Below are 570,185 nucleotides of genomic sequence, written 5' to 3'. Positions count from 1 at the left end.
AAGATCTTTCCAAGCTCCTTGACTCAGACTCTCCAGTCCTGGCCTCCCCGAAACCCCACTCCCTGTGGGTGACACGGGCTAGAGTTACCCAAGGGCAAGAATGTGTTGCCCTTGACAACCATTCTTTCCCTGACTTCTCTCCCTGAGGGACAGAGAGGAATGCTTCATTAGTCATCCTGGCCTCTCCTTCCTTGTCTTCAGCCCCGCTCCCTCTGCTCCCCAGAGCAGGTGGCTCAAATTCCCCCTGAGGGTTCCATGGAACCCCCACGCTCAGCCTTGCCCTCTAATCCCTGTGACTGGAACCTGTCCTTGTCTGAACCTCATGGGGCTGGGGGTGCCGTGGGGTGCAGGTGGGGGGATGGGCAGGAGGACTTGGGGGCAGAGAGTGCACTCAGGTCATCAGACATCTCCGAGTGCCTCTTCTGAGTGGGGTGCTCTGTGGGCAGAGCTGCTGGCCTCTCTGATGGCCTATTGGAGGGAGGAATGAGCGGAGAAAATGCCCACCTTTTACCCAGCCTCCACTTCACATGTAGAGCTTCGGCCGTGGCCCGTGCCCACAGTGGCCCTGGCACAGAATAGTCCCCCAATAAACAGTGTGGCAGCTGCACTGAACGTAGCAACTAAAATGGCTTCAGTCTTCTGACCTCCAGCTGCTCTGTGTCTGGCTGGGGAGATGTAGGCCCAGAACAGGACGGACTTGGCCCCAGGCTTAGGTGAATCAGGGATGAGCCAGGGTCACTTACCTCTTGGCCCCAAATTTGTGAGATTTCACTCAAAGGAGGCATTCCTCTGCAGATCTAGACTGCAGATCTGGGGCATCACTGTGCTGGGGAGGGTGAGGAAGGGACTTCCTGCCCCTGGAAGTGCCAGAGCTTCATCCTGAGCACCTCCATGGGACAGGGTGTGATGGTTGCCATGGAGCTGATGCCTTGTTTGGTGACATGGAGCTGGGTGAGCCTTTAGCTGGCTGTTCTGTGTTTGGGGGCGGGTGGAAGCCCCACCTCATCCCATGAGTCACCCCAAAGGTACAAGGCAAGGTAGGTCCTTGGGAACAGACTATTCCCTAGGGCTTGGCATGCCCCCCCCCCCCCCGGGCATCCTGGGCTCACTCCTTTCACACTGGGACTCACTGGGCTGGGGACATCTGGACCAGGGAAGAGAGCTGGGCTCTACCCTGAAGCCACAACATGGTAGTTGTCAGCCCAATGATGTAAAACAAGATGGTACCCATGGGCCACCTGGCCAGATACACAGAGCAGAGAGGTGTTCATCTTAGCAGTCAAAATAGTTACTGAGGGGCACCTGGGCAGCTCAGAGGTTGAGTGTCTGCCTTTGGTTTAGCTCCTGATCCTGGGGTCCTGGGATCGAGTCCCACATCAGGCTCCCCACAAGGAGCCTGCTTCTCCCTCTGCCTGTGTCTTGGCCTCTCTCTGTGTGTCTCTCATGAATAAATAAAATTTTTTAAAAAAGTTACTGAGCACAATTATTGGGCCAGACCCTGGGCTCAGCGCTGGGGATGCAGTGGGGGTTTTCCTGTTAATGGAGAAAAGAGGTATTCGTCAAATAATGATACGGCCAATTAATATAGTTGGGGGAAATCATTTATACTGTGGTCGAGAATGTAGCATAAAGTTACTGTCTGAAATGGCCTGATACTGATGCCCAAATAGACAGATTGATCCAAGAAGTGAATCAGAACATCCAGAAGCTGACTAGAACACACACACACACGCACACGCACACGCAGACCAGGCATGAATGTCTGTGAACTCCGAGGTGTAGGATACATCAGCCTTTGTTTTCTGAATCACAGCAACTCTGGTTCCTGGTGTCCATTCTCTCGGGCTGTCGGCCCAATATCGGTTGCTTCACACGGCTTCTCTCCTCTGCTGAGTTTGGCCAAAGTTCTGGTGCGGACTCAGGCTAGGAAGATGGCTGTGGGAGGAGGTGGCATGTCTGGCCAGGAGTCTGCCCTGGTCCTTCTTGTCGCTGTCACCAATTCTGCCATAGTGGCATGGCTGGGAGCTGCTTACTCTGGTGATGTCCAGCTGTGCCCGAGCAGGGCTGGCCCTCAGCTGCCCAGGCTCCTGTCCAGGAACGTGGGAGAGAGAGCATCCCCTGGCCTGGCTGAGCCTGTGCTTGTCTGCCGCCAGCTCCCTTGCTGTCACCTGCGGCAGCCCCAGGATGAATTCTGCGGGACTAGGAAGGACTCCTGCAGGCCTGCGAGTCTGGGAAGGAGCACTCATACCTGTGCTTGGCAGGACAAACCGAGCCAGTGGTACCCCGAATGGGCTATGGACACCCTGGGTACATATGGGAGCTCGTCCCAGGTTAAAGAGGCCCTCTTGGTGGCCCTTTGGCTGAGCCTCCCTGCACACAGATACCCACACTCACCCTGACCTCATTAGCCTGCCCTGAGCTTTCACTCTGGTATCGGCCCCAAGTTCCCTTGGGGCTGAGTTGATCACCAATGGAAATACAGTGATTTCAAATCCTGAAAAATCTGAAACTATCTGTTAGCATGTCTGAGTAGAGTTAGTGTCACAAAAAAATCAACCAGGCAATTAATTACAGAGTCGATAGGATTATCTGCCCCTTTGAAGTTCACTATAATATAAATAAGTACTATAAGTACTTTTGGGGATAAAAAAAATAGTGTATGTGGGCTGGCAATCAGATAGCATGTAAATGCATTATAATAACTAAAGAATATTCATAATTGTTTTTTTAAAATGTGTTTTAGGGATGCCTGGGTGCCATAATCGGTTAGGTGTCTGACCCTTGGTTTCAGCTTAGGTCATGATCTTGGGATCATGAGATCGAGCCCAGCATTGGGTTCTGTGCTCAGGGTAGAGTCTGCTTGGGGTTCTCTCTCCCTCTGCCCTTCCTGCTCATGCTCTCTTACTCTCGAATAAATAAATCCTCAAAAAATTAAAATAAATGTTTTTTTAAAGTATTCCCCCAGGCAGCCCGGTGGCTCAGCGGCTCAGCACCCCCTTCAGCCTAGGGCGTGACCCTAGAGTCCCAGGATCGAGTCCCACATCGGGCTCCCTGCATAGAGCCTGCTTCTCCCTCTGCCTGTGTCTCTGTCTCTCTGTGTCTCTCATGAATAAATAAAATCTTAAAAAAAAAAATAAAGTACTCCCCAAAAGAATTTGGGTTTTAGGAGGGAGGCTCTGCCCAGGTGCAGAGGCTGGGCTGAGGGGAGCTTGTGCTTGGGGCAGGTCTTGCCCCACAGGGGACTGTTGCTCCAATCCAGGTGAGAGTTGGTTAGTACAGGCTCGGCACCCCCACCCCCTACCCCAGACCCCATCTAGGACCCTTCTGCTGAGGAAGAATTGCCCTGTCCTGGCAGTGGCCAGAGCTGGAAGGAGAAGAGGGGCCAGTTCACCTGGATAATGAAAGGAGAAAGGGCGATGTTGGGGAGCCCCCCTTCCAGAGCCCGGGCTGCAGAGAGTACCCCTAGGCTTGCCTTTGGCTGTGACCGTCCCATCCAGGCTCTGCCCTGGCTGGCCAGTGATCCTGGACAAGCCCCTTGAGAGCAACTTCCTCCAGTACAGGGGGCTGGAGAGCCATGGTGCCAGGTTGCCCTGTTGGCTGGAGCCACGGGGGCCACCTGGACCCCAAGCTCCAGCCTCCTTCCTCCACCCCTCCCTGGCCAAGCCCTCTTGGAGTCAGGGGTGGGAGGGTCCAGGCTTGTCCTGACGGGCAGCTACTGATTGTTCTCGTCAGACCCCTCCCTGGGATGCCACATCCATGGGGCCTGCAGATTCTGCCCTCAAACCTGTCCAACCAGTTGTTTGCAAAGAGGGGGGACCTGGGAGGAGCTGCAGGAGGTACCAGAAGCAGCCTCCTCCATCCAGATAGATAGCGGAGCCCCTGGGACGCTGCAGACAGACAGACAGACAGACAGACCCTCGGCCTGGCCATGGGGCTCAGTGGGGGTCAGTATGGGCTGCCAGTGCCACTGTTGCTGCTGCTGACCTGCCTCCCGCGGGGGACAGCCCTGGGTGAGTGAAGGGGAGCAGGGCACTCTGTCTCCAGCTTCAGGAGGACAGATCTACCTCCTCCAGCTGCCTCCCAAGCCCCAAGTCTGGGTGGGTCAGGGGAGGTGGCCCACCAAAGAGGTCACAAGAGATAGACACCTGTCCCCACAGCCCAAGACAGGAGAGTGAGCAACGCTTCCTCACTCTCTTTAGGGTCCTCATCCTCATGGGTCCTGAGCCCCCATCCTATTCTCACCAATGCCTCCCCACTGTCCCCTCCTTCCTGTCCCGAAGGAGAGGTTTAAAGATGTTGACAAGGACCATCCCTCCATGAAGAAAGCTCTGGAAGCCCTCCAGGCATGGCTGCAGGCATTGGTTACTGTGGGCTCTTAAACTGGAGGTACTTAAGAGGTGCAGCCCCTCTCATCTGGGCTACTCTACTCCTTCTCCCTCATTAAGTGGACATTAAGTACCTGCTGTATGCAGTGTGCACCAGGCCTCAGAGACAGAAGTGGGGGCTCTGCGGAAGGAGAGGTGTAGCCCTGAACCTTTGGAGCTGAATGAAATGGAAATGAATCATACTGAACCCAACGGAGAGAGGGAAAGGATTCTGGAGACTGGGGGGGAAAGCCACCTCCCCTTTCTGCTGCTGGGGAGGGGCCTCCTGTGCCTCCATGGCTTCCCCAGGCCCCGTGCAGGGCAGAGACCCTAGTGACTCAGGTGGGGCAGGATCTCCCTCTTGACCCCTGCTAGTAGACTAGCAAGGCAAGGGGCAGGGGCTGGACTCAGGCCCCCGCCTGTGACCCACGGGCACAGAGTTGCTAGGAGGCCTCCTGATTTGTGCCTCACCGCAGCTTCTAGAGAAAGCCTCCACTCCTCCCTCAGATCGGGGCTCCCGAATCAAGTCTGTGCCTCCCCCCTCAGGCTGGGGCTTCCAGAACCATGACTTCTCCCTCAGACCAGGCTGTGGGGGCTTGGCTGTCCTGCTGAGCCTCTTCCATCTGCCCCCCATCTGCCCCAGAGCACATCAGCTACGTGCCCCAGCTCTCAAACCGCAGCCTGGCAGGGACACTCACCCAGTCCACCTTCACACTGGAGCAGCCCAGGGGCCAGTTCAGTCACCGCAGCATCTCTGACTCTGATGCCATCTGGCTGGTGGTGGCCCACAGCAACGGTGGGTGCTGCGGGGGCGGGCCTCGGTTTCCCTCTGTGAACGGGGCAGGAGGCCTGGGAGGAACAGCAAGCGTGGGGGAGGGTTGGCAGGTTTTGAGGGGCTGGGGGACAGGAAGGCTGTCTGGCCTGGCAGGAGGTGGGGGGGGAGCCCCGCCCCTGCAGCCCTCACCGTCTGACCTGCAGTCACCCTCAGCCACCCAGAACTTCAGTGCCCCACAGAGGGTGGAGGACATCCCTGTCCCTGAAGACTTCACCCGGAGGGGCTACTACCTCACACTGATGGCCAACCGCTTGCTCTACCCGGGCAACCAGCCAGGCAACCAGCTCCGGGTCCTCCGCGTTGGCAATGATACCAGCTGCTCCCCCACCAAGAGGGGCTGCAACCACCCCCTGCCGGGCCCAGGCCCCTACCGGTGAGCTCCTGCCAGGGCCCAAACCCCGGCCTGGGGCAGCTCCCTGCTCAATGCCTGGCTTTCTATGGGCGGGAGGGGGTGGGGCAGGGGCCAGGGCTGGGGAGGTCTCGGTGACTTCTCCCTTCTTTCTTGAGCAGAGGGTCCACCACCTGCACCTCTGCCCCCATGGGCCATCTGGACCCCACAGGAGGTTTCCCCATCTAGGCAGGATGTGCCCCAGCCCATCTCCCCTTACTTGGGTCTTGATTCACTGATATTGGGTGCTGGGAATCTAGACCATTCCACACACATTTCCTAAATGAGGACATTAAGGACCAGTGATGGTGAGGGATGCACCCAAGGCAACACAGCTGGGAAATGTCACAGCTGGAATTGAGGCCCCTTCTGGTGGGTTCTAAGGCTGGCTTTTAGGCCAGTCTGCACTTCTGTCCCCCACCCCTCGATCTCCCAGGCCCTGAAAGTCAGGGCCAGAGGCCTCACTCCCTATCCTGGGTCTTCTTCTCAGAGTGAAGTTCCTGGTGATGAGTGACAAGGGACCTGTAGCTGAGACAGAGTGGTCCAACGAGACCCACCTACAGCGAGGTAAGGGGCTGGTAAAACACTGGGGCGGGGGGGTCTGGGGCCCGGGGGCTCCTGAGGATGGGCTGGGCTGGGGAGATGGAGCCAGCCCCCCATCACAGGCACCATTACCACCCCACTGCCTGCCGGTGCCCCTCCCCGAGCTGGGGAGAGGGATGGTCAGTCTGGAGGCCGTCCCAGGTCCCTCTTCTCAGGTCGGATCTCTCCTCCTTCCACTGCTCTGCCTGCCTGGGGAAACCCCCTCATGCCCCTCAGCTGAGAGGCTGCAGGCTGCTCCAGGCCCCCAAAGCACGGGCACCGTGGTCATCATTGCCATTTTGTCGGTCCTGCTGGCTGTCCTCCTCACTGCCCTCCTTGCTCTGCTTATCTACACCTGGTAAGTGGACAGGGTCTGGGCCCCCTGGGAGGGGTGGGGTCTCTGACCGGGACCACCTCTTATGCCCCCAGAAGACAGCAGGTCGTGCGAGTGTGTGTGCACAGGAAACCCTCCTCCGCTATCCCTCTGGGCCTGCCAATTGCTGGCAGGAGCTGTTGGGGGCAGGGCGAGTCTGCGCTCTCGGAGCGGGCCCCATGTGACCCCTGGCGGCAACCGCGGGACTTGCGAGTGGGGCCTGGCCCCAGATACTCCCGGTGGGGCACACCCAGATGCAAAAGACAGGGGGATCAGCTGAGCAGGGATAGAGGAGAGTGGGGGTGCTGCACTGCTGGATCTGTGAAGTTTATGTTTTTTAAAGATTTTATTCATTTATTCATGAGAGACACACAGAGAAAGGCAGAGACGCAGGCAGAGGGAGAAGCAGGCTCCATGCAGGGAGCCTGACATGGGACTTGATCCCAGGACTCCAGGATCATGCCCTGAGCTGAAGGCAGACGCTTAACTGCTGAGCCACCCAGGTGCCCCTGGATCTGTGAAGTTTAGAGGAAGAGCCTGGATCTCTTTGGCTAAGCCGGCCTGGCCAGTTGAGCCTCAGTTTCCCCAATGCTCCTATGCCTAGAGCTCCAAGCTGTGGGCAGTAACTGTGGGGCTTAGATCAGGCCCTGAGTTCCTCTTCTCTCTCTTCCCCTGCAGCTATGACATCCGCGGGAGCACTCCCATTTCAGGCCCCGAGCAGTCAGTGTGCGTGAGAAGATATGACACCCACCACATGATCAGCCCTCCAGCCGTGGGGGGCTCCTGAGGGGTCCTCACCTACCCCTCAGCCTCGTCCCTGGTCCAGGCTACAAATCCTGGACTGGGGGCATGCCCTGCAGCTGCTGGAGCCCTGGGAAGAGAGTGTTTCCAAGTGAGGGTAGGGAGAGGGTACCTTAGCTCAAAACTGGGCCTGTCCTTGTCAGAAATAAATGTCCCCAGCACCACCACCCGCTGCACATCTGTGTTGTACTCCTGAGCAGTCAGTCTTTCTGAACCCCTGTCCACAGCTTCCCTGCAGGGGGAAGGAGGCAGGTACTCAGGAGGATGTGAGCCCAGGGTCCCAGGCTGGCTGAGCCATCTGCATCCAGGTAAGCCTCTCATCTGGCCTCAGTGTCACTCTCTAGAAGATGGGGATGATTACACTGGCCTCACTGGGCCAAGTTTCCGCTAAACCAGTGAGGCAAATGTGTTCATCCTGTCCTGGCTACTCCATCCCCACAGCATCCTCCCTGTGGTCCCCTCCCCAGGTGGCCCACTCTGTAGCCCCCCTCTGGCTGGAGGGCTTAGAGCCTCTGAGCTTCACACCCAGCTCTAAGCTGGCTCTGGGTGTTGGGGGATGGACGTGCATGTGATGCTATGGCTCCTAAAGAAGCCTGGGCTCAGCCCAGAGCTGACTCTAGCCCCAAACCTAGTCCAAGGCATCTGGCATTTGTTATCATCAGCCCCACTCTGGGCCAGGCTCTGCGGGGCGAGAGATGACCCATGCGGGATCCTGCCCTCAAGCCACCCAGTGCTGTGGGGGAAGAGAGGGACACCAGCACTCAGGGAATAGAGGGAATGCAGGTGCCAGAGATCCAGAGGAGGCTTCAGAAGAGGCTTTATGGGCAGATGCAGCCTTGGAGAAGGAGCAGCATTGTGCCAGGTGACACAGGAAAGGTGCACAGGTTGGGGGGAATAGCATACGCAAAGGCCTAGGAGCCACCAGGGGCTGGTGGATGGGCAGGTTTGGGGTGGTGAGAGGATAGGGTAAGGGATGGCAGGGAGGCATCCCTGCCTAAGGGAGAGGCAGCCTGTGCCACGTGCCCCTGGGGCAGGGGGTGGGGAAGGAGGGTGCTGGCTGGGTTCCCAGGTGCCTCTCTCTGGGAGGTGCAAATGGCCCTAATTGGTTTATGAGCCCACGCAGAGCATCCGGCTCCTGCTCTGGAGGAAATCCTCGGAGACCATGGGGGAGCCAGGCTGGGAGGGGCACGGAGGGGCAGGGAGGGGCGGGGGGCAAACAGGCCTCTACCCTCTGCCTACATCAGCCTTGGCCTCTCCATAGCCTTTTTGGAGCAGCCATGAGCCCCAACCCTGGGGCTGGGTGACTCTGGACACATCACTTACCCTCTCTGGTCCTCACTCTCCCTTTATGTAAAAAGTGAGGATTGAACTGGGCACAAACCGACGCCCTATAGGGTCGGGCCTGGCAGGAAACAGATGGCACGCTGTCTGGCGGGGCAATTGAGAACGTTTACAAAGGTGTGGTCAGCGTGCTAAGGGGGCCAACAGGAGGGGGCCCTGACCCAGGGCACTGATGGCCATAAGCCCTCCTATCTCTGCAGGGCTGGCAAGAGGGGGTGGTGTTTCCAGAGCCAGGGAGCAGGAGCCGTGGGTAAGGGTCGGCACAGCAGAAGTGGGGGGCGCCGGCGGGGAGGCTATGGATAGAAGGACAAAACCCCTAGAGGGAGTTGGGGAAATAAATACCCCTGCCTTTCTCCTGATTTCTGCTCTCACACCGGTGTCTCCAGCAGACCGCATCTTACCAGAAGCAAGGGGGCAGGGGGCTCTGGGGGGACATGGTCTGGGTGCCAGCCTCCTGGGACCAGAGCAGCACAGAGAAGGGCCAGGAATGGACTCAGGATTACTGTGATCTGTTTTACTCCCAGCTCTCCGGACACCAACTGGGTATGCTGGGATTTAATTCAATTCTGATGCTAGCTACCTGGAGTTAGGACAGACCCCACAGGTAAGGGCTCGGCCCCCTAAGACTGCTCCCCACTTCAGACACACTAACAAGTACTGGGTGCCCGGGATACCCACACTTCTGTCCAACCTCGGCTGTTACTCAGCAATCCCCATGACCCCATCCTCAGATTGGATGATTTGCTGGGACAGATCGCAGAACTCAGGGTAACAGCTTACTTACTATTACTAGAGTATTATAAACGCTATAAATCAAGAGCAGCAGCCTAGAAGAGGTGCGTAGGGAGAGGTAGGGGGAAGGGGTGTACAACTGGCATGCCCCCTCCGGGTGCACCACTCTCCCAGTGCACTCACCAGCCCAGAAGCTCTCTGAACCCCAGCGTCCAGAGTCTTTGTGAACATTCCCTCACGTAGGCATGATTGATGAAATCATCGTCTGTTGGTGATGGAACTCAACGCCCAGCCTCTCTGCCCTCCCAGAAGCCATTGGGGGTGGGGATGGGGCTGGAAGTTCCAACCTCCTAAGCACCTGGCTGGTTCCTCTGGAGGCCAGCCTGCTTCCTGAAGCCACCCGAGGCCCCACCAAGGATCGCCTCATTAGCTGGGACTCAGGTGTGGTCCAAGGGAGCTTGTTACAAAACAAAAGATGTTCAGGGCACCTGGGTGGCTCAGTCGGTTGGGCATCCAACTCGGGTCATAATCTCAGGGTCGTCGGATCAAGCCCCGTGACAGGCTCTGCGCTGGGCGTGGAACCTGCTTGAGCTTCTCTCTCTCCCTCTGCCCCTCTCCTCACCCTCACACTCTCACTGTAAAAAAAAGGGGGGGGGGAATCCCTGGATGGCTCAGCGGTTTAGTGCCTGCCTTCCGCCCATGGCATGGTCCTGGAGTCCTAGGATCGAGTCCCACATCAGGCTCCCTGTGTGGAGCCTGCTTCTCTCTCTGCCTATGTCTTTGCCTCTCTGTGTCTCTCATGAATAAATAAATAAAATCTTTAAAAAAATAAATAAAAAATAAGAAATAATAAAGATTTAAAAAGATGTTCTTGTCACCCCTAACATTAAAAAAAATCTAAGAGTTTAAAAAAAATTCTAAGAGTTTTAAGAGCTTTGTTTTCAGGAATCAGGAAAAAAGGTCAAATATGTATTTCTTATTTTTTATCATTAATTTATTTATTAGAGAAAGAGAGACAGAGATAGTGACTGAGAGAGCACACGTGGGGAGGAGAGGGAGAAGCAGGCTCCCCACTGAGCAGGGAGCCCATTGTGGGACTCGATCCCAGGACCCTGGGATTATGACCCGAGCCGAATGCAGATACCCAACCGACTAAGCCCTCCTGGTGCCCCAAATATATATTTCTTATACCACGATATCATAGAGAGTCACAGGCCACCTTTGTGCCAATCCTGTAGAATCAGACCCTTCCCCATCTTTGTGCTCTAGACAGGTGGCCTTAAAGTCCTGTCTCAAACAAAGTGCTGCTTAAGGCCAGAGTAGGGGTGTGCAGAGGGGACTCGGCAGGAGCCCATCCCTGAGTCTTGGAGGACAGGAACCCTGGCTACCTCTGAATGGATATTCTAGAGGCCCCCGGGTCCCCATACGACATCCATAGCCAAACCTAGAGCTGCCCCCAGACCCCCACCTCCTTCTGGTTCCCTGGTCCTCCAAGCCCCGGGCCAAAGGCTAGAGAAGACTCTGATTAACCTCTTTCCTTAACTACAGGCCCCCACTGAGGACGTGCACTATTTTCTGTGACTGACACAGCCTGGCCACATTGTTTAAGCCACCTCCTTGGGACCTGCCCAGTGCTGAACTCCGGGCCCAAGTTCAGGGGCTGGTGGAGAGCCCAACAGGGTGTGTGTGGGATTCTCCCCCTCGGGGGCTCCCATGGAGCCTCAGCCAGGCCCAGGCATGCTTTGCTGGGCTCTTCTGGGTCCTGGGAGCCCGGAAGGGAAGGTCTGAACCAGGGTGGCCCCATAAAGCCATTGACCAGGATCCCCAGGAAGCAGAGAAGGAGCCTCAGCTTCGGAGCCGTGTCGTGGGACATGGCTGTTGGGGCCTTGGGAGGGTCCGTGCCCTGGCCCCAGCCCTGGCACCCTGCCTGACCCTTCTTGCTCTTTTCATCCGTGAAAAGGTTGGAAGAGGTGAACCATAGCTGGTGTCATTCCCCTCCCTGATCACGCACGCACGCACTCACTCACCTCCACGCCCAGCAGCCATCGACTTCAGCCTTGCTGGCACGGAGGCATGGAGTCCTAGCCGAGCAGCGGCTCAACATGCAAAGAGATACAAGGGGACCGTCATGGGATGGAGGGGCACACACTGCCCAGAGGTGCCCGGAGCAGGGGCAGGTGGAGTGACACTGACCACTGACCCACCCAGCGTGCCAGCTCTCGGGGTCACAGACCTGGGAATAAGGACCTTGAGCCATGAAATGATGTCCAGTGGGTCCCATGCCACCTGCTATCAGCGCCTGGCTTTGAGTAGGGGCCTTTTTCTACCCCTACAGGTGGCCCTTGACTGACAGGCCTGTCTCCCTCTTGCTTCTCCGCCTGTTTTTTGCCCTGTCTCTCGTCTCTATCTTTAATTATGACAAGCCATGAGAACTCTGTCTCACTTTCTGAGAAAAAGCCGTGTGAGCAGGCCCAGAGACAGTTATGACCATCTCCCAGAAAACAGCAGGATAAAATCAGAAAGCTAGCTTCTGTTCTGGGTTTGGGCTCAGTACAGGAAAAGGACAAAAACAGAGCAGAGAGGAAAAGGGAAGGAGAGAATGTGTGTCAGGGATGGGGACTGTTCGCAGCCTGTTGCCCTAGCCCAGCCGGTCCAGAGAGCACCCCCCCTCCGAGCCCCCTCACCCACTGGCCCTGCTCCCAACGCCCTTTGCAGCCCCCAGCCTCCCTGTCTCCATGCCCTGGCCCCTATCGAGACCCCACTTGTCCTCTGCAGCAGGAAACCAGGTGGCCCACGTGCACTGTCACAGAAAATCAGGCGGCTCTGCCCCCTACTCCCTGCAAGTGTGCATTTGCACCCTGCTTTGGCGTGGGACCTAGAACTCTGCTGGGAATGCTGGCTCACACAGAGGGGGTCTGAAGGCCTGGGGGTGCCAGAAGCCAGGTGGGCCCTGGAGAGGAAGGGATCAGCTAGCTTTGGAGTTTGAGGCTGGGCTGCTTCTGCATCTGACCCCATCAACTTAAGCTTCCTGGTTCCATACTGAGGCTCACCCCAACTTGAAAGAGGGGTCTCTTTGGGGTCCCAGGTACCCAACTGGGAGGACTCTCCCTGGGAAGACAGTCCAGCCAAGGGGGTAGTCTCCTCTATTATCCCAGGACCCATTGGTGAGTCCCAGGCCAAGAATCCAGTGCTCCTGGGGTCCCCCTGGGGATGTGCTCTTGCGGGGGCCAGAGTCTCTGCTTGCCCCGTGTGTCTGAGCTGCCCAGAGTCAGCTCTGAGGATCCTGTCCCATCCTGATGGCCCGAGGGCTCACACATGATTTTCCCCTTGCCTTCCTGCTGCTGTTCCCGCCTCCCATCACCATCACAGGGCCCCCAAACCCTCCTGGTCATTCAAGCCCTGCGTGAATGTCGCCCTTCTTTTGTTGCCTCCTGGGGCCCCGTCCACTACAAGTTATTTGTCCCTCCTAAATCCCAAGGACTCCAAGAATAACTCCTGTTTGCCCACAAAGAGGAGGGTTCTCCATCCATCCCTGGTGGGGTGAAGGGGCCAGGAGAGACAGACAAGGAGCAGTGGAAACAGACAGGAGACTTGAACCAGCCTTGTCCACCACCCCTGGTCACTCCAGCCTGGCCCATCAAATGCCACCTACAGAGGGCACAGTGAGTCAGAGGAGGGGCTGACCCTTGCACAGCATGCACAGGGTATCAGGAACTGGCCCGAACAATTCACACATGTGAACCCCCAGATCCTTGGGCAAGCCCAGGATAGCCTCATTTTACAGACGAAGACATGGGCACATAGTGAATTCCATGAGGGTAGGGAACACAGGCGGGGGGCGTGGGCATGGAGGGTCTCAGAGCTCAGCTGCCGGGGTGGGGGGCCACAGGGCTCTTAGAGGGGAGGCAGGGGCACCCTGTTGTCCCACCCCCACCTCTGATCTGGACAGCAGCCTGGGTGATCCCCTCACCTTCCCCAGCTCCCACCCACGGCTTCCTCAGCAGGAGGACGAGGCAGGGCGTTTCCACTCCTTTCTGAAAGGTTCAGGAAGTTAATGAGAGCAAAGTGTGGAACTCCACTCAGGAGATGGATGAACTTCTGGGAAGACAGGAACCCAGGCCTGGGCTGCAGGCCAAGGGTGGGGTGGGTGCACTGCTGGTCACGGAGCCTGCCTACCCGCTGCCCCAGGGCCACAGCTTGGCCTCCTCTGACTGGCCACGGGGTCCCCCAGGGAGTCTCTGAGAATGTCAGAGGCCTCTTCTCTTCCCATTGCTCACCTGCTCCAACCAGGGATATTTGGGAGGTGAGCCCTCACGCTCTGCTTGGCTTTAACTCACCTGCCTTGAGCCTCAGGATCAGCGGCAGGGGTGAAGAGAAGAACAGGTTCTGAATCCCACCGGAACCCTAGAGGGATGCCAGGCCTGTGTTAAGGACCTAAGAAGTTAAAGCAGCAGACCGACTGGACCTTGAGGCTATATCTTCAGGCTTGGTCCCCAAGGTGGGACATTCATTTCTAGACCTTTCTCTGTGTCCCCAGCCATCTGTTATATCCTCCCCAGGCTGTATACTGGGCACTGGGAGCAGAAACAGCTTAGCCACAGTCCCTGTCCTATGGGGGGATAGGCAGGAGGGTGGCCAGGACAGAGCGACAGACCCCAAGAAGACAGTCCTGAAGGTGCCATGAGAGGAGCTTTGTGTCCTCTTAAGGGGTAAGGAAGGGCTCTGTGTTTGCTGATAAATCCAGTGGGCCCTTCAGCTGTGGCAGGGGTGCCCTGGGTCCACGGGGGTGGGGGGAGCGAGATCAGAGCTGCCCTGCTCTGCCCAAAGAAGCTGTATCTGGAGTTTCCACCACTGGGCTGCTGGAAGGAGGGGTAGGGGACATCTGGTGGGTCCATGGAGGGAGAGGTGGGGACTGGTGTGAAATGCCTGCGGAGGGACCCTAAGAGTTGGCGTGTTCAGGATTCTACCCCAGGACCCCACAATTCTGCTCAAAGGTATTTCCCCAAGAGAACTGAGGGCCCGTGTCCAGCAGACTATGTGTAGGGAACTTATGTTCACAGCGGTCTTATGTATGACAGCCCCCGACTGAACACAGCACAGGTGCCCCTCCACGGGTGAAGAGAGAAGGAGGTGGTGGGAAGCCAGGGTGGCAGTGGCTGGACTGGGGCCCGAGGAAGCCAGCTCAGGTCTGGGTATGTTCTAGACCTCGGTCTGGGTGAGGGCATGTGTAAAAATCCTTCGAGCTGTTCACCTAAGACCGAATATGTTTTACAGTGTGAGGAGGTGTCTGTGTTATTGATGAGCACCCCTGTGGAGCACCCACTAGCAGCACCGGGGCCACAGAGGCGAGCCCGCAGAGGTCCTGCCTCCGAGAGGAGCTGGCCCCCTCCCTGCCCTGCTCACACCGTCAGCCTGGCTGCCCCTCACCCAGGCCCAGGCCAGAGAGATGTGGCTCAGGAAGAGAGTGTGTGGGGTCCAGCAGGGGAGGGAAGGACAGTCACACACGGAAGGTGTAAGAGGATGGTAGGGATCCTGCTGGAGCCGGCGAGGGCAGGGGACCCCAGTGAGCTGAGGGGGCAGCCAGAGGCTGGGGCCCCAGTGCCCACAAAGCCCCCGGAGCTACGGAGTGGAGGAGGAGGTGATGGGGAGCCCTGCCAGGAGGGGCGTTTGAGTGTGAAGGGTGTGCAGGACCTCTCTGGGCAGGAGTCAGGCTGAGAACCAGGAGCCACCTCCACCTCCTGTCCCCCGCCTCCCCCACACCTTGGCTCTATTCTTCACCCCAAGACTCCTGGTTCCTGTCAGCACCCCCCACCCCGGGGGGGCGGTCCGGTGCTGAGTTGGAGTGGGAAGGCGGTGGCGCCAGAAGCCACAGGAGGTTTATGTTCTGGCTGCCGCTGCACTGCTCTCAAGCCAAGTCCCTGTCTCACACACGCATCCTTCTCCCTGTGGAGCCGGGAGAGGCCCTGTCAGGGCCCTAGGGCCTGGGGTCCCCTTGCAATCACGCTGCCCCCACAACCTTGGATCCTCTCTGCTCAGGGGGCACCCTGAGAGCTCAGCCTAGCCCCTTCACCCCCACTTCCTGGGCACATCCCTACTCCTTCAAGTCCAGCCTGGTGCCACCTCTTCCAGGAAGCCCACTCGGAACACCTCCTTCCTCCATAGGAGGAAGGGTTGGAGGAGGTGCTTTGGGTTGTTCCTGGAGGCCATGGCAGAGATCTGGACCCAAGACCGTGGACTCCCAGCCTTTGGCTTTCAACACCCAGGACTCCTGCTTTCTCACTTGTCTTGCCATATGCCTCAGTTTCCCATTTTGGGGGTTGAGAAAGTAGTTTTCACCCACGGGGCAGATGCTGAGAGGGTTAACAGAAAGGAGCCTGTGAGCTCCCTGCTGACAGCCACCCTCTGCCACTGCTGGGATCCCCGTGCCCACGGGGCACCTGACGGACACCTGTCACTAGCCCGGTTCCTGCCTCTGCCCACCTTGGCTTCTGCCCAAGACCACTCTTGGCCACCTTGAGATGCCCAGAGGGACCTGCAACCTGTTGCCACCTCACCCCACAACAAGGGGGCCCTGGAGGGAGTTGGGGGGCAATATTCTGCTTCCCTCTGCCCCCACCACAGTCTGTGGGGTGTTTAGGATGGTCCCCTCTGCTTCTGTCTTTTCTCTTTCTGACTTTCTGCCTCTCTTTCTACTTCGGACTGTTTTTGTGCACCTAGATCTCTCTGTCTCTCTCTGCGCAGGGGGGTTTCTTTGTCCTCCCAGGGAGGAGGCAGCTCGGAGTGGGCAGCTCTGTCAAAGTGGCTTAGCGGCTCCTCACCTGTGAAGGAGACATAACACCAGCACCTAGGCCTGGAGTTGCGCTGTGGATCCAGGGTGATGAGGGCCGCCCCACACAGAGCGGGGGCTCGGCTGTGGCTTCCTCATCCATAAAAAAAGATGACAGGAACCGCTCCTGGCACTAAAGAGAGGACGTCCCTGAAGGGCTTAGCATTGGAAGGTACCTCCTGAGGTCTGGGGACATCAGCATGCTCTATTCACAGCCACTCTACGGGGTGCGGCCACCACTGCCCCACTTTATAGATTAGGCAGGTGAGGCCCAGAGAGGCTGAGTCACTTGCCTACAATCACACAGCACATCCTATTGGAGTAGTGGATTGAGGATTGGAACTCAGCGCTGCGGCTCCAGGCTCACACTCTCTTCACTGTGGGCCTCGGTTTTATTTTATTTTATTTATTTATTTTTAAGATTTTATTTATTTATTCATGAGAGACACAGAGAGAGAGAAGCAGAGACACAGGCAGAGGAAGAAGCAGGCTCCCCTCAAGGAGCCCGATATGGGACTCGATCCTGGATCCTGGAATCACGACCTGAGCCGAAGGCAGGTGCTCAACCGCTGAGCCCCCCAGCATCCCAGGGGCCTCAGTTTTAAAATATTTAATTTAATGCTCTCTTTCTACATGGGGTGGGTGGGTGTCAAGACCAGCGGGGCCGGGGGGGAAGCTGGGGACAGAGCCCCATCTGGCCTGCGAATGCGTCTCAGCCTGCCCCTCCCGGCTTCTCACAGCTGGCGAGTCCAGACTTCTTGGCACATCGCTATCACCCGGCCTAGAGCCTGCTCGTCCTCCCTGTGGCCCCGGGCTCAGTCCAGAGTCCCGTGCCCAGAATCTGTGGGGGCACAGCTGGGCCCCTCTAACCTCTGTGTATGTGTGGGGGTGCCCTCACCACCTTGATAGCACATCTGCCCAGCTGCCTCTCCATTCCCGGCTCCTTCCTCTGACCCACATTCTCGGTTTCAGCCCCCTCCTCCCCACTCCTGTCTCCTCCTAGGAGACTGGACAGGCACCAGCAGCCACTGTCTGAGGTTGGAGGACGGTAGGGTGGCGTGGAAAGGCCTTTTCCCCAGGAGACCCTGTGGGCTTGGGGCCTCCCGCTCAGGAAAATCCATGTGGTCTGGTTGGGGAGAAATGCATTGGCTACCCAGCGTTAAAACCCCAAGATTTAAAAAGATAACAAAAATTTACTTAAACTTCTTCTAAATGCAACACCATGTCAGCTTTGCTCATTGTTACATTTAGGATTTTAAAACATGTCACCGTGCATGCAAACAATTTGTAGGTCACATTTTCTCACTTTGGAAAAATTCCCAGGATTCCCAAGAATGCATGATGTTTGTAGAAAAATCAGGGCCAGTAGCAAATCACAGGAGTGGCTTGTCCCAAAATAGCTTCAAAAACTAAGTTATAACAATGTTTTCAAGTATTCTGACGGCCAAAATATATACATGTAGAGTTGGGGTATATTTGTATTTTTTCATTGTGGTAAAAAACACGTAACATAAAATTTACCATCTGAGCCAGTTCTTAAGTCCACAGCTCAGCAGGGTTAAGTATATGTTCATTGTTGTGCAACCCATCTCCAGAACTTTTTCATCTTGCAAAACTGAAACTCTATACCCATTAAACAACAGCTCTCCATTCGCCCTCCTTCCACCTTCCAGCCCCTGGCAACCGCCACCCTACTTTCTATTTCTAAAAACTTGACTACTCTACGTATCACATATAAGTGGAAGCCTGCTTGGCTTTTTGTGACTGGTTTCTTTCACTGAGCATGATGGCCTCGGGATTCGTTCACGTTGTAGCACATGACAGGATTTCCTTCTTTTTTCTTTTAAGTAAACACTCACACCCAACATGGGGCTCGAACTCATGACCTTGAGATCAAGAGTGACATGCTCTACCAATTAGCTAGCCAGGTACCCCAAGGAGTCCCTTCTTTTTTTTTAAGGCAGAATAATATTCCATTGGGTGTGTGAGTGTGTATGTGAATGTGTGTCTGTATCACACTTTTTTTAAAGATTTTATTTATTTATTCATGAAAAACACACACAGAGAGGCAGAGACATAGGCAGAGAGAGAAGCAGGCTCCGTGCTGAGCAAGGAGCCCAGTGTGGGGCTCATAGGACCCCAGGACCATGACCCGAGCCAAAGGCAAATGCTCAACCACTGAGCCACCCAGGTGCCCCCCTATTTAAAATTTTTTGGGTACTCTGGCATGGGTGCATTTTAATCCATTTTGTTCCAGTTTTATTGCGATATAATTAACTTATAACTTTGTGTTAGTTTTAGTACAACACGATGATCTGATGCATGTATATATTGTGAAATGATCACCACAAGAAGTTTAGGTAACATCCACTACCTCACATAATTATAATTTTTTTTTCTGGTGATGTCAACATTTAAGGTCTTCTCTCTTGGCAACTTACAAATACACAACATGGTATTGTTAACTCTAGTTACTACGCTGTTCATTACATCCCCGGGGCTTATTTATCTTGTGCCTGGAAGTTTGACCAGTTATGCATTTCACCTGCCCCCACTGCATGCATTTTTATTAGGAAGAGAGAGAGAGAGAGAGAGAGAGAGAGAGAGGCAGACGGAGAGGGAGAGAGAGAATCTTAAGCAGGCTCCATGCCCAGGGTTCAGCCTCACAACCCAGAGATCATGACCTGAGCCAAAAGCAAGTCAGTCACTTAACCAACTGAGCCACCCAGGCATCCCAATGCAGTGTCGATCGAACACTTATTTCTCATCTCAGCCAATTCGGCATCCAACCCCTCTCTCCCTGGGGTGGCACCCAAGGGGCTCATTCTTGTCTGCGGGGGCCGACGACATAGCTAGTCCTGTCACCCCTTCCAAGCCTCCCCTGAAGCTCAAAGACCCAGACTCTGTAACTCCCAACGCTTTCTTCTTCCAGCATTACCGATCTGCTGTGGACTGAAACTCAAGAGCTGCCCCCTGTCCTGTGCCAGGGAGCATTGACTTTCCTGAGCCCTGGGCACTTTTGATTGGCTTGGGTCGAGATCTTAACACATTTTTTCCCTCTGCTTTGGTATAACCATGAATACAATCCAGGCTAGATTCCTTTGTTATATATTCATTACTATTACATTCACTTTTTGCTTCTGATTCAAAAGAAATTAAAACATTTTTGTGGGTCCCTAAAGATGTGTGGGCGGAGATCCTCCATTCAACTGACCGCTCGGGTCAGGAGCACAGGGAGTTCAGAGTGGGAAGGAGACCCACATGCTAACACTTCAAAATGTCAGTCTACAGCATTTCCAGCACCCACGCCAGTCCTGCGCTCCAAACCCTGCCCAGGAAAATGTCAGCGCTCTCCCACTGTCAAGGTCCTCCAGTAGTTGCTTCCTATCTGCTTTTCCAGTCTCATGTACCTTTGCTTCCGACACCACCTGCCTTGGCGTTTCCGGAACAGCCCAGGCTTCATCACACCTGCCCACCTTTGCTCAGGCTGGTTCCTCCACGGGGAGCATTCCCTTCCCACCCGCGACCACGTATCAGACATGCCTCCCTATCCTTCCAGACCCAGCTCAAATGTCACTTCTCCGTGAGACCTCCTGAGCACCCACCACCCCCTCCACACCCCACCATGCATGTCTCCGCTCTAGCACTTACTCGCCCCTTTACGTCTATTTCTTCCCTTCCACTGTGAACCCCTTGAGGGCAGGGACCATGGCTGGTTTTTCTCTTGGTCCTCAGTGCCCAGAACTTGGCCTGGCACACAGCAGGTGCTCACTGAATGCTGAACACATAAGCAGGCTGAGTGAATGACTGAATGAATGAGGGAGACAGGAAAGGAGGGCAGTGGTCCGCTCAGCGAAGGGGTCTGCTCTGCAGCCCCCCGCGGAGGGAGGGTCTGGACCCACGGCTGGAGCCAGGGCCGCCTCCCCTCCTGGCCTCGCCCTCTGACTCACCCCTCCCCAGAGACTGGTTTCTGGGAACACGCTGACAGCTTGGCTGGCCTCCCTGGCTGGATCCTCTGTGTTGACCACGTTCTGCTCCGGGAGTCTCTGTGCTCAGAGGCTGTGCTCCTGGGCTGCAGGGCCCGGGCCAGGGCCAAGGCAGTGGCGGGTGGGGGGGGGGGGTACAGAGGGGGGAGTACTTCCATGTCGGTGGCAGGGACCGTGCGCAGAGGGGTTGGAATGGCTGTGTGGGAGGCAGGGTTTGAGCCCGGCTGGCAGGCAGCCCCCCAGAACCTCCTCCTTCCTGCTGGAGTGGAGTGCGCGGCAGAATGCCAGGCGCCCCACGGGAATCTCGGGGAAAAGGGGGTGACAGCATCTCCGGCACAGGTTGTCACGCAAACCAAATGAGAAACCTGTGTGGGTGCCTGCTGTGCAGGTGGCATCTAGTGGGTGCTAAAGAGGCATCATCTGGGGTGCAACATGGCAACCCAAGACCCTATCGTGAATGTTGTCGCCCCTGGGGATGCCCGGCTCCTGAACCTCTTTACTCCACCCAAGCCCTCCTCCCCTCCCCCATCCCATCTTCTCAGGTAGTTCCCTCCGGGCACAGATGCTCCTGGCACAGATGCCTTCCCAGCCCTGCGGTGACGAGGGGGGATGCCACAGTGCAGAATGTGCGACAGCAACACCTCGGCGGTTGGTGTTGGCCTGGGATGAGGGGTTGGCACTTGGGGTGTCTGCACCAAGCCACCTCTGGCATGTACTTTGGGGCATTGTTTTTGGCTGGGTGAGCCCTTTGGGCCTGGTTCTCTGACCCTCCCAGAAAATCTGTGACACACTCGATAGCCTCCTAAAGAATCCGTTTCTGTTTAAATTAGTCAGAGCTGGTTTCTGTTGTTTGGAACCAGAAACCAGGACAGCGTGGCCCAAAAAAAGGCAAGGGGGGTTGTGGGTGGCATCATTAAAGGTCTAGTGCCCAGAAAAAGGGAGGGTTTGGTCTGTTCATGTTTGCTCTGAGCAGCACAGCACAGCAGGGAAGCCCAACCCTTCTCGACACTCCAGAGAAGGCCCGTGACAAACTGGAGGCTTTCTAGGGACAATGACCAGGTCAGTGTGGGAGCTAGGACTCATGACAGGGGTGGGAAGCCTGGCTTGGAGCTGAGCAGGCTGAAGATGCTGAGGAGAACAGCCATAGTTTAGGTTTCAAGGGCCACTCTGGGTAGCTTGGTGGGGTGGGGGTCCAGGCCATTCTCACAGCTGGAATAGTTTGAAGATGGAGAGAGCTGCCTCTGGAGGAGGTAAGCTCCCCAGCACTGGAGGTAAACAAGGCTGGATCCTGGAGGGGACAAAGGAAGCCCAGCCTGGGCTTCCCTGGCTCGCCTTGGGGAGGGGTGGGGGTGTCTCCAGGCTAGGGAAGGGATCATACCAGCCTGCAGTATCGCTCCAACAGAAGACTTAGCAGAGTCCTCTGGCCCCCACCCACCACCGGGCCTCGGTGACAGCCCACAGTGTTGGGGGAGGGGTGTGGAGTAAGCCCCCAATCTACCAAGAAGCCAACAAAGCTTCTTCTCACTCTCCAGGTGACCCGGGCCACATCCAAGGAGGGGGGGTTGGGACATGCCTGATGAATGACTAGGCTGAGGGGGCAAATCTCAGCAATCATGAAGTTTGATAGTGGCCTGATATACTAAAAAAAAAAAAAAAAAGGCCTGATATACTACCTAAAAAAAAAAATAGCCCTGAGTACCCTGAGAAACCATTATGTTTCCACTGATTACGTAGACAGAGATCACAGACTGATAACAGAGCATGCTGGGTGCTGGGGATGACGGGGAGCTGGCACGCTCCTGTATGTCGGTGGCCGTGTAGCAGGAAATCTGTGTCCCATACGCACACATCTTCTGGCCCAGGGATTCTGCTTCTAGGAATTTATCCTTGGCTGCATTTGCTCACGTACGATATGATGTGTGAGCCACGCTATTGTTTGGTGAAAGCAATCGCCCATCAACTCACAGGAGACCTGTCAAAGAGATGATGGTACGTCCACACTGGAAAACCCGGCAGTTGGCAGAGAATGAGAATTTTTTTAACGCATAAATATGTATGGCTTTCCAAGATAAAGTAAGAGAAACTGTAGGCAGAACCTGTTAGCTACTATTTGCATGTAAAAGAAAAACATGTATGTCTGCTGCTGCATCGTAGGCAGAGACTGTCTTCAGTAGGCTGCACAAGGAATCAGGGGTGTGGATGCCTTGGGGGAGGGAATTTGTGTGGCTGGAAGAGAAGAGCGATTGTCTTTTTATTGAAAACACTTTATTGAAAACACTTATTTATGGAGCCTACTTAAAATATATATATATATATATATATATATATATATATATATATATATATATATATATAAAGTAGGCTCCACACCCAATGTGGGGCTTGAACTCACAACCCTGATATTAAGGGTTGCATGCTTTATCAACTGAGCCATCCAGCCACCCTGAAACCATCTTTTTAAAGAAATCTCTATGGGCAGCCCAGGTGGCTCAGTGGTTTAGCGCCGCCTTCAGCCCAGGGTGCAAACCTGGGATCAGGTTTCACATCAGGCTCCCTGCATGGAACCTGCTTCTCCCTCTGCCTGTGTCTCTGCCCCTCTGTGTATGTGTGTGTGTGTGTGTGTGTGTGTGTGTCTCATGAATAAATAAATAAAAATATTAAAAAAAAAAAGTAAAGTAATCTCTACATCCAAGGTGGGGCTCAAACTTAAAACTCCCAGACCAAGAGTCACATGCTCTATACTGAGCCAGCCAGGTGCCCCTCCTTTTTTTTTTTTAAGGAAGCATTGAAAGCATTGTAAATATTTGATATCCTTCGAATTTGGTAAAGTATGCATGTGTTGTATAAATAACAGAATAGGAAAAGAAAACAGAAGGTAAGAGAAAACAGAACCTGTGCTAGGCGCCCACACATTCAATGTTTCCTGGGTATCTATGGCAGGTGTCTCTGCTCCCTCTTTGCTGGGGATTAAATGGAACCAGCTCATAGAAGATCAGAAAGCCACTCAGAGTGACCAGCAAGGGAGTGCTGAGCAGTGGTGTTTGGGGAAGTGCCCTCCCGGGGCAGACAGATGCCCAGGGCCAGCTGCCGCTGTGCCAGCCCCAGGACTATGACCTCTAGCTCTGGGAGAAAACCACAAAGAGGTGGACTCTAGAGACTCAGGTCTGGACACCAAGTCTGGGAGAAGGACGGTGCCCGTACTGGAAAGGCCCCTGCTCACCGAGGACCCGGTAGGTCAAGCCTCGCCCTCCTTGGGCCAAACGGGTGACATCTAGCTAGTGATTTTCCCTCTGTGAACCTGAGGGCCTCATCCAAGTTCCCACTGCGGGGGAGCTAGGAGGCCTAAGTGAAGTGACAACTGAGAAAGCCCCCTCCTCCAGAGCAGGTTCTCAAAAATCATCCATTCTGATCTTTCAGACTCAAAAGCATGGTCCCCAAAGCTCTGGACTGCCACGGCTCTCTCGCTGTCTCCTCCTGGGTCCAGATGGTTCTAACACAGACATAGTGTTTGCTTAGTTCGTCCGATTGTTCATTCATTCATCTTACACCTACGCAGGGCGTCCCACGCGTCAGGCTCGGGTGGCCAGGGCTGTCCTCCCCGCGCGTCCCCTGCCCGCGTGTCCCCGTACTGGCCCACGCCTCTGAGCACACATAGCGTCCGTGCACCTGGGGACTGGCACCGGGACCACGCCCGCCGCCCACGCGTACCGGTGGCACAGGCCACCCGGGCGCCAACCATCGTCCCCTCGCCCCACCGCGACCTCCAGCGCGCGCCGGGCCAGCAGGGCAGCAGCCCTGGGCGCAGGCTCCTCCCCTCCCCCCAGGCGGCCAATGAGCGCCGCGACCCGGGCCGGCCCCGCCTGCCCCGGGGAACCCCGGCCGCCGATTGGCCCGCCCGGGCGCACTGGCCCCCGCACGTGGGGCGGGGGCGGGGGTGAATGAAGTGGAAGCGATTCCCCCGCCCCCGCGCTCACCTCCCGCGCCCCGCGCGGCCCGCCCCCCGCGGCGCCCAGTCCCGAGCCCGCCCGCCTGCCAGCTGCGCCCGACCCCGGCGGCCGGCTCCCCCGGGCCCGGACCCGCGTCGTGGACCCGCGATGGCCAAGCGCAGCTCGCTGTCCATCCGCATCGTGGAGGGGAAGAACCTGCCCGCCAAGGACATGTGAGCGCTGCCGGGGTGGGGGCCCCAACTTTCTGGGGAGGGGCGCTGCCCCTTAAGCCTCACCTCCCGGGGTCCACGCGGCCCGCTCGCAAGTGGAGCAGCGGCGAGGGTGTGGCGAGTGTGGCCGCGGTAGGGGACTGGAAGGGAAATGGGGACAGTAAGATTTGTTGGGAGCACCGGGCGGGGCGGGGGGCTGGGAAGGGCGGGGGGCTGTAAGGGGCCTTAGATAGTAAGGAGGGAGCGAACGGCGGCTCAGGAGGGGAAGGGGCTTTCATAGGACCGGAGCTGAGCGTGGGGGGCACCTCGCAGGGAGATGTACTGCCGGGGGTGTGGCTGGAGGGGGTGGGGGAGGCCCCTGGAAACGATGTGTCTTCCTCAGTAGTTCTAGAACCTTTAGTACCCGAGAGTGTGCACCTGAAACACGCCCTGGGGCCCGGGGCTGTCCCGGGGCTTCCAGCTGTGCGCCGGCGTGAAAGGTGAATCCGTAGGTCAGGAGGCCGGGCCCATGCAAAGATGGGGTGGCTGGGGAGCAGCTGTTGCTTGTGCCCTGGGCTTTATCGGAGCCATGCGGTGGGCTTACCTCCTCACGAGCATCCAGCAAGGCAGTTCTCACCAGTCCATGTTACAGGTGAGGAAACCGAGGCTCAGAGACCTGAAATGCTGGCTCGAATGGCAGAGCTGGCTCCTTGGCTCCAGAGCTCCTAACAGACACTGAGATCTAGGGCTTTCCCTGGTCCCTGGCCAGATTTGAGGTTTCGGAGCCCCTTGTCCCAGTCTGTTGTTTCTCAGTAGTCGCAGAGCTGAGCTGCCCCATCGCATCCCTGGCTCCCCTGCATCCAGTCTTAGGCAGCATCTTAGCTCTGAAACCTCAGTTTCCCCTTCTGTAAACTGGAGGTCAAAATCCCTTCAGCATAGAGGTGTTGGGTGGCTCAGTTGGCAGAGCATGGGACTCTTGATCTCAGGGTTGTGAGTTCAAGCCCCCTGTTGGATGTAGAGATTACTTAAAAATAAAATCTTAAAAAAAAAAAAAAACCCTTAAGCACAAAGCAAGAGGTGCTCTGGCTGCCTGGAGCAGCGTGGGGGAAGGGGAGCCCTGAGGCTGCATAGGGTCCAAAGTCTGCTGCCTGGAGTCCGCCCCCCCCCCACCTCCCTCCCCTGCCAGCCCTGGCTCCTCAGCCAGCTCCTAGATGCCAAGAGGTGGGGAATGGGGAGGGGTGCCAGAGGCTGGGGCAAGGGTGTCTCTCTCACACGCACAGCGGCCCCTGTGAGTTTCCCTGCTCTCTCAGCCTCTCCAGCAGTTCTAGTTCAAGGCCCCCTGGGCCCGGCCAGGCCAGCTCAGCAGTTGCTATGGCGATGGGGTGAGGGAGGGGGCTGGGCGGGCTGTCTCCGGGTGGGTTTCTTTGTTGAGGGGGGTAGGTGGGGTGGGCGCTGGGTATGCGGCCTCTGGGGAGGACCGCAGACAGCTCTGAGGAGGGTCTCAGCCTCCGGGCCCAGCCTCTAAGCACCCCCGCCCTCCAGGCTGGCACTGCTAACTAGGTCAGCTTGGCCTCCTCTGGCTGGTGGCTGCCGGGAGGAGCAGCCCCTCCGTCTGTCGCCTCCTTCTCCATCCCTGCAGGCCCCTGTGCCTGGCTCAAGGCTTTCCCCAGCCCCGGGTGGTAAAACTGTGGACTGGGGCTTCCTGGGATCCAAGGTGCCAGGTTCTTGGCCAGGCCCTGCCTCTGCACAGCCCAGGGACCCTGAGTCTCCATCCCCCGAGGAGTGGCCACTGAGTCCTATTGGTTCAGCCTCCACCATCTCTTTCCTTGCCCTGCCTGCCTCCCTCCTCACCTCCCCTCATCTTGCTTCCTCTGCCCTCCCCACAGTGGCTGGCATACACAGCTCTATAGGTCACCTGGCTCTTAAATCCAGCTGTGACCTTCCCCAACCCCCCACACTTGGGCTCTTCACAGCCCTGCTTTTGTACACGTTTAGGAGGCTTCTGCCTTCAGACACTCCCCTTCAGAGTCCTTCAGAAAACTCCTGTTCATCCTTCAGAACCCCTCTCAAACTTGTTCCCTTCCAGGGCTTTCCCTGGTGCCCTCCGGCAGGGTTGGTTCGTTTGCCGTGTCATGTGCCCTCCAGCAGTTTAGGTCAGCTGGAGTTGGGATGGTAGCAGTTGCTGCTGCTTGGGCTGCCCCTGCTGTGGAACAGGAGGGTAGGAACCGTGACTCGTGACTCATTCATCTTGGCATTCCAGGGGCCCTGGGGAGCTCCTGGTCCACGGTAGAGGAGAATGGAGGGTGTTGAGGACCCTTCCATTTAATCCTCGTATTAGTCTTATGAGGTAGTTATGCTCAGTTTGTTGAAGGGGAAACTGAGAGACTCGGGATGTGCAAGTCACTTGCCAAGGCCACACAGCATGTAGGTAGAGAAGTCAGGATTCAAAGCCACTCTTGCTGCTGCTGACGGGCCAAGAATCCTAGCTGGACCAAGGTTGCAGGCTTGTTGCAGGCTTGCTGTCGGGCTCAGTGGGAACCAAGCCCTGCAAATGCCATGCAAATCATTTGGCTCAGGGATGGGGTGGGGTGGGGTTTGGAGATCACAGGAGGCCCTCACTGAGCTTGGAGGCAGGGGTGGTGGTGAGCCTGCCTCAGTGTGCCTCTTAAGCCTGTCTTCTGAGCAGCGTCTCTTTCAGCCGGGACTTGCACACTTCTGAGGATGGGGAGCTCACCACTTTCCATAATGGCCCATCTTGACTGAGGCTGTTCTGAGGAGGGAGACCTCATCACAGCTGCCAGTGATACTCATGGGCTTTTTAATTCTCTTAAGGGCACAGAGCACAGCTGTGCTCCCTGTCACCGACAGCTTTTGGAGCCCACCTGTTCCTGTTGTGTTTCCATCCACTATCTCCCATCCTTGAGTGCATAGCTCAGCCAGACAGGAGCTGAGTCTCATAATGACCAGTGACTGCCTGGCTCCCACGCCCAGTGGCCCTGGGGACAGGCCCGGGACTATTTCAGGGTTTGCCCTGATCCTTCCCCTTCCACAGCCTGCAAACTGCCAAGGGGCTAAATATAGAGGCCCTGCAAGTAGTCAGGCTGGCTTCCCCAAGTGGCTTGGGGAAGGGGAAGTGGGGCAGGGGACCGGTCCAGGGGCCTCATCAGGCCAAGGGGTAATGGGCAGGGGCACAGATCCCAACAGCTGGCCAGGGATCATGGTTTGGGCTTCTGGCCTTAGTCCACTTCTGACACTACCCCCTTTGCCCTCCTCTGATCCAGCCAGCCAGCTCCTCGCTGCCCCTGCACACCAGGTCTGTTCCTGCCTCCAGGCCTCTGCCCACTTCGGTTATCTTGCTTGTAACACAAGCCCCAAACCGTGCCGTTCATTCAGAGATTCATTCATTGAGTGAGAGCTGCCCAGTGGGCAGAGCTGGATTCACGGGTGCCGGGGTGAGGAGGCAGAGGCAGGGTAGAGGGCCTCCCCCCAGGTCTCAGCCCACACGGGACATCTTCCTCCTTCTGAGTTCCTTGTGCAAATATGCACGCAGCTGCTGGGCCCTGCCACTGGGTAGCCCAGCTCTGGGGGCCCCAGGGATCTTATTGCTGGAGCCCTGGAGTCCCCTGGCTTTGGGGTGTTGGGATGCAGGCTGGCGTCTTTCCAGGGGCTGTCTGGAGGAGGGGGCTCCTAAGTGACAGGGGAAAGGCTTACAGGCAGAAGAGCAAGGGGTTAGGACCTTGCCAACATTTACTAAACACCTGCCATGGGCTGGCCCTCCTACCAGGCCAGGGACCCGGGGCAGCTACGCTGTGAGCGGTCATCATGTGCCCCACTGTACTGTGTGGGGAACTGAGTCCTGCCAGACATTTCCGCTCTGCATCAGGACCTTTGGAGATGTTTGTGTCTCCTCCTCCCTTCCTCTGCAGGAAGAGCCCCTTTTGAGAAGGGAAGCAGGGCTTGGAATTCCCCAACCTCCAACATGCAAATCACTTCCTTTTTATGGACCCTGGGCCTGAAAGGCACTCCCAAGACAGTCCTTACCCCCTTTCTAGTCTGGGACCAGCCCTAGGCCTGGCTGGGGCTGCCCCCACCCCAGGAATCCCCCACCCAACGAAACCAGGGCACCTGAGCAGTCCTGGGCTGGTCTTCCCCTTCCTTCTTTCCCAGATGGCTGAGAGCTCTAGGGCAGACTGTTCATTCTTTCATCCTGTGAACGCTCCTGGGCCCCCTGTCTTGTGCCCGGCTGGCCCTGCCTTAGGCCCTGGTGACACAGAAGTGGTTTAGTCAGATGGGGGTGGCCGCTGAGGACAGCACATCCCTAGCAGTCCTGGGATGGAGGGAAAGATGGAGAGGATGCCTGGCAGAGGGACCAGTGGGTCAGAGGGGAGAGCCTACTCTGGGACAGGGACAGGCAGGCTCTGAGAGGCGGGGGTGGGGGTGAGGGGTGGGGGGGATGCTGAGGCTGGGAGGTAGGCAGCACACTCCAGGTAGGAAGAGCAGAGGAGCATGGGCTGGGGAGAGAACAAGGTGCCGAATTGGGTATTGAGCATAGGGGTTTCTGGAGCTGGCCTGGAGCTGTTCCCTTCTCTGACTGTGGTTTCTGTCCTCCTTGGGGCAGAGCCCGGCGGGGCTGGAGGAATGGGCTCCTGGAAGGAGCATCCTTTCCCCAGCAGGAGGGGGCAGGGGAGCTTTTGTCACCACCAGCTTCCCAGACTGATGGGGGATGGGGCGGGGCACACGTTTTAGCCTGAGGAGCTCTTAGGCTCCAGCCCAGGCCCCCTGTGCCTCAGCCCTGATTGTCCTTTCCCTAGGGTGACCGAAGCCTGAGCTGCCTGGGAGCCCCTGGACACCCCTACCTACCCTTGCCCCATTGGCCTCTCGGTCCGGGGTCAGCCCCTCGGTCCGTTGGTCAGCCCCTCCTTGGCCTTCTGTCTTGCAGCACTGGCAGCAGTGACCCCTACTGCATCGTGAAGGTGGACAATGAACCCATCATCCGGTACGGCCCCTCGTTCCAGTCCCAGCTGTGGGTGGGTGACAGGGCTGCACCTGTTCCTCCCCACCCACCCCACCTGGTCCAGCTCACATCTGGCGTAGGGGGAGGGCTCAGAGTATCTGATCTCCTGTTCCTGCCCCCTTCTCTGACACATCTGCTGGTAGGTGAGAAAACTGTCCCCTCACTCCTCCCACTGATCACACTGACCTTACGGCCCATCCAGGCATTAGATCCAAGGGCCTCTCACCAACTCTGTTTCTTTCTATGATCTTTAGGGCCCTCAGAAGGGACAGAGGATGGTGATTAGTGACAGCAGCTGTCGTTTATGGAGTACAGTCTGCCGGGCCGTGCGCTAAACCTTTTGTAGCCCATTTAAAAGTTGCAACAAACTAGATGTGATATTATTGAATTGCATTTATAGATGAGGAACCTGGGGACTCAGAGAGGCTAAATAACTTGCCCAGAGTCACATATCTAGGAGGTGGCAAAGTCAGACCAGAAGCCAAATCTGGCTGACTCCAAAGCCTGAGCAACTTCCCCCTCCCCGGTCCTTGCTCTCCCTCGGGGCTCCTGCTCTCTGAGAGACTCCCATGGTGGTTATATCCCAGAAAGGCTACTTCGGGCTAGGGGGCCCCCGCCCGTACCCAGAAGAACCACTTCCTCTGGATGTGCCTATGTCCACAGGCTCCACAATCCTGGGCAGGGATTTGAGGTCCCATCCCCCTGTCTCTTGGGCCTCTGCCTCAGACTTCATGTCTAGAGCCTCCCCACTGTTCTTCCCACCCGAGCACCCATCACTGACCACCACCCAAAGCTGCCAGACTCATGATTCTTCCCCCGGTGCAAATAGGACCCCAAATCTTCTTCCACATTCTATCTATCAAACCATGATACCAAGAAGGGGACAGACAGGATGGCTCTGATTGTCTCTGTGACAGACAGGGAGACCGAGTCTCCAGAGTTCAAATGATCTGTACAAGAAGTGGTTGAGGTGAAGGTCATCATTTGTGCCTTCATCCACATCCTTGGGGGTTTCAGCTCCCCACCGCCCCCAGTATCCCCTGCTAAGTCCCATGAGCTCTGTCCTGGAGGCTGGCCAGAGCTGGATGAGGCTCTCTCCACATAAAACTTCTCTGGGTCAGGCTCTGGACTGTGGCTCCCAGGCCCCCCAGGAGGACTGTTTAGTTCCAGAGTCAACTTGGCTAGTCCCCTGTTTCCACCCTCAGCGAGTCTGCTCAGCATCAGGGGCCAGGGTGAGGCTGGGAGGCCAGCCCTCTGGTTCTAGAAGGCTCTAACACCGTCCTGTTATGTGACCTGAGGCCAGCTATGGCCACCTGTGGTCTCAGTTTCCCCAAATGGAAAGTAGCCTGACAGACCTACCCAGGGCAGAAAGGAAGGTCAGGAAGGAATGATGGTGGACAGTGGGAAATCATCAAATAGCAGAGTGGGAGTGGAAGGGGATATGGAGAGAGGTGAACCTAAGTCACATGGCCCTGTCCTGTCACGTCCTGGGACCCGTGGGTGGCCCAGACAGGTGCTGAGGGTCCTCTCCTGCAGGACAGCCACTGTGTGGAAGACCCTGTGTCCCTTCTGGGGCGAGGAGTATCAGGTGCACCTGCCGCCCACCTTCCACGCAGTGGCCTTCTACGTCATGGATGAGGATGCCCTCAGGTGAGTGGGCCCCCACTCCTCACATGGGCCCAGCCCCTGCCATCTGCCTCCTCCCTGCCCGTGTCACTGCTGGGACTGCTGGTCACTTTGGATCTTCTTTACAGCCTGGAAGGAGGGGGAACCCCAGGTGGGTCTGGAAGGGCTCAGGGTTTGAGTGTGCAGATGTCTGTGGGGGGCGGGGGTGTTCACACTGTTCACCCCACATCGTACATACACATGCACAGCAATAAAGGTACAGGTGTGTTGGGCTGTGCACGGGCGGTGGGGGTGTGTGAGCTAGGGAACCCAGAGAGCATGAACTTGGCATATACGTGGGCACACATGTCTGTCCATGTGCAGAAACCCAGCATGTGCTCATGAGAGTTTCCAGAATACAGGGCCCACAGGAGGGTCATTGGTCCTGCTCTAATAGGCTGCTGTAAATGACTGGAGTGTCAGCCTCCCTGCTTCCCGCAGGGCCCCTAAACTGGGAGGAGAGGGGTCCTGGGCTCTCTGCAGAGCCCTGCCCAGCTCTGGCTCCCTCTCCATCCTCCAGCCGGGACGACGTTATCGGGAAGGTCTGTCTTACCAGGGACACCCTGGCCGCTCACCCTAAGGGTAAGATCCCTGGGAGGGAGCCCATGGCCTGCTCTTTCTTCTCCTCCCCTGGCCTCCCTCCTCTCTCCCTCCACTGGTCAGCCTGGTCCCTGGCCTTCCGCCAATTCAGAGATGCTTGCTCGAGGCTCCTTCACCGCCCATGCTCAGGGAGAGCCATGTCTGCCCTCCCTGGAAGGGCCTCTGTGTCCTGGGTCCCCTTCTGTCCCTTGTTGGGACCGCATCCCTCTAGGGCAAAGAGGGGCTGCTAGTGGTGGGACCTGGGGTCCCCTGTCCCCTCAGCCTGGGCCCCAGTGCCGCTCTGTCCTAAGCCTGAGGGGTTGGTCTGTGGCTGGACTAGGCCCCTTGGATGATTGCTGGGATGCTGACACTGTTTTGAGGCCTCACTGTGTGACCTGGGGCAGGTGCTGCCACCCTTGGGATGGGTGCCTGTCTGCCAGTGAGGGCTCAGACCAGGAGCTCTCAGTTCAGGTTCTCCTTGCTCGAGCCCCTGTGACTCTTCCCAGGCCTTTCCACCACACACCTGCTCCTGTCTGTGAGGCTGGGGCAGGCGTGCGGGGTTGGGCGGACTTTGCTGACTCACGGAGCCTCTCGGCCCCTGCCAGGCCAGAGGCCTCTCCTGCCCGCTGCCCCTGCCAGCCCCTCAGGGTCCAGTGGCCCAAGGGATGCTGGTCCCTTGTGGCTACCCCACTGGGGCTCAGCCCCTCCTCTAGCAGCCCCAGATAAGAACCACTGTTTTAAGATGGAGAAACTGAGGCCAGAGAAGGTGATCCTATCATGAGTCAGGGTCAGCAGCAGGGCACGATAGTAAGGACACAGGGGTTGCTGGATTTGGATTCGCATCAAGCCTCTTCCAACTGCTGTTGCTCAGCTTCTGAGCCCATGTCCACATCTGTCACTGGGGATGACAGCCCTTGCCTCATGGAGGGGGTCCCGAGGGGGTGGCAGAGGGGCCCTGTGACGCCTGGCAGGGCTGACGGATAGGGCCAGGCCCCCAGCTGAGCCACTGCTCCCACAGGGTTCAGTGGTTGGGCCCACCTGACGGAGGTCGACCCTGATGAGGAGGTGCAAGGCGAGATCCACCTGCGCCTGGAGGTGGTGCGAGGGCCAGGGCCCTGCCGGCTGCGCTGCTCTGTGCTGGAGGCCAGGTGAGGCATGCACAGGTCTGGGGTAGGGGTGGGGGACACCCTCTGTGACTGCCCACCTGCTGTGCCCCCCCTCCATGGCCTGGCCCTGCACCTCCTCTCACGGAGGCTGGCGCAGGTGGACAGGGGAAGGTTCAGTGAGCTGAAGGTGTTTTCTGGGTGACCCCACACAGAAGGCTGGGGGACACAAGTCCCCCTTAGGGGACTTGGTGATGTTCTAATGGTGGAACTTCAGGCAGTGGGGGTAGTAGGTGAGAGGGGACTTCAAACTCTGAGCATGCACCCCCAGTGCCATGACTGGGCTTCCCCTGGGTTTAACTCCAGTATGAACTTGGCCTGATGTGTGTGCGCACACCCGTGTGTGTGTGCATGTGTGTTGGTGGTGAGGGAGGATGTCCTCAGTGGGGTGAAAGGAGTTGCTGAAAAAATCCAGATGGGAGGGGTGGGTTCTCTCCAGGAGGGACAGTGACTTGGGTGGGAAGGTTGCCTGAGTCACCTGTGACAGGACCCCCCTCCCCCCCCCAGGGGTATTTTTAGTTGCGGGCTTCCCTCCTGTCTGGGCCTGAGTGTGAGTCACACACACGCTCCATGAGCAGTACCTTCCCTTCTGGTTCTAACCCGCCTCCACAGGGTCCTTCCCTGCCTCTGGGGTGGGAGGGCCTGGCCTGGCCTGGCCAGTGCCTGTAGAGGAGCGGGTCCCCGCAGGTTGGCTGGCTTCCCTGGGAGGAAGATCTCTCTCCTGCCAGTGAGGCTGTGGCTCCCCTGACTGCATTTTCTGTCCTGGGACTAAAGTGGGGAAGAGGCACAAGCAGATGGAAAGTGTGTGGACTTGAGCAGAGGCACCTTCACACCCTCACACCCAGTCATTCCCACCCTCCGGCCCCGTGCCCACCCGCCTCCTCTCCCATCAGCCTTGCCTGGCAGTGGGCTGTGTGTGGCTCGCATGCACGCACACTCACACATGTGCACATGCTCACACATGCTCACACCGCTCACACATGTGCACACACACTCACATGCTGAGACTCCTGGGGACGCTTAGCCGCTGCCTGGGCGAGGGGAGCAGTCTGTCCACACCTCTGTGCCGAGTGTGGGGGGGCACCCTTGGCCCCCCTTCGCCCCCTGTTCAGACCCTGCTGGCATTCTGGGAGGCCTAAGAAGCTGTCTTTGCAGAAAGAACATTTCTCCTCGCTTTTCTGGGCAGATTCTCAAGGCCACGTTCTGGAATTCTATTAGACGGCTCTGAGGAGGAAAGAAAAGCAGGCATGAGAGGCTTTAAACTGAAAATATGGAAGAGGGATCCCTGGGTGGCGCAGCAGTTTGGCGCCTGCCTTTGGCTCAGGGCGCGGTCCTGGAGACCCGGGATCGAATCCCACGTCGGGCTCCCGGTGCATGGAGCCTGCTTCTCCCTCTGCCTGTGTCTCTGCCTCTCTCTCTCTCACTGTGTGCCTATCATAAATAAATAAAAGTTTAAAAAAATAAATAAATAAATAAATACAAAATGAAAATATGGAAGAGAGCAGAAAATAGTATTTACAGTAAATGGAAGAGGAGAGGGCTTTGCTGTTATTCCACAGAAGGTTCTGAGCTGGGGCTGCTGTGACCGTGTTTGGGCCTTGCAAAGGATCGGCAGGATGGCTAATCAGGGCTGCTCTCCAAGATGCACCATCCCAGTCAGGAAATACTGCAGGGCAGGCCTTCTACAAGCCCCATTATCTCAATTGTTGGGGTTATCTTCTCCATTCTACCTATGGGGAAGCTGAGGCTCAGGGAGCCAGCCCCAGCTCAGGGATGCCCTGGGAACAGGGGGTGGGATGGGGGGCACAGCCCAGGAAGGTGCACTTGCCTCGATGCACTTGCCTCCACCGCTCTCCAGAGCAGAGGAGTTGCAGCAGCTCGTCTGCAGCTGTCAGGTCAGAGGAGCCACAGCTTCCACCTCAGGGGATCCTTGCCTGGTATGGGTGCCACAGGGAGGCTGGTGGGGTGAAGGCTGTGAGAACCAGCATCCAGAGAATGAAGAGGTGCTGTCCACAGTTACCCGGCTTGCCAGGGTGTGGATGAGCCTAGCCTGGTGTGGTTACCCCACAGTGGTGGGGTGACAGTCTGGGGAAGGAGATGTGAAAAGTGGATGCTCTGCTTCCCCACAGAGACCTCGCTCCCAAGGATCGGAATGGTGCATCTGACCCCTTTGTCCGAGTGCGCTACAACGGCCGGACGCAGGAGACCTCGGTGAGGGGGTTGGGGGTGGCGGGCGGGCCCTTATCACCTGGGAGAGGCAGGCTGGGACTGCGGTCTCACAGAAGAGGTTTAGAAAAGTGGGTGACCTCAGTGCATAGTAGGTCCCAGCCCTTCTGGCATCAACCCCTACAGCCCCAGCTGCCTCTCACTCCCAGCCACATGGGCCAAGACAGCCAGTGTGGGGTTCATCTGCATGGTCCAACAGCTCCCCACACTGCTTTCCTCACCTCCAGGAAACAGCGTGGGTGGTGGGCTCAGCCCTAGGGTGAGGAGGGTGTGGAGTCCTGGATTCTCAGTGCAGTCTGCTGCCTTTTTGCTGTGTGGCCTTGGACAAGCACCTTACCCACTCTGGGCCTCAATCTCTCCCCTTGAGAAATGAGCAGAGGTTTGGACAGGAAGTTTATACCTCTGCTGTTGCAAGGCCCCTGCAGGGATCCCAAGTGGGGTGTCTGGGGTGGCTGTGTCTTTGGCTGGGCCTTGTTCCCAGGGTGGGGGAGGTGGGGTTGGGGGTGCAGGGGTGGGGCTTGGTGTCAGCTCTCCCCCCACTCATCCTGTTCTGGGTAGATCGTGAAGAAATCATGCTACCCACGTTGGAACGAGACGTTTGAGTTTGAGCTGGAGGAAGGGGCTGCGGAGGCGCTGTGTGTGGAAGCCTGGGACTGGGATCTTGTCAGCCGGAATGATTTCTTGGGCAAAGTGAGTGCCCCGCCCCTTCCGGCTGCACCTGCCACCACCTTGGAGCCTGGCCTCCATCCTAGCACTGCCCCCAACCACCCCCCCCACCCCACCGCTGCCCCAAGCACTCCCCAGAACCAGCCACTGCTGTTCAGGGACCCCCAGAAGCAACTCCTCCAAAAGGAACAGTAAGTTGGTGAGGAGGAGAGCTGAGGATATCAGCCCTAGTGTGGCTGCCCTGCCTCTGCCTTGCCCTCAGGTGGTGTTCAATGTCCAGCGACTATGGGCAGCACAGCAGGAAGAAGGCTGGTTCCGGCTGCAGCCCGACCAGTCCAAGAGTCGGCGGGGAGAGTGAGTGTCCAGGCCTGGCAGTGGGGCTGGTGGGCTCTGGGCCCCGGCGGGGGCGACGGGGGCAGTGAGTGCAGCTGACAGTTGGCTCCAGCAGGCAGGCGGGCGGGCTGCGCAGGGATAGGGGCTGACCCTTGCCTACTAGGCCAGGCTCGGTTATCCTGGCTGATCCTGCTGCCTGGCCCTTCTCACAGCCTTGGACTCAGCCCTGTCCTCTGAGCTCTGAGGCAGTACAGGTCTCTTGCTTTCTACCTTCTTGGCAGATTCTGGAACAGGCTCACAGATCCTTTCCCTTGAGGGGTTTCTCAGTAGACCTCAGACCAGAGTTCAAGTCCCCAGAGCTCTGACTCTCCCCCAGATTTTCCAGGAATAAGGTTACCAGATAAAATATAGGATGTCTGCTTAAAGCTGAATTTGAGACGAACATTGAATAATTTTATAGTGTAAGTATGCCCCTGCAGTGTTGGAGACAGACTTCTAAAGATACTCAAACTTAACTGGAGGCTTATATTTTTATTTTGGTAAATCTGGCAACCGTATCCAGGAAGCCCTCTGGGCTCAGCCTGAAAGTAGAGGATCAGCTGTGTCCCCCACCTTGGTTAGTTCAGCTCTGCCTCTGCGGAAAGCCCCAGACTCCCTATCCCCACCATCGACAGGGCAGGGGAGCAGGGCAGACGGCTGTGTCCAGGAGCAAGGCATTTCCACAGAACCAGCCGAGGGCCATGTGGACAGCTTCTACTGTGTGTGACGCCATGGGCTGATTAGCATCATTTTGTGAACTCTGCTATGCTTCTGGAAGTGGGGGCCTTAGAGACAGTTAAGCCTCGGTCAGTACTGTCACCAGGAGGGATTCGAGCAGGGGAGCTTGGCAGTTAGGTCTTTTGTGGCAAGTTGCCTAACCTTCTCCAGGCAGGTTGTTAGGACGACTGGGGATTTGTTTTACTGTGAAGCCTATACACGACGGAGCTGTGCTCTGAGGGTTTAGAGATTCAAGGCTGGGGAGCCCAGCATGTCCACCTGGGTCAAGCTCAGAGTCCAGGGAATCCAGAGGTGACAGGGAGCCAGGCTGTGAAGATGGGTGGAGGTAGGAGGGGCTTCCCAAGCAGGGAAAGAAAGCAGCTTGGCGAAAGGTCAGGACGTGGGGCAGTGCAGGGAAGCAGGATGGAGGGCATGAGCCAAGAGGCTGTGAGGCTGGTCGCAAGTGGGGAAGATGGAGGCAGTGGGGAGGGGGCATAGCCCCGGCGGCCTGGGTCCCTGGTGGAGAGGTGGAGAGGTCACAGGCTGCCCATTCCAGGGGCAGCCTGGGCTCCTTGCAGCTGGAGGTGCGGCTGTGGGACGAGACGGTACTCCCCTCTGGCTGCTACCAGCCCCTGGTGCAGCTGCTGTGCCATGAGGTGAAGCTGGGCACCCAGGTGAGGGGGCCCCGGGGGAAGGTGGGGGGTCCGGGGACAGTAGGCCTGTCCTCCCTGCCCTTCTAAACCTGTTCTCAAGAGCAAAGCTCTCAGTTCTCAGGATGGTAAGGAACTAGCCAGTGCCCAGGGCCCCTTGCCATCCCTTGGGAAAGTGCCCCCCCCCTTCCCCATGGTCCTCTGAGGTCCTCAGGGTGAAGGGTTTGGGTTCCCCTGCGCCTCCTCCAACCCTTCCTCTCCTTGCTGCCTCCCACAGGGCCCAGGGCAGCTGATACCACTTATTGAGGAGACAACAAGCACGGAGTGCCGCCAGGATGTGGCCACCAACCTGCTCAAGCTCTTCCTGGGGCAGGGACTGGCCAAAGACTTTCTGGACCTGCTCTTCCAGCTGGAGCTGGGTCGTACCAGTGAGGCCTGGGAGGAGGTGGCCTGTCTGAGGGTTTGATGGAGAGGGGAGCCAGGAGCCAAGGACTCCAGAGATGCTAAGAGGGGAGAAATCTGGGAAGTCTTCCTGTAGGAAGCTGCTGGGTCTGATTAGGAGGCAAAGGAAAGAGCAGAAGGCAGAGGTGGGGCAGTGGGCTGGGAGGTGGTGAGGAAGTTCCTTGCAGAGGGTCCGGTTTAGAGTCCTCTGTCCTCCCCCGACCTCCGACCCACTAGAACCTCTGCTTGTAGGTGAGGCCAACACCCTGTTCCGGAGCAACTCTCTGGCCTCAAAGTCCATGGAATCTTTTCTGAAGGTGAGATTAAGGGGTCTGTGGTCCTTCTTTCATAGACGAGATGGAGGTTCAGAAGGGCCGAGAGACAGTGGGAGCTTAAGCTCAAGTCTTCTGTCAGAGCCCGGGGCCCTGTAGGCTAAGAATGTCATGCATCCAACCACGCATCCGCCCACGGGCTCCTTCGTGCAGCAGGCAGGTGCAGCAGGCGGTGCCGGGGTGGCTGGGAGGCCAGGTGCGGGGCGATGGAGGCAGGACCAATGCCACTCCCCACGGCCCCCAGGTGGCTGGGATGCGCTATCTGCACGGCGTCCTGGGGCCCATCATTGACAGGGTGTTCGAGGAGAAGAAGTACGTGGAGCTGGACCCCAGCAGAGTGGAGGTCAAGGACGTAGGGTGAGGCCGCGGGTGATCCCTGGGGCGGGGGTGCCGGCTCTTTCTGCCTGGGTCTACCTTTCGTCGCTCTGCCCCCCTGTGTCGGCTGACGCCGTACCGCGCCTGCCTGGGGAGCCCCTGTGCGAGCCGCGTGCAGGGGCGCTGACCTCCTTCTCCGCGGGTCCGCTCAGGTGCTCGGGGCTGCACCGCCCACAGACGGAGGCGGAGGTGCTGGAGCAGAGCGCGCAGACGCTGCGCGTCCACCTGGGGGCGCTGCTGAGCGCGCTCAGCCGCTCCGTGCGCGCCTGCCCCGCCGTGGTCCGAGCCACGTTCCGCCAGCTCTTCCTGCGCGTGCGCGAGCGCTTCCCCGGCGCGCAGCACGAGGTGCGCCCCCTGCCGGCGGGGGAGGGCCGCGGGCGGGGCTAGAGCCGCAGGCAGGCTCCCCGCGGTCGCGGTCGCGGTCGCGGTGGGTGGCGAGGTCCGGCCTCGGCAGCCCAGCCCCGCTCCCCCCCCCAGAACGTGCCGTTCATCGCCGTCACCAGCTTCCTGTGCCTGCGCTTCGTGTCTCCTGCCATCATGGCGCCCAAGCTCTTCCACCTGCGCGAGCGGCACGCGGACGCGCGCACCAGCCGCACCCTGCTCCTGCTGGCCAAGGTGCGGCGGCGGCCGGCCCGCCCCAAAGGCTTCGGACTCCCCGCCTGTTCGGCCCTGAGCAGCGGGGGGATGGGATGCGTCCCTGAGCCGACCCGGTGCTGTCCCTGTCCCTGCCTCCGGTTCTACCGCGGGAGCAGCCCGGGTGTGGGGGCGGGGAAGGTGCAGTGCGGGGGCCCTTGACCCAGCGCCGCCTGGCCTTGCTGCCGTCACCCGCAGGCGGTCCAGAACGTGGGCAACATGGACACACCGGCCTCCAGAGCCAAGGAGGCTTGGATGGAGCCGCTGCAGCCCACCGTGCGCCAGGGTGTGGCTCAGCTGAAGGACTTCATCACTAAGTTGGTGGACATCGGGGAGAAGGAGGGTGAGGCTCCCCGTGGGGCCCCGGGCCACCCTCTCACGTTCAAGTTTGCTCCACCCCTGCCCAGTGTGGCCCTGCCCACAGCCTGCAAGTCCTGTTTGTGCTGTGCCCCGTGTCACCACCTACCCCTGTGCCTCTTTGGTCACACTCACAACCCCCTGCCCCCCGCTGCCTGGGCCCCTGGTGGCTGTGCCCCAGCCCTGCCATCATCCCTGGGCTCACGTGTTGCCCTCCCTCCCCGGCCCAGCAGAGCTGGACCTGCAGCGGGCGCTGAGCTTGCAGGCACCACCGGTGAAGGAGGGGCCACTCTTCATCCACAGGACCAAGGGCAAGGGCCCCCTCATGTCCTCCTTCAAGAAACTCCACTTTTCCCTCACCACCGAGGCCCTGAGCTTCGCCAAGACACCCAACTCTAAGGTGGGTAAGGAAGGAAGGAAGCAGGCAGGTGGGGTTGCGAGAGTTTATAACACCCTGGAGGCACCTGTGCCTCCCTCGGAGCCTGTCCAAAGGTCCACTGGGATCGGAGAAGAAAGCTCGGCAGGACCAGCCTTCTGGTGTTAGCCGCAGGATCTCTAAAGACCCGTGGGGAAGAAGCTCCTCTGCCCGGAGGGGAGGCAGCAGCTGCAGTGTCAGGCCTGGCTGTTTGGGGCATGAGTGGGGTGGGGGGCAGAGGGCTGCTTCTGGGAGATGAAGGAATTCGAGGAGGGCTGGAAGGGGTCCTAGTTTCCAGCCCTGTGTATGGAGGAAGTGTCTCAACTTTTCTGAGTTTTGGTTGGTGTCTTGGCCAACAAATCAGGGGTATTGGTCCCCACTTCCCAAGTTGTTGAGGGCAGAGGAGATGGTTGCTCTGAGGATGCAGAGCCCGGGCCCAGCATAGGGCAGGATCAATTTTTTTTTTAAAGATTTTATTTATTTATTTATTTATTTATTTATTTATTTATTTATTTAATTTATGAGAGACATAGAGAGAGAGGCAGAGACACAGGCAGAGGGAGAAGCAGGCTCCATGCAGGGAGCCCGACGTGGGACTCGATCCGGGGTCTTCAGGATCCCACCCTGGGCTGAAGGCGGCGCTAAACCACTGAGCCACCGGAACTGCCCCATAGGGCAGGATCTTAACCAGTGGTGTTACCGAGGGCCCTGGATTGGCCTCCTGTCCATGCTCTTCTCCCAGGAAGGGCAGAGCATATACGTCTTGGATGGATTTGCTGACCCCTAGCTGGGCCTCCCCACCAGCCCCTTGCCAGCCAGGCTCTGGGGACTCTGCTGGGGATGGCCAACCCAGCCTGAGCAGCTGATGGGGAAACTGAGGGGGTGAGGGAGCTCCCTGGGTGACCTGTCAGCCTGGCCTCTCACTTTCCAGCTTCCTCCACTCTGGGCAGCTGCCCAGCGCCTGAGTCCCCCTTGCATTTTCTGTAGCCTCAGCAAAGCTTGGCAGGGCCTTCCCTTATCACACTCTGGGCCCTTTCCGCTCCTGGGCACTGGGCTCTGCCGTTTTGTGGGCACATCCCGTGCATCCACCTTCTGTTTGCTTCCTGTTTCCTCTCCAGCAGCTGCTCCCCAGAACAGCAGGCAGCATATCCTCTGCCTTTTGGGAGGCCCCACCCCAAGATGGCTCAGATGTGTGTCCCCAGGCCTCCCTCCAGGGTTTCCCACTCCTCCCCCAGAGATGACCCTGCCCTTCTCTGCTCGTTTATGAGGCCAGGAGGGGTGGTGGGCTCGGATGCCAGGCTGGGGTTGTGTGGGTGCTCTCCTGAGGGCCATGGGAACTGGTTGCTTGAGTGATGAAGGCCCTGATGAGTTCCAATGGGAAAGCCCAGGGGCTGGGGGCTGCTAGCACAGGTTCAGTTTCCTCAGGTTGGGGGCTTCTCGGGGACATGAATCTGTCAGACACAGGGCTTCTCCCTGTCCCATTTGTATCTCACCGTATCAGATGATGGCAGGAGTGGGGAGGGGCCGGGAGGTGGGGAAGGTAAAGGTAGGTGAGAAAATTATTCATAAGGGAAGAGGCACAGGGCCTGGTCCGGCGGGTGCTACTTTCCAGGCCTGAGGACTGCTGGGAGTCCAGACACTTTTCCGAAGCTCAGATCTCCCAGGACCACTGGGAACCCTCGAGAGGCCAGGCATTTGGTCACTATCTGTCTGGCTGAGGTCACTCACAGAGCTGGGTCCCCTGTGCCAGCCCCTGGTGCTGCAGATGCGGAGACTAAGGCCCAGGACTAGGGCGTGGAGTGGTTCTAGCTCGGACCCTGAGTCTCCTTGTTCTGGCCCACTCCAGAAAAGTGCCCTCATCAAGCTAGCCAATATCCGGGCAGCAGAGAAGGTGGAGGAGAAGAGCTTTGGCAGCTCACACGTCATGCAGGTCATCTACGAGGATGACGCAGGCAAGCCCCAGACCATCTACCTGCAGTGCAAGGTGGGGACCATATGGAGGACACTCAAGGGGAGGGGTGCTGTGAGACTAGCCGCCTGGTGTGGGAGTGAGTCAGGCCCAGCAGAGTGTGAGATCTGATGTGAGTGCACAGTGTGTGTGTGTGTGTCCTGGGCTCTGGGGACCTGTGCCCATGGTGTTCCCTGGGCCCGTCTAGACGCCCACATGTAGGTCTCTGTGTAGTCCAGTGTACGGATATGTACGTTCCTGTGATTCCAAGCTTTGCACATTGTACGTTTGTGGGAAACTGGATTTCTGAGTATCTGTGTTGGTGCCTATGTGTTTGTGGTGCGCGTCAACGCATATTAATCACCTGTTTACACAAGCATGTGGCTTTGAGTACATGCTCTCAAATTCTTCTCTTTAGGTATTAACTCATTCATTCATCTAAGACTTGTTTGTGGCGCCCCTGCAAGGCTCCCGGCGCTGTTCTTGGGGGTGGGATACAGCGTCAGAGGACAAAGCCTTGCCTTTATGGAGCTTGTCCCTCAGGAGACGGATGCTAAGTGAATATGTAAAATGTCACATGGTGACAGTGCCTTGGAGGACACAAGGGGAGAGGGAAGGGACACAGTAGTGTTTAGTAGTGTTTAGTGTTTAGGGGCATGCTACTCTCCCCGAAGGGTGAGCAAGAGGGCCTCTGACAGGTGGCCTTTGAGCTGGGACATTGTGAAGGAGAGAACGTCTAGGGGAAGGATACAGGGAGTAAGAAGGAAGGCTGGAGTCAGAGGGGGTCTGGCTTGTCCCTGAGAGTGACTGTCCAGAGCCACAGGGGAAAATGGTGACAGTGAGGCCACCACATCTGGTTAGCAGGTCATACACTGCCCAGGGGATGGCTGAAGTAGGCCCACTCTGTTCATCGGCCCATGTGCCTGGGAGCTCCAGGAAGGGAGGGAGGGCTTCCTGGAGGGGGTGGCCTCAACCCTCCCACCTACCCTCCCGGCATTCCATGCAGTGTGTGAACGAGCTGAACCAGTGGCTGTCTGCGCTACGGAAGATGAGCATCAGCAACCCTGGCCTGCTGGGCTCCTACCACCCCGGCATCTTCCGCGGGGACAAGTGGAGCTGCTGCCACCAGAAGGACAAGTCAGGTGAGAGAGGAGGCCTGTACCCCCTGACACTGCATCTGTCCACAACTGGCTCCAGGGTCCTAGCTGGGACTGGGGCCTTTGAGCCCTGGCTTGTTGGCCTGGCTGGGGAGCCACCTGTGCACCTGCGGGGACTAATCGGGGGCCGGCTAGTCCCTGCGGGTGCTCCGGGTGGGAAGGGTTCTGTGACAGGGTAGTTTGGGAGATGGTGTGTGGTGTGTGTGACACACATGGGCACGTTGAAGACCCTGCAGAGGCCTGAAAATGAGTTGGAATACCGTCTCTGATGCCATGTAATCCAGCACTCGGAACTCACGGGGAGTTAGGGGAACCCTTTCTTGCCCAGTGAGGGAGGTTCTGGCAAAACCAGTGTTCCAAGAACACACTTCAGGAACTCCTTGCTAAGGAGGGCACATGAGGGCTCCTGAGTTTGCCAGTGCACACCTGGCAGCCTGATACCGAAGCTGCGGGTGGGGGGACTCCAGGCACCAGAGGGATGGCCCATATGAGCTTCTGCTAGAACTTTCCGTGATAGCGGCAGTGGTATGTATCCGTACTGCCCAGTACTGCACTTGTGCTTGTCACGAACATGTGTGGTTAGGCTTGAACCATGGCCAGTGTGGCCCAGGAACTGAATTTTAAGTTTGTTTTAATTTTATGTAGTTTTAATTAATTTAAAATCAAATGGCCTCCTGTGGCTAGGTGGCTACCCTATGGGACAGCTGAGTTCTGGAACTGTTAAGATCTTCCTTCCCTTAACCTCGGTCTGCTTTACAAAATTATTGTTCCCCATTCACAGAAGAGACTCAGCCCCTGGAGCCTGTGGCCTCTGGGCAGGGCCCAGCCTCAGCCCCTGGAGCCTGGCTTGGGGAGGCCCTGGGAAGCTGCCCCGCCTGCTCCAGACCACCCCTGGGTCTGGGAGGGGGCAGTGGCAGCTCTTTACACGGGCATCACTGGTTGGTTGGCCTGACTTGCAGCCCCTGCTCTGACCTTGGTGGTGATAAATCCTGTCACTGGGGAGGGGGGCTCCCCATGGCGCTAGGAGGCATAGGGCCTGGTAGCCCATTTTATGGAGGAGGAAACTGAGGCTAAATGGGCTGATGCCTCTGCCAAGGTTGTAAAACCGAGTGACAGGGCCAGCTCCTTCCAGGGCACAAACCCCTCAGCTTCCATCCCCATGCCACTCCCTTCTTCCTTCCAGGCAACCAAACATCCAGAAAGTTGTCCAGCCCCCTGACTTGTGTCTTGTGTGGCTTCCGTGCTCTGCAGTCATGTATCCTTGGCCCTGGTCTCAGGAGTAGACCCGAGAGGGATGAGCTGCTGCCCTCCTGGGGCCCCTGAGGCCGTTCTTGTTCCCCTTTAGCCTCTTGTGTCCCCACCTGCACTATCACCAGGTTGGATGTAAGCTCTCCCAGGGCCTGCCCATGACTCTGCCCTCTCTGTGCCCCCAGATCTGGGCTGTGACAAGACTCGGTCACGTGTGACCCTACAGGAGTGGAATGACCCTCTGGATCATGACCTGGAGGCCCAGCTCATCTACCGGCACCTGCTGGGTGTGGAGGCTATGCTGAGGTGAGGAGGCCTATAGAGCCCCAGGGAATGTGGCCAGCGAGGACCGGGGTGAGGGACAGGGCCAGGGCCAGGGTGAGGGCTCAGGACTGGTCCTTGTGGTCGCTCTTCCCACTGCACATCAGGCCGGCCCCTGCCCTGCCTGCCTGGGACAGCTACACCCGCGGAGGGGCACATGGGCCTCTGTAAGCTCTCCCTCTGTCCTGCCCGGGCCCACCCAGCCTCCCAGCCCGTCCGGCCTTCCCGTTGTGCCCTTGGACCACAGAGCTTGTCCTCAACCCTGGCTCTAGCTCAGAAATGATCAGAATGCCTGGGCCCTACCACACCAACTCAGAGTTTCTGGAAGTGGAGTCCAGCATGGGGATATCTCCAGGCAACCCACTGCTTCCTAAGAGCGCTGTTTCCCTGAGCCTGCTGGAAGGGGGCAGTTTTCTAGCCCAACCCTGGTCCCGGCAGGGCCCAGGACGGGTGGTGGTGGTTGTCCGTGTTCCTCATCGACTTTTCCAGGGTTTAATCTTTCTCAAAACCCTTCAAAGCTCATGGGGTCAAACTGGAACCACTCATTCCCCTGTGAGCCACAGTTTCCGGTAGCTTTCAGGTCATTCTGCAGCCACCTCCTTTTTTGATAGTGTGGCCCCCTTGCTTGGTGACTTCATCCTCCACCTACGGGATGAAGCCACCACCCTGTCTTCTCTGTTCCTGGGACCCACAGTTGTCCTCCATTTAAGCCAGGAAGCGGCAGAGCAAAAACTCGAACCTGAGCCACCTTGGGTTTAGGTGGGCCCCAGCACGGGACCGGTGCCCATGGGCCTCACCGTAGCACCCTGCCTTGAGAGCCTCCCCACCTCCAGAACCACCCTTTCCATTCCACACCGCCAGACCTCCTGCCCCATTGGCACCTCTGATTCCGACTCAGGGGTCTGTCCTTACTCCCCGTCGTAACTGATCACTGCACACTTGTGTTGGGAACAACACTGATGTATTCTCTTGCAGTTTGTGTTGAATAAGCAAATGAGCAGAGCGGTTAAGGGACCAGGCCGACCCCACGGGGCCTAGAAGGCATTTGAGGAGGAGGAGCCTGTTAGATCTTAGCAGAGGGACACATCTCCTCCAAAACAAACCTGGGAGACTCAGAAGGGCCAAGCCAGTGCAGTCCCTAAGCAAGGAACTTCAGGCATGAGGTCCACATGGCTGCTCACTCTTCCTCCATGTGAGCTCCTGGGACTGTGCCTGAGGACCAGGGATCTCTGGTGAACCCCGCTTAGGACTCGTGCTTAAGTTGTCACCGTCTCCTCTTCCTATAAGAAAGAGACTCCTTCCACGGCCAGTTAATATGGGGGATTTTCAGGCCCCAACTGGCCCCTTTCCCCAGGGCCCTCCAAAACAGAAGTGACGTTCCAGAGTGCCTTCCATCGACCCACCGCTGGAGGTGGGGAGGACCAGTGGGGGCTGGAGAGGGAAGGTGCTAGGGGGCCAGAGGACCAAGGCCTGGGCCCCTGTTTTTCTTCCCCACAGAAAGTGTCAGCCCCCCACTCCTGGGATCCCCTCCAGCTCGGGAGGCCTGCAATGGGTCACCCAGCCTTCCTGGCAAGGGCACCACGAGCTCTCATTCGGTCCTCCCCTACAGGGAGAAGCAGCGGGAGCTGAGTGCAGCAGGCACAGAGGCAGGCTCTGCACTTAGGGGCTCAGGGGAAGGTAGGTCCTCCTAGCTGGACTCCCACACTGGCCTAAGTTCCACTCAGGGGTGCTGTGGGTGGGGCCCAGACTGGTGCTGGTGGGTGAGGCCCTGCCTGCTCTGCCCTCATCTGGCATCTGCCTCCAGCCCCCAAGGATCCACTGGCCCAGCTGTTCCAGGTGCTGCAGGACCTCCGGGAGGCCCACAGATCCAGCCCAGCCAGCGTACCGCCCTCGGAGACAAACCGCCTGCTGGAGCTGCAGACGTGAGGCCTGCCCCACATGCCCTCACTGAACCCCCTGCCAGGTGCTCGGAGACCCCCCCCTGGTGCGCTTTCAGCTCTTCACATCACTCCGTCTCACTGGGGAGCGGGGCTTAGGGCTCTCCTGGGCTGGGTGGATTGGGGGCCAGAGGCCCGTCCTTGCCCACCTGTAGTCTCTAGGGGACTTTGTGAGCTCCTTCTCCTCTATGAAGCCTGGCTGTTCCTCGCAGCCCTTGCAGCCATCGCTGGCACCACCCCACTCTCTCCAGGGGCCCTCTCCTACCCCGGCAGACCTAGCCAGAAACCAACCCTAAGATGGCCCTTGACCAGGTGGACTGATACTCCTTGGACTCACAGAGGTGGGAGGGAACATGGGGCCCACCCAGGAGACCAAGCCTTGACCTCAGCATCCCCTCAGCTCCTGGCCATCACATCACCTGCTCCCCTCCAGCCACTGGCTGGGCCCCCCCGGGAGAGCTTTGCGGTGCTGTTGCTGACAATAAACCTGATGTGACTGCTTGGGCTCTGGGGTCTTGTGATGGGGGTCAGTAGAGGGACTGGGCTTGGTGTGGATTCCAGTGGCTTCTTGAGTGTGGCCAAGGACCGGAGCCACCAGAATAACCTTCGTGCATCCCCTCTGTTCACCCCCCCACACATCCTGGGAGGACTTGTTTCTTCCCCCAACTGCTGTTCCCACCATACTCCTGGGACCCCTGCTCCATCCCCCCCCAGGCTACAGAGCCTGAACAGTGCCTCACTTTCCTTCCTGCCCCCAGGTGGCTGAGCCTGCACCCCCCCTCCGCCATCACCAACACCCTGTTCTCTGGCTCCTTCCTTAGGACCTCACACAAATCCTCATGCTTTTTGAATCTCGGTGGGTTTCCAGGACCTTGTGGTCCGGAAGTACAGAGCCCAGGGTCCACTGCACCCTAATGAGAGTGAAGGGGAAAGTAGTGTGCACTACTTATGGGGCTGCCACAGGTAGAAGCCTGGGTTTGAACTGCATACATAGCCCCCCAGTGGTGTCACCGCCCACCCTCTCTTCCAGGAGGGTCCTGGATGGGGTGGCTGCTGCAGCCTGTAGGGGTGACAGTGAAGCAGGGCCTGGCACTGTCCCCACGGCTCATGTACCCCCACACCTCTAGGTTCTGTCAGGCGGGAGTGAGGCCCCTTTGGGGTAAAAACTATACCCCTTCTCTCCACCCCCAGCCAGCCAAGTGGCATCCTAGCTTTGCCCGGATGGCCCAGAAGGGTCGCGGCTACGCCCCTGTGCATCATCCCCTCATGCCTTCTGTTCCTCACCAGTTAAAGCCCCCCCCGTGGAGTCCAGGCTGGTGTGGGCCTCTGGCCAATGGCACCTCCTCACCCCAGGGCCCAAGCTTAAGCAAGGAATAGCCCTTCCCAGGAAATGGAGGCTCCTGGTTTCCCGGGCAGGTCCCCGGCGGCTCCTCAGATGCTGCGGCTACTGGAGCCGACGGGAGACCCAGCTCCTTGCCTCAAACAGCGCAGGTGGGGTCCGTCCACACAACTGCGGTCGGCAAAATAGCAACCAGCAGTGCCAACGCACTCCTCTCGGCCGCCAACCGCCTCCGCCGCCGGGCCGTCTGCCTGGCAAGCAGCTCATCGGCCCCAAGCCCGCTCCGCAAAGGGGCGACCACGCGGGGGAAGGTGGGGGTCGCGGCCGGCGGCCTTCTGGTCCTAGGACCTGACGCCTCCTGCCGGCCGCACTGCGCCCTGGCTCCATTCTCCACTCGAGGGCCTCGCGCTGGGCCCTCCAAGCGCATTTGCAAAGAAGGATCTTGAGGGGGGGGGCGGCCCCCGGGGCCGCCAACGCCCCCGCCAACGCCTCACGCATGCGCAGAGCCACCAGCGCCTCGGTCCTCCCGGGCTCCTCTCGCCTGCGCTACATCCCCCGGGCCTCCAGGGGGCGAGCGGCCGGCCTCCCCACGGGGGCCGTAACCCGGAAGCAGCCGCTAACCCGGAAGAGGTGGCGTCGTAGAGGGTCCTGCAGGCGTCGGGGGCGGCCCTGCGGCTTCGGCTGCGAGTGCGGCGCTAGGATGAACGCCCCTCCCGCCTTTGAGTCGTTCTTGCTCTTCGAGGGCGAAAAGAAGTAAGTGGAGCTGGCGGGGGCGAGCCTGGGGTCCGTCCAGTAGCGGGAGACGGAAGCCTCTGTGTCCGCCAGATTCGAGCCAGCCCTGCCGGGCGGTGGCGACGACCCCCTTCCGCAGATGCGGAAACTGAAGCTCAGAGAGCCAAGGAGCTGCCCCGGCCCTCGGGGAGTGGCGGTGTGCGTGGCGCCAGAGTGCTTCCCCCCGGGATCCGGCAGCCCCCTCGCTCGCGTGCCTGGCCGCCGCCTCCTGCGGCTGCAGCGGGGTCCGGCTCTCAGGCTCTCGTCCCGCCTTCGCTGGCCTCCGGAGAACCTCCAGCGGCTTCTTGCCCGCGGGGTGCAGGCGGTGTAGTCTTGCTGTCTCTCAGCCTGGGCTTGGCTCCTGGCTCCCCCACTTAACGTCTCCGTGTCTTTGGGCAGGTGGCTTAGCCTGCCTGAGGCCTGCTTTCCTCATCTGGAAAATGGGCTTCTTGCTCTGTTAAATCACAGGATTTTCTCAAAGGGGAGCTTGAGATGATTTACGGGAAGTGCTTAGGCCAAGGCTCAGCACACAAAAGACTGTCTTAAACGTCGGCTTTTCCTTCTCTTAACAGCCTGGTGTGCGGGGCTCTATGTCTAGCCCTTGCCAGCCACTTCGTCTCCCTTGGGAGCAGTGGTTGGCAACTAGGGGCTATTTTGCTCCCCAGGGGACTTTTGGCAACGTCTGCAGACACTTTCGTCACATAGGGGCTGCTGCTGGCAGCTAGTGAATAGAGACCAGGGATACTGCTCATATCCTACAATGTACAAGACCACCCCCTGCAGGAAAGAATGATCCACCCTAAGATGTCACTGGTGCCAAGGAGCAATCCAGAGTAGGTGAGGGTCCCGCAGAATCGGGGCATAGCCACTCTGCTGCTCTGAGTCAGAGGTCTTTATGGATGAAGAGATGGAGGAAGGCTTCGAGGTGGAAGTGGGGCTTAAGCCTGAGTTAAAGGGCAGGATTTATCCTGGGGGGAGGAGGAGAGCCCCGTTTCCCATCTGTTGCTACCACCTCTTCCTAGGATTACCATTAACAAGGACACCAAGGTACCCAATGCCTGTTTGTTTACCATCAACAAAGAAGACCACACACTAGGAAACATCATCAAATCGTAAGTTCCGAGCCTCTGACTCAGGCAACGTTTAATGGGGCTCTTTGAGGCAAAGCACACGTCCCAGATTTCCCGAAGTCTCTCTGAGCTGCCGGAAGGTCTGGGTGCTTGTTCTGGCAATTCACACGTTTCAGTACGTTTTCCCCAAAATGCTGCTGCCCTGGATCTGTTCCCACAGCTGTATTTCTGTACTGGTTCATTTATCCGATGAAAGGAAGTGAACGTGTGGCAAAGCCAGAGAAACCTAGGCCGACTTGCCAGAGATTGGAACTTATTAGAATGAGGGGAGAAGGTGGGGGAGAGGCTCTGTGATTATCCGATGCTCATGTTGGTTAGCAGGTGTGTAAGTACATTAGCGAGGTCCTGGCCAGGTAAGTGGTCAGTGATGTGGTTGCTGTTTGGGCTCAAGGGCTTTTGTCAGAAAAGCACCATGGGTGAATCTAGGTCTTTCCGAGGGTCATGTGTTTGAGACCACTGGGCAGGAGCCCACCTCACCTCTGGGCTGAAAGTAGGAGGTGGGGCTGGCTCTCTCCAGTCTGGCTGGCCCCACCCTGAGCCATGCCGGTGCTGCTCCCAGGCCCTTCTGCTCCCCTACTCTGGGAGGCATGTCCCCACCTGTGCAAGAGCCTTCCCTCTTGGTGCCTGCTGCTGACTGAGCTGCTCCAGAGAATCCCCCGCGGGCCCAGGGCAGAGCATGGCATGCACACTTCACCTCACAGCCAGGCACAACGGGTCCCAGGTGTGTGGGCAGCAGCGTTGACCAAAGGGCTTCCGGTTCACTAAGCACTCAGAGCCTGAGCCTTTCCTGCTGTGCCAGACGCTCTTACTGGGCCAGAACCAGCACATTGTGTTCTGGTTACTGAGCACTGGCTGCCTGGGGAGGGCTCTTTGGTGCTGTTGCAGGCCCCCGACTTCCCCTGAGGGAAGTTTGCTGGAAATCCTCTTTACCAGCTGGGGTCCTGGATCCTCATGGATGTAGGGGTGGGGGGAGGAGGGAGGTGTCCTCATGAGGCAGATGTTCCAGATGTTTTACTTGGAGATATCTTTGGGAAATCAAGAGCAGGAAAGCAGCTGGAGTCAGCCATCTCCTCCCTGCCCCACCCCCCTCGCTTCTAGGCCTCAAGCCAGTGGGAAGGCTCCTTGGTTAGAGGCCTGGTGGTCCCAGGTGCTAGGCCCAGCCCCCATGTCACACTGCCCATTTCCTGATCTCAGACAGCTGCTGAAGGACCCCCAGGTGCTGTTTGCTGGCTACAAAGTCCCCCACCCCCTGGAGCACAAGATCATCATTCGAGTGCAGACCACACCAGACTACAGCCCCCAGGAGGCCTTCACCAACGCCATCACAGACCTCATCAGCGAGCTGTCCCTGCTGGAAGAGCGATTCCGGGTGAGGAGCCGGGCGGCGAGGGGTGTTTGCATGCTAGCCAGTATGGCCAGAGCTGTTCTGATGCCCACACCGACAACCCCTGGGTAGTTTCCGGATTTATTGTGGGGTGGGGGCACGTGGTGACTGAGCAGCAGTGCCACTACAGCCTTGAACGAGCTTGGACTAAGGGGTTTTAACAGAGTTGAGGTCGGGGGCCTGCTATCTGCAGGCATGGGTGGGAACTGTACTGAGTGCTCCAGGGTCTCCTTGGGACTGCTCCCCCAAGCCTTCTCTGGTTAAGGCCTGGCTGCTTCCAGGTATCTATCTGTACATGGGGCAGCTCATCCCAGGCAGAGTGGGGTCCCACAGTTGAGGCCGAAAGGGGATGGTCCCACCTGTCCACGCAGAGGGCCTTAAAGTCTGACTTGGGTGTCAAGTGGGAAAGATCCACAGCTTCTCAGGCAGATGGGTGGGGTGTGCTCAGAAGGCCCTGGGGTTGCTGACAGGACAGCAGGGCCCGGGCAGACCTCGGGTCACTGGGGCTGCTTTCCCACTAAGCAGCTGCCCCCTCCCTCTCCGCTCAGGTGGCTATTAAAGACAAGCAAGAAGGCATCGAATAGTGGGCTGGAGGAGTCTTGTTTGGCTGGTTCCTACCCTGCACTGGAACCTTCTCCGGGCTTCCAGTAGAGGCGAGCAGCTTCCCTGGCTTCAGGGACATCTTGTTGAGCTCCTCTCCCCAGAGTTGGTGTGTCCTGTACACGGAGTGTTTTACCTTCCTAATAAAGACCTGGCTATGGGAAGCAGTGGACCTGCTCAGTTTCACAGCGGACAGGCCCTGGGCCCCCGACTCCTAGACCGACAACCTGGAGCCTGGGAGGGCAGGGGTGGCCTGAGAGGCATGCTTTAGGAGTCTGTTCAGAGCTCAAGGTAGGAACACCAGGGGAGCCACAAACAGCTCTCCAGCCTTCCCTCAGACAGCAGAGAGTTTATTAATAAAATATATTCACTGATGAAAAGATTCTCGTCCTTAGCCCCAAAGCTGAATAAGTTAAGTCATGTCCCTGGTGCTCTGCCGCAGAGGCAGGAACCCCACTCTGGCTACTGTCTCTTCCAGATGGCCACGATATTGGAGTCCGTCAGGGCGGTGAGGTAGGTAAAGGTGGGGTTGGCCACCACCGTGTTCACCATGGTCTTGGTCACCATCTGGCCGAGCGCCCAGGGTTGGGGCCACTTAAGAATCTGGGGTGGCAAGAAGAAAGGAGAGCTGGGTTCTGGCGTTCCACACACGGTCCCCAGCAGTGGGAGAGGGCAGGCAGGTGGCGCCTACCTGTGTGGGGGCCTGCGGAGCTGCTGGCCGTGGAGGCGGCTGGGTCAGGATGTGCCTGACGTCGTAAACCCACACGTTGCCCTCTTCATCTCCACACAGCACTATCCCCTCATCTGCTGGGACACATGGACAGAGGTCAAAGGTGGGGTGGGGCTCCCAGGGGTGGGGGGCGGGATTGGGGGGGAGGTGCGTGGGCTCACCGGGACAGGTGCTCAGTGAGAAGTAGGCCAGCTTGGTGGGGGACCACTGCAGCCGAGCCAAGACCACCACTGCCAGAGTGGACTGCTTGCCTCGGCCCATCCAGGTCTGGCTCCAGCTCCACAGGCAGATGGTACCCAGGCTGTTCCCCTTGGAGGCTGTGGGAGGGAGAACAGAGAACTGGGTGGGGGGCCCCCCTAGATGTTTCCTGGTGCACAGTAGGGACCACTCGGGAGCCCCTGGTCCTAAAACCCAGCCCAGGGAGCAGTAGCCCACAGAGGCCTTACCAGGGCCTACCTGGGCTCCCGGGAGGCCAGGCTGTTCCCCCCCTAGGGTGGGGCTTACTCACCCACGACATCCTCATTCACAAATGCCAGCCCATCCACTCTCCGCCCGGCTGCCTCCGCACCCTCGGAAAACACAAACTCCACCTCACACACCCTGCGGGGCAGAAGACGAGGTGGTCAGTTGCCTCGTGCATGCTGGGCAAGTGGCTGCTGCACGTCCCCACATGGAGAAGTGTGTGGGGTCATGTTGTGTCTGGAAAGGCCACCCAGCAGTGGCCCACAGTCCTAGAGATGCCGCCCAGAGCCACAAAAGCTGGCCAAGTACCTAGAGGAGGAGAAGCAGGCACAGCTGAGGCTTGGACTCCTCCCCAAGGCTTGGAGACCAGACAGACCTGGGGACGGGGCACGGGGCTTCACTCTCAGGTGGGGTATGGGCCGGCACAGGCACTTGCCTGGGCAAAAGCCACCAGCTGGCCCGATGCTTCTGTTACTTGGCTCCACAGAGCAGCTGCTTCACTGCCGTTACCTCCCCCCCCACCCGCGCCCCACCCGAAGTTCTTCCCAGACTACTCACGGCACTGAGGACAAAATTCAGTCTTACCAGAGCCAGTGTCCCCTGCTCCAAGCAACCCTGCCACCTCATCCTGTCCTCTCCACTTCCCAGGCTGGGCTGAACCTCCCTGGTCAGCCCACTCTCCCGCCCCTTGCACAGGCCGCCACCCTAGGCCTGCACCTTCTTGCTCTCTGCTGCCCCAACTCCCTTGCTAGGCTCACGTGGAGAAGGCGAGCCTGAGGACCCACCTCACCTCACAGTTCTCTCAACTCTTTCCTTCATACTTGACGTTACAATTCGTGGGGTTTTAATGGGCCACCTTTTTTAAACACCTACCTCTGCCAGAAGGCTGTGGGCCCCACGAGGGCAGGGATGCCATGCCGAGCATGGTCTCCCACCTTCTAGTGGTACAGATAAACCTTTCCAGGCTTCGTGTCTGCCCAGGCACTACCTCCCCACCGCCCAGGTGAGGTGACCACAGCTGGGAGAACCGACCCAGCCCAGTCCCACAGCCAAGCAAGCACTAGAGGGAGGAACAGGGCATGAGACTAGAGGAGATGGGGACAGGCCAGCCTCTTGAAGAGGCCCCTGAAAATGGCCTTTGGCTGCCTAGAATAGGGCATGGCTTGAGCATCACCCATGGCAGATGTGCTTGGGGTCAGACATCTGGACTAGCTGCTGCTTAGCACCCAGACTTGGCTTTTGAGGCCTCACCTCCTCTTCTGCGGCTGGTCCAGCCGCACGTCCCAGCAGCAGCAGCCACCCTCACAGCCAGCCAGCAAGTAGGTGTCCGGACAGGAAGCCACAGGGCAGAGGCGCAGGGGGATGGATGCGGTATCAAGTGTGAGCAGCTGGCTGTCGGCAGGGGAGGAGAGGATGCGGCCACGGACCCAGGTGTCTGCCCTAGCAGCCCCCCTGCCCTGCCCCACGGCCTCACCTGGCCTGGAATTCGTAATCGTGGTTGGGCACCCCGAGGTCCCAGAGGATGATCCGCTTGTCATAGGAGGCGGCTGAGGAGGGGATGGGAAGGGGCTCTGAAGAGGCCCTACTCCCACCTAGGCTGAGACCGTGGTCGCAAGGCTGGCCCTTCCAAGGAGGGCAGGGCCACAGCTGGGAGACCCAAGACTCATAGGCCACCCATCCCTACCTCACCACGCCCCATGCCAGGCAGCCATCTTTTTGCAGGCCTCTGCTCACATACCCCTTCTCGGGCTTACCACACTTGGTGGGGTGGGTAAGGGGGCCAGGATCTGAAGCCTGATCTGTTGTCTCCAATGCCATGCTGCTTCTACCATGGCCAGAGTGGACCTTGGTGGCCTGGTGTGAAGGCCACCAGCCCCAGGACCTCCCTGGCATCCCAGGGAGGGCATACTGAGGTGTCAGGCTGCAGGACAGGGTGTTGGGAATGTCTCAGGTGTGCGGGAGAGGGTCTTACTGAAGAGATGGGTCTCGTGGGTGGGGCTGAAGCAGAGGGTGGCAATGGCCTTCTTGTGGGCCCGGATGACCCCACAGCAGAAGCCAGCTCGCACGTGCAGCAGCCGAACCAGGCCCCGAAGGCCTGCAGCCGCCAACACACTCCAGCGCTTCTTGTGGCCTGCCTGCGTGACCACAGTCAGGGCTGTCCAGGCCACTGAAAAGAACTCCTATGGGGGCAGGGGGCACGGGCGTCACCAAGGGGCCGAGTCTGGACCCCCAACCTTAGCACTGTGCCCCCGGCTGTGCAGGAGCCAGGCCCCAGCACTCACCTCGCCAGGCGCCTTGTACTTGTGCAGCACGATGCCTGTCTGGCAGTCTATCACACACACGGCCTCCCCGCCACACGTGGCCACCGTCTGAGACGTGGCCCCCGCCTGCCCTGTGTTGAAGATCAGCCCAATAAAAACATTCTGTGAAGTCTGCCCCTGCAGCTCCTTCTTCCTGTCCTTACAACACCTTGTAGGCGGTCTCTCCCAGGTCCCCCATTCACTGAGCCCCTGACCCCTGCAGGTAGCATTCCCAGGCGCCCAGTCTAGATAGCTCGTTCTGCTCCTTCCCCGTGGTCTTGCCCTGCCCTGCCTGCCCACCAAAGACATACCCTCCTCCCAGGCTGGCTCAAAGGCGCAGGCCCAGAGCTGCGTCTCCAGGTCCCGAGGGCTGTTGTTCTTGCTGTGACATTGTAGAAAGTGCAGGGGCTCCAGGGTGGGCTGTGGGGGAGGGGGGCAGTGGGGGGTCACAGCTGCCCCAGGCCTTGCTCCCTGCCCCCTTGCTAGCTTACCTGGCTGCCATCAGAGCCCTCGACGTGGGCCGACGAGGAAGAGGTACACACCCGCTTGTTGGGAGACAGGCTGAGTGGGGTGTCATCTGGCCGTTTCAAGGCCACGGGCTTGGCCTATGGAAGGTCAGGGCTGGCCTGAGGGCCTAGGGACCACGGGCCCATCTGCCCAGGGCTTGCGTCCTCGGCATTATAGGCTGGGCTGCACCCTCCCATGGGGGGAGAAAACAAGACATGGCCCAGGGTCAGTGCAAAAGAGCTCAGGCATCAGAGGCCATCTCCTGGGCTTGTTTCCAGGACCCCATTCCCCCTTTCCTTACAGTCTCCTTAGGCAGGAAAGGCCAAGGCAGGCCTTGTGGGCTCCATGGGACCACGCTTACCCTGGGCTCCCGGGCAGCTGTGGCTTTTGGAGGTCTCTCTGGGACGTCTGCCTCCCGCACCTGGATCCCACCAGAGGCCACCAGCTCCTCAGAGATCATCCGCACCTACGTGGGGCCAAGAGAGCAGGACGCTGGGTATGGACCTAGGGGCCCCGGCCCCTCTGGATGCCCAGGGCAGAGGGAGCCCTGGCTTCCAGAGTAAGCTGCCTTCCCTGACCCACCCCACTTTCCACCACCCCTCAGGGCCAGAGACCTCTAGGGCAGCTGAAGGCATGGAAGCCATTGAGGAGTGGGGAGAACCGACTCCCAGCATAGCAGGGTGAGGTCATACCCGCCACTGGGTGAACTCGCTGAGGGACTCAGGCCCATAGCGGACGTCCCTGACAGCAGACCTCACAAAGTCGGCCTGGGCCTTCTCTGCCTCCTCTGGGCTCAGTGCAGCCTTGAACTTCTCCCAGTGAGCTGTGACCTGGTACAAGAGGGACCAGATTCAAGCCCAGTCCACCCCAGATGTCTCGGACCCTCTGTGGCACCCCTGACTCCAATCTTATGGCCACAGATGACTCCACCGCATCCTGGAAGCCTCCATGAGCCACAGCTGTCTTGGTGGCAGCGTGCACAAACCTAAACCATGCCCACATGAGAGAAACTGCCCCGAATAACAGGGTCCAGTCACTGTGAAAGTGTCTCTGCCTCGCTGGCTGGGCCCTGCCCACACACCCTGAGAGAGGACCTCCATGGGCAAGAGGCCAAGCGCCATGGCCAGGCTCAGAGCAACATGTCAGGATAGGACATGAGCACCATTCAGTGTCCCCTGCAGAGAGCCCCTGTCAACCCCGCTCAGGGTCCTCCAAATGTCCAATTCGATCACTCGCTCAAGGGCCCTGAGTGCTCCCGAACACCAGAGATACCTGCCGGCCCCCTCACCCTGCTGGTCAGCTCCCGATTTAGGTTCTCCACCTGAGAACAGGTGGAGGAAGCATCCTTGCCATTGACCTTACGGAGCTTGGGCAGGAGAAAGGAGACTTTCAGGTTGTCACTGACCTGGGGGGAGAGGGAGAATGGCTCAGTGTCACCCCAACTCTGAGCTGTGGCCCCACAGGGTGCTGGCCCTAGGTATGAGGCAGGTGGGGGCCCCCACTTACAGTCAGGAAGGGGTTGCCCTCCAGGCTGAGCTCCTCGAGCTGCGGGAACTGGCACAAGGCAGTGACGTCCCCCAGCTGGTTGTTGGCACAACGGAGGACACGCAAGTGGGACAGGCCCAGGTTGGCGGGCAGCGTCTCCAGCTGGTTGTTGGAGAGGTCCAGCTCTTGCAGCTGCTTCAGGCGGCTCAGGAGCTTGGGGTCCAAGTGCTCTGAGAGCAGCTTCATCCCCGACAAACTGGTTGGGGGCAGACGGGGAGAGCTCAGGACGCAGCCAGGCCTCCCACCTCACACCTGGGGCAGTCCTGGGTGCCTGAGGGCTTTCTCAGCAGAGATTCTCGTGCACGCGCAGCCTTTCCTTCTTAAAATCTTTTAACTACAACTGCGTACAAGCTGGCCCTCCAGGACGCTCTCCCCGATCCTCTAGGGGGGCTCCTTTGTGCTGCCCAGGGCCTCAGGAACTAGCTCGACAGGCTGCTTAATACCCTTTCTGCAGAACTGTCTCCCCTACAGCCCGGGCGCCCTTCAGGGGAGAGGCCACCCCGGGCCCCGCCCGCCCGTCTCTTAGCGGGAGCTCGGCGCTTGGCCCGAGTGACTGGAGACGCCGACTAGCCGACAGGGCGATAACGGGGCGGGAAGGGAGTGGGCAAGAGTCCCAGCCTTTCTGCCCGACCTGCCGGCGACCCAGGCCCTGGGGGTGGGCTGTGTGGCCCCGGACGGCGGCCCCCGGCCCGCCTCTTACTCCAGGCTCCGGATCTTCCCCAGCCGGTCGCTCTTGGGACGCCCCCGCTGCATGAGGAGCCGCGCCGAGAGGGGCCCCATGGCGAGGAGGAGCGGCCCGCGCTGGCCGGTCGTTGGCACCGGCGTCCGGTTGGGTCCGTACCGCCCGTAAACCGACGCGAACGTCTGCCGCCGGCGAAGCTCTAGAGGCGGCGGCGCGCGAGCCCGTAGCTAGCGACGACCGGAAGGAAGTGGTCCCGCGGACCTCGTGCCTCGCGGGCGGACTACAACTCCCAGCGGCCCGCGCGGCCCCGCGCCTGCGCCCTGGCCGCCAGGACGGGGCGATGGCGGCTGCGGCGGTGGCGGCCCCCGAGGTCCTCCGGGAATGTGGCTGCAAGGGCATCCGGACCTGTCTGATCTGCGAGCGGCAGCGCGGAGGTGACCCGCCCTGGCAGCACCCCCCGCAGGTGAGGGCTGGGGGAGGGGCCGTGCCACAACTCCCTTCTTCCTATGGGGAAACTGAGGCCCAGACTGGCTACGGAGACTGGCCCGGGATCAACCCGTGTCGGGGGCCCTCGCGGGGGAAGGAGGGCCGTTGCAGGATGAGACGAGCGCTTTGGGGGGGTGGGCTTGGAGCGGGGAGGGGGCTGAAGTGCGTGCTGTCCTACCACAACTCCCCTCTGAGCCCCGGGGGGAGTGTGACGGCAGACCTCCCGTAGCCCCCAGGTCTGGGGCTTGGGAGCTTGCGGGAGAGGGGAGACCACCCGGAAAGAGAAGCGGATGCCGAGAACCAGGCAGGGCAAAGTGTCCTAGACGCCGTTGAGCCGGAGTGGGCAAGCAGGAAATGAATTCCAACTAATTAATGAAAAAGAACTCCGAGCCTTTGCGGCCGGCCTGGGCGTTCCCGCCGGGGGAACTGCTTGGGCAGGGGTCTGGGAGGAGCGGGATGCCTCAGGGGCGGGGTCCTGACCACGGGGGGCTCCGTGTGTGGTCCCTGGGTAGGCCAGACCTGTCCTGAGGGCCTCCAGCAGCCGCTCAGGGTTTTAAAGGAAGTTACACGTGATCTTTAGAAAGATCCCGGGAATGGGGGGGAAGCAGATTGGAAGGTATGGAGCCTGGGAAGCCAGTGCAGAAACTGCCAGAGCGTCCTTGGCGAAAGCTTGGAAGGTCTTGTGGAAAACAGTCTGGTGATTTCTCAGCAAACTAAAAGTAGAATTACTGTGTGATCCAGCAGTTCTGGGTAGACACCCAGAAATATCGAAAGCAGACACTTGAAGAGATACTTGTACGCCCACGTTCTAGCAGCATTCCTAGCAGCGCTGTTCCCAGCAGCTACAATATGGAAGCGAGCGTAAGTGTCCAGCAGTGGATGGCGGATAAACAACATGTGGCATACTGACCGCGGTGGAATATTATGTGCCTTAAAAAGGAAGGGCATTTTGACACCTGCTGGGACATGAATGGATCCTGAGATCATTATGCTGACTGAAATGTCAGTCACAAGAGGATAAATACTGCAGGATTCCACTTATGTGAGGTCCACAGAGGACTCAAATTCATAGAACGGCAGGTGCCTGGGACTTGGGGAAAAGAAAGAAGAGTTGTTTAGAGGACAGAGTCTTAGCGAGGGGGAGTGGGGGCACAACAATATGATGGTACCTAACACTGACCCATACACTTAAAGGTGGTGACGATGACAAATTTTATATGACATATATTTTGCCACAATTAAAGCCTGAGAAGTGCCAAAAGTCTGAACTTTGCCTACGACCAAGGGCGTGGGGGTAGCATCTGTCCAACTTGCTGGTTGTGGGATGAGCAGAAGGTACCGGATGACTCCCTGGTTTTAATGTGTTCGTGTGAGGTGCAAGAAGACATAGGACACGTTGCTTCACAGATAAAGTGGATAGCAGTGGTCGTGAAACGTAAAGGGGGAGAAAGCAGAATTAACTGGACAGGGTGGGCCTCAGACTGCCTGATAAGTGAGTCCCGAGTCGGGTATAAAAAGCCAGACTTGTGCTAAGTCATTGGCTGGGGGCTGCGTGGGATTAGGATGGCCTCAGCCTGAAACCTGAGGCAGGGCGAGGAAGGCACCACAGCAGGAGGTTGTCAGTTGGGCACTCCTTGAGGATGACTGGCAAGTTCTCTCTTGGGAAAGGAGATTCAGACAGTGCCTCCACAGCCACAGAGGCAGGGCCCAGAGTCATCCCTGCCCCAGAGACGGCGTCTGCCCCACAGCTGCCCAGCAAGCTCGCCCTCTGGACAGCCCCGGGGTCCTATCCTTTAGACACCCCACAGCGACACCAGGACGGTGAGGACTCACAGGCAGCCCCCAGCTCTGCAGCCTTAGGCTAGTTCCTTAACTTTGCTTGGCCCAGGTCACCTCATTTTTAAAATGGAGAACAGATAGTGGTTACATGGATGCTCTTCCCACATAAGATGAAGAAAGAGAGAAAGGCCAGGGCAGAGGGCCCTTCTCAAGAGGCAGCCCCAGGCCGGGGTTCCGCCTCCCTTTGGACTCCAGCTGCTTTCCAAAGTGGCTTCAGAGAACCCCTGTGCGGTGGGCTGCCCCCGAGGAGGCCTCCAGAAGGCACACACTTGGGCGGGGGAAGGGCTTCAGTGGTTCCAAGTCCCTCATCTTTCTTTTGCAGAAAACGCACCGTTTCATTTACTACTCTGACACTGGCTGGGCCGTGGGGGCCGAGGAGTCTGACTTTGAAGGCTGGGCCTTCCCCTTCCCTGGTGTGACGCTGATCGAGGACTTTGTGACCCAGGAGGAGGAAGCCGAGATGGTGCAGCTGATGGACCGTGAGCCTTGGAAGCTCTCCCAGTCGGGACGGAGAAAGCAGGTAGGCCAGCCGCAGCTGGGGAGGAGGGGAGGACCAGGCTGGCTGGTCAGAGAGGACTCCCCCCGTTGGGCCCCTCAGACTCCCTGCCCTGCGTGCTTTTGCTCACTTTCCTCCCAATACCTCTCCCTGTGGCCACAGCATCTCAAGGCCACTAGGGGGGTCAGCTCCCCTGTCCCTGAGGTTTGGGCAGCCAGGGGAGTGGTGCATGGGGTGTGTTGGAGGAAGGGGCACAGGCAGGCGTGGCCTGTTCAGCTTCCTCACCAGACACCCCAGACGTGAGGTGGGGCCATCCAGCTGAGGGCAGACTGATGCTCAGCTTGGAGGGTTTCTAGAAGGCCGCCGGTCACCTTCCTGCCAAAGTCCTCTCCCCATCAGTTTCGAGATCCTCAGGCCCCCAAGTCCTAGACCTCCCCTCTGTCGGGGATCGCAGCCCTTCTTTCCTGCAGCTGTGTCTGCCAGGACCTGCAGGCTAGGCAACGGATGCCTTCTCTTCTTCCCTCCCCTTCCTGTCCCCTCTCCTTTCTGTGACCTTTGGTGCCAGGCCGGTCATCACACCACTCACTCTGGTGCTCCTGTGCCCTGTGGCCCCTCACCATCCTACAACTTCCACCAAACCCCAGCCCCGGTCAGGTCTGCCTCCTGTGGCAGGTGGTCTCCTGGGCCTGGCTGTCCAGCCCAAGCTGGGCTGTCCTGCCCCGGAGGTCACCCCAGTGTCCTCTAGGATGGCCCCCTTGTGGCTTCTCCTCCCGCACCTTTCCCCTTCCCCCAGCTCTCTGGCTGTCTCTCTGCTGACAGCCAGGCCTCTCTGTGCGGGGGTGCGCTTCTCACCCCACCCAGGCCTTCTCTCCCTGCCCTGGCTTAGAAGGTGCTGTCCGACCTTGCTCCCCTCTGCCCCTGACATCGCCTGTTCCTCAGCTGGACCTTTCCCACCAGACCGCCCGCAGGCTCCACCTCTCACCCCTGCAGCCCAGCTCCTTGGAGGGCTCCTTCATTGTCTTCAGTGCCTCTCCTCCCATCCCGCTGAGCACCCCGCTGAGCACCCGCACCACTTCCATCCCAACCTCTGCACCCTCACCTAATGGCCAGTTTTCAGGCTCAGTCCTCAGGCCCCTTCTCCTTTTCCAGACACTGCCTTGCCGGGCTCCATGAGTCACGGCTCTGACACTGTGCATGCGCTTGCAACTCCCACACTCACGTCTCCAACTGGCTTCCCATATTTGCCAGATCCTAACTGAGCTTTAGGTCTTGGCCCGCCCCTGCAACCCTGCCATGTCCCCATCTCGGCAAATTCCATCTTCCATCTGCTCTGGCCGGAAAGCATGGAGCTTTCCAGATTTCTCTTTCTCCTTGGTAGTCCCTGTGTACTTTCTCCCTTCACACATACCCGGAATCTGAAAACCCAGCCACCCCCACGGCCCCCCTCTAGGTCCCAGCCCCTGGTTCTGCCACCAGGATTCCTGTGGGAGCCTCCTGTGGCCCTCACCCTCCTTCTGTCAGCTTGCCTTGGAGAGGACCCCTCCTCAGGTGGACCTGCTGCTCTGTGACAGATCCGCCAGGCCTTTCCCTGCTGCTCCAGGCAGCCCCCTCCAAGTCACGTCCCTCTGTGCCCTGCTCTTCCAGCCCTCCTCCCTTGCCTGCTGCTGCCTGGGTTGGGGGGAGCCGCTCTGAGCCGTGCTCATGCCAAAGCTGGAAGGAGAAAGACATTTGCACCAGATAGCACCACCCTCCACTGGGGGTGGGGGGACCCAAAGAGGGCAGGAATTGGTGGATAAATGGACATCCCTTGGGTTACAAGTCTGAGGAGTATTCTAGAAAGCTCCTCCCTAATCGTAAAATTCTCTCATTTAAACTGTATGGTTTGTTTTGCTATATTCATAACGTGCAGCCATGTCCAGTGCCTGCTTCTGGAACGTGCCCATCACCCCAAGGAAACCTGTACCTAGCAGCAGTCCCTCCCTGCTCCTCTGGCCCCTGGCAACTGCTAATCTACTTTGCCTCTGGATTTGCCAGCTCTGGACAGTTCATGTAAATGGGATTACATAACACGTGGCCCTTCATGTTGGCTTCTTTCACTGACCACAACGTCGGCAGCCTGTGTCAGTGTTGTGTGGCATCTGTGGCTGGATGGTGCTCTGTCGTATGGCTCTGCCACGACCGCCTCACCCACTCGTCTGATTGTGGACAGTGGGTCGTTTCTCGGGTTTCTGGCTGCTGTGAACACTCAGGGGCACATGTCTGTGTGGCCAGGAGTAGAATTGCTGGGCCACATGCTAATTTCTCTCTTGTGGTTCAAGCCCTAGTGATCCCAGCTTTGACCGCTTGCTGAGGCTGCCTTGGGCTAGCCCTCCCTCCCTTGCTACTCTTTCTTCCCACCTCCCAACCCCTTGGTATCATGTCCCCGGGCCTTGTTTGTCTCTCCCTCTGGTTTCAGGGGCACTTCATCCCCCCTTCCCTGCTTTATTTTTTCCCTTAGTGTTTATCAACATCAGAGTGTTTGCTGTTTATTTGTCATTGATGCTGGCCTCCTGCTGCTGGAGAGCCAGATCCTGATCCACAGAGTCAGGCAGTTTTGCCTGTCTTGGTCACCGCGATCAGATTCTCCAGACCTGGTCTGTGATAGCCATCCCCATAAACTCAGACGTTTCTCCACTTCCTCTCTGTCCTCACCCTTCAGGACTATGGCCCCAAAGTCAACTTTCGGAAACAGAAGCTAAAGACCACTGGCTTCAGAGGCCTCCCTAGCTTCAGCCGGGACGTGGTGCGGAGAATGGCCCTATACCCCATTCTGGAGGACTTCCGGCCGGTGGAGCAGTGTAACCTGGACTACTGCCCCGAACGGGGCTCGGCCATCGACCCCCACCTGGATGACGCCTGGCTGTGGGGGGAGCGGCTGGTGAGCCTCAACCTCCTGTCCCCGACTGTGCTGTCCATGTCCCGGGAGGCACCCGGCAGCCTGCTGCTCTGTCTTGCTCCTTCCGGCTTTCCGGAGGCCTTGGTGGAGGGCGTGATGGCCCCCAGCAGGTCCGTGCTGTGCCAGGAGGTGGAAGTGGCCGTCCCTTTACCCCGCCGCTCCCTGCTCGTGCTCACAGGCGCTGCGCGGCACCAGTGGAAACACGCCATCCACCGCAGACACATCGAGGCCCGCCGCGTGTGCGCCACCTTCAGGGAGCTGTCGGCCGAGTTCTGTCCCGGCGGGAGGCAGCAAGAACTAGGGCAGGAACTCCTGCAGATCTCTCTCTCCTTTCAGGGGAGACCTATGTAAGCCACCTCCCCAGGGACAGGAGCTGGCACCGGCTCCAGGGTCGACTGTTGGCCAGGTGCCCAGCTCGGGGTCTTTCTCCCCAGCTTCTAGCTTTTAAGAGAAGACTGCTTAGCATCCTGACACCACGACAGTATGGGCCCTGCCTGGGAGCCAGTTGTGATGGGACGCGCCTCAGGTCCTGTTTGACCTGTGCTGTGGCCGCCTGTGTGGCTGGCTTGTCACAGTTTGAGGGCAGTGGGATCATTTGAGCTTAAACGTGTTGGCACCACCTTTCCTCCTTTATATCCCTCCCTTAATGAAGTTCCCTGATACCCCATTCTCCAGTCCTTTGATTTGGGAAGTGAGTTGGAGAACAGAATTGACAGAAGATTGAAAGTTACTATTTCAGCCTGCAGAGCTGGTGACAGCCTCTGAGTTGGGCTCTGCCTGGGTCACGTTTGACCCCCAGGAGGTGTGGGAGGCAGTGAGGAGAGAGGTCTCCTGAGAGTCTGGTCCCACCTCCTTCCCCGCCCTAGGGAGAAGCACGATGTTCACTTGACACTGGTGCTGTGTGGGGTGCTCACCTAGATTGGTGGCCAGCCCTCTTCTGCTGCTTATGAGAAAATACACTCACCAGCCACATGCTCAGCGCCAAACTTTGGGACCAGGGCCCCATCATAGCCCAGGAAAATTCATGGTCCCCATTGGTCTTCGGTCATTCTAGAACCTTCTATGAGCAGTCAGGTGGGGGGCAGTCACTGGCTGCCATACACTGTCTGTGAAGTGGCATCACTCTCGAGACCTGTGGAGAGGCCGCTGGTTTCTAGTGGTTGAATGAGCCCAGCTACAGGGCAGGTGAGCTCAATTGGAGCAGGAGGGTGGACGGCTTCTTCCCAGAGTTGTGACCCTCGCCGACCCTGCTCTGGGGCCCTCACTGGGCATTCAGATGTAGGCCTGGCTGGAGCTCCAGCCAGTCCTGTTGCATATGAGCAGCTCGGTGGGCTTGCAAGCCTGGTGGCCTACTTCTTGGGGGCCTGTGGGGAGCCTATGCCCTGACAGGCTGGGCCTTAGAGCACCCGTGTGTGGAGCCTGTGAGATGCTGTGCTGACATGTGTGTCTGGGAAATGCTGCACACCCAGACCTGTGGGGGAGAGGCCTACGAAGGCCGGGAGAGCTGCTCGGCAAAGCAGCCCATCTCCCCACAGCATCACCCAGTGCTTGGCAGACATTTGACAGTGGGGCCCTCCTACAGCCCTGCAGAGCGCACCTCAGGCCCCACTCCATGCCGTGGTCCATGCAGTCCGCAGAGCACACACTGGGACATGCTGCATCATGTCACGGCCAAGTTGGTGGCCCCAACTTTGTCCTTGAAGCTACAATCTGCAGAGCATCTGGTTCAGTGTGCCCACCTCAGCATCCACTGCTCATGCCGCCACCTAGGTTGGCGTTGGGCAAGGCCCCAGCTGGGGTGGTTCAGCCACAGCCTGAGGGGTACAATGTTTGAGGTTGCAGTTCGCTCTGCGTGAACAACAGATACGCGGGCAGACCATTCTGTCCTAATGCTCTGGCAGTCTCTGACTATGAGGAGAGATGGGCCTTACAGGCACGTACTAATGTGGATGTATCCACTCAGGGTGGCCTCCTGCACCACCTTTCAGAATCAGTCAGGGGAGCTCAGCTGATACTCAGCCTGTCCTGCTCTGAAAGACTGTAAGGAAACTCAGGGCCTTTATTTGTTTGGAGCTGGGGGCAGGGAGGCCCAGGCTGGTCCCATTGGGCAGGAGGATGCTGAGCTCTGTCTAGGGAGCATCCTCTGGGTTATTCCTGTTGAGGCTCACGTAGAACCTGTCTATACTGTGTTCCCAGTAACTGTGGGGGGGACCCACAGACACCAGGAGCTGGAAAGAGGGTTCAGCAGGTTGTAAATGGGCCTAGTGAAGAATCTCAGCGCCGTCCTGTGCCACTTGCCCCAAGGGGCCCCACCCAGGGCTCTGTGGACCCTACCTCTCCACCTTCAGGAGGCATGTGAGTCAAGACAGCCTTGTATGGTTTGGCTGCACTCGCTGGGGAAATGGCTGTGGAGTGGACTTGCTGGACACGGGCTTTGTGCTGAACCCAGCCCTTCTCCAGACCTTCTGGGATGTGCTCCTCCTGAGCGGAGGGGCATGTGCCCCCCACAACAGATTGGCAGGCCTTGTCCATGCAGTGGTGTCGGCTGCTTGGCATACCTGATTCCTAGGAGCCTCTTAGGCTGAAGTGCTGCAGGTTAAAAATAATAAGAGACATCCTTTCCTAGATGGGGACCTCAATGGATAACAGTTACAAAACAGAATGTCTGGCAGCTTCTTGTGAGTGTCACTAGGCTGAGGGAGGGATTCCTGCTGCCTGGCTGGACCCCGGTCCTGACCCCAGCGCCACAAGTACCTGGGATAAAGAAGGCACCACGGGACTAGAGCTTCAGTGGCTTCTCACCTGGAGGGTATGGGGACCTTCAAGCTGATCCTGTTCAGACAGGCTCTGCTGGCACTCAGCCACCTGTGGGGCTGTCCCTTGCTGTGTTTCTAGAAAGAGAGAGTCCCGCTGGGGAAGGGAAGCAGCAGGCAGAGATGCTCCATTCTCTCGGGGCCCCCCTTGGAGGGAGCCTCCCTGCATGTCTGGGGCCAAGCACCCTGCCAGCCCACTCCAGAGAAGTCCACTCCCTCGCCTGGGAAGCTTGTTAAGACCTGAGGCCTGTGACCAGCAATCAGGAGGAGGCAGGAGGGGCTGCAGGAGTAGTAGTCTGCCTTCCAGGATGCGGCTGACACTGGGGAGGAGCCAGGGGCTTCCACCTGTCACCTTTGTCCACGGCGCTCCGCCAAGAGCAGAGAGGGCGCTTCACAGCTTCACTGGTTTATTCAGTTCAATCCAGGGTGACTGTTTTCAAACCCCCCACACAGGACAGGAGTTGTGCACACCACACGTGATCTCCAGTGTCACACGTAACGAATGAATCAGCACGAGACAGGTAACCACTTCTGCCGAGCCCTGATGCACTCAGACTCACACAGTTTTCGCCTCAACACACTTTCCTAGAAGACACTAGAATACATTCTGCCCTCGCAGTTTCTAAAATAGAAACGCCGGAGTTTTGGAACTTCTGGTCAGGTACTAAATGGAGACTGTGTTCCACTTTGGAAAGGGCCTCAGCGTATCTGCGGGCGCTTGTTTCCTGAGCACCAGGCAGGCTCTGCTCTGAGGAAAATAGGGCAAGCCCTCACTGGCTCCGGGTGGCGTGCGCGGTGCCTCCGCCCTGTGGCCACTGCGCCTGGAACCTTCACAATCGGGTTAAACCTTCAGAAACCCCCTTTCCAGCTTGTAACCTGCTGTCTCTCCACCCACCCTCCAGCCTGCCCCGCTGAGTTGTCTGCAGCTGATCCTCCATCTCCCCCGAAGCTCCGGGGCTGCCCTGAGATTCTTCTCCGACCGCCAGTCCCCAGACCCGTAGTCCTGTCTGTTCCCACAAATTCCACTTGCCCCGTGCCCTGGGAGCTGGGAGATCACTCTGGATCAAAGAGGACAAGAACTACATTCTCCTAATCAGCGTTAAAAACACGGATGCGGCGTCTTTCCTACCCAGGTGGCACCGTCACAGGTAACCCAGCCACTAGCCCTGTGCGGCGAGGCCGGAAGAGCTGCCTGCGGAGCAAGCATTAACAGGCACCCAGCTGGCACTGGGGGGTGCCTTCCAGTCTGGGGAGCCTGGCACGTCTGGCACACTTGGGGCAGGGGCACAAGACAGCCCTTCTCAAAAGGCTCAGGGAGAGAAAGGGCCCGCTGCCCGCTCCCAGCTGTGGAGAGGAGCCAGCCCGTCTCGTCCCTGCCAGGACACAGGGAGGCTGTCTCACAGTGACGTGGACACAAAGCGAGTACATAAGAAGCCAGACAAGCCTTTTCAGCGAAGCTCCAGGAAAGAACAGACATGCACTAGAGAGCAAGCAAGCAAGGACAGAGGTCTGCAGAAGGCAAGGAACATGCCCAAGAAAGGTGCTAGGCTCTCGTCTGGCTCCAGGGAACCCGATGCCCAGGCTCCCATGATGTCCCGACTTACACCTGTGACTCCCGGCACAGCTCCCAGACAGCCCAGACAGTTGGCATTTTGGTTATGTGTTAAGGTTTATGACCTCCACAGTATGTCATGTTCCCAGCAGCTGCAGCCAGGCTAGCCAGGATTTCTTGGCATAGGCAACCCAGACCCCACAGAGTGAGCAGTCCACAGAGGTGCCATCAGAGCATGACGCCTGATGACAATGAAAACAAAGGCTCCCTCTCAAGGCTGCTGCTGGCTGATGTGGTAAACATGGTTTTTAAAAGCAGCTCGGGGTGTGGCATGCTCACCGATAGGCTGAGCTGTCATATATATGTGCACAGCCCAAGAACCTGAGCTCAGGTCCAGTGAGAACATCTGAGCCCACCCTGCACGTGGCCATGGAAATGTGTGAGCTGGGCCCCTGCATGTGGCTGAGAAGACTGGGGGTCCCTGCAGGGGAGCATTATGTGGGGTGTTGTCCTCCCTGTGGTTGCTGCATTTGGCCAGCTCAGGCCAAAGGCCTCATCTAGACAGAAAGTCCCCCAGGTTGTGCCCTCCTGCCACCTGGGGTCACAGGCAGGTACCTTTGGCAGCCGAAGCATGGAGGGGCAGTTGCTTGGGGCTCAGAGGCCATCTTGTAACCCAAAGATAGAGGCCTCTGGACTGTGGGCCCTTTCCCCAACCTGGTGGCTTTGCTGGGTCAACGTGACCAGGGTTCCAGGCTGGCTAGAAGAGGGAATTTGAGCCTGGTGTACCTCAGAGCACCCCTCAGTTAAAAGTCTCCTCAGGTGGGCATCTCACACGGGATGCCTGCAGACGTGCCTCCCCAGCCCTGCCAGGCTTCCACCCTTGAAAGTCTCCCCCTGGGCCTGAGCACTGCCCTCACCTGCCAAGCAGACACTTGATCCAGGCTCCTGCCTCTCCCCTGGAAGCCTGGTCACCTATTCCCCCCAGGACAGGGGAGGGAAGCACCAGGCCAAGCTGTGGGCCCCCCTGCTGCCCCAAGACCCACCTCAGGTGTCACAGGGCAAGCCCTTCTCTGAAACTCTCAGCCCTCCCCCGACTCTCCCGGCTGCTGGTTCCACGTTGCTGAGATTGCCTGTGACAACCATGTGCTGCTTGGAGCCGGGTCTCCTGCCGCAGGAAATCCCCAGGCCCCAGGCTTTTTTTTTTTTCCCCCTCTAAGCTCTTAGCAACCGAGTCTCTCTTTTTACTACAAATTTCTATTTTCTGCGGGAGGATCACCCGGGCCGGGTGTTCCGGAATTCAGACGGGAGGAGGGGATACGACTTTGGTCTCGAACTCTGTGGCAGTGTCACAGTGGTGCTATTCCCGGGAGGCAGACAGGCAGTCGATCCTGGTGGGCTCCATGGTGGCGGCAGCACTGGCCTCTGCCCGGGGCACCATGCCCTCACACGACCTGCAGGCTGCGCTCATGCCCGTCCAGCTGCACCTTGAGTTTGTGCAGCTCTTCGATCTCACGGTTGTGCCGCTCAGTCTTGTGGCGCACCAGGGAGCGGTAGAAGTGGATGGTGAAGACCACGAAGATGAGGCCCACGGGCACCATGATGATGGTGGACACGAGGGCAGCTTGCCAGCCTGTGTGGCCACCGGGGCCAGGTGGGGGGCCGGGCTGGCGGCGCGCATCTACGGGAAGGAACTTGATCCAGCAGAGCAGCACCACCTCGGCCAGGAAGAGCAGGATGCCCAGCACGGTGGAGAAGCCCCAGGCCAGCTCGATGTAGGGGTGCATGCGCTCGTGCGGCGACTCGCTGATGGAGTTGAGATTGTGGATGTTGCTCACAGCCTCTACGTTGGGCAGGATGCAGGTGCTGATGAGCAGGGCAAAGAGGTGCACGGCCACCAGCACCGTGGTGCAGGCGCTGAAGGCGATGAGCAGCGGCCTGGGGTACTGGTACTGCGTCTCCAGCTGCACCTCTACCATGGCCACCTGCAACGCACAGTGGGCAGGGCTCAGCCAGGTGCTCTGGTACCAGGGCGCCCGCCTCGCTGTCCACACGCTTCAACTTCTGTTTTCTGCTGAGCTAGAGAACAGCTTGCTAAGGAAGAATCTCGCAGGTACAGGAGAGATTAAAGCAGAGGGTGGGGAACGGGGGGGGGGGGCTCACCCCACTTCCCAGGGGCCTTCCCAGTGCTGACCCAGGACCAAGGCCACGCTTGCCAGGAACCAGTGGTTTGGCTGCTGGCATCAGCAGGGCTCCACCACCGAACTGCTGTTTTTCAAAAAATAAAACACTAATCTTTCAAAGGGTAACAAGAGAAAAGTAGTAACGGGGGCTCCTGGGGCCCCCAGACTCCCAAGCTGCACACCTGGACAGCCTCACACGGACCATCGGGTATACCTGGCAGTGGAGACCAGACGCCCCGGGGAGGACCCGCATCCTGAATGCCAAGAATGGTGACAGGAATGAGGGCATAGGTGGTGGGGGTGGTGGTGGGGGTTGGGGGAGGGGGCTGAGCTGGGCAAAGAGCTGAGTCATCACCGCAGTCACAGGAAGCCAACGCCAATAGCTAAGTCCAGAAATGGATAAATCTAGAAACAGCAGTCTGGAGAAAGTTATTCAGAAAGCAGGGGCCTGGAGGCGCTGCCCCTGGGCAGGGGGTGGGGCTGCTTATCAGCCTCCCTGCACTCTTTCCTTTGTAAACTGTAAGCATGTATTAACTTTGATAAAATAAAAACTTTTTATCATTTTTTTCTTAACTAAAAGACTTTTTCAGAGGCGCCTGGGTGGCTCAGTCAGTTGAGCGTCTGCCTTTGGCTCAGGTCATGATCCCAGAGTCCTGGGATCGAGTCCTGCACTAGTCCCCTGCTCAGTGGAGAGCCTGCTTCCCCCTCTCCCTCTGCAGCTCCCTTGCTTGTCTCTCTCTCTCTCTCTCTCTCTTACTGTTAAATAAATAAAATTTAAGAAAAAAAATTTTAAACAATAAAAAAATTTTTTAACTCACAACCCCAAGATCATGAGTCACATGTCTTATTGACTGAGCCAGCCAGGCATCCCAAAAACTAGTTTTAAATAAAAGGTAAATGGGCACCTGGGTGGTATAGTCGGTTAAGTGTCTGACTCCTAGTTTCTGCTCAGGTCATGATCTCAGTATCATGAGATTGAGCCCTGCATCCAGGCTCTGATCAGGGGAGTCTACTTGAGATTCTCTCCTCCTCCCGGTACCCCTCCCCCTACTCGGGTGTGCTCTCTCTCTCTCTCCTTCTCTCTCTAATAAATAAATAATTCTTTAAAAATAAAAGGAAAAAAGATCCACAGGGGGAACCAGAAGCCCCAGCCTATCTCTGTGGCAATGAATAGCCAGCAAGGCAGGATCTACTCACTGCAAGCCTTTCTGAGGGGCTTGCTTTCTTTTTCTTTCTTTTTTTTTTTTTTAAAGATTTTATTTATTTATTTATTCATGAGAGACACAGAGAAAGAGGCACAGACACAGGCAGAGAGAAGCAGGCTCCATGCAGGGAGCCCAACATGGGACTTGATCCCAGAACTCCAGGATCACGCGACTCCAGGATCACACCTGGGCGGAAAGCAGATGCTCAATTGCTGAGCCACCCAGGAGTCCCTCTAAGGGGTTTTCAAACCACAGACTAGGAAGCATGCTCCTGCCTTGCCTCCCCCAGGGGAGACCTGGTCCACGGAGACTGGCTCCCACTGTGCCCTGGCACCCCCCCACCACTCCCCACCCAGCACTGTGGACTTCCCTGGATGGTTCAGTCTAGGCCTCGCAAGGACTCTGGGGCTCCGGGTACCCAGAGGTAAGAAACCAGATCAGTCAAGGAAGGAGGATGGGAAGGCAGAAAGAAGCCAGAAGAAGGTTTTTCTACCCACTGTTTGCTTCTTAGACCTAAGACATCCCATTTTTTAAATTTTACAAGAAAGATTTCGCTACTTGTAGCAACTACCACCTTCTAGAGTGAGAGACGCATCCTCTCAGCAGAGACGGAACATTGGGTAGGTAAAAAGAAGACACGGCAGTCCTAGTGGACCACAGCTGAACAGAAACTCAGAAGTGATGAGTGCTCCATACAGAGAGTCGCCCTACCACACAGGCTGAGGGGCGCTCTTTTTTCAGTGCCCTTGTGGCCTGAGCAGGCTCTTGTTACCACAAAGGACATGGCTCAGTCGAAGGAGGTTGTAAACCACAGAGGGCACAGAGGTAAGCAAAGATAATTAAAAGTCCTACAGCAGAAAAAATGGTTTTGGTCACCCTTCAGGAGAGAAAAGGCCAAAGGCCTTTTCAGTGTGTTTATGCAAAGGTTTTATGAGGAGGCCTCGGATCACTGGTTCTGTGTGTTCGCAGAACGATAAACATGAAGAAACAGGCTCAAGGCTGGGCATAAGTGCTTGCTGTTGGACCAAAGGACAGCTCTGCAATTCTTTTTTTTTTTTTTTTAATTTTTATTTATTTATGATAGTCACAGAGAGAGAGAGAGAGAGAGAGGCAGAGACACAGTCAGAGGGAGAAGCAGGCTCCATGCACTGGGAGCCCGACGTGGGATTCGATCCCGGGTCTCCAGAATCACGCCCTGGGCCAAAGGCAGGCGCCAAACCGCTGCGCCACCCAGGGATCCCTGCAATTCTAATTAGGGGATACATAACATGAAGGGAGAGGCTCCACGGAGCAAAGTGCCTGTTTTCATTGCTTCTCGTTCCTGCCCCTTGGTCGGCCACGGTGTCTGTGGCTGGAACGCCATCGGACGATCTGTCTGTATGTGTCTGGTTTCTCCCAAGCTGTGCCACCATCTGAATCATTACCTGGCCTACTGGCAGCGAGTTACTCTAGTCAAGTGGGCGAGCTGTTGCTTTCCCCACCCCTGGTCTTCATGCCCACGCTGTTTCTACGGCTTTCCAGTTTTCCCTGTTACGGCTGCATCTCTGGTGTGTACTAGGCTGTGGCAGCCTCCCCGAGAGGAACCCTCTAGAAGAGAAGGTGAGGGCACTGCACAGCTTCTGAAATGTATCTCGGACTACTCAAGGGAGCTGGTAGAGGAGACAATCCATAAATGCTGAAGAAATGAATTATTATGGCAACTGTGACCACCATTGCCAAGCAAGGGATGGACTCTGCACTCTGTGGTCACTATTTCTTCCTTTCTTTTAAAAGGCTTATTTATTTGAGAGAGAGAGAGCGTGCACGTGCACAAGCAGGTGGAAGGGCAGAGGCAGAGGGGGAAGCAGGTTCCCCAGTGAGCAGGGAGCCCAATGCGGGGCTCGATCCCAGCACCCTGAGATCTGAAGGCAGACGCTTCACAGCTGAGCCATGCAGATGCCCCTGTGGTCACTATTTTCATTCTAAGACCACAACCCTGCGGGCTGCCACTAAGTTTCAACTAGTCCTCCAGAATTCACTCTTTGTTTTACAATCTGATGAACGGGGCTTGTTTTCCAATTTTAAATGAATAGTTTTGGAGGTTCCAATCGGGGCTTCCCCTTTTGTTGGCTGGGAAAACAGTGAAGCTTCTCTAAGTCTGGAGATCCAAATGCTTGGAAGGCAAGGGTCTAAACAGACAACTGCAGACAAGAAGTGACTTCCAAGACCTGGGCCCCACACACAAAGGAAACTGTCTTACTGCATCAGGTCATGAGATACTCCCCATGATTTGTTTTCCAGAGTCACAAAAATAATAAGAGCAGGCCAGACAGACAATGCAATCCTGTAATTCTGTGGTGCAGAAAACAAGGTCTCATTTTTATAGTGACGTTTGATACTTCTCACACCTATTCCTTCAAATTAAGCTTGAGAAACCATTCTGTCTTCTGCATGAGATGGAAACCACGGGAAGAAAATCACCATAAGCCACAGTTGTGCACCATATAATCATACCCTTTTGATGTTAAAAATAAGTAAATCAATACCACGTAACACCTAAATAAAGCCTTTGCTTTAAACTACAGACCTCAACCCAGACTTATTGCCTCTAAGCTTGTGACCTCTGCACACCCTGACTATGCAGGCTCTTGGTTTTCCAAGGGTGGCCTGTACCAATGGGTGAGCAGGCCCCAGCCACAGTGGCCACCGTGGTCACTCTGACAGCTTATTTTCTGTCTCCAATCTGGGCTTCGGCAAAATAACAATCGCTTTTTACATTACAGAAAAAAAAAAGTATTTCTACCCGAGAGACACAACATACAACAACAGAGAAAGAGGGGTGGTCACCCTGTTGTTCTCACTCAGAATCCTGGCATCTTCAGCCTCTGGCACAATCCCCTGAAGGGATGTGGGTCAGGGCGTTGAAGCCAACAGGTGACATGGCCCTTCTCAGGGCACGTGCTTCTGCTCGAGACTGACTCTTGTCCTGGGGAGTGACTCAAGGAAAGCTGCGGCCTGGCAGCCAGGAAGGAGTCAGGCCAGAGGCTCTGCTTCATCACTAAGAGGTCACATTTGAGGGGCACTGGCATCCTGAGCTGGGCTACCCTGAGCAAACCCCAATCCATCCCACGGTACTACTCAAATCCTTCAGATTTCCAAACTCTTGTTTGGTGGTACCCGGGATGGGGCAGACATGGGGACCTTCCTCCTTTACACTGAAGCTATTTCTTTTTTTTTTTTTTTTAAGATTTTATTTATTTATTCATAGACACACAGAGAGAGAGGCAGAGACACAGGCAGAGGGAGAAGCAGGCTCCATGCAGGTAGCCCGATGTGGGACTCGATCCCTGGTCTCCAGGATCACACCTCAGGCTGCAGGCGGCGCCAAACCGCTGCGCCACCGGGCTGCCTCACTGAAGCTATTTCAATTGCTCTCAACTTCCCTGCCAGGTAACTGCTTTGTGGGAATGTCAGAAGGGGACATCCTGGGGCCTCTGGGGCTTGGGGACTCTCCTGGGCCCCTAGACAACCCCTCCAGTTGACGGAGAAGCCCTCCTCGCAGGTGCTGAGCTGGGGGGGACCTTCTAAGGGTCCATCCTTGCAGCCAGTAGGGCCTAGAGGGAGTGCTTTGCTCCCTGAAGCATCACGGGGTGGCGACAGCAGAAGCCCACTTTGCAGGTGGCAGGCCCCACCACGTGTCTACACTCACCATGGCGAAGCCTGAGAGGAGGGCAGAGGTCCGGCTGGAGGCTTTCAGCTTGGCTCTGCTCAGGTAAAGTTTCCTCCAGGACAGGGCCTGCACAGAGTGGTGGTTGGAAGTGACCAGTTCCAGGTAGCTGCGGCGCACCCAGTCTCGGTAATCCATGCCCTTGTGGCCCGGTTCAGAGCAGGCAGGAGTGGAGGGGTCCACAGGCACGTTGAGCTCGGCGCTCATGGTGGGAGCCAGGCTGGGGGCAGGAGAGAAACACTCTTAGGCATCCCAGAGGGTTCCCGAGACCTGGAAGGGCCAGAAGCCAGGCAAGTTAACTTTCTCTGGGACCTGCTGTATACACCCTACACCAGAGGTGGTGTGAGTATGATGTACCCTGAGCCCTGCACAGGATTGTGGGGAACCTCTGCTGGGGAGGAGGGCCAGGAATGCATTTCTAGTAACCCCCCGACCTGGTCACTATCCATCGTGTCTCCACAAAGCTAATAATCCAGCCTTCCATCCTATATCAGAAAGGCTCCAAGCAAGTGTGCCTTGTGGGTGAATGGAACTCCAATGTTAGCCAAAAGCACCGAACGAATCCTCCAATTTGTCCCCTATCTTCAGGGAACAGGGAGTTACAGCAAGATCCTAGGATCTAGTTGCCAAGCCCGGATTTGATCCTACTGTGTGACCCTGAGCACATCTGAACTCTCCGACCCTGGGCATCTTCCAGTGGGGACATCCCTACCCTCACAAGACACTTAAACAAAATAACTGCTTCTCATGCCCAAGTGCCAGTCACGAAAAACACATTTCCAAGCAGGGTCTCAAATCCAACTTAGATTTTAATCAGTGAAGTTCACCCCCAGAAATACTTGGTTTACGTAACTAAAGGAAAGCCACATCCAGGCTGTAATGGAAACTGTGAGCAAAAGGAAAAACCGAATCCACCGAGAGGAGCACATTTGACGGAGAAATGGAGGCTACAGACGTCTGCAGTCATCCCAGGTAGATACCTGGTTTGACAGTAACACAGAATAAAGATCAGAAGGGCCAATCTGTCAAGATTTGTGAATTTAAACCCAAATCTCCACTAATCCAAATGGGGGATTGGCGGTTTCATGTGGCCCAAGGGGCTGGCCCATGCAGCAGCATGCCCGGATCGGCTCTAATTAATCTGTAGGGCAGACTTCAAGGGCACAGGCACCTCACAGCTCACTTGGCATCAGATATTAACTTGTACATTCAGGCCCGCATAGGCCCCATGAAAAGCCTACTTAAGGCTATTAAGAGCAGATCAGTGTTCCTAGATCCCAGGGAGCATGGCGGGGGTGGGGGGGTAAGGGATGCTTCCCATGGTCAGTGGCTGTGGAGATGTGCCAGATTTGATCCACCCATGACAATCTCTAAAAAAGGTTCTATGGGGAGATCCTGCAGTTGGGGAAAAGCTCTCTCTTTGGGGTGCCTTCCTCTTTGCTCTCTGCCAGGCTGCAGAGGTACAGCTTTTACTGACCAACAGGACCCTGGGGAACAGTTCTGTATTCTATTTCTGCCAGAGGATACCAATTACTAGGTCATGTCTAGGAATGTCGACTTGGGAGCCTTGGTCACTGCCCCTTCCCCGTGTCTGCAGCCAGCACCACTGCTTTCACGCACTTCAATCACTGAAACATCCCTTCCCTTGGGGAGAATTAAGAGATACGCTGCTCACTAATCCATCAGTTAACTCCAAATAATTTAGAATGCCATCATCTGGAAATTCACTTTTCCTTTTTTCTTTTCCCATATGTAACAAAGGTGAGCCGACAGGTATGAGGAGGACAGCATATGGCCGTGTGGATGGGTGGAAGGCACAACCTTTGCCCCCTCAGAGAATCCCTCCTCCAACCTCCATCGCACAGATGCTCACTGGGATCTCAGGTCAGGCTGCATTTGTTACTTAGGCATCAACGACGAAAATGGTGAGGATCCTATGAGTCCCTCCAAGGAACTCTGCCCAATGGGGGAGCAATTTAAGGGGGCGATTCTCACCTATTGAGCTAAATGCTGCTTTAGTGAAGAGGGTGTGAGAGCCAAGGGAGCAGAGGAGGGGGTGGCTGCCTCAGCCTCGGGAAGGGAGATGTCCTTACTGGGGAGCAAGGAGAGGGGACGAGGACGTTAGTAGTAAAGGCAGCACTGGCAAAGAGGGGCCCTCCCTCAAAGAAGAGAGGCTGCCTGCATGGGAGGGTTCCAAGAGGCAAGGGAACATGACAGAAGGCTGGCTGCAGAGGGGGTCAGGGAAATGTGGGTGGAAGGCAGGATGTGGGGAGGTGGGGGGCCGGGGGCAGCCCAGGCAGTATGAGTATGACTGTGCTGGGCTCCCTGGAGGGGCCGGGCTGCAGGGGCTTTGAAGGAACAGTGAAGGGGGCAGCCTGGGGTCAGGCTGGTCTCGGTGACTGCTGAAATGGTGGCTAAGGGACAGGAGGGCCTGGGAGCCTCCAAAGAGGTAAAGGCATGTGTGGGGTGAAGAAGAGGAAAGCCCAAGGACCATCAGTGGGCGTGGGCAGGGCTGACATTGGAGAGCGGACAGGGAGGCCTCTGGGCAGTGGCCAGGCAGTCTCGGGCCTGCAGATGTCCTCAGAGTGGCAGGGAATGGAAAGAAGGGCGGGCTGTGTGCTGCTGGGAGCCTGGGTCCTGAGGAGGCCTCTGGGTCCTGGAGATAGAGAGGCCACTTCCTGCTGAGGGAGCAGCCTGGACGGGATTCATATCCATCCCAACGTCCCAGCCCCAGGGTCCCACCTTGTGCCAGTCCTCCTCCCCCTACCCCAGGGAGAGGCAGAGTCCCGTCCTCACACTCCGGATGGAGTAGGGGCTGGGGTGGGGCAAGATGGAAATCGACATTTCTGTCAGGTGGCAGAGGCTCCAAAAGGTGCTCTCCTGCCTGAGCTTTGAAGGGTTTTTTTGTTTTTTATATATAAGGGGCAGTCACAGAAAAAGGCTCCTGGAGAATAACGGTGGCTCTCTGAAGACGAGCTGCTCTCCTTGGCAGGCCTGTCTGAAACAGTTCCAGGGGACAGTTTTGGGGTTTGCCTGTCTTAACTTCCTTTACACATCTGGGGCACGAGCAATGGCGAGTCTGTTCCTGACTCTGTCTTTGTCACAGCCGCGCGGGGAGGGCCCCCCGCAGCCCCCACGGGGCGGGTTCCCGGGGGCATCCACCTGCATCTCTGCCCCTTCCCCTAGGGAAGCCTCGGTAGCCGCAGGACCAGCACTCGGCCCCCGCCCCCGCCCCCGCCCTCCGTCCCGGATCTCAGCGCCTCCTCAGCGCCGCACCCGCCCGGGGACCCTGGACCCTGCAGCGTTGCGGCCACCTGGCCACCCTCCGACCCCGCGGCCGCCCCATCCCAAGCTAGCCCAACAGAAAGCCCATCCCCTCCCCTCGTCGAGTCTCCCGGTGCAATTCCGGTCCCCTAGCAGGGCGGGGTGCCCCCCACGCCCCGCCAACCCCCCACGGCGAGCACTCACCGAGCTGCCCCGCCCGCTCGCCCGGCTCGGCTCCGGCTCGGCTCCGGCTCGGGCTTGCGGCAGGCGGTGTGGCCGTGCTGCCCTGCGGCCCCGCGGCCCGGCCGGGGCGCTGAGCGCGGCCCCCTCCCTCCTTCCGCGCGTCCCGCCGGGTTCCCCCGGCCCCGCCCCCGCCGGCCGCCCCGCCCCCGCGGGCCACCGCAGCCGCTGCCAAGGCAACGGCGCGCCGCCGTCACGTGGTTGGCCCGTGGGGGCGCCACGAGCCACGTGACCCGGCAGGCCGGGAGGGAGGGGAGGGGAGGGGAGGGGAGGGCGGGGCGGCGCTCGCGGCCCCTCCTGGGGGCCCCGCGGCGTGGACCGGCCCTAGCCTGGACCGCCCGGGCCGGACGCCGGGGGGCAGGAGCCGCCAGACGTGCGCATCTCTCCGGTTCCTGGGCGCGCCGTGGGCCCCGGGAGCCCGGGTTGGCGCGCGGCGAAGGGGCCGGAAGCCTGGGCATCCCTCGCGCTCACCAGCCCCCTCCTTCTCCCGCGGGGGCGCCGGCAAACCTTGCGGCTGCGCTTTCCCTGGACAACAGGCCGAGGGCAGGGTGAGCCCCGCTCGGTTTGTGTGGGAGTCTCAGCACAGAGGGAGAGCACGGAGTCTCCGGGGTGAGCCCCAGACGATGCCCAGGACCAGCCGTGGCCAGTAGGAGGGGCGGGGAGAGGGAACAGGTGTCCCATTGTCAGGCCGCAGGGCGGGCGGGGTGAGGGGGCTGGAGTGGGGAAAGCTACACCCATTTGCCGGGTGGACGGTGGCGCGGGGTGGAGCAGGCAGGAACTGGTCAGGTGGTCGCCTGGTCCGCAGCCCCCACCCACAGGCCCAAGTGGACACGCGGGGTCCGAGCGCGGCTGCAGCTCGCTGGGCCCCTGATGGGCGTCCCCCGAGCTCCTCTACTGAGACACTCAAACAGGAACATTCTTTCAGGAAGTGCATACGAATAATTAAGAGGTGAGATGGGTTCATAGCAAGACCCGTGCCGGACCGCCCCTCACAGTCCTTCCCCTGTGCCCTACATAGGATTTTTCCATCTGTCACAACGCTATCCGACAGTGACACATTTATCTAAAGGAAAGAAAAATTCCACTCGTGTCAAGCAGTCCAAGTTTTCTGACAACTGTTAGGGGAGGTGAAGGATGTCAGGCCAAATTCATTTCTCTCTCAAGATATATTTCAGAGGCCATTGCTGAGAGCCAGAATGAGACCTTTTAATTCAGGAAGACATTTAAAAACAGACCACAGCATAGGAAAATCCCAGGGTCTGATTACTCACCCTCCGCCCAACACACACACACAGACACACACACACACACACACACACAGATGGGTATAGGAAAGGGATCATTTGAATTTCAGGGGACAAAATTCTCAAAACCAACAGCTCTTTGTAAAATGATCTGGAAAACAGGAAGAAACCCTTTGTAAACTACAGTCATTGCATCATACATGACCATTCTTTCCACAACAGAATCGCTTGCTTCAGTTTTCACCGTTGGAGTCTGACTGCACATCTTTTAGAAAGCTTCTGGTGCCAGTCAGTGGTGCCTCCACCCCCAAGCACACTTATCGAGCATGCCCAGACAGAAGCAAAATCTAAGTCATCATCACCAGTGCTTTTAGGAGCTGGTTTCCTAACCAAACACAGAAAATGGCTTTTTTTTTTTTTCCTCCCAGAAGATTAAGGAAGGTGCTAGCACTATGCTGAACAGAGAGGAACAGTTAGAATAGGATTAGTTGGAGGGCCCCTCAGGTGCACAGCTACACAGAGAAGGAGGGTCGGGCAAGGCCCATGGGTACCAGCCACCCAGCATGTCTGGGTGATACTCCCCGGGCTGTGATTTCCCGAGTAGTTTGGCCACAGCAAGTTGCTCCCTCTTCTCAGGCCTCAGCTTGAAAATCACCCAATTCTCCAAGGCACTGGAGGGGCCGGTTGAGCTCTGATCTTCCCATCAATGCACACCCTCCTGCAGTGAAGACCGTGGCCCCTGCTTCCCTCCTCCCTGGGTCTTCTTATTCAGGATGGCTGCTCAGCTGCTCTGGCCAATGTAGCCAGTCCCGACAGTTCTGCCCCCTTGGCCGTTGACTCCTATGGTTAGTCCTTGTCACTGCTCTTTAGGAGATCTTAAATTCACACCTCCCACTTCCTGACCCTTTCTCACTCCACTGCCAGCCTGTGCTGAGACACGCCCAGCCTCCCCTCCCACTCAGCCCCACTCCTTCCGACCTCTCCTGCCACCGCCTTCCGCCACCTCACGCCACTCTCTTCAAGCGAGCTGTCATCACCACTTCCTTCCCGGCCCTCTACAGCACACTGCCACTGTGATGCTAACTCCAGGACAGAGTTCAGCCGTGTCCTTTCATCCAGAAACGACTCTGTCCTTGTTCTGGTGACCTCACTAACCTGTGCAGGCCCCCCCTCTGCTGTACCCTAGATGTGTTTCTCCACTACCCTCCCCAGGGGGTCCCACCCACTCCCCTTGTTTCAAGGAGCCTGTTGACCCCAAATGGTCACCTCCAGCCCAGATCCCCCGCAGCCTGGCAGGGCATGTCCCCAGCATCCCCCCACCCTCCCGCTTGCAACACTCCCAGCTGAATTAATCTTTCCTCACTTGCCTGCTCCACCTCCTGGATCACCGGTCTTGGCATTACAGATCTGCTGCTGTCATTCCTGATTCCTCCCGAACGCATCCAGTCCTATAAATTCTCCTGTTTCTCCCTGGTCCCACCGGTCTCTCACTAGTTCAGGCCCTCGTCACCTCTGCTCTGCATTCCTGCAAAAGCTTGTCCCCTTCCCATCTAATCTCTGCACTGTAAGGTGGAAAAATCCCCATCTCTTCACGCCCCCCCCAGTCCCCCACCCCACCCTTCAGTTTTCCCTCCAGTTCCCTTAACCTAGTAATCCAGGCCATGACAGGACATCTGCTACTAATCCTTACTCCACTTGCTTTCTTAGAACTGCTATGAGCAACCCCGGAGCTCAGCCCAGCCCTATCCGTACCCCGGAGGCCTGGGTCACATGCTGCCATACTGTACCCAGTGCTACGCACCATCACAATGACCTTTCTCTTGTCTGTGTCTCTTATCAGATCTGGAGCTCCTTCAAGGCAAGGTCTACATCTTGCTCACCATCATCCCATTGCTGAGCCAAGTACACTTAGGAATCCTTCAGATTAAGTTTTTGGTCCTGTTCAACAAACATCTGCTATATTCTATGGAATAATTGAATCCAGGTCTCGGGACCTGCCCCAGGGTGTTCTCTTTACTGAAATATATTAAAATATGGTAATTGTAGCTCACTTGAGTCAAGTGTGCCAAACAGTAGACATGAACGAGCTTCCACAGGGAGAAGGCACACCTGTTTCCCACACCGCCGGAGGTTACGGTGCCCTCCCAGTTCGCTTTCCAAGCAGTCTGCAAGCGGATTTAGTTATATTCCTATTTCTGAAAGTCAACAAAACCTCACTCTAACTCAATTGAATAATTTGTTTTTCCAAAAAGATACATGTTGAAAATGGAAAGGAAACTTGAACTAGTAACAGCGCTCAACAGGTTCCAAACCAGTGTTTCTGAAGGTGTGGGGGTGCCTGTGGCAGAAGCTGTGGTGGGGCGAGGGAGGGGCCCTGTCTGAAATGCCTGAGTTGCGAGGAGACGGCCTCTGGGATGTGGCCAGGGAGCCTGGATGTCTGAGGCAGGCTCTGCTGCTGCCTGGAGCATCGCATCTGTCTTGCGTACACCTGCCCAGACTCTTCCTGCTACAGGCTGTTTTTCGGGTATGAGCGACTTCCCTGTTCGCTTTCAGGCACTGAGATTTGCTCAGTCACCTACCTGGACATCACTCAGCACCTGTGATGTCCCAAGCACCGTGCAGGCACTAGAGGTACAGCAAGAGAACAGGACAGGCAGGTCCTTGCTCTGGTGGTGCTCAGAGTTAAGTGGGGATGTGAGGGATGCTGGTGTGGCAGGGTGCAGACCAGTAAACAAGGGATGCGTGCTAGGAAGACAACGAAACACAACCAGGTAGGTGGAAAGCCAAGGCCTGACAGCACAGGAAGAGGCAGAGCAGGAGTGAGGATAGTGGGGCATGGACCCAGGCAGAGGCGGAGGTTCCAAAGGGAAGCCAAAGGCACAAATTCAGAAGACAGGGGCAGCCCGGGTGGCTCAGCGGCTTAGCGCCACCTTTGGCCTGGGTGTGATCCTGGAGATCAAGTTCCACATCGGGCTTCCTGCATGGAGCCTGCCTCTCCTTCTGCCTGTGTCTCTGCATCTCTCTGTGTGTCTCTCATGAATAAATAAATAAAATCTTAAAAAAAGTTTTTTAAAAAAAATTCAGAAGACATCGGTGAGGGTGGTATTTAAAGCCATGGGTTAGATTCAGATCTCCTTGGGGCCCGAGTGCTGACCATAAAAGGCAGTGCACTGGGTCACCCTAACATTTAGAATTTGAGCAGAGAAGCAAACCAGGGAAAGGCAGAAAGGCAGGAAGCAGTACTGTCAGGGATGCTAAGGGTTTAGGTTTCTAAACTGTACAGATGCTCCCAGGCCCTGGATGTGGCCAAATTGAAAGCTTTCAGTGGAATGATGGGGATGAAAACTTGGGAGAGGTGGAAGCAAACACAGAACTCTTTGGGAGTTCAGCTGAGAAGGGAGGAGATAAATGGGGTGGTAGTTTGCAGGAGAGCCTGGAGCAGGCCTTTGCTCTGTTGTCACAAATGGGAGACAGCAGAGCTGCTTGCAGCTGGGAGGGAGGGGGCGCACCAGGCACGGTGTTTGCAGGGCAAGCCTGGCAGTGCATGTGGTGGGGCAGGAGGGCTTGGCCTGAACTTCTGCTTTCTCTCTGCTCTGGGAGACAATTTCTTGCTGAGGGGGAAGAGGGCCGAGAAAGGACATGTAAAAGCATCTTTTAGATGGTAGAGGATGAATATATTAGGGAAGACCTAAGGAGAGGTGGGGAGTGCTGTTTCCCATGTGACTGCTATGGTCCTACATTCCAAGTCGGACTGGGGAGTCCAGTTCCTGATCCCCCAGGTGAGGTAAAGTCCCAATCACACAGGTAATACAGCACAAAGTACGTCTTTGCTTTAGGAAACACTGCTCTCTGGAAGCCTAGGCTTGCTCATGCACGTTCCCTCACTCTCCAAACACACGCACACAGTTGGTTCTCATTATTCATGGTAGTTATGTTCTGTAAAGTCACAGGGCCCTGAGTATTGATTAGTGAATAGTGAACCATCGCTGCTTGAGGAAATAGGGTTGTTTCCTCCCCCAGTCACATCACCCGATCAGCACGTAACCTTGTTTTATTTTTGTTTAGAAACACTTTAGTTGGGGGCACCTGGCTGGCTCAGTTGGTGGAGCAAGCAACTCTTTTATTTATTTAGTTTTATTTGGGGGAGAGGGGCTGAGGAATGGGAGAGTCTCAAGCAGACTCCACACTCAGTGCGGAGCCTGGCACAGGGCTTGATCCTCTGACCCTGAGATCATGACCCGAGTTGAAATCAAGAGTTGGAAAAAAAAAAAAAAGAGTTGGACGCTTAACCTACTGAGCCACCTAGGCTAGAGTTGCTAGCCACCTTGAGCATGCAACTCTTGATCTTGAGGTTGAGTTTGAGCCCCACGTTGGAGTGTAGATTACTTAAAAATAAAATCTTAAAGAAAAAATAAAAACACTTGTGTTAATATGTATTGATTCATTAATGACAAACTCGCAGCCAACAGCACTGTAACTCATGCCTGAACGAAGCTTATCTAAGGCACATCTGGTCTTGTGTTTACGACACTAGACAGTACTTTGAGTACTATGCTTTGGGGCCATTTTAAAAATGGCAAAATCATCAAGGAAAAAGCAAAAAATGGGGATCTCTGGGTGGCACAGCAGTTTGGCACCTGCCTTTGGCCCAGGGCGTGATCCTGGAGCCCCAGGATCGAATCCCACGTCGGGCTCCCAGTGCATGGAGCCTGCTTCTCCCTCTGCCTGTGTCTCTGCCTCTATCTATCATAAATTAAAAAAAAAAAAAAAAAAAAAAAGATAAAGCAAAAAATGCAAAAAATCTGCCATTAAATAGACACATGAGCTGAGCAGGAAGGTAGAGCATTGCCTTGTTTGAACTCAGCTGGAAACAATGCATTTTTTACCACTCTGTGCATGTCTGCAGATGACCTCAAAATTACAAGTACTCATCTTGGGGTTACAGGTGTTAGTGAACAGGTGAATTCACAAATGGAGAGCTTAGGAACAATAAATGGCCTTCAGCCTAAAGCTCTGGCACCAAAAGAGATGCCCTGGGCCTCTCTCCCTACCAGGTCCAGGCTACACACAGCTTCTCCCTAGAGCAGCACAGCATTATGGTGCAGGGGCTGGAATTCTGGGAGGATTCTGGGAGTCACAGTGCTGGGGTTCAAATGTCAGCTCTGCCACTTACTTGCTGGGTGACCTGGGCAAATTTCCATACTGCTCTGTGTGTATAAATCTTGTTTGGTAAACCTATGAGGAACATCTGATTAAAGGACAGAATATTCTAATACAAATAACTTTGGCGGGCACAAGGGTGTCTCATGAAGTGCTCAATAAAAATGTGGGGAGCAAGTAAGTGAACAGAGTCAATCAGAGTTCTTCTACATGAGGTTTCCTGAGACAACCAAGTCATGCACACCTTTGTGGATCAAGCCCAGATTTACCCCCACCCATGAGCCAATTAATGAGGGCATTACTGAATGATTAACTTCCCATCATGGCTTTTTTTGGTGGTGGTGGGGGGTGTCTCTCTATCTTCCACTCCCTTCTCAATGATGACATCTAACTTCCCTTTTCTCAAACAATACTCTGAAGACCATCATTCAACCCAAGGTACTGACAGCCTCTTAAAAATTGCCAGAAATTGCTATAGACATTTCCTACCTAAACATCCTCTTCTGAAACCTAGTAAAGGTGTAGAACATAAACCTCCAATCTAGCATCCTGTTATCTGTCCCAGCGTTGACCCTCCGTCCCACACACTTCTGCGTTGTCATTGAGCTATTGGCCAGGTGCACTGGGCAGAGGTAGCATCAGAACAGGAATACCTGGCGGGGGGGAGGGGTGTCACATCTGGGTGGCTCAGTTGGTTAAGTGTCTGACTTCTGCTCAGGTCATGATCTCAAGCCCCACACTGGGATCCATGCTCAGCAGGGAGTCTGCTTGTCTCTCTCCCTCTGCCATTCATGTTCTCTAATAAAATCTTAAAAAAAAAAAAAAAAAAAAAGGAACTGGAATACCTAGGTCTTCAGGCTCCAAGTTCTAGCACTGTCGACAGCCTCCAGGGCAAGAGAACATCCACGAGATGCAGGCTACAGATTCAAAGCAAGAGTTGTGACACACATCTTGTGGGAAGATAAGGAAACCAACAGTATAAAGATAGTGGAACAAAAAATAAACACAAAACTAACTAGCCAGTCCCTGACAAGAGAAACACAGGTTCCAAAATGTAGAGCCACGGGGTATGCTAATTTACTAGGGCTGATTTTCCATTTCAGCTTCCTGGGAAAGAAAGATTCCTGTGGCTTGAATTGCTTAAAGTACAGAAGTGATCACAGATGTCGCCTGGCTCAGGGTGGGGCCAGGAAAATCCATACTGCAAAAATTAAAAACAAGTAAAATGCTTCTTAGTTTCCCTTAGCTCAAAACCTATTTCCTTAATTCTATCAAACTCCATAAAAGGCATAAAATATACTTAGAAACTTGGAACTAGAGATAAATAACCCCAAAAGTGAGCACAGGCTCTAATTCAAACCATCTCTGTCCCTCCTGCTGGCCTGAGAGGCTGCCCCTGGTCACCTCACACTTTGTTCAGCTCCCCTTTTAACACAGGAAGAAAATGCAGCTTTTAGCCAATTCACTCCCTCCCTTCCAGTTGGGCCAGGACTCCCCATACTCTGCTCTGGTCCAGTCCAGCATGGATTCTCTACCTGCTTATTTTCTAGTCTGTTTTTCTCAAAAGCTCCCTTCATACACCAAGTTGCCCTTCCTATGGCTTGGCCCCCGGGCTGAGCCCCACATCTGCCTTTGCACATGCCTCCCAATTTACACTTGTTGCCTGGGGGGCTGATGGGCAACAGCATGTATCACGGGGTACAGTCTGCCTCTCAGCTGAAGGAAGTAGAGGTCCTGCACTGTGCACTGTGGGCTGACCCCAGAGCCAGGGCCATTTCCTTCAGCAAGCTTGGAAGCAGGCCCACCCTGTCACATTACTTCCCAGCCCTTCCCTATAGCTTTGGAACAACATTACACAGGTCTGAACAAAACCTAAAGTGTTTCTGTTCTTTACTAAATAAACATCTTTTTTTTTTTTTTAATAAACATTTCTTTCATAGAAACTAGTCCAAACTTATCATATCACTGTCCAAATATGAGAACAGGCACCAGGAGCAGAAGGTTATGCGTGATCCCCATCGGTGGAAGCATGAATGAATTCTGCTCGGTGGTGCCCCAAGGGTTCAGGAGACAGTCTCCTCTGTCCCACAGGCATGGAGACCTGCTAACAGGCGGGCTGCGAACAGTCAGGATGGGTTCCCACTTGCTTCTCTTCAGCAAGGCGTTGGGAGGGGACCGGAGTTGAAACAGAGCCTCCTTTGCCTTCGGGTTGTGTGGAGGGTTTTCTGAGGCTCTGGTTCCAGAATGGGCCAGGCTCCAGACAGCCACTACAGCAAACACTGTCATCGCCCTGTGATGAAGCTGGGTTGCTGCTCCTCCTCCTCCTCCGTTCCAGATGCTTCCTCAGAGCTACTGGATGGCTGCTCCTGGGACTGACTGGATCCTGTAATCACATGACATCTGATTAGAAATATCCAAATTCATCCAGAGAACCAAGGGGCACTTTAAAAATGGAGAGGCACTGAGGAAAGATTATCAACTATAGTTTGCCCTTGAACAGTGCAGAGGTTAAGGATGCCAACCCCCCATGCAGTTAAAAATCCACGTATATCTCTTCTTTTTCTTTGCCCAGCACGGAGCCCAACACAGGGCTTGAACTCATGATCCCGAGATCAAGACCTGAGCTGAGATCAAGTTGGATGCTTAACTGAGTCACCCCGGCGCCCCTTCATGTATAACTCCTGACTCCCCCAAAGGTAACTACTAATAAGCCTACAGTTGACCAGAAGGCTTACCAATAACATAAGCAGTTCATTAACACATTTTGTATATGATATTTATTGCATTCTGTGTTTTAAAAAAAGCTAGATGGAAAAAAATATTAAGAAAATCAGGAAAATACATTTTACAGTGCAGTAAAAAAGAAAACTTCACATATATGCAGACCCACACAGTTCACACCTATATTGTTCAAGGGTCAGCTGCAGTTTCTCCTGCACAGGACAGTGAGGAACCAGAGGAAGTGCTCATGGCCATCAGTCCCTCGTGCCGCTTCTCAAATATAAAGGATAGAACCAATCTACCACTATTGGCAGGTGGATCTCATCCTTGTGAAGAAGGTCTAGCAGGATCCATCAAGATAGCCCAACACCCCATCGATTGGGCCTCCCTGCTTTTAAGATGCCATCCCCTTTACCCTACCAGGCCCCCATGTGTGTCACCATGCCAGGGTGATGTCCCCAGCCAACCCTTTACAATTTAATGTTAGGCTGACAACACTCCTGCCCAAGTCTCAAGCTCTCACTACAGTGTGCAAAAGGATTCAAAAACTGTGTAGCAGAGGGCTCTGCCCACAACAAATATGCCAGCTTCCCGGCTCTTCCCACAGACCCAGAAGCCTCCTCTGTTGACACTCCACGTGCAGCTCCGAATTCCAGTGTTTCCCCAGCATCACTGCCGGTACCCACGGTGCAGCTGAGCTGGCCAAAAGCAAAGCAGAAAAACAACCTGTTCCCAGCTACTTTTCCTCCTCCTCCCCTCTTCTTGGGAGCAGGGCAGTGGGCGAGAGCTAAAACAGGAGATCCAGAGCCCACAAATGCAGCCCTGTCCTCCAGCACCTTGCAGGCACAGTAGGCTCCCTAGGCCCACCAACAGGCCTGCTCCCCGAGGATGTGCAGGAACTCCCCCCAGCACCTCCAGAGCCCACAGGGACCCAGAGCTTTGCTACTGCTGTTGTCATAGGGTCAGACAGACAGCTTCAAGAGGGGAGACCCGGGGCACCCAGGGCAGAGAAGTCTACAGTTCACCCTCACACTTAGAATGAACACTAAAGAGCACTCATGGCAATGGCTGGAAACCATCTCTGAGATTTAGTTTAATTACTTGAGGATCTCGGGATGCCTGGGTGGCTCAGCAGTTGAGCACCTCCCTTCAGCCCAGGGCGTGATTCTGGAGTCCCAGGATCGTGTCCCACATCGGGCTCCCTGCATGTAGCCTGCTTCTCCTTCTGCTTGTGTCTCTGCCTCTGTGTGTGTCTCTCGTGAATAAATAAATAAAATCTTTAAAAATAATAATAATAACTTGAGGATCTCAACCTCATGCCAAAAGGAATGAGAAGTTTCCAAAAAAAAAAAAGAGAAGTTTCCAAAGTACAAACGGTGAGCATTTTTTTTTTAAAGATTTTGTTTATTTATTCATGAAAGACACAAGGAGAGGCAGAGACATAGGCAAAAGAAGAAGAAGCAGGTTCCCTGCAGGGAGCCTGATGCAGAATTCGATCCCAGGACCCTGGGGTCACGCCCTGAGCCAAAGGCAGCCGTTCAACCACTGAGCCACCTAGGTGTCCCAATAAATCTTAAAAAAATAACAGATTTATTTATTTACTTTGTGGGGGTGGGGGGTGGGGCAGTAAGAGAAAGAGCATCTCAAGCCAACATCACACTGAGTGGAGAGCCAAACAGCGAGCTCGATCTCATGACCCTAAGATCATGACCTGAGCTGGAACCAAGAGATGCTCAACTGATCGAGCCACCCCGGTGCCCTGAGCATGTTTTAATAACTAATATTTGTTAAAAATCTCTTATGTGCCAGGCACATGCTGGCACATAAGATGGTCTTTCCATATACCATCTCATTTCATTCTAACAGAAGTGTATGAGACAGGGTCACCTGACTGGCTCAGTCAGGAGCATGCGATTCTTGATCACATGGTTGTGAGTTTTATGCCTACACTGGGTGGGGAGATTACTTAAGAGAAGTCTGTGAGACAAGTACCACTACTACAGATCCACTTTATAGATGAGGAATGGAGTCTATAGAGGTCATATAACTTGTTACTCAAGGTCTCATAGTTACTAAGAATCAGGGCTCTGACCTGGACTGACTCTCTAGCCCTCTGCCTGGTGTGCCTGCAGGAGTGTACAAGGAAATTGAGACAGAAGGAAAATGAGGTGGAGATGGGGGTGAGGTGAGCATGCTGAGTGGATAAGCAAAGCGTCGTCTATGCACACAATGCAATTATTATTCAGCATTAAAAAGGATATTCTGACACCTGCCACTACATGAATGAACCCCGAGGACATTACACTCAAGTGAAATAAGCCAGCCACAGGGAGATACCTACGATTCCAATGAACAGAGATAGAGAGTAAACTGGTGGTTGCTAGGGGCTGGGAGTAGGGAGAAGGGGGGAGTCAGTGTCATTAGTTTCCATTAAACAAGTTGAAGAGTTCTGGGGATAGACAGTGGCGACGGCTGCACAACAGTGTGAATGTACTTAACACCACTGAACTGTCACTTAAAAATGGTTAAGATGATAAACGTTATGTGTATTTTACCACAACACACAGACACACACACAAAAAAAAAAAAGGGAAAGAAAAAAGAAAAACCATGCATGCCATTGAAAGATGGAGTAAAAAACTAGAGATGCATCAAAAACCTGGCTCTGACCTCTGGACACTACTAGGGCAGTACTCTCCAGCTACCTGAGTGCTGCACTCACAGAAAAGGATGCTATTTCTATAGCATGTGGTGCGACTGGTCCAGTCTCCACCCTGAGGGCCAAGGGGAACAGGGTCTTTGCCACTTATAGCCCATTCCATGGCTGGGAGCCCTGCTTAGAACTTAGGCTCCAAGGAGGAAACTGATTATTTGCTTTGTTCCATAACTTAGTCACCCTCTCTGCCTCAAGGTTCTTTAAGAACCACCAACCACCCATGCAGAGGTCTGAACACAGCAGACAGGTGCACAGGTTTCGATCTTCAACAAACAGGGAAACACTGACTAACTTGGATGTTTGTGCAATGGGTCTACTGGATGCCCGAGATGCTGAATACAAGAGGAAGGCTCAAATCCTCCCTTGTGATAGAAAAGCCTCTGGAAATGGGTTACTTAATAGCAATGCAACTGATTCCTACATGTGGGAAACATGTTGTCAGGACCTAGAAGCATCACTCTCAAAGAGAAGCCTAGGAATCTGGTACACACCCAAGTCCTTTGGTAATTCGACAAAATTATTTCACTTGCTTATTCATTCAACATAATAAACAAAAAATAAAGTGTTTATCACTACTATGTTTAATATCAAGGACAAAGAATCAAAAAGATGTCCCAAATTAAAACAACAGTGAGATACCACAACACAGACTAGAATGGCTGAAATTAAACAAACTGGCGCTGCCACTTGCTGGTGAGGATGTGGAGCAGCAGCAGCTCTCATTTATTGCTGGTGGGCACGCAAGATGGTCCAGCTACTCTGGAAGCTAGTTTGTCAGTTTCTTTTCTTTTTTTTTTTTTAATTTTTTAAAAAAGATTTATTTATTTATTCATGATAGACCCAGAGAGAGAGAGAGGCAGAGACACAAGAGGAGGGAGAAGCAGGCTCCATGCCGGGAGCCCAACGTGGGTCTTGATCTCGGGACTCCAGGATCACGCTCCCGGCCAAAGGCAGGCGCTAAACTGCTGAGCCACCCAGGGATCCCCAGTTTGTCAGTTTCTTACACAGCTAAACACACTCTTATCATAGGACCCAGCAATCACCCTCCTAGGTATACACTCAGCTGATCTGAAAACACATCCACACAAAAGTCACCACATAGATGTTTGCAGCAGCCTTCTTCATAATCACCAGAAATAGAATGCAAAAAAAATGTCCTTCAACAGGTGAAAGGATAAACAAACTGTGGCATATCCATATGATGGAATACCATTCCACAATAAAAAGGAATGAGCTATAAGCAAAAGCACGGATGTATCTTAAATGCATTTTTTCTAAATAAAAGAAGCCAGTCTGGAAAGGCCACATACTATAGGACTCCAACTATTTGGCCTTCTGGAAAATGGTGAACAGACTGGTGGTTACCAGGGATTGCAGGTGGGAGGAGGCTGGAGGTGAAGTATGGGATTCTTTAAGGCAGTGAAACTATTATGATACTATAACAGTGGATACCATCTGTCAAAACTCAAAGAACTTTATAGCACAAAGACTAAATCTCAACATATACAAATTTTAAGTTATTTAGGATCCCAGAATGAATGCAAAAGGTGACACATGAATCCAACTCTATACAAAATGGATGAAACAATTTTTGTAAAAGGGGTGGGGGAAAAGTGCTGTCCTAAGTAATTTTGGAAATGGTAGAGTCTGTAAGACCAAAGGCAAAGGAACTGTACAAAACACTATACTCTAGCTGACAAAATTATTTCATACAGGGAACAGGTTAACAATTCTGGAGCCACTATCCACATGCACTGGAAATGAACAACTAAATAAATGAATGGTGCAGGGTGCATAACGCCTCGCTCTTTTAAGTGTGGGCTGCATATAGTAACTTCTTTCCCAAAAGTGCAGTGTGGGAAGGGGGAAACATGGAATCAGTTTACAGTAGACAATCCTGACAGGCACTACGTCAGCCAGGTGATCAAGGTCAACACATTCAACAGTGTAAGTCATCTTGACAGTATATACCCTTGATATAATGTGATTAAGAATGGAACTTTAGGAGTGCCTGGGAGACTCTTTGGTTAAGCGTCTGCCTTCAGCTCAGGTTATGATCCCAGGGCCCTGGGATTGAGCCCCATGAGGGCTCCCTGCTCAGTGGGAGTCTGGTTCTCCCTCTCCCTCTGCTTGTGCTCTCTGGCTCACTGTGTGTGTGTCAGATAAATAAAATCTTAAAAAAAAAAAAAAAAAAAAGACCTTTATTTGTGTGGCCTTCCTCCCCAAAATAAAGTTAACTCCAATCAAATCAGGAGAAAACTATCTGGGACACGTGGGTGGCTCAGGGCCTGATCCTGGATTCCCAGGATTGAGTCCCATATCATGCTCCTTGCACGGAGCCTGCTTCTCCCTCTGCCTGTGTCTCTCATGAATGAATGAATAAAATCTTGAAAAAAATAAAAAGAAAAGAAAACTATCAGACAAATCCCAGTTAAGGGGCATTCTACAGGATATCCAACCCTCCAAACTCTCAAAGGCATTGAAAATAAGCAAGTCTGAGAAACTGTCATAGAAGCCTAAGGATATGTGGTGATTAAATGAAATGTGATATCCTGGATGGCCATCCAGGGATCCCCCAGGATATCACAGCGGTTTGGTGCCTGCCTTCGGCCCAGGGCATGGTTCTGGGGTCCTGGAATCGAGTCCCCAATTGGGCTCCCTGCATGGAGCCTGCTTCTCCCTCTGCCTGTGTCTCTGCCGCATGCATGCTCGCTCGCTATCTCTCTGCGCCTCTCATGAATAAATAAATAAAATCTTAAAAAAAAAGAAAAAAAAGAAATGTGATATCCTGGTAAAAACTAAGGAAATCCGAATAGAGTAGAGACCTTAGCTAATACATCTATCAATATTGGTTTATTAACCGTGAAAAAACAGTTAACTTCAGATGTTAACAAAGAAATTTGGTATATGGAAATCCTTTGGGCTATACTGTCTCTGAACTTTTCCTGTAAATCTTAAACCATTCTAAAGTTTTTTATTTTAAAAAAAGATACTGCCCAGCACTCATGGAACTGGGATTACAAGCTGAATTGTGTTGGGGATGAATAATTTCCTCTGCCTTTCAAGGTCTTTCTAGCTGGACTAAGAATCAAATTGACATGAGATAGTAACAGGAGAAAATCAAATTTAATTTTGTATGTATGAGGAATCCAGACAGACACAAAATTCCAAAAAACAGGCAACAGGAAGGCTTAAGTGACATCCTGAGCATAGGAGAGGGGTACAAGGATACAAGAGGCGGAAGACCATTAGCAGGAAGGTAATAGGAGATGTTTGGAAAACAAAGGTTGCCCTATTGTGCAGATAATTTCTTAGGTAAAGAGGAATCCCTATTAATAGCTCTCTTCCTGGTACACCAGGCAGTTGAAGGGGAGGTAAAGAGCTTTTCCTGAATCTGCTGGATTTTGACTGCTTTTAACTTGTGAAAATTAATAACAGGAAACCTCACCAAAATGGAGTTGTGAGGGGTTTTGGCATCCTACCACTAACCCTCAGGCGCAGACTCAACAAGAAGAGATGGACTCGATCTTTCATGTGGACACTACTTTACTATCCCAGGTGGAGGAAGAAATGCTTCCATGTGCCCCCCAAAAGCTCAGCTAATGAGAAGCCACCATACTTTGAATTTCCAGTTTATTCCACTGGACTTTTAGTTTATAAAAGCCTTCTCAACTTAACCCTTTTCTCCTTAGAAATGCATTACTATGCGGAGACTGGCAGTTTAGCACTCAACCACTGAGCCACCCAGGTGCCCTAGAACGTGACTTTTTTTTTTTTTTTTAAAGATTTTATTTATTCACGAGAGACACAGAGACAGAGAGACAGAGACACAGGCAGAGGGAGAAGCAGGCTCCACGCAGAGAGCCCCATGTGGGACTCGATCCCAGGACTCCAGGATCACACCCTGGGCTGAAGGCGGCGCTAAACCACTGAGCCACCCAGGGATCCCTGGACATGACTTTTTATTTATTTTTTATTTATTTTTATTTATTTTTAATTTTTATTTATTTATGATAGTCACAGAGAGAGAGAGAGAGGCAGAGACACAGGCAGAGGGAGAAGCAGGCTCCATGCACCGGGAGCCCAATGTGGGATTCGATCCCGGGTCTCCAGGATCGCGCCCTGGGCCAAAGGCAGGCGCCAAACCGCTGGGCCACCCAGGGATCCCAGACTTTTTTAATAGCTGATCTGAAATTTCCTGATCAACATTAAAGAGGTCATCTGCATGATAAAAACCCTGCCATTCCCTTTCCCCCAGAAAAGATTTCTTGGCCTGAAACAATCATTTCTTTTCATTTGCTTATAACCTCTTGCCCCACTCTCCTTCCAATAAAAACCTTTCTTTTTTGTACACCTCTTGTGGGCATCTCTCTACTTGCTAGATGGGACGCTATCTGATTCATGAATTGCTTAATGAAACCAATTAGATCCTCAAATTTACTCAGGTGAATTTTGCAATAAGCAAAAGAACAAACAACAGTCTAATCTCTTAAAAAAATAATCTCTTAAAAAGAGCTTTGGAAGTCATACACAGGTAGGAGAAGCGGGAATGGGCTGGGAAGAGAGTGAGGCTGCTACTCTGGTTCTGCCAGATTGGGATCTATATTTTTGTAACGTTTTTACTAAATCCTCAACGAGACCCTGACTGCTTTGAAGTCACATTTCTTATCCACGTGGAGGAATAATTTCTAAGAGCCAGTGCTGGCAAGGATATGGTAGAGGCATACACCATTACATATTGTTGAGGGGAGTAATAGATGGTACTACTCCTCTGAAAAGAAATGTATTAAGAGCCATGAAATCTTTTTATACTCTCTGATCTAGTAATTCCCACTGCTAGAAATTTGTATTAATAGCTGATCTGAAATTTCCTTAAGAAATTAAGGAATTTCTTAAATTAAGAAAATAAACCAGAGGGGATCCCTGGGTGGCTCAGCAGTTTAGCGCCTGCCTTTGGCCCAGGATGCAATCCTGGAGTCCCGGGATCGAGTCCCACATCGGGCTCCTGGCATGGAGCCTGCTTCTCCCTCCTCCTGTGTCTCTGCCTCTCTCTCTCTATGTCTATCACAAATAAATAAATAAATAAATCTGAAGGAAGGGAAGGAAGGGATGGAAGGAAGAAAGAAAAGAAGAAAGAAAAGAAAGAAAAGAAAGAAAAGAAAGAAAGAAAGAAAGAAAATAAACCAGGGATTCCTGGGTGGCTCAGTGGTTGAGCATCTGTCTTTGGCCCAGGGCCGTGATCCTGGAGTCCCAGGATCGAGTCCCACATCAGGCTCCCTGCATGGAGCCTTGCTTCTCTCTGTCTCTGTGTCTCTCATGAATAGACAAATAAAATCTTAAAAAAAAAAAAAAAGAAAAGAAATCATACATGGGGAAGGGAGATAGGTTTGTAATATTCACTAAAAAGCATCTTCTAAAGACAAAAACAAATCAATTCACTGTCAAGCAAAAGGAAAAGGTTAGGTGTATTGCAGCACAACATCTGCTGGATATTATCAGTCACTGAACAAATTATGAAGGACTGGAAATGTTTATAATATTAAGTGAAATAAAAATAACAAGGAACACTGTTCAGACACTATAACTACATACAAATGACATGTGCATGTGGAGAGAGATTAAAAGCAAATGACAGGAAGAAAGGAGATTTATTAGGATAATATTTGAGCTGTTTCCATTACTGTTATACTATTGTTTACATATTTTAAAATCTAGGAGTCTGAGATTTTATTCACACATTTTAGGAATACTAGGTAAATGCCACTGAGTTTAACTGAAACTGATATTAACTTCTTTGTTTTCTATAATCTTTATACCAACATGGGGCTTGAACTCAGGATCCTGAGATCAAGAGTCACATGCTCTCCCAACTGAGTCAGCCAGGTGCCCCCAAATGGATATTAACTTTAAAAAAAAAAAACAAAAAACAGATGAGGGCAGCCTGGTTGGTTTAGCGGTTTGGTGCCGCCTTCAGCCCAGGGTGTGATCCTGGAGACCTGGATGGAGTCCCACATCAGGCTCCCTATGTGGAGCCTGCTTCTCCCTCTGCCTGTGTCTCTGCCTCTCTCTCTCTCTCTGTATCTCTCATGAATGAATAAATAAAATCTTAAAAAAAAAAAAAAAAAACAGATGAAAGAACAGACTAGGAAAATATCCTTCCTTGTACTATAGAATTGTAACGACATGGGAAAATATTTATGAGGTAATGTTATGTGATAACATTAGAACTATAAATACAGTATTTACATAAAGAGGCTTACAAAATATATATTTAAAAACTGAAGTGAAAGAAATGTCCTTAAATGTTAAAATGACTGTTTTGTTTTTTTTTTAATTTTTATTTATTTATGATAGTCACACAGAGAGAGAGAGAGAGGCAGAGACACAGGCAGAGGGAGAAGCAGGCTCCATGCACCGGGAGCCCGACGTGGGATTCAATCCCGGGTCTCCAGGATCGCGCCCTGGGCCAAAGGCAGGCGCCAAACCGCTGCACCACCCAGGGATCTCAAAATGACTATTTTTGAGGATTATTAAATTTTTGACTTTATTCTTTTATACATATTCCAAAAACTTTTATTTTTTTTCCAAAAACTTTAAAAATTATATGTTATCTTTATTCTCAAAAGGCACAAAGGATATGGGTAACTTTCCAACACAGCACTTATAAGAATTCTGGCACTGAAACAAAGAGTTCAATCTAAAATATGTATTGAGTACCTTCTGAACACCAGATACCAGGTGAGATATGAGTCTTAATTTGGGCAATTTTGTCCCCCATTTTCCCCCACCTCCACCCCAAGAACGTTTGGCAAAGTCTGGAGACATTTTTGACTGTCATTAACCTAGGGGACCTAGGGGATGGTGGGCACTACTGGCACCTAGTGGGCAGTTAAAAATCCCACAGTGATCAGGACATAGCCCCTCACAACAAAGAATTCTTCAGCCCAAAATGCCCATAGTGTTGAGCATGAACAACTGCTCTCGTTGTACCTAGTAACAAATCACCTGAGGCCACCCTAGGTTTCTTTGATAGGCAGGGCTATGTTAGGAAAAGTAACACTGCTTTGGGGAATTCAAGATTTCAAATTAATCACATTGGCTTAAATCCATCCCATGGTGTCATTCAGACAACACTACAGGGCATGTTCACTGAATTACTGGACCAGTGTGCACAAGAAAGGGGGATATTTCCTCTCCAACAACAGAACGGCACTTCTAGCCAACACCCCTTCACCATTTTTTAGAAGGCCCTGGCGCGATTTCCTAAGAACTCAATGGTGCACCAAAGCCACCTTGCGGCCCTGATCAAGATCACCACAGCAAGAGAATCTATTTTCTCTTTCACAAAATGAAAAACAAGGAAGGAAAGGGAGAAGACTGGATAGAAGGCACGCATACCATCTTCAGGACCAGCACTCTCTATCCTGCTCACGGGGACAACACATACGCAGACTGGGTAAAAAGACCAGAATACAAAGTGCCAGTGGAACAGTTCTGAATTCCTGAGGTCTTTTTCCCCCTCAGTATCCCAACTTTGGAGCTGGGATAATCAAATATGCAGAAGTGCAGCCCGGTACAGATGAACTCAAGAAACCCTCCAGTTCTGGTTTGAGGAGAAAAGGGACTCCTAATGCTTAGGGTAAGGGAAATCCTTGCGCTTCTTTTTAATCCATTCTCTCACACCCTGGCTCCCAGGCAATCCTGCCAGAGTCACAGTGGAAATAGCACCTGCGGTGGCAATGGGGGCTTGCAGACACAGAAACTTCAAAAGAGTGGGGAATCCTTTCTGATCAGAGGAGCTGTGGTCCTAAGCTTGGTTAGGCAAGCCCTACTGCTTTTCTTCTCTGTTATCCCACCACACGGCCCTGAGGGCAGGTGCAGGTGAAGGAAACGTGCCAGAGTGGTAACTAAAGCCCCAGTTTCCTGGCTAGAGGTCTGAGAAGGGGAGTACCAAGAAACCAGAAAGCACAGGAGAGCTCATAGAGAAAAAGCATATCAGGAAAGAGACTAGAAGTCATTTATGAACTCCCAGGCTCAGCTTGACAGCGCAAGCATGGATGTGGCCCTAATCATCATACCAAAAACACTTTGAGAACTGAAATCAAAGAACTAAACCCTGCCTGGACACTGGGTGGCACATGCAGGACACACCTGCAGAGCGTGGCAAAACTTTGAAAACTAAACTGACAGTAGAACCACAACCTGCAGGAGGCTGGTGAGAAACTATGTTCTGGAACACAGCCAGGCTGACTGCCTATTAAAACACCACCAAGACCAAAGCCTCATGATATAATATATTCAAAATACCCGGGGGTGGGGGAGGTGCCTGGGTGGCTCAGTCAGTTAAGCTTCTGACTCTTGGTCATGATCTCAGGGTCCTGGGATCAGGTGTGTAAGGCCCCCTGCTCAGGGGGCCTGCCTGGGGATTCTCTCTCCCTCTGTGCCTCCCCTCACTTGTGTGCTCATGCTTTTTCTTTTCTTTTCTTTCTTTTTTTTTTAAGATTTTATTTATTTATGAGAGACAGAGAGAGAGAGAGAGAGAGAGAGAGGCAGAGACACAGGCAGAGGGAGAAGCAGGCTCCACGCAGGCAGCCCGACGAAGAACTCGATCCTGGGACCCCAGGATCACGACCTGAGCTGGAGGCAGATGCTTAACCACTGAGCCACCCAGGCGTCCCCATGCTCATGCTCTCTAAACATACAAACAAACAAGCAAAAGAAAAAAAAAAAAAAAAAAAAGCAAACAAACAAGCAAACACACCTTAAAAAAAAAATTGCCCAGGACACAACAGGAAATTACTCGGCATATGAAGAAACAGGAAAATCCCAACTTACGTGGGGAAAGACGAGGATCAATAAATGCCAAGGCTAAGATGACCAAGATGTTGGGAGTTACCTAATACTGTATGTAAAGCAGCTATTTAGAAGTTTTACCAGGAAGAGTGAACACTCTTGAAATGAATGGAAAGATAGAAAACTGCAACAAACAGAAGATATATAAAAAAGGATCAGGTAGGGGCACCTGAGGGCTCAGTCAGTTAATCGTCCATGGGATGGAGCCCTGCATCAGGCACCCTGCTCCATGGGGAGTCTGCTTGTCCCTTTTCCTCTGCCCTCCCTCCCTTGTGCATGTTCTCTCTCTCAAATATTAAAAAAAAAAAAAAAAAAAAGAATCAAGTAAAAATTTCAGAACTTTTCTGAAGGAAAATAAAAAACAGTAATTGAGACAAAAAATTCACTGGGTTAGGATCAAGAGCAGAATACAATAGCACAGGAAAGAGCTTGAAGTCCAATTGGTAGGAATTATTCAACAGGAAGAATAAAAAAGATAGAGGGGAAAAAATGTCCAAATTTGACAAAAGACATATATGCCTACAGATTCGAGTACCTCCATGAACTCCAAACAAGATAAATCCAAGGAAATCCATGTGTAGACACATCATAATCTAACTACTGACATCTAGAGACGGAAATTAAAGGCAGCCAGAGAAAAACGATAGAACAATTTAAATGATTATAACATTTTCATCAGAAACTAGGGAGGCCAGAGAAAGTGGAATGGCATTTCTAAAGTGTTGAAAGAAAAAACTGCCAACCTAGAGTTTTATTCTAGTGAGAATGTCTGTCAGGAACAAAGGTCATATGAAGACAGCCTCATAAGAAAAGCTAAGAAAATTCATAGTCAGCAGATCTCTTCTAACCAAATGACTAAGTTCTTCAGACAGAGGGGAAATGATGCCACAGGCAAGACTGGATCAAGTACTTCCGTGTTCTCCTGTGTAGAGGGAGGGAGAAGAGGGCTGGGAAAGTAATGAGGTGGTTTATTTGAGGGATGAGGTTCTAGCAATCATATTTTAGTATTGTAAAATAAATTATTCTAAGAAATGTAAGAAACAGTCTAAACCTATACCATATAAAGTGTGTCACAGTATATTCACAACTCAGAAGGAAACTGATTCTGTAAAGCACCATGGATATTTAGTGTCATCAGTGAAAGTCTGACTTTATCGGAAGACCAAAAGTCACAACTACAACCAGGAACCATTGCTAGTCAATCAGGGAAGAGCCACCAATTCAGTAACATGGTGTGCAGCCGTCATTTTTTTGGTCTTTTAGCGTCCTTGGTCCTTTCCATAGGAGACCTCTCTTTCCCTGATTCTCAGCGCAGGGGCTTCTCAGGAGAGCGGCTGGCACCTCTGGCCATGTGGGGGTCAGAGGTGGACAGGACTGGTAGCACTATGAGATAGTGGTACATGACTCACCTCCTATTCCTCCTTGTTAATAAAATCTCATTTCAGTCCAGGGTGGCTAGGTGCCCAGCTCCCAGTGATGGAGCCTAACAGGTTAAAAAAGATAACCACAACAATTCCGTTTTCTATTCTACCCTAATAGCAGCAAGGGATGGCAAAATGACGTAGTACTGAGCAATGAAATATAAAATGACATCTGTTGGGCACTTTGGGGGGAAGGGGGCGGCTCTTTTGCTCTTCTGTTAAAAAATTCTTCTTTAAACATAGGTGTGGGGATCCCTGGGTGGCGCAGTGGTTTGGCGCCTGCCTTTGGCCCAGGGCGCGATCCTGGAGACCCGGGATCAAATCCCACATCAGGATCCCAGTGCATGGAGCCTGCTTCTCCCTCTGCCTGTGTCTCTGCCTCTCTCTCTCTCTCTCTCTGTGACTATCATAAATAAATAATTTTTTTAAAAAAGTATAAACATAGGTGTGATATTAGGAGCTGCAGCAGCCATCTCATGCCCACAAAATAAAGGCCAGGAGAACTGCTGGGATTTGGGGCCTGACTTTCCTGAGCTGCAGAACCAGACCAGGCTGCCACCTACCACCAGATTTCTTGTTTTGTGAGAGAAATGAACCCTTCTTTAACTACTGCAAGTTGAGTTTTCCTTTTCTTAGAGGATATTCTTAACTGACTTGACTCAATCAGAGCCCAAAAGACAGAAAAACACTTTTGCTAGGTATCCCCTCAGTCTTGTCTTTTTTTTTTTTTTTTTTTTTTAAGATTTTACTTATTTGAGAGAAAGCAAGCTACAGAGAGAGCACAAGCCAGGGGGAGGGGCAGAGGGAACAGCAGGCTCTCCATTGAGCAGGGAGCTCAACTCAGGGCTTGATCCCAGGATCTGGAGATCATGACCTGAGCCGAAGGCAGGCCTAACCAACTAAGCCCCCCAGGCGTCCCTGCCCTCTGTCTTTCCTGCTGGACAGGTACCCCACAACCACAGGGAGGACATGGAGCTGACTGAGGACAAGGAGCCAGGGAACAGAGGGAGACAAAGAATGCCAGTAACATCACCAACCTCCTTTACTAGCCATCCCTGAAGTGAGGCCTGTTCTGACTTTATGTGAGCCAATCTTTCCTTTTGTTTACCTTTCTGACACTTGCAATTAAATAAGTCCTAATTAATAGAAGTAAGTCATTTCTTTAGGAACCAGCCAACCAGCTCCAAACTCTAAATCTCATTCTGGACAGGTCAGTCATGGTGATCAACACCAAGAAAGATCACAACAAAGAAAAGTAGGTACTACTCACCTTCTTTTTGTTTCTTCTGTTCAAGTTTCATCTTCTTTGCCAATAATTTCTTCTCTTTTAACTTCTGGCTATAAATATAAAATGCATTAATTCCTTACCTACCTTATTGTATTACTTTAGAAAAATAAATATTTATAGGATGTTTAAAGATCTTATAATCACATACACTATAATAATGAAATAGAAGAAATATTTTCTCATGATTCTGCTTCTCCAACACCATCAATATTATCAAGCTGTTTTCTTCTTAAATCAAAATGAAATCCAAATCCTTGGGAGTCCTGAGGTGACTAAGGCAATCTCAGGAATATTGGAGATGTTTTCCATTCTAAGATATTTAAGGACTATTTTTATTTAGTTATTTACCTATTATTTTTTTTTTTAAAGATTTTATTTATTTATTTGTGAGAGACACAGAGAGAGGCAGAGACCAGAGGGAGAAGCAGGTTCCATGCAAGAAGCTCAATGTGGGACTTGATTCCGGGACTCCAGGATCACGCCCTGAGCCAAAGGCAGGCGCTCAACCACTGAGACACCCAGGCGTCCCATATTTACCTATTATTTTTTAAAATGACAACTTTATCCCAGCATTGGCAAGGGTCAGATTTCTGAAGCTGGTGAAGATGGGCGGGGGGGTGGGCAGGGCTTTCCATGTGAAATGTTACAGCTTTTTTCTTTTTTTTTTTTTTTTTAATGATAGTCACACACACAGAGAGAGAGAGAGAGAGGCAGAGACACAGGCAGAGGGAGAAGCAGGCTCCATGCACCGGGAGCCCGACGTGGGATTCGATCCCAGGTCTCCAGGACCGCGCCCTGGGCCAAAGGCAGGCACTAAACCACTGCACCACCCAGGGATCCCAAAATGTTACAGCTTTACAAGTTTTGTTTCCTATTTAATTCTACCTGCAGAAACTAAAACATGGTAAAATAAAAAATGCAAAAGAGCTAGAAAAAAGATGTAATCAAGTTGTAGCATACAGATGTGCTCGTTAACTAAATTTACTATGCCTATCAGAAAGCAAATGAAAGAGGACTATCCCAATAAATTAACAGATTGCCAGAGACAGACTAAGAATTAGGGTCTGTTTTTAGAACCCTGCTCAGTTCTCTAAAGGTCAAGGGAGCACACATACAGTCTACATACTGACATGCTGTCACTGAGGGAGGTCACACACCCTAATTTAGGGAAGAAACTAAAGGAAGTTTGCTCACAGCATATTGTTAAACTTGATGTTAAAATACAGAAGTGAAGGGCAGCCCTGGTGGCCCAGCGGTTTAGCGCCACCTTCATGATCCTGGAGACCGGGGATCAAGTCCCATGTCAGGCTCACTGCATGGAGCCTGCTTCTCCCTCTAACTGTGTCTCTGCCTCTCATGAATAAATAAAATCTTAAAAAAAAAAAAAAATACAGAAGTGGAGGAGCCCTAGAAATCCACATGATCACCAAAGTGCTAACCTGAGCTGTGAAGAGAGAGAGGTAATAAATCAGCAATAAGTGACTTAATCTCTCCTCAGGTACTGGAAGAAAGGCCATTCCTCTACTGGACCTCAAAAGGTCATATGGTGAACTTCTGACCACAAGGACTTCACCAGCTTTCACATTTCCTGCCTTTAAGTTTCATTGGTTATGAGAAGCCACAAAGCCCTTACCGCTTTTTTCGTCGCTTTGCCGTCTGCTCCTCTGCAGCAATTTTATTCCTCTCCAGTCTCTTCTGAAACTCTGCATCCAATTTTTGCTGTGAAAAAATATATCATTTAGACATACTCTGGGCTGTGTATGAGAGCTCCAGAAGTCACTACCACTACGGGTGCTATAGATACATCTAGGTCTCCAGAGCCGCTTTAATTGTCCAATAGGTGGGGCAGGAATCAATACATGGCTCTCTGATGGCGAACATTCAGTTCAGTAAGATACCACTCACACACAACAAAATATGACAGTGTAAGAAGGTGCACAACTACTGGTTATACAGCCAGGGTCTTGGCTAGTGAGATATTGTGATTTAAACTAAGAAATCTGAGGGACGCCTGGGTGGCTCAGCAGTTAAGCATCTGCCTTCGGCTCACGGCATGATCCTAGAGTCCCGGAATCAAGTACCACATTGGGGTCCCTGCAGGTAGCCTACTTCTCCCTCTGCCTATTTCTCTGCCTCTCTGTCTCTCATAAATAAATAAATAAAATCTTAAAAAGAAAAAAAAACTAAGAAATCTCGGAATCTTTGAACACAGGTTTGAACCTGTGTGGATCTTTTTTGATAAATACAAGACAGTACCATAAATGTATTTTCTCTTAAGATTTTATTTTTTTTGATAGACACCAAGAGAGCACAAGCAGGAGCAGCAGAGAGAGAAGGAGAAGCAGGCTCTCCACCGAGCAGGAAGTCTAATGTGGGGCTTGATCCCAGGGCCCTGAGAACACAACCTGAGCCAAAGGCAAACACTCAACCCACTGAGCCACTCAGGCACCCCTTTCTTATGATTTTCTTAACACTCTTTTCTCTTGCTTACTTTATCATAACAATATGGTATACAATACATATATAAAATACATGTTAATAGACGGTTTGTATCATCAGTAAGGCTTCTGGTCCACAGTAGGCTATTAGAAATTTTAGGGAGTCAAAAGTTATATGCAGATTTTTTTTTTACTGCATGGTAGGGGGGTTGGTGCCCCTAAACACCCCGTTCAAGAGTCAACTGTATTTGATCTTCATCCACTCTTTCTGGCATAGACGCCCTACAACTCTTGTAAATTTCCTATATAAGAGCCACAGAGGCATCTTTTATTACAATATTTCATTATGTTCCCGGTTCCTGAAATAACTCCAGAGATAAAGGTGAAATGGTGTCTTTTTTACAATAAGCTCCTTTCAACCACAGGAGTTTATGTTAATGAGTGACTTCTAAAAGCCCCTACCTAAGGAAGAGGGCTGGTCACCAGGCTAACTTTCTGCCCCACCTCCAGGGCTCTAAGGAGAGGAAAGAGGCTGCAGGTTGAACAAATTACCAATGGCCAATGATTTAATCAACTGGTAGTGAAGCCCCAAAAAGATGGGGTTCAGATGGTTTCCAATTTCGGGAACATGTGGAGGTGCTGGGAGGGGATGGAAGCTCTGTGCCCCCCTTCTTCCACCTGGCTAGCTGCTCCTGAATTCTGTGACCTCCTGTAAGCAAATTAATTGAACCTGAGGAAGGAGTCTTGGGAGACCTCCAGCCAGTCAGGTGACAACCTGGGCCTGGGATTGACCTTTGAGGTGGTTAGGAGCAGGAAGGCAGTCTTGTGGGACTGAGGCCTGAACCTGTGGCCTCTGACGTTATCACCAGGTTGACAGCATCAGAATTGAGCTAAACTGTAGGACACTCAGCTGGTGTCCCAGAATTGTGTGGTGTGAGGGAAATCCCCACACATTTGGCAACCAGAAGTGTCAGAAGAATAGCGGAGAACTGAGAGTAGAGGAGAAACCCAGAAGCGTGTTTTTTCCTTACAGTGATCTGAGCTCATCAGATGGCCTGGCCAGAGAACTGGAACTGTGGGATTTTCAAGTCCTAACTGACGACAGTTATCAGATGACTGATTCTACAGCAGCATTAGTTCCACTGCCATTACCACTACCAGCACACACTGGTGTACAGAGACATATGTATACACACACATCCACACTGAGCCACCCTTGTACTGTTCCTTCCTAGCAGCTCCCTGTCTCTAAGCCTCCATTTTCTCACCTGTAAAACAGGAAAAAGATTAATTCCTCTCTCCCAGTCTTCAGGAATAACAACATCTGATGACCTACAAGAAAGCACTTGTAAGCCACAGATGCAACTGCTATAAAGTGCCATCTCTTTCTTCTAGTCACAGCCATAAAGGTCAGCAGGGTAAATAAGGAGACTGCAGAGAATGAGGTGGCTTCAACACGTCTGCTGGTCTGCACTGCCAGGGCCGTGTGGATCTGCTTAGAGTGACATGGAAACTCTCTCTTTGAGAGCAAAAATCATGAAATTAAAAAAAGAAGGGTTGAGGCACCTGGCTAGCTCAGTTGGAAGTGTGTGCAACTCTTGATCTCAGGGTGAAGCTCCAGACCCATGCTGGGCGCAGAGATTACTTTAAAAAAAAAAAAAAGAAAAGAAAAACATCTTAAAAAGGAAGAAGAAGAAGGGTCTCCTTTCCAGGAAATCAGCGGATCAGAGGACAACTCAAAAGGAAGCAACTTGAGGGACACCTGGGTGCCTCAGTTGGTCTCAGTTCAGGTCATGGTCTCAGGGTCCCGGGATTGGGCCCCACAGCAAGCTCCCTGCTTAGTAGAGAGTCCGCTTCTTCCTCTCCCTCTCCTATTCCCTCTCCCTTCCCCAGCTCGTGTGTGTATGTGCTATCAAATAAATAAAATCTTAATAGAAAAAAAAGTTAAAGTAAACAACTTAAAGCTAAAAACATGGTCTGTTTAGAAGCTGAGCCACAAATGTCTCACTCTGATGCTGGAGCAGCTGCCCTTGCTGGCTGTGAACCTGCCACAAGGACTTGAGCAGCACCACGCGCTCCTTCGGTAGTAACATCCTGTTAGTCACTATGAAAGGTAAGGACATGCTTCCCTTTTTGTTTCTTCTAACCTCAGAGGCTGTCTTTTGCCATGTGAAATAAAAACCTGGGTGTCTCTGTGGACTCAGGGTTTGTGAAACATTTTTCTGTATTTTCTCTGGGTCTTGAGATATACAAACTTCAGACTGACAGTAGCTAAGCCAACTGCACGCTCTATTTCCTTCCCTCTCTATAGCAGTTTAAAAATTTTTAAAGAGCTTCTGATAGTTTTTATATAGTTTTCTTTATTCTTGACAGTGGAAAACCCACTATGGTGACCAGGTATAGCTGTGTGACAAGCTACCAGAAACTTCCCAATGGAATTGAGAATGTCATAAACAGAAGATAGCAGTAGCTGGAGAAGAACTACCAATAGCTGGGGGCCAAGACAGGCTGCAGGACAAGCAAACGCCACGTGAAAACCACCATGGCAATGTTTCCATTCTGTTCCCAAATCATAAAGACATTTTTCAAACTTAACTTTGGCCATTCCAGTGAATTTTCACTTTTTCAAATTTTCTTCTGTATCATGCCTATCTCTTGTAATACATTCCCTTGTGTTTTATGTTGGAAAACTTCAAACATAAAAAAGTTGAAGGAGTTCTACAGTTCCTATACCCACCACCAAGATCCTACAATTGACATTTTGCTTCTTGCTTTATCACATCTGTCTACTTCTAGCCATCAATCCATCTTACCGCTTTTTTTTTAATACATTTCAAAGTAAGTTGCAGACACCAAGACATTTCACCTCTAAAGATTTAAGCATGCATAGCATTAACTAGGGTTTAATATTTGTTAACAGCTCTTCTATTTTTTTCTAAAGGTAATACATACAACAAAATACTCGGGCAGCCCTGGTGGCTCAGCAGTTTAGTACCTGCCTTCAGCCCAGGGTGTGATCCTGGAAACCCCGGATCGAGTCCCACGTCAGGCTCCCTGCATGGAGCCTGCTTCTCCCTCTGCCTATGTCTCTGCCTCTGTGTGTGTGTGTCTCTCATGAATAAATAAGTAAAATTTAAAAACAAAAAACAAAACCAAAATGCTCAAATCTTGAGTGTACAATTTGACCACACCAGAAAGTTCCCTCATACCCCTTCCTATCCAACTCCCAGAGATAGCTATTCTGATACATATACATAACATAAATTAATCTTGTCTCTTGTAGAATTTCATATAAATGGAATCATATGGCATGGTCTCTTTTATGCAAGGCTTCTTTCACTCAGCATGTTTTAAGAATCATTCACGTCACATGTATCAGTAGTTTGTTCCTTTTTATTGCTAAGTAGTATTCAATTTTCATGAATGATTGTTTTAATTTTTTAAGACATGTTCTTTCCTTTATATAGGAAGACATAAACGGGAACCCTGGGTGGCTCGGCGGTTTAGTGCCGCCTTTGGCCCAGGGCATGATCTTGGAGACCCAGGATAGAGTCCCACATCAGGTTCCCTACGTGGAGCCTGCTTCTCCCTCTGCCTGTGTCTCTCACGAATAAATAAAATCTTAAAAAAAAAAAAAGGGGGGGGGGGGGAGACATTCTACAGTCTTTTAAAAAATCAAATTACTGGAAAATCAAATGTTATTGGATAGTTTCCTCCTTTATAAAAAGCAAACAATAAATATCATTTGAAGTATGTGAAGTTCTCTAAAACACACAGATGCACACAAGCAGGCTCCTGTTGATCAGGTAGCCAGATATGGGGCTCCATCCCAGGACCCTGAGATCATGACCTGAGCTGAAGGCAGACATTTAACCGACTGAGCCACCCAGGCACTCCCCCATCTCACTTTTTAAGATTTTATTTGACAGAGAAAGAGCACAAGCAGGGGGAGCTGCAGAGGGAGGGGGGAAGCAGGCTCCCCACTGTGCAAGGAGCCCGACGTTGGGCTCAATCCCAGGACTCTAGGATCATGACCTGAGCCAAAGGCAGATCCTTAACCGACTGAGCCACCTAAGTGCCTCTGGTTTTTATTAATAGGCAGGAAAATATAGGAATACTAAAATATCACTATTTTCTGATTTTTACTAATAGTAATAAAATATAAAGGAGCACCTAGCACCACTGCAATAAAATAAAGTAAAATTTTTGTACAAATGTGGTAAGATATATACCAAATCTCCATAAATCATCATTGAGAGATACAGAAAAAACACCAGACATTTCTAGAGATTACAAAACAGTATAGCATCCATTCTCATTCAATTTAAGTTACAGATTCAACTCAATTCTATAAAAAAAATCCAACAAGAATTTTTGGTGTGGATAAAACAACTCCAAAATTCTATTTGAAAAATAAATGAAATGTCTGAAGATTATTTTTTAAGAATGAGGAGGTTTTGAGCTCTTCTGGTCAGGTAATTAAAACGCTTAATAGTTTTTATAATACGATTTCTAAGTCCATTCCCAATTGTTAATTATTATTTCACACCCGTCATGAAGAAATGCCTGCCTCTATGCTAGAGCATTCAAAGAAGCAGACACATGAAACCACACTACTATTCACACCAAACACAGAGCTACATGGAATTATCAGAATTCAGCCAAAGAGGTAACAGTTAGAAATAATAACTCAAGTGATGTAGGAGATCCTTTCTATTCCATTTCATGGCAAATGACCCAGAGGGGAGAGGGGACTCTGCTGTCCCTTCTACACACATGGAAGTCTCTCTCCTCCCATTCAACTCCTAGTAGGAGTATCTTGATGTGATGAGTCTGACTTAGGAGTAACCTGGATTTACCTGACATGTTTCCCATGCTGACTTTAGAAGGCAGGCTTCACAAAGGCCAAGAACCAGGTGTATCTCCTCGTCTTTAAATGCTTTTTCCTTAAAGTCCTAAGTGCACACTGCCCAAACTCAAGGGCTCAACCAGCCTCCTTGCTCACTGACCTTCTCAGCCATGGCATCCATGTAGTCTTGTCGCTGATACTCTCTCCGACGCAGATGCCTGTACACATGGAATTCTCCACTGCCAGCCCCAGCGCTTGAACCTATAGTCAGAAGAGTCCAGAGTTCTTAATGAAATCCCATTACCAACAAAGGCCACTCTTAATCAAAAGGGACCAAAGAGGGATGCCTGAGTGGCTTAGACACTGAACGTGTGCCTTTGGCTCAGGTCATGATCCCGGGGTTCTGGGATTGAGTCCTACGTCGAGCTCCCTATGAGGAGCCTGCTTCTCCCTCTAACTATGTCTCTTTCTCTGTATCTCTCATGAATAAATAAATAAAATCTTGAAGAAGAAAGAAGAAAGAAGAAGAAGAAGAAAGGGACCAAAGAAAGAAACTGGAAGTAATGGAAAGGACCATTCCCACTGTACTCAGATCTGGCGCAGTGACTTGCATAGTATAGTTATCATTAAATAAGTGCTGCATGAATGTCAAATGCGACGTCACTAAAAATTCCACTCTAACATAGTAGTAAGAGGAAGAACAAACTGAGTGACCAGAAACCTAGAAGATAGCTTAAGATCTTTCCTTCCCCTGCCAGACGATTTCACATTTGACATGCTAAATTTCTACAGAGCTGAAAAGATGTCCATGTATATTAAGTTAAAAAAAAAATACTAAGTAGTATGTGTAAAACAACCATGTTTTTATAAAACCATTTTTTCTTAAACCTGAAGGGTTTCGACTATAGGAGTTTGGAAGGCTATATCACAATGTTGCACTGCCGGGGGTGGAGGGGTGGATGCCTGGGTGGCTCGGTCAGTAGAGCGGCTGAGTCTTGATTTAGAATCAGGTCATGATGTCAGGGTTGTGAGATGGAGCCCCATGAGGGGTTCCCTGCTCAGTGCGGAGTCTGCTTGGGATCTCCACCCCCTCCATGCTCTCTCTCAAGTAAACCTTTAAAAAAAAGTTACAGGGATCCCTGGGTGGCGCAGCGGTTTGGCGCCTGCCTTTGGCCCAGGGCACGATCCTGGAGACCGGGGATCGAGTCCCACGTCGGGCTCCCAGTGCATGGAGCCTGCTTCTCCCTCTGCCTGTGTCTCTGCCTCTCTCTCTCTCTCTCTCTCTCTGTGACTATCATAAATAAATAAAAATAAAAAAAACAAATTATTTTAAAAAATAAATAAAAAATAAAAAAAGTTACAAGAATGGTAGAATTATGGGGGTTCAAAATGTTTCATACCTCTGTTATTCATCCTTCTTTATAATTAGTATGTTAATTTACAACCCCCAAAATAAAACTATTTCCAGTTAGAAAAAAACAAAAAACAAAAAACAAAACTGCATTATTTAAAACAATGCAAGGCACCTGGGTGGCTCAGTGGTTGAGCGTCTGCCTTTGGCTCAGATCGTGATCCTGGGATCGAGTCCTACATCGGGCTCCCTATGGGGAGCCTGCCTCTCCCTCTGCCTATGTCTCTGTTGTTTCTCATGAATAAATAAATAAAATCTTAAAAAAAAATAAACCAATGCAGAAGAAAATTCTCTAGTGCCAAACTGTAAGCAACAACACCCCTTCATTGTAAGTACTAAATTACTGAACCAGTGAACTTTTTTTCCTATTAGAGATGTAATTAACAAATATTAAGCACAGGCTTTTCATATCCACACTCCAAAATTTATACTCACTCTCTCTCTCTCTCTCTCTCTCTCTCTCTCACTCACACACACACACACACACACACAAGACATTACCCATTACATCTCGAACAAATTCTGGGGGAGGCCGAGGTGCCCATTCACTCATTTTTTCTGGAATTGGAACTGCTTTGTCCTGCAACATTTAAACACAGGAGCATCTTTAAGCACAAACCTGCTGACAAATTCACATCTCTTAAAACCAAAGTATTTTAGCTGGATGGGTGAAATAAGGCTGCTTTGCTCCTTGAACTGATTTTCTTCCCTTCCTTAGATTTACTTCATTGCATATACTCTGGGGTCTATGATGGCCCACAGCGTTGCCAGGGCTACACTTGGAACTTTCCAAAGCAGAATTCAGAAACGTAAGCCATCATTTATGGCTGGAAACCTCTAACCTGAACTACGACAGGTGGAGCCAACCCTTCCAAGCCAAAGGTGTGAGACCTCACCCAATTATTTTTATGACCGAAAGGAGGAGACCCAGACAGGGGGAGTGACTCGCTCCAGGTATGTTGGCCAATGCCCTTCTAACAATCGGAGCCGTTTAGAAGAAAATAAACCCTTGTGCCAACCCATGAGTTGTATCTTTCTAGTCCATGCTTCAGTTCACACAAAGTTAAATTAGCGTCTTAGAGCACGGGAAACCGCTGCACGGCGCTCTCGTCCAGGTTGGGCTCCGATATAAGGCCTAGGGAAGCTATCTTCGGGGCAATCTATTCCTTCCTAAGGGCTCGCCCAGGGGTTCGGGTACTGAGTTCCTAAGTTTGGAGGCACGGGAGGCGGGCCCACCGGTCCCCAGAAGCCTGGAAATGAAGGGTATCGGGAGGAACCGTCAAACCAGCGTCTCGCCTCACCGGGTTCTTCATGAGCCGCTCCAGCTTGAGTTTCTGCTCTTCTGCCGCATTCTTGGGGATGACGAGGGCCTGTGGCTCTTTCTTGGGTCTCGGCGGTCGCACGGAGGAGGCAGCCGAACTTGCCATCACGGCTTCCCCGCTCTCCGGACGAGCGGCGGCGGGGGGCGCGCACATATGACGACAGAGCGGCGCGCCGGCGGCGCAAGCGCAGTCTGCCAGCAGGGCGGGGCTGAGGCGGAGTCGCCAGCCGGAAGGAAGCTGCTGAATATGCATGAGCTCGTGGCCGGGTGGGTTACCGGGATCAAAGCTGCTGGATTTCATTTCCTGTATCTGAGCAAATCAGGGCCGCAGTTCCTTTGGGAGAGGTGGCCTTGCTTGCCCGAGGGTCCGACCCCAGCCGACCTCCTGCCCGCGCGCACGGCGTGGCTCCGCCGGCAGCCCTGCTAAATGGCTCTCAGCATCCTCCCCGGCCCCCGGGCCTTTGTCCTGGGGGTTCCTTGGTCTGGTCCACTCTCTCTCCAGTTTCTGACAGTCTATTTAAGATAGCGCAGTCTTGTCATTACAAGCTCCCCGAGGACTGGGGCCATGTCTCTTTTGTCCTCCTCGAATTATTCTGCACCTGACACCCAGAAAATCTACAACGGTGGAATGAATGAGAGAGCCTTTCTCATGAGAGAGAGGAAAGCTCCCCCCGCCCCCGTCTGGGAGCTGGCCTGGCACTTGCAGCTAGGCCTTGCCGTCCTCTTCTTGGACATAAACAATTTCCCAGAATACCAACATCACCCAAGGCCATTCTGTCACAGTGATGGAGTGACTCCTCTTGCAATCGTGTTTGAACATAGATGCAAACGGGAATATTGTTGCAACCACAAAAAGACCAAATGTTTCCCTTGTTCTGGCTCTTAGGAGTAACTGCTGCTTCTTTAAAGCATTAGCCTCAGTTCACTTTAAATATTTATGAAGGCAGCAGTCATGGAATTGTGTCGCTTCCTGACAGCATCTGATCCAGAATTAAACCCACTTAACCTGAACCCTCCCCCAAATCACTTCACCCAAGCCCAAATCCTATCATAAGTCCTCTTTCACACCCCCTTGTTAAAGTAAGTGTCTTCCTCCTCGAAAGAGGCAACGGAACCAATTTTTTTTTTTTTTTTTTTTTAACTACAGGTGTGTTTCTGGTGGTCTTTCACACTTGCTGGTTTTCTCGCTTATCATTCGTCACCCGCTAAAGAGTGGACATTCTGTTCATTGTGGTATTCCGACATCTGGGGCAAGGCCTGGCTCACAACAAAGTTCTCAGTTAACCTTTGCTGGATGCCCATGGGATCCTGGGGGCCGGGCACCTCAGGTACTAGTGTTGCTACTGCCTGCATAGCCTGCTCTGTCCAGGACAGCTCTCCCACTGAATGTCCTGGGCTGCCAGGGGACCTCTGTGACAGGGTGTGGTGTTAGGGCCCTAAGGCCATTCCTGGCCCCCTCATAGTAGGTGGTTTTCCAGTGTCCAAGGGTGATGAATCTGGAGAAGTCTTTGACTGGCCTGGGGCTGTCACTGGAACCTCTGGAAGCCTTGACTTGGGTGTGGTCATGGACACATGACCTTACATCATACACTCCAGCTACCCAGGTACCTCACTTTCCCCCAAATGTGGCACACGCACACACAAGACTTTACCTGGAGTGTCTTTCCCTTCCAGGAGCACTCCCACACACCCTTCTTAGCTTTGCTTAAATGCTACCTCCTCCATGAAGCCTTCTCTGATTGCCTTCCTTCCCTTCTTGGGTTTCCCCCACCCTGTTCCCTTCTCCAGGCAGTGAGTTGCTCTCTTCTTGATGCTCTCTCCGCTCTGGGTCCCGATGGCTGACATATGGTAGTTAGCACAACGTGTCCTCACCATCTGCCTACCCACAAGTCTGGGAGGAGGGTTGAGCCGGAATCCCAGCATCTAATCCTGGCCTGTAGAGTAGAATGGTGCTTCCAGAATGCTTGCAAAACGGAGGAATTAGGGAAAGAGGAAGGAAGGGAGTCGACAACTGCCTGAAAAAAATAATGATGTGTAAACGAGATAACCAGGGGACTGAAGAATGAATGAACACGAGAGACAGTGGATCACAGAGAGTGAAGAGCCAAGAGAGCAGCCATCTCCTTGTCACACACACACACACACACACCAAGGTCTGGCACAGAGCTGGTGTTTGGCAGACACCTGCTGGTTGGAAGTGTAATGAACGAATGAAGTGAGTGAGTGCACAAGGGTAGGGGGCATGTAGAGCTGTTAATAACAACCTCAGTGTCCAAGCCTAGTCTAAGTGTATTGATATGTTTAGCATCAAGATTTACTGAGGCCCAGAGGGGTGAGAAACTGGCTCAGGGTCACACAGACTTACACCTGGCACTCTGGCGCCAGGTCTGTGAGGGCCTAATTGATCACAAGGACCATGGCCCCCAGTAGGCCTTGGTGAGGTCTCTCCATGTGGCACCCTCCTGGGGCTAAGGTCAGTTTTGAGGTCCTGCTCCCAGGCTCCCACTGCTGGCTACCCCACACGTGTGGACTCAGACTCAGCACCACCTCCTCTACCAGTAGAGGGCAGCAGAGCTCCACCCAGGTGCACCTGGGTGCCCTGAGGCTCAGGACAACCGGTGCTTTGGAGACAGGCGGAGCTGATACCAGAGTTTGGCTCCACCTATTCTGGAGAGTGGGCTGGGGAAGCACTTTAACCTCTTGAAGGCTGTTTCCTTATGTGCAAGTCAGAGACAAACTCACCTTGACACTTGCTTGCGAACAAAACGAAGTGACCCATGATCCATCCCCTGACACTCAACGGTAAGGTGACCACATAACCCAGTTTGGTCCCAGGACTGAGGAATTTCTCAGGATGTAAAACTTTCAATGTTAAAACCAGGAGAATCTTGGGCAAATTGGAGCAGCTAGTCACTCTAGAGGGGTGCTTTAATCCTTTGAGTTGGCTGGTACTTAAAAGAACAGCAAGGGAAGCCTGGGTGGCTCAGTGGCTGAGCATCTGCTTTCAACTCAGGGCATGATCCCAGAGTTCCGGAATCGAGTCCCACATTGGGCTCCCTGCATGGAACCTGCTTCTCCCTCTGCCTGTGTCTCCACCTCTCTCTCTCTGTGTCTCTCATAATTGAAAGAAAGAAAGAAGGAAGGAAGGAAAGAAAGAAAGAAAGAAAGAAAGAAAGAAAGAAAGAAGGATTGATTTAAAAAAACAGCAAAAATGTTTGCAACTATTCCATAATTTGAGTTTCTTGTAGAATGAGCGAGTCAGTGGTCTTTCTGCAATGGTCCTGCAGCTGATGACAGGAGAACAGTTTCACCAAGGGGAACTAAAACTGAGATGGAATACACCCACTTGGGAAAAGAGGTTGTCAGTTTCCTATAAAGATAAACAGGGGGCCTGGGTGGAGCTCAGTTAGTTGGGTGTCCAACTTTTGGTTTTCAGGTCAGGTCATGATCTTGAAGTTGTGAGATTGAGCTCCAGGTTGGGCTCCATGCTCAGAACAGAGTCTGCTTGAGGATTCTCTCTATCCCTCTACTTCTCCTTCACCTCATGCTCTCTCTCTCTAAAATAAATAACTAAATCTTTTTTAAAAAGAGATAAACAGGGATCCCTGGGTGGCGCAGCGGTTTGGTGCCTGCCTTTGGCCCAGGGCGCGATCCTAGAGACCCGGGATCGAATCCCACGTCAGGCTCCCGGTGCATGGAGCCTGCTTCTCCCTCTGCCTGTGTCTCTGCCTCTCTCTCTCTCTCTCTCCTCTATGTGACTATCATAAAAAAAATAAATAAATAAAAAATAAAATAAAAAGAGATAAACATACACATACCATACCACCCAGCAATCTCACTCCTAGGTATTACCTTATAGAAATGGAAATATATGTCCAGTGAAAGACCTGCATGTGAATACCTATAGTAGCTCAATTCATAATTCCCCAAAACTGGAAACAACCCAAATGATCGTTAAGTTGTGACATATCCATACAGTGATGTACTGCTGAGGAATAAAAAGGAAGGAACTATTGATATTTGCAACCACATGGATGAATTTCAAAAGCATTATGCTTAGTGAATGAAGCGAGATTCATCTGTAGCCTTTTGAATGATTCCATTACTTGATATTCTGGAAAAGCCAGAATGATAGGGACGGAATGCAGATCAGTAGATGCCAGGGGCCAAGGGCAGGAGGAGAGAATTGACTTTTTGGGGTGATGGACATGTTGTACATCTGGATTGGGGTTGTGGTCATGTGAACACACACATATGTCAAGCTCTGAAGTTTATGCTTTTTTTAAAAAAGGATTTATTTATTCATGAGAGACAGAGAGGCAGAAACAAAGGCAGAGGGAGAAGCAGGCTCCATGCTGGGAACCCAATGTGGGACTCTATCCTGGGACCCCAGGATCACTCCCTGAGCCAAAGGCAGATGCTCAACAGCTGAGCCACCCAGGTGTCCCTGAAGTTTATGCTTTAAAAGGGTGAGTCTAAATGTCTGAAAATTATAATTCAATACTCTTTGACATAATAAAAGTCACCTTGCTAGGCTGCAGAGGTGCTGATCTCCTATTGTCTGGGTGGCTTTGGGGGAGCATTACCAGCTTTGAGCCCCTTATGCTTCCCGGAGCCAGCTCATTCTCTGTAAATTTGCGCTACTCTGCCCCGTTCAGTGTGGGGCTGAGGGGTCAGGTGGCAGTAATAGCCTTTCCGAAGGCCAGATGCCAATGTGGATGAAGCCCTCTGCTTCTGTCTCTGGGCCCCACACACCCACAGGACAGAGTCCTGGCTGCTCTGGCTGAGGCAGGCCAAGCACCCATAGGCTCCTTCTGCCCCGGGCCATGCTACCATTGCTAGGAGGTGCTTACAGCTGCAGCTGGCACTACGCCATTCCCCAGACCTCCCAGTCTGACTTACTTAAATACCTTCCTATTCCTGAACTTGGACCTCCAGGTTAGGGGACTTCAGCCAATAGGAGAAGTGCATTGCCCTGTTCAGGCTGGCACAGGATCTCTCAATTCCTGACACTGCCTGCCTCACCTGTGCCCCACATACCTTCCTTGGGGGGGCGCCCATGAATATGTGGACCACCCACAAATCTTCTGCTGAGTTCCACACGCAAGGGCAGGTCCCATTCAAAATATGCCCAATCCAATGAGAATTAAAGTCACTCACCTTAGCAGATTCTTTCCCATGTGCCAGACTCTTTGTGACCGGGTCCCATGCACTATCTCATTTAATTGGCACAAAACCTCTCTGAGATAGACACTATTTTAAACATCTATATCGTGAAATAAAGCATACACGCAGAAAAAAAAATGTGCAAAAACAAAACACACCTCAATGAACACTCACAAAGCAAACACCTGTATGACTCTTGATGGGAATCATCAAGAACTGGGACACGGACCATAGACTGCTTCTGATCCTCCAAATCACAACTCTCTCTTTCCCCCTCTAGGTAACCACTGTCTTGGCTTGAATGGTAATTGATTTCTGCCTTTTCTTTATATTTTTGTGTTTTTACCACCTTAGCATACATCTATTAAAACTCATGTGGTTAGTCCTGTTTCTGGAACTCTGCATTCTTGGAATCAATCGGAATGCATTTTCTTTCCACGCTGAGCTCACCTGTTTTCTTGCTTACTAGCATCTGTTGTCAAAAAGGAGCTCTTCCTTCGAATATAGTCAAATTTATCACCATTTCCTCTATCTAGGGCTTTTTGTGTCCTATTTTTAAAAATCTGTTCTTACCACAAGTTTATGAAGAAACTCCCCTATGTTATCTATTAGCACTGCTCTTTCGGCTTGCCTTTGTCATTGGATCTGCTATTTACCTAAAACTGTTTTGTGGGGGCTGATGGCAAGTCAAGAACTAATTTCATTGTTTCCCCCATACCAGTGTCTGGGTTCCCCAGAATCACTTATTGAAAAAAATTGCCTTTCCTCACTGCTCTTGTGCTTCACTTCAGATCTTCCTAGCCGAATTTTATTCTGGGCCTGCCACCCCCACCTAGCCCCACCCCACCCCCCACTCTGCCCCAGGCACAGCTCATGCCTCCTGGGCCCTCTGGGTACTTGCACAGATCCAGAGCCAGCCTTGCAAAGGGAGTTAACATTATATGTGGAATGCCTGACCAACCGGGACAGGAATTGATGGATAAATGCTTGTCTACACTTCTACTCCCTGGGTGGAAAGTTCTGAACTGTGCTCTACATGGCTTCTCAGAGGGTCCAATTGGCTTGAGCCCTGGAACGCCCACAGCAGGGAGCAGCTCAATCCTTCTCTCTTGGATTGGCTTTTTTCCTTCCCTGTTTCCATCTTCCTTGTCCTCTACTTTCTGTCACCCTGGGATCGCTTCCCAAAGTAAGTGACTCATGCTTCTGAATGGAACCCAGGCTAAGATTGTTGGTACTAGAAGTGTTTCAAGAAAGCAGCCCCTCGGGGTGGGATTATGGGATTGGATCATGCACTGGGCAGGCTACAGTAAGAATCCTCATGCTGGGGGCCAGTGGGGTGGTGATGCTCTCAATCTTCACAATATAGAAGCAGGAGAAATCCTCATGCTTTCTCCTGTGATAGATGGAACTACGATTCAGATAGAAGGTACTGCATTGGCTTATGTGCCCTGGTAGCCCTGAAAGGCCTAGGAACGATGGAAAGAAAGAATTGTGCTGTTGCCTGTTTTCTGTGAATTGCTCCAGAAGGATTGAAAGAAGAAAATAGAGGCTTGGGTCAGCCAACCATGAACTCAAGGCAGGCTATGGGAGTCAGAAAGCAACGAAGGTGGCCAGTAACACTGGGTAGACAAGATTGCTTGTCTGGTGCAGGTCGTCCAGCCTCTATCCTAAGTCACTCCAGTGATGGTACAACTGGCCCAGAAATGGTCCTCTACTCAGGGCAGAGCAGAATTGCAGAGAGAATAGAATTTCAGGTGCAATCAGAGCACAGTGACATGGGGGTAGCTTGGACATCACCTCCCCTTCCTGGAGCTCTTGATAGCAGCTGAATTTGCATGAGTTTTATTTGGAAGGTTTCCACCCTTTGCTGACTCATATGCAGCTTAGGTCAATTCGCACTCTCTGTATTTGTACCCAAGTCTCTTGAAGCTGCTGCAGAGGGGGAGGGGGACACGTGAGACACCTGATAATTCTCCCTGTTGAATTTCCTTGTGGGGATACCTCTGTCTGGCTGGCTGGCCCAGATAATCTTGGACCAGGAGTGTGACTCACTCCTCTTTAGCTCCCTGGCAGCCCCAGTGTGATCAGCAGGGCCAGCACCCTGTCCTTAGCAGCTCTCATCCAGCTTCCCAAGGAAGAGAGGCCACCAACTACAAAGGCTGCATCTGCTGTGGTTGAAATTCCACCCTCACCACCTTCATCCCATCTCATAGCTACAAGCTTTAGAAGCACAGCAACTTCAGTTTCAGTCCAGGACCTGCCATTTATAGGTTACCTAACCCCCAGTGAGTCACCAATCTTTCTGAGCCTGAATTCCTGACCTCTAAAATGGGAATAATGACACTATCTCATGGGTTGGTTGTAAGGGCCAATTAAGATCGTGTGACTAGGACACAAGCTGGCATTCAGTTAATAGAGGCTGGAATATAACAACCACCCTCGCCAAGGTCAAGCCTGCCACCCCGGGCTTGGCATCCTATTTCCCGGGACCCTCCAGAACTGGCTCCACTGGGAAGATCTTCTGTTCTTCTCAAGTCTATCCATTAGCATATAAACATGCTCTATCTCCCCAGACTCAATGTCCCTCGGAAGGTGGCTATCCTCTTTACTATCAAACTTAATGTTTTTAAAAAGTTTAATTGTGGGGGCACCTGGTGGTTCAGTCAGTTGAGTATCTGACTCTTGATTTCAGCTCAGGTCATGATCTCAGGGTCATGGGATTGAGCCCCAGGTCGGGCTCCGAGCTCAGTGCAGAGCCTGCTTGGAGAGTCTCTCTCTCTCCCTCTGACTCTCCCCCAACTTGTGCTCAATCAATCAATCAAATCTTTTTTTAAAAAAAGGTTAACTGTGGATATAGAAAATAGTCCTAAGAAGAGAGAATACAAAGTGATTCCCACATACTCATCACCTAGCTTCAATACCTGTCAATACTTTCATTTCTGCCCCACTCCCCCAGTGTATGTTGTAAAGCAAATTCCAGATATCATGTCATTTTATCTGTAAATACTTCTGGATGTATCCCTAATAAATAATAAACTTAAAAATGTCCATAATGCCATTATCATGCCTAACAAAATTAATAATAATTCCTTTAGGGATCCCTGGGTGGCGCAGCGGTTTGGCGCCTGCCTTTGGCCCAGGGCGCGATCCTGGAGACCCGGGATCGAATCCCACGTCGGGCTTCCGGTGCATGGAGCCTGCTTCTCCCTCTGCCTGTGTCTCTGCCTCTCTCTCTCTCTCACTGTGTGCCTATCATAAATAAATAAAAAATTAAAAAAAAATAATTCCTTTATATCATTTAATACCAAGTCAATGTTTTATTTTTTATTTTTTAAAAGATTTTATTCATTTATTCATGAGAGACACAGAGAGAGAGAGAGAGAGAGAGAGAGAGGCAGAGCCACAGGCAGAGGGAGAAGCAGGCCCCATGCAAGGAGCCTGATACAGGACTTGATCCAGGACTCCAGGATCACGCCTGGAGTGATCCGCTAAACCGCTGAGCCACCCAGGGTTTCCCCAAGTCAAGGTTTTAATATTTCCACATGTCTCAAAAATGCTTTCTAAAACAGTTGGATGAAAAAAAATGATAATAATAAAAATAAAACAGTTGGATGGGGACGCCTGGGTGTCTCAGCGGTTGAGCATCGGTCTTCAGCTCAGGGCGTGATCCTGGAGTCCCGGGATTGAGTCCCACATCGGGTTCCCTGCATGGGGCCTGCTTCTCCCTCTGCCTATGTCTCTGCTTCTCTCTCTGTGTGTGTCTGTCATGAATAAATAATTAAAAACAAAAACAAAAAGAATTGGTTAAAAAATACGAAAAAATAAAAAACAATTATATATACTAAAAAAATAAATAAAACAGTTGGATGGGGCACCTGGGTGGCTCAGTGGTTGAGCATCTGCCTTTGGCTCCAGTTGTGATCCCGGGGTCCTGGGATCAAGTCCTGTGTCCGGCTCCCACGGGGAACCTGCTTCTCCCTCTGCCTGTGTCCCTGCCTCTCTCTCTGTGTCTCTCATGAATAAATAAGTAAAAATCTAAAAAATAAAAATAAAATAAAAACAGTTGGATGGTTACATTTAGTTTCTACATCTTATTTATGTCAGTTCCTCTCCCTTCTTTCTTTTCACTACAGTTATTTGTTAAAGAAACGGAGTATTTTTTCCTGTAGAATTTCTCAGTTCTAGGGATGCCTGGGTGGCTCAATAGTTGAGCATCTGCCTTTGGCTAAGGTCATGATCCTGGGGTCCTGAGATCAGGTCCCGCATCAGGCTTCCTGAGAGGAGCCTGCTTCTCCCTCTGCCTATGTCTCTGCCTCTCTCTGCCTCTCATGAATAAATAAATAAATAAAATCTTTTTAAAAAAGAATTTCTCAGTTCTAGATTTGGCTAAATGCATTTTTAAAAAAGATTTATTTATTTATTTATTCAGAGAGCGCGAAAGAGAGGCAGAGGGAGAAGCAGGCTCCATGCAGGGAGCCCGACGTGAGACTGATCCCGGGTGTCCGGGATCACACCCCGGGCTGCAGGCGGCGCTAAACCGCTGCGCCACCGGGGCTGCCCTGGCTAAATGCATTTTTATTTTATTTTATTTTTATTTATTTATCTGAGAGAGAGAGAGTACAAGCAATGAGAGGGGCAGAGGGAGAGAGAGGGAGAGACTCCCCACTGAGCAAGGAGCCTGATGTGGGGCTTAATCTCAAGACCCTGAGATCATGACCTGAGCCGGGCAGATGCCTAATCCACTGAGCCACCCAGGTGTCCCTAAATGCATTTTTTAAAAGTGTTCTTTGACATGTTCATCTAGCCTCTTATAATAATTTATTTTATAAACTTATAGTTAGATCTAGAGACTTGAATTCAGATTCAATTTTTTTTTTTTTTTGTTTCTTCATTTGAGTTCTGTATTCTTCCCACATCTCATCTTAAGATCCCTGTTGTGACCAGTTGTCTTGCTTTTAGTCATGAGAGGATTGATTGGGAATTGGAAGTTGGCAGGCTAATTCATCCATTATAAAGTTCCAAACACCTGACCTAAGGGGTTTTACAGCCTGCAGTGGTTATTCTTGATCCATTATTTTACTGAGTGCTACAAGATGTGATTTTCTAATTTTATCATTCCTTATGCATTTATTTTTCTCTAAAGAGCTTTCCTCATTGCCCATCTAGTTGTCCTATAGAGATAATGCAATCGAAGCTATGACCCACATCTCTTTGACCTACCTTTGGGTTTACCATACATCCTGAGAGCAGCACACCTTAACTTCTCATGTCTTTCTGCTCCTCTGGATGTAGCATGACAGTTGCCAAGAGCCTCACCTGTGGCGGATCAGTAAGTACCCATGTATGTTGCACCCTTAGGTCCTGAAGGATGTGGGGGCTGATGGCAATGATATGAATTGTAGGTTTGGCTAGCTTTTCTTTCCTGCCCTAGAAAACTTGAAGGAAGAAAATAATAAGTTCAGGGCAGCCAGTGGAACCCAGCACAGGGAGAGTGCCTACCTGGCAACCCTTAAAGAGACTCTCATCTCCAGTGCCTGTAGGCAAGTCAATGTTAACGTTCATAGCAGCTATTACTCACAATAACCCAAAGGTGGAAATGACTGAAATGTCCATGGGCAGATGAATGGATAAGCAAATGTGGTATATCCATACCCACTGGAATATTATCCAGGCTTAAGAAGGAGGGAAATTCTTTTTTTTTTTCTAAAAAGATCTTATTTTCTTATTTATTTGAGAGAGAGAGAGAGAGAGAGAGAGAGAGAATGCATGCACACACATATGAATAGGCAGGGAGGGGCAGAAGGGGAGGGAGAAAATCCCAAGCAGACTCGTGTGCTGAGCCCAGAGCCCAACAGGGGGCTGGATCTCATGACCCCAGGATCATGACCAGAGCTGAAACCAAGATGGATGCTTAACTGATGGAACCACTCAGGCACCCCAAGGAGGAGAGAAATTCTGACACATGCTACCACATAGGCAAACCTTAAAAAAACACTATGTTAAATGAAATAAGGCAGAAACAAAAGACAAGTACTGCATGATTCTCCTGGTATGAGGTCCCCAAAGTAGTCAGATTTAGAGAGACAGAGAGTAGAATCACCTTTCAGGGACTGGGGGAAGGCAACGGGGAGCTGGTGTTTAATGGGGACAGTTTCAGTTTGCGAAGGTGAGTTCTGGATACTGCCCATACCTTCCTACATAGGTGAACACGGAGCAGTGATAATGCACCAGAAGAGAAGTGAACTATTTCCTTCCTTGTGTCCTCTGGACCTGCCTGAATCTGATCCAAAACATACCATTTCCACTATTCAGTGATTGCACTGTGTCTACCCAGCCTCATGATCCAGTAGATCTAATGCTATCCAGCTCACGATGGCCACTCCAGTTGCATAGACCATGGTTCCCACGGACAGCACTCAGTTTCTTCTGGTAATAGGTGCCTGGACAGTACTCCACTTCACAGAGGAAGTGCTCATACCCAAGAGCTAGAGACAAGGTTCTCTGAGGTGGGCAGTAGGGGTGGTTGGTGGAGTTCTGAGAACTTAGTCTTGGCCCAAACACAATGCTGAATCAAAACTATTGTGCAAAACAGAAAACAAAACTCCTGTGCCTCATGTGAGCAAAAAACACTTTGAAATCTTTAACATCATTTTCATATTTCAAAGAGGACATCTAATAGATCTGAGAGCAGAGAGGTAAATCATCGCCCTGCCATTGCCAGAAACTTGGCCAGGTGCAAAATGTCCCTTCTGCTTGCTCCTCAAGGGTCCTCTGGTCACTGTAAGTCACAAAACACAGCCCCAATTCAGATCAAGTTATGACTCAACCTCAAACTCACTGAGGGGTGTCAAGCAGGGCTGACAGATTTGGCCGGTAAAGAAACAAGACCTTTTTAGATTTGGACAGTTTATCATTTACATAGAGAGCAAAAGCAAGGTCAGTGAAGGTGTCAACAACCTGTTTCCCTGTTCAAGAGGATGACACCAAAAGCAAAAGGTGACAGTGCAACATGAAGGATCAGGTTGTTTCCACCTCATTTTTTGCCCATATGCCTGATTGACTTTCATCCTCTGGCTGCTCTCAGGATTTTCTCTTTATTACCGATTTACCCAATTTGATGGTGATGTGTCTTGATATCATTTTCTTCACGTATCTATTTTCTTCACGTATCTTGCATTTAGGATTTACTGAATTTCTTGGATCTGCAGGTTTAGTTTGTATCAATTTGGAAAAATTTCAGCCCTTATTTTGGACCCTTTCTCTCTCTCTCTTCTCCCCTCCTTTGGGGACACCAATTTCATGTATATTTAGCTGCTTGAAGTTTTCCTACAGTTCACTGATGTTCATTTTTAAAACAGCTTATCTTATTAATTAATTTATTTATATTTTTAAAAATACTTTATTTACGTATGTATGTATTTATTTATTTAGACTGCAAGTCGGGGAAGTAGAAGGGGGAAAGGGAGAAAACGAACCTCAAGCAGATTCCACATTGAGCCCAGAGGCTGACAAGGGGCTGGATCCCACTGCCCTGCGATCATGACCCGAGCAGAAATCAAGAGTCAGATGCTTAACCAACTGAGCAGCCGAGGTGCCCCTAATGTTTATTTTTTAAGTAGGCTCCATGTCCAATATGGGGCTTGAACTCACAAACTTGAGATCAAAAGTCACATACTCTACTGACAGAGCCAGCCAGATATCCCTTTTTATTGTTGAGATATATACATACACATATATGTATGTATGTATGTATTATATATAGTAAATTACAATAAAACACCGGGTATATATATTTATATAAAAATACTATTGTATATATAAATACTATTATATGATATATATAAATGTGTGTTGCCATTTTAACCCTTTCAACTGTATAATTGACTGGCATGAATTACATTCACCATGCTGTGCAACTGTTGCCATACCGGTCCCAGATTTTTGTCAGGCCAAACAGAAACTCTGCAGCCTTTAAGCAGTAATCCCTAGCCCTCCTGCACTCAGCCCCTGGTTAAATCTAATCTACTTCTTGTGTCTATGTAACTTGCTTATTCTAGATATTTCAAATGAGTGTAATCATACAGTATTTGTCCGTTTGTGTCTGCTGCATTTATATCCAGTTTTTGTCTGAATAGTATATGTTGCTCTGCTTCCAAGGTCGCTGATCTCTTTGTCTGCAACACCCTGCCTATTAGTCAGATCTTGGGTGTTTTTCTTCTTAGTCCTTATAGTTTTTATTTCTAGAAGCTTGGTTTGGGCACTCTGTTCTACGTTCCACATTTCTACTTACCGAATCTACTACTTTGTATAGTTTCTAGAACATGTAGAATCTCATTAATAAGAACCACTTTTTCATTTTTTAGAAAGATTTTATTTATTTGAGAGCGAGCAAGCAGGGACGGGGGGGAATGGGCAGAGGGAGAGGGAGAAGCAGACTCCCCACTGAGCGCGGACCCCAGCTCAGGGCTTGATTCTTGTTTCCTAATCTATCATCGGTGTCATTTCTGGGTCACTTTTGGTTGATTTTCTTCCTCATTATGGGTTATATTTTCTTTTTTCTTCACATGCCTGATAATTTTTAACCAGATGCCACATCTTGTGAGTTAGTTGTATCTTGTTGGATGCTGGGTGTTTTTATATTCTTCTAAATATCCTAGTGTTTTGTTCTGGGACACAGTTAGTTATTTGGAGACAGTTTATTCCTTTCAGGTCTCGCTAATTAATTTGTTTTTTAGGGGGTGACTGGGTGGCTCAATCAGTTAAGTGTCTGCCTTTGGCCCAGGTCCTGATTCCAGGGTCCTGGGATCAAGCTCCAGAGTCAGGCTCCCTGCTTACTGGGGAGTCTGCTTCTCCCTCTCCTCTGCCACTCCCCCTGCTCGTGCTCGCTCTCTCTCAAATAAATAAAATCTTTTATAAAAATAAATAAAATCCTTTAAAAATATTTTTAAAAAAGATTTTATTTATTCATGAGAGACATACACAGAGAGAGGCAGAGACATAGGCAGACAAGAAAAAGAACAAGGTGTAAATTTTTTGAGATATGTTTAAATCATCCTTTATTTCTTTTTTCTTTTCTTTCTTTCTTTTCTTTTTTTTTTTTTTTTTTTTTTTTTTTTAGAGAGAGAGACAGAACACATGAGCAGGGGAGGGGAGAGGGAGAGAGAGAATCTTACACAGGCTCCATGCTCAGCACAGAACCTGACTCAGGGTTTGATGTCATGACCTTGACCTGAGCCAAAACCAAGAGTTGGACTCTTAACCCACTGAGCCCCCCAAGTCCCCCATCCTTTATTTCTTTATTTCCATTTTGCTGTTTATTTTATTTTATCATGGGCACTTTGAGTGTTTAAATGTAATGGTTTCATGGGCTTAGATAAATGCAGATACAAATTTACAAAAGTTTAAACAACAGTCAGCAAATTCAATTGCTCTAACATTGACTAAAATTAATAATAAGTACCAGAGAAATATGTCAATTATGACATTTACAAATTTTCTTGAGGCTGGGACAAGGGGAGAGTGGGGAGTTGCTGTTTGCTGGGTGTAGACTGTGAGTGTGGGGGTAGTAGCGGCACGACATGAATATGCTTAATGCCGCTGAACTGTATCCTCAGAAAGGATTAAAATGGTAAATTTTATGTTATACATATCTTACCAAAACAAAAAAACCATATCAAGAAAGTTTACATGAAACAATTTATGTAAGTCCACGAAATGTTTATACTGCCATCTGAGTTCCTCAAGTAGATTTATAAAAATATCCAACCAGCACACTTGGATTATTACACATTTCAGTTGCCAATCCATCCTTATATTTTATTTATAAACTCTATAATATCAGTTTGGTTGGTGGTATACTTTAGGACTTAATAAGACATAGCAGAGAAAAATGAGAATTACGGCCATGGACACTGTGGCAAAGTCTATCTTTTAACAAAGCTCTGAGAATATCTTCCATTTTGGAGTGCCTGCTTGCCTCAATCGCTAGAGTGTGTGGCTTTTTTTTTTTTTAAGATTTTATTTATTCATGAGAAACAGAGAGTTCAAAACAAAAAAAAAAAAAAAAAAAAAGAGAAACAGAGAGAGAGAGAGAGGCAGAGACACAGGCAGAGGGAGAAGCAGGCTCTATGTCGGGAGCCCGACGTGGGACTCAATCCCGGGTCTCCAGGATCAGGCGGCGCTAAACCGCTAAGCCACCCAGGCTGCCCCGGAGAGCGTGTGACTTTTGATTTCAGGGTTGTGGGTTCGAGTCCCATGCTGAGTGTAGAGATTACTTAAAAATAAAATCTTGGGGGTGACTGGGTAGTTTAGTCAGTTGAGGTCTGAATCTTGGTTTCAGTTCAGATCTTGATCTCAGGGTCCTGAGATTGAGCCCCGCCTCTGCTTGAGATTCTCTCCCTCTGCTCCTCCCCACACTAATGCGCAAGCGCGCATGCACACACTCTCAACTAAGTAAATAAATCTTTAAAATAAAAATTAAAAACATCTTTTTAAAAACAGAGTATCTTCCATCTTATTTGCTCTTTGAGGACCTTGCCACTTTTAGTACTGTCTGAATCTCTTCCCTTTGAAATCTTTTCTTTTTAAAGATTTTATTTATTTATTCATGAGAGACACAGAGAGAGAGAGGCAGAGACACAGGCAGAGGAAGAGGCAGGCTCCATGCAGGGAGCCCCATGCGGAATCAACCCGAGGACTCCCGGGTCATGCCCTGAGCTGAAGACAGACACTCAACAACTAAACCACCCAGGTGTCCCTTCCCTTTGAATTCTGAGATGCAGAGTCTCTTCCCTTTGAATCCTGGGTAGCCTTGTCACCAGCTGCACAGAAGCAATACCACATGATTTTCAAGCTTAGGTAAAAAAAAAAAAAAAAAAATTGCAATTCAGTTTCTTTCTTGCTAGAATACTCCCTCTTGAGGCCTTCTGCCACCACGTAACCAATCCAACAGCCCTCGAGGCTGCCATGTTGTAAGGAAGCCCTGACTAGCCCAAATAGAGAGGCTCAAGGTTATTCAGAGAGCAGGAGATGGCTGGCCAGCCCTAGATCTCTGCTCCAATCACCATTTGTTTTCAACTGGGTAAGATCCCTGAGCCAGAACTTCCCAGTCAAGCCCTTTCTGAATTTCTGACCTATAGAAACCATGAGAGATAGATAATGATTGTTGTTGCTTTAAGCCACTAAGTTTTGAGGTGATTCATTATGTAACAACAGCCATGAGAACCGACATCATAGGCTGTCTTATCTTTGGTGCAAAAATCTAGATCCATGCATGATCTCCAGGATTTTGAAGTAACTTGAAAAGAAAACTTTCCACTCCCTGCTGATCTTAGCCATAGTGGAGAACTTGTGGCCGATCATTGTTTTGGGGATTTTTGTCATTCTCTTTTATCTCAGTGTAACCCCACCTCAGTAAGCCTGTCTCTTGCTGAGACAAATAAATCATTACAAATAAATCATTCCTGAAACATAAATATTAGCAATTGATAAAGCAACCTGAGGTACGGTTATATTTTACTGGGACCTTACAAAGCCTTATTAATTTTGAATGTTGGGATCCAGGATTATCCTAGAAATGGCAAAAGCTTTTACCTTTTTACATGTTTACTCCAGATATTCAAATATTTTGCCTTGACAGGGCACCATCACACATTTTAAAAAAAATATTTTATTTATTTACTTGACACAGAGAGAGCACAAGAAGGCAGAGTGGCAGGCAGAGGGAGAGGGCGAATCAGACTCCCTGGCTGAGAGCCTGATGTAGGGCACTATCGCAGGACCCTGGGATCATGACCTGAGCCAAAAGCAGACGCTTAACCTACCAAGCCACCCAGGCACCCCACACACTTATTTTTTTAAGATTTATTTATTTATGGAGAGAGAGGGAGAGCACAAGTGGGGTGGGTGAGGGGCAAAGGGCAAGAAAATCCCAAGCAGACTCCCTACTGAGTCTGGAGCCTGACCCCATGACCCAGAAACCATGACCCAAACCGAGCCAAAATCGAGTCAGATGCTCAAGTAACTGAGCCACCCAGGTGCTCCACTTATTTCTTAAAACACAAAAATGAAAAACAGAAGTTTAAATATAATGCATACACAGAGGTTTAAATTTTTTTTTGAAATTTTACACGAAGGAGTCACATTTTCCAAGCACAGAATTACTTTTGAGATCTGGACAATGTTTTTCTTTAATAACTTTACTTTGTAAATTCCTTCCCTCAGTAGCTTTATCAACATACGATTCACATAGTTATATCCACATAAAATTCACCCTTTTAAACTGTAACCAATTCAATGGGCATTGCACCAAGCTGTGCAACCATCACTACTACCTGACTCCAGAACATTTTTATTGCTTCCAATAAAATACTGTACTCACTACTGATCACTTTCTATGCCTCTCACCCACCCACCCCCCGCCCCCTAAGGCTCTGGCAGCCACTAATCAACTTTTTGTCTCTGTGGATTTACTTACTCTGGACATTTCAGATAACTGGAATCATTATAATGTGTAGCATTTTGTGCCTGATTTCTTTCACTTGGCGTACTGTATTCAAGGTTCCTCCACATTACAGTATGTGTAACTGTTTTCCTTTTTATGGCCGAAGAGTATTCCATTGTGCGGATATAACATATCTTTTATATATATATATATATAACATATCTTATTTATCCATTCATCCACTGATGGAAATTTTGGGTTTCATCACTTTTTGACCATTATAAATAATGTTGCTTTGAACATTCATGTTTGCAATTTTGTGTGAACATGGGCTTTGAATTCCCTTGGGTATATACCTAGGAGCAGAACTGCTGTATTATCTGTAACTCTGTTCAGCTTTTTGAGCTGCTAAACTGTTTTCCAAAATGGCTGTGCCATGTTGCCCTCCAACAAGCAACATATGAAAAGTTCCAACTTCTATACATTCTTGCCAATACAGTTTTCCAGTTTTCTGATTATAGCCATCCTGGTGTGTATAAAATGGTCTCATTGTGGTTTGAATTTGCATTTCCCTAATGACTAATGACATTGAGCATCCTTTCATGAACTTATTGTCCACTTATAAATGCTCTTGGGAGAAATGTCTATTACTGTACCCATTTCTTATTTATTTATTTATGTTTATTTATGTTTTTGTCATTCAGTTGTAAGAGTTTTTTTTCTTAGATTTTATTTATTTATTCATGAGAGAGAGAGAGAGAGAGGCAGAGACATAGGCAGAGGGAGAAGCAGGCTCTATGCAGGGAGCCTGATGAGGGACTCGATCCTGGGACTCCAGGATCATGCCCTGAGCCGAAGGCAGCTGCTCAACTGCTAAGCCACCCAGGCGTCCCAAGAGTTCTTTATATATCCTGAATACTAGTCCATTATCAAAGAGATGATTTGCAAATATCTTCTCCCATTCTGTGGGTTGTCTTTTCACTTTTTAAAAACGAGTCAGGTAGTTTAGGGGCATCCAGGTGGCTTAGTTGGTTAAGTGTCTGACTTTGGCTCAGGTTGCGATTTCTGGGTCCTGGGATCAAGCCCCATGTCAGGCTCCACATTCAGTGTAGAGTCTGCTTCTGCTTCTAACTCTGCTCCTCTCCCTGCTCATGTTCTCTCTCTCTTAGATAAAAATCTTAAAAAAAAAATCAGTTAATGATTATATATATTTCACTTTAAAAATTACAAAATATTCCATATCCATAACAGGACATATATAATGCAAAAGTGAGGTATTAAAAAAAATTAAGTGATCATCCATGTACTTACCACCAAGCTTAAGAAACAGATTAATACCAGCACCATTTGCCCGGGTACCCTAGTCTGCACCTTCCCACCATTATATCCCAACTCATTCCCACTAGGAAAAACCACAATACTGAATTTTGTGTTTGTCAATTTTTTTTCTTGTTTTGTTTTATTGTATATGTATACACCTCCAACACATTATTTAGTTTTGGATGTTTTTGAACTTTATGTAAATGAGATATTCTGTGCACATCTTTCTGCAACTGGCTTCTTTGATCAATATTTTTTTTTTTTTTTTTTTTTTTTTTTTATTTTTTTTTTTCTTTGATCAATATTTTAAGAGCTTTATCCATGATAATGGATGTCACAGTGGCTCATTCATTTTCATTGCTCTAACAGCATTCCATTATATGAATGCTCTATTAGGTACTTAGCCTTTCTCCTATTGGGAGATATATCAGTTATTTCCAAGTTTTTGCAATATAAATAGTGCCTCTGTGCACATTCTCACAGGAGTCATTAGACATGTTGAAAGAGTTTCCTTAGGACACCAGCTTAAGAGTAGAACTTCTGGGTAAAGGGTATGCAATCTCTTCAACATTATTGCATAACACCAAAAAGCTTTTCAAAGTGGTTATACCAATTTATACCTCTCCCACTCAACTAAAAATTCTCATTGATCCAATTTTGGTCATGGAGTGTATTGAAAGACTTTAGTCTTTGCCAATCTGCTGTGTGTAAATGGTAATTTATTTGGGGTGTGTGTATTAAAATATAAATCACACTGGGGAGCCTGGGTGGCTCCATTGGTTGGGTGTCCGACTCTTGGTTTTGGCTCAGGTCATGGTCTAGGGGTTGTGGGATTGGGCCCCTTGCTGGGCTTCACGCATGGTGAGGAATCTTGGAGTTCTCTCTCTCTCCCTCTCCCTCCGCTCCTCCCCACAACACTCTCCCTCCCCCCACCAAAAAAAAATCTTTAAAGTATATAAATCACATCATAGCCATGTTGTTTTCACTTTAGCCATTCTGAAGTGTGCAATTCAGTGGCAGTAATTATATTCACAAGGTTGTGCAACTATTACCATATCTGTGTCCAAAACTCTTCTATTACCCCACATGGGTAATGAATTAAGCAATAATGTCCCCTCTCCTCCAAGGCCTTGGGAACCCTTAATCTACTTTCTGTCTCTGTGAATTTGCTGGTATCTTTTAAAGCTCCTGAGCACCAAATTTTAATCTCAATCAAGTTACAAAATAGTCTCCTCGGGGTGTCTGAGTGGCTCAGTTGGTTGAGCCTCTGACTCTTGATATCAGCTCAGGTCTTGATCTCAGGGTCATGAGTTTAAGTCCTGAGATGGGCCCCACACTGGGCATGTATTTAAAAAAAAAAAAAAAAAAAAAAAACATGTAATTTGTCTTCACTCTTTCTCTCTCTTTTTATTTTTATTTTATTTATTTTTTCTTTCTCTTTTTAAATGTAAGCTCTCCACTCAACATGGGGCTTGAACTCATGACCCTGATCCAGGAGTCCCACGCTCTGTAGGCTGAGTCAGCCAGGCATTCCCCTATTTTCGCTCTTTAGTGAAGAGTTGTTGTTAATCTGTGGGTCTGAGATGGTTCATGCATAAATCATTCCGTCAGTCCATGAATTTGAATGGGGATAAAGTTATGTCTTTAACCTTTAAGAGTTACAGTTCTTCAATTTAAGGAGAAACCATAGTAGTATTAGCAGTACCTGCCACTTTGCCATGGCTAGAAGTCAGGGATATTTTCATATCAGATCTCAATTGCAGAAACTTGGAAGTGCGAATTACACTGGTTATTCTTTGGAATTCTGGTGGTTATTAGAGCCGTTGCTAGAGCTTGCTATTTAAAATGTTAATAAAGAAGCACATATATTACCATACTGCAAGTTCAAAATTTTGTTGGAATTATTTTTTCTTTAGTTAATACCTTGATTGAAGTATACTTTGTTTCCTTTGCAAATCTATGGGTTTGACATGAGTTTTATTTTTTAAGATTTTATTTATTTACTCATGAGAGACAGAGAGAGGCAGAGACATAGGCAGAGGGAGAAGCAGGCTCCCTGCAAGGAGCCCGATGTGGAATTTGATCCCAGGACCCTTAGATCATGACCTTAGCTGAAGGCAGACACTCAACCTCTGAGCCACCCAGGTGTCCCCATGAGTTTTAAAACATTATACTGAGCAGGTGTCTGTAGCCTTCATCAGACTATTATGAGGTCTGAGACACAAAAGAGCTTAAGGATACTTGCCCTTTTCCATCTGCAGGATGGCAATTTGGGCCAGATGAATCTTTTTTACTTTAAAAAAAATGTTTTTTTTAAAGTAGGCTCCATGTTTAATGTAGGGCTTGAGTGCATGATCCTGAGATCAAGACCTGAACAGAGATCAGGAGTTGGATATTTTAACCAACTGAGTCACCCAGGTGCCTTTTTCACTAAAAAAAAAACACAAAAAAAACAAAAAAAAAAAAGATTTTTATTTATTTGTTTGAGAAGAAGAGAGAGCACTAGCCGGGGGAAGGAAGGGCAGAGGGAAAAGCAGACTCCCTACTGAGCACGGAGCCCCGGAGGTGATCCTAGGACCTCGAGATCATGACCTTAGCTGAAGTCAGATGCTTAACTGACTGAGCCACCCAGGTGCCCCTCTTTTTCTTTTTTTTTTTTTTTTGCCTTTTTAAAGGATTTGGGGAGAATGACTGAGATTCATTACTCAAAATTTGCATTAGAGCTCTGCTCTGATGTCTCTTAACACTAGGCATATGAGAACCCCTCCCCCTTCCTAGGTCCCAAGAATTTTACATGTTCTGTTCCAAAATGGCTCAAACTTGGCTGTTTGGAGCACCAACAGGAGACTGTTTATTTGAATAACTGCTGGTACCCTGCTTCTATTTCTGAAAGTATTTTCACCACCAGGGCCATAAAATACTGGCTTTGCACGTTGATGGAGCAGGCACAGGTGTAGATCCCCTGGCACACACACCTCCATTCCCATGGCAATGACTACCTTGGAGCAAGTTCAGCTTCATGTCTGCAGGCAGGACGGAGAGCATTTTCCAACTTCTTGGTCTGGCTGGTGGGTGGCCGAAGCAAGGGAAAACCCACCTCACATAGTCAGGCCTGGGTGCCCTCCCGGAGAGACCTTATACCCTTGCTTTAGCCTGGTGCCCTCTGAGACCGGGTCGCCTCGGTCATGCACATGGGCCCAGACTGAGCCTCACCATGTCCCTGCCTCTGGCCCGAGGGCCCCTCCCAAGAGAGTGAATCAACGGCAGTGGCTCGCCTCTCTACCGCCCTCAGCTCTTCATCTTGGAGACTTCTGGTAGCCCCAGTTCCCCTTCTGCAGCTCATAGAGAAGACCTCTAACCCCATCTCTTACCTGGAGGGAGAGCTGGGAGATCTGGCAGCAAGGGTTGGATGGTATGGTCCCTGGTGGAGACAGTCCCTGGAACCCCCTGCTGGAGGAGGGCGAGAGTTCTTCCTTCTCTCCGTGTGGGGAGCTCTTGGGTATAGGTCTCCAGGTGGGTCCGACTGGCCTCCTAGCCTCAAGCTCCTTCCCATCAGCCTATGGACAATCCTCCTTTCCCCAGCTCTCTGCCCTGCCCTCCCCACACCTACAACAGCCTCCCTGGCCCCCTGCCCTCTATTTTGCCCCTTCCAACCCATCTTTCCCCCCCGCCCCTCCCACCCCAGCTGACCACCTTTGCTCCCATCTCAAACTAGCTCTGGATCCCCAGTGCCCCTCAGTTCTGGCTGGCATTCAAGACTTTCTCAACCTGGTTGTTCTCACATACTACTCCCTATCCCTCGCACCTGGGGTCCCCAGCCCCATCAGTGCCCGCAACAGGCAGCCTGGGCACATTGGCCATGTGACTGTAGTGCCTGGGCCAGCCCTGCTATCTTGTGGGCCCGACCTGGCACCCAGTGGGCATCTGAAGTGCTTCCCCCCCAGAAATGCTGCTGCCACTGGGCCACGGCTATGGCTTCCCCAGGGTTCCACAGAGTCTGGGCTTTCTGGAAGCACCACTTTGAGTAGCAGGCCTAAGGATCTCGCCTTGGGGGCCATGTCATGGAAAGAGCCCCCTTTCCACTTTGACGTCTTGCTGCAGGGCCAGTGTGTACCTTAGAGTGCCCAGGGGGTTCTCATTCTCTGCCGTTCCACCCCCCCCCTAAATTCATCTTACTCTGGGAACACCTCAGAAACAGTGTCGGACTACCATCCTCGGGGTGGGTGCAGGCCATCTTCTGCTTTCTCATGTGCCCCCAATTCAGCCAAGGAGACAGGCTAAAGGAGTGCCCCAGGTTCCTGCTTGGGCAGGAACTGTGTCAGGGTGGGTTGAGGGGAGAGGAGAGGGCCTGAAGGGGGACATTCCACTAAGGGAGAAGGCTGGAGCCCCAGAATTGGGGTGCTGTCTGGGGCTCAGCCTCTTGCTGGAGGGGAAGAATCTTCAGTGACTCCAGATGCTTGAGTGGCAGAGAGCCGCCATGCAGAGCTCTCACCAGCTGCTGGGCTTCTGGCCAGCTTGAGCCTCACCCCAGACCTGCTCTGCTCCTGTCTGGGTGGGGCACATCCCAAACTACCGGGGGATGGGAGCAAGAGTGCAAAGTAACCCTGGCCACATGAACGGAGATGTGGGAAGCTGAGGCACAGGCTGCTCTGCAGAGCAGTGACCTTGTACTCCTCCCTCTCTGAGGTGGCAGCAGGGGCACTATTCAGTCACTTCCAGGTCATTTTGTGAATTGGGAGCAGCAGCAAAGCTGTGGGGGCCCAGTGGGGGTGCTGGTGCCCCTCACGTGGGGAAGGGCGTATGGGTGCTGGGGCTGCAGAGGCAAGAGGATTAGCGGTCTGGGGGTCTGAATGGCACATCATAGGCGCAGGCCCTGCAAGGGCACTCCTGGGCAGGGGCACCTTGGGTCTGTGGTCCCAGGTTTTTGGATTCAGGGTAGGTGGGTGCTCTTTAGCTTGACAGGAAGGAAATCCTTCTCAGAGGGAGTATGGCCTGAGGGCTGGAGTGCTGTGACCTTGAGTAGGCTGTGTCTCCATTGCCCAGGGACACAGGAGCCACAGCTGGACCTCTGCTTGCAGGGAAGCATGGGCTGGGGTGAGGGGGTAGAGGAGAGGGTCGAGGGGGTGGGAGGGTGGAAAGACCCTCAGGCCTCTCCCAAGTTTGAGTCAACCAGCCTCTCCCACTGCCCAATCCCTAATGTGGAGGAAACCTGCCCCCCCCCCCCCCCGCCCCTACTGACCTGGCCAAGAACACCCTTACTCTCTTAGCCAGGGACCAGCTCATCTTGGCATCCAAAGCCCCATGACTTCCCCAGCCCCCATCTTCACTGTGTCCCCGCGAAAGGGGCCCCGTCTTTCTCCTGTTTTCCCTCCCCTCCGCCAGCCTTCATTCTTGACCCCAGGCGTCTGCTCGGGTCACCCCTCCCCCTCCCGCCGGAGCCCCGCTGTGGGGCCTGGCGCCTCAGCTCCGGGCCTCCTCCAGATTCTGCCGCTTGCCTCCCCACCTCCGCTGGACGGGGTGCTGGCTCCCCAAACGACAAGGGCTGCGTGTGGGCTGGACGGAGGCTGGGGGTGAGGAGGTGGGGGTGCCTTGTGTGGTGCCCCCGCCTTCCCCAGGCCCAGAGGAGCAGTGTCCGAGGCCAGGGCGGAAGAAAGGACGACAGGAGAGCCGAATGCAGTCCCTAAAACAGGCTCTTTAATAACATTATGTCTTCACTGAAGAGCTTTGCTTTTCCCGCCCAGCGCGGGGCGGCGGGGCGCGGGGCGCGGGGCGGGGCGGGGCGGGGCGCGGGGCTAGTAGAACGAGTACTGGTTCTCCACGGCGCGCGCGCGGCCCCGCGCCCCGTCCCCCGCCGCCGCCTCGGGGGGCTCCTCGGCGCCGCCGGGCCCCGCCTCCAGGAGGCGCTCGGCGCTGTTGCTGCGGCTGCGCGCGCTCAGGGCGCCGTCGGCGGGGCGCGGGGCTGCGGGCGCGGACGCGGCCGAGGACGACGAGGCGGACGAGGACGACGCGCCCGCCGCTTCCGACGGCGAGGCGGGCGGGCAGGCGGCGGCGGCCAGGCTGGAGAAGTAGTGCTGGCCGGCCGGCTCGCTCCAGCAGGCGGGGGGCGCGGGCGCGGCCGAGGGCCCCGGGGCTGCGGCGGGGGGCGCGGGCGCGTCAGGCCCAGCCGGGCACCCTCGCCCCGCCCCGGCCCCCGAGCCACACGGGGCCGCAGGGGGCGCGGTGCCGGGGCGGGGGCAGCCCCGCCTTCGCTCGCCGCATCCCGGCCCCCGCCCCAACTAACGTCGCCGCTGTGGGCAACGGGGCACTCACAACGCGTGTGCCCGACAGCCTGACCTGCCCCTGCCCCTCCTCCGCGCTGAGCCCCCCTTTGCAGGAGCCCAGAGAACCCCTCGGTGCTCCTCTGAGCCACCTCCCTCGGCCTGCCCCGAATCACTCAGGACCTGGCCGGGCTCCCCGGGCTGCCACCCTCTCTCCCATCCTGGTGGCCCTGCGGGTGCCTCCTTTCCCCTCCTGCCGCCCCCCACCCCGTCTCTTCTTGAGCTATCCCACAGGCCAAGTGGGGGGCCTTACCGGGTGGGGGGCCCTGGGCACGCACATAGCTGCGCAGGGTGATATCTGCAGAGCCCCCGGACTCCAGGGGGATCGGGTGGGTGTGGAAGTGGCGCAGCATGTCCAGCACAGACTGGAACCACAGGTGCTGGACGTGGCACTGCCCGTGGCCGTTCAAGGACAGGCGCAGGTGCTGTGGGCACAGGTGGGGGGAGGTCAGAGATGGAGTTCTGGGCTAGCCAACTGCTTTGCAAGTACTTTTGGGGGTGACTACAAGTACCAAGTGTCACAGGGGCATATGGGGCAGTGTGAGAGCACGCGGGCACGTCACACATTGAGCCCCATCTCAGGGGGTCGCTACTGTAGTGAGGATGGGGAAGGAAGGGAACAGAGCCAGGCTGGGACTGAAGGGAGCCATGCATTTGTCCCTATGCTAGAAGCACCTGCATCCTGCCCTTTGCAACCCCATCTCTAGTTTCCAATAATCCCAGAAGGTGGAGATTATAGCCTCCATGTTAGAGATGGGGAAACTGAGGCATGGGAAAGGAGGGACTCCCCCCAGTCACAGAGCTGGGAAGAGAATGCATTTGTGTGATTCTCTTGGCCTTGCAGGCTAGGTGCTGGCCTGCTGTTCCTGCACAGCCAAAATCCAGGGGGCCAGAAACAACCCCAAGTCTAGCTGGGGAGGAGGGACCAAATGTCCATCTCAGCTATGCTGCAGTGGGAGTATCTGGAGCATGAGGAACAGAGCTGGGTCCTCTGAGGGTCCCCGGGGCCCGCATGTGACAGGTGAAACTCAGGCCTGTGGTCTCTAGTGGTGAGCCACAGGTCTCTGGCTTCAGCCCTATTTTGTTCAACACGTGTCCCGCAGGAGGAAGAGTGGCTGTCTCTGGGGGGTGGGTGGCAAGAGGGTCAGAGGTAGCAGGGTTTTAGGGTATGCATGTGACTCCAAGCCCAGGAGGAGGGGAAGCTGGCCTGGCCCCTTACATAAAGGACAGAGAGGCCCTGAGGGTGGAAGATGGTTGCATGAGTGAGTTCTGCTACTCAGCATGGCCAGAACTTGCCAGAACAGTGTAGTGAACCCAGGGAGCATTACTGGCAGCCAGGGCAGGGGCTCAGCTGGAGAGAACAGCATAGTGGGGGCCTACGACAGCCTCAAGTCTGGGTGGGTCCTTTGAAGGCAAAGGCCTCAGTAGAGCTGGGCCTCAGGGGGCAGGTGCATCTCAATTTTGCGGAAAACCTTCCAGACATTTATTATCAGAAGGTGAAAGGAACTGCCTGGGAAGGCAGAGGTCATTCTTCCTAGGAGGTGTGCAGGCAGGAGGCTGGAGGTCTTGCTCTACCCCACGACTAACTTGTCAAACCCTGGAAGTCACTCCGCTCTGACAGGGTGGCAACTGGGGCAAGTTTAAGGCTGGGTCCTGCCCTAGGAAGGAGAGGAGCCTCCCACCCTGCTTCACCACCCCCACCATGCCCCACAGAGGGCTGGGCGCCATCCTAGGCTCTGGCTTGGGCAGGAGTCAGATCCAGGCCCTCCAGGGAGGCCGCCCGGGGCGCTGCTGGCCCAGCAGTAAACTTCGGGCTGCCAGGGACAGCGTTAAGCGCCTGGTTGCCAGAGGAACTAGTTAAGGGCAGCTGCTTTCCGAGGTGTCCCGGGGGAGGTGCTGCCTCTTCCACGGTGGGCCAACGCTGCCAAGGAGAGATGCCCAGGGAGCAGGGGAGGGCCTGTGCCAGGCCAACCAGGAATTGGGACACTGACTCCCAGAGCAGGCCTGCAGCGGGAGCCCTGGGGTGCTCCCTCCTCCAGCAGGGACTGATGGGAACTGTGTTCTGGGAGGAGCCGGGGCCAGGTCTGTATCCTTATTGGAGATTTGGGATGCTGGGGGGAGCTGGGTTGAGGTTCCGGCTCATTCTGGTCTCAGTGTAACCACAAGCCATCCCCTACCCCAACATCATCTGACTTTCCTGTCATGTTTTCCTTTGCCCCTTATTATTATTAGCACATTGTTAGCACACAGTATCCTTCCTCAAGAGCCCCCCATCTAGGCACATTGCCCTCCCCACTTGTTGTGCCCTGTCTGGATCTCCTCAAGGATTCTCCATCCATTGTACGCCTCAGGTCACCAACCCCCTTATTCTGGCTGGTGGGCTCAGGAGTACCCCCAGCTCTGTGGCCCTGTAGACTCTGCATGACTGTAGGGCCCAGTCCACCTCCTCCTCTCCTGCCCAGCTCTTGAAGGCCCGCCTGTGCATGGTTCTGTGACCCTGGGCCTGCCACAGGCCTGGCTCAGAGCTGGGGCCCAGGAGGGGCTGGTGAACTGACCCTACAGAGCAGGGCAGAAGGGGAGTCACCTGGGAGTGGGTGGGGCGGCATGGTTGTGGTTGACCTCAGCCCTGCACCAATGTGGCTGTGCGTAGAGACCCTCAGAAACCTTAGTGGTAAGCGATCCCCAGTGCACAGGGTCAAAGGCAAACCCTTAGAAGGGCCTGGCTTCCTGTGGGCTCAGCTACCAGTGAGTGAGTTCCCCATCTGGATAATTAAGAAACCACATCTGGGGCTGATTACACTCCTCAGGGCGGTGGGGGTAGGGGGATGCAGGTGAGGTGAGGGCACGCCTCAGGACGATACCCCTCCCTCAGGGCTGGCCATGCTGCTCCCCTGTGCCACCCCCACCCCCGACTTGCCTTGGCCTTGCCCTGGAAGTTGAAGGTCAGCACGTACTCCCCAGGCCGAGTCTCACTCTGACGGATCACGAAGAGGCCGTGGCTCCGGGGCCCGCCTGCTAGCACCAGCTGAGCTGCCCTGACCCGTGACAAGGTCCCGTGGAACCAGGGGTAGTCGGAGAGCTCCAGCTCAGGCTCGGCCTCGGGTTCCGGCTCTGCTCCCTCTTCCCCTGTAGAGGGGTGACAGTGTGAGGGGCCTGGGGAAGCAGAGGTGTGTGTGTGGGGGGAATGAGTAAATGAGAGAAGAGATGCAACAGCTGGTTGAATATTTGCCCCTAAAACGCTGTTTGAACGGTCTTAGAACAAGGCAGGGAACCGGCCCGACCCACTTGTTTGGCATAGGAGGTAACCTGAAGCACAGGGAAACCGAGTGTCCTGGAGTCACTCTGTAAGTCAGCAGGAAACCTGGGAACAAGTCGTCTCCTTGTCCCCAGTTTCTGGTTCCAACCCTTTACGCTCCACTCCTTCCCACCAGCATTTTCCATGGAATCCAGGGCCTGGGGGAGGGGTCCCCTTCCCAGACTTGCCTACAAAAGGCAGAACTACCAAGTTGCCATGCGCTGGACCTGGTCGGGTGAAACATCATGGCTTCTGAGGCTCAGGAAGGTCCTCAGGGGAGTCTGAGGGCCTCTGTGGCCTGGGATGGGGGTGGGGAGCCCAGGGAGAGAAGACTGTGTGCATCATACCTGTGTTACTGCTGTCTCTGCCGCTGCCACCTGGGGATTCCAGGGTCTCCAGGAAGGTCTCCAGTGGGACGTGGACCAGGGATTCCCCAATGCCATCTCGAGCTCGGCTGTGTGGAGCTGTCACCACGGCTGCCATGGTCTCTGGGGGCCGGGGCTGGTCCCCTGCTGGAGAAGTAGCAGGTAGGAAGCCATCCGGGACCAACCACCCCCTCTAACCTGCCCTCCACTCCTCTAGCCAGCTCTGCTCCCCACATACCATCCGTCAGGAGCTCACAGCTGCAGGAGGCCACTCGACTGGCCAGACAGCCTCCCTGGGCACAGGAGAGCTCAGCGTCTTCCTCACTGTCCCTGCAAAGGCAGGGAAGCACAACGGTGTCCTGCCATGGGACTCGGACCCCAACCACCAGCTGCTCAAGGAGCCTCGGGATGGGATGGCTGACAGTTCCACGGCCAGCAGCAGCCCTATCCTGCTCATCTGGGTCCCTCTGCCTCCATGTCCCTCTGTTACACACTGTCAGCTTGCTCTGTGGCCACGATGGACATGGCCCCAGCAGGTGTCCCTCAAATGATGGCAGGGCAGCTCCCTTCCCTGCCCCGACCTTTGTCTCCCTGTTTGTGATATGAGGTGTCTGGGATCCCGCCAGCTCCAAAATACTGTAAAGTGAGGTTCGCTTTCCCAGGGGCTGGGCGGGGTGGGGGGGTGGGAGTTTGCAGGGCAGATGGCTGGGTGGCAGGGGAGGGATTGCAGCCATTTGGGGGATGGAGCAGGGAGGGGGGTCTGGGAGGCACTCAGGCCTTTAATTGTGCTTCCTCAAATGAAGCTGTTAATTAGAAAGCAGCAGCCCCTCCCCCGGGCCTGGCTCACCCCATTCACCAGAAGAGCTGCTGCCAAATGCTTGGCTGTTGGCCGGCCTACCCCTCCTGCTCCTGGCCTTACGCCTCCTACTCCTGCCCTTTGGATCTCTCCTGGATCATGAAGCCAGCCTCCCTGCTGCTCCTCCTCACATAGCTGACTGTAGCTGCCCTCTGCTTATTACCAGCCATGGCTCCCCGCTGCCATCGACCTACCAGCTTAGCTTCCAGGCTTTCATCAAAGTCCCCCTCATCAGCTCTACCTCTGGCTATCCAAAGGCCTTGACATCCTCTGTGAGTCCCAGGCCCTCGCACACCTCACACTTTTGGCAGGCCTGGGGTCCCCTCTGCCTGGCTCAGACCTGCTCTTCCTTAAGTCTTGGAGGAGGGGAGTACTTCTACCAGCATATCAGCTCTGAGCCCCAGGGCTAGGTTTGGGGCCTTGCCTCTGTTCCATCACCCCTGGCCCTTCGGGCTCACCCCATCACTGCCCACCTCCTATTGGTCTGACTCCCCTGGAGTGAAGACAAGTCTCAGGCCAAGTTTCTTCTAGGTCCTTAGGCCCAGGCCATGTGAAGCAGGCCTCAAAGGGTCTGTTGGGGCTAGGGGTACAGATGAGCCTGGCCAGGACTACAATGAGAAAAGCCCAGCTCCCAAGCTCAGCTCCTGCCCTCACGGGAAACCTCCCCATGGAAGGGGGGACCACGGGCACTCCCTGGCCAGCCCCCCACATCTACCCATTCTAGGGCCATCTGGGCACTCACCCGGGGTCCACACAGCCCTGGATGTCAGCCACCCACGAGTGCTTCTGCAGTGAGTCGATGGTCTCCAGGATATACTCAGCTCCATTCTCGACCTAGGAGGGGGGGCCGAGAGTCCAGGTCTGTCAGTGCCCTCAGTACAGAGCCCCAGAACACTCCAGGGCAAATGGCTCGTCCCAACCCTCCTCCACAGGGGCTCGCTGGTGCAGGCAGCCCGGAAGACAGTGGGGTCACCACCCCAAGCCTAGGCCAGGGTCTCGGGGTGGAGCCTTGGCCACACTTTCAGCAGCCTGGGGCCCACCAGTGGGGATCGCCGGGGATGATGTCTGGCCCCACTGACTCAGGTCCTCAGGCACTGGAGATGCAGCCTCTGAGGAAGCCACGGTGGCCTGGCACCCAGGAGATGGGGTAAAAAACATCACAACCCTCAAGTCAATGAAGGGCCCAGCTGGCCCCAGCACACGGAGTTGAGGGGCTCCCACACCTGAGTGCCTGGAACTCTACCTCTGTGGCCAGGCCACTGGGACAGGCAGCGCCCACAGGGAAAGAGAGGAGGAGAAAGCCCTGCTGTGGCCCAGAGTGTAATCCTGCACAGACTTTATCTGATGACCTTTTCCCAACAGCCCCTGTGAGGGAGGTGGGAGGTTTTCCCCATTTTACAAAGGAGAAGACTGAAGGTCAGAGAGGTCAGATGACTTGTTCACACCAGCACTCAGTGGTGGTGCTGGGACCTGAACCCAGATCTCCGTGATGCCAAGGCCCCGGGCTCTCAGCTTCCTGTGTGTGTCCCAGTTAAAATACAGCTGCTGCCTCCCAGCATGTCAGGGCTGGGAGAGCCTCAGGGACCACCTTCAACCCCTATCTGATTAGATGGAGAAACAGAGGCCAAAGTGGGGCCAGCAGGAAGCACAGTCCCCCACACAGTGGCAGGCTGGCTGTTGGAAGCGAAGCTCTGGGCCTGTCGCACCCAGCGGACAAGAATGCCAAGCAGGGAGGGACTGTGTCCTCAGCCCCCGGGCCTGGGGTGACTCAGGGTATGGGGTTGGCAAATGTTTGCTAAATGAATAAGGGAGTTCATGGCTAAACAAACAGGGACAAGTAAAACATAAACCCAACGGGGAGCCTGTGGAGGAGGGGGGTGTTCCATGCAGCTCTAGGTGGGTGGAACCAGGCCTCCTTGGGGGCTTGGCTTCACAAATGCCCAGTGCTTTGAGGAGGCCCCGGGCCACAGCCCTGGCAGCCCGGAGCCGTGTCCTCAGCAACCCAAGCAGGCCACCCTGGTGTGGCGGAGCCTGGGAAAAGGACGGGCTGCCCCCAGACCCACCTCCCCGGCCACCCCCAATGCCTTTGTACCATCTGTGGGACGGGGCAGGTTCCCACACTCTGGTGCCCAGAGACCGGGTTGGGGGGGGAGGCATTTGCATAACTGTTGTAGGCCATGGGGTGGGTATAGGCTGGTTCCAGTTGGGGAAGGGAGGCGAGGAAGTGAAACTCAGAGGAGCTTCACCAGGCCAGGAGGAAATGGGAAGAGAGGGCCCCAGATGGTGGGTGACACCCAGAGCACGCAGCCCTATGGGCCAGGCCCAGATTCAAGTCCTAGCTGTGTGCCAGACAGCTGGGTAGGGTCCCGGGCCCCGCCACCAGAGCTCCTGCGGCTGGCTCCTTACCCTCTTTCCCACTACGCAGCCTCAGGCTGTGCTGCCCACGGTGGAGGGCGGGGGAGGGGGCTGGGGTGGCCAGGGTATCTGTGGGGCGGGGGCGGGGGGCTTACCTTAAGCACAAACGTGTTGTCTTTCTCTGGCATCTCCAGGGGCATAGTGGTGCGGACCTCAATGATGGCCGAGAGAGGGATGCTGACTTTGGGTCTCGAGGCCTGGAAGGCCAGGGGAAGGGACCGTGAGAGTCACCCAGCATCTCCTGAAACCCTCTGTCCCCCTCCTAACCCTCAGCTTAGAGCACCATGGCAGCCCCAGCATGGGGGTATTCCAATCACCAGTTCACAGATGGGTGAGTGGGGGGGGGGCGGTTCAGGGAAACAAAGGGACCTCCCCACACTGTCACACAGCGAGGCACAGACAGAGCTGGAACCGACATCTGCTTCTCCCAGCTCTGAGCCTGGAGGGGAAACGCCTCCCCAGACTGCCCTCCCGCCCCGTGTACCCACATCTGTGGTTTTTGACCCCAACCCAGACTGAGAAACAGATCTGACACCGTGGCCCACGATGTACACACTTTAGGTAAAAGTGTTTCCGAAACAAACGTCTCACCAGACAATGTTTATGCTGTGCGTGGTGCAGTGAGATAATTTCTAGTTTCTCCTAGCTCCTTTGAGAAAAAAATGCTGCCCTTCCCCTTGAGACTGGACTTTCCAGAGCATGGCTCTGGGGTCCCTGACTTGGAACAGGGCTCCTGAAGCTGGGCATGGCCATGTCCCCAGGTGGAGGTCAAGGGACCGGTGTGGGGTTTTAAGCCAGGTGAGCTGTCAGGGCTTCCAGGGAGGGCCACTCTGTGCTTGGCTCTCTCCACTCTGCTCCAAGGCTCTTGGCTCTGGCCCTCAAGTCCCCAGGGCTGGTTTAAGACTGTGCTTCCCGGCAGGGCTTGGGCTCTGGGACAGGGACTTTCTCAGGAGGAAAGGGAAGCGCCACACATTGGGTGGGCAGGCTAATGGGAATTCCTGGTAGTGCTGGCTGCCATCCAGCGGATGCAGGGCTGGGCTTGGAGCAGTGCCGAAGGGCCGCAGCTGACCAGGGCAGGCCATCCTACCAGCCGGCAGGGCAGGGGGTCGTGATCTGGGAGTAGAGAGAGGAGACACAGATGGATGGTGCAGGCCTAGACTGGGGGCTTTAACTGGGCTTCCACTGGCCGCAGGTGCCGATTCCTCTGCCTGGTGCTTGAGATGCATCTGTCCTAGCTAGCCCAGTAGTGGCCTTTGACCCTGCACCTCCCCATTCCCACTCCCTGGCCAGAGCCTGCAGGTGGTGTCACATCTCTAGCCTTTCCTCACTCTGCTTGTGTCTCCAGAGATGCCTGTCTTGGGGGCTCTGCTCCTGGTGGACATTGATGCAGTGCAAGCTTCTGTCCTTAGGATTCCCAGAGCGAGTGCTCACTCCACTGACGTTTACTGTCTGGTTCTGCACATGGAGGTTTCCTGATGGCTCCCCAACAGCGTGGGGCCAGGCCCTCTTCTCTCCGGGGCTGTCCTTGCAAAGGGCTCTGGGGCACCTGAGGCCCAGGAGGCTTCCTGGAGGATGAGGGGGCAGGAGGCCAGAGGCTTGACTCATGGGGCCAGGTGAGAGCAAAGTCTGAAGACCCCAGGAAAAAGTCCCGGAGCCTGCAGACCCCACACTCCTGTGCTCCCAGGGTGCCCCCAGGAGCAGGAGATCTGGACTGTGGGTGGGAAGGCAGGACTAAAAAGGCACCGGGAGGCGGTGTCCGCAGGGAGGCCCTGAAGGGGCCCACTCACCCTGGGACCCAACACATTTGGAGAACCTGACCTAAGACCTCAGCATGGTATTGTCTGCCTTCCTGGGGGGCTCGCACCTGAATTCACAAACCCTTCCCTGGGAAAAGGAGGGTCTGAGGCCAGATTGGGCATTAGGAACCCAGCTGCCTGTCTTCTTCCAAGGTTGGGAACGTGAGCCCTCAAGAGCCCTGCCCTCTGCCAGCGGTGAATGGTAGGCCGGGAGAGGCTAAAAGAGAGGCGCCAGCTGCTGCACCCCACCCCTCCCCAAGAGCAGCAGACGCTATTTACAGCGGGGCAGCTGTAACTGCCACTCAGGCCCACAGGCACTGAGCCCTGGGCCTCTGCCCTTTGGGTGACTCTGGGCAAGCCCCACCCTGCCTGCCCCACTCACCAGGCCCAGGTCTCCCTTCTGACAAGTAGCGGAGCTGGCTTGGTTGTCTAGGATTTCTCTGAGGGGCCTAATGGTGGGTGCCCGGCAGGGAAAAACCCCTTGGGAAGTCATCTCTCCAGACTCCATGCACCCAGCCTTGGGGACCCACACCCTGCACCTCCAGGGAGTAGAGGCAAGGAGGGGCACCCAGAGTCCTGACAGATGAGGAGATGGAGAGAGGCGAGAGGCTCAGGGTGACTAAAGGTGCCTGGGAGTAGGGGGGGAGGGCTGGGTGGTTCTTGGGGTGCTGCCAGCTGCATCAGCACAACCGCCCACCTTTCCGAACCTCCCAGCACACAAGCAGCTCCCACCTCCAGCTCCTCCATTCTCAGGACCACCAGGGTGGTGAGTATAATTAGCCCGGCCCCGCCACCCCCCAGCTCTGTGACTTTGGGCAGGCCGCACCTCCTCTCTGAGTATTCCTTTGTTCTCTCTTGGGTGACCTGGGGACCATGATGCCCCTCCCCGCGGCTGGGAGGCTGGGGGGAGGAGGCTGTGTACCAGGCTCAGGGCTCAGCATGCGGGCGCCCTCAGAAAACGGGTGCTAATGTTACAGTTATTCCCAATTTCCGAATGGGGCAGGTCTGCCACCCTGCAGGAGGCCCCAGCTGCCCCCGGGGCTCCCGAGGGGAGGGTCATGGGGCACGCGGGCGGGCGGCAGTGCTGGCCTCAGCCAGGCTAGCTTTCACACCCTGGGCGGCCGGCCACCGCCCTCGCCACCGCCCTCGCCACCGTCACCGGGGCGGCTCGCGGCTGCAGGGCTGCAGGGCTGCAGGGCTGCAGGGCTGCAGGTCGGGCGCCCGGGCCGCCGCGGGGGGAGGGCGGCGCTCACCTTGGGCGGCACGAAGAACTCGAGTCGGAAGCGCTCGCCGGCCACGGCCCTGCGGAGGAGCAAGCGGCACTTCTGCCACTGGGCCGCGCCGCCCGCGCCCGCCGCCGCGTCGTCGGCCACCATGAAGCGCAGCGCGCCCTCGCGCTGGATGTCCACCAGCTCCACCTTGGCCGCCAGCGTCCGCGACAGCCGCAGGCGCCGCGTCCACTTGTCGCGAGGCTCGGCGGGGGGCTCGGCGGCCCTCGGGGCGGCGCCCGCGTCGGGCTCGGGCGAGGCGCGCCGGTGCCACATGTCGCGCACGCCGTCCACCACGCACAGGCTCATGTTGCGCAGCGAGAAGCCCTTGCGGACGCGGGCCTTGGCCGCCGCCTGCGTGGACACGTCCTCCGAGCTCCGCGAGTGGCCGTAGGCGGCGGCCTTGAGCGCGGCGGGCTCCATGCGGGCGGGGGCGGGGGCGGCCACCAGCACGCGGCGCACCTCCTCGCCGAACACGTCCAGGAAGTTGGCGGCGAAGTGGCGGGAGAAGGAGGCGCCGGCGTCGGGCGTGTCGTAGGCCGGGTTGTCCCGCAGGAAGCGGCAGAACTTGTGCGCGAAGTCCACGGCGGCCGCCTGCGCGTGCAGCTCGCAGAACTGCCGCCAGTCGGGGACCGGGGCGGCGGCGGCGGCGGCGGCGGCGGCGGCGGGGCCGGGGGCGGCACCATTCATGGCTCCCGTCCCATCGCAGCCCCCTGCGGCTGTGGGCGACAGGGGAGCCGAGTGACTCCGGGTCCTCTGCCCTTCCGCCCTCCCCCGGGGGTCCCGGGGCTGCGTGCTGGGCTGGGGGGCTGGGGGCAGAGAAAGACGACCAGGGAGGCGGGGGGGGGGGCACTGTCTGCAGGAGGGGACCCCTCCCCCCAGCCCCCAGGCGCACCCTTCAAACGGCATGCTCAAGGTCGTTTCTGGGGTGCCAGGTGCCCTGATGCAGGGTCCTCCGAGCCCCCTACTTAGCTTCCCAAGCTGACCTCTCCTGAGGGCGCTCAAACGCGCTGGGCAGGAGGAAGTTGTGAATCCTCTTGGCTCTTGCCTTCGAAATATGCCAAGAACCCAACCTTTCCCCACTCATCTTCTGAGCTGCCCTCCAGGGGCCCCCCTGATCTGTTCCCGCCCCTGCAGCACTTCAGCAGCCTCTTCACTGGTCCCCTGGAACTTCACCTCACCCCTAGTCCATTCTCCACCCAGGAACACACCCGTCGCTCCCAAAACAAGACAGATCAGGTCCCTCCTCTGCTCATAATCCTACATTGGCTCCCATTCCACTCAGGGTAAAAGTAGAAGTCCTACTCATAACCCGCAAGGCGTCACAGGATCTGCCTCCACTTACCTCCCTGAGTTGTTTATCTCCTGCCACTTCTCGCCCACTCTGCTCTGGCTGCTGCTGGGTCCCACCCCAGGGCCTTTGCACCTGCAATTCTCTCTGGCACTTGCCTGGAATGTCCTTTCTCCTGCACTCCCTTACCAGGGGCTGCTCATATACCATCTTGTCCAATAGCCTTCTCTGACCACCACTCTACTAAGGAATGTTCCTGCTCCACCCAGTGCTGGTGTCTGCATGCCCTAGGCCTGCTTACTTTTCTCTGCGGTGCTTATCCCCATCTGACATACCATTTGTTCCCCTGCGTGGTTGAGTTGTCCTATCCTGCACTCCCTTCCACACCCTTCCCCTGAGAATGCAGTGTTTCAAGTGCCTTTGTCCCTTGTGCTGGGCACACAGTAGGCACAGTAAACACTAAGTGAATGGGGTGCCTGGCTGGCTCAGTTGGAAGAGCATGCGACTCTTGATCTCAGGGTCCTGAGTTCAAGCCCCACGGTGGGTATGGAGATTACTAAAAAAATCAAGTAAGCGCCTGGGTGGCTCAGTCCATGAAGCATCTGCCTTTGGCTCAGGGCATGATCTCAGGATTCTGGGATCGAGCCCATATCGCGCTCCCTGCACAGTGGAGAGCCTGCTCTTCCCTCTGCCCCTGCCCCCTGCTTATGCTTGCTCTCTCTTGCTGTCTCAAATAAGTAAATAATATCTTTTATAAACAAACAAACAAACAGATAAAACAAAACACTGAATGAATAAATGAATGTGTCCAGAACACCAGGCATGTCACAGCTGTGACACTGCCTAAGCCCTCGCACGGGGCCTGAGAGCACACAGCTTGTTAGTGACAGGCCTGGGACGCTCACCCTGACTCTAGGACCCCAGGGAGTTACCCTCTAGTGTTTAAGTAGGACCTGTTTTTCCTACTGGCACTGAAGGCGCTGCCCTCTCAGGCTTCTTTCCATCCCCATGGTCTGCAGTCTACTTGTGCTCCCACTTTCTGAAATCCTGCTCCCTCCAGAGCTCCCATTCAAACCTGGCCTCCTTTTTTTTATTTTTTATTTTTATTTTATTCATTCATTCACGAGAAGAGAGAGACAGAAGAGGCAGGCTTCTTCCTCATGGAGCAGGGAGCCTGGTGCTGGGCTCGATCCCAGGAGCCTGGGATCATGACCCGAAGGCAGATGTTTCATCAGCTGAGCCACCCAGGCGCCTCCAAACCTGGCCTTCCTGAAGAGGTCCCAGTGCAGGGATTGCAGCTCTCTCCTTATCCAGCTTCCTCCTGTTCCCAGCCTGTCCAGCCTTTATCATTCTGACTCATCAAACTACTGGTGTGTCTAGGCATTTGGGGGCCTTGCCTCCTTGTCCCCCAAGGTGGCCACTGTCCTGGGAGCACATGTCCAGCCCACTGTGTTTATGTATTCCACCCCTGGGCCCAGGCCAGGGTGAGAACTACCAGTGGCAAGGAAATGGGGTAATGTGGTCCTGCCCTGTCTTGGGGAGCCCCTGTCTGAGGGGGCCAGCCTGATGTTAGGGGAACTAAGACGGTCATCATGCCCTCACCTCCTGCCAGGATCCCCACATTTCCCAGCACGGCCTTTCCCTCAGAGCTCCTGGGAGCACCATCTCATCTCTCCTCTGGGATCCAAACTCTGTAATTAAATGCCTGGTAAAAAATAGCTGCCCCGCTTCTGTAAGATCATCTGCAGGGCTGCTGGGCCATAGGGCACCATGGGAATTCCCTCTCAACTCGGGGCAGCCTTGGCCATCGATCTGCAGTCGATAACCACAGCACAGCCCTGGGAAGGAAATGGGCCACTCGATGAGGCTACTTAGCACAAGGGACAGTTTTCCGAATTGCCGGAGCTGCTGAGAGGCTCTTGCCTGGTAGGAACTGGGGAGGAGGGTAGCAGGGAGTTAGGAAGGTTTTCTGGAGGACGAGGGCAGTCTGCAATGGCCTTTATGACAGGGAAGAGGGGAGAGGATGAAGGAAGGGTGACCTCGTGCAGGGATGAACAATAACTGGGAGCGGACTTATACGACGCAGTGGGAAGGACTGGGGAAGGAGGGCTGAGGCGCCCATGCACCTGGCTCCTGCCTTGCTCTTCTTCCTTTCTTCATCTGGCTAACTTCTACTCATCGTTCAATAATTAGTCCAGGGGCCACTTCCTCCAGGAAGCCTCCCCACCCATGTGGCATGGGAGTCTCCTCCAAGCTCCCACAATCTCCTCCTGTAAGCCCCTCTAGCAAGGTGCCAGTTACCAGGTGCTCCAGGTGTCTGCTCCCATGTGCGTCTCCTCATCTGGTACAGACACTCCTTGGGGGCAGAAGGCAGGCCTGAGTCATATGTCAGGAATGAGGGTGCAGGTTGGAATGCCCCTGCCACCACCACCACCAAGGCCTCCAGGGAAGGTGGAGAGCCTCGGCCTCGGCCTAACCTACTTAGAAGGGGGCACATTTTGGGGGAGAGAGTCCTTCGGCTAAGCCCGAGAGGCTCTGTTCCTGTGCTCTGAGCCCATCCATTCACCCCGGGCGGTGGTGCTCCCCACATTGACAGCTTCTCCCCCTGTATTGCCAGGAGGGTCAGACTGGGCAACACAGCAGCCTGGGAAGGGCTGGAGCTGGAGCTGGAGCCAGCACCAGCGTGGATACCCAGTTGGCCCCCCAGAGGTTGGGGAGGGGGCAGGAAGGAATCAGTTCCAATGAGCACCTCTGCACACCAATCCCTGGTCCTCCTTGTTCTTCCCGCTGGTTGAAGGGGCAAAGTGGAGGTACACGGCCCTGGGGGAGGCTCTCACAGCATGGGTCCAGCCAGTCCTCACTGGACGTAGGAGTGGGACTCAGAGAAGGATCTGCCAAGGGAATGGCGGCTGTGGCTGTGTCCTGGGTGGGGACTGGCCTGGGAGGCGCTGGGAGGTTAGGCCTGCATTGACCTCCCCTACCCGCCCTTGCTGGCCTGAAGCCCTCAGTGTCCCCTGGGTCTGGCTGGAGCTACACAGAAAGGACAGGGGTTGAGCCTCCAGAGGTAAAAGTCACCAGCAGCAGGGTGAGCAGGGAGCCCCACACTAGTTACAGATGCAGAGATGGAGGCCTAGACCTGGCTGGAAGGGGGCTCAGTCCTGGCAGGGGCAAGGCTGTGCTCACCCCAACCCAACTGCCCTTGGAGCCAAAACTGGGATGAGACAACTACTTGGGATCTTGGCTGCTCTGGGCCCAAGGCTGACCCCACTGCTCTCTGGGTGAGTGACAATGACCACAGCTCCCACCGCCGAGCCTGTTTCCTCACTTTAAAACGGGGAGGAGGGGTACCCCTCCCTGGAAGGACAGCACTAGGTGGCTAGGTACTGTCATGATCCATGTGTGGCCCTGGGCAGAGCCGGGCTTCCCCCACTGCCCACCGCCCAACCTCTGGGTGCAGCCAGGAGGCCTTTCCAGTCCTCTCCAGGGACCAGCCCGTGTTGTCACCCAATTAATGAGACACAGCCCGCTCCCATTCTGCAGGTGACCAGATCCAGATGTGTGAAAAGCAGAGCCTCAGGGGGAGGGGTGGCCAGTGGTACCAGAAGCAGGGTGGCCGAATTCACCCTGGCCCCCACTGCCTGGCTGGCCTGGAAGGTTTATGGATGAATTCAGCTGGGCCTGGGCTCTCCCTCCTCCAGTGGCTCCTCGGGGACCCCCCTTGGTCTTTGCCCGTGCCACCTTCCTGCCTGGATAGCCATCCTCACTCTGTTAACTACTCAAATTCTCCTCAGCATTTTAGCCTGTGTAAAACCCTTCCTTCCAGGAAGCCTCCTGGGCACTGGAGGGCACTGGCCCTCCCTCCCTGAGCTCCCATGGTCCCTGTGGCCCTTGGCCCTCTTGCTTCCGTGGGCAGGGTCCCAGCTTCTCTGTCTATGGCCCCAGGGAGCCCGAAGAGGCCTGCTGAGTCAGTGCGGGAGGGCGCTGGACTGGGCAACAGGAGAGCTAGGCCCTGTGTCCCCTCAGACCTTGGCTCCCCATCAGTGAAATGGGGTGCTGAACAGTGGCCTCTAAGGCCTAGAGCTGTCATGGTCCTTGGACACTGATGACTGAGGCTCTGCTGTCACCCCCCTGGGACCAGGGATGGGCAAGGCTTGCCTCTCATCTTCGGGCTTCTTCTCCTGAGGACTGGGGCCAGAGACAAAGGGTGACCACCCAGAGAGATCACCCTCCCCTGATCCATGGCCCCACAGTTTCGAGGCTCTGATGACTTGCCCTCGCTCGTCATTTTTTGTTCCCATTTTACTAGGGCCGGAGTGCAATGGGAGGGAGCTTCCTGGAGTCGAGATGGGGGAAGCCCAATCAAGTGCTTGCCTGTCACCTTTCCAAGCCTCCGACTCTGCTAACCCTGCAGCAGGGAACCCAGATGGGAGACCCTGCCCCCACCCCCAACCAGCTAGAGGCCTGGGAGAGGGGGCGGCTGGCCTTCCGGTGGTAAAAATAGCACTCACAATTGGAATACAAAAAAAAAAAAAGGCCAGTCATCAGCCCCCGCCACACGCCACACGCAGTTCCGGACCCCACGGCCAGGTCATTCCTTAAAATATTGATGAGACAGCCTAGCCACCCCCGCTAATGGGCTGACGACCAATCGATCCAACCCGCGGTGGGCAGAGGTCTGGGGAGCAGGAGGCAGCAGCCTGGCCCACAAACTGCAGGGGCCTCAGGGCCTCGTGTGCAGGAGCCCTCTCTCCGGAACTTCTACTGCCACAGGAGACATTCTGCCCCCAGGGAAGGGAAGTAGGCCCTGCAGTGCGAGCCAGCCACCCAGCACCCCGAGAAGCTGTCCTGTGGGGGCTGCCTCCAGGGCAGGCCCTGTGCAAGCTCCTCCATCACCTTCTTCTCACTCAGCTCCATGCTCAGGGGACACCTGGACAGCCAGGGCCAGAAGGGGTGGGGGTGAGGGTCAGAACTAAGGGTGCTCTGTTACGTGCTGGGGTGGGCAGTGCCTCCCCCTCCAAGAACCATCCACGATGGGGAAGCTGTGGTCTCTACTTGGGGCCCTGCCACACAAGAGAAGACAAGACGTCCCTCGGCCTCAACCATACCCACTGACGTCCTGTCCTCCGGGCCTCCCAGGACTGGCCTGGCTTGGCTAACCCAACCCCACACTTGACCACGAACGCTCCTTCCGTCCTCCATCCTGCTATCCTTCCAGCTGACCTCCTGGCCTCTGTGGGGACTGTCCCCTCCAGCCCCCACAGGACCAGACAACCTTTGGGCTAGTTCTTCCACCAAGAGTGCCTTCAGCCCTCGGGCTGCCTGAGTCTCCCGGGGGTGGGGTGGGGTGGAGCACACCAGGCAAGTTCTCTGGTTGGGTACTTGGGTGTTGGCTCTCAAGCCCAATCCCCACCCCACCCCACCCCACCCCCAGAGTGCGTCCCCTCAGGACAGGCTCTGAACCAAGGCCTCCCTTGAGGGAGGTGGGGCTGGAATTTCCCCACCCTCCCACACAGAATATCTGCGCTCACCCCATGACCCCTGAGGAGGCACAAGTGGGCATCATTTCTGGTCTCCACAACCTTGAACCTGCTGGGACTTGGCTGCAGAGTGGGTGTGGAGGAGGGCACTCGGTTAATGACAGGGACAGGACTCTTGCCCTGTATGGGCAGCAGTGTGTATGTGTGTGTGTGTGGGGGGGGGGCACTCAGGTGGGCCTGGCTTTTCCGAGCATCAGTTTCTGTAGCTGTGAAGAGGACCATCCTGCTCCCCCACACACGGACTGCTTCTTGGTCCAAGGCCCATGCTGAGGAGCAGCGCTAGGAGGAGGCTGTCAGAGCCGGAGCAGCTCTGCACTCAGGGCTTCCCCCGTGCCTTTCACACACTGCCAGCCTTTGCCACTGTGGGAGGGTGGACGCCCTTCCCGCCAGCCCCTGGGCTTTCACTGATGCCCCCAACCTGGACAAACCCTGCTGGCTCTGGGACCTGCAGACCCCTGGTCCTTGGGGACCCCACTGCCCGAGTGTCTCCACACTTCCACATCCGGTCTTTTGACACATGGGACAGTGGAGAAAATTAACAAATGTGAGAGCTGGGGGCACCTGGCTGGCTCAGTTGGAAGAGCATGTGACTTTTGATCTTGGGGTTGTGAGTTCTAGCCTCAGGTTGGGTATAGAGACCGCTCACACATAAAATCTTAAAAAAAAAAAAAAAAAGGTAAGCAATTGGTTAAGAATCGAAAGTTCCTCTGCTTCTATTTCATAAATGTACTGCACCCATTCCCTCTTGTCCTCTCACTGCTCGGAGCAGATGGTTACAGAACCCTCTTCCCTGGCCTCCCTGTTTCCCACTGTCCCCCTGACTGCCAACGAATACAGCTCTGCAGTGTGGCTCAGGTCTTTTGCTAGAACCCACATCCAGTTGAGCTTTGTCCCTGTTTCAAACCCTTCTCCCCTCACATCTTCCCTGCCAGGAAGAAAGGATTTGCCCATTTTACTGATGAGAAAATGGGGTTCCTGCAAGGGAGATGACTGGCCTATCATTTACTGGATTTGTACTGGGTTCTACTATATGTCAGGAGACATGCGGATGGGTCCGGGCCACAGAATGAGCAAGAGGGGAGGGTGGAGCTGAGTCCAGATCTGTCTCTCTCTGCAGCATGCTACTTACAACAGGGCCCTGTCCCAGTGGAGCTCTCCTCTGAGGGCATTCTTGGGGAGGGGGGGTGAGGGGGACCCAGTCCTGCCTCAGGAAAAGGCAACGAGATGCCCACCCTGGGAAAGGGCACTCTGACAGGCTGGAGGGCAGGGGAGTGAGCTGGGCCCTGGAGGATATAGAAGTCAGATAAGCAGGCAGTGGGACCCAGAACAGGGAGCTATGCTGGGGCTTGGGGGCTTAGGAGGGAAGCCCATCCTCCTTCAGGAGCACCTGGTGCTGGACAGTTCCTGGATGAGCTATATAGGTGGAGTGCAGGCTGGGATGGATCCAGCTGCACTGGCCCTGCCCTCCCCGGGTATAGAATGGAGGCAGCCCCTCTCCAGCTTGAAGTCTCTCCCTCTCTCTCCCTGCCATGGATCTCACCTAGGCTGGATTCATCTCCTTCCTTAACCTCCCTGGCTCAACCCCTGAAATCTGCAAGACACCCCCTTCAACTCCTACTACCCAGCCCACCAGTCTGCCTTCCGACTTTTTCATGACATCATACATACCAGTGGCTCCTAACTGAGACCTCAGTACCTCCTTTCAGTTCTGAGGATCCCCAAACTCTGGGTATCAAGGAAGCTTATAAAGCTTCCCTGGGTCTTTGAACAACTGAATTCCCAGCCTGGCTAAACTCCAGGCACCTCAAACTCACCACTTCCAAGTTCGATTACATCCTTTTCCTCCAACCCCTGTTTGTTCTCTCCTCGGAGTCTCAGCACCCAGCCTGGCATTGCCTCACCAGCTCCTACTCCTCTGCCCCGACAGCTGCCAGGCCCCTGAGCTGGTGGAGGCCTTGAAAACACCCACTGTGTCCTTTCCCCGCCTCCACCCTCACTCTCCTGCCCTTTTACAATAGCACCAGACCATGAATCCCAGCAGGTGTTATATCCACCCCTAGGTGGGCCCTATACACAGGGGGTCGGAAGTGTCTGGAAACCCTGCAGCACCCAGAGGATGCTATACTCCTACACACTGATGCTCTGCTTTGCTCTGCCCAAAAAGGTGTGGGCCGTAACCTCCTCTGGATAAGGAGGGACACCTACTTTCCCTTGGGATGGAGCGCAGCCATGAAAACAGACCTAGCCAGGTGACTGGGGAAGAGAAACTTTCCCAAGGCCCCAAGGCTGCCAACACCCCTTGGTCCCATGTGGACCATGAGGAGCAGGAAGTGCAGCAGCCCCCCAGACTGGACCAGAACCCCATGGGCACAGCAGCCAGGAGGCCCATGGCACCTAAAACCCCAATTCCCTACCATCCAGGATAGGTACACAGTGCAAGAGGTAATGACCAGGCTCTTGTCAGAGACAAGTAGCTCAGAGGCCTGGCTTGTTGGTTGAGTGACTCTGGCCCAAGTCATTTCACTTCCCTGAATCTGTTTCTTTCTCTGTAATAATAGTACCAAACCCACAGGGTTATTGTGAAGGTTACATGACAAACAGCAGGACGCCCTTTGCTTGGCACATCAACTCAAACCCAAATGCTCAGCCTTGGCGGAAGCCCGCTCTTCGGGATGTGTGTGTGTGTGTGTGTATTCTCCCTAGAAGACCACTATGGAGGGAGGAAGGGTTTAGAAAACTCAGACACATTTCCCAGGATAGGCAGGAGGAAAAGCATGTATGTACCAACCCTCAATTACTTAGAAGCATTCATCAACCCCACTTCAGAATCTCTTGCCCACCATCAGGCATGCCCTCTAGGGGGAGACAGGGGTAGAAGGCAGCAATTTGTGGGAAACTCTGCCTTCCAGACCCCTATAAACTCCCTGACTCATGCCAGCCTAACAGCACTGCCCGTACTGCCAGACCTCTCCCAAAGCTGCTAGAGCTGGAAGGTTCTAGGTCACTCCACTGACCAATCGCCTCCTGGACAGAACAGGGAGGTTAGGAAGGAAGAGATCTGTTGAAAGTGGTTGCAGAGTTTGGGGGGGCGGGGCACTGACACAGCCAAAGCCTCTTAGGGAGACCTCTCCTCCCGCCTCCTGCCCTCACTCACCCCACGGTCAGTGTGGTGTGTGCTGGAGGGGGCAACTCTTGCTGGTCACCCGGCCACGAGGGAGGCAGCACCATCTCCCCCGTACAACGCGCAGAGGCGGGGTGCAGCCAGGTTTGCCCCCCAGCCCCGGTCGGAGGTTCTCCCCAGCGCCCAGTCGGTGTTAACAGATTCCTTCAGGTACTCCCGAGGCTGGCGGCCCGAACCGCCCTGCCCAGGTCCTAGGGGACCCCAGCCACTGCAGACCTCTCCCTCTGAGGACCTCGCTCGGCGGGCTGATGGGGGCGGATCGGGTCCCCGTCTCTGCCCGCGCGGCCCGCAGGCTCCTCAATGGCTGAGGCCGAAGGGCCTGAATGGAGGGCACGAGCCCGCCCCTTCTTAAAGGCGCCGGCCCCTCGGGCACCCACGGCGTCCTCCCCGCTACCGAGGGCGGGCTCGGGGAGCTCCCGGGTGGGCGGGCCGGGCCGGGGACCCAGAGCAGGACGGCCTGGGCCGAACCGAGGGCGTGCCGGCCCGGCGGTCGCGGACTGGGCAGGGCCTCCCGGGGCCCGCCCCCCGCCCTCGCAGCCCGGATTCGAGCCCCGGGCTCCCTCGCGACGCTGCCCAGCCGGAGACCCCTCCTCCGGGGGCCCGGCTGCGCTCGCCCCGCCGTGGGCCCTGCGCCCTGGGCCCGAGGAGGGGGCGGGGGCGCAGCTGCTCCGGAGGCGGCTCGGCCCCTCCCGCCGCTCCCGCCGGGCCCGGGGGCGGGGGTCGGCGAGTGGGTCCCCGCCGGGGGCGCATCCCTCCGTCGCGCTCCCTCCCACCCGCGCACACAAAGACGCCACGCGCGGACCGGGGCGCGTGCGGCCGCGCTTCCCGGGGCAGCCGCGCGCACACACCCGCACGCCCTCGGGGACGGCCCGGGTCTGGGGAGACGGATCGGGGAACTGAGGACAAGCAGGCCGTACCTACAGGCGCGCAGCTGCGACCGGGCGGGCCGGGGCGCCGGCGGAGCGCTGCCCCGACCGCGGCCCGGCTCCCGGGGCCCGGCGGCTCATGGCCCGCGGCGGGTTCGGGCTCCCTCCCGGCGGGCGCCGGCTGTGGCCGCGGCTCCTGCTTCCCTCGTCCGCAACCTCGAAGGCTCGTGCGCTCCTCGCGGGCCCTGCGCGGCCCCGGCTCGGCGGTCCCGGCGGCCGAGCCCCGCGCGCTGCGAGCCCAGCCCCGCGCCGCGCGCGCCCCGCCCGCTCCCCTCGGGCCCCCCGCCCGCGCGCCGCGCGCCGCCTCGGCCCCGCCCCCGGCGGGCCCCGCCCCCTCCCGCCTGGAGCCGCGCCGGCCCCGCCCCCGGCGCGCCCCCAGCCCCCCGCCGAGCCCGAGCCGCGCCCGCCGCTGCCGCCGGCTTCCCTGGGGCTGCGCTTGGCCGGGCGCTGGGGCCCGGGGATCAGGAGCCGGCCTGCAGCCGCCCCTCTCGGGGCGAGTCTCCCCAGCGCGTAAACATGCCCCTGGAGCGCGGCGGGTGGGGGCCGGGTGGGTGGCCCGAAGAGAAGAGCCGGGTGCAGGGGGTGTGGGGGCCCCTTGGGGTTGGGCGCCCGGCGGAGGCCGCCTCTGGCTTGGACCTTCCGCCGTGGAAACAATGGGAGCCTCGAGGAGGCCCAGATGTCGCAACCGGGGAAGTCGACGTCTGGTTCTCATAAATCCCGAGGGCGAGCACCACGCCCTCCCCCTGCGGTGCTTCCCCCGCCCGAAATAGCCCAGGGGCTACAGGGCTGGGAAGACCCGAACCCTGCCCGGTCTACGCACCTTCACCGGGACGGGGAGACTGTCTCCACCCGGAGAGATCTTCAGAGGTCAAACGGGGCCGATGCGAGGGAGACACAGCGCTGGCTTCTTCACCACTGCTGGGTTCTGCAGCCCCAAAACCCAAGGCATAGGTTAGGACAGAGAGCACTCTGGTTAAGAAGACAAAGGCTCCTGCTGGTCTTCGCGGAGCAATTGTGGACTGACCCCTGGCGAACTGGGGCCTCCAGGAGGCCAATGAGGGGGTCCGGGCAGCGGAAGGGCGGCTCAGACTTCAGACCTCCTCCTTGCTCCTGGGAGGCGGGGAGGGCCCCGGAACTCCTCCTCCCCTCCGACCCCTTGCCTCCTGCCCAAGCCCTCAGCCCTCACAGGTGGTTAGATAAGTTCTCCTCGCCCTTACAAAACCTTCTGCAGCCTACCTCTGGCGGTTCTGTGCTGGGCCCCCCATCTCCTCACTAGCTGAGTGCCTCCACCTGTTCTCTTCCACCCCTAGAGATCTCTGACCTTTGCAGAGAACCCTTTAACCTTTCACAACGCACTGTCACCTCTGATATCCCAGGAAGCAGGACAGGCAGAGAAGGGTTTTTATCCCAATCTTGTGGACGGAAAGGGTAGGCCTTTCTGTGGGTTGGGGACAGTGGAGACTAGCCAGGAGCCCTCACTTCCCACCTCCCAGCCCTGGGCTGCCCTCCTCAGGGGTCCTAAAGCAAGGAGGGTCTCATCTGAGGTCCTGGTACCTCGTCTCACACAGACCAGCTGCCCTCTCAGCGGCACCTGGCCAGCAGACACTTAATGAAAGCTTAGACGTGGACCAGCTATCGATTGGAGCGGCACAGAGGCCTGTACTCCTGGCTGGGAACCAGGAGGTCTGTGAATGAAGCCGTGAGAGCTGTGGGAGTGTGTGTGGGTGGCCTGGCTGCAGACCCCACACCCTTCTGGGAGATGGGAGAGCTTGGCCCCCATGGACTAACCTGGTTCTGAGTAGTGGGCTGAGCTCTGCTGGTGGGCTGTCATTGGCCAGGGAGGGCAGGACACTAGGTCTGATCCCCAGGGAGGAGGAAGTGAGGAAGAGCCAGTTGTTTGTGACTCTGACCCACAAGGAGGAACTGGTGGGAGATGTGGAAGTGGCAGGAGGGTGGAGGGTATCAGTGATTGGGCAAGACCAGCTCTGCCATGCGGACAGGGATGAGAGCCAGGGAAGACAGGTTCATCTGGGGTCCCTGAGGGCAGGAGCCTCTGGGACGTTGGAGGAAGTTCTGATGGAGCAGATGATGAGGGGTGCTGAGGGTGGGTGTCCCTGGATGTACAAGCTCTAGAGGGACTAGGACTAAAACTGAGACAGGGATAGTACATGGGACTCTGACCTGGTGGACTGCGGGGTGGGAGCTGGGTGTAGAGCCAGGCAGAGGGCCACCTGGCCAGTGGGGCAACACCAACCACCACAAATCCAGAGGAAGCCCCTTGGTCTGGGTAGGAAGAGACCTGTGGGAGTAGAGCTGGGCTAGGGCTTACCGGTGGCTCAGGGGGTCCCCATGCAAAGCTGGCACTCAGGGGGCTTGGGCATGGGCTCTGCAGTATCTGGAAAGCAGGGGCCCAAGGGAAAGGGACATAGAGCACATGGCTCCACAGCACCCTGGAAAGGGAAGGAGGGGTTTCCCAGGAGCTGTCATCACTCATTCAATGTCATACATCCAAATGCAGCCTGATAGTTTTTTTTTTTTTTTTTTAAAGGAATAGATTTCTCCTTTGGATTGGGTTGCTTATCTGCTCAAGAGAACTAAGACATTTTGGGTTTGAGTTTCAGCAAAGGTCTGAACCCACTCACAGAATTCCTGGGGGGGTGGGAAAAGGAAGAGACCTCCTGTGTGCTGGGGGTCATGCCTCACATCAGCAGAGCAGCTGAAAGGTCCAGCCTGGGCTCCCAGGCACATTGCTATAGGCACCCGCCAGCTTTCTGTACCCCTGGAGTCACAGAGTGGGCACCAGCATAGCTGCAACCATGTGTTTATTTGAAATGTGCAAAGCTAAACACGCAAGCGCAAATCTAACTTATGAGGAGGATCAGCCAGTGGCCCCGAGGTGGCCATCCTAGGATGGCCCACGGCCAGTTCTGCCTTGGCTGAGAAGCACCTAGGCCCCTCAGACCAGTCCTTGGGTCTGAAAAGCCTGGGGCACAGGGCTCACTGGAGACCTGTCCTTGCCTAGAAGCCAAAATATCTTGCTAAAGAAGAAAGCAAACTCACAGTGGGTCTAGAGGCTGGGAGGAGGTACCAGAAACTATCCCAGGCCCTCTGGGGCTTCCCCTCTTCTTGGGGTGGGGTGGGGGTGGTGACAAAGGCAGGACTCAAAGCCTGTTGGCCTGTAAGGAAGGGCCGTCTGTCTCTCGGCAGGGTGGGAGGTGGGGTGGTGATGGTGGTGGTAGATTCTAGGGGAGCCCTAGGGGATTCCAGATCTGGCACAGAGAGGCCCCGGGAATCCCAACTGGATTAACGATGGCCAGAATCAGCATCACAGCTGGTGATGGGAGGTGACTGCCACCAGGGCTAGTGGTCAGGCTGTGGGTGGGTCCCAAGCCAGGTCAGCAGCCTAAGATGGGGCTGCAGGGGGTTTTGACTCAGCCTGGCTGGGCCTTGGGGGCTTTCTGGACCTGGGGGCCTGATGTAGCTGACATTCTCTTCCGGTGGGCCCACGGGGACCTGGGGCCCCTGGCACTGGTGGGTGGAAGGCAAGGACAGTTGCTGTGGGGAATTCTCTAGGGAAGTCTAAATCATTAGAAGCAGCTGAACAAGCAAGGGGTGGGGGATGCAGCCATCATGGTCGTGCCAGGGAGGCCCTGGGGACATCACTGCCACAGGTCCCCGGCTGCTGCTCCATTGTCATTCTCGTGGAACTTGTGTAGGTGATCTGCGAACCTGTTAGGGATAGAAATCTTTGCTGAGACCAAGGGTAAAAAGGAGAGAAGTGTGCGTGTGTGTGTCTAGGGGGCATGGAGACCCCCCCGCCCCCCCCCCCCCCCCCCCCCGTGTGACACACAGGGCTGGTGCTGGGGAGCGGGGCAGGGGCAGAACGGGCGGCAATGGTGGAGGGCTGGGCGTGGGGAACAGAGGAGGGGGTCGGGGGGTGGCAGTGCTGGGGGGCTCAGTGCAGGGCTGTGGTGGGACTTGGGTGACATCCTCACTTCTTCGCGCAGAAGGTGGCGCAGTCCCTCTCCATGCTCTCACTCCACGCCAGCTTGTAAAGCACCTGGCCGGGCAGAGACACAGTGAGCCTTCCGCCTGACTCGCCACCCCTCCTCAGTCCCCTTCCAGCCCCTGGGCCTGGCCTTCTGGTGGCACAGGATGGTTCTCACATCCCAGGCCCCAGGGCAGGAGGGCCTCAGAAGAGATGCCCCGGTGCCCGCCTGTTTCACACATGGTCAGACTGGCCCTGATCTGGAGATACTGTCCCTAATATCGCTGTGTGTGCCACAGGCAGGGCCAGGACCTGCTGGGCCCTGGGGTCAGAGCTGGAACCCAGGGCAACCCTGTAGAGGCCATCTTGACTGTGGCCCTGCTGGGGAGGGGAGTTCCTGAGGCTGGAGCCTTCCATGGGCATGTCCTACCCTCCCTGACTCAGTGGACTTGCAGACATCACCAGGCCTGTACACGCACTGTGCCCAACTGGACGGTCACTCTGCACTCGAGGAGATTTGGTTCAAGATAGCCCTGCTTGTGCAGCCCACCTGGCTGTCCCTTAGTAGAGTCAATCAGACCTGCTTTCCAGCCTGCCTCCGGCTTCCACAGGGGCCATTCCCTCTCCCAAACCCTTCCCAGATGGGGCCCTGGGTTGGATGGAGTCAGCCAGGCCTTTCCCACAGAGCGGCTGGGCTGCAGCCCCAGCCCCAGGGCCAGATGGGTGGCCTTCTTGGCCCCTTGGAGGGGAGAGAGGTGGCCAGTAGCCGAGAATGTGACTTGGGTTGGCCCAGGACGCCAGGCCACAGTAATAGGCCCTTGGAGATACGGGAAGCAAGGTGAAGGCACCCTTGGCCGCCTGCCTGGATACTCACCAGGAAGACCAAGCAATGCAGGAAGAGTGTGTAGAAGAAGCCAATGGTGCGCGCCATCTTATTGGAGAGAACTAGTCGCCCCTGGGAGCAACAAAGTGTGGTGTGGGGATGGGGCAGGCCTCACCCACCCCTGAAGGGCTGCCCCAGGTTCCTGCAGAGAGGGCCACCAGGCAGCAAGAGGAAGGAAGGGCAGGCAGCAGGTCTCAATTCCACCCTGTAGGTTGGGAAATCGCGCCACAGGAATTCCAGTAAATGGCGCCCCCTGCAGCACAATTCCAGAACCTACCAAGAACTGTGCTTTCAGAGGAGCTGTCCTGTAGGGGGTAGGGTCCCTGTTCTAGATCCCACAGCCACTCTTGGCAGGGCCTGTGAGGGCTGAGTGGGGTCCCTGGAGCTTCTCCAGCCTGGGCTGAGGGCAGGTATCCTTGGAGGCCCAGAGTCAGACATTCCAGTGTGTCCCAGCTGAGCACAGAGGAGGGAACTCACCATGCTGAGGGTGGCCTTGTCCCAAGGGCTCAGGCTTAGGTACTTCCGCTGCCGCTCCTAAAGGGGGAGGGATGATGAGAGGAGAACCCCAAGGGGCCCCAAAGACCCCAGCTTGCTGCAGAGAGGGACCCCAGGGAGCTGCCAGAGGCCTTCCTGGTGACTCATTCCACTCAGTAGGGCAATGAGTTCCACCTGTTCCACTCAGTGGGTCACCCTAGGCTCGCCCAATGTCTGTGTGAGCACCCCTCTGGAGAGCTGCCTCCCTCGGCCCTCTTCCGAGGCCCAGGTTCTGGCTGTGGGAAGTCTTCACCTGCAAGGCTTCCCCAGCCTGAGATGAGGCCTCTTGGAGGTCATGTGACACAGGGAGGTTGGGGGGCCTCTTTGCTTGCCTGCCTAACCCACAAGCGTGGATGTGGGATTAGCCCACTCACTATCACACACCGGCAAATAGCCATGAAATGTTCCTGGCACCCTCGGCCTGCCTGGGATGCACCCTGGGCCTCCACAAGACCACAGTGGGCATAGAGGCTGCCCTGGTGGTCTGGGAGTGGGTGTGGGGGGGGGCAGTGTGGCAGAGAGCAGGGTGAGGCTGGGCCTGAGTAAACAGACCAGGGCTGGTGGCATGAGGCACGAGGGGAGGCCTTGTGGGCCGCTGGGTCCTCCAGGCTTCCCGGTAGCCCGCCCACGGCCTGCTCAGCAAGCAGCGTCCTCAAGTTCACGCACCCTCTTGCTGAAGGAGGAGAAGGGGTCCAGGCGCTCCTCGTACTGGGAGGAGTAGCGCAGCTCCGTGTCATCACTGCCGCCGCTCTGTAGGAACAGGAGAGACCAGTCACTGAGGGCCCAGCAGGAACGAGGTGGGATAAGGCATTCTGGGACTGGCAGGATCACAGGGAGCCTCAGCTTCCCCATCAGCACAGCGCACGGAGGGAGGTCTGGGTGGCAGCATGAATGAGGCGGGGCCGCGGCCGGAGCTCTCACTGCCCTTCCCGGAGTTCCCACCAGGCGCGGGCCGCTGGGGGGGGGGGGGCGGGGGGCGGGTACGGGGAACTAAAGCCCGGTCTGGGGCTGGAGTGTACGTCACAGACGGGACGGGAGCAGCGCGGGCTAGTGGGCCCGTAACGGGTTGTCCGGAAGTGTGCAGGGTGTCTGGGGGGCGCAGGCAGGCACCCGAGGGGTGAGCCCCGCCCCGCCCCAGCCGGGCTCTGGGTACGATGTTAGTTTGTGCGGAGTCTGGCGCCCTCTGGTGGCCTGAATGCGGCTCCAGCAGGGGCTGAAGGTCTTGTCCTAGGGAGGCAGCCCCCAGGAGTGTCACTGCTCCTCCTGCTTCTACCAGCCACTCTGTCTCCCCTGGGTGACGGAAGGGCTTCCTCCCACGAGGGGGTCCCCTGTGAAGCCTGGGAGCTGAGAGAAGCCAGGGAGGGCCCGCCAAGACCCAGAATGGAGTGTGAGCAGGGTTTTATTCTGTTTTCTTGATTGGTTTGGGGGATATTGGACCAAATTCTGTTTTTTTTTTTTTTTTTTTTTTTAGAATGTAACTTTAAAACATATGGATTCCCCAGGGCTTATCCTGCATGCTCAAGAGCCCTGTAGTTAATCCCCAGATCCTAGGATCAGCTAGTGGATCACTCCCATTTCATGGAGGGGGGTCACCTGGGGCCTGTGAGCCCTGCCTCTTGCTATACCTCTCCACCTCCTGGCTGGTTCTGGCGAATGAGCCTGCGCAAAGGCTCCTCTGTGGGGGCCTCTCCCCAGCTCAGGGAGGACAGCTAGCAGGCAGGGCAGGCTGGATGGCCTCTGGGCGCCTCTGGGCCCAGTGCTTCCCGGCAGGTCACTGCCTCTGACCCTCTCACCCTGGAGGGCCTGGTTGACCTCTCTCCTTGCCTGGTTCACCTGGGGCTGAAACAGGGGAGGGCACTTACACGGCCTGGGTAGCTCTGCAGGAACTTGATCTTCTCGAAGAGTTTGATGTTGTCTGCACGCAGGCTGTCCAGCTCACTCTGCAGGGCTTGGATGGTGTGCTGCGCCAGGCGGTTCTCCTGGGGGCAGGTGGGCAGGTGGGCAGGAGTACGGGTAGGGCCCGCGGTGGAAGGGGTAGGGGGAGAGGCTGCCAGGCTGGCACAGGTACTACTCGTCTACCTGGAACCCTTCTTTGCCTGTGCCCATCTCCCTGACCTTCCAGACGTTGGCAAATCCCCCTCTCCTCCTGTGACCGCACCCCAAGCAGAAGACAGATTTGGGGTGAGGTTCCTTCATGTTTTGTTTATGGTATCATCAACCTTTGGAAAAACTACTGAGATGGAATTCATATAACAAACATCACTGTCTTTAGGTATACGATTCACTTTTTTAAAGTATGTTCACAGTGTTACGAAACCATCCCCACGATCTCATTCCACAGTATCTTTATCATCCCAAAAGGAAACCCCAAACCCATCCATCCTTCCCTCTTCCTCTACCCCCTGGCAACCACTAATCTTTCTGTCTCTTTTGATTTGCCTATTCTGGAGATTTCATGTAAATGGAATCAGACGCTCTGCGGTTTTAATGTTTGCCAATCCAGGAACAAAGTAAAGGGGACCTCATTTTTCAGCTTATCCAAATGCTTAAGTGGATGTTTTCTTCATACTGTTAAAAAAATTCAATCAGGGTGCCTGGGTAGCTCAGTCAGTTACGTGTCTGCCTTTGGCTCAGGTCATGATCCCAGGGTCCTGGGATCGAGCCCTACATTGGGCTTCCTGCTCAAAGGAGTCTGCTTCTCCCTTTGCCCCTCTACCCCTGCGTGTGCTCTCTCTCTCTCTCAAATAAATAAAATCTTAAAAAAAAAATTCAAACAGGACTAAAAATTACACGGTAGTAGGGCAGTTCCTCAAAAAATGAAGCACAGAATTACCAAATGATCTAGAAATTCCATTTCTGGGTATCTACTTGAAAGAACTGAAAGCAGGGGGGCTCCTGGGTGGCTCAGTCGGTTAAGCATCTGCATTTGGCTCAGGTCAAGATCTCCGGGTCCTGGGATCGAGTCTTGTATCAGGCTCCCTGCTCAGTGGGGAGTCTGTTTCTCCCTTTCCCTCTGCTCTCCCCCCTTCTCTCTCTCTCAAATGAATAAATAAAATGTTTTTAAAAAATTGAGAGCAGAGGCTTGGAAAAATATTTGTACACCCATGTTCATGGCAGCATGATTCACAGGAGCCAAAAGATGGGAATAAAACAAGGGTCCTTTGATGGATGCACAGATAAGCAAAAAACAAAAACAAAACAAAAAAAGCAACCTTGGTGTGTAGCACAACAGAATATTGCTCAGCCTTAAAAAGGAAGGACATTCCGACATCTCCTACAATGCAGATGAACCTTGAGGACGTCATGCTCAGCAAAATAAGTCAGTTATGGAAAGACAAATGCTGTATGATTCCACTTACATGAGGTCCCTGGGGCAGTCAAATCACAGAGACAGAGAGTAGAAGGGGGGTTAACCAGGAACAGGTAGCGGGAAGGAATGTGGAGTTCGCATTTAATGGGAACAGAGTTTCAGTTTGGGGAGATGAAAAAAGCTCTGGACACGGATGGTGGGGAGGTCTGTACAACATGAATATACTTCATGCTCCTGACCTGTACCCTTAAAAATGGTTAAGATGGTAAATTTTTTTTAAGACAGTAAATTTTACGTTGCGTTTACAATCTTTTAAAAGTCAGTGCCTGATTTTAAAAACCCCTAGATTTTTATTTTTATTTTATTTATTATTATTTTTTAAAGATTTTATTTATTTATTCATGAGAGACACACAGAGAGAGGCAGAGACATAGGCAGAGGGAGAAGCAGGCTCCCTGCAGGGAGCCCAATGCAAGACTGGATCCCGGGTCTCCAGGATCACGCCCTGGGCCGAAGGCAGGTGCCAAACCACTGAGCCACTCAGGGATCCCAAACCCCTAGATTTTTAAAGCAAAAGGTAGAATAGTATAAACTGCTTTTCTTCCCATTTAGTCTGAAGGCCTCCCTTATAAGGGCTGCCTAGCCTCCCGCTGGGCGGCTGTCCTAGTCCTTCAGGGGGGTGTGGGTGTTTCCAGTCCCTGCTGTGAGCGGAGCCATCTGCCCTGGAGCCCAGGTCACAGAAGGTCCCGCTGGACCAGCACCGGGCCTGGCCCGCCGCCAGCGCTCAGTGGGTTTGGAGAGGAAGAGTTGAGAAATTCCATCATCAGCTCAAGCAGTGACTCTCTGAGAAGGATGGAGACCTCCCTGGCTCCTGCTCGGGGCGTGGAGAGCTCAGGGAGGATCTGGGCTGGCTCTGGGGAATCTGCGAGGCACCTTTGCAGACCGCCCCTCCAGGAAGGCCCCCAACCGGGTGCTCTCTCAGTGCCCCAGAGCTCCTCAGCACTTCCAGATTGTTCCTCCTTACAGGGCTCAAAGACCTTTCTCTCTCCAACCTGCTCGTCTCTAGTCCTCCACTTGACTTAGATATTTTCTTCCTGGACGATGGTGACCACTCTCCAGTCTTCTTCCTGGGCCAGGTTCTGTCCTGAATTGGCTACCGAGTGACCCTTCTTATGCTCCATTCTGAATGTCACTCCCCTGCTTAAATCCTCGGGTTGCACCCCAGCCTGGCAGTAGAGCACTCCGTGTCTTATTCGGGCAGCCCTGGCCCAGCCTTTTGGACTTGTTGGTCCCCTATCTCTGCTCACCTAGTCTCCTCTACTTTGGGCGTCTGATTCTTCTTTCAAAGCCCAGCATGGCATAACCTCCTCCAGGAAGCCCTCCCTGACTGCCAGAACAAATCTAACCCCTCTGTGGTTTAATGGCCTGTGACATGTCTCTCTCTCCCAGGCCTGTGTGTCCCTACTGTGTCCCCCGGTCCCAGGGGTCTAAGGGAGGGAAGAATGTGACTCACAGCCTCCAGCTCCTGGTTCCGGGCACGGAAGCGCTCCCTCTGGCTGGAGATGATGGAGAGCAGCGAGTCTACCTGGCCCTCAGGGAGGGTGCCACTGGCCGGTGCCGAGGATCCTAGGAGGTAGGGGAGAGTAGCTTGGGGTGGTGGGTGGGGGTCCTCAGGTCAAGTAGCCCCAGCTCCGAGGGAGCTCTGGCCAAGTGCCAGAGGTAGAAGGCACAGGTATCTGAGCACAAGGTGCTGAGAGGCCACGGATGGGAAGAGGTGTCCAGGGGAATAGGGATCCTAGGAGGGCAGGGCCCAGGCAGGCTCCCTGCCCATACTGTCTCAGGGTCCCAGGCCCCCATTTCTCTATTCTTGGATCTGAGACTCCTGCATCTGTCAGACTAGGCCCCCCACTCCTGGGGAGCCAAAGGGACACTGGAAGTACTGGGAAGCTGTGAGAGCCCCCTTCCAGTGTCCGGGCCCAGCAGCAGCCCCCGGTTCTTCCTCCATACTGATACTAGAGGAGGCCACCTCCCCAGCAGTGCTGAGCCTCCCTGGGGAGCTGACCACCACCCACCAGCCATTGACAGGACAAGGGAGGCCAGGTTCCTAGGTGGGGGTGTCAAGCTGAGGCACAGAAAAGTAAGTGGGGGACCCAGCCCCCTCTTTTTGGTTGCTGCTGCACTGCTGGGGTGGGGGGCCCTGACCTTCTGGGAGGAAGGGGAGTGTTCTTTAGGGATCAGGACTCAGACTGGCACCTCTGCTCCTCCTTTCCCTGTTCCCGCCCTGCCATCCCTGCCTTGGAGACAGGCCGGCCCCTCCTTACCATAGAACAGGGCCGTGGCCTCCTTGATGGGTTCTGGGATCTTCTCCAGGCCGTGCTCAGCTGCACCCTGCAGGTGGGAGGAGGAGGTGGCTGCTCCGTATGTGCCACTGCATGCACTCTTTCAGGGTGCCAAGCAAATGGGGGGTGAGGAACAGGTGGGGTGGTCTGGTGGCGGGACTGGGCACACCAATGGCCACGAGAGGCCTGAAAGGAATGCCCCACATGGGCCACCAAAGGGAAGGCTGGCATTAGAAATGACAAATACCCACCATTTGCTTTGACATGGTTGGAACTGGAGGGTATTATGCTGAGTGAAGTAAGTCAATTAGAGAAGGACAAACATTATATGGTCTCATTCATTTGGGGAATATAAAAAATAGTGAAAGGGAATAACGGGGAAAGGAGAAAAAAATGAGTGGGAAATATCAGAAAGGGAGACAGAACACGAGAGACTCCTAACTCTGGGAAACGAACTAGGGGTGGTGGAAGGGGAGGTGGGCGGGGGGTGGGGGTGACTCGTTGGTGGGCACTGAAGGGGGCACTTGATGGGATGAGCACTGGGTGTTATTCTGTATGTTGGCAAATTGAACACCAATAAAAAATAAATTTATAAAAAAACCAAAAACAAAAACAAAGGGAAGGCTGGGTCTTGGGTTGACCCCAAGGCGGGAGCTTAGCGGTGGTGCTGTCACGGGGACACTCGACCCTGCTAGCCAGCTTGCCCCGTGGCCTGGGCCAGCCCCGCTGCTCTTTCAGAGCCCCATTTCTTCATCTAGAAAATGAGGTGGATGACAGAGCGACCTCAAGGGTGCTGTGGCCTCCAGCTTTCCCTGATCCCCGGGCCTCAGGTCCTCTAGCTGTGGGATGGGTGGGTAATCTTGCCTTGCTGTTGCCTGTGGCTCCATGGGCGGAGTTTCAAGCCGGTGCGGGGACACAGGGTGCCTTGTGCCAGCCCGAGGAAGCCTGTCCCCACGCCCGTGGCCTGGCCTCCCGACCCAGGCCTTTGTGGTAAAGTGTGCAGGCAACATTCAAAGGCTGCAGGGGACAGCCTGGCGGGCCTTTGGGGCAGGAGGACTGCAGGTGCCAGAGTTGCCGGCCAGTTAACCTGCGAAGTTGTATTTCACACAGCTCAAAGCTTGGGGCGGGGGGTGAGGGGGCCGCGTGGGGGGTGGCTCACCTCGGCGTCCGGCCGTTGGATGGACTGGATAGTGCTGAGGTCCTGCTCCAAGCGGGCGATCAGGTCCCTCTGCTCAGCTGCTGTGGCCATGGCCTCAGTGACGTGGACCTGTAGCTCTGCGCAGCGCCCTGTGCCAAAGGGAGACGAGGCCGTCAGAGGGAGCCTGGTGTGGCCGCCGGTGCCTTCCCACCTGCCTCTCCACCCGCAGCCTGTGCCACTGCCTGACATCGCTATTCGGCCGCAGAGCACTCTTGGCCCTAAGAACTCAGTAGGCTCCTGAAATTCTCTAGGAGGGGAAGGGGCGCAGGGCAGGGATTCAGGAGGAACAGGTCCACCTTGGCTCTGCCATGACCAGCAGGAGCCTGGCCAGCCCCTTGCCCTCTCTAGGATTCACGCTGCCTCTGTCAAGCCAGGCAGGGGGATGGAACCCAGCAAAGTCCAAGTTTCTTCCAGGGGCTGATGCCCTGGGGTAACGACCAGAAGGAGGCCTAGGGGTAGGAGTAGGGGAGAAGGAGGTGCAGGCAGGGGTGGGAGGGCCCCCTTTACATCCAGCAGGAGGAGTGAGGGGTCTCGCCTCTGGAGCTGACACCAGACTTGCTTGGCCTCTCCCCCAGGAGGCCCCAGCCCAGCAAGGGGGGTGGGGTGGCCCCTCCAGGAACCCCCTGACTCACAGTCTTTACCCTCCCCCACCCAAGTGGCAGGTGTCGTCCTTGCAACAAAAGCCACTCCAAAATAATTCTGTATGAAGACTTTCCTGTCCTTTTGTGGGATGGGAGATGTTGGGCAAGTCTCCCAGTCCAGGCCCTGGGGGGTGCCGTCAGCAGCCAGTAGCAGGGCAGACAGCAGGCACCTGGGAGCAGCCCCCCCGGGGGGGGGGGGGGGGGCGGCCTCATTTCTAGATGCTCAGGCCACAGGGAAGGTGGTGGAGGCGCTGTCCTGTGGGGGAGCCCGCACGGCCACCAGGGGGCACTGTGGCACCAGGAATGCCCAAGGCTGCAGGCGTCTGTCCCCCGCCTGGCAGCCTGCTGACCCGCCGGCCCGCTTGGCCTTGGCCGCGCTTAGCATCCTGGGCTAGGGTGGCGGGCAGCTGACCTCGCCCCCACCTGCTCCATCTCCTGGTGCCCACCTCACGCCAAGCTCTTTACACATGTCACGACCATCCAATCAGTCAGAAAAGGTGATCCCCATTTTACAGATGAAGAATGGAGCCTCTTGGTCTGGGACCAAACCCAGGGGTGTCCACGCCCTTCCCCACAGCAGGGTCCTCACTGGGTCAGGCCCCAAGGGGACCTCTTCCTTCAGACATTGATACCTGGCAGGTAGGTGGTGGTGGTGGAAGTAAGGGGTCCCTGGTGGGGTTCAGAGAAGTTGGTCCCAAGGGCAGGGCCAGGTCGCCGAGGGAGAATTGTGGGTGGCAGGGTTGGGGTGCAGCCTTCAGGCCGTGGGGACAGAAGGGACAGGTTGGAGGGGCAGGTACCTACGGTGGGGCGGGGGGGAGGGGCCTGGCCAGAGGGAGCCGTCATCCCCGGGGGGTGTGCACGGCGCCTGGTGCCGAGGGGACCAAGCACAGCCCGAGGGGTAGACCCAAGGCCAGCGGAGGATTCCTAGGGCTGTTTATCTGCTGTCTGCCTGCGGCCACTGCGGCGTGGTCTTGGTCAGGCCCCCAGGATAGGAAAACCCTGCAGCTCCTGGAGCCATTTGTGGGCTTGGGGGGAGTGGAGGGGGCGCCTGGCCCGTGGTCCCTGTGCACTTGTGCCCATGCCTGCTCCGTCGGGGTGGGCACGCGGTTCCCTGCCCGAGGGCCCTGACAGCAAAGCCTCCGCTCTGGGCTGCCCTGGTGAGCTGGCCTGGAGGGCCTGCCCCACATGCTGCTACAAATGCCCCCAGACACTGGGTTGGCCATCAAGGGGGGTCTCTGAGGGAGCAAAGCTGAGTGTCGGGAGCGGCCGTCCCTGAAGAGGGGGCTCTGGGCGGAACTGAGGGCTGGCCTGCGCTCCCAGCAGGCACGCAGGGAAGGGGCGGCCCAGGTGATGCCATACGCACGGCCGAAGGCAGGCCCCGGGGGTGCTGGGGATGCCAGAGGCTGCAGAGGCAGAAGCCAGGCTGGACCCTAGCAGTGAACTGTCGCTCCACGCTGTGGGGACGGGAAGGCCAGGCGACTGACCGTGTGGGCACCGCCAAAGGAAGGGGCCTTGATTACAGACCCTGCTCAGAGACACTGTCCTGGAGCCACGTAAGTCTTCAATGTGAGGGTCCCCTGGCTGCTACCCTCATGCTTTCCCCTGCCTCCTCTGCTGGGGGAAGGAACACCTGGATCAACGAGGTGGGGGGCACCTCTTCAGGAGGCCACTTGGTGTCAAGGGAGGTCCTGAGCTAGACTCCAGCAGAACTGGGCTTGAATTGTGGCCCTGGGTCAAGGCAGTAAAAGGTACTGGAGACAGCTGGGACCCCTTTGTGCTAGAGACTCCAGAAGGTGAGGCCTGTGCCTGGAGTTGGTTCCCCAAAAGGGAGTACGAGGTACTAGGGGAGCAGCAAAGGGATTGTGAGGAAGGGGCAGTGGGGCACATGGCCTAAAGCCAGAGATGCAGGCTGGGGGGTGCTCAGGCCCCGCTCCCTATCTGTTCCCTCCAATCCCCAGGCAGCCAACAGGAAGCCCAGGGATAGCTGCCGTGAGAGTGACTAGAACCTTCAGGAACGCTGACATTTTTAGGGGTGTCCCAGAAAAGACCCAGAGAGGAGATGGCAGGAAGCAGGGTGTCAAAGTGCCAAGTCGAATAGGCACAGCTGGTGAGTCAGGAGGGGTGGCCGGGGGCTCAAGGAAGGCTGAGCAAGGAGATGGAGGAAAGCCCCTGGTTGAGGTGGTGGTGGGATGGGGGGCAGCAGGGCTGTGGGGGAACCTGGGGACAAGCCCGCTCTGGACAGGTGGCAGATGGCGCAGCACAGTGGGCAGAACCTGGTGCCGGGTGGTGCTCAGGAGTAGGGCGCATGGATAGATTATGGTGTCTAAGAAGACGGAAAGGCCGGGGCAGAGGGAGAGTTGGGGGCGGGTGTAGGGCAGACGAACACCACTGGGCTAGAGAGAGGACCCCTCGCCTCTGCAAGGTGGCCCCCTTGAGATGGGCCAGTTCATAGGAACCTGTCCTTTGGGGAAGAATCTGGGGAAGCTTCCTGGGGAGTGCATTTCACTGAGGGGAGAAAGAAATTAAAGCATTGTCAAGGTCAAGACTTGAGCCTGGCTATGACTTCAGGTCAAGGCACGATTTCTGACTGTGGATCGACTGAACACAGACACTCATCGCAACTGGATGGCAGGCCTGGGGGTTTTGTGCTCACGGCTTTCCCGAGGGTGGGGGGCCCGCATTATTGAGTCAGCCTCCTGCACACCAGGTGGGAGCACTGGAGCTGCTCGTCATCCACCAGCTCTGCACCTGTCTGTCCCCGCAGGTGGCCAGAGAGGAGTGCTGAGAGCTCCTGTGCTGCAGGTGGCAGCCCCTCGCTCCTAGGCCGGGGGACCCCAGCCGGCGTCCACCCTCCCTCCTGCAGCATCGCCTCTTGTGCAACTTTCCACAAGCACACGAGCGTGTGTTCTGCATCTGAAACACATGCACACTCCTCTCGACTCTACATCCCCCCCCTGCAAATCTCCCTGAAGGAATCACCTGTTCTCAAGTGTGCACGTCCCTACACCTTTCCCACCTGACTTGGGTGCCCACTCTGCCCACTTCCTTGCCAACATGACCGATGACCTCGCACATCGCTGCATCCTTGGCCCTCATCTCACCGACCCGCCAGCACCTGGCTTCCAGGTCACCACAGCCTCTTGGGCCTCTTGCCCCTGCTGCTCACTCACTTTCCTTTGCTGCTCCTCCCTGCTAAGCTGGCAACGCTGCGGGACCCGGGGGCCGTCCCGAACCCCTTTTCTGTCCCTCACTCTGGCTACCATGCAGGCCACTGAAAACTGGTAACTTTCCAGCGTGTCCTCCAGGCCATTCCTCTCCCCAGGCTTCCAGTGTGGAGTCCAAACAGGTCCGAACTGGAGCCTGATGCCCACCCCTCAAACCTGCTTCACCCCAGCAGGACCCCCTTTGCACAGCCAGGGAGATGGTGTCCTCAGAGCTGGGGGAACAGAGGCCAGGCCACCGTTCAGTGGCTCAGCCCAAAGCCCATCCTTGTTCTTCTCTATCACTCCTTTCATCAAATCTGTCTCAAGTACTATTTTTTGCTCTACCCTCAAATCCAGAAGCCAATCACTTTTCACCACTGTGCCACCTGCTGCAAGTCATAGCCTCTGGTCCTTACGGCAACAGCCTCCTTGCTGATTTGCCTTCTTCCACCCTCAGCCCTACAGTCTAGTCACAAAGCAGCAGGCAGAGAGGGCCCTTCAAACAGATTAGACCACCCTCTGTCCAAACCCTCCAATGGACCCTACGTCCCCCAGAGGAACAGCCAAAACTCTACAACGGCCTATCAGGTCCCACCTCCTGCCCTGCCTCTCCCTCCTCTCTCTGACCTGTTGCCTCCCACGTTATTCTGGCGCCCAAGCACATTTGCACCACAGGACTTGCACTTACTGTTTCCCCTCTGCCTGGAATGTTCTTACCTCAGGCATTGGCATAGTTCATTCCCTCCCCATTGTCAAGACCCTGCTCACATGTTACCTTCTTCGTGAGGCCTACCCTGACCACCTGATTTAAAACTTTAACCCCTCGGGGCTCCTGGGTGGCTCAGTGGCTGAACATCTGCCTTTGGCTTAGGTTGTGATCCCGGGGTTCAGGGATCGAATCCTGAACTTCTCCCTCTGCCTATGTCTCTGCTTCTCTTCCTGTGTCTCTCATGAATAAATAATTAAAATCTTAAAAATAAAAATAAAAAATAAAACTTGAACCCCTCTGCTTGCTCTTCCAGTCCCCTTTACCTTGTTTTTATCCAGTAACATTTACCACTGCCTAAGGCCCTATTAATGCCTTTATTTATCAGGTCTACTGTCTTGTCTGTTCCCACCGAAAGGCAAACTTTGTCCCCTGTTATAACTACAGCCCCCAGATCAGTGGCACACTGTTACCCCTCTCTGCCCATCAGCTGACGGTCTGAGACCATTCCTCCCAGTGGAGAAGCACCCATTCCTTTAGGTGGAAGGTTGCAGAGGGTATTCCTGGGGCTCAGTCTCCCAGCTTGGGTGAGAGCCGGCTGGACACAGACGGCCAGGGCCTGGCATGGCCAGCTGGCCTGTGCTGGTCCCACCACCCAAGAACTGCGCAGGCCTCACCTGGCCCTGAATTGGGACTGCAGATTTGCTAGTGCAAAGCCCCAGGGCGACCCTGCACTTTGGTGTCCTCTCCCTGCCTCCTGCAAATGCTGTTTCCCATTTGAAGGCCTGGGCTGTGGCTGTGCACTGCTCTGCCTCCCCTGGGCTGTGAGTGCCGGACTCCCAGCCTGAAGCACATACATCTCCGGCACAGGGCCCTCCTCAGCCACTATCTGCGGACTAAGCCACCGAAGGAGCCCCACCACCCTAGACTCAGTGCTGCTGACATCTGGGGCCATGTCATTATTTGTTGGGTGTGGGGAGACTGTCCTAGGCCTTGTAGGGCATTTACCAGTGTCTCTGTCCTCTCCCCTCTAGATGCCAGTGGCATCACCCTGCTCAGCTGTGACGGCCCCAAATGCCTGCAGACACTGCCAACCGTCCTGAGGGGCAAAGTCACCCCAGTCTAGAACCACCATCCCAGAAACCCTACTTTCCTCAAACACAAGAGGCTTCTGGGTTCGGGGTTCCCAGGACGGGGATCAGCGTCTCCAGAGGCTTCGGTCCGATGGGACCTCCCAGAGGAAACCTCCTCTGTGGAAGGGCCACCAGAGGACTGGGGACTCGCCAGGGGACTGAGGGCCCGGGAGCTGCCTTCCTTCCTGCCTGTGGCCAAGGCCAGGGTGGGCGGCTTGGGCCCCACAGGAGCCGAGAGCCGAGTTTTTAGCGGAGGCTGGAGAGAGAGCTGCTGGGTGTGGGGGACTCTGCTGCCCCATCTGCGCGCCTGCGGAGCGTCCCAGGCACCCCCGGTGGTGACAGGCCACAGGCACCCCGAACCCTCGGGACTGCCTGCTCCCGGGAGGGCGCACCTCCTGCTCCTGTGCAAGGTGGGAGAGCTTGGACTGCAGGGACCGCCGCGGCCACCGTCAACTGCCATGGGTGACGCGTCCCGAGTGCCTGCCGTGGGCTTGGGTGCCACAGTGGACAGTCAACAGATGTCGCCGCACGGGCCCCCCGTTCGGCAGCGCTGCGAGTCTGGCATTATGATGTCCCCTTCACAGAGACAGAAATGGAAGCTCAAAGAAGCTAATGAATTCATTCATTCTCCCAGAAAGGGTTTCCCGAGCTTTGACTAGGACTTGCCCCCCGTCGCTCGCCGGCTGGTCGGAGGAGATGCTGGGGCTCAAGCATTGCCACTTGACCGCAGAGGAGGGTCCCGATGCCCCGCTGTGAGTCGAGTGGGTCCTCAAACCCCACTCCTCGGAGCCCCCCATTCCACTCTCCCAAACAGAGCAGCCTTGTACTGTCCACAAACCGATTTCTTAAAAAAAGACCAAAAACTGGCCCTTCCCCTCGACGTGCGGAGGGCCCCAGCTCCTCGGAAGAGGCAGTCCCTGCTGAATGCCCGGCCGGGACTGGCACGCGCCTCCCGCTTCCACCAACGCGGTGGGCCCGACGCAGATCAGGGTCTGATGACCAGAAGCACACCCCGCCCCCAGCATCGGAACAGGTCCCCCGAGCCCCTGGGGTTGTCTGCTCGGTCCCCACACCCCTGGCCCCTCACAGGAACCAAGGTCGTGCCCAAGTGGAGACCAGCAAGCTGCGTGCCCCCCAAAGCCGACACGCTAGGGCTGTGGAGGAGGCAGCAACGCACCTCAACCCCAGGCAGCCGCTCGGAGGCCCCTGGAAACACAGGCAGACGGGATCACAGCGGATGCCTCGCGCTCTCCGGTAATTACTGTTGACCCTTGAACAACACAGGTTTGAATCGCACGGGTCCACTTATAGGCGGATTTTTTTACAGTTCCATAGTGCAAATGTATCTTCTCTTCCTTACGATTTTCTTAATGACGTCTTTCCCTCTAGCTTATTTCATCGTAAGAATACAGTATATTATACGTATGAATAAAAATACAGGTGTTAAGCGACTATGTTATTGGTAAGGCTTTGGGTCAACAGTAGGCTATTAGCAGGTACATTTTGGGGGAGTTAAAAATTATATGCAGAGGTTCGACTGGGTCGGGGGTCGGCGCTGCTAACCCCCATGTTTTTCAAGGGTCAACTCCATGTATCATCAGGTGGCCTTTCCCTCTATAACACCAGTCGTATTTTCTCAAGGCATCAAACAAGGCTCGTCATTTTGTTCGGACCCACTTAACTATGGGGAGAGAGGGGGCCACACGCAGGGAGGCTGAGCACTCTGCCTGGAGTGGGGGCATCACCCAGTCGCAGTCAGAGCATGAAACCTCACCCCCTTCTCCGCCTCTGGAGCTGGCAGTTTACAGAAAGACTCAGGCCTACGAAACCATGTGTAACTATAGTTTTGCTTAATTAAATCTCACTTTAAAAGCACCGGGGGAGACTTTCTGGGTTAAAAGACTCTGTGCCAAGTGTTTTTAATTTTTTCTACATTTTATATTTTCATTTAGTTAACAGATCTTTAAAGGCGGGGTGGGGGGAGCATACCTAAACTAGCAATCAGAAAAGCAGCAGAACGTTAGCTGAAGCAGACACAGAACATCAGGCAGGCAGAGCTCTGTTGGCTTTATCCTAATTTCTCCCATCTGTGGGGGCAGACATTTGGGGACAGCTATAGCCACGCTCAGGTCCCTGAGTGATCATATGAGACTCAGGGCTGCTGGGAGCACTTGGCACTGGTGGGAGACTGTTCCCTGCTTGCGGGGGCTCCTCCCACTGGTGGGAGGATTGCTCACACTTCCGGATCCCACGTGGGAGCGGCACATTCTAAAACCCACAAATTAATGCACAACAAGCCAATCACCCTCACCACCCCCAGCACACATCAGTGAGGGTGGCGATTCTTTTCCAACCTGCTAGATTTCAAGATGAGAAACATCCTCACTCACAAGCACATGGACCACCTAGCAGCCAACTCTGCAGAACTCTCTGGCCTCCAGCCCTGAGCGTGGGCTGGAGACCCCTTCTCAGAAGCCCAATCCAGAAACCCATAGACATCGTTTCCTCCTCCCTCTTTCCACTCACTTGCTCACATTCCTGGGTGCCCCCAGCTTGTCCTTCACATCAGGTTATGGGGACAAAGTGAGAGACGCCCCCTCTCCTCCCCGTCCTGAAGCAGGCTAGGCCAGGCCTCTGGCTGGGTGTGGGCACCTGAACCCCACTCATCTGGGCTGCTACAATCAGCCTGGTGCCTCGCCTGGCACCGCCAGCCACCATTCCTGGTCCTCACCAGCCTGCGCCACAAGCGATGATGTCCTCATTTCACAGACAAGGAAGCGGATGCCGGGAAGGTCAGCATTTCAAGGCTATTCAGACAGTAAGGCCCACAGCAGCAAGCAGGGACATAGGCCCTGATGGAGACCCGGTGGAGAGCAGTGCCCAAAAACCAACCCCCCCAAATCCAGCCCAGCCACCTGCCTGGTGGCCCCTGGCATGGCAACTCTTGAGGTGCCTCTGGACCCAGAAATAAGGATTTGCTGCTCCTCCTCAGGCCGGGGCATTTTAAATAAAAACAACCCACGCATTCTTGTGTTTGTATAAAAGATATTTACTTCAATTATCACACCTAGGGTGCTAGTGAATAATAATAATACATGGTGTGAGTTTCATACAGTGATATTGCTTCTCCATATCATATAGGGACCGTTGTACAGTGCTGAGAACAAACATCGTATGGCTAACCAAGGACAGAAGGGACAACGCCAGGGGCCGACGGGTGCCTCCCCCACCCCCACGCCAGCTGGATCAACTTTTGACTCTTAATGTGGAAAACAAATAGCAAGAAAAAAAAATGTTATCAGAGATGGGTCACAGCAACACAACAGAGGCTTCTTGCAGCTATTTGTACAAAAATGACGCCTTTTTTTGTCGTTTTTTTGTATTTTTTGTTTTTGTTTTTTGTTTTTGGTCAATTGGGTCTCTGTGAGGATTAAAAAAAAAGTCTGTGATTGTATTAACAAACGAGCTCTAGAAACATCTAAGACTTAGTGCGTTACAGAAAATATAAAATACTGCTAAAATGTAAGACACCACGATACACCGGGGGGTGGGGGGCGGGGAGCTGAGCTTATGAAAGGTATTCTGGAAGAAGTCCGCCACTCTGCGAGCGAGCTTGTCTTGTGCTGTGTTAGTAGTCTGGACAGGAGCGTGGTGCCACCCGCTCTCATGGCAAGTAGTTATTGCACATCGCGAAGAGCTAGGTCTCACTCAGTGGGAAGGGCGTGGGGAGACCCACCTTTCTTCCCCCCCCCAACTTCTATTTTTCCAACAAGTTAGTCTCAAATGCTGTAAGAATTTTGCAGGAATCCTCACGTCTCCAAAATGCACAGCATTCTCTGAGGGGTCTCGGTGGGACAGGAGATGCGCGTTTTCTCAAGGAAAGAGGCAGAAAACCGCCGGAGAGAGAGAAATGCATAGACTCATTCGAGAAATGAAAACCCTTTGGGGTGGGGGCAGGGATGGGGACGGTGATTTCAGCCGAGGGCTTTCTTTCAAAGAGATGAGGACCCCCAATGATTTCAGAGAAGGGAAGAAGAAGTCCTGGCACAGGAAAGCGAGCTGGGGGTTGGGGGCGGCCCTCTGGGAGCAGGGGAGGGGGGCCGGCTGCCGTGTGGCCCCCACCTGGACCTCAGCCTCACGGGGCGCCCCCATCTCCTGGGCCCCAGAGGCCAGCCCCACCTCGCCTTCACACCTGATTAGCAAGCAACGTGTCACCCCCTCCACACCTCACCACATAAGGGCAAAAGGGGACCCCCACGACCTCCCTGGGGCGGGTCCTCAAGCCACAGCCGGACTAGGAAACACTGTTGCTTCGCCAGATGGTTCTGACCCAACTTTGTATGCAGGGGGAGCAACCACTAGCACGACAAGGAAAGCCAACAGGACACAGCAACCCGCGCGAGCCTCGCCGGAAACCATCCTCCCTCGGAAGCCACGGTCTCCTCCAGGCCGCGCGCCCGCCCTGACCAGGGCTTGCTGAAACTTCATGAACCCAGAAGTCTTACCAGAGGCTCTAGGAGGCTTTGGGGAACTGAACTTTGCTTTTTTAAGTCTCTGTAGCTCCTCACACGAGTGTTCAAGTCTCTCATTTAAAAAGTTAGATGTGGGGAGACCACCAGTTTTTGAGTGGCTACTCTGGAGACAGATATGTGATTCTGCTGGAGAAGCCCCCTCTGCCCCCCAGGCAAATCCCCAGACCCTTCGGTTCTTTTGGGGTATGTGTGTGGGGGGCGGGAGAGGGCAGGAGGCAGAAGACAGTAACCACCGGAGTGATAGCAAAAAGCATTTATAGCAACAACAACACAAAACAACAATACACTCCTGATAAGAACTTAAATGATTAACCTAATAATAAATAGAAGAGGATAGAAATAAAAATTTTTTTTTTCTTCTCAAGGAAACATCCTTTTATAATTATCCTCACGCACGCTGGCAGGTCAGTAGCAGTCAATCCATCTCAACGAGAAAAGGTTAAGTGCTGGAAGGGATGGCTGTGGTCTCACACTTGGGAGGGTTCTTAGCTGCTGAGTCACAAACACCCCCCTCACCCCCAACCCCCCACCCCCCCCACCCAGCCAGTGGTTCCCGCCAGGGGCCTGTGGGGCCCTGCACACCTAGGTGGGTGGTCAGCAAGAGGCAGGCTGAGATGGGGGTTGCGGGGGCTGGGGAGGCCTGTTTTCCCTTCAGTTCATGAACAAACAGAACTACAGTGAACATACTCATCCACAACCTGAATCGTCCTGGTCTAAAGCTTACTTTGAGTTCATTTGGTGTGCAATACATTATCTCTTAAAAATGAAGAAAAATGATTTCTATTGCACAGAGCTTTTTTACACATAGTCATCTACTTAAGTGCTTTCTGTTTAAAGCAAACTACCAAAAAAAAAAAAAAAAAAAAAAGGAAGAAAGAAAAGAAAAAAGCAAAGAAAAAATGGAAAAAAAATGAAAAAAGGAGAGGAACTTTCAAACAAAAGCAGCCCCGTGCCACTTTTTCAATGCATCTTTGCTGAATGGTGTCTGGTTTCACCAACGGAAGTCCCAACGCTTCCGTACACTCTGTGCTTCTGATTATTTTCCATAGGGATGTAGCCGTGACATTGGGATATAAGGCACCTTTCCTTTCTGATCACAGAAAGCTTGATACATAGCATATAGCATATTTTGTGGTACAAATTAAAAGCCTAAGCACTACAGAAAGGACAGGAACACAGACTATACCTAACATTACTGGAGAAACTATAATGACCCATGGAAAGCAACTCAAAAGTTATTTTCAAAGGTTAATAATGGGGGATGGGGAAGTGCACATTTATGCATAGCCTAATGCCTCTTTCTCACTAGCCTTTTTTAGGATTCTTCGCCTACAATGCCCAACTTTTAAAGTTAGCATTCCGGAGGAGACTAGGCGCTTTGGAAATGTCTTGTTAAAGCTAAATGTCACTTCATGCAAAAATTAGAATGGAGATACCACTGACAGTGTGGTCACAGTATCTTTGGAGGGGAGGTGGAGGAAAGATGGCCCCAAGGCCTGGGCAGGTGCGGGCAGGGCCTGCGGATGGGGGAGGCTGGGAAGCTGCATATCCTCCTTCCCTGGAGAGGATGAGGCTCCTGGGCTGCTGGGGCAGGAAGCCCAGCTTATTGCCCACCCTGCCCCTCCTGCCTTCCTGATTCACTCTGGACAGTTTGGGCCTCTGCTTTCAGCACATCTCTAAGGGTTCACAGGCTGGATCTTTCTGGAACTTTCCCTGGGAACTTGTTTCCTAGTAATTTTCATCTATGAAAAGGCAGAAACTGGTGGGAATGGAAACCCTGTCCTCACACTGGGCCCTTCTCTCGGCAAGTGAGCCAAGGAATGGAAGTCTGTCATGTTGGAGGCCCAGGTCACCATCTTGTCACTTGGGGTGGGAGCTCTTGGGGGGTTCACGAAGGTTCCCCTGTTGCCACCAAGGCCCACGTGAAACCACAAAAGCATTGGGGGAGGGGGATTTCTAAGGGTAGGCTTTTTCTGGCAAATGCCCAAGCACACCGTGATGGCACAAATCCTTAGGTTCCCACTTCTGATTCTTTTCCACCAGAACACTGGCCACCAGAGACGGTGGACTCAAGTCTAATCAGCAGCTCTGAGGGCTGGGCTTTTGTTCTGCACTGCATAGAAACTGGTATATTCTTTTGGGAAAAGTCACGTGATCGAAGACTGGGTTTGCGGACTGGGTGGGAGGTTGGGGGGAAGGCCATCTCCCCTCTTGTCCTGGAGACGCTTCCAAAGGAGGTCTCACAGCAAAGCTGAAATCACAGCATCCCCGTGCCAGAGGCAAATAAGGATGGAGTCTCCCAATGCCAGGTAGGAACCCTGGGGAGGTGTCCTCACGTGGCCAGTTAGGGGCAGCCTAGGGCAAGGGGAATGGCTCTGACGGATCTTAACAGCTGAGCAGGAGCAGGCTGAAAGCAAAGGCAGGCCGGAGCAAGGCCCTCTGAGGCCTGAGACCACCCTTGCCTGCAAAGGAAACAGCTGTCAGAGCGTCAGGAACAGGTGGAAGTAAAGAGAAAAATCCATGTGCTTTGCGGAGCACAGCTGTCTTGTCCATGCTGTGCTCACAAAAGGGAAGAGGGGAAGAAGCCTGCCCACCGGGCCCAGACACACTCACGAACGCCACGCTTCTAGTGCTCTCTCCTCCTCCACCCACCCCCAAGAGCCTGCTTGTGCCTTGTGTTTCTGAGGGGAGTGAGAGGAGAAGGAATGTCAAGTGGGAGCACAGGTTAGTGAGGTAGAAGGGGACAGATGAGGAGTGTGCCGAGGGAGGACATCCACGGAGGGGCATGGCAAATAGCCCATCACACTGGCCACACATGCCTGAACCTCACCTTGCTGTCTCCCCTGCACAGCTGGCTTCCTGGCCTCCCAGGGTGGCACCCTGGGATGGCTGAAGGCCGACTCTTGTTTTTACAGCCTGTCGAGAGGCGCCTGTCATAGTGCATTTAAGGCAATGGCTGTTGTCCCCTGGCTCAAGATGGAGTAAGTCACTAACACCGTTTAACTCTGTGCTCATCCCAGGAGGGCATGCATATACTCCCCCTGGCTTCTCTGCTTTCTTCAGTGAGGTTTGCTTTTCTAAAATGAAAGGGATGAGAAATGTTGCATAGAATGTCAACAGAGTTCATTGGCCAGTGCTGCAAGAGAAGGCGGGGGTTCAGGAGGAATAAAGACACCCCCAGTCCACCTGCCAGGCAGGCACCTGCCTGTGGACTAGGCTATGGGGTGACCCTTGTCCCAACCTCTTAGGGCATGACTGGGGCATGATCTTAGGGCAACCAGCCACCACCAGAGCTTTCCTTCGGATTAGAGTATAACCATCTGCCTTCCTCTTGGTTTGCTCACATCTGCATGACTGCTGTGGCTCTGGTCAGGGAGGCAGGCAAGGTCTTTCCTTCCTATTGGGCTGGCCGGCTGGGCCCGGGGGTGGGGTTACACAGGGAGGGTCTCTTGTAGCCACAGAGAAACACTCAACCTAAAGCTCTGGGGCACTGTGGGTCTGGACCACCAACCAGCAGACCTGAACGTCCATGTCAGACAGGATGGTTTTTAAATGGGGAGAAAACAAAGATGCCAAAAGGAAGGACATCAGGCAGGGAGGCACCTGTGCTCTGAAAGTTCAGGGAACCGGTCCCCAGGGGAGGTCACAACTGTCATCTTTTTGCCTCAGTCACTCTCACAGACCTAGTGGCCATGGTTTCATAGTAGTCCTATGAGTCAAGATCCTGGCACTTCCAGACTTCTCTAAGCCTGCATCCCAGGATAGTCTGTGGACCATGAAGTCAGCTCTGAGAATCACGGAGTTGAGCTAGCTGACTGTGGCAAGGCTTTCTAAAGAAGAGCGGTCTGACGGACGGAAATCCCAGACATCCTGACCGATCCAGAGGTTCAAGGCTGGCGGGTACCCCAGGCGCCAGGCGGTGGAAGCGAGTGCACACAGGTCTAGGACAGAACCTGCACACCTTCCATCCCAGATACACCACAAGGGAGTGTGGATGGGAACCAGGGGTCAAGAGACTGAACGTGAACACCGCCCTTCCACTGAGCCTCCACTTAGCAAGCTAAGTAATGGCAAAAACCTTAAGTTATGAACACTGCTTCCAATTAACAAAAAGAAGCCATTTAAAATGGTATAATGGGGCTTGTAATTAAGTGTTAGTGTTTTATACAGAACTGTTTTCCCCAGGGGAGAGGTACAAATCAGCTTTTTAAACTGATGGAGCAGAAAAAGGACGAGGTCGGCTGCCTGTGGGAGCTACTGCTTGGAATGCCAGCCAGCTGAAGGTAAAGCCCCCCCTCCCCGAGACGATGCTGTTCAAGGCACTTGAATATTGCTTATCAAGATGAAAGATCAACCCTTAGGCTCAAACTGAGGGGTGCAAACTGAGGAGGGGGGACACTCCCCTGACCCCCTGGAAGGTTTCTGTTATTTAGTGGCAGCTCTTAGAAGTATTATAGACAGTGAAAGCTCAACATAAAAGATTGTAGGGTTGGGATCACAATTAAAAAAAAAATAAATAGAGAAAAAAATACAAACACAGAACTGCAAGCAAACTTTAACCAACTGATTGTATCGAGCACCCAGATGTTAAGTCTGGAAAAACAAAAAAGGTAGAGTGGAAATCAACAAAAACCTAGTTAAAAGCAAAACAAAACAAACACTAACAAACCAACAAAACCCAACAAAAAGGACTAAATCGCTTGGAAGAGCCAAAGTGGCTGTTTTAGACTGTTACTATGGCCACTAGGATGGACAAACCTCTACTTTCTCAATTTCCTCAGATTTAACAACTTTGTAAATAACAGTCATGCCTTTAAAACTAAAACACTAGCCTAATATTTCTGGTTAACTCCCTGCTTTCAATTCTAATGAAAATCAGATATTCAGAGATCCATCACACACGATGACAAAATTCCCTCGAGGTTTTCGTGGAGAGGACACCACAGTACTGTCAGGGGCTCTGCTACTCACTGTCCTAGGGGGTCACTAATGCAAATTCGCTCTTCTTAACGCACCTGAATCGAGCCAGATGTTAATCTGTTTCCCCTTAAGCTCCTCCATTTTGAAATCTCTCTTCACTGAACCAGGTATCAAGTTCAGAGATGATGCGACCATCAAAAGACAAACAGCCTGCCTCCCAGCCTCCTAGAGCCTTCTGAAAACTTCTCATTCATGAAAAGGCATTGCTTTTAGTGTAGTGACTCTTAAATTTGTGAAAACTTGAACTAAGTGCTGCAGTTGCAGGTTAAAAGACTGTAAATGAACTACATAATTCCTAAAACATCATGCAAGAAATGTGGTTTCACATCTTACAGTCAAAGTCCTACAAGTTAATTAATACAAGCACACTGAGGTGTAATAGCGGGAGCATACCTTGAAAATTATAACTCCCTCCCACCCCCCCCAAAATCAAAAAAGGTAATATTAATTAAACTTAAGAAATAATGAATGCACCATTAAAATGCCATCCAAAGATGTTGACCTAAGACAAAGGTTTCAATGATACACAATACGGTCAAAAAGTTTTCAATCAGTAATATACAGTATGACAACTACATCTTGTAAATTATACCCAATACTGCCGGCAGTCTATCCCTCTAAAGAATATTTGCCCCTTTCATCCCTTCCTAACAATCAGATAATAAAATACAGCACCTATAAATAAGCAAAAAAAAATATATATATATACCGAAATCATCTATTGTTAGTTTAAAGATATGGCAATAAAGGAGTCTAAATTAGCAAACTTGTAGAAGCCATAACTGATAAAACAGCTTATTGAAAAAAGGTGGCAGTAATGCACTCTATGTGTGCACAGGTACTTAAGAAAATACACAGACGTATAAAATTGCACACACGCACACACGCACACTCTCATCCACCTCTATTCTCACGCATATACACATAGACAACAGGAGGAATCAGAGACAAGTTAGACTTCTGATTTGTACTTAGACTGCCCTAGACTGTGCATAAAAGAACTGTTCCAAGAGGCAGAATGAATGGAGGGCCAAATGAATGGTCTGGTCTGGAAGTGAAGAGCAACGACGTTTTGGTGTGACTGTGGGCCACCTCTATAGGGATGGGAGCAGAGCCCAGACTGCCACGTTCTCTCTTCTGCAGGGAAGGAAGCTTCCCACGACGTCAACAGTCCTCAGTGCTTGTGGTGGGAAGAGGGCGGGGGGGGGGGGGGGGGGGGGGGGCAAGGAGACGGGGAGAGAGAGAGAGGGAGAGAGAGGGGGGGAGAGAGAGAGAGAGAGAGAGAGAGCGCGTGCGTGCGCAAGAGCCCTGCCCAGGCCCGGGGAGCAGCGGCCCCTGGTGGGGCTCAGTCCATCAGGCGCCCGGGAGAGTGCAGTGCGGTGTGCTGCCTTCTGTGCCAAGGAAAGCCTGCTGACTACGCAGGGTGGGCCCCTGCGGCCCCCCGACTGTCTGCTGCCACCTCGGCGGCCCACTCTTTCCTCCTTGCTTTACATGCTCGCACGTGTGCAGACGCATTAACACAGACGTAGACACCATAAATTAAACAGAATGAACGGGGACATGCTACAGTTCTAACTTGTCTCCTAAACCTCCGAGATATGAGGTCTGATCAGCGTGCTCTGCGGTTAGAGGTTAAAAAGCAGATTATAAAATACCTAGATTCGGATCTTTTCTTTTTGTCCTGATTTGGCCTAGAATGGAGTGTATTAAACAGACTCTGGCCAGCAAAAGCCCAGAGTCAGTTAAAGCTATGGATCAATGTGCACTACATGTCAGGATTCTATTCACGTACAAGAAAACACTACGTCAGCTACCACAAAATCAGATAGTTTCCTGATGTGACTTCTCTTTTCGTTAAAAAATATGTGGAGTAAATGTGTTTTATTTTAATTCAAAGTTTCAAACGAGAAGATTCTTTACTTGAAAATATTTAGGAATCCAAACTAGTGTGTTTAGAGTCGGTTTGACTGTGCAATCTCTTAGTGGCAACTGAACAGCTACAAAAACTTTCTTTTTTAATTTTTCTGAAAAATCCCCCCTCCCCCCCTTTTTTTCCTGGTTTAAGAAGATAATAGTGTATTATCGCTCTGAAGCCATTAGATGGCAGATAAAAAGCCCCCTTTTAATATGTGGGTTTGATTTTTTTTTTTTTTAAAGCCCACACGAAAGAGGAGGGCGCAAGGCAAAGCTGTAAGAGTTATTCCAGAACCTGTGGAAATCACTTAGGGCAATAAAAAAAACACTTCAGGGTACAAAAAAGCTCGACTACACATTTCCGTTTTCTTCCTTGAAAACACGACATAGATTGGGCTTAATGCTCCTTTGTTTTCTATATGCACCTTGGCCTATGGCGATTTTGCCCTGTGGCCCGCAGGGCGGTAAGTGCGCAACACGGTCCAGGCCGCGGAGTCGGCGCCCGCCCCTCTGCCCGGCCCGGCCCGGCTCGGCCAGGTTCGGCCCGGCTCGGCTCGGTCAGACTCGGCAGGGCTCGGCCAGACTCGGCCCGACTCGGCCCGGCTTAGCCCGGCTCGGCCCGGCGCGGCGCGGCTCGGCCCGGCCCGGCCCGGCGGGCGGGCGGCGCCCTCTCAGAACTCCCATTCGATGGGCTCCTCCCGGCTGGCGGCCTTCTCCAGGCGGTGGATTATGCTGTTCAAGTTCGCGGCCTTCTTCTTCCTCAGGGGGTTGTCTCGAGAGTCCCTGGCGCCCGCCGCCTCCGGGAGGCCGAAGAGGCTCTGCAGCGAGCTGGGCCTGCGGGCGGCCGCCGGCGCGCTGGTGCTTGGCAAAGCGGAACTCCTGTGGGCGCCGTCCCGGGCCCGGCAGGGGCCCTCCGCGGGCGGGGCGGCTGAGGTAGCGGCGTCCTCCCCCGCGGGCGTGGCGGCGGCGGCGGCGGCGGCGGCGGCGGGGTTTGGCACGGGCCCCGGGCCGTCGGCTGGGCCCTCGGGCGGCGGCGGCGGGGGCGGCGGGGGCGCCCGGGGCCGGCCCTCCTCCTCCGCGTCTTCCGGGGCCGGGGCCGGGGCCCCCGAGGGCGGCGGCTGCGCCTTCTCCGCCGGCCTCGGCGCCTCCTCCCGCTCCTCCGGGGCCACGGCCGCCTCGGCTGGCCCTCCCTGAGACTTGGCGGCGGCCGCGGGGCCGCCCGACTCCTCGGCGTCCGCGGCGCCCGGGCCCTCGGCGGCCTCCACGCCGTCGCAGCTGTCGCCCTCCGAGCTGGGCGCCGCCCGGCTGCTTCGGGCCGACGGGGAGTCGCTGGCCCCGGCCTGGCCCTGGCTCCCGGCCTGAATCTCCTCAATGAACAGTTCTCTGCGGATCCGAGACCTGCGAGACACAAGCGGTAGGGCGCCGTGAGCGGGGCCGGGGGGCAGGGCTCAACTCCCCCCAGCTCGGCGCCCGTGCCCGAGTCGTCCCTTGGGCGGTGCCAGCCCCTCTGTCCCACGAGGACGGCGCCCCGTGTGACTTGTGCAGTGGCTCCTTCCCTCCGAGCCGGCTGTGGATGGCAGGTCCCATTCTCTGCACACCCGGCGCGGCATGGTGCTTGGTACACGGCAATAAACGCTGACTGGACTAGGAGATGGAAATGCAGGAGGGAGGGTAACCACGGCTCCCTCATCGGGACTTCATGAGCGAACCCGTGGGTAGGCAGTGCCCAAACCGAAAAACCTCAGTTGTGGTCTCTGAGCCACACAGGTCAGGGGTTAGGGCCCAGGCAAGGTTCCACCGAATTATGTTTCGACCAGTTCCCTCCTCTAAGAGGAGAAGAGCAGGGAAGGGTCAGTCTCCATCAAGCGGGAAGGAGACCAGGTATGTGCTCCAACACATCAAGCACGTTGTAATCAAGCTGAGTCCTGCCTACCCGGGAATGTGTGATCTCCTACTTTGTTGAGTCTGAAGGAAACTGCTACAAATGCGCCCTGGCCTTCCCTGTTTTTGGGCCCTTGGTGACATCAAGAAAGGGCTCCTCTTAAGTCTGTTTTGGTGCCAGAAGTTTCTCCTTCCATGGGCTCACAGTACTAGGCTCAATCAGAAGTCTCTCTAGGTGGTTATTCCAGAGAGCTTAAAAGCCTCTGATCAACGTGCCAACTGCTAGTGGAAGAGCATTCTCGCGTATAGATTAAGCACGAAGCCGACTGTTTGGCAGAAACTGGGCCTGCCAAAAGACCTTGCGTTAGGCATGCAATGAAAATATTTTCTGCAGTACATAGAACCCAATAGAGGGAACATATTTTGAGAACCCACCACGTGCCAGGCCTTGTGTTGGACGTGGGGAGTGTTGAAGCCAGGGGGAAATCTGGCTGTAGTTTTTATATCAGAACCCTGGTGGTGGTGATGTGTTCACATTGTTATTTGCTCCCTGTACAGCCTGAACTCTGACCCTTGTTCTGAGAATAGTTTCTGAGTGAGAACTGCAGAACAGCCCCCTCCTACCCTACCCAGGAGTTCCCTCCTCCTTCTCTGGGGCTATCACAGGGGCCTGTGCAGTGCAGACCCTTGTCAATATGTTCCTGGGCACTGTGCTGTGAGGGCAAGCCTACTCTGCTGCCTTTCAGGCTCCTTGGAAGCCAAGAATGCCAGTTGGGGTGAACACCTAAATCCCATCCCATCCTGGCTGGGGAGGTGGGAGGCTAGATGGGCAGGCCACAGATCTACCACTGTGAGTCCCAGGGGGGCAGAGTGGCCCAGAACAGAGCACAGGCTTTATGGAACCAGGCCAACCTGGGTTTGAAATCTGGCTTTGTAAACTTACTAGCGACACCGCTTAGAAAAAAAGGTCCTGATCTGTTTTGAGCTTCAGATTTCTTATCTGAAAAATGTGGAGAATAGCATCTTCCTTGCAGAGATGTGAAGAATAAAATATTGGTGTATTATGTAAGACACAAAGTAGGCCCAGGGAAAAGAGGGGACTATTCAGACCCTTTACCTGCCTTTTGAATGATAGAATCTGTCGGTAGGTGCTAAGCCTGGTAAAAGGGCTGGGGGGAGGGGGAAGGAAGGGACAATTTCCTGCATGGGGCCTGGCATTCTGGCTGCCACCCTCAGCAGCTCATCTGAGGATCTGATGAGAGGACACAGCTGTAGTGCTCCTGGCTCAGTCCTGGCACATATTCTATGCTCAGCTGATAGGAGACGTTCTCCTTAGTCTAGATTTTTCTCCATGTCCATGAAAAAATATTATCTTCTGATCTAGAAAGACCAGGTCCTAGGAGCAGATCTTGTTTTCAGGCCAGTCACACAAGATTCACAAGATGCTATGGTGTTGAGGGCTTGGAAGAGTTTCTACTGGGTGGACCTGCTCTTCTGGGAGGAGATCAGGTGTCCTGTGGTAGGTATACTGTTCTGGCATTTCTGGCCCTGTTCCTGGGTAAATGGTCACCCTAAGATACTTCTACTTCCCTGAGGGTGAAAGGATAAGAGGAAGTAAAAATGGGCCTAAAAATTGATTTCCCCTTCCCCGTTATTCCCTGTGGGTGCTGGTGGAATGGGGCGGGGTGGGGTGGGGGGAACTTCTCCTATTTAACTCCTGTAGAATGAGAAACTAATCCCTTCCTTAGGGATTTAGTCTATGTGTGCCAGTTCTTATCTGAAGCTCTGTGGGTTCTATCAGGCTAAGTTGGTCTCTGTTTGAAGCATTTAATTGGAGGAGCACACACTCACTCTCTGCTCTGCACTTTGCCTCCTGGGTGACCAAGTGACTTCAATTCTTTGGGCTTTATGCCAGTTCTGAATGACCTAATGCTACTTCTCATCTGACCTATTTTGTGGTTTGCAAAATTCTTTTCAGTTCTTTTTTCAAGACCCTGCACATCTCATATTGCTTCCTGGGTATTTTTCTGGATCTCTGCAGCTGAAACAAATCTCTGCCCTTGGTTCTTCCATCTGTCTTAGTCCAGCCTGCTTTGTTATGGTTATTTTTGAAAGAAAACATTTACTGAGCATCTACTCCAGATCTGGAGCTGAGCTTATTTACTGAGTTTTGAGGTTCTACTGCTCCTCCTCCTTTCTCCCCCTTCTCTCTTTATTTTTTTGGCTGTGTACAGTTGAATTTGCTCCTGTTAAATGTACACTTGAGGCCTCTCCACAGTGAGCAGCTGACCACCTGTGACGGAGCAGGCATTACCATGGGTGTCAGCAAGATGAATGACGGAAGCTGAGAAACCTGGAGAGCATGTGCCCTGGCCAGGAGGCAGTGACCACCATTCAGCTGGGGCCTGTAGGGGAGATCGATCTGTGGAAAAAGGTGACCCTGGTGAGGCCAGGGGAAATGGGTTTCTGGAGCTGTTTTGTAGAACTGGTGGCAACTTCACCCAGATATTCAGCCATCTCAAGTTCCCATACTTGCACTAAAATGGACACAGCCTGCAGAAGATGCGAAAGTATATATTCAAATGTGCCTGTATGTCTAGAAAGTGAAAATGGGATTGCATAATACCTGGCAAAGGGAGGCTCTGGGGGAACCTCTGCCCAGGTCCTCATTCATCCTCCTTCATTTCCCTTGTCTACTATTCTTAAACTTTCCTTCCTTGTAGAGGGAGCTCCATTATTGTACCTACTAGCCTGGCTCTGCCTCTGGTTTTATCTCATCAGTAAATTTAGGATGAATAAGTGGTTGTGCTCAGCTCGTGTACCGTCTTCTATCCTGGGAGTCAGCCCATAGACAGGGAGGCCTGTGGAGGACAGTGCTACCATGATGCATGTAAGCTTGCCTGATTCCAGGGGTCAGGTAGCAGGTCTGTTTGGCTCTCACACTAAGCTGCAAATGCTAACCTAGCTTTCATCACCAGCAGAGATATTATTTTGACTCCCGTCTAATATTTTAAAACCTCCCACTTTGCTCAGCACCTGGGGGTGGGGGTGTACTGGTCCTCAAGTTTACTTGGAAAACTGCAGCAGAGCCAGAGACACTGGATCCTCCCTGTGGCCCCCAAGTGTCTAGGGTATTCTGTTGTCCGCTGTTTCAGCTAAGTGACCAGAAGTGCTCTACCTGCACTGGCTATACATGTGTCCTTTTCACCTGGGTAGAACCAGGAACACCTGCCCCAATTTTGTTGGGGTCTAGAGAAAATGACATTCTGATGAGAACCAGCAACTGAGATGGTCACTTATAGGGCATTAAATAAGCAGATCTTCCTATTAGGCCACTGGGAAGTCTCGGTTTCCAGCAGAGGAAGTCTGGATTACAGCTATGGTCAACAGTTCATTACGTGTCAGTGGATTTTCATGATCTAATACAAATCTTTCACCCCAGGCAGGCTTTTTTCTACGGGAGAGCAGTAGGCCCTTCTGCCTCGGTCAGTTACTTAACCCCTATGAGTTTTAGGTTTCCACCTGTAAAATGCAGGTAGAACTATGTCCCTTAAATGATTGTGAAGATCATGTGGAATGGTGCTGGTTAAAACACTTGGCTCAGTGTCTGGAGATGTGGTAGATGTTCAATAAATCTTCATTAACTTGTGAACTTGCCCAAAAGCTCACATGACTCAATTTATTTAACTACAAAACTAATCAAACTAATTTGGAAGATAATTCTGTATGAGATCCTTTGGGTCTCCACTAAGAAACATGTGCCACTATGGCATCATGGATGCCTACATTCTCTCTTACTAAGTGATAACTGTTTTCCTGGCCATGGCAGACATGGATTCTCTCTAACCACGTGACCCTATATCTTGGGAGTTAAAAACTCCAGTGAAAGATAAAGAACCGACTAACTGACCAAACACCAAGCTTTTAGTCCCCAGCCTGCCAGGGCCAAGTCCCCAGGCCATTGTCCGTGTGCACCATTAATGGCCATTGTCTGCAGGACAGAGTAGCCCAGACTCTTCCCAAGGGTTGACAGTGCGCTCTCTTGGAGCCCTGACTTAACTCGGCCGGGGCCGAGAGCCCGATGGAGCCGGACCAAGCCGGGCCGTACCTGTAATTGTGGAACCAGTTGATGACGGTGCTGGTTTTCAAGTTGAGCTGGGTGGCGAGTTCTTCGATGGTTTTTGGTGACGGGTATGGCTTTTGCTGATAAGCTCGTTTCAGAGCTTCTTTCTCTTCAGGAGCCAGCACCACTCGGGGTTTCTTCAGCTGGTGCTGGGGCTGGGGGCTGGCGCCCTGGCTGTAGTCGATGCCCACGGAGGGGGGCTCGCAGGGCTGGCTGTCACTGACCGAGCTGTGCCGCCGCTTCATGTATGCTGAGGGAGGGAGAGCAATCAGACTGAGCTGCGGGCCCTGCTGCAAGGTCCACCCAAGCCCCTGACCCCCTCAGAGCACTGTGGTGCCCCGTCAGCTCACAGTTACTTTTGCATACACTGTGACAGCCGGCTGTTCTGTCCTGCTCTCCCAAGAGCGTCTCACAACACTTGGACTAGGACTGTTTGGAAAACCCAACACATACTCATCGAGGACCTGCTCTGTTGTAATGCGAGGTGGTTGGCTGTCCAGCCTAATGGCTTAGTGGGGGACACAGAGAAATGTAGAGGTGACCCCAGTAGAATGCAGTGAGGGAGGCAGGCACAGGGGACTGGAGAGAGATCAAGGGAGGCTTTCCATGAGAATCTTGAAGGCCAAGGAGTGATTAACCAGAAAAAAATAGCGATGAGGTTGAAGATGGTAGGGGGCTGTTCCAGAAAGTAGGACCAGCACGTGCAAAGACCCAGGGGCATAGGACGGCACAGTGTGTGGGGGGGAAGGGGGAGGTGTGCATGCGCATACACATAGGTGTGTGGAGGGGGATGGAGGAGCTGGAGAGATGGGCAGAGTTTGGGTAGGCCGGAAGTTTGGACTTGACCATAAAGTCAGTGGGAAGAAATAAAAGGCTTTAGTCAGGGGAATGATATGATCAGCTATACGCCTTCTGGAAAAGCTGTTCTGGCTGCAGTTAGGAGGATGAAGTAGATGGGAGGGCTTGCAGGAAGATGCTCAGTTAGGAGGTAAGAGATAAAGATCAAGACCAGGGAGGTGGTGGTGGGGCTGGAGAGAAGCAAAGGGCGTGGAGGTGGTAAGGGCCAGAGCTGACAGGAGTGGGGGACAGATTCCTGAGGGAATGGAGAACGGAGGAGCTGCGTGGTTTCAGGCTGGGAGGTAAGGGGGGCACCAGTGTTTTTGGGTTGGGTGCCACAGAAGAAGGGAGAAGACAGTGATTTGATCTTGGAACGGTGGAGTTGGTGGGGTCTCTGGGTTGCCCACATGGAGATGTCCTGTAGGCAGGGGGACAGGCAGGTAATACAGCTCAGAAGAACAGTCTGGGCTAGGAAGAGGGATTTCGGACTGGAACGGAAACTGAGGTTGCAGTCTGTGCCATGGAGGACGAAGACCAGGGCTGAGAATGGCACCCTGAGGGACACACACGGGCAGAGTGGACCATCCCCACCCCAGGAAAAAGCAGCCATGATGGGAGGAAAACCAGGAGACAATGGTGGGAGAGAAGGGATGAGTGAGGAGAGATGATCGACAGTGTCTGTGCTGCAGAGTCTGGAAAGGACCCAGGAGGGCCTCTGGCTTTAGCGGTTAGGATGTAACTGGAGAGCATGGTGAATGGGCACAGTGGAGCTGTGGGAGTAGAAGCCAGGAGGCTGTAGGTGGAGTGTGGGACGGGAGTTGAGGAGGTGAAGGCAGTGAGCATGAGTTATTATTTTAAGATGCCTAAATGTAAAAGAACAGCCAGAGGTAGTATGGCTTCCAGAAGGGAAATCCGGGGCTGAGGGTGGATTTAAAGACGAGAGCAAGCTGACAGTGTTGCCAAAGCTGAGGGGAGAGAGCTGGAGGTACAGGTGAGAGAGACAAGCACCACAGGTGCATCAGGAGGCAGGCTGGGGGTGGGGAGCTGCAGGTAGACACAAGCCTCCGGGGACTGAGGTAGGAAAGCTGGTGGGCTACGTTCTCCTGATGGAGGAGGGAAGGCAGGAGGAAAGGTAATCTGAAGTGATAGGACCGAGCCATGAGAGTGGTGGTGGACAGGGGTGGCCAGGAGTGGGGAGAAGAGCAGGGTACCCGCTGAAGCTAGGACCCAGATCTGGGGTGATACCACCATTGGAGAGCTGGAATCCTCAGGTCCCAGAAGCTGGGGAGGATGGGGGCAGAAAATCAGTTTTGAAATCTCCCTGGATGAGGCAGGACATAGTTATGGGGGAAGAAAGCAGTCCAGGGGCCGTGGTCTTGAGAAAAAGTTGAAAGTGACAGGAGGCTGGTGGGTGATGGAGACAGGCACTGGAAACAGCCGCTAGGAGGAGCCCAGTAGGGAGGGCTCAGCCCAGGAGAGAAGAGGAGGTGGATGGAGGGTGCATAGCACTCTCGGAAGATGCACCTGCTCTGGAAGGGGCGACAGGACACAGCGCAGCAGCCCAGCAGCTGGGGAAGAGCAGGGTCCTCGTGCTCCTGATGTGGCTTTTACACATGTGGGAGGACTGAGGGGGTAGTGGGCAGCAGGCAGCTGCGAAGGAAAGGGGACGCACCTCCAGATTCAAGTTCTCTGTTCTATGCTGTTGGGGCTTCACCTGCCTCCTCTGCCCTCACACGTCACCTGTTCCCACTATGCTTCAATTAAAAAACCATTCGGACTTCTCCAGCAAATGAGTCATCCATAGAGAGCTTTCTAGTGGATTAGCTTGGAATATGGTCTGAGAATTCCTTTAAACTTCTTAGAACCAATGGAAGATGGGGCATAGTATTATTGAATTCGAGCAGCAGGTGGGAGGACGAGTGGCTGTAGCAGCAGCAGCAGCCAGCATGTGTTGTGCAGTCCTCCCAATTACGCCCCAGGAGAGGGACTGTCACCATCCCTGCGGACAGATGAAGAAACCGAAGCCTAGGAGTGAGATGATCTGCCTCAGGCCACACAACTGCTAAGTGACAGATGTGAGGTCTGACCTACGTCTGCTCTGGGCGGTGATGCCTGCTCTGTCTTGTCTGATGGTAGCCAGCGCCCCCACCCCACAGCTGGGGAGACGTGACAAGCCACGGACACACCCTTCGGCAGCACTGACATTTGGGGCACAAATAAATGTCAGAGGAGAAGCCTCTGGATTGTCAGGGTCCCTCTACAGCCAGTGGGGAGAAGAGCCCATGAGCTAGCCCAGGTGGTGCCTGTGTGCGTCCAGGGGCTGTGTGAACAGGGAGGAGAGCAAGGGCCATCTCATAAAGGGACAGAAAGCAGAAGGCAGACCAGGGTGGACACAAAACGTTTACAGGAAAGGTAGTAGGAGGGGAGGAGAGCAATAAAGGATTCGAACCAACGGGAGAAGCGGCACAGGCTTTTGCTTGGGAAGAAAAGGAAGCACAGTGCATATGGGAACCCTACAGGCTGAATTACCCAGTGCAGAGTTTTCCATCCAGTCTAGACTGGGAGCATGACAGGCTTTCATCTATTTTAAAGGAACCTGACTTATCTTCAAAACTCATCTACTGAGCAGTTACGCGTGCTGGTCGTTATACTCAGTATGTTCTTTCTGATCTAACAACCTGAAGAAGTTCACGTCACTCTATGGCCTCATTCTACAGAGGCAGAAAATTAGACCAGGGAGCTCCTTAGCTGACTTGCCAATTTATGATTATGTTTAGGAACGCAGCTGAAAAGGCATATCTTCCCCCAAAGAAAAGGAGTATGATGCAGTGTGTGGCCAGAAAGAAACAAGCCTGGTGTGGTCTGTCCAGCCGGCCGCTCCCACTGGGTGGACAGCCAGTAACAGGTGGAAATCACAGGAAGTGCTATCAACCACAGGAAGTCTGGCTCAACCACTGTTGTGTCTGGGGAAGGCTCCTCTAGTGAGCATCCCTGCTAGAGGGAGAAGACAGTGAGGCCACAGCTGCTTTTAGGGACCTTGGGATACGAGAAGCAGCCTGGGCCCGGCTGGAACAGTAACTCTTTTGTAACACAAGATGGCGCCCAGAGCCCACGTTGAAGGAGCAGAGGCCTAGGGAGCCCTCAAAGATCTACTTGTGGGGGCAAGGGTCCTTTCCTAGTGGCCTACGAGGAGACACACACCAGGGGGTGGTAGAACCAAGGCTGTCTTGCTCCTGATGCCTGAAGCACTGGGGGGCTGTTCAGGGGGTGGCCCTGGAGGGCTGGCACAGGAGGGGGCTCCCTGGCACTGGGAGCAGCAGCCACACAGAGCTCAAGTGTGCAGACACTGCCTTTGGAGAGAGTGCAGAAGGCTTTAAAATTGCTTGGTGGGCGCTCATAATCACTGACTCTCGGTAATGGATATATTGGGTTCGTGATACCTTTTTACTTTTTTGTTTGAAATTTCCTAAGGTAGAAAGTTAAAAAAAACTTTTGGGCGTGATATGGCACCAGGCGCCTGCGGCTGCCCAAAGGGCTGTGGCCTAGGTCAGAGCCTTGGTCTATGCACCGGAGGGTGGACCATAGTCCACTGGAGGGCCCTGGGTGGTAGAAGCCTGCTGTATGGGCACCAGGAAACAACACACATCTGAGAGTACCAGCTCCAGGGGCTGATAGCCTGTGACCTTGGTTTCCTGCTCCCTACTTATGCCAGCTGTTGAAATCAGGCAAGTGTCGTAACACCAGAGCCTCATCTTTGCTGCAGAATCCGCCTATGCTGGACAGAGCTGTGTCCGGACTGGGGTGGGGGTTGGGGGTGTCTCAGCACAGCACCTGGCAAAGAGAAGGCTCTTGGAGACTGGAGTCTCATTGTGATCTAAAGGCCCAGCTCCACTGAGCTCTTGGAGGAGACGCCAGCGCTGCTTGCTTTCTCTGGAGACCTAGCCCTTGCCCTGGCTGGGTGACAACACTGCCACTAGGCTGGCGGTGAAGAGCAGACTCTCTCGGTGAACTACGAGGATATAAGCCTGGGCTCCATGCCCAGCCCCTGGCTCAGACATGCCTCGGCCACACGGGTGGCCAGTGCCTCGTCTCCACGTCTAAGGGATTCAGAATCAGCCACTCTGTGTGCTCAGGGGAGGATCCACTAATGGGGAGCAGCAGGGAGAAGCAAACCAGGAGACCGGGCAGATACTACTTGCTCCCGCCTTGGGATCTCCCCTGTGTTGTGGCCTCCAGAGTGTAAGAAGAATTTGGATCAACATTCAAGAAGGCTCAAGAAGTCTGAATCCTACACAGCCCCACAGACTATGAAGAAATAGCCTGAGAGACCTGTTCTGGAAGGAATTTGCTCCTCTGTTTGCTGGGCTGGGTGACCCTTCATGGAGGTGCCTAGCTTCTCTGAACCCGAGTTTTCCTTATCTACAAATGTGTTTATCAGTGATCTCTCTGATAAGATATGGTATGGAAGGCCCTGGCATGTGGTACATGTGCCCGAGATCTACTACCCCATGTACCCACCAAGACAGAGACAATACACAAATGGGCCACCATGGAGCGCTGTGATGCTAACTTCTTGGTGGCCTTGAAGAAGGAAAAAGGTATGGTGACTGCGCGGGCAACAATGAACTGTCAGAGTGCCCCCCAAAGCTAAAATGTATTTGGGTTCAGTCCCCTGGGGAGAAGCAGTCACAAATCTCCCCAGTCCTCGTAGGTACTCATCAACTGACTGTTGTCAAAAAAACCTTTGCCCTGCCAGACAGTGATCTGGCCACAGATAAATGTCCCTCACCAGCTCTGCACAAAGGCTTTAAAAGAAGCAGTGCATTCAAAGATGAGAAAGCAAGTGGCCAGAGCAGGCAGTGGGGCTTACCTTTCTTCTCCATGCGTTTCATGTCCATCAGCTTCTCCACGTTGTTGGGGTCATTCAGCCATAGCTGCATCCGGACAAAAGGCTCCCGTCCCTTCAGACTGAGCTTGTGCCAGGGCTTTGGGCGAGCCAGGAGGTCGGAGACGGAGCCTTGGGTGAGCCCTAAAATGGTCTCCCCGAATAAGCGCTGACCTGGTGAGAAAACAGAAGGGAGGTGTCAGGACTGAGATCTAGGGATCTGGAAGGGCAAGTATGTGCCAAGGCTACAATCAGACACAAGGTTTGAAACCCCAGAATCTGGTCAGCTGGGTCCTGCCTCAGAGAAAGCATTTTCTAGAAGTGTTTCTTCAGGGGCGCCTGGGTGGATGGCTTAGTTGGTTAAGTGCCTGACTCTTGGTTTTGGCTCAGATCATGATCTTGAGGTTGTAGGATCGAGCTTCGCACAAGGCTCTGCGTGTAGCACAGAGTCTGCTTGAGATTCTCCTTCTCCCTCTCCCTCCTGCTTATGCTCACACGTCCTCTTTCTCTCTCAAATAAAATCTTAAAAAAAAAAAAGAATCATTTCTTCAAATTTCTTCAACCAGTGTTGTGACAAATTCCATTGGTGACAGAGTCAGTCCTACCCTTGTATTCTGTTGGCATACAACATTTCTCTCTCTCTCGCTCTCAAAAAAAAAAAAAAAAAAAAAAAGCCTCAGGCTTTGGATGTACTGAGGCCTGGATAACACACCTGCAGTGCTTATCAGAGGTGGTTAATCCCTCGCCCAAGCTCAGGAGGTTAAGTAGCACACAGGGAGCCCTCTCTTATACAACCTCAAACCACAGGGCTGTCTGGCTCCTTTCACGATTAGCAAGGTTATCCGGTCTTGCTGAGAAAACAGGGCACTTGACCCAAGGTCACAGCAGGAAAGAGGAGAAAGAGCCCCTCAGCTCTGTTTTTCTGAAAAGCGAGGCCATTTCCAATTCTAAAGTCTCTTCCCGCAGTCTAAGCTGCCTCTGCTGACTGGTGCTCAAAGGGGATCAAAACCCCTTCCTCGATGCCTTTTCTCCGAGGCCGTGGCGGGCAGCCTGCTCCCCAGGCTGATCAGAGGGAAATCTGCTCTGGAGAGCAGTGCGGCACCAGCTCTGCCATGTTCGTCAGAGGCTTAAAAAGAAAATTTCTCTTCTCTGAGAGCCATTCAGCTGCAGGTTAAGAGGGGCTGGCACTTTTGAAGGCGCAAATGGGAATCACGCACAACCTGAGCGACCAGATGGGAGAACGTGAATAATAGGACTTATTAGGTGGAAATGGAGCCTGGGACCAGACCGGCCAGTGTTTGGTGCCACAAAGTGTAGGGAACAGGACATCCAGGCCCAGAGCATCTCTGCCCCTCCGCAGCAGGGTGATCGTGGATGACAGGCTCATTGCCTCCATCTGTGAGAGGGAAACCCCACCACCTGTGCCCATACGGCAGGTGTCAGAAATGGCAGAGCACCTCCTTGTAAAAAAGTTGGGCTTCAAGTTGAAATTTACTGCATGGAATGATTTGGATTTGAGAAAAAAAAAAATTGGCAGGGTATCTTTTTAAAAAAAATTATTTATTTGAGAAGGGGAGAGAGAGAGAGGAGAGCCAGAGTGAACAAGAGTGCAAGAGCAGGGGGAGGGACAAACAGACTCTCCATTGAGCAGGGAGCCCAACATGGGGCTCAAGCCCAGGATGCTGAGATCAAGACCTAAGCCAAAGGCAGACGCTTAACCGACTGAGCCACCCCGGTGCCCCGGGTCTCAATCATTTTGACTTAGAGATACATTTACCAATTTCATAAACCTGTGGTTGCCTGCATTTCAAATTCTTAGTTTAGCCTATAAATATCCTAAGTCCTTACCAGATTTTTGTTGTGGTTCTTTTAAATTTTATCTAATTCTAATCTAGCAGATGAATCTCGTTTCATTCCAAGGAGCTTGCTATGTTTGGGGAAGTGATATATGTCATAAATAGCTAGTTACTACTTGCTTGACCCACCTGGTTGTAGGGGCAGGGGAGGAAATCAAATGAATATTCTTGGAAATTTATATTACTTCTAGAGGTTTCATAGCAGTGGCTCGATTGTTTTTGGGTCATGGACCCACTTGAGAAGCTGAAGAAAGCTACCGACCCTCACCTGATAAAATGTGCATACACATGCACTCTGCCCATGATTTTAAGAGACTGACCTATGAACACCTCAAGGTCTCAAGTCAGAAGTGAAGAGGATGCCTGGGTCTTCCAGCTGCATAATTCAGCTAGAATTTGGCCCCCTCCATGCCCATTACTCCACTGAGAGACTCCAGCAGGGGAGGCAGCTTCTTCCCTGGAGAAGCTAAGACCAGCTAGAGCAACCACCAAGACTGCTTCTCAGCTCCATGGTGGTGCTGCTATGGCTCTCCCGGAAGTTCCTGCTCCAAGAGGAGGAAGTCATCTCTCTCTGGTGTGAAAAGTTTCACCCCTGATTTGTGCTTTACAGCATTTGAAAATGGAGTTCCACAAGCCCGCAGGGTTCTACGGTGGTGGCACATAACCAACACCAGCCAGAACTCCAGCAAGGATGGAAATGGGGATGGCAAGGCCAAGGAGATTTAGTGTTCATGACCTCACAATTGCGATCTTGCAACTTCTCAGTGGTTTAAAAGAAGAGTTTTCTTCAGCTATTTGCCTACGATTACAGAAACGACACTTCCTATAAGGGAGTGGGTAGCAATAATCTATCGGGCCTGCTTCTCTAGACTTGTGACAAGATTCTAAGGCAGGGGATGAACCATGTCTGCATATTTCATTCACTGATGAACACATGGGACTTCACGGCCATTAAAAAACAAAACAAAACAAAAAAACAATGGCTAAATTTTATTTCTATGAATTAGTTAAAAATGTTCCCAGTTGATAATTACTTTTTCTTGTTCTGTTTTGCGTAAGCGATAGGGTAGAGAACCTCACTTGGGCAAGCTGGTTGCCTAAACTCCCAGGCTGTGAAGTCACCACACAGAATTCCCTGGACCTCACTTTACTACTACTCCCTTCTTTTCCTATCTTCTGGGAAAAACAGACATGCCAGGCCCCCTTTGGGGCCTTTGTCTGAACATATACTGCACAAAACAGTGTTCCTTAACTGACATTTACACTTGGGAAATAAGGACAGAAATTTTTGGGGGAATTGGGGGTGCCTGGGTGGCTCAGTCAGTTAAGCATTCGACTTTTTTTTTTTAAGGTTTTATTTATTTATTCATGAGAGACACACAGAGACAGAGAGGCAGAGACACAGGCAGAGGGAGAAGCGGCTCCATGCAGGGAGCCTGATGTGAGACTTGATCCCACGTATCCTGGATCACGCCCTGGGCCAAAGGCGGCGCTAAACCGCTGAGCCACCCGGGCTACCCAAGCATCTGACTCTTGCTCTCAGCTCAAGTCTCGATCTCAGGGTCATGAGTTCAAGCCCCATATTAAGTGTTTGGGGGAGTGGCTGTTTCCACTGTCTGGGTGCCTAAACCAGGAGAACTCTGTGTGGTCAATATCATGCCACAGCAGCACAAAGCTTTAAAATGACCATATACTCTAATATTCTCACAGTCACAGCTACTGACTGTGTGTCACAGAGCCCTCAGGGAGAGCTGGCTCAGGTGGGTCGTGCAGGAAGCAAACAGCCTGGCTTTGGGTTGAACCCCTGTGGGAGGAGTTGTGAATTCAGTCCCACAGGGGCTCCCTCTACTGCCTCCCAGTGGAGGGCCTAGGGAAGGGAGCCAGCATCACCAGGCAGCTAGGAGGACAAGAGTAGACTGCTGGCTGCCAGGCAGGGTGCTCTGCCACAGGTGCTCCTCACAAGCCTGATTTACAGAGGAGGCTCCGAGAGTAGCTTGCTCAGGATCACGGACACAGTAAGAGGAAGAGCTGGGATACAAACCCAAGCTGGGGACTCTTCCAGCATGCTCTCCAGATGCTGCTGGGCTGATGCTGCTCCTGCCCAGCTCTGGCACCCTGAGAGGACTGGAGTTCCACTGGGCACGCCCCAGGCAGGGTGGTCTCAGGGGCTGGCCTGAGTCTGCTCCAGCTGCATGGGTATTTGCTAAGAGATCCTGGTGGGGAAGCTGTGGGCAGGGGCAGGTTGGGTCTGGCCGCCCTCAGGAGCCCTACTGTTCACAGTTTTATGTTCTTAGGGGTAGCTTACAAATGTTTAAACCCATTGGCTGGCTCACCCTGCGTACCCTCCACTCATTCTTCCAGAAACCAACAGGAAGCAACCTGCTGCCTCCAACTTAGCCAGGGAGGGAACCTACCGAGATTGTTGTCCGTCAGCACCTCCTTGACTCTCTTGGTTATACCGTAGGTGTCCAGCTCTGGAGACATGGCTACCAGCTCTTGGATGCTGAGGGCCGAGTGTCCAGAAAGAGGCAGCGGGGTGGCAGGCTGGGAGTCTGAGGCGGGCGGGTCGCTGGGCTCTGGTGGCTTGCCATCCTTACTCGTTTCAATGGGGGGACAGGGCTGCTGGACAAGTTCAGTCAAACTCTTCACGGATTCACTAGAGCTCATCGGCGATTCAGGTGCAGGGCTGCAGCTAGCAGAGGTCTTTGGAGTGCTTTCTGTAATTAAAGCACATGGAAATCTGAGGCTGAAAATAGCTGTCTTGCATGGCAAACATCTACTTTCCTTACCTAGGAAGTATAAATGAAACGCCTATGCAACCATACAGCATGGCAAGCTATGGACCCATGGCTGAGAGAAGCCTCTAATTTTCTGTATTACAAAAGAAAATGTAACAGCAACAGAAGAAAAATGAGGGGTTTAAGCAAAAGGTTTCTGAAGGCTCAATATAAGGACATTCTGTTGAGAAATTGCTGTCTTATGAACCATGGGCTCTCACAGTCATGATTTCTTCCAATGGGACCCCCTCATTCCCTACTCAGAAGGACCTTGGCTAAATTATAATTTGCGTATTTATTCTGTCCATAATTTCCAGAACAAAACGAATGGGTGGGTTACTTTATTTATTTATTTATTTTTAAAAGATTTATTTACTCATTCATGATAAACATAGACAGAGAGAGAGGCAGAGACACAGGAGGAGGGAGAAGCAGGCTCCATGCTGGGAGCCCGACGTGGGATTTGATCCCGGGACTCCAGGATCGCGCCCTGGGCCAAAGGTAGGCGCTAAACCATGGAGCCACCCAGGGATCCCCTGGGTGGGTTACTTTAAATGAGGGCCACCCACGACACATGGCTACCATGGTTACGAAGACCCTTGAAGAGGAGATGTAAGGCCTGGGCTGCTGGAGTCCTGGGACTCCACATGGGTTCTTGCTGTGACCCTGGAGGGCTCCACAGCACCCAGGCTGGAGGGAACCAACAGAAGAGGAACGACCACCCTGTTCCCCATCGAACCCCAGGACATACTCCTGAAGGCCAAGTTCTGTTCATCCACATCATCTACGCTGTTACCACGGCTGGGTGAGATGGAGCCAGAGTGGCAGTCAGGTCTCCATGCTCTCCTTTCTTAAGAAGGGTCTCTGGCCTGTTTCAGGTACCCAGTGGGGAGTGCCACCCCATGCTCTGTTGGGGAGCAGTCCCTCCTGGTCTGTATCACCCATGAAACCTAGCATCCATTTCAGTCTTGGGATGTCTGGAATAAAGGCTTTGGCTGTTTCCTAATTACCAAATGTAGAGAAAGGCTGTGTCCAGGAGGAAAATGCAGAGTGGCTAAGCACTGTGGTCCTACCGATGAGGTAAACTCTGCTGCGGCTCGATGTCTTGACATGGGCTCCCCCTACTACCCAGCCATCAAGCATAGCACATGGTAAGACCCCACGGTGCCATGTTTGAGGGGCCAGGCCAGGTGTTGTCACATGGGCTCTGTGGCCCCAGAGAGATGATAGTCTCAAAAAGGCCACTCAGGGAACATCAGCACACAAATACTTGCTACCTGACTAAACAAAATGTTAACACTGAGTAATGACTGAATTTCAACTGGCCATAAAAGTCGAGTGTCCTTTGCTGGATATATCTTATCCAGGACAACAACCTGGACTGGATCACATCCAGCATACCGACCTATTCTGAACTCAAGAGGCTGGGAAATGTATTTGGAATACAAGGGATATTTTGTATAAATACCTAGAAAGATAAGATCCCTAATAAAGTAACTAATTCAACCGAGAAACCCATTTATTGTCCTAAACAGTAACAGAGTTCCACCATCACATAAGCCCGCATCCTCCACCTGGAAAATCTGGCTTAAAAAAAAACAACAACAAAACCCACTGGTTCGTAAAAGATGTAAAAGAGATAGGCGTAAACAGCAGAAATGATCCATATAAATCTTTAAGGCAATATGAATCCTACAAATCGGATTTCTTCTCTCTGCTCACCTCTAGGTCATCGTACAACTGGATATAAAACCCAGCAAATGTTATTTTTGTATCTGAAGCAGCAAAGAAATTGTACTGTAAATTTGCCCTGATTCACCCATGCGAGGGGCCGATTTGGCAGATCATCCATCTTGCTCACTGCAGACTGTCAAGGATGGCACGAATCCCCACATGATAAACAGATTCCTTCTCAGGTTGGTGTCCTGTAACCCGCAGCAAGGTCAAAAGCATGGCTGCCCGGCTAACAAACAAGCGCTGCCTTGGTGCTTTCCCTGCCTAGTCTGGTGCCAGCCGGGACCGAGCGCCCAGATCCCCGGCCGGTGGTACTTCTCTCTCCTCCAGGCATCCTGGCCAGTGCCCATGTGGGTTTTTTACCACCAAGAAGCCCTGAGAGAATCAAACAGAGGCACCGCCGCACATTACTGGCGTCCCTCTGTGTTCCCGGCTGTGACCGCAGACATAGGCATAGACCTCAAGATCAAAAGCTCACCTAGGCCTTAAATGTACCGGGCGAGAGCTGCTGGGCTGGTGTGTCTTGGCCCTCCACTGTGGGCCCGTGTCTAAACTGTTAACGGACACCTCCAGGCTGAGAGCTCTTTCTGGGGGACAGTTATTTATGGACAGACACCACCACGCTCTCAGGTCACGGAAATGGGCCCATGTGTTTGGACAGGCACAGACAGATGCAATAGCAAATAGCCCGGTCCAAGACCCCGCAAACTCTCACGCTGAGAACATCACGTTGGAAAGAGTCATTTCTTTAGGAAGCTGTTTCTGGTAAGCACCACAGCTCTAGAGCCTGGGCACCGTAGCCACAAACTCATTAACCAAAGCCAGGCCTGTTTTGGTGAGAACACCATAGAAATGAGCTCCAGAGCCCCTGGTGAGGTGGCCCAGGCCCTGGGTGCAGGGGGGACATGTAGTTGCCCATTCTCGACCATCTTGACAGAACAAGAAACGCCAACAGAAGAAATATTTTTTTTCCCAAAAGTCAGTAAGTGGAGCCCTCTAAAATAATACTTTTGAAGGAATAAGGCTTTCTTCCACTCCATGTAATTAAAAATAATTTTAGGGGCGCCTGGGTGGTTTAGTCAGTTGAGCGCCTGCCTTCAGCTCAGGTCATGATCCTGGAGTCGCAGGATGGAGCCTGCTCCCTGCTCAGTGGGGGGACTCTGCTTCTCCTCTGCCCCTTATCCCGCTTGTGCTCTCTCTCTTTCTCTCAAATAAATACATAAAATCTTAAGAAAAAAAAGAAATGTATTTGTTTATATGAAGTCCCTTACATTCAGTTAAATCTCCTTGTGATTTATTGCTGTTTCTTCCACAGCTCCTGGCATGGTATGGATGGGATGATGTTCTGGTAAAGGTAAGACTATAGGGACATGAAGAAGATCTGTGACTGCTAGGGGTTGGGGGCAGGACTAGACTACAAAAGGCCACAAGGGAATTCTGGGGGCGGGGGAAATGATGGAATCCATCTGTGTCTTGATTGCTAGAACTCACAGAACACTTCCACAAGCAAAGAGTGAATTTTGCTGTATTTCAATTATACTTTAGTACCAATTTATTCAGGACTAAGTGCTGGGAAAGAATGAAGAGACATTATTCCATTCATTCTTTCACTCATTCCATTATCTGTGGAATCAGACTACTGGCAATATGGCAGTCACCTGATGACTGGCTCTGCCCTCTTTGGGACTCCTACCTAGTGGGGAGACAGCCATTCATCAGAAATGCCCAAGGGGCAATGAAGGTTCTGATGAGGGGCGGGGGGGGGGACACGGAGTAAGGGCATGGATGTGGCCTGAGGATTAGAGGGGCCCCAGGGAGAGTGACACTTCTGGCATGAAGAGGAGTTAGCTTGGTGAGTGGGGATAGGCAGGAGTGGCAAGAGAGGGAGGTAGATTGCTCCAGACCTCTGGTGGGCTAATGACATGAATGCCATGTAGGGTAGCAAGAATATGGGGTAAAGAGAGGCACCCCGGGGTTGGTCAGGACAGGGGATTTGAACGGGCTCAGACGTCTGCTGTAATCCTCATGTGTGCACACATGGGAGCCAGCGTGAGAAGATGGGCCTACCTTTCCCCTAGCAATGCTTTTCTCCCGGGATGCCAGGCGGCCACTGGAGTGTGTATCGAAGCCTCATCTGGACTGGAAACAGTGTCTGTCACCTGGAGACCAGGTCTCCAGACTGTGGTGTATTTATACAATATACCATGTGCTAGAGGCAGTGGCGAGGACATCAGGGCTGGGGCCACGTGTACCAGCACCCGGGGCATACCAGGGGAGCCACGAAGCAAGGGACAGAATGGAGCAGAGCATAATGATTGTACGTGTGGAGAGCCTGTACATTCCTTATGTTTTGCGTGGTTACATAGATACGTAGAGGCAAGGATTTACAATCATGCCCAGGAAGGATAAACAGCGAGTCTGCGAGAGACAACAGTCGCCTTCAAGGAGGAATGGGATTGGAGAGGGGGATTCAACTCTATCTTGGATGTTTTATTTCTTTTACGAATCTAAGATTGCACTGTGACCAAACGTTCAGGGTAAAGTTGGGTGTTGGTACATGGGTGTTCACTGCATTATTCTGTAATTAAAATATTACCGACCTAACATAAAAAAAAAAAAAAAGTAGGAAACCAAGTAAATTCCCTCTTTAGGAGAGAGTGAACTTGCCAATAGCACGGTAGCTGGGGCTGGGAGGTCTTGCTGGCTGGAGACGGTGGTGGCCTGTAGGGGGGCAGGAGGTGTGGTGGGCAGAACTATGTGGTTCAAGACAGATGTAGGGGAAAGCTTCATCAGGCCTTGGGGGCTGGGTGGATGTGGCCTGAGGAAGAGGGTCCAAGAAGCAGGGGCATCTTGGGGTGGGGTGGGGGAGACCATATTAAGAAGCCTATATTGGGCTCAGTCAGTTAAGCATCCAACTCTTAATTCCAGCTCAGGTCAAGATCTTGGAGTCGTGAGATCGAGCCCTGTATTAGGCTCTATGCTAAGTGCAGAGTCTGCTTCTCTCCCACCCTCTGCTCCTCTCCTCAGCTCATGCTTTCTCTCTCTCTTAAATAAAACCTTAAAATAATAATAATAAAAAAAGAAGTCTTAAGTCTTATTTTATCACCACTCGTAAGGGTGGCTACTACCCAAGCTAACATTTATGGTGCACTCCCTGCGTGCCAGGTACTGGGCTATGGCTCACGAGAATGACCCAGCTCCTCACAAGGACCTCATGGTGTGAGGCAGACATATCAATTTCCCTCCTATGACAGACTTAAGATGTCTTGTTTGGTGACACGGTCAGAACCAGTGAGATGTTCTGTATTTAAAACGGCCCACAGGGATCCCTGGGTGGCGCAGTGGTTTGGCGCCTGCCTTTGGCCCAGGGTGCGATCCTGGAGACCCGGGATCGAATCCCACGTCGGGCTCCCGGTGCATGGAGCCTGCTTCTCCCTCTGCCTGTGTCTCTGCCTCTCTCTCTCTCACTGTGTGCCTATCATAAATAAATAAAAAAAAAAATTTAAAAAAAAATTTAAAAAAAATTAAAAAAAAAAATAAAACGGCCCACCTGTACAGCAGGGCCTGGCCTGCACCTGCGTGTCCATTTGTGGCAGAACCACTGGGCTTGCTCTATAACTTCCGGGACACGGCTGCTCTATAATCCATATGTCAACATGCATGAATCTCAAAAACAGGAAGGTCAGCACCCAAAAGCCTACCCGCGACTGGGACCAGGGAAGGGAACCAGAAGGCACTTAGCGCCCAGTGCAAATGGGGCAGTGAGTGGAGGACGTTTATACACTGCTGCATCCCATTCTCCTAACGGTCCTGTGGCTGGAATATAAACCCCGCACTCCAGGCGGGGAAACTGAGGCTCAAACAGGCAACGTGACTTGTCCAGGCCATGTGGGTGGAGAAGGCTCTGGACCAGACCGAGGATGGAGAGTCTCCGTGTTTCCACCCACCCTTTGTCTGGCAGTCACTGGAGTATCCGCCTGCCTGCTGTACATTCATTCATGTGCTCACTCCCTCACAAGCATTCTGAAAGCACCTACTCTGTGTCATGCACTTTGCGGTCACTGGGGAATAAGAGAAATCAGACACCCATCTTGCTTTCGTGGTGCCCGCAGACAGTGGGGCTGTGCCAACTGAAAATGGGTACTTTGCATATCGGAGAAACCCAGCCACACAGCTCGTCTATCCAATGTTGACGGCAATAGTAAAGTGTTAGATTGAGAAGCGATCCATGTAGATTATTATTTTTGCAAGGCTTCAAATCGTACACAGGAGTCGCTTGGTTAAGTAAGATCCAGAGAGCAGAGGCAGTGACTCGAGGCCCTCTGAAATGCACGATGCATTCAGGAACTATAAAAGGATTATGAAAAATATTATATTCCAGAAACAGCACGCAAACAGCTGCCTTAAGTTTTCAATAGAAGCCGGTTGAAAATGCTCACCCGCCGTAATTTCCAGAGACAAATCTCCCTGCAGTTTATCCGATCCACTGTTGAAATTTCCATACCCAGCCCTCTATCTGCAGTAATAATAACCCAAATTCCATTTAGTGTTCATTTGAGCAGTCAGGATAAAGTCATTTCTTATTATCTCCCCACTGTGTAAAAAACAGCTTGAAGGTAGGAAGTCAGCAAGCATTTTCACCAAAAAGTAATTATTGTAAGTGACATTTTTACTGCTGGCATGCCATAAGGCGAACTGTGCATTCAGAAGGACAAGTTGCTGAAACAAAATGACAGGGTACTCTGTGACATTCTGACAAGAACCCAAACATTATTTAACTGGTGGCTGGTCTGATGCACCACTTCTCATTATGTCCATAGTTTAGGCTTTGAGCCCCTGCCAAGCCAGGAAATTCCAAGTGACTATGAAGACAGACAAGTATGGGGAGATGGGAGAGGGGAGGGAGAGGATAGGGGGTGGGGGGTTGCCGGGCAGAGCTGGGGAGCAGCATGGCTGTGGCCTGGCAATGTGGAAATGTGAGCAAGGGAGGAGATCGAGAAGAGGAAACGGGGGTGCAGGGGGAGAGGCAGAGTGGAAGACAGAGCCAGAGGCGGGATGGCAGACTTGCCACTGTGGTTGCTTGGGGAGTGGATCAGGGTGTGCAAAAGGTCCTGGGGTGCCCGGTGCTGGCATCCTGGGTCCAGCGGGAGCCCTGGTGGCCTGGAAGGACCCTGCCTGGCTCGAGGCCTTCCCAGCGGATGGGGCTGACAGCCTCAAAGAGTACAAGAGGGTGACCATCAGGCTGCAACACTTCTCAGTGGACTTCAGACGGGGGTTGCGTGAGGAGCCACTGAACCCTAACGGACATGTCGGGACTCACTTGGCTTCTTCTAAGAGACACCCTCACCTCAAAAGTGCATGGTGATGCTCATTGGCCCTCCTGTTTTTTCCTCAGAAATCGACCAGGCTGCCCCACATGGTCATGTGAGACCCCTTTACTGATGTCCCTGGTGCCCAACCCTGCCCCAGTGGCAGTGGTGGTGGCAATGTACATGGGCTCCTGGGTCCCGAACCCTGCCTCTGGGTCTAACAGCAGACACTTCCCACCCCTTAGGACTACCACCGACTTCCCCAGGCCAATAGAAAACATGGAGTACAGGGGAGTAAGCGAAGGGTCCCTGGCGGGCAGTCTCCCCCACCCACAGGAAAGGTCTAGTCCCAAACAGGTGGTGGCACCAAGCATCAGTGCACACCATGCCCACACTCTAGGCCCTGCCTCCCTCTCCTTGGGCTGGCAACACTCTCTCTGGCCCCGAGCCAACCTGGGCATTGCCTTAAATCACTGAAAATCTCAGCAAACCTACCAAATCCCTTGTTTCTCCCCCCCCCCCCCCCCCCCCGCCCAACCAATGGCAGAAAGGTGTAACCTGAGCAAAGTTGGACAGAGAGCTGGGGAGGGGCCTGACTAGGCCAGGTGGGACCCCCATGCTGGCCCAGGAAGGGAAAAAGTTCCAGTTGGTCCTCGTTTCTTCTGTAATGCGGAACATCAATGCTTTCTCTCCCATACACCCGGCCCCCTGCCAGCACAGAAGGCAGGCAGATGAGCAAAGAGCTCTGGCACACAGTAGGTACTGGGCTGCGTGCGCGCGTGAACAAAACATTTTTAAAGCCTGTCTAAGGAACTCTTACAGTGACGTAAAACCCAAAATACTTATTAACAAAGAAAACAAAATAAAAGCAAGGTTGTTACTTGGGCCACGTACAGCTTCCCTCCCCAAACTTGACTTCTAAGCCACTTGAAGAGAGGGCCTGCCTTTTTCATTCAACAAGGGGGTCCTCCAAGAGCCAGGCAGGGTGCTGGGAGATGGGGCACAGTGGCGAGCCAAGCAGACTTCATCAAGCAAGTCACGGTCACAAAGATCCTGAGATGAGGGCAGGACAGGGACGCGCGGGGGCACTGTGACACTGCTGCTGAGGCTGGGTGGGCCGGGAGCCAGGGAGGGAGAGATAGGGGCCGGGTCACACACTACGAAGGTGGAAGGTGGGACCTGAGGGAACGGACTGAAGCAGGGGAGTGCCGCAGCCAGTGTGCCATCTGGAAAGAAGGCTCTGGAGCTTGGGTCAGGGTGGGGACTGTGGTAATGGGAAGAAAAAAATGAGAGACACTTAGAAAATAGAAGCTGTGTGTATGCATACATGTGTGTGCGTGTATGCGAGCGTGTGTTTGGGAGGGTGCTTCAGAGAGAGAGAAGGATGGAGACGGGCTGCCAGTCTTCGGCTTAGACAAATGGGGGTAGGGGGAGCACTGGGGTCCTGTTCACTGAAGGGAGCAGTTCTGGGGAGACAAGGCTGAGTCCAAGGTCAGGTGCATTTTATCGGAAGGGGTGTTGAGTTCTTGGGTCTGGCAGTGGTGGTCAGCCCATGGTGGGAGGAGGCAGGAGGCAGGAACGTGCCCAGCTGGGCGCCTCAGCCTGGTGCATTGCATGAGGGTGCAAGAGAAGTTGCCTCATGTCACCCAGAGATCTACAGATGCTCGGCTCCTCCCAAGACATCATCTTGTACAACCCAGGGCTTCCCTCACTCTTGAGATGTTTTTTCTCTCTTCTCCCAAACTGAGGAAAGCACACACGAGAGAGATGTTCTGTGCTGACCCCAACAGCACCGTCCTGCGACCATGGCTGAGCTGGGGGTGGGCTCGGCGGAAGGTTCCAGGTGTCCGTCTGCCCTCTGTCAGGGATCATCATTTTTCTGGTGCATGTTTTATAAGCTCTGAAGGAAACACGCACATCAAAAGCAGCGTTTGGGAATGCAATGTTCGTTTAATTTGGTTCAAAATTAAAAACGCTCCTTAAATTACAATTCATCTTTTGTAGTGAACTCAGTCTGGTGAAGCTGCAGAAGGAGCACTGGGCGACACAGTTGGCCCTGCTTCACGAGCTCGGTGCTCACTTGGTTTCCAGCATTTCTGCAGATCCATACTGATTTAGAAATAATGCTTTCAAATTACCTTCAATAACCTTATTACCAAACCAGCTGTGTGTATGAACACTTATCAATGCGTCCCTGTGCATTAAGAGAAAATGTATGTCATACAAACAGTCTAAATATATATTACCGAGATGGGAAAAAACAAACCCTCTAGTTAAATTGCTTCGCTGTAATCAAAGATTAATCACTGTGTGAGTGTGTGGCAGCGTGTGCGCCCGCACGCCCGTGTCCTCTCTTTTTCTCCATGATTCCTTTATGGCTTTGGGCAAGCCTGCCCATCCTTTACCGATGGCCACGTTCTTGGCAGACAGGTCACCCTGCTGTTTGGAGAGCGGAATTAATTTTCCCAGATTCCAAGGAGTTGGAGGAGCCAAGTGGTGGCTTTGAATATGGTTTTGTTTTTGGGCCTTCAAGGCCTGCAGCTCAGAAACCCTCCTATCCCCAGGCACCTGGTGGACAGCAGGCTTCGGACTGTCCATCTGTGCAGAGGCTCTAGTGTCCGCCCCAAGAGCAGCCTGTTCCCTCTCAATAACGCTGCCAGGCAGCCTGGCGTGTGGGTAATGATGTCTGGGCTGTGACGGAATGTTCCGCAGAGGTCCCAGGGCTGACGGCAGCCACTGAATGTGCCAGTGTGGTGGGCTGCACCCCAGCTTCCGCATAGTATGCGGGTGGATGAAGTGACCTGGTCCTCCATGGGCACCGGGTTGTGAGGGGTGAAACCGATCCTGTCTCCGACGTTCACGACGGCACTAGGAAAGCTATTACAGTGCGTTATTTTACACATCCTCCTAATCTCTCCATACTGCTTTACTTAATTTGTGATGAAATTGTTGAGAAAGGGTACTTAATGTAGGCCAGTCAGTAAAAGTAATTTATCATCTTCCCGCTTCAGTGCGCACGTTATCAGCGAACTCATTTTCTGCATTCATCATGCAATCAGCCTATTATTTGCATATTAATCAGGCAGTGGACCATGAAAGAACTGTATCCCAGCCAAACGCAGCACTATCTCAGGAGAAACACTCCGTAATTATCATACATCAGTGTTATGATGTGGTAATTGATTATAACATCTTTCTGCTGCCCCTGGGGAGCCCCTCTGCTCACCCGGCTCCAGGCACTCTGGACAGATTGTTCCTTTCCTCCCCAAAACAGAGGAAGCACTGCTGTTCTGACTGCTATTTCAGGGGAGTATTGATCCTCTCCTTCCAATTTCAGGAGGTATTTAAACTACGTGGAACAAAACTGACTGTAAAACTTAGGACTGAGCAGGTGTAGCCAGGAAGAAGGCACATCCCTCTGGACTCCGTGCCTGGAGAGGCCCCCCCCCTTTCCCCAGCTTTTGGCTTTGGAGGTGCTGCTCAACAGCTTCCAAGAAAGTTTCCTTATCAGACAAAATGCTGCAACTCTAGTCCCTCCTTGTTGCAAAGTTGGTACAAAGGCAGTTTGGCTGCTTTATTTAGGTGCCAAATGACAGACTAATTTTGGTCCTCTTGTAAAGGACAAATCCAACATCTGCCAATTCAGACTTGGGCTATATTTAGGGAATCTACTTCCAAAGGGAAGAACAAAACACAAAATCAAGATGAGGCCAGTGATGGATCGCTTTCTTTCTGAGATGCCCTCCTCACTCCTTGTGAAGACCCTGAGCGTGGCCCTAGCACATGGGGCTGGGGTCAGGAGGTCGGGAGGGGGGCCGGGCTGGCTCTGGGCTATAGGCAGGGGGAGGGCATGACAGCTGAAGGAGGGGGCTGTCCCAGCAAGAGAGAGAGCCCTGGGACACTGTGTGTATTTTCCCTGGATGTAGACGGGAAGGGTTTCAAAGCATCATGGACCCGTCTCCCAGGCCAGATGGATTACATATGTTCCATGGCAAAACTTCAGAGACTTGGGTCTGACTCTGCCACTGATCTGTCGCTGGGTTCTCTCCTCTTTTCCTGCCCAGCTCCTGGCTGAAATACAAGGGATGCATCCCAGGGTAATGGAGGTATCTGATTTTCTACGGTCTTTTATCTTGGATTTGCTCTTTTGTATTTGTTCAAATGTATAATTTGAACCCCGTTTTGTTCCTTGTTTTGAAATGTGGCCTTGACTTCTGAGCGTAGTTCCAGGACCAGCCATTCACCCATGGTGGTGAGACCAAGCCCGTAGGGGCAGGTGACAGCTCGCCTGGACCTACCTCCACACTCGGCAGCAGGGCCGCTGGTCTCAGGACCATGCATGCCTTTTCCATCTTCTTGACTGGGGCCAAATCACCTCTCATCTCTGTGCCTTGGTCTTCTTTGTTGGTAAGATGGGGAACATCGTGTCCATTTACTGATTAAGGATTTGTAGCGTTCCAGCTGTTCTTTCTTTACATCTCAGGTTGAATTCATAGGTGTTCAGGAAGGTTTCAAAGTTATCTAGCTAAATTTGGGGGACCAGATGAAACGAGGACCCCTACTCTTCCACCATCTTGCCTCTGTCCCGGATTAAGGATTAAAGGTGTTGAGACACATAAATACAGGAGTTTCCTCATTTTATTCCTACCACCTTTTTAAAATTCCTTGAGGATGTTTAGGCATTTAAGCTTTCTTCAGCCTTCCCTAGAACCAAATCACTGAAAACCGAAGTCCTCATTTGCTCCTATGACCTACTTTTGCTTCTTGCACTGAATGCCCAGTGTACTGTAAATTCTGTTTTCCAAAGAGAGTCTAAAGGGGAGAGAAGGCAGACGTGTCCAGAGGCCCGTGACCAGGGCCTGCAAGGGCCTTCTCCAAAAGGGGAGCTGGAGTGTGCCGGGACAGAGGTCCAGGCAAACCAACCGAAAGAGCTTGAGTGGGATGGTATTGTTGCTCACCCATGCCGACAGTCACACCCATATCCAGACAAGATGGCCTGGTTCCATGTTAGTTTGCCCCAGATGGCATGAGCGATAACCTGCAGTCTTGTTCTAGAAGCTCAGAATCTGGGATCAACTTTGCAGAATTGTGGATGGACAGGCAACTTCCAAAGATGGATGGCATTTCAGAGAAGCTTAGAATCTGCAGAGCTGCATGCAGGTCATCCTTCAGTGGACCCCAGCTGCCACCCAGCAACGTTTGCACTCGACAAGCTACCCCAAGGAGTGAGTAGCTGGGCTTCTTTTCTGTTTTAAAGCCAGAGGCCTGGCACCTTGGGTGTGCACATGTACTATTCTGCAGCTCTCCATGCGCACACAAAGCAGCATGTAATGCTAGTGGTGGCAGCAGAAGTAAACATTCAAATAGCATTTCCTCTGTGCCAGCCTGTTTCGGAAGCTTTTGTGCACAAAATCATTTAAACCTCCCAACAGCCTAGGAGACGGGTACTGTCTTCTCTCCCTTTTATAGGAGAAACTGAGACACAGAGAGGTTGAGTCACTTGCCCAAGGCCACACAATCGCTCAGGGGGAGGGGCCGGATGAGACCTCTGCAGTCTGTCCAGCCTGCCTCGACACTGCTGCTCACGTGCGCTCAGGGCTGGTCACTGCAGGATAGTTTCTTATGTTTTGCTGTTAAAAGTAATTTACATCTCTCTCACTAGTGATTGGTTAAATAAAATATGGTATATATCCAGATACGGGGATTCCCTATGGATGTAAAAAGAGGAGGAGGAAGTTCTTTGTGTGCTGGCCTAGAAAGTATCTGCTATATTTTGCTAGTTGAGAAGAGCAAGGCACAGCACCTTGAGGCCTGCATGCTCCGTTCTGTGTGGAGCATCTAGACGTAGAGACTGTCTACAGGAAACTGGGAATAGGATCGTCCCTGGGGAGGGCAGTTTGGGGACTGGGGAATTCGGGAGGCTGGGTGACTGCTTTTTTAAAAAGGGCGTAAGCCCCTCAAAATCTTGCCTTTTATAATCATAGTGTACTTTACTTCTTCAAGAAAATCCTACAAATCATAATTTTTAAAAGAGTCAAATAAATCTCCTATTCGGAGTTACTCTGATTCCCTCCCCTCTCTCTTTTTTTTTTGAGAGGCATGGTGGCAAATCCCACTGTAGGAACAGAGACCTTTGGGGGGTGCTATACGCTGAAGCAGCCTTTCCTGGGAACAACATTTCCTGCCTGAGAGCAAACACTGAGCCAGCTGCGTGCTCAGGGAGGCCTGTGTGGGGCCTGCAGGTAGAGCGTGCTCCAGGGGAGGGCAGGTGGGCTGGGCCTCCACTCTCCCTTGCCCTCCTGTGTTAATGCTACAGTGGGGATGCTTTAGTCCCCCACAACGAATCCCACAATGTTCCTAGTGGCTACGAGAACTGAAAAGCAGCACGTGCAAATATTAGGGGGACGTAATCCCAACAAGTCACATTTTGAGAATATTAGTGACAGGGCACCCTCCTGTCCTGTGGTGTGGGGGCTGGGAGGGAGTCCCACTCTGAGGCCCTTCATGGGCTTGCTCTGCCCTAGCCTGCATCTCATCACTCTTGAAGGATTAGCTGTAGTACAACCAAATCCCTTTCTACCTGAGCTCAGCTGAGATAAGGTTGACAATTTTTGAAAGACATTAATTAGAAGGAAACTCACAACTCCTAGACCATCTTGGCAGGCAGTGGGGAGACACATTGCTCTTGACAGACCAAGTTACGGCACTGTACCCAAAGTGAGCAAGGAACATTCTAGGCCCTGGTGAGAAGTTCCCTAAGCCCTGCCTTGGCCGAGGGTCCCAGGCCTGGCTGGTTCTGAGGCACGCACTTCTCAGGCTCATGGCCTCCTCCTCAGCCCACCCTCTGTTTGAAAAGGCCCTTCCCCACAGGAGGTCGAAAGACCTTTGCGCTTTGGGCCAGCATAGCCTACTGACTAACGTCACATCCTGCCCTCTATGCTTCTCTAGGAGGGTTTTCTGAGCCCCCTCCAAATCATCCTGTAGCCCTAGACAATTTCTCCTGCCTGGGCACAGTCAGATGCCATCTCAGTGTCCAGGCTGTGCCCATGTTCTGCGTACCAGAGGCCACTCTGCCCACTGAGTCTTGAACCCTCCCTCACCTGTCCCCTCCACAGTCCTGTGGTGGAAGGTTTTTCCTGGTTAGACTCTGGCTCCCTGTGGTCCAAAGGTGCAGCCCTTAAGTGAGGGGCTTCTCCCCTCCATCCTGGGATCTCTTTGAATGGGATCAGTGAGAAGCCTGGGGGGCTGTGTTGCCCATCATGGGCCTCAGCCCACCTCCTCTTGAGAAAGAGCCATCAGTGAGGGAAGAAGTACTTTGGGATGAGATGCGGCAGGCCAGCATTCCAGGCCCAACACCGCCAGTGGGGCAGGTCACCAAGGTCACTCTGAAAGAGCAATGCACCACCCATCTGTCCACCTCTACTTTTCTTATACAACAGAGTAAAGGAAGCTACGTACAGGGAAGACAAAATTCCCCCAGAACCCACTTTGCTTCTGTCATTTTATTTTATTATTATTTAAAAAATATTTTATTTTGAAGTCATCTCTACATCCAATGTGGGGCTTGAACCCACAACCCCAAGATCAAGAGTCAGATGCTCCATGGACTGAGCTAGCCAGGTGCCCCCTATTGTCATTAAAAAAAAAAAAAAAGCCCTCTGAATTAGGGGCTCCTCACCTTTTTCAAAGGTGCCACACATGCCATGTCCTTTCATGACTATGAACCTTGGGCCTACAGAACCCTTCCTGCAATGTCCTCCTTTCTGATGCCTTTGCAGCCCAGCCCCTCCTTGGGGCTTCCTCAGTGTGGGGATGGGGACTGTACCCACACATACCCAATGACAGACAACCAGAAGGGAGGTTGTGTCTGAATCCAGAAACCTATCTTCTCTGACTTTAGAAGAGACAGTTATTCCTTCATTACGGCATTCCTGATACAACAAAAAACATCCTAATGCAGGTTTCAACCAAGAGAGAAAGATATGGGTGGAGCACTCAGTTCTTCTGGCCACCATGACACCACCTCTTGACAATGAGTGGCTGCACAAGGCTGAGCTGCCCATCAAATGATGAGCAGCAGCCACCTGGCTCAGGGAGGGGGCACTATCTTTTTTCTTTTCTTTTTTTTTTTTTTTTTAATGATTCATGATGCTATCTTAACATTTTTTAAATTTTTATTTATTTATGATAGTCACACACAGAGAGAGAGAGAGAGAGGCAGAGACACAGGCAGAGGGAGAAGCAGGCTCCATGCACCAGGAGCCCAACATGGGATTCGATCCGGGGTCTCCAGGATCATGCTCTGGGCCAAAGGCAGGCGCCAAACCGCTGCGCCACCCAGGGATCCCGAGGGGGCACTTTCTAGTTTACATGGGGCCTTCCAGAATTCTCTTTTGTCTCTCTGCTGTCTGTGGCTATGTGTAAATCAGTTATATTTATACAAATCTTTTCAGGGGTTAGAATAACTCTTCCTGTAGAGAACCAACAGTTACTCTCGCTGATTTATTCTGATGAAAAGAGAAGAAAAAAAAAATCAAATCAAATCTAGTCTAACGCACAGAATGATGAGATTTAGTGCCATGGAATCTTTAAGAGGGGGCAAGTAGCCCCTCCTTTTCTCCATTAACACGCTAGCCAAATGCCTGCATGAGAATCCTATTGCTGAGATCAAAGCACTCAAACCCTGGACATTTTCCTGGTCATCTCATGGGCGCGAAGTGAGAATCATTATGCAGATTACCAAGGAATGTCAGCCTGTCCCTAACCAGGGGCTGCTGCCACGGGAATCCCCTGGGTGCCTGAACCTCCCGTACAGCACCCGGCCTGTGGCCATCGTGCCAGTGAGGGGGCACATGTGAGACCACCCATGTTTAAGACATGGCAGCAGCTGTCCCCCTGAGAGGCAGCTGATGCCCTGCTGAGAGCAGTGACACGGAGCCATGAATCCTCCATGGGGGGAGATGACTCGGAATTCACAGTTCCTGACTGATACACTGGGAAAAAAGCTGGAGGTTTTACAGTTTGCAATAATCCATCTGAAGCCAGTGTGGAAGCTTATTAGCTACAGTAACGAAATGCTCTCATGTTAAAAAGTTACAAAGCGGAGCCCACCGGTTCTCTGTAATGTAATGACTAACATTGCATCCAGGAAAATCTGGAAAATCCTCCCCCGCCTCCTTTTTTTCTGCCCCTTTTAGATCGTCTCTTGTCTCCTTCCCTCCCTTGGGGCAAAAAGATTAATCACACCAAGGAACTGTGAATATGAAATAAGCTTCAGGGAAGGAAAATGGGGAAAAAAAAAATCCAGTGGTTTACTAGATTGTATCTACCTACCGATCTATGTACCTCCCTCCCTCCCTAGCTATACATATGCACACAAGCAACCCCCTTCCTTGTACTTCAAGATTTTCTTCCCTTTAAAAAAGCCTGCTAGCTGATAAGCATGGATGGCAGGCCACACTCAGAGAAAACAAGCCTTACAAGGCCCCTCCCTTCTCCTCCTGTAAGTGCTTTTTCTTGGCTTCCCCAGAGCACTGCAATTGCTAAGCAGTGTGAGGTTGGCTGAAGCATGATACCTAGGATGGAAGACAGACAAAAGGAAGACGCAGAGAACCAACCCCCAAAGGCCTCTCTGCAATGCCATCTTCAAATACTTCTGTCATATTAGATCAAAGACGACCCTGGATGGAACTGCCGACGCCCCTCCCCAAGACGCTGGGAACTTTGAAAGAAGCCAACTCAAAAATGTTGTGTAGAGGACCAGGCTGCCTGGAAATACATGAACAAGTATGTGATCTTAAGTTCGGTCTTTAACGCCGCCCCCCACCCCCCAAAGGTACTCATGTGATTGGCAGGGGACCCTCTACTCTGATGATTTTTCATCAAGACCCCAAAGGCTTACAAGCAAAAGCACAGGTCACCGGTGGAAAATGGCATCAACCTTCCCAAAGGCCCAAGGCCATCACCCAATGCTCAGATCATCAAAGAACATTCAGGAATGGTTCTGTTCACCAGGAGGAACTGGTGATGTAATTCAAAGTTCAGTCTCTTGCTGTAAAACTCATCAGCAAGCTTGACATATAGATCATTAAGGAAAACGGAGACCCTGAGGGATGACGGCACTGGGCAGAAAGAGGCAGACAGGAATTCTTTAGTGAGGCAAACAGATTCCTGCGTCAGCAGTTTGCCGTTCTGATGAGTGAGGCCACTCTACTCCTGGTCACCTTATCACCATGGTAACTGAGGACGAGCCCTGCACTGGGCCCACGCGTCCTCTGCTCTGAGTCCATACCTCTCACTGAGGGGCTGTGGATAGAGGGCCAGTCTTCCAGAGTCCTGCCACAACTGGGAGGCTACCCTCCCAGCCAGGCCAGCTCAGCCACCTGGATGCTCAGCTGCTGAGCATTTCTCACCATATTCAGGAACCAACCAACCCAGCACTGGAATGATCGTCCTGCAGCCAGCTGGTTCTACTGGGCCGAGCCACCTCTGGCACACGCCTCATGGAGCCACCACCAAGGACAGCATCTTTCTGAGTCTGGGGGCTTCTTGGAAAGATTCTGTGGTAGCCATGGTGAGAACAGAGAACCAGAATCCTGAGGAAGTCCTTGAACTGGATTCACTACCATGCCTTTGGGACAGCACTGCTGAAGCCTTCCTCAGAGACACTGTTTCTCTAATCCATTGAGGAAGATTCTGGAGTCCCCTATGGGCATCCATCCCAAAGATTTACCAATACGCATCATCATAAAATAATTCCGTCTTTTGAATCTAAATTCCACATGCTGAAAAGTTCAGCTACTTTGATTTTTAGAAACATTCTTGAAAGGATAATATTGATAGTAAAGAAATTTCAAACAAGGAAAACTACGACCCACAGTCTTGCCACTATGATAATCATTCTTCTTGTTTTGACAAGCACTTTCTAGTCTTTGCTGATCCAGAGAAACATTTTTGGTTAGCTACCATCATGATATTAAAAAATTTAGGGGTGCTAGGTGTCCCACACTTGGTTTTGGCCTAAGTTAATGATCTTAGGGTCCTGGGATCAAGTCCTGAGTTGGGCTTTGTGCTCAGGGGGTAGTCTGCTGGAGACAGAGAGATAGAAACATAGGTAGAGGGAGAAGCAGGCTTCCTGTGGGGAGCCCAAGATGGGACTTGATCCCAGGATCCTGGATCATGACCTGAGCCAAAGATAGACTGTCAATCACCGAGACACCGGGGGCCCCAGATTCTCTCTTCTTCTGCCCCCCGCCCCCACCTGTGCGTGCACTAAGATAAATGTCTTTAAAAAAAAAAAACCCTGTGTTTTCCTAGAATATATGAAATATTTTTCCATTTCTCTCCACAATCACCATGACTATTGTTTCCACGGTTTCCCTGTTATTGATAAGGGGCACGATGGGTAAATGGTCTGCAATCTGTCTCCCATCTTGCAGAGGTGACACAGGGAGAGGCCTGCTTGCCACCCCTTCACAGAAACCACTGGAAAGTTCCTCAGTGCTCACTTTTATCCAGGCTCCCTGCCCCTGCCAATTTGTAGACTCTCCAAGCATTCTATGCATCAATTTGTTTTATAAAGTAATTTGATATCTCACAAATACTATTTACTTCCCTCTGAGGAGCCTGGCGTGGTTTTCCTATATTGGAAATGTGACTGTGGAAGTTCCAGTATGGTAGCAACTACCTGCCATAGAGCAAAGAGCAAAAGGCCATTCTTTTCAAGGATTTGTTCACACATGGCCAAGATTTTGGCATCAATTATAACTGACCTGAGACTGCAGGAGATCTCATGTTTTATTTAGGAACAAGTGATTTTGATCTAAAAAATGTCTGTCACATTCTACCAAGTTTAGTCCTAAGTCTGGTGGGGCAGCAACTACTCTTGGGGGACTATGGGGAGGCCAACTTTCTGCTGCAGCAAGAAGAGGCAAGGCTAATTTTTCATGCAAATGTCTGCAAAACTCTGGCACAAACAAGGTGTTGCATTATTTACCCTAATGCATCTGGAATATGGGCCAGGGCTGGGTAAGTTCTCTGGGACTTGTTAACCAAACTGACCAAGCCGGAAATGAAGTGAGAAGGAAGTACCAGTGATCCTTCTTTGGGTGGACAAACCATTCCATTTAGATGTCCAGCCAGGGGACCAATGATTCGGGTAAGATATAGCCTTCTGCCTCCCATTCTGGTCAAGAGCAAACTGGGAACATCCGAAACACAAGCTTGGCCAGGAGCTCTGCTGCAAGCGCCCCGCTCCGGCTGCATCTGTGCGTGGGTTTGGCATCTCACAGTGGTAGCGGCCGCTGCCGCCCAGCTGTTCCCGCGCTACACATGTTTTCCCTCGTAAAACTTGCAGCAGGCTGGCGGGCTTCACGCTCCTCACTTAGCTTTGTTTGTGTTTTCAATGAATCAATGGGATATGGAGGCTAATCAACATGTTTAGAAAAATAAAGGAAAAACGAGGAGCAGCACAAGATGCTGGCTGTTCCTGGAAGCTGGGCGAGCAAAGCTCTGTACCAGTGGGATCGCGGGGAGGACACTCAAGGGGGTCTGGGAGCATGGTGCTTGCGCAAGGGGTCCACAGAGCCGAAATGCCACCTCAGAGATCTGGGGCTTCAGATGCCAACAAGCAGCAGCCAAGCGTCTCGGCCGGCTGGCACTCCAGAGCCCCTCTACCTGCCTCCAGGCTGGATTCCCATGCTCAGCCTCACTCTTCGGGGCATCACTGGCTCTTATCCAGCTATACCCTACACTGCTCCCAGGAGCCCCCTGCCATCTCCTTTAGGTGATCCCATCTGCCATTTCCTTCTTCCCCATCCTTCTTGCTTGAAAGTGACCCCAAGGTCTTCCGGACAGACTCAACTTCTCCCTACCATGACCCTGCTGGGAGGATATCATGTGCCCAATCCTGTCCCCTCCTATTCAAATGGAGGCCCCCCCCAGGTGCAGACTCTGTCTCTGACTCGGACCCTGGCCCCCAGTCCTGGGCACTTAAGAAGCCACAGACCAATGAGACAATTTGGTGGCAAGCAGGAAAACACCAGAAGAAACCCTCCCTTGGCTCTTGACTCTCCTCGTCTCCATTAGAAACTAGGATCATGAGAATCTAACATGCCAACAAGCCAACAAGATAGAATGTTTTCAGCTCCCTGGATCCAAAGTCAGGGATCAGAGTCTCCCCACTATGGACCAGAGAACAGGAAAACTTACAGGGGAGGGAAATATCTCACACAAAACAAGAGACATTAGTAGTTACCTGAGCTCACACAGCCCTGCTGCAGGGGGTCCTGTAGTGACGTCACAGAATGGAGAACTAAATAAGATAAGAGATTACAATTAAATGGGGAAACAAAGCCCAGGCATTTAAAACTTCCTAATGCCCTCAACGCAGCAAAGTGGGGACAGTGACAGGCCCCGAAGGTAGGGGCCCTTACCTTATGGGGTGGTGGGGGGGGAAGGTCAGAACTCAGGGTTGACGCAGATAGGCACGGTTCTCCTGGGAAGCTGGGACCCCTGGGTGGGAGCAGGTGGAAGCTGGAGCCCATTATATCTTCCACCTCTATGTCTTTGGCTGATTTCCTTTCCTGATTCTCTGATTTAGCTACTTGACTTTTACCTATATTTATGTATAAACAGCATTTTCTTAATTAGTAACTCATTTTCTGCTGCTTATAAAATTAGCTAGGCACAATCTTCTCTCTCCTAAAAACTAAAGGCAGTCCCATGGCAACAGGTAGTGGAAGAAGGGGGCAGTTCTTGGTCTCTAGGCACTGGGCAACTGTTGAGGGCACAGCTGGCGGCCTCCCCCCATAGATCCCCTGCACTCACTTCCCTGTAGGAGCCCAGGGCAGGGCTGCTCTTACCTGGCCCTTGCTGCTGACCCTGGACAGGCAGGACACCCTGGCCCAGCTCGCCGTTGAGCCAGAGCTGCATCCGGATGAAGGGTTCACGGCCTTTCTGGGTCAGCTTGCTCCAAGGCTTTGGCCGGGACAGCATGTCGCTGACGCTGCCCTGGGACAGGCCCAGTACCTGCAGTAGCAACCAAAGACATGGCATCAGTGCCTGGGATTTAGTGTGAGGCCACAAAATGCTTTAGTGATGCACACGCAGAGCCATGGAGAGGCCGAGATGGATGACACCCAGTGAGCACTGCAGGGGCTGAGCACAGAACCCCCTGCCTGGTGGACGGCGCCAGCCTGGGGCGGGGAGAGAAACTTTTCAAGGTCACTGGTGGGCTGATGCCCTGGCAGGGGGAGCCACAGTTACAGTCATAGCTTTCTGCTCCCAGGGAGAGGGGATGGGATCTCTCCCAGGGCCGCGATCCTGCCAAGGTCCCAGGGTTGTTGTCCCGACAACCTGAGAAGCAAGCGTCGAAACCACCTTGCTCTGCCTGGTGGTGCCACAAAAGGCCGAGGTGCTGGGGCCAAGGACCCCTTTAGCAACCAGAGCGGCGGATGCTGGCAGGATGCTAGAGGCCAGTTTTCTTTATGGCGCTGGGCCAGCCCGGCATTTAGAAAGGTTTGCTCTCTCTGACCACATCCTGCTCTGCAGTGGGGGCCCAGAGGTGAGCGGGTGGTGATGGGGGTGCCAGCCTGGGAGTAAGTCTCAACTGCAGACGACCGACAAGTTGCACGTACATGCCCGAGTTTTCTTAACGCTCACATATGGCCATACATATGTATGGGCACAAACACCCCCCCATAGGACACAGATGCAGCCCAGAGATATTTAGGGGCTGCATTCGATCACTCTTTTGAAAAGTTCTCAAGTTCCAGAATAAACTGCACTCACGGGCCAAACAAGTTCAACGCTATTAAGTCTCTGCTAAATTTAAGGCATGAGCACAAATGTCTATTTAAATGTTCTCAAATGATATTTTTACAACACTGAACTAGAAATTTCAAGGGACTTTACATTCTCATCCTCGCTTCTTTCTACCCCATCACCTTTTGCAAAATCAGGACAAAGAGATCACAATCAGATATTGTAAGGATCCACGACACGGTATGTGGCAAACACCGAATGGAAGGCAGGGCAGTGTGGGGCTGGGGGGGTGGGCAGGAGGGGGCAGAGAGACCCCACGTGGGGCCCCTCGGAGGCCACTGCCGACCCTGCCACATCCCCTCAGGGAGGCTGTCTTGTAGGGGAGTGGAGTGCTTTTCATTATACTCTGTAATTACTTAATCTGAGGTGATGCTGGGGTATTATGTTTATCTTTTATTTTATAGCCCTGGTAAATCCCCATTACCCAGAATCTGTTACCGGGAAGTGCCATCTAGAACATAAAGGGTCTGGGGGCTCTCTCACCAACCACTGTACTTTCATAAGCCAGGGAGGAGAGATGTAGAAGTAGGGGCTTTCAGGGTCAGTTGTGGGCATGGCCTGTGCAGTTCTGCCTGGGGTCACCCTAGCTATGGGTTCTGGGCAGGTCGCTTCACCAATCTGGCTGCAGAGGGCCCAGGCATCTCCTGAATTATGAGGAAGGTACGATTATGTCTATCATGTGACATGAGCTTTCCTCAGCATGTGCCTTTCGCTTCTCTGCACGCTGGTGGTCTCTCTATGGGATCAGATCTTTTCTGGGGGGAAAAAAAAGCCCACGGATGGGTGTCTGGGCCACACTTGGTCAAGAGCCGGGATCTGACCTCAGTCACTGGCTGGCCGGGTGCATGTAGTTAACTTCCCTGAGCCTAACTTTCCTTATCTGTCAAATATGACTTTAGCGCCCCTTCACAGTGTCACCGGGAGTCAAAAGGAGAATGGCAGGTGATGGGGCCTAGCCCAGGGTCTCGCCTCAGAGGGGAATGCAGGAAATGGAACATTCACCAGCCAGCCTCTGGGCAAGTTTGGGGATGGTCGAACTTTCTGCTCTGTGGCTCACTGAAGGGCCGGTGGCCACATCCTCCAGAGAAATGCTGAGTCTCAGCCGCCAAGAGAGATGGGAAAACCCGGGCCCCCGAATCCAAGCCCTCACCTTCTCCCCGAAGATTCTTTGACAGATGCCGTTCTTGGCCAGCTTCTCCTTCACCTGCCGAGTGAGCTCAATGGTGTCCACCTCCTGGTACATGTAGATCTCATACTGCTCCGGGGTCAGTGGAGGGACCGAGGGCTTGGCGGGCTTGGACATGGGCACAATCGGGGAGGAGGGCAGGGGGCTGTTCTGGGGTGTCTCGCTGCGGCTGGCTCCAGTCAGGCTCAGCTCAGAGCTCTGGGAGTACGGCGACTCAGCGCTGGGCCATTCCTTCCAGTACTCCGACGATGATGAGGGTCCCTGGAGCTGGCTGCGATCGGCCCGTGGCTGGCTGCCGCCCCCTTTCTCCTTGGTGCCACCGGCTTCTTCTGACTTGGCGTCCTCGGGGGGTGCGGCGCTCTTCCTCTCTGGCTGGACGGTGCTCCACCAGTGGTCCTTCCACACACCGCTGCGGCCCAGCTCGCTCTTCACGTGCCGCAGGACCCCCTGTGCAGACTCAGCCGCTCCCGGGAGGTCCAGCCCGGGCGCGTCCTGGGACTCCTTTTTGAGGGCTGGGGGGTTGGGCAGGGTGGAGGCGCTGGTGTCAGGGGCGGTGGGGGGCTTCTTCAGGGACAGGGCGAGTGGAGGGTAGCTGGACACAGACGACATGGGTGAGGAAGGTATCAACTTGGGGCTCAGGATGGCGAGGTCAGCCTGGGACAGCGGTGCGGGCTTTAAGGCAGGGTCGAGGGCGGCCTGCTGGGCCTCCATCTCGCGGCGGGCCTGCTGCAGGATGGAGCGGATGGCGTCGTCTGAGCTCCCGCTGCTGGACGTGGAAGAAGGCTGGGCCGGCTCTGCTGCACGAAGCAAAAAGAAGTGTGAGATGGTTGGTGGACCGTCCCTCTCAGGTGGGAACGTGCTGCTTTCCCTCCACTTCCTTCTAACCTGGCCTCCCACAAAATGCTGATTATCTGGGAGAACCAAGCTGCTCTGCTCTGCCAATGTTTCCCCTGTCAGGGGGGCGCTTGTGCATCCTGTCCAGGCAGGGATGGCCAGACTAACACCACTGCTCTGGGACCCTCTGGCCTCCACTTCACACCATCTGAAAGGGTTCATTATTCTAGAGTGTCTGTGTTTGGTGGGGAATAGGAGTAGAGGCTGGGGGGGGGGTGTAAGTGGGCAAATACTCAGGCACATGCCATCATTACGGACGATTTTTTTTAAATCTATTTTTTAAAAAGATTTTATTTATTTATTCATGAGAGACACAGACACAGAAGCAGAGACATAGGCAGAGGGAGAAGCAGGCTCCCTGCAGGGAGCCTGATGTGGGACTTGATCCCAGGACCGCAGGATACATGACCTGAGCTGAAGGCAGGTGCTCGACCATTGAGCCACCCAGGTGCCCCTCCCTGAGGATTTCTAAACAATACTCCCGTGCACTAAATTACCAAATTGTAGTGGTTTTGTCAAACTTTAGAGACATAATTTCTATCACTGGTTGCAGCACAAGACCAGAGTCTCTAGTGATGAGTAGCTGTGTTTGGGTTGGCTCACATTTATTTTCCTCTGGGCAAGTGATCGAGGTGTGGCCAGCAATAGTGAGCCCCATGATGCAGGTTTTGTGGGGGATAGATAGCGGGGAGGCCCTGGCCCAAGAACCCAGAGCTGTGACCTTGGGGGAGGTCATAGGGCATGGCTGGGCCTCAAGATTTCCGTCTGTAAGTTTGGGATGGGTGATGGGCTAGATCAAGGACTCTTAACGAGGGCTGTGCCCCAGAATCATCCACTGGGCTTGTTAAAATGCACATGCCCAGGCCACTGCCCTGGAGTGTCTGCCTGAGTAGCACGTGTAGTCACACCGAATCTTTGACCATCTCCCAGGCGACTGTGGAGCAGGGCCCTGGCTGAGGACGACTCGGCTGAACGATCCTGCAGGTGGCTGCAGCTCCTAGATACCCTCATATCTAGGGGGAGGGAATCACATAAGTCGGCCCTTTATCCACTTTAAATAAGGCCCAAAAATGCTTCAAACAATAGGGACAACCTTTTAGGCCTCTCAAGGACTTGATTTCACTGGTTGATAGGAGGTCCTCCTTCTCTGACTCACAACATCCCTACAGTGCTCTCAGGGTGCAGACCACTGCTCTGCAGGAGAAACTGCACAAACCTCCAAGTGGGCCTTCCTGCTCTTGATTCAGGGCTGTTTCCCACCCTGTCAGGGTGCCTGGCTAAGCTTCTTAGTTGTTCAGCCACCCAGAGGAGAGGCCAGTTTCAATGTCAATTCTGGTCTTGAGGGTAGGAACTACCCCAAATGGATGGTCCCCCCAGTGTCAGGTCTGAGGCCTCACAGGACAGTCTCCCACCCACCGCTCCAGGATCCCTATTAAAGAGGCAGAGGAGATGGCAGAGGGGGAGGTGCCGGGACAGGAGCTGAGAGACCAAGGTTTTCACCCAGGCCCGACTTTTAAGTAAGTTTGAGCACACTATTCTCACTTGGGAGTCTGAGTTTAATGATCAGGAGTAAGATAACAATATCTATCTTTCATGGCAGTGGTGAAGACCCAGTTTGAAAAGGGCAGAGGAGGTAAAAACGCCAAGCCCAGGCCTGGTTCCCAGAAGGGAGCTTCGAGGTCACCACCGAGTGAGTCATGTGGGAGTGGGGTGGCCTAGGGAGAGAGGGCCTAGTGACTGGGGAAGTGACCAGGTGGCAGCCTGCAGCCAGGCCTGGTGGAAGTCCTGTGACCTAGGTCCAGGTGGAGCAGCTCTGCAGAACAGGGGCTTCATGGGTACAGGGCAGGCATGCATACATATGGCAAACCCCAGAGCAAGGGACCTCGGGCACCCAGTCTCCTGACTGGCAGAAGGGCTGAGCTGAATCTACAGTCAGTGTGCTGCGCAAACTCAACCAGAGAAGCTGAAGCGTGAGAGCTCTCTCCTATTAGACAAGGCAGCTCTTGAAGGGCTCTGAGAGGCCCATTCCTGAGGCCTACAGACTACAGAGTTGGAAACCTATCCACTACAACTTCCCGCTCCTCCCTAGCAACATTCATTCTGCTTAGGAGCTTAGGATTTATTTTTCATCCATTCTTTTTCAGGGTTTTGTCAAGTATATATCCAAACAACAAAGCCTATACGGCACTGGAGAAAAGAAATCTGCTACAAACCACTTGTTCATGTAAGTCAAGGAAGAGTCTAGGCCGGGGAGGGGTACGTTCTCAAGTCCATGCTAGGACGGGACATTCTAAAAAGACTGGTAACCATCACGCAGACCAGCTGCCCTCTGCACTTGCCTACATGCTTGAAAACACACATTCTATTGTGTGTGTTTTAAAGTTAATTACTGCTAACCAGAACACTCAGGACAATTCTTCTAATTAAGCCTGGAAGCCAGTGGTCAAAGAAGTGTATTCCGTACCAGTTTTCTGGACCTGCAGCTCCCTTTTGGCTTGTTCCAGGATGGACTTGATTGCTTCGTCGGATCCGGTCTCGGAGGCTCGGATCCGGGTTGTGATGTTACCTGCAGGGAGAAGCAACACCAATGACATCAAACCCACACGTGTAACAACAACAAGAACAACAACAACAAATCAGTGCTGCACGAAGATGTCACTCTGATCAAAAGCTCCCGAGTCGAGGCTGGTGATGGTTAAGGAGGCAGGCGTGGCCTCCCGTTGACCCGGACCTGCTGTGCGTGCTACTTCACAGCAGGTACCGTGGCCCCCGTGCAGGAAGGGCTTCCTGCGGAATCTACTTGGTGGTCAGTGTCATCTGGCCAGCGGGACAAGCTCTCATCCCTAACTGGATGGCACCCGTGGCTCGGGCCCAGGGAGAGCAGATCACCTATTCCAGTATAAAAACAGATGAAGGCCTAAAAAAGGCAGGGGTGCTTGAGAGTCATTTAAAAGCAATCCGACAATTGCTTTGGCCTGGGACTAGGCTCAAGGCTCTGCATGTCTGTTTAACACTGGTCTCCAAAAGAGCAAAGATGGGAAAAGCAGGTGAAGGGTTGAGGCTGATTACCTATCCATCATGGGCACATACAAGGTGAAGAGGATGAAGGCTTCCCATTTTGGCTCTCTGATCACATGCTGTCTTTCCCAAATTTAGGAATGAGGCGGCAAACAGCTTGCAGAGCACCCCCCAGGACAGTCGTTTTGGTCACAGGGGTGATGCTCTGCGATGTAGCCATATGCACAGACGCATTGAAGCTACTGTGGCCCGGGGGGGGCTGGCCCAGGCTCTTTCTGGAAGCCTTCCATGTATCACAGTTTAATTCTTGGCTATCTTACTAAGTGTGCACTGCCACACCAAACCATTGCAAAACAAGCAGACCGAGGGGGTGAAGCCCCTTTAAAGATGCAGCACCAACAAGCGCAGCTGGGGCTGGCTTGCCAGGGCCCAGAGGAGAACCGATTACGTTTGGAATTTGTTGAAATTTGTCCACTCCATGGCACCTTTAACGCAGCTCAGAGTTACAAGGAACTACAAGGAAGCAGCAGTATGTCATTTGACTGAGCCACCTGATTTTTCTCAGGGCAACAATTGGGGGTGGGGCAGGGTGTGTGTTTTGAACCTGAAGGGGGTTGGGATGGCACTTGGGGACCGAGTCTTAGTGGCGTTTCCTCTCCTGGCCTCTCCACACCCAGTAGATCACGGGCAGTTTGGGAGGAAGGCACTGCGAGGACTTGAGCCCATAGCTTTGTTTTATACTCACTAGCTGTTTTTCCATCAGGTTCCAGGCCAGAATCACACTGCACAGTTTTAACCCAAATGCACAGCTAAGGACATGCTGCTTCCTAGATTTTACTAACTGCAAAGAAAAACACCTGCCTGCAACATACCTTCGGACCCATTTCTTCGTTTCGGTACTTCCTGAAATAGTCTGTTCAGGCTCTGGCCTGGATTCTCTGTTGAAAAACAAGTGTGGTAAGAACAAAACAATCAGGGGATGGTGGTGTTGACGATATGGGCTGTGTGACATGAAATCTGAGCCGCCTGTCACTACAGAAAGGGCTCAAGGCTTCCTGTGCAACTTGGGAGTTACTAGAAACTTCTGAAAGGCCCTTCCCTGGCCAGTCGGCCTGCGGAGGCTGTGGCTCCGCTGCAGAAGATCAGACGGACCTTAGGAGTGGTTCACAGCACCAATGCCATGAGGGTCAAATGGAGGGAGCACCGCCTGCCGCCAAGCGCATCACCCACCAGCCCCCGGAACAAAAACTCACATTAATCATCCAAAGACAGTCCATTTCAGTTAACATTGCCATAGAAAGCTCGAAGTGCTTTGTGCAAATCGACGCCGTTTGAAACGTCTCCCTTCTCTGTTTGTCGTGTTTCAAACGTGTCTGATAAGATTACCCCTCTCTACCACTGCTGGTTTATTAGCAGAACGATCCCGTCGTTCAAGAGGGAAGGGATTCTTTCAGTCAGGGATGCGAATAACGTTTCATCTTTTTTGTGGAGGGAGAGGTAGGAAGGGTGCTTTAGTAAAACATCCACGTATTGCAAGGCAGGCATGTTTTGCTCACTGCGCTACGCAAACCGCTAGTGGAAGGTAACGCCGGGAGGGAAGCTGGCCCACAGGACATGCTCCCTTGTGTGCGTGGGGCAGAGGAGAGGACACGTGGCTGATACTCTCTCCTTGTGGAACCAGCTCGGACCCCGGCTGGTGCTGCTGCTCTAGGACTGGACGCTACTCGGGGGCTCCTCCCATGTGAGGCCGCACCCACTGCCAATCGGACCAGCGGACAAAACACATTATATGGGGCATAATCCCATCCGATTTGATATGTGGAACTGAAGTTCTGAGTCTACTACATGAGAGGTGCTGAGTGAGTGTCAGAGGCCAGACCCCCCAAAATCTACAGGCTCTGGCTCACGCCGGCCGACCCTTGGACCCCGGAGATGGTAGAACTGAAAAGAACTTTACCTGATGTGATGCACAAATGTTTCATCACGCGCGTGCGCGTGCACACACACACACAACCCTGAAGGGCTCACACACTAGCGCCAGCTCATGAAAGCCTCTCACCTCTTTGTCTGCCTTGGATGCTGCGAAGAGCCAAGATGTTTTGCTCATCCGAGAGGAACTGCTTCATCTTGTGAAAGGGCTCCTTGCCGCGAACGGTCAGTTTATTCCATGGCTTGGGCCGGGCCAGAATCTCGCTCACAGACCCTTGAGACAGTCCCAAGACATAATGTCCGAAAATGCGCTGTCCAATATTGTGCTTGATCAACTGTTCCTTCACCTGCCGGGCGATTTCCGCTGTGTCTATCTCCTCGCCCTCGGAGACGCTCCCAGCACTTTCTGACTGGCTGGGAGATGGGGCCATGCCATTTACGTCTGGGCTCTGTTGTAATGGACTTTGGGAAGATATGGAGTTTGTGCTGTATGGACCTGTTGAAAAAATCATGCTTGTGCTTCCTGCTTCCTGCATGGCCTTGGAGTAGAAGGACTGCATTAGCTGTCGTTGGAGGAGAGAGTTTAGTGCAAATTTTCCCGTAGAAGCCAGGGGTAGGCTGGGGCTTGCCAGGGATGAGCTGAAAAAGTCTTGCGTTAACCCCGCTGGTGAGAACTGGTGTGTACCATTAGTATTGGAAGCCTGCTCCCCCGTGTTGCGGGATAATTGAGGAGGGGAAGCCGGCAAAGGTCCAGGACGCCGACTCTCAGGCTGGTCTTTCCCTTTTCTCCTGGCTGACCCTACAAGGAAGGGCAAACATAATGCATTATGGGGGATTCAAAAGGGAAAAAAAACCAAGACCAAAATGCCAAGTTTGCCCCACAAAAGGGAAAAAAAAAGTGCCGATTTTCCAAGGGCCAATGAGGTGTGTTGGTTTGTTTTTCAATTGAATTTTTAAATTAGCCAAACGAGGCCCCCCGAAACAAGCAACATGCATTTCATGTTTGCACCTTTCTTGTACGTTGCAGCCTGGAGAGTCCCCTCGACACAGATTCAAACCCCTATGGTGGCAAGAAGCCGGTACCACACACAGTAAAGAGTCGACAGGTCGCGGGGCCTCGTATCGGGCCTCTAGCATTCGAGCTATTACCAGAAGGGCCCCGCCTGAGGAGCAGCAAACACTGACATTTTGGGACCAATGGGTTCTCTCACACCACTTGCTCTGAGGCGAACGCACCGCACCAAGTCCACTCGATCGAAGGCACGCACATTTTTAAGAATGAAATATATTCGGAGCCCGAGACACTGTTAAACGGTTTACCAGCTGCCAAAACCAGAAGCAGTCAGTGACGCCACCATTTTGGGACGAGCAAAGAAAGGCTAAGGATGGGATGCACTCCCAAGGAAAACCTGACGAAGGAAGAAAAGCTCCACTGAGGCTGGGAGCAGCCCCGGAAATGCCACAAGACAGAGGCCGCACGACTGGGAACGGACCAGAGAGGCCATCATCCTCCGAGTGTCCCTCCTGGCCTCTCCTGCCAACATCGGCCCTAATCACCTCCGCAGGTGCTCTGCGGCCACGCGCCTCGGCTGGAGCATCTTTAAGTGGGGCAGGGGGAGGGGAGGAGCCGTGAGGAGGACCAGGAGGAGATCAAGCGCTCATTAGTCAAAGCTGTCAACCACCGCTGTTGTTCCCGTCATGCATTGGCCCAAACTCACGGTTCATCTTCCTCTTCCTCGACCCCCGGAAGGGACCGAGCACAGCACTCGAGACCCTGTCAACCTACCGCTCAGGTCGCTGTTGGAGATGCGCAGCGCAGCATTCTCGGACTGCAGCGAGCGGTTCTTCTCCAGCAGAAGCACCTCCAGGGGCTTGGATGCGTCCTAGATGGGGCAGAGCAGGGCTCACTGAAGGCCACCCTTGCACTCCCCCAGGGCCATCCGACCCTGCACCCCCTGCTCTGATGGCTCACGCACAGCCCACTGACTCCCAGGCCTTCCCCTGAAGATGCTCACACTACACGGGGAAAGCACTTAAGTTCCTTTCCAAAAGAACGCACCCCCGTCAAAGTCATTCTTCCTTTCCACCTGTGTGGCTTCTAGATAACTCATTATTCTCCATTCCTTGCCCAGGTTTGAGGAGTCTAGACCTGCGCCTCACCTGACATTAGGACTGGCTGCCGGGCCACGAGCCTGTCCGAAGGGCACCGCAGAGGGGAACCGTTCCTTGGTGCCAACCACAGAGTCGGCTGCGGTCTGGGCATCAGGAGCAGGATTCCACTTGATGCCGTGAATTCTACCTGGCTGCTAGGTTACTGGGTGGCCATGGTCCTTTTAACCCTTCTTTTCCACATGAGGCAGCCAATAAAGAAAAAGTTCCTAAGCCAGTCCATTTGGAGCTGGCCTCTGACAATCTCAAAGTGGCCTTTGCCACGCTCTCGGTGCCCACCCAGGTGAGATCCCCACATCCCCGGGAACTGAACTACCCACTACCCATTTGGAAAACACTGACTTTTCTCTTCTGGCCTCCTCTTCATTGGAAATAATGTGCTTGAACTTGCTTAAAGTTTTTGGGAAAATGACTTGCCAGCTACAGGCGGGAGGTTTCATAGAAACTTTGGGAACGTGAGGCTTGCCCGGGGATGGAGAGTGATCACGGCGAGCTGACCCACACGCACGCTGCAAACAAATGAGAGCGCATACCTGTGTCCCAGTGCCCTCGGAGGGTGCAAACTCCATGGATTTCAGAATGCTGTGAAGAGTAAGATAGAGCGGTCATCCCCCACCCCTACCTTTGATAACCACCATGCTAACGAGCACTAACATCACACTTCCCTGCACTCCAGGAACCGAGCAACTGACAGTTTTAACAACCTCCCTGGCAGCATTATAATCTGATAGTGTCTCTAGAATAACTATTCAACTAGCAGTTGGCCAGCAAAAGTTTCTTGCCCAGCATGTAAATCATTCCATATGGAATCACACCAGGGCTGTTCAGAGTATAATTTTAAAGTTGAACACAGACGTAACATTGTTGCAAGTGGAATGTATTTGTCAGGCTTACAGGGAATGAAAAAGTTGTAAGGAGGCAGCCAGAGAGAGAAACCTCATTCCTCCCACCTGCCCGGGGGCCAGGCGCTCACTTGGTGCCTGGCACGTGGGGACCTGGGAAAATAGGCGAAAAGCGAGGTTCCCAAATTGGATGGCTCAAAGGCTGGCCCCGGACTGGCTCTGCAGCCCCAGGTGGTGCGGGGGAGCAGGACTCTCTCCTTTGTTCTCCGTATGGCTGAAATCACCTCGGGCCCAGCCTGTTTCCACAAGTCTGAGAGCTGAGTGAATTCAGGTGCCCGGAACCACTGTTTCCAGCGTTCCTTTCAAGGGGACATTCCTTCCTTTCTGTGAGTCTATCTGGGAGAAAAGGACAGGGAGTCCACATGGCCCCAAGAGCTTGGGAAGGTGAGTGAGAGCGGTAGTGGTGCCTGTCACTGGGCCACTAGTGCTCTCCCAGCGTTCTCGCAGCCATGACCTTGGCCTTCACCCTCTTTAAGTTCCATGGGAGTGTCATGGAGAGAGCATGGTGTAAAAATGTCCAGGGTTCCCGGAGACCACTCTGCCACAGCCACCACAGTGGTCAGTATGGAGCTGATGGTTTAGTTTATTTGTGGTTCTATCTTCATGGTGGCCCACGTCATTTAGAGTAACAGAACAGGAATGAAAGAGCAGCTGGTGGGCGGGGGGATGGGGAACACCTCGTAATTTAATTTTATGGTGAGCTATTGAAAATAGTAAGGACTTGAGGCCCCGTTGCATCAGCTGGGAGAGAAGGGACGAGCAGTCTGGGAGTTGTCTTTTCTTAACGGCCGTCGTGTTGGCAGCTACGTTCTTGTCTGAGATCTTCCTTAGGATCATGTCAAGACTAAAGTAAGCTTATATACCCCAAACACCAGCACTTGTTCATTTATTCACTGGCTCTTTACCGATGACCTACTGGGTGCCTAGCACGTAGAGGATTGGAACTGCTCTGGCCCTTGCCCTTGCAAACTCCATAGGCTGTTATAGGTAGAGGGCAAAATCCAAATAGCACCCGAAAGGGAACACCTGGTAGGTGCCCTTGGCAGCAGAAATCTCCTCAGGTTGGAGAAGGGGTCTGTCTCAGGAGCAGTCAGTGTCTGAGAAGTGTCTGGAAGGTGTTTTAGAGACTGCAGAGGTCGGCAAGGGGTCTGCGTGTGTGTGTGTGTGTGTGGGGGGGATGGGACAGAAAGTGGGGCGTGTGTCTGGAAGGGCACTTGGGTCACTAGAAAGCAAGAGGGCAGGAATGTCTCTTAGCAAAAAAGCCATCCAAGTGGGGCTTTCAGAAGCAGAGCTGGGGCTGGGGGGGGGCTGCGGCATGTAGGTGCAGCAGAAAGGGCCGCTGGGCATGCGGTCACGGCCAGCAGGCGGCTGCGTGGGATGGAATGGACTGTAAACGTGTGGCAGGTGGGAAAGGAGCTAAGTGCAGAGGAAGAGCTGGACTGAGCTGCGTGGATGGGAGTGGGCTGGGGGCGAAGGCCTTCCCTCTGACTCAGCACTAGGAGGCCCACATTGTTTTCTTCTGAGTGGGAGGAAGAGAGGAAGGAAGGACAATGGGGACAGGAGAGGCAAAGACAGAAGTTCAGACAGGTGAATAGCATCTGCCCCAAGGCTGGAAGAGGGAAGAGGCTGGAGCTGCATGCAGGCAGGAGCAGGGGGCGTCCAAGAAGGTGCTGCAAGGCTGTCTGCAGCCAGACTGTCCAGGGAGACACAGGCTGGGCCACTGGGCACGGGCCTGAGAAGCCACCTGCAGGCACCTTTCCATCGAGGCTGGAGGAGTTCATGACGGAGGGAGTGCAATGGGCTCTGGCGGTGGGAAGGTCGAAGAGGCCTTCCAGTGGGCTTTTATAGCAAGACCGAGGGGATAGAATTGAGAATACAAAGAACAGCATGGCGAGTGGGTGTAGGCTTATTTTAAAAGGAGGAATTAAAAGTGTCAGGAAGAGAGGGGGGCTGATGGGATAGCAGGGGAGTAGAAAGGGATCTGGTAGGGGCTGGTGGGGGGAGGGTCAGTCTGGAGAGATGGGAGGGAGATGTTAAGACCACAGCAGGGATTCTGAGGCCAAAGGACTGTCTGCGGAGAGTTTGGGACTCAACGAGGGGGAGCAGAAGGACCCCCTGCTCCCACAGTGGCAGAGAACTCAGGCCTGCAGGGCCCGGTGACTGTCTGCAGTGTTTTGACAGCCCAGCTGTAGAGGCAGGGCTGCCTGGGGACAGACTCTGAAGTAAGACTGGGGGGTCAGCAGGGCCCTGCTGGAGGGGGCTGCCCGTGAGCTCCAGGAGGGCCAGGGCAGCCTGGGAGGCCGAGTGTGGGGAGGGGACTTCTACTTGAGAATGTGAACATTAGCACTGGAGGGGTGATAGGCCTTCAGCTATTGCCTCCTGGATGGGACACTGGAAGTTGAGAGAAGAAAGTCCTGGTGTCTGAAGGTGGTTAGAGGGGGTGTGAGGTCATGTGCACTCTTTCAATTGGAAAACACTTCCCTGGGTCGCTCAGTGGTTGAGCGAATGCCTTTGGCTCAGGTCAACATCCCAAGGTCCTGGGATCGAGCTGAGCTCCATGTCAGGCTCCCTGCCTAGGTGGGAGTCTGCTTCTCTTTCTCCCTCTGCCCCTCCCTTCTGCCCTCTTTCTCTCAAATAAATAAAATCTTAAAAAACAAAAACAAAAACCCACACCCAAACAAAACATTTCCCTATTCTGCTCCTGTCTTGGGAACTTAACCACTGGAAAACAGACTCGTATTTCATAATTTCTATTAGGGCAACATCTCCCCTGATTCTGTGCACACTGGCATACTTTAAATGCACAGAGTCTTAGAAAAAGTCCAAAGAGCTCAGGCACAGGCCTGAGTGCGCACGCCCACGGCACTGGGCAGCCTGGGACACAGCCTGGTGCTGGAGCAGCCGCCAAGGCCCAGAGCAAGGGCCTGTGGCCGCCCTGTTCCTGGCACAGCATTTCCTTAGCAGAAGTCGCCAACGAGCCCTGGCTTGCAAGTGGCCGTGCAGGTGTCTCCACACTTACTTTAGCTCTTTCTTCACTTCTTCATAATCAGCTTGTCCTTTGAGTTTTTCTTCCAGTTGCTGAAAACAGAGGAATTTTATTAGCGGGTGTGCCTGAAACGGGGTGATGGACTTCACTATGAACCAAATGTTTGTGTCTCCCCACCCCACACTGAAATTCCTGTGTTGTACCCCAAACACCTGGGGTGAGGGTGTTGGGGGCGACTGGGTCACCAGTGGGGAGCCCCATGAATAAGATTAGTGCCCTTCTAAAAGAGACTCTGTGGAGCAACTTTGCCACATGTGTGCGAGGACACAGTGGGTAGGCAGATGGTCGTCTGTGAGTCAGAAAGTGAGCCTTCACCAGACACAGAATTTGCCACTGCCCTGATGTTGGACTTTCCAGCATCCAGAACTGTGAGAAATACATTTTTAAAATTTAAACCGCCCAGTTCATGATGTCCTATTAGGGCAGCATGTAGGGACTAGGACAGCCTTCACTGAACAGTCCCTATAAAACATCCAGCTAAAAAACAAAAACAAAAACAAAAAAAAACATCCAGCTGCCCTGAGAGAGAACGTAAACATGTGGAAGTGAATGATGACAATGTGCAGGGTCGCTTTTTGGCCTTCACATTTCTGGTCTGGCGCAAGTGTGTGTGTGAGTGGGTGCAGGTGAGTGTGAATGTGTGCACACATGCACACACACAAAGTAATACAAGGTGTAACATGAAAACTTAACTGAAGTAGAATAAAGCTTTACAAAAGTGGAAAACGAGAAAATAGCCATTTTGTATGAAATACCAGGAAATGGCAAACAGAATGGAGAGAAGTCTCTGCACTTAAAATCAGCGTGTGGCTTTTCACGAATTATGTTAGGCTAGCTGACACATACAGTCGGTTGTCAACACCTCTGGTGGGACCCTGCTAACAAGAGGTACAAGCCCTTTGTCGCTGAGTGTTGGCATCAGATAGGCATCAGGGAAAAACCATTTGCACCTCTGGATCTGCCCTCCCCACCCCCGCAGATGTGGGCATTTAGGAGCACAGGCCTGCTGAGCAGGGTGGTCTTTCTGTCAGAGTCCTGTGGAGGGCCCTTGCAGGGCACCTGGCCAACAGGGCCAAGGTCGGGCACAGCTGACTCCCTGACCCTTGAATGTGCTTCAGAGGGAGGAGATGACACGCACCCCAGCTCTGATGATGCTCTGATATGCTCCCTGAGTCTGTGAGCTCATGAGGCACTCATGTGGCTGGTTTGTGCAGAGCCCTGTAGGCCTTTCTAGCTAGGCAGCACCTTTGGCTTTGGGTGGTCAGCAGCGGATGCTCCCTTCTACAAAGGTGTCTGGATTAGTTTGCTTTCAACCTCCTGGAAAGGGGAAGGGACTAAGGCAGCACAACATAAAACACAAAGATCCAGCTCTGGCGAGGGATGGCTGATAATTTAGCATGTTTCCAGGTCTGGGGTGAACAAATTCCAGGTACTGAATCCACAGCACTCCCAGTTGCCTTTTTAGGTTCTGCTTGGCCAGCCATGACTATGGCCACAGCTTAAGGCCAGCTGAGAATGTTCTATAGTTTGGGGAAGAGATGCCCATTTGGCCCATCAGGCCTGATGCCCACCTGAATCTCGACCTGCCCACTGTTAAAGAATTCAGGTGTTCTAGAAACTCAACTCATTTAGCTCACCTTTTCCCTTCGCCTTTGCTAGCAGTTTCTTGTGTGTTTTTCCATCACGTAAAAGTGCTTTGCCCTAGTTCCTTTTTATGACTTCTTGCCAACTTTATGTATTATGATGGTTTCTCATCATAATCAAACAGGGGGTCACATGCACTCTTTTTCCAACAAAAGATTCCCCGAAGGTGCTCTTGAAGAAGTGATTATTTCATGCTCCCTATAGTCGAAGGACAGGAAGCCCTCACCAACAAAACATTATGGGGTACTGCTGGGATGCAGAGCACCTTTCACTAACGCCAGATCTGGAACACATAGAACACTCGGTCGTGTTCAGGGAACATGAGAGAGACAGGCAGAAGGGAAGCAGCGGGAGGGCAAAATCCAGAGCACTACAGAAGCCAGCAGGTAACCGAGTCTAGAATCGGTTCCGTCACTTATGAGTGGGACACCTTGGGGCATGGTAATGTATTTCATCTGTGAAACACGCAAAGGCAGCAATGACCTCAGAGTTCAGGGAGGGAACACCAGCCAGGTCCTGATACAGATGTGGCACCACGGGACCTTTGATGTGGGGCTATCATCACTGCCAAGTCTTCCAGGGAGCACAGCTTTGCAGGTCCACGATGGGCCCTAATCAGAAGGTTTTAGGACTGGCATGTAACTTGGTCGGATGCAACAGTTTTCTCGGAGGACTGACTCGTCTGCTGAAATTTCTGCCACCTACCTGGGGGCAGCTTAATTAAGAACCCCCGAGACCACCTCCGTAAACCTCTGACGTTCTCTTCTTTGGGCAGACAGTGGGATGCAGGTCTGGCAGGGCTGCCGACAAAGCCTGTCCTGACCTGAGAGCAGCACTGTGAGCCCATCCTCACCAACCTCTCTGGGGAGTGTGACATGTTGGAGCCATGTGCTGTCCTCTGCTTGGGTCTTTGACTAAAAACTCCTTGCTGGGTGCCTGAGAAATCTAGTTTCAAAAACTCTCAATCTGGAAAGGGTAACTAACAAGTGCTCTGTCTGTTGTCCTCTGTGGAGAAAGTCTCCTCCCAGATTTCACTAGTGCTCCCTGGCTGGGCCAGATTCTGTGCTGGGTTCTACACCCGAAATGCTATCTCACTTAACTGCTGCACCACCTCTGCAGGGTGGCTGTGTGCCCATAGAAAGAAAACAAATCACTGAGCTCTGCAATCAGGTAGAGCGGAGGCTGCCCCCACCCACACCTCCTCCTGCAGTTCCAGCTTGTGTGTTGAGAGGCCAAGCCAGGTGCTCGCTTGAGGCCTGGGCTCCGGAGCCTGACAGGTCCAGGCCAAGGTCTGGCTCTGCCACTTAATTGTGGGGTGACCTTGAACCAGACACTGAACTCCTTCAAGCTTCAGTTTCTTCAGCTATAAAACGAGGATAATGGCACCCACAGTACAGTGCTTTGGTGAGGTCTGGATGGAATAATGCTCGCTAAGTGTGTGGTGCACAGCAAAGCACTCCGGAGACAGTGGGTGGTTACTGTTACTGGTGTTATTATGACTTTATCCCCGGTGGGTGTTATCGAATAGGACTATGATTTTGGAAGGGGCTCTCTGGTTCTGAATCCGGGGGCTCTGTTTATGAAGTTCTCTACTTTGTAACAGGCTTAAGCCTGTTGGGCCTCATGCTCCTCATCCTGACAATGGGGTAAGAAAATGGGTTCTCAAAAGTCAGCGGTAAGGACATGCTGGATATACATGTGCAGGCTGCCAGTGCCCTTCCAGCAGGACCATCGTATGATGTAGGTCACATCTATTTAGTAATGCAGAACACACATGTGATCTTGGGAACTCAACAGGTGCTCATCAAATGGATCTTGAATTGCTACAAGAATTATCCACATGAAATTCTTAAAGTGCTCTAGGGCTACCAACTCAAGGGACGCCTGGCAGGAAGACTGATGCGGAGACTCTTGGGAAGGCCCTTCTTCTGGGTGGCACGGCAGGGAGCCAGGGTCAGGGCAGTAATATGTCTTTCCTACCAAATAGGTGTTGGGCTGATGAAGTGACCCAGATGCCTTGTGCAGACGCCTCTATCTTTCCCTCCAGATGGTCAGAGCCAGGCTCTCAGCAGAGTTTTGTGAAGGCCGACACCTCAGGCTAGGGGCAGCAGCATGTGGCCCCTTGTCTTCACGGGGACTCCCTAGGCTGAGAGGCCACAGGACACGAATGTGCAAGTGTGACCGGGCTCCCTGGTCCAGGGCAGAGGGTCTGAAGCCCAGCCCCTTGGGATAACATGCCATCTCTGAGGTCCTGGCTTAGGCTTCATGCACCTCCCTTCACCTGGATGGGGAATTTGTTTCGTCTCTACCGTTCCTTGCTGAGAGGTAGCAGGCATGTACATTTAGGATCTACTGATGCTGGGTATGTGTTGGGGGGTGGGGGGAGTCCAGGGGGCCCAGGTGGTCCTGTGCACACATGGCCAGACGGACAAGGCCAAAATCATGGCAGGGGGTGACAGTTATACTGGAGGGCTCGCTGCAGGCTGCAGAAGTGTGGCCTTGGACTGTGAAGGTGGAACCCTGGGATGGCAACCCTATCACAAGTCACTTCCAATTTCTCTGAGCTAGAATCCAGGTATGACCCAGACAGCCCACTCCTTCTCATGGAATGGTGCCATCCCAGGCCAGGAGGTCCAGGCTCAACGCTCAGGCCACCTGCATTGCCCACCACGGTCAAGTAGGTGTGCCACAAGCTGGGGGGACTGCCTGTAGGTGAAACACCCGGACCCATCACCAGGGGACCAGGGGCATGTATGTCTTTCCAAGAGGGCTCATCATAGATTCCCACAAGTAATCAGCTCAAGAAAGCACTTCTAGTAATGCGCCCTGGTTTACAGCCACTCTGGAGGAGCCCACTTGTCTCCTGCTCCTATATTCATCCTCATGTGGACCTCAAGGCCACTAGCTCAGAGCCCCCCAGTTTCTCTGACATCGATCCCAGTGCGCTCTGCTCCGGGGCCTCACCCCTGTGGCCTGGCACATCGCCTCTGCTTCCTGCACTAAGGGCCACCTTTGCCCTCCTCCTCCTCCCTGTGGAAGCCTCACCCCTTCCTCCCCCTGAATCTGTGCTCACGCTGCCTTCCAGACCTGACCAGGGCAAGGCTGGGGGAGGCCTAGCCCCGGGATCTCTGCTACTGAGATTTTTGATGTTTGGGCTTGCTTGTGCCTCCCAGGGTAAAAGTCTCCCCTGCTAGCGGGCAGGCATGGTGGAAAGACATGTACCGGCCTTTCCTAACCTCTTCCATGAGATCATGATCATCATTGTGGCTGCTCGTGTGGTGAGCCTGAGATGTTGGTAAGATGCTCATGGACACAGGACTGAGGGTAGCCCCAAGGTAGAGTAAACTCACTGCTGGGCAAGGGAATCTATGTGCCAGAGTGCCAGCATCCAGAATCTGAGACTCTGAGTGAATCTAGAGAAGCAGTTATTAGTTTTTCCCCTGGCCCAACCCTCTGAGGGACACAGTGTGCTCTGTGGTGGCTCAACAGGACCCATCAAAACTGCAGGAGATTGGGGGTAGGGGGAGACAGAGAGTGGGGGAGGCATGTGGTTTGGAGATAGCCCCCTGGGTGATTCAAATACACTTGCTCCCTCTCCCCCCATCCCATGGCAAGTACTCATCTTTAGAAAATACAATTTCTCCTGATGGGAGACTGGCATTATTTTAGCTAGCCTTTCTTATAAATACCCATTTTAAATTGAAGCTATTGGTAGCGTGATTTTCTGTGCTTTAGCAAGTAAAATGCAGGTGACTGCCTAATTATACTGCCTCTGTACTGAAGTGCTCCAACAGAAGACCAGAGAATAGAGTTATCAAAAATAGCAGTCTTGTAATGGCAGTTGGGTTATTTCATTAATTACAAATACAGAATTATCCTGTACAAGTGGCAATGTGCTTCAGTACTTGTCAGATTTGGCAGGAAGAAACATCTCCCACTTCTGAGTCTGTTTCCATGTTTATTTAAAGGTTAGAGGGTGCACCATTGTATATGGATAGTGATGTGTTTAGGGTAAACTTGGCTCAAGAAAGTAAAAAACGAGGAAAAAGAAATGGTGGACATCCAATTATCAATTAATCTTCATGGAATTACCAATCGTTTGTCTACGTGATGAGAGGAAACAGTAGTTGCAAGGGATGGAGACTTTTGAGGTGCTGGGGAAAGTAAACCAATGGGTTCCCAAATATATTTCATTTCAGGATATGCCACCGAGAAAACCCCAATAAGGTCTAAGGTCAAGAGTAAAGACTCTGCCGTATGAGATCAACCCCCTGTCTCCTCAGTGACTGTCACCAAGCACGTTAGCATTTGTCTCAAAGGCCATTGTCAACATTCAGGGCAAAACTACCCCCAGTGCCAAGAAGGGGAGCTGGACTGGAAGCCACAGCATCCTCAGATGCGATCCCAATTCAAGCCTTGCATGGTGCATCCCAGAGCCCCCAGGGCTGAACAATATGGTCCAAGAAGGAAAAGACTGGGAGGCTGGGGTAGGAGACGGAGGAGCAGGAAAGGTGTTGCTCCTGGCTGCTTCTGAGCAGCCACCATTGCTAGGTCAGAGACCCCACCCCCCACCGCAAAAGCAGCAGGTTGCCAATTTGACGGGTCTCATTCATAACGTATTTTCCTAATAATTGTATTGCTGTTTAGATTTGAGACTATAAATTATACACATTAGAAAAAAGAAAGCTCAGGGAAGGTATCTCATTCAATTAACCTTACTCCTTTGGGTGAGGGAGGTAGATGTGCTTGTCTAGGGGAGGCTAATGCCTTTTGTGCATGGGTTTGGTGTTGGGGAGATCTTCGTTCCTGGTGACAAGGGGTTAAGATAATTAGAATCAGAGAAGTCTTGTTACTAGAGGATGTTTTGATTATTAGATCAGATGAAGATAAGGGAGCGATAATTTTGGAAGAAGTATTGCCAAATTGTTTCATTAACTGCACCGTATTAAAGAATTCCCCCAAGATACGGATAAAGAACATTAATTTGTAAAACTGCGTTTCATTTTTTTTGTGTGTGAAGGCAAACATTAAAACCTTAACTGATTTAGAAGAAATTGCTCCATAATAAAAAATGTAAGGTCTATAGCCTTCTTCTCCTAGTCAAATGCAGGATGTATCTGAGTCATATCCCTTAACTGTAACAAAGCAGAGAAAGGCAAATTAGCTAATAATAATGTCATTGCTGGGGTCAGGAATGGCTGTAACATGAGAAAATTAGATTTAATCTAGAAATAAAAAATGAGCACTGGCACTCACTGGGCAGGTTGATGGGAGAAGAAGAACCAGGGAAGAAATAAATGCCACGGTCGATGACAAATGTGACTGAGTCTCAACCCCTCTCCCCAAAGTCAGCAGGACTGGCTCCACAGAGGGGCCGTTTTTCAGTGGATGAAATGCACCCTGAAGAGGCCAGGAAAAACCAGGGAAGGAAAATGATGGGTACTCTGGGTCCGAGAGGTCAGGCTGGCAAGCTGCCGACCTGTTGGAAAGTCAGCTTGAGGTTAGAGACGCGGTCATGCGTTGGAAAGGGAAATCTGTTTTTTTTTTTTTTTTTTTTTTTTTAAATTGAAACAGACCTAACTACATTCTGGAATTACTTTATAGATGAGAAAGTTTTCCTGACATTTTGACAACTGATCCTCGATGTACTGTATTTAGTCCATGAAGACTGGGCTTGTCCATCATTCCCACACTGCAAACAGATGCTACTGGGCAGCATTGTGCAGGCTGGGAGGTGATGGTGGAGTGGGGAGCTAATGGGGTCCACACCTTCTCTAGCCCTGTCACTAATTAGCAAATAAGATACTTCTGAGGAGGCCCTTTTGGCCCTGACATGCCACAAATTGAGGGTACGAGGATTTTTTTCATAGCATGCTAACTGTAACTGGTTGGAAATATCCTAAATCAATTATTTTAAAAAATACACTGAGAAGCTGGTGGAGTGGAAGAAAGGCACGTCTGTGTAGATAGCCTGTGACCCTAACAATCACTCCAGCCCCACACAGGTAGGTGCACAAATATCTGTCTTTGAGATGCCAGGTATGGAAGCAGCACCGTAGATGGGCCCAGAGGATGAGGCCTTCTACCAAGTGCTGCCTGCAAAGGCAGTGCTGTCCAGGCAAGGGCTGGGAGATGGGTTCAGTCATTCTCCCTGCCTTGGGCTCCAAGACTGCTTCCTGCTCCCTCATGGAGGTTGAAGGATGCCCTACTTACACCAATTCCAGATAAGACGGTCTCTAGAAAGCTCTGACAGGACGGATGCATCCGTGCTTCTGAGAGATGCATGCAGGGGTACCTCACACCTTCTTAGGCTCTCCCTGTTCTTACCGGAGAGAACAACTCTTGCTGGTGGTTGGGGCTCAGAATGAGAAAAACCTGAGCCGTCACTTTTGTTTTTAACACAAGAATGGATTCTAACCATTACCTGTGCAGGCCACAAATATGAAATATGCTTGTGTAACAGCCAAGGTGGGGCCATAAGGTGGTTTCTGAGCTAAGGCGTCTTGCCACAGTCACTACACCCAGCGTGGTGTTCCAGACACTGAGGACAGAAGCGACCCATGGAAGGGCTCAGGGTATCAGTGGGGAGCTAGAATCACTATGCTGGACGGCCAGCCCCAGGCTCCCTCCAGGGCCGTGCGTGGAGCAAGGCCAAGACAGCAGGTATGCATAGACGTGCCCATAAAGCCCTCCTTTGGCCCATGGCCGCCATGGCGTCCTTACCTTGAGCGTGCTGTTCTTGGCACTCAGCTGCTGCTCGAGCTGGGAGATCTGGCTGGCCGAGTTCTCACGCAGCTTCGTGAGGCTGGCCTGGAGTCGCTGCACATCCTCCACCAGTTGGGCGATCTCCCGCTCTTTGGCGGCCAACTCAACTTCCAGGCTGGAGCGGGTCAGCACCTCTATCGCCTGCTCCTGCGGAGAAGAAAGGAAATGACAAAACCGCCCCGGCTCTGAGCAGGGCTGGGGCTTATCAGTGCTGCAAACGGAGGCAAGAACACACAGGTGGAGGGCAGTGGATGGTGAGCTCACAGTGAGACGTTATCTCCTGCCTCCACGTGGATGGACCTGCCAACACCCTCCCTGCACCACCTTCCTGTCTATGTGGCAAACACATCTAGATTTGGCTGATGGACAAGTATTTATTGGGTACACACCAGGAACCAGGGACACACTGTGCGCACAAGGAGAGCAGTCCCCATTGTCCCGGGGCATCCTGGCAGTAGGCGGAGCCGGGTGGTGGAGATGCCATCGGTGGTACAGGGTGAGTGGGGCCCCAGTTGTGCCACCAAGACACCTGAGCGGGGGCAGGGCATGGGGTCAGACTGGGGCAAGGCAGATGCTCAGGAGAAGTTCCACTGAGATGGTGACGCCTGAGCAACCCCCTAGAAGAAGGTGACAGAGGGGTCTTGCTGAGCGCTGGGGTGCTGATCAGGCCGGCTCTGAGGAGATCCCCTGGGAAGCTCTGAAGCATTAGGATTTTCCACCCCAAGATGAAATTTGATGTCCCTTTGGCTCGATACTGTGTTATCTAGAGGCTGGCAAGGTGTTTGAGAAACTGGGTCTGAGCCAGCATTTTAAAAAAGAACTAGAAGATGTGGAAGATGCATTTGAGGTTTCTTTGCTTGGGGACACTTAGGATAATTGATGTTTTTAAAAATGTACTGCCCCTCCCTCACCCAGTTTCCTCATTTTGGAAAATAGGAAAATGGGAAAAATCTATTAAAAAAAAAAAAGAAGAAAAAATAAATTCCGCTTCCCAAGGACTAAAGTTATACTTCTTTTCAAGTTTTAAAAGTAACTCTGGCTCCTGAGTGACTCCGGGTGCTTTTCTGGTGGGTGGCTGCACTTCTCCTGGGCATGGCCAGGAGATGGAAGGACAGGACACACTGGTCTCTGTGACGGCAGAGACCTGGGGGTGGCTCAGACCTCAGTGTGGGATGTCATCATCCTTGCTGCACACCCCCCAACTGCACCCCAGGAGCACCCTGTTTCATGTCTGGATCTGGCCCATACTGGGCCAGAAAGCACTGGCAGCCGCAACCGGGGTTGGCAGGTACAGCCATGCCATGCCACGCATGATGTACCTGTCACAGGGTTCTCACGCTAGGGGACAGCTAGTCATGAGGGAAATAGTTTTTCCACATTTCTCCACTGGGAAATTAAGGACTCGATCATTTAAGAACGGAAAGCTCTGAGTGCAAAGGAACGACCCCTTTCTGTTTCTGTGGTTTGTATTCCACTGTAAAGTCAAGTCTTCATTCCCCTTGACTTTTGGCAGACATGTGCATGGACCCAACGAGCATCTTCCCACCGGCATATTTAAAAGGCACATGCTGTCCAGATCAGTTCTGTTCACTGTGTGCTCCACGAACCAGTGCCAACTCACAAAATGTTGCTGGTACACAGTGAGACGAGCACAGAAATGGAGAGTGAGCATTTAGACATTTTTCATAGCAATTCAACATTGCTGTGACACGTTTTCTGTCTTTTTATTTAAAAAAAAAAAACAAAACAGATCAGCCTGTGACAGATTGGGAATTAACAACAAAAGCAAGCCCCTCCATGACCTCTGGAGGGTTTGAGAAGTCCCGCCCTCGACAACACTGGCTGGGACAAAGGTAAGGAGTTCTCCTGGCAGTGCTAGGGGTCAGTCCTAAGACACCAGCAAGAGGAGCACATGGAAGTGAGCTGTGAGAAGGAGAGAAGGGGGTGGAAGGGCTGGTGGGCCTTGTCAGAAGGAGGATGGGCCCCATTTCAGGGTGGGAGCAGCATGGGAAGGCACAGAGGTTGGAAGAACAGGGACAGGGCATGAGGGGGAGTCATCGACTCTGAGGCCAGCTTGAAAAGGAGTGAGCCTGTTGCCACCTACACTGCTAAGTATGGTGTTCAGAGGCACCTGCATGTGTGGTGGAGAGCCTGGGGAGGCAGGGAAGGGACACGATGAAAGGGATATCCAGGGAGGTTGGTCTCATCAGGGGTAGAGATTGAGCCTCGTCATCTTGTTTTAACTTATTTACCAAATTTCCAGCCTAAGGGAAACCAGCCATAATAAGGGTTTCAAGTGTTCTTTGAGAGTCTGTAAAACAAGCCAAATGGGGATCTGGGGCTTTAAATGGGCCAGCACACATTGAGTATGCCGGCGTTAAGTGTTTCAAATGGTCTGTGCAGTGCTGATCCTGGACTCAGGATGGGGACCTGGGGGCAGGCAGTCCCAGAGGGTCATCTATTCAACTCTAGGGCCTCAATGGGCTGTGCGACCTTGGGCACATCAACAGACTCTCAGGCACCCAGGCCAGATTCCTCATTCATAACACAGCAAAAGTCATTTGCGTCTTACATAAGCTCAAAGAGATGAGATCATCCACTCCAAAGCAGTAAGACCTTGGAAATAGGACAGAAAAGGTCATTCTACTCGCTTCCTGGCCATCTCATCACAAAGACACACAGGAAATTAAGGAAGAACCAGACAAAGGCCCAGGAGATGATCAAGGGGCCGGGGGTGGAGCGGGGCAGTGGGGTGGGGTGGTATGGGCCTGGGTCTCAGTGCTCTCTGAAAGTTGTATAATGTAGTAGATGAGTTGCTGAGTGGAGGGGTATTCTGCACAACTGCACAGAGGTCAGTGTCAGGCACTTCAGATGCTCTTGAGATCACTGGCAGGAAGTGAAGTGTACACGAGTCAAAGAGGGACAGGACTGCTGGCTCCTGAGTGTCGCTCTGGGCCTCAATTCAGCTGTACCCGAATCACTTGGGGGGATTTAGAAGATATATGGGTTCTGGGACCTCCCCTGGCAACTGAGCTTCAGAGGGCCTGGAGTAGGGCTCAGGGACTCCCTGGGGCATCTGCTAGGACTCAGCATTAGGACTCTGGCTTGGACAAGCTTCCGAAGGAACAGAAACGGGCTTCCGCAAGTCTGATCAGAGGCCCTGGTGGGCACCAGAACCGGAGTCTGTCTCCCAGGCTCCAGATTTCCAAGACCTATGCGGCGGGGGGTGGGGGGTGGGGGTGGTCCTATGCTCTTTACGGGTACCAGGTCTTGGGTAGGTGGGTGGGGGGCTCTGATGGTTCAAGAGCCAGGAAAGGATGTGTGAAAATGCTCTGTAGAGTCTGAAAACATGGTAAAAAGAAAAGGAAGGCCTTAAGATGATGCTAGTCCAAAAGGGAAAATAAATGTAAAAGCAGAAGTTACTGATGAAAGACGTCACTGAATTTTGTCCCTTTGAACCCTGTTCACCTCCCCTCCCTCCCAAGCCGTGTGCACCTGAGTCCTTTGATGAGACCAGCATGCCCAGGTTGAAATAAGCTATGTAATGATCTCTTTTATCCTGCAGCAATTTCCATATCAAATATGGATGAGTTGCAAGAGCTCACTCAAGACAGGGTGAAAAACCTAACTGCGAAGTGATGGTGTGCCTAGGACCCCAGACTCAGACAGATGCCTGGTTCTGGGCCACTGCCTTATTCTATTAACCCCAGAGGGGGAAAGAGAAGGGCACGGGGACCTCGGTTTTAGTTCTTTTACTGACACCTGTGTTCCTGTCAATACCAAGTAGCCAGAGTAGGCTGATTCCATCTGGTGGCTTCACCTGGAAGGCCGCCTCATCAATGGAGAGGTGTGTTTCCCAATATTACAGTTTGTTTAGGCTCAAGGGGTGGCCTGGTGTGATGCACCAGAGCCCTGAACTAATGTTTGCCTATAAATACTCCACAAAGGACCTGCATACGTCCTGTCTCATTCTATGCACATGAAGGAGAGTAGCTCACTGTAGGGGAAAGAGTGCGTTACGGAGAAGGACAACTTAGGATCAAACTCCAGTTTGATCATATTTGAGCTATGTGACCTTGGGTAAATTACTGAGCTTCTCTGAGCCTGTTTTCTTACTTATAAAATGAGGATAATAAAACCTACCTCTAATGACTGGTGTCTCAAGGCATCAACGAGACAACCATTTAAGCCCCAGTGAGGCCCCTACCGCAGAGCAAGAGCCTGCTGAGAGACAGCTCACCTTCCTCGATTGGCGATTCTGTGAAGACACCCAGCGGATCGGTCTTGGCTTCTGCTGGATCTATAGACTCCACTGTTTCTCTGCTGAGTCCTGCCAGCCAAGCCCAACAGACATTTCTCCGCTGGCCTGGTTCCTATGTTTGCTCCCCGACTGGCTGGAGCTGGAGCTGGAGCTACTGGGAACGCACACCCAGGGGGGATCCCTGGCAGGGCTGCTCTTGGAAGGCTGAACCAGAGCCACGTAAACACTGCACTTAGCCCATGATGAAGTGTTTAAGCGCCTAGAGGACCCACAACTTACTCTACCTACAAAAACATTCATTTCCTTCTAAAATGTTTTGGTTGCTACAGTCTTGGATGGTGCCAGAAATCCTTTCAATCAAAAACATTTAGCTCGGGAGCACTATGTAGACACATCAGGGTGGATGGCTTTCTCTAGAGAATCCAATGCAACCAGAGAGGCCGGGAGGAGCCATACTGACTCCTTCCTCGAAGGCTTCCTCCCTTCTCAGCCATAGTGCTGGGTTCTGTGCAGGTCCACTTGGATGAAGGGACAGCAACAGAGCCAAGGGGACATTTCAGGGAAAATGAAGACCAGAGTCCATGAAGTTGTGATGGCTCCATAAATGGAAAATTTTTCTCTGTACCCTGAAACACTTAAATCATGTTTTATTTAATGTTAATTAATTAATTTTAAAATTTAATGTTAATATAAGGAAAGAAAATGAGAATCCATCCTTAAAAAGGGGTCCTCATATTAAAACTCTGCTTCAGATTCGCTCCTAGGGAATAATTTTTAAAAAGTCCCAGTTGAGTCCTGGCTTGGCCACTGGGGCCAAGCGTTCTGGTGCCAAAGGTTTATATTCTGCAACTTGTCGCTTCATCATTTAGGTAAAGAAAGGAAATGCCTGCCTCATGGGTTCGGTGGAAGAGTGGCTGTCCAACTGTCGAGTGAGTGCCCTCCTTCTCTGGAAGGGCCTGTCCCTGTCCCTCCCTGCTCTTCCTCTGTCCACTATGGGTCCTGATGCTCTGTAGCATCAGGTGCTCTGTAACCCTCTGCTAAAGAATGGACACCTACAAGCACAATTCACCCACTATAGGCCATGGGAACTTGGCAGGCCCTGGGGGCCACTCGTCCCTACTCTGCACATAGGAAACTGAGGCTGCCCAAGTTTGGCTATCTGTGGCCTGTGAGCATACAGGTGATGAGTTGAGCTTTAAACCCAGGTCTGGGCAGCCTGGGTGGCTCAGTGGTCTAGCGCCACCTTCAGTCCAGGGCGAGATCCTAGAGACCCAGGATTGAGTCCAACGTCGGGCTCCCTGCATGGAGCCTGCTTCTCCCTCTGTCTGTGTCTCTGCCTCTCTCTCTGTGTGTCTCTCATGAATAAATAAATAAAGTCTTTTTAAAAAAAAGTTTTGTTTTTTTTTTTTTTAAATAAATAAACCCAGGGCTCCCGGATCAGAGAGGGTGAGGCCAACTGCAGTAGGTAAGTGCTGAGGTTGACTGACATGGATTATGGGTCAGGCCTTGCTCTATGTAGTTTACTTGTAAGAATTTCCAGAACCCTTACAACACGCATGGTGAAACCCAGGCTCAGGGAAGTCAAGCTACTAGGCCAACATCATGCAGTGCTAGGGTATGACTCCAGGAGTGTGACTCTAATACCCAGGTTTAACTTGGCACCACCCCATATCACTGCAAGGTGCTCTAGGTGGGAGCCTAGAATCTGCTAAGTCAAAGCTACCTCCATCGAGCTGGGAGAGTTCTATCTAAGAGAGATTTTTATTCATCTCAGAGAAATCAAGAGGCACAGAAAGGACTAGAATATGTGCCTTGATCCTTCCAAATGCTGGTATTTCTAGAGAGTCTGCTATTACGTAGACTTGGAGCAGGTTGTCCCTTTATTACCTCTTTGGCCTCCCCAGCTCATTGCTAACCATTTGTTTTCTCACTCTGGAAGGACCCATCGAGGTAGAGACCAAACCTACGATTTTCCAGTGTGATTTTGGCAATGCTCCTGCTTTACAAACGCCCCCTGCCCCCGCAACTCCTGACTCCCCACTGCCAGCCCTCTCCCCACAGGCCTAGCTGGGAAGGCCCTCTCTTTGAGGAGCCTTGGCCTCCACATTAGGGGTGGGGGTGCGATACGCCGACCACTTAGCATTTATGCGCAATCGACAAAGCTCTTCCTCTGACTCTTACAAGTTCCATCCTGGGGTTGTCCAAAGTATTCCCGACTGACACAGGAGTGCTGGTTAAAATCTCTTCCCAACAAGGACCGTTAAGAAGCAAAAGCAAGCAGCTGTCACCCAAAGGGGCAGAGGCATGGCAGACAGTCCCCACAGGGCTGGGCTACCCACCACGTCCGGCGCCTTCTGGATCTGCGAGGCCAGCTGGAGAGAGTGGTTGGCCGACGAGAGCTGCTCTCTCAAAGTCTCCGCCTCTCTCTGAGCCACCTCTGCCCTCTGAAGGAAATGAAAAGTGTGAGAAGAGAAAGTGCATTCAGTTTAACAACTGACAATTATTACAAGAACATTCATCAATTCATGCCTGACTGACTATAATTGATTTTCCTAAACACTCAACCTAATAAATGCTAGAAAAAAACACAGAATGTGATGGATTTTTATTTTAAACAGTACAAGGAAGAAATAATTGAGCGATTATGACAGTAATTTAACGCTAGGAGCAAGGAATCCCCTGCTGATACTAATGCTCCGGCCCACTGAATTTCCCAGACTGAATAAATACAAGTGGAAATAGAGTCTTTTGATTCAATTTCTTTCTATTCTCATAGACCAAGAAGATTTTATTGCAGGATTACTCCTGGGAGTAATTCTCACGGGTAAACAGTGAATTAAAGACACTTTGGCCATTCTCTTCCTAAAGACGCGCACAATGTTGTGGTTGTTTTCCTGTAGTGAGTATTTCCATAAACGTACAGGGTGTAAATGCCACCTCTTTTGTGAGGGCCAGGCTTATTGCAACATATTTAACCCTTCACCTGACAAAATCTTCTGACTCTGACGCTGGCACTTCCAGCCCGCCAGGCTGATGGTGGGGGGCTGGGGGCATTGGGGGGGTGGGACATGGGATGGGGGGTGCACGCAGAGGCAGGAGGTTGGCCTGACTTTACTAGGGGTGAGGGGAGACTGGAGGCAACCGCAGGAAGGGGGCCCAAGGAGAAAAGGGAGGTACATTGCCACTATTTGCATGTCATTCTCGGACTGAGAAAACCAATGCTACTGGATGGCACAGCAGGATTTCCCACTGGACGGTGAGATGGGGGACATGTCCGTGCCCGCTGCCTGAGAAGGCACGGAGGTGCAGCGGGCAGAGGAGCCAGGGCAGGTGACCTCCACCCATTGAGTTTCTTTCTTCTCTACCAGGATGGGGACAGAGTCACCTGGTCACCTTCTCAGGAACCTTACCGGGTTCAGCATCTGCAAGGGTACACTGCATAGAGGACTCATTCACAAGCGTTTTATGAACGGGCTTGTCCTGATTTTACAATTATGATGGAAGAAAAACTCTCAGAGGGGTGGGGAAGGGTAGCACTGGGTATGCGGACTGCAAAATCATGTGTCATCTCTTTCCACTGGACTCCCACTGCATGGAGAAAAGATGAACGAGGAGAGCCTGGCTGGGCAAGCTATGTCGTGCATTTTTTCATTTGGTGGCGCGATGGCCTGTGTTGACTAATTGCTAAGAAAGGACTGAAGAAGAGAGACAGGAAGTGAGCCTACCCAGGACTCACTGATCAATCTAGCTGGTGAGGGATGGGTTTGGCAGCCTTCAGCGATTCTCTGACACAGTACTGTTTTGCCAATCTTCCCTGCACGCCGACATATTAGAATATATATATATATATATATATACATATATATATATATATATATGGATATATAATACATATATAAAATTTTTATTTATTCATTTGAGAGAGAGACAGAGAGAGTGTGAGGATGAGCAGGGCAAAGGGAGAGGGAGAAGCAGGCTCTGTTGAGAAGAAAGCCTGAAGCAGGGCTCGATCCCAGGGAGCTGAAGGCAGACGTTCAATCGCTGAGCCACCCAGGTGCCCCTAAGGATGTTTCTAACAGCAATTGCTTCTTCCAGGGTGGTGTTTGTGGCTGCCTGCCGGGCTTCGCCAGGGGCGCTTGGAACCTCACTCCATTTGATTCACAAGGCACCTTGCCATGCCTACCTGTGCTCAAGAAGCCGCCTCCCACCCTCTGCTCCAAGCAGAATCCAGAACGGGAAAGGCGGTGATGTTACCGGCGTGGTGACAGTGGCTAGGGTGAGTCCTGGTTCCTGCTAAGTGCAGGAAATCTCCTCTTCGGTGGCAGGGTTCTAGATGTGCCACTCCAAGTTTCTCTGATAATCATGTCATTACTACTGAAAAGTTTACTCTTCTCTTTCTAGTCGGCTAATCCCTTGGGCATAGAATCTCCATGACTCTGCCAGGAATGAAGTGTATTTGACATATTTCTAGTCTCTTGGACTAGGAAAAATATTAGCCCAGTGGAGAAGCTGTTTTAGTAGCAGCCAATGAGGTCATCCAGCCACCCTGCCCTGCCTGGTAATGCTGGCTCTGAGGTGTTCCAGAAACACCCGAATGCGGGCAGGCCCAGGCAATGGGTTCATGGCAAGGCTCTCATGTGGGCATTTAGCCGTGTGGAGCACAGTGCTGTCTTACTAGTGGCGGGTGGCTCATGGAACAAGGGATCTAGCTGTTGAGAGCTTTCTCTTCAGCTTGCACAACTTCTCCAGAGCGTCTGCACTCTGTTCAGTTTCCAAGTTCACATTCAGAGTTGCTCTGTGGCCTATCCACGGTGGTCACAGCCTTTTACCACATTTGGCTTGACTTGGTTACTACGGTGCAACTTTTTGAACGTTTAGCATTTATATTATTTGTTTAGGATTTGTGCCCTGGGTACATCAAAAAGAAAATGAGTTGAGGTGGTTTGTGCAGCTAAACAGGCACAGAGCAGATCAAAAATAAAAGCAGGCCTAAGAGCAGCTGAAGGAGGGAGTGGGAACAGCCGCCAGTATGCAGCTGGGGGGAATTAGTTCTTGCCGTTGTAAATTTAGTCTCATCGTTGACAGCTGAGGCAGAAAAAAAAAGGGGGTGGTGCCGTGCTGGGTCAGGACCGCGCTGTCACTCGTGTGCAGGGTCTCCCGTCTTTCTGGGGCCCACAATCCTGCCCGATAAAGGGGTGTTTCGAAGAACAGGAATCAGTGGTGGCAGGCAGAAGGCTCTGGTGTTTTCTGACCTGGAACCCCAGACACAGAGACCCGAAACGGCCACCTCCTTGTTTCCGGGGTGCGGGCTCTCCTACCCCTCCCCGCCCTGCTGAGGCCAAGCCCAGGGCCCGAGGCCAGGCTTCTGGCTGGCAGCTGGCACGGCCCCAGGGTGGGGGATCCAGCAGCCACTCCTCACCAAGTCGGAGCTGCTCCCCTGAGACGCCTCCTCTGCTGGCTGTTGCTTACTTTCTGTACTTTCCTGGGAAGTGAGAGTCGGTGCTAATAGCCTGGGGCAGTGAAGCAGGAGGACACGAGTGGGGACACTGGCTGTACCGGCAGCGGCCTGGTGACAAGCACAGACACAGGTGCCTCGTGAGCCTGCGCAGGACAACTGAGGACCAAGGACGTAATAGGAGTCCAGGGCCTAACAGCGCCCCCCACGTGGGGTGAGGAGTCCAATCAGAAACCACTATTAGTATCTTTAAGGCCCCCGGCGGGCACTGCCTGAAGGTTTCATTACTTGTCTCATCTGAAAATGGAAGACTATTTAGGGAAAGATGACTAGAGTCCGTAGCCGGCTTCAGCAGCCACCTGGGAAGCCAGAGGCAGGGAGCAGCACTTGATCAATTCTGTCAGTCAGGCTGCCAAAGAGCAGTGATGAGTCCTACGTGTGGGACACTGGCTCGCCCAAGTCACAGCTTCGTATCTCAGGAAAGGTGGCCTGACTTGTGGGTGCAGGGTGCCTCCCCGTCCTACAGGAAGGGCCAAGGGAACCCCCCCCCCCCAACTCCTCAAGGGCTCCTGAAAGGTCCCAGGAAGGGCAGGAAAGAAAGCTTTTCCCAAAACTCAGGCCCCGAAAGAAGACACATTAGAAGGCCAATATAGAATGCTGACAGCTATTTCCCGACCTGAAAGTCTGAAAAATTTGATTAATAAAATGTGGAGGAGGCACGGTGGGGCAGGGCAGAGAGGAGGCAATGGTGAAAGCCTCAGGCAGCTGCAGCCAGCAGGGTGGGTGAAGGCCCAGGGGGGAGGCTGGTGAGGCCAGCCATGGCCTGGTGTGAGATGCAGGCCCCAGGCCCACAGAGAGGTGGCTGTGGTTAGACATTCTCTAGGGTGGCATGTTTTCGTTCCTCCCAGGACCAGGGTTGAGACATGATGGAGTCCAGGCTTTGTCCAATTTATCCATTTAAGGTATAGCCTTTGGAGTCCCTGGTTTTAAATGGTGGCGGTGCTAGTGGGTATCTGATCTGGTCTTCTGCCCAACTGGGCCCTGGTCTTTGTGTCTTGTCCCCTTCTGTACATGTGGCCACGAAAACCCTGGCCTGGGGCAACCAGAGGCAAGCAAGTCCCTCCAGTGACAAAGCAGCCACATAGGCTGGCCGTGGGCAGAGCCTCCAGGTAAACCCATGGCTTCTCAGAGATGGGACCTGGCTAGGAACATGAGGTCTGTTAGCAGGCAAGCTTTCTTTCTATTACTTTGCTAAGGCTACTGGAGCAAATTACTATAAATTTAGTGGGTTTGAAAAACACATTTATTATCTTAGAGGTCTGGAAGTCAGGAGTCCACAATGGGTCTCACTGGGCTCAGATCACAGGGTGGGCAGGGCTGTGTTCCTTTCTGAGGCTCTGGGGGAGAATCTGGTTTCCAGCCATTTCCAGCTTCTGGGGGCCTCCTGCATTCCTTGGCACATGGCCCCTCTCCCACCTTCAAAGCCAGCACATGGCTCTGATGTGGACTCTTCGGCATCTCAGGATCCCATGATTACACTGGGTGCGCTCACACACTCCCAGGTCATCTCCCTATGTCAAGGTCAGCTGGTAACAGCCTTAACCCTTCCTTGCCAGGTACACTAACATATTTGTAAGTTGGGCTTGGGAAGCATATGTGGGGGCCATTTTTCTAGCTACCATACTCGAGGACAAATAACACCACATTTGGACAATTTCGAGAAGAAGGCAAGTTCTCCTTGGGGATGACCTCCCGGCCTGTTCCTCACAAGGCCCTGTACTCTGGAAGGAGAGATAAAGGAGAGGGGAGGCTAGCAAAGCCAACAAATGAGCCTTCCAAAGGGGTGGGTGGACTCCATTGCTCTGGAAAGTGCAGAGCCAACTCCTGGTCATTCTTCCAAAGCAATGCCCCCGCATGATTCCAGAAAACAGCCAAAACCCCAGAGGTGACCCTGCTTCAGAGATTCTGCAGGAGAGAGGTCAGGAAAGTCTACTCTGGGACAGAGATGAGACTTATTACCTCTCAAGCTGGCCCTGTGCTGGTGACTGGAGTCCCTGTTTAGACTCATCTAACTCTAAGACTCCTGCGTTAGGGAGAATTAGGAATGGGTTAGAGTGACACAAGGTCACCTGCCAACCTTAAGAAAACTTCCATTTAATCAGGTACACTGTAAAACATCACACAACTCCCAAACCAGCAGCCTACCCCTTTTAGATATTAGTCTGGCTCCAAAAGACCAAAAGGCTCAGCTGAAACAGCCATAATCATCATCATGATAATTCCACCACCTACTGGCACCCTGCTTATTTTGTCTAAGAACTACAGTCTCAGAAACTTAATATCTATAAAAATGGCAGAATCTTATTAAAAAAAAAACCTAGAATTACAATGGCCATTATGAGGAACATTCCAGTTAGAGAAGATCATTTAAGAAGTGCACTTGAAAGCAAGGGCTCCCAAATCAAACAAACCGAATGGGGTACGTATTTAATTGGCAAGCAGAAGTCTCCAAAATGCTTCAAAATTCCCAGTTTCATTGCAAAAAGCTAATTAATCACTGAACACAGGTTTATCCATTTTGGGCTTCCTTTTACAGAGGAATCAAAGATATCTGGGTTTACTAGTAAGACACATTTTGTGCCACACTGAAAAATTTACTACCAGAAACCATGTTTCTAGAAATTATACAATGCATTTATACATTTGCCAAGCCACAGAATGCTGATGTAAAGGTTCACGAACAGAAATGAAAGGTTCTAAGGGTTAGAAATTCTAATATATGTAATTACACTACTAGAAATAATAAAGGAAACATCTCTGTATGCAAGGAAGGTAAGATGTGTGTTTTCAATCAAAGAAGGTATGAAGAATGGAGAGGCATTTGTGTTGAGGGAAAAGAAAACAATTTTGTCTTAATGAGAGGCTGCTTATTTCAGAATGCAAAAACGGAAAAACACAGGGCAAAATCTGAATGTGAAAAAGAAAGTTGTAGATTTGTGGACAAGAAATCTTTGAAAGAAATTTTCATGTGTGGTCAAGCTACCTAAGATTAGAATAAATGTGATAAAGTTAAATGGGTTTTAACATCAAAAGTGATTTGGTGCAAAATAGGGTTTGGTTTTCTTTTTTTTTTAAATATATTTTATTTTTAAGTAATCTCTATGCCCAATGTGGGGCTCAGACTTACAAAGCTGAGATGAAGAGTCACGTGCTCTAATGACTGAGCCAGCCAGGTGCCCTGGGTTTCTCTTTTAAAAAGACAGTTTTCTTGAACTACTGGTTTGCTCTTGATAAGAGACAGTAAAAGGTTCTTCTTTACATTTTAGGTAACTTGCCTGGAAAATGAAGGTTTTGTGTCTTGTCAAAATAATTTCCTGGGTCTTTATCAGGTCTTTGATTCCTTAAGAAAGCTGTCTTCTCTACTAAAAGAGCTAAGGGTTTGCTTTGTTTTGTTTTTGTTTTTTTTTTTTGCTTTGTTTTGTTAAACAACTATTTAACTTCCTGTATTTGCCTTCAAGGTCTTCAGTTGTCACTATGGTTAAATAGAGGAGTAATTATTGTGTCACAGAGACCTACGATCCTACCTGACCAAGTGTTCTAAAATCCTTTGATGTTTTCTGGGATCCCTGGGTGGCGCAGCGGTTTAGCACCTGCCTTTGGCCCAGGACCCGATCCTGGAGACCTGGGATTGAATCCCACGTGGGGCTCCCCGTGCATGGAGCCTGCTTCTCCCTCTGCCTATGTCTCTGCCTCTCTCTCTCTCTCTCTGTGACTATCATAAATAAATAAAAATTAAAAAAAAAATAAAAAAAATCCTTTGATGTTTTCTGACAAACTTCTGTGAATCAAATGCTAAAGGAAGTCTTTTTGACTTTGAACTAATTTTGAGATTTTCAGGAGGGGTCCTGGGACATCTCAAAGGATTTGTTCTTTCACCTTATAAAAAGGGAGATATTAAACTAACTTGGCTTATTTGGTTTGTTAAATCACACAGGAAGAGTTGTTCAGTAAAATGCAATACTGAGCCTTCTTTATGTTGTATTTGTATAGGGATATAAGTGTTTCGGAAATTGTGTGAAATTCCTAGAAATCTGATTTGTCCTGGTATTATGTCATGATTCTAGTTATTATCTTAAAATGTCATACATCACAGAAATGACTACAATTCCTTATCAAATGAACTCTCAGCAGATCTGTAGCAACAGACATTTTAAAGTCTTTGTCATTTACAGAGTTATATTATTTTACTCAGATGCTTTTTGCAAAACTTTTCCTTTAAAAGTGTGTTGTCTTCATGGGGATTCATGGAAAGGACTTTAACAAGTCCAAATTTTGGATAACCAAGATCATTAAACCAAACTGGATAAGAATTTCCAGAATTTATGGGGAAAAAACCCCCAAAACCTGGATTCAAGCAGAATGAGGATTAATAACAAGGAAATGAATGAGCGGAGGAGGATTGTTTTTTATGACTTCTTACTTGAAAGACTGATATTTCATTTTTCCAGATTTAAGGAAACTTTTCTCAAACAGGAATTTGGCATTTTTTACCTTTTTAAACAAAAATGAAACATTTACTTTTTCTCTCAACCTGATCCTTCCAGAATTCAGAAACCTTATTCTTTTCACAGCAATATAGTTATTTAATAAGTTCAATGAGAATGTGTTCTCCTTGTAACAGGACACAACTGGAAATATTGGCTATATTACCACAGGCTTGACCTGCTTGTCATATTTGAGAGATGTGCATATACTCGGAAATGACTAGAAAGCTTTAAGGAACTAGGGTTGACTTTATGGGGCCAATAAGTAAAGCCCCTTCGGGACACCTGGGTGGGTCACCCATGATCCTGGAGTCCCAGGATCGAGTCCCACATTGGGCTCCTTGCATGGAGTCTGTTCCTCCCCTCTGCCTATATCGCTGCCTCTCTCCCTGTGTCTCTCATGAATAAATAAATAAAATCTTAAAAAAAAAAACTCCTTAAAAAAATTAACCTGATATTTTGCTTACAAGGTTCTAGCTTTGAAAGCACAGAGGAGCTTACATGGTCAGTCACGATTCTTGCTGCACTCACATAAATAATCAGGCCAAGTTGAATATAAAATTACTTTTACTGTGATTATCTGTAGTAAAAAAAAAAGGATAGGGGTGATTGCAGAGAGAAAAATTATGTTTGTGCCTTTGTAACTATCAGATGCTAATCCTGTTAACTGTTTTTGAGGTTTTGTGATTAAAACCTCTAAACTGGCCTGGATCCTGACTCTTCTAGTTTCCTCAACTATCTGGCCATAACTCTCAAAACGAACACTTCTAAATTTCTCCTACCCTTCTGATTTGGATTCACTAGGAACAAAGACTGCCCTTTATAATCTCCTTGAAGGAAGGGATGAGACCAGGTCCTCCTCATTGCCTAGATGGCAGGCAGACTCCAGGGACCTGAAGCTTGGGTATATACATCTTACAGCCAAAAAGGCTCCACCTGACAGTTGATCTTGTTTGAATGCTGGAGACCCTTTGCATGGAATGACTAGGAAGAGAAGCAGTGAACACTGATGTAGGCTGCTTCTCCCCAAGATGCTGGATGGAGGGATCCCTGGGTGGCTCAGTGGTTTAGTGCCTGCCTTCGGCCAAGGGCATGATCCTGGAGTCCCAGGATCGAGTCCCACATCGGGCTCCCTGCATTGGAGCCTGCTTCTCTCTCTATGTCTTTGCCCCTCTCTCTCTTTGTGTGTGTCTCTCATGAATAAAATCTTAAAAAAAAAAAAAAAAAAAAGATGCTGGATGGAGACCTCAAACTTGAACTGAGCATGAGACCCTTTCTTCCCTTTTGTTCTTTGACTCACATTAGCCTGGAAAGATAACACCATCATCCATATCTCTTAAGGCCACTGCTAGGAGAGGGGGTAACCTTTGCCTTTCAGATTACTGGATTTGTCATAAGAACTCCTATCTGTCCTCATGGACAGCATCACCTTAGTGAGAATGCTTTGTGCCCCGACAGGGTTGATCTTTGCCTCTGGTAGTTATCATTCTCCCTGGGCCTATGAATGCCTGGCTGGCTGGTGCCTAACTGGGCAATGCCTCTTAGGTTCTAACATGCCTCAAACTGTCCACAGACTGAGACATTTCAGTGGTCAGTCTCTGAATTTAGAGTTAGAAAACACCTACTAGGAGGTATTTGTGATTCAAGATTTGCTTCCTTCGGCTGGGCCCTACTTTCCTGGTTAGCAGTAAATACAAATGAGGTTACGACCAGGAACCTCTCCTTAACTCTTGAAAGTACTGGGGAATCCACTGCTAAAGCCATAGCTGCTCAATAAAGATCCTTAAGACTCTCTGGCTACGGTTGTTCTTGATAATAAGAGAGGCTCTATCTTTTGGCTGAACAAGGAGGGGTCTGTGCTGTGATCAACACCACCTGCTGCATCTGGATTAACACTTCTGGGGAAGTATGAATTCATTTCCATAAAACCACTGAGCAAGCCACCTGGCTTGGAAAGGTTACTCTTTCAACAGGGTCTTTCTTTGACTCATTTGATTTTGAATAATTTGGGTTTTGGGGACCATGGCTCCAAAGTCCATTCCAGACACTGGGAATTATCCTGCTTCTTATAATTATAGCAACCTCCCTGGTGCACTGTATTCTCTCAAAAGCTTTTTTTTTTTTTTTTTTTAAAGATTTTATTTATTTATTTATGAATGACACAGAGAGAGAAAGAGAGAGAGGCAGAGACATAGGCAGAGGGAGAAGCAGCCTCCTAGTGGGGAGCCCGACGTGGGACTCAATCCCAGGACCCTGGGATCATGACCTGAGTCAAAGGCAGATGCTCAAACACTGAGCCACCCAGGTGCCCCATCTCTCAAAAGCTTTAAATGCATGTTCAAAGCCACTAATCATCAAGCAAACAATCTCCCCAAGACTGGAGTGTCAGAAAAGGAAAAGAATGACCCACTAAGAGACTGTGAGCCTGAAGTTGTGACCCTGTGACCACCATGTGAATTCCACAAAAAAAACATCATGACCTGGCAATATCACACAGAGGATCAGTAAAAGCTGTGAGGACTACAGAGTCGTGGCTGAGCATGGCACTAATGGTTTAAATTTTGGTCACATCTCTCAGGCTGATAGTCTGATCAAAAGGTAAGAACTGTTATTTTTAAGAACAACATGCTCCAAATGGTGTCACTTGTGCCAAACCCCATGTCAGCAAACCCAGATCGAAGGAAGACCTAACCTCATTGCAGTGTCAGCCTCTTCTGGGAATGTGACTTTTAACCCAACAACCTGGAATTTCCCAGTCTGTGCTAGTAAGGTCCAACAGACCCCTCCTGCCTCCTGTAGGAAGGAACCTAAAACAATTCGCTCTTTATCCTTCCCTTTTCTGCCTTCCATTCTGCATGGCTCCTCAGAGCTCCTGTCTGCTAGGTGGGATGCTGCCCAATTCATGAATCGTTGAATAAAGCCAGTAAGATCTTCAAAATTTACTCAGTGGATTTGTTTTTTCGGCAGTGTTCTCTCCAACGTGAGAGAATTACTACCCTCATTCAAAGATAGATGGGAAACACACTGGGAGCTGGGAGGTTCGTTCAAGACCCATGGCAGGGAAATGGGAGGTGTGGGACTCAAACCCAGTTGTTCCCCGCGAGAACCTAGAAACCTTGGTTGGAGAAAGTGCCATGCCTTGCTAGGAGTTCTTGCAGCTCTTTGCATTTTTCTCTACCCTTGGTTCTGTTCCTCGGTGAGATTAAGCTGCACTTCTAGCTGAAGTTCCTCCCGTTAGGGCAGTCTCCTCTGTAAGAATCAGGCAGGTAGCAGGAGGAGGACCACTCAGTGAAAGGACTTCTTCATGCCCCTGGCTGGGACTTGGAAAGGCATGCAGGTGAAGGTACAGCCGGCAAAGTGACAGGATGGTTGAAGCCCCAGATGGCTTTATACAGTCAAAAAGGCACAAAGTTGTGGCTTCTTATTTACCATCCAGTCTTCAAAGTTCTGAACCATCACAGCCACCAATTAAGGTGGTGAGTATTAAAGCAAGTGCCTTGAAGTTTAACAAACAGGTGTAAATGAGACCCGGAGCTATCGGTGGCTGACTGCTCTTCCACTTTTCCACAATAGAAACACAAGTGCTTCGGCAATAAAACAGCTTCAGGTCTCAGTAGAACATTTTGACTATAAACCTAGTGCAAAAATAATGTGATATACCAATGAACTAGTAAATTGCTCCTCCTGGGGATTTCCCTTGATGGGAAAGGCAGCTGAACCAGCTGTCTGGCTGCGCCTGCACGGGTGTATGGCTCCTTTGTCCCCCGACTCCTGCCCCGCTGCCTCTGCCTCCTCTCTACTTGGGACTGCCTCATTTCAAGCCCGAGTCATCTTTGCCCTAACGTATCACGACAGCTGCTCTGCTGGCTTCCTGTCTTTCCACTCCCATCCGTGCTCTGATGTTTCGCCAGGGTGATCCTTCTGGAACAGAAGTCCAATATCTCACTTCTGCCCATGATTCCCCACTGTTCTCAGAGAGAGGTCTTCCATGCAGAGGCCTGTGTTCAAAGCCCTCCTCCTCTGAACCCAGATCTAATCCCCTCCTGGGGGCCCACTCTCTCCCATCCTGTACCTCCTTGTTTCAGCTTTATGGAATGGCCCAGAATCCCCAGAGCTCACTACGCCCTTCTGTGCCTGCCTGCAACACTGTCTTCCTCATGGCCACCCAGGGCATTTTTCTCCATGTCAACCCTCGGAGTCATGTGTGATCCCTCCTTCTGCTCCCTCTGTGTCTGATCCCCCCACCTCACACCCTCATTGAGGGCTGGCCAGCATCTGCCTTCACAGCTCTGGTGGCACCCAGCTCTTAGCACCTCTGGAGAGCCAGGGCTGGGCTGAGAGAGGGCTTCTCTAATCAGGAGTAAGGTCCCTCTTACCAGCTTCTGAGTGTGGCCATGGCCATGAAAAAGCCTGACCCCTTCCCCAGGCCAGTCCTGGAGAGCTACGGGACAGAATCCATCATGTCCCCATCCTATGCCTTCCCCTTTATAACCCTGTCACATCCCAAGTTCCTGAAATTAATGCCCTGGTGCTTGGTGTCAAAGCCCTCTATCTTCTTTCCATGTTCCCCAGGGATCAGGAATGTCCCAAAACTTCCTGATTCCTTTTGTGTTAGGGTCCCTTTGTGGTCCTGGCCATGGGGTGGAGCCTGAATGCACCCCAGGTACCAACTGTCCTCATAGTGTGGTTTCCAAGATATATTATAATTCCCCAGGCATGGACCGATGGCTGCAGATTAGTGCAGAACACTATCTCCTTCATTCCAGAAACTATTTCTATTAATGTAGCCTGAGGTTGCATTAATTTCTCTGGGTAGCCACATCAGGCTCTAACTCACCCTGATTTGCCAGTTAGAACTCCCCTACGCTTCTCCCATGCCCACAACGCTGGTATTTCCCTAGTGCAAGACTTTATACAATTCTCCCACCAAATCCGCGCTTCTTCGGCAACTATAGAACTAACATTTATCTAAGTACCTACTTCTTACTTGGGTGTTTTAACCTCTATCCTCAAAACAATCGTGCAAAGGAAGTATCGGTTATCACTCCCTCCCTCTCTTTCCATCTTAAAAAAAAAATTAAACATTTTAATTATGGTAAAGGACATATAAAATATACCATCTTAACCAAATTTTAAGTGTATGCTTTGGCAGTGTTAGGTATATCCACGCTGTCATGCAAACGATCTCTGGAACTTTTTCACCTTGCAAAACTGAAGACTCTGTACCCATGAAACAAGTCCCCAGTTCCCCCTGCCGCAGCCCCTAGCACCCAGGATTCTACCTTCTGTTTCAATGACTAACTCCTCTCTCCCTTCACATGTTCGCAGAGTTTCTCTTTTTTCTTTTCTTTTTTAAAGAAATGTAAGCAGTTAAGAGACTTGTCCAAGGCCACACCAACTAGCAAATACCAAATTGGGACCTAGACCCAGTGTCATTTTGGAGGTTGCCCCTTTCTCTGCAATCCTGCCTGGTGTCTCCCAGGACCGAGATTCCCCCGCAAGCAGCCTCCAGCAGTCTGGGAAATATACGGACTCCACCAAACTTCTTTAGTATCTGTGGACTGCCTTAGAGGTTGTAGGAGACAGTGCACTCCATAATCCTAGACCGAGGCTATCTGTTATAACAAACCAGGAGTCTACCCCAAAGTGCCATCAAAAGGAGATACATGCTCGATATTGGCCCAGGAACAAATCTGGGATGTGCAGATGGCAACTGTCTGAACAGAGAAAGTTAACTCTTTCCAGTAACTACTTCTGAGTTAAGGTCTCTGCAACGCGGAGCAGTGCTGAGTAAAAGCAAAGGGGCCAGAGTAAATATGTTTAGCAAATACAGGTAAATAAAGGCTTAAGGACATTGGTGAGAGGAAGCAGAGGCAGTGCTTTGCAGCAAAGAGTGGTATGGACGGGTGCATTTGGGTGCAGAGAGGGTCTGCAAGAAAGGTAAAGTTCCTGGTTCTGGGGTATGGTGGTGAAGAGCACAGGCTCCAGTCCTGGCTCTGTACCCAACCAGCCACTGACTTCAGTTTCTTTGTCTATAAACGGCATCATAACAGCAGGCTGCTCGCAGGCTGCAGGCCTCGGTTCATGTCAAGTGCTCAGAATAGGGCCAGGCACAAAAGGAGTTACTCAAGGGTTGTGACTGCCTCTTAATAACTGTCAGGGTCACTACTACACAACGTTTCTATCCCGGGGGGCTCATTCCATGCATCTCTGCTGTATGTCTTCTGTGGGCCAGGCCCAGGATGCTCAGTGAAGAGTCTGTGTGCAACACCGAACCCACAAACCTTCTTTAAAGAACGAAGAAATCCATATATCCCATGATCATTCCCATGCATAAACTAGCTTTCATATTCCAATTGGACTTCAGGATGTTTTCATTGGCCAAAAAGGTGACAAGGATGCGCTTTCCTGACCCTCTGCCCTGGTGTGCAAGCAACACCAGCCACCAAGAGGCAGGTAGCTCATGGAACTCTCACACAGGGACCACAGAGCTGGAAGGATTTTCATCCCACAGAGGCTGGGGGGTTGGTGGGGGGCTGTGCTCACCCAGACTACCTGAGGCAAACTGCTAAGCTTTCTAATGCCTGTGGTGACTCAGCTATAAACTGAGTGGGGAGAGGCCACAGCACGGGGCTTTCTGGGGCTGAGAGATAGATCACAGCTTTGGGTGCTTCTCCCCATGAATAAAGAAAATAAATGGAGAGGCTCTTTCTTTCCAAAGCAGCAGCATCACTTGCTAAAGTGGAATGTCTTACTGTTCTATGGAGTCCTGGGCAAGTTACGGGTACCGTAGGGGGGGCCCATTTTTTCAGGCAGCTGAGTATTTATTTTAGGAGGGCCCATGCTCAGCGTGGAGCCCAACGCAGGGCTTGAACTTACAGCCCTGAGACCCAGACATGAGCTGAGATCAAGAGCTGGATGCTTCACTAACTGAGCCACGCAGGCACCCCAGGCAGCTGGGTAATTAAAGCCACCCTATACTGTGTAGTATTTTGTGCTGGACACAGTGCCAAGTACTTTCCCTGGGGCATCTGTGACACCTAAGTATCAGCCAGGAGGAAGCTATCAGTTGAGCAAATGGCTTCAAAGCATTTGAAGGCAGAAGACTTCCTTACGGTGTGACTCACTGGTACAAACTCTGGAGCATAACGATTACCTTGGGAGCAGAGTTGGGCATTTAAGACACAGATTAAGAAAAAAAGGAGGGTGGCCCGGGTGGCTCAGTGGTTTGGCGCCACCTTCAGCCCAGGGCATGATCCTGGAGACCTGGAGTCCCACATCGGGCTCCCTGCATGGAGCCTGCTTCTCCCTTTGCCTTTGTCTCTGCCTCTCTCTCTCTCTCTCTCTCCTGTGTGTATTCTCGCAAATAAATAAATAAAATCTTAAAAAAAAAAAAAAAAAAAGGAAACACAGTAGCCACTCTGCAGCAGAGGCTCACCATGGGAGTCTGGGACACTGGGACCACGCCCAAGGCTTTGCCAAGGAAATAATGGCTGGGACCTTCCACATACTTTTCATGACATTGGAAAAAGGGTTGATATTGACAGCTGTCCATAAGAAAACAAACAAAAAAACCGAGAATAACTGGCCTTCTAACTTAAGAAAAGCATCTAGCAAGAAATGGCAATGCTGTTGGGATTTTAAGCCTGAAGCCACAAAAGGTCCTACCTGGTTTGCTCTTTCAAGGTCCGTCATGATCATTTCAATTTCGTCGGCCCTAGGAAGGTGAGAGAGAGAGAGAGAGAAAGAGAGAGAGAGAGAGACGGCCGTTAGTTGGCAGTGGGTGGGTTTTGGGTGACCAGGGCTCCTAGCTTGGCACACTGACCAGCAGCTACACAGGCCAGGCAGAGTCCCTGGCACTTGGGGAGAGGGGTCATGTGGGCCTGTGAGGGGACTCTGTGGCCCATCTGGAGGAGCTATGCTCGTGCTGTGGGCAGGGCTGCCCTGACCTTGGGCGAGACAGAGCCATCAAAAGATAAAATACAATGTGTCCTATCAGGAGATTGAACAGAGTGCCCCCAAAAAACAGGAGGGAGAGAAATTCTCTGGGAAGGGAATCTGGTAAGGCTTCAAAGGAGGATGTGTGAACTGGGTTTTGAAGGATGAATAGAAGTTTACTAGGATGGAGTGAACCACAAGAGGGTGGAGAGGGTCATGGGAGGATAGGATGGAGGTTAGGGGACTCTATACACCACCCAAGGTCACTGTCATCCACGGGCTGGCTCATACACAGGGAGCTGCTAGGGCCTCCCCCCCCCCCCCCCCCCCCCCCCGTTTTGGAAGTACTCCCTTGAGTCATTTGAAGACAAATGTATAGTTCTGAGATATAATAATATGGGGGGGGCAGATGCTGACTTCTAATAAAGGCCTAATTCCAAAAGTCCGTGGGAGGTTAGAACAGACTCCCGGGGCAATCATGGCCCCATCTTCTGCAGGACAGCTCCCCTTGGCCCCTGTCAGGAGGCTGAGGCTGAAACTGGCTGCTACCTGAGGAGGGCTCAGCATGCCCATGGCAGAGAAGGAGCGTAATGTTATAGCCACAGATCCTTGCTGGGCTTCAGGGCCTGCTCCTGTGTGGGCTCCCAATTCCACACTCCAAGTGGACTGGAGCCCTCTGTTGCCTACAAGTCCCAGTCCCTTGCTTGGTGCTCCACACCAGGCTTGGTCCACTGCCTGCCTCAGCCTACCCCCCAGTGCCAGGGCCCTGGGTTATGATGGCTCCCACCACTTGTGGGCCTGTAAAGAGCCTTGGACTGTGCAGTCTACCTGGCTTGCCCTCCACCGCTGGGAATCTCATCTCCTACTTCTGTCCCCTACCACCCTCAGCACTCCCCAAATTGTCTTAACTGCTCTATCTCAGGGTAGTCCCTCCGCAACCCCTCCCTGCCCCCACCCCCACAACAGGTTTGAGTTCACAGGTTAGAGGTGAGGTCCCCATACACTGGGAGCTTTCTGAAGGCCAGGCTGTGTGTTTCCCTCACCCTCATCCCTGGAGCTTGCATAGGACCTTGTCACTGGGCTGAAGGCCAGAGTCCTGCATACAGCCCATCCTGCCATCGGTGGTCCCGTCCACTCCCTGGGACAGTGTAGGGGCACCCGGAATGGGCCCAATGCTAAGAGGGTTCCTCTGTCCCTGAAACCCTCACCACCACCACCCCTGTAATACCAAGAATTGGAATTGGCCAAACTGGACTCAGGCCCTGGCTGGTCTGATTTTACCATTTGCAGCACTCTGGGCTCCCTCTGGCCCTGAGGCTCCTCCAGACAAGGTGATCATTATCACCTCTCAGCAGCCCCAACGGGGTTAACAGATGCCTTGTGATCGGGTTCAATGCTCATTATGCCTGTTGGAAATAGTATCCTGCTTTCGGCTTGGTCTGAAAAAAGTCTAAAAGGACTCCTAAAGTGGCTTCATGAAATGAAGCTATTTTTTTGGGCAACTTTGTGACAAAGGCAGTTGTCTCTGGAAGACCCAAACACCGGTCCCTGAAGTGAAGTACTGGGTGACAGGGGGTGGGCTGGGGCAGCTTAACTAGGAAATGGCTCATGGGGCCTTAACTAGGAAAACCATGGGGCCACAGAGAGGAGCCTGCTGTTTCCAAAGGGCAAAGAAGTCAGTGGAAGTGTCAGGGGCTTTACACGCGACAGAAAAGGACGCCTGACAGTCAGTCTGGACAGCTGTCACCCTGACAACCTGCTGATGACATGTAAACTTCCTGGGATTCAAGATGAAAGAAAAAGTTAAGACTCTTCCTAAGGCAAATCCTACTAAAAGCAGTTTGAAAACTTTAATCGGATGGTTGTTCATCACATAAGTGCAAAATCCAGATATAGATGGCCGACTTCCCTGGCTACTGGCAGGGCTCGTTTGCTCCCTTGCTTGTCCTGTGACCACATCCCACCACCTGCCAGTGTTCCGGCCCCGGCTGGGGACTACAGGATGGGCCCATGTATATATAGCTTCTGCATATTTTGCTGGTGCCGCATATTTGTGAGAGAGGGCCAGAAGGCATCACTGCTGGGTGCCCGGAACCAGATCTGCGGGCCGCCTCGCCTCACTTCTCCCCTGGGCAGATCAGGGGAGCTCACTGTGCAACCTGGTGGTCTGTAGGGCAATGGCCTGTGTGGGGGAGCCAAAATCCTGCCCATGAGGATTTCCCCCTAATTCTCCTGCTGGGTTCACCATGAATCCAGATCTCCTGTTTGTTTTATATCTGCTGTTTCTTTCACTGTTCCTGCTGTCTTTTGGCTGGTTCTTCAGTTTGACCCAAATGTAGCTGTGCCCACCCCGTAACTTTTCTCTTTTGTTCCTTTGTTTGGATTTTCTCTTCTTCATACCTGGTGTTTCTACTTCATTCATTTTTGTTGTTGTTCTTTGTTTTTAAAGGCTTCACCCATTCATGAGAGACACAGACTGGCAGAGGGAGAAGCAGGCTCCCTGCAGGGAGCCTGAAGCGGAACTCGATCCCAGGATGCCAGGATCACACCCTGAGCCAAAGGTGGATGCTCAACCACTGAGCCACCCAGGCATCTCTACTTCATTCATTTTTAAATTACTCCTTGTTTTTGCTTGGCGTTGCTAATGGCTAATGGCTTCCTCGCTTCCTAGAGTACATTTCCATGCTTGTTTTGTACCTGTGGTCCATCTGTTTTGCTTCAGGTCACAGGCTGCATTTGTGTCTTCCAGAGGGATATTCCCCACTGGGGCTGACATCCCCCTGGATTACCAGCTACTCTTTCTGGTAGTGTAGGTGTTGGGAGGACATAGAGAGGCAGGTTCTACTGTAGTTCTCAAGATGAATTGGAGCAGAAAGGTACAGAGCAGGTGTTTGAGGCATTTTTGCTGAGCGTAGGAAGGATGAGGAGGGGATGACTCCAGGCTCCCAGAGTCCTCACTGATAACTCCCCTCTACCAGGACTTTAATGCTCAGAGAAAAGCTGCAGGACAAAGAAAGGAGGCAGCTGGTCTCTGTGGGTGCAATTCCCCAGCCCTTGGAGTTTGGAGATAAGGGGTGGGCATGTGGCTGCCTGGGGGCCCACTGGCCCACCCTTGCCTGTTTTCAGCCATCCCTCACTTCTTGCTGCTGCTAGAGGCCAGGACAGGCAAGGCTGGCACCCATGGGGGCTGGGAAGAGGCATCTGGATCCTGCCTGGTTTAGGGGATGTGGTAGGCTTGAGAGACTCCTCACAAATACAGACTCGGGATTTCTTCTCAGGTGTGGATGGTTTTGGATATTCATTAGTCTACCTAACATCCAGAAGACATCACCAAAGGATTTCAAGGCACTTATTAAAAAAAAAAAAAAAAAAAAAAAAAGATTAGTCACATTTAAACAGGAAGGTGCCTTCTTGTAGTCTGAGGCAATCCCTGGAAATGAATTTCAAGTTTTTCCATCTTCTGGTCAGTTTCACTTCGGTTACTAAGCAACCGTGAAACTGACCAAAATACTGAGCCTGATAACAACTAAGGCACTTACCTTCATTCCTGGGGCAACTCTCAGATTTCCAAAGCTTTCAAATGATAATCACAACACTGAGCTCTGCTGTTAAGGAACCAGGGGCTATTCAATACCAGGTATCCTGATGACGATGGGGCCCAGAGAGGCTGCAGGTCCCATTCACAGAATGGAACAAAACCCACAGGAGACAATGGAAGGAACCAGGGATGCCGGCAGTGAGGAAAGGTTCAGAGTCTTAAAAGTCTGTAGGCTCAGGATTTGCTTTTCCAAGGGGCATGCTTCTTAAAAGGCCAAAGAAGATACAACTAGCTGGGCTAGTCTATGTGTGATCAGGGCTTCCGAAGACTTCAAGTGTGGCCATTGGCCTTTGTAGACAAGGACAAAGAGGGCAGGCTCGAGTGTGTGTGCTGGTCTGAGAACATGTCTGCCACTCCCCTTCAAACGGCTGTCCCTAGCCCCCAACAAAATTAATCCTACCAGACGCACCTGCCCTCAGTAAGTAATATGAAAATGCCCGGAGGTTGATACCACAACTAGAAATGCTGAGAAGTGAGTAATGAATGACAGTGCGTGTGCATTCATAGCACAAAGGTCAACAATATTCCAGAGGTTTTTCATTCCTTTCATTTTGAGGGTTCAAATTATCACATCAGGATCTGGAGCCTGACATTAGCCTAAAATCATTTATTTTTCCAAAGTCCATATTAAGTGCACATACTGTTTGCTCAGCAAAACTATTTTTTATAAAAATTTGGTTCTCTTGCCTTTTTACGAGCTGACAAAACAGCTTCCACTGATCTATTAACCTGCACTGCATTATGCTCCGCTCTGGCTTCAAACAGTGGATAATTTCTGCGCGGCCTAGAAGAGGTAGTTCTTTCAATCAGTTCCCCACAAATCATTTCAGGGTATTCCCTGGCCTAGCACACAATTTTTATGAGGAACTTAAAAGGGCACGGTCAGTGATGGAAGGAAAATGATAGCCATGCCAGAAACTCTGTATTTACTTCCACACTAGCCTCCCAAGTGCTGAGGGATGGCACCAGGGCAAGGCTGGCACATATTACCATTCCAAAGAATCACAGCCACATCAGGAGCTGTTAAAACAAAGGGCAGTTGGAAAAGGCTCCAGGGCATCCCTCGGGTCAGTGTGTGTTCCTGGACCCAAGTCAAAAGCCAATAGTCTCAACTAGATTGTAAGGTTCTTGGGCACGGAAAGAAGAAATATTGAAAGGTTAATTCTTTCTGCTTTAAAAATTAAAAATAGAATTTAAGAGAATTTCTAGAATGTTTAATAAAATGACTCTTGCCCTCTACCCAGAGGCTGCACTTGATGGCCTCTGCTGGCAGGAAGGCAAACACTTTGCTGACATCCTATATCCCGGCCAAGTTCATTCTCTGCAGAGAGGGCAGATGAGACACAGAAGTGGGGCTCACTGGGCTGGGTTCAAAAACAACAGGTAGGAAAAGGAAAAAGAGGTGGCCAGAGGGCCAGGCGCTGAGGAAAGTTTCTTGGCTACCGTCTGGAATCCCCTAATTGGTGGGGTGGTGGGAGTGGTGGTGCAGATTTCTCTGGAGAGGTAGCTCCCTGGCCCTGCATGGGCAGAGCACAGAATTGCAACATCACCAAGAGGAAAGGCTGGTTTGCAGAGTCTCGTGTGACAGTCAGGGCAGGATTGTGCCCAGAGAAGGTGGCACTGTGCCTCCTCCAGCGCTGGCAGCAGCTAGCTCTGACGGGTGTGGGTCACAGACTTGGGTGTGTGTGTGTGGGGTCTCCACTCAATAATGCCTGAGCACCTGGTCCAGAGAGAGACAAAGGTCCTTGGTGCTGAGTCAGAAATGTGTAGTGGCACTGGCATCTGCCTTATCCTTAGTACACAGGACCTACCCTGCCCATCCTTGGAGCTCATACATATGCACCCAGTGGGACCCTGTTACTGCCTCCTCTGTGGTGGGTGCAGGGACATGAAGAGACCCAAGTGATTTGGGTATAATTTGGTACAGTAACAGCCCTCCTAGGGACAGAGGGACAATGTCTCCTTTGCAGACAGAAGAGGGACAGTCTCACGGATGAGGGGACATCTGGTCTACATCCTAGAGGATAAAGAGGAGCTTGTGGGACAAAGGACAGTGGGGTTGAGGGAGGAACAACATTCTAGACAGAGGAAAGAATCACAACATGGTAGGTGCCTGTTCGATTTTGTAACAGCTCTTCAGTTGCTCTCTTGGGTGTTCAGGTGTCCTGTGCCCTCATATGCACATGGCAGGGCCGTCTCCTCCTGTCTTTTTATATCTTTTCATTCTTTCTCTCGGATGAAGGCAGTGAGCAGTGCTTCCTTCCAGAGCCACATCACAAAGTGAAGTGACGAGAAATCCCTGCCTGGTGTCTGACTTCGAGGGCAATGCATCGAATGTTCCACCGTTAAGTATGTTGCTCATTTTAGACTTTAAATATATGTGTTTTTATTTTGTTAATGAAATGCCCAACTGTTCCTCTTTTATTAAGACTTTTTAATAAAAGATGGATATTGATTTAAGTACCTTTTAAAAAAGCATTAATGGAGCAAATGAAAAGGTTTCTCTCTTCTGACTCACTAAAATGGTAAATGATACCAACAGTTACTTGCCCGTTTGCTCTTGAATTCTGTGTGCTGGTTAATTTATTTAGTTTTTTATCCATAAATACTTATATATGAGATTGGCTTTCAGTTTCTTTTGTCTTATCTTTGCCAAGTGAAGTCATATGAAATACTTTGAAAGCATTTCCTTCTTTCTGTAGACAAAGTCACTTATCACAGATTTGACGATGTTGATCTTTTTTCTCTTTTCAAGATTTTATTTTCAAGGAATCTCTACACTCAACATGGGGCTTGAACTCATCTGAGATCAAGGGCTGCATGCTTTACTGGGTGAGCCAGCCAGATGCCCAAATGATACTGCTCTTAAAATACCTGAACCCACATTCCCTCTGTACAGTTTGAACACTGCCATTAGGCATGTGAGCCCTGTGATGTCTACACTTGCTGCTACCCCCAGCCCACAGTGACCCAGTAACCATCCCTCTGGATGGGTCTGTTCAGCCTATGGACTAGCCCTTCCCTCCACTGCATTTCCATGGTAGTTTGTGGTCAAATCCAGTCCATTGGCCACCAGTCGAGTTTGGTTGGTGCCATGGATTCCAGAAGCTTCTTTTCAGCTTGCTCCCTCCCAGTAAGGCCCAATGTATCTTTTGGGCCAGAACCCCCTCATCCCAGCAGAGAGCAGAGGATCAACAGCTGATTACAGACCCGCCTCCCTAAACACCTCAGCTCCTTTTCCAGATTTCAGGCAATCAAGTCTTCCAAATAAAGAAGCCTAAGAGAAGCCTCATATCCTAATCGGAGCCATTGTGTTGGGTGTATTCTGCTTCTGGTGGATTTTTTTTTTAATTTTTATTTATTTATGATAGTCACACAGAGAGAGAGAGAGGGAGGCAGAGACACAGGCAGAGGGAGAAGCAGGCTCCATGCACCGGGAGCCCGACGTGGGATTCAATCCCGGGTCTCCAGGATCGCGCCCTGGGCCAAAGGCAGGCGCCAAACTGCTGCGCCACCCAGGGATCCCTGGTGGATGTTTTTTAAACCTATTAGTAACATGCATCCCGTGTAAATTTCCTCCTCTAGTTCAATGGGCTAATACTCTTGGGGATTTTTCAGTTCTGTTTCTTGGGAACTCTGGTCGTCCACATGGCTGTCCCCTCCACTGAGGCCCCCATGGGTGGCTGTGGTCACCATCTGTGTCTCAGCCCTGCTGTCTGTCCTCTGAAAGGCCTCCCAGTAGCCCTGCTCCTCTCTGTCCACTCGTTTTATTTTTATCGCACTTATTCTGGCCTTATAGTATCTTATTCACAAATTGATCACTTACTTGTTCACCACTGTAATCTCAGAGAACACAGCAGGGGCACGCTAAATATTGGCTGACTAAATATGCAAATTAACGACATCTGTGTGCTACAGGAAATCAGCTCTGCACTTGATGGGCAACCATCCATGTGCTGGTATGTTATTTTGTTTTTATTTTTTATAAAAAATTTTATTTATTTAAGAGAGAGAGAGAGCACGTGCACGCGAGCACACAACTAGGGAGAGGGGCAGAGGGAGAAGCAGACTCCCTGCTGAGCAGGGAGCCTGATGAGGGACTCAATCCCAGGACCCTGAGATGGTAACTTGAGCTGCAGGCAGACATTCAACCAAAGGAACCACCCAGGTGCACGGCAGGTATTTTAAAGAGCAGAGGGTGTCGGGTATTTTGCTAAATTTTTAGAGTCTGTAGGCCTGGCTCCCAGTGTATCCCTGTGCCTGACACAGAGCTGGGCACAAACAGGAACTGGGAAGACATGAGGAGGGCAAGGAGTGGGGAGGAGGAGGAAGGTTTTCTGGATGACCCTCTTGCCTATGACCAGACCTATCTTTCATGTTCCACCCACACTGAGCTGGCTCTGCTCTGGCAGGAGTGGAGGGCAGGGGTGAAGCCACTTGGCTCCCTTCCAAGCTTCTGATCAAACACATCGTGCCAGAGTAGACGCAGCCCTCCCCAGTCACATCCAGCAGAGAGATGGCTGTAGCCCTTAGCGTCTAGGCCAAGCCTTCAGGAAATAGTGGTTTTTATTCTTATTGGAAATGAAATTGTGCTCAGACAGTGAAGTGGCCAGAACATCACCTCTGCCTGCTCAGAAATAACCACAATTGGTTCATTTTTCTGACTGTTCTATTTAAATTTAAATGATACAAGTAACAAAATCAATTTCAGTTATGTTTCTCCTCTTGTTAATCCCAGATGGGAAGAAGATTCTCCTTCTTGCCCCACTGTTTAGCTGACTTGGTTTCATGAAATGATTGAAATAAAATCCTCTGTTAGGCTACTCTGTGTCTAGCTGACCAATGAAGTGGTCTACAGTCTGCACCAGGCTTATTTTCCACCTGTGCCAAACCAACAGGGCAGTTCCAGCAGGGTGGTCACTTGCCATTGTGTGACCCTCAGTATGATCAGAAACAGCCTGTGGCTGTCACTCAGACTCCAGTCATCTCTGGGCAAGGACATGGGACAGCTGTGGCTGACAATCAGGTTATGAGACTGCCAACTTCATTCTGCTTTTGCTACTGAGACCAACCAAAGCCTCCTGGGATCAGTGTCTGGATTAAACTTCAGGTGCTTCTTGCCATTTCTGTAGCGTTCTAATGCTGTTGCTCTCAAAGCAATGGGGAGCAGGTTGGATGGGAATATCCTTTTCTTTCCTTAAATCAAATGCCAGCAGGTCACGGGTAGGATGGGAGGTTACCGGAGGTGAAATTAGAGAAACTGTGGTCTGGAGAAGCAAAAGAACGTGGCCAGCAGAGCAAACAGGCTCAAATTCTTCCCTACTGCCTTTTAGTTGTTTGACCTTGGGCAGACTTTTAAGCTTGATAGCCATCTGCACAGCAGGAATAATGCAGCCTTTCTTAAAGAAACTGGCACAAGGATTAAATAAGAGCAGTGCCGAAGTGGAAAGGGCTTTGCAAACCAAGACCCACGCACATAACATAACCATTCTTATTGTTGCACATGAAAATCAGGATCTTCCTCTTCTGGTCAGAGCTGATTTTCAATGCCTGACAACATTACAAGACACTCAACACCACCTATGAAGTGGCTTTTGCTCCAAATTTCTAGTCTGAATCTGATGAAACCTCTGGGTTCAACTACAAACTTAGAGGAATTACAGAGGACAAGAGAACACGCTCAACTACATTCCGGGATGTTATTGGCAAAATTGGAAAGACTTGGGAAACTTTTCAGGACATATGAGCCAGAGCCAGTTCCTTATGCAAATAAATTGCAAGGAAAAGAAAAAGAGAGAAGGGGGATCCAGAAAGTGAATGAGGCATACCAACCAATCCCAAGATCCGGATTTTATTGAATCCTGAGCCAAATGAATTAAAAAATTAAACCATCTATGACTGGGGGTAACGAGAAATATAGGAACTAATGATTTTACTAAATTAATTTTTGATCTGATGATAATATTGTGGTTATGTTATAGAAGAAGAGTCTTTACATGAAGTTGACATGCTAAAACATTTAGAAGGGAAGGGAAAGGATTCTGGAAGAGCCTCATGATAAAACAGGGTAGGGGTGAGGACGGGCAAGACAGGTGGCCACGAATTAACAGGGTGGCTGGAACTGCACACAGGCAGTTCCTATCCTCTACTGTGTGTTGGAAATTTAGCACACAAAGAAAACCAGAAAAAGTATAAAGTAATAAAAAGAGCAATGACCCTCACAGTAGTTTTGTATCCCTCCAACACTAGGCGTCTACTAATGAAGCCTGTAGGATGTTGACCATGCCACTCCATTTGTACAAGAATGAGGTGAAGAGCAGTGGGGGGTGGGGGTGGGGGCTGCAGTTGAGGCCCCAGGAAAGAACCCACATCAGAGGGGGCCTCTATGCCAGAAGTCCAGCTCTGCCCAGACTACACTTTGCAGACTTGTGTGAAAAGGGTTAATTCCCCCAAATCTCAATTTACTTGCTCAGCAAAGAGGAAGAAAAAAATGCACAAGAAGAGCTCATCTCTGTAAGAAAAACATGATTGGAAAGTCATATATGAATATTTTCCTTTGATCCAGAGAAAGACTGCTGAGAACAGAGAACGAGAGGAAAATGAATTCTGGATGGGACACCCAGGTCCCACACACCCCCTCACTACTCACCAAGAGCCCGTGCCCCCAACCCCAGGAGACCCATGCGAGGGCCCATTGGCAGAGGCCACCACAGCAGGGCTCTGGACCCAGATTGCAGCCTGCTTACTTTCAGACTTTTGAAAAATGCTTGGGAAGGGCTGCTAATGCCGTTTGTAACACACAGATTTTAAATGTCTCCTTCACGTATTTAGTGTAGAATCTATCAGCACATATTTTGCGCGGCTGGAGTGCTGCTTCCCCCACTTGAGCCCCGGCTCTTCCAGAACTGCCTTTCAGATTCTGTTTCTCATTCTCTGTTTGCTTAACCTGTAGATGCCCTGCCTACAACTGACAGGTGCTGGCCAACCTACCGACTGCCAGAGAACGTGTCTGATTCCTGGCACCGCCCCTGCAAGCAGAGTGCAGGGTCTACCAGGAGAAAACCACTCAGACTCCACAGGTGAGGAAACTGAGGCCCAGGGCAGAGTCGTGATAAAGGGGCTCACAGTTACAGTTGAGGCCCCAGGAAAGAACCTGATTCGGCCAAGGGAGGGCGAGAGCCCTGCTTTTATTCCCCAGTGTAAGGAATTCCTAATTACCCCCTTTCTCCCCTAAGTGCTATTTGGTAGGAAATGTTAAGAGAAGGCTTAGTGGCAGAGAAGCTAAAACTTAAGAATAAAGACAGATCTCCAGCTGTTGCATCCTAGTTATTACTCTCGGCTCCCTCCCCCACCACACCTCCAAGCCGAAGGCCAAGGTGACCTCCCCGGCCCATCTCAGGCCCTGGGGTGGGCTCTTCCTACCACACCCATGCCCTGGGACTGCTGACTACAGAGCTCCTCCCCGACCTAAAGCTCCTTCCAAACCTTCCTCTTTTGGTCTTTCTCCACCAAGTTCATGCCCCAGCTCCATGGGTGGCTTCAGAGGCCCTCAAATAATTTGTTCTCAACCCTCCTCTCCCCCCAGACCTACCCCCTCCTCACTATGACCCGCAGGGCTGGGAAGTGAAACTGGAGACCAAGGCAGAGGAGCCCAGCACACTCAGGAAAGCCAGCATCCTTCCTCTTCCTCTCACTGGCACCAAAAGTCTGCATTTCGGCAGCATAAGTGCCTTTTTTAGGGCAACTTGAAAATGAATAATTCAGCGGTTCCTATTCTACTTGTGAAGTGTTAGACAAACAATTCAGACGGGGCCAGACTTGCTGGCCCCACGAAGACCGTCCCTTCCCTTCATTCTGACATCATCGGATTTGGCCATGAATCTTTAAGAACACCCTCCATCCTGTCTAATCACTAAAATACCACAAAGGAAGCTCACAATACTTAGACGCAGGGGGAAAAAAATAGAAAGGTTAATTGCAACCTAAAGTTTTCCTTCGTAGCCAAGCAAACAGTACATCAGTCACAGTGATACGGAACTCTTTAAAAGCCTATGTATGGAATGTCTTAGTCATATCAGCTTACTGAACAGTTGAAAAAAAATTTTTTTAAGATTTATTTCTGTATTTTAGAGACAGGGGTAGGGGCAGAGGGAGGGAGGCTCAAGCAGACTCGGCACTGAGCCCATGGGGCTGGATCTTAGGACCCTGAGATCAAGACCTAAGCAGAAACCGAGAGTCCTCTACTTAACCCACCCAGCCACCCAAGCGCCCCCTATAGTTGAGCTTTTATATTCAAATCCAAGCCTTAAAAATATCTTCCCTACAGAGCTTTGCCCTTGAACTGCCCTGGTCCACCCTAAGACCCTCAGTGATTCTGTGTTTTGTGTTAAGGCCACTTTCAAATACTATTTTAGAGGCAGGTGTGATGACAATTTTAGAAGTTAAGCAAACAACTTTCCTGGTTTTATTGCAAAATTAATTTTGTAAGGGATTCACAGTGGACAAGCCAAATCCTCTTTCACATGCTTATGGCTGGAGAGCCTCAGCTGATAACATCTCAAGGTCTGGCCATCGGGAGATCACGTAGAGCCAACAGTTGCCTGACAGCTCAGCCGTGCCTGTGATCACTGATGTAAGGTGCGGTGCCGTGGTAATTCCGGACAGGAAATTGGATTCAGTTGCTTTTCCAATGATAGGGTGGGGGCTCCCCAATTTAATTAACCCTTAGGAGAAAGACTCCCAAATACCCAGGTGATCATTTCTGAGTTTAGTAAAAGTTAAACAATGTGAATGGTAAGAATGTATTCGTCTGTGTCGGATGACACCTGGCACACCTCAGTCTGTGAAAAATATTTACCACATGCTGTAGAATCAAGGATTCTTACTGGGGCATCTGGCTGGCTCAGTTGGAGGAGCATGGAATTCTTGATCTCAGGGTCCTGAGTTTGAACCCTGTGCTGGGTGTAGAGATCACTTAAGTAGATAAAGACTTAAAAAAAAAAAGATTCTTATCACTAGTTGATAATCTTGCTAAACAGCAGTTTTGTGAAGGTAGCAGATACTCTTTGGAAAATGCAAATATCTTTGAAGAATTCACCATCCAGAGTATCTGTGGGTTCAGAGTATCACATAAAAGATTGGGCCTCACTGCAGAGGCAGTGGCAGGGTTAATGCAGTAAAGTATAACTTGCCGCCGTGCGTGACATATAATGTAATAACATGCAGGACGGTAAGAGAATCAAAAATAAATGGGTGGGTTTTTTTTTTTTTTAAAAGGCTTTAGAGGGCCTCCATGGTTCTGTATCTGGTGGTGAATTCCAGTAGTAAGAGGAGACAGACACAGGACAGGGCTGGAGGGTTCAGGACACTCTTAGAGTCAGTGAAGCTTTTTGGCTCATCTTCCTTAAATAGATCAGAGAGTATCTGGCAGAGATACTATGAATCAGAGAAAGGTAAAGTTAGCAACAATAAAGACAAATGTTAAGAGAAGGATTATATCAGTAAATGTAACCAGCCTAATTCACCTATAAAAATAATAGTACATACTTGAAGAAAACCCCAAATCTAACAAAATGGAGTAGAAACACATTTTGACTAAAAAGATGAAGACCAACTCAGTGTTTTTAAAAGGCTGAGGCAAGGTTTTAAAACACTGTAGTCAATATCTTATGTAGAATATAACTTTCCAGAGAAGTAAGTCACACTAAATGGCAAAGTAATAAAACACAAGTTTGAGCTTGTCTTAAATTTGGAGGCAAGAAAATCTATAAAATAGGTAACATAAAAATGTAAAGAGATGCAACGTATAGAATATAATCCTACCAGAAAATCTACTACACCGCTTGGAGAGCATAACACAGTTAAAGGGTTCCTATCACATGGAATCTGAAAACCAGGTCACAGTTGGAATTTAAATGGGGGAAATCACTAGATTGAACAGGGCAGATACTCAGAACCAAGAGGCTCCATTATTCTCCACAGAGAAATAAGAGAGATGCTCCTTTTAAGAATAGGAATGAAAGAAGAGGATCAGATGTCCTGGTTGTCACAAAAGGGTGCAAATTCAGTTTGTGGGTAATAAAGTCACATGCTCACCAAATCTAAGGGATCTGCAGGAGTAAATGAGCAGAGATAACCTGTGAATTCAGCAAAGCCCCATGTTTTTTTGGTAAAGATAAAAAAAGATAAAACTCCCAAGTACCAGTAATAAATATCCAGAAAATGAAAGATCTGTCTTATCCACAACAAGGATATAAATATTAAACACATGGGAATTAAAATAACGTGATATAAATTCCTTTTATAGAGAATCGAATTACAAAATGCTAGTGGGCAAAGAAAGTTAATGATACTTCTTATGTGCAGTTGCATTGAAGATAAATAAATATAAATTCATCTCCCGGGCAGCCCCGGTGGCGCAGTGGTTTACCGCCGCCTGCAGCCTGGGGTGTGATCCTGGAGACCCAGGATCGAGTCCCATATCAGGCTTCCTGCAGGGAGCCTGCTTCTCCCTCTGCCTCTCTCTTCGCTCTCTCTGAATGAATAAATAAATAAATCTTTTAAAAAAAAAATTCATCTCCCAAGCTGATTTATAAAACTTGGTGAAATGACAAGATGCATACAGAAAAATTAGGTGATCAAAACACTGAGGGTTTTTTAAACCAAAAAACCCAACAACAGCAAACTATATGGTCAAAATATCCAAACAGAAAACAGAGACAGTAGCAAAACAGTGTGGTGCCTATTAGAATGAAAAGTTCTATCAATAGAATCGCATTCCAGACAGTAAACCAGGTATACATGTGGTATACATGTGGTATTTACACCTCATTTCTCTAATGTTAAATACCAAGTGAAGGGATCGTCAGCACTAATGGACAAACTGGATATTCATATGAAGAATAATAAACAGACACATATCTTACTATGTCTTACTTATTCATGCTAGAATGAATTCCAAGCAGGTTAAAGATAAGATAAATCACAAAACAATGGATTGGGAAGGAAAGGCCACTTTCTATTGTTGAAACCATATTGAAAATGATTACTGATAAGTTTGATGAGCTGTCTGCTATAAACTAGATATAATACCTCTGGACAATGAAATCACTAAAACTCAAATGAAAAGAAAATCAGTTAATAAGTAAAAGTCCTGATAAATGTGAGTAATTAAAATCTAGAATACATGTAGAATTACTACCTCGTTTCCACTGTAGCCACATTCTTGGGATATAAGGAAACATACAGTGAATGAGAAGATGGGAAAATGCTGAGTTTTGTGGTAACAAATATAAAGCTAAACATCTATGAGGTCCCACCCAGCGTGGCAGAGATGGTGGAAATCACTGCAGCCTGCCCCTTATCCTCTGGATCTGGCACAGGTCTGAGACAAGTAGTGTTCATTCAACAGGCCAGACTGGAGCTCTGGGCTTACACCTCTGAAATGTGGGCCAGGGGGAGAGAGAGAAGAAACCTCAGCTGCTCTTGTAAGTGGTCCACCCTGGTGCAAAGCTAAGAAGCCTTAAAGCAGCATTTCTTTTGCCCTGGTGATCTCTTTTTATAAAAAATATTTGAAGGAATTATTTTTCTGAACAAAGATTATGAAAAATCAAATTAACCAAGACACTTGCCAATCAAGAATGGTTATGTAAATTGTAATTCATCGAGAGAAGAAAATAAAACTTTGCCATCAAAATGACAAATCAGCAGATGAGCATGGGTTGTACAAACTGTACAAGTGATGTCAGGCCCAAAGAACAAAGGACAGTACACAAAGCAGAATGTCCTGAGGTCGTCTACTCATACCAGCAATGTGCGCGTGGCTATGTGCCACGTGTAGGCACTGCCATGGGCATCAGAAATGTGTAGAAGAGTCTGTTCTTGGTAAGAGAACTGGTTAGGGAGAGACAAAACACGTCTCCTATTTTTTTTTTTTTTTTACTATTAAGATGACTAATTAACCGTGAACAACAGAGACAGGCCCAGAGGAAGGTCACTTAGCACTTTCAGTAGCTGCTAGCTTTCCAAAAAGAGCCAGATCAGAGGGTGTCAGACATGTTCATCATGATGGCGACAGCTAATGTTGCCTGGACCCTGGCAAAGGGACCACTGAACACTTTATGCCTATTAACTCCTGGGAGCTCACGTGGAGGCAGACACAATCACAGAACACGAAACCCAGGCCAGGGAAGGCTAACGGCACTCTGCCGAGGGCCCCCTGTTCACTGGCAAAGAGAACCGGGGGAGCCCCCAGATTTGGCCTCTGCACGCTCAGCCTCCTTTCTCTAGGGTTTGCGGGCTCCATCTAACTGAGCTTTTAGTAGAAAAGTAAGAATTGCTTTAAAGGTACACACATTCATAAAGATGGTGCCAAAGTGCTTTTTTGTTTATCTTGGTGATGGATTCTGAGCTGGACAGAGAGGTGGCTGAGCACAGACTCTGCCTGCAGAGGGGTGGGCCCTGATGGCTATGAGGCCACTTTCCATCCATTGATGTGAAAGCTGGAAGACTAAATAGATTCTCATTCAATTGGAGATTTAAAATTTAGAAGAGGGTTGCAGCGAAGACGTGCTTGTCTCCCTCCTCCCAGATCCCCTTCCAGAGCCCATGTTTGCACATAGAGCACATTATACACATGAAATTCTGAGCCTTGTGGTTTCCACTTAATTACATATGTTGGACATAGCAATACATAAGGAGGTTCTGTGTTCATTGTTTTAAAGACAGAAAAGGGCTCACTTAGCGATCAGAGTGCACATGAATTCCAGAAGACCAGGCACAGCAGAGCCTCACAGGGCTGACTGCCCATGACAGTGCCACCTACAGCCATCATCTACTCGTGTGCCTTCCACCTCTACCCTCCCCTGCCCTAGCTGTCAAGATACATTAATATTCCAGGGATCTTTTTCTTTAGACCTTCCAGTGAGGGGCAGATGCAAAGACTGTGAGAGTCCTAAGGGCAAGGACACAAGATGAGGTGGGGAGGTGTCTGCTCCCCCTGGTGTGTTAGCTCATGGGTTATCCAAATACTGATGGGCATCTTGCTGTATGCCAGGCATAGTCCTAGAACCTCAGAACATAGACACAAGCCCTCGAGTTGCTCCTGGTCTGGTATGACAGATGGGATCATCAGACACCCAAGTCTGACACAATGTGAATCCATGGAAGGCTGTGCTTAAGCACTGGGACAGAGATGAGGGGCTCCAGAGCGGCCATCACAGTGCTGTCCCTTGTCCTTATTTGGACAACTCTTTTTCTCAAACCAAATATCAACAATGAAACCAGTTTTTCAAAGAGTAGTCACCAGACCGTGTGTGTGTGTGTGGAGGGCTGCAGAGCCGTGGGTCCCATCCCAGACCCACTGTGTTGGACACTATGGGATGTGGCCCAAAGATCTGCATGTTCAGCCAAGGCTCTAAGGAATCTTAGCCAAGGTCAGGAGTCACTGACCTGCATGATGAGGGCCAATGTGCTGAATGCCCATGCTTCTGCGGTTGGGACAGAGCCATAGGTCAACTATTCTACATGGTGTGAGAAGGCACAGATGTGTTCTGCTCCTACCTTGTACTAAACATCCTTGCCCTTCTAGAAGATACCTGGAGCTACCCTAGATTTTCTGCTCCGAGTTTTTTTTTTTTTTTTTTTTTTTTAAGATTTTACCTATTCATTCAGGAAAGACACACAGAGAGAGGCAGAGACATAGGCAGGGGGAGAAGCAGACTGTGCGCGTGGGGGAGCCTGACATGGGACTTGATCTCAGGACCCTGGGATCATGACCTGAGCCGAAGGCAGATGTTCAACCACTGAGCCACCCAGGTTCCCTGGTCTGAACGTATTAGGGGAGTTCCATATTTCAGCACAAGATTTCTCATATTGGGGCCAGGTCCAAGGACCTCCATTTAAGTAATCTCTGAGGAAATGTCCACATTAAAATAGCAAGGTAAGCACGCATGGGTTGGATTTAATCAACATATAGAATCAAGCCTCTGCTCTAGCCTTTTACATTTCATTTGGAACCAAGTGGCTTTCCCTGACCATCCATGGAAGCCAGCAAGGCTCTCTCCCTGCTGTCTCCCTCCTTAACTTGCTTTAATTTTCTTGGCAGTACTTGACACTAGATACCACCTAAACTTTCATTAGATGGCAATCTACTTTTTGTTCAGAGATGGCCTTTAGGAGAGCATGGACTTTGTTTTCATTCATTCAGGAACATTTGTGAGTACCCAGCAGGCCCTGTTCTGGGCACGGGGGACACAGTGCCAGAGGAATCTGGATTCTAGTGAGTAGAGAGAGATCAGCAAGTTGGGAAATACAGGGAGTCTCTGAAGGAGAAGAGTAAAGTGGGATGAGAGGTCAGAATCCACCAGGAGGGGAGACGGCTGTTGTAAGGAACCCCCCCCTCCCCAAATTCCTGGAGAAATAGGCAACCCTTTCTGGTTCTGTGAGCAGTGACATGGCCAGCTTGCAAAGTGACAGGATCACTTTAGTGGCTGTTTTGCCAGGTTGATGGAGGTAATCAGAAGTTTGGTTTTGTCTGCATGATGCTTGTGATATCTATTAGGGGTGGCTGCCAAGCCCAGAGGTGGGTGGAGAGGTCTGGGCCAGAAACACCAGTATGGGAGCTTGCAGATGGGATTTAAAGTTATGGTGGGGGGTGAGGGGTTGCAGTGAACCTCTCGGAGACACAATGAACAAGTGTAAAGACTGAATCCCAAGGGTGAGGTGCTCCCCATGCCCGGATCAGTGCCAAGTTCACAGGAGGCACTCAGTAGACACTTACCGAATGGATGAATGTTCAAAATAGCCCTGACATGGGGGGAGCGGGACTGCCTCCATTTTTATGAAGGTGTCCCTTTCCTTAGACTGAAAATACATTTACACCTTCCCCTCGTTATGAACATTAGCGACAGATCTGATACTGATTCTTCCACTGTGGCTGAGATTTCTGCCCCATGCTACACTAACCGCATACACTGCAGAACCTTACAAGCTTTGCCCTCTTACAACTTAAATCCCCAAGCTGCTTCTTCACACAGGGTTCTAGGTATGTGAGGTGCAGACTCAGAGCAGCAAGCAGGCATCCTCCATCCCTAGAGGAAGGGTCCATCCACATAATCGGCATTGTTCTCTGTATGGATTCAGACAATACTTGCCCCCGCCCCAGTCCCAACTGTTTAACGCCTGGAAGAGGTGGGTTTCATGAACGCCACAGGGGCACCTGGGTGGCTTAGACAGCTAAGTGTCTGCCTTTAGCTCAGGTCATGATCCCGGGATCCTGGGATTGAGCCCCACGTCAGGCTCCTTGCTCAGTGGGGAGTCTGCTTCTCCCTCTTCCCCCTGCTTGTGCTCTCTTTCTTGTTATCTCTGTTAAACAAACAAACAAACAAATAAAATCTTAAAGAAAAAAAAAAAAGCCCAGCTAATGTGGCAAGAACTGTGCAAAGTCCTAGGGCAAAAAATTAGGAGGATCCAATCATGGCCTTCAAGATGCTGCCAGTCTAAGATGGATGCTGAATCTCTCTAGTGCAGTGGTGCCTGCTGACAGTCTCGGGAAGAGTATGGACCTCTTCCTAGAAAAATATTTTAAATATGTAAGTTTAGTTAAGGATAACAATTATTTTCAAGGTCAGTTATTATAATACTTTAAAAAAATTATTATAATACTTAAAAATGTGGTAATACATTTTCTTCTTTATCCATGCAAGAACGGATAATGAACCTAGTGGTAGGTTTAAGAACTATGGACAGACAGACTGTCTGGGGTATTCACGACAATTTTAATGTGAGGGAAAATATCCACAATTTCCACTTGCAACCAGGTCAGAGATTCTTATTCTGGTTTGGTGATTTCATTTGCAAGGGAAAGGAAATGCTATACCATAGTCAGATGTTAGTAAAAGTAAAGATGTACGTTTTCTGGGTCCAAATTCCTGATAGCTTCCCACCCCGAATTCTCTCCATGGAATGAGAGAGACCAGAGCCTCCTCTCCTTGTGAAGAAAGGCTGGTAACTCTGAACCGGGATGTCAGAGCATGGTGAGCCCTGAGAAGGGCCTGCAATTCTACCAGGGGAGAAGGGGAGTTAGGTTTGGTGTGAAATGAGGCTGTGAAGGTGGGGCTGCCTCACGAAGAGTCTCAAGCACTATGTCATGATTTTTCAGTGAAGGCAACAAAGAGCCAAGGGAAGATTTGAAGGAAGGCAGATTTTAACAGGATCAGATTTATATTTCAGAAAGATACTTTTAGCAGACACTTAGAGGATGGATTAGTCCAGGGAGAAATTGGCAGCAGGGAGATCTGCTGGGAAGACACCAAAGTTGTGGGGCCAAGAGATGAAAGAGCCAAATTATTATAGTGAAAAATGAGGGATATGGAATGTCTCAAGGAGGTGGAATGAACATGGATTAGAGTGGCAGGACCCTCTGTTTCTGGACTAAAGGCAGACTGGGTGTCTCAGTGGTTGAGCGTCTGCCCTTAGCTCAGGTCATGATCCCGGGGTCCTAGGATTGAGTCCTCCACTGGGCTCCCCACAGGGAGCCTGCTTCTCCCTCTGCCTATCTCTGTATCTCATGAATAAATAAAATCTTAAAAAAAAAAAAGAAAAAAAAAAAAGGCAGACCACGTTTGCCTTAGGTGGGGAAGACAAACAAGGGAAGCCATCTGTAGGGAAGACGGAGGTCACGGAGAATGGTGAGCTCACTTGAGTTTGAGATGCCCACGGCAGAACAGCCTAGCAAGCAGATGGAACTGAAAACAGAGAGCTTTCTCTGTTGGGCTATTAAACTTTTTATTACTTTGTAAGGGCTCTTTATGTATTTGTATTGTATACAATACAATACAATACAATACAATACAATACAAACATTTTTGCCAGTTTATCAATCACTCCATTCAAAGGGAGCTGTGAATTTCCCCGATTTCTACCTTTGGCATCATGCTTCAAAAGATTTTCCCCACCCCCACATCAAAGGAGGAGCCATCTAAAATTTCTCCTAGTGTTTTTACAGTTTTGTTTTTTTACACTTAAGGATTTAACATCTAGACTTGATTCTGCTGGGGATCAGCTCAGACTCTCTTATCTTCTGCATAGCCAATTATTCTGGCACCATTTATCGGAAACTCCATCCTTTTCTAACTTATTTAAACTCACACAGTTTTTACGGGCAGCTTTTCTAAAATATTTTCCCTTAATTTCAAAACCTTCACCAATATACAGGGCTACCAACAGGAAAAACAAACAAACAAAAAAAACCCCAATCAGCCACAGGCCTACACACAGAATCGACCACTGGATGTAAGTGGTGTTTTTTTTCCCATTATTGATGACAAATTCTGGACTTCTACCTACACTTGGACTTCCCATGGAAAAAATGTGAGTGTCCAGCAACCCTTGTGTTTGGTATATCCTAAGAAGTGTACAGCTGTCTTATGGGTAGAAGAAAGCACGGAAGCACGTTAAAGTGAGAACAAACTTTGAAAAGATAAATGAAAAGGTATAAATGTCTGCTCTCCAGTAAAGTTTCAAGAATATGCTGTTTTTGTGCTCCAGGCTATTTATTTTGAGAACATTCCAAACACTACAGGATTAAAAATTTTTTTCCTCCAGACTGCTTTAGGTTTACCTTTAGGGAAATGAGAGGGTGCACGTGCGGTCACCTGGGGGTTAATTCTCACTGATGCCGAATGCCCCGAGTCTTTGCTTGTTCATCAGGGCATTAAATCTGAAAGCTCAGGAGAGCAATGCAGCCGGGCTGCAAGAGTGAAGCTATAAAGTTCTGCATTAAAAATTCATATTGCAGGCTCGCCTCGGAACTCGGCTCTGGCTGAAAGGAGAGCTGGCGGGGAAATATGAGACACCCTACTGTCTTTCTGGCAATTGGAGACATTCCTCAACAAACAGCACCTCGGGAAGGGAATGAAAGGCCAAACAAGCCGTGAAGGAAATCAATGAGTTCAATTATCTAGCTCACTCTCACTTTCCTATAGGAAGCTTTTCATTCTTAAGGCTGGTTCCAAAAAGTCCAACCCCCCCCAACCCCTTTTCTAAATGATATCGCAGAACAAGAGCCCTAGACATCCTTACTGGTACCCAGATGTTTGGCACCTCTCTTAATGTGTTTTACAACAGCCCAGGGAGCCCTAAATTCTCCAAGCCACATGGGGTGAGTTCTCTCCCAGAGTGTGAGTCTCCTGGACATGTGGCCAGAGGGGACCACATGCGGAATGACCAGTTCTCGTGTCAGGCGATGGGCCTGCACGCATGTGGCATTCCGATTCCAGCAGAGTTACTCAGTGGTTACGAACCTCCAGAGGTTAAGGCATTAACAGCTCTGCAGTGGTAGGCACTTGGAGCTTTCTGCTCCCCACATTAGCAGCACCCAGGGGGTAACTAGTTATGATTTCTAATTCCGTGTCCCTGAGGACTCTCATGGCTGCAGCGTGCTGTCAGGAGGGGACCTGTGGCACTGACGTACCAATCTTCACAAAGTCAACATGCAAAAGGGTAGGTGGCGACCAGGGCCCCGTTGACTGAAAGTTTGCATGCAAGATGCTACGCCAGGCAGTTTATGAGGGCATTATTTCATTTCATTTTTTAAGACACCAAAGCCTGAGTTACAGAAAGTGGGTGTCCTGTCCAAGGTTACTCCTCTCACAGGGTCAGGAATCAAGCTTCATAGTGACCCTGAGACTAGGGCTCTCCCTCTGATGCTCACACTGTCCCCCAGGTTCGGATCAGTGCCTTCCCCCGAGGCCCCTCCACAAACAGGGTGTGCAGGCCCCACTGGCAGACAGGATTGGAGAGTCAGCTTCTGGGAAGTAAGTAGATAAAGTTAAGAGGCCAAAAAGGAGGCAGGCTCTTCAATGCTGCCCATTGCCATCCAGTATAATCTCATCGTTTTACTAACAAGAACACAGCTACTGCTGTAGGAAGGGGACTTTGTGAGGCCTGACCAGTGACAGAGCTGGGGCTGGACCCAGGGTCTCTTGATCTAGGCCTCGCACCTTCTACCATCCACCGACCAGAGGAGGCTATGACCTCGATCACTGTCACAAAATAGTAGTTTGGTAGTGAGGCTAGTGCCGTTGGTGCCCTTGGAGTATACTGGGGGTCCGGACTCTCCTGGTCTGATGATGACACAGGAAAGTCACCTAAAAATGCGCTAGCCACTGGCAGAAGAGAGGTACAAAAAGAGCAAGTATGAAGCTTTCTAGTTTTAACCTGCAGGGCACTGACAGCAGGGTAATGAGTCAGGCTCCCAAACAACAGGGGAATTAACGAGTAATGAGCTCACAGTATACCTATTCAATGGAATACTGGGCAGCGCGCGTTAAGTTTTGGAAGGATAGTTAATGACAGGAAACAAATACTTACATGTCAAGTGAACAAACAAATAAACCAATAGCCGAGAAATGAAAGCAGTATGTCAATCTGATGCCATCCATAAAAGACAACAGAAATAAAGCACTGTCTAGAAAAAAGACTGGAAGGAATACGCCAGAAAGTTATCTCTGTGACGTGAAATAACGAGTGATGATCTCTTTTCTAAAACTGTTTAGAATTTTCTAAATATGGTATAATTAACATGGAAGAATTCTGTAATTAAAAACAATGTGTCATATAAAAAGAACCGATCTTCATTGATGTAGGGGTGTCCCAACGGCAAGGACAGTCTCTCACTTTTGTCAGCCCTCCTGCTTCTCTTCCAAAGGGCCCTGGACCTGTCAGTGTGCATCCAATCACATTTTCCTCTGCTACCTGGGAAGCACAGGAGAAGATATACTGCATCATGGTCACCAGTGTGGTCACGGGCCTCAGCAATAGCCAGGTACTCCCGCGGCAAGTCAGAAACACATGGCGTGGGGCACCTGAGTGACTCTGTTAGCTAAGTGTCTGCCCTTGGCTTGGGTCATGATCCCAGGATCTTGAGATTGGGCCGCACATCAGGCTCCCTGCTCAGTGGGGAGCCTGCTTCTTCCTCTCTCTCTGCTGCTTCCCCTGCTTGTGCTGTCAGATAAATAAATAAAATCTTAAAAAAAAAAAAAAAAAAAGAAGAAGAAGAAGAAGAAGAAGAAGAAGAAAGAAATGCATGGCTTTTAGAGGAATTTCACTGGGGGCAGGAGGTGGTATACATGTTCCAGGCAGGGCCTCCGGTAAGTCTTCCTTCCTAAAGCACTTCAAAGGTTCAGATGGCTCTTGCTTTCTCTTTAGAAACCATCAGCTTTCTTAGGTTGTCCTTTCAGAGAGTAAATGACGTCATTGGTCAGGATCCAGGCCATGTGCTGCTGTCGTTGAGGGGAAGGCTCATGCTGATTTATTAGATCGTCCAAAGTCTCGCCCTCGACTGTACCTACGACCGTGCTGACATGCACACAGTATACAGAAAATAGGATGAGGACCCTCCTTGGAGGTAGTTCAGTTGATGTTTGTCAGCACTGTGCAAGCTGCAGGAACACTTCCATTACTCACTTGATCCCCAGTCTGGGAAGTAGGAAGGCACATATTATGATGCCCATCTTACAGGTCATTAGATGTACCATGTTTGTCACAAATCCATGTTTTCTCCAATGATCCCTTACCTGTTTCCTTGAGCTTCAAACTGTGAGCTCCCCATGTTTTACCTTTATAGCGAACCAGGAAAACTTCAAAGATCTCTAAAAACAGAAAATTTTTATAAAAGCATGCCAAACCTGGTGACAGTAGAGAATAACGCTTTTCTCCACAATACCTTCTCCAAGGATGCTGGATGAATATGATAGTACTATCACTCTATCCATAAATATATTTGTACACATACCACATCCAGGATTGCCATATGTATCATATACATATGTGTTTCAGTGCACAGAGCAGAGCATGTGAGCCTGTGTGCGGATGGCATCTGGGACCACCCCACCCCCTTCATTGCACAGTTCGAGCACTTGACACAATGCCTGACATTTTAACACAGGCCTTTAGTAAGTGTAGCTGAAGGTGGGAGGCGTAGAGATTGCTAGTTCTCATTGATGCTGTGTAATGTCCAGATACCTCTGGAGTCCGAGAAACAGGTGAAGAATCCTTGGCACTCAGAGGAAATTCTACATGGACTTGAAAATACAAAGCCACCCTCTTCTTCCTGCGTAGCGCCCTGGGCTGGGAAAAGTCTCCATCTGGGCTGTGCTGCTTAGAGATGCTGCTGTTGCTACACAAGCCAAGGAAAGCCCTGTGGGGCTCACCCAGGCATAGAATTTTAGGTGTGAAGTTAAATACTTCTACAGGGATGGAAAATCCCAGGAATTCTATAAAATGCACTGTTATACTATTCAGGAGATAAAGCTACAGAGGGGGTAAAAAAAAAAAAAAATCCTTGGATGTTCCCTGAAAGTGTGATCTGGTTGTCTCTAAGGCTGAAGGGACAGTAGGTTCTTTATCTAAGCCCATCCCCTCGAAACCATAAAAGTGGCTGCCTCTCTATTTTTAGGGAAATTAATCTAACCAGGATAATTACAGCAACTGGTACTGGAAATTGATGACTCATCAAAAAGACAGGAAATAGAAAATGTTCCATTCTTAAAGGTACAGTGAAATACTCCATTTCAGCAGACTAAAGTGGGTGTTTTCAAGTTCAACCGGGGAAGGCACATCTGTCCAATAAAATGATCAGAATAGTTAGGCGATTCTCAGGCTCTGTCGCCTGGGCTCTACTGGGGCCCAGTTTCCTAAGTCTTTCACGTGGAAGTATAAAAAAATAAATACAAGAGCAATGAGTCTGCAAGGGCTAACAGGATAGGGCTTGCAGGAAGAGGGAAAGCATGAAACTTCACGGAAACCTTTTGCCTGGTCGGCTCTCACACAGGTCACACTGCTCTCTTAAGAAGGCAGCACAGAATGGGACTCTGGGCCACCATGGCAGTGTGTGAAGAGCACTGGATTTGGGGGCCATGCCAGAAACCTCTGTGAAATAGTCCAAGCAACCCGAGTGCACAGAAGGTGCCCATCCCACTGCCATTCACTGGCATATGGGCTGCACGTCCCACCTGGGCGTTGTGCCTTGAGCTTTTGGTTTCCTAACCTTGTCAGATTGCCTTTCAGGGCCCCTGGGCTCCACTACTGGGCATTCCCGACCTCCACGATGCGGGGTACAGGCTGCCCTCAACAATTTCCACAAAGCGCTAAGCCATGCTCACTTGGGAATGGTTCCTCTCTCAGAGCACACTGCCTTTTGTGAGAAGGCACTGGTTACATATATGCTCTAAAGAAAATACTCTAAAATTAACCCAAGTGAAGTTCCTCATAAATGTCTCTTTTGTAATATACTAGGTAAGTCAGTGTATATACAATGTAGTTCTTTTTAAGAAGCACATAGGAAAGGACTATAACACCAGTAACCTTAAGAAATATGAATTTTTCTGGCAGGAAAGGTTTGGAGGTGCAAATTCTCCTAAGACTAACATTAGCTATAAAAAATAGGGCATTTCAGTGCAATTCAGTATTTTCTTTTATCGGAGGCTGAGAGTCACAGGCCACAAGCGAAGACTGTACGTGTTACCACTGAAGCTCTTTTTGCAACCAGGATTCCGGGGACAGAGCAAAGAGATGGCTCTGGACGGGAACAAAAATGGGAATTCCTGCACTTTTGCGCAGGATGTTAGTCTGGAAGGGCACCACTCCCTTCCCGGGTGTGTGGTACTGGCCTAGCAGCGAGCCCAGGCGAACAGCTGCAGGACGCGAGGCCCCGGCAAGCTGGCCAGGCCTTTCCCTGGGGCCAGATGCCACGTGCCGAAAAGAAAGAATGCTGTCCACCTCCGCGGCCATCCTGGGGACTGCTTAAATATTAAAATCCACATCCCTCTGCTTGGCTAGAATTTCTAGGTTAAAGTCAACCAGGGTGCTAAATCTCCATTTGCTAACACAAATGGGACGATCGGTACATAGGGTGTGACCCTCTGAGAAAGGAGGTACCTTTTTAACTTAAAAAAAAAAAAAAAAAAAAAAAGCAGAGAAATAATTCATTTATTTAACCCAGAAACAGTTATAATCTGCAACCCTGCAATCCTCTTACACAACTGTTTTGGCAAACCCCCCTATGTTCCAACAAATATTAAACTGTGCTTGCCATTTGTCTAAGGAATCTTGCATTAATAAACATGAGAAGAACACTTTTACCTCCCACTCTCAATGACGGGACAAAACAAAGACCAGCTGTATTCATCAATGGGTCCTTGTTCTGCACATAAAGGCTAATTACATTTTGCTTCAAGCCTACACATGGAAAACTTTACTGCTGCTGGCCCGACAAGTCAGCCTGCGCTGTCCCAGCTGACGCAGGGTGGTGACTGCACACAATAAACTGGGCTCTTGGAACAGCCCTGGTGCCTTCAACCTGCAGGATTCTTTCCAAAATGGGGGTGACATCTCCCAGTGACAGAGAGGCAAAGGCAACATGTGTTCTTCGAATCCCATCAGGAGATGATGCCACTAATGTCAATTTCCCCAGGGCCCACTAATTTCAGAAAGGCACACCAAGCTGTACTATGAGCTCGTCTGGAGGGGACTGTGACATGAGACAGTGAATGTCTTGCAGTGACTGTACTAGGGGCTGCCCACATACCTTCCTGTTATTCTGCACAACCTGCTAGGGTCTTGACCACCACTGTGCCCATCTGTTGTAGGGTAAGGACAGTGGGAGTGGTGGTCAATGAGCTCCCCCACAGCCACATGGAAGAGTCTTGGACCCTGCCACCCACTCCTGGGTTAGCCTTCTCCAAAGCCCATGCTGGACTGTGCCACCCCCATCCTCTTCCTGTGTTTTTTTTTTGTCCACAAGGATTTAAGAATCCCTACTCTCCCAGAGAGAGACAATAAACTGTTTAGAAATGTTTTAAGACCATTTGTGAAAAGGTCTGCCCCTGGTGGGCTTACATTCATACATGTTAATGAGAAGATGTCTCGTCTAGTAAGATGCATGTAGGGTGGGGGCTTGAGGCAGACAGTAGAGTGATAAACCTTTCCCATAAAAGGGGAGAGGGAAGTGAGGCAGTGTGGAGCTTCTGGACATATGCGATCTCCCAGCCTGAAGCACTCCTCACAAAGCTACAAGAAAGTAGTGATTATTGACTCAGTCCATTCTCTACATTTTTTGTGGATTACTTACTCCGGGAACCATGTACAGTAAGTGTTTGGCCCTGGGCTGCCTTTTGTTAGCAGTCAGTCCATTTCCGACTTGGGAGATGCCCGACCCCCGTGGGGGGCTCGACTCTGCCGACCCCACCCCAATCCAGCCTCACATACACTGTGCCCACCTGGCCCCATCCCACATTTGGCACATCTGGCTGGCCCCTTGGGTTAGCTTGGCCGCCCTGTGTTCTCACACCCTGCACTCCTTTGTCTCCAGCAGAACCTCACCCGAACTCATCTTTCCACCTCAAACCACATGTCACTCCCTTCAGGAAGGCTTCCCTGATTACCTTGCTTTTGCTCCAGCTGGGTGTGCCTTCGCTGTAAGCTTGCCCACTGGCCACTGCTGAGTTTGGCCTGGGAAGGAGGGGGGTGAAGTCAGAGGTTTCTCTACCTCCCAAAGACCACAGGTCCTTGCAAGCTTAGATGTTGTACAGCCCGGCCAGTGCTGGCTCAAACTGCCACATTCCTTCTGTGGCTTCCCTCCTGCCAGTCCCTAGCTGGAGTGTGCCATCTGTCTTGTGGACACCCTGACAGCACAGAGGCTATGCTGGCCAATGTCCCCTCTATCATAGCAGTGATCACACTGGATTCCAATGGCTTTTCTCCCTTAGCTTCAGGATTTCCAGAGCCCAGCAAAGGGCCAGGCTCAGAAGGGGCCCCTAGGAATGTCTGCTGCACTGATGAGTGGATCTGTTTTATTTGAGTCATGTCCTTCACGAAAGTTAGGCTTGTTCTCTCCACGTATGCACACAAATGCCACCCCTCTGCCTCTCTGTTCTTCACAGGAGAAGGCAAGAAATTCCCTGCTGCAATCCTGGAAGGGGACGCACCCCAAGAGTGCCCATGGCTCTAAGAGCAGTCTGTGACAATAGCCACCGTCCCAAAGCAGAGCATTTTTACATGCTAGAATACACAACTCTCTTACTTTTTGATTCTATTTTCCACTTACTGGAGTTTAGTGAAAATGAACAAGTAATGCTTGGATTTTCATTTATTTGGATTTGGGGAGGGGGAATCTCTTTGGCCTTAAGGCATACCAATTTGGTGAGAAATAGTCTAGAAATATTTTTCACTGAGCCCACACCAGTAACTGCCATTTCTCATCAGATGCCAGTAGGATCAGTGTCCAGGAGAGGTGTAGGGCCTCTGATGCACCCCCTGCCCCCCCACTGGGTGACCTCACTGGTTCAGGGACCTAAGACTTACCTGTAACAGGACAGAGCTGGCTGCCTAGGAACAGCCCAAGAGTCAACGTGTCTATAAACAGTAACTAGAAAAATACTTAAGACTGAAAATCATCCCTGTCATCTTTAGAAGAACCCCTGACCCCACTCTAGGGAGCAGGATCACCTGGTAGCAGGGCCCTGACAGGTGATGGAGCTGTCCTTAGTTAATTGGTGGTTCAGGTTGAGAGAAGCCAGCCATTCCCCAGTGTCAGCCTAGCTTCTGGCAAGGTCAGAGTGGGTGGGGACAGAGCCCCTGCCTCTCAGGGCCATCTCCCAGTGGCTCCCGGCCGCCATATTCCCCACCTGACAGGAAACCTGTAAGTGCACGTAAGCCCTTCCTTGACAGCTCCCCTGCTGCATCGCTTCCTCAACCCCCAAAACAAACCAATTAAATGGACACAGGTTGTCTTTGTGGCTCTTTAGAAGCCAAATAATGAAATCATGATTCTAAACCAGGGACCAGTACTAAGCCCTCATGTGACGAGTGGCATTATCTGCTGTCATTTCTGAATAGTTTCGACAGGTGCTACATGTATGTCCTCAGGCTCTTTCCTCAAGGAGGTGCCCATCTGTGGCAAACAGCGTCGCCCCAGGACACAGTGGGAGATATTGGCTTTTGGAAGTTGAGCCTCTTAGAACATTCTCAGGGCAGTAGCTTTCAAAGTAACGGTGGATTGAAACCCACCTGAAGACCCACATTTTACACTGTGACCCAATAACTGCACACTTAGATTTATACACATAACGAACACAAAAGGGCCACAAAACAATACTTGACTTTACTATGTGCCACGAGCCATGATATTTTTTACTCTATTTCATTTTATGTTGTATTTGATTGTCCATTTGGCTGGTCGCCACTCACTAAATTGATTTTGCCCCTGTGATACCCTGTTTGAGAAACACTGGCTCAGCGGGGGTTTATAGCCTGGTTGCACAACTTCTGAAGTGCATAACAAAGCAAACTTAGGTTAATTACAGAAACACAAGATGTATCTATGTCTTCCAGAAGGAGGTGTATTTTTTAAAAAATAGTTCATTATTTTATTAAAACCACACCTCTTTCTAGAATGAGATGTTAGTGAGATAGAATGGGTCAGGGAACTAGCACGTTGTAGCCAATGCCCAGAGAGGCATTTCCTTTCTAAAATCAAACTATTAGAAAGGAAATGCTATAAACTGAGGGTAGAACTCTGTGTCAGATTAAAATGTTATAACTTTTAAAAATGGACCATGGGCAGCCCCGGTAGCTTAGCGGTTTAGTGCCACCTTCAGCCTGGGGCCAGATCCTGGACACTAGGGATCCAGTCCCATGTCTGGCTCCCTGCATGGAGCCTGCTTCTCCCTCTCCTGTGTCTCTGCCTCTCTCCCTCCCTCTCTCTGTCTCATGAATAAATAAATAAAATCTTTAAAAAAATAAAAAAATAAAAATAAATAAAAATAAAAATGGACCAACCACTACTCTTCTTAGTAGAATAAAGTCCAGGCAAAAATAATTGAAAAATAAAGATGGCGGATTGGCAGAAAAGGGGAGACACGGACACCAAGGAATACTAGGATGACAGCAGTTGGTATAGTTCCTGCCAAGCTTCCATCTGGGGGGTGAAGGGGGGGCCAGGGATCCACGTCTGCCATCCCATTGACACTGGTGCCCGGAGTTGGGGGAATTAATACCGGAGCCCCCAGGGAAATCTTAACAGTTATGATACCTTACAGCCAGCTCATTCTAGCCCACCTGAATTCATATATCAGCATGCTGAAACAGTAAGGTAAAATGACCTGGCAACTTCCACCAGGATTAGATATGCCAACAAGCCAGCCCAAGTTGCCAAGACTGAGAAGGATATTTTAGTCTGTGCAGAAGTACTGTGCTCATGATCAAAACTGGTCTGACTACAAGGCCTGGGGTAGCTCTTAGAGTCTCTAGCTACCAAATAATGAAAAGATCAAGAGCCCACCGAGATGTGTCCTGAGGGCAGCAGGCCCAGTAGCAACCTCAGAGGCCAAGGGCAAGGGGGATGGGCCAGAGGGATAAACTGTGTAGAGCCCCCCCCCCACACTGTCCCCTCCAGGACCCCTGAGGTGCTGTGGGAGCACAGCAGGAGACCTTTCTTACTGGCCAGAGCAGCAGGGGGTGGGGGGATGGGGGGTGATGGGATGGGGGGGTGGTGTGGAGTATGGGTTTCTGCAGGAGATGGGAAGAGCCTCCCAGGACAGAAGGTGGATCAGCCACTTGCCTGGTACTGCCTGTCTGGACTTCAGCAGAGAAGACCCTGGCTCAGGACAATTTCTGTTGCTTTTTTGTCTCTCTTGATTCTATCAATGCCATTCTTTCTTTACTGGTGTTGTGCTTGGAGGGTGGGCTTGCAATGAGTGTGCCTGTGCTACCACAGATCACTGACTTCCTTCTGACAACCGGCCCTGTGTGACATACCGGCCCTAACACAGGCACACCCTATGTGTACGTGTCTGCACGGGGACGCCTAGTGTTCCAAGTGGACTTGAAAAGATCCATCTGCGCGGGAGCCAAGGACCCAGATACAGGAAAAGGTGACGTGCTTTGCACAGACCCAGCTCCACGAAACAGCTCACGCATCACATCTTCTGTAAGATGCCCCTTCCCAAACTTTCTTAGAAAAAGGCCCATGTTGATGAGGCTTCATGACAATTGAGGATGCAATTCCAGGGTTCTAGAAGCACCAGAGTACTGTTACATCTTGGGTATTGAACTGAAACAAGCAGCCCATGGGGGGGGGGGGGACACTGTATTCCTCATGGTAGCTCTGGGGCCAAGCACCTCCTGAACCCCATACCGCTTTGTGAAAGCCAGCAGACAGGAGGGCAAAGCAGGGGGAAGCTTCTATGGGTTAGCAAAATCAGGGGATCCCTGACCGAAAGGGTACAGATGGAGAAAGCCAGGCAGAGACTTACTTGGCAGTAATTTCTTCATCGTATTTGGTTTTCAGGTCAAATAATTCTGTTCGAGTTTTTTCCAGGGCTGAAAGGCAGAGGACGGAAAAGTTTACTATAAGACAGCAGTTGTCCAAATTAAATTTAAAAAGAAAAGGTAGGGGCGCTGGCAGGGTGGGGAGGGTGCTCAGTTGGTTAATTGTCTGACTTTTGATTTTGACTCAGGTCATGATCTCAGGGTCATGAGTTTGAGCCCCATGTTGGGCTCTGCAATGACCAGGGAGTCTGTTGGAGATTCTCTCCCTCTCTTTGCCCCTCCCCTCTCCTCTCTTGCTCTCTCTCTCAAAAAAAAAAAAAAAAAAAAAAAAAGGAAAAAAAGAAAAAAACTCCACAAGCAATAAATTCACAAAGAGTCAAAAATTACAAAAATACACAGAATGGGGCCCAGAATCCCCTTTCACTTTTAACCTCATCTTATCCACACACCTCCTTGGAGATAACTCCTATTACTGGTTTGGTGTACGGATTCCCTGCCTTTACATACATTTTATTATTTAAAATATATTTCCACATACACCTGCATCTATGTGTATGTGTGTGTACACATATATATACATATATTCCCCACTCCAGTTCTGCACAGATAGGATGACACAAATATATTCTAAGCTTTGCTCTTTTCCTTAAGCAGAACAGCATGGAAAGCTCTCCATGTCAGGACACAGGCAGTAACAATTAGCTCTTGTAAGAAGTTTGCCAGATGCCGTGTACCTGAGGACCCAGAGAAGTGAAGGTACTAGGGTGAGGAGTTTACACACCCCAAGGAGACAAACCCGACTTAGCTGGATCCCCCAAGAGGCAATTTACATTCCCATCTATACTATTATGAGTGCGACTATTTTCTTATACTCTCACCAACACTGTATATTATCAATTAAATAAAATTCTTTTGACAGTCTGACAGGCAAAACAATCTTTCCCTGATTTAATTAGCATCCTCCTACCTGTTAAGAATTGTTAATGTTTTTTTCATATGTGTATTGGCCACGTGCATCTCTTCTGCAGGCTGTTTGCGTCTTTAGCCCCTTGTTCTACTGGACTGTTTATCTCTTTTTACTGAATTCTTTTTTTTTTTTTAAGATTATTTATTTATTTATTTGACAGGGGGAGAGGGACAGAGGGAGAGGGAGGGGGAAGGAGAGAGAGAGAGAGAGAGAGCGAGAGAGAGCCGGAAAGCACGAGCAGGGGGAATGGCAGAGAGGGAGGGAGAAGCAGACTCCTAGCTGAGCAAGGAACCTGACATGGAGCTTGATCCCATGACCCTGGGATCATGACCTGAGCCTAAGGCAGATGCTTAACAGACTGAGCCACACACGCACCCCTTTTTACTGATTTCTTAGTGATTTTTAGGAGGTCTCTAGATTTGGGGGGTATTATTCATGTACCTGTAAATGTGCTATGATTATGTTATCATTCTCTGTCATTTAGTATTCACTTGGATTATGATGTCTTCTTTTCTTTTTCTTATATTTTAAAGATTTTATCTACTTGAGAGAGAGAGGGGAGCTCAGCATGGGGCTTGATCTCGGGACTCTAGGATCATGAGCTGTGCTGAAGGCAGATGCTTAACTGAGCCACTTATGCCTCCTGGATTATGATGTCTTCTGATGTTTCTCCCTCCACGTTTACATTAAATGTATGATGCAGTTTCCCTTTCAGGGAAAAAAAGAGAGAAAGAGAAAGAAGGAGAAGAAAAAAGCATAAAGAAACGATAAAAACTAGTACAACCTTCTTTGGCGTCTTAAATTTTAAAGGTCTGTTATTACTGTGCTTAACTTCACTTAGGGTGGAAATAAGTGTTGTGGGTTTTTTTTTTGTTTTTTGTTTTCCTTTTCCTATTATTGTTCCAAATGAAATGTCAGTCCTTGATAGTTTGGTGATTTAGATGTGTTTGTTGGAAAAAAAGCCTAGAAAGAAAGGATGGCTTGTGGACGGGATGGAAATGGAAGGCAGATCCACCCGCCTTCACGCTAACAACTCAGCGTGAGTGACTAATGAAGTCAAAGTGGGGAGGCTGTGGGCTCTGAGGAGCGTGGGCTCCTTTACTCCTCCAGGGTGACCGGTACCAGGGAAGACCTGGGGGGACCAGGAGACAGGGCAAAGCCCCCCACTTGAGTACACCCTGGATGGACTTCATGATAGGATGAAGAATACTACACCTGTCTGCAGACTTTGAACTTTGTGTTCTGCTTCCTCTAGCTTTGACGTGGTAGACATCTGCGTCTCCTGCAGCTTTCTGAAAAGGAAGAGGATAAGAGAATAAAGCGAGCTGGTCATCTTGTTTCCCAAAGTGAAGTCTTGTGTGCTTTGGAGCTCGAAGACCAGCGATCTTTGCTGCAACATGCCCCACTGGCAACAGGCGCACAGCTGGCTACCGCTGGTGGCGCCACAAGCCCTGCACACCCGCTCCCTGACCCTCAGCACCCTGACTTTGTACCCGAGTGTGATACAATGTAGAGTGTGCATCCTGCAGGACCTGACTGTGTGCTAATGGATGCAGCCAGTTATCTTAAATGCAACTTGTTCTTCCCGTGCCAGATATTTAGGGGGAAAAAAAATCATCATCACGCACTCATTGTTTTCTGAAGTTACCCAAGAAGAATGATACATTTACATTTTGCTGACACAATGAAGGAATTTGTTGGAATAAAGGACGTGCTAATAGATGTGACAGCTGCTCCACGTCTGTTATAATGGAATGCAAATGTGACCGTAATACCTAATGGGAGATTCTCAATGTTTGAACCCAATGTCCCCAGATTTACATTTCCCCTGATCTCCAAATGAATTCCCTGGTCAATAAATAGCATTCCTTCCTCCTCATCTGCAGAAAATTTCTAAAAATAAGTTTATTATTTTTACATCATATGAATAGAACACATGCTCTCATACTAACAAACCTGGGAATACAGAAAAGTAGAAATTATAGTGTTTAAAAAAAATCAGCCAAATTTCCATCACCTATGGAGAAAGATTGCTCATGTTTTTGCATATTCCAATTATAAAACTATTCAAGGCTCTGGGTTAAAAACAAAACAAAACAGGCAAAACACACATACGAGTATTCTATAAACTCACATGTAATATAGAAACTCACACTCTTCACCCTTGCCTTTTTCACTTATTTCCATACTTTGGAAACATTCTACACCAGCATATGCAGCTCCTCCTCATTCTTATTAAATAATTAATGTAACCAGCCTCTGTGGACACTTAGATTGTTTATCGCCTCTTTCTACTAAACAATTCTGCAGTGATCATTATGCAGACATTGTTGCATAATTCTGAGAGTGAATCTGTTGGATGAAGTTCTAGCAGAAGAATTATAATGGTCAAAGAGTACGTGCAATTTTTTTGTTATTGTTGTTCTGATAGATATTGAGAAACTTCCCAACAACAACAAAAAAAACCTCACTAATTTAAACTCTTGCCAACAATATGTGTTTGTTTTCCTGTGCCAACACTGAGTAAAATTAAACCTAATTTTCCTGCTGAGTAAAGCCGAGCATTTGGAGCATTTGTTTCTCTTTGTATAAACTGTCTGCGTATCTTCATCCACTTTGTAGTGCTCATTTTTTCCTAATAGTTGGTAACGGCTCTTATGCTTTGAGAAAATTTCTTCCCAGGTTTTTGATGCTTTTAAAATGTTTACTGTTATTTATTTTTAAACAATCAGTTTTTAATTATGATTAGAAAACAAAATACTTGCAGAAATTTCCTTCCAGGATGCACATGATTGAATTATTAATGTTTAAGCCCTAGATCCATTTAAATTTCTTGGTGTAAAGAATGAGATTAAAAAAAAAAAAATCTAGCTTTATCCTCCATCCCGAGTGGTCAGTCCGTTATTTGCATCTTTAAATATAATTAATCCTTTTACCAAGTCTGAAAAACCAACTTAATCATATCAAATTCTCAGATGAATTTACTTCCACAATTTTCTGATGCGTGACTTTGCTCTGTGCAGCTGTAATCATGCTGTATGTAATTTTGTATCATGCATTTTTCTCTCCATATCATGCTGGATACATTTCTGGTCTCATTTCAAATTCTACACTGCTATTATTTTAATGGCTGCATAATGTTCCAGTTGGGGACAGTCCACCTTTACTTACCCATTTCCCTATGGCCGGGGCATTTCAATTGCTGGCATCCCACCCTCCTTGCCCTAGTATCAGTAACCTGGTGAGAAACTGCTTTGGGCATAAAGTGCTGTTCTAGGAGGCAGTTAGGCTGGGTCAGGATTCCTCTCATCTTTCAGAGCCCCAGCTCTCTGCATGGCTCACTTCTTTCCTGGGGGCAGCACCTGGCCCCGGCTCTGCCAGGCCACAAGGGACCCACATTGGTCCTGTAGTGATGACTTTGGGAGGTAAAGTACGATCACCAGGGGAAGTCAGGGCTGGAGTGGTGGGTTGGGCTCCGGTCCCACCTCTGGGTAACTAGTGGGAGACTGTGGGCAGGTCCCTCATCTGAAGCCCACTTTCTCTAACATATTTTACTGACATCAGATGCTTGATATATGAAGCACAATGAGGTAAAGAGGTAAAAACCAAAAAACCCAAAAAACCCCCAGATTTGTGAATGATGTTAAATATCCACATTCATTTCAGAAGGTGGCAGGAGTTCAGCCTGTGTCCAGGGCTTACCCAGAGATGGCACACATTCATGCCCTGTCATCTCTGCTCATGTCAGTGCATGCCTTGCGCACATGCTCTGTGCTCGACCCCTGGACCCACATGGCCCCAGCAGACACACTTTGGTCCCCTTAACTATCTGATGCCATCACCTCTATGAGTAAAGACCAATGGATGGCACCCAAGGTAATATCCACATATTACAGAGTAAGGGACACCTTTATTTTTCAAACAGAAATTTTCCTGAGAGCCCCGTGGAGCATGGTTACCACCTGGGCAGGTCTAGAGGGCTCATTTTAAATACTCCTTGTGGTGTGAAGTTTAGAGGTATGACATTGTGTCATTGTGTAAGGACCCCAACAGACACTCACCTCTCCTTTTCTGCAAAATCATTTTGTAACTTTTGTTCTTTTTCAAGAGCTATAGTCTCCGCTTGGTTCTTCAGAGTCTGTTCATATTCTCGGATTTTTTCTTTAAGTGCTTTTATTGTAACCTCTGCAGAAAGAGAAAGACGGGAGTGAGAGGAGCATGATTCTATGCAGCTACATACACAAGGCTTTTGTAACCTGGTAGGATTGTGGTGTTTTAAACTTTAGCTCCTCAACCCTGACACAAAATCAATGGTTACGAGTCCCTTTGGAGACCTTTTACTCCCTAAATGTTAAAGTGAACTTTAAACATTTAGGCTGAGGAGGATCAATGGATTTTGCTGGGCAGAAGAGCTATGGTTTCTTCGATACAACTTAAAAAAAGTCAGTGGGGGGGAGCATCAATGGTCACACAGAATATCATCTTATTGATGAGCTTTAAATTAATCCTCTACCGAAGGAAGATGAATAATGTTTTTGTGCAGTTTAAGTACTTTCTCACAAAGAAAAACAGTTCATAATTATGTGCGTGTTTTGGAAGAAGCAGACTTAGCCAAAGCCAGGTGAGTCTACAGACTGCCCTGGCCCTGGGCTTTGGCTCCAGGGTTTCATGAGTGATGGAATACGCAGTGTGCTAAGTGGACACGGTGTATGTCTCCTCCTCTGGAAGGGATGCATCCAGGCTGGAGGCTGGTGGATGGGGTTTGTGTGCATGGAGCAGGCGGCACAGGGCCTGGGGGAGCCCCATCTGAGGCAGAGTGAGTACTGGGGGTGGGGGGTAGAAGAGTTGGGCAATGAAGGAGCCCTGTAGGGCTCAATGCTCAGGACACAGGGCCCCTCAGGGGGCAGGGCTGTCCCCAGAAAGCCCGGGCCCCACCACCACCAAGTGCATGTTTACAGCCATCGCTTTAATGACTCAAAGCAGGAACACCAAAGCAGATGTAACAAAGAGGGCAGAGTCCTGACTCAGACCTGTGGGTGGCTCGAGGGCAGGACTGTTCCACCTGCTTCCTCCCATAGATACCCCACACCACCCTCTGCGATGGATAGTCCCTGGCAGGGCACTGGGGTCCCAGCTCCAAGGAGGGTAGACGTCTTGGGGAACTACACCTTCTGCACATGGATCCATCTCCTAGAGGGCTAGGCCAAGAAAGGGCCAAGGCACAAATGAATGGAGGAGCCTGGGTAGGTTGAGCGGGGGAGGCTCAGATGCGGCTTGTGACGATGGGGCTCCAGGCTCACACGACAACACTGACTACCAGTAAGAGCTTGCACTGGGGCCCTTGGTCCTTCAGGTTATAACCCGCATCCACTTTTACTCCCTGAGCAGCATAGACATGCTGAGCAAGGCAGGAGCACAAGTGCTGGGAGGTCAGGACCCGAGTGGCTTAGTGGATAAAAGCTAAAGGCTCTTTTGTTAAGGGCAGAAATTGGCCCTTTTCATTAAGTAGAACCCAAAGGGTTCTCCTTAGAGAGAGAGAGAGAGAGAGAGAGAGAGAGAGAGAGAGAAGAAATTAAAACCGATGACCCCGGATCCCTGGGTGGCGCAGCGGTTTGGCGCCTGCCTTTGGCCCAGGGCGCGATCCTGGAGACCCGGGATCGAGTCCCACGTCGGGCTCCCGGTGCATGGAGCCTGCTTCTCCCTCTGCCTATGTCTCTGCCTCTCTCTCTCTGTGTGTGACTATCATAAATAAATAAAAAAATTAAAAAAAAAAAATAACAAACCGATGACCCTGTCAGGGTACCTGAAAGGAGAGACGGGGTCCTTCTGCCTTTGGGGGTGGCTGTTTGGGGCCTGAAAGAAATGCTCTGTGAGCCTCACGGCTAGTGATCCACATCACCGTCAAGCCACAGAGACAGGGCCAAGTTTGGGCAAGAGTGGATACTTCCCAAGTGGACATCACAACAGGACAATTCTGAAAACACATGCACGCTCTTTTAAGTCAGTGGTCTATGTGACCATGTACGTCAACATATAGTGTTTTCTGCCTCTTGCAACTGGTGGGAAATGTCTGTATATATACCCCATGGACCTCAGCACTGATTCCAACAGGGTTTCCCAGTGTGACATGGTTCTGCTCCTCCCAGGGGAGCTTGGGGCACTAGCTGGGGGCTCCCACTCCATCTGATGAGGTTTCTTTGGCATCCCCAGCCTGCGTGGGCTGCTTGCTGGCCAGCCGAGACTAAGCCAGGGTCTGGCTCATCCTGGAACCTCTGGTCCTCTGATAGGCAGGCTGGAGTCTAGAACATTCCCCACAGTGTGCCCCAGCTGGAGTCCCTACATGTGAGCAAATGAGGAGGAAGAATGGCCCAGCAGAGAGAGGACCACAGTGCTCTGCTCTTATTAGCTGCACCTGGGCACCAACGTCCTCATCTTTCCATGCCATTTCCAGTATATGATAGAAATCCCTCCTGCTGTAAATTGGTGAAAAACCAATCTACGCTATGGCTGTGATAAATACACATGATGCACACTCTCCCTTTCCTAATCAAAACCACTGCATATTGGGAAGAAAAGGGAGGAAACTCATTTTTCTGAAAGTTGGGAAAACCTATAAAGCTATCAATAAATGAAGGGGGGGCGGTGGGAATTTCTAGAAAAAACAACCATTTGCAGTAAGAACCTCTGATAGTTACTGAGCATCAGGAAAAGCACTAAATGCCTCCCCAGATCTCATGTAAGTCTACCACGATCCTAAGTGGTCATGATGTGAAGCCTCCCACTCAAGAAAAGGAGGGTTTTTCATAAACTGAAGTCCCTTGATCGCTTGTGTGAGGGCTCAGAGCTAAACCGTGGCACCAAAGGGTCTCAAGGCAGGTCTTTGGTATTTCATTGAAAAAAAGCCCGTCAAATGGGGCCTTTTAGGAGGAGGACATCTCACATTCACTTCTAGTTCCTCACTGGGCAACTGGCCATGGGGTTGCTGACCAAGCCAAGTGGGAAAAGGGGGCCACAAAAAGCCTTGGGTGGACTCCAACAAAACAAAATCAATCTATAAAAAACACAAAGAGGGGGTCTGACAAAATGAGATGTCAGAGGTCACCGGAGGGGGAAAAAGCAGCACCTTCTTTTCTGGGTGGTACTTCAGGGCAACCCGGAGAGTTCATTCATTCACGGGTTCTCTCTCACCTGGAGTGTGGGGGCAAGGCCGCACCTTCTCTCACCTGGATCCCAGCCCACTATGTCCGACACCTCACTTTCAAGCAGGACAAAGCTGGCTGGATGTGTCCCAAAGGCTCACTGCTCCCTGCAGTCAAGGTCGGCTCCCTGCCTCCACTGGTTCTGTGTCCCCCAGCCTCCCAACCAACGAGGAAGGGGATCCTCAGGACCGCCTCTTGAAGTCTTGTCTCCAATGGTCTCAAAGTCAAAGGACATTCTAAAGATCTTCAGCCAGCAATTCTGGGGTGCAGTAAAGAGAGGTCCACTGGGAGGAAATGCCCCGAATCACCCAAGTGGTCAGCCTCTCGCTCCTAGCTCCTTCCTTACCCACACCCCCAAACCAAAACACACAGGTAAGGTTTTAGGTAGTGGCAGAATGATCTGCAGCTATTGCTGCGACATGGGGCCCACAACCTGTTTTCGCAACAAGCAAGCCAACGGGATCCTGGACGGTGAACACATCTGGATTCTAGGTGCCTCGAGATCCCTTTGTTCTTCCCTGACAGGAAGAGCCAGGCCACCTTGGCCCTCCCTGCCTGACTGATGGTTTTCTTTCATTCAGGCTGGGAAGATGCATCTGGAAGCCTTCGTGTACCAGCGGCCACTACTAAATGGCTTAGTGGCTGCGGCCCTTTGATCATGAGCTGGCTCTCTGACAGGTGTCGCCCGCAGGCAACACAACCACCCTTTTAAAAGGTGGATCCTATCACATGATGATCCAGGAAGGTTCTGAAAGACTCCTGGTTGGTCCCATCACAGGGCAACAAAATCATGTGTAGTTACTGTGCCTAGGAAAAGTTTTACTTCCCAACAGCTAAGTGTTATTACTATTATTATCTCTCTGTAATGATTCTGATGGGGACCCCACCTTGACTTTGTGACGTGGATGATGGTTAGAGCTAGTCCCAACAGTGTGGGGAAGGCAATTAAAGGCAGAGGGGGGAAAAGAAAAGAAGAAAAAAAGAAAAATAAAGACAAGACAAAGCCAAGCACAGAACATATCTTCCACTAACCTTGATTTTTTACTTCAGCAAATTCCTTGTTGTACTCTTCCAGAGTTTCCCTAAGCTTCTGGTTCTCTGTTTCAATGTCATGCAGACGCTGCACTTTGAGCTGGAGCTGCTGCCCGAGGTCCAGCGCGGGCACGGGATCTACGGGACAGGGACACGCACGTCACCCCACTCTAAGCACAGAGTAGACACTTTTCACGGTCATGCAGAGGCTTGAAGCAGGCCAGCTGGGGTGCCCGGGAACTCAGCCTCCTGCTGGCCCCTGCAACGGGATGCTACCACTTGCCAACAGTCAGGGCACCTGTGACCTTGCCATCCCCTGTCCCTCCGCAGAGCCCTGGGCCCTATCCCACAGCTGGCTGGTCAGGGATGCTTCTGTGCGGCTACAAAGGATGAGTACGTAGACTCACCCTCCAGGGCCCCAGCCTATGGACACAACCTGCGCACAGCCAGAGGTACGTGGGGATTTGTCCACTGCTTCAGCATGGTGTGACACTTGGAACATTTCTCAGTCCTTGATCCGACCAACAGGAAGGGGATGCACATGGCAGTGGCAAGGGGAGGAGTCTCAGGGAAAGTCAACCACGCATGCAGCATGGACAGTGTGTGCGAAGGCGCCATAAGCCTCAAGTTTCCAATAATCCTTATGAAGTTGGAAGTTAACACCTGATCCTCGGAGTGTGTCTCACCATCACAAGACTCTGATGGATGTTTTCTCTTTTGGGCCTCACAGCAACTCTAGGAAGGGGATGTGACATGTATCAGGTGAAACACTGTCACATCTCTGTCACACAAGTATAGGCTAAAGCTCTGGGGAGTGTAGTGACTTGCCCTTGGTTTCTCAGCTAGTTAGCAGGCAGAGAGAACTTGAACCCAAAGTCTGTTAACTCCAAGTGACCAGTCTTCCAACAAGGAAGATCCCCTGATGGGGTGGAGGACGTCAATGCAGGCTTCATATGAGGTTACTTTATTTAGGACATGATGGTTCCCCATCACTGTCTTTCTTTCCCAGGGAAGGGTACTCCCGAGGAAGAATTGAGACTTAGCACATGGTGACCTGGCTTCTCACCTTTCTTGAGGCACAGCCTGGGCAGGGTCACACCGGGCCAGCAGGCCAGCCAGCTGGGAGGGAACCATAGCAATCTGCATCACAGCACAGACGGCAGGAGGCCACACCCAGGCTGGTCATGTGTGGGAGGTCCTGTGGCCTACTCAATGTACCATCTGTGATTAGACTGACTTACACAAAACTGTATTTTGACCCAAAATTTGAGACCTTAGACATGGAATTTACAATATTGACTCTCAGTCTCTGGTGTTATTGTTAATTCAGTGTGAAATGGAGAGACGTTAGATGCTCTTCTGGTGTCGATCTTATTTTTTCTTCTTCTGCCTAAAAGGCACTCATAGTCCACCTGCTGGGTACCCGTGGAGTACTTCTAGAATGCTCGGGCCCCATCAGAGTGGAATACTCGAGTCCACCGGGCTTAGGAAAGATTACTGAAGATATTTCTGGTATGGACGCCAGTATCACTTGTGAGGTGGCTGCAAAGATTTAGTCTCTACTTGAGGAATGCTAAACACCAAGCCCAGTGGATCAACAGGGGTATATATTCAAGAGCTCACTTAATTTTCAAATACCAGAGTCATTAATTTTTCAGACCACCCTCAGTTTCTGGAAGTGAGGGGAGATCTCCCATGCCTTAGTCAGCCAGTCCGCCAGGAGCCAGGAACTCTGTGCGATGCCAACGTCTCTACAGAGTTTACAAAAGGCAGGCGCTGGGATATATCCAGTGCAACCAATGGACCTGCGCGTGGGGCTTAACACAACACTGCCCGTCACATGACAGCCCTGGCCGCTGGGCATTTATTCTGGGTGTATACACAGTTTATGACTACACCGCTTTCTCATTTGTGGCTTTTCATTATTATTTTAATCAGCATTAAAATATTTATATTAAATTAGATTTCAAAAGCTATTTTGGGGAGACGATTCCTTGTAAGTAGGGGTAGTAATAACACCAGAGACCGAATTTCTCAGAACATTCCAGGTGTGGGGTTTTCGTCCTGTTTTTTTTTTTTTTTTTTTTTTCATTTCAAAACTCTTTCCAGGGTGCCTACCTTCCCCTTTCCAACTCCACCTTCTTTACCCTTGTCCCTGTGGCCTCACACTGGACAACCAGCCTGAGGGAAACAAACAGTATGCCCAGGGCCTCCTTCACCTGGAACTTCCATCAAAACTTGACACCGAGGTTAGGGAAGCATCAAGGAGAAGGAGAACCACTGTACTTGGATAAAATTCTATTAACATTCACGCATGTGGGCTTTCTGGTGTGACTGCCAGTACAGATGATATTTTTAAAGAGCTAAGCTAGTGTACTGCCCTCTCCATCCCTAAAATTTCTGTCGACAACTTTTCTATTCCATTCCTTTTAAAAGGCCAGGACCCACAGCAGACCTGTGTCTGCTTTGAATAAAAAAATTGCTTCCCTCGTTGGATTCAGCCAGGAACTCAGTGACATATAAAAATAACATGCACATTATCAAGTGAATGGTAACTAGACCTTTAGACAAAATTTCAAAGCGTTACATTGTAAATGAAAATTCTGGCAATCTCATAATTATTCATTAGGCATGTATATTTAATTTAACACTATTAAAGGTTAATGCCTAAGTAGCAAAACTGGTCACAGAATAAAGAATGAACTGAATGTTCAAACATCTCTGTGCATTAAACTTCAAACTTTACTGCAGTACAGTTGAATGACTAGACGCCTACAGCATTTGAATATTGTTTTGGATTATGTAAAAGGCATTGCTAAAGTACCTCTTAGGCTTAATTTTTATTACTTGTATTAAAGGAACAGCTAATTACCACATGACAATATAATGACTCTAGCATGTTTGGGCCAGAGACCAAAACAATGACTCTCAGCCCACCAAACTCCAACATGCCTGTGAATCTAGGGGAAATCATGGCCTTTTGTCTCGTTAATGACTCTCGATGCCCTTAAACCCCACACAAGTATTGCGGGGTCTCATTCTGAATGTCACAAGCCTCTGACCTCGGCAGTTCAATTAGGGAACCACCTAGGGGAGGCCAGGGCACACACCTGTGCAAGGAACAGGAACACACGAAATCCTGCAAACCTGTCTCCCTTGCCTCCTCCAAGTCAACATGCTTTATTATCAGTTTCATCCACCCAACGTGACAAACTTGCAAAGTGTTTTACAATCATCTGATAGTTAATTCCTAAAACACTCTTTGAGGCATTATATAGCGCTCATTACGCAACACAAGCCTCGGAACATAATTACAACAAACAACAACAATACCATCACCTGTATTTATCCGGCACCTTCTCCTAAGTACATGTAACATGACCTCATTAATTCTAGCCGTCACAGAGGTCAGGGGAGGGGGTCCTGGCATCCCACCCAGGGACAGGGGGATGAGAGTCATCGGCGAGGCACACAGGCACACGCTATTCTAATTAAGATTTCTGCTTCCTGAACCAGCAGCCAACTAAATAATACCATCTCTTCAAATACTAATTTAAGAAGTATTTGCTATGCATCTCTCTGCTCGGGCAAGGCCTGGGTCCACTGGGAAGGACAATCGGCAGAATTAGCCAGGACCAGACTCATAGTAGAGATAAGCCAAGTTCACAGATGACCAAGAGAAAGCAAGGAGGGCCACAGTGAAGATAGGATAGGAAGAAGCCCACTCTCAGATGGAAACAATTGGCAAAGGTAAACTTTTTTTTTTTTCTTTTTTTAAGAGGAGACAGAATTTAGGCCCATAGAGACTGTGGGGGCAATCAATCCTTGTGGAAGACGCAGCAAGTCGGAGAACAGGATGCACGGAAGTGCCAGGCAAGGCCAAGAGAGCACATCAATCTAACTGCCATCGCCTATGTACGCTGTATGACGTCAGGACTGTTTTAGGTGCTTGGGGTGGGGGACATTGAGGGTGAAAAGACAGAAATCCATGCTCTCAAAGGCTTGACATTTTACTGAAATGAAGGAAACCGATAAAAAAGCAAAACTAAACAAAATACTTTAAAGTACTGCCAAGCAGCAGTAAGAGAGGAAACAGGGTGTGGGAACGGGGAATGAGCCCTGGAGACAGATGGACAGGGAGGACCTCTTGGAAGAGGTGGCCCTGAGATTAAGATCTGGGTGGCAAAGAGGACAGACTCTGAAGCTCTTGACAGAGGGAAGAGCAGTGCAAAGGCCCAGAGGTGGGTGTGAATGTGGCATACTCTAGGCACAGAGAAAAAGCCAGGAAGGCTGCAATGAAGGTAAGAGAGAACCATAAGCAACACAACATCAGTGACTGAGGTGAGGCCTGTGCTTAAGAATCTAAAGAATATGAACAAAGTTAAGGAGAGATGTAGAAGACATCAAGAAGAATCAAAGTGAATTCCGGATCTGAAAATACCACATCTGAAGTGCTCTGCTGGTATGCTAAGCAGCGCATCAGTCTCATAAAAATACATTTGAGTCAAGTTTGTATTCAGCTCTACTCCTGGTAGGAAAACCCACAGAGAAGAGGACCCTTGCAAGGGCCATTGTGCCTCGAGAAGCAAGCAAGTTGCAGTACTTGAACCAAAAAAAGGTTTGTTGGTTTAGTGGCAAAGTATTTAAGAGTTTTAAGCTTAAAGATGAGTTGCGCAATTTTCTTTTGAAAAGTTAAATGTTCCAAATTAGCTGCCCTGTTCTCTGATGGCAGATGGCTATCAGTAATATGCTGCTTGGCAGACATTTTTGAAAAAAGAAACACACATATCTATGTCTTTGAAGTAGACGTGATGTTTTAATACTGGGTGGGGGGAAAAAACCACTTCTTGAAAGAAACTCAGGCTATAGTGATAGCAGTTTGAAAGCAGACATTTGGAAACATTCCCATCAACATCTAAACGTATGGGCAGGGACCCTGGGTGGTTCAGTGGTTGAGCATCTGCCTTTGGCTCAGGCCGTGATCTGGGGATCCTGGATGGAGTCCCGCAACTGACTCCGGAGGGAACCTGCTTCTCCCTCTGCCTATCTCTGTCTCTAAATAAATAAATAAACTTATGGGCAAAAACAATGTCCTTTACAAAAATGTCTCAATCACTAAAAATTACTGTAAAATTCCAAAGAAACAGGATAATTGGGGGTGGGGTTGGGGAATAATAAAAAGAGAACCAGAAATGACAAGAGATAATGGGATTTAGTTGACAAAGACTAAATAGCTATTATAAGCCTGTTGGAGGACTTAAAGAAAAATATGAACACAATAAGAAGAGAAATGGAAGATACAAAGAAGAATCAAGTGGAACTCTAAAGCTTGAAATACAATGTTTGAAATGAAAAAAAAAAAAAATTCCCTAGACTGGCTTAACATCAGATTAGACCTTACAAAAGGAAAAAGATCAGTGAATTCAAAGACACTTCACAGAAACTGTCTGAATAGATAAAAAGTTACTCAAATCTCAGCAACCTGTGGAATGGTACCAGGTGATGAAAAGGGCAAGGGGTACATTTGAGGAAACAGTAGTGAAATATTACAAATTTGGTAAAAGCTATCAACCTAAAACTCCAAGAAACTCAACAAACTACCAACAAGATAAACACAGAACACCAATAAACACGATCAAATTGTTGAAGAATAAAAAGGCAATCTTAAAAGCTAAAGAAAAGAAGCCTTGTTCTATACAGAAGGAGAAAGATAAGACTAATTGGAGACCTCCTGTTGGAAATAAAGCAGGTCAGGGGTGCCTGGGAGGCTTAGTCAGTTGAGTATCTGACTCCTGATTTTGGCTCAGGTCCTGGGATCGGGCCCTGTGTTGGGCTCCCTGCTCAGCAGGGAGTCTGCTTGAGATTCTCTCCCTCTTCCTCTGCCCCTACCCCTGCTCATACTCTCTCTCTCTCTCTCTGATAAAGAAATAACTCTTAAAAAAATAAAGAAAGCAGGTCAGTCCTGAGAGAGAAAGAAAAACAAACAAAAATCCTCAACAGTTTTATACCCAACAAAAATACCTCAAAAATGAGGCTGACGTTGGTTTTGCTTCCTTCAGGTGAACAAAAGCTGGCAAAATTCACTGCCAGTGTACCTATGCTATAAGAAATTTTAAAGTAAATGTTAGAGATTGAAAGAAAATGGTCCAGATAGAAACCTGGATGGGAATGGAAGAATAATCAATACTGGAAAGGGTATACATATGGGTAAAAATAAAATAATATTTTTCTCATTTTTAATCTCCTTAACAGGTAACTGATGTTAAATGTTTAACATTTAAAATGTTAAATGTTAAAATGTTAAAAAAAAGATTTTATTTATTTATTCATAAGAGACAGAGAGAGGCAGAGACACAGGCAGAGGGACAAGCAGGCTCTCCATGGGGAGCCTGATATGGGACTCGATCCCAGGACCCTGGGATCACACCGAGCCAAAGGAAGATGCTTAATCACTGAGCCACCCAGGTGCCCGATAACTGACTAAAAACAAAAACAGTAGTGCTCACATCAGCAGCACATATACTACAGCTGGAATGGTACAGGGAAGATTAGCATGGTCCCTGCACAAGGATGATGTGCAAATTTGTGGACTGTTTCATATTTTTTTAAGGTGAAAGAAAAAAACAAAAATAGTAACAATGTATTTACTGTAGGGTTATAACACACCTAGAAGTGTAAGAAGTAAACAAAATCTTTTTTAAAAATAGATTTTATTTATTTATTCATGAGAGACAGAGAGAGAGAGAGAGAGAGGCAGAGGGAGAAGCAGGCTACATGCAGGGAGCCTGACATGGGACTTGATCCTGGGTCTCCAGGATCATGCCCTGGGCTTAAGGCAGCGCTAAACCACTGGGCCACCCAGGCTGCCCAATAAACAAAATCTTAAAAAAAAAAAAAAAAAAAAATATATATATATATATAGATAGATAGATATATATATATAGATAGATATTTATATATATATAAATAAAAGAAAGCTGGAGCACCTAAATCAAAATCAGACAAAGGAAACTCTAGGACATGAAATATTACTAGGGATAAAGAAAATCATTGTATAAACTTAACCAAATCATTGAGGTGCCTGGGTGTCTCAGTTAGTTAAGCATTTGACTTCAGCTCAGGTCATGATCTCAGGGTTCTGGGCAGGGAGTCTGCTTCTTTCTTTTCCTCTCCCTCTGCCTACCGTGCTCATGTGTGTGCATGATCTCTCTTTCAAATAAATAAATGAAATCTTAAAAAAAAAAAAAAAAAAAAAAGAACCAAATCACTGACAAGCTATAACAATCCTAAAGATACATATACCCCAAAACAAAGCTTCAAAACATGAATCAAAAACTGAAAGAACTAAAAGGAAAAAAAAAGTCTACAATAATAAAGACTTCAAAACTGTTCTCACTAATAGGACAACTAGATATAAAATTAGTGTGGATACAAAAGACTTGAACAACACTATCAACCAAATTGACCTGATTGCCATCTATAGAACACTCCACTCAACAACTACAGAACATGCATTCTCTTCAAGTGCACATAGACACTCATAAAGATAGAACATATGAGACCATAAAACAAATCTCGATAAATGTAAAGGAACAGAAATCATACAATGCATTTCCTGCAAATACAACAATAAATCAATGACATAGCCCCCCCACCCCTACGTTAAGAAGCTTGAAAAAGAAGAGAGAATAAAACTCAAAGCAAGCATAGTTAGTAAATATAAGAACAGAGAGTAATAAAACCTAAATGGCAGTGCTGGGGGTGGCACAGATAAGGCAAGCAAAAGCTGTTTCTTAAAAAAATAATCATCAAAATAGACAAGCCTCTAACCAGAATGATCAAGAAGAAAAAAGAATCCACAAATTCTAAGATTCAGGAATGAAAAAGGAGGTATCACTACACATATATCCTACAGATATTTGAAAGATAACAAAATATTATGAACAACACTACACCAATAAATTGGATAATTTATATGAAATGGGTCATTCCTTGAAAAACTACCAAAACTGACTCAAGAAGAAAAAAAATCTTAATAGTCTTATAAATGTTAAAGAACTTAAATGTGTAATGAAAAACTTTGCACCAAAGAAAATGTCAAGCCCAGATGGCTTCACTGGTGAACTAGAGAAGTTTTAGAGAAGAATAATAGATATCTTACACACAATAATAGATATGGTGTAATATAACATTGATATTATAGATATCTTAAACCAACTCTTTCAGCAAATAGAGAAAGAGGCAGCACTTCTCAACTCATTTATAAGACCAGGACTATCTTGATACCAAAACTCAATAAGTACATTAAAAGGGGGAAAAAAAACTCAAACAAACAAAAGACTACAGTTCTATATTCCTTATGAACTTAAATGTGAAAGTGCTTAATAAAATATTAGCAAAATGAATCCAGTGAATTCTAAAAAGCACAATACATCATAATCAAGTTGAGATTTATCCTAGGAATACAAGGCTGTATTAAAATTACACAATCAATCAAACAATTTCACTGTACTAAGAGAACAAAGGAGAAAAATTGTATGACCATCTCAATAGATGTAGGAAAAAAAACTGACAGAATTTAGTATCTATTTATGACAAAAACTCTTGGCAAACTAGGAATAGTAGGGCATTTTCTCAACCTCATAAAGACTGTCTACTGGGCAGCCTGGGTGGCTCAGTGATTTAGCACCACCTTCGGCCCAGGGCCTGATCCTGGAGACTCGGGATCCAGTCCCACGTCAGGCTCCCTCCATGGAGCCTGCTTCTCCCTCTGCCTGTGTCTCTGCCTCTCTCTCTCTCTCTCTCTCTCTCTCTCTCATGAATAAATAAATAAAATCTTAAAAAAAAAAAAAAGACTGCCTACTAAAAACCCCACAGCTAACATTCTTAACAGTGAAAGATTGAATGCTTTTCCTCAAAGTTGGGACCAATGCAAGATGTCTGCTTTCACCACTTCTATTCACTGTTATACCTGATGTCCTAGCCAGTGCAAAACAAAACAAAAACAACCAAGAAAAACAAATATTTGACATTACAGGTTGGAAATAAATGTGGATACAGGAAACTTCAATAACATTATCAACCAATCTGACGTAACTGGTATTTACGGAACATTCCATCCGACATCTACAAAGTACACAATCCCTTCAAGAGCACAAGGAACATTCAAGATAGGCTATCCTAAGGAATCTACAGAAAAACTTTGAGAATAATAAGTGATTTTGAAAAGGATACAAATATAGTATTATATAAAAATTAACTGCATCTCTATATAAATGTGACAGATGGAAAAGAAAATTATAAAGAAAATACTATTTACTATAGCATCCAAAAACATAACCTACTTGAGGATATACTGGATAAAATATGTGCCAGGCTTGTATGTTGAAAACTATAAAATATTGCTGAGGGAAGTTACAAAAAACCTAAATAAATATACCATGTTTGAATTGAAAGATTCAAGAGTGTTGTCAATTTTCCTCAGATTATCTACAGAGGAACCTTGATTAAAATCCTAGGAGACATGTTTATAAAAACTGACGAGTTAAATCTACAATATATATTGAAATTCAACTAGCTAAAGACAATTTTGAAAAAGATCAAAGATAAACGATTTATATTACCTAATTTTAAGACTGTCACCAAGATGTGTGACATTAACAGAAGGATAGACACAAACACTTGACGGATGAGCACTGGGTGTTATGCTATATGTTGGCAAATCAAACTCCAATAAAAAAATATACACACACAAAAAAGGATAGACACCCAGACTGATGAAATAAAATAGATGATCCCTTTTATTAAAAAAAAGAGGATCTAGAACAAAAAAATCTCACATAATGTCCATTAATTTTCAATGAAACTCGACACTAACCTCATATCATATATCAAAATTAACTCAAAATGTATTATAGGCCTAGAGGTAAAAGATAAAAATTATACAACTTCACTCAAAAAATATAAGAGAAAAATTATAACTTAAGCAGCAATTTCTTAATACACAAAAAGCAAAAAACATAGTAATTATAGTAACTTGAGACTTTATTAAAATAAAAACTTATCCTCATCTGGGGAGAAAACATTTGGAATGTATGTATTTGACAAAGGACTTGTATCTAGAATATATACAAACTCACAACTCAGAAGTTATACAACCACCATCTATTGTTTCAATAGGCAAAAGATTTTAAACCCCTTATAAGTAAAGATCTAAGAATGATTAAAAGAAGGCACATGACAAAAAGAGCATCATCAGTCATCAGGAAAATGTAAACTAATATCACAACAAAATACTATACACTCACTATAGTGTCTAATGTTGAAGAGCCTGCCAATACCAACGGATGGAGAGGACGTGGAGTAACTGGAACTCCCACTGGTTTCTTACTGGGGGATAAAATGATACAATTGCTTTGAAAAAACAGCCTTGTAGTTTCATATCAAGCTAACCATGTGCCTACCCTCTATGTCTCAACAGTTCCAGTCCTGGGTATTTAAATCGTATGTCCACATCATTATGAATGAATGAATTCATCGTTATGAATTCACCGCTCACAAATGCTTTTATAGCAGGTTAATCACAATAGCCTTACGTTGGAAACAACACAAATGTCCATCATAAATAAGCCCATTGTTATATTCTATACGGTGGAATCCCATTCCACAATGAGAAGGAAAGGACTCTGATACAGATGAACGACAAAGACAAATCCCCACACACCATGCTGAGGGGAGGAAGCCAGAACAGAAGAAAGTACATAGCCAGCGACTCCATTTATGTGAAAGATCAGAAATGGCAGATCTAATCAAAAGCCACAGAAAACAGATCAGTGATTGCTGGGGTCTGGGATCATCAGGGAACTTTTGAGGCAATGGAAATGTTCCATATCCTGATTGTGAGGGTGGTCACACTACCAAATTGTACACTTAAGATGGGTGCATTTTATTGGATGCAAATCATGCCTCTATCAAGTTGACATTAAAATGTGATTTTTTTTTCTTGAGAGCAGAAAGTTTTTTGTACTGCTGATACAATATAAATTTGAAGTCACTTTTATTCTTCATCACATCTTTTTAATAATGTGATTTATAATGTATTTAATGCGTTTCTGTAATTACACATGCATATCATTTAAATAAGTCAATACGTAAGCATATGCTGGGGGTATGAATTCAAGACTTGGGGTACAAGAACAAGAGTAGTCTGGAAACCACTGACTTGGACCCATCCAGCTGCCATGCAAAGGACAGACAGGAGAAGGGAGATGAAAGGGGGTGAGCCCGGTTAGGCGAGAGGTCATGGTGGCCTCGGTGAGGCTGGTAGTAGCATTTGGGAGGATAACATGAATCAGAAGATACTTAGGGAGAGAATATAAATGCAGAAAAGAAAAAGGCTAAGCAGAGTCTGGGATCTGCCCACATTCAGAGTCCCACAAGGAAGAGGCTGCTGTGCCGCTGGGGAAGGAGGAGTATAGCAGTGGGTGAGGAGGGATCAGCAGGCATAACTGATTCTGGGAGTTTTGCTGTCATGGGAAGTAGAGAGCTGGCCTGTGGCTGGAACATGTCACCCTCCTCAGATCACATGTACTTTCTCAGCCAAGTGCGAGGCACGTGGAGATCAGGATGGAAAGAAGGAATGAAACTGAACATGGATGAAGAAAAGGAGGATAAGGTTGGGGCCAGTCTGTGCTCTTTAGACTTTGTGTAAACTGCCACACTCTGGTCTTCATTCCTCTTGTTTTGGATTCTCTGGGCCACCATAAAGGAAGTGCTGGCACGCTCTGATAAAACTCGACACTCTTGGCGAGGGACATTCTAGAAGGAAGAGGATGCCGCTGGACTTCATGGAGAGTACAGGCTGGGGCCGAGGTGTGCTGGGGAGGGTGTGGACAAGCGAGTGGTGAGCTGCCTCTCCATATGCAGGACAAGGACTGGAAAGAATGACCTCGCTAAACCAAGCCCGCGTCTGTGCAGAGAGCTCTGCGGGTGGTGGGGCTGTCCCTGCCTTTGGAGAGGGAAAGTGGCCCCTGTGACTGCCATCCCTGCGATGACATCACAGGGAGGCAGACGCTACTTTTCGCCGGGGCACTCTAGGCTAATGTAATCATTCGATTACATAATTAACCCAGCTGTCTCATTAAGAAAATCAACTGGAATTCAGGGCATAATTAGTCATACAGCAATTAGCATGCTGATGAGCAACTGATGAAAAGCTGTCTAGATATCAAGTATGCCAGGACCACCCTGGTTACGGCAGAGGGGGGAAGAGGCGACACACCTCCCCATGCAAGCAAACCCAGGATTCCCAAGTCCCGGCTGGCGAGTTCCCAAGCTGTGTCGAGGGACTGAGAAATGGATGGGCAGGGAGAGCCCAAAGGAGAGGCAGCACATGAAAGTGGTGGCCAGCACCCAGACGCCCATCTTGTCACGTCTGTCTATTTTTAAAATGTAGCTAATTGCCCAGCCAGCAAACCTTTGGTTGTAAAATGAAGAGGCTCATCAGGCCCCAAATTTGAAGCTGATCAATGAGTGTTAGAGGAGCTACCTCCCTACCTGGTTTACAGCTTCCTCAGCATGGGGCAGAGCATCACCGTCCCTGATCCCTAGTCCCCAGGCTGCTGTGGGAACAGCTAGGGCCCTGCAACCAGTTGAAAGACAAGAGGGTATGTGCAACCACAACCTTCATATCTCAGCCCCAGTTCCTCTTCTGTCCCATTAGGGTGCTGGCGGCTGCTTCTTGTGTGTGAATGAAAATGTTTTATGAAGGCAAACTGAAAATGTGCAAAGGGGATCCTGAGGTTACAGAGTTCTCTCTCTCAGAGGGGCCTGGGCACTGGCTTGGCTGTCAATACCAGGAGATCTAGAATACATGGACTGGAGCAGCCTCACAGGATCAGGCTGGGGTGACCACATCCCTACAGTCTTAAAAAATGCCACCAAGGAGCACAAGCCCTGGTACAAGAAGCAAGGGGTCTTTCTAACTAAATCCTAAGATTTCATTTCTTTTTTCCAGGAGTCTTGCTGTTGGGAACCTTGAGTCGGGGACAGGCTGGGAAGGAGGGACCAGATTATTATTGTCTTCCTATGGAGGAGCATTAAAAAGCAGTTCTCAAAAATGATGACGTTCTACTTTATTTCTGGATCCTCAAATGCTAGGCGGCTGGGGATATTTACTAGGGCAGGTTTTCCTGAATGCAAATTAAAACCTCCCAGAGGAGCACCTTGGAGCAGGGGTATTTTTGAGTGGGTTCTGAAAATGGAGCGGCCTCTCTTCGGGTAGCTTTCTTTCAAGACTTCTGCAAACTAACACCTCTACTTACACCTGCAGGCTGGTTATTCCACGGAAATAAAGCGAGAGCGGGCGGTCATGAAACATGAAGTTCTAGCAGTGTTTCATGAGTCAATGAATATTTTATATCACTGGTAATGTGCTTCCTCAGATTTAAATCTTAAAATAAACCCTTCCAGGCACTGCCTTTGTGTTTGAAGGTTTTCTATCTGTAGGACCTAAACCACATCTTAGCGAGGAGGGCCACAGACAGAGACAAGAAGGCGATGGGAGCTTGCAGAGAGGCTTTTCTGATGAATCTATACCAAAGCAGAGAGGCTGTAGCACCTGATGCACAGGTGGGAGCTCCACCCACTTTGTCTCTTTTTCTCCTTTTGAAACTTCAAAAAAATACCATTATCAAGATGCTTCTGAGACAGGAAAGTCATAGCTGTGTTTTACACAAATTGTTAAGGGTCTCAAAAACACTCAACTGACTAATGCTTACATTCTTATCTGTAATCCACCAGTAAGGGCTATTTAGAAACTAAGATCGTGATTATTTTCCTGATTTATGCTCCCCCCTCCAATTGTACAGATAAATACATGCTCATTGTAAAAAAAAAAATCTGAAAAGTATTAAGAAGCAAGAGCAAGTCACCCACGCAAAGTTAATTCCTGGCAGATTATGCATACCATTGTAATTTTGCTCAGAATACAGTAACATTCCAGCTATGCAAAAGCCTTTAAAGAGGTCATTCTAGAATATTTCCAGCTATTGGAGAGGATCACACTTTAAGAGCTGAGACCTTTATTTCTCCTTTCATTAGGAGGAGGGATGGAGGCTGCCTGTGTAGCCTGTTTAAGTATGGGGAATATTTTCTCAAAGGCTGTGTAGTCTCCCACCACCCAAAAAGGAAACCACCCAAGGGCCAAGCAAGGGCCAAAGCTCAACTGCATTTGTACCTTAGGTGCGTGCTCCAGGGCCTGGCAAAAAAACACACTACCGGGAAGTGCTGGCCAAGGTAATGGGTTATAGGGCTTCTTAAACAGCATACCTTGAACTTCTTCCTACACGCTCAGGATCACTGTTGTTGACAGATATTCACTAACTTGGCTCTCACCCACAAATACAGATGCCCATGCGGAAGGACACTGGCCTTGTGAGGGACCCAGTGGCAGAGGGACTTCCCCTCTGGGCAGGGGGCCTCGCCTAGGTGTCCTTACCAAGTCATGTTGTTGGCAGTTGGCTATGATGCTCTTCTTCATGAGGCTAATCATCAGCAAGTAGTAAGTACAAATCTTGATCAAAGGTGTATTAAAAGAAATAAACTTAAATATGTCCAAGTTTAAGACACTTCTATATGTTGACCACAAACATTATGGATACAAAATCCATTTGTGATGAAACTGACAGATGAAGTCATCTCAACTAATGTAGTAAAATCTACTAACTTATTTATGAATCAAAATGTAAAACTCCTTTCCTATGGCCATGACACTGACAACAAAGGCAAAGGCCATTTTCAATTAACACAATAATCAGAGATGATAATAGAAGAGAGGTTAATCCTCCCAATGGTCTGTTGGTCTTTCAAGATTTATTTATTTTATAGAGTGGGGCTGGGGGCAGAGGGAGAGGGAGAATCTCAAGCAGAATCCCCTGATGAGCTCACAGCCAGATGACATGGGGCTCAATCTCATAACCCTGAGATCATGACTTCAGCCAAAATCAAGAGCTGAATGCTTAACCGACTGAGCTACCCAGGTGCCCTTGTTGGTTCTCCTTTTAATTAATGAACCACAGGGAACCATGTAAGTAAGTCCTGAAGGAAGTAATGCTGTGCCCACCAGGTCCTGGCAAAGGCTGTCCTGGTTACCTTCCTCAACCATCCACTCTACCTCCTTCATGCAGCTGAAATCCAACCATTTTCCTCTAATTCTACTCCCGCCATCTAAAACCAAGTGACCTCATCTCTTCCTCCCCATGTTCCCCGAAGTCAGGATGACTTTTTTATTATGCTCATCTGATAGTGTCTTTTTCTGCTTACAAGTCATTCCTGGTTTCTCTGTTAGATGAAGTCTAGAATCTTTCACATAATCTACCAGGCCTCTGCCTGGCTTTGCAGCAGGTGACCACACTGGTGTGTGCCCTTTTTGGGGCATAACTATTAGCAGGGCCCTCTTGACTAGTGACAGTGTTTTGGTTTAGATGACATCGTACTTGGCCACTCTTGTCACTGCCAACAGCAGCTGCCCGGGATCCTGCCCAGTCCTTTCTGATCTATACTCTCCTGCCCAATGGACTCTGCCTCCAAAATACTTGTCATACCTATACTGTATAACTATGTGTGTGATTACTTTTAATACCCACATTCCCACCACCCTCTGAGGTCCATGAAAACAGGAAGCTATCTGGCTGATTAGCTCCCGATTCTACCCCTGCGGCTCAGCATGGTTCCTAGGACACAGGGAAGGGCAGTTTCTGAGGTGCTGACCAACTAACCCCATTTGTGGGGGAAGTCACAGCAGTGTGGAAAGGAAGCATGCTTTGGCTGAAGTAAGCAGGATATTCCCAATAAAAAGCATTTTAAAATATTCTCAAAACTGACTATAAAATGAAGAACAATCTGGTGGCAAGTGAGGAAGAAGGTAAATATGAGGGTTTTAACTACTTTACCTGTTTGAAGGACTCATCAGGACAATTCTATATTTAAATGTTTATTCAGTATCTTTAATATGAAGGAGCTTTGGGGAAGAGAAATAGCAGGATTTGGGATTTGGGATGTGGAAGATGAGCAAGAGGGAGGAGCAGCCAGGGCTCAAATGTTTCTTCTCCCTCAGAGCCGAGTCACACCACTGCCAGAAAGGAGGATGGGAGGGGAGCATGGGGTGGACACAGGGTGTGCAAAGCTTGGCACGCCAGCAGAACAGCTGTTAAACCAAGCACAGATTCTGAAGCACATGTGCCGGGCTGCTAAACCCAGAGTGCTAAGTGTCATATAAATGTTTATGTGTCCAGGTAAATCTTTATAGGAGAACACTGAACCAAAAGGAGAGCCCAGACAGCTATTCCGCACTGCTACAACTCAGTACATGATATGCTCCATTCTCTTGCACTCTGGGTTAGAATGTCCAATATGAACAATTAAAGACTGCAAAACCTCAGAAAGCATTTTGAAAAAATGATCTGACCCCAATGTATTCATTTAACCAGTACTTGTAGAGTTTCTCTATGTGGCAGGCATCGGGGTGGACACTAGGAAAATAAGGACAAGACCACATTGCCCCATCTCTCTGCTGGGCCCAAAAGGAAAACAGCAGAGTACCAAGTAGTTACGACAGAGACAGACACAGGGTGCTGGGAGGGTGAGTGAGTGAGTGAGTGAGTGTGTGTGTATTAAAGGGCTAAGCCAGACCTGGGAGGCCAGGTAGGAGGGTCTCAAGTCAATTGGGGTGAGTAATGTATCAGCTGAGATGGGGCCTGGCCTGCCGGCAGGGTAGAAACAAATCTATTCCTATAAGCACAGAGACTCACTCTGAGATACTGCAGACACAAGGGGGGTGGCCTGAACTACAAAATGGAGAGCAGAAGCTGGGATGGAGAGAGGTGAATGGAATAGAGAACATTCTGGAGGCAGAATGGCCAGGACTTGGTGACCCCATGCTCTCGTGTGAGCAGGTGGGTTGAAGGTGGTGCTGCTTGCTAAGAGAGGCAAAGCAAGAAGGAGCTGGTTTTCTCTGGACACACTGGGTAGCTTCGGGGTGCACATCAGTCATCCCAGTGGGTGTGCCTAGGAGCTACTGGATATGCAAACTGACACTAAGGAGTTAGAACTGAGCCGAGATTGAGCTATAAGAGCCACTAGCATGTCCCTTGGTGACTTCTGCTGCTGAGGACTCCAGGGTGGCTCTGTGATGATGCACCCCTCGGGTCATGCAACATATCACACCCGTGGTATGCCAGGCCCTGCTCCAAGTCTTGGGCACAGAGTGATAAAGCAAAGTGTCCTCAGAGAGCTTTCATTCCAGTAGAACTAGCAGGTGAGAAATAAGAAAAGACACAAATAAATAAAATTCCTGAACGGTTTGGCAGGGGTGCACCTGGGTGGCTCAGTCAGTGGAACATCTGATTCTTGGTTTCGGCTTAGGTCATGATCTCAGGGTCATGAGGTCAAGCCCTGTGTCAGGCTCCAGGATCAATGTGGAGTCTGCCTGACATTCTTTCTCTCTGCTAACTCACTCTTTCTCTCAAGTAAATAAATAAAATCCTTTTTAAAAAAATTTCTGGACCGGGGACAGTAGGGCTTGGTTCTGTCAGATTTCTGGATCAACCTCCTTAGTTACTGGGGCTTTGTCTCCTCCTTTTCCTGGAGCCAGCTGGTCAGCTCTTCCTGGGCTCCTGGAGCTGGGCTATATGACACATAGCTGAAATACCCATCCCATTATTCCCGAGAGCTCTTCCTTCACTTTTCTGACAGAGTATAAGTTGCTGTCTCTTGCAACTAGAACTTAACACACCCCACCAATGTTTCTGGGTTCAGCTGGATGGAAGCCTGGAACACACAGACAGTTAAGGCACCCTGACTCCCCCAACTGCATGACTGTCAGTAAATGCAATGCTATTGACCAGACCCTTCCTGTAAGGCTCAGCCGCAGGATTACTTCATCTGAGCAATAAGCAGACTTCAAAACACAGGTAGAGTGCTCCAAGCTCCATTCCTGCTTTTTAAGGAACTTGTTAGATCTGTCAGACCACAGCATTTTTAAGAAAAAAATACCTAGGAGGTGGGTAAAAATGTTCTATGTGGATACAGATGTACTCGAATTGACTTCTACTCTTAACAGAAAACATCAAACATCATTTGCTCCTATCATCTTAAATTGAAACTGCAAACTTTAATTCTCCAGCCAAAAATAATAATTATGAAGATTATCACCGATACAGAAAAAAATGTCGATGGTATTATATTAATAAAAAAAGGGCAGAATATAAATATATACCCATGTTATGATCAAAATTCTGTAAAAATTATGTCTGTCTATGAATGAGGCCTGGTCAGGCAAAGAGGAGTGTTGATTTAAAAACCATCTCTGCTTTTTCTATGGAATATGAAGATGGAAAAACTGAAGAGAAACCCAGTAACTTGGAAAGTAACTACCCAGTTGAGAAACTTCACTAAGGGAAAACCCAGGTACAAATGGACTTTTAAAATAGAGTGTAGGTTATTTAAAACACAGCAGCTAAAGGCTCTCTGGGTCTTTGGCAAAGACAAAACAAGCCTGTCCCCTTTTAACTAAGTCACTGACACAGAAGTTGCAAAATAAAAAATGCAAGTAGGCCCACCAAGCTGCCGATTCCTGAGAAATAGTCCAGGTCAGGCATCAAATGATCCAGTTACTGTGAAGAGCTCCTCATGAGCCATGGTCAGGGCCTTTGGAGAACCCCTAGATAGACACAAATTCTTGCAGAAAATCAAAAGCCTAGGAGTTGGAACTAAGGGCTGGATATACTCCAAAGACAGTGAAAAGTTAGAAAAAAAAAAACTATTATCATCATCACTAGGCTGTTCCCCTACCTTATTCCATTTTCCAGATTAGAAAAGCTTAAGTCCGGAGAAGAAAAGGAATGTGACCAAGACAACAGGCCCTGACAGGAGAATCTGTATCTCCCTCCTCTCTGTCCAAAGTGTCCAAAGTGCTTCCTGCCACACCTAGCTTGCTGTGGCCTCTATTAACTCCCATTCCCAGAAGGGACAGCAGAGCCCACAGAGAACCTAAACTGGAATACAAATACAGATACCAAGGAGACCTGCTTTTGCTCTGTTTTGCTAAAAGCAGCTCTAGTAATGCCAGTAATGTTCAGAGGATTACTAAAAGCAAGTGAGCAACTCCAATGGCTGAGTAGGGGAGGGTGTTGGTAATTTGGTTTCCTTGGTCTGAAGAGGAGGATATTCAAACAACTTTCCTAAATTTCTGATCTGAGTCTTTCCAGGATTGAGCTAGGACCATGTGATCATGTCCATCACCTCTCCATGGATTCTAAGTGAATGGAACACCCAGGAAAAGAGGACCAATGGGAACAGTGGCTCAAGGTGCTCTAAATTCTGCCTTACTTTTCTAAAATAAGGAATGGAAAGCCGTTACCTCTCTGACTGCCCAGCAAGCATTATTAAAAGGTTAACTCTTTAGTTCCTTTAAAAGAAGAAACAACCCACACACGTGGTAAACAGGCTACCCCTTGCCTTCGGCTATAACCCTTAAGTCAAAGACTTGGCCAGAGGATACTAATTCCCTGGATGACCTGAGAGGGAGGAGGTGTTTGAGGGGCCCAATGAGGGCCATTCCTGAATTAGCCCAGAACCATGAACATTCATGATGCCTGCATGGCCCACACATGGGTTTGATTTCTTCTCTAAGAATGTGCAGCATTTTATACCGAAGCCAAAGGCAGCCCCACAGATTTGAGTTTCTGTATTTACAAAGGCATCACGTGGAAGTTATATGATTAACTTCAGCAAATATGCATCTAATTTCCATACCCATCCAAAGTCTCGGTTTTGGAGAATCCATATTCAGAATTCCCAGTTTCCTGGTATAATTCCCTCAGGGAAGCGGAGAAGAGGAAGCCCGAGAGCCACCAACTCACCAACACACAATGCCCACTGGTGGGCTGTATAAGTTATTGGACTTACCTGGAACATCGATCAATCTTTTATAGACATTCAAGAAGGCTGCCTCAGCTTCTTTGCTTCTTTTACTCAGTGCATCAATCTGAAAGACAAGAGAAGGAGGAAAAGAAAAAACAAAGAGTTCAAAATTTGTCACGAGGTAACTAAGAAATCATCACATGGCAAACTGAAGTCTGGTTTCTTCAGGAAAGTGCCAGACAGCTGGGCCTTGCTCTTAGGGTAAGTGGCTATAAACACATGGAGTGGAGACAAGCCATGTGAGCCCAGGTGGCAAGGGTGACAAGGCAGGAGTGGTGCTCTGCAGCCATTTGCCATGCTTGGTCACACTGCCCAGCTGAGAAAACAGTCCCTTTTCCGCTCTCTGCGAGTACTGACCAAGAGTTGACCATATGCCAGACACTGTGCTAGAGATGGGTGCAGAGCGACAGCTCCTAGCCTAGAAGCCATGGTCCAGTGGGGAAATAGGTATGGAAACAAGTGATTAAGTCCCAGCTGGCAAAATCCTGGGCAAGCAGAGCCATGGGGACACCAAGAAAGGGCCACCAAGTAGGAAACTGGATGACTTTTGAGCAGAGACCACAAGAGTAGCTCATCAAGGTGGGAAGGAGAGACATTGCATGAAAGGGGAAGAGCACGTTCAAATACCCAGAGCAAAACTCTTAAATCTGGGGGTTCATAGATCCTGGTTAGGAATTTTATGAAAGCCAAGGACCTGCCTCCTAAAAACATACTCTACTCTATTTAGGACACTGATGTGTCCTCTTGTGTTCTGTCCATGGAATCAAGATTAAGAACCCACAGATGAGGTGGTCACATACCAGGGAACATGGGGGTCTGCTGGGGTGGGAACAGGGACATGTGGGTGATGAGACTGGTCAAGTGAGCAGGGATCAGACCACAAAGGCCCAGCAGTGCATGCAGAAGGGGACATTTCAGGGCTTCCTACCTCCCACACAGTGAGTACTCTGTAGGGCAGGAAGGATTGAGAATGGGGAGAATCAGGGAGAATGGGGTCAAACCGTGTTGATATGAGACACAGAGGAAGCAGAAGCAGGTAAGTCAAGGATGGCATCCAGGTTTCTAACTCTGGTACCAGACTAGTGATGGTGGCCAGGATCAGTCTGCCTTGTGAGCTCACCCAGCCGGGCTAGCGTAAAGCCTCTTCATTAAAGAAAGGTGACACATGAAACTCCTAAGGTATGCTGGACACACATTCTAAGAGCCCCTGATTGCCAGATGAACTCAGTACGTCTTCTGCTCACATAACACACTTGTTGAGATATCAGATCTCTTTACACCTGAAGCATGCAAGATGCTACATGCACCGAGTTCATATTGGCTCAGGAAAAGGACACAAAATTACATATTCCTTCGGTCCCCTCACAGAATTATACTCTCTGTCTCCAATGTTATTAAAGAGGCAAAAGGATGTGGCTTAATTATAGGGTCCCTCACGGGAGCCAACCAACAATTTGTTCGGGGCCAAGAGAGGCCACTTGATGAAGGATGGGAAGGCGCTGGGGAGTGGGACTCCAGGGCTGGCAGGGGCCAGGCCTCAGGAAAGCCAATGAAGAGCAGACAAGCATTTCCAGTTTCTAGCCAGTTGGGCTCCAAAATTCCCATTTGAAGTCAGCTGTCTGGAACTCAGACACATTTTCCTCCCATAAAATAAGACCGATTTTTAGGTGCTGGGGAAGTATTCAGAATAATCCCCAAGGACTACTTAAGAATGACAAGACCGTTTTCTCTTTATTTTTACAATAAGGTGGGTTTCTCCCCCCTCCAAGTAGTAGCAATTCAGGCTGATTGTATGACTAGAAAAATTAAAAAAAAAAAAATCGAGAGAGAGAGATTGAGAGGAAAATAAAAATCCCAATTCTGCCACTCTCCAGTAGAAGTCATCCTCTGTCTGATTTCAAATTCTCTTCAAAGTTTTTTTTTTCTAATTAAAAAAAAAAAAAACATACAGTTGAATGAAATGCAGTCACACAGGCACTATAGAGTGATAGAAAGTAGGTTAGTGGTTGTCTGGGGCTGGAGAGGATGGGGGTTTGGAGGAGGATAGCTTAGGGTGCAGGGTTTCTTTATGGGGTGATGAAACACTCTATACAGTTGATTGTTAATGGTTGCACAACTTTTTGTGACTCTACTAAAAGTCAATGGGCTGCAGATTTTAAATGGGTGAATTAAACAGTATGTGAATTATATCTCAATAAAGCTGTTAGAAATGTATCTGAAATTAAACCATATGTAAAATGCTGGATTGTGCTATCATAATATATCAATCTTTTCCAGTACCTATTGCAAAATTTGGAAAATGTCTTAATAGTATGATTTTATCTGTATCTAAACATCCCCTATGTAGATGTTTTGAGTAAAAGTGGATTTGGAGTTACCTCTTCAGATGTCTGGAACACTCCCTATGCTCTGGGTCTTTCTGTTACTTCTGGAGAGCAATGTGTTCATGGGGAGCAGAGTTTCTGCCTAGGAAGCAGGGCACATGCCCTGGCAGCTCTTTGTATGTCCTGATCCCGACAGAGGCTTCTCTACTCAGCTCAGGACCCGAGGAGGGAGGGTCCTTCGCTTTCCAGGTAGTACGACCAAGTGTACAAAGGGTCGCTGCCTCTCTGGTGGACAAAGGATGAGATCTGGAAAGATCCTGTCTCTCCTGTCAGGACTGTTAATTGGGGGTGGGGGGTGGGGCGGAGGAAGAGGCAGGGGATGAGGGCTGGTTATTTACATAGCACACTGGGGGACTGTTCTGTGTCCCCTCAAAAGATGTTGAAGCCCTGGTCCCCAACACCTATCAATGTGACCTGATTTGCAAAGAAGGCATCTTTGCAGGTGAGCAAGTTGAGATTATTATTTTTTTAAAGATTCTATTTATTCATTCATGAGAGACACACACACACAGAGGCAGAGACACAGGCAGAGGGAGAAGCAGGCTCCCTGCAGGGAGCCCAATGAGGGACTCAATTCCAGAACCCTGGGATCATGACCTGAGCCAAAGGCAGATGCTCAACCACCTGGGCATCCCAAGAGGAGATTACTGGAGTAGGTCCTAACCCAGTATGGCCTTGTCCTTATAAAAAAGGGGAAATCTGGTTGCAGACATAGTCAAACACCCAGGGAGGACCCCATGTTAACATGAAGGCAGAGACTGGGATCATGTCTACGGACCAAGGGACACCAAAGACTGCCAGCAAGCCACCAGAGCCAGGAGAAAGGCCTTGGACAGAATCCCTCTCACAGCCTCTTACCTGCAGAAGGAACCGATACTGCCCACAGCCTCACTTGGCTGTCTAGTTCCTAGAACTGTAAGATATAAAGATCTGCTGTTTAAGTAGCTCAGTGGGTGGTGCCTGGTTATGGCGGCTCTAACAGACTCAAACAGGGATCGTGATTCTGAGCCCTTCTCCTGGCCTTCCCCTTTCCACAAACTCGAGAGTTCATAGCCAGTCCTGAGAGAATTAAGACCAAGCCAGTAGGTTTCATTAATTCAGTAAGCAATCGGACTACAAGGTTTCTGAAGAGAGATGATGAGTGCTCCACGCGTGGTTGAGTTTCTACTTGATGGGGTCTCCCGACCCAGCCCCACTGTAAGATTTCCAAGGGTGGAAGAGTCTGTTGATTCTGGGAATTCTGAGACCTTCTATTGTCATTTCGTCTTTGGACACCCTGATGGTCAGCATCCTCGGCCAAGACCAGGTCTTAGAGTCTGAGTTTTGGTGGATCCTTCTCCTTCCAGCTCTGTGTTTCCTGTGGCAGGCTTCTCCTTGCTGCAGCCTAGGACTTCCTATCTCAGGGGTTTCTGCTCCCTCTGACTACCCTTGGCTGGCATCTCTACTGCTGAAGACTTATTCAGGCTCGAAGAGGACGTGGGTAGTGGGTTCCCTTGGCCTGGCAGGGCTCTGAGTTTAGAGAGGGGAAGGAGGGCCCCTAGGCCGGGCTGGCCAGCCTTATCTGTACAAGGGATAATGGTACCCATCTCCTGGGCAAAAGTGGGAAGACAAGCTCACATGGGTAAGGTGCTCAGGGAAAGGCTGGCTACCTGACAGTGGCTTTGTCACATTCCACAGATTTCCTGGGTTTGTCCATGCAGTCAGAGCCCAGGAAGCGAGGCTGTGTTTGTCACCCTTGAGCATTCTGGGAACACAGGGGAGAGAGAGAGTGTGGTCCTCATCCCCATGTCCTCCACCTGCTGCAGATGCTCGGCTGTGTGCACTGCCTGCCTCGGCAACCATGAGCCAGGCCTCAGCGTGGCAGCCCTGAGGAACAGTCTGATGTAAGGTCTTAGGGTGTAGAAGGCTGGAAGCAGGATCCAGGTTAGACACTTGGACTACTGCATGTGCAAAGACAGCCTGAGGTAGAGAGTCTGTCTACCAACCCTAGCCCTTAAAGGCACTGGCTGAGCAAGGGGATGAGCTCGGGCAGGGACAGAGGTTGTGGCACTGGGGCAGATCTGGCAAAGCTCTGGTTGCACTGGGGCCCTGGCCCTGGGGAAAACCTGTTCCGCTCCAGGGATGTGCCTCATGTCCCGCCATGCCCGGTTACTCCTTGTTCCATGCATACGTGAGCAATTCCCCAGCAGCCTGGAAGGCGCCTCCTTGTGATCCTTGAGGCTCAACTGACTCCTCTCCCAGCCGCTTGTGGGACATGGCCATCGCCGCATGGGATTGTCCTGAGGTTCCAGGACCATAGAGAAGGCTCCCTCAGGAGACCCCGGGTTCCTTGAAAGACTATGCTATGCTTTTTATCTCTATTGGCTTTCCTCCCAAATAGCACATGGGAGGTGTTTTATACATTCTCGCTGTGCACGTGACAATTTGCCTCAAGTGATTGAGTTTTCCCTACAGAAGTGAGTAAATGGTTAAGGGATCTGGTTTTAAGTCTTTAAGAAAATGCTTAATATGTAAAGAGTTCTTTGTGTAGGAAGTATGGTTCCTGTGCTGACGTGATGACAGCCACTTGGCGGGAGCCAGCACGCTAGAAGCATCCTTTCCCACTGCATGCGCCTGAGAGCGCTCTGGAGCTGCCCTCCTGCAGCGACCTGTGTCTCCTTACCAGTAGGACCCTGGTGGTTGCTCTGCAAGTCTCCTGGACCCAATGGTTATCCTCCCAGCAACATCACTTTTACCATGCTGAGTTTGGCCTTTCTGTAATAAGAATTAAAACTGAAGATGAAAGTGTATAGAAAGGTAGCTTATTCTAAGTCTGAAACAATCAGGGGCCCCTGGCCTGCTCAGTTGGCGGAACATGCGATTTTTGATCTCAGGGTTGCAAGTTCAAGCCCTGCCCTGGGTGAAGAGATTGCTAAAAATACATACATACATACATACATACATACGATCTTTGTAAGCAAGCAAAACAAACAAACAAACAAACAAACAAACCCCACCTCAACCACTTTATAAATTCAAAATACTTGCTTACAGTAGCATGTACACTCAGAAGCCAGGTTTGGAGACGAGTTCATGGAAATCACCAGTGAGACCCCTAAGATTGTGGAGGGGTTGAGCAGGTGCCTGACCATGTGAGCACTGGCGGAACTACACTGTGCCATTCTGGGAGTCATGTGGAATCTTGAGTTGTCGCTATCAGTCACTGTCTACCCTTCCTGCGTGACAGGCCACACACCTCTGCCACTGCCGTGTGACTGGTGGTGAACGGCACTTTCCATCTGGTTGCTTTCCCACCGCACTGATGTCAGGTTTGACCAGGTGAGCTGCTTTGGCCAATGCAATGTAAATGACAGTGCTATGTGCCACGCTGGAGCTTAAGATTTAAAAGCGATCACATGGTTTGGCACTGAGCTCTTTTCTTCCACTGTAAGGCCAACATGACCTACTGGGAGCTGCCACTTCCACTGGGCTCTCCAAATGAAGACCACACGGTCACAGTCAGCCTGCAGCCGATATGTCATAAGGGCAAGAAGTAATCTTTTATTGTCGTAGGCCACTGAGCTTTGGGGTTGCTTGTTACAGCAGCATGATCTACTAAAGCTGTCTGTTACAAGTCCTAGGGTAGCTATACCGCTAAGACAGCACAAAGTAAAAATAAGGAATAAACAACCAATGTTGTACAGGCCAAAGGATTTTTTTTTATTATTATTTTTGCCACAGGCAGGGCAGGGGAAAGATGGTATGATAAAGTAGAAAGCACACAGGACTTAAACCCAGAAGACTGGATTTATGACAGGGCTCCACTGCACATTTGGGAATATTAAGCGAGCTACGTACACTTTGTGTCTCTGGATTTTATTTTCTATGTCTAAGAGAAGAGAACAACCAGAACATCTGCCTTATCAAAGCCCCGGAGAATCCAATAAGATAGAAAATCTAACAGTGTGGAGCTATTCACAAACTACTTTTTGGTGTTGGTGATAATTACTGACCTGTGATGTACTTAGAAGATGAAACATCACACAAATATCATGTAAATTAATGCCAATTTCCAGAGGGTCAGTTAGAAGAGAATTTACACACTCAAGGCATTAGCTTTTATACAAACCACTATGCCACTTTTAAAAAGGCAGTCTCATAAATAGCTCTCACAGGGGAGCGTTACAACTTTTTAGGGGTATGCTCATGTCTAAGGTAACATTCTCTGTGAAAGTCCCTCACCCACCTGTAACTCGGAACATTAATGGCTTTAAGGTTTTGGGGACTGTTACTCGAGTTTTCAATAGGACCCTCTTGTATTCTGCAGAGGAAGGAAATATGGGGAAAATGAGTACAAGTCTGAATTTTAATTGGAAGATGCTTTGCATAAAATGGAAACAAGAACAGAATAGTGTAGTATTTACAGCTGCAGAAATCCTCCTTGACCACCAGCCTTGACCACCAATCAATCAAGAAGTCCCAATCGTTTGGCCTCAGAAATCAATTGCAGAATTATGATTTCTTTCCTTCCTTTGATGCTTTAGCCTTAATTGACATCCCCCCATTACTTCCAGTTCGGACACTGTAAGCCTGGACCCAGCACATTTCTGTAACTGTGGCCTCTCCTTGCCATAGAGGGTGATGTGTCCTCCACAGCGGCCCTGGGTCCTTGTCCTAGCACCCAGAAAAGCACATATAGTCACTTTACCCTAATGGCTTCTCCTTACTGCGAGGTTACAACCCACATTCCTTAGGCTGAGGTCCTAGGACCCTTCCTGACACAGCCCTTGATTTACACTAACTTCAACCCCCACCAAATCCAACCACCAACCACACTTGTCCCCACCCCAAGCTGCTGCCTCCTTAACATGCCATGCCCCTTCATGCCTCTGGGACTGTCCGCTAGGTCCTCTGCCTAGGATGCTCTTCACCCCGGGTCACGGGGGAATCTAGCCCTCCTCCTTCATAAGTCAGTCTAGGTGATGCCTCCTGGGTGGTGTCCTCCTGATTTCCCCAGGCACCACTGGTCACTCAGTCCTGGTACCTGAGCTCTTGGTAAATCCCTCTCTGCCCACTTCCCACACCATGTGATGATGACTCATGTGCATGAGCTTCCTCTCCACCACCCTGTGGTCTATCCAAGGCCAGGGACAGTGGTATCTTTCTCTCTCTACCCCAGCATCAGGGTCCTAACTAACACAGAAGGCTGCCTGGGAAGCATCTGTGAATGAATGCAGGTAGGTTCCAGGCAGAGAAGGCCATACAGACTCAGGGACTCCTTGGAACTCACTACCGAATTCTGCAGCATCGGTTACTTTGCAGTATCAGAGCGGAGAAGGCAGTTTCCTGTAATTAAGAGCTTCAAAGAGGCTTTTACTAGCCCCCTTGTAGTCTAGTCTAAAAAATGGGAAGCATGAGAGCCAAGCTCAGGCCTAGTTTAGGGAAGAGCAAACTTCCTTGTCAGAACAAGAGAACCCTGGGGAGGTGGTGGTGGCAGAGAAAGGGAAGGAGGCTGGGGATTGAAGATGAAATAACCAGGTGATGTTATCTCTGAAATGGAGGAAATATGCCTTCTTCCTGGGCGTTTGGTGAGTATTAAGAAGGAATATGCCTACAATTGGGCTGAGCACCTGGGAGGCCCAGAACACTCTGTAGCTGCTATCATGACAATGAATGTCCTGCTTATATACAGGTGATCCCAAAACCTCCCCGAGGGTGGCCTCGGTCTCAGTGCCACAACTGTTGCACACTGAGCTTGCAGTGACAAAGATGCTATTCCTTGGCATAGTGAGCAGACTGCTGCAGGTGCCCTGGTGCTGCCCCGCTGGGCCACCTCCGTGTACCTTGGCATGCTGGCTGTGATGCACAGATACAGACAATGCTGTGGATTTTTTACTAAGGGATCACCAAAAAAAAAAAAAAAAGAAAAAAGAAACAGACTGGTCTTGATGTTCACCCAGCATTGTATATTCTGAAGTGAAAAAGGCTCATCTTTGCAATGCTACCTGGGCCTCGCCGGGCACAGGTGGTAGGGAGGGCAGTGGCACACAGGGCCCAGGGCCTGGATACAGTGTCAGAAGAACAGGGTTGAGCCCCAGCTCCAGCACTAACACAGGTGCACTATGTCAGTCACTGAATTAACCTCTGTGCCTCAGTTTCCTTGTCTGCAACGTGGGGAGAATAAACCTTGGTTGTTGTGAATGGTGACAGAGCCCCAGATTGGCAATATCACTTCTCAGATATGGAAACTGACCAAGTACAGAGCTGAGCCCCTGGAGAACCCCACCAAGAATACGATGACACCCCAGCACAATGACCAGGGCTGCACAGTCAGTGGAAAGAATATGTGCCTTGAAGGACTGGAGACTTGGGTCTGAAGCCAGCCCTGGGATATACTTACTGGATAATCTGGAGGTGGGTTCCTTAAACCATTTATACCTTGGTCTCCTCATCTGTCTAGTGAATAGTTCCCTCTTTGCTGAATTGTGAAAATGAACTGTGAGAATCTCCCACATCAAGTAGCTGGTACAGTATGGAGGAGACAGAATCTGAGTAAATGCTGGTAACTTTCTAAAAAATCCAAACATAGCATTCTTTTCCCAGTGCACCCCACAAACTGTTCTCCTCTGCTTCAGGTCTGGGGACAGAGATACATCCAGATGACATCCAAAACACCACGGTGGCAATGACATGCTCAGGAACCCAGTAGCCTGTACCCTGGGAATGTACAAGCTAATGATTTAGAAATAAACACGGACTACTAACAGAATTTTCAAATTGACATGCTCTGCTGGCCTACAGGCCAGTAAGGACCAGCAAGAGCTATAGGGATGAGAGACTGGTTCTGTGTTACTCTGTGTCTTTCAAGGGCAAAACATCACTTGAAGAGCCACGTGGCACACCGGAAGTCAACAGACAATGACCAAGATCCCACCCAAAATAGACTCGCACGTGGCTAAGCTTTGGAGTTCTAATTTTAATTGAACACAGGGATGCCTGGGTGGCTCAGTGGTTGAGCATCTGCCTTCCAGCTCAGGGCGTGATCCCAGGATCTGGGATCGAGTCCCACATCGGACTCCCTGTGAGGAGCCTGCTTCTCCCTCTATGACTCTACCTCTCTCTCTCTCTCTCTCTCTCTCTCTCTCTCTTTTTCTCTCTGTGTCTCTCATGAATAAATAAATAATCTTAAAAAAATAATTTTAATTGAACACAGCCATGTAAAAGGAAAGCATATGTGTTCTGAAGTGAGATCAGAGTGGCAGAGAGCACGTTTGCTATGAGCCCTATGGGAGACATGAGAGGACCCTGGGGTAGAGGGAGCCCCTCTTCCAGTACCCTAGTCACTTCTGGAGCAATGCGGAGGGAGGAAAGACTGGGGACAGGTGTGGGAGCCCAGCTGCCAGCACAGCTTGCTCTCTCAAGATCACATTCCATTATGACTTCTAACTTGCAGGTGGAGTCTTCCAGTGAGGAAGAATCACATCCATGATACTCCCCGTTGCAGAGACCCGAACAAGACTCACTGGACATCCCTATGTGGCTCAAAGCTGGATGGACAAATACCACAGGGTAGTTTTGGTTATGGAGGCAATGCAGTGTAGACATGGGTAACAACACCCAGTGGCTTCTTATATAAACCGATGGAATATTCTTCAACTACCTGGCCTCCACCTTGACCAAGTGTCTAAAAGGAGAAAACTGGAGAAATCCAGAGAAGATAGTGCCATGAAGGACAAGTGGGGAAATAAAGATGGGGCCACAGAGAAGAGATCTGTGACAGAGGACAGCATGAGAAATACTGCAAAGACCATGAGAACAGTAACCAGTACCTCTATCTTCCTTTACCATTTGCCATGCCCATCTGATGTTCTGGCTGTCACCGTGTATCTGAAGGGCTGCTGTGGGGAAGAAGGATTATCAATCCTCTCTCTTCCCAGAGTGCAAAACCAGAACCAACAGGTAGAAGCTACAAGGCAGATGATAGCTTCCCGGTGGGAAAGCCTCTGCCCACAGCACAGCGCTTCAGAGGTAGACCATGCTGGTTGTCTGAACTACTTACTGGTTTGTTCATTCTTTCAACAGAATCATGGGGGTGGTTAAAATGTGCCCGGCAGTGTGCTATCCTATCCTCTGGGCCCAGAACCAATCCTCCACCCCCCAAACCTCATAGGTAAATCACAGTGGGCTGTGAAGGAGGAATGTCTACCTGAGTTTTTTTTTTTTTTTCCCTTTTCATTTTCTTATCCGAGGTTTCTGAAACCCGTTTTTGATGAACAGATAATATATGTATATAGTTAAAAAAAATCTTATATGTATAAAAACGTATACAGTGTTCAGCAAGGTTGCATAATACAAGATCAATACACAAAAATCAATTGTCTCTCTATATACTAGCCATAAACCATCTGAAAGTGAGACTTTAAAATGTTCATGGATCAGGAGACTTAATATTGTTAAGATGGCAAAATTCCCAAATCGATCTACAGATTCAGCGCAATGCCTGTCAACATCCCAGCTGGCTTCGTTGCAGAAACTGGCGAGTTGATCCTTAAGATTCGTATTGAAATGCAAGAGATTCAAAATAGGCAAAACAATATTGAAAAAGAAAAGCAAAGGGGGGGGGTACTCACACTTACCAATTTCAAAACTTACTACAAAAACTAACTCAAAATGAACCAGAGACCAAAATATAAGAGTTAAAACTACAAAACTCTTAAAGGAAACAACCATAAAGCTCTGTGATTTAAGATCTGATACCAAAAGCAGAAATAACAAATGAAAAAAGAGGTAAATTGAATTTCATCAACTTTAAAACTTGTATTTCAAAGGACACTATCAAGAAATGAAAAGACAACCCACAGGATAGGAGGACATTTTTGCAGACCATGTATCTGATGAAGGATTAGTACACAGAATACATTAAGATGGCTTACAACTCAACAATAAAAAGACAAATTACTGAATTTAAAAATAGACAAAATATCTAAAAAGATATTTCTCCAGAGAAGATACACAAATGGCCAATAAACATATGGAAAGATGCTCAATATCAGTAGTCATTAGGGAAATGCAAATCAAAGCCACAGTGAGATATCACTTCATATCTGCTAGGCTAGAATGGTTAAGTGTTAGGGAGGATGGAAAGAAAACTGGAACCCTCATACATTGGTGATGGAAACATGAAATGAAGGTACTCTGGAAAAAAGCTTGGCAATTCCTCAAAATGTTAAACACAGAGTTACCATATTAGCCAGCAATGCCACTACTAGGCACACATCTAGAAAAATGAAAACATTATCTGTGCAAACACTTGTGTATGAATGTTCACAGTAGCATTACTCACAACAGCCAAAAGGTGGCAGAAGCCCAAATGGCCATCAACAGACAATGGATAAATAAAATGTGGTGTTATCTATACAATGGATTATTATTCAGCCATAAAAAGGAATGAAGTGCTGATATATGCTATGACAGAAATACATCATGAAAGCATAATGCTAGGTGAAAGAAGCCAGCCACAAAAGACCACACAGGGTATGATTTCATTGATAGGAAATGTTGAGAATGGTCAACCCTGTAGAGACAGAAAGGAAGTTAATTAGTGGTTGCCGGGGGCGGCAGGTCGGGGGGAGAACGGGGAGCGACTGTGAATGAGTACAGGGTTTCTTTTTTGGGTGATGAGAATGTTCTGGAATCAGACAGTGGCAATGGTGGCACAACTCTGTGAATATACATACTAGCAACCATCTACTTGTAAGAAGAAAACAAACAACAAAAAGTGTAAGAATGCAGTGAAAGATATTCTTCCTATCCATGTCCACCTTTACCCAGCTGCCTGGCTGGCACGCAGGCAAAGATTCTCTTGTGCATCTTTCCAGAAACATACTGTGCATTTACAAGCATCTGTACACACACGTTGTCTTCCTTTTTTAAAAATGTAAATGGTAGGAAGGGTGCCTGCGTGGTACAGTCCGTTAGGTGTCTGACTCTTGGTTTCAGCTCGGGTCGTGATCTTGGGGTCATGGGATCAAGCCCCATGTCCCGCTCTGTGCTCAGCAGGGAGTCTGCTTGGGGTTCTCTCCTTCTCCTGCCCCTCCTGCTTGTGATCTCTTTCTCTCTCTCAAAATAAATAAATAAATAAGGAAATAAATGAAAATGGTAGAATATCACAGATACAGCTCTGCACACCTTGGTAAGTTTTGAGGAGGATGATCTGTCTCCTTTGTCGTGCGAGGGCCAGGGCTGCATGGGGAAGGGAATTTGCCTGTGCAAAGGCAGAGCGCATGCTGCCTTTCAGAGGGGACCTGCTAGGCCTGGAGCCAGAGCAGCTTGGAGGGAGGGGTTGGGGGCTAAGCCAGGGGCTCAGCTTTATACTGAGAGGTTGAGGACGTCAATCAGGAGGTGACACAAAGTGAAGTGATCACACTGGATGGCAAGGAATCTGGGGATGGAGGATGGGGGGCCGGGGGGGCAGTGGAGGAAGGTGTGTGTCAGGAAGGAAGGAGCCAAAGCAAGTGAGGTGAGGGAAACAGAACTCCCCTGAGATGGGAGACACACAGATGTGTGTGTTCAAGTGTTTCTGTGGATATAAGAAGTTTGTGAGAGGTCACAGGGGAGCTCTCAGGAGGCCTGATGTTGAGAGAAGCCCAGACCCAAGACCAAGATTTGGAGCCCTCAGCCCCTAAATCGCCAGATGAGGTTAACCAGGGATAGGATGGGTGTGCGGTGAGAGCCCCAGAAGGCTATGGCTAAATCCTGGGGGCCCAGTGGTATTTAAGAGATGGAAGGATCTGGAGAATGCTATGATCAATAACTAGATCTCGCATCTATGGGGCAGATTTTCCATGACATAGATGAGACACAGAAAAGCTGAAAGGACCCATTCAAGGTCACACTGGTAAAAGATGATGTCAGGAGTCAAATCCAGATGCATTTGATTCCAAAATCTGTGGTTTGTCTGTTTGTTTTTTCTGCAGCTCTAGGTCTCCACCCTAGGAAGGAGCCACTGCAGGCCTAGGTAGGAGCGAACACAGGACAGAAGCCAGGAGGCAGAGTGAAGGAGGAAGGAGTGGCACAGGTGCCCAGAGCCCTGGAGGCTGCTTGTACACCCCTAGAATTTCCAGGTCCATAGCGGCAGCTGCCCAGTATGAACACTAGTGAGTCCTCCCAGCAGGGCTGTGGGCCCCCTGTGCCCACAGCAGGATGCTACTGGGCTTCTCGGGTGGTGGCACTTTGCTGCTGCTTTTCAAGAAAAACACACACTCAGAGATTTGCCCTGAGCATATGCCAGGCCCTGTGTTTCCAGGCCAGATTTGCCTTCCCAAGTCCCTGGACTTCAGTAGTCTCAAGCCTGAGGATGAAAGGGGCTTGAGTCTGGAGGTGGAGGGGCTCCCTGGGGAGCACAGCTCTGTTCCAGGTAGGTGCCAGGTCCTTTCCCTGAGAGCCCTGGGAAAGAATCCTGTCTCTTGTGCTTGCTGACTGAGGCCACCAGGCTTCCCTTGTTATGCTGGAGGATAAAGCGTAAATCTCATAGGTCTCTGCATCTTCTCCTACTTCTGAAACAATCTCAAGACACTTTGTAAGCTTTCTAGAATGAGCACTGGCTTTTGAGTAAGAAGGTGGAGTTGAAGTCTCAGTTCTATGGCTGGTGAGCTGCGTAGCTTCGAGCAAGTTACTCGACTTCTCTGGGCCCACTTCCTCTTCTCTCCAGAAATTATCATAAAACCTCTCAGGGCTTTGCTATTGTACAGACAAAATCAGATAACGCATACGAAGCTTCCGGCACATAGCTGGAGCTGAAGAGATGTTCTCCTTCCTCTCCCCAAGGGCAGCGTTCAGAGTCTGCATGTTTTAGCAGAACCTGCTCTCCGGGTTAGTCTCCTTTCCCACTAGAGGGCTCAGCTAGCAAGAGCTCCTGGGGCGGGTGGGGGGGTGGGGTGGGGGCAAAGGGCTGTTTTTTCCTTTCTCCTGCCATTTGGTCCTCATGATGACAGGGGACAAAGCTGAGGAACAGCCCCAGGCAATGGCAGAACGAGAGGCTCCCCAAGCGAAGAAAGAGAAGCTGGGAGGTCACTGGCCCATCCAGCCAGGTTGCCTCTTTCTGTCTGGCAACTTGGAAGGCTCCTGAAGTTGTAGTTAGATGAAACACTGGTCATGCTCCCCTTCCGTGGCAGAAGAGTGGAATGAGTATCTGACCGAGTCCAAACAGCTGGGTTCCAACCTGTAACGCTGTTCAGGCTACTCAGGACCTTGAGGCTCATCTGTGCAGGTGGCTACTGAGTGTGTGGCTCAAAGTCCCTGCAGGGGTGGGCTTCTGCAGTCTTTGTTATACCTACTGGAGGTTGTGAGTATTTAGTGACAAGAGGGAGGCATCTGGCTGGGCATAACAAGGCTCCAGGGAGCCATAGATCCCAGGACAGGTGGGACCAAGAAACAGCAAGAGGGGAGGAGTCGAGAGTGTAGGCACCCACCCTGCTCCTCCACCTCACAGCCACTTTTCCACCCCATCACCCTGGCTGGATATAACGTCAAGAGCATAGGGTGCCGGGTAAGGCTGTGGGAAATCATGGAGATGGGAACTTAGAGACATAAAATGCTGTGCAAATAATTGCCAGCAAAGAGGGCAGTAGTGCAATCTGAAAAGGACCAAGGGAGAGATGGAATGTGGGATACTCCACATGCAGGCAATGAACTTGGCTGGGCCCTCAGCTGTTATCAAATAGTGTCCTTGAGGTCCCTCCCAGGGCCCCACACAGGTGTTCACCGGCCTCCTTTTGATCATCTGCTCTGTAGGGCCAGTTTCATGTAAGGAGTTACTGCATCATATTGATAGAACGGTAGTAAAACCTAATTAACATCCAGAATGAGTTTTTCTAAGGGAAGAAAGATCTGCAGAAAATACAATACCCTAAGAATTTAAATTCCACAGTATTCAAATTCAAATAAATACTCTGTGACTATTACAAGTTGGATAACTTTAGTCCAGGAAAACACAATAACAACAAACCATAAGACAAATACTACTTATCATCACCATTCAAATTTATTTTCCCCTAATCCTTCACATTTATCATATGAGGGAAAAGAGGTAGTGAGAGGTCAAAACTTGGTGAAAGTCAAGGTCACTGGTAAATCAGGCCTCAAACCTAGGCCTTGTAAGTCAGGACCCTTATCATATCCCAATTGCCTCCTGGTATCACATGATTCCCTGCAGAGTTCTGGGAATGTAAACAGATAGAACGGGACCTTTCTTATGGACAGAGAATGCTTTCGATTTAGACACTGGGGCTGTTAACTCCCCATCTCGCCATCCATCCACCCATTTGCTCATCCATCCATCCATCCAGCCAGCCAGCCAGCCAGCCACCCACCCATCATTTACTGAGGGCCTGCTCTGTGCCAAGGACTGTGCCATATGAGGACACAGATCCTGCTTGACTATTAAGTGCCATGAAAGCAGCATGTGAGTTAATCACCTATAACTACAGACCACTGTCTAGTTCAGGTCTAGCCTGGCACACAGTAGGTGTTCAGTAAATGAAAAAATAAATGAGTAAACCCAGAAGCTTATGGTCTGGAAGGGGAGACTGGAAGTGTGACGTGAGTCAGTGTTACCAGGGTCATCTCCTGGTGTGAACACAGCGGTGGAACAGCTGAGGAGGCAGCCTCTGTGGAGGGGGACCCCTGCTCAGCTGGCAACAAGATCACTTTGGGGGCTCCATTAGCAAGGGTTCCCTGAAACACAGGCTGATTCCCAAGCTCTTGAGGAGCAGAGGTGCAGTGGGCACCACCTGGGGATCCCTTCAGTGTGTCGGACCTCAAATTCCTTACCTGTGACTCTCCCATCTCCAGAGGCTCCGGGGGGCTGAGCCAACTCTGCCAACACAGCATCTGACTCACTTATTCTAGGGCCCTCTGACTGCCTCTTCTCCATTCCAACTCCATTCATTTCAGTTCAACCAAGGCTTCACAGGGACCTGCGATCCGCCAGCAGCCTACATGGCTCTCTTTGGGCGTGGGGTCTGCAGGTGAACCCTGTGGGAGCCCTGAGTTCAGGGGGTAGGTGGGGGGGCCTGTCTCGGGGCCTCCGGAAGAGGCGAATGAAAGCTAGGGAGGGCCCACTGTATGTGGGTACGTGCTATAAACATCTAAGGCCTCTGCCGACGCTTACCGAGAGGATGTTAAAAATAATTACCCACTGAAAATATTAGATTTGCTCTGGATTGTTCATTACATACAATGGCTTAATAGGACTTTTATTGAATAGCTGCAGAGCTCTGGGCCGAAATCAATTTGCCATACACTTGGAATTTTGATGTATGCTGTTGACTTCCACAACACGGAGTAATTTGTAATAGCTCTGGCTCGCTGTTGTTTCCAAAGCTCCCGCTACATCACAAGCATTTATTTCTGACCACAAAATTACATTTATTCAACAGAAAGCAGCTCCGGGTCTTTAAGAGGTTAACTTCTGGAGTGCTTGGCTGCGGGCCAGCCCCCGGCGGAGGCGCGGCGCGGGCGCAGTGGCACACGCGGTGGTGGCCGCGCCGGGAGGGCGGCCGTGATTAATGGGGCGCTGAGTGCGTCCCTTCCCGCATGCACACGGCTCGCTCCCCTGCTTCCATAGATCACGGGCTTAGCCTCAACATATCTGACTGAAATTGAATTTGGCTTCTCTCTCAACCGTTCATTTCCTATGTTAGGCAAGGTTATATCCTTTTCTGCATGAGCAGAACCAAACCAGCTGCAGCTTCAGAGGAGAAAATGTGTTTTCAATTAGGAAGCTGGCCCGAATGCTGAACCACAGTCCTGCCGCTCCCCTAATTGAGCCGTCATGGAGGGAGCCACGAGGAAGACACCCGAATGCACCAGGCCTTCAGACTGCACTGCAAGGTCATTAAAATGCTGTCACCATCACCGCCATGGCCACCGCAACTGCCACCACCATCACCCCAAGTGCCACGTACGTGAAAAGGCCTAAGAGTCTAGCAGGTGGCCAAGGGGGGTGTGAAACAAGTACCTCCCCAGGAAAGGGGTCAGGACAATGGGCAAGGTGGGCGTCCTCATGAAGCCTCTCCTGCCCCATTCTCACTTGGCAGGGATACTGGGCCCCAACTCACAGATGGCCCTGGCTCCCCTAGGAGGAGAAGCAGCCTTAACTGTTCTTGTGGGTCACTGGGAACCTGGTGGGAAACCTCCCACACAGCACCTGGTGAGTACCTGTTAAGGGGGGCAGATGGGAGAGGGTGAGTTGTTCCCCGAAGGAGGTCTTGGGGAGCCAACTTGGTGGGGCAAGGAGGATACGACGTCAAAGAGGAGATCTGGGCCCTCGGAGGAAACAGACATTTGGACATTTAGAGATGGCAGGAGAAGGATCGGAGGAGGTGGACTCTCAGGTCTTCGAGGATGGAAACAATTCTTAAAGGTGAGGAAGAGCAGAAGGTTTTAAGAACGGAGGCCATGACTTTAGGAGGTGGTCAGAGGCAGGACACCACAAGGCATGGTTGAGAATAATAAAGGGACTGGTCTGGCTGGAGGAGAAGCCAAGGGCTGAAAGCCTGGAAATACACTTAAAGCAAAATCATGAAGCACCCAGCCTGCTCAGGTGCTCGAGCTGGCAGAGCCACAGGACGTGGCCTCGAGAGGAAGTCCCCATGCTGGGAACATAGCACCATGGTTCCTACGAGTGGCCACACTTGAGAATTGGGTGTAGACTTTCTCGAATTCCAGTTGCTCAGACCCTGTCATGGGCAGCTGAATCGGAACCTCACAGGGAGGGGCCTGGGAGCAGAAGTTCTGTGAACACGAGGGCGATTCTCACGCAGCCAGGTGGTCCCTCCGAGGGCCAGCTTCAGAAACCAGCAGTCTGGTCTAACCTACTCTGACACCATCCTGCCTGCAATGCTCAATGTGGTACTCACTGGGTGTAGGCAGGATGGGGCTTTGAAGAAGAATGGGTAAGAGCTGACCACATCCCTGACAGTGGTCCTCTGCCCCTGTTTGAATACTCCCAGTGACAGGAAACTCACTCCCTTAGGTGACAGCTCACTCCATTTTTGAGTGGCTCTAATTGCTGACAAATGTCCTCTTCTGTTCTGCTGATGATAGCCGACCCAAGTATGAGTCCACTGAGTCATACTGTTCTTCAGAGCTATGGGGCTCCTTGCTGGCTGTCTTGCTCACCCACTCATCTTATAGAAGAGCAAAGTGAAGCAGAAAGAAGCCAGGGAGCTGCCCAAGGTCACAGGAGAGTGAGCAGCAGCGCCTAGGCTGGCTCCCAGGTCCTTTTAACTCCTTGCGACATGTTCTTTGGAGTTAAGTCCTTGGACATTCTGGCTTTATTTAGATGTGGCCTTTAGATCTGAGCACTTAAATATGTTATAGCACAACAGATCCTGGCTCCCGGACATCCTTTAAGCTTTCAGCTCCTTTTAGCAAATTCACAGAGTATTTACTCACCATTAATCAATTTCATCTATTGGTTGATTAACATCTGTCAAATGGCCCTGCAAGTATACACGGGGCCTTTGAGTGCTCTGGCCTGCCTTCCTCCCTCACCTGCAGTGCTGCCCCTGGCCCAGCCTGCTCTGCCTGGTGCTCCTTCTGCAGCCCTGAGCTTGTCGGGTTTTCCTCCTCTTGGGTCTTACTCTCTATACCACCTCCAGGAAAAGGCCTCCCAGATGACAACAGTCTCGGAAGAAGTCATTCTGCTCCACCTGCTCTTGCACTTTCTCGACTTAATTCCTTCCCAGTACATTTCACCATCTGATGCTACTCCTTATCTTTATTACATTTCCCTTCACTGGGACCTAGGCTTCAAGGGAGCAGGGATTTTGCTGACTGTGGCCAGGGGTATATCCTTGGCTCTTATTTGGCCCAGAGCTGTACACAGTCAGAGGCTTTCACTGAATGAAGAATAAATAGGTAGCAGAGAGTAAAACCCAGCACATGGCGTTTCACGTGGCCTGGCCATGGCTCTGAGTATTGCTGGTGTGTGGACCTTCAGTACAGAGCATGTTCCAAATGATGATTTGGTCCCTCATGTGGGCCAGGCAGCAGGTGGTACCGGCATGAAGCTGTCTGAAGTTAACCAGGGCCCCACTCCGGCGGGGAGTGCAAATCTGGTTGTAGCAAAGTGTGTGCACACAGTTATGGATATTTACACACACAGGTGACCAGGCAGGGAGTGCAGCATCCACACAGGAAGGGCTGGCCAGAAGAGCAAGGCAGCCTAAGGAACATTTGCAAAGTGCTTTGCACAAGTTGAACATCCACTGTCCTTATCATGGTTGGGGGGTGGTGACTAAGATGATGGAGGGTGAAGGCATCACTTCCCCATTTCCCATGCAGTCCTCAAGCACACCAACATGGGTCCCAGTCCTGCCAGGATCACCCATGTGACTCTGGGCAGCTACTTCCCTCTCTGGGCATAGCCTCCTCCTCTGTAAAATAAGGATATACTTCCCTCCATCCATCCGAGGGACTCCTACCGCATGTCACTAGGGCCAGGTGGTATGTATACAGAGGCCATACAGATAATAGAAAGTCTGGAGAGTGGATGGACACAAACAAACCCACAAAGACAAGGAGAAAAGCCCTCTGGACAAAAGGACAAGTTCTCTGCAAGAGAACTAGTAAGAGGGTCTTGGTTTGGACTGGCAGTCAGAGAAGACCTCTTGAGGGCATGACACCTAAAGCAAGCACCAAGAAGGCAGAAGGGGAGGGCTGGGCAGGAGGTAGGCTGTGGCCAGGCCGGGCACCCTGAAGGCTGAGGTCAGGGTTTCATGTCCACCTCAAGGGCATGGGAGACATTAGAGGACAGCATGCAGGAAGTGATGTGCTCCCAATCCTGGCTGATGCACAGAGCCGAGGCATGGAGGCAGTGGGGGTGTGTGGGGGGGTAGGGGGGTATGGGCAGGTGCTGGAGCAGAGACCGGGCAGAGAACTACTCACTGCAGTGGCCTCCGTGACACATGACAGCTTTGGACAGGCTGTGGGTGGCAGGGATGGAAAGATGCGGGCAGATGAGGGTACTGGGAGGAAGGATGGAGGAGAGCAGGGTGGATGGGAGGGAGAAGGTATCCTAGATTTCTGGCTGAGGCCACTGAGCAGATGGCAGGGCCATTCCTGAGGAGGGAGAGGAGAGGGCAGTAGAGTCTGGCAGGTGCAGGGGCTGGACATGGGAGTGCCGTGGGCTAAGGGTCCTTTCCTGTGGACTGCCTGAGTGGAAATATGGAAGGGGCAGCCTCACAAAGTAGAAGAGCAGGTTAGAGACAGCCATCTGAGTCTTCAGCAGATGGGGCCCGGGAGATCATATGGTACAGAACACTGCCACGGACTGCCCAAGACTGAAAATCAATAGCCAGAGAAGTGGATGGAAAACCCGGAGGGCATACCATCATGGGATTCGGAAGAAGGCACAGTCAGGCAGGCTGAATGTCCCTGATTCGAGTGAGCCAATGACGACAAGGGTCAAGAGAGAGGGGACAGATGCCAGACTTGGTCAGGCTGAAGAGTGATGGGCACACAGGAGAGTGAAGCTGGCTCTCTGGAGAAGCCTGGCCCAGAGGGCTACGATGCCCATTCACTTGCCCATTCACTACGATGGAACATCTTAGTGCTTACAGAGCGCAGGTGAGCAAACTGCAGAGCCAGGACAGGGGGTCCTGCAGGGCTGTGGTTCCTCGGGAGGCAAGAGGGGAAGGCTCCAGAGCACATGTGGCGGGTGCTGCTTCCCAGTGTTATGAGGACGGGGCGAGCTTATGTTTGGTAAGCACCCAGGGCAGCACTTGGGATTTGCTCAGTGTCCCTCAAATGCCATTTTGGACACTGCCACAAATGTGCCTTCCCCTTCTGCCTGCCTGAGCCCCTGGCCTCACCCAAAGCATCCACTTACTTGGAGATGAAAATTACCACCCGTGAAATGCAGAGAGAAGGGAGAATATTTAGCTTCTCACACGCAAAAATACAATTAAGGAGTTACTGCCTTTCTTTTTGAAAAAAGTAGTTCATGCTGACAAAAGAGTAAACGTAAAGTATAAATAAAAAAATGAGCACCTGCGAGTAAGGACGCTGCCATGACTTTTGAAGCCTCCCTTGGGCCTCGCTATGATAACCTTTATTCTCAATTTCCTACTTATCCTTTTCTTTATGGTTTTATTTCATAATAAAAATATATACACATACCCCTAAACAACGTCAGTGCAGTAGTGCCCGTTTTCACGTGTCGTTCATTTTCTCCTGCTATACTGCTCTTTGCCAATTCTTCCTGCTGCTGATGGAAAGTGGGCTATTTCCGTTTGTTTACAAATTTCTAACACTGCTGCACTTGTTTCCTGGGGCCCTTGTTTCAACTTATTTAGAATTTATGCTTAGGAGTGGAAGTGCGGTGTCAAGGTATATAGGCTTCTGTAGCTTTAGGATCTGATGCCAGACTGGTTTTCACAACAGTTTACACAATTTACCCTCCTATCTTGGGTTTTGGATTTTGGCCAACCTGGCAGAGACGAGTAAGTGGTGTTTGAATTATTTTAATTTGCATTTCCCGAATTATGAGGTTGGGCATCATAACCTTTCGATTTTCTCCTCCAAGGATGCTGTTTGTGGCTTTTGGCCATTTTCCTATTGGGATGCTTTTTTCCTACAAATAGGTAAAAGTCTTTAATATTTTCTTAATGCTAATCCTTTGTTAATCATGTTGTCTGGCAACTGTCTCCTGATTTGTGACATGCGGCCAGGGATCCCCCTTCACATCGGAGATATTTGGTCTTTATTATGAGCAAGATTCAGAGAAGCCTGGATCATTATCCAACAGGTAATGTAAAATGTCTTGAGAAAGGTGGAGCCTCTTCCTAGTTGAGACACAGGTGAAACGGAGTGAGCAGTGCCCTTGGCTTACTGTGCCACCTTCTGTAGGTGGTCTTTCCGTAATTGATAAATAAGTAAATAAAGCTTTTACTTGAAAATTTTAATTTGGTTAAATGTAACAATTTCTTCCTTTATGGTTTCTAGGAAATCCTACCCGACCCAAAGTCATCACATTCTATATTTTCTTCCACAAGGTTGAACGTTTTGCTTTACATCTTCACTTATAAGTTGTGTTTGTGTCTGGTGTGAGGTATGGATCCAATCTCCCTTAATTCCACAGGATAACCAACTGTTGGAGGGCCATTTACTGAAAAAAATCCCCACTTTCCTCACTGATCCATAGTCCCATCTTTGCAACACTCGTGGCTTCTATATACGCACGTCAGTTCCTGATTTCTCTATTAGGTCCCATCACTGTATTTATCTATCCCTGCTCCCATCACTGCAACTTTTGTCATCTGGCAGGACAAACCCTCCACTATGTTCTTGTGTAATGCTACCTTCACCATCACTGACCACTTGCTTTCGCTTGTCACTTCTAGAATCAGTTTTTCATGTTTTGTGAAAAATTGCTGGATTTTGGATCAGAAATTACAATGACTCCCTCTGATCAATTTGGGGAAAATTGATTATTGTTAATAATAGCAGGAACTTCTACCCCTGAATATCTTCTGTCCCTCTATTTAAGTCCCTCTTAATCTCTTTCAATATAAATGACCCACTTTTTTCCAGAAAGAGTTCCTATTTATTTCTAAGTATCTTTTATTTTTTGTCACTAACTCTAGGTGTATCCTTTTCAGTTTCCTATCGATATAAAAGTATGTAATTACTTCTACATATTGATTCCGTATCTAGCAACTTTGTTAGATAATTGAGGCTCATTTGAAAAATGACAGTTTTGTTCCTTCTCTGATAATACTGGATCTCTTTCTTGTCTTCCATGCTAGCTGAGACTTCCAGTACAATGTCAAGTAAAAGTAGCAATAATACACACTCCTGTCCTGCTCCTGATTTTTAAGAGAATATTTTTGATATCACTGGGTATAATGATTGATATAAGTTTTGGTAAAAACTTTTCCTCAGGTTAAAGACATTCCCCTCTATGTCACATGGCATCTTTTTCTTTCCTTTTTAAAAATCATGTATGGAGGCTGAATTTTATCAAATTCTTTTCCTCTATTAAGATAATTTCTCCCTTTAATCTGCTAAAATTAATATGCAATAAAACATTTTTCTAATGTTAAGCCAAACAGCATTCTTGGGATACACAGAGCTTGATGAATTCCATTTACTAACACCCCTTTAAGGACTTCTGCAAATCTATTCACAAATAGGACTGACTTCGAATTTTCTTTTCTTATGCTATTCTTGTCTGGTTTTGGTATCAAGGTTACACTAGCTTCGCAAAAGGAGGTAGGAGGTGTTCTTTTTCAATTTTCTCAAGGAGTCTGCAAAAGAGTAATGCTTGTCTGTTTCATGAATGATTGACAGGACTCTCCCCAAAACCATCCTAACAAACATTTCTGTAATAGTTTCAAAACTACACAGAGTTTCTACTTCTTCTTTAATCAGCTCTGATGCATTATAGAATTTCAGAAATGTATCCATGTTGTCTAGCTTTTAAAATCTGTTGGCATGAAATTGATTGAAATATTTACTTACTATCTTTTTAATCTCTGCTGTGGCTGAGAAATTTACCCTCTTTCCATTACTAACCTTTTCTTTCCTGATTAGGAAGATGGTAGTCTCTATAAAGAATCAATTTCTGGCTGTTTCTCTTTTGGGTCTCCCTCTCTCTTTTTAAAATTCTTATATATTTTTATTATTATTTATTATTTCCTTTTTCCTATTCCCTTTGAGTTTATTCTGTTGTACTTCTCTAACTTTTTAAGATGGATGTTAAGCTCATAGGTTTTGGGTCTTTCATTTTCTCCTTGAATTAAGCATCCAAGTTATTTCTTAGGAGAATTCTCCTCTCTGAGAACACTTGGCTTAAGCATCCAACTCTCTTACAGCCAAGAGGAGGAGGGCCCAAGCCAACTCCTTCCCCTCCTTCAACCTTTTATACCAGGACCCTTATCAGGGAGAGAAGCAAGAGAGGCGGAGACAATTTCCAAGACTCAGCATGTTCTCAGAGAGTGTAGGTGTCACTTCACTTACGGGACTAAAAGAATTCTTAAATTGGATTGACCTTTTAGGTGATACCCTTCCCTGCACTGACCAGTGGGCTGGGTTTATGAAATAGGCAAATGTAGGTATGGTAATCAATCACTTAATCAAATTTCACTGTGAGCTAAATTTGATGATTTTGCTATAATGACTCTGAGTGATCGCTACCATTATAGTATTCCCTACTGTTTAATCAAGGACAACAAATGCAATTATTCACCAGTTTCTTTTAAGGCTATTTCCCGAGCAGACTTTCTGGTGTCCCTTTCTCCTTATTAATACAACACAATCAGAAAAACGGGTGGAGGCAAAATGTTTTTAAAACCACCTCCGGAGGCACTTCACTCTTCAATCATTTATTCTCTAGCCATTTTTGAGAGCCTTAAAACTTTTTAGTTCCTGCTGTGGCCGGGGCTGGGAATCAGTGGCCAATAAGACATGGCACAGTGGCTGCTTTCACACATTTTATAGACTACAGGAGAAGACAGACAAAGGGATAGGTGGGTCTTAAGGCACAATGACAAATCTGATGACACACAGTAGGTACAATGGGAGTGCCCTGTGGAGGGGACCTGGCCTATCATTTGGGGCTCAGGGAAGCCTTTCCTTGAGGAAGTGGCGTCAAAGCTGAAGGGAGGCAGGCAAAGAAGCGATTCAGCCCGTGCCAAGGCCTGGAGGCTGGTGAGGATGCCCAATGCACTGGGGCCTGGCAGAAATTCAGAATGGCGTGTATCCAGTGATAGGCAGTAAGGAGTAAAAGGAGTCTCAAAAGGAAAGCACTTGCCCAGTCACGCGAGTCTCAGCAGCCCCAGGCAGGAAGGTGTCTGGATTTACTCTGAGAACCACAAGAAAACCCTGGCGGGCATGAGCGGTACCCTGAGCAGGCTGTTTCCCATGATGGTACAACACACTATGAATATACCCTCTCACAGGAACTCTGAAGTCCTATGTGAATTTTTTGCTGCCTGAAAACTTTATCTTACTCTTTGTTGTGTTGTTTTTTTTTTTTTTTTCTTTTGAGGATCTCAAATGGCAAGGCAATCTCTACCAATTCTAAGGCAAAGAACATGTTTTCACAACACCATACATTGTTCTGGGGCGGGGGGTGGGGGGTGGGGACTCAAGCACTTTGGGATAAACTCAAAGAACGTATCCAATAAATACAACTTCATTCAGCAGCTGCTAACGAAGGATACAAGAGTAATCCTCTGATTAGAGACGAGGCTTTTTAGAAAAACAAGCTTACTGGATCCTGCGCCATCGAAGCAGCAAGATACCCAGGCTTCTGGCCTTACTCATCAGAAAACTGACCCTGCACACATGGTCTCCGTCTGCGGCTGCCCTCTGCTATGAAAGTTCTCTCTTCAGAAATAAGTAGGAGTTAGTTCTTTCTACTCCAATTAGCATACTAGAAAGCACAAATTATTTAATATAAACATAGCAATTAGCAATGGTAAATATTAGTGGTGCTATAAAAATATTTATTTTTCAAATAGCCTTTAAAAAAAAAGGCAAGTAAGAAATCTGGATGTCTCTCATGCATTTCAGATTTAATATATCTGGAAGCACATCCACTACCCCATTCAGAATGTTGGGTAATCTCTACTGTAAGTGGGTTAAATTCTTAAAAGAGCATGTGAAGACAATGTTTTATATTAAAGGAGAAATATGTGGGGGGTGAGGGAGAAGTGCGTGGGTGGATATATATAAATATATATACGCCCATCCCTGATGTACAACACATGCACTTGACTGACCCCAGTTCAGGGGCAGGGCAGTTATAAAAGACACTTTGGGAGATTGACTTTGAACCACATATTAGATACCATGGAATGAGTGTTGCTTTCCTCAGTGTGATACTCGGGGTTTTGTAGTAGTATCAGGGAATAGCCTTACTTACTTACTTGTATGTGTTTAGGGTATAGAACCCAGCTCTCTGTAACTTACTTTCAAATGCTGAGCAAAAGTGGCAAAATGCTAGTGAGCCATGAGTCTAGGTAAAGGGTGTACACATGTTCGTTATACTCGTTCTTTCTCTGCACCTTTATGCAGATTTGAAATTTTTCAAAAAGAAACAAAAACAAGTCAACAACCCAAACCAGCACACTGGGCTATTTCTGTGGCAGAAATACTAAGCCACTGGGCCTCACAAAAGCTGCTGAACAGGTCAAAGAAGAAATCGGATCAATGAGGGCAGGTGTAAGGTGACAGCCTAGCTCAGAAAACAAGAATTTGGAGATGCATTTGTGAGGCAAGGCAATTCATGTCCTTCCAGGCCCAGGACAGTGATACTCCCCAAGCCTCACACAGCAGAGCACAGGAGGGTTTCCTGCAGCAGGAGGTGGTAAACAGAGGAGCCTTCTGTGTCATCCCTCCCGAAACTTGCAGTGGCGCCAGCAGTCCCTGCTGCCTCCCGCACGGCTCCCTCGCCCTCTGCTGTCACCTGCACACTGAAGAATTTGCCAGGGATGCCTGGGTGGCTCAGCGGTTGAGCGCCTGCCTTTGGCCCAGGGTGGGATCCTGGAGTCCCAGGATCGAGTCCCATATCGGGCTCCCGGCATGGAGCCTGCTTCTCTCTCCGCCTGTGTCTCTGCCTCTCTCTCTCTCTGTGTGTGTCTCTCATGAATAAGTAAATAAAATCTTTAAAAACAGGAAAAAAAAAAAAAAAAAAAAAGAATTTGCCAGAGGGCAGCCCCAACCCCTGCGTCTGGGATTCTGGGCCCAGGATCCCAGCCTGTGTCCAAGGAGGCAACTGGCATGGCCTACTGCCTGCCATTCCTGAACCTGCCATCTCACTTCCCCAAATCTAGCCCCTTCCCCATGTTACCTGGGCATTAGGAAGTTGCAAGAAAATATAATTCCCAAGATGCACTCAATTTGGGTTCTTTTGAGGGCTTCAAAAAAGTCTTGTTCCCACTCCTTGGGATTATTACCATTGCCATCATTTTAGTAAGAGAAGGTAAGAACCAGGAACAGGTAATTCCACAATAGTAAAAACATTTCTGGTTTTCTAAAATTCACCGAGTCTCCACAAGGGGCTGAGAAGGCATTGGAGTGTCTCCCATCTCAACAGCTCACATCTCCGAGGGCTGCCCACCATCGTACCAGATGGCGCAGTTCTTCTCTGGAAGGATGCAGGAGAAGCTGTTCCTTATACTGAGCCCAAACTTACTCCTTGCGGCTACCAGTTGTTCTTTGTTTCAAGGCCCAAGCAAGTGAAATCCCTCTCTCCCCAGTAGCTGTGTGTGAAAGCACCAGACTGCCCCACTCCATCCTTCCCACACAGGAGGCCTCCTGGTGGCCACAGCCTCAGGCTAACTCAGGAAACCAGGGCCCAGGGAGGGCCGTGGACTTCTGAAGGCTCTACTGCAGACAAACTCAGCCCACTGTGGGAAGCACAAGCACACAGGCCACTTGGCCCCTGAATCTACCACACCTTCATATATTTCAGATATGGCTTCACTTTCTATACAGGTTTTAATTGAGGACCCAGTGAAAGCATCACACTGGGAAGCGCAAAATCCACATGACACTGAATGAGTGCAGCCGAGAAGGCTCCATCTGGGCAGGCACCTTCTGTCAACGGCATTTATTTAATGAGAATAAAAAGAAAGCGCGATGAGCTATGAAGGTTAGCTCAGGATATAAAATAAATATAAATGCTTACCTCCCCTTGGAAGCTCTTCAGCAGTGGTGCTACCTGCTTGCGTAAATCCTGGAGCAAGAGGGGTGGGTCAGGAAACAGCCATTGGAGAAGGAAAGAGAAGGGAAACATTCGTTAAAGCCTCCTAAAAACAGCTTTGAATTCAGTGATGATTATCATTAGATAAAGCAATCCTGGTACCTCCCCTGTCCGTTTCCTTCATTCATACAACATAAATAATGGCGACTGGAGCTCTGTAATTTAAATGAACTTACTTGGGAATACCACTAGATTCTATTTCTAACCAAGTCTCAGCTATACGCTCCTCATTCTATTTTTTAAAAGATTTTATTAATTTATTAATGAGAGACACATAGAAAGACGCAGAGACACAGGCAGAGGGAGAAGCAGGCTCCTGGCGGGGAGCCCGATGCAGGATTCCATCCCAGGACCCCGGGATCACAACCTGAGCTGAAGGCAGATGCTCAACCACTGAGCCACCCAGGTGCCCCTGAGCTGTTTCTTTTGAGCACTCTTACTCGGGGATACATGTTTTGAATCCATGTCTGATATTGTCAGTGCAAATTTCATCCCAAGCCACCAGTACCTATTTCAAAACAATGAAACACCCCTGGAAGAAAGTCTGTATGATCTCCTTGAGAATATTTTCTTTCAAATGAAGTAAGTGACTAATGTACAACATAGTGGTTATAGTCAATAGTAGTGTATTATACACTTCAAAGCTGTGGAGAGACTAGATCTTAAATGTTCTCAACACAAAAAAGAAATGACAATTATGTCATGTGATAAAGACGTTAGCTGATGCTATTGCAGCCACAATACTGCAATATGGAGACGCACCAACCAGTCCATGGTCTACCTGCAACTTACACAGTGTTAGATGTCAAGTGTATCTCAATGGGGAAAAAATGAAGTAATTGAGAATATGTTCAAATAGCGCAATTTCTCCTTCAGCAGATGCAGTATTTATGGAGCATGATCTACATGCCAGATCAGATTTAGTAAGTCTGGGCCAAGGCTAGCCATATACCTGTTTTTAGGTTCCAAGACCAATGTACCCGCCAACTGACACAGCCTAGTACTGGTAAACATTGGACACAGACCAATCAACCCATAACACAGGAAGGAGGAAAAGAATTATTTCAGCGTAAGAGCCCAGGTGTTATGGGGAGAGCACAGAGAAAGGATAAATTCAGATTAAGGAGGTGAGAAGTAGTTTCACAGAGGAGGCAGCACTTGGGCTGGGAAGTCAAGCAGGATCTTTTCACAGGTCACTTCTCAATATGCCTCCTGTCATGCACACACCACCTCTGAACCACTGAGAAGGGCTGCTGTCAAACACGTGAATGTGGGACACCTGGGTGGCTCAGCTGGTTAAGCACCTGCCCCTGGCTCAGGTCATGATCCCAGGGTGCTGGGATAAAGTCCCACACTGGGCTTCCTGCTCAGTGGGGAGCCTGCTTCTTCCTCTACCTCTGCCTCAACCCTGGCTTGTGCTCTCTCTGTCAAATAAAATCTTTAAAACACACACACACACACACACACGAATGCTACTAGCAAATGAAGAGTCTAGGCTTCTGTCCACAGCTCCTGGGTCAGAACCAGGTCCAGAAGATGGAAGATAGAGGGCAGAGTCCTGATTCTGAATTCTGGCCCGGCCGCTCACTATCAATGGGGGCAAGGGATGACACCTCACCTTGGAAAGTTTAGTTTTCCCTCCCCAAAGTGCTCACGGGTAATCGTGTCTTTCCCGAAACAGAGGGATAAAGTACAATGGGGGGGGGGGGTAGCACTGCTTATGGCACAAAGTAAGTACTTAATAATATAAATGACTTGTATTATTATGAGTTAACACCATAGTTACCATTCACGGAAAGGCTTTCTAGCAAACTTAGAGTTCCCCTAAATCCATCTGGGTGCACAGAAGACAGCCTTTTCTGGCACCAGGATTTTTAAGCCTTGCTTGAAGGTGGATGAAGAGGGAACCCACGCATCCCAGAAGGGGTAGGGGTGGGGACGATCCCTTGGCTTCAACCACTCTGGGATGCAATGATTCCCTAAGTAGGCCTGCCTGGCTCTGGGCCTGCTCAGCAACCTGAGGTGAGCCGTCCTCGTCAGCTGTATGTACACAGGGGCACGTGTGACACCTGCTTGCTCTTTTGATAACTCACTGACAACATCCTGTATTCCTTTAGCCAAATACCTAATCCAAGGGTCCTTCCATCCTATGCTCTGAAACCAGCTCACCTGCTTGCTCACCAAGCTGAGCAGTCCTAGGTAGAAGTGAGGTAGAATGGCTTCAGGTGTTTTTACTCCTGCATAGTCTGTGGTTCTCCTCTGGACCAGATCCCTTAACCATTTCGGGTCATGAAACCTTCTGAGAATCTGAAGAAAGCTATTGGTTCTTCCCTCCGGTATGCAACTCTGAGAAAGATTTCACTGTGGTCTTCTCTAAGCCTACCCACGACCCAAGTTAGGACTGCCTGTTCCAGCCTGAGTTGTCCAAATGCAGCCACCAGCTATTTATACTTAAATGTAACTTAATTTATAGTTAAATGTAACTTGATAAACTAAATTTGAAAAAGTCAATTCCTTCATTTTAGAAGCCACCTTTCAAGTACGCAGCAGCCACACGAGGCTGGTGGCCACCATGACAGCACAGATATGGAGCTCCTCTGTCACTACAGAGTGATCTATTAGACGGGGCTGTATTCTAAGCTCTTTGCCAAACACAGCTAACCCACATTGTTTTGTACTGTGGCCTTGTACAAGCATTTGATCAAGAAGTAGTATCATTTCCCTTTTGATTACACATTTTCCTATAGGTCACCTTCCTAAGGGTGATACCATTATTTCCCTGGAGAAGGCAGTATGTTTGTTCTTCTACTGCATCCTTTTCTACGTTCTTACACCACGTTCAATGACAAAAAAACCAAACTCTTTACCAGCCTCTTCCTAAATGGTAGACAGCCCCCAAAGAGGCCCACATCTCGATCCCTGGTACCCAGGGCTCTGTGAGGTTAGGGACACAGCAGATGTAAGTCAGGGACCCTGAGTTGGGAAGATGCACCTGAATGGCCCAAGTGAGCAGGAGGCAGGAAGGAGGGGGAGAGTCCAAGAGGATATGATGGTGGAAGCGGGGATCAGAATGAGGTAAGGGTGGATGCCAAGGAGTGCAGGCGGCCTGAGAAGCAGCAGAAGGCAAGGTAACAATCCCACTTAGAGCTTCTGAGAGAACACAGCTCTGCCAACACCTTATCTCAGCCCAGCAACACCCATTTTGGACTTGTGACCTCCAGGAGTGTCAGACAACAAATTTCTGTTGTTGTTTTGAGCCAGCAAGTCTGTGGAACTGGGGATGAAAAAGGTGAAGAATGAGGGGGAATTACTGCTGGATCCCAACCAAGGTCAATGTTGTAACCACGAGAAATAAGCCACGCTCCTTCATCAGACACCCTCAACCACAGGTAATGACGTGGGAGGTCTATTGCGAACAGCTCGCTGTGTGTTGGGGACAGGGTGACACGGACGGCAGGGTGGCAGTAGAGAGAGCCAAGGACTCTGAGGACTCCAAGGGGGCCAGGCAGGTCCCCCGCTCTCCCACCTGCCCCTGCACCCCTGGGGCAAGGATGAGTGCACTGGGTGGCTCTGGTCACAAACTGCAAAAAGGAGATGATGGATGGAGTCTGTCTATTGTTTGTTTTCCGAAAAGGCTGGCTTTGAGGAAGGCAACTGGTTAATGAGGTACAGCTGGTGCTAGGGTACGTATCCCAGTGCATAAAGAAGAGCTGGCGGACATTCACAAAATGGTGCCAGCACTGTCCATGGCATGCAAGCCCAGCCACCACAGATGTGCTGTGAATCTTCCTCGCAAGAGGTCACAAACTGGGGCGTGTGGGGGGCTCATCAGGTTAAGCATCTGACTGTTGATTTTGGCTCAGGTCATGATCTCAGGGTCATGAGACCGAGCCCTGCATCAGGGTCTATGCTCAGCATGGAGTCTGCCCGAGATTCTCTCTCTCTTTCTGCCCCTCCCTCTGCTCTCTCTCTCTCAAATAAATAAATCTTAAAAAAAAAAAAAAAAAAGAGGCCATAAACCTACATTCATGGAATACATAAAAGGAAGACGTGAACAGTTCTGGGATGGTAATTTCAGCATGATGCTTGTCCAACAACTATCTGTGGGTACCGTGCCTCTCCCAGACCCAGGGCTTGGCCTCAGTCTACCCCAAAGCTCGCCCACCTGGCTCCTGCCCTGCCTCATGAAAACACCAGCTTGGAGAAGTAGAAGAAATGATAAAAGTGTTCCTGTGTTCTATCACTGCACTCTGGGAGGGCAGAAGGCTGAGCCTCCCATAATGACCATAAATAATGTCAACTTATCTACACTGTCCCCTCTCTGACCAACCCACTGTATTTGGACATAGTCACATCTCACGACAGGCTTACTCAAGTAACCTCTTAGATGTATATTTTTAAAACTCTTTTAAAAAATATTTTATCCATTTGAGAAACGGAACAAGAACATGCATGCAGGAGAGGGAAAGGAAGAGGAAGAAGCAGAACCCCCCACTGAGTAGGGAGCTTCACAATGTGGGGTTCAATCCCAGGACCCCAGGATCATGACCTGAGCTAAAGGTAGACATTTAACTGACTGGGGGACCAAACAGCCCCTGAAAGAACCTTTTAGAGATTAAAGCTGGATGTGTGTGTTTGTACTCACACCTATACATAATATTTGAAGTTTTAGAGAAAAAAGGCACTCAATATTCATACCCATACACACACAACTGGTACATATGTCCTTCAAATCACCAGCTAAAAACCCCCCATTCTGGGGCACTTGGGTGGCTCAGTGGTTGAGCGTCTGCCTTTGGCTCAGGTTGTGATTCGGGGGTCCTGGGATTGAATTCCACATCAGGCTCCCTGCAGGGAGCCTGCTTCTCCCTTTATGTCTCTGTCTCTTTCTCTGTGTCTCTCATGAATAAACAAATAAAATCTTTAAAAAATTAAAAAAAAAAACATTCCGATGTTATTTTAGGCAGTTTGAGACATTCCTTATCCAAGTCTGCCACCTGCATGTATTATGTGCTTTAGTACTAAACTAAGGAGACAGAGCTGAGGATGCTCACTCCTGACCCCTGGGCCACTCCACCGTCGGTTGGTGAGCACATGACATGATTTACTGTCCTTTGAGAACACGGTGTCCTTTGCTGTCTGCACAGCGCCATGAACTGCAGACACTGCCACCCTGGGCACCACGTGTATCTATGTGCCCTTCTCTGCAATTGTAAACTGAAGAAAGTGGGGTCCAGGCCAGTGAAAAGCATATTGGCATGAGACGATAATTAGGGATTGAATACAAGGATCAAAACACTCAGTAACTTCAGGGTACCCACTTAATTTCACTGTAGGTTTTGCAGTGTGGATTTAAATTCACTTTGATTCAGTCCCATTTATTGAGCAAAAAGCAACAAACATCTTAACACACAGAAAGTGATGTCCTTGAGATTATTAATATCGATGTCTGTTGGCAAAGCCAGAATAGCGCATTTCAACCTTCTCTCCCTTGAGTACATTCCAAATAATAAGCAATGTTTAGAGAGAGATGCTTCTAGGTGAAAAGGATTTTCATTGTTCTCCAAACCATTGATTCACAACTCACTTTTTTAGATCAGAACATTGAATGGTAAAATGCAACTGAATTTTCTGTGTATGATGACTACCAGAGAAAATCATGCTGATTTAGAAGCCAACACCAAAACAAAATCACCATGTGGTGTTCAGATGCACCTGTGAGGTGCAAGCAGAAGATATCCCAAAACATGGTCCCTGGTCCTATACAGTATGCATCTTTGGTTTCTGCCCATTCAGGGCACTTGGGTGGTCTTGGGAAGGCTCTGACCCACTTTGGAGCCTGGTATTCCCAATACCCCCGACATCTCTCCCATTTTGTGGGCTGGACATATCACAGAATCTCATGCCACGGACTTTTACACAGATTTTACAATGTCCCGTTCACTTCTACTCCACGGTAACTCACATGCATTTCTGTGACATTTAAGACTCACAACTGGGGACACCTGGGTGGCTCAGTGGTTGAGCGTCTGCCTTTGGCTCAGGTCATGATGCCGGGGTCCTAGGATCGAGTCCCACATCGGGCTCCTTGCAGGGAGCCTGCTTCTCCCTCTGCCTGTGTCTCTGCTTCTCTCTGTGTGTGGACGGCACTCCCTGGCACTCCCCACAGGTGTCTCATCCCCCCTGGTGGGAGTGGATCCTGTCTTGTCTGGGACAACCCAGGAGCACTGGGCCAGGGTGGGGGGGTTGGGGTGGGGTGGGGAGAAGAGTCAGGGTGGGAACAGTAGAGGGGGTGGGCCAGGTCACCTCTGAAAGGCATTACATAACTGCATGTTCCACACCTACCCAGGGTGAGAAAAGTGAGCTGCAAATGAGTTTACTAACCCCTTATTTCTGCCTTACTACTCAAGCCTCAAAGTGAAACAATTCTGACTTGAAAAGGTTTTAGGTATATATTCAAAGAAAATCACTACATAATACGGCATATTTCATTTCATGTGATATCATCACCTGTAAGATGTATCACTTGTTTATGCCACATTTCTTTTTAAGGAGGATCCAAGCCTAATGTGGGGCTTGAACTCACAACCCCAAGATGAAGAGTCACGTGCTCCACCAATTGAGCCAGCCAGGTGCCCTTATTTTATGCCACATTAAGGAAAGAATGCAGCTTCTTAAACTGGGATGGCACTGATTTTATTCCTCACTCTGCTTCTGAAGATGGTCAAGCGTACGCATTATAATCGATAAAATACAACATGCCAATGACTTGATGTTAAAACATCAACACTGGAGTTGTTTTTGTTTTGAAACGATAGTGGCCTATGTTTTAGGTATTGTGGCTGTTTTTCAAAAGGGTCCTTGTCTCTTAGAGATATATCCTAAGTTCTAGATAAAATATGATTTTTGCTCCAAAATAATATAACAGAGAGGGGTCATGAGTGAGAAGAAGGAAGGAAGGAAGGAAGGAAGGAAGGAAGGAAGGAAGGAAGGAAGGAAGGAAGGAAGGAAGGAAGGAAGGAAGGAATGTGTTGGCGGGCTGATGGCTGCCACAGATGGACAGCGTGACCCGCAGGGGTTCGCTTTACTCGTCACCCCTATCTTGTGTATGTTTAAAATAGAAAATGTTTTTAAAACACTAGATTTCCCTCTGAGACACATGAAGCCTTCAGCTGACTGATCACAGGGAACAGGCAGAAAGAATTAAGAGGTTGGGGTGGGGGGGTGGGGGGTGGAGGAGCATGTGTCTTAAGTTACAAGCTACCAGCTTGTCACCTGTCACCTTCATCAGACTAACCTGGGGATCAAAGGGTCATCTGGTCCCATCTCCTGCCCAAGGCAGGAGACTTACTTGTGGTGTCCTGGCCATGAGGCTTGTCCTCCTGAAGCCACTCTGTCCCTGCTGGGACAGTCATGGTGTTAGAATACACCTCAATGCAGGATCATAGTTTTCCAATACGGGTCTCCCAGAGCCACCATTGAATGCGGGTATTTGGGGGAACAGTTGTCCTGAGCAGACACAAAGAATGTGACTACTAGTAGCTGTTTATGAACAAGTCACTTAAAACAAAAATCCAAGCAGATTCAAGGTGATTCCATTCTCACTGACTCGCTTTGTGATGCGTTTTGACTGAAGGAAGCTGCTCCCCAGATCCATGGGTCAGCTGGGGGAGAACATGAGCAGCTGAGGCTCAGTGCCCCCCTACCCTAGCCTGTCCAGTATTTGGGAACCCTGCTCATGACACTCTGCAGACCCTCCGCTCCACCCCACGTCTTCCCTCTGGACCAAATGCCACTCTATGCTGCCTTCTGAGTCTACAAATCCTCAGGTTCTAGCTGCTAGATATACAGATCATAGAGATACCAGACAGGGGTAACCTGGATGGAGTCATTGCCTTTGCAAATCAAGAAATTCCTCTCTAGAGAGTATTTTCTAAAAGAAAAATGCAAATACATTGATTTCAGAAAGAGTCTGCCATTTATAAATGCATTAACACCCAGTAAATACAACATCAGATTGATATGAATATTGCAGTTTAACAGAACTACTACTTTGCCAAAAAGTGATTATAAATTGGTGACTTTTTTTTTTCCAACCAAGAGATTCCTCAGACTGAAATGAGAAAAGATCTCTTTTTGACAGCCTAAAGCCAAAAGACTGAAAACTGTTCAAAACCAGGGAGCTCCTGATTCTTTATTCTGAGGTTTCTGGGGTTTGAAAATACCCTGATGATGTCTGCATCATCCTTATTATCAAAGAAGAGCCCATGTGACACACCATAGTTGAAGGCTGGTTTTATTGACTGTGATGTAACAGTCTGCTTTCTTACTGATAAGCCATCTCTTCTACAAATACCATCCATGCACATTGGTCCAGTGTATTTTTTTTTAAGGTCCTGGTGGCACCAATGAAAGAACCCTAATTATGTGGGAAAGAAAAATTGTTCTTGGCACTTATTTCCCTGCATGTCATTTAGATTTAAGGAACTTCTCCCTTATCAGGGTATGCCAGTGCACGGCCCAGGTGTGGAGGCTCAAAGTCCAGACAGTATGACACACAGACTGTTGAGCTCAACTTAAAATATGTAAAGTGAAGTTTTTCTTGCACCATGCTCCTGAAACCTTTGCTTCCTGTCTCATCACCTGAAGATGAATCATGCAGCTACCGATGGAGCACCCTACTTTTGGTTACTTTTATAGATGGACACATACTCCCTCCAGTCTCTGGGATAGAAAAAAAAGTAATGTTAAATGGCATTTAAGCTCAAGTGTTAAATAAAAAATATCCTTCTATACAACAGCAGGCAGTATGTCCTGGCAATTTCTCAAAGATTTTAGTTCACAGATTTGAGAGAATTCCATTAACTTTAATTATTTATTAGCAGTCAATTTAGATTACCATTCTTGACCTATTTTTACAGTGCATGGGCCACCCAGCAATGAAATAAATGAATAGTCCTTTTCTACAATGGCTGATTTTTTGAAATAATAGAAATCAAGTTTAAGGAAGGAATGAAACCCCAAACATGTAATTACCACAATATATAAGCTGCCACGCTGCCTTTGTAGCTGGATAAAATGCACATCTTTGTGAGTTTTTTTGGTTATTAAATGAGATTATCTTGAAAGGGATAAACTCACTCATGCTATAATTTCTTTCCATTTAAATTTCTTTGCTCCATTTAGAACATGTTCTGTATCTTGGCAAAAAAGTCTCTAACACTGATGGATGTGCCTTTAGCACCGTGCCGAATAAAACTGCGTAATGGGAAGGCCTGGCTTTGTAGAGCTACAGAGGTGGGGTGGGCATATGTGAGGCTCAGGTAGAAGGTAAACACCCACGGCCAGCTGCAGGCATCTGAAGGTGGACAGGGTACCCCGAGTCCCTGGGCAAGAGCAAGTGGTCTTCTTTCAGGAGACTCATTTGATGATGAGAAGTGGCAGGTTTTATCAGACTGGCATGCTCAAACCTGGACCTAAGGTGACAAGGGCCGAGGCCAGGGCCCAGATGCAAGACAGAGGCGCTGGTTTGAAGGAAGCAGCTCAGCAGTACAGGAGAGCCTGAGTTCACTAAGCCAGCGATTGTCAGAGTGACGTCTGAGGACTCCTGGCTCCCTGAGACCCTTCCAAAGGTCCACAAGGCCAGACTATTTGTGTCATTTGCCTTCCACAAGCTATATGATGTGTGATGATGCCATCACTCTGACACATGCGTGCTTGTGTATTCTTGTGCTTGAAAAAGGGTCTGTTTTAATCTCTAACACATCACTATTGATAGACACACAGACATGAAAGCTCTCTCGTTCCTCAATTTTAAGACACCAGAATGTTTGAGAAATGGCAGCTGTGAGGTTTCCAGTTCTTAGAGCAGAGAACTTCATCCAGGTGTCAGGATGTCGAGGTGGTCTGATGCCCTGCTGGCATCCCATGAGGGAGCTGGGCCAGCCAGTCACCCCTGGGACAGCCACTGAGCTGTCCCCCAGTGTCTTGTGGAGTCTGCGGGGCTGAGGGCTTGGAAGCGCTGGCTCTCCCAGCCCAGCTGGCATCAGCCCTGCCTGGTGGCACAGGAACTTCCTGCAGGACTTGTAGTGGCCAAGGGAGGGAGCAGCCTCAGGTTCCTCTGACCAGTTCTCTACCCACACCTGATTTGCCTTCGGGTCGCTTCCTGAATAAGTGCTCATGTCTACACCCTTAGTTTATTTCTGAACTTCGAAAGTACTGCTGTGATTTGTTTATGTATCTACATGCCACTGAGTTTTGAGTCTGTCAATGAGAGGTATCACATGTTATGCACCTAATTTATCATAAAACCCTTCGAGCATTTACTTCATGCCACAAATGAGCTAGTCACAGTCCTGCCTTCATGGGGCTCACATCCTATGTGAAGATGAACCAAGTCTAGATTCCTAGGAGGTGGCTAAGAGGCAATGTGCACGTCAAGTCTGCTCCTGGGTCCAATGACAGTGTGAGGCCCGGAAGACACTCCATGAATATTTGCAGACTGAATGAAGGAATAAGGAGATGCTCTTCTCAGACTCAACACCATGTCCACCTTTTATGAGAACTGCCGCAAGGAGACTCATGTGCCAGACAAAGGACCTGCCTCAGAGGTGCCTTTTTACCCTGGGACTCTCTGAAAGGAACCATGAACATGGCTCTGACTTCACCACAACACATACCCACTGTATAATTTACACCAGACTTCAGGCCCTGCTGACATTTAGACGAATGGGCTACTTGTTAGAATGTAGATTCATCTGTCAGTTTAGTGCTTCTACTGCTGGGAATTCATCCATAAGGATGACCAGAGATGCAGGCAGAGATTTATGTACAGGAATGTTTAGCACATCCTGTTAAAAAAAGAGAAAAATTAGAAATAATACGGATGCCGGCAGTAGGGGTTTATTTGTTAAATTTCAGTAAAGCAATATGATGGCTTATCAGGTAGTCAGTAAAAGTATTTTTTTTAAGGACAGTTAATACCATAATAATGCGCCACTGCCACTTATTCACCAAATATTTGTTGGGTGGCTATTACAGGCTGTCGGGCCCTATTATAGGAGCTTCTTAGGTCGTGAGCCAGACCCCTGGATTCCCTGGGCCACCTGTGGTTCCTGTCCAGCAGGTGAGGGAGGCTTGTCAAATCGGCACCCCCTGGAGAACTCTGCCTGTGGATGGTGCAAGGGGAAAGCGCATGGTGCTGGGCGTGTCTAAGGGGCAGAGCTGGCCCTGGACAGCAGAGGGCACTCCTCTGAAAAAGGGTAGCTAGCCCAGATCTGTAAGACTGGCAAGGGCGAAAAAGGGAAAGAGAAGCCACAAACTTTACAGTATGACTCCCTTGTGGGTAAAAATGAATAAATATACACATATATATGCATTGGTATTACGTGGTAAACGAATAGGGTTACAGTTTATTTTTCACTTCTCTGCCTTTAAACACATCGTATCCTCTTCACAGCAAAAACACTCTTTTGAAAACTGAGGATGGGGATCCAGTAATAGTTTAAAGAGTAAGAGGAGTTTTTAAGGTTTGCTGAGCAAAGGGGTCACCCTCTGCCACTCCTCTCTGCAGAATCTCCACAGTGACGTCTACATGGCCAACTAAGCGGCCAGGCATTATCTCCATCCACACACAGTCCACAGAAAATAAATACTGTACCTGCTAACTCATGGCCAAACTACACGTACTTCTCTAAGGAAAAATTATTTTATAAGCACAGTAAATGTTAGCAGGAAACCCACTGGTCTGTCATTAATTTTATTTTTTTTTTCATTTATATAAAATACTATGGTTCGGGAAAAAGCGTGCTACAAAACAGGATGTACAGCATGATCTTAATTGTTTAAAATATGTAATATTTATGAACAAAAAGAAATTGGAAAGCTCTAAAAGCAACACGCTAACATTTATATCTAGGATTATGAGGGATTTATTATTATCTTCCTTATACTATATGTAAATTTCTATAATGCACATTCATACTTTTTACGGTCAGAAGACAAAGTCACAGATCTCAGAGAATATCAGGGAGACTTAAAACATCACTGCAAACTGACACTAAAGGGGCAGGGAGGGCCCACAGGCAGATCCCAGATGGGGGATGCTGGAGCTCAGCAGGCAAATCACCAGACAAGGACAAATTTTGCCAACGAGACAGAGAAGATTTAGAACTAAATCTCAAACACAGCCCCCTCTTCCTTGTCCTGGTCTTAGTTTTGTACCCCCACCCACAGGCCTTACTTCAAATTTATTTATCATTTGTGTACACCTAGCTTGCTTAAAATTAAGCACCACAGCCAAGGTATACCACCTTCATCTTAACTTAATAATCAGTGCATATTGTTATTAATATTTACTTGCTTCACAGAGCCACTCAAAGGAATAATTAATAATAAATGATAGGAAAATCTACTTATTTGCAGACACAGAGCACACTGTAAATGCTTTCTCAGATACTCATTTGCACACATGTCAACAGAAGTAGGGGCCTTCGTCTGCAGGGTCCTGCTCCTTAGTAGTGGAACAAGGTACTCAGTGACCTCTGTGCAACCAGAAGTCCCCAAAGACGTGGGATCAAAATAGGGACTTTATGATTCTTACTTATACTTTCTCTTTTGGAAAATACTACAGAGCCAAGGGCATATGAGATGCAGGCCATAATTTCTTAATTTCTAAATGGAATTATTTATATCATGCTTCTGGAAACCAAGTCTAAGAAACACATGTGAGTCAGCAGCCAACAAGGGAATTTAAACCTTAGGAATCTGATTTTATGTCTAAAGGCACTCAGAGGCTTCCCAGTGGATTACCTCAACCAAGCAGTTAAGGAGTAACAAAAGTTTCCAGGGCAAAGAAAGACATCCTGGCCCCCCTCCACTATAGCAACCCTGACAGGTGGCCAACTAGCACCACTAAGCTCCAGGAAGGGGCCCTCAATGTCATCCCCCAAAGGATGTTGTTTTGAGGCACCAAGGATGCACCTCCTTAGTTTCTTACAGTCTTATCCAGCAGGTGCCAGCCCTCAGAGACCCCCAGAAAACCTCAGGGATGAGGTTTATGATGCAGACAAGAACAGGGTGAAAAGGTGAGTTATGCTAAGGCCTCAAGGTCTAAAAGATACTTTGTTCCCTGACTTTTCACTCTTGTTAGCCTGTAGCGCTGCTCAAGGGGTATGTCAGGAAAGGAGTTGGCTTGGTATTGATGTGTATGGCCAACACTGCATTCTAGGCAGGCGTACCATTTCAAAATTAGCCTTTCATGGGAAATCCTGGGTGGGGAAAGGTGGTATACGGGAGAGAGCAAAGGGCATACCAAGTGTTCCTCTGGGCTGTGTCCCCATGTGGTGCCATAAATGTAGCTCCTAAGGCACTTGTACCAGGAACCTACCGTGAAGGCCATATTGCCCCAGTGTTGTGCCAGGACCTGGACGGCAAGACCCAGACACAGCTGGGAAACCCCTGGGCTTAAGGAAACCCGGGCAAAGTTCTCACGTTTAATCCTGTTCCTGGAAATAGAGCCATGATTTTCACCTAACCCTGTAACGGATTAAAGCAAGAGCAAGAAGATTGTGTATGGAAGTAACTCGGTAGAAAAAGCAGAGCCCTGTGTTCCCGATGTGGGAGGCAAGGTGACCAGCCACAGAACATACACCAAGTGTCTGGACCTGGGTCTATAGAAAATTGCTAATGCTTACAGAATCACTCTTCTTTTTGGTAAACCAATGGCTTTAAAACACTTCTGGAATTCCTCTAGCAGTCCTTCTCAGGACCAAATCCTAACTTCTGCACAGTTCTGGAATTTCCTTCTGAATGCACAGCAAGGCTTCTTTGTAGTGCAACAATTCAGGAAAGAGATAGAGCTTAACAAATTCTATATCTTTTGGCCACAGCCGTTGGCCCCACTAGATGAATCATAGAGAAATCCATAAATGTCGAGAGTATTTGCACAGACTTTTCTTTTATTACCTTATATGGCAAATATAGATCTATTTATCTCTAATCAACTCAATGTGAGCTAGAATTTTCCCTACCTTACTGTCTTTCTTAAGAATGTCTCTTGCTCTATGACTTAGCCACACACAGCAACACACCCCAATGACAATACTGACATTCATAACCCTGGGCTGTTTTTTTTTTTTTTCCTCTCTCTCTTTTTTGTGGTATGAGAACAGAATGTTTTACATCGGTAAATATTTGAGGTAGGTCAAAATACCTAGCTATTTACATTCTTGCTACATCATAGCTGAACAACAAGGGGCTATAAGGATTTCTACAAGAATTTAACCTGAGTGAGTTTTCTTCCTCAAGGAATCGTGTTTCTTATCTCACATTTAGGAATCAGCTAAAGAAGAGTGGTTGGGGCTGATTTTTTTTTTTTTAAGTGGGAAATGGAATTGTTTTTTATTTTTTTTGTTTTTAATTCATGAGAGACACTGAGAGAGAGGCAGAGACACAGACAGGGGGAGAAGCAGGCTCCAGGCGGCGAGCCCAATGTGGGACTCAATTCCAGGACCCTGGGATCATGTCCCAAGCCGAAGGCAGACGCTCAAACCACTGAGCCACCCAGGTGTCCCAGCGGTGATTTTTTTTGACATATTCCTTAAAGAGATAAACATCAAGAATATTTTCAGGCTTCCAAGCATGGACTGTGGGGAAATTCCATGACTGGCTAAGCCAGTCGAAGAAGTCTGGAGAACGACTACTGAGCTCATTGGTTCACTCACTAAATATGCCCCAAGAGTCAAGATAATACAGCTGTGAAGATGAACCCCAGACCTGCCCCACTCCTGAGGACAGAGAAGGGGAGCAAGGTACAAGGGAAGGGGACAACAGAGTCCTCCAGCTTTCAGAGAAAGGGCTTTGGTTGGGGGCAGGCGGGAGAGGGTTCAGTGAAAAAATGGAGGTGGGCACAGGGGAATGAGGGTGGGCACAGGGAAGGCTGTGGGAGGGGACTGTGAGGTCACTGTACCTGCCCAGAGGAATGGCCCAGTGGGGTGGTCCCCCAGGCAGGAGGGGGTCTGGATGCTGCTAGAGGCAAGGTGGCAAGGAGCTGGCCTCATGACCCTAGGTTATACTTTTAAGGACAATCAGCCAGACATCCATCTCTCTTCTCTCTTTATTTTCATATTTCCCCTTGTGACAAGAGCAAAGACTTCAGATACAACCTCGAAAAGATGCTGAAGGCCCACAAGAGATCTGAGAAGCTGGCTGTACAGCCTGAGGTTCAAACATTTGGCTATCCGACCTGAAGTTGAGAGGATTCACCTGCCATTCCATCCCATCAGGCGACTCTTTCCTCAAGAGTCAATGGACACCAAAGGGTGTCTCTGTTGGGAATGTCTGCATATTTGGAGGATCATGGGGAGGTATGTTTCTATAAAGGCCATGCAAAATCAACACTATGGTGACCTGTGCTTCAAACTTAATTTGGTGAAACTATTTCTAAGTACGCTTTCTCTGTTGTCTGAAAGTATCTGTAACAAAATATGTATTTTAAATTAGAGGATCACGGCAACTACAAACTGCACTCCCCTCAGCCTCCTGTCCTGGGTGGGTACCGACTCCTCACGGTAGCTCTCTTCCGCAGAGGGAGTTAAAGAAAAACACATCGGAGAGGTTGTCTTAGTCTTCCAAATCTCACAGACATCCTAAGAGAGCAGCAGAGCTTTCTAGAAAGGCATTTCCTGGTGGTCTTAGGGAAGGAGTTTAGGGGAATGACTGGTTTCTGCTAGGGGGAGAGGGTCACAGGATCAGAGTGTGCCCTTCTCCAAATGTTCCCTGCATGCCAAGTGCTAGGCTAGGCAGTGCTGAGATCCATCACCCTCCCGTGATTCTCTCTCTGTAACAAAAGCCCTTATCGGGTTCCCACTACCTGCTAGGAATGCTATGAGAACAGATGGCACCATGGGTATACTATAAAGCGATATATCCAAAGGGGGGGTTCTTCCACCTGAAACATCCTGGTAAGGGGTTGCAGGAATAAAATTCAATAAAAGGATACTGAGTGGGGTACCTGGGTGGTGTCTGCCTTTGGCTCAGGGCATGATCCCGTGGTCCTGGGATCGAGTTGTGCATCGGGCACCCTGCATGGAGCCTACTTCTCCCTTTCCCTGTGTCTCTGCCTCTCTCTCTGTGTGTCTCTCATGAATAAATAAATACAATCTTAAAAAAAAAAAAAAAAGGTACTGAGCAAGGTAAACTGACTGACTGGCATCTTCTGAAAGAGTCCTCAGGTTAACAGGTCACGGGTGCTTGCACACACGACCCTCCCCAGAGTTCCATCAGTAGCCACCCAAGCCTCTTTGAGACGCTCTTTATCATAGGGACACGTGTGCATAAAGACACACACGCAAACAAGTCAATAAACAAGTTCATCACCTGGTAGCTCATTCCTCTTCCAGGCTTGCTTCCTTGGGTGCGGCCTCATGTATGAGACACTCATGAGACATGTATGAGACACATGTTCTCCAAATATAGATGTGATTCAAGAAATACTCCACATGGTTTAGTAGCTCTGGGAACCTCCCTTTCTTATGTAAGCACATCTGCAAAGTCATCCTTATGGAAAATTTCAAATCCACCTGGATTGGAATGCCAGCTTTGCCGTGTTCTAGCAGTGCGAATTCAGCTGCTTGCTAAGATTTCTCTCTGAACCTCGGATTTTTTCCTGTTGGGTAGGAATGATGCTACTGGTCTTAGAAGAACAATGTCCAACCCACAGCAGGCAGCCAGTAAATATTTTTGAGTGAATGAACGCACTGAGTTCTCAAAGTGGCAGTCACTGGGATGATGGTCGTGATGTTATGCCTTTGTTGCATGTGTCCTACTCAGGGCGTGAAACCTCTCCCATCTTTTACCTGTGTGGTTTGCAAAGTGTTCCTTTGTGGCAAGTGGGTGCTTAGGGAGTCTAACCCGATGGATGGCAAGGCTGTTACTTATCCCCAGCACTGAATCAAGGACCTGGCATTGACTGGGTGTTCACACCATGCTGCTGACTTTAGGGAAGCCAGTGCCATCTCTGTAAGCCCTTGCTCCTTCAAACTGTTTTCCTACGCCACCCCTAAGGCTGCCCAATGCAGCTCATGGTGTCCTATGCAGGGCTGGGCTGCAAGGATTTTTCCCACACAACAGAAATTTCCCAAGGTGATCTCTGCTAGTCTGTGGCTGGGAAGGTCCAATAATGTCCTGGGTTCCCTCAACTGTTAGCCCCAAACTTGGCACCCAGATGATGTGAGAATGACTTCCTATGCCTTGTCCTGTGGACACCTGGCATTTTTATATCAGGCAAGGCTGCTCACCACTTTTTTTCTTTTTTCTTTTTTAAGACATGCACTGTTTTGAGAGGTTGGATCAGGGCAACCTTTCATTTCCATACTCCCCATATAGGCTAGAGACGCTCTCTTTCTATGTCTTAACATGTACCAAAGAGAGATTAAGCTAAATGAGGCATGCCGTTCATGAAGGCTCACTGAAATGATGCCTGTTAATCTTTTAAATGGCAAGAACATTATGCAATACAAAAGGAATCTTAGTAATTCTAAAGCTTTTACCAACTGAGAAAGTCTAAATTTACAGAAGCTAGAGGTAAAGAAGTTCCAGGTGCTGCCCGAACTGTCCTCCACCCCTGGTGTGGAGGCATATAGAAAGATCCTGTACTAAGTGACAAAGGGTGGAGGGTGGAAGGTACAGGGCAGGAGGCTGGGCTCCCAGACCTGGCCTGGGCCCCTAACTCACTTGAATGGCTTCGCCTATAGAAAGAGGCTTATTTTCATGGTGTGGACTGAGCCATTTCCTGTGCCTTCTCTGACAGAGTTGCTCTGCTGCCCCTGTAGTCTTTCCGTAGCATGTACTTTTAGGTGATGGGGGGCACCTGGCTACATCCCATGGGGAGTTCTATGGGTGTCACTTGCGAGGCCAGCACCATGGCAGGCCCTGTCCTGTGCTATCTTGTGCATGTATCAGAAAGCCCTTTAGGCGTGTGGAATGATCCTCACTGTGGACCCAGGGAATCTGAGGCTCGAAGAGGCTGTTTCATTGGAGAATATTTGGCCCAAATGCAAAGTCAGGGGCCTGCTGGGGCCAAAGCCACTATGTTGTGTGGCCGCCTATGCTAGATTGCACCTGAAACTGGGCCCAGGGCCGATCAAGTCTCTGTATGCTATCCTTCTGGTTGGTTAATATCTCGGGCTGCTGGAGCGCATGTGGCCAAGGGTTCCCAGAACTGGTGAGCAATCAAGAACCCAATTTAGCTCTCATATACCACATGTGAACCTGTCTGTGCTCGGTGGGCAGAAGAAGTTCTACACAAAGGCCTGCCATGTGAAGTCACGACTTCACTTAACTACACCTCAGTCTCTCCTCCTGAAACAGTATTCCATTCACCTTTGATATGTGATTTGACATCTGCTACATGTTAGGTTCCAGCAATGTCCTGTCCTGCCGGAGGGAAAGAATGGAACCTTGCCCCAGCATGCAAGTCCACAGCAGAGGAGGACAGCATGGGAATAGGCATCCAGGCGCTCCTGTTCATGGAGACCAAGCACGGTCACTCTGCATGGAGCAGGGGTAGGTGCTGGGCGCCTCCTCTCCTTTCCACCTGGAAGCTTGCATCGGGCATGAAGCCACACATGCAAATAATGACATGGGGGTGGGGGGGTAAGGGACACCCAGAAAAGAAAGGCACAGGGAAAATATGATGGAGGAGAGAGAGCGCGCGAGCGAGAGAGCGAGAGCGCACCCCTCTCGATGGATCAAGGAAGGACAAGAGGAGGAGGAAGAGGAGGGCACTTAAGCTGGCAAGGCTTGGACATGGAGGAGCAAGTAGGGAGAGTAGGAGGCTTTCTAGAAATGAAGCACGTCCTCTGGGCAACTCAGAGGACCCGAACATGGCCTACACAAGGCAGAGTCACCACCACCCACGACAAAGAAACACAGGGGTTGGATCAAGGGTTGTTTAAACCCCTGAGAGGAGTCCCCAGGATGGGCTGGACAAGGAAGCATGGAGCTGAGGACACCAACAGGGAGTAAAATCTAGGCAAAGGGGGTAAAACAAGAAATGGGAAAAGAAACCAAAAAGCCCAAAAGCCGGGCAGCCTGGGTGGCTCAGCAGTTTAGCGCCACCTTCAGCCCAGGGCCTGATCCTGGAGACCTGGGATCGAGTCCTACATCGGGCTCCCTGCATGGAGCCTGCTTTCTCTGTCTGTCTCTCTCTGTGTCTCTCATGAATAAATAAATAAATAATCTTAAAAAAAAAAAAAAAAAAAGCCCAAAAGACAAAAACAGAAAAACAAAACCCACAAAAAACCCAAAACTCAGAAATGGGGCAGTTGCAATGGAGGAGAAGCAATATGGTATTCTCTAGATCAAAACAGACAGGACCTGGCAAGTGTGGTACCCCGAGAAGAGAAGCCTGGTGGAGATGAAGTCTGCGTGAAACGTAAAGCCAGAATGAGGGGTCATGACCCTGCAGCCAAGTAGAGAAGCAAGGATTGGGCCAGGCCCCAGAAGGTGAAGATAATGGGAAGCTGCTTCTGGAATACTAGGCCCTCACAGGACCTAGTGGTCTGGAGAAACAAGGCCCTGGGATGGGGGGTCAGGAGTGATGGGCGGGTGGGGGGGGGCGGTGACCAGAGCCCTCAGGGGCTTTTGGGGACCAGGAGAAAGAAGACACTACAGGAGACAGCAGGATGTGGCATGAACTCAGAGAGAGCAGAGGCGGTTAAGAGTCAGCGGTGAAGACAGAGAGGGCAACCAGGCTGGGGAGGAGAGTTCACTCCTCCAACAAGATGAGTGGTGGGGATGGAGAGACACCTCAAGACAGCTCACTAAGTCACTGCAATAAGGATGGTGGTGACAACAATGAAATCAAAAAGAAACATATTTCCATGTTGACAATCTGGAAAAGTGGAAGCCTCCCTCTACAGCCTATAGTCCATGGCTGGGGGGTGGGGGTGGGGACGGAGGACTTTGGTTTTTGTGTCCCTGGCACTCGAGGTTTCTCTCCCTGGGAGCTGCCAGTGACACTCAATCTGATGCGTGGAATGGCTTTAATCCACTCCCACCAGCCGAATCTTGATCTTGATTCGAACAGTTTCCAAAGATGATGGCCAAACTCATTCATGAGAAGCTACTTCTTCCCTGAGGAAAAGATGCACTGTCCCTGAATTCTACTAGATACTTGCAGGGTTCCTCTTTGAGGAAGGAGTGTAGTGCTGGAGATGTCTGGGGCTTCAGCGATTCTAATAAGGCTTCCCTGTTTCAAAAGTAACCAAGCAAAAAAAAAAAAAAAAAAAGTAACCAAGCAACCACCTTGTTAAAAAATGAGTGAGCAACTGGAGCCCCCCTGCCTGCCCCCATGCTGGTCTGTACGAAGGAGATGGACCTACATGCCAATCTGTTTTCTTCTTCATCCCCAGGCAGAAAGGGAATGACCCTGAAACAAAATGCAGGTGGCTTTCCTTCTGAGTGGCTGCAGCTCCCCCCCAGACCCCCTCACTTCCTGCCTCCCTGGGTCGGCGCCTCCATAACTGTGCACATAAGCTCCCGTGGCCTTATTTTCCAAGCTAATCTTCCATCATCTGTGAGAACTGACCGCCTGTCTAAACTCATCTACGTGCCCGCCCATTCCTTGCTGTTTTCCTCTTTGGGATCCTTTGCAGCTGCTCTTTCTTCAGGGAAAGGGCCTCACAGAAGCCACTCCACCTGCACTGTACCTCTAGGAGCAAGTTCCAGAAGGGACACGATGAGAACAGTAACCTCAGTAAGGAAGAGAGCAGGGAAGTAGGTTGATGCCTCCTTCGGAGCATGCTGTGGCTCCTGTCTGCCTCTCTCCAAGGCCAATTGCTCAGTGCCACAGGGCAACTCCGAGACTGCTGGTAACTTCTGGCTGGAAGCCTCCCGTGGGAGGCTGGAGAAGGGGGGAGGCATCGGGGCATAATCTGCAGAATCCTACCTGCAACAAGCACCAGGCTACCTCTGGGTGGTGGTGAGGGGCGGGGAGGAGGGGAGATACTACAAGCTCCCCTGGCCCAAGTCCAGTCTGCTGCCAGTATTTTTATGGCCGACGAGCTAAGAGTGGTTTTTACGCTTTTGAATGGCTACATTTAAAATGGTCGGATAAGTCCCTACGCAATGTCCTTATCTTGCCTCTTGGCCATGTGGGCCTGAAATATTTAGTATCTGGGCCTTTAAGAGAAAGTTTGGAGTTCCCTGATTTATTCCCTCGTTCTCCTTTCCACTCATCAGCCCACTCCCTCCCCCCCTCGCAGGCCTGCATACAGTACAGGGGATGAGTGTGGCCAAATGGAAAGAACCAGGAGGCCAGAGCACCCGGGCACACAGCAGCCTCTGGACTGTCCCCCCACCCGGGCATGATCCTTGCTAAAAGATTGCTGTAAACAAATGAGATGTGGGATGTGAATCTCTTCTTTAAAAGCTCAGGACGCTTCGGGGATGAAAGCTGATTGTCACCAGTACTTATTTACCAGCTGATTTATCACTAAAATTTATTTTCTTTTCTTGTAAACGTTGAAGCCTGACATTCTCTCCGAGTGCATGCCCATAGAGAATGTGTGCAAGGATTTGCTCAGGTGCCAGAGAGATGACCCGAGCAGCTTAACCCGGCTTCCACGATCCCATCTCATCTCTGGGTCAGGCTAAACTTTCTGTGTGTCCCCGAGAAGCCCACATGCTGGGGGTGGAAGCTGCCCAGCTCGCTGCAGACGGCTCACCCATCCACACTCTGTGTCCAGACATGTGCTGGGAGACCAAGGATTAAGCCGTATATTTTAGGAAACCTGGCCTGTCTTCTCATCTTGTAACACAAAGCTCGGGCAATTCAGAGAAAACAGTGATACTTCACATTTGAGGTCACTCTAAAACCAGGGTTGCAATTTAAGTTGAATTTCAGTGACACTGTGGTGATCTTATCACCTCACGATTCCTGGGCATTTAATGCAGCAGCCTCTGGGGCAGGAATGAGGAATCAGAGACTGCAAAAGCTTAGGGCGGCCGGGCAGAGTGGTGTGGCAGCCATGGACCCCAGGCTTCCCAGCCCAGGAGTCTGCTCTGTCCACAGGGGCTCCTTCCTCTGATCCCAAGCCCCCCAGTGTGGTCACTATTATTTGCAAATACAAGGCTGGTGGTGGGCCCCTCTCAGGTCACTTTCTGGGCAGCTGAAAAGTAGCCTCCTTTATCATGACAGCTTCCACCGGTCCCCCATAACCAAAATGCGCCTGAAACAGCAGGGAGGCACATGCCAGCCCCATCTGTCTGGGGCACTGTTCCCCAGACAGTGGGGCCCGTTGGATGGGGTGGGACAGAGACCTTACCTTGAAGGACCAAAGGACTAGGTCATGATCCCGGGGTCCTGGAATGGAGCCCTACATCAGGATGGGGCAGTGAGCCTGCTTTTCCCTCTCCTGTTCCCCCTGCTTGTGCTCTCTCTCTCTTTCTCTCACCAAATAAATCAATAAAATCTTTTTAAAAAGCAAAAACATGAGGTGGAACACATGATAGAGAAATAGAAGCACCCCAAATCCCACGGCTGTTGGTGCCAGAGGAAAGGAACAGGCCAAATCCCTCTCCCTGCCCAGGACTTTGGGTGTCATGCAGAAGTCACAACCACATACACTTTCACCTCACCCAACAGTTCTCTGACCATCCTTTAATCACATTTTGGTAAACGAATCACAATTTTCTATCAATGTAAGAGCAGATGGACAGCGACATCTCTAACTTCAGCACACTCCGTAAAAGCAGTTCATCAGTGAGTAAGCACTCCTGAGCCGGGGCCAGGGCTTGCTTCTTCAAGCAAACCTGTGAGGACTCTCTCCAGGAGGGCAGAGTGGCACTTGCTCAGCACATACTTATTGAGTACCCACTGTGTGCCCTGTATGTGCATGGCCAGGAAGATCAACCGAGCCTCTTAAACTGGAGTCCTGTGAGGATAAAAGATGCAAATAATGGCAATCTAGTGTGAAAAAGCAAATTAGGTGTCCAGGGTTCAGAGGCGGGCAGGCCTTCGAACACACCTGCTCTATCTTCACTGGCTGGGTCCTCTCCAGTATGAAGCCCACCCAGGGAGGGCGGGGTGCTGGCTCTGGGTCACCAAACCCCAGGATACCCTGTTTATATGTCTGCGGTCCCTGGAGAGCCCCCTGTGGGCTGGGCTATGACTTTCGGATGTTTCTATTCCTGGCATGGGCCCTGACAAATAGGATACATTTAATACAAATATTTTATTAAAGATCTTAAAGGTTGGGTGCCTGGGTGGCTCAATTGGTTAACCACCTGCCTTTGGCTCAGGTGGTGATCCCAGAATTCCAGGATCAAGTCCCATACCATGCTGCCTGCTTCTCCCTCTCCCTCTGTTGCTTCCCCTTGCTTATGCTCTCTTGCTCACTCTCTCTCAAATAAACGAAGAAAATCTTTAAAACAAAATTTAAAAATTTTTAAAAAGATCTTAAAGGTGGAGAAAGAGCATTTCCACTTTCTACCCTACTCCTCCCCTCCAAGTCACAGCTAAATGAACAAGGGATTTTCTGTTTGAAGACAAGGAACTCCCAAATTTAACACTTTGGCTCATGGGGAAGCAGTCAACTGGAGCTACTGAGTACCCAAGGTGAATGCCCATGGTCAGTCCCCTTCCGGCCTAAGTCTGGCAGGTAGGTGCACGCAGTCATTTTGAAAAGACCCTGAGCTATCCCACGGATTCTCCAAGTGAAGGCTACAGGATGTTGGTCAAAAGAAAAATGTTTAAAGGTATCTTGCCCCAAATTCTGAGGAACACTCCCTCAAACCCATCGGCGCGATAGGGAACTGCATACACCAAAGTCAACTGTCTGCCAGACTGCAAACGAATGTCTGAAGGAGGAAGTCGGGTGCATGGAAAGCAGCAAGATGCACTCTGTCGTGGCCTCCACATGAGGATATGAGTCTGGGTCAAAGCTGCCTACTCGGGAAAACATTTGGAAGCAGTTTTACTGACAAGTTGCCTTCGAGAAATACTGCAGACAGAGTCCGATTTCTATTTTAGTGCTAACATCGGGAAACGAGTTTAAGACACATGTGTCTCACGTCAGGGCAGCTGCTTTTCCGAACAGCTCAAAATAGAGACTCTTTACAACACGCTCACACGACACTGACAAAACCACTAGGCCCTGCAAAGGGGACAAAGGATTTCATTTTCTCTCCAAACCTGGAAACTTCGGAAGCTATCAAGTTTTAAACGAGATCCAATTGGATGCATTTGTCAGTAATCTTAAACCCAGTAGCTGGACCCCTCACAGGGCAGCGTGGACTGCTGGGCCAAGTGTAATCTGGGCAACAACTGGGCCCCAAGTGGACCTGCTGCAGATGAACACATCATCCTCTGTCAGGGGGTCTTCCTGGGGAACCTGTCACAGGCCTCAGGGGAGCAGAAACCACACTTGAGCACTCTAATTGTGGGGTGCTCTCTCAAATCAGGGCAATCCTGTGGTCTGGAGGTAGCCAACATCAATCAAAGGCAGCCCCCAAACTGGTATGTTTGCTGGAGAACTGAGATCTCAAAGTCATCCTCCAACACTCGTCATCCATGAAGTTCAAAGGGTCACACAGGTGTGGCCAGCAGGCCCCTGGTGAGGCCAAGCGGAGGGAAAGCCTTAATAGGGAGGAGGGGAGAGCTGCTTCCCTGGACATACATACCCAGCTAACAGATGGAGGCCCCAGGGATGGGGCCAACCCCACTCCCAACAATCAGATCTCGCCTGCTCCAAGCTGGCCCGGGGACAGCAGATGCCCCAAGATGTAGCACTTGATAGCGTGACGGAGGCCACCGTGTCTTTCCAGAATGTCTGCAGAATCAGGAGGAAGCTGGTGAGCCAGGGGCTCTCCTCCAGCATACCATGCTGGAGGACGGAAACGCTGCTGCCCGAGGCCCAAGAGGAAATGCACTTCAGAGTCCCACCATAAACCTGGCCTTTATCTCTCATCCCCTTGACAGAACCACCTCCCTGGACTTCAGAGAAGGAGGGAGAAAGAGCTGGATGCAGATACTGGGACAAGGAAGGACCCCTTGGCTGCAGGTGCTGTGGGGGCATCCTGGGGAGCAGGCCCTCTGCCCTACACACCAAAGCTGCAATCCAAAGAGCCAGTTTTTACCAGGAATCAATTTCCCTCAGGAAGACTGAAGTCGGGAAAGCCACCCTTCCCTTTCTGTCCTTCCTGAAACCCTATGGGCCTAACCGTTTTTGAAAAGCTGCTCCTCCCACAACAAGCAGGGCTGTTGGTACATTAAGACAGATGCTTTCCAGGCAGTCCTAGGTGAGCCCCAGGCTGAGGGTAGGTCCTGTGTTGGGATGCCTCCACCCCAGGGGCAGGAAGTGGCTACCTCATCCCTGCATTCCAGGCTCTGCAACAGGCACTCTGGATGCCCAGGAAACATGGGGGAAGCGGAGGGTGATCTTTACCCAGGATCATGGCACAGGACCTGGCCATGTGGCAGTCCCAGGGCGGGGTAGAAGTGGTGGTAGGGAGCGGGAAAGTGTATGGCCACTATGGAGTCCTGCTAAAGCCAATTAAGACACGGGAATGGAGTTAAGTAGCTGGCTGGCTGGCGCTTGGACAGCACATGCTCCTCAGTTAGGGAATCCCTGGGCTGCGGATGGAGTCTAGGCCAGTGAGAACCACTCTGTAGTGCCAGCAGGGCCCAGCAGTGCTGGGTGGAATCAGCCTTATGACCAGACACTCAGTGAATCTTCCCTGAGATCATTGTCCCAGGAAGGGAGAAGCTGAGGCCTGTCAGCAAAACCTTGTCCCGGAGCTGGGGCTCTCAGCTGCACTTGGCTGGCTTCCTCCACTCATGGCCTGGGTTGCTTCGAGCAGCTTCCTAACCATGAATCTGTTCTTTTCTTCTACAGAATGGGGAGGAAATAAGATAAGTACCAGATGCGGACAACCCAGGGCAGTGCCAAGGAGCAATGGCCCTGTTTAGGTGAGCATGTCAGAGAAGTTTCTAGAGAAGTCTATTTTGGGCAGGCACACGGAAGAGGGTGCACAATTTTTATGGGTGGACATCGGGTGGCAAGGTAAGGACAAGCCACAGCAGAGGAGAAAGAGGAGACAGGGCTATATCAACAAGTCACAGAAAAGAAAGGAGAAAAGGATGCTGGGAAAAGAGGGAGGGAGTCATAATGAAAGCTTTGCATTTGGGGATCATCATTTCATTTTCTCCCCTTGTGTGTTTGCTTTGGTCCTGCCACCTACAGATCTGCCCAGGGCCCCGCCAGGCTGTGTCACATGAGGCAAAGCAGAGACGAACCAGAAAAAAAGTGACTTGCTGCAATATGCTTGAGCAGCTGGGGCTGGCTGCCAGAGGCATGGGATGCCGTCCACCCCACAGGCCCACAACGGGGATTCCTCTAGGGTCAGCTGAGCTTAAGGGCAAAGGACCTCATTTGGAGCAGCTTCCCTCTGCCCTCACTCACAGCACTGACCCGGAGCAGAGGACACAACTCCGGAGGTGCCCTGTCACCTTCCGGCCACCCTCCTAGGCGTGGCCTCCCCGAGAGTTCTCCTCCACAAGAAGGTCAGACGTCTCTACCAAAATGCAAAATAGGCAGATGGCCCTGCAGCTCTTGGATAAATATGAATAAGCACTGCCAAGCTTACTGCAAACTACCCACCAATCTGCTAAGTCCCCATAAACACAAATCACTCTGTGTTCACTAGGGTGTCGTCTTGCCTACAGGACCTGAGCCAGACCAGTGTGCATCTCAAACATCAACAAGAGTTTTGTACAAGTAAATCCAAGCCTTGACAACTACAGTCTGAAGACATAATGGTCCACAAGGTCCTTTTCTGCACTTGTTTTTCTATTTTGTGACCCCAATCGTTTCCCAAGTAAAGTGTTACCTGAAGTTCTGCCAACATTTATCACAAGCAACCCTTAGCTCAGAGATATTGGATTAGGGTCATTTAGTCAAGGAGGCATAAGGCCATAATTTAAGCTACACAGGTTCAGAGGGTGTTGACTTGTAAGAAGAGATCCAGACTCATTAATTTTTAAAAGAACAGCAGAAAGAACAGGAAGATCCTGGTGAGGTAAAGAATGTGCTCTGTCAGTGTGCATGGTTTCTCTGGTTTATACAAAGTTCTCTAAAATGTTTTCTGGAGTCCATGTGGCAGGATTAAATAAGCTAGTGTGGCTCGCATGTGAGGTGGATTCCTAAGCAATCCAGAAAAATGGAAGTAGCAAGAGCAGGAGGGGTGCCTGGAGACCTGAATCCCTCATAGCTCCCAATAATGAGGGTCCAAGGTGTACACCAAAGCCACCTGGGTTTCTACGATTTATCTTCTGTATAAACAAGTTCTTAAATGCCCTCCAAAAACTAAACCAAGACCCTCTGTAATGCCTTCGGGAGGCAGATAACATGTAGGTATGTGAAGGCAACAACAGAAGTGGAAGCCCTCGGCTCAGGTCCAAATGCAACTGTCTGGGTGGAGAAAGCCAATTAAAGGTGGGCAAGGCTGACCAACCCGTCCCAGAAGAGACTGCTGCTAGGCTAATACCAGCAAAACTCTAGATAAAATTTGAAAGTAATAAAAAATAAAATAAAGGTGACTCCTAAGGTATGGTAAGAATAATAAATGAGCCTGAGGCCCCCAGGGAATAAACTTGGGAGAGCCTCAGCAAGGCGCTAATACGGGGGGTGGGCATCTCATGGTCCCTCCCAGACTCCAGGCTGGAGCAGGCTGGTGGGCCATGATGCCACCATAGGGGAGGCAGAAAAGCCCAAGTCAGCGGAGATGATCATGTTGGCTTTGGACATGCTGTGTTTGATGCACGGGGCACTGGGTCAATGGATTCAGAGCTGGTGGAATTTGGAGCTGAAAGACAGAGAGGGTAAGTGGCACTCTCGGCAAGGCCCGGCCTGCTAAACAGATGTGCAGGTGTGAAGGGCCAGTTTCTGCTCCCAGGAGCACCATGGTGACAGAGAGAGGGGACCACAGGAAACCAGGGAGGGGCAGTCACAGAAACCAAGGGAGGAGTGCATCCTTAGGTGAAGGAGTGCCTAAGACAAGGCCTGAATGTGTCCTCTTCACTTGGGAGACGTGGTCCAGGGACAGTGGGCAAGGCCAGCAGAAGGGACCGGGGACACAGAGCCACTAAAGCTCTCAGGCCCCATCTCCCGACAGAGCACCTCTACCTCTGACCTGTGAACCCATCTCTTGCATTCCTCCACATCTGCACTGGATTAGCCAATCATATTGTCTGGACCAGAGCAGCTGTCCCATGACACAGGTCAGAGAATGTCAGGAAAGGTAAGGACGTGGGGCTCAGACCTTCTTTTCATAGAGGGAAGAGCAGAAGCCCAGGGAGATGAAACCCCAGGCTGCCTGTGGTTGGCACAGCAAGCCAGGCTCAACTTGGGGTGGTCATGGTCAAAGGTTCCTCAGATCCGAAGACTGGGGGTATTATATCCTTATATATATTGTATTATTCTCTACTAAAAATGGAATTACATTACTTTCTAACAATATATACTCTCTATAAACAAAGAAACCCCTCAAATGATACAAGAGCCAAATCCCATTAATCTGTGAAAAGTCTGATGTACCACCTTCCAGACACAGCCATGACTGTCAGACTTTGCTTTCTCATATCTCATATATTCCTCTCTAGCCAAGCTGAAATAAGAGACCTAAATCAGTGTCTGTCTTTGGGCCATGTGATCAAATGGAAAATGTCTATTTATTTGTTTATAAATATGTACTAAGGCACCCCTTGCTGGGCACTGGGCATGTGGTCAGGGCACTGCCTGGGTGTTAGGGACCCACCAGCCACAGGCAGTGAATGAGCCAAGGTCACAACCGGCCTCCAGCTCACTAGCTAGTCACTTCCCTTCTGTGGGCCCAAGTTTCCCAAATCGAAAACAAAGAGTTTAGAGTCTAAGTTAGTGGTTTTTAAACTTTTTTTAAATTTTTGGATACAGAAGACTATTTTCTTTTTTTTTTAAGATTTTATTTATTTATTCATGAGAGACACACACACACAGAGGCAGAGACACAGGCAGAGGGAGAAGCAGGCTCCCTGCAGGGAGTCTGATGCGGGACTCCATCCCAGGACCCCGGGATCACGCCCTGAGCTGAAGGCAGACCCTCAACCACTGAGCCACCCAGGTGCCCCAAGACTATTTTCTTTTTTTTTTTTTCCAAGACTATTTTCAAACAAAACTTTACAAGGATGTGGAACATGGATGTATGTAGGCAGATGAAGATGGGATTGCTCTGGTTGAAGACAGACAGGAGGCAGGCAGGCCAGCCCCCTCCCCTACTTCCCTGGCAGCTTCAAAAAACTGAGTGGGAAATCTCCACAGCAGAGGAGGGGCTTCTTCGCGCAACCCTCTGTGACTGTGTCCATGCTTACCTGGGATACAAACCATAGGTCCTATCTCAGCAGTGATCTCAGCCACTTGGCCTGAGTGCCTGGCTTCTCTTGGGTGCAACCTTTCGGCTGCCATTGCAGGGCACTTTAACTGTTCTGCCCATGGCAGTGGGGGGCACCCATGGTTTGTTTCAAATGCTGCTTGTTTCCACAGCTTTTTTTCTTATGTACTCTTTTTAATGATATGAAACCAGAAGTGCTGGATCTCATGAGCCACCCGGGGAAGTGCTGCCCATCTGCACTGGGTGGGTGGGGGAGGGGAAGGGGAGGGGAAGGGACACTGCCTCAGCAGCACCCTGATGGCCTGCCAAGTTCACCTCCTCTGGGAGGCTCAAAAAGCACTGACTAGACTCAGCAAAAGGAAAAGCAGGTTCTGAAATCCTCACGCAGCCTTTGGGTTGTGACTGCGGCTGGCTACCCTCTCCCCAGCGTGGCCACCAGAAACATCAGCAGCATGACTGGGTGCAAAGGCTAAGAGCTGGGGGAAAATATGGGAAGAAACACAGCCGATGGTTCTCCCCGACCACAAGCAGGGGAAGTCCTGCTTCTTGTTACATTTAGCAGCTTCTTTACTTATCTGGTCTCCTTTCAAGTTCATTGTCTCCACGTACCCCGTTGGCTCTTATTTGCATGCAGATGGTATTCTAACCCCAAATCTTTTACTCCAACATCTGTCGATTCGGGAGGCCCCCAGAACCATCTACCAAAGGGGAAAACGAGAGCCGGGCAGCCAAACAGGCTTTCCCTCTAACTCTGCATTCCTGGGCTCCAAGAAGCCTGATGGGTTTTATCTGTCAAAGGGGACATGAAAACACATACTTGGAGAAGTTCTGGGGCAGAGATTAGCAGTACATATGCTGAATGGGACTTAAAGAATTGTGCTCTGTACCTGCTCTTCCTGGCAGTGCTGGGGCTGTAGGCTCTGTACCTCTCAGCCTCTTCCCAGCGTGGCTTGTCTCCACTGGAGTGAGGCCATCATTTTATTAAGTTACTTCCCAGAGCACAGGAACGCACACACAAATCACAGCCATAGAAAGCATGTGCAGAGAGACGTTATGAGCATCTTCTACGGAGGGGTCACAGTCTACCCCAATCTACCCATGCAGCTGCCTTCCTGCTTTTCACGTACCTGGGGTTGGGAGTGACAGAGAAGCCGAGAATGCAAACAGCTGGAGGAAACCAGGCTGGGCTCAGTACATGCCACATACCCGTCACTGTGCCTCCACCCACTGTGTGCGCCCAGGACAACTCTGCACCAGGCTCAGCTTCGACCAGGTGACAGCACCTGGCCTCATCACCTCCAAAGGGCCTTCAAACTCTCAAATGCTCAGACCTTTGGCTAAACTTCATGCCGAGCATGGCCAGTGGTGGAAAGCTCAGGTGTGGGCTTGGGCTCGGGCTCTGGCCCTTGGCAGCCCTGTGACCTTCTGGAAAGCCTGGAATCTTTCCTAATGCTTCTGAGCCTGTGTTTTCCCACCTGTGAAATCAAAATGCGATCACTCAGCCCATGGGGATGCTATGCAGTTAAACAAAAGAATAGTGGCCATAGAGCATTGAGTACCATGCCTAACATAAAGCCAGCAACCAGTGCCACTCTTATGGTGACCATTACCATGGCTGGGCACACGCATAATCTTAGGTGAGGTGCCAATGGGATACCGTGTGAGATCTGACCCCACCCAAGGTCTCTGGTTCTACTGAAGGACTGGGCCCTTGGCACACATGGAGGTTGGATGGAGTAACGAGGATCTTGTGGATGGAGAGGGGGCCTAGGAAGGTCACAAGCTGGGCCTTGGAAGATGGGCAGGCTATTGACAAATAGAAAGAGAAGGACAAGCAGGTCCAGAGGCTCCAGAATGTGGGAGCCCTCGCTTCCATAAGGCATCTCTGTGTCCTCAGCACAAGGAGTCTGATGCCCTTGGGCAAAGGCTGAGTCTGTTTGGCACTGGGGTGTGGGACCATTGTCACAAAGAGCCCTGGGGTGGCCATCAGGGTGTGGAGGCCTCATTCCAAGTGTCCTGGGAGACAGAGAAGATCATGAGCACGATGGTGACAGGAAAGGCTGGCCAGGCCACCTCCCAAAGACTAGGAAGGCTGTCGGATGGCTGCAGGCCAGGCCATGCAAGAGGCCAGAGGACACGTGAGAGCAGGACTGTGGAGTTTGGGGTGACAGAAAACATGCAGCGGAGGCATGAGACATGGGGAGAGGTCTAAAGCAGGAGGCGCAGAGGAGGAGAAGCTGGTGCCAACTCAGCTGGCAGGGCTTGCAGCTGACGAAGACAGGCTTTTGGGCAAGTTAAGGTCCACCAAGGAACAGGCACCACAAATAGAGCTTCAAGCTTTCACAGCCAGGGAGGGTGACGTTTTCTTCACAGCTCCCCAAGAACTTAAGGGTTCAGCCACCATTTCCCACCTCCCACCCCTCAGCCCCCAACTGGGACAACACAGGCTGTGAGAAATGAGCCCGGGACATTTGGGAGGCACCAGGGTGGCCTTGCGGACTAGCTCCTGCCAACCAAACATTCACCTCTTCTGACCTTGGCTTTTCTTGTCAATAATTCTTCTAAACTTATTTCCAATGTAAGACATGCCAGGTTTGTTTTTCATCTGGGTCAGGAATAACAGGGCACCAGACCGATTCTATTACTTTCCTGTGCTCTGAATGGAGTCCCCAATCAGCCTCCCATCATCATGGGCCCTCAGGCACATGCTCTGTGCCAGGACACTGTGGTGGCCACGGAAGACACTGTTCCTGTCCTTGCTTCTTGTGGGGAAGCCTGAGAGGCTATCCCGTCATGTAATCAGGATACAGGCCCTTAACGCTCATGAGAAAAATTTCGTTTCATTAAAAAAAATATTTCAAAAGCTCTGAAACATAGCTCTGACCTAGAACAGACTTCAAAACAAGTGGTGCTCCTGCATTTATCATTTCTCACACTGGAGGATATGACAATCTATTAGTAACCACTGCCACCATGTGATGTGACTGTCCCCACCTTTAGAATCTCACGATCACGATAAAAGAAGCACCTCTCCATCTGCCACCTGGCTTACACCCATCCATTCTACATGTGCCACGTGTGGGGTGCCATGTCAGGACCAGGTGAGTTAACTGGGAAGGAAGCATGCCCAACTCTGCTGGAGGGCTACTGGCATTCCTCAGAGGCATTGTGCACACAGGAAGGAGTCCCAGCTCCAGGTGGCAGGGTCTGAGCTGAACCCAGGAGCAAGGCGTAGGGATGAATAAAGCAAAGTGGAGGCAGTGGCAGGCAAGGGGACTGACCAGGGGTTGCACAGTCAGCAAGGCTGGAGATGGTCTGGGCTTGGAGTTGGAAGGAGCCAGCCTGGTCCTGTAGGCTTCAGGGAGATGCTGTAGGATCCCAAGGAGGACCAGCTCTGTGCCCAAGATTCATGACCTCACATTTCAGATGAGGAAGAGCTTCTGAAAGATATCTGCTCTGGAGTAGTATGGTCCAGAGCAGGGAAGGTCTCCAGATGACGACCTCCCTACTTCTTATCTCCAAACTACCACCAGTTCACACCAATTTGGAGATTAACGACCACTCACTGGGTTCTGTGCTTCAGGAGACTATGCTCTCCCCCCCCCCACCCCCACAGCGAAGGCTGGCCTCCAGAGCTCGCCACGGATCCCTCATGGAGGCAGTCGAGGCCAAGTGACAGGAGGCTCTGCGACAGAGGCCAGCTTGGATCCATGCTCTGTCACGCAGCAGCACAGCGATGGGGCCTTGGCTCTCATCCTCCTTGGGAGGATCGACTCAAAGGATAAGTGGAGGGATCCCTGGGTGGCGCAGCGGTTTGGCGCCTGCCTTTGGCCCAGGGCGCGATCCTGGAGACCCGGGATCGAATCCCACGTCGGGCTCCCGGTGCATGGAGCCTGCTTCTCCCTCTGCCTGTGTCTCTGCCTCTCTCTCTCTCTCTCTCTCTCTCTCTCTCTCTCTGTGACTATCATAAGTAAATAAATAAAAAATTAAAAAAAAAAAAGGATAAGTGGAGCATATAAGAGGTATTCAGGAAATGCTGCTAGCTCTCTCTCAGATGAGTCATGAGACAAATGGGTTTTTGGTTCAATCAACTGGGAGCTCAAACACTTTTATATTTTCTTTCCTACTGGAAAAGAGCTTTGCATTCTGAGTAACAGATAGATGCCCTGAAAACAAGCTCTCGGAACAGAATCTAAACATGGGAAACCACTAAATTCAACATTCTTCTCAGAGAAGAGAGAACCCCCGATGTCAACCAAGGAAATTTTACAAAAATATTAAGATCCAACTTCAAGTGCATCACTATTAATTCCAATTACTGAGTGTTGTTATCCGTCATGCAAAATCACACATGAAATCAGGCACCGGATTCTATCTGTAAGTGCTCCTGAACTGTTTACCAAGGACGCTAGCTCGCTCACATTTCAACACTTTAACAAGCTCCATGTTTCCATGGGAGATTCACCAACCTTGGCAGCCATCAGGCCTGCGACCGCCGGGGTCCTCCCTCCTGGGGGGAGGCACCACAGGGGCCAACACCACAGAGATGCTTTGGAGTGTTACTATTCAGGGGTCTCACACTCCAAGGATGTCATGTGTCTTTAGAACATTCTAGAAAGTACATTTCAGCAGGCCTCATGCACTGCTGTTTAAAGAGCCCGTGTGGGTACTTGCTCTGATGAACAAGGAAGCTCTGTAATGCTAATAACCACACTACATCATTCCGCTTGGTAAGTATGGTTTCTCAAGCTCATCAGCACCAGCACATTATTTACTGGGCACCGTACTTTGTACCCTACACTATGCTTAATGCTGTTTTATGAGACCATCTCATTCACTCCCCATAACAAGGAGACGGCTCCTGCTGTCATTATTTTACAGATGAGGAAAGTGGGATCGGGGAATTTCCCCAAGGTCACCTGGCCAGCCACAGTGGTCAGGCCAGGGACATGGGCCATTTGGCCCCAGAGGCTGAGCTCTCAATCTCTCTGTTCTGCAGGGTACCCACAAAATGCAACAACTCGCCTCTAGTGGATCTCATTCGCTGCCCATTCCGGGACCACCTCTTTCAGGTTGGCGGTGCCCATGGCATCTGACTGTCACACGCAGTTGTGCTGTGGGCGCTGCCCCGGAGCTGCCACCAGAACACTGGAGGGGTGGCTTCTGGAGGCAGGCTGCTCCTCTTGGCCCTGGCTCCCAGGCTGGGCCTGAAATGCAGGTACCAACTGCGGCTGGTGCATAACACTTCCCACGTTCCGATCTGAACCGCCCCGAACCCCGGGGGCCTGGCTGTGCCCCCTCCCCCGCCCCCACGTGGGAAGCCCTTCCCAGTGACACTGCGTCTCCCTTGGCCTGCCAGCAGCAGGGCAGCTCGGAACTGAAGGTGAAAGTATCTGAAAGCCAAGACTATAGACTGTATACACATAGCAATTTGTTACTGTGAAAAACCATCTGTTTCTCGGTATTACAATCCTCAGAGGGCAAATTATAGCTAGCGTTCAACATAAAACATCAATTTAAACCATCAACTATTCATAATTTCAATTCTTTATTGGAAACCAAGGACATAAATGTCAGGGAATAAAGCAATATTTCTTTTATTAACTGTTCCATTCATCTGGCTATTAAATAAAACCAGGGCCCCAATAAATGGCAGGAGTCCTTGCCTGACAGCCACACCAAATAGCTCTATAATTCTCAGATGTTTTAAAACAACGAAAACTGCATTATTTGAAAAGTTAGAAACTTTAATATATAATAAAATTAAGATTAATGCGATCTTAATACCTTGCGAAACTCTTTGCAGTGCCCACAGATTCAAATGTGTTTCTTCTTGTACATTTTATTTTTAACAGCGTTCATTTTGTACTGAGAACACGCCAAACGTGCCAGTTTTATGACCAGGTTCTGTGGGTGCCGAACACCTCCAGCATTTTTCACTGGCGTCTAGTTTTCCCAGGTGGGGGCCACCTCCCACTGCGGGGCCTGCTCCATGTGGGGCGCCATTTTGAAAGTGCAGCCCACAGAGTGCGTGGCTTTCAAAAAACCCAGTCCCATGGGACACTCACAAAGCGGTGAAGTAAAAATAGAGTGAGTGCAGGGCAGGTTCTTACTGCAAGCGATTTTTCTGGAGTGAACAGTCGGAGCACTCAAAAACGAAAAGCCACAAAAGATGGAAGAAAATATTTATGGAGCACCTTTTGTGTACTGGGACTATACTGAGATTTTTATGTGCCTCTGTCTCACAACCATCCTATGGGGGGGTACATTTTTCAGATTAGGAAACATTTAGAAAGGTGATTCACCCACTCATCCTACTCCAGGTACACCTATGTGCTAACCAATAAGGAAATAAAGATAAATAAGACATGGGGCCCGTACCCAACACCTTACTGTCTACTGGCTATGGTGGCACCTAAGTAACTGTTGAATGTGATCAGCAGCAGCAGGCTGGGGGCATCCAGGGCACAAAGTGACTTAACATCTCAGTCCTCAGAGGAAGGGACAGATGATGGGGGTGGAGTGGGTGGGTGGGAGGGGAGGGCAGGGTAGACTCCCAGGGGGAAGAGGCAAGAGGCTACTCTCAGGCTGAGTTCTACACGAATACTTCTGTTTTTCTTTTTTCAAGGTTTAATTTCTAATATAGAGGTTGCCACCCTCAGAATAACTAATTTAGAGAGAACATATAACAGCATTCAAGAAAGAGTTTGTATTCAGAACACCTATAATCCATCCTGAGACCCCAGCAGGACGTTATCCCTTGGCCACCATCTTTGACCTCCTGCCAACATGGTGGCTCTCCCTCATCAGCACTCTACCATAAACATTCACACCTTTCTTACCAGTGGTCAGTGGTCATGGTTTTGGGTTTTAGTGGCTGTGTAATGTTCCTTCCTGTCAAGGTGGGCTGTCAGTAACCATACTGGTTGAATGAATGAGTGGACTCTCTGATAAGGAAGTGCTCTACTTGGGCAGAGCATGGCACCATCCATGTACCTCTTTGTCTCTCCTGTCACCACCACCCGGGCAGAGAATTTAACATTGTCCCTGTTTGGCAGATGAGGAAACTCAAGAGGCCCTGTGACTCTTCCTCCCTTCTCCTGATACCCACTCCCTGGGCTGCTTCCCTCCTGCACTGTCTAGGAGACAGGAGCATTTTCAGGGACCGTGGTCTCCACGATGCTGCTGATGGAGATGTAGGAAAAGGCCAGCAGCCACCACGCCGGGTGGGCAAAGCCACCAGGAGGGCAAAGCAGAGCCAAAACAGTCCTCCTGCTTGCTGCAGACACTGTCAGCACTTCCTCCCAACTCTGGAAGAAGAGAAAGCTCGAAGGGCAAACTACTTTTTATTGGTGCACTCCTGGCCAGAGCTGAGTCATACCTCTTAGCCTGAAATGCAGGTAATGAGCAAATCCAGCAATCAGCAGGCAAGAAGATACCTGCAAAGATGTACTTGCCTAACCTCTCGGGGTTTGATTTTCTTTCTTTCACTACTTTTTTACTTCAGGTCATTCTGGTGAATACAGGAAACAATAGTTGACTTTCCCTCCTACGTCTGTGACCAGGCAAAACATCCCCGGTTTCCTTAGAGTTGGGACTTGAGACTCCCTGACATTTGCGTTCACAGTTTAAATACTGGTCAGGCCCCTCCAGATGTATTTTTAATAAACATGTATCTGCCAAGGAGAATGACAGAGGGCGTCTCTTGGGAATCCCTCACCACCCTCATTCGGCCACTAATCAAGTGGTAGTTCTGTGGAGCTCAGGCCAGAGCAACTTTCCGTGCTCTGACTCAGTATTTATCATTCGTTCAACGAATATTTTAGGGCCTGATACATGGCAGCCATGATGGTGGACAGGGAAACAAAACAGGTGTCTGTATTCATGGGACTTACAACCTAAAAGGGAAAGATGAGTGATGAACTGATAGATTATTTATCAGGAGAGTTAAATGCAGTGGAGAAAATATAGCCAAGCAAAGGGGCTGGGGCTGGGGTGGGGGGCCACAGTGCTGGGTCAGGATTCATGAAAAGTAGGGGAGTGTTCATGTCACAGACCTACCCCTGCTCAGCTTGTCAGGCAACTGAGGGGTGTCTGTAATGCCCCCTAAGACAAGCCTGATCTTCCGTTTATTTTCAAAATTCCAAGACACAGCATGTAACTTGGTGGCTAAGAAACAGAAAACAAAAACTCTGGCGTGAAGTACCTAGAAAATTGTACACAAAGGGTGAATGCAGAGAGAGGGGAGAAAAAACCTGTGTGCTCATCTTGGGGGGAAAAAGCCTGGCAGCCCACAGGGTGTCATGGCTTTTGGGACCTCCTGGATCACAGGGTTACCCTGAGGACTGACTGACTGGCTAGGGACCTGTTTAACCAGAAAAGAGTTGATGAAGGGCATGGGGAGGCTGTCAACAACTGGGCAGCTGGCCCTTGGGTCAGGAGATGGGAGAAGCCAAAGTCTCAGGGCTTGCCTGGAGACCAATCTACCACTTCCTCTGCATTGTCACTTTCTGCTCCAACGCCAGGGAGAGAATGGGTCAGATTTGTTAATTCAGAAGATCTTCCTCTGTAAGATCTTATTCTTGGGAGGCAGCAAGACAGGCAGCCCTCTTTTTATTGTGATGTGATCACAATATCCCTCAGAGTGACCCTGCTGGCCCACTTCCTGAGCTTAGGGCTGGCGCAAAGCCCCTCTGTTCAGCGGACTCAGCTTATAGGTGAGTCCATGCTCACTGCATTCCAGCCCCTCCCACTGGGACTGGCATCCACAAGTGCTCAAAACATTTGTTCCTGGATGAACAAATGAACCAGGACAGAAGAAACCTGAGCCTGGTGAGGGTGGACAATCTTGTCCAAAGGCACAGGCTGATAAAGGCCCACTGGGAGTCAATCCTAGGAATCTATATTTTGGGCTGTTTCTGAGTTACTAGAAGTGAACCTCATACTTGATTTATAACCATGTATTGATAATTAATTACATGGTTTACCTAATTATAATGCAAAAACCAGTAACATCAATTTTGCATCCTATTTCAATTGGGCTTTTGCCCAACACGGAGACTTCATATAAGCACTACCAAATTCAAACTTGGCTCTGCCTCTACGTGATAACCTGCTGGGGGTGAGAGCCCCAGGGGCCTCCCCATTAAGCCCCTCTTTTGCACAAGGGTCCTGTAACACGGGCCTGCCTATAGAGCCCTAGCCTGCTCTTCCAGCCCAGAACCCAAGGTCCCAGCCTCACAGGCTAGGACATGCCAGTATCTCTCTACTTGTCGCCTGCAACATTTTCTGAGTAGTAAAAATGCTCCTCCTCTGAGAGCTTACATCTGTACAGCTTGTCCAGGAGCAAGTTCCTTGCCAATTAAACAGGCACTCCTCAGCTTTATGGGAAAGGGCGGGTAGCCCCTCTGTAACTTGTAATCACTGGTCATGGTTCCACCCACAAGAATATCCAGCCAGCTAGTCAACTGCTATTTATTGAGCATCTATTATGTCCCAGGCTCTGTGCTGGGGGCTGGAGGTTCAGCTGTGAAATGCCCAAAAAGGGTCCCTGCTCTACATGGACTAACATTCCAGCCCGAGTCACCAGGCAGAAAAGGAGAAACAACATGAGACAATGTATGCCAGGAATCGGACACGGACTTCAGACTAGGGGTGTGAGTGCTGGGGATTCCTGGGCGGGCCAGGGCGAGGATCATGGGGCCCAGCCTGGGGCAGGTGCGTAGGCTGGCACCAGTTGGGGCTGCAGTGGCTGTGGCACAGTGAATGAGGGCACGGGTTCCCCTCTCACGGGAAGGCAGCAGGGGCTGCGAGTAGGGCGACTATAGGGTCTGAGCTGCATGGGTTAAGGGGAAGCGAAAAGCCAGAAAGGCAAAGCACATTCAAATTCGAGTTTCAGTATCCACTCAAGGGAACCAAGTCTAATTTAAACAATTCTCTGTAATGTGAGTTATAGTGACTTCTGTTTCCCCTGAACTGTGATGGGCAGGACAGGTGTACAAAGCAGCACAAGGGATTTATATACCTTCAGTAGAAAGAGACGCAGCCGACGGACTGATGTGACTTTAGAGTTTTTCAGCACACGTGATTACATTGCCGTCCTAAATGCCAAAATGCTGCCACAGTCACACTAGTCATCAGATCCTTAATGGCTGCTTGAAAAAGTGAGGGAGAGAAGAGGCAAAGCTGTTGGCAGGAACATAGGGTTACAGCTTTCTGGAAAGCCCTCAGGCTACCACTTCTACAAGTTTTGGCTTTTAGGGGAAATTCATTTCAAACTCCTGCTCCCGTCTGGGTTTTAAAATTAAAATTGCTATGCATATTTTTGGCTCACAATCCCCATCTCTCAAAGACAAACCTTCCCCCCCCCCCTCTTTTATTCAGAGTATTTAAAAGAATCCTGCACTGGGAAAATTAGCTATCCAACTTGGAAAAAAAATAGATCTCTACACTTCATATCATATACACAAAACTGCTGTCAGATAAGAAGAAAAGAAAAGAAAGAAAGAAAAGAAAAGAAAAGAAAAGGAAAAAGAAAAGAAAAGAAAAGAAAGAAAGAAAGAAAGAAAGAAAGAAAGAAAGAAAGAAAGAAGAAAGAAAGAAAGAAAGAAAGAAAGAAAGAAAGAAAGAAAGAAAGAAAGAAAGAAAGAAAGAGGAAAGAAACTCTTTCATTGCTATAAGAGGATATTTTTTTAAATGCTTATATTTACAAGGCAAATGATAAGATTTTGGGGAAAATATCTGCAATATAGAAGAGAGAAAGAATTAATACCACACTCTGAAAACCAAGAAGGCAAGCCACCCACTAGAAAAATAGGCAACCAATATCAAAAGGCAATTGGTGTAAGAGATACCAGTAGCTAACAGACACACCAAAGGACAGCCAGCCTCACTGTCGACTGAGGAAATTTGAACTTAAAGCAGTATTTTTTTTTCCTAGTGGAGGATTTAACAACTGACATATATCCAGTATGGGCGAGGGTGTGAGGGAAAGGACAGTCCCACTGTCTTTTCTGTGACCTGGTAAGGAGTGACAACAAAGAGTGCCATTTTGCCACCAAACTGGCAGAACCAGCAAAAGGAAAACACGGGCATGCCCTGTGGCCCAGCGATTTCACACCAAAAAAATCTATCCTTGAGTAATACCTGTACCAGGGGTCAAGGACTCGTGAACGAAGATGCCCACTGCCCCAGGACTCATCCTCCAGACATTTAACACACCACCTACTGCATGTGACAGTCTCCTAAGCACTTGACCTAGCCCAATGAACAAAAAAGACGGGATCCCAGCCCTTACATTCCGACAGGGCAGGACCAAAATCAAAACAAGTATGCATATGTTAGGTAATTAACAGTGGGGACCTCAAATGTGGGAAACAGAAAGGGGACTTTATACTTTTTTATGTAATACGTTGTCTCTAAGTGGTTTAATTTATGAGCACATTAATTTTGTAATAGAACATTTTTTTAGATAAAAGAGGCCAGGGGCTGGTGACTTCAGGAGTGTCCCTGTGTTCCATGGATGGGGGCAGCAGCTGCATGGTCGCAGGAATGGCAACCACCACTGGAAAACCTCCCCTGTCCACAACCAAAGCACTCCCTCCTGGTGGCCGAACCCAAGGACAGGAAAACACTCCATCCTCCCTCTTGTCCTTCCCATTTGTTTATTACATGTGTGATGTACAAATGCATTCTTCCTGTAAAATTTAAGAAAGTAAGGAAGAAAAAAGTAAGGGCCCTCCTTGCCCTTCTGAGCTGTCACAGTGGATGGCAGCTCTTCTCTCTGCCACAAAAGGCACTTTTTAAAGTGAATGATCCTCTCTCAAGCTGAAAAGGCCAACCTGTAATATATCTACATCTATATTTAGATTATAGAATTAGATACCAATTTAGATGACTTTCATCTCAGAGCGTGTGATGTTTCCCAGGATGGCCTGAATTAGATTTCCTACTAGTTAGAATTTCCTGTAAGCTGGGATTAAAAGCTCTCATTTCCTAGTTTCTATCTTAATCATTATACAGCATTTCAAATTTCTTAAGAAGTTTTGAAAATATTACTATGGCATTTCATCTCCTAACAATCTATAAAAGACAGAGAGTGAGGCTCAGCAGTGTGCTTTATGGGAAAGAGCACGGAACAGAGATTTTAGGTGAGCTGGTTCTGTGTGTGGCCTTGGCTTTGGCCAAGTCGCTCATCCTTTTTAAGGCAGATTCCTAATCTTCAAAATGAGGATTTGGGACAGGTGAAAAGTATGCAAGGGCCCATCTTGGGGGAGTGAATCCTTCAAGACTTTTCCTTTTCCCCCTTCCTGTACAACTTTGTCCAATTCTGGGGGCTTCTGAGGGTGCTGGTAGCATTCTTGGTTCTGGGAGTTGATGACAAGCATGCACTCAGTTTCAGGAACCTGGGTGAGCGTATGCTTCGTGACACGTGCGTTCTTCCACAGGTATGTCTACCAGACTTCATACGAACGGTCAGAGTCAAAGGTGGCAGTTGTTCTGTGTGGCCCCCAGTGCTCCAGTCAGCAGACCGCAGCCCGGCACCAGCATGATGGGACGGGGTTGAGGCGAGTCCCTCCCAGGAAACGATGCAGCAGGAATCCTGCCCAGGCTGCAGAGCCATGGGGCAGGGTTAGAGGGGACTTCAGAGTGTGCAGAGGGGCTGGGGCCCTCTTCCACGAAGTCTGTGGTGTGGGCTCCATGAGATGCCCCCTACCCCACACCGATCTTAACCCAGACAAGAAAATTCTTTCTTACAAACCTCCTTGTCACCAAACGACACTTGCCTAAGGAGAAGGGAGCTCAATGATTTGACAGAGACGGTTCCCTGCTTCTAATGATCAGTATTTTATATGCCACATTTGCCCTGTATCTGAAATCAGACTAAGTCTCCCACATCTCACAAATCCAGACAGAAGTTTCTCTGCCTTCAGAAACAGGTTACACTCCAAACATAGGCTTACAATTCTCTTTTGATTTCTTCGGATAAATGGAATGCTGCTTCTGATAGCCCGTAGGGACATGGGGCACTGGGGGTGTTTGGGCGGGGGGGTTCAGTCGGTTGGGCATCCAGCTCGATTTCGACACAAGTCGTGATCTCCGTGTGGGGAGATGGAGCCCCATGTCAGAGCCTGCTTGAGATTCTCTCCCTCCCCTTCTGCCCCCTGCTTGTGTGCACATGCTCTCTCTCTCTAAAATAAATCAATCTTTGGGGGGGGGGGAGAACACATGCCAGTGGCACTTGGTTGCCAGAAACTGGTAACCAGCAGTAAAATTTAGAAAGTGAGTCCTCTTGGGGTGTCTAGGTGGCTCAGTGATTGAATGTCATGATCCCGGGGTCCTGGGATTGAGTCCCACATTGGGCTCCCCGCAGGGAGCTTGCTACTCGTCTCTCTCTGTGTGTGTCTCTCATGAACAAACAAATAAAATCTTTAAAAAAAAAAAAAAAAAAGTGAGTCCTCTTTATGAGGATCTGGGAAGAAATTTTTACCAATATCGGAGGAGCTGTGCTTTCCCTAAACATACACTTTGTTTTTAGCTCATGGACAGTGTGTGCCACATGACTCATCTGGTTGCCCTCTTTGCACTGGACGCTGGGAAGCTCACAATCGAGTACAGACCACTTCTCACTACTATGAAGCATACAAGGCCTGGGAACATAAATGAATGGCTATCTTACTAGGGTGTAGTCACTGTTTGCCCCCCTCCTTTTTTTTAAAAGATTTAATTTATTTATTCATGACAGACACAGACACACAGAGAGAGAGAGAGAGATAGAGAGAGAGAGAGAGAGAGAGAGGCAGAGACACAGGCAGAGGGACAATCAGTCTCCATGCAGGGAGCCCAATGTGGGACTTGATCCTGGGTCTCCAGGATCACACCCCGGGTTGAAGGTGGCACTAAACCACTGGCCCCCCCAGGCTGCCCTGCCCCCCTCCTTTTATTTCTTCTTCCTTCCCCACGAGCTCCCAGGCTTGTTGCCTTGCTTGTCATACCTGTGAAATCTTTTAGAAAAGAAGATAGAACATGACCAGGACAAGAAAAGCATAGTGACAAGAAGCATGCTAAGTTTTAGGGTCAGATGGGCATGGATCTGGTATCAGCTCTAGTACTTAGCAGCACTGCCCAGGGAGGCCAGGGACCTCTCTGAGCCTCATGTCCTCAGATGCAAAATGGGAAAAGTATCTTTTCAGGGTTGTGTGGATTTAACTAGCTGACCTATGTGTATATTCTCAGCCCAGTGCCTAGAACAAAGCAGATACTTAGGTAAAGTCCCATTTTTCCCCCCCTGGACCTATTTCTTTATCCTCTTTCCTCTTAACAAGGCAAAGGTGGTAGAGATCCCATACAAAGTCCCCAGACAGCCCCAAGGAGATCAGCTGACCCAAGGACCAGTCCCCACCAGGAATGCAAAGGTCCAAGATGTATGGCAGAGGCCTGGGGAGATCAGGTCCTGCTCTCAGAGACTAGGCTCTGTAATCCTGGGAGTGTGGTCCCCAGATAATGCTCCTGTGCCCCAACTGAGTATATCTGAGTGAGTTTTCCCCTCAGTGACCACAGGCAGAAAGCTGCCTCCCCCCCCATGCCCATGGCCAATAAGGTAGGGCACAAAGACTTGTCTCTAAAGGATCTGTGACTGAAGTGTTGCAAGTCAAGTCCACGTCTCTGTAAATGCTCTGCCCCAAGTTTTCTACCCCAGATCACTTGGCCCCCATCACTCAACAGGACTCTGGGCCACTTTCTGCAAACGTCGGTCAAGTTTTATGGGAAAATAAAGACCAATTTGAATTTGAACAAGCACAGTGAGTACAAAGGCCAATCTTGCTGCTAAGAGCATCATGTACCACATTTGAAACCCAAATACAAGTATTTCAATTATGCCCCAGCAGGAACATCCATTTTAATTTATGACATGTAAACTGAAAGTTCTATCCCACGTCTGCTCATCTAGGTTTTCAAAAGTATAACTGATGCCATAACTAACTCCTGCGAGAAGACGGGGATAAGCTAAGTAAGGCAAAGGCAGGAGGCCCCGTCTGTCCCGTGGAACCCTGATCCCAGGAGCAGGGAGTTCAAGGGCAGAGAAAGTGACTTTATTAGCACAGGCCAAATGCCTCATTTTTCAAGGTAAATGCTCATTCCAATGGATACATTAAAGTAGGCTCCTGGAGCACACACTGCACACATTTTCCAACTAAAGATAGAAACTATGCTTAAAAAGCTAATTTGGTATTTTTAGAAGTTTGGGTTTCTTTGATCCGGCCAAAAGAGGCTTAAAATTCAGCTTCAAACTATTTTAGTCTCTGCTTCACAACTTTGAAATAGCTGGTACATCTTAAGTTCCTTTCAGCCACTGAAAGCGAATGATTCTATAAGCGCTGAAAATTCAGGATATTCAGCTGAGAATCCAGGACTAACCTGGCGTCAGATCTGCCTTTACTGTGAGGATTCCACTTGTGTAAAAATGGAGGTGAAATTTCAGAAAGTAGGATTTGGTGGCTCTTGTTTCTAACAGAATTCCAGTTTCCCCATCTGAACTCCAGCTTGCTTTCTCTCTGTGGGGCTCAGGGAAATCCAGGCACCTGCCAGTTTAATGCAATCCAGGTAGTACACCTCCCTCCCCCAGGGAAACGAGGGCCACCACCTGCCAGGTGTTCACAGCAACAGCAGGCGGTGGCTCTGGGGAGCCTCACCGCTAGTCCTTTGGGCAACCTGGCCAGACCTCTTGACCAAGGAGGGAGGAAGGCTAAGGGAGGGTCAAGACCACACAGCCCATGAGCTGCAGAGCTGGGGTTGGCCTCCAGATCTGCTCCGCCACGCCTTGGCCTCACGCCTGGACAGCAGGGACATCTAGGAAAGGGCCAAAAGATTCTAGATGCTCTTTCTGTGAACCTCACCACCCATGTGTCCAGGGTTCAGAGCCGTTTTAAAAGCAACGGCAAGCTTGGACAGGGTTGACCAGGAGATCCGTGTGAAACAGTCTGGGCCTCTTGATTCTCATATTTAAATTTTCATTTGATATGGGAATCTCCTACCACTTAATTTTTATTTGAAGATAAAAGGGGGAAAATGGATAAAACCCTAAGGCATTACAAGTCTTCACTTACCATGGTGTTACGTCCTGATATAATCGTACGTCAAAAATATCCTAAGTGGAAAACGCATGTAATGCACACTACCAAGCATCATAGCTTAGCTTAGCCTAGCCTACCTTAAACGTGCTCACAACACTTACGTTAGCCTGCAGTTGGGCAAAATCATCTAACACAGAGCCTACCTGACAGTAAAGTGTTGAATATCTCAGATGATGTACTGAATGCTGCACTGGAAGCAAGAAACAGAATGGCTGTCTAGGCACAGGAGGGCTGTCAGCACATCACTGGCTGGCTGGGGGTGGTGGCTGCTGATGCTGCCCACCATCACAAGACAGCACGTATTGCATCACCAGCCCAGGAAAAAAGAATAAAAATTCGGAATTCGAAGTCTGATGTCTACTGAATGTTTCATCACTTTTGCAAAGTCAAAAAATCCTAAGTTGAACCATTGTAAGTTGGGACTGTCTGTACAGTTACCCCAAGTAACTAAGAATCTTCAAACTGCATTACCCCAAGGATTTTGTGGGTGTCCTAGCCTGACTACCTTATTTTACAGATGAGGAAACAGGTCCAGAGAGAGGAAATGACTTGTCTAAGATAAATTCTGATTATTTGTTTCTGGGGACCCTTTACATATCTTTTCAGAAAGTGTGTTGCTTATATTGTCCCTTCATATGGCATGGATCATTTCGAGGATGTGGTTTAATTACACAATTCAGCTAATAGAATGTGTGCTTGTGGTTTTACCATCGACAGATACATGCCCCAGCTAAGCAAGTGGAGTTTATTTCTTTAAAGCTTTTGCAGACCATTATTTGCAAAAGAACTGTGCTCAATGAACATCACACAAACAAGAAGCTTTTAAAAGCTTCTAAAACCCACAGTTTTCAATCTTTCCCACTGGAGATGGAATCCAAATTGTCAACTACTATCAGGTCTACTGTGGTGTTTCAGAAGCTGTTAAGGCTTTATTAGTCTTTGAAAAAGATACTTAGCTAAGTCACAAATGTGTTAAATGGAAAAAGATTCAAACAGTCCCTTTCTGAAGGCAGCTGGGACCCAAGTGGTGGGGCTGAGTGTTGGGATGGGCTTATTAAGTCCCCTTTGGATTGGTGGGGACATCCTGGCATGAGCCCAGCACAGAGTAGATGCTCAAGAAATGGTTGGTATCCTTGTCCTTCTATAAAGAAGTTTCTGCTCATCCATCCAGACCATCTTCAGATCCTCTGCTTGCAATTAGCCTCTCATTTGGGGTTTTAATACCATTCTGCCACTCGTTACATCCTAATGGCACATATGTGTATATACCGTACTTTTAAAAAATAGCTTATTCTAAAACCACTTGTCCATTTTCAGGTCTGCCCCCTGCCCAGTACTGTGGTGCCTCCAAGGTGGGGACCGACTCTGGACCCAGAGCACCTGGTGTCTGGCATGGACAACCCTGCATGTCCACAAGAACCAGCCTGGACGGCTCCAGAAACAGAGGTGTGTTCCTGGGCTTCTGGCTTCTCCCTCTCAATGGCAAGCAGTGTGTCTTCCCTGTACATCCTCAGAGCTGCTTCTGATTACTTGAGGGTTACGCAGATGCTGTCAAGCCTCTACCACATTAGTAGCCAATGCTTACTTGCCCTTACTCCAAGGCAGCCTCTGTTCTAAACACTTTACCTGCATTAATTCACTAAAAACTCACGACAACATCCTAGTCCCTCCCCCATTTTTCAGATGGGGACACTGAGGCAGGGCAACTTGCCCAAGTCATGGCGCAGTGAAAGTGAGGGAGCCAAGTGCAGACCCAGGCGAGGTGACTCCTCATGTCACGACAGAACAAGACTACATACCACAGAGAGCCAGGTGTCCTTGTCCATGCCCAGGACATCCCAATAAAATCAGATGTTGCACACTCTCCTCCACTGGTCAAGGTCACAGACAGGTCCTCGTTCACAGCCCCGGAAGGACAATTTTGAAAAGAATGGTCCCGATTTTGGGACTATGTTAAAAACTAGAAGAATTCTCTTGTTTCTTCGCTGCTTAAAGAATGCAGAGGCAGGGGATCCCTTGGTGGCGCAGCGGTTTGGCGCCTGCCTTTGGCCCAGGGCGCGATCCTGGAGACCCGGGATCGAATCCCACGTCAGGCTCCCGGTGCATGGAGCCTGCTTCTCCCTCTGCCTGTGTCTCTGCCTCTCTCTTTCTCTCTGTGTGACTATCATAAATAAATTAAAAAAAAAAAAAGAAAGAAATATTAAAAAAAAAAAAAAAAAAAGAATGCAGAGGCATTTTTTTCCCAGAGATGTGAGACCACGAATGCTTCAAAACTCTGAGACGGCTTACACCATGATTAAAGATCTAATTTTTATTATGTCCCAACAGATTTGTTTTAGATAGGTCACATTAGCGATGCATTAAAGTTGTATTCTTTGTGGATTCCATTTATAATTGATAGCTCATCAGGGCCCACCGTGTAATCACTGTGGACACAACACCGATGTCCGTTTTCCTGAACTTGGTACGAGGGCTGATTATTTCAGGCCACTGTGCAGGTTTGGTGGATGTCACAGCTTTGCTCCTGGGGTTATTTTCTTGGTGAGATCTACAAATCTGAGTCTGGAAAGCAACCTAACCCCATGCTGCTATTTGAGGAAGGTAAAATTCCTCATGCACAGACCTGCCATTTCTGAAGATGCGCGGTGGCAGAAACACACAAATGACTTCTCTGTTTGGCTAGAAAAAGGTTCATTGATGTCAGAGTCAGGCCTGATACAGAACAGAAGGTGTCAGGGAAAAGGTGTGAGGAATCCACCATCACCATGAAACCCTATGCATGCACAAGGTCAAACTCTACACAAACACAATATCATTCTCTCTCTCTCTCTCTCTCTCTCTCTCTCTCACACACACACACACACACACACACACACACACACACACACAATACACTCTTTGGGAAGGGAAAGGGAAAGGCCTCCCTCCCTGTCCTCCTTGGAAATGAATCTGGCCCCTGTGATTTAGTGGAGATTAGATAAGAAGCGTGCTTCACAAACCCTTCTGTTTCATTAGGAAGGAGATGCCCTCTGCTCTGGTCCAAAAAAACTGTCCTCCATGTGGGGCCTGCCACCAGACAGGGTGGCCTGGCATGGTGGACTCTGCAGCCCCTCCCAACCCTGACACGACACTCTGCTTCCTAGAGATGGTTTAAAAGCACTGAGGTTTGCTCGCTGGGTCTGGAATCTGTGCAGAGCCAGCAAAATCACTTAGACCAGTGTTTCCAAAGTGTGTCACACAGAGTTATGGTTTCCAGCATAGAGGTGGGCATTCTCATGATCAAAAGAGGATGAGGACAAAAGAATCTCAGGACAAACACTGCCAGCTTTCTCTCTCTCTGGCTTCTCAAAACCTGCATGTGCTTTGCACACTGTTCTATGCCCTGAGCCAACACCAGCAGTAACACATACACACACCCAGCTTAGCATAGGCTACTTCTGAGTACTGGTCTGAGTACTTCACTTGTGTGACCTCAGCTACTTCTCCTGACAAGCCAGTGAGGCAAGTTCTTCACAGAGAAAGAAAACAGTTGCCCAGGTAGGTAGGTAGTGGGGTCAAGATCTACCCAGGTGGTCTGGCTCCCCACTCTGCCCCCTCTAACCACAGCCACGCACTGCTTCCTGGGCATCTAGGGAAATGGACGAGGCACTCAGTGAAGGATTAACACGACCAGACACCAGAATGTCAGAGACCAGTGTTTCCTGACGTGAAGTGGTCACTGAGCCTTCCCTCCTCCAACTCATGCTCTCTGGAACATACCCTGGGAAACAATCCCTCGGGCCAATCTGTTGCTTCGTGTAATGAAAAGAAATGGAGACCTTAGTCACCAAACCTGGACCCAGATTCCTGCCTCTGCTATTTCATAGAGGTCTCTGAGCTTCAAGTCCTTTGCATGTGACGTTGGGACAAAATGACCAACCTACCCCACAGGGTTGCCAAGAAGGTGAAGAAAAGTTACATAGGTGAAGGGTCTGTGCCAATCGGTAATAAGTAACCAGTAACCTCACCACAGCCACTATTCCCTGTCAGTGGGAGAACTGGCAAGTCAGTGACCCAAGTGGGACTACAGTCACGTATCCTATTCCATCCCTGACCCTCTGCTTCCCCTGTTCCTCCATGGAATGCCCTCTGCCCCTGCTTTCCAGCCCACAAACCAGTGGCAATACCCCCTTAAGAGAGAGAAGAGGAAAGAAGAAGAAATGGAAGCCAATCCCCTGATCCAAGGTGAATTACTGGGTCCAATACAGGGGGCAGGTTATGTGTCTGCCTCATCCATCAAGACCACATGGGCTCACAGCACAGGAGTCCCGTCATGGATAGGCCACCAAGCTGGTGACCCAACACATGAATGGATGAGCGATTCACCAACGTGATTCCTCTCCGCCAATTGGCAGCAAGATATCGGCTAAAAGGAAGACTAACTATATTCACACACGGGTGGGAGAAGGGGATGGTTCTGGAGAAATTGGCAGGCATCAGCAGAGAGAACCAAAGATGCAGCGGACCACAGCAGAGGAAGGGACAAGAGTCCTATACAGGGATGAAGGCGGGGACGGGGGGGGGGGGCGGTGTCAGGACAGGATGACTGCAGACACAGGAAAGAGGCATAGATTGCAGCTAGACAGAAAGAGTAAGTGTTTTTCAGGACAAATCAGAAATCTGAGATTGATAAATAGGATCAGATGACTACTCCTCCGTGAGAACGACAGACGGAAGCCAAGAATTCTAAAAGCACTGGAGAAATCCACTTCTCCCAGAAAAGAATATTCAGCACCCGGGTGCCATCCCTCTTAGGCATGGCGGGCACATGGGACTGCATCCATTTCCATACACATGTCTGTGGACCAGAGTCCACGGCACATGAAGGCAGTGGAGAAGATAAATGACAAGGTGTTCTCCTCAGCCCCCACAGGCTGCTAAAAACATCCCCCAAATGACAATTTGAGATTGATACATAATAAGCTTTAGCCAAAATCGAGATCAAATTTCATTATCAAAAAACGTAAACAGGAGATCCCAAAAGGGCACAGCAATTTGAGACTCTGCTCAGGGACATTTGGGTTTTGTTCCCACAGTAACTGTGCAGTCGAACTAAAGTTGTCACTGCCAGATGGAAAAGGGGCTTTTTAAGGCAAGATGAATACGGGAAAATATTAAAAAGAGGAGACCAACATTTGCCTCTCAGTTCTTCAGACATCTCATTCCCACCTGTGTTGGGGGCGGGGGGGGGGGGTGCGGACAATTCCCCTTGTTAGTGAATTTCTTTTTGGATTACAGAAGTAATACACGCCATGGTCATGTGTGCTTCAAGCACAGAAAAGTATAATAAAGAAGAAAAATTACTCCAAGTCCTACCCCCAAGGTACTTAGTTGCCAGGCTGGTGTAGAACGGTGCATCTGATTTGTGTATTTCTCTTATAATTGTAATAATCCTCTGTATGGACTTCCTAGGCTGCTTGTTTTGTTTAAGCCTGCCCAGACACTACAAACTCTCTCTGCAAACATAATTTTTAATGGTGGCAGATCACATCAAAGAATGGCTGCTCCTTGTTGCCTTTTAAAACATATTGCTTTAGTTGTTTGAATACTAATCAATATTGTGACGGAATGAACAAACAGATAATAATATGCCCTGCAAAACTCCATGTGGGGCTATAGTATGTAATGCTTCCCAAATGCCTTGGGCAAATTATAGTTTAACAGAAGAATGATTATAACAATAATAACCAATATTTATAGCTAGCTTAAGAATTTACAAAGCATTTTCATGTGCATTAAGCTTATTCAGTCCTCAGAGCAACCTTGTATAGGTTTTGTGTGGTTTTTAAAGATTTTATTTGTTTGTTTATTTGAGAGAGAGAACACAACACAAGCGGAGGAGAGGGGCAGAGGGAGAGCAAGAAGTAGACTGTCCACTGAGCAGGGAGCCTGATATGGGGATCGATCTGAGGGCCTTGGGATCATGACCTGAACCGAATGCAGGCGCTTAACCAACTGAGCCACCCAGGCACCCCCAGGAGTCCTTTTTATGCCTACTTTATAGGCAGAGAAAACAAGGATTTAGAGGTTTCCAAGACTGCCCCATGATCACACTGCCAGAAGTGACAGAGGACACAGAGGAGGGACCAGTCTCTTGGTCAAGGGGCTCTTAAGTCAACACCATTGATCCAGAGGGCCAGCCTGTCTACTGGGCAGCTCTGCCTAGAGGCATCTCGGAAGGCTCTCACTAGTACCTCTACCTCTATCTCCATACCTAGTATCGCACAAGTATTTCAAAGTCTCTAAACACCAACCTCATTCTTCACCATATCCCCAAACCAGTCTCTTTTGGATTTTCATTAATGATACCAACCACAAGAGCCCAAGCCGGAAAGCTCCCTCCTCCTGCGCCCCTATATCCAACCATTTCCAAGGCTCAGTCCTCATTGCACAGAATGGCCTTGGTTGAGCTCACTTTTTTTCAGGGGGCACAGCAGACACGGTAGGTGAAAGGAAACTTCGGATTCTGTACACTAGGCTCTGTTACAAACAACACGCTGCCTTGCCTTACAATGGAATTAAAATTGTGGCAAATGCACGGGGGAAAAAATCTTCCATCTCACCGAATTCTCTATACACGATCACGCTCTTAAAAATAACAAACAAAAAAAGTATTTCAAGGGTTCATTCCAGATTTTATCTGAAGCCACAACATCTATAACTTCCCCTGGTAAGATTAAGAATCTCACAATTAATCATCCAATTAATTTTCAATTCTCCTTTTACAAAATGAATCTCATTAGTGAAAACCTGGAGCCGGGCAACGCAAACACAATGAACCTCGCTAGAAGCTAAAGAGATCGTGAACTTGAATTGGAGAGAACATTAGGGTCAACATGGTAACTGTAGTTGAGGGCAGAAGCAGCATCTAAGTGACACCTCCTTGAACAACCAGGCAGCCATAAAACGTTCCCTACAATTCATTTTAAGGGACCATGCTATTATAGAGCAAGTGTGCCAATTTAAGGCGTCTTGATGACATTCACATCTTATTAAAACAGCAAACCTATTCTCTGAAAAAGAACAATGGTATTCTGAAAAGCATTGCAGAACAATCCAGTTATTGCCCTATAAAGAGGTAAGCACATAACTATGTTTTAAAGGGTCCACAGGTTGTACCATGTTCAAACAGAGAACGTGCACATGATAAAAATCCTCAGAACATTTCCCCATTAATTAGGCAAGGAAAAACAGCAGCCTCCCCAAATCAAGCAGGAACAAACAGGAAAGAAAAGAATATACTTCTTGTGAGGGGGCAAAAGACGGCATGCACACAAAGAAATTAAAGGCGATGCACTCCACCCTCAATATAATCCGTTTCAGCAGAAATAATTAGGGATCTTACTTGAGCTTCCATGGTTTTTTCACACTGCTCTAAGGAACAGAAAGAACCTCCTGATGGCCCCACGGAGGCAAGAGTCCCAGCCTCCATGCCCGAGCCAACGACGCCCAGGTCAGGGTGGGAATGCTGTCTGGTCTGCCCTTGAAGGAATGAGCAGAAATGCACGGGGCTTGGGAGAAGAGAATTGGATCCTTCTTCCACAGGATGAGGTAAAAAGAGACATCTGACAGCCTAGGGTGACGAGTTAAAGAGTGACAAAAGTACTGGCAGCTCAGAAATGGTAATGCTGGGTGAATACCCCTGTCGTAGTCATGCACCCCTTCCCATTACACACACATACACACACCTTTAGAAGAGGTGAACTCTGGAAAAGAGTCTGTTTTTCCTCTCAGTAAAGGCATCATATCCTTATGATGTGAAGGAAGAAAAAAAAAAATAACCCTCCCTCTTGGACACATGCTCTAGTTAAACCTCAGTGCAACCCCAGACTCCCTTTTGGTCACACCACCCACTGAACCAAGTTCTCTAGAGACTTCCTCCTGCTAAATGTCCTAGAACCTTGCTTAGGCCTCAGCCAGGGCTGCAGCTGGCTCTCAGGCAGGCTGCCACCTACTGGTTCTGGCCCAGCTCAAACCACACCACCACCTCCAGCCTCCCTGAACCCCCAGGATTCAGCACGCATGTCCTCCTTCCGCAGCACCTACTAGAACCCAGAGCCCACAAGTCTGTGCCCCGTGCACCCTCTTCCTACCTCCAGGTTGGGTGCTCCTGGGAAAGTAGGGCTATTTTCTGCACTGCCACACTCCTTATACTTCACATGAAGTCTGGCACGTGGCTGGGCCTTTGATCACAACGATCGTGAGTTAAGGACAGGAGGTGTTCCAGACATATGCTCCAGCTAGGGGCTCATGTGCCTTGTCCCACTTAAGCCCGCCAACCAACTCCAAGTGATGGTGCCAAAAGTCTCCCATTTTACAGCCGGGGACACTGAGGTTCAGAGGTTCAACGACTCTCCTGGGGACAAGAATGAATAAACAGTGGGCTAGGATCCCTGTCTTAACCTGTTTCTCACTTAAAAATGTCTGGTAAATGGCTACTGAAAAGTCTCTTTTCTCGTTTGTGAAGTTGAGCATTTTCTTACTGCTTTCAAATTAAAGAATAATAAAGTTCTGGCTACAGAAAATTTGAAAAATATAGAAAGGCATAACAAAAAAAGTTTTTAGAAATCAAACAATCTCACACCATCCAGAAATAATCCCTGTGAAGACTTTATTTTCTTCCTTTCTTTTTTCTATGGACTTATGTGCACCAGCCCTGTGTTTATGTAATGGGTATCTGCATGTGTTCGTGTTCTGTTTATATTTTTGTATATTTTTCTCTGCTAAAACTAAGGTGACACAGCATCTACAATTCTTGCTTTGGGTTACATTATAGTCATTTTCCATGTTATTAAATATTCTTGAAAAAAACAGCATCAGATACATCCACTTCAATGAGTGGATTTAACATAATTTAACTACCTCCTATATTAGACATTGGGCTGCTCCTAGCTATTTAGTATTATAAATAACACTGTAACAAACACTCTTGCTCATAGAGCTTGGAGCCCATTCCCAATTGTGTCCCTGAGGATGGATTCTCAAAATTGGAATTGGTGGGTCAATGGAGTATATACATTTTTAAGGTAACTGTCTCCAGAACGATCTGAACGATCCTGTTAGACCATCAAATGAAGTTTTCTGAGGGAGAAGCTGATTCCATAATCTACTTGATTCGTTAAAACTGATCTACTTACTACTGAGTCACAAACTATCTATTCTTTCCTGAGTCAGGTTACAAGCTCTGAGTAGCTGGCGTCACACACTGATAAGTTGGCTGGTGATAAATATAACCAGTATCTGCAAAAGGCCATTCCTAATACAGAAATGGAAATGACCTAAGCCTGGCATCGTTGAGGGCATGGTGTGATGGAGGCACTGAGATTCTCATGTCCACTGGAGCCTATGAGCTCTTCCCCCCACCCTACCCCCCTTAAGAGGTACAGACACAGCCCTCCCAAGCTGCTTCTTTTTTTTTGGGGGGGGGGGTAATTCTAGAGATATGGCTTGATAAGGAATCGATGCTTCAAGGCAGAGGACAAGTCATGACTCTAGGCTCTGGCACACATCAGCCTCATATGGACAGCCACAAATCCCCAGATACAAGCCTTGGTCGGGCCTTGCACCCTCTGCTAGGTTCCCTTGTTTGATTTTTCCTATAATAAGAACAGCTCCTCGTCCTCTCCCCCAGGCCAACCCAGGTCTTTGTCCCTGGCTAGAGGGGCTGGTGGCTGGGCCAGCAGTAAGGACACAGCGTGGGACTGGGACCAGGCAGAAGAGGTGCCCCCACTGCGTGGGCCCTAAGACACCAGGCTGTGGAGGTGGGGAGCAGGGGAGCATCCTGAGCAAGTTTTCTCATTTATAAAAGAGGGATGCTGTTACACCTGTCCCAGAGGGAGTTGTAGGTTTTTGACAGGGAATAAATGTAAGGTGCTCGGCATGGTGGAGGCTGGATGCAAGCGTTCACTAATATCATTATTGAGAAGTGAGAGGTCTGTCTTCCCTCGCAGCCATATGGAAGCAGCATGGCCAGGAGAAGCAGACCCCACAGTCCTGCATTTAAATAGCCTCTCCCCTAAAATACCGACATGTAATGTATTTATTTGGTAAGACTCTGAGGACCAGCACCAAGGAAACCTGAGTGCCATGAGTGAGCATGGGGGATGAACCCAGGAGTGCACCCTGGCTTTACTTGCTGACACCATGCAACCAGAAGCAAGTGATTCTGGAAGTCCCTAGAAGCCTCTGTGTCCTCTCTATAGTGGTGACAGCATGGCACCTATACCCTCACGCTGTTTTAGGCACATTAAGTTGGATGATACACAGGGTACCTAATGGGCTCCTTGGGTGACTCAGCCAGTTAAGTGTCCGACTCCATCTCAGCTCAGGTCTTGATCTCAGGGTCGTGAGTTCCAGCCCCATGTTGGGCTCCATGTGGGGCATGGAGTCTACTTCAAAAAATAAAACTAAAAAAATAAAATAAAATAAAATAAAATAAAGGTACCTAAGATGCCAGGCATTATGCCTGGCAAATAATGACAGCAATGATAAAATTATTATTATAACAGCACTTATTTAGAGTTATGACTTGAAAAGATGTTGACTCCATTGGTACGTTTTCCAGAAGCAAGAGCCCAAAACTCAGGACATGCTGAACAAGCAAAAGCATAGAGGTAAATTAAATGTGCAATGCCAAGCCCCACCTCCACCATTACAGTGGCAAGTGAACCAGCATCTTTTCTGGGGGGTTTCCCAGGAGAAATCTCTTGAGAGCCAAGGTGGTGTGTGCCCCTTCAATCACCAGTGTCATGAGACAAAACAGACATCACCAGATTCAGCTGTTTGGCACCAGCCTGAGCCCCAGGCCAGGAGTCCAGCTGATCCAGGCCTTATCTATATTTGGTACATGATGTCAACCTAGAACATCTTATTCTTTCACATTTAATAAACCAGCTTAACACATCATTACTCACCACCCTAGTGAACTCATTTTGAAACTCTGAAGGCGGCAAGGGTACACCTCACATTTCTTACTAAAAGAGAAGTAGCTTAACGCTGCCACTGTGGAAATGTGAATTGCCACAAATACCTTTAAAAGGAGGGAGAGACGATTCCCACCACACCTTCTCTTTCTGATTTCACAGACGAGGAGGCCGACAACAAATACGCAAGGAAGATTTTTCTTCTAATAAGCACCTTTCCACAAGAAACTACCAATTATGAAAACCAGAAACGCATTTAAATGCTCCTTATTGCACCAAGTGGAATGCCAGCCGCATTTATTTATCGCTTATTTGAAAGGGAAGGGGGACTGAAGAGGATAAAATTTCCTTTTCCTTCTCTAACAAGATGAGTCACAATTTCCAAACATCAATCAATCAGTGGGGGAAGGGGAGGGAGAGGAAATGACTAGGGATAGGGAGTCCCATATGACCCCACCTCCCAGAGCCACAGAAAGCCAGGAACCTCCGAAGCACTAACTTTATGCCCCATCTCCTCCCACGTGAGACCAGGCAGCTCAACTAGAAATGGGCATCGTGCCCCCGGTATTCCTTTGCGCATGTATTTAACCACTTAACAGACGCCCCCCCTCCCAGGGCATCCTGTGTGCTGGGCGCATGGAGAGGAATACCATGGGCATCTGAGGAGTCCACAACTGCACTACCCAGTGTAGTGGGGCGGAACCCGACAAGCAGGGGTAGGCAGAGGGGCTGGGAGGCTCCAAACAGATTTTCCAGACAGGTAGCAAGTGTCTGGGCCAAAGTTTCAATGCCCGGCAAAGGCTAGGGAAGAGGCAGGTCGCTGCTGGAGAAGGGAGCCATCACATACAGGACACCTGTGCAAATGCCCAGGTCTGGGGTGGAGTGGTGGGGGGAGGAGGATGGCATGCTGAGGGGGTCTACAGAAGGTTCAGCCTGAGGGCAGGGCCAGATTTCGAAGGGCCTCCCATCTCTGGTAATGTTGGCCTTCTTTCGGGAAGTCAACACTCCCTAAAGTGTGTTCTGTGGTTCTAGAATAGGGGTTCTTACACCTTAGCCGGTAGGTAGGGCTGGGTAAGGCACCGACTTGCTGGGCTACCCCCAGAGTTTCCAATTCCATAGTCCCATGACATGGTGCAGCCGGTCTGGGGCCACACTTGGGAGAGTGACTGTCCTACAGAAAAGAGGTCAGCACACGGAATCTGCCCCAGGCCTGTTTTAGTTTTCTATGTAATATTTTATTGGAATGTGCCCACCATTTACATGGTCTATAGTTATTTTACAGCAGACACAAGTAACTACAAAAGAGACCATATGGCCTGCAAAGCCCACAGTATTTTACCACCTGGCCCTTTGCAGAAAGAGTTTACTAACCCCTGCTAGAGGATGTTCATAGGTCATTAGAAAATAAATAGTAATAATTCTATAGTCAATTAATTTTGGAAGATACTGGATTAACCTATATTCAGCAGGATTCTTTTCTGCAGGGCTTTTCAGAGCCTTTAATAACTCGAGTTATTTTTCTGGAATTGGTGTTCCCAGGAACACAGCCTTAGTCTATGGGATGCCCTCAAGGATTCTAATTGAGGAGGTTCCATCGACAGAACTGTATCTTAGGAAGATCACTCCAGGGGCAGAGAAATTGGAAAGGAATGTAACTGGAGGTTAGGAAACCAGTTAGGTGGCTGCTATGGTAACTGTGCAAGATATGATAAGAATATGCACTAGGGCAGAGGTCAGCAAACTTTTTCTGGAAAGGGCTTTGCAGGCCACACATCTCCGTTGCAACCACTCAGTTCTATTCTGGCAGCAGAAAAGCAGGCACAGATAGCAGTTAAACAAATGAACATGGCTGTTCCAATAAAACTTTGTTTACAGAGTTTTGCATGGGATGATGGACAGTGGTGACGGGAGCAAAACTATATGAATGTCCTCAATGCCACTGAACTGTATGCCCAAAACAGTTAAAGTGGTAAACTTTATGTTGGTATGTCTTACTGCAATTAAAAAAATATATATTTATGGACACTGACATTTCAATTTCATAACTTATGTATCAAAAAATAGCCTTCTTTTGTTATCTTTTAACCATTTAAAAAGAATAAATGCCATTTTGGGCTGGTGGGGCAGGCAAACAGGTGGTAGGCTGTGCGTGGGTGGCCAAACCCCACACTACGCAACGGGCATAAAGAGGAGCCAAGAGCTTCGAGGGCTGGGCAGGAGCTCAAATCAGGAACTGGTAACTGGCTGAGGGGGAAGGAGGTATCTGGGTCTCTGATCCCCTACCCTTCCCATCAAGGTCTGGAAATCATGGAGGGCAAGATAGGGTGGCAAGGCAGGCAGGTGGGTGGGCAGGCCAGCAAACTCCAGATGCCCAGCCAGCATGTAACTGAAAGTTCTGGGGCTCAAGCCTATAACCGAACTGTCAGGTCCTGGTGGACATGCTCAGGAGACACTAGCACCCCCAGAGAGGCCCACACTTGAGGCTGCCAGCCACTAAGCATCATGAGTCTGGCCTAAGGGCCCCTGTCTGCCTCTAGGGACTCCTGCCTTCTCCTCTCAGATGCCCCTCCTTTAGTGACCATGCCTAGCAGACCACTGCCCGGCAGAAAAAGAAACTATGCAGCCTTAACCAAAAATGAATTATTACCATGAAATCCAATCAGGGATTGGGAGTTAATTAATGACCGATGCCTCTCAAACAGTCTGTAGGGAAGTACATGCCACGGATTTTAAAATTTCCAATCTGCTGGGGACTGGTATTTTTATAAAATACAGCAAAAATGCCACTTGGATGTCACTGTAATGTCAAGATGCTATAAACGTTTCTAAATGTCTGCTCTGAATTTCTATGCTTCTCTAGCTGCAGGCCGGTTAACGACCGGTTAACTGGCCCTTGGGCCACATTCTGACACACTTTGAGTGGCACACTGGCCTAGAACGTGCCTCCTGAAGTTTCTGCTGAAAACAGAGCAAAATGTACAACCAAATCAGGCCAGCAGGCTTGACTCCCCAGAGACAGGCCTCTCTGGAAAACTGGGAACCTCACGGCACCGGCCGGGAAACCACCTGCTCGCTGTGGCACCGTGGCCGGCTGGAGCTCAGCAACCGTCAGAGAAGAGACACCACGATGGCTCATCTGGGGCACAGATCAGACCCCAGTGCAGCCACTGCGTGAGCACTGTACAGACCAGAGGGCCCGCGGTGCACCAGCCCCAGGGCAACTCCAGGGCATCTAGGGAGATGGGGAGGCGGGGACACTTCTCCATTATTATAAAGAGATCACACAACTCTAACCCTGAAAAATCTATGAAACAGGCAACATTTGAAGGCTATCCCTTATTGTAAACACTTACATTTATCATAAAATCCCAAGGCCTTTCGTTCTCCCGTGAGAAGCCGATGCCTGAAGTCTATCTGGGGCACAGAGGGAACATGACGCTCACTCCATCAAGGCAGACGTGAGTTTCCCATTTAAGAGATGTAATTGTGAATCATTTTAGAAAATGCTCAACAACTAATTGTCGTTATAATACCAAGTTTACATAGCCAAAATAATGGACAAATATCACCATGTAATAGAATAGTACAAAAATGGTAATTTTACTATGGAAAGTTGGAACTTGCCATTTCAAATTAGCAGAAGCTGTGAAGTGGGCATTACTGACAATGTGAATATAGTAATTGGGGCTGATTTCTTGGCGCCTGGCCGAATCCGGCTGCCTGGCGTCCTGTGAGTTAATTATAGCTCTGTTAACAGAGCAGGAACACTTTGCAAAAAGACGCAGAGATATAACTCAGCTCAGGTCTCTCTGCAGATGAGGCAAAATGTGAATATTTTGGCTAGGGATCTGGTGCCACAGACATTATTCACCATTAATTCCGGCAAGCAATGGCTCAAAGGGAATACAACCATCTTCCAGTGAGGGGTCAATGGTTCACAGGAGCCAAACTTCTGGAAGGTGTCCTTGCTAACCCCAAATTTGTCTTCAACGTTTTCCACACTGTCAATGTAATACCTAAGTAAGTCATCTCAGTCTACATCCAAAAATATTTAATTTACTGCTCGAAAAGCTTCCTTAAAAAAAAAAAAAAAACACCAAAGAAATCAAAATATGTGATTCTCCCCAAATTAGCTCTAACCACAGACTGAGACAATTATTTCACTGGAGGCTTTTTAAAAATCTTTTCTTTTCTTTAATTTTAGAGGTTTTTGCTGTGTACTTGAAAATTTAAGGGGGAATTCTTGCCATCCCCCTGCATTAAGTCACTGCCTACCCACACACCCCACACAGAGCAGTCTTCTCCTTGTGCAACTGGTGGATGTGCGCACGACATTCGCTTATGGATTTACAGGGACAATATTCAAGCTTGAGGTCACTCCCGGGCTAGTGAGGTTATTTTGGTGTGAAGTTAGTCAAGTTTTAAATCTGTCACCGAAGCATTTAAAATAAAGGTCACTGCTTTCTTGCTCTTCAGCCTGCTTCCACCTTCCTCCCCCACCAACTCCATCCCTTCAGCTGAAAACATAGACAGTATCCAGGCATTTTCCGTGGTTCCTTTTGCTCTGCATCTTCTTCCAGTCATTGCCAAGCCTGTGGAAAAACTGGCCTCCTTGGTCTCATTTGACGTTTGCCCCAGCCCTGTCCAGTGGTGACGCTGAGTGGGCAACAATGCTGGGTACATAATCCTGCTGAGTGGCCCTAAGCAAGCTCTTAAGCTCTTGGTTGTCCTCAGCTGTCCAGTTAAGACAGCAAGGTCTACCTCAAGTGACCACAGGGGACACATGCAATAGGCCTCGGACAGCCCTTGGCTTTGGGGTTGAATAAATGAGGCCTGCTAACCACCCTGAGCTTGACCCAGACTAGCACCCCTGACTCTTCCCTCTGACCTGAATTCTGAACTGGGTGGAATCTATCCTGTCCGGGCTTCTTCTAGCACCCAGCTCCTCCCTGCTGTACCCAGAGCCCTGGGCTGTAGCAGGCTCTCAGAATGTACCCAGGGACTCCACTCCCATGCAGAATGGCAGCTCCATGAGGGAAGGGCAGCTCTTGCACCCCCATGCCTTGCACAGAGCCCAGCCCAGAGAAGACACTCGACAAAGACAGGGCTTCCAGAAGTCCTTGTGCAGTTTTAAACAGCAATAAATTAACTCTTAGATATCATCTACAAAATGCAACAGCAGGAATTTACTCATAATTTAAATAAAATTATTAATGACTGTTTTGATTTGTTTTATTTTCCTGGCAATGAATCCTAAATTCCACTGAATGGTTTTAGCCGTGTTATGCTTTGTATCTAAATGATAGTGGATGTGTCGAAAGCAAACATATCCTGGAGCCAAGACGGGGCCCAGCCAGGGTTGGAGTGGGCTGTAGTCCAAGGCCTTTGGTGGCTCTGCCAGGCATGCTGACCCCACTCCCGCACACACCTGGCACCTGCCCCACAGGCTCGTTAGTCTCTGGCAACCATGAACTGAACCAAAAGTTCCAAAGCAGGCAATGGGTGGGGGAGTGCTCAGGAGTGACAGTACTTTGGGATTTGGTCCTCACTCTCTGGCATTTGGGTCTTCACTCTGGGTAAAGCAAGAAGTGGGGTTGAGGGATCCCTGGGTGGGGCAGCGATTTGGCGCCTGCCTTTGGCCCAGGACGCGATCCTGGAGACCCGGGATCGAATCCCACGCCGGGCTCCCAGTGCATGGAGCCTGCTTCTCCCTCTGCCTATGTCTCTGCCTCTCTCTCTCTCTGTGACTATCATAAATAAATAAAAATTTAAAAAAAAAAGAAGAAGTGGGGTTGACCTTGACCCAAGTGCTCTTTCCCAGGCCAAACTGCAGGCCTTCGCTCCAGCCAAGAGGCCCTCTCCTCTCTTCTCATGCCAGGCAGGCAAGAGTGTGGGCAAAACAGGTATTAAGGTGGCAATGTGGGGGCTCTGGCTCTCCCAGGTACAACATGGACATGCCCACCTGCTCTCTGGTAAAGCCCATGTGTCTGCTGGACCAAATGGACCTGCAAGGAGTAAAAGCAACCAAGAGGCACAGGATTTCATTAAAAATGAAAAGAGACTCTCCCACAGGGAGACATGGCACGGCCAATGACAATGACAAAGCAGAGGCAATGTGGAGGCATTGTCCACTCAGTGGGGCCCCAGTAGAAAGGCTAGGGGCGCAGCTCCTCAATGCCAGTTAGTAACTAATTGAAGCACAACCATGAGCATCTGTGGAGTGGGAAGAGTGGACCAGATCATGGGTCCCAAGTGGGGATTCAGTGGCCACCAATGGAAAGCAGAGGGGAGTCTAGCCCAAGGAGAGCATTCCTAACAGCAACAGGCGATCACTCTCCTCGGCTCACATAGGTCCATCTGCCCAGACTACCCCTCTCTCCCTGGGGCCTGCAGGAAGTGAGCTAGGACCTTAACACCTGGCACTTCCCCACTTGTTCCCCCGCCTTCCTGCAGGTGAGCACAGGTAATTAATACCAGTGAGACTGCCAGGGCACATCACTTACAGATCCTCCTAGGGAAAAGCAGTTTTGTTTCCTTCATGCACGAGCCGACGAAAAGCTGGAGCTACAGACCAGGGCAGGTCCCCACACTCACGTAGGGCTCTGACACCGCCCCCCACAAAGCCACCCTTTCTAGGAAGAGCTATCAGGAGGGCCCAGCACAGTCCCCCTCTGCTCCCTCCTGTGCCTCTGACAAGTCAACCTCCTGCTCTCCAGGCTTCCATCACTCATATCTGGAATGGTCCAGTACCTGGAGAAAAATCAAGTGTTCTTCCTTGAGTCATGGCATAGATAGAGGGCTTGGCAAGAACCCGTGTGTGGCTCAAGTTGTGGTATTGTTTGATTAGATACAGATTACTTAAAATAACAAGGAACCTGAACTCTCATCAAGCAAGTGCTGGCTGAACACATCAGGGTGAGCCAAGCACTGGGTCACTATGCAGCCATGAAAAGCACAAGCCACGCTACAACAGACTGGACAGATGTCCCTGATACACTAGCTCATTAGAAGTACATGTGTGTGCTGTGACCCCAAAGTCCCTGACACACAGTAGGTGCTTTCCAATCTTACTGAGCAAAACCTGAGCCTGTATGTGTGTACATATACTAGAAACACGGTTTGCAAGACGTTAGCAGTTGTAAAACTGAGACAGCAGAATTTGAGATGACTTTCTGTTTCTTCATTAAATGAATGTTTTACAACTAGCCCGTATTACCCTAATACTAAGAATAAAACAAAACAAACAAACAAACAAAAAAAAACCCAAAGCTCTTTTCTTCCATTTTGAAAAAGCCAAGGTGTGCTCTATACAGGCAGAGTTCATAGATCGCTATAGGACTGCACAGGAATATCTCACTGACAAAGATAATGAACAAAGTGCTGCAATCAGGTCTGTCTCTGTGCAAAGACGAGCATTAACCATGTTCTCATAATTTACTTATTTATTTAATGATATTTATTGTAATGACCACATGGCAAATAACATGCAGTGCAGTGTATAGGGCAGTCACCAAAATTACATGCTGAACCTCCAAGCCAAAAGGTACTCATAAACCTCATCACTGCCTTTTTAAATAAAACTTCACGCTGTGAAGAGACATTGCTCCCACTCTACTCCTGCTCCTCCTCTCTCTCCCGAGATCTCTGAGCCTGGCTCCTCGCTCAGCATCTGCCAGTGACACACAACACTAAAACCAGGCTCAAAGATGTCCCAGCTGAGTCCAGCCAACAGGTGTGTAGGAAAGCACCTACCTACTTTCTCTCTCTCTCTCTCTCTCTCTTTTTTTTTTTTTTTTACTTACCTACCTTCTCAGAGCTAGATGAATTATTCATTTTTCTGCAATTTGGGACCAGGTTGGGAAGGAAAGTGATGTTCACCAGACATCTACCTGTGTGCAGGGTGCTAAGCTACCATGAGCAGGGATGTGGCTGTGATGACTTAATCACAAGGATCCTGGGATGGATGAACAAACACCCACCCTAGTTGAATGGAGGTGTGGAGTAATTCAGTGACTTGCCAGCAAGCCAGTAGAGTCAAGACCAGGACCTAGAGTCAAGATCGGGACCCCAGGCCTACACTGCTCTGGGGATGGACGGACACACACACACACACACACTCTCTCTCTCTCTCTCTCAGCAGGCTGAGGTTCATGGCTGGCAGCTAACGGGCAAAGGAAAAACAGCAGGGGAAGAACACCCGGCGGCCAGGATCTTGAGGAAGAGAAGCTGCTCACTTTCTGCCCTGAGACACGTGGTTGGCAGAGCAAGAGGCAGCCGTTTCGGCCAGCTATTTGCAGTACGCAGCCAAAAGAGAAAATTGTCTGAAATAGTACTAAAGGCAGGTTGAGACTGAAAGACACATCTGCAGAAACTGGGCCTTCTGGAAAGAGAATTCAAAAAACTTTTGCTCTGTTTCACTTATTCTGTGAAAGCAAATCCATGAGCCAATGCATCTCCATTACAGACAGGCTGCTGCCCTGCTGGGAATAGTCCCGTTCCAGGCGCAATACTCCACCCTGTTAGCTTTGGGAGTAGCCTTTTTCTCCCTTAGTCATGCATTTTTGGAAGTCCTCCAGCCCTGGAGCTAAACCTGCCATACCCTAAAAAGGTAGGTGAGCAGGGCTTCTAGGATTTGAGTGTCTTTCTCCACCTACTGGAAAAGAAGTTGGGTGGTTTTCCGCCTAAACTAATGCACAAACAGACCCAGGAAGCGGTGGGTGTTGGCATGACTGGTAAACTGCTCTGACACCACTACCTACCAGTAAGATTGACAACTGGGGTGGGGGTGGGGGAGCAGGAAGGATTGGGGGAGCTGGGAGGCCCTGTCCCTGGTTCGTGAACTAGCAAGTTGTTCTTAGCATTTTCAGATCTTTTAAGGTTTGCACTCAACTGGAATTCAGCAATGCAAAAATGCCCCCTCAGAACCAGTGCGTCCAAAAGGCTTAAGTGGCGTAATTAAAAACTCAGAATTCTTCAAAGAATGTTATCTGTTGACTAGTTAATATAATAAAGGCTTCATTACTGAGCTGTGATCCCAGCATGAAATGAAGCAGACCAAGCTCAGGAATGTCAAGACATCAAAACTACTGGACAAGAAAGGAGGCAAATTGAGTCTCGCGATTGTGTGTGTGTGGGGGGGGGAGTGGGGGAGTGTCAAACCTCCAACCGGGAGACTAGTCTCGGCAAGAAAGAAATTCAGTAGCTTCGTAAAATTGATTTCAGGAAACGGATTCCACTGAGGTCCTTAGTTTTTTGAAGAGTTTGCCTACCATATGAAACAAAGATGCTACCTGCATCTTCCATTTGCATCATTCAGACTCTCCAGGTACGATGCGGAAAGACATGGTCCACAGGGGTAACCCACCACGAAGGGGGACCGAGGGAAGCAGCCCCAGGGCAGTGACAGAGGACACCCTTGTACAAGTCCTGGGGAGAAGCAGAGGCTACGACTAGCACTTCACTGACTTGCCCTTCAAAGCAAACTCCTAGAGGAAAAAGTAACCAGAAGAGAGACTAGCAGAGCTCCGAGGTCCCCCCTCCTCCGAGTGGGTTAGCCAGCTCCTACAAGCCTGTCAGGGGCTGAGGCTCCACCACCTCAGGTTGACAAGAACAAGCCGCCCCACTGGCTGCTTCCATGGAAACGAAGTCAGATTGGCAACAAGCCCCAGCTTTAAAAGAGCCACCTGTCTCAAGGAAGCCCAGCATGCTGCCCTTTGCCTTCTGCCTTTTCACATCTATTGCCTGGAGATGAGATGTGCAGGGTGGCTGGCCTCGGGGTGGGGTGGGGTGGGAGGAGTAGATCCTGCCTGTGTGCCCCCCAGCCCCTCTGAAGGTCCATCATGCAACTCTGGGGAGGACGGTGTCCCTCTCTGGGCCTTAGTTTTCTCGGAGAGAACTGGGCAGGGTGGGCAAGTGATCATTCCACCTTGCCACCCTCCCCTCCCCGCCGACTCCGCTGTGACAGCTTCCTTGGGGTCAGGCAGGGGTCTAGACCACTCAGTGCACATCTGCATTACGGCATTTAACTAATCAACCAATCAACAAATCCAACCGAGGATTATGAAGGATGTGAGGGATTGTTCCTACCTTCCTACCCTCTAAGCTGGAGAAAGCACATCACATAAGTTAAAAGACAGAGAAATCCAATAACAATATAAGGAAATACCAGAGGAGCATCTCCAGTTCAGAGAACAGAGGGAGCCAGACACTGTTTTACTGCAGGGCTTCTCCTGAGTGACAGCCTGCGACCTTCTATCCTGCCACACCTGTGACACCTGTATGCTTGACACAGGTCCCACAGGCCAGCTTCGCCCTTCATCTACCCCACTGAGGCTGGGGGGCTGGCAGCTGCATGAAGCCCATCTCTGCATGTGCCTGTTTCCAACAGCAGCACTCAGATCCTTCCTTCCCTTGGGACACAAGGACAGAAATTTGCCACTTTTACCAATGCCAAGCCCTCCTTCATTTTTTTTCTAAGATTTTATTTATTTATTCATGACAGACACAGACAGAGAGAGGCAGAGACACAGGCAGAGGCAGAAGCAGGCTCCATGCAGGGAGCCCTAGTATATTAAATTCCCAACATGGGACTTGATCCCTAGACCCTGGGATCACGACCTGGACTGAAGGCAGACGCTCAACACTGAGCCCCCCAGTGATCCCAAGCCCCACGTCTTCAAGAAGACTGCTCATGTGGGAACCCTGGGTAGCGCAGCGGTTTAGCGCCTGCCTTTGGCCCAGGGCGCGATCCTGGAGACCCGGGATCGAATCCCACGTCGGGCTCCCAGTGCATGGAGCCTGCTTCTCCCTCTCCTTCTGCCTATGTCTCTGCCTCTCTCTCTCTCTCTGTATGACTATCATAAATAAATAAAAATTAAAAAAAAAAAGAAGACTGCTCATGTGGAGAACAAGGGTGAACAGCCCAAAGCAGAGACACGGCAGCGTATGGCACGTGATCAACCCTTTGTAGGGGTGCAAAGTGCACGTGCCCAGGCTGCCTGTTAAGCCAATCAGGAGTATCAGGCAGGATTAGGTGTGGGGTTGTGCACAGCCTTTTTTTTTTTCCCCCACGATTTTATTTACTTATTTGAGTGAGAGAGAGTGAGCATGAGTGTGGAGTGAGGGGCAGGAGCAGAGGCAGAGGGAGAAGCAGACTCCCCACTAGCAGGGAGCCCGATGTGGGGCTCAATCCCAGGACCCTGAGATCACGATCTGAGCTGAAGGCAGACACTTAACTGACTGGGCCACCCAGGAGCCCCCAGCCACTTTTTTTAGATTTTATTTTTAAGTAACCTCTACACCCAACATGGGGTTGAACTCATGACCCCAAAATCAAGAGACATGTGCTCTACCCACTGAGCCAGCCAGGGGTCCCAGCTGTACACAGCTTTCAATGTCCCAGGAGATTGGATATTGGGGATCCTGAGCTAAGGGCAGTCCAATCCATTTACCAATGTCTCCCACTGTGGTACATGCATACAAGGGAATTCTGCTGAGCACCTTTTTAAGAAGGGAGGAAATACAACATGGCTGGTGGGAAGAAGCCGCACTCAAAGGCTGTGCGATCCATTTACACGGCATTCTAGCCAATGTAAAACTATGGGAACAGAACACAGACCAGGGGTCGCCAGGGGCTAGGGATGTGTCTGGGGACTGATCACAGAGAGGCGAGGAAGAATCTGGGAACATGGAGCTGCTCTATAGCTCCGTGGTGCTGCGGGATCACAATGGTACGTGTCTCAGGATTCACAAAGTGTTCACCTAAAAAGGCTGAACTCTACTGAGCATAAACTAAACCTGACTTTTAAAAAAAAAATCTCTCTCCAGGTGAAGAATTGATTTTACACTAATACCTCTATGCTGTTACCAGAGAAGGAGTTACAGTGTAACAAAAAACAGGTCAAAGCACCTCTCACCACCCGTCAAGTACAAACCCTGGAGTAGTTAGACCAGGATACTCACTACTATAATTAATTCACTTATTCATCCTTCTCCCAGCTTTTCAAGGGGGAAGAGGGGGTTAAGTGTGGGTAGAACAGAGAAAGAATTTTCCAAACTTAACACGATCTCCTATTATTTATAAAACTCTTTGGGGCCTGCTAAACTCAAATCAGCTAGAAAGTGCTGGGGAGGAGGAAATGCATGAATGTAAAATCAATAACTAATATCATTAATGGGGAAAACAGGAGACTTGTTGGGCCTCTGGGCCAGAGATGCCATGCTCTGTGCTGCAGGGGGTGGGAGAGCCAGGGTGGCAGGACAGGTTGGTGGACGCAGACCTTGCTTGGCCACATCCCAGCCGGACGACTTCAGGCAAGGAAAGCATTGGCCCTCTCTTCGGCATAATGGCGGGAGGACAGCCTGATTTGGAGGTCTGTGGGGTAAGTACACAGGGCACAGGTGCAAAGCATGTTAGCACAGCACCTGGTGTGTTATGGGTGAGCTATGAGCCTGACGCCTGTGATTGTTGTTACAGTCACACTTTCTGCTTGCAACATTGCTTTCATTCAGCCAAAGAACACACCCCACACACACAGGTACACAAGCTTATGTCTCCTACTTGGAGATGTCCTATGAAGAATACCACAGAAGCCACTAAACCCTACTCTGGGTGGGGGCCCCTCAGACACAGTTTCTGACCTCCAGACACTCTGGACATCCCACCAGTCCCCCTGAGGGAGCAGAGTTGCCAGCTGGTGGTTCCCGCTCCCTCCAGGACACCTCCCAATGTCCTTGCACCCCATTACCAGACCATTACTCTGGCCTAATCCAAAGCCTGGGTGATCTCTGATCCAAGCCAGTTCTATGTAATCCTAGCAGATCTCTGTACAGCACTAAGGCCCCAGCCAGTCACATAGTCATCACATTTATGACAAGAGGCATTTCCATAAGGCTTCCTTGGATCCCATGAGGGAGGATTCCCTCCAGGAGCAACAGCCCTAATTTGTCACAAGGTGCTTTTCTGTGCACTGAGGCAGACCCTCCTGCTTACCCTGACTACCTGTGAGTCTTAGGTGGCTACTCCACACACAGTCCCTGAGCATCGATGACAACGTGGGGCATCAGATAAATGAAAACTATAGCTGGGTTTCATGGTACAGCACAGAAAACTTTCTGCTTCTTCATGGAGGAAGAAGCCATCCCAACCGAGGAGATCAAGGGAGCCTGGGTGCCCCAACCCAGTATAAATTCCTGAAGCAAGAAATTGCCGGGTGGGGGGGTGTTCTAAATGCAGGTCCCCAGGCCCTTCCCAGGAGATCATGTCTCACTATGTGTAGGGTGGGGCCCAGGGACAGTATTTTTAACAAGCACACACCCAGGAGATTTTTATGATTAGCTAAGTTAGGAAAATACTGACAGAGGGTGGTGGCTCCTGCATGACTGGAAGCAAAGCTGATTTCTTAAGCATTAAAACTAGCAGAGATGAGAAACATGACTTCCTAGCTGGGTGCTGCATGATTTCAAAAGCGTCAGGGCCAGCTTGAATAGGTAAAGCAACAGGAAACTTGGAAAGCCAGGAAGCCAGTGGGACCACAGGGTTGGTCACCCCCATGAATCCTTTCACCATCCTCAACAGATGCCCACCATATCCTTCTGCACACCTGGTGAGCAGGCACCACCACATATCCAAGAGCCAGGCCACAGCAGGGCATGGCCAACTGCTCTATCCTTCTAGTTTGCTTTGCCAAATCCCTCTGCCATCACCTGGGCCACTTCAAACCTTGCCCACCCCAACCCCCAAGTACTCGGGGCTTCCCTGCTTACCCCTCAACGGCAATTTCTTCTCCTACTTCTCCAGGTGAGTTGCACCACCTGGAACCTTCCATCACTTCTGGCCCATGCCCTATTATCCACCCGAACTCACTCCTGCCCTCCACCCGGGATCCTGACTCCTCTTCCCACTTCTGTGACCAAGATCTTCCTTCGGAATCACCCTCCTGCCTCTCATGGGCTCTTGCTCTCCCCATCCACTGACACCTAGCCGCAAGCTCAGGTCCCCTACAGGGTTGGGAAAACTGCCCTCTTAAACCTTGTCCTTCTCTGGCCACTGCCTACCTCTCCCTTGCCCTTCTCCACCAAACATTTCCAAAGTTCACAGTCTCTGCTTCCCCAATTCCACGATCAGGATTCCATGCTGGCATCTCATAGAACACGGTCCTATGTTTTGGTTTGCTGTCACCTCCACTCGAAGGTTAAGCAAGGAGAGGGCAGGCATCTGGGGTATTCTGTTCAGTGCTGCATCCTCAGGGGCTGGAACAGTGCCTAACGCAAAGGAGGTGCACAGTAGGCGTTTGCTCTATGGATCCGACCTACTACCATTTGCTAACTCATTCTCGCCCAGCCTGTGAAAGCAGCATCCCAGATGTTCTGGCTCCGCCTTTGTTCCGGGAACATCCACATGCTACACCACAGTGTGCAGCACCAACTATGCAACTTGGATATACGGCCACATCCCTCCTAAGTATATGCCCTGTGGCCACTTGGCAGAGGGAAGTCCAGGCTCTTTAGCCTCCCTCCAGAGGCTCTGCACCATGCCATTGCCCACCCCACCTGCGGCGGGGCTGTTCGCACCTGGTGATAGCCCCACATGGGCCCATACTGGCATAGGGCTCCCGCATCTCCCACGGGGCCCCTTCCCTTTGCCCCAAGCGGCCTCTGGGCACCATCCTTGCCATTTTGTCAATTACTACTTTTTACTGAAATGCTGCATCTCCATACCTGTTTCTGGGCTGGGGGTTGGGGACTCCCAGCACCTCCCAAGTGGCACAGGACCCAGAGAGGGCTAATTGAGGGGTGGGCCTCAGTCATTCCTGCCCCAGGCTCTCCGAGGCCAAAGTGCCCCGCAGCCAGCATCCGGCTCCCCTCCTCCTTCCAGGCCAGGGCAATGCTGTTTTCGCCTCCACTCCTACAGGACACGGCAAACCCAACTGCACTTTGGCCAGCAGTGACTTGAAACAAACCCGAAAGTTTACTTTGGAAAGGAGTTAATAATAAAAGTTGGAAGGCGTCTTTGGGACGATAAACACCTCCTTTCTCCTTTCTCCCAGCTTCTGGCACAGCACCTTCCCGGGTGGAAATGCTTTCTGGGACACAGCTTCAGGGCTCCCGCTGGTGAGGCCACCAAGCCCAGGACAGGAGGTGGATGCAGAGGGGGAAAGCAAGCCCCACAGGAAGCCAGGGAATGTGTTTCTCATCTACTGAAAGCAGCAATACCATTTCTTTTCATGTCCTCTTTTCATTCTTGGAAGAGTCACCAGAGGCTCAAAACCGAGAGTGAAGTTTTTAAAAGTTGGACGGACTCTTAAAACCCTGCACTGCACCAGGAGGCCTGAGTGATGGCCCCTCTAGTTTTCAGAAGTAAATGCAGAAGCACAAGAGGCACCTTTTGATCCCAACAGAAATCATTCCATCAGTGCAGAAGATCTGTCAGAGCCATACCACTAGAATAAACATCTCTGATAACAAAGTAATGTTATGATGACAAGAAGGCACTTAAAAAAATATCTGAAGAGCTAGCTAGGACTCTGAAATAAGCTAAAACAGAGAAGACTGTATTCCTTTTCATCCTCAGGTAGGAGGAAGGCAGAGTTTTTCAAGCTTATACAGCACAACTGGGCTTGCTTTTAGATAATAGCTTGAACAGTGTTAAATTCTGCATTTTAACACAACACTCTCCTTTAAACAATGACCTGCAATCCGTCTCACAAAGAGACTGAGGAGGCTACAGACTTCCTGATAAACATATTAAGGCTCCCTTGGGAAGAAACAATCCCTCCTCTGATTGGCCACAGTCATTTCAATGGGCTGAGACATATTTTATATTGAAAACTTTATTGACCAGCTAATGACGGGAAAGAGAAGGTTAGAAATTTCGAATGAAGCAAACTTCTTCAGAAAACCATAAATGGTCCTTCCGGCATTGTCACTACCATAAAAATCACTTTTTAAACTTTTACAATTAAAAACAAAACAAAACAAAACAACAACAAAAAAAAACAGAAATAACTCTTTTTTTCATCATTCAAAGTGAAGCTCTGAAAGTTTTCCTAACTTAGGGCTGGAAGACACAATGATTATTTTTAAATGTCTGGTTAAAAATTAGAAAGTCTCAAAGGTAAGCCACAAGTATGTGAACTAGCCCTGAACATTTCTATTTCTGGTCAAGCACCAAACACTGTTATAAATGAATGAAGATATTCATCTTCACTTTATAACGAAAACAGTCAAATGCATTTAGGAAATGAAAAAAAAATCACTAAACCAGAAATTCTTATTTTATGTGCATCATGAAACCTACGGAAAATTATATAGAAATTAGTATGATCCGAATATCCTGATCCTTTTCTTCTGCCGGTTTTAATCAAAAGAAGAAAGAAAGAGGGGAAAACGTCTATTAAGAAATCTATGATCATAGTTGATAATGTGGGAAAACAGACTTAATCTTGTTTGCTTAAGAAAAAGGTAAATAGCTAGTTCCCAATTCTTTTTATAAAAACTAGTTCATTATTTTCTTTAAAAGGAAAATGTCCACTTAAATATAAATACTAACAAAGGCTCTGTATTTTTTTTCAAGATCTTCAGAATCCCTGGAATAATGCCTGCCAACTAAAACACCTACTATGAATTTAGTAATGGGTTATGCAAACATAAATTATAAGGCCAGACATTTTAAAAGGAAAAAAAGGTGATTTATTGACGTGCTGGAGACACGGCAGGATAGAAGCACTATTTCAATTTTCCATATATTCTTCAACACTGCAGATGTGTTAATGCAAAAAGAATTTTAAAATAAAAATGACTCTCAGCTCTTCTGGTTCTAACTTATCAGTTCAGTTACTTATAAAGGGTTACCATGGAACTCACTTCTCACACTTGTAATTAAGAAAACGAACACAAACATTTTATCTAATTTGAAGAACAAACTGATTTGAAAGAAAAAGAAAGAAATATATAAACATTTCCCATATATTAAAGGAGGAAAGGGAATCAAACCCCAAGTTCTGTTCTCCACGGTATTAAGCCCAACCTGTCTTCATCAAATTTTTTACTATTCACTTCATTCCTAACTCACAGGTCACTGGCAGAGGGGTTTCATATCACTGTGGGAACCAGCATTTTTTCTTTGGCAAAGCAATCATTTAAATATATATGAAATGCTTTTCGTGGCTTGTTTATATACAAACAGAATAAATAAAAATTTCCTCGTCGTCACTAACTTTTAATGAAAGGAAACAAGCTATCGCCCTTCCCTGAACAGGTCATGGGAATCACAGTGACCGATGAAAATCCCTAAGACACATCATCAGTAAAGGGATCTTCATTTTTCTTCACTTTGTCAGTGGGTGACAGCTTCACGAATGGCCATTTCCGAAAGCACCACATAACTGGCTGAACAAATCTATCTCAAAACGAGCTAGAAAACTCTACTAATGAAGAGCGCATATTTTAAAAAGCAAGCACAAGAAGAACATCCCTCTGTCTTGGGCCCTATGCATTCCTCCCCCAAGAAGGCTAATCTGTGCTCGTATGTGTGTGTGTGTGTGTGCACATGCGCACACGTGCACGCGCACACACACACACACACACACACACACAGAGGCACGATATGGGCTCCTGGCACTTTGATTATGTGAACACACCTGACCCCGGGGAAATAGGCTGAGACCAGCCCCATATTTCAGACAAACCAAACAGCCAATAGACAGTAATGGCTTTAAGCTACTGATGGCTGGGGCCAAAAATGAAGAACCACTTAATCTTCTGAACGAAACTGTCAATGTTAGGAGGCCCAGGGCTGACCTTCCCCCTGATCTTAATCACAGCCACCTATGATAACAGAGTGGGGTTTATTTTTGTGCCTGGCTCCAGACTACAATGATCAATCCTTCGGTTGTGACGATTCTCCATCCATACAATGAACTAGGGCAAGTTAAGAGCGTCTAGTTTTCACAGATCCCTGCAGCCATACACAGGATGAAATTCACCTAAGATCTAAAGTAATTCCATCAAAACTCTCAACACTTTATGAATAAAGCTTCTCTGAGCTAATCTCCAAATACAGCGCAATTCCCATATATGGCCCAACAGAATTTTTAAAATGGAGGTGGATAAAGGACTCTAAAAGTGATGTGGAAGCACAGCTTAGATGATTTTGAAGAGCGGGGAGGCCAGTCCCTTCCCCTACCAGATACCCAGGCTTAACAAAGAGATTGGGAAAGGTGGATCCCATGGTAAACGTTATGGAATGAGGGGCTCTCAAAAGACAGGTAAATCAGAGCTGCACCCAAGACCATCTACACAATATATTATAGGCCCAACGTGAAAAGCAAACACAAAAAAACTATTGAAAGAAAGCAGGAGACTGTCTTTATGCTATCAGCATGGGGCAGGTTTCTGACAAAAGATACGAGAAAATGTAAATTTTACAACTAAACCTGGAAAACATTTCACCTGCATTAAAATTAAAATCTACCGGTGACAACCGACACTGTAAACATAGCAAAAGGACAGGCCAACAGCCCAGGAGGATATACCAGCAAAGCACACATACAGCACAAGGTCTCAATTCAGAATGTTAAACTGCCCACAAGCTGGTAAGAAAAATAGTAAACAGCCCAACAGATAAAATAAGCAAAGGATACGAGCAGTTAAGACACTACAGATGAGGGATTCCTGGGTGGCTCAAGCAGTTGGGCGCCTGCCTTCGGCTCAGGTCACGATCCCACCTCAGGCTTCCTGCATGGAGCCTGCTTCTCCCTCTGCCTGTCTGTCTGTCCGTCTCTCTCATGAATAATAAATCTTAAAAAAAAAGATACTAAAGATGACACTGTACAGGCAAGTCATTGTACAAAAGGGTGTTCACCCACATTAGAAATAAGGAAACATGGCAAAAGTTGGCAAGGACACAGCCGGGAGCTCGCCAGTGGGAGTGACAGCACGCATCATCAAACGCAACTATTGGGCACATCAGACTGGTCGAGGCTGTGACTTAGGACCGCACTTCTGGGTGTCCACCCCACAAAATTCCTGAAGCCACTACTCCCCAGGGGAAGTATTATAATAAGAGAAGAGTGTCAGCAAACCAAAAATCCACATGCCATCTTAAAAGGTGATGGAGACATCTCCTGTGGTTCCCACACACAGCAGAATACTGTGTTACAGCTCAAATGAATCAACTAGATGCATAGAGGTAGCACCCAGGACTTACTCTCTAAAAGGTGAGGCACCCAGGACTTACACTCGGTGAGGCACCTGGGTGGCTCAGTCGGCTGAGTGTCTGCCTTCAGCTCATGTCATAATCCTGAGGTCCTGGGATGGAGCCTCGCATCAGGCTCCCTGCTCAGTGGAGAGTCTGTTTCTCCCTCTGCCTCCACCCATCCCCCCACTCATGTGCAGTGTGCACTCTCTCTCCAACAACAAAAAAATCTTATAAAAAAATAAAATAAGAAGTAACACTTGGTGAAAAAGGCAAGGTGTCAAAGGATATATACATATATAGCAAGATACCATTTGCATAGTACCATTTGTACAAACAGTAAAATACATGTACCCATACAACAACACACACTGCTTAGGAATGCATAAACACTGCTACAAATGCAAAAAGCATAAGAAAAGGAACCATCGGTTTCAGGATGGGGTTTCCATCTGAGGAAGAAGGTAGGAGAAGGAATGGAAGTGGGGTTTGAGCTACATGTGAAAGGTGTTATTTCTGTTTGAAAAAACAGGCATCAGAGGCAAATGGGCAAAATGTCAACATCTATCCAGCCCTCACGAAGGGCATGAAAATGTTTTGTTTTCTATACTTTTCAGTATGCGAGAAATATTTCACATAAAAAAAAATAATTAAAGCCATTACACAGCTTGGTGTACAAGAGAACTGAGTCCCCGCAGGGAAAAATCCTACGTTGAGGCCTGTGAGTGGGGCTCAGGGAAGGCGGGGGGGGGCATGTACCTTCTGGGTCCTTCTGCCTAAGTGGCTACTCCCTCAGACAAGTTCTTGAAAGAAATGCTAGGCACATTGTCACCGGCTGTCCAACCTCAGGCTACTTATCCCAGGGGCTCTTGGCGGCGGCGCCTCTCTAAAGCACCCCAAGTGCCCCAAGTAGGGAACCACTGGGGCAGGGGGGGTCCTGCAGCTAGAAGGTGCATCAGGAGGCAGTCACCCAGACCCTGTGCTTCCCGCTAACTGCACTGGGACGTCTTGCTGCTGGGGAGGCAGGGAAGGGCAGCTCTGAGGGTCTGGCCTGTCACTGCCAGAGCTCAGTAAATGCTCCCTGAGGACCTGCTCTGGCACAGACCTGCAGCCAGTCAGCCTGGGTTGAAAACCTCCAGCCAGTTTGGCCGCTTATTAGCTACGCCTCTTCCTACTCCTCTCTGGGCCTCAGTTTTCCTCTTTGCAATGGAGATAAACAGGGTGCTTACCTCACAGGCATCCTGAGTTCCGCCAACCCATCTGAAGTTGTTGGAACACTGGCGCGCACACACAGTACGTACTCAGTGTCAGCTGTTGTCACTGGCTATTACATACCACTGTGTCCCTGCAGCGACCAGAGCCCTCAAAACAGAATCGCCCTGGGACTCCAACTCCACATACTAGAAGGATCACCATGACTCTTAGCTGCATACCAAAATGAATTCTTTTTTTTTTTTTAAGAATTTATTTATTGATTCATGAGAGACACAGAGAGAGGGGCAGAGACATAGGCAGAGGGAGAAGCAGGCTCCCTGCAGGGAGCCCAATGTGAAACTCAATCCCAGGACCCCAGGATCATGACCTGAGTTGAAGGAAGATGCTCAATCATTGAGCCACCCAGGTGCCCCAACTGTCTCTTTCTTGACTGACATTCTTTCAAGACAGAAGGGAAGACTTTTCTATGCTCTGGTTATAATAATCCCCTAACCAATGCTTTTGAACTAACGTCAGATTGCAGGCTACTGGCTCCCGACTGGGTACACTCCCACAGAACACATACACGCTTGCACAAACACACACCTTTAAATGAGTGTGTCACTTCAAAGTAATACTCAAAAATCAGTACTTTGGGAGCACCTGGGTGGCTCAGTAGTTAAGCATCTGACTTTGGCTCAGGGTGTGATCCTGGGATCCCGGGATCGAGTCCCACATCGGACTCCCCTCGAGGAACCTGCTTCTTCTCCCTCTGTCTATGTCTCTTTCTCTGTGTCTTTCAAGAATAAATAAAATTTTTTTAAAAATCAGTACTTTTTCCTACTAATAGAAGAGAAATTGCTGACAAGGAATGAAAAGGCAGCTTCTAGAATCTAAAAGGAGACAGGGTAGCACAGTGGTTACAGCCTTGTTCTCAGGAGTCTACTGCCTGGTAGGCAGGTGGCTGACAGACCATGAGGCGGGATTAGCGACACTTTCCTAGTGAAGGACCGGGAAACGTCTGTAATGCACTCAGCATAACGCTTTGCTCTTAGCAAATGTTTGATAAATATTAATAAACAACAGTGCGCTACAATTCCAACCAAATTTGATGGCCTTCACATTTGGCCATTATGCCTTACAACCTACACACGACAAAGGTATCTCTGGAGAAGATCTCCACAGAGTGACCTCCTCCATTCAAAATGCACTTCAGTGGAGGTTATCGCTCATAAAGATACATTGGGGGCTATATGAAAAGAAGAGCTTCCAAAGGGTGAGTCCAGCCCAAGTATTTCTATGAACAACCAAGTTCAGCCAAAGGGAGAGGAAAATGACCATCTCTATACATATGGAGGGAGCCTATTTTTATTTCGTTTAATACTCACGTCTGCAGTAGAAACCAGGTCTATAGTTACACAGACTGACAGGTCGAATCTAGGCTGTTAGAGGATTTTTATGACATTCATGTTCCTTTATGGCTTCAAAATACGCTCACGAACACAAATTCTCCTTTCAGAAGATTAGGTTTTAATAACGTACATACAACGCGCCATTTATTGAGCTTCTACTATTTGCCAAAGCTATTCTGGGTATTCTACAACATGTTGCCTGACTCATAACTCCAGGATACTTGTCATCACTCCCAGTGTTTGGACGAGGACACGGAGGCCCAGAGAGGTTGTACAACTCGGTGTGGTGTCGACTAAACTTCCATACCACATGAATCCAATTACAGTCTCTTCCTCTTGCCAGTTATTAAACTCTTAGATAATTTGTCTGTTAGACTTAAAATAGCCCTTTAAAGACTGCTAGACACAGAAGGAAGCGACGCACGAGCTCAGGAAGGAAAGGGAACGGCGGCTGTGTCCACATTTCAGGGAGTAATCCAGACAGGCGTCCCCGCGGGGTTCACAGGAAGCAAGTGTGAAAAAAAAGAAAAAAATAAAAAATAAAAAATAAAAAATAAAAAATAAAAAAAAATAAAAAAATAAAAAAAAGGAAGCAAGTGTGGCCTGGGGGAGAGAGGAGGTGACTCTGAGACACCACCTTGCTGCTCCTCGGCAGGGTTCCTGTGTCACCAACACACACACACACACACACACACACACTCTTCATTGATGACCTAAGAATTCACTTTTCTGGGCCAAAGGCAATTGAACAAAAGATGGTATCCCTCAAACTGCCAGAACTTCCTAACATCCAAACCAAAGAGCATCCAAGTCTCAGAAAGCAGAGGAATGGAACATGATGTCTGAAAGTAGCTGAATGATAAAAACAAATAACGATGACTGGGCTTTAAGCTGAAAGATATTTTAGGGACGCCACTGCTCAACAACCTGCCCAAATTCATCCTTTGCAGGGGATGGGAGGTGTATGTGTACAAAGGGGTATTTCCCATCTTTGACTCTAAATACTGCCCTAACTCCCTGAAGAACCCTCACCCCATCCATATTCACTCACTACCCTAGTGTCCTGTTTCACTTCTTTTTTTTTTTTTTTTTTTTTTTTATTTATGATAGAGAGAGAGAGAGAGAGGCAGAGACACAGGCAGAGGGAGAAGCAGGCTCCATGCACCGGGAGCCTGATGTGGGATTCGATCCCGGGTCTCCAGGATCGCGCCCTGGGCCAAAGGCAGGCGCCAAACCGCTGCGCCACCCAGGGATCCCCCTGTTTCACTTCTGACCACCAATGGAAGTTATCCTGTCCGTGTGCCACATGTTTACTTGGTCACTATCTGCCTGCCCTTCTGTGAGAGCTGGAACCTTCTCTCAGTCCCTGCTGTCTCTCTCCAAACCTCAGATTGCCCCTGGCCCCTGGCAAGCACTCAGAGCTACTTATGAAAGGGAGGGAGGGAGGAAAGAACACAGGACAGAAATGTTTTCTGGGCACCTATTTTATGTTCCATCCATCTGATTTCATTCCACCTGCCTAGTAGCTGGGACATGATCAGTCCTGCAAACATACACAGGTCCTAGTCTCAGAATGTTTAGTGAACTTGGTCAAGATCATCTGGCCCAAATACCCACTCCACTCCCAACATGAAGCTAGACATTTACTTCCCTGGAATCTCACATGTTTCTCACATGATTCCCCCCAAGTATGCATGATATATACTTCTGTAGATGAAGGTGCTAGCACTGGACTCTCACTCCATCTGCTCAGGCCCAAGTTAATGCCCCTGCTCCACAGGCCTCCTGGTGCCTTGGAGCACACTGCAGGGTCTGCCAGGAATGCAGGGCAGACAACAGGGCAACTGGCCAGTGACTAAGTTGTGTGACTTACACCCATCACCCCCTCACACACGAGGCAGGTTTTCTCTCCAAGGCACCCCAAAGAGGAAATAAACCTCTTGGGTTGATCAGCTGGCTTAAAGGGTTTAATCGGTAACAGTTAAAATTCTCACTTTTAATTTTTAAACTTTTTCTAGTTAAAGTCTTATTATAACTTAACGGTAGGTGATTCTAGAATGATTAAACATCTGAGCTGATTATTTGAACTTTATAGTTTTGTCAGATACCAGAGTAGCCTTCTGGAAACGAAGCTGGTACTGCCAAGATGAAAATTCACCAGCTACTTTTATAGGGGGAGTTTGTTCAGAGTATCAGAGAGAACAAATGAATGATTTCCTACCCCCACAAAGAGAGGCACTGACAAAAGAGTTGGAGGGAAAAGTCACATACCATAAAGTTTACCCTTTAAAAGTATACAGTTCAGTGGTATCTGACATATTATTCACAGAGTTGTATAACCACTGCCACTATCCAATTCCAGAACAGTTTCACCACCCCAGAAAGAAACTCCATAAGTGTTATGAGTTACCCTTCCCCGGCAGCCACTTATCTACTTTCTGTCTCTGTGGATTTTTGCCTCTTGTTGACATTTTGTATAAATGGAATCATGTGGCGTTCTGTATCTAGCTTCTTTTACTTAGTATAATGCTTTCAAAGTTCATCCATGTTGCAGTGGGTATCAGGGCTTCATTCCTCTTTATAGCCGAATAATACTCCTTCATATGGACAGACCACATTTTGTTTATCAATTTGTCTGTCGATGGACATTTGGGTTATTTTTACTTTTTGGCTATTTTGAATTATGCTGCTACGAACATTCATGTGCAAGTTTCTGTGTGGACATGTTTTCAATTTTTCTGGATATATACCTAGGGGTGGAAATGATGGGTCAGAGGATAATGCTATGTTTAACATTTTGAAGAAATGCCAAAGGGAGGCATTTCTTGAATTTGTTGGTTTTTTAAAAATTCTGTACAAAGAAATAAAATTGAAGCATCAAATAAAATGTTGCTAGCTGCCTGTCTGAGAAATGAATCTTGCAGAGTAATTTGCATTTTTGAGAATTCTGTTTTAGGGACTCCTGGGTGGCTCAGTGGTTGAGTGTCTGCCTTTGGCTCAGGTCATGATCCCGGGGTCTACAGGGAGCCTGCTTCTCCCTCTGCCTATGTCTCTCTCATGAATAAATAAATAAAATCTTTAAAAAAAATTTTTTTTAAGAATTCTGTTTTATAAAGAAAAGATTCCTAAATAAATGCTGTAAATATGGCTAAGACTTTTTCATACTACAGTTGTTATCAAATGTCCATGATACCAAGTGCATGGCTCAATACAAAGGCCTTGCCCTTGGAAAGTGGGAGAAAGTAATTGTACTAGAACTGAGCAGTGTGTTGGGGGGATATCTAGCTGTGCCCAGACTGCACCCCCTGGCCTTCCAGGCTTACAGGCCTCCTATTCCATGCCTTCTCTGAAAGGTCCAAGTCCCGAGGGGCATGTCTGTTCTGCCCTCCTCTATGAAAGTCACAGTCTGTCAGCTGACACTGTGGGTCTTCAATGAACCCACTCACATGTCCAGTGAGAAAGAAAATTTATGCTGGTGTTTCTAGTTCTTTTGTGGGAATTGATTTTAGATTCTTATAAGGAGGGAAGCAAAAGAACAAAAAACATGGTAAAACATAGAACAGTGGTAAACTGAAGATCCAGGCTGGTCTCCTGAGCCCGTCCATCTATCTGTAGAAAACACGAGTGGAGAATGTGCTCAGGGCTCAAGTCAAATGTTGCCAGGTGTTGCTAATAACATCTAAACAGGGTTGCACAGTCAAAAAGACACAAGGAGTCAGTCACATGTGAGCCCAGGAACTCCCCCACCCCTACTCCACAATGCAATGGTAACACAATCCTTGCCAGGGACCCCTGCAGGCACCCCCCCCCACCGCTTCCCCCACTGCCTCCTGAGCCCTGGCCACACGGGCTCAAGGCAGCCCGTGCAGGACGTGTCCATCTGCATCGCAACTTGAAGTGACTCTCTTTTTCCAGGCTGAGTCACTCCCTGCAGTGGCTATATAAAGGCTTGGAGGCAGTGACCAAATGCATTTGGGCCTGGGCCACGGCTATATATTACTCCCTCCACCCTCCCGCTGCCTGCTGACTCCCCCTCTCATGGGGTATGCAAGAAGACTCCTAAAGCCTGCAGTGTTGTCCTCAGCTCGGCAACAGGGACCAGGTAGCCTGCGGGGGAGGGGACAACCCATGCTCTCTTTTCTTGCTCCAGTAGTCCAGCCTGATCAGTACAGAGATGACCGGGGCAGTCCTGAAGGAGGTGTCCCCCCCTACCTCCGCCAGAACCTATCCCTGGCCCAAGCCCCACTTGCCAGAGGTGGGAAGGGATCCACAGACCTAGTTCGATTTGCAGATGACAAAAAAGGTTTCTTTCCAAGTTGTATCTTGAGATGACTCTGGGGCTTTTACAAGTTTCCCAGGAATGTAAAATTCAAAAAGCACTCCAGCCTGGGACACAAGGGGCGAATAAGATTGTGCCACCCAGGAAATGAACTCCAGTGAGCAGGCAGTCAAGTCAGCCGCAAAGAGAATGTTCCCGGTCACAGATCTCCTAGGACTGCCTTCCAGTATAGACATGAGCCAGGAAGGGGCAGTCAGTCCCGGCCCAGCCCCCAGGCAACCAGGCCCACAATTGTCAGGGCTGCACTGGGCTCTGCCATGATGATGGGAGCCAGACGGAACCCTGGACTTGGGCAGGAGGGACACAGAAAACACGACCCCGAATGTGAGTGTGTGTGGTGGGCCAGGTGTCACGATGGTTAATGCTCCGAAGAGCCAGTTGAGGCAAGAGGTTATCAGAGCAGAAATGACCAGGGAGAGCCCCCAAACGGCAGCTCAGTCAGTGTGGCCCCTTCTATAGGAAACATAAATCAACCTAGCCAAGGCAGGCAGACAAGTGCCTAAGACAGATTCCAGGGTAGCAGCTAGACACACGGATGGGACAGAAGTGAGCCCTGAGGGTGGTTTTGTGATAAAATCCCTGCACCCCGGGTCTTTGCTTCCCCTCTTCTCCTGCCTGCCCCTGCCCCCCAGCAGAGGATGGTTCTTCTCTACTGAAAAGAGCTGGAACAGAGCAAAAAAAGAGCCCCTGCTCTCTGTGGAAGCAAACTGAACACTGAGGACCTTTCTTCTGAGAGGAGAGCTTTCTATTCCAAGAGCCAGGCCGGTGCCCTGTGAGCTCGCCGCAGGGGCCTGCACCCTGTTCAGGCTCAGAGCCTGGCAGGTAAGAGCGCCAGTCCAGGGCCTACCATGCCTGGGCTCAAGTCACAGCTCATCCGAGCAGAGACTGCCACATTCTAGAGACTAACTGGCCCAAGGAGCCAACTTAACTGACAAAACAACAAGAGAAAAGGAATTCCAAAGTAGAATCCTGAAACCCTAGCACCGTCCCTTTCAAGGTCCCTGACTTTTAAGAAAGGACTCTGTTTCTAGGAGTGCAGAGCTGGCCCAGCATCCTGGACTAGTTCTAGGCAGTGCCTGCATGCTTCCATGTCCCGGGTCATCTGGTCTGCAATCGGCTGTGTCAACACAGCTGCCATCTAGGGCATCAGAAGCCATCCTGGCCTGTTCCTGGGATCCCTAATCAAAGCCACAGAAAGGCAAAAGGCAAGTGCTTTCGGGCCTACATTGCACACAGTTCTACCACCGCCAAGCTTCCAGAAAGCTACTGCTGCCCTGCCTGCGTACCTGTCACCAGCCTAACTTTGCCCTTCACCAGCCTCGGGCAGGAGGAAGGCACTGGCCCTGGTCATCACACTGGGGGTGGCCCAGTTCCCCCACCTGTCTCCTACCCCCCAGCTCACTAGAGCCCTCCTGGCGTGGCCCTCCTGCGTCTTGCAGGCTGTGTTCTAAGCTCGGGGCTCTGGGATGAGCTCCAAGGAAGCCAGGAGAACCTAGGCAAGCATGCGCATTTCTTGGGCAGCAGGTCCTTTCCACTTAGCATTAGAACCAAGGCTCAAAAAGCAGCCCCATTTACCTACAGGAAGGATTACAGAGGCCTACATGGCTTACACCTTTATTACCGCTGACAAAGAATATGTTTCTGGGGGGGAAGTCTGCATTCAGAAGATTCCAGTTATACCATCCTAGCCGTTACCATGCCAGATCAGGATGCTCTGCTTGCTGGTAACAAAGATAAGGAACTCTTTAAGAACAAGGATAGGACTGTATCCTCAGGGTGGAACCATTTGGCACATGGAAAGTGCTCACAAAATATCTGTAAAATCATCACCTATTACCACAAACCAACTTTTTAAATACTTTAAGCTGAAACTACCTGCGTTTGTTGTGTTTTCTTAAAGTCCTCGGAGCTAACTTTAAGGAGCATAAATCAACTGTGCTCCACAGTATATATCCCAAGTTCATTCCAGTAAGAAACGTCCTGGACTCTAGATGCGAGGCTTGGGCAAAGCCCTCCACACCCTCATGCAGAGAGACACATACACAATTACACCAACACAAATACGCACCATATACACACACATAAATACATGCCATAAACACACAAAAAATATATACCATACACATATACACACAAATACACAGCACGCACCACACATTCACACCACACATGCCACACACACAAAGTCATACCATACACACAGAAAAAAAATATACCATAAAACATACCAAACACATACAAACATACAAAAAACATACCATACACATACAAACACAAATATACAAACACACAAAATGCAAATATCATACACACAAAAATACACACCATATACATATGCATACACACCATACATCTACACACAAATACACACCATACACACACACACACACACACACAGCAACCCTGTGAGCTAGGCCCTATTATTACACTTTGGGTAGGTGGCAAAACTGAGACTTTGGGAGGCTAAGTAATCTGCAGTGCCACCAGGCTGTAAGTCACCTGAGGTAATCTGGATGGAAAGTGATAGAATCTAGAAATACCCCAGTCTTTTATGCTCAACTCTCAATTATTAATTCAATATGGAATGGATGTTTTGTTACAAAATTAAAATTAAAAACCACTTTTCTTTACAAGGGACTTTTTTTTTGAATCAAAGCAATGTATAAAACTTTATTTTTGAAGTAACTGCAATGTTCTCCAAATTGATTACAATTTGGGGGTTAAAAAGTCATAAGCAATAATATTAACTGACTGTGAATGTATTAATTTAATGACATAAAATTGAAACCCGGATGGCTCAGCGGTTTAGCGCCACCTTCAGCCCAGGGTGATCCCGGGGTCCCAGAATCGAGTCCCACATCAGGCTCCCCACATGGAGCCTGCCTCTCTCTCTCTTTCTCTCTCTGTGTCTCTTATGAATAAATAAATAAAATCTTAAAAAACATATAAAATTGAAACTTAAATTTAAACATGTCCTTTAAATGAGAAACCTTCGCAGCTCTGTCCAGCACAGCACCTGCTCCTCCTGTGGCTCCTCCTGCATGTCCTCTGGTAGCTCCCAGCCTCCTGCAGAGCCCACCTTTCCCTCTGTACTTGAGCTTTTCCAGCTACGCTTGGGCAGGGCCAGGTTGGAAAATATAAACTCCCTATCAGGAGACAACCTTACTCACTTTGGACTTTTCTCTGGTGCCTAAGCCTGCACATGAGATCCACTAGATGTTCAACAGACACTAGGAACACATTTTCTTCCCAGGAACAATGAGGGAATCCAGTGTTTTCACCAGCCATAGGCACACTGGGTACAAACCAGTGGGCACACCACCAGCCCTGGCTCTGCCACACTGTCCACCCTGGAACGAGGGCCTTGTCCTCACATGGCCAATTTTGTGTCCACCTGAGGAAGATGCCTTTCCTGCCAACAAGCCGATTTTTTTTTTTAACCCCTGAGAACAAAGTTCTAAGCAACCTTCACTTTTCTATGTCTAATCTCTCATAGAGTTTCCCCTACAGTAAGTGTTACTCTGCTCAGGTGCTGAGTGATCTGCCCAGTCACAAGAAATAACTAAAGATGGGAGAAATATCAGGGCCCCTCTGCGTTAGGACTCCAAACAAACAGACAATCCAACATCCTCTCCCGATCCCAGGTCCTGCACTCACCAGAGCCCCAACATGTGCCACCAGAACCGCCCCCCCACGCACACACACATACCCCTTCCCTCCGTGTACCCTACAGGACTCACCCCACACCCATTCTGGTTTAAGTGGCTTCACTATTTACAGAGAATTCTGGTTGGTTGGTGGCCTACGTGAACCTATCTTCTCCACCAGTTTGTGGGCCATAGGGACTCCACACAGTTTTCAAGGATGGACCTGGATAGGAAAATGCAAGGGGCGGTGCAGGAGCCTGCAGGCAGCTTCACGCTTCCCAGCTTCCTGGAAATTCCAGTGGCAGTGAGACCCTCCTTAGTGCAGAAGGAGAAGCCTGAGTGACTGCTAGCCCTGCCCAGCTGGCAAAGGCCAGGAGCAAGCAGGATGGCAACCTTCCTTCCCCTGCCAGGTGTGTTCTGGGAGCCCCTTCCCTATGGAAGAAAGGGTCTAAAAAACATGCCCTGCAAAAAAAATGCATCAAATGGCATTTACCACTCAAGCTGCTTCTTCCCCAACACTCTGGCGCCTGCGTCCCTTGCCCACGTTTTCTCCCCAAATATTTATTCTGAAAATAGAGAGTTGTTTGTTTCCCAAAATGAAGCCCCTCTAAATGCTGCCTTTGAAACATGTGCTTACAAGAAGAAAAAGGAGCCCGCGAGGTGCATGTTTCCTGTGCCCTTTAAGGCGTATTTCAGGAAACAGAAGCGTTTAACAGGCCCTACCAAGCTAAATGTCTGTTCTACAAGAAGGATCAGCACATCGCACCCTCAGATGGGCATGGCCTTCAGACGCCACACGGGGGAAGAGGCCCCATCCCACTAGGCCCCAGCACTCAGTGCCCCTGCAGACTTGGCCTGGCACTCTAACAGATGTGGGCAAGGGGTGCAAGTGCCAGAGTCCACGGATGGGCCACAGGCCAGCCACGTGCTCACACACACACCCAATTGGGTCCATATCTGCATCTGGAATTAGCTCATCCTTTCATGGGTCCAGGCAGCCTACCAATGCCCAAGTTCCCTGACCCACAGAGAGACCTGCAGAGTGCTGGGAACACCATGCTCACAACACGGCTCCTGAACATGTGCATGGACAGGGACACCCCTCTCAAGACACCCGGACAGGACTACAGCCTCACCTCTGGAGTGTTCTTCTTGAACTCTCGGCTCTGCTCAATGAGCCGTTTTCTGGACTGCTCACTTTCATCTTGCCGGTTCGCCAGCACGGTTGCGGTGGCATCAAGTTCCCTCTGTCCAGAAGAAAGAAGGGAGGAGGAGATGTCACTGCACTGCATACCAGGAGATCGTATTTGCATTTGACCAGAATATGGGAGAGACCCCTGGGCTCAGAAGGGGCCAGGGGGCAGGGGGTGGCAGGAAGGAAGTGGACACGTGGGCAGATCCCACCCATCACACCCATCCCGTGCACTGGGTGGGCCGAGAGCACCAAACTAGCACAGCCTGATGGTTGTGTATCCATGCGCACCTCACACATGGCTACTTCTATGACAGAACACGCCAAAACATTTTTTCTTTACTAAACCCAGCATCAGGCCAATGCCTAGACGCCCTCCCACCCCGAGTGGCTCACTGCTGTTCCTGACAGGCACTCCCCCTCACTACGTCTCTGTGCCCTGGTTCTGCTTTACTCTGGGCTGCTCATTGGGGCAATCGATTTGTCTTCGACAGGGCCTGGGATCTTCTGGAGTGATACTTGGTTTTGCTTTCATTAAGAGTATTTATTGTGGGTTTAATATACATGAGGCATCATGTCCAGGACAATCCAAATTAACCTGTTACTTGATTTCGGGAGGCATCTTTAAGAGGCAATCTCCAGGAATGACGATTTGCAGGACGTAGTCAACTCTGAACATGAGGCGCCTGGAAACAACAGTTATCCTCAAACTATCTTCCTCACACTGAAACTGAGAGTCACCAGTTGTGAGGCCCCTCTGAGGACCTCTGCCCACACGACAAAATGACACTCAAAGCATCAGAGAAGCTGTGCCCTGGCCTCAGAAATTCTGGGAGAAGCAGGCCAACAGGATCTATTTCAAACAAGGCTGTGGCAGATGGGCCCAGAGTGGTGTCCTGGCTGACAGCAGGGGCCCAAGGACACGTTGCCGGAACCACCAAAAGGCCCATTTTCTTGCTGAGTGGCCTCAGTTACTAAAGACACACACTGGCACATTCTGCTTAGGATTCAACGTGGCTGTTCCATGTGGCTTCTCCATGTCACGGCCCATCCCCTGAGGCCCAGCAGAGCAGGGACCCAATCGAAGATTGAAAGGCAAGGGAAATCAGAGATGGAAGTCCTTCTACAAACACCCAGGAAGCACGTGAGTCTCCCCCTCCATGCACCTTCCACCCACCACATGAAATTCCACCTGCTTCCCTTTTTGGAGGAAGTAACCCAAGTAGTCTGTAGGGTCTCCCAGTGGGCACTCCACTTGTACTCAGCAGGGTGGGCCACTGCCAGACAAGATGACAGGGCTCTGGAGCCAATATCCAGCGTGCTGTCGGCTTGGAAATCGTAGACAGTTTTAACGGGGGGGAGGGACGGGGGGGGGCACAGACACCCCCCACCACACTCTCCCCTTCTTGTGTTTCTGGCATCACAGCAAATCTTGGTCAAACAAGTCCAAAAGAATAACATGGGCTAGGATTCAAGAACAGATGTCAAAGCTACTGCAAAAAAGAGGGAAACACTGTACATTTTGATAGACCACATTTGAAACACATCCCAGTCGAGTGAAGGCAAGAAAAAAAAAAGAGCAACCAAAACCAATGTGGTGATGCGGGGACGGAGACGGAGAAGAGAGAGCAATCGCAGATAAGCAGAAGGCTTTTCAAAAATATAAACAATCTGGTAAGGAGGAGGACTTAGACAGCTATATTTAAGCAGCAGCAGAAGAAGTTATAAAAGGAGGCTTCAAGAGAGGGGACCAACGCCAATATTGAAATATGACAGAAAAAGTAGAGTCGATGTTTTGTTCCCATCGCCTGCAGATGCAGAATACATGGAGAAAAACAAGAGCACGGACTGCTTTCAAGGAGGACCCTACTTCCTGGGAGGGGTGTCACCTGGTCAGCCAGGACCACTGGACACTGGGGGCACAGAGGTGACTGGGTGGCCCGGCCCTGATCCCTGCCTTCCCATCCAGGGAGACCAGTGCGGGGACGGTGGGGGCCATGCCGTGGGAGAAACGCAAGAGCACCCGGTCTGGTGGGTCCTGGGGTCCCAACATGTCCCTCTCATTGGAGTCCAGCCCAGCCTGATGCCAAGGAGCCCCATGGGTACATCCGTCAGAAAGTCCGACTCAGAAGTACTCAGCCCAGGGCAGGTCCCTGATGGAAGGCACCAAACCCACCTTTGTCACGGAGCCATGGGGCCAGGGCTCTTGGGGGGACTTGCTGGCAGTCGGGGATCCTCCAGGGGCCTGCCACACTCCCTTCCCCATCGGTGCAGACATACGCAGGTCCACATGAGAAACCACTAGGGGTCCCCAAATTTAACACCGCACCACCACCCGCCACCACAGAAACAGATTGGCACAGCGAGGACAGGCTGCGCTTGCCTGGCCCCAGGTCCGGTTGGTTGGTCAGGCTTAGGGCTCACGATCTTTGATTGGGTCCCCTGCAAAACCACCACTGAGTCCTTCTGAAGGACATCAGGACTTTCTAAGGTTGTCGGGACAACACAGAGAAGACACAGCTATTAAACATAAGCCAAATACTGTTTTATTATCTACCCAGCCTGCCTATTCTCAAAGTGTCAAATATAATGACACATTAACAAGAAAATTTAATGGGTTTAGGGGAGGTGGCGGTGGGGGCCTAAAATACAGAGCCCTCAGTCCCTGAGTCACCAATCACTTGTAAGAAAAAAAAAAAAAAAAAAAGAGCATGTAGAGTCCTCACATCCAAAAAGCACTAAAAACTCACAAAGGTTGGGGGGAACCCAAATAAACAAAAAGCAAAAAACTGGGAACCAACTGAAGTGTCCAATAAGAGAGCATTGGCATCTCCACTCAAGGATCATTCAGCAACAGTTAAAAAAAAGTCCCACATGCAGTAGGAGATGGGATGATCTTCAAGATATATTTAAGCAAAAACTGCAAAGTGCAAAAACAATGCTTATATTGTTTGAAAGGGTATCTATACATACGTACCCTTGCATAAGCTTTGATTGTCTCCAGAAAGACACAAAAGATACTTGTAACTGCTTGGCTCTGAGAAGGCATGGTGGGGGGTGCAGGGACCGGCCCTTCAGCACAAACATAACCCTCAGAGAACATGGGTTTGGACATGGGTTTGGAGGCAGAATTTTTTATAGTGCAATCCCATAAATGTATTTTCTCTTCCTTATGATTTCCTTAATAACATTTTCTTTTCTTTAGCTTAGTTTAATGCAGGAATACAGTATATAACATGTGTAACATACAAACTACGAGTTAATCATGTTACTTGTTGGGCTTCCAATCAACAGTAGGTTCTGAGTAGTTAAGTTTTGGGGGGAGTCAAAAGTTATATGCAGACTTTTTTTGACTATGCCAGCGGTCAGCACCCCTAATCCTCACTGTTCAAGGGACAAGTGTACATCTTTGGACTATGTGAGCCATGCGCATGTAATTACCTAATTGGAAAAACTGTACTATATGTTAATTTCTTAAATCCTGCTAATGTGAGTACAGATTTACATACAGAAATATATCTTACATCATGTGTCCCATACATGCGTGTTCATGGTCTCTATGTCCACCTGCCCAGGAGCAAAGGCCTGGAATAGATGACCTCTTGACTCGCTCCGGTAATTCAAAAAGTGAGGCTAGCCCGTCCTTTGTCAAAACAACAGCTGTTTCTTGCACAACGCGCTGCGCGCTGGCCACTCTCCCAGCTGACGAACAAGGAGGCTGCGGCCAGTTACAGAAAACACCACTCACCCAGGCCAGAACTTTCCCAGGGAAGGGCAGAGGAGGGCGTCCCCTCAAAACGATTTAGAAATATTGTCCCGCTGGAAACATCTCTGAGTCCTAGGTCTGAAGTGACGGGGAGTCGGCAGGGCTGGCAGCAAACCCGCAGGCTCTGAACACACAGGCACTTCCAACTAGGCCAAAAGGGGTGGGAATTGTGCTGGGAAAGTGTCTTACAAGAACAGGCACCTGGATGCAGAAACTGCAATCAATTTTCGTTCAGAGTCATCAAGTGATGACCAATGCCAGGAGGTGACGAGGTCCAGAGCAAGACTAGTCAGTGGCTTCAGAGCCGAGTCTCCCCGTGCATAGGTACACTCCTTCTAGTGAGACCCAGGGGCTGCCAAAGATCTGGGGATGCCTGAAATCCCGCTTTCTTCACTGATCAGAATTTCTGGGACACTTTTCCTCCATTTTTTGACAGATCCTCAAAAGGCAAAGCTCCTAACATTTTAACTTTCTCTCCTAACATTTTAACTTTCTCTCTGCCTGAACTCCAGACTCAACCAAGTGTTGAAGACATATGAAAACACAGAAAATAAAAAGTGACAATAATTGCCTGTTTAAGAAGGAAATTTTCCCAAAGAAAACGAAGCTTAAGCACGTCAATGATCAGTTTGAATCTGCTCACCTCAGGACGCCTGGGTGGCTCAGTGGTTGAGCATCTGCCTTTGGCTCAGGGCGTGATCCCGGGATCCAGGATAGAGTTCCATATCGGGCTCCTTGCGGGGAGCCTGCTTCTCCTTCTGCCTGTGTCTCTGCCTCTCTCTCTCTCTCTCTCTCTACCTCTCTCTCTCATGAATAAATAAATAAAATCTTAGAAAAGAAAAGAAAAGAAAAAAAAGAAAAGAAAAGAAACTGCTCACCTTTAGAGTATGTGTGTCAGCTGTTTTGTACTGATGTGGGGATACCTGTGGAGTGTCTGTGAGGCTCCTCCCCTAAAGCCCCCAGGACAGGCCTGCCTCACCTCCCTGCTCCTTCTCCCCCAGCACCCCTGGGCTGGCCAGAAATGTACCTGGCCAACTGCTTCAGCAAAGCAAGGAAAGTATTCTTTACTTATTGTCTGTAACCTTAAACCAAAGAGTGAGTTTATCTGGTGTTTCTTTCAGGCTTACCTGTCAAACTAATCAAATAGAAAATCTTGAATACGAATTCAAAATGGCTTTATCAGTGAAACCATGAGGACTCAAACAAAATAAGGAAAGGCACCCCAGATTCTGTAAGGGGCAGTCCCTGGGGCTTTTTCTGCTTTGTTTCCAACAACAGGGGTCAAGTGGCCAAACGAAGCTGCTCTGGCTAGACAGGGTCGTTCATGTCCACCACCACCCCCACAAGAGGCCCAAGCCCACCTTCCAGCCTCCTGCCACATCCCCAGCCCAAATGCCCATCCCCTACGTAGGACATCTGAAGACCCTTCAGGGGATCCCTGGGTGGCGCAGCGGTTTGGCGCCTGCCTTTGGCCCAGGGCGCGATCCTGGAGACCCGGGATCGAATCCCACATCGGGCTCCCGGTGCATGGAGCCTGCTTCTCCCTCTGCCTGTGTCTCTGCGCCTCTCTCTCTCTCTGTGACTATCATAAATAAATAAAATAAAAATTAAAAAAAAAAATTTGAAGACCCTTCAGACAGTGCCCTTGGAAAAGCCCGGCTTGGAATCCGGGCTTCACCTCGGCTGTAACCTGTGTGGTTTTAGTCAAATGACATTCCCTCTCTGGAGATAACTAAGATAAAGCATGTTCAATTTGTGGCATGGGACGTGCTCCATCAAGAGAGTTTTTCTGTACTATCAGAGCCACGCGCTTGACCTCAGGCCTGAACTCCGTCTGCCACCCAGGCCAGGGGCGCCAGGGATGTACAGATGAATCAGAAGCTGACTCTGACGTCCAGGTGCCCACAGTCCTGCCGAGGAAGCTGGCAGGCATGACAGGGCACCAGGACAGAAGGGATCCAGCCAGGGGAACCAAAACAGAGGTTTCAAAGGGGAAAACAGAACTTCCAGCAAGACTTCCAAGTTTTCTCAAAAGGTACCCATCTCGGCTGGGGCTTATGTGTGGGTCACCCTTGATCCCCCATTATCTTCCTCCTCTTTCCCCTCCTCCCTCTCCTTCTCCAGGGCTCACAGAGTCCCTGGCACAACCCGTGGGGTAAGCACTGTGGGAGACCAAGAACAGGGCTCTGAGGAACCAGGAGCCTGGTCAGCCCTCTCCCCTGGGGTGGGGGTAGCAGAGACACAGGAGGAACACGCCAACATGGAAACATACAGTCCACTTCCCCAAACATGTCCACCAACAGTGACCAAGACATCCACCATAAGAGGACAGTATGTGTGCTCCACACATTTGCTCCATATACACGAGATGCCTCTAGGAGACTCCACAAGTACAAGGTACGGGTACCACTCCCTATCCTGGGAGAAGAATGGACAAGCGGGCCAGTGGCCAGCAGGGAGGTCCTCTTCCCTTCTTCCCTTCATACCTTTTGAATTCTGAGCACTGACTGCAATGACTTCTGCTAAAAAGTATACATTTATCTTTCTAAATCTTTTTTTTTCCCTGTAATGGGAAGCAGGCTTTGATAGACAGATAAGGACCACTGACTGCCTGCCCCCTCATTCTCAGAACGGTGCTCCCCACAGAGCTGCAGGAAGTGCATTTTGTTCCACTGCTGGGTGTGTGATATTTAAAGGAGAACCTTGCAGAACACACGAAGGGAACACTACCACTTTCGCTTACTTTCTAAGTTTAGGTAGAGGACTGAGGCTGACCCCATGTGTCCCAAGTGCCTTTTGCAGACATCTGGTCCTCACTCATCACTTTCCCGCTCATGATCCTTGATTTCACCACAAGTCCCACCGAGGTCTGGGTCACAGCTACAGTAGTCATGTGATGGCAGCTGGGGGCCAGCAGTGAGTACTCCCACTCGGGAAGCAGTACTTGCCACAGAGTGAGATGGAACTCCAGCAGAGACCCCACCCACTGAGGGGCAGTGGATGAACTGAATGAGAAAAACAGCACAGCTAAAGGCAGGAAAGCCAGGATCCTGGAGTTGTACGGGAGCTGCAGGAGTGCAGCTTGATGCAAGATTTAGACACCCAGCATTCCCTGGGGGTTTCAATTAGCACGGAGCAGGGGGAGCTGTAAGGACAGCCAGGACATGCACACACCTTCTACGAGAGGCAAGAGAGAAGACATGCCATGGCACGGCCCAGATCTGAGCTTGTTCATTCCCTGCTCAGAGCCTCCAATGGCTTCCTAGGGGGCCTCAGATAAGATGACAGGGCACAATGGCCTTCCTCTGCTGTCCCCAGGGGTTGGGTCCACTCCTTGTCCTCGAACTTTCAGCACCAGCTGTTCCCTCTGCTTGGAGGCCTGTCCCTGTTCCCCTCCATCAAACCATCAGATCAACTGAATACCACTTCCCCGACCCCATCCCCTTCTACCCCCACCCTGGAAGAGACTGTAAGGTGAGTGAGCCCAGCTCCCTGAACCGTGCCTTGTGGCAGCGACCCCAGTTTGCAATTCCATATTCGCGGACAAGTGTGTGAGTTCAGTGCGTCTCCCCATGGGCTGGAAGTTCCAAAGGGCCTGCCTTTTGCTTGCCTCAGAATTCCCACGTCAGCACGTCATGCGGTGCTGGGGCACATCATACGTAGGCAGTCAATATTTGCTAAATGAAAGGATAAGCTTAAAAAAAGAAGAAAGAAAAAAAAAAGAAAAAGAAAGGCAAAATATACCAGGAGAGAGGACAAATTTAACAACTCTGCAAGGCTTCCAGTTGGAAAGAGAGATGGCTGCAAGCACAGAGGCCCTGAGTGGCAGAGAATGTTCTAGAACAGTTCAGGAGACTATGGGGACTGAGGGGGTGGAGGGGGGTCAGGCTGACAGAGCCGGCAGCTTCTTGAAAGGCAAGATGGATGGGAAAGGATGCAGGGAGGCCTGGAGGAGACCCACACTCCCCTCTTGCTCAGCCTCCAAGGATCCTGGGTCGAGCCCTAGAATAGTACCATCTTATAAGAATCAGGATCATTTGCCCAAGAGGGCCTCCTCCCTGCTGGAGCCACTCTGGCAAGCTCTCATAGCAGCCCAGGAAGCAACTTTCATCAGAGCTCCAGCCGAAGAATGCGGAACGGGCACACAGGGGTGGGGAAAGTCTATCCTGACAGTACTTCGGGGGTAAACAGGGAGCAGCAAAAGCATACACGGGCTTCTCTGTGGAGGCTCTTCCCCTGACTGTGAAACGGGCCCCCAGAAGGGGACTCCAGGAGGGGTTCTGGGAGGGAGTGCTCTTCTCAGGGCAGGGAAAGCACTCTCTGGGAGCACCATGTACAGAGCCCAGCTCCTGGCAGGGGCTCAGTAAACGTCAGCCAGGGAGGAGCGTGAGCTCTCTCAGTTAATCACAACCAGCGGCTCTCTGACTCCAGGAAAAAAGAAGGGGGCATGTGAACAAGCAAGGGACTGCCTATAGTTCAGGTTTCTAGCTCCCTGGGGTCTGGGTCAGAAATGCTGTGTGCTCCAGCCCTTGCTGAGGTCTCCAGGCAATGCAGCTCGTCTTCTCCCACCTTGGAGATCAGAGTCCAAGGAGCAGGACACAGCCTCCTGGCCAGATCCCCAGAGCACATGGCTAGACTCCCAGCACAAGGGTGGGCCCTGCTGTCCAGCACCCCCGGAGAAAGACAGAATCTCTGAGGCTGGGGATGGGGAGGAGGTGCCCGTGGGGCAGGGTGCTGGGGGACTGGTGTGCATATGGACCTGCCGGCTCTGCGACCAGCCGAGCTCTCTAACCTGAAGTGGGGACACTGATACACATCTCACGGGGCTGTCATGAGGATTAAACAGGATAAAATACTCACTACAAGGACTATGGTAGTTTCTCCTCTCTTCCGATTCAAGCAGATCCCACCTCATATAAAGATTATTCCCTTGTGCTCCTTTCACTCTGAAGATGGTATCGGTCATTTACTTTTATTTATGTGTGTATGTATGTATGTATTGGTTGTTTAATACATACTCAATATTTCCCCAGTTCTGGGACGTGACCTGGGATTAATTCCTAATCTAGGAAATTCAAAAAACTTGCTGCCTGTTGCAGCTCTGGCTGAAGGCTACACCCCCGGGGACGGCGGGGATGGGAGAGAACCGAGGTGCGGCCAAGATGCCTCAGTGTCTACTTTTAAGCAGAATTTTGAATCAAGTGAAAGCGTTACTGGCTCAGAAAATAAAAAGTGCATAAAAAACAAATACGTCGGCCTAACAAAGGCTGTGAGTACAAAAGTTCTCAAACCAACCCTTTTTGTGAACTCCTCGGGATCGAGAAATTTCAACAGAGAACCAAGATTTTGTTTTTTTGTTGTTTTGCACCCCATTGCAAACCCACTAGGCAAAGACAAAAATGCCAGATGTATCCAACAAGCACGGCGCTACATAGAATACTTGCCAGACTCTCATTTAAACAGTGAGACGTGAGAGACGGCGTCTCGGTGATGCATAATGAAACATAGATGGATCTGAGCACCGGCGGTGGGGAGGAGGCCCGCGGGGCTGGCGCTGGTTGCAGAGAAGATGGAGGGACACCTTCCACCCGAACAAGGAGGTTCTGCTTTACACATTGACCAAGCCAGGGGAAACTGCGGATATCTGCCCAGTTTTGAGCTATAAAAATGCCTGTTTCCTAAGTAGCCTTCTTTACCGCTCCTCTCTTTGGCTGTATCACGAAACAAAAATAAATTCTGCCCACCCACCTTCACTTTTTAGACACACGTGGCCCCAAATGGCAGGAGGGCTCGCCCCCTCTCTTCTTGGACTTCTCCAGAGAGCCCAAGGAAGCCTCCTTCCTCCTCTCCCAGCCCTTCCACCTTGTTCTTGTTGTCTCGTTATCTCTTTTCTTAGGCTCACTACTGCTTTCTCCCGGGGCTTGTTCCGAGGGCCTCCTCCGCTGAGTGCCTTCATCTTCTGCCTCCTCTGAGGTCCCCCAGGCCACAGCACTGGGGACCAAAGAGTGCTGCTGAGGTTCCACCTATTGGCACCCCCCGCCCCCAACCTGTGGGCCTCGGAATGATTTTGAAAGAGATGCAGCCACAGGAGCTTTGCTAATCCCATGTCACAGATGAGGAGACTGAGGCTGGGCAAGTAAGTGACTCACCCTGGCTAAAAAATGCCTAGGAAATAGCTCCCTCGACTCCCTGACTTCTGTTGTTCTTCCTACACTTAGTACACATCAGGAGGCAGGCGTATTTTAAAACCAAATGAGGGATCCCTGGGTGGCGCAGCGGTTTGGCGCCTGCCTTTGGCCCAGGGCATGATCCTGGAGACCCAGGATCGAATCCCACATCGGGCTACCGGTGCATGGAGCCTGCTTCTCCCTCTGCCTGTGTCTCTGCCTCTCTCTCTCTCTCTGTGACTATCATAAATAAATAAAAATTTAAAAAAATAATAATAAAAATAAAACCAAATGAGACCTTGTCACGATTTTACAACACCCACGGAGGTTTGGCCTGGGGGTTTATTGTCTAGTTCGAGGGTACGGCCCCACTGCTCTGGCTGCGGGACAGGAGATTGGGTGGGTGTCAGAGCAGACACCCCGAGCCCCCCATAGCTGCATTTGGAATACAGAGAGATCTTTAGCAGGTGGGCCTGTCAACCAAGTAATTGGACCCAGGGACCAATTAATTGAAGGAGGGGGGTGAGTGGGAACTGCCCTATCCACAGCAGCCACTAGCCACATGTGCCTACGTCCGCTGAAATTAGAGATTCAGTTTCTCCATCGCAGTAGCCACATTTCGAGGGCCAGAGGCAACTACACTTGATGACACAAGGACCATTCCATCAATGCATTACACAGTGCTGGTCTAGAATGACTCTCTGGGTTCTGAGGGGGATGCTATTCACTGTTACAAGACTGACATTTAACGGACTGATGGAACTGACGGGTAGCTGGTGAGATTTGCCCAAAGTGCACCACGAAAGGGTCAGGGGTCGACCTGAGATCTGAATCCAGACTTGGGAGACCATCTCCATGGAAGCTGAAGCTCTCTGCAGTAAACCACGTAGGGGCCCCTTCCCCAAGCCCCAGCTTAATACAGTTGACTTTCTCCAGCAAGTAGGAGGGAAGGTCACAGGCTAAAAATGAAGCAGGGACAGGAAAAACGTGTTTTAATCTCAAAAAATAATTACGCCGCTGCCAGAAGGAATAACTCTGATCTCATCTATGCTGGTAAACGTTTTCCTCCTAAAGTATTTGTTTCAGAAATAAAGCCTTTAATTTGAATGCTTTAGGAGCCAAAATTTCTGTCTGTTGAAAATATTTGTTTCTATTGTTTGGCAGGAATCAATTTGTTAGGGCACCAGCCACTCTGGCAACGGTTCCCTTCCACTTCTCTGGGAAAATGCTTGGCGGCAAAGCCATCCACCACCCTGCAGCTCTCATTCTCTCTCTCTCTCTCTCTCTCTCTCTCTCTATTTGGGCTATCCTGGCCACAAACATCTGCAGGCAGACACAGGCTGTGCATCAAGCCAACCAGCTAGTGCTTGTGTGCTGGGATGGAGTTGCTTTGAGGGTTATTAGGAGTATATGACTGGGCTTGGTAGAGAATCAGCTGAATTCGATGATCAGAATCAGAGCCTATTTCATTTAATTATTTTGTGAGTGGAAGAGGACTTGTCACCCAACAGTGGGTGATTTTTCCACACTGCCCTGTCTTTTATGACACAGATGAGGTCTAGGAAGCAAGCAGCTGGAGAACTTCCAGGTGACCAGGCTCCATCCTGGCTACAATAACTAGGTCACCAAGACACCCTGAGCCTTGGTTTGCTCATCTGTAAAATATACCACCTACCCTGGCTCACAGGATTGCTCGAAAACTGCATGGCAGAAAAGAATAAGAAAATCTCTTGTAAGTTAAAAAGGTTCCACAAAAAATGGTAGCTCTTACTCTCTTCTGCAAGGGTAAAGTATCCTCCAACTTCCTCACTTGAGCCTTTTTTGTATGCTATGGGGGCGGAGGGGGGGCGCTGAAGAGACAGATCATGAAAGTTAAAAGCTATCACAGTTATAGGTGAAGTGCTAATAACTTCATTTTGAAACTGTCAGGTTGGGTTTTTTTTAAATCACAGCTGTGGCTTGCACTAGAACTCTACCTGTAGCTGTGCTCCCTTCTCACATTTTAATTAGCAAATAAAACTCCCAAAAAGCTCTCAAAATGTTTTTTGCCTGGAATTTAGAAGGAAAAGTTACAAGATGCCAAAGCAGTTCCCAGGGAAAACCAAACCAGTAAGAGGCATCTATCAACAACGCAGAGCAGCATCACTGGAGCTGCATATGTCAGGCCAAGAGATGCCACCTCAGAGCCAGCTTTGATTTTATTTTTGCAGTTAATTTTCAAGATTTTTGGTGCCATGTTCAGCAAGCAAGGTTTATAACATCCCGCCATTGGCTGAGAGCTACTGCCAGCCAGATGGCCCAGCAGAATGACACTCGTATGGCAGAGAATGTGAATGTCGCTTGTGATTCCTACACTCTTTCCTGGCACCAGTGCTGCTGGCCACTGTCAGGAAATCTGGGTGCTGGGCACCAACAGGTGACATGACACGAGGGCTCCCAGTGCCTAGGGCAGAAATGTGACTTTAAGGAGGCCATTTAAATCCTCAGAGTTTCACCTCTAGCTGTGCTAGAGGTATGGGATACCCAGAGAAGAAAAAGAGCTGCTCCATGTACTGCCCTGGAAGTGCTGCCACCAGTCTGCCCACTGGAATGATGAGTCCGGTCATCAGCTGCACTCCATCCTGTACAGGGAACCTTCTGGAAAATAGCTGAAGAGAGGCTTTAACTCAGACTTTATAAAGCCAGCTAAAGAGCTTTTGCTAACTATCTAACACACACAATTGATAAGCACAATTACAACAAACTACTAATAACTATGCTATACAGTGGGGTTCTGATACCCAAAAGCAGCATGCTTAGTTAGCCAGGGCAGCTCCCAATGCCCTCCCAACTCTGAACAGTCCCCTCCTTCATCCCACAGCTTGACTCCATGGTCTCCTCAAGGCCACATGGGGTGCAAGGGGATGGTTCTTTTAAGATTTATTTTAGGGGGCATGAGCAGGGAGAAGAGGGAATCCCAAGCAGATTCCTGCAGAGCAGGGAGCCCGAAATGGGACTCGATCCCAGGACCCCAAGATCATGACCTGAATCAAAACTAAGAGTCAGACGCTTAACCAACCAAGCTACCCAGGAGCCCCAGGAATGGCTCTTAAGGCAGGAAGTTAATGCCAGTTACAAAGCATTCTGATCTCTCTGTAACCGTTCCAAGTTCAGGTTCTCGGCACCTGTTTTTCCCTGATTCCATGTGTCATTTCTTAATTGCACAGACGCCACTTGTTTCGGCCTTTGGAATGACATTTCCCTGTACCCCCATGCTCTTGGTTCTCTCTCTGGGTTGTGCCTCTTGCGACTTCTCGAGGGACAAAGGGGACAACAGGGTTCTAGTTTGGGGACAAAAGACAGCTCCCAGTAAAGTGTGATCTAGAAAAGGACACATCTGACCCCACTGGCCCTCTCAGTGATATCAGCCAAAGGCCCAGACACCAGGACAACACCAAGAAGACAGACACCAGGAAGCAGCTCTGCCCAAGTGGCCCCACTTACACTCTCTGGCAATTTCTCTGCCCATGGCACTGCATCACAGGCAGAAGGCCACAGGCAGTGATGTACCAGCAGCAGCCAGGGTCCTTCCGTGCCAGCAAATACTTGATTCTGCTAAGCTAATGTAAATAACAAAGGAAATAATGCCACAGATCCACAATGATAATCAAGATCTTCAATGATCACAAGCAAAATCAATTATATTCTGTATACTCTACTAATTCTTTGGAAAGCACAGCAACATATTCATTTTATCAAGATTTGCAATAAGAGCTAAGACAAAAGAGGATTTGCTGGTTTACTGCTAACCTACTCCCATCCCTAAGGGCCTGCTTAGTGGGTTTCACAGGGTGACTATACACCTGTATTGTACTTAAACTGTTACATATCACCAAGCACAAAAACCCAGCACATCTGGCTGCAGGGGAAAGGCCTGGCCTGGGGGAGGTCCAATGGGATCCAACGGGAAGAACCCACCTGTATCTGAAAGACTCTGAGAAGAAAGGCTACAACCAGTTTCAGGGACAGCTAGATCGAGTTCACACACTTACGTGAGACAAGGGCCACAGGAAACCCAAGGCTTCACTCCCAGGGTACACTACACAGCCCAAATGCTCCAGGAAACTGCTATCCTCCCACCAGGCACTTGGTCAACCAACTACCCACTCATCAGATGAGTTCCCAAGCTCTTTGCAGGAAAGACCGGGCACAAAAGGGCCAACACACTGCCCTGGTGCACCAACTGCTCTATGTAAGGCAGGCAGATCGCTGTAGGATAGGGACCCTGACGGCCTGGGAGCTGAGAGGGAGAGAAGTGACTTCCTGGTGGCAGGATCTAAGGTGGCCTTGAGGAATGGGGCTGACTTTGGAAGAAGTTTCCAGGAGGCCTAGAGTGGGCAGAGGCAAGAAAAACAGCTGTATCTAGTGTTCAGGGACCCACGTTTCATGTCCCTCGTTGTACTAAGCACCACTGTGATTCTACGTGTTCATTATAGCCCTTCCGCCCATGCACAAGGACACCATGGTAAAGGTCACCTGACTAAGAAGAGCGGGACAGCGAGATCGTCCCAAAAAGTACAACAGGCTTGGGGCTGACATGGGGACGCTGGGCTCTGAGGGCACCGAGGACATGGACTCTAGGGCTCCTTCCTCTTGTAAAGTTCCATGATGGGGTCAATCGGGGGCAGGGGTGGTGCCCTCACGTTGTTGGCACCGGGTCCACTTTGAGAAAAGAGTCTGGTGGGGGTTTGCAGGCCAAAGCCCTCTGTTATTTGCTGGGTCACTAAGAAAGGTAGGAGGTGGATCTAGAACAGAGTAGGGGCACCTCACCAGGCCCCAAATGTGCGTCTGACTGTGCTGAGTCAGTATGTTGCTGCTTCTCCAGGCTATTAGTGATCAAGGCAGTTCTTTGGAAAGATCCACGGGGAGAAACGAACTGGCGCGGGGGTTGGGGGCGCCCAAGAGCAGGCCGGGCAGTTCAGCCAAGGGGCCATAAGCCACAGGGCAGGGTCGCGAAGGGCGAAAGACGTCCAGCCCCCAATGCTTGTGGAGTAGACACCCAGTGAAGTCTGCGATGAGACCAAGAAAAAAAAAAAAAAAAAAGAAAAGAAACAAGCACTATCTTTCAATTAATCCCGAATCAGCTTCAGTGGATAAAGTAAATACAGGAAGCAGTCCCAAGAAGAGAAAATAGGATATACTAAAATGGAATTAGGAGCCTGGCACTGAAGAGCCGTGGAGACTTGGCCCAGCCCAGCTGCTGCCAGCTTATGCTTACGTACCCACTCCCAACACCCTCCCCCAAACCCAGCTTTAAATGCTCATGGGGGTCCCAGAGCCAATCAGCATTGGACCTGTCAAATCTGACTGCTGGAATAAAAATGGAAAGGCCGAGTGGCAGCCGTAACATGGAATTTCCTTGTTTTTATTAGTTTAAGGCTCTTAAAGAGTAACTTTTACATTGGGGAAAACTTTTCAAATATGTACTACTTGAAACTTAGATCCAGTTACTTCTCACATGTTTTCAATCACTCTGCTTGCCAATTTTACTAGTTATCAAAAGACATTTGTGGTTTAAAGCAGGGGAATGGGCTTCCCCCTCCCAATACATCTGCCCTTCCCGGGGTGACCTCACCCTGCTGGATCCCTATGCCGGCCAGCTGCCAGAGACGCCTGACGGGCCAGTGTGGAGTGTGCTACTGGATCTCACAGCTGGAGGAGGGGGAAGGACAGCTTATTTTGCAGCACTGGCACTGCAGTGACACCTGGGTATGGATTTTTTTTTTTTTTTAACAGAAACTGGTAACATCCAGCTTTTTGCATTATTATTGCTACACAGATGTATCCAGGAACACCAGTTGGTAACTCAACTTTCAATGCCTACAGCTAAACCTACAGAGGCCTAGGGATGATAATGAGCTAGTCTTGCTACATTCTGGCTGTTATTCAACACCAAAGCTGGGTGTCCAAAGAATAAAACTGTTCACGATGACCCGTGTGTGTGTGTGGGGGGGGGGGGGGTGTTTAAGATTTTATTTATTTATTTGGCAGAGAGAGCAAGCATGAGGGGTGGGGGAGAGCAGTAGGCAAAAAGAGAGGGAGAAGCAGGCTCCCTGCCAAGCAGGGGCCAAGCTGACCCCAGGACCCCAGCATCATGACCTGAGCTGAAGGCAGATGCTCGACCCACTGAGCCACCAAGGGTGCCCCCCCACCATGTGATCTTTAAACCGTCAATACTGCATGTACCTCACTCCTTCACTGTTGGAAATCTTCTAATTAACTAAGCACTAATCTCCAAATACTTCATCCAGAGCCCCTTGTTCTGTGCCCACTATGTTGACCGAACACACCCTGGAGCAGCAACATTTTCAAGGGTGGCAAACCACAGATGTCTCCTACCAAATGACGTACAGCTCCGTGCTGTCACCCAGAGGACAGAGATGGGCAGAGGAAGTTCAAAACCTCATTAAGAACTGAATGAAACACATGTAGGTGTCCTAAATAGTTCGCTTGACAGAAATCCAGAGCAAGGCCTAGTAAGACGAGAAGCATGGTTGCAAGGAGGCTGGCTGCCCCTCCTGGGCACTTGGTACTCTACCGTTGGTAGCAGGTGCACGACTTAAAGCCCCTCCACGTGTGCTCAGGGGTCCCCTGGGAAGCCAGGCTGCCTCTTCACAGGGCTTGTTTGCCAGCCTTCTGCACGAAGGACAAATAATACTGACTCCCCATAAGTGGGTATTTGAGGAAGGCAAATGGTACCAGTCTGTACATTTCTGGTTTGAAGATGTCCCTTCCCCATAAACACAAAGAGGCAAACAGACCTTCTAAAGTGGAAAAACTTCAGATGTAGTTTGTTCGGGATAGGCTCCAAATCTCCACCATAAACGTTTATTTTTATCGAGCTGATTTTTTTTTTTCATTTGAAACCTGTTAATTCCATGACTGAGAATTTGTCAAGTTTCAGACTGGAATTAATTTTAGCAACCACTTTATACCAAAAATATTAGTAGATGTAGCTGTGTAACTGGCCTGCTTCGCACACTGTCATTGAGAAGTCTGCGTGTTCACATTCCTTTCAGATAGTGTGGTTCACGCCGATAAAGCAGAGTTTTGAGGTTGGTGAGCTCCACCTCCTCCCAAGGAGCACATGGAGCCAGGGAAGCAAGGCTAGCCATCTGCTCAGTGGCCTTTTCTATGCAAAGCTGACTATGGCGTTTCTCTGTCCCTTCCCCACTCAGGGTGGGGACTGTCACTGCACCTACCCATTTGCCTTTCAACAAATGCAGACGGATTACACACCTATTCAGGGTGGGACACTGTCCCCACAGTGACTGGTGTGTCTTTATTCTCACACCTGCCCACTTGCTGACCCTCTTCTCGACCTTCACCCTCACAAACAACTGTGTTGGCCCAGAAGGCCACTGGCATGAGTTAGAGCAAGCTCCAAGTCAAGAGGCTGTCGACTATAGTCTTCTCTCCCGAGATAGATATCTTGCTTCATTTTATTGGTGACACAAGAAAACGCAGCCCCTGAATTGGCAGTAACCTGTCTTCACACATATGGCTACCAGTGACACCACCACAATCAGGCAACAGCAATCTCTCTCTTTTTTTCTTAAAGATTTTATTTCTTTATGCATGAGAGACACACAGAGAGAGACAGAGACATAAGTAGAAGGAGAAGCAGGCTCCCTTCAGGGAGCCTGATACGGGACTTGGTCCCAGGACCCTGGGATCACGACCTGAGCCAAAGGCAGATGCTCAACCACTGAGCCACCCAGGTGCTCCAAGAGTAACCACTTCTGTGCCAATTCTGCCTAAAAAAAACTCAATCTCAGTGATATCCCTTACAGGGGTCCTCTGACCTCCAGATTACCACAGAGAGACACTCAAGTTCCACTGAGGGGATCCGAATTTCAGGGGCCTCCATCCTTCTTCCCCTAGAATTGTAAGAATATGGGCTCTTCTTCCCACTCAGAGGCTGAGCCCAGCCCTTTCCTGGGGCGGTCACCCAGCGAGGCTTATCGAAACTTCTCCCCATGGATGAACAAATGTTCTGTGCTATATAGGTGAGAACACCCCCATCACAGCAATTTCAAAGCCTCAAGTTCCTCTTCTCCAAATTTAATCCAAAGCCAACAGCCCCAGTCTCCTCTTCCTGCCATTCCAGTCCTCAAAGAGCAGCCAAAACCCCGGGCCAGACTCACCCCAACTACCAGGCTCCAATGGCTTTCCCATTGGGATCCCCACTGCAGCTTCTAATGGGGTGGCCTCGCTGATTAGTTCCACCTTTTCCTGCACATCTCCAGGAAAGGCATTTCTCATGTAACTTCTAAAATGCCCAGCATCTAAAGAAGCTGGAAAGCGGACTGTGGCTCAGCTGGGGATGGGCACTTGGTTCGTACAGCTCAGCAAGGCCACCATCTGGGCACTTTGGTGGCCAGCTACTCTCCACGCATGGGCAGTATCAGGACACGGACAGCCTGGGGAAGCACGCTCTTGGGCTACAGGGACCACATTTTAGTTTAACAATCAAACCAAGGTCCTCATCTTCAGGGCTCTTAGTTCAAGAGACATCCTTCAGGAGCCACAAAATGCTTAAATGCTTTCCCTCCCCAGCAGCACTGTGCCTCATGGTATGATTTAACCACGAGAGTTTTATTTAAGACCAGCACTAAAGCATGCCGTGACTTATGAATCTGAGGGCCTTCAAAAGTCCAAAAATGGCTCTGTACTTGATTCTGTATCACCGAAGCACTTCCAGTCTTTAAAGCCTGGGCCATAATTCATGTAGTGCTATAGAACTGAATGAAATTCTGGTCACACCTTGCATAACTTTCTGTAGCATCAGAATACCTCTAGACTTGTTAGCTAATTAACACACACACACACATACACACACACACACACACACACACACACACACGGCATTTTCCTACCTGGCAACCTCACCATGGTGATGAGGCACCGCACCTGTACAACCTCTTAAGTGTGCAAACCACAGACATAGGCCCAAACAGCAGCATGGACTTTGGAGCAAAGAATTTGCCATTTATTTACAACATCTCCAAAGCGTTTCAGGCTCTAACTTGAATATATATTTCGCACAGTACCAAAACTTTTAAATATCCACAAGAAGATTTCATTTTTATAGGCAATAAACATTAAATCTAAAGGACTGGAACATAAAAAGTGTTTTAATACCATATAAATCACCTTTCCCTAGACAGACTAAATCTCCGAAGGTTTTAAGGACTGCAATATAAATTTTTATGGCAAATTATCTACATAGAAATTATCTGCATGAGATGCACTTTCATCCCTCTTTCTCATTTACATATAGTACTGACAATCTTTTCCGTCCCAACAGCCAATCCAGTTTGGGGACTCAAGTGTACAGAGGGAATACAAGAGCTCAAGCCAGGTAGGGATCTCCCCTTCCTTCTTTCGGCCCATCATCTCCATTTGATGCAACCAGGTCTTGTCCATTCTTCTACAAAAGTCTCTGGCTAACCCACAGCTCAAATGGGTATAGCTACCCCAACAACAAAGGGAACATTCGCAGGCCATGCCCCAGACAAGCTTCCTACCAATACCAAGCTTCTCTCGGGCTAGTGGCCAGCCTGCTTGAGGTCACTGGAAGCAGTGGTTCTAACTTTCTATGCAAGGCAAGTATGTGGCACATGGTTTTGTTTTCTAGGTGAAGATTTTAAAAGGAATCCCAGTCCAAGTAAAAATCGGAGGACCTTTCCCATCAGAGAGGAAAGAAAATATGATCATGTTCTCAACCAACGTTTTATTATATCAGTGAGCTACAGAATTTACGACCTGCCCCGCTTCTCCCCCTCCCAAGGCAAGAAGACGGAGTCTTAGTTTCTGGTGACAGAACAAGAAAAAGTAGCAAACATGCCTGTGTTCTGGCCTGCTATCAATCTGAGCCAGCCATCTGAAGAAGGAAAAAGAGGTTTCTGGAAATACTCTCCCTGTTGGTTTTACCCATATAATAAATATTAAAGTTAATTTTTTGCGCCTTTCATCTAGGGTAGTTTTAGGCTCTTTAATAGTCTAAAAATTTAAATACAGCTCTCCTTCATAGTCTTGCAGGGCCTAATTAAACAAAAATAGATCTAGCACCACAGAATTCTGTACAAGAAATGAGAAGGAAGAAGCATTTTGGCAAAGGGGCACCAATTTTAACGGACTCTAGCTTGGATGTATAAACATTAACAACAGACTGATGGGAAGGGAAAGTTTTCAATTAAACAGTCACTTTCTCATGAAATAAAACCCACATAGATTTTTAGGCTACATATAACATAGTAATGATGAGTCCATTTCCTCTGGCTCATCACAAAGTTTTCTTGCCAAAGTGGCAATTTCTGCCCTGGACGTCTAAATGAGGGTAATTAGAAGCCTACAGTAAATTTTGAAAAATGGAACCACCAGAAGACACTCTGGATTATGGTACCACTAACACTCTGCTTTGCAAGTGAAGGAGGTAACATTTTCTCTCCAGATTAAAAAACACTTGATGCCAACTAACAGCAGCTTGTGTAATCTTATTTAAAATGTGCTAAAGCATCATACCACTTCACCAAATGGGAGAAAAAGGAGCAATACTAAGCCTAAAATGAAAAGAATCTGACCAACAAACTGTTTCCAAGGTGTTGTTTTCTCAACAAGTCCACCGTGCTCTGTCTGCCATCCGTCAGCTCAGAGCAAGGAAAGGGACAGAACGCGGACAGCCTCGCCATTTAAACTTGGGAGAGACGCTCCTGGGATCTGCCTCATTCAATGAGCATCTAGTGAGCCCCTCGCCTCTGGTGTGTCCCTTTGTGGGGACAAAAGGCTAAAATGGGCACTGCCCCTACCACATGGGGCTTCCAGTCTACGATCTGTGTGAAGCCAAACAAGGCACCCGGCTCTTTAACAGCGGCAGCAACAAGGCCTTTCGAGGACCTCACTTTAACATTTATGGACACTATACAAATGGAAGACACAACGGGGAAAAAAAATGAGCAGATGTTCTCCATACAGAAATTCAACACCAAAAAAAAAAAAAAAAAAAAAAAAAAAAAGAAAAGAAAAGAAAAAGAAATTCAACACCTACACCAACTAGTTTAAAACCCAAAATGTCACAATTTCTTTGAATTGACAAGGGAAAATAAAAATGGATTACTGCCCCAAATTTAATATTTGACGCCAACAGCCCCAAATTTGGGATTCAAATGCCACCATCTCCCTGTTCATCCCTGCCCACTGTCTGTGGCACATGCATGTTCTGTGTGGTCTTCCTGGACCTACTAAGTCCAGCTCCTAGAAGACAGAGGTTGTCTTGCTTATCCTTGGACTCCCCACAGCACCTAGTGCAGGTCAGAAGTCCACGCCCATCATTAAGTGATTCTTCCTCCAATCTGCACTCTCTCTGGAGCTCGTTCTCAACAGCCGACTTCCCTGGGTTGGAGTTCTAAATAAATGATTAAACAAAGTGTGTCTACATCTGATAGTTAGTTAAACATCTTTGAGAACAGAGTCACAGGACCTGGAGTGATTCTAAAAAGATTCCTCCCACAGGAGAATGTTCAAAACACGATACAAAAACATTTTTAAAAAAATAGCAAAAAAAGTTCTGCTAGGTGATCTAACACTAAGAATTAAGGCATCCTACTTAAGTGACAAAAAAAAAAAAAAAGAGTCGAAAATAAGAAGCAAGTGGCAGCTTAAGCAATGTCAAACCACACTTCAGAAATAAAAAAGATCTCATGCTAACAGGTCAAGTGAGGAAGGACAGAGAACGCAGTAATCACAGCCATGGAGAGGTCTGAGGTTAACCTGGCCAGTTCAGTAAGTATGTAAGGATTTAAAAACTTAAATAAATGCTATTCAGAAAATAGGAAAGTAGATTTGTGTTCTAGCAGTGAGAGAAGATACACAAAGCAGGTTCAGGCTGCTTTTTCCAGCCAGACTTTATATACATTTCATAAATATGAAGGGACCCTCCATTTTTCCCCATACTAACTAACCCACAGAAGCAGCAACTCAAAATCATAAGGCACGTGCATTGCTCTGATCCCAAGAAATCTAGTGCAGGGCTCTCTGCCAGGTACTCTGTACCCTCCAGCCCTGACTCCTGCCCAGGATAGAAAGGCTCGGCTGTCCAGTCCAGTTGGACCCAAGGCAGGGGGGAGAAGGGGTGGGGGCAAGAGCCCTCTTGCCAGTCTGCTCTGACCCCCAAGCTCTCTTCTCATTTTGGTCACTGTCTGGGATTTTGTTACCTCTGAAAGTGACGTCCTGCCCTTTCTCCAACCAGTGGCCGCTTACCCCACTGTGCCAGTATGGGTTTCCTGCTCCAAACCTACACACTCTTTAGGTCTCTGCCAACTTCAGGGCTCCTCATGCCTGTCTGCTATCCTACATCAGGCTGACCTGGTGCTAAAACCTATTCTTCGGTAACCTCATGTTTCCCCTAGCACCCTCTTCTTCCAGTCTTTTCCTGCCACTGGCTTTCCCTCCCCCTCAGATCATTTGGGACGCCCCACCACACATCAGAATAAATGGTTCTGCTTTCAGGACAGCCATGTCTGCTACAAAAGCCCCGGTATCCCATCTAAGCTGAGCAGGGGTAGGAAAGCTTGGATCACCAGAAAACAGAGCATCTCACATCACTATTTATTTTAAAGGAGAGTTATGGCATCCTGCATGCAACCAGCAATATGATGTCTACAATTGCAGGGTTCCTTCTAAGAAATTATTTCCCGAACACTTCATGTGCACTGAATGTTTCAGGAAGAGGATGAAGTGGTTACTCAAGTCTATTCTATGAATCCTTTAAAGCTTAAAGTAAACAAACAAAAAAAAACAAAAACAAAAAACAAAAAACAAAACCCCACTAACAACAATCCAAAAACTAAAGGAGGGGTAAGAATGAAACCCAAAAGCTAACGTGCACCTAAAGACAAAGTTGTGGTACAGAGATAAAGGCACCAGAATTAGAGGAAGGAGGTGCCTCTTCCACACCCATCCTCAGATTCTCTCCTGAGCATTGGTTTCCTAATCTGCAAAATAAGAATGATACCAAGTTTTAGGAGACAAGGTTTTGTGAGAACTTATCTGATTTGGTGAATCTGAATAGCCACATCCTATGAGTGAGATCTCTGGGAGAAAAGAAGGACAGAGCCTCATTTGCTCTATCCTCCAGTTTAGGAGGCATGATTTCCACAGTGAAAAGAGATTCAGGGAAAAAAAAAAAAAAAAAAAAGAGGTTCAGGCTGACGATACAGATGGGGAGAAGGACAGTATAGAACTAAGTGTCAAATACATTATTTATAAGTAAACAGGAATATAGAGATGTATGTAAATCTGATAGCAAACATGGATTTAGTTTAATAGTCAATGGAATAAATGAGATGGAGCACAGTACCAGGCAGCAAGGAAAACATGTAAAAATTGTTAGTGAACTTACTGCCCCTCAGTGCATTTTAGCCTGGAGGTCCCTAAATTCAACTATTTTTTATATTTTTTTTTATTTTTTATTTTTATTTATTATTTATGATAGTCACACACAGAGAGAGAGGCAGAGACATAGGCAGAGGGAGAAGCAGGCTCCATGCACCAGGAGCCCGATGTGGGATTCGATCCCGGGTCTCCAGGATCGTGCCCTGGGCCAAAGGTAGGCGCCAAACCGCTGTGCCACCCAGGGATCCCTAAATTCAACTATTTTATACATCACAGTTCCTTAGCATTGGATGTGTTCTCCTGGAGTGAGCATCCCATGACTGCTGAGCTGCATGTAAACCAAAAAACACCTAAGAACTGAAAGGGGCTAAGTAAAGTCAAGGTCATTGTCATTGCCAGATGACACCCTGTGTAGTTTCGGTTTTTCAATCCCTGGGTACTAAAAGTAAGAAATGCCACTGGAGAACGAATCCTGGAGGAAGACGCAGTTTTAGTGGCTCGTACCCACAGTGGTTGTGGATTCGGCCCTGTCCAATGGCTCCTCCTGGAGGCCCTCTTCAGGGCTAGGAGGCATCCTTGGCCAGGTATTTATGCAGGTGATCCCAGGGCTGATGCCAGTGTCCTGGGTGGCTCTCTCCCTCTTTGTCAACACATAATTCAGAAGGGAACAGGCAGAGGAGAGATGGTGCCAGCACCTCCACCACAATGGTCAGGATCTCCCTTCCAGAATCTTCCATTCACGGAGCTCCTTTAAAGCCTCCCTTCCAGCATCCACCAGGCCAGAGGTGACTCCCAGCAGTGCTCGGACCCCATTCACAGGAACGTCTATTCTTGGGCACAGCTGCTTTCCCAGATCAATGCTTGGGACGGGGTGGGGGATGCACTGTAGCTGAGTCCTGAGGGGTCCTTTTGTCACCATGGAGCAGCATTAAACCTGGCAGGCCAGAAAACATGTGAGTTCTCAGGCTGCCTCCAAATCGCAATGAAGCAAATGTGACCCAGAGTCAGTGGGGGGAAAGGGATAAGAGTGGCCGTGTGGGGCCTCCGACAAAGGCCAGAGCCCATCTGACACCACCTCTTTACCCCGGCGCCGCTGTATTCTCAGGGACAAAATCTAACTTCAGCCAGGCTGGGGTGGATACAAGAGAACAGGACTTTACAAATATGTGGTGCCTGAGGTGGCCCTCACTGGGGACTGTAAGTTTTCAGTGGGCGGGGCGGGGGCGGGACCTGTTGAGACCCCTCCTACCGAATGTACTGAGTGAACAGAAAAGTCAGCAGCATGAAAGGCCAGCACCTCTTTCAAGAAGTCCCAGCAGGCACTGAGGCTGGGACTGACACAAGGCCAGGCTCACCGCGGCACAGATATTCAGGTCTATCAGGAGACAGGAGAGGCCTGGGGAACTTCACCTGCCATTCCCGGAATGTCTTCCTGGGGGACAAGGGGGGACACACAGGGACCCTGGAGCCAGAACTGCCACCTGCACCTCCCTTTCCTCCTCGTGAGGACTGACCGAGTTAGAAGATACAAAGAGCTCAGAACAGTACCCAGCACGCAGAGGAAATATTCCATAAGCGTAAACTGTCCTTATTCTTGGAGCCAGCAATCTCATCAGAAAGAGCTGGGCAAAATATCCTTGGAAAACACAGATTATCTACTGGCTAATTCACAAGATGCAAAGAGGAAATCTGGACAACACTGAGCCGAGGCTTGAAGGACATGGGAACTCCGGGGTCCTGGATGGCTTTCCTCTTCCTCTCTGGCCCGCAGAAGGAATGCCTCTCCCATGGCGTCCACCCGAAGACCTCTAGACCCTTCTACTGACCGTCACCATTGACTAGGCACTCTCATCTCTGCCCAACCACCATGCTGGGGGATGTGGGCACTCGCCTCATGCCCCCTTCTGGCCGGAAACCCTCCCTGAGCAGGGTACCCCTGTACCTGAACCTATTGATGCTCCTCGGGAGACCGGAAGACTTCTCCCCACCTCCAGCCAAAGGAAACAGACCTCAAAACGTTGGCCACATGAAAGGCTCATGTGTAAAAATAATTCAGTTCAACAAATATTTCCGCTACATGCAAATCACAGAACCAGGAGCTATGGAAGGCACACAGAGACAGAAGAGGAAGCTGGTGCTTCAAAGTGCTGAAACCCAGCAAGGAAGTGAAGAGACCAGAGTGGGGGGAATGCTCCAGAGAAAAGCCTTCTGCAGCTCTGGCACCACCACAAGTAGGCAGAAGTGGAGCCCAGGATTCCAGAAGGCAAGGGGGGAAACAGCTTCAAATCACTGAAGATCTCATTAGAACAAATCCCCTGTTTATCCAACATCTGTGGTGTCACTGTGTAAATATCCATTAAAGTGCCAAATCAAGTATTAAGCACTTCTGTGCTAAAGTCAATGTTCTATAATGCACAGGACTTTGCAAAAAGTAGGGGGAGAAAAGGACATTAAACAGACTTAACTGTAATCCATGAAATTGACAATCACGTGCGTCTCTGTCTCAAAGCCCCGCCTATTAGCTTCTTCTGCACTCTCCGGGAAGCCTGCTTCCCCAGGCTTCCCCAGGTACTTTGCACAGGATCCTGGGCCTGGGCGGATGGCAGGTGCGACACTCACCTGCCCTGGGGAGGGGAGGGATTTAAACAATCACCTGTCCAAAACTGCACCAGGTCTCCCAGATGAGCAGCCCCCCCACCCCGGTACCCCTCTCCCCCACCCCGAGCACAATGCCTTCCCCACCCTGTCTACAAACTGGCACTGTGGCAATTACCGGAGAGAAAAAAGCATGTATCAAATCGTGGGAGAAGAAGAGCAAGGAGTTCTAGAATCAGATTCTTTCTGAGAAGCCATCAAGAGGACTCTTAACTACAGATAAGACAAGAGATCTCAAGGTCTGTGGCCAGGGACTCCATCTCCCTGAATTTCTCAAGAGCATCTGGCACACTGTGGGGGCTCTCTAACATGGGCTAATAAAAGCACAACAATAAACAGAAGTAGCCTTCTGAACTAAAGCCAACTTTGTCTGCATGTACATATTATAGAAATCTCATGCAAGCCAACAATTTCTATATTACGCTAGTTTCATCCCAATATAATTTCAATAGCTCTATTGTAAACAGAAGTTACTGGCAGGGTTCTGATTAAAAAGATGGCAACATTCCGCATTCAGACCGTGTGACAGACTCGCCCCATAATATAAATAACTTGATTAAAAAAAAAAATCAGGGTGATGAGAACCACTCCTACACACAAAAAACCGGTGAGATATGAAGATTAAATGAACCACTATCCCCTTCAGAGCCAAAAATTTTTAAAAACTGAGCCTGTAAGGATGAGGCTGGGAATCAGTAACGGATCTGGATTCTCTAGTCCTCATTTCCAGTGACTCAGGGCTCTGCATACATTACACGACAAAGGGGACACACCACCACACAGAGGTGCTGTTTCTTAGAATATACAGAAACATGGGGCTTTCCAGAAGCCTGCAAAGGTTTATTCCTGATTCTCAAATCCCAGGACAACCTAAGGTGGGGGAGTCCAGGCCTCCAGACACTCTGGAGGTCACCAGGTCATCCTGATGAAAGGGCAATCCTGATCGCAGAGCCTGGCTGGGAGCAGGGACCGTGTATACACTCCTGTGTTGGGTCCTCCAGACACATGCACATTAGCGGCTCCCATCCTGAGCACCTACATGCGGCCCCTGCACAGGGTCCTGCATTTCAAAGTAAAAAGGTAATGACAGAGGCCACCAAACTCACGTTCTGACTGAGAGATCAGACAGGGCAGGCACCCTGGCTTGATTGCTGTCCATGCACAACTTCCTTTAAGATTCTTTTTTTTTTCCCCTACGACGAAGTTGCGCTGATGGTATTTGATGATCATTGCAAATTTTCACTTTTTTTTTTTCCCTAAATTTCAAGAAAATAGGCCTCTGGAAAGAGACATTTACGCTAAGTAGGCTAAAGCGAAAGCTCTGTGTGGGGGCGGCTCCACAGCGTTCCTGTCAGCTGGTCATCCGCCCTCCGGCAGGGAACACTAGGTGACTAGTCACTGTCGCCTTGCTGAGTTACTGCGCTGACATACCAGGCTATGCTTATTTATTTACTAGCTCGATCAGCCTCCACTAATAGAGCGGCTCCTTTTGCAGCAATCACTCTGCTCCTCACATGTGCCACCTTGTACCAGGCAGTCTGAAGCCTGTGTGCTCTCCTCCCCATCCTGTGGGGTAGTAACAGCAGTGGACTGGCCCTCTTCTGTGCCATGCATTGTGCTAAGCAGTGTCACGGTGAGGCATCCCTGCCTGGAGACCCCACCTCCGCCCTAAGAGGTCCTTCCTTAGGACAAGGACACTGGCTCAGAGATGGCAAGAACCATGCACTTGACCCCACAGCCAGGGCCCAGCTAGCTCTGCTGGGTTTCTGAGTCAATCTCTCCACTCCCAAGTGGCTTGCCTCTCCAGGGGGCAGGGACAGGGCTGTCACAGAAGATGCTGGTCAGGACTCAGCACGTTCTGCTATGGTGTTTTCCTGCAGAGGTCTGCCCAGCCCAGGTGAGGGCAGGCTTTGCATCCATCTCCCCCGCCCCAAGGGTGTAGGGAGCCTGCTACTGGCACGGGGCCTGGTGCCAAGGGCCGCACTAGACAGTCACGGCCAGCAAAGGTGTGATTATCACCGTGGCCCCTTCTCCCACCAGCACACTGCTCAGAACACAGGGGTACTTGGCCCAGTTTTGGGAACTGAGTTTCAATATTAGACTCAGACTATGATTCAGTTCTAGTGTGACAAGATGACTCGGCCGTCCTGTGGAAGTGCAGGAAGGGGCCAACGTCATTATTCCTCCCTTCTCCGTCTTCACACATCACACCCCACCACCACAGCCGCCGCCAGCCCCGCCTTCAAGGAGGTTTCTGTGTGTCCAAGAGACACAGAGTTGCTCGTTCCCTTTTCTCTACAGACAGAAGACCGGATCACATGATTCGGCCGACCAACAGGTTCTGTCAAATTGCTGAAAAGGCAGAATAAATTCCTGACAAATCGAGAGAGTCAGAAAATCAATTCCCAAATGCCATGTAATTCACTGACAAGCCCACCGGGGCATTAGTCCTGAATGGGAGCGGATTTCTTTTCTTAAAAGGGACCAAGATAAGAGCAAGAAACATATTTACATTTTGTCTGCAGACCGGGGCTCTAGAGCCGGCAAGCAGGAGTAATGAGAACGGCTCGTCACAAACAACTCGGGCCTGCCAGCGATGAAAATTAATGGGAAGGTAAAGAGCTTCTTTTGATGCTGGAAGGGCTCCAGTAAAAACTGGTCTGTACATGGGAACACGGTGTCAGACTAGGAGAGAATCAGCTTGTCTGACTTGTGGTTTTCTTGACAACATTCATCTTCTCTTGGCCTGATACAGGGCAATTAGTGCTTGTCAGCTGAATCATGTGTTATTAAGATCATTCAGGCATTTTTTAATTACGGTTAGCGAGACAGACAGTAATGAGATCTCCAGCAACTTAAATTTCCCACTTCCTTTTCAGATAAATCTTAAGCTGCCTTTTTTTACCTAGTGATGTTTCAAAAGAATTGTTTATTCCTGCAGGTAGGTACATGTAACCCGGCCCCAGCTTCCCCTACTCCACACAAAACATTGGCTGCTGAGGGGGCGGGGAGGGGCACCCCCAAATGAATCAGATACAGACACCTTTCTCAAACATCTGCTCCCTCTGGTGGGACACGGGACAGGCAGTAGGCAGTCTCTTCTGCTCCAGAGAGATGTCTGTCACCGAAGATTTCTGTTCTGGAGGCCGCTCTGCATGTGCAGAGCTTCTAGTCCTGGGTGAGGCCTCACTCAGCTTGCTTCTTTCCCATCCCTGCAGGGTCATAGCCCACGCTTGATCGGACATGCACCCCCATCTTTGGTCCAGAACCTGCTCTCCCCTATTAGCTCTTCCAGTCATGTGATACAAAAAAACCAGGAAGCATAAAAATGATTTAATTTGCTTTTATCGCCTATATTTCATTCTATTTGCTTTTAAATGAACAGTTCTCAAAAAGGTGAAGGTATAGGATCTAGCTCAACTTGAATCCGGGTTCATAATTTTTGTCTTTTTTAAACGCTCCTTTTATGTCAATATTTCATTGAGGGAATAATTTCCTTTCCTGGGAGATTTCAAATTTTTATGGGTCTGGTTCTTTCTCTTTATACAGCCAGGAGCCAACGTGACTTCTGAGCTATTCTTGGTGCGCCATCTGTTTCTTTACGAGGCCAGCGAGAGGGGTCTGGGGGATGAATGATAAGGAAGAACAGCCCCCAAAGCCCACTCTTGCAGGGGGACATGCACCCTCCTCCCAACTCACTGAAAGTAGGATGGAGCCTTCCTCAGGTGGCTGTGTCTGGGGAACACACTTCCCAAAGTCCCACAACCAGTTTCGAGCACCAGTCAATGCACTGGAACAGAACTTTCTCCAGGCCAGCTCTCCAATCTTCTGACCTGTTCCTAGCAGTATTTTTATGAAAGCCATTTTAAAAAATCCTTTTCTTCAGTTTGTTCACAATGTTCCTTCCAGTGGAGCACATTATATAATGCCTTCTGGATATTCTTGTGCTTTGGGTCCTGTGTGCCTTTGGGTTGCTTCTGAAAGCAAGACTTTTCCTATAGGTTTTTATACAGTTCTAGACCGGTATGTGCTGCAGCCCAGGAACACATCCTTTTCTCCTCCTCCCTGGCCCCCAGCAAAGCCACCTTTTCCTTACAGTCCGAGTTGACTCCTGTTTGCCACCACCCACCACAGAGGTTCATGGGGTGGGGGCGTAATAAGCGCCTGATCCTATGGTCCCCCACATGGACACGTGTAGTAACCCGATACAGAGGCAGTCTTGGCCTGTCTTTGGTGACCACAGTGTACCTAGCAGGGCACCTTCTGTGGAGCCACTGTGAGGATGCCTCAGGACAAGGATAGATCCTATAGGCATATCAATGCCTGTGTCTGGAAGTGTACCAGGGACCCTACAGGTAGCCCACTTAGCACCTAGGGAGCCCACTTTTATCCTCCAGCAAGGTGAGGTCATGGAAAAAGCGGAACACACCAGATCTCAGAAGAAAGCATGTCACCCATCAGGTAAGCCAGGTGAACCTACTGTGGGGGTCCCACTGCTTGAGGAGAGTGCTGGCTGGGTCTCAGGAATGGGGCCTCTGGAATGGGAGACAGCAAGTCCAAGAAAACACTGAAGGCCACTGGAGCCATGCTAAGCCCAGTTTCATCCAGGTAAGCCCGGCCTCATCCAATAAGACCACCATCAGGTAAGCCCAGTTTCATCCAGGTAAGCCCGGCCTCATTCAGTAAGACCACCATCAGGTAAGCCCAACCTCATCCAGGTAAGCCCACCCTCATCCAGGAAGAGGCTAACAGCCCCTGAGAAAGAAACCTTGAAATGCCAATGGTTGGAATGTACTTAATCTAGAAGAATAGAGCAGAAAGTTACGGTATCTTAAAGGACTAGAAACCTGGATAGAAAATAAGAGGGAGAGATCCACCCTATTTTCAGCATTTTCACACAGGGTGGATGATGTATAAACATTTTTAGGTTAAAGCTATCAGGAAGGGACACAAGAGGAAAAGAAAGGGAGTCAAAGTCACCAAAAGTTACCAGGTAGTGCCCTGCCTTCCCACGAGCAGCCCCATGACCTTTCCCTGGGCTCAGCTCAACAGCACAAGTCAGCACCAGGGACGCTTTGCCTGCTAGGAGTTTGAAAAAGCTCTGGAATATGACATGGGTTTGCACCACTTGCGTGGAATGGACAGGGCCAGGATGCCCTATGAGATGCAGACAGGCCTCCTGCCCTCACAGGAGTCCAGAGAAAATAGTTTCTTCTCTTTAAAAAAACCTATAAGCTGCTGGTTCATCTTTTTTCTCTTTATTATAAGCAGCATTTTAAACAATTAATTCTATTAAAAAGCATAAGTTTGTTTCTGTGGTTGGGCAACCACATTGTTCTGAACAGAACCTCATGAAGTCCAACCACGTCCCAGCGAGAGTGGCGCCACCCAGTCCTCCGGGGCACTGCCAGGCTACATTTTGTCAGCCTTAGCTTTGATCATTTGGGTTCCTTGAGCTCTGCACTGTCATAAGTTTGCTTCAAAGACCATTTAGTTAAACTGCTAGTACCTGTTGCTTGCTAGTTGTGAGGTCAGTCCCTAAGAAGACTCATTGCTTTTCTGGTCACACAGGCTGAAAGCCACTGCCTGTTTCATAAAAGGAAGTGGCGCTGTTTCAGGTTGGAAAGGCAGGAAGAGAGAAAGGGGAGGGATAGAGAGGAGGGAAGTGGGGAGGAGGACGAAGGGGACGCTCACTTGTATGGGGGTGGTACCCACAGCAACCAATTTTACTCTCTTCTGACTCCATGCTTCCATAAGCACTCACACACTTGCCTGCAAGAGAAGGTGATTTGTTTTGCTTTGGTTTCTGCATTCCTTATGTGCATACTATTTGCACAACTGGAATGATAGCGAAAGAACTGGAACTCCAGGAAGGCTCCATGGTGGGGCCATGGAGAACAATGCTGGGAAAAGTTACACAGGCACGCGGAGGTAAGCTGACAGTACCCATCAGGTGTCCCTGTCCTTGGACCCAGCCACTCTCCTTGCAGGGGCATGTACCCTGCAGATATACAGGTACCAGTGTCAAAGGGATGTGGTACAAAGTTCTTCAAGGTGGCCCCTGTTGTAAGAGCAATGACTGGGGGCACCTGGGTAGCTCAGCAGGTTAAACATCTGCCTTTGGCTTCAGGTCATGATCTCAAGGTCCTAGGATCTAGCCCCATGTAGGGCCCCCTGCTCAGGGGAGAGCCTGCCTGCTTCTCCCTCTCCCGAAGCTGCTCCCCCTGCTTGTGTGATTATGTGCACTGTGTGTGTGTGTGTGTGAGAGAGACAGAGAGAGAGACAGAGAGAGAGACAGAGAGAGAGAGACAGAGAGAGAGAAGAGCAAAGACTGGAAGCAGCTCAAGTATCTATCAGTGGGGACCTGGGTACATCAAATATGGCCATCTATAGCATGGAATATCCCATCTCTTTGAGAGAGAGAGATGTAGGAAGGGCTAGAGATAGAAAGCTCAGCTTCTGTCTCATTTGAAAAGTCTAAGAAACAATTAAAAAAAAAAAAAAAGCAAGGTAGAGAAGACGGTTCATAGCACACTAGACTATGTGTCCACGGGGAATAACAACACACATTCATATTTGTTTCTGTGTGTATAAAGAAATTCCGGAAGGATACTCAAAGAAATCAGCAACAGCAGTAGCAGGGGAGGGCAGACAGAAGACTTGTACTTATGCTTTGTTACAGAACCATGATCGTGTTATTTGGAAATAAATAATGCAAGGAATTTAGTACCATTGCTGCTATAAAATTGGTCCAGCTTTTCTGGGAAGTTTGGGAAGCATGTACTCAAAAGTCTTAAAAATATACTCACACCACTCACTCAGCACTGCTTTTAGAAATGTAACCTACAGAAGTCATCAGACATCAAGTACAATCATCAAAAACTCACAGAGATGGAGCTCACCCCACCCCCCAATGCCTAAATATAGCAAATGTCTAAAGTACTAAGAAGCAGAAAAAGGATCGATTTAATGCAATTTGGGGAATCCTGTATATGTAACCTCAACAAATAGCAGACTGATTTCCTTTAACTAACACACGAAGGAAAGATATTCTTAACATCACAGTAAATTCCTGGGTGGGGAAAGATCGTTATACAACAGTATCCAAAGTGTTATACCACTCACCCAGTTTTAGGTCTATAAACTAGATTTCTGGAAGGATATTTGCCCAAATGCGAATAGTGACACAGGATTAGTGGTGACTTTTGTTTCCTTCATTATACTCTTTTGTAGTTGCTTCATTTTTACTAGCATTCTTGACTTTAGTTTCAGACATAAAGTCACTTCCATTTTGCAAAGAAAAATTTAAAAGGCCAAAGAGCTTTTTTTTTTTTAAAGTACGCAAAATGTTGGGGCACCTGAGAGACTCAGTAGGTTAAGCCTCCAACTCTTGATTTCAGCTCAGGTCATAATCTCAGGGCCATGGGATTGAGCCCTGCATAGGGTTCTGTGCTCAGTGCAGAGTCTGCTTGTGCCTCTCCCTCTGCTCCTTGTCCCCCAAGCTCACTCTCTCCCTCTCTCTTTAAAATAAGTAAATAAATAAAATTTTTAAAATAAAATGTTAAGGCCCATACAATAACGAAAGAAACCCCAAAGACCAGAAAAAGAAGAGCACTCCGCCAAAGCAGAGACACTGTGTGAGCTCCTGTGGAGGGTCTCCCTTTCTCAGGTCCCGATCAGCCCCAGACCAGGTGTTCTTTGCGTAAGAGGTAGAAGTGGTAAACAGAAACCAGAATCAGAATAGCAAACAGAACACCAGGGGCTCAAATGGGGAGCTGGAGGAGCAGAAGGGTTTTCATCTTCCCTTCTCTTTCCTTCTATGTTTGGCACAAACAGTTCTTTGGCTTATTATAGGGCAGTGTGACAAAAATACATTCTAAAGGCAATTAAACACCATGTCTAACAGCCAAGTGTTTTCAGTTAATAAAGGGCTCTGCTTATAATAAGAGAAATCATTGTCTACTTCAGAGCAGCTGAAGTAGTCTAAGCCCTCATCCTGATTTCTTGTGAGTGATTAGCAATATTTTTTTAAAAAACAACAAGAAAAGAAGAAACATTATCCCACCAAAGGCACGGCACACAGTTTATTAGATCTGAAAGCCCATGAACTTGTAATCAAAGTGGCCTGGGCCTGGGGCCTAGCTTTACTACTTAATAAAAAGTTGCCCCAGGCAAGTCCAACACCCGTGCCCCCCCCCCCTCTTTACTGGTAAAACAGAGAAACCCTGATGCTAATAAGTCCCTGGGCAAGACACTGGGGCACGGTAGCAAAGACAACAGGCCCCAATTAGCCTCATTTCCCCTTCTTGACCTTTACCTAATGCCTGGCACAGGATGGGCCCCATTAAAGTGGCCAACTAAAGTCTACCAGCAGAGGCTACTAATGAACGTTGCATCCGTGCTGGAAGCTCTGGGGGAGGCAAGCCCTGTCCAGTTGTCAAGAAGCATGAGTTCACGTGCCCTGAACTCTGCTCAATGATCCCAAATTATTTCCTTTGAGTAAAACTGCCACCCGGTCTCTGCAACTGACATCCACCACAACTCAGTTTGTCAATTTCACTTCCCATACCTTGAGCCCTGCCTCCAACAATAGACAGCCCTGATTTCTCTTGCACACCACCAGGCTGGACCCATGGCCTGGAGGGAAGGTGGGGCATGCTTGGTGGGCAGGGCAGAGCCCAGCCTGTTGCGGAGAAGCCTGGGGACAACTGGACTTGCCTATGGGCACAGGAGGATTTGGCCTCCCATCTCTCAAAACTGCAATCGGGATCCAAAGGGATCACCATCCCAGGAGTTCCCAACAGAGCCCTGCACGGAGGTGACGCATCATCAATTCCCCCCCCGCGCCCCCCCCTCCCGCGGTGGGTCTCGGTCCTCTCCACTGCCTGTCCTATTAACGAACTCCCGCCTGGCATTTGGAGGGGAGTCCGAGGGCTGGAGCTCAGACTCCTCGTGTTTCAGCTGCTTTTTAAAGTAAAATGGAAAGAACACTACCTGTCTTCCATTCACCTATAAGGATGTTGTCAGGATTAATTGAATGGGGCATATTAAGCTCTTATTTCCTCAGAAAGAGACATGGAGTAAGTAACAGGATATTATTCTATCAACGGCCTGCTTTAATATCACCCCCCACAACGGGCACAGAAGGAATGTACCACTTCATTCCCATCCTGCCTGCAATAATCCTAATTCAATTAAGCCAGAACTCGCATTCTGAGAAGCATCTTACGTCGGGGACAATGGGAAACCATTCCAGACTCATGGCCTGGATGATATTAAATATGATTTGTACTTTACTTTTGCTGAGGCATCCCGAATAGTTTAAGGAATTGCAGGCATTCACTTCAGTGGTTCACCTGGCCTCATTTCTCTGTAGAAAATTCACTGTTATTGAACAGACACAGAGGCAAGGATCTATTTTTCCACCAAAAGGCATAATCCAAGGGAGAAGACACACCTTAAAATTGTCTTCTTAAAATGGAGACAAACCTAGAAAGTGTCACCTACCTTCAGATATTTAAAATAAGGCAGAAAATAAACTAAGAGAACATAAAGGTCTTCAACAGATACAATTAAAGCCACCATAATTTTAGTATTCCGCTAAGTGAGCAGATGAGATATACACAAAACACCCCAATTTTGAAAAGTTTAGGCTGTAAGTACAGTAGGTTACCGTTCACACAGATGCATATAGATAGCATACACTGCTTTATTTTTAAGTTAAGGGTGTATTTCCGTCATAAAAAAAAAAACAGCACAAATTCCTATGTACCCACCACTCAGCTTCATCAACTTGTAACATTCTGCCATCTTTGCTATTTTTAAAGGAAGGAAATGTACTTGGAGCCCCTTCTACCCTAATCCGTCCCATTTTCTCCCTCTTTCCCTGCAAATAATCACTTTCCAGAATTTGCCATTTACCTTTATCAAAGAGTCTCTCTATATGTTCTAGCTCTTTACGATCCTATTAACAACACAAGGTATGGTTGTGCATGTTGAACTCCACAGAGACAGGCCTGCACCACAGACACCCATCAGCAGGCCTCCTGGGCCCCACGCTATGTCTGTGAGGTCCAGCCACATGCGGCCTATTCTCCAGAACAGCACGGGAAGACAACCACACTCGCCCCCAGGATCCCAACATGCTTTTTCGCTCTTTATTCCTCTGTGCTGCCATGACCATAGCTTGCACATGTGCCCAAAACATCTCTATGACCACTCTGTTGTCCGAGGGGGCCTTCCAGGAATCATCCTGAAGTGGTCATTCCGGCTCACACACCCACCGACAGGACAGAGTTCACACTGTGAGCCCTCGGTATATTCAGACTTAAAATGCTGCCACTCTGACGAGTGTATAAAGGGGGGGTAGGGGATTTACTTCTGAAAGCCATCATGTCACCGAGAACATTCCTTCTTGGTCCTCACTATAGGACCAGATCACAGGGAGCCGAGGCCTGTGTTCTGCTGATGACCTAGGTGGCTTCCAACAGTGCCAGCCAGTCAGACCACAGGAGGATGAACAACACAATCTCCTGAACCTTGGATCTGCAGACTACAAGCAAGCAAGTAGAGGGGCTCAGACCACAGGCGTGCTTCGGGATTCTGAGAAGAAATGTCTGGTCTGGGGCGGCGCCTGGGTGGCTTGGTGGTTGAGTGTCTGCCTTCGGCTCAGAGCGTAATCCCAGGGTCCTGGGGTCAAGCCCCACATCAGGCCCCCTCTGGGGAGCCTGATTCTCCCTCTGCCTTTGTCTCTGCCTCTCCATGTGTGTCTCATGAATATACAAATAAAATCTTTAAAAAAAAAAAAAAAAAGAAAAGAAAAAAGGAAAGGAAAGGAAAGGAAAGGAAAGGAAAGGAAAGGAAAGGAAAGGAAAGGAAAGGAAAGGAAAGGAAAGGAAAGGAAAAGGAGAAAAGAAAGAAAAGAAAAAAGAAAAGAAAAGAAAAGAGAAAAGAAAGAAAAGAGAAAAGAAAGAAAAGAAAAGAAAAAAGAAAGAAAAAGCAAAGCAAAGCAAAGCAAAGAAAAGAAAAGAAAAGAAAAAAAGAAAGAAAAGAAAATGTCTGAGCCAGGGAATATCAGGACCACCAGCTCTGAGCCACACCCACACCCCAACCCCTCCAAGCAGACAGGTGAGTCCAACTACATCAATATTTATAGAAGTGATATCTGCAAGGCACTAGGCAAGGGTTTTTTTTTTAATTATTATTTACAGACTTCATAAGCATCTATCCTAAAATTACTTATTACCAACTCAAAAAAAAAAAAAAAAAAAAAAGTAAGACTCTCTATGCTTCCCTAACAGCTTTATCTGAACAACTTTACTGGAGGAAAAATGAAAACTGCCACAAAGAGGAAAAAAATCTAGCTAAACCAGCTCTACCACTTAAGGTTACGCGCATTTACCATCGGACAGCCTCATCAAAATAGCTGTGATATTTCCCTTTATTTAGTTCATATTCTCAAGGCCTCCTCAAGAAACAAGCTGACAAGATTCCCTAGATTCGCTCACCCATTAATTTTCAGACAAGAGTTTTACAAAGGGCAGAGAAGAACCAGCTCTGACAATCAGTACACTTTCCTCCCGTCCACCAGAACACCCACTCTGGACCCAGAGGTGAGCGAACAGCATGCCCCACCAGTAAAAACCAGACATGGGGACACAGCAGCTGCTCTGGGATACGTGACCTCGAAAGGTGCCCTCTGAGGCTGGGGACACAGGGATCCAACTGCGGGTAGATGCTCCCATACATCACAGAGCAAAGGAGGGCAGGAGACACAGCCTTCCCCCAGTGAGGTCACCTCAGGAGGGACTCAGAGAAGGTTTGGGGAGGATGGGCCCAAGCCAGAGGGGCAGGCGGTGGTGGCCAGTCAGGGGGCTGGTGGGTGTACGTGGCAGGAGGTGAACCGTCCACTACGGGCCATGTTTAGATTTGACAGGGGCGGCCTCGGGAAGCCATGGGAAACCTGAACAAGGTTTCTTATTCTACCCTCTCTGGCCCATGTGCCCTCAGTATCCACCACCTCACAGGAACCTCCTGACCTTGGCTGACCTTGGGCTGGGCCATTTACCTCCCACCCATGGCCATCCCTGTCCTGACTCCTTTACTGACTTCTCTGCTTCCACTGAGCCTCTAAACATGCCAATGCTCAGCCCCTGGCTCTTTTTTAAATTCCATCCCTCAGGGAACTTACTCACTTACATGGGGTTAAGAACACCACCGGGCATGTGGACTCGGAGTCTTTCTGACCTCCCCTCACCTCCTTCAGTCCCCGTGTCTATGAAGCACCTACTACATGCCAGGCGCTGTCCTGGGCCCTGGGAGTCCGGCTCCCTCCTGCACCAAGTCTCCAATGGCCAGTCAGCCCTGGGGCTCTCCTATGCGATCCCGATGATGCCAGGCTTCCCGATTCAGATCCGGCCAGGGCATCCTCAAGTGCAGGGCCAGTGCTCACATGTGTGTCCCTTCCCAAGGCCCCACCCCCTCCCTGCCAGCCACGTGATCCTCATCCTTCACCTCCCACTTCCAACAAGGCCTCCTCCCAGAAGCCTTTCCTGATCACTCCTGTATCAGCGGTCCTTCTCCTGTCGACACCTAAAGTACAAACTGTCCCTCTGGAGTTCTATGCTGCTCAAGAGATTTCCTGCAGTTAACATGGCTGACTTATCCTGTAAATGGCCCATCACCCAGTTAAGGGAGCGACCTCTGAGAGGGAGGCAGGTCACAGTCGTTGTGGATTGTGGATCGCAGTGCTCCAGGGAACCGGCGAGTGCTCCAGCTCTTACACGTGCAGAGCAAGAGAGACGGAGCAGGGGAGGCCTGCCTGCAACTGGAACAGAGGTGCGGGGCTGGAGGGGAAGAGACACAAAGGGGCAAATTCAAGAGTCCCCCCCCCCCCCCCCCCCGCCTGGTCCCCAGCAGCCAGAGGAGGTGTCAAATCACATAGAGGCCAGCGCTCAGCAAGCAATCAGGAAGATAGAGCCAGCTCCACACAGGCACAAGCCCACTCTGCCAAGGGTTAGGGTAAGCACAGATGAGACTACTCTCAAACCCAAGCAACCAAGCCCACAGGACCAGACTTTTAACACCTTGACATTGAGGCAGCATTAATGGTCAAAGCTGAAGTGAGGGATTCTACAAAGAAGTTGGCTTAAAAAGGGAAGAGCAAATTATCTGAAGCCTGAGCTTCTGGAGACACTCGGTGATGAAGGTCCAGAAAGGAAGAATAGCACGTTAAATGCTGGTCAGCTGACACACTCGCTGGCTTCTGTGATGTGCCCCTGACCAGGCATCAGGGAGGGTGCACACGGTGTGCTGCTCAGAACTTCTCCAGTGTCCCGTGAGCCTGCCCTCACCCCCCAGCCCACCCCATTTTTCCCTGGCAGCAGAGCCTCAGATCTGCCACAGCCAGGCCACTCGGCACACCAGGTACGACTTCACCCTGGCCACTGCCAGCACCCCAGGACGTGCAGTGGCATCTATGTGGCTCTAGGTGTGGGACTCGCTGCTGGAGGGCCAGACTTGGAATCAACAGTCTGCCGTTAAAACTGAGCTTCTGAGGGGCCACCTGAACAACCAGGACGCTGCTGCCTGAGCTGGCTCCACTACACACGTTCTGGAACATACCTCTGTGTAAGGAACCTCCACCATTTCAGCCACCAAGACTGACTCTTCTCTGCTTTGGAAAATTAAGCGTTCAGAAGAAAACAGAACCAAAATGCTTTTGGTAACACGGAGCCTATTATTACCGTGGAAAATCAAATCACACTGAGACTTCAAATCTAACTTCTACAAAACTTTTTGAACCTTCTTATATGGCAATCTCCCCACAGGCCCCAGAAGTGCCTTCTTTAGAAGCTTTGAAGTCAGTCAAAAGCTTAGGGGACAAAGTAGAATCACCATTTACCTCAACATTTCTTGGCTTGTGCTATTTGGAGTGTCTCGGGGTTGAAATTCTCATGATTCCATTTGCTATCAACAATTTACTGAGTTGTTCATTGTATTAACCATGAATGATCAGCAAACAACTATGCCTGCTCGTTTATCTACTCTAGTTTAATTTGAGCCCTTAAAATAAATGTTCATGTCTGCAATAAAGGGTCTGATAGGATTCCTGCATCTGGAGACTATCAAACGAGCACTCCAAATCCCTTCCTTTGGTAGATTTCAAGGTCATTTGCTTTGCCAAGGTCTCTCAAAAACAAGTGTTGTTTTCCTTTGAAAGCACTAAAAATCTAAGTCCCAGGAGGGCAGGAACTGTCATAATCCTAAGTACCTAGCATTGTGCCTGGCTCTCACTAACAAACAATAAATATCGGCTTCATGAACAAGCAGATGAACCTTCCACCACAGCCATCCTAAACAGCATTCAACACATCTTTGCACTTGCAAGGTGTATGAGCACACTTCCTCCATTCGTGAATATCTGTGTTTACAGACCACATACAAATGCGTAAACACTTACCAGCTGCCCCCAGAAGGACATGCTACAGGACACACATGTGACATGGCTGCTCGCGGCAGACTGTCAGATAGATGTCCCCTCTGTCCCATCCTGCCCACGTGCGCTTGAGACCCAGTGCCGTACAACACGAACCATGACAAGAAGGGGAGGCTTTAACTAACACCAAGCTTTAACACCACTCTCTGCCGAGGGGCTCTTCTGTCATCTGAAAATAATACACTAAATTACCCGGGATTTCTAATAAACATTTAACAGCACGAGAAACACACAAACTCTACACAGCAAAATTCTTAAAGGCACAGAGAGATGATTCCAATGGCAAGAAATAAAGATTTAACTTTAGCTGATCTGCATGAACATCAGTGCCTCTACACCATCCAGAAATATGTTCTCAAAAGGTCATGTGCATAAGCGTCCGCTGTGAAGAATAAAAACAGTTGTTCTGGGTTTCTTGACAAATAAGAATAACCACTCTGTAATAAGAGCAACTGCTGGTGGGCATGTGTAGCCAAACAAGCAGGGCTTTGTGCACCTGGCCCTCACCACCCAAGGACCACAGTGGGCCGTGGAAACAGGGTACAACGACAAGGCGGTTGCAGCCAAGAGATTCAGACCTTGGATCCCAGGGAACTTGTGTCCCAAGCCTCCGCTTCGGTCTTAACGGATTCAAGGCCGTGGGCAAAGACTCAGCCTTCAGGCTTTCGGCTTCTTCCTGACAAACCGAGAGGATTGGTCTAATTTTGGTGATTGTACAAAACATTTCACACAAATGATGCAAACATTGTGAAAATCGTCCAGGGGGCGCCTGGGTGGCTCATTCAGTTAAGTATCTGACTTGATCTCAGCTCAGGTCTTGATCTCAGGGTCATGAGTTCAAGCCCCATGTTGGGCTCCACACCGGGCATGGAGACTACTTAAAAAAAATAATAATAATAAAACAAAAAACAGAAAATTGTCTAAGAAATAGTTCTCATTTTTTAAAATAAATAATTATGGTGGCTCCCTAAATACATTCCTCATCTTGAAGCACCCACAGATGAAATATTAAGTTTAAATAAGTTATTAAAAGTAAGTGCCATCATTAGGGAAACACAAATCAAAACTACACTGAAATACTACTTCAAATCCATTGGGATGGCTTCTATCAAAACAAAACAAAACTAAAAGAAACAGAAAATAAGTATTGGTGAAGTAGGGGAATCAGAGCCCTCATATACTACTGGTGGGAATGTAAAATGGTACAGCCACTATGGAAAACAGTATGGCCGTTTCACAAAATATTAAAAACAGAACCACCATATGATCCAGCAATTCCACTTCTGGGTATATACTCAAAAGGACTAAAAGTAGGGTCTCAAAGAATTATTTATACGTTTGTGTATGTTCCTAGCCGCATTACTCATAACAGCTAAGACATGGAAGCCACCCAAGTGTCTGTCCATGGATGAATGGATACACAAAATATGGCCTATCCATCCATACAATGGAATATTATTCAATCTTAAAAAGGAAAAACATTATGTCATGGGCTACAACACAGATGAACCTTGAGGACACTGGGCTGAGGGAAAATAAACCGGTCACAAAAAGACAAACACTGTTATGGTTCCACTTACATGAGCACCTAGAGTAGTCATCCACAAACACAGAAAAGTACAATGGTGGGTGCCTGGGGTGGGGGCAGGGGAAGGAGGGCATTAGTATTCAATGGGGACACAGTTTCAGTTTTACAAGATGAAGAGAATCCTGGAGATGGATGGTGGTGATGGTTGCACAGTAATGTCAATGTGCTTAATGCCGCTAAACTATACAGTTAAAAACAGTCAAAAAAAAGAAAAAATAGCCAGGGACCCCTGGGTGGCTCAGTGGTTTAGCTCTGCCTTCAGCCCAGGGCGTGATCCTGGAGACCCCGGATTGAGTCCCACATTGGGCTCCCTGCTTCTCCCTCTGGCTGTGTCTGCCTCTCTTTCTCTGTATCTCTCATGAATAAATAAATAAAATCTTTTAAAAAAAAACTGTCAAGATAGTATATTTTATGTGTATTTTATAATTTTAAAAATAAGGGGGAGGGAAACCCTGGCATCACATATACATTACATGTGTCTCGTGACCTCCTGATAGAAATACATACCATCACCTAGGAAGGAATCTAGCTGCACCTTCCCCCTCCCCGCCGAAAAAAGCCCAAATCTGATCTTCAGGTTCAGAATTAGATGATGGGGGGGAGGGGTCCTGGTCAATTAAGAGATTTAAAAGACTAAGATGCATGAACGAATCACAGTATGACGATCTTACTTGGTTTCTGATTCAAATAAATTTTAATTATGATATTTACGGGAAAATGGAAATTTTGAACACCGACCAGATAGTTGATATCAATGTTTTTTTTTTCTTTGCCATCTGCGAGGGAAGAAATATGATAATGGATTGTGGTTGTGTTTTTTTAAAAAAAGTCTTTATCTTTTAAAGATACACACTGAAATATTTATGGATGAAATAAGACCCGCTGTCTGGGATTTGTTTCAAAATTAAGTTGGGGTGGGGAATGAGAAAGTACAGCTAAAACAAGGTTGGCTGTGAGCAGATAATCCAGGAAGCCGGATAATGGGTACAAAAGGATTCATTATGCTGTTCTATTTGGGAATATATTTGAATTTGGAGTCATATTCTCCAAATACACTGAACGATACAGGGCATTCATCCCTTCTGAATGTTAAACTTCAGGTCCGACATTTCCAAACACACACCCGGCACTTAGAAATCCTAAGAAATCCAACAGAACAATTGCCCCCATGCCAACCCTGGCAACGGAACAATTTAAAGGCAAACATGGGTTACAAATTATACCGGGATTTTAAACATGTCCCTCAATGCCAATTAGGTCAGTATAATTACTCAAAAAGAAGAAAAACCCATCCTTTACAGACAACCCAAAGGGAAAGGGGGCAGGTCCCAAGCGTACCCAGCTGGAAGCCATCCCTGAGCACCTTTAGAGCCAGTGTCAGGGGGGCTGGCGTCCAGAGGGTCACATTTCACAGGCAGCTGTTCTGTCAAGCTCAAGGGCAACTGCAGGCTGGAAGGGCAGGCAAATAATTCCATGGATGGCCTGATGTCATTTGTAAAGTGAACAAAACACACACATCTCCTCTCAGAGAGGAGATGACACAAGTCTACCAGAATGTAAGCTCCTTGAGGGCAAAAATTATCTTGACCTCTCCCCACCAAACCCACAACCAAGAAGGGTGCCTGGCACATGGCCAGGTGCTCCATACGTGTTTCTTGAGTTCCTGAGTACTTGAATAGATATCATAAACACATATAGGAAAATATCCAAGGGAAATGAATCGCAACGTTAATGGTGATTATGACTCTGATAGTGTGATTATGGTGATTGACGCATGACGACCCACTACCCCCTACCAGCCAGGACACGTGCACATACCACCTGTGCTCCAGCAGTACCATTACCACCAAATCAGGACCTTCTGTCCACCCAGCCCCCTAACATTGAGCCCCGAGCCCTACACCTGGCTCATCCTGCCACAGTTACAGTGGCAGGTGCCTTCTCCTCTCCAGACAGGAGCTCCCAGACAAACAGCCAGTACCTGAAGGAGCTCTGAAGCCTCAGCATCTGGTGTGGTGTCAGGCCGTTTGTTAAATTCAAGTAAGCGAAAACATTTCAGTTCCAATAGATTGGGGAGAAAAATGGGTTACAAATGTGAACACCTGTTAACTGACCCTTAACAGCTAACTACTAAATGTGGAAACTCATCTACTTAGAGAATCAACTATTTCGCATTGTTTCAGATGATCAGGAGAAAAAAAAAGGGGGGGGGAATCCGAAGCACACAAAGTGATCCCCCAGGATAAAAAAAGATGCTCAGGAGCACACATTTGTCTTCCAGGTGGACACAGCTGAAAGCAAACACTCAAACTCCCACCCATTGGCAGGAATGAGGTAGGGCAAGAATGAGGCAGAATGTGCCCTGAAGGAAGCAGAACCAGTCGACCGGAAGCACATGCCCACCCCCTCCTTCAAGGAGCCTGGACATCCAATTCTAAAGCAAGTCAGTGCCTCACACATCCCAAGACTCAAGACTTTGAATCAGAAGAACTAGAGCAACTCCCTGTTTGTCTACGCAGAGAAACTGAGGCTTGAGAATGCGCAGTAACTAGCCCCCGGCCCTGCGGTGGGCGAGGGTGGCAGTAGCAGCAGAGCAAAGGACCTGGGGCAGGGCTCTGGGTCAAGCCGCCTTGCCCCCATGACACCCACAGACTGACTCTCTATGGTGCCACACAGGAGGAACTCCTTTGTCACACTGTTGGCTTTAATTTTTTTAGGTATGCCACTGGTATATGGTATTAAAAAAATATAAACATATGACTTTTTAGACACCTATTGAAATATTTATGGGTAAAATAATCTGAGGTCTTTTCCAAAATTCAAGTACGTGGGGGCAGAGATGAAACTAGACTGGCCATGAGCTCATAAGTGGTCAAGTTAGTTGGCAGTACATGGGGGATATGTTCTAGTTGCCTCTCTACTTTGGTGTACGTTTGAAATTTTCCGAGGAAAAGTTTTCTGAAGTGCTCCTCAAAATACCAGGCAGCAGCAATGCTAGCTTCTTCAAGGAGAGCTGGTAACACATTCTCTGACAAAAGAAGACAAAAATGGATGGGAGGTAAAGAGGGGAGGATGGAGGGAGGAAATGAAAGAAAGAAGGGGGGCAAAAAAAACCTTACTGCTGTCTTTAAGACTCTGCCCATAGGGACGCCTGGGTGGCTCAGTGGTTGAGCATCTGCCTTCAGTTCAGGGCGTGATCCCAGGGTCCTGGGATCGAGTCCCACATCAGGCTCCCTGCAGGGAGCCTGCTTCTCCCTCCGCGTATGTCTCTGCCTCTCTCTCTCTCTCTCTCTCTCTCTCTCTCTCTCTCACTGTGTGTCTCTAGTGAATAAATAAAAGCTTAAAAAATAATAATAATAAGACTCTGTTCATAAAGGTGCCTGGATGGTGCAGTGGGTCAGGCATCCGAATCTCAGTTTCTGCTCAGGGCTCAGTCATGATCTCAGGACCATGAGATCAAGCCCCACATCAGGCTCTGAGCCTGCTGGAGATTCTCTCTCCCTCTGCCTCTCCTGCTCATGTTCTCTCCCTCCCTTCCTCCCTCTCTCTCTCTCTCAAAACTAAATAAATACATCTTTTAAAAAGAGAGCGAAAGATTGCCCATAAAGCTTATAGAAGAGGGGGGGGGGGGAATAAAGAAAAAGAACAGTGTGGCTCGCTAAGACGGAAGTTTATTGAACAAGTAAGTTATCAAATCAGTGGAGAAAACAAGCCATGTCAGTATTAGATCATTAAATCAGCATTCTGGCAAAGAACAATATTTCCAAACGTTCTGATGACAGCTGGATCAAACCCGCCAATACTTGACAGTAATAAATACAGTTATTTGGGAAGAGAAATAGGGAGTGACCTTACAGTTCCTCTGAAATATGCCAAATAAGGGAAGCTCGAAGCTGCAGGAAATGGAAAAGACCGGCTAATATTTGGCAAGCTTCCTTTATGATCAACAAATTAAAATGTTAAGGAAGCAATTTGTTGAGAAAAGATATTTTTAAAAGGAGCTGAATCATGCAGGTTCAGCCCCGGATATGGTCAATTGGTAATTTTAAATCATTTTTTAAAAGTGAATGTTTTTGGCCCCCAGCAAATTGCAATGAAGACATCCGAGAGTTAATCATGGGCCCGCCTCCCTCTGGGCTCAGGTGGAGGGAGGGCCGCCCGCCTGGGGTTGGGGTTGCTCTTGGCCCTCTGGCACGAGCTAGCGCGCTCGAGCTCTCTCTCTCTCTCTCTCTCTCTCTCTCTCTCTGCTAGCGCGCTCGAGCTCTCTCTCTCGCTCTCTCTCTCTCTCTCCCCCTCTCTCAGCTGAATCCTGGTTCACAGCGCCTGCAAAGTCAGCTGCCATCGGAGGTGCTTTCATGACAGGAAGATAAACATGAATGCAGCCAGAGTCCAGCTCTATGTTTCCAGAGACACTGGATGCCAATCCATTTTCAATCCATGGCCATCTGACCTACTTTGGATCCAGAAAGCCTAGGTTACTGGATTTCTTCAAGGAAAAAACAGAAGTGTACTGGTTTCCATGATCCGCTAGTAAATAGCAAGGTGTTCTTGGGATTACAAAGCCATTCCCATGCTAGAGGCCAAAGTATACCTTCATTAAGCAGCCACGGTTCACATGGGGGGAGGGGAGGAAGGGGATAGCCTTTATAAATAGTGGCTCACGTGACTGTTAAGTCATTGGAGAAGAAAAAGTCCGGGGAGGGGCAGGAGGGGGTGCTATCCTCTACAGGGTGGGAAGGGGACATCTGAGCTGGGACCTGAAGGAAGTAAAACCAACTGAGGCACACCAAGTCAGCCTCTAAAATGAAACCCTACCACCACCACCCCCAGAAAACAGAAACTGAAACCCTTTTGGTGAGTTTTGTCCACTTGCTTGGTTACGAGCTGCTTTAGCTGTGTCCTAACCTTGAGGGATCTACATACAGCCTTTTTTGCTAGCCCCACCATGCTCTCTGTTAAGTGGGGGCATTCAGCCCCTGCAAGAACTGCGGGCGCCAGTGCCCACCTGCCCATGGCGGACGAATGTGACCAGAGGACCCACATGGGAACAGACACATCTGGCTGCGCTGCTGTCCATACACTTCACTAAAAGCTAGCAGACCTGGAGGCCCCAGAATTTCCAGGGAGCTAGTTCCTATCAGCTGGCCAAAGGCCATCTATTGTCCCCACCCAAGGTATTGGTGAAGTTCATTAAACCGCCAGCCTCGGCAAGGGAAGGTCACCTCTACCACCTTTACAGTCAGACTTGGGACCCCCCTGCCCCTACTGAGACAGAGGTCAATTCAGCAGGTTTTGTAATAAGGACTTGGTAGGATTTGCTTTTGTTTTGTTACCTTGGTTCTGCTCCTGTGGCCTCTGGGCAGAGCCGGCTACTACAAAGCAGCTGGGGGCTGAGTGGACGTACCGCATCCAGACTGCCACATCCACCACGTCCAAAGTGCCACATCCAGAGCACCACGCTCCATGTGGAGCGGGCAGGCCAACCAAGAGCATGGGACATGGGCACGCAACCCACCCAACATGCCTACACACTACACAGAGCAGTGACCTGGACATTCATACAACTCGCTCCCAGACTCAGAGTCCTTACTGCTAAGCCAGCCTGGGGAAGCAGGTCTCTGAAAAGTCCCAGGGAGAACGGTGAAGGGGAGAACAAAACCCCCACAAAAAAAGACCAAAAACACCTTCTTGCGCTTATGCGAAGCCACAGGAAGGATTAAGTTATTCTGAGCCAGGTGGAGGGAAGGGTGCAACAGCCTTGGGAGGACAGAATGGGGACCAGAAGAGCCCTGTCCATCCCTTTGGCTCATTTCTGAGAAAACAGTCCCTCAGAGTTTAAAGGAGCCCAGCCTATTAATCCTCCCTGGTTCAATCCCATCTTCTCGCTTCACCTGACTCCAACCTCACTCACTCAGCTTTATTTAATTCAAAACAGCTGATTCCAGAGGTGTTCATCCTCATTTTTCATTCTAGTCCACATCATTCCAAAAGCTGACTATTAACTAAGAATGTGAAAGGCCTTTCTGTGTTGAAAACAGCTTTTATGTGTTGAAAGTGGATGAAAGCCATGCATTTTGACTCCTGGAACGGGGGGCGGGGAGGGGGGAAGCATTTCTTTTTATTTCTACAGATATTTCAAAAATATGACATTTATTGAATGTTGTGCCTATCATATGTAAGGCAAGGCGACAGGGGCTGGAGTGCCAGAGCCCAGCACAGCCCCTGCACTGGTGTAAGCTGCCTGCCTCCAAGAGGCACGAAACCAGCACGCAGGGAATTGATGCTGGGTACAGTGAGGGCAGAAATACAGGCCAGGCCCAACGGGCCCCGGGCTGGGGTTCAGAGGAGGGTAGCTTCTGTCTGTTGGAGGTGATCGGAAGGGCTCCTTTCAAACAGGAACTTGAGCTGGGCAGGGCTTCGGAGGCTGGGGGAGCGGACATGAGAGGGTGCTCCTGGGGGGAGACACGACGTGGCGTGAGCAGAGGCTCAGTGGCGGCAGTTCAAACACCCAGGGGCCTGGTACAGCTGGCACGTGTGGGAGTCAAGGAGGCACAGAGGGGACAGGAAGAGGTCAAGGAGGATGAGGCCCAGGGAGGGATCCCAAAATTAGTTTGGCTTCAGGACAGCAGTTTCGGTTTAACGATGAAGAGGGGACTGGAGAGAAGAGGAAAGCTTGTAAGCTCCTCCTGGGGTTCGAGGGAGGCTTTTCCTCAAGTGCCACGGCAACAGTGTCAGAGCAACGTGACCAGCTTACCCCCAAGTCGTCGAAACTGGAGAAACGGTTGAACTTCATCTAACTGGGGCAACTTTTGAAGTCACTAACCACAAGGAGGAAGCATTCCCCTTGGGCCTGCAGGAAACAGATTGCATCGCTGTGTCTGTCCTGGCTGGGAGAGACACAGCCCTCTGAAGGCTTTCCATCGAAAGGGAAGAAAATCCGTCTGCTCATGCCATCCTTCTGTGAAGTCCACTTCATTTCCCACAGCCACCGGCTTCTTGATGGGCCCATTTTTAGAGCCTTCAATTAGAGAATGGAAAACACAGGCTTGGATAAACAATTCAGGTTAGGGAGGAGAATGGATGGACACACCACTCTAATGAGGTAAACAAATTGCAACTTGCTCACTTCCTGCTGACCCAAGCTGTTTCTAACATGGCGGGGCGGGGGAGGGGGGGAAGGGGATGGGGGGGACACGGGACACACACGACAGGACACATGGAGAAGGTGCCATGCTAAATGTTGGGACTTCAGCTACAAAATCCCTACAGAAGCACTGAGGGCTCTCCTGCTATGCCACCTGGCCACCTGTAAGTTCCCTGAGCCTCAATCTGTCAATCAGTGAGACATGACCAGACCCTACAGAAAGAAGATCACACAACCAGGCGTGATTCCTCCCATTAGGAGGCCCAGACCGGCCAGGCTACCAGGCCAGATTCACAGACTCCAAGGTCAACACAGAGGGAGCAGAGGGGCCAGGCCAACCAGGAAGGCCAAAGGGTTCCAGAGACAGAGTTCCGGAGGATGGGAAAACAGAATCACTTCTGCAGGGACGCAGGGCCAAGTAGGGTGGGGGGGCTCCAAGGGAAGGGGCAGAAGATGAAAAGCAAGAGAGGGATGGGGCATCTGGCCGGCTCAGTCAAAAGAACATGTGGCTCTTGATCTCGGGGCTGTGAGTTCAAGCCCCATGTTGGGCAGAGATTAGAAAAATAAATAACTTAAAAAAAGACAGAAGCAGGGAAATTCATAAAGAGAGGGAAATATATAACCTGCAACAGATCATCACAATCCAAAGCGAGTCTGGTTTTAGTCCTTTTGAGTGTGTGTGTGTGTGTGTGTGTGTGAATAAAAACAGGTGGGAGCACACTGCTGAGAATGAGGTGCCATTTCTTAGTCCAGCAAGGATGTTAGGGTTAATAATAGCTCCTGTTGGCAGAGCAGCTCCCCAAAGGCACCTCACATCTACCCCCTCCCTTTGTTTTTTTAACAACCTAGCCAAGAAGGGCTCGCCTTTTACAGATGAGGGAGTGTAGCCCTGCAAGCAGTAGACGATGCAGGCAGGACTAGAACCCAGGCCCCAGGTCCCAAAGTTTGCGTGCTCCCTTCTTCCCGGTCCAGCCCAGGCCCCTACAGTAAGGAGACCAGTGTTCCTGGCGGTTCATGAAGCCACTTCTAAAGACGATCCCAGCATGTGTTTACCATGTGTCACTCACTGGCAGCCTGGTTGGAAGCTGCTCCCAAGATTGCTGTAAAAGACTAAACTGGTGTTTCCTATAAAACTGGTGTCATCATATATGGCCTACCCTGATCCAAAAATGTGGGCCTTTTGAAATCGTGTAAGTTCCAGGTTAACAGGGCAGACTGACACACAGGTCATCTCTATGCCCTCTCGGACAGAACAACTATGGTCTAAACTCAGGAGACAAGTGGAGAGATGAGGGAGTGAAGGAGAAGCCCCCCCCCCCCGCCCCCCACACACCCATGTAAGAGGCTGCAAAGCTGTTGAACCAGACACTATAGCCTCAAGAGACCAGGGGAAGCTTATAGCCTTGACCTTGAGATGGGACCCAATATACAGTAAGGTCATCTGTGCCAAAGAACTCGGAAAAGACTCAAGACAGGCGGGGGGGGGGGGGGGGGGGGGTGTTTGGAAGGTGGGAGTGCAAGTTGGGCAAGATGCCGTTTAGACCTCATGCAGTCTCAGGACATGTCCCCCACTGTCAGCAGAAAACTGAGATGTCTCTCCACTACTTGCAGGCGGACTGAATGAACATCCCAGCCTCTTCCCCAGCCTGGTCACTGGAAGACAGTCAATCAGACATATAGCCCCCAACCACCCCTCCTTGCAGGGAAACAAAGGGTCTCTCACTGAAGAAACTGTCAGCCCAAAACAAGAGCCACAGATACAGACACTTTGCGGACTCCCCCACCCCACAAAAACACCTGGTTGATCTCTTATAGTGAAGGCCAGCAGTCAACTGTCCCCAAACCACCCACCCACCCACCCACACACACACGCACGCACGCATGCACACACAGCTTCCACATAAGCATGCTAGTGGCTTGCTCTGAAGTATGGATAGATGATGCAAATGTCACCAGGCATTCGACAGAATCTCTAACTGGGACCAAAACAAAGAAAGAAAAAATGAAAAAAGACGAAGCAACAGGAGAAAAGATAAATAAAACCAGTCTAGTCACACTACTGGGTACCAACATCAGAGAAAACAGACCACATTTCCTGCAACATCACAGGTGAATCTCCATGACACAAGAGTCAAAAAGTAAGTGCCAGCAGTCAGCATGCTGAATTAATATCATTTTTATAGAGCTCAAACCCAAGCAAGAGTAAATATCACAGCATTTAAGCGTATAGACATTTGTGATAAAACAAATGCTATTTTAAGACTGTGGCATAATAGAACCAGAACTTAGGACAGGGGTCTCCTGTCTGGATAGGGAGGCAGGAAAACAGGAGAGGAGGAGTTTACAGGTGGATGTAAATGATTGGTGACATTCTTGGGGCAAGAGGGAGAGAAGATCACCAGGTTACTACACTTTGTGATCAAAATGTGTTACATGCAATTGTTTACAGGTATTAAATTGTATGTTTTCTTAAGGATTTGAAAAGTAAAAACGAAGAGGGGGCACCTAGCCAGCTCAGTTGGTAAGGGTGTGGCTCTTAATCTCGGGGTCCTGAGTTCCAGCCCCACGTTGGGTGTAGCGTTTAATTAAAAAAAAAAAAATGTTTTAAGTAAAAATAAAGAGAAGTCAACGCGAGCAACAGAACTTTAAAAAGACACCGTGGTGAATATAGCCAGTGAGATCAAAGAGGACACTTAATGTACAAAAACAAGAATAGGTCATAAGAATGGAACATTCAGAGAACAAGAAAGAAAACTCAGAAGTTACAAATATGACAGATAAAAGTTCAGAAAGATTGGGCGGTTGAACAGTTCTCCAGGATACATCAAAAAAGACAAAGACATGAAAAATAAAAGGTAAGAAAAACGGCCAGATATGGCCCTGAGGCCCCACGTCTGAATAACGAGCTCTGAGCTCCGGACGACACGGAATATAGGCAAGGAAACAAGACCCGCCCTGAGGTGCATCTTCCTGATCTCGAAAAAGGGGAAGGTCAAGACCATGTCTCTCCAAGTGGCAGAGAGACAGAGCAAAGGATGGGAAATGCCACTGTCCCCAACAACAGGAGCCCTGGCTGCCTGGTCTTCCTGATTTCAAGGGCATGGCTTTCTGATCTGGAATGCTGCGCTCCACAACCACCTTTATCAGGAGCTACTGGAGAAGAGCCCCCCACCCCCCCCACCCCCGCGCCCTCGTGAGATATTAACCGAGAAAGTCAAAACCACAAGATTTCGGGAGACAGGCGATCCTACAGTGGAAGGAAAGATGATGGTGAAGGGGACCAGGAGGAGGGTGGTGCCGGGGCCAGGCAGCAGCTAGTCCCAGCTGGAGCAGAAAGACAAGGGGCCAGGAGCAGTACTGCCAAGAAAAGATGAGGCCCTACCAGTCTGATGGGTTCCCATATTTTAAGAGACACAAATTCTCTTGCTAGAAGAGAGTTTGGGAAGAAATCAGACCTTGTACACAGAAATTAGTATTTATGAGTATTTATGTAGTCAGAGCCATCTGAACGCTGAATATGTGAAAATCAGTTGAGCCCAAAGGAGAAACAGGACTACCCCTGCAAGGGGGAGAGGGGTGAAGGGGACCTTTTGTGAGCCCCCACTGCACCTGCACATCTCATAGCGCCACACCAGCAAGCAGACGCCCACCCTGAAACCCAAGGACCAGGATCAGGATCAGAGAAGCCAGCTTCCCAGACAAGAGACTGTGCCAGGGCGCAGGTACCAATGGTGGGGAGATGTGGGCAGGGGGCTGGTTCTTTTTGAATACTGATAGAATTTTGATTGGAAACTGAAAATCAAATGCTTTGAATGAAAGAAAAACATGCAAAAACCAATGACTACCTTTAGACAATTTTTATTTTCAAATTAAATACACTCAAGATGTACAACTTTTTTTCTCCCCCCTTTTATTGTTCCTTCAACAATTCCAAATTGTGATAACTGTACGAATCACACAGAACAGTGTTTATCCTGCTTTAATAACTGTTTTTACTCCCTAATCATCTTCTTTTTTTACGTTTAAGTCATCTCTACACCCAATGTGGGGCTTGAACTCACGACCCCAAGATCAAGAGTCACATGCTCTTCCAACTGAGTCACGCAGGCATACCCTCCTTGACCAATTTTTTTAAAAGACTGATTTATTTTAGAGACAGAGAGAGTACCTGTGTGTGCAGGGGGTGGGGAGAGGCAGAGGGAGAGAGAGTCTTAGGCAAGCTCTGCACTGAGCATGGAGCCCCATGTGGGACTCAACCCCACAACCCTGAGACCATGACCTGACCTGAGCTGATGCTCAACCGACTGTACCAGCCAGGCTCCCCTCCCTGACCATTTTCTAGTGGTGGAACCTAGGAGGTTGGCTCCAGCCTGGGCTGCAAAGGGTCAGATGGAGGAGGCCACAGCTTCCCAGAGGCTGCCTGGAGCTGCTGGGCCCCGGCATGACACCCCAGGCACACCTGCAGGGGAGCTTCGAGCCCTTACCAGGCACTGACTTCTCTTTCCTTATCACCCAAGATTTCTCACCAACAAACTTTCTTACTCGGCCTCTGAAATCCCTGCTGACGCATGTTCTACACAACGATTTCACCATTTCCTCCAATTTTCGTATTTCTATCATGTACCTAAAAAGTCAGATCAAAGCAGGTTTTATATGACTTTCCTACATTCAAAATTCAGGCAACAGTGCCACTCCGTTCAAGATTACCTGACACAGGAGGGAAAGAACACTAATATTAGCTGCTCTGTCCCTCTCCTGTACCCTCCAAGGCAGCTCCCCTTTGGAAAAGGACAAGGCTGCCTACATAACAGCTCAAATCTGCTGCCAAGGCAGAAACACCTACTTGGAAACAGGCTTCAAGATCTTGGCCAAGAAAACAAAACTCAGAGCCCGACATGTAAGTCACATGGCCCAGCTGCTATATCCTGCTCGTCGCTGTCAGCAACCACTGCAGAGAGCAGACCAAAGCTCTCCAGGCCGGCAGAGATGCCTTGCAAGTGTTCTGTGGGACTACCCACATTCTGTTTTCTATTTGCTGTGCATTTAAGAAGCTGCTAGAAATCGTTCTCATCCTTCAAGGTAAGCACATTCCGTAGGCCCAGAGCTTCACCGCACAAGAGAAGTGAAGTCAGAACTAAATCTGGCCTTGCCAGTGGCCTAGCAGGCTGAGAAAATAGGAGAAAAACCAATTACTAGTCAGTCCCCACCAACACTGAACAATTCTTTCGCCATCTGGATCTGAAAGGACTTCCACTTTGAAATTCCTCCTCTCTGTAGGAAGTTTGCCACCAAATATTAAAAGCCAAAGGTGCCAAGTACTGCATGACTCACATTTTTCATTTGCCCACTGAACATTTGACGTGGAAGTTACTCACACCCAAGAGCAGGCTTTTGCCTTAAAAATACATTATTCAAACTGAGTTGGGTTTAATGTGGAAGCAGATATTTTTAATCTTATAAGGCGGAAAAATCTCCAGGGAAAAGCATAAAAGAAAAACACAAACAACACAACATCAGTCTGTACCCAGTGACCAAGACAGCCCAGGCATCAGGGCTGACACTGTGACAGAGGACAGCTCCATCTGGGTTAGTAACACTATTATTCTTTTTTTTTTTTTTTCCAAGATGTATTTATTTTAGAGAGAGAGAAAGAGCAGGAGCAGGGGGAGAAGGAGAGAGAGAGAATCCCAAGCAGACTCCACACTAAGCGCACAGCTCAACACAGGGCTCAATCCCATGACCCTGAGATCATGACCTGAGCCGAAATCAAGAGTCAGATGCTTAACTACCTGAGCCCCCAAGTACCCCACTATTTTTCATTCATTCATTCATTCATTTATGAGAGACACAGAGAGAGAGGCAGAGGGAGAAACAGGCTCCCTAAGAAGCCTGACTCGGGACTCGATCTCAGGACCCCAAGATCACAACCTGAGCCAAAGGCAGACACTCAACCACTGAGCCACCCAGGTGTCCCTATTATTCTTTTAATATAAGGCAGTCTGTATTGATGAGCTGCCTGCACCACTACTCTCCTTGACTCTTTCAGGCTAAAAAAACTGAGGACAGTATATCAGGCACTGTCCTAAGCTGAGCCTTAAGAAAACCCCAATAAAGTATGGAGTTTTACTATCACCCCTTTTTTTTTTTTTTTTTTACAAAGGAAGCAGGTTAGATGCCCAGAGTCACACAGCCAATAAACAGAAGAGCAAAGGTTCCAAGCCAGGAGGGTCATCTGCCACCCAGGTGGGTGTGCCCGCAGCCAGGAGGGCCAGCAGCTGACAGGCTCTGGGCACATCCAAAGGCTATCCATCTAGAAAACCCCATGTGGTGCAGCCTGGGTGGCTCAGCGGTTTAGCGCCTGCTGTCGGTCCAGGGTGTGATCCTGGAGTCCCCGGATCAAGTCCCACATCGGGCTCCAAAAAAAAAAAAAAGAAAAAGAAAAGAAAACCCCGTATGCTCACACTGAGAACAGCTCCATGAGCAGCGCAGAGGCTCCTCGAAGTTCGTTTTCCAAATACATGTCTTCAATCTAGGCCCCGACATTTGCCAGGGCACAGGTGAAAGCAGGGCCTTCCCCACAGGATGGTGCATATAGGCCTCAAATCACAGTGTAACTTAGTCACTTCTTAGTGGCTCGGGCTAATCATACTGGAAGTCGGGGCTGACATCCATCGTGAATCCCTCCAGTCCTCAAGAGTCTACCTGTAGAAGTTGCCTCTACACCACAAAGCCCAGGCCTGCAACTCTTTTGTCTTTCTGGTCTGCTCCCTAGCTGACCCCTAGTTGTCCTACCAAGAGAACATCCCTTGCCTTCTTCCAATGTGTTATTTTAATATGTTAAGACCTTGAAAAGCAGATGATTGGTATTATTAGAACCAAGTATATATACCAGAGGAGCTGGGTCTAAGAGATAAGAGAGGTTTGGGAGGGCCTAATAGATAAGAGAGGTTTGGGAGGGGTCCCAAGAGCACTGACTGTAGGCCATCCACCTGGCAGCTCAGCCCTCTGCAACACTGTGTTCTGGAAAACTCTACAGGGAAGATAAGGAAGGAGTCACTATTAAAATACAAATTCAATAAAACCAACCCTCCCTTTTAAGAGGATCTAGACCAATGCTTCTCAAATTTAAAGTGCATATGAATCACCTGGGGATCTCATAAAATTGCAGATTCTGACTCAGGAGGTCTGGGATGGGGCCTGAGATTCTGCACTTCTAACAAGCTCCAGGAGATGCCCAAACTGCTGGTTCGTGGGACCTCTTTGAGTAGTGAGGGTCTCGATTTAGACCAGTGCTAACAGAAATATAACATACACCACATAAGTCATTTTAAATGTTCTGGCAGCCACCCCCGGGTCTAGCTAGCTGGTCTCCTCTGTGCTGTCCCCTATCTCAATCCCCATACCACAGCCTAGGACCAGTGGGTGTTAGCCAGGAAGTAATCAGAATTTTAGCTGTTTATGAACAGTATAATAAACCCCTAAGTACTTACCCATCTGGTGGTCCCTCAGCTTCAACAACTGCTAATTCATGACCAGTCCACTGTGTACCCTACCCCTATCACAAGAAATTTTTTTTTTTTAAAGATTTTACTTACTTATTCATGAGAGACACAGAGAGAAAGAGAGGCAGAGACACAGGTAGAGGGAGAAGCAGGCTCCATGCAGGGGGCCTGACGTGGGACTTGATCCCGGGTCTCCAAGATCACGCCCTTTTAAAAGCTACCAACACCCATCCCAGACTAGCAGAATCAGAATCCCTGAAGGTGACCCATGCCCCAGGGGATCTGCTGGCTGATAACATCAGAGGCAGGTAGCCGGAGGAAAACAGGTGTGGCTAGAGCAAGGACTCAAGGTTGCCTAAGGGGCCTTACTGTCCCCTGCCCAAGCTCTCTACCCTAAGGGCAGGGCCCTCTCACCAAACCAGGTGGTTGATAAACTGTGGCCTCACTCTTTCCCCTCAGGGGCAAGGCATCAGCTGATATACCCCTGGGCTCAGGCCGAGGAGACCACAGGTCACAGGGAAAAACAGCCAGAAGGAGAGCAAACACTGGAAGAGAGAAACCAACTAGCTAGCCCAACAACCTGCACAGGGAAATTAGAGTTAATGGATCTGACTGAACAAAAACTTAAAATGGACACAGTCAAAACCAGCAGAGAGGAAAGAGAGGCTGGTGGAAAGAAGACAGAGAAAATGACCTTAGAAACAGAAAAAAAACAAACACATGAAGGGGTCTGTCTTAATAACTTCAGGAATAATCTCGATTCTGGATTTTAGGAAAATAAAATAGATTGCACAATTTTAAAATCCAGCAGAGGAAAAAAAAACCAAGTCAATAAAACATTATAAGACACCTTCCCCAAAAATAATGGTAAAAAGAAAAGCGTATAATATTGCACAAGTCCTAAAATAACCATAATTACCCTAAATGTATGCCAATTAAATTCACTAATCAAAGACAGACTCTTAACCTGGGTTTAAAAAACAGAATCCTACATCGTATATCTAAAATAAACACATCTAAAGCAAAAGGATATGGAAAGACTGAAAATAATGTTAGAGGAAAAAAAAAAGTGTTATCGGGCACACAGAAACTACAAAGAAAAATAAACAGAAATCTTATAGCAACAATACAAACAGAATTTAAGGTGAAAAACATCATAAAGGAGGAAGAAAGAGTCTACATATACACCAGAAAAAAACTATTAATCAGGAAAACAAAGACCATGCTCCTATGTGTATCTAACAATACAGCCTTAACATAATAAAATAGCTGTCAAAACTATAGGAAGAAAATCAGCAGAGACCTAGAAAAATTAAGTACCACAAATAGGCTCAAAAATAATAGAGAAAACTTTATCACCAAACAGAAAACACATTACTTTTGAACACATACAGAACATCTGCAAAAATCCACCAAGTGCAAAGGCACTCAAAAGGTCTCTTACATATTTATTCTGGAGAAATCAGCATCATGTGAACTACGTCCTCCAACTATATGCAATCAAAACAGACATCGAGATAGTCTAAGAAGTTTTCTTTTTAATGTCAAAAATCTAGAAAATATCTACTTTTAACTAACCCTTGGGTTCAAGAGGAAATTATAAGGGAAATTACAAAATGAATACAATTCTACAAAGTGCATAAAAATGAAAGCACGAGGTGTCAAAGTTTGTGGAGCACTGCTAAAGCAATCCTTAGAAGAGATATTACAGCTTTGAATACATTTAGCAGAAAACGAGAAAGAATTTAAATCAGAAAGCTGAGCATTCTGAAAAAAGAAGTCTGGAAAAGAGTGGCCTCTAAGAGACAGGAACGAAATGAAGAAGAGAAATTGGTGACATGAACAAAAAACAAAGACAAAGAGGTCAAGAAGGGCAAAAGCTGGGTTTCCTTGAGGGATTAATAAAACAAACAAAAACTCTACATGAGACTGAAAAATAAGGTCGCAGATAAATTCAGAGGCAGAGAATCTAGAAAGAAGACGCGCAACAGCTAGCACTAAAAGCCAGATTTGCAAAACTGGTGAAGCTCTTGTGAACACTCATACAAGAATAAATGTTAAAGCCTAGATGCAATAGATGTATTTCTAGAAAGTTACCAAATGCCCAAATTGGTCAACGAAAGGCTGAAGAAAGTGTAATGGTAAATGCCTGCCAGCTGCGCCCAGTCTCAGGACCCACGGTAGAACAGCTGAGCCCTACTCCACCCTGACCTACAGAGGCCATCCTCATCTCAGAGGAATGATTCCAAAAACAGTTTTCACCCCCTGTATAGGAGACCTGTCTCATTTCAATTCCAACTAGGTAAAAAGTATGGGCCAATTTTTTTTTTGGGGGGGTGGGGATAGAACTGATGTAAAAACTCTACAACAAATCCTACTGTATGTTAAAATATGAGACCAAAAAAAAAAAAAAAAAGTTTACCCCACAATGCAACACACAATTTGACCTCAAAGCACCCATCACCATCATGTAATTTATCACAGACACAGACTGAGGGGATCAGAATTGCACAGACTTGAATAGATCGTTAAGAAGAAGTATTTACTAAAGGTCAATACCTATTTATTATTAAAAAAAAAAGAAAAAGAAAACCCTCAGTAAAGGAAAGGGACTCAATGTAGTTCCTCAATCCGATTAAGGTTTCTAACAAAAAACCCCTTTAGGCACATCCCCTTGGTGACCATGAAAGGACAGGCCACCATCACCCACCAATAGGCAAAAGGGTCCCCAAGGCTCTGGCCCATAAAACAAGTAGCTCTGGTTCAAGGAATGGAAGGAAAGAGACAAACAAAAGTGTCACTTTTTTGCATCCTCAGAGAAAGGCAAGAGTCAAGGTAATCAGAAAACTAGAGATTCAGCAAGCCTGCCAGTTTCAGAATCTGTACACAAAGCCAGTTGTTTCCCTCTACACCGCAACCATCAATTAGGAGGAAAAAAGTGTGTTGTGTGTGTGTGTTTTTTTTTAAATAAGACACTGATCACAATGCTACTACTACCTCTAATAAAGAATTCAAGAAATCTTTTTGGAGGAGGAAGACCTAAATAAATGGAGAGATAGCTTTGTTCAAGGATGGGACAACCTAAGAGTTCACTCCGCGTCCCCCACCTCCTGCCGCCAAATAACCTGTATTATTTCATCCAAATCCAATAAAACTCCACCGGAATTTGGAGGGAACCAGACAGAAAGGTGCACGAAAGAACAACGGACCTTGAGTTGCCAAGGTATTTTGAAAAAGAAGAGCAAAGAGGATAAATCCACCTGATCAGAAATTAAAATGCATATAAAGCCACCGTTAAAGAATGGTGTGGTACGAGCGTACGAGCACAAGAAGAAACAAATAGCTGGGTAGAACAAATGAATGACCCCAGAAACACACCAGACTATAAGCAAGACAGCATCCCAAAAACCACTGGGACAGCTTGGCAGGTAGTGTTGGAAAAACTAGCTAACTCTCGGTACAAAATCCATCACCAACCTAAAGATCTAAACGTGGAAGATCAATCTATGGCTATCAAAATAGGAGTATCCTTGGGACGCCTGGCTGGCTCAGCTGGTAGAGTGTGCGACTCTTGATCTTGGGGTTGTGAGCCCCATGTTGGACGAAAAAAATCACTTAAATAAACTTTAAAAATATATACCAATGTCTTTGTGATTTCAAGTGGGGAAAGATGTTCTCAAGGTGGAAATCACACCAAACATAAGGGTAAAGGTCTGACAGATTTGACTTCATCAGAATTAGGTTCTGCTACATACTGAAGGACACCACAGTCAAATCAACAAGAGACTAAGAAAAGATTATTTGCAACAGCGAAACCGACAAGGGATTAGCATATAAAACATACAAAGACCTCTTGCAAATCAGCAAAAACATGGTAAGCCATTAAAAAAAAAATAAAAAAACCCACTATACGATGAGACAATTTACAGAAGGGTAAACGTGGAAAATCTAACAAGTATAAAACAGGTCAATAACAAGTATGAACCTTACCGGTGATCAGAGTAAAATCACACAACGCTGAAGTACCACTTTAAAATCATCAGAATGGCAAAAAGTCTCCAGGAAGTGCTGAAGTGAACGTGGAGAGAGCAGTGATGCCTCCGCTCTGAGAAGCAATCTGGCAGCGCTTAGTGAAATTAACAATCCTTTTTGCTCTGGACTCACCAACCCACTCCTGGGCCATCCATCAAGTGGTATGTGTTAAGGATACCCTAAGAATTGGGGTGTTAAGAGGCCACAAAGCGGGGCCACCCCCCACAGAAATGGACATAGGAGCTGGGGGTGGCAGATTGGTGCTACAGACTGAATTGTGTACCCCAGATTCATACGTTGAATCCCTAGCCCTTGATATAATGACATCTGGAGGTGAGCTTTTGGGAGGTACTTAGGTTTAAATGAGGTCATAAGGGTGATCCCCATGCCAGAAGTAGTGACCTTCTAAGAAGAGACATCACTCTCTCAATCCCCTTTGCCATGTGGAGGATATAGCAGGAAGATGGCTGTCTCTCCAAGCTAGGAAGAAGGCGCTCACCAGGAATGCAATCTGCAGGCACCTTGACCTTGGACTTTCAGCCTGCACAACTGTGAGAAATAAAACATGTGTTGTTGAAGCCACCCGGTCTACAGTATTTTGTTCTATCTGCCTGAGCCAAGCAAGACAAGTGGATTCTTCAAATGGAATCCAATGCTGCTATTGTGAAGGTCGACCAAAATGTAGGGAGGAACTTGAACAGATTTGAAAACCAGTGATGAGTGAAAAGGAGGGAGAGAAAGATGTACAGCACAATGCCAGACAGGCATGAAGCTATCTACACCTACGAAGCAAGCCACACAGTTCCCAAGAACACAGCCATGTAAAGGCATAGTAAACACACCAGCCTGGGGGTGGGGGGTCCGGAAATGGCTCACAGAGGAGAAAACATTTAATAAGATGAATCATGTGTGCTGTGAACTGAGGAGTGATATAGAGTGAGAGACACACATGCACACACAACACACACACCCTGGAGGCAGGCAGAAGACAGACCTGGACTTTCCTGCCACTCATGTACAAAAATGAGTGCTAAACCTCTTACATTTGACTCAAGGATCTCAATCTCTGATATGATAAAACAGTTGGCAAGATGTTGCTAAACTCTGAAAATGACCAAGAACTGAGTTGGTAACAGCCCCTCGTGGTGATTGCACTCAGGAGGTGCCATGGCACGCCTATCTGAATTGACAGACCCACGCAGACACACGTACACAGCTGAAAAAGATTCGGCATTTTGCTGTAACTTATGGAACCTGTCAATTTCATTCACAATTTACACCAGCTTCTAATTATACTTAACTGAATATTAACAATTCTAATTGCTTAATGCTTTATTGGCTCCATCTAAAGTATTGAGGGACATCTGGCTTGGCAAATGGGATCCTGCCTGCTACTAAGAGAGTGAGACTGGAGCACACATTCCTCCTCATGCTCTCAGGCCTCCCCTCACCTAGGACCAGAGCACCTCAAAAGCATTACTCCTAAGTCCACACCAGCAAAGCAGTCAAGAGAAACTTCCTACCATCTGGATCGTATCTGTAATATTCCTGCTTCGTGTCGCAGATGGCTGGAGGCAGAGTGACTGCAGGTTTGAGGGCCCAGGCCCCTTCCATCTTCCTGCTCCATGACCTGTGTGCATCTGCCCCAGCCTGGGCACCCCCTATGGTGCTCAGATTGGTGGCAGCGGGCCCCAGAGCCTCCTTGCCCGCAGGCCCGTTATGGGCTTTGGTCTGGCTCATCTTCTTTCATGAGAGAAGCAGCACTTTCTCATAAGCAAGGATGTCATAAGACATCCCCTTGTCTCTGTGGCCAAAACAAAGTGAAATCCCCACCACGCCTGGCCAGGGGAAGGCAATGCTGTGGCAGTTTAGACAAACTTTTTTTTTTTTTTTTTTTAAGTTTAGACAAACTTCTCATTTCATCCCAGAGCAGGAAGGAGTGAGGGAGCAAGCCAGCAGTGTCTGCTCTTAGCCAAACACACAGTCTTTTCACAAGCCCCTCTATCACACACTGGTTCCAAAGCGCAACGACCCCACCACACAAGGCCCTGGAGAGGAGGCCAAAGGAAGACCAGAGCAGAATACGATGGGAGCAGCCTGGGCAATAAAAACGGAGCTGCAGACAGGAGGTCAAAAAGGGACAGACTCAGGGCACCTGGGTGGCTCAGTGGCTGAGTGTCCACCTTTGGCTCAGGTCATGATCCCAGGGTCCTGGAATCAAGTCCCACATCGGGCTCCCCGCATGGAGCCCGTTTTTCCCCGCTGCCTCTCTATCTGCCTCTCTGTATCTCTGCCTCTCTCTGGGTGTCTCATGAATAAAATCTTTAAGGGTGGGCAGACTGAAAAATGTGAACACAGTGTCCTCGTGTTCAACCCAGCATTTCCACTCCAAGGTACATACCTATGAAAAGCAAAAACACACTTTGCACACAGAGTGGTATTCACAAAAGCAGCAGTATTCACAAAAGCCCCAAAGCACAAACAATCCAAATGCCTGTTTATGAAAGGAGGATCAAATGTTATATACCCATACCATGGGATATTATTCAGCCATAAAAAGGAACGTGCCACAAAGCGGATGGACCTGGAAGATATTACACTGAGTGAAAGAAGCCAGACACAAAAGATCACATATCATATGATTCCATTTATATGTGAAATATCCAAAACAGGCAAATCCACTGAGACAGAGAATACAGTAACGATTCCACAGAGCCTGAGGTGAGAAGCGGGAGGGGAGGTGTGGGGCAGCGAGAGGGAAGGCGCGGGGAGTGGAGCGGGAGGGGATGTGCAGAGCAGATGCAGGGGGGTTACAGCTACCAGGTACGGATTTCTTGTTGGAGTGGTGAAAACGTTCTCCGATTCAACTGTGGTGACAGTTGCACATTATGAATACACACACAAAAAAAATGAATTGCACAGTTTAAAAAGGTTAAAGCAGCCAATTTTATATGAATTTCATCTTTAAAAAATCAAGAGAGGGATCCCTGGGTGGCACAGTGGTTTGGCACCTGCCTTTGGCCCAGGGCACGATCCTGGAAACCCGGGATCGAATCCCACATCGGGCTCCCGGTGCATGGAGCCTGCTTCTCCCTCTGCCTGTGTCTCTGCCTCTCTCTCTCTCTCTCTCTCTCTGTGACTATCATAAATAAATTTTTTAAAAATTAAAAAAAAAAATCAAGAGAAATGGGGCGCCTGGCTGGGCTCAGCTGGTGGAGCGTGCAACTCTTAAACTTGGGGTCATGAATTCAAGCCCCATGTTGGGCACAGAGGCTCCATAAAAAAAACAAAAAAGTAAAAAGTAACAGAACAGAGGTATTGGGCATTGTGTCCAGGGAGATATTCTTTGAAGAATGTTCAATAGAAAAAGAAATTTTCCAAGAGCACTCTGCACCATCGTGCCCCACCCCCACCAAAATGTAAAACCAGTTGTACACTCAAATGTTTTCAGGTCACACTGTCCCTTATAAAATAGAAATCTGTAAGATTTTTAGACATCCTAAAGGCCCTAACCCAAATAACAGTCTCTGCAGAAGCTTCTGAGAGCAGGGGCTCCTTGGCTAGTGCAGTCCACTCCACGCACCCTTGGAATATGCTAGAGGAGGAATATGCTAGAAAACTCAGAGACGTAAAGATCAGCTTTTGGAAAAATGCCCTAAGCCTCTCAAACAACAGGCATCTCACAGAAACAGCACGCTGGCCACTGATGCCACACGCAGGCGCCTCTGTTTCAAGTCCATTCCGAGAAGCCTCCTCAGAAGAACAGCTAGATGGCAGGTGTGTCTAGAGTAAGGAAGGGCAAGCAGGCAGCTGTGCTGGGACAAGGTGGAAGGGCCTGACCACTCCATCCCTGTGGGAACACTGCATCCCCCCAACCGGAGGAGATGTGGGTGCTGTAGGGGCAGTGGTCAACTCAGGTGAATATTTCTTAGCTCAACCCTCCTCCTCCTCCTAACACAAAATAAAACCGCTACCTTGTGCTAAGTGGAGGTAGACTTTCTGGGAAGTCCACGAACACAGAGCTGCTGTCCTGGTGTCTGAGGCTCAGTTTACTGGTCCCAGAAGCCCTGCACATTGGCCACCTGGAAATAACACCACATAGGAACCTTTTTAAACCTGCTCCCAACTTTCCTGTTCACCCCAAGGTGGTTCTCACACCTTTTCTTTTCTCTGTAAGCTGTCTTAGCCTCTCCTTGACACTTCTGATTCCCTGTGGGAGTAGCCTCCCTCCCGCATCCCACAGAAAAATGGAAGAATCTCACAACAGGGCTGTCAGCTTCCTTCTGGCACCCCAAACTTACGAGTGAGTCCTCCTTTTCAACCTGCAAAGAAGTTCAAGCCTTTGCATCCCAAAACAACCCTCCCACACGCCATCACCCGCCCTCCCTGCAATGCCCACGCGTCTCGCACCTCGCCTTGTCCCAGGGACCTGCTCCGGGAGAGGTGGCACTGGAAGGCACCCGGGGCAACCAGCAAGGCAGCTGGCCTGTCCCCGGGGTGCAGATGGCTTGGATGCTGCACAGAAGTGGCTGTCCTGTGAGCTAGCAGGAACAAACCCCCACCAGTACCTACCTGTCTGACTTGCCACCAGGTATCACGCTATAATTAGTCATTGTAATTGAAGCTGAACGTAATTAATTACATAATTTCAAAGTGTTCAAGTTTAATTCCATTAAAATTACATCACGAAACTGGGGAATTACAAAGGATTACCGACAAAAAAGCAAATAGGGATGAATAAAGAAAAGAAACTCCAAGCTGACTCCCTGCACATCGAGTCACGCCCAATGCTCAAGTACAGGGCAGTCACCCCACCCACCTGCTTTTAATAAACTCCCAGGGCCTAGCCAGGCAGCAGTGTGCAAGGACCAGCGCCAGGTGACACCAGCCTGCTGGACGCTCAGGGTCAAACAGACCCAGAAGGCCACTCCCTCCCTACCCTGCTCCCTGTCCCTTCCCCAACTCGGGTTCTTCTGCTGAAGCCTCGAGCACAAGTGGCCCCTTCTGAGCCACAGCCACTACAACCCTGTGACCCGGCCCTAAAACACCAGGGCCCGGGCTCCTCCCTCCTGCACGCAGGCTGTTCTCTCCTGTCCCGCCCCATCTCTCTCCAGGACTATGCCTTCCACACACCCCTCCCCAAGGCTGGTCTCAGCGGCTTCTCCCTCCTCACTCTGGTCAGCCCCTCATATGGCTCAGTGGGGCTTTGCACTAAAGTCCTGCTCTGTCTGCTCAAGGCTGGGGTCACTGACAGTATGTAATTTACGTATCCCTTATGTTTATTTTCAGTCCCCTGCTAGAATGTAAATTCCTTGATTGCAGGGGTTTCCCTGCTGTTCTGGTCATTAGAACACTGTGCTAGAACAGTGCATGGCCCATAGGAGATGAAATAAGCCAATGGAGCAAGATGGCCAAGGACTGTCTTTCCAGGCCCCCGCCCTTATAACCTGACCCCTGGGGACCCTGTGTGTCCTACAGTTCTCTGACCAGCTGAGCCTAGGGCTTATTCCTCCTGGCACCCCAGGGGTCATCTGGAACCACAGAGACAATCTTGATAAATGAATGGCCCCAACAGTCTAAGAGAAAAATGAGTCACTGCCGACAACTTCACTCACACATGCTGCATTATTTCCAAGACCACTGCACCTTTTTCTATTTTTTAAATTTATAACTTTGTTACAAAAGAAACTGCATCATCAAAAAAAAAAAAAAATCAGACATTCAAAAAACGTCATCTGAATCCAGAGTAGACTATGAGCTCTTTTTCCATGATAATTCCCTGAAGGAGTAGATCTAGCCAGGGTTCTTCTTTCGGGACAGATGCCCACCTACAGACCCCCCTACAAAGCCAGGCTCTCGCTGATGGCGCCCCAACATTGCCTCCAATGTGTAACTACAGACAGAACCCCATGCTGTCAGGTGATGATGCTTGGATTTGAATCCAATATCACTGCAGTGCCTAAAACAACTGGACTCCTGGGGGCTATGCAAGAGGGGGTTTTGTCCCGGCCACCACAGGAGTGAAATACAAATATTAGACTCTAACAGCAAATTGCTCCCCGGCACCAGCTTCAGGCCCCGTGTCTCAGAGAAAAGCCCTGCTTAGAGTCGCACTCTCCAACTCGCTGCAGCTGGACAGGGGGTATGGGGGTATACTGCCTCTCCTGTGCCAGCTCCTTCTCTCCCTCCTTCCCATGAGCACCCTCTCTCCTGCCTACCATTTCCCCAAAGCTCTTCTGACACATTTGTTGTCTGCACAGATGGGACAAGGAGGACAGCAGGGGGCACAGAAAAGAGGGCTGCTTTCAGCTCAAGGCTGTCGCTACACCCTATCACATAATGTTTGCTGATGGGAACGCTCCTTGCCCAGCAAAGGATGATCTGATTACCTTCTCTGGGGAGCTCTATTGCTATGAATGGACTCTGAAGTCTCAAGGCTCGGGGAGGCACTAGGAAACTTTTCAAATCCAGCAAGGTCTCAACCAGAAGGTGTCCACCCACCGAGGTCAACCCAAGTACCTGCATGCCCACCTCACAGGCTTCATTTCCATCTCCAGCTGCTCATTAGATGACTTCCCCATGCCCAGGCTCGTCTCGAGTAGTCCCATGGACAGGGGCCCCGCTCCTGAATCTGCCCACAGCCTCAGCACAAGGACCCCACCACTTCTCTGGAGCCAGTCTCGTGAGCAGCAGGGATCAGCAGGAAAGCCATGGACCAAGGAGGCTCTCTGGCTTCCCACCTACCAGCCGGATCCTCTCTCCTCCCCAGGGCTGTTATGTGGATGACAGGAAAGAACTCAAGGCCCCAAAACGCTCCTGCTCATGGTCAGTACTTGGGAGATGACAGCTGTTAATGTATACTTTAAAAAAAAAAAAAAAGAAGAAGAAGAAGAAGAAGAAGAGTTTAAGCCTCCACCTTGTCACCAGTGGCCATGAAACCAGGCATAAGATGTGCAGTCTACTATGAGCAAAGCAATACAGTACTTCTCTTCCCCTTCCATTGAAACATCCCAGCAGTCCTAGTTCCAGGACTGGGGCAGTTAACACTCAGCGGGGGTCCCCCAATAAAGATTACTTCTCTGGCCCTCCCCACCTCAAACGATGCCAGCCTCTCAAGTACCAACTGCCACACAAATCCTCCACTAGCTTCAACCCCCAGGAGTCAAGTTCTCATCTACTTTTACACCAACCTCTCTACTGATCTCCTCCGCTCCTTCTCTCCTGGGCTCAGCACCTGAATTCCCACCAGACTCCCCAATCCCATGGATCCTGCCAGGAGCACACCCTCTTCCCGGGCCTGGGGTGGCACCTCTCCCTCTTCCAGTCCCTGTGAACTCAGGTCCCGCCCCTCCCATCAGCCACCCAGGCTGGCCCCTGGGGTCTGTGGCTCCTCTTAGCTGCCCCTGGCAACCCTCACTTCCCCAAATCCATGCATATGCTTATGCGGCCAGACAGTGACGTCACCTCCACAAAAATATCCTAGGTACTTTCTTTGTAAATGAAGAAGCAGAGAAAGCATGCAGGCTGTGAAGGCCACTGCTCTGAAGGGGGCCTGGCCCAGGGCCTTTGCCTCTCCTTACGCCAGGCCCACAGGGCAGCCTCTTCGGGCTGAGCACACGGAAGATGTTTCTCCAGTGCTGCCACCCAGACCTTCATGCCTCTTGCTGCTTGCTTTCTCTTGCATTGCTTGGGCTCTAATCATTACAAAACGCACTTTCCCCGTTCTTAGGGGGAAGTTTCCTCCCATTCAGGCTCTGGGCAGAGTCAAAGAATAAATCTCTATCAAAGAATTGTTCTGGCTAATTCTATTTTTAAAAATGTGGATTTTTTAAATATTTCATGTACCACAAATACGATTACATATGTTTTAACCACTGTACATGCAGCTTTACAAAGATGGAATTCAGTAAGTGGAAATAAATAAGAAATGCATGTTCTATTGGTATATATATCTATTATTAACTCAAAACACACCCATTTTTATATAACTTACCTGCCTTGCACAATCCTAAAAAGAATTCCGTCTGCACTCTTAAGTGAACTAGCTGAATGAGCCTTAAATCAGAATATCTGGGGATCCCTGGGTGGCGCAGCAGTTTGGCGCCTGCCTTTGGCCCAGGGCGCGATCCTGGAGACCCCGGATCGAATCCCACGTCGGGCTCCCGGTACATGGAGCCTGCTTCTCCCTCTGCCTATGTCTCTGCCTGTGTGTGTGTGTGTGTGTGTGTGTGTGTGTGTGTGTATGACTATCATAAATAAATAAAAATTAAAATAAAATAAAATAAAATATAAAATAAAATAAAATATAAAATAAAATAAAATAAATAAAAACCCGAATACCTGGGACTGCCCCCTTAAAAGAGGCCAGCAATTCTCTTGCAGCGGGACTCGCTGGGTGCTCTGTCACAGAGCTGTATCAAACAGCAGGTACAAGACAATGTAAGGTGGAGAACAAGAGCGTGAGTGCTCAAGGACAGCCAGAAGTTATGGTGGATGCTATGTGGGGTCCAGAAAAGGTACCAGACCTCAGAGATCACCAGCCACCCCCAACCATACTGCTGGAATGCCCTCTCTCCCACAAATTCTCAGGTGCACAGAATTCAGCCAAGGCCTTCTCTCTGCTCCGGGGTGAGGGAAGGGGGAGGCGCTTTCCCCAATTTTGGACTCCCTTCCTCTGCAGCCCTCCAACAACTCCTGGCGTATGGCTCCATCATGGCTAAAGTCCAGCTGCCCACGCCCCCAGGGTGGCAAATGCTGCTCTTCCAGCCTGCATCACCAGCACCTGGTACCCAGACACTCCTGCAGCACTGGGCCAGAATGAAGGAAGGAAGTACATGAAATAAGATTTGATACTCAGACGTGCAGAGGAAGGATGAGAGCATTCCCCCAAATTGAGCATGAATCTGGGATCCTTCTAAGTGGGGCAAAAGGTTTAGGTAAGGTACGGCCAAACATGAGGAACTCTATCTGCTGGCATAAGGAAAGCAGTCTCCATTCTGCACCCAAGTGAGCCACTGCAGGAGTTTAAGGAGAGAGAACAGCATGGTTGGATCAATGGTTTGGGAAGATATAATCTGGCAGCCACATCTATAATGGATTACGACCTGTTTCAAACAGACACTTTTGAAACAAGTCAAGGCTACATGCTCAGTTCTCCTGTGCTAGAAAGATCTGGCTCTTTTTTTTTTTTTTTTTGATCTGGCTCTCTCATACAACAAGCAGCCCCCAAAACTACCTACATACGAGCACGCGCGCGCACACACAGATTTATTAAAGCATCCGTGCGACGTAAAATGACTATAATTACAGACCAACACAGAGCAAAGTAAAACAATCGCAAACCACTTCTCACTCCCCTGACAGTGACACTTAAGCCACAACTGGCAATACCCTTCCTCTCCCAATCCCATGCCAATGCTGACAAATCTGAAGGGGGGGGGGGACAGAGCGACCCCGTCTGGGTGACCAGCTCCAGGTACCAACTTCCTGACCGCTTAGCACTGCTCTCCAGGCCCTTGGTGCTCACTTGCCCCCTCCCCCCCCCCCAGCTCCCCTGCAACTGTGAGGTCTGTGCCGGACCAAGTCACCTGGATGGGGGCCTTGCAGCAGCCTGGGTTTCCCATCTGGCTCCTGGGTCCCCCACATGCCTACAGAACCGAAGCATGACCCCAAATCTGACCTTGGTACCCCCCCCCCAGCTGAATGCTGTGACAGCACATGATGTTATGTAAGCAAGGAACCATGGCACAGCTGAAATGAAGGGATTCCAGTGAATTATTTCCATGAATGCTCCTGAAATCATAGTTTTCTGTTTCAAAATCATACGACTTATAACATCTCTGCCATATGAACAAGAAGGGAAGTTGGAAATTGAAGTAAGGCTACTCAAAATTTTAGTTGTAATTTCTGTGTTCAGTGACTCAAAACCTTTCCCCTTTAAAAGGTCTGTGTTCTATGGGCAGTTGCTATCTACACGCTTAGCGAGGGCAGAGCAGAACAATGTGAATCAGAAATAATTCACTGTACGCAGAATCGCGTGGGTTCAAGTTCTAGGTCAACTACCATGGTGAGACACAGCAAATAAAGGACATGTTTCACCATTATCTGCCACACCTTTCAGAATGAGGCAAAAATGGTGATAGGAGCAACAGAATGTTCCTATTTTCAGGGGAAGGAAAAAAAAGTCTTTTCCAAAACTAATCAGAAGAATTAAATGCACAATTCCCTCCAGCAAGAATTTTATTTTTAATTTTCATTTACATAGTCTCTTTCTTCCAAGAATCTCAAAATAATGGAGTGCCACAAATACTTACAAAGAAAAAAAAAATTAAGAAAACAACAGTTGTCACAACACAGGAGGGGGTAGGCTTGGCAGGGCAGGGGCTCAGAAGAGGGGCAAGGAATGGCAGGCAGCGGTGACAGCAGGTGCTCGGGGCTGACGGCGCCCAGACTGAGGGCGGCGCCTTCGAGGCCCTTCCTTACCCATGGGCCCAGGAGCCTTGAGCCTTGCAAACCCCTATGAGGTCATTTCTTAGCATTCATCAAGTTACTCTGACCTCAACAGCGATTTCTACCCTAAAAACAGGGAGGGAAACTAGCAATCAACCAAAGACCTTCACAAGTCTAAAATATAAACAGAATCAAGATGCCTAAAAGGACCTCCTACCCTTTTTGGTCTGAAAAAAACATAAGACAATATGAGAAAATGAAACAATGAAACATTCAAATTGTATTGGGGGAAGAACTAACGTAAGAGAGACTTTTAAGAGGAAACTAGGAAGAAGCTTTTAAGCTAGTTGTTTGTGTTTTTTTTTTTTTTTCCAGTTGAGTGGACAGGATCCGAACGTCTTACATTTAGCAAAAAGCTGTCAACACCCAAATAAAATCTTAATGACAGTCAGAATGGCATTCCATTTCTTGCAATTTCGCAATGTTCACTTAAGAAAGAGCAAATTTGTCAATTTGTTCTTCCCTTAACCAAACTCGGAATACCTCGTAACCATACATAACTTTTTTAAAAAACGTTAACTCCTTTAACATATTGACTAAACACCGCCAAATACAAAGATGTCTTTAAGAAAACAAGCCCCATGCTGGTACGCTCAGGATAATGCTAAGACAGAACAAGCTTCAGAGTAAGTTCTGGTAATTTCTTCAACATTAACTTCATAAATCACAGTCAAAAGCATTGAGGGTTTCAATTGTCAGCTGAGTGGGCCCTGCTGTGGCCTCTTAGGCTTTTTATAAAGTTCCCTGTGAATCTCCTACCTGGCTATTTTTCCCAGATGCTTTGTGGTGCTGGATAAACTCCTGGGAGCAATGAACACTCCCAACCTCACTCCTTCTCCAGCCACCTGTCTGATGGGGTTCCTGAGGATGGGGCCCGTGGGCGGGGGCTCCCTCTAGGTGGGAATCCTACCAGCCAAATCTGAGTAACTTCCCAGGCTGCCCATGGCCCAGGGCTCTAATAAACACAAAAATTCTGCCAACTGCCCTGGGCTTCCTGCAGCAAGAAAGAACCTTCAGATTCAAATGAAGAAAATGACAAGATTTATTTCGTGCACTAACATCATACTCTCAGAATTTAATTACAGCAAGAATGAGAATTATTTTTATTAGAGAGTTGTTTACTTTTCGAAGGAAAGGTCCTTGATGGGTTTTGCAACAAATTAGATGTCTTTCAGAAACCCGTGTTTGCCCTCGTTATGTTTTTTAACTGTGTCATATCATGTGAATAGGGTGGCACTGTGTACTTTTATAAAAAATCTAAGGTGCTTCAAAGCTGCTCCTGCTATGGGTGCCAATGTAGGCGATGCCATGGGTCCCCCCCTTAATCCCAGGTAACTTCCTGTAGGAATACACACACTCCCCATCCCCCCACCCCCGGCCTAGCCAGACACAACCTTCCTCTACCCACTTTTTCAGAATATAGCTGACATGAGGGCTGATTACAGCTCAGCAAATCCAAAACTGTGACAGGAGCAACAGCTCAATACAAATCTTAGCTGTCCTCTTCAATAAAATCAACACCCAAACACCAACCAAAACCTGGTTCTTAAACATACAGCAAAACCAGCGATTTAGCTGGCTTTGAAAACTAGAATAAGAAAAATGGCTGAGATAATTCAGAGCCTTACCACTGACATTTTGCTGAAATATCTCCAACTCCGTTTGGCTTTTTTTTTTTTGGGGGGGGGGGAGTGCTACATAAGTTTATATCCCTAAATGTAGAGTTTTTAAGAAAAGTAATTTCTCTCTGAATTCTAAATCAGGGTATAATAAAATGTATCCAAATGCTCATGTCAATAAATTTTTTTAAAGATTATATTTATTTATTCATGATAGACGTAGAGAGAGAGAGAGAGAGAGAGAGAGAGAGAGGCAGAGACACAGGCAGAGGGAGAAGCAGGCTCCATGCAGGGAGCCTGACGCGGGACTCAATCCCGGGACTCAAGGGTTGCGCCCTGGGCCAAAGGCAGGCGCTAAACCGCTGAGCCACCCAGAGATCCCCAATAAATGTTTTTTAAATCAGAAATCACAAGTGAATTCATAACTTCTTCACCATAAATGCTACATAACACAGATATTAAATCAGTTGTCTAATTATGCCATTAAAGTTCCTTTTTCACCACATAATCTGCACACACATAGTTCTCTTGGGTGTCCAGACATACACAGGCATCTAGTTCCTAAAATGCCCAGCACGACTGGAACGTCCAGGTAAACAGTAGTGGGGCACAATGAGAGGTCATGGGGCCCCTCTTCAAACAGCTTCAACAAAACAAATGGCCATAAGTAAAAAGTGTCTCTGTGCTTTGCTATAATAAGATTCAAACACAGGATTCCAAGAATTCCACCTGTTTCCAATTAGATACCAGAATTGCTTGAGTGTTTAAACTACATTCACTTGCTACTTATACAAAACAATTCTTCCGGGTTTTTTGAACGTTTTAAGTATGTTAAAATAAGATTAAGGGTCTGGTTTAAACAATCAGAGGCAGGGGAATTTCAGTTGAAACCAAAACTATCTCTCCACAGCCATAATGCAGAGCTTCAGACAAAACAATAGAAGATAACCAATTTCTATCTTTGACGATTACTTGTAAAAATCAGAACTTTCATAGGAAAAGCAATTATATATATATATACATTTTTATACATTAAGTGACCATAAATAGGTTTTTAAAAGTAATTTCTATAATGTAGGATCCTATGTATTAAAGTAACTTTTAGGTAGGGTTTGTGGTACAGGACATCAGGTACACCTGTCTTTTAAGTTTGTGAAATTTACATGCCAAAAGTGTGAACTGTGTAAAAACGAAGCACAGGTAGGAATTTGGCCTAGCTCCATAGGATTTCTCACGTGATGAATTTCTTTTTTAAAATATGCCAGCTTCCCTCTAACAAATTTGTCCTTCCTTCATTTCACTGAGGATGTTCCTTGTGCTTTATAAGTGAGCTGAAACGAGTATAGATTTTTCTACTTGGAGCCTTGTTTTCTCTCCCAAGAAGGGCTGTGAGCACAGCCCCTGGAGCAGTCTGGATTGTTGACTGCTACAGGTGGGGGGCGAGGGGAGGGGGGGACACCACTGATCAGAAAGCACTGACTACCCCTTCTGCACAGCTCCTGTAAACCCCCTGCTGGGTTTGTTTTAATTGTATGTAACAGGGCCAGAGACTTTTTCAATTGCCATTAAAGATCTCAGACTCCATCGGCTGCTCCCCAGACAGCATTTTTAAGATTAGCTCAGTGGGCTAGGAGAGAGTAATTCCTAAGAGGACTGGCAATTTGTCCCCTTGCCCTTCCAACTTCCTCATGTAGCTAACTACTGGCAAGAGCTAAGTGAAACTGAGGAAAAGCCTCCCCACCCCCCAAGGCGGGGGGGGGGGGGGGGGGGGGGAAGAACGACACTCCACCACCCAACTGCATCAGAAACTCTTGCATAACCCCATCCCTCCACTGCCTTGCACCTTTCAAACAAAACAAAACAAAACACTACACATAGTTTCACATGGAGAAAAAACCTTTAATCCACTGACAGTGAAGTGACCCCCTCCCACACCCAATCTCAAAGACACCGATATTAAGAGAACCAAGGAAACAAAGACAGCAGCTGTGTAGAACTCCTTGATGATTTGTTTCCTCCGCATTTTCTAAAGGGTACAAGACGGGATACATATTGTAATCAAAATGATCTACTTCTGGGGAATACTGCCTTAACAGGAAAACACAAAATAAAACCTATCAGAGAAATGGGACTTTCGGCAAAACCGGAATTATTTTCTGATTTTGAAAAAGAGGATAATGTTTCAAGGTTACTTTTGCAGAGACTCCTTAAAGGGGAGCACTAGTTACCACGTAGGAATAACGCCCCAAAGGGAAGCCAGTCACTGGCAGGCCCCATGCCCCAAAAGCTTCGCTCACGGAGTTAGATGAACTTGTTTTAGAAACTGTTCTCTTTTCAAACATGTATTTAAAAGACAAATTTATACAACGGTGTTTTTCTTGTAACAACGACAACAAAAAAAATTCTGGTTTTTACAAGTCTGGGATAGGACAAAAACTTGTCCAACTAGTCTTAGCAACACCAAAGCACTGACACTTCCATACCACAAGCCTTTGGGACTGCTAAGGAAACGAAATAGAGCTCAATCTTTAGAAGCTCTCTTCCTGGGCACTCAGTCCACGTCCCAAGGAGCTTCAAGACCAAGCAGAGGGATGAGAACTCAGGCCCGGCTCACTGAGGGTGTAGTAGAGGCATGGGAGGGGCACAACTGTCTTGTCTCAAGCAAACCAGCATTAAGTGTCCAACCTGGGTCAGAGTCTAGCTGAGATCTGCCCTCAGGTGGCAGGGCCATAGCCTGAGCTGGCTCTGCAGGCAACCTGATCTCTGGGTCAGGGGCTGTGGAAAGATGAGAAGAGTCTGAAACTAATGAATTCTCTCCTCTCAAACTGCAGTCTCATTGGCTCACTTACTACTTACTGTCTGTGGGAACAGAGATGACGTTAAACTGGATACCAACTCAAAAGGCCTCTTCAGGGCCTGGAGAAAAGAACGAGTTTAGCCTTATACTTGAACTTTGGCATTCCATAGTCAAATGAAGTTTCTCAAACCTGTGATGGAGCAGGAGCAGGAAATCATCTGGGGCCCAATCTTTACCTCCCACCCAAAGCCGACGGATGCTCTGTACAGAGGACGATAGTGATGCTCACTCACCTAATTTTCTTTTTTGAGATCAACACCTTAACGTTCGTTGACAAAGACTGACAAGAAAACTTCCAACCCCAGTTCTGTAAGTCACAGTATTAAACATCCTCATGATATCCTCAAGTAGCTGATCACCCACAGGTTCGTGGTGTCAGAGAGTTCCTAAAAACCTAATACCGCTCTGGAAACCAAATCCATCTCCCATGGAGTTTTGCCAAGATGCTTAAAAAATAAACCTCGCCAATGTTCAGCTACATGTCCACTTAAGAAGCCAAGAAGAAAAAAAAAAAAAAAAATTAAGGTTTGTCTCTTCAAAACTCCACAACGGGTTTTACAGTAAGCACAGGAATTAAATTATGGTAAAAGGGAGCTATTTTTACTAAAACAGGGTAGACCAATTTATCAAAAATGCCATTCGGCTGTGTTCATTACATTCAGGAATCTAATTTACACAATAGACACTTTGGAGTAATCTATTTTAGTCAATAAATACTCAAACTCCTTTAAGTTTTAATCTTATCGGAAATACATATTTCACATAGTCTTCTTCCTAGTTAAGCGAGAAATTTGAAGAAATTTCATAACGACTATGAGTCTGCTTTACCGTTCTTACGTAGGCAGAAACAGAAAACAAGCGTGTACAATTAAAGTTGTCGGACTCCACTGATAGACGTTTTAATGCAATCCGCTTCGTTTCCTACAAGGCTGCATCTGGAGTTCATCTGCCTCCCTCCTGACTTAAAGTATCCCAGGTCACCGTCACCAGTCTCCGGGTTGGGAAAGTTCGGTCAAGTTTGCCTTCCCGCACCCGGCGGGGTTGGACGCCGCGGCCGTCCCCAAGGGACGCTGGGCGATCCCCGGAGCACCGGCCGCCCTGGGCCCCGGCCAGCCGCAGACCAACCTGCCCTCCCGCCGCCCGCAGCGCTCCCGGGCGGGGGGGGGGGGCGGGGGGCTCCCGGACCACACGCCGCTCACCTTCAACTTGGCTCCCGCTACGCACAACATCCACCTGGCAGAGTCCCGGGGCTGTCCGGGCGCCGCGAGCGCGGAGCCGGCAGGTTCGGGGCGAAGCCCGGGGCAGCGCCGCTCCTCCGGGTGGGGGGCGGCCGGCAGGGACGCGCCCCCCGGGCACCGCGGCGGCGCGGGCGCCGGACGGGGAGCCCCCGCGCGATCCCCCCGTGACGCTCCGGGGTCGGGGCGCGGAGCACGGCCCGGCACGCCACAGTCCCGGGGGGCCCCCGGGGCCCTGTTTTCGAGAACCCGACCCGAGGAGGCATTTCGGAGGGGACCGGCCGCGCGCTCCATTGAGCCCGAGGCCCCCGCGGGGAGGGCCGGGGGCCAGCGCGGAGCCTGCGCGGGGAAAGTTGCTGCCGTCCGCCCGCAGCGGCTCCCGCCGGGCGCTCCGATCCCCGGGCTCCGCGCGCTGGGTGCCTGCCGCCCCCCGCGAGTTTCCCCTCAGCGCCCCTGCCGGGGTCTCCCGCCGCGGAGAGGCCGGTCCGCGCCTCTCGCGCGGGCACACAAAAGAGCGGGGCGGCCGCGGGTGGCCCCGGGGCGCCCGCCCGGACGTAAACAAACCCCGGGGTCCGCTCGGGGAGCCGGGAGCCGGGCGCCGGGTGCGGGAGCGGCGGCGCGGCCCCGGCCGGCTGACAGCCCCGCGCGGCGGCCGGGGCCCGGGCCGGCCGGGGCCGGGGCCGGGGCGCGCGGACGCCCGCCCGCCTGCCCGGCCGCCCGCCCGCCCGCCCGCCTGGCCGGAGCCGGGCCGCGCCGCCGCCGCCGCCGCCGCCGCCGCCGGTGGCCGCTCTGACCCTCCCCCGAGCCGGCGGCACCACAGCGCCACCAGCCCCAGCTCCGCCGCGCCGGCGGCAGTGGCGGCGGCGGCTCCTCCTGGAGAGGCAGGCGCTTCACCCCCCACAGCAACTCCCCACAAACTTTCCCCGGGAATACGGTGGGCCGGGGGCGCGGGGCGCGCGGCCGGGCGCCGTCCCCGGGCCGCAGCCCCCTCCCCGCGCAGCGCCCGCCGCCGCCGCCGCCCGCCGCCGCCCGCTCCCCGCTCGCGCGCGCACCCCGCGGGCCGCCGGGGCCGCCCCCTCCCCGGTCCCGCGGCGGCGGCGGCGGCGGCGGCGGCGGCGCAGGGCCGGGGGGGCGCCCGGGGTGGGGGCCGACACCGGGGGCAGCGGTGGCGGCGGCGGCTCCCGGCGCCATCTTGGGCTGATCGATGAATTGAACAAAGAGGATCAATTTCTGATCAAGCGAGTTATCAATGGGGGCCGGGGAGCGAGAGGGACTTGTCCCCGACTCGGCCCCGCTTTCCCCGGCACCCCCCTCCTCCCCGCCGCCGCGGCCCCCCGGCGGCCGGGCAGCCCGGAGCCCCGGGGGAGGCCGCGACCGCCCGCAGCCCCCACCCCCGGGCGAGAGGCCGAGCGAGCAGAAGCCTGACCTGCAGCTGCTGTAAATCAAAGCGCTTCCAATATTGAAACATCGATCCCACATTGGCCGCCATCTTGAGACATATTGAGACGGAGTGAGAGGCTGATAGAGAGGGGGCTGGAGTTCAGGAGCCGCCAGGAGGCAGCAGGCGGGCGGCGCCAAAACCCGGCCTGGAGCCGGCCGCCGCCGCCGCCACGGAGGACGCGGACTCCTCCTCACGGCGCCGCCGCAGCCATGGCGAGCCCGAGCCGGAGCCGGAGTCTGAGCCCGAGGGCGCGGCGGTAGCCGCGGGGCCTGGCGCGCGCGGCCCCGGCGCCCTGCCCCTCCCCCCGCGCCCGGTGCCCGGCCCGCGACCCCCGCCCCTCCCGGGCCCCCGGCCCCCCGGCCCCCCGGCCCCCGGCCCCGGCGGGCGGCGGGCGGCGGCCCGGCCCCGAGGGGGCGCTGGAGGGCGGCGGGAGGGGCGCCGGGGCCCCCGCGGGAGGCCCGGGGCCGGCTCACCTGGGGCGTGCTTCGCGGGGCGGGGGCGGGGGCGGGGAACCCGGGGGTCGCGGGCGGCCCGCAGCGGGCGACCGCCACCCCTCCGGGACCTCCGGCCGGGGGCTTTCGGCCGTGTCCGGGCGGGCGCCGGAGCCGCGCCGCTTTCGCTCGCCCTCCAGCCGGCGCCGGACCGCCGCGACCACCTGCCCGAGCCCCGACCCCGCGCGTGTGCCCGGCGAGCCGGCTAGCGGCCGCCGCACGCCCACCGCCCCGGGCCCCCGCGGGACTCGGGCCGAGCCTGCCGGGGACGGCGTTTCCAGCTGGGGGCAGTGGAGTTGGGGCGAGACCAGCCCTGACCCTCCTGCCGCTGCACCCGTTAACGCCCGGAGCGGTGGCACGCGGCCCCCGCGACGCCCCGAGGCGCCCCGCGATCCCGGCCGCCGGGGTCCGCGCCGCCCCCTCCGCCCGAGCTGCGCCCGCCTAGGCCGAGGCAGGAAAAGTCCCGGCGGGCACGGTTGTGTATCCCCCCGCACCGCGGCAGCGGAACAGCCCTGGAAACTTCCTGTAGTTCAGACACTTGGGTTTGCACTCCTTTTGGTGCAGAAACTTGGGAAGAGTGGGTAACGCTTCTTACAGAAAGCGTGGTCCCTGGTGTACAGAACTGCTAAAATTCAAACCCGAGAGTCCATTCGCTTTGGATTTCCTTTTTTCGCAGAAACCTGGCACAAGTACACGTTTTATGAGCGTCATCTTTCATTGATTACACACACGTGTGAGTTGGACTTTCCAGTAGGAATACTGTCCTCTTCCTCTCTCCCGCACTCCAGTTGACGCGTCATCAGTTAAACCCCCAAATTCCTGAACCTTGAAAATTATATGTAAATAAAATTCGTATGGAATACAAAATAAAGCATGTAAGTGGGATATAACTGCTTTTCGAACCGAGAGCGCGAGGGCTTAGCGCTGATCAAGGGGGCGAATGGAGCGTTCTGGAGTGGAAAGGACTGGAAACGAAAGGCCACGGGAGTAGAGGACACACGTGCCCCCCAGGTCTCGCGCTGCACACCAGGCGTCTCGGTGTGCTCAGCGCGCGGCTCCTGAAGTCGGCCGGGGGGTTCCCTCCGCGTCCCGGCCTCGCAGCCCCAACCGGCAGAAGGGGCAGGAAGCAGGTGGTGGGAGCGCGCGGGGCAGGAGCCGGGCCGGGGGGGCGGGGGGGCGCCGCGAGCCTCGGCCCCCGATGCTGTGACGCCGGGCAGGGCAGTGGCGACCTCGGGAACGCCGAGGACCGCCTTGGTGTGGGGCGCCCGAGCCCGCGCGCGCAGTCGCCAGGCGGCCGCACTGCAGCTCCGACCGCGCCGCCCGGTAGAGGGCAGCGGCGCCCCGACACTCGCGTCCTCGGGTCCCCGCGCACGTGCCCACCCGCGCGCCCCGCGCCTGGCCACGCCCTGTCCCGGAGCCAGGCCCCAGGCGGGAAACTGCACTGCCACCTCTGGGGACTCCTGTCCGGACAAGATGCCACATCCTTAACGATCCCCCCGCCCCCGTATCCGACTCTTGGGGGTACGTCTGCGCTCGCCTCCTATATGTGCGGTGGCAGGCAGGCAAAACCTCGGAATTGCCCTAAAGGGGGCTAGACAAATAAAATGTGCAAGGGCTTAAAAAATAAAAAATAAATAAAAAGACCGCTCCCGTGGGGAAGGCTCAAGGAAGGATCAGGGAAATGGTTTGGATTTGGTGCAGATGTTCTCAATCTAATTATCGTGTCGATCCCCTGGGTTTGAACCAAAAAAAAAGTGAAATATATATGACCTGTGTAATACTCCAGAAGTACATCTGGTTGGAATTCAGGGTTCTGAATCCACTGCAATATTTTAGAAATAAATTTGATGAGTATTAGATACCCCTGTTACATTTCTGGTTGTATTTACACTATTTGCATGCTAACTTGGCCAGGAAAGAAACAATACATTGACTGGCCCAGAGGTCAAGCTCTATTTAAATAACATTTGGATGTCTTCTACCAAAGTTTTGCGTTATACAAGGCTTCTTGCTCTCCTGGGGAGGAAAGGGAGGGTTGGAATAACTTTGCCAACACCACAAAATGTTACCACTTTAAAATGGCATTCAAAATAAACCACTGATCAAAAATTATCTTAGCAGAGTGAAGTAATCATCAGGGACCTATAAAAGCATATTTAATTTTTCTTGAGTGGAGACATAGAATCAGAATAAATTATGTCTATTTCTAAAGACTATTTTCTTCGGGTTTTCTTTTTTTTCAGCTTGACTTTGTCTTAGCATTGTGGAAGATTAGGAGGACTTGCTGACATCCAAACATAGTAGATCTACTAAATTGTATTCTGTATAAAATATTCAGAAAATGGAAAGGCTTTAGGACTTAGATCTCCTTTAGGACCCACAAAGACAATAAGATAATGACTAGAACCCCCCCCCCCCAAAAAAAAGAAAAAGTGTAAGAGACAGGTTAGCAAGCAACTGGCCCAGAACAGAAAAGCATTTTGACTAAAAGTCATTTTCTTACAATGGAGCCGAAGGAAAACAATACAGAAGCATTCTTCTCACTTTTTGACGTTCAGGCTCTCCTTTTAGGGAAGGAAAGCTCAGACTTCCCAAGTTTGTGACTAATTCTCCATCCCCAGCTTTCAAAAATCAAGCCCCAAATAATCAGGTGGGGACAACGGGGCTGGGGAGAGTGGGGAGTAACCAATCAATGTTTGTTGCTGACACCTTTAAAAGAAATACAGCTTAGCACCAAATAAAGCAACTAACAACTGGAATCTAGGTCCAGAATTCCTAAGTTTCTTTTCTGACCTATTTGGTTTCGCCTCTGAAAAATACAGTAGCCAGTACTGGGGGTGTGATAACATTAATGGATATAACTTACCAAAAATGGTTAAAGCACTTTTAGAAATTTCCATTTTCCTACTCTCCTGACCTCTACACACAGTTGATTAAATCCTAAAGGTGAAAATTGGCAAATTCTCTAAAATACCATATGGGTTGATCATGACTAAATTGGTCCTCTTTGGTACCCCCAAAGAAAGGAAAATAATATTGCCTTGTTTTCTAAAGACTCTGGGATAGTAGTTGTTCTGATACATGTCACCTAATTTTTTGAAGGAATTAACTGTCAAAAAATTCTTCCAAAATGAAAAATGTCTCACAATGTAGAGCATTATTAAAAAAAAATACTCTCTCTCACAAGAGTCTTTATGTTCTGAGACCTTATTTATAATGGACTCATAAAATGAAGTTTCACCTAGAAACTTTATCTCCAGAAAAAGTTGGAAAATGATCTAAACTCTACAGATAATGAAAAAATTCAGAGATCTCATGTGATATGCTTGAAAAGAAAACTAAAGAGATTCATTCCGAAACTTTACTACACTTATTGAATATTTTTGCATCAGAATTAGTACTGTTTTTGAAGCGTGTTCAACAAGAAACAGTTAAGCAGAGACAAGACATGATGCTTAACGTTTACATCATAATTTTTTTTTATTTTTATTTATTTATGATAGTCACACGGAGAGAGAGAGAGAGAGAGAGGCAGAGACACAGGCAGAGGGAGAAGCAGGCTCCATGCACCGGGAGCCTGACGTGGGATTCGATCCCGGGTCTCCAGGATCGCGCCCTGGGCCAAAGGCAGGCGCTAAACCGCTGCGCCACCCAGGGATCCCCGTTTACATCATAATTTATTCACAAACAGACATAAATACGTGCTTACTTTGTAGTACATGGGTAAAAATGAATCATACTCCTAATAAGTCATAAGAGAATCTCAATTTTACAAAGATAGAAGGTGAAAATTAAATCAAGGTATTCATTCACGTCGACTGAATTTGTAAATGTTTTAAATTTAGGAAAATCTAAGGCCAGACAGAAGTTTTGAGACACTTTAAATTTGAAGAGGCCTTTTCCTTAAATCAAAAGAGTATGAATAACAGAAGGAAATTACTTTGTCTTCCTTTTGTCTTTGGCGACTGCCTTCCAGAACAATTTGGCATGGACTACTGGAATAAATGAAAGGAAGATTCCAGATTCTTTTTTTTTTTTTTCTTTTGGGAGCTCAAGAAAACCAAACTACTTTTAATTGTTTTGTTTTTTAAATAATACTTTATGTTAATTATTTCTAAGTATGCTATTCACCCTACTATGTAAATACCCACCAAATAAAAGTACACATTTTGCTACATGTAATTACATGCATAGTACATAATTCATCTCTATCCGCCAAATGTATGTGTAGTTATATAATTGTACCAAGAACCTGCCAAACTTGTAAGAACAAACTATAATGATTTCTAAGCAGTAGGGCTCTCCTCTTCACCACCCCTATCAGCCTCTGTCTGGTGACAGCATTCTCTCAGTCTCCAAGACCCTTTTAGAAATCTTCAAAGACTTCATTTCTGGCCCACCATTTAACTTTGCCTTACACTTCTGGACAGCATATGTCCATGCCACTAGCTCTAGGTATCTTTCTGCACCTCTAATGATTACATTCTGCTCTCCTCCGCTCTTAAACAAGAAAGCTAGAAGCTGAAGCCTTCGAATGGAGCTCAGTCTTACAGTTGGAAATACATCGAGCTTCACGGACTCAACTGCTCACTGCTTTGGGACTCCCAAGCCCCAAGGAAGGTCCTGGGGCTTCCCATCACCCAACAATTTCTGCCAACTGCACCTCACCAGCTACACCCCCTCCCCTGCCAGAGTCTCTTTTTACCGAACTTCTGTTCTAATATAAATTTTCTTGAATTTTTGAGATTATTAGAATATCACAGCTCATTTTCCCCCTTCTTGCCTCTGCCTCCTCGTGAGATGCCCGTGTTCATGGGGTGTTACTTATTTCCTGTGCACTATGGAAACAAATGCCCTCCTACATGATGCTCTCACTGATGTCATTGCTGAATCACTAGAAATTAATAGTGTACATTGACAGTAGCTTGAAAGGGCTTGAAATGTGTAAAGTACTGTATAAATATTATTATTATCTTGCTTAATGTAAAGTTCATGTTCTGGGCTAAGACCTTATATTAATTCCTTTTCTTTCCTCCTGGGAAGTGGGAGCCATATGCATTCTATTTATATTGACCTTTCATTATTAATATTGCTCTCACAATATCAGTTTGCCATCCAGTATTTTAGACACACAACTATATCCCTGATGCCAAGACATATAGGGTAGAGACATGCTTTTTAAAAAATCACATTTACAACATGAAGCAAAATATTGTTTTGTTTCTCCACAAGATCATTTATGACACATCTCTGCAGTGTTATATGGTTGGAGTTGAATGAAGATTTGTTTTCATGAAATGTAATTAGATTTTCTTTTGTCATGAGCACTGTTTGGCTGGATATTATTTTTTCCCTGGTAACTGTGGTTTGGAAGATTCCAAAAGCTTGTTCCACTGGAAAATAGGGAAGCTGATATTTCTAGCAGTGAATAAAAAACTTTTCTCATTCCCTCAAGCTCCATTCACAATAGATATTTGATCTAGTGTCAGTTTTTGAGACTCTGTATTATTATAATATCTTTAGAGGTCTAAGTAGCTAGCAGAATCTCAATAGGATGTCAAAATGTTGTTTGTGTGTGAGATAGAAAAAAGAAGCCAGGAGAATGGACCTCTAATCTAGCAATCGTTTTCTCTAATTAAAATATTCACACACATGTACATGTATAGTCTGAAAAGTAAAAATGTCAAATAAAAGAATGAAATGCAAATATTTTCAGCACAGAAGTATTTCTGGTAAAAAAAAAAAAAGCAAATAGAAAAATAAATAAATAAATAAATAAATGGAAAGACCTAAATGTCCCACAATACAGAAATGCCCAATAGCACAGAAATGATGAAATAGTGTGTAGCCATTAAAAATTATGCTTGAAAATTTGTAACAAGACAAGGAAATGTTCATCATATAAGCTGAAAACAGGCCATAGGGTGAGCCCAGCCACAAAGAACAGCATATTCTGTATTCACATAAAATGCCATAAGGAAATATACGTCAGTCTTAACCGTGCATGTCTCTGGACAATGACTTCATGGGTAAGTTTTAGTTTCTTTAATATTTCTGTATTTTTTATAATTTCTATATGAGCATAAACTATCTTTATAATACAGGAAAATTGTGAATATTATTCAAAATAAGGATGGTGGAAAAGGCTGATATGGCATTTTATATTTTTTTAGGATTGTATTTATTTATTCATGAGAGACACAGAGAGAGAGGCAGAGACATGGGCAGAGGGAGAAGCAGGCTCCCTGAGGGGAGTCCAATGCGGAACTTGATCCCAGGACCCCGGGATCATGACCTGAGCCAAAGCAGATGCTTAACCACTGAGCCACCCAGGCGTCCCTGATATGGCATTTTTTAAACAGCAATTTAACTCTAACCAGAAGGGGTAGCGTGACCTAGTGATTAAAATAGACAATTGAAAACAGAAGGAAAATCATGTCCTAATTTTGCCACTGAGTCACTGACTTTGCCTCAGGTTTCCTGCCTGTAAAATAGGAATAATTAATACTTTCTTGTAAAATGCTTTTGAGCTCTCCAGCAAAAGATCCCATAAAGGCACAAGGTATTGTTCTATTAATACTAATTGAAGCAAGTATAAAATATAAAGGCATTCGAGAAAAACTGAAGTCATTACAGTCAGTGGAAGAAGGCATAACAGATACGGTGCCAAATGACAAACCGTGGCTGTGTGGGTTCCCTGTGTTCTTTACAAAAGTTGTTTCGAGGGCAGATAAGGATGTCACCAATAATGCTGGAACGTCCACCATCTAATCACCAAACACTATCTGTTGGGCAAAGCGTTGTGCCAGACACTATAAAGAAACACAGAAGCAGCAGGCAAGGTCCCTGTCTTTTGAAGCTTACAATTTTGTTGGGAATAGGTCCATAACAATAGTAAAAAATAACAATCTTGTTCAATGTGGGAAAAAAAAATAAGTATTCAACCTAAGCAGAAGACAAATGATATCCAGGGAAGAAACTAAAATGCTAATACATACCATAACATTAGCTTTTTTAAAAAAAAAAACTTTTAAGTAATGTCTCCCCCCACCCCCAACAAACTCATGACTCCCAGATCAAGAGTTGCCTGCCCTGAACTCAGCCAACCAGATACCCCCAGAGCACTCGCTTTGATCCAAGCAATGAACTGAGATGCTTTCTCGTGAGCCAAGACTTCAGAAATGTTGGGGTGTTGGACAGGGTGGGAGGGAAGAGGTGGCAAGAAAGGTGGAGGGTGTTTGGGATCAGGAAATCATGCACAATGCAGCACACACTAAATCCACACATAGAAGGGAAACGGTGAGTGTGGTTGTTCAGCCGGGAGCCCAGGAGGGGGAAAGAAGGCTGGCATCTTAAAGACTGGCCAGATGGGAAGATGCTGGTGGTATCTCGGAAGGGGCAGGGGTGGTGGGGGAGTCAGCCGTTTTGAACAATGTGTCACGGTGCTGCCAGACATGCTGTTCCTGTGAACGACCCATTCCCACTTGACTGCCTATTTGCAGCGCACCATGTCAAAAAGACTCTCTTGCCTTATCCGTCGGCATTTAAAAGCAGGGCTAAGGAGAAGCAGTTTGCATTGAAGCCAGCAACGACAGGGTCAGATGTGAGTTCAAATTCTAGTAATGAACAGTTTGAACTTGAGCACATTATGTAACCTCGCAGAGCCTCAGTTTCCACAAAAGAAGCACACACCTCATTGTGTGCTGCGAGCATGAAATCAGAAAACTTACGTACAAATCTTGGAGCTCTACTTGCATGGAGCAAGCACCCATGAAAAGCGAGCCGCTACTTACTCTCAGCTGAATCACATCCACGGACCCTAACTTTGCTTCTCTGCATTCGTGCTGATAGAATACCATTTTACAGACAAGTGGACTGAGGTTCAGAGCACCAAGAGCTGTTTGATGGAGAGATTGGATTTCTCAACCAGGCTGCCAAGCGCCTGCTAGTTTTCTGACCACCTTTCAATGATTTGATCTCGGCTGACCCTCCTAAATGCCTTTCTGAAGCAATGTATACCTTTATGTATTTATTCCTCCAAAAAATATGTATCGAGGGCCTATTATGTGCCCAGTTTGGAGCCCGAAGGAGTCCTCTGATCCTTCCTTATAAGATGGTTGAACACCGTGCAAAGAAATCCCAGGGGCACCTGGGTGGCTCAGTGGTTAAGCGTCTGCCTTCGGCTCAGATCGTGATCCCGGGGTCCTGCCATCGAGTCCCACACGGGGCTCCCTACATGGAGCCTGCTTCTCCCTCTGCCTGTGTCTCTGCCTCTGTGTGTGTGTGTCTCTCATGAATAAATAAATAAAATATTCTTTAAAAAATCCTGGAGTGAGACAAAATGGCCCCTCACAGCCTGCTCATCCTGTACCATGTCAGTGCTGGCTAGTAAGTGCCTTTCACTTCCCTGACATACATTCTTCATGCCACAGGGCATTGTAACCCTTCAGCCTTCTCTTTTGGCAATGTAAGCACTTATTAGCAGAATGAAATCTTTGGTAGGTCTGACCTTGGCAAAGGCTACGCTCATATTCAGCTTCGAGGACTCTTTACCCCAGACCACCTTTTATTTCAGAAATCAGGGCTGAGACCACAACCACATATAGAGCAGCAGAGTGTCCTGCTTTCCCAAATGTGATGTGAACTAGAGTCAGCTCAAGTCTGCAATTGCTCCTGAAGACTGTGTCAGGCTGGTGGAGATCGTGTGTGTGTGTGTGTGTGTGTGTGTGTGTGTGTGTGTATGCACATGTGTACTGGGGGCAGGCGGGAAGGAAGGCAAGGTGGGGGATGTATATAAAGCCAAATGAAATGCAGTAGCTTCTGCCCTTGGAGAAAGTTTAAGATCTGGCTGAAGAGACACTGGGAACATGTAATTGGTTCCATTCTAGAGATTACTTGATGTGCAAAAGAACATAATATCTGATGGAGGTAAAAACCTAGGAAACCCCAACTGCGTGCAGGTCCATTGCTGTAGCTGGTAGATACTGCTCCTGAGACCAGGGTCCAAGGCACCCAGCCCCGTTCTGACTTAGCCATGCACCTCCCTTGGAACTTCTTTCCCCTTCGGGGACTTCTGAGGTCAGGCCTCCCCCAAACAAGACATCTTAATGGAAACTCTTGGAAGAGGTTGGGAATAGAGTCATGCAGGATATTCTATTATCTACTGATGTCCTGAGGGTAAAAAGGCCAGACTGAAAGTCACAAGCCTGGAAGAGTCATCTTTGTCTGTAAAACCACCAAATAACAACAATTACTATCCAGGGAGCACCTGCCATCTGTCCTGAGACATCCACAGCTTTATCTCTGATCTTCGCAGCAGGTTTGCAAGGCAGGGAGCATTTTACATATAAGAAAACTAAAGACCAGAGATCTAAGGAGACTCCTCCAATGTTTGGTGTCCGTACAGGGCTGCCCCTGTCACACCCAGGGCTCCAACCTGGTCAGTGGGAACGCACCTGGGACTTGGGACAGGTGGCCCTCTTGGGACAGGAAGTCCTGGGTATTGCCCGCCCAGGAGGGGATCCCTCCGCCTTACCTTACAGCAACCTGCTTGCCAGCAGTCCTTCCCCGTGGAGCTTTTGTCTCCAGACATTTCTCTGTGGCAGTTGGAGGCTCCAGACACCCTGGTCCAGGGCATCTATAATAAAGATTGATAACCTGACCTTGGTCTTGAATGAGACATCGATTACAAATGAGAGGCGGCGGGGAGAGTCAAAAGTCCCCCAGAGTACAGCCAGACAGGGTGTTTGGCAAGCTGAGCAGCAGGAGAGAGGGGTGTGTTTTCCTAGCCAGCATCGGGATTCTCCTTGCTGATTGCCCAGGGGGTTCTCACTCCTTTACGTTAGGGGAGCCTGGTCTAATAGACCGTCTGGGGAAATATCTAATCAACGATCCCATTCTGGCTACCAGTGCGGCGGGAGGGTGGGGTCATGGGTTCGCTATCAGGGGCGAAGACGGACCGTTCAGTAAAACAATGACAAATCATTCCAAGTCGGGTATCCTACCCTCTCTGCTTCCTAAATGCAACGCGGACTGGGTGAGTGGGAGGTGGGATTAGTTTACACAAGCTCCTTGGACGCGATAGCATTTTATGACCGACCCAGGCGGACCAGGTGGTGGGGTTTGGTGTTGTTTTCTTTGAATACTGCTCTGCGATTCACTGTTGAGCTGCTCGCCTCCCACCCCCATCTTTGGACCTGGTGTTTTCCTTCAAAAACAGGCTCCCTTGGAGAAAAAAGAGAAATGACCCCCTGGCCCCTGGCTGTCCTCTGTAAGCCTGATCTATTTAAGACACGTTCTCTTCAAACAAATCCTGCCCCAGTTTCTCCGAGGGCCGCCTCTTCCCCTCCTGCCCTCCGCCACTGCCTGTGCATTTGACACCAGCTCAGGAATCTTGTAGCTTCTCGCCTTTCCATTCCCGGCGGGATTTGTTATTCAGCACTTCAAAGCGGAGACTTGTTTGCACCTCTTGTTTCAAACAATAGACCAAATTTCCTGTCGCTGCTTCTCTTAAAAACTGCCTGCCTCGCGCTCCCGGGAACAATTGTAGCGGCCACTCCGCTGATGAAGGAAAGGGCTGAATCCTCACCCACCCTTCTTCTCAGAGGAGACGGGGCCCTAGGGCAGAGAAGGTCGTGGGCTCGGACATCAGAGGGCAAAGACCTGTGTGCAAACCCTAGGCTTTGCCGCGATACTGCTGGGTGACTTTGAACTGGTGGCTTAACCTCTCTGAGCCTCTGTGGCCTCACCTGTAACATCTGAACCATAGCTACCCCGTCCCACAGGGCTGTGGTGAATTGAGCAATAATGATGCAGCAAGCTCCTGCTTCCTGGTGGAAGTTAAGAGAACATTCCCTGATTCTTGGCAGCCCAGATTCAAATTCTAGATGCAGCCTGCTCTTTCTCTGCATCCTTGGACTCAAATTGCCTAAACTCTGTGCCTTATCTGTAAAATAGAATAATTATGGTACCCACCTTGTGGGATTAAGGGAAGCATTGACTTGGGCTCAGACCTCACCCAGTGAAGATCTACCCTCCCTTGGCAACCCCGTTTTACATTCTTCTGCCTATAATTCTTTTCTTTGCTATTACAATTTTTGTTTGTGAGCCCAGATCTGTCATACGATGTTCGTAGCCCATCAGGAGTATGATATTTGTTCATGCTTTCTGATTCCAGGAGTATGGTTTTCGCTTAACTCCAGGATAATGAAACTGCCCGGGGAAGGGATCCATAGCACTGGGGTTTTAGGGCAGTAAATCTCCTCTATGTGATATTGCAATAGTCCATACATGACCTTATGCGTATCTCCAGACTCTAGACTGTGCGCCACCAAGAGTGAACCCTTATGTAAACTGTGGACTTCGGTTCATAATAATGCATCAGTATGGATCCTTTGCTATAACAAATGTACCGTATAATGCAAGGTGTTAAAGGTAGGGGAAGGGCGGCTGGGAGGGAAGTGATGCATCCTTTCACTGGTGACCCGAAATTAACAACTGTTTTGTTTTCCTGTGGGCAAGTCCTGTGCTAATGGCTCACAGTGAGCCAGTTTTGTCCTTGGAGGTAGAGAACCAGACTGGAGGCTTTCTGGTGGTGGTAGTAGGGGGCGGGGGTGTCTCAGGATCAAGTTGCTTTCAACGTCTCATAAGTTCTGGAGTAGACAGAGCTGGGAGTAGAGGTCCCCCCCTTTTTTTTTCTTTTTTAGATTTTATTTTATTTACTCATGAGAGATACAGAGCGAGAGAGAGGCAGAGACACAGGCAGAGGGAGAAGCAGGCTCCATGCAGGGAGCCCGATGTGGGACTCAATCCCAGCTCTCCAAGATAAACCGCTGCGCCACCAGGACTGCCCGGAGTAGAGGTCCCTTATCTCCTTGTCCTGAGTTCACAAGGCAGGAGGGACCCCGGGTGGCTCAGTGGTTGAGCACCTGCCTTCGGCTCAGGTCCTGATCCTGGGATGCCAGGAGTCCCACAACGGGCTCCCTGCACGGAGCCTGCTTCTCCCTCTGCTTGTGTCTTTCATGAATAAATAAAATAAAATCTTAAAAAAAAAAAAGGTAGGAGGGACCGTCTGTCATGTCCTACGTTCTGAGTCCTAGGCTCTTTTGCAACCACAGTCATGGATGTGTCTTTCTCAGACTCTTAAGCTACTGGCTTCATCATACTGACTTCCAAGACATGGTTCTGTGGTCAAGTGAATCCCTGAAGCTTTTCTCTGTTCCAAAACCTCTAAAGCCCAAACTCGATGAAAAAGAAAAGAAAAGAAAAGAAAAAGCAGTGACTCTCATAGAATAAAAATAGGCTTCCCACCCAACACAAATCCCGCTGAGCAACCAATGTCTGATTGTTTCGTGTCCTGAGGCCAATGTTACAATACCCTGGAGTAAAAAGCAACCACAAAAAGGACAGAGAAACTCCAGGAACACATTTTAAATACAGACAGAAACTTCCCCAGCATACTCTGTCTGGTTGCCAAGTCCCCAAACTCTTACCCTGTGAGATTGAATTTTCAAGGCATGTCACCGATTAATAAAACCATCAATTTTGATATATTCACACAGTGTGTCATGGGAGGGGGTTGGCACCATTACTGTTATCAGGCGTTAAGATTGCTAAGATCCAACGGAAGCCAAATCAGAAGGCTGTGGCATTTGATGTGAACTGCAGTGTTGGGAATTATAGTAGGTAATTATCACAAGTTGTCTTAGCAGCATGATTGAGTGGAGAAAGCACAAAATGTTGAAGCAGTACATGTAGGGTCAGATCAGGCCCTGCCGCTTACTGGCTGTGTCACTCCAAGCTTCTCTTCCCCCGTCTGCAAACTGGGGGCATTTGTACTCGCCTCATGGGCCTGTTGCAGAGAGTATTTAGGATAGAACATGTCCAGTGTCTGGGAAGGTACGTACAATATGTCCCAGCACAGTCTGGTTTCTGTCCTCAAAACTCAGTTGTAGATGGTTATGAATGATGTTTCTTCAAGATTTCGCCTGAGCCCAGTAAGACAGAGTAGGTGAAAAATAAACACGAAATGATACATCAGTGACATCTTCTCTATTTTGCTTTGCTGTTTCCAAGCTTCTGATGTAAATAATTTACAGTGTTAAAAATGAGTTAACAGCAGGTCTTTGAAGGACAGAAGAAAATTCTTTCTAAAATGAGGGATGGTCTTCATAATGAGGGACTGCTGGGTAGAGGAAAAACGTAGAATTTAGACAAGCATCTCTTACACAGTTATTAATCTGGTTGGATAGGATTTTTAATAATTAAATGGTATTACTGCAATATAAGTGATATTTTATTAAGCTTAAATGAAATGTACATTTAGGAACTTAATTTGAAACATCGCCGGCTTTGTTATTCTATTTTTCATAATTGCATATGTTTGGAAATGATGTTTTATTTTCTGCTCTTCATTATCCGCCTACATACTTAGCCTTTTGCTTTATTTATAGGAATGTTATTTCTCGTGTTATAAGGAAATTGATATGAAAACTCTAAATGACAAACTCCGGAGTTAGCTTCAAGTTTCTGACTAATCGCTAATGAAATATCCATAATTGATGAGGAAGAAATCATAAATTGCGAGGAGACGCAACTTCATTTCATAAACGTCTCCTGTTTGTTTGACAGCTTTGGAAATTTCTTTGTCGTTTTGGAAATCAATACAACAGACAGCTAAACACCAGACTTAGCTGCTCAGCCTGAGACGAAATAAAAGATTGAAGGCTCTTCCATCACCAGCTGTCGATTGCTGAAGATCATATTGCTGAATGCAATAATTTTTTTTCTCCATCCAAACATTACTCAGCCTCCATGAACTCTCGTTAAGGGCCAGATGCACACACATTATGGCTGTGAATTCACAGCACAGGGAATGGGACAGCTGGCAGTTATCGGTTTAGTTGATCGATACAGACAGGATGGTGACAAACCACCACCACCACCACCTCACCTTCCCAGTTCTCCCATTTTGAGACTAAATTACGCACTCTGACTACCCAAACAGCGCAGATTAACCAGCTAGCCCAACTTTTTCTTTCTTTCTTTCTTTCTTTCTTTCTTTCTTTCTTTCTTTCTTTCTTTCTTTCTTTCTTTTCTTTCTTTCTTTCTTTCTTTCTTCTTTCTTTCTTCTTTCTCTTTCTTTCTTCTTGCTTTCTTTCAGATTTTATTGATTTATTCATGAGAAACACAGAGAAAGAAAGAGACATAGGCAGAAGGAGAAGCAGGTTCCTTGCGGGGAGCCCAATGAGGGACTCAATCCCAGGACCCCGGGCCAACTTTTTCTTCTGTGCCAACACTCTTCTTCCTTAGCTTCTTCTTAGCTCCTCAGCATAATAAGCCTGGAATGACGCACCTCAGCAGGGGCTTTGCTTTCTACTCCCTCCCCACTCCCTGCTTTGCCTCTGGAGCTTGGGTATCAGCTGCATTCTCCCAAAAGGACTGCTTCCACCAGGCCACCCCTCACCAGACCATTCCTCCCTCCCCTGAGGCTCCATCTGTCACAACCCTCACCCTCCCCCCCTCCCCCTTCCGACCTGGGGTAGTAACAGCTTCCCGCTGCTGCTAATCTCAGGGGGCCCAACACCCCTAGGTGACACTCTCAATTTTCCTGCACTTTGTACCTAGACTCTGGTTAACTTCTCCTGAATCATTTGTGTTTGATTCTGGTCTTCTGGTAGGCCCCTGCCTGATACAGCAGGGATTTCCAAATATGTATTTAACTTATATGTAAATGAACAAGAAGGAAGAAAGAGAATATATATGAAACTCCACACACCAAAGTGGTATTTGGTTAGGGTTTCATTCATTTCTTCCCCCATTGTCAGTATGCATATTACCAAGCCTTCCAAGGGCCCCTGGTTTGCTTGTCTTTTCTGCTAACCCCCAGCAGAAGCGAGGCTGGGACTGGGTCTTTCTCCCTCTCACTGTTTTATCTCCTGGCTCTGTCAATAATGATGCATTGAATGAATGAAGGCATTGACCAATCTTATTCATCAAGCCCATCTCTTGCTGGGTCCAAGGCAGCGGTCTTTGCAGTTCTGATCTGAGGGCATTTAGCTCAGAGGGTTAAGGGAGAAACCACTACAGGACCCCTCTGCCCTGACGTACGCGGAGTAGAATAGGGTGATGAAGGATTATGGACTCTTGCAAATGGCTGGGAAATGTCATGGGAGATCCCCAGCTCTCCAGAGTCACCCATGGTTTCTGAGCCTGGCTGGTGATGGAGCAAGGTATTTCTGCCAAATAAAGCTAGAGCTGAGGTCCTTGGGTGTCAGAATGCATGGTCTTCCCCCATCACCAGGGACTGTGACAGAGAAAAGGAAGCCCGGGGGCCACTGGGAGATTACCTTCTCTCCAGAAAGAATAGGGGTGATGACGCTTAGCCTGGAAGTGTTGATCTGAAGACAAGGCATGTGCGGGAGCTCAGTTCACAGAAGGAACTTGGTCAGATCCAGCTTTAATAGACCCTCTTGATGGCAAAAGAAAAGTAGCATCTTAGCTCCCATGAGAATTCATATATTTTTAAACCCTGAACGTTGAGATAACTTGGGAACAGACATCACTGAGAGGACGGGGCAGGGAGCGAAAGATGACACAGCTTCAGAGCCACACACGACCAGGTGTGAGTCCTGGTTCCGCCACAGTCCAGCTGGGTGACTGACTGCGAGTCAGCCACTGACACTGAATGGGGGTCTCCTGATCTGCAAAGTGGCAATAATTCTACGGACTCTTGGCACTGGTGGGCTTCGTGTTTTCAGGTTCCAGGATTTGAGACCAACCCTGAAGGTCTGTGATCTGTGCTAATTTTGCCGTTTCACGGGGTGCCAGCAGGCAAGTGCACAGAAGCTGGTCATTTTGCCAAAGAGTCTTCTAACAGATGGTCCAGCATCCTTACTGGTCTCCACTCATTGCTATGGACCCATTTTGAGGGGTAGAGCTATGCTACGGTATATTTGGTGACTTTGTGCTTTGGAGGAAAGATGAGTTAAAACGTGTGGTGGGGAATAAATTAACTATTACGTGTATAAAGTACCTGGTATGGTGTCTGGTAATAGCAGAAGTTCAAATTCTTGGGAACTCATCACTGTGGTTCCATGTTGATGTTATCAGTCTGCCTATGGTGTGCTGGGGACATCTCAAGCCCTCCAGCCAATCTAGAAGGAGATCAGGCCTTGTTGAAAGCAGCGCTTCTCCAGAGCGTGTGGCAAGTGTGGACTTCTCTCTTGGGTTGGGCTGCACCAGGACTTAGGTGACCCTGGAAAAAAGAGATGAGAAGGTGATTTAAAAATTCAGTCTGAGGGGGGATCCCTGGGTGGCTCAGTGGTTTAGCGCCTTGCCTTCGGCCCAGGGCATGATCCTAGAGACCTGGGATCAAGTCCCACATCGGGCTCCCTGCATGGAGCCTGCTTCTCCCTCTGCCTGTGTCTCTGCCTCTCTCTCTCTCTCTCTGTTTCTCATGAGTAAATAAATAAAATCTTTCTTTAAAAAAAAAATCAGTCTGGATGGCTCAGTGGATTAAGCTTCTGACTTTGGCTCAGGTCATGATCTCCAGCTCATGGGATCAAGCCCCAAGTCCACAGGGAGTCTGCTTCTCCCTCTCTCTCTGCTCCTCTTCCTGCTTCTGCTCTCTCTCTTTCTCTCCTCCTGCTTCTGCTCTCTCTCTCTCTTTTAGAGCTAAAATAAAAAAAATTAATCTTTTTTTTTTTTTTTTTTTTTTAATCAGGTCTGCATAGCCTAGGTCATGCTTGTAGCCTCTAAGTCATGGACAACTTGATAAGAATAGACATCAAGTGGCTGGATGCTGTCTTTGCATTCAGAAAGAAAGGGAGCAGGGGACCAGTGGTCTAGTCCTCTCAACTTTTCATGTCCTTTCCATGCCATTAAGCTTGGCATCTGTATTCTCAGGTACACAGGACATAGGGACCAAATCATCCACTTGACACTCCACAGGGCTACCTGGGTGAGCATCCTGAAACACCCTTGCTTGGCCTGTCTCCTGCTAACTTTTTAGCTTCTCTTTCATTTTCCCTTGAGTTAAACCTCTCAGCCCCTGCTGACTATGTCAGCCTCCATCCTGGAGTCACTGTTCCAGCCTACACCAGACTCTTCCCTGCTTCAGCAACACTGCACATGCACAAGCAAAGCCCCAGCATGGCCGGCATCCACTCTGATTGGCCAGAGCCCTTCTATTCTGATTAGCTAGTTGCTAGCATTTTCTAACACTGGACACCAGATTTGTCACCGACATCTTTCTTTGCCCAGTTTAACCCCTCCCACGCAAGGGGCAGGCAAGTCTTTCTGCCTGCGTTCAGCCAGTCACTCTCTGGACCTAGCAGATGGCCCCAACTCTCAAGGTCAACACCATCTTTTGGCCCCAAATGCACGTCACACAGATTCCATCCCAGAGTCAAAAGTTATCTGAAGTCTGTTTGTCTAAACATATTCCAATTGTTTTTCAGTTTCTGCCATTGGACTGAGCCATTTGGGGATAGGGACCTTGTCTCATATCACTGCATTCCTATAGCCTATAAGCTAGGCACATAGTAGGTGTTTAGAAAAACACCTGATGAAGGAAGGAGCCAGGTTCGCACTTCAGTTAAGAGTCCAAGGTCAGGGGATCCCTGGGTGGCGCAGCGGTTTAGCGCCTGCCTTTGGCCCAGGGCGCGATCCTGGAGACCCGGGATCGAATCCCACGTCAGGCTCCCGGTGCATGGAGCCTGCTTCTCCCTCTGCCTATGTCTCTGCCTCTCTCTCTCTCTCTCTGTGACTATCATAAATAAAAAATTAAAAAAAAAAAAAAAAAAGAGTCCAAGGTCAGAGATCATGAGGTCTAAGTCAATCTCATTGTGCTCCTCATTTTCAGAGCCATTCTTTGAATTTGAGAACAGGAGAGCCATACCAGCCACTGCCACTGTATTCACCAGTGACCAGCCAAGTGCTGGTTCGCTATGATTTCCTGAGCGCCTTCCAAACATCTGGTGCCGGTGTGAAAGGAGCCGGGTGAGGCCCAGAGCCAGCATTAGGCCATCAGTGAGCTCTGAACCTGATAAAAATCCTGACAGTCCCAGAAGCCAAGCTGGACTGGGGCGTGAGATCATCAGATGCCTAAGATACTTGAATCAACTTGTTCACAGCCTACCCCGGTCATGTTTTTCATAATTCATGATTCACAGGAGATTTTTAACAACAAAAACACTCAGATTAAATTTTTATGTGAGATGTTTTCCCTCCTTATACAAGTGTTATCAACCATTTTGATCACAAAAAAGAAAAAAAAGCCTTCTGCCCACTTCCATAATTATTTAAGGTTTTTTTTTTTACACTTGTTTTTCTACTTGAGTTGATTTGGAAACAGGAACTGTGGGTAGTGGAAGGTGGCTTTAAATTGTAGCTCAGGCAATCTGATGATCCAATTCACTTTCATTGGTGGGACAGGACATCATGTATTATTGATAAAAAAAAAAAAAAAAAAAAAAAAACCTCAGTGGATAGTCTAAAGTAACTTTCCTTCATTTTTTTAAAAGATTTTTATTTACTTATTCATGAGAGACACAGAGAGAGGCAGAGACCTAGGCAGAGGGAGGAGCAAACTCCCTACGGGGACCCCAATGGAACTCGATCCCAGGACCCCAGGAGCACGCCCTGAGCCAAAGGCAGACACTCAACCACTGAGCCATCCAGATGCCCCAGTTTTCCTTCTTTTATGCTGAAAGAATATTTAAAGGAATAGCCAGGGACGCCTGGGTGGCTCAGCAGTTGAGCATCTGCCCTTGGTTCAGGGTGTGATCCTGGAATCTAGATCGAGTCCCACATCGGATTCCCTGCATGGAGCCTGCTTCTCCCTCTGCCTATGTCTCTGTCTCTCTCTCTCTCTGTATATCTCATGAATAAATAAATAAATATTAAAAAAAATAAAGGGATAGCGAGTCTCTTTCTATTCTATATACATGGATGTTTATCAGTGGCTGATGCACATAACCAACAAGGAACATATCAAAACTTTGCGGAGAATCTCATTTCTTTAAGCAAAAAAATGACTTCAGCCATTCTCTGATGACACTTGTTATAATTACCATCCTAACTTTCCACCAATCTTTATATCTTGACTGTCAGTGTTGCTGCTTCTTCAAGGGTGAGCCTTGTACACAAATGCCTTCAAATGACAGAATGGGAGAAAAAAAAAAGATTTACGAAGAGGAATAAATTTTATGTTATATGGATTGTATCTCCATTTTCAGACTGTTTTAAAAGAAAAAAAAAGCACAAGGAAGAAACAGGAGACAACGCAGGGCTCGGGTTCCTTCTTGTGCCAGAAATGTGCTAGAATGCAGCTATTTTAAAGATTATCCCTATTATAGTCCTTTTGAAACAAGCCTGCCTTCTTTTAAAAAAAAAATTTTTTTTAAGTGAATTCTACCTTCAACATGAGGCTCGAACTCACGACTCTGCAATCAAAAGTTGTATGCTCTATCAAATGACCCAGCCAGGAACCCTCTAAGCCTGTTTTATCGGAGCTATGAAGCCTGGGGGACAGGCTCACTCCTTGACGGTGAGGCTCCTTGCTTTAAGCAGGTGGAAAGTGGATCTCCAGCCTTTTTGAAGAGCAATGTGGTGAATGATGGGGGAGGGAGTGCTAGAGGCCCACAAGATTCAACTGAATCCTTTCTTGAGGACTGCCCTTCCCCCCCAAAACTCAACTTGCTCAAGGTCATGCCCCTTCCTGGAAGGCAGCCCCCAACTCAATGGGCCCGCCCCCTTGCCACAAGGTATGACAATTCTCATGGATCATCCCAGGTCCAGAGGATGCCATAGAATCGGCTGAGGCCTTTTCTGTGGCTCCCAGCTCAACTTTTCCCCCTGCTAAAGCCTACTTTCCTCAAAAATCTGGATCCAGGAAGGACACCTGGGTGGCTCAGTGGTTGAGCATCTGCCCTCGGCTCAGGTCATGATCCTGGGGTCCTGGGATTGAATCCTGCATTGGGCTCCCCACAGGGAGCCTACTTCTCCCTCTGCCTATGTCTTTGCCTTTCCCCACGTCTCTCATGAATAAATAAATAAAATCTTAAAAAAAAAAAAGATTTGCCTATTCTGGACATTTCATATAATGGCCTCATACGATCTGTGGTCCTTTGTGTCTGGTTTCTTTCTCTTGGCATAGTGTTTTCAAGGCTCATCTGTGTTGTAGCATATATCATTCCTTTCTAGGGCTGAATAATACTCCAGTGCGTGGACACATCATGTTTTGTTTATTCATTCATTGAGTGATGGACGTTTGGGGCTGTTTCCACTGTTTGGCTATGGTGAGTCATGCTGCTATTAGTGTACATATTTCTGTGGGACTATATGCTTTCCCTTCTTTTGAGTACGTACCTAGGAGAGGAATTGCTGGGTCATAGGTTAACTCCATGTTTAACTGTTTGATTGACTGCAGACTGTCTTCCAAAGCAGCCGTACCCTGTGGTGTTCTTACCAGCATCCTAGCCCTCACGCTTCTTGGATAGTTTTCCCTGTGGACGTCTTTCTGTGACACGTGCATTCTTTACTCCCTTCCCATACTCTTGGCTGACCCATTTCCAATGATCTTTATCTTTATAATCTTTAAGGTCCACCTGAAATCTCACCTTCTCTAAGAAGCCCTCTCTGATTACCTCAGTCCTCCCTCTGTGTACTGGTTGCTTTTTCCTCATGGTCCGATATGGGGAGGGGCCTTGTGCTTGGCCCACCTCTGTGTCCCCTGCACCAGACCTGGTACCTGGCAAGAGAAGGGAAGCTTGTGGAAAATAGTTGTTGGACCCAGTGGATGGAGTTCAAATATTGTCAGGGAGTGTGTGCAGGAGTGTGCTGGGCTTGGAGAATGGACGGAGCCTCAGGCAACAAAGGACAACTGGGCAGAGACTAGTTCTCGTTCACAGATTCCTTTGGTCCTGGCCAGCCAGTTTCCTGTGGGCACAATAGAATTCCTGTAACTTGCTCTCTTTTGTTGACCTTGACCATGGAAGGGAACTTTGTATTTTATGAAGCCGACTGACCACAGTAGCCCCAGCCTCCGTGGAAACCTTTTGGGGCCGAGCTTTCCAAAGCAGCATGACTCCAAGAGGCCCCCAAATAGCCTCAGCCCATGGGATCAGAAGCAACCCATGTCGTGCTGTTCATCACAAAACTGAAAGCCACTGTTCTATTGGAAGACAAGTAGGGGGATGTTGAGCGGGGGGGCACCTTTGAGGGAGGCTCTCTGGCTCCTTTTCCACCTTTCCTAGTCTAAGCCAACAGGGACCTCCAGGGAATTAATTCACCTGTCCATAGAATCACAGAAGTGTAGGTACTTGGGGCTGGAAGACATGTCAAGGGATCAGCTATACTTGAGGGTGGTCCTGGGATCAGCGGTATTGGTATCACCAGAAACTGGGTTGAAATGCCGAGTCTAAGGTCCTCCCTTGGGCCTGCTGAGTCAAGAGCTGCATTTTTATTTTATTTTTATTTATTTGAGAGAGCAGGAGATATCACAGAAGGAGAGGAAGAAGCAGACTCCCCATGGAACAGAGAGCCTGACACAGGGCCTGATTCCAGGACCCTGAGAAGTGACCCAAGCAGAAGACAGATAGTCAACCAGCATTTTAACAAGGTCTGCATTTTAACAAGGTCCCCAGGTGACTGATGGGCACGTGTTTCCTCGTGGTACCCTGACCACTGGCCACCAGACCTCCACCTTCATCCTTCCCTATTAGCCTGGTCCATCTCTTTGGGCACACCGGAAAGTTCCCCCTTCTAAGGAGCTGAACACACATGGGTTCTAAGGCCACACCTCAAACCCATTCACAGTAGGCTTGATCTCTCCCGTATGAGACCCATCAAACAGGGTGACCCCTCCTGCTACTTCTGAGCTGAGCTGGTAAGATTGTGAGTAAAGAGTACAACATGTTTCTCAGAAGCAGTGTGAACACACCTTCTGGAAGCTCCCAGGGGTAGAGGAAATGGGGCAGAAGGCAGCTCCTGAGCTGCATGTACCTGTTTGGACCCAGTCAAGATGGAATCTTTCACTGGCAAGTTTGGCCTTGTGCAGGTATCCAGAAGAAAACTGTAAACATGCTTGGCCTCCTCATCCAAAGGCTGCTGGAAGTTAGTTCACAAATACCTAATTATCACACGAGTGTCCTGTAAAAGAGAGAAATGTCAATATACCCATTTTACAGGTCAGTAAAAGAATCACACAGAGACTGGCACCTCACTCAGAGGTGCCACAGCTTGAATTAGAACCAGGACTGGGAGCCTGGCCTGTCAGCCTTTCGCTCTGGCCAGTAGGGAAGGGGAGCGATGACTTGTCATCACTTAGCCGGGACGGAGTCTGAAGCAGAGCATTTGCCCGGCGAATGCAGTTTAGATAAACTCCAAGATGCACACGAGATGGAAATAGAGACTGAGCGGGAGCATATACCACACTTTGCCCACAAGAGATGCAACACATTTTCATAGCTGAAATTTACATAGTTCTTTATTCATGAAATTATGAACAGCTGCTATTTTGCTGCATTCCCAAGAAAAGTTGAAAAGGCAGCAGAGAAGAGAACAGACACGCTAGGCAAACTCCATCTGCCCCTCGAGTCTAACACTTTTCTCCCTGCAGATAGCAGACAATGGGGTTACCAGATGTCATTGCCTGCTTGGGAAGGACCCAGAAATTCTGTGTGACTGTGAGCCAGCCAGCACAGGTGATGCCTTTTCTTCCTCTGAAGATTAGAAATGTACCCATTCCCGTCCACTTCTCAATGGACTATCTAAGGCTCTTCCCAAAGGAATGCTGACGATGGTGGATTCTCGAGGGAACTTCAGATATGCCACCTGGCCTGGACCCACGTCCACTCACCCTGGCTTCTTGCTGGCTTTTGAAGAGGGCTTTACAGTGTGCCAGTCTCCTGCATGCCCAACACCATCCTTGGGCCCTCTGGGGACTCTGGAAGGTCAGTTACCACCTCTTACTACAGGGCGAGACACTGAAGGCAGATACTTGAATTGACAGCATGAAGTCACAGTGGGGTCAGGTTCTCATCACACTTGTGTGGGCCAAGGGTTCCAAGTAGGTCCTCCGGCCTTCCTAGCCACTGTGAACCACCCCCTTGCCAACACGAGTGTCCCAGGAAGCACTTCCTGGGAAATCAGGAGGGGTCTCGTCCTCCCAACCCTGGGGAGCATTGAATGCCAGAGACATCACAACTGCCTTTCCCATTTCCTGAATTTGTCTCTGGATCTTTATTCCAGAGGCCACAGCATAGCTTCCCATGACCCCTCAGAACAGAACGCTCTGGTCATCCAGCAGGAAGAAGCTGGAATGGGACAGATCCAGTTGAAAAGACCCTGGACCATCTTGGGGCTGGGGTGGGGGCATGGGGGCCTCGGGTGGTAGGCGTGAGAAAGGCCAGCAGCCATGTGGCACGCTGGTTAACGGGAGGATGTGTTTTTCTTGTTTTTCGGAGAGCAGGCTGCTTCTCCACACCTTAAGGCTGAAATTAAAGCAGGGAGGAGCACATTCTGAGAGATGTCGTAAGTTGAGATCAATTACCCCACTTTCTTTGCCAATGCAAGCACTGGGCTGCCATCTCTGGAAGTCGAAATACCAGGACGGTAACGAGAGGGTATCATCTTATCTCCTTTTAGCATGTTTGTGCCTGGGGTACTTTCACTCTCGCTCTCTCTCTGAACAGGAGAGAAAGGGAAAGTCAGGTGGGGCGCTCTGTGTCTCTTTTGTCTGACCAGAGACCTTGCAGGGCTGGAATAAACTCCAAACCCAGGATGCTGGTTCTGGGCGAGGGTTGGTGGTCTTTGACATTACCTTCGGGGTTTTGATCTTTATCAAGGCAAAGAAGGAAAGTTGGATATTATTTTGTTTCCATTTCAGGACTGAGAGCTAAAGACGTGGAGCCCCAGGTGACTGGTTTGACCCTGAGAGGCCACTTTCTGGTCACGAGTGAGCAAGCACCCAGCTGGCACCCACTGTGCAAGAAAGGGGGGATCTGCTCTCTGGAGCTAGGTTTCCAGCGAAAGCATCAAGCTTTCCCACCTGGGAGTCTTCTGGGGATAGAGGGAACCCATGGGCCAGGGGTGGGGCACAATGTCTGCAGCTCTGAGTGCTGTCCTTTCTACCTGTCAGGCATGTGGCCTTGGGCAGGTCACTGCGCTTCTCTGTTCTTAGCTTCCTCAAATGTAAGAAAGAGATGACCATCCGGATGCCTCCCTTGTTGGGTGGTTGCACATCCTGACTGCAACATGGCTGGCTTGGGTTACCCCCACGCTGCCTGCCTTGGGCTATGATCCTATTGTCTGAGAGAGAGATAGACTCGCTTAGCCCCGGACACAAAACCCAAGGGCCCATTGGCACCCACCCACACCAGAAGGGCCTTTCTTGGCAGCTGGTGTGATCAAGTTGTGGTCATGATGCTCCCACTTGCTACCAGGAATGTGGCTTTTCACTCCCAAACCCTCCCCTCCAATCGGGAGGAGCCCCATCCCATCAAATGACAGAGGGCCAGCCCAGGCCTACATCTGCAAGGTGTTGAAGGGTCAAGATTCTAGTACCTCTGTGCTTGATGTCCATGTAATTAGGAGCGCGAATCTGTGACTAAGCCCTCCACAGACTTGCTCCACACTGCCCGGCAAGGGTCTTCGTGTCTTCCTTGGGATGGTCTCCCACTCAGAGGGAACTTGAATGCCTGTCTGGCCTCTTCTCAAAGACACATGGTAGGGCACCTGGGTGGCTTAGTGGTTGAGTGTTTGCCTTTGGCTCAGGGCATGATCCCAGGGTCCTGGGATCGAATCACACATCAGGCTCCCTGCAGAGAGCCTGCTTCTCCCTCTGCCTATGTCTGCCTCCCTCTGTGTCTCTCATGAATAAATAAATAAAATCTTAAAAAAAAAAAAAAGACACATGATAGCAAAATCACTCAAAGAAATTAAAAAAAAAAAAACAAAAACAGGTCTCATCAAAGCCATGAGTCAACCTGGAGCCCGTAGCTATTGACCAGGCTGGTTTATTCTTCCAAAGCAACCGAGAGTGACCAGCACATCCCTGCCCACAGCACCCGTGCCCACAGGCTGCCCCAAGGAACCAGGTCAGACCTCCATCTGCAACCTGCTGCCGCCTCCCTCCCCCCAGTTGCCAGGTTGAGGCCGAAGCTGGTGTCGGGGACTGCTTCAAGGACCCACTGACCACCAGCATGCTGGGGTTTGTGAGGGCCTGGGCATTCTAACCTGCATCTGCCGCAGCTGGAAACAAGCTGGTGTAAGGACTAGAGCCCAGCACGTGGGACCCTGTGTGCCTAGAGCCCTGGAACAAGAGGAATGTTCCCAACTGGCTTTGGAGGCAAGGTAGCCATGGAGGCTGCGGCCACCTGGAAGAGCTCCAGGGGTTGCTAGCTCTGGGTGGAAGCTGATGGAAGCCCTGCTCTGGGAGCCCCGACAGAGTTGGGTCCATGGGCTATGGGGCACCAGGGAATCCAACTCTCCCTTGCCCGGGACTGAGGTGAGAGAAAAGTCCCTGGAGAACATTCCTCTCTGGTTTCCAATGCTGACCACCCTCTCCCCTGATACCCATCTGCTCTCTGGGGTGGGAGGAGAAGAAAACAAGGGATGAGAAGGAGGGAAGAGAGGCTGGGAGCCAGGGAGCCTGCGCTGCTGGGTTTGGGGTGACCGTGCCATGCTGTGCGTGCACCCCCATCCCGCCGTCTGGTGGGTGGACCCCCTGCTCCCCTCCGCCAAAGCCCAGGCCCTCCCCGGGACGAGTCCTCGGGCTTCCCTGCAGCCCTGCCAACAACCCAGTCTTGGCGACAGCCTTTTTCGCGTTCTGCTCTTTTCTGAAGCTTCCACTCAAACGCTTTTAGCACAGATGCCTCATGCATCAGTCCAATGCTAAAAAGATGCAGTAAGTGAAATTTTTGCCATATGTTAATACACATGTTTTAGTTTCCATAAATGCTCAACGTGGTTTTTATGGTACTCGGAATGGTGGTGTTTATACTGTTTTGAGGGGCTTTGAATTCAAATGTGCAAATGATTTTTTACAAGATGTGATTCAAGGACGAGCTACAGTTGGGGTCGCCTGCCAGCCAGATGGAGGAGGCTCTTGGTTGCCGTGAGCCTGCCACTTGTGACTCGAGTCCCCGGCTTCTCGCTGTGGGTGGATGGGCCTGGGGGCTGGTTCTCAGAGCTGCCTGGGGCCCGGCTGTTTGGGAATTGGGGCAGAGAGCCATCCAGGCCTCACAGACTCAGTGTGATCAGATGTGCTGGGGCACCTGGAGCAGGGTCAGAGAGCAGGGGTCCCTGAGCTGGGGCCACAGGGCACGGTGGTTGGCAGGAGGAGGTATAACGACGAGTGGAATGTCCTAGGTGGCAAGGGACAGGCCTGGCCTGAGGATCCTGCCTTGCCCCCATACCACGCCCCTGCTTGCCCTGGACATCCTGCTGGAAGGCTCCCCTCTGCCTGGACACACCAGACCCTGTCATCCCTTCCTTGGTGCCTTTAAGTGGGGGTGGTTCTTTCTGTTTGAAATCTCCTTCCCCCATTTGCCCACCTGGAAAGTCTCTACTGATCCCTTAAATTTCAGCTTCTGCCTTCCCCGGAGCTGCCTTGCCCCCCCTTCTTTGTCCCACCCTGTGTGCTGTCCAGGTGTGATGCTGCCCCATTTATCTCAGGGCAGATGCTCCTCCAGCCATGGGCCTCTCCCTATGAGCTTCCTCAGGACCGGCTTCTGTCCTTTTCATGACTCTCCCCAGAGTCTGACCTGGGAGGTCCATAGAAGGATGCAAGGGAGAAAGAGAGGAGTAGATGCCTGGCCCCAGGACCCAGAGTGTAACTGGGGTGCAGCCCAGCTGACCATCTCCCTCCTGCCCAGAGGTCGTTCCCCGGGAGGAACTGAGCTGGGCTGTGACTCATAGCTCTCTGCCATCAGCCAAGTGTCAGGGAGGGTCCACAGGCCCTATCAGGCAGGTCCAACCCATCCCCTCACCCCGCTGCCACCCTGCAGGATGGTTTGCAGGCATGTAGATGTTGCCAGAATCCCTGGAAATCACCCCAGTGGAACGAGGACAACTCTGAAGGCACGGATGCTCAGCTAGCCTCGAGAGGCAGGGGTGTGCTTGAGGGTATTCCCCAAGGCCTGAGGGGAGCCACGGGGCTCCGAGACACCCAGCTGAAGTGTCCGGGGGCCTGCTCCAGGGTCTGGATACCAGCCCTTCCCCCTGGAGCTCTGTGCCAGGGCGCCTCTGTTCTCGGTCTCCCCCTGAGAGTTCGCCCTCACATGTCCAGATTTGTTCACACCAACATCTCCGGCTTTGTGCTTCTGCGGGGAGAGCTGATATGTTCTGGGGGAGCCCGGGGGTGTGTGCATGAAGATGACAGGGGGCGTCTCTGTTGTTTTAACCGAGCGTCCATGAGATGTGGAAATAGGTTAACTCCCCTCCTGGCAGCGGGCTTTTTCCCAGGGGATCGAGGGTTGAGGGTACATAATCTTGGAGCCCCAGTTCCTTCAGGGGGATTTGTATATATGTTGCCTGTAATTATAGGTCGATAATGATATAATTTATAGTATGTATATCATCATTTGTGAGTGACTGGACAAGCTGGCAGCCGAGGAGGGTGCAACCATGTCATAAGCTCATAAAAAGGTAATTATATTTCTTTCTGATCTAGCTTTCGCCTACCTGGCCAGGCTGGGGAATTGAGAAATGGGTGATGATGGGTGAATGCACGAATCGCTGGAGGTTCAATAAACGTGGGCAGCCACCTTCTATTTTTTTTTTTTTTTTTGGTCTGGAAGTGGGTTCTGACTTGGGGCCAGGGAAATTATGAAAAAGGGTCTCGTAAGGGTCCCAGTTTAACACGAAAAGGGCCCTCAGAAGAGAGCACATAGCCAGACAACCCAGGGTCAGTGCAATGGGGGTGCAGTACCTGCATGAATTCAGCAGAGCCCATGATTTCCTAAGACCACTTCCATCCCCCCCAAAAACTGTTGCTTTCAGGAGGAGACTCAGAAGACAGTCTTTCTCATTGTCTCTCTGCCCCTGGGGGAATTCTGGGGCTGGAGACGCTTGTCATGTTTTCCAAGCCTGATGGAATCTCCCGGAATTTAGATCTGGATGGAGTTTGGTTGGAGTTTGGAACGATGGTTGGGGGAGATTGGGTTTTATCTGCAACCCATCGCCCATTCTCAGTAATAAGTGAAGCTGCAGAAAGCCCTTGGCCTGAGATATAATAGTGTAATGTAATTACAGTAATGATACTTTGTAGTTCCATAGCGCCTTTCATCTGTGGATCTCCAGGTCCTTTATAAACATTAATTAATTCCCATAACTCGGCGATGAGGTAGGTAAGTATCATCACCCCCATTTCACAGATGAGAGAGCCAGGACTCAAAGAGGGTAAGTGATTAGCTCAAGGTGGCCCAGAGAGCCCCTGGGTCAGCTGGCAGGAGGCTAGGAAGTCAGTTCTCCCAAGCTGAGTCCCCCACCCTGGAGGGAGGATTGTAGGTGTCCTGGGGGTGTCCCTCTGCAGAAAGTCCAGGGATTTGTGTGCAGTGCCTCCCTCCAGAGGTCAGATGGATGTTCCTTGTGTGCTCACGCCATGGCCTTAGGGACCAGGGAGGGCTCTGAGCCCATTTGGATCTGTAGGGGTTTTCAGCAGCTTGATCCTTGAAAGAGTATCTGTGGAGTGAGCTCACCCTTGTATTGGACAAGTGGAACCCTGTCCCGACATCATCTTCTTGCTACCCATTCAGTAATGCCTCTTTGTCACCACCAACCTAGGCCAGGTAGCATATCAAACCAAGCCCACATATATTTTTGAATACCTACTAGGTACCAAGATCCAAGTCATCCCCTGCAAGGGCCTGATGTAATAGAAAGACATCTTGCTGGAAATTAGGGAAAAAAACAAAACAAAACAAAACCCTACAACAAAATCAAGTCTAGTCCAGGCTCTGTTCCTTGATAGCTGGTGTGACCTTGCGCAAGACACTTTCCCTCTCTGGGCCCTGATTTCTCTCAATGATGGATGAAGGGAGATACAGATCATCACTTATTATTCTTCCTGGTGACATTCTATAATTTCTCATCTTCCACTTGGATGGCAGGGGAGCCTCCTAATGTGGGCTCTCTTCCTTTCCTCCCTAACCTTAGTCAAGCCCATAAACTTTCTGAATCAACGGCCAGCATGTCCATAACTTTGCTAACCTTCAGTCATTTCCCTAGGCCTGCAAGGAGTTCAAACCCCTGAATCTGTTGTTCAAGACTTTGCATGAGCTGTCCCAACTCCCCCATTCGACCTGGGACTCCCGTTGTGAACCTTTGGCTCAGTCAGACCTGCTTCTCCTCCAAATAGGCATGGTTGTTTTTGACTTCACGATTTTGGCCGTACCATTTTCTCTGACCATTTTGTGTGTATTTTTGAGGCCAACTGCCAATCTTCACTGTGTTGGATACTGGATGAAAATCCTGTCATTCTTCAAACTCAGCTCACACCTTTCATGGTTTAGGAGATGGCTGCTCAAACAGCAAATGTGAATTTGGGCTATATTACTAGAGGCCTAGTTTCTCATACAGAGGGAGATGACTATTCTGTTCTCTGGAACTGAGTGTTTTTAAAGAATAAGGAGGCCAGCCCGGGTGGCTCAGCGGTTTAGCGCTGCCTTCAGCCCAGGGCGTGATCCTGGAGACCCGGGATCCGGTCCCGTGTCCCGTGTTGGGCTCCCTGCATGGAGCCTGCTTCTCCCTCTGCCTGTGTCTCTGCCTCTCTCTCTGTGTCTCTCATGAATAAATAAATAAAATCTTTAAAAAAAGAATAAAGAAGAAGGAAGTTGATTAGGAGCTCTATCATGTGTGGAACCGTGAGGGAACCCACAATCATTTTACCAGAGGGCAACTTGGTGGGGCAAGAGATCCTCGCTCTCCTGAAGAAAAATTCTTCTGTGAGGCCTCAAAGGGCTCATGGGCAGAACTTCCAGGAAGCAGGCTTTCAGTTCAGTGTAGGGAAGAACATTCCTCCCCACTGGAGGTGTTGGGAAATGTGATGGGGTAATAAATTGTCTGCCACTGTTCACCGAGGCTGAGGCTGAGGTTGGGCTGGTCACAGAAGCCTGGCTGGAGCTGCTCTTTGCAGCATCAGGACCCAGAGTCTGCTCAGGATGGTGGCATGGACCCCCTGGCTTGGGTTGCCCCGTTAACTGCTCAGCCCCCTCTGCTGATGATGGATGGAACCGTCTAGAGAACCAGGAACTCATTGCCTCCTGCAAGCTCCTGGTGGGTGTTCTAAAAGAAAGGACCGAGAAGGGTTGCTTGACCCGTCAGACAACATTCCAAGAGAACCGACTCCTGTAGCAGAGCCCTGTCTGGGTTCTCAGGCCCTCACTACTTGCTAGGCGCTTCACATTTATTACCCCAGTGTTGGCATTCTTCCCTCCGTGCCGGGCCCTGGAGCCGGCATAGACGAGGACAGACGACAGAACCCAGATTCAGGGCAGTCAGGTTGGAGTCTCCACTCCGCTCCTTTACTAGCTGTGTGGCCTCAGGGAAATTACTTAACCTTTCTGAGCCTTGGATTCTTGGTGTAATTGTGTCTGCCTCCACAGGTAGGGATGAGGATTGACTAGGCAGTGAGACAGCATTACAGACTGTCTGCCACTTCACCTGGGAGGGGGAGAGCCCACTCTCAGATGAGTAATCAGCAGGACTCCAGGGGATGGTGGTAGTGCTGGGAGTTCAGGGCGGCATGAGGAGGGTGAAGATTAGACATCCAAGGGCAAGATGAAGATGAAGCCCCCATCTTCCTCACGCACACCCCTGAGAATAGTGAGGGCAAGGGGTTGAATCTGCCAACCACAGAGGCGGTGGAGGGTGGAAATAGGGATGTGTTCACAGGTTCAATTCATTCATTCATCTGATGAATATTTTGTGGGCATCTCGCTCTCTTTTTTTTTTTTTTAAAAGCAGACTCCAAGCCTAGCATGGAGCCCAACTCAGGGCTTGAACTCACAACGCTGAGATCAAGACCTGAGCTGAGATCAAGAGTCAGCCATTAAACTGACCGAGCCACCCAGGTGCCCCTCATGGGCACCTCTTAAATGCCAAGTACTGTTTGGGCACTGGAGATACAGCAATTAACAAAACAAAGTGCCTGCCACTCTGGCTTTTATATTCAGGCCAGGGAAGACAGCGAGTAAACAAAAGAAAACCATTATTATAGGGGCAGCCCGGGTGGCTCAGGAGCGCCTTCAGCCCAGGGCCTGATCCTAGATCCTGGATCCATGCATGTCCTGAGAAGATAAGTCCTGGGGATGTTGAGAGGAAGAGTCTGTCAGACAGAGGGACAGCAGATGCAAGGGCCCTGAGGCAGGCATTTGGGGCTAGCAGTACCACGCGGCTGCTGCTCATGAAAGGCCTCCTGTGAGTATGGCCCTGGCGAAGCCCAGGCTGAGGCACACATGCACACGTGATTTTCAGGAAGCCCTGGAAAGGGTAGGCTTTGATGTTGAGCTGGCTCTGCCCCTGGCTTGCTTGGTGACATAGGCAGCATCTTTTCCCTCTCTGGGCTCTACTTCTGTCTGTACATAATGAAGGCTTGAGCTCCAAGGGTGGGCTCTGACGTGTGTGCATGAGCTCGAAATCTGGAGACCAGAAAACGGGCTTATGGTGTGGAGATTTGGAGTGGAGCAGATGGCAGGAAACAGCCCCCCCAGAGGCTGCTTGGCAGCAGCAGAGAGATGCCCCATGGCCCTAGACTTGAACCCCCTCACCCTGCCAGGATTCAGTGGCTGCAGGGATAAGCGTCAAAGTGGGCACCGGTGGCCGAGTAAAGCTCCTCTGGCTCCCCTGCCATCCCGGTGACAGACACAGCCCTCTGTGCAGTGTGCTCGGGTCAGGCCCAATACCTGAAAGACGGCCTGAGTGGGCGTTGTGGGGAAATGGCTGGGTATTCCTGGAAAACAAGCCAGACTGTAGTGAGGCACTTGGGCAAGCAAGGACTTATGCTAGGGAGGCCCTCTAAGTCGGGGCTGGCCCTCTCCTCCCAGGGTGTTCTAGAAGCCACCTGCGAAGACCCCCCAAGCCCAGTCTCTTGACTCTACTGAGGGGGACTTTTGCAGTCAAGCGACAGGCTGCCTAGGCTTCGTCTTTGTGCAGAAGGCCCCTACTCTCTGAGCTCAATCTTCTTCATCTGTAAAGCTGAGAAAAGACTCACTCTGATCTTGCCAGCCTCTTGTAGGGTTAAGCCAGACTCAAAGACGACCATGTGGCAGCCCGGGTGGCTCAGCGGTTTCGCGCCCCCTTCAACCCAGGGTGTGATCCTGGGGACCCGGGAGTGAGTCCCACGTCGGGCTCCCTGCGTGGAGCCTGCTTCTCCCTCTGCCTGTGTCTCTGCCTCTCTCTCTCACTCTCTCTCTCTGTATCTCTCATAAATTAAAAAAAAAAAAAAAAATCTTAAAAAAAAAAAAAAGACGACCACGTGTGTGGAAAACCCTTGGTGAATTTGACGATCTTTATGACCAGGCTGCTTTTCACTGTGAAAATGACCAGGACCCAAATCAGGGGCCCTGGACCTCTTTGCTTTCATCCTTTGGCCAGGTTGCCACCTGAGGGCGGGGGTGCCCCATGTAGACCTGCCACTCTACTATGTGCCTTTTGCCTTTCTGTGGCTATAAGTTGTCACAGCTGTGTGTCACTGACTTCAAGGAGGCATTCCAGGAGACTTAAATCAGTGCTTTTCAAACTCAACGTGTGCATGACTCACTTGGGGATCTCATTAACGTGAGCTCTCGGGTTCAGAAGGTCTGGGGTGGCACCGAGATCCTGAGTCTCTAACAGATTCCCAGGATTTAAGAAAACATTATCCAGTGACACTTGCTAAAGAAGCTTCTTCAGGGTGGGAGCCGTCATGCTAGATCTAGGGACCACTGCAATGGGGTCTTGCGGTAGGGGAGGGAGGTTGGGCTCAGCCCCAGTGACGTGGAGACTCAGAGCCAAGGAGCAGGGTGGGGTTAGTGATAGAAAATTAGTCAGAGGAATCATCAAGGGTGAGGGGGATTCTGGCTAAACCGACCCAACAGGATTCTTGCCAAAGGCAGGCCAGGGTGTCAGCATCCCCTGGGGCGAGGAGGGGGGTATAGAACTGGGGTAAGGAATTTGGTCAGCTATTGAGGGTGATCAGATATGGAGAATGGGGGATTCTGGTTAAACTCACTGAGCAGGATTCTTGCTCAAATTTCGGCTCAGAGTGCCGAAACAAGCACGGAAGTCTAAAAGGGAGGGCTTAGCTGGAAAAGAGTTAGGGAGCCTGAGTAAACTTTGGTCAAGGAGAGAATCTTTGTCACCGGTGACACGCAGGGGTAGGGACCCCACTTTTAGTATAAAACCACAGATACCTGAACCTCCCCATGTTAAAGATGGGGTTCAGAGTCTTCCCTTCCACTCCTTCTCCTGCCCTAATTCTATGTTCCCCACAGCAATGACAAGCACCACCATCATTCTCTTCTTCTCAAACGCTTTTTTAAAAAAGATTTTATTTATTTATTTATTTATTTATTTATTTATTTATTTATTTATTTATTTATTTATGAGAGACACAGAGAGAGAGGCAGAGATACAGGCAGAGGAAGAAGCAGGATCCCCAAGCGGAGCCCGATGCAGAACTCCATCCCAGGACCTCGGGATCACTCCCTGAGCCAAAGGCAGATGCTCAACCACTGAGCCACCAGGCGCCCCTCAAAGACTTTATAAAAAAGGTATAAGTCCCATACACTACAATATACTCCTTTTAAGTACATTTTGACAATTGCATACACTCAGGTAGTCATCACCCCATCAAGTTCTAGAACGTTCCCCCCCAAGGAGTTCTAGAACTTTCCACAACCCTCCAAAGTTCCCATCCCCAGCCAACCTTCTCAAGGGCTTTGTTGCTACATTCGTCTTCTGTCTCTTCCACCCCATCTCCCTTGCTACTAGGTCTTCCCCACTGGTGTGCCCACACACTCTGGCACACCCTCCCTTGACTATCGTATCAGAACAAGGTGGACTGGAGTTGCCTGTTGACCTATGGTGACTTTGAAGGCAAAGATTGGATCTTGTTTTCTCATATCCTTCCGGTCAAGAAACACTTGTTGAAGGAACCAATGTTGACGCTTTAGGCTCCAACTTTCATGTTTGTTTATACATTGCTAAATAAGTAGATGATTGTCTGTCTTGAATGTGAATATCCATCTGTTTCCATAGATGCCTGATCATAATGACTAATTAAACAAAAAAATTTTTTCTACTTTATTATCTCTCTGATATATATATATACTTCCCTACCTTCTATCTAGTTTTTCATATTTTTCTTTTTGAGAGGGAAACATAACCAGTCTTTTATGGCCTTAAGAAAGATTGCATAGATAGAATTCAGGTTTTTTCTTTATACTGTGGTCTTTTGTGTTTGTTCGATACTGGGGGAAATTTTCTTCTCATCGCTCTTTCAGAAGTTTTATTCATTCATTCATCAAACTGGCCTTGTGGGCTTTTGGGGGAAGGGTAAATAAGACATAGCCTAGTTGAGGAGACAGATAAGCAGTGACTCAGGTGACATTGGAGGGGAGTCCAAGAGGTGGAGGAAATACAAAAGAGGAAGTAGATATCCTGGAGAGGTCGCAGGTGGACTTTGAAGCTGCATTTTGTTTTGAAGGGTGAATAGGAGTTCAGTGAGAAGGGTGGAAGGACGTGCAGGTGGAAGGAGCAGTGTGAGCCAAGCCAAGATAGTGGATATTTTTTAGATGCAGACTTTGTGCCAGGCATGCTTCCAGGGCTTTATACATATGTGTTTAATCTTTTAGTCCTCACTGCAACCCCGTGAGGTAGGAATCTTTATTGTCGTCATTTTTCAGATGTGGCAGTTGAGGTAGAATTTAAGTTGCTTAAATTCACATGCTGAAAGACTTGTAGCTGGCATTGCAAGGATCTGGACCTGAACAGCCGGCCTCCAGAGCCACACTCCCAGCCACTATGCTACCCAACATGAGTGATGCCCAAACACGTCACAATCAGGGGCTGGTAGGTAGGGGTTGGGGGATAAAGAGGGTTATTCAGAGACAAGGGAAGTGTTTCAGAGTTTTGTAAGGTCCCAAATGCTGGGCTGCTGAGTTTGGACATCTCCCTGTAGACAAGGGGGGGGGGCGTCATTTAAGGATTTAGACGGGAGAAGAATGAGAGCAATTTGCATCATGGACCACTGCCCAGGCTGCAGCTTGGCGAATGGATAAGGCGGGGGCAGAGGCTAGAGGCAGAGGAGCAGATCGGCAGAGGGATGGTGAGGCTGCTCTCCGACAGTGTTGAGGGGGACGGGAAGCAGGAGTAGGCTAGGAGCACAGCAAATGGTTAAAAAAGTGGGAGAGGTACCAGCCCAACCCAGACACTGTATTTGGTTTCCTCCCTCCCTGTGGCTTGACTTGAGCAGAGGTCAGCTGGCCTGAGAAGGCACACTCTCCCTGGCGAGGCCACTGGGCAGGGCCCAAGGTCACAACTGAGAAGCCTTTGCCATTCATTTCAAGGCAGCCGCCGGCATCACCAAGGTCCCCATCACTGACCCTAAATGGCGGTCCAGGGGCTGTGGCTTCTCAGGGAATGCCACCCTCTTTTTCTCACACCTGTGGTCAGGCAGTTCACCTAGGTGCCGACACCCGGAGATTCTGTTGCAGTGTGTCTGAGCTGGAGCATGGACTGTGTTTGTTACATGTACCCATCACAGACGGCACAAGGCTTGGCGCCTGGGGTTAGGGGGCCTCTCTGCATGTGAAGAATACTCCCGGCGTCGGCAAAGAGCCCGCCTCTCCCCCAAAGGTGGCCAGAAGGTCCTGAGAAAGCCCCCTTCCCCCTCTACTGCATGCACCCACTTCTGATTGGAGGAACTTTGAGCACCAGAATTCTGGGTTGGGTCAAGGGACTGGGAACCTACCTTGAAACTCAATTTGGACATTGCTTTTGCTTGGGTTGTGTAGTTTTGGGGGTGTCAGTGGAGATTATGGGTGGTCCCAGTCACTTCTGGAAAACTGGCTCCTTCTTCCTTCCTCGCTGCAACCAGAAGAAACGACCCACCTGTCTTCTACAGTTACCACATTGTGTTTTGTGAGACAGGGAGAAGTCCCGGTGACCCTGAACAACATGGGTTTGTCTGCTTATGTGTGGACATTTTTGGATAAATACGAGACAATACTGCACTTATATTTTCTCTTCTGTATGATTTTTTAAAAAATATTTATTTATTTCAGAGAGAGAGAGAGAGAGAGAATGAGCAGGAAGGGCAAAGGGACAGGGAGAGAGAATCCCAAGCAGACTCTGAACTGAGCACGGACTCCAATTCAGGGCTTGATCCCATGACCGTGAGATTAGGACTTAAGCCAAAATCAAGAGTTGGCTGCTCAAACAACAGAGCCACGCAGGCACCCTTCTTCCATATAATTTTTTAAATAACATTTCCTTTTCTCGCTCTTACTTTATTGTAAGAATTCAGCATATAATACATATAAATACAAAATACATGTTTATCCACTATGTTATCAGTAGGGCTCTTGCTCAACAGTAGGCTGTTAAGTTTTGGGGAAGTCAGAAATTATATACAGGTAATTGACTGCATGTATTTGGCTTCTGTCCCTAGTTCCTGACACAGAGCTTCTCAAACCTTCAGAATTTCCTGAAAAATAGAGGAGATAGGACATCTTTTTGGTAACAAATCCCTTTCATCCATAACCTGTGTTTCTGCTAATGAGGTGACCCTTGATGCCTCAGAATGGCTGCTTACCAGAGGAACCAGCTCTGAGAGTAGGGGGTTGAAACTTTCATCCCCACCCCCTGACCTGGGAAGGGAGAGGGGCTGGAGTTTGAATTAATCACCAATGGCCAAAGATTTGAGCAATCCTGCTTCTGTAATGGAATCTCCATAAAATCCCCTACACAGAAGGGTTCAGAGAGCTTTCAGGTTGGTGGCCATAACCAGGGGCTGGGAGGTGGTATACCTGCAGAAGGTGGGGAAGCTCTGTGAATTGTAGGACATCCAACTGGTGTCCAGAAAGTCAGAGAAGTGGTTGGCATCTGTGTGTGTGGCAGGGGGGTGGGGGAGTGGGGCGGCACACAATTGATGTCAGGAGAGTTGAAGGTAAAAACAGTTTAGAAGTGTCTACATCTGGAGGTGCCTGGATGGTCAGTGGCTTAGGTGTCTGCCTTCAGCTCAGGTCATGATCCTGGGGTCCTGGGATCAAGCCCCACATCAGGTTCCCTGCTGAACAGGGAACCTGCTTCTTCCTCTGACTCTCCCCTGCCCCTGCCCCTGTCCTGGCTTGTGGTCTCTCTCTGTCTGCTTCAAATAGATAAATAAAATCTTAAAAAAAAAAGAAGGGTCTACATCTGTCTTTCCCTCTGAGCTACAAGCTTCCCAGCTAGGACATGTGATGGGTGGTTCATCTGTGTGCCCAGGGCCCAGCTATGGGCCTACATAGAAGGGCCTGGTGAAAGCCCAAGGAGTCAGAGAATGAATGGAGGCACCCCAACTTCCCAAAGAGAGGAAGAAGGACGTGCCGGAGACATGACAGCGTAGAGTCGAAAAGCTGTACAATTAGCTACGTAGGCGTGAGAAACAGCTCACACTCGTGCTCATGCTATAGTGGTACAAGCCACAATAATCTTCTCACCAAGTGAGAGCTCGCACCAGCACCAGCACAGTAGCGGGATCCATCCATCGTGCCCTCTTTCTTGACGGATACTCTGTACTCTGCCCATTACTGGGGAAGCCCCGTGTTCACAGTGACAAGCGCGTAGCTTTGTGTCACTGGGAGGGCAAACATCTTACTCTCCTTTAATGACTGGATATCCTGATCATGATCTGCGATGGTTGCTTTCTTGCTAAGTGTGATTATTGGGAAAAGATGTGAAAATCAAAGCTTATGTTCGTATTTCGAAGAGTTCAGCTCAGCCGATCTAAAAATCAGGTGGCTAGTCGAAACAGGGCTCCAAGGAGTATTTCGAATGCAGGACAGTCTGACTCTCATGGTATTGGACCCATGTTTAGAAATACCAACAAGGGATCCCTGGGTGGCTCAGCGGTTTGGCTCCTGCCTTCGGCCCAGGGCATGATCCTGCAGTCCCGGGATCAAGTCCCACATCGGGTTCCCTGCACGGAACCTGTGTCTCTGCCTCTCTCTCTTTCTCTGTGTCTCTCATGAATAAATAAATAAAATCTTTGAAAAAAAAATACCGACAAGGTGTTACTCGTTTCTTATTCTTTTTTTTTTTTAAGGTTTTATTTATTTATTTGAGAGAGAGTGAGCACACAAGCAGGGGGAAGCAGCAGAGGGAAAGGGAGAAGCAGACTCCCTACTGAGCAGGGAACCTGATGTGGGGCTTGATCCCAGGACCCCGGGATCATGACCTGAGCTGAAGGCAGATGCTTAACTGACTGAGACACCCAGGTGCCACCCCTCCTTTTTTTTTTTGAGAGAGAGCATGTGCAAGAGAGAGCAGGGGAGGAGGGCAGGAGAGAGAATTGCAAGCAGATTCCACGCTCAGCGGAGGGCCCTACAGTGGGCTTGAACTCACAAGCCTGAGATCATGACCTCAGCCAAAACCAAGAGTTAAGTGCTTAACCCAGGGGCCCCCATTTTTTTATTCTTTAATAATGGAGTCAGCATGGTACAATCCAGCACTTCACTGATTACCAATAATTAATTTGTATACAAATGACACCAATATACAGAAAGTAATATGGTTTCAAGTCAGGATACCACACATAATTTGAAATGTGTGATGAATACGTTAAAATATTTATTTATTTACCTATTTATTTATTTAGTATGCTTCACACCCAATGTGGGGCTTGAACTCACAACCTTGAGATCAACCAACTGAGCTAGCCAGGTGCTCCCTATAACTTATTTTTAATGTATGAGGAGTTTAAGGCAGATCTGGAAATTCTGAGGACTCCCAATACTTAGATTTGCAAGGGATGGGAAATGAGGTGATAAAACATGCTTCCCTCATTACTTGTGCCCATGGGTTGCCAACAAAATACACCTGCAGAGGAGAATCATTCCCGTAGTACAAGGGGTTTCTGTTTTGGAGAAAAAAAAATCTGCATGAAAAATCTAAAAATTCAAAAAAATGTAAGATGCACTTAAAATCACTGCAGTTAGAGTAGAGGGGGCAGAAAATATTGATTTCTCGGGGAAACTGTCACTAACAAATTATTATTTGCTCGCTCATAACGGCTTGCAGAAACTCGAATACACCTGAAATTCAGAGTTAAACATATTTTATTCCTTGGAAAACAGTGTTTATCATTAAGATGTCATGACAAGTGTATTTTATCTATGAATAAAAGCAATTGGGAGGGAGAGAGAAAGCCAGCTCTTCTAACTTACAGATTCATCGATGCCTAAAGGAGTTAGCAAATTCAAAAGGAAATTGCCAGAAAAAAAAAAAAATACAACCTGAAATGTGACAGGGCACAGCAGATGATATCAATGTCTCCGGATTCAATATCACGACAAGACCACTGGGGGGGCAGAGAAAGAGCCCCCGTGGCTTAGGTAGGAAAGGTCTCAGTCACAATGTCAATTACAAAGACGCATGGATTGTTGCTGGTCCTGAAAAAGGTGACCGGTGTAGACTTACATAGGGTCATGAAGCCTTATCTACAGCAAATCAAAGCGGGACTCATCACAAAAGTGATCAAATCCACAATGACAAATGTGGGGGATATTGGACGACAGTGCCCAGTGGCATGAGGAGCAAGAACCAGAGCTGTTCAGGCACACTGTCGTGCCCATCGGTTGGACTTTGTGATGCCGATCATTTTTGCAGAAAAATGAAAAAAAAAAAAAAACCCATGACATGCTTTCATTGTGTTCAGTTCTTTGTTCCATGCCATCTATTCATCTCTGAAAAGACTGGCGATTACCCAAAACACGTGTAACCAGAGCAGCGAAGCCACACCGGGGACACGGGGTAGTTGGCGCAAGTCACATGGGGCCATGCATCGCCAGGCTTTATCTGCTGTGATTGAGCTGTTCACAGAGATTATTGAAACTTTGGAAGTAGCATTAAATGATTATCAGACACACAGGTGGCCCATGAATTGAGAATTCCTTTACACATGCTAAATGTTATAGGAGGGTTGTTTTTTTTTTTCCTGATGAGCTTCAAAGTGAAACCGTAGACATGTTTTCATTGCCTTCAAAAGTAAAAGCAATCTTTCGCTGTTTATCATCTCAGAGAAATGATGACGATTTCAAAACCATTTGGTAGAGAGCAAAGGAAACTTGCCAAAAACTAATCTTGGGAGTTCAAAGTAAAAAACAAAACAAAACCAAAATAAATAAATAAATAAATAAATAAATAAATAAATAAATAAATAAATAAATAACACCCTTTCCTACAGAGAAGAAAAATTCTGGCATGGGGCAGGATGTGTGTGTGTGTGTGTGTGTGTGTGTGTGTGTCTGGGGGGGGGGGGGAGCAGATCATGGAAATTCAGATAGTGAGTTTTTCCCTACTTTGTCAGAACAGCATCTGACAATATGTGACCTACAAAGTGTTGGTTACTGTATTGCTAAATTTAAAAGCACACTTTTCGGTGAATGATCACAGCAAAACAAATTATATTTTTAAATAACTGTTTGAATGCAATGAACCGATGAGTGAAGCAATGGCCGAACATATGGGATACATTTACACACCTGATGTAAGAAGGACCCTAGAGCTTGAATCTCACTAGAGCTTCCCTGGGCTCAGTTTCACCACGAGGGCTGGTGCAGATCGGAGCTTCAAAACCATCACTCGGTAGAGCCTGCATCTGGGTTCTGCTCTTGGGCCCTGGCTTGCTCAAGCCCTTGACCAACCCCGGGGTGGTTCTGGTGGCCAACACTGACAATAGCTGGGCAGGTGCTGGGAAAAAGGTGAAGGACATGAAGGACCTCCGTGGTGTGCTGGAGAACCTTCTGGCCCTGAGAGGTGTGTGAGCCCAGGGACTGTATTTTACCCTTGAATCTTTAACTCACAGGTCCCCAAACTGGCTGCCCCAGTCTTGGCTAAATGAGGCATGCTTGTAGGAGTGACAAAATTAGAAATCCTCATGTTGTTTTGTGAAAACACTCACAGGTTATTTAAAAATGAGCCTTTTGGGAGATAGTTAACTAGAGACCTGTCAGGCGCTCTCAGAGTTCCGCCGGTGGAGTGAGCAGTTATCACTACGTGGGAGTAAGTAAATGGTCAAACACTTGGATCACATGCGAACGAAAGGCTAACTAGAAGAGGGACTGGCCTAGCCTCCTTTTCATAAACTCAACGTTTTGGGTCTGACTCTTTCCAGAATGGAGCTAGTGGCTGCCCCGGGAAAGAGCAGGTCCGGGGAATCAGAAGGAGGACTCGGCAGGGTTTACCACTTCAGGGATCCCTACTTCCCATCCGTGGCACCCACTCACACGCCTTGACACGCTCCTGTCACTCCATGCTGCCACCATCTGTGCCTGTGTCCTCCCCGAGAAGCCACATGTCCAGCCCGAGGGTGCCCTGAAAAGAGCATTGTGGAGGTAGAAGCCTGGATGCTCCCTCTCTCCTGCTCTACGGATCTTGCCCCATAACCTCTGGGAGCCTCAACCCCACTATGTGACATGCGACCTGTCAAGGCCTCTTAATTCACATCTGTCCCTTCTAGCACCCCAGGGCGACCTATGTGAGTTCTCCAGAGAAACAGAATAGGATACATACAGATAGAAAGAGACACATTGTGGGGCGCCTGGGTGGCTCAGGAGGTTAAGCGTCTGCCTTTGTTTTTTTGTTTTGTTTTGTTTTGTTTTTTTTTGTTTTTTAAGCGTCTGCCTTTGATTCAGGGCGTGTTCCCGGGGTCCTGGGATTGAGCCCCACTTTGGGCTCCCTGCTCGTTGGGAAGCCTGCTTCTCCCCCTGCTTGTGTGCTTTCTCCTTCCCTGTCAAATAAATTAATAAAAATCTTTAAAAAAAAGATACATTATAAGAAATCAGCTCCTGTGATTATGGGGCTTCAGAGCCCCAGGATCTGTCATCTGCAAGCTGGAGGCACAGGAAAACTAGTGAGTTGCAGCCTGAGAATTAGAAGAACCAATGGTGTAAGTTCCAGACACACCTAAAGGTCTGTGAACCAGTGGAGCCAGTGGGATAAGTTCCAGTCTGAGTGCTGGAGAAGACCAAGGTCCCAGCTCAGCAGTCAGGCAGTCTATTCAGGCCATCAACTGATTGGGTGAGGTCCACCCTTGTTGGGGAGGGCCATCTGCTTTACGGGGTCTACTGATTCAAGTGCTAATTTCATCTAGAAACAGCCTCCCAGACACACCCAGAAATTAAGCTTAGCCAAACATTTGGACACCCTATATCCTGGTTAAATGGACACACAGTCAACTACCGCAGGGGTGGTGGGCCCTGAGCATGGGAGCTGTGGGCTTGCAGGTCTGGTCCCACAGCCCCCTGGTGGGTTTTGTGATCTGCTGAGGCCTCCAGAGAGGAGCTAGAGAAGGAGAGAGCTCCCTTGAAGACCACACACTGAGGCTGAGCTATAAGTGCGTACCCAGTCAGCTGGGTAGGGACCCTGGACTCCCCAAGCCTTAATTTCTTCAACTTCAAATGGCAATCGCGGGTCTCAGGTGAGGACAGAAAAACACTTTGTCCACTACAAAGTACAGCATAAGCAGGAGACTTCACTATCAAGAATCCCAACCTTGTTCCCACCTTCAGCCACGCTTGCTTCCTGGGGCTTCCATTTTCTCATCTTGCATGGGGCCGCCAGATACAATATAGACGGGATACTTGTTAACATAGGCATGTCCCAAGCATTGCCGGGGACACACTCATACTAACAAAATTAATAAATCAATAAACGTGTGGGGCACCTGGCTGGCTCAGTCAGTAGAGCCTATAATGCTTGATCTCAGAGGTTGTAAGTTTGAGCCCCAGGTCTGGTGTAGAGATTGCTTAAAAATAAAAATCTTAAAAAAAATGTGTTGTTTATCTGAAATTCAAATTTAACTGGGTGTGCTGCATTTCTATTTGCGAAATTTGACAACTCTATCCCTGTAGGAAGCCCAAGGTGAGTGCAGGCCTCGTTTTAAGTAACCTTCACCATGTCCTCAGATGACCGAAAGAAGGGTTTATTTACATCTCATTATCCCTGCCTCAGGTGGGGAGGAACCACAGGGCTCCAGGGACTTGCGCTCAAGCTCACAGTCACGGTTACATTATGCACAGAGTAAGCCAGGAGGGCCAGGCCTCACCCCAGCCAGGCTCAGTTCTTCCTGACCAGCCTGTTGCAGGAGGGGGGGTGGTTGGGGCTGCTTTTCTCAGCTCTAAGGACAGCCTCTGTCCTGTAGGTAACTATTACACATGATTTTTCCTGACATGCATGTTTTCAGGGTAAAGTATTTAGGGTGAAGTTACTGTTGCCTGCAATTTACTTTAAAATACCTTAAAAAAATACACAGGATTTATGGATGGATAGAGGGAGGGATAGATAGATGAATACATGATAAAAAGTTAGTGGTGGTGGGTGCCTGGGTGGCCCAGTCGGTGAAGCATCTGCCTTTGGGTCAGGTAGTGATCCCAGGGTCCTTGGGGGGAGCCTGCTTCTCCCTCTCCCTCTGCCCCTCCCCTTGCTCATACTTTCTCTCTCTCTCTCTCTCAAATAAATAAGTAAAATCTTAAAAAAAAAAAAAGGGTACTGGTAGAACCTAGGAAGAGGTATCCACTTTGCTGTATGTTTGAAATTTTTCTAAGTTAATATGCTGCACAAAATTAAATGAAAATGAATTTTTAAAATCCCACTTGTTACAGAAAATCTCTAATGTCACAACTCAGTAATATTCTGTTGTATTTCCCTCCTGCCTTTTTCTATGCATTTGCTGTTTTAGCGCCTGGAGATCATTCCCCTGCACTTCTTCCTTCCTGCCTTTATCATGCACCAACCACGGTCAGGACTTTGTGTCTATCGTGTGCCGGGCACTTACCTAGACTTATCTCATTTACTCCTCAATGTCGTATTGAAGCACTTCCTGTGTCAATGAACCCCGTCCACAGGCATCATTTTCAAGGGCAACATGGTATTCCATCACATAGAATTATCTCCCTGTTCTTGGAAGTTTAGGTTATGTCCCATTTTTTAGCATTATATGTAAAGTTTCTGGAACCCCTTGGGCAGAAATCTTGTTGCTCAGCGTTTCCCTCCTTCTCTCGGGATGGCTTCCTAGCCTGAGCATTTCTCTAACTCTATCTCCCCTTAAAGACATTTTATTTACTTATTTTTAAAAGATTTTATTTATTTATTCATGAGAGACACACACAGAGATAGAGAGAGAGAGGCAGAGACACAGGCAGAGGGAGAAGCAGGCTCCATGCACCGGGAGCCCGACATGGGATTCGATCCCGGGTCTCCAGGATCACACCCCGGGCTGCAGGTGGCGCTAAACCGCTGAGCCACCTGGGCTGCCCCCAAGAGATCTTTAAAATTTGTTTTTATAGCTGACTGTGTCCTTTAAATTCCATTTCTGGGGGCGCCTGCCTGGCTTAGTCAGTAGAATACGTGATGCTTAATCTCAGAATCATGAGTTCGAGCCCCACGTTGGGCGTGGAGCCTACTTAAAAAGAAAAACACACACACAACAAATTCCACTTCTGTCTGGAGTGTCATCACTTCCCAATATTTAGAAGATATTTCTGTCCTGTTTTTCTATCTCCACGTCACACCTGGAGACCTGGAGTTTAAACTCTCAGGTTGCAGCTTGAGGCTGGGCAATAGCTGGGGGTTTGAGGAT

General features: G+C 49.9%; 9 protein-coding genes, 2 long non-coding RNA genes and 1 other non-coding gene across 46 annotated transcripts; 7 read left to right on the top strand and 5 right to left on the bottom strand.

Moving 5' to 3' along the window:
* Positions 1–3,794: 3,794 nt before the first annotated feature.
* UPK3BL2 (uroplakin 3B like 2) lies at positions 3,795–7,510 on the top strand. Its single transcript, XM_072833995.1, has 6 exons — positions 3,795–4,010; positions 5,008–5,160; positions 5,353–5,572; positions 6,078–6,154; positions 6,407–6,527; positions 7,221–7,510. The coding sequence occupies exons 1-6, from the start codon at positions 3,929–3,931 to the stop codon at positions 7,327–7,329; spliced, it is 762 nt and encodes a 253-aa protein (XP_072690096.1). The 5' UTR covers positions 3,795–3,928; the 3' UTR covers positions 7,330–7,510.
* A 16,717-nt stretch (positions 7,511–24,227) lies between these two features.
* On the top strand, positions 24,228–47,083 carry RASA4B (RAS p21 protein activator 4B). Of its 8 annotated transcripts, none has more exons than XM_072837365.1 (21): positions 24,229–24,387; positions 29,303–29,359; positions 30,914–31,027; positions 31,563–31,624; positions 32,640–32,769; positions 34,914–34,995; positions 35,569–35,700; positions 35,939–36,030; positions 37,322–37,439; positions 37,693–37,843; positions 38,109–38,173; positions 38,433–38,545; positions 38,716–38,908; positions 39,041–39,178; positions 39,395–39,539; positions 39,787–39,953; positions 41,815–41,952; positions 42,923–43,058; positions 44,507–44,627; positions 46,252–46,319; positions 46,447–47,083. In XM_072837365.1, exons 1-21 carry the CDS (start codon positions 24,323–24,325, stop codon positions 46,566–46,568), a joined length of 2,409 nt encoding a protein of 802 aa, XP_072693466.1. In that variant the 5' UTR covers positions 24,229–24,322; the 3' UTR covers positions 46,569–47,083. The 8 variants fall into 8 exon arrangements, with proteins under 8 accessions (XP_072693467.1, XP_072693466.1, XP_072693461.1 ...); XM_072837361.1 differs by having other exon boundaries at positions 24,247–24,387; positions 30,914–31,154; XM_072837366.1 differs by lacking the exon at positions 41,815–41,952 and having other exon boundaries at positions 24,228–24,387.
* Positions 47,084–48,499: 1,416 nt separating this feature from the next.
* On the top strand, positions 48,500–51,967 carry POLR2J (RNA polymerase II subunit J). 3 transcript variants are annotated; one of them, XM_072837377.1, is made up of 4 exons: positions 48,500–48,671; positions 49,712–49,801; positions 51,014–51,188; positions 51,752–51,967. In XM_072837377.1, the coding sequence occupies exons 1-4, from the start codon at positions 48,619–48,621 to the stop codon at positions 51,785–51,787; spliced, it is 354 nt and encodes a 117-aa protein (XP_072693478.1). In that variant the 5' UTR covers positions 48,500–48,618; the 3' UTR covers positions 51,788–51,967. The 3 variants fall into 3 exon arrangements, with proteins under 3 accessions (XP_072693478.1, XP_072693479.1, XP_072693480.1); XM_072837379.1 differs by lacking the exon at positions 48,500–48,671 and adding an exon at positions 49,282–49,522; XM_072837378.1 differs by lacking the exon at positions 49,712–49,801 and having other exon boundaries at positions 48,528–48,671.
* Positions 51,968–52,137: 170 nt separating this feature from the next.
* LRWD1 (leucine rich repeats and WD repeat domain containing 1) lies at positions 52,138–58,259 on the bottom strand. 4 transcript variants are annotated; one of them, XM_072837367.1, is made up of 15 exons: positions 58,048–58,259; positions 57,309–57,543; positions 57,091–57,207; positions 56,495–56,632; positions 56,164–56,268; positions 55,787–55,900; positions 55,607–55,715; positions 55,278–55,387; positions 54,968–55,175; positions 54,470–54,542; positions 54,247–54,387; positions 53,042–53,133; positions 52,695–52,850; positions 52,495–52,607; positions 52,138–52,406 (listed from the first exon to the last, which is right to left on the bottom strand). In XM_072837367.1, the coding sequence occupies exons 1-15, from the start codon at positions 58,125–58,127 to the stop codon at positions 52,266–52,268; spliced, it is 1,932 nt and encodes a 643-aa protein (XP_072693468.1). In that variant the 5' UTR covers positions 58,128–58,259; the 3' UTR covers positions 52,138–52,265. The 4 variants fall into 4 exon arrangements, with proteins under 4 accessions (XP_072693468.1, XP_072693470.1, XP_072693469.1 ...); XM_072837369.1 differs by lacking the exon at positions 56,495–56,632 and having other exon boundaries at positions 58,048–58,234; XM_072837368.1 differs by lacking the exon at positions 57,091–57,207 and having other exon boundaries at positions 58,048–58,233.
* Positions 58,260–58,328: 69 nt separating this feature from the next.
* ALKBH4 (alkB homolog 4, lysine demethylase) lies at positions 58,329–64,452 on the top strand. 2 transcript variants are annotated; one of them, XM_072837371.1, is made up of 3 exons: positions 58,329–58,492; positions 60,677–60,874; positions 63,549–64,452. In XM_072837371.1, exons 1-3 carry the CDS (start codon positions 58,370–58,372, stop codon positions 64,134–64,136), a joined length of 909 nt encoding a protein of 302 aa, XP_072693472.1. In that variant the 5' UTR covers positions 58,329–58,369; the 3' UTR covers positions 64,137–64,452. The 2 variants fall into 2 exon arrangements, with proteins under 2 accessions (XP_072693472.1, XP_072693473.1); XM_072837372.1 differs by lacking the exon at positions 58,329–58,492 and adding an exon at positions 59,159–59,376.
* Positions 64,453–66,988: 2,536 nt separating this feature from the next.
* ORAI2 (ORAI calcium release-activated calcium modulator 2) lies at positions 66,989–78,858 on the bottom strand. Of its 2 annotated transcripts, none has more exons than XM_072837373.1 (3): positions 78,710–78,858; positions 75,224–75,511; positions 66,989–70,132 (listed from the first exon to the last, which is right to left on the bottom strand). In XM_072837373.1, exons 2-3 carry the CDS (start codon positions 75,446–75,448, stop codon positions 69,593–69,595), a joined length of 765 nt encoding a protein of 254 aa, XP_072693474.1. In that variant the 5' UTR covers positions 75,449–75,511; positions 78,710–78,858; the 3' UTR covers positions 66,989–69,592. The 2 variants fall into 2 exon arrangements, with proteins under 2 accessions (XP_072693474.1, XP_072693475.1); XM_072837374.1 differs by having other exon boundaries at positions 75,224–75,461.
* A 161-nt stretch (positions 78,859–79,019) lies between these two features.
* Positions 79,020–82,039, top strand: LOC140639038 (uncharacterized). 3 transcript variants are annotated; one of them, XR_012035912.1, is made up of 4 exons: positions 79,020–79,293; positions 79,551–79,694; positions 80,626–80,834; positions 81,830–82,039. It is a non-coding gene; the product is annotated as an uncharacterized lncRNA (long non-coding RNA). The 3 variants fall into 3 exon arrangements; XR_012035913.1 differs by lacking the exon at positions 80,626–80,834; XR_012035914.1 differs by lacking the exon at positions 79,551–79,694 and having other exon boundaries at positions 79,020–79,354.
* A 4,983-nt stretch (positions 82,040–87,022) lies between these two features.
* Positions 87,023–112,330, bottom strand: PRKRIP1 (PRKR interacting protein 1). 2 transcript variants are annotated; one of them, XM_072837376.1, is made up of 6 exons: positions 112,148–112,330; positions 109,596–109,696; positions 105,855–105,918; positions 103,782–103,867; positions 102,131–102,198; positions 87,023–87,532 (listed from the first exon to the last, which is right to left on the bottom strand). In XM_072837376.1, exons 1-6 carry the CDS (start codon positions 112,319–112,321, stop codon positions 87,432–87,434), a joined length of 594 nt encoding a protein of 197 aa, XP_072693477.1. In that variant the 5' UTR covers positions 112,322–112,330; the 3' UTR covers positions 87,023–87,431. The 2 variants fall into 2 exon arrangements, with proteins under 2 accessions (XP_072693477.1, XP_072693476.1); XM_072837375.1 differs by lacking the exon at positions 105,855–105,918 and adding an exon at positions 111,348–111,426 and having other exon boundaries at positions 112,148–112,326.
* A 24,557-nt stretch (positions 112,331–136,887) lies between these two features.
* SH2B2 (SH2B adaptor protein 2) lies at positions 136,888–161,068 on the bottom strand. Of its 3 annotated transcripts, none has more exons than XM_072837356.1 (10): positions 160,131–161,068; positions 159,163–159,267; positions 147,393–148,126; positions 144,439–144,540; positions 142,671–142,762; positions 141,311–141,402; positions 141,055–141,219; positions 140,330–140,538; positions 137,666–137,837; positions 136,888–137,225 (listed from the first exon to the last, which is right to left on the bottom strand). In XM_072837356.1, exons 1-10 carry the CDS (start codon positions 160,834–160,836, stop codon positions 136,888–136,890), a joined length of 2,715 nt encoding a protein of 904 aa, XP_072693457.1. In that variant the 5' UTR covers positions 160,837–161,068. The 3 variants fall into 3 exon arrangements, with proteins under 3 accessions (XP_072693457.1, XP_072693458.1, XP_072693459.1); XM_072837357.1 differs by having other exon boundaries at positions 141,055–141,216; XM_072837358.1 differs by lacking the exons at positions 159,163–159,267; positions 160,131–161,068.
* A 79-nt stretch (positions 161,069–161,147) lies between these two features.
* Positions 161,148–525,127, bottom strand: CUX1 (cut like homeobox 1). 16 transcript variants are annotated; one of them, XM_072837350.1, is made up of 25 exons: positions 524,856–525,101; positions 511,184–511,291; positions 446,369–446,479; positions 358,850–358,897; positions 330,770–330,848; positions 310,805–310,942; positions 306,635–306,758; positions 303,789–303,865; positions 301,591–301,657; positions 269,410–269,458; positions 254,082–254,186; positions 247,440–247,628; positions 239,046–239,104; positions 235,658–235,706; positions 234,742–234,838; positions 233,086–233,754; positions 231,899–231,964; positions 230,473–230,574; positions 227,079–227,911; positions 224,968–225,133; positions 224,361–224,417; positions 203,700–204,002; positions 199,415–199,603; positions 193,693–193,957; positions 188,323–189,101 (listed from the first exon to the last, which is right to left on the bottom strand). In XM_072837350.1, exons 8-25 carry the CDS (start codon positions 303,844–303,846, stop codon positions 188,375–188,377), a joined length of 4,050 nt encoding a protein of 1,349 aa, XP_072693451.1. In that variant the 5' UTR covers positions 303,847–303,865; positions 306,635–306,758; positions 310,805–310,942; positions 330,770–330,848; positions 358,850–358,897; positions 446,369–446,479; positions 511,184–511,291; positions 524,856–525,101; the 3' UTR covers positions 188,323–188,374. The 16 variants fall into 16 exon arrangements, with proteins under 16 accessions (XP_072693453.1, XP_072693454.1, XP_072693452.1 ...); XM_072837341.1 differs by lacking the exons at positions 511,184–511,291; positions 524,856–525,101 and adding an exon at positions 523,394–523,756 and having other exon boundaries at positions 188,327–189,101; positions 247,440–247,622; XM_072837349.1 differs by lacking the exons at positions 511,184–511,291; positions 524,856–525,101 and adding an exon at positions 523,394–523,867 and having other exon boundaries at positions 188,328–189,101.
* On the top strand, positions 203,403–208,853 carry LOC140639031 (uncharacterized). The gene is made up of 4 exons (XR_012035911.1): positions 203,403–204,563; positions 205,791–205,978; positions 207,112–207,150; positions 208,725–208,853. It is a non-coding gene; the product is annotated as an uncharacterized lncRNA (long non-coding RNA).
* Positions 317,303–317,409, top strand: LOC140639294 (U6 spliceosomal RNA). Its single transcript, XR_012036065.1, has one exon. It is a non-coding gene; the product is annotated as a U6 spliceosomal RNA (small nuclear RNA).
* Positions 525,128–570,185: the final 45,058 nt, after the last annotated feature.

The sequence above is a fragment of the Canis lupus genome, chromosome 8 (assembly GCF_048164855.1).
Source record: "Canis lupus baileyi chromosome 8, mCanLup2.hap1, whole genome shotgun sequence".
Classification (NCBI taxonomy): Eukaryota; Metazoa; Chordata; class Mammalia; order Carnivora; family Canidae; genus Canis; species Canis lupus.
This window is presented reverse-complemented; position numbering and strand designations above follow the sequence as displayed.

Excerpts from the sequence above, each read along its gene's own strand:
- POLR2J (XM_072837377.1), top strand. The coding sequence starts at position 48,619 with ATGAACGCCCCTCCCGCCTTTGAGTCGTTCTTGCTCTTCGAGGGCGAA. Across the intron at positions 48,672-49,711 it reads CTCTTCGAGGGCGAAAAGAA|GATTACCATTAACAAGGACA; the intron begins GTAAGTGGAGCT and ends ACCTCTTCCTAG. Across the intron at positions 49,802-51,013 it reads CTAGGAAACATCATCAAATC|ACAGCTGCTGAAGGACCCCC; the intron begins GTAAGTTCCGAG and ends TCCTGATCTCAG.
- LRWD1 (XM_072837367.1), bottom strand. The coding sequence starts at position 58,127 with ATGGGGCCCCTCTCGGCGCGGCTCCTCATGCAGCGGGGGCGTCCCAAG. Across the intron at positions 54,388-54,469 it reads GATTACGAATTCCAGGCCAG|CCAGCTGCTCACACTTGATA; the intron begins GTGAGGCCGTGG and ends CCCTGCCGACAG. Across the intron at positions 52,851-53,041 it reads TGTGAATGAGGATGTCGTGG|CCTCCAAGGGGAACAGCCTG; the intron begins GTGAGTAAGCCC and ends TCCCTCCCACAG.
- PRKRIP1 (XM_072837375.1), bottom strand. The coding sequence starts at position 112,321 with ATGTGCGCGCCCCCCGCCGCCGCTCGTCCGGAGAGCGGGGAAGCCGTG. Across the intron at positions 111,427-112,147 it reads AGCGGCTCATGAAGAACCCG|GACAAAGCAGTTCCAATTCC; the intron begins GTGAGGCGAGAC and ends TAAATGTTGCAG. Across the intron at positions 87,533-102,130 it reads ACAGAAGAAACAAAAAGAAG|GATCCAGTCAGTCCCAGGAG; the intron begins GTGAGTAGTACC and ends ATGTGATTACAG.
- CUX1 (XM_072837349.1), bottom strand. The coding sequence starts at position 523,723 with ATGGAGCGCGCGGCCGGTCCCCTCCGAAATGCCTCCTCGGGTCGGGTT. Across the intron at positions 358,898-446,368 it reads TCAAGAAGAACACTCCAGAG|GATTTACGCAAGCAGGTAGC; the intron begins GTGAGGCTGTAG and ends CTCTTGCTCCAG. Across the intron at positions 330,849-358,849 it reads TGAAGAGCTTCCAAGGGGAG|ATTGATGCACTGAGTAAAAG; the intron begins GTAAGCATTTAT and ends CTTGTCTTTCAG.
- ORAI2 (XM_072837373.1), bottom strand. The coding sequence starts at position 75,448 with ATGAGCGCCGAGCTCAACGTGCCTGTGGACCCCTCCACTCCTGCCTGC. Across the intron at positions 70,133-75,223 it reads TCCTCTCAGGCTTCGCCATG|GTGGCCATGGTAGAGGTGCA; the intron begins GTGAGTGTAGAC and ends TGTGCGTTGCAG.
- ALKBH4 (XM_072837371.1), top strand. The coding sequence starts at position 58,370 with ATGGCGGCTGCGGCGGTGGCGGCCCCCGAGGTCCTCCGGGAATGTGGC. Across the intron at positions 58,493-60,676 it reads CCTGGCAGCACCCCCCGCAG|AAAACGCACCGTTTCATTTA; the intron begins GTGAGGGCTGGG and ends TTTCTTTTGCAG. Across the intron at positions 60,875-63,548 it reads AGTCGGGACGGAGAAAGCAG|GACTATGGCCCCAAAGTCAA; the intron begins GTAGGCCAGCCG and ends CTCACCCTTCAG.
- RASA4B (XM_072837359.1), top strand. Across the intron at positions 37,440-37,692 it reads AGGTGAAGCTGGGCACCCAG|GGCCCAGGGCAGCTGATACC; the intron begins GTGAGGGGGCCC and ends TGCCTCCCACAG. Across the intron at positions 41,953-42,922 it reads CCATCTACCTGCAGTGCAAG|TGTGTGAACGAGCTGAACCA; the intron begins GTGGGGACCATA and ends CATTCCATGCAG.
- SH2B2 (XM_072837356.1), bottom strand. The coding sequence starts at position 160,836 with ATGAGTGATGACAGCTCCTGGGAAACCCCTCCTTCCCTTTCCAGGGTG. Across the intron at positions 144,541-147,392 it reads AGTTCTTCGTGCCGCCCAAG|GCCTCGAGACCCAAAGTCAG; the intron begins GTGAGCGCCGCC and ends CTGGCCTTCCAG. Across the intron at positions 140,539-141,054 it reads CAGAGACAGCAGTAACACAG|GGGAAGAGGGAGCAGAGCCG; the intron begins GTATGATGCACA and ends ACCCCTCTACAG.
- UPK3BL2 (XM_072833995.1), top strand. The coding sequence starts at position 3,929 with ATGGGGCTCAGTGGGGGTCAGTATGGGCTGCCAGTGCCACTGTTGCTG. Across the intron at positions 4,011-5,007 it reads CCCGCGGGGGACAGCCCTGG|AGCACATCAGCTACGTGCCC; the intron begins GTGAGTGAAGGG and ends CATCTGCCCCAG. Across the intron at positions 6,528-7,220 it reads GCTCTGCTTATCTACACCTG|CTATGACATCCGCGGGAGCA; the intron begins GTAAGTGGACAG and ends CTTCCCCTGCAG.